Consider the following 576,716-nt stretch of genomic DNA (forward strand, 5'->3'; position numbering starts at 1 on the left):
CACAGAGAAACCCTGTCTTGAAGAAAAAAGAGAAAAGAAAAAAAAAGTCCAAAGTTTCTAAGATTCATGCAATTTCTTAACTGTAATTCCCTGTAAAATCAAAATAAGAGCAAAGATCACATACTTTCAATATATAATGGCACAGGCTATTCATTACCATTCCAAAATGTAGAGCAGAGAGCGTAGTGAGGAAATACTGGACCAAAGCAAGACCAAAAACCAGCTGGGCAAACTCCAAACTCTGCATCTCCAACGCTCTTTTGATCTCCAACACTGTTTAGCACTGTTGATTGCTACACACTTCTTTCTCTTGGGTTGTTTAAACTCCCTGTTAGCAGCTGTCCTTCACAGGTATCTCATGACTCTGGCGTCTCTAACATCTTGGGGTCTCCAAGGCAATCCAGGCTTCAACTTCACAGCGTCACCTAATGGCCTTTCTAGGCCTCCATTCAGGGACACCCTGACACTAGCCTGGCCTCTGCAGCTTTCGTTAGGCACAGAGGCAAATTCTATAACCCATTTCTTCTGTCCTTAACTCTAAAGCCAGTACCATGTGGCCGAAGCTGCCACACTCTGCTGTTTGCTAGAGCACATGGCCCCCATGTTCAATTACATCTTCGCCAGCTTTCTGGTTTTGATTGTTACTTTTACTGCCTAAGCTTGGCTGTCTTGAACTTGTTCTGTAGACCAGGCTAGCCTCAAACTCAGAGCTCTGTCAGCCTCTGCTTCCCTAGTGCTGGGATTAAATGTGTGCACACACCACCACACCCAGCTCTAAGGTTTCTTTAGTTCCTTTTCACAAACTAGAAACTTAGCTGGGTGAGATCTTGCCCTGAGGTCACCACTCCCGTTATTCCATTTCTGAATCCGTTTATCTTCTTGAACACAGGATTTAGTTCCATTCCACTGCCTGGTGCTCCTTTTTTTCTTAAATTTTATATTTTGTAATTTACTCTGCTTGGCTTGTTCCTTTTCATTATAAATCTTCATTAGAGTTACCGCTAATATCCACACAACAAAGTCTATTCTAGGCTGTTTTGAGATTTCCTCTACCAAGAGAATTAATTCAAAGTTCTTCACTTTAACTGCAGGCAAATTTTTTGGACAAAGGTAAAAAGCAGTCACTTTCTTTACCAAAATATCATAATAACAATCTCTAGGCAACTTCTCCTCTGTAACCTCTTGAGCCATCCCCCACAGTTCATTAAACCACATTTAACACCGCTGTCTTCCATGCTCCTACTGTTATGGCCCATTAAACAGCACTTAAAGCGTTCAACTACTTTTCTAATCCACAGTCCCAAGGTCCAGATTCCTTCAAACAAAAACATGGTCAGGCCCATCTCAGCAATATCCTAGTCCCTGGTATGAACTTCTGTCTTAGGTGTGCAGAGACACCATGACTGCAGCGACTCTTATAAAGGGAAACATTTAACTGGGGTGGCTCACTTATAGTTAAAGGTTCAGTCCAGTATCTTCATGGTAGACAGCATGGTGACACGCAAGCAGGCACGGTGCTAGGGAGGCAGCTGAGAGTCCTTCATCTTGCAGGCAGTAGGAGATGGTCTGAGTGTCACACTGGGGAAAGCTTGAGCAAGAAACCATAAAATCCACCCCTGCCCCCAGTGACACACTTCCTCTAACAGGACTACACCTATTTCAGCAAGGCCACAGCTCCCAATAGCACCATTCCCTATGAGCTTGTGGGGGCCAGCTACACTCCAAGTACCACAGATCCTATGATCAGAGAAAAGGGGGAGGGTCAGCCTACTAAGTACGGTGAGGGGAAAAACAGAAAATATGAGCTTTCAGGAAAGAAGGCATCTCAAGACCATTAATCCGTCCAGTCAGATCTTCTGAGCACCCATCGGTCCATCTATGAGCTTTTTTTCCTTTCTTTTCACTCTTGCTCTGTACAAGATACACATAAATGGATGGAGTTACAATTTAATAGTGAGTACACAACTTTATATTTGATTAGCACCATCAATATCTCTTTCTCCCTCTCTCCCTCCCCTCCCTTACACACACACACACACACACACACACACACACACACACGCACGCATAAATAAATTGGGGAAAATGGATCTAGTATCTAACCCCAAGGGATTTAGTGACTAAGGTGTTATTAATTAAATCTAAAGACCCCTGTCTTGACAACCCCCCTCATTTAGGACTTTAACATGTCCATCACTGTCCCCCCAGGGCTCACTTGGTATTTTTGTGCATGCACACAATCCACGAACAACCAAGTGCTAATGTCAGTTACTGCTATAAAAAGGTGGGCAGGGGGGAACATTTTCAACAGAGGTGGTCATCGAAGACTTCATGTAGGAGTTGAATTTAAACTGGGTCTTAAAATACAAGTGAATCCTAAGTTCAAAGTAAGGCCAAAAAGATTTCCAAAGGAGAAAGGCACTCCTAAGTGAGCACTCCTAAGTGAGTTGGATGTGCCGTCCTAATCGCTGTTCAGCGTGTGCACTGGCATGAACAAAAGGCCAAAGCGGGGCCTAGAGCGGGTCAGAATCTGGGGAAGACAGGAAAGGTTCATGATAGAGATGGCATCTGAACTTATTTTCGAAGAGAACAATACCATTTTGGTCCATCAGGAAAATGACATTCAAGGTCCTTAAAATCCAAGTAAGTGCAAACACTAGAACCAGAAAGCAAATCCAGAGCAATAATGTCTGTGTTGGGCCAATACTTCAATGACTTATTTCCTTTTGTCTACTCCCACCATCTTTTCAATAAAGGCGAGCCAGGAAGCCTGGAGTCGTAGTGAAGGCAATGGTGGATACTGGAGTCTGAATACAGCCACCACTCTACTGATCTCCAGAGTATGTCTTATTGTCTTCTCTGTGGATGTAATTGGTAGTAGTAGGAGAACCCAGGGCCTACGCTAATGCTCCGCCTCTGAGCCATTCTTCCCAATCCTGAAATGGCTATATAATATCTTTTGATTGACTGAACTTGCTCTTTGATAATTTCACATATGTATATAATGTACTGTTCTCATGCCCTACTCTCTCTTCTCTTTCCTACTCAGGTAGACCTCCTCCTCCCCATACGTCTCTTCTCCACACTCACATCTTTTTATGTACGACTCACTTATTTTAACCAGAATTATCTGTAAACAGTTTTGGAACCAGTCATTGAGACTACAGGGCTCCCTGTTGAGCATGCAGTGGAATATAATGACTGCCTCTTCTCTCCAGAGATAGTAGCCCATAGATATCAGGGAGGAGCCCAGCCCTATGAAGCCTGTTTCCAATCCATGCCTAGCAGTCAATAGGCCCAGGGCAGTGCAAGTCAAATGCTTGCACCAAGACACCATCTTCCCACTTACTTCATTTTCCTTTCTGTTCCCTTTCCGCATGTTCCGAGTCTTAGGGTGGTGTAAATGTTCTATTTAGGTCTAAACACCTTGAGCAGCAATGAATCTCTGCCCTCACTGCTTTTCTAGGCCTGGGCTGCCAATGTGTGCATCCAGTGTTCAAAGGTGAGTTTGCTGTTTAGAACTCTAAACTTTAACAGTTCCCTTCACACAGCAAGAACAACTTTGGAGGACTGAACATGAGCTGTATACTCTAAGTCTTAGATGGAAGATAGCTGGGTAAGATGTAGAGGCATCTGGTTGGAGAAAATAGGTTCACTTCCAGCCAGAGAAAAGGTCTCAGAAAGAGAGAGTAGGGTAAAATAAGACCACCATGGCCGTGTCCCTTCCCTCTTAGAGCCAAGCACCCAAGGGCAACTGTGGGAAATGAAGAAGTGACCACAGTCAAGATGGATGAGCCAAAATTAGATACGATTGGCTGAACAGCCTTGGTTGGGAACAGCAGAGAAGCAAATAGCAAAGTTTTTTTTTTTGTTGTTGTTGTTTGTTTTTTGATTTTTGAAGACAGGATTTCGCTGTAGCTTTGGAGCCTGCCCTGGACCTAGCTAGCTCTTGTAGACCAGGCTTGTCTCTGAGATTCACCTGCCTCTGCCTCCTGAGTGTTAGGATTAAAGGCTTGCGCCACCACCACCACTTCTTCTAAAGGAGTTACAAAGCCTGTGAACCATAGGAAATGAAGCTGAAAATAGTGAATGGAATTCTATAGATGCCTTGCTGAGCTAAGGGCTCAGAGCACAACTTAGCAAACACGAGACTTGACTTCTGCCTCCCTAAAGTGTCAAGAGAGGAACTTGAGGAGGGGTGTTTAGCCACAGTGGGGAGAGCAGGAGTCACCATTTGAGCTGTGAAGGTGCATCTCACCAACGGTCTCATGGGTCTAGAGATCAGTCAGTTTCCCTTGAGAATATTAGCACCCATTGAGGAAACAGGAAGGACAGTGAAAATGCTGACAGATTTCTTTTTTTTTTTTTTACACAGGGTTTCTCTGGGTAGCCCTGCCTGTCCTTGAACTTGCTCTATAGAGGCTGGCCTCAAACTCAGAGATCCACTTGCCTCTGCCTCTTGAGTGCTGGGATCATAGGCATGTGCCACCACAGCTAGGGACCTTTTTGGGGGGGGAGGGCAGAAAATCCAAACTCTACTTACTACTCAACAATTTGAGATGTTTTTATGTAATTAGCTTTTTTTAGGTTTTAGATTTTTATGTTTGCATGAATACACTGTGTCTTAGCTACTGTTCTCTTGCTGTGAAAAGACACCATGACCAAGACAACTCTTATAAAAGCATTTAACTTACAATTTTAGAGAGTTAGTACATGATCATCATGATGGGAAGCACAGACATGGTGTTGGTGCAGTAGCTGAGAGCTTTACACCCTGATTCACAGGCAGCAGGCAGACACATTGGGACTAGCGTGGGCTTATGAAAACTAAGTTTGAACCCAGTGAAATAGTTTTCTTCAAGGCCACATCCCCTAATCTCTTTCAAACAATTCCACTAACTGAGGAACCAAACATTCAAATATGAGTCTATGGGGACCATTATCATTCAAATCACCAGTCTGTGTATCACATGCATGCAGAGCCTATGGAGCCCTGAGACTGGAATTACAGATGGTTTTGAACTGTCATGTAGGTACTAGGAATTGAATCCAGGTTCCCTAAAGAGCAGCTGGTACTCTTAAGCACTGAGCCATCCTTTCAGACCCTAATTGTGCAGCTATAGAAAACACCCAAAAAAAATACCCTAAAAGTACTTTTAATTGCAAACATTTAAAACATATTCTGACCTAGCATCTGAACAACTTATCAAAACCTTAACAAGTGTTCACATCCTCATGCTATATTAAAATAGTTCAACTATATACATATCTGATGAACTGTTCAGTGTATCTGAATGCTGTTGCTAACTGAGCAAACTCTAGGTCATTGTACATTTTGATTTGCAATGGACAAAATGTTTTGCTCCAAACACACTTATAGAATAAATAAGGTATGTTTAAAGAAAAATCAAACACATGACACATTTTAGTTTTTATATTTAATCCCAAACACCAAATTTAAACAGAACAAAAGAGACCTTTTGCAGTCTAAGCTAAAAAGCTGTATTTTACCAATCTATTATGGTTTGATGTTTGGATTCCCACACTTTTTATCTTCTTGTGACTGGTAATTTCTCTGCTGAATGGCCTTTGGGGGAAGCACTATTTCCTGTTGTGCACACATATAACATTAACTAGAGAAATAAACACACCAAAAAATGGTTCTCTCTGGCTGTTGGACTTCAGGTGATTTTTATAAGGGGTGGTACTTTTGAATTATGATAGTTTGGGATCAGAGAAAGTTTAAAAAAATCTGACACTAGTTGCCAGTTAAAGACCACAAAATATTTTGATGTATTTACAGGAATATGATTGTCAAAAAAGTTTTGGGACTTGCAGGCAGAATGTGGGGCAGGGGAGCCCATTTAGATATATATCAAGCAATGCCCTCAGTCTTCGAAAGCCACGGTAGGTAATGCTGGGCACAATATAGGTGATCAACTTGGGAATTCTGACCTCGTTGACCAGAGAAGCTAGCTAGACTCTTGTAATATAGAACAGGTAGGCATGGGCAAGGGCATGGGTAACTGGCCTTAAAAAAAAACAAAAAAACCAAAAAGACAAAAAAGAAAACCAATACAGCACCATGGTGAAAGCACACCAGGTTTTTATATGTCACATCGCTGCTGAACCTGATCAATAATGTTTCCTTAAGCACTTGCAGCTTCTGCAAGTGGACAGCAGAAGTACAGCAGGCCACATCTTTGCATGAGGGAAATCCCATATAGGCTCTGAAAATGGCATCAGTGTTCGTTACGCAGAAGTTGTTTCTCTGGATCCTTCTGCCTCAGTTATAAGGCAGGAACTTTATTCTAAAGAGAACCAGAAGTTCTTCTAGTCACATTACAACAGCCAGGTACACTGGTAATTCTGAGACCAAATCTTTGGTTTTAACTCTTTGCAGAGTGTTATAAAGATGTGTATTGATTTTATGTTCCATAAGTTAAAATACTTTGAACCAAATGAACATTGTAAACTCTGAGGTATCTTCAGTCTCTCCATCTGCCTCTTGCCTGGCCACTATACAGCAACAAACCAAGGGCCTGGCAGAGGGATTTCCAAGGCCCCAACTCCCCACATTCCTTGCGATTTTCTCCACGCTTTGTTCAACTCAGAAATGAAGCCGTTTTCACTGTGTACCTGACCTCATGGCTTACTTTTGATCAATGCTAGTTAGCATGGATCGTGCAGACTCAATGGCCTTGTGGACTGGGCGTGGTCACTGCTGTCCAGCCTTCAAGAATGCTCAAGAGTGAGGACAAAGTACACAGGGGAAAATGCTACTACTGAGGGCACAATATGGCCAAGCAGGCAAGATTGTTCTAGACACCCAGGGAAAGCTGAATGCTGCTGCCACACAGCTGACACTTGCTGCTGAGGTTCTGTGGTTGTAATACTTCCCAAGTTTGACACTCTGTTACTATCTCCCCGCGTTTCAGACGGTGAAGTAACTAGTGCATTAGTACATAGACTCTGTGCTATGTTCAGAGCTCAAATGCTCACATTTCACCCCCTAACCATCTTCAGGACCAATACCCCACTATGAGAGAATTCAGGAAACAGGGAAATTTAAGACAATAATGAAATGATTTAATCACAGAAATAGGCACAATCAGACCTCTCTCTGATCCTCCACTACATGAGAAATGACAGCAAAGGCTTACAACTATTACAACATTCTGTTTAAATCTCTGAAGGCTGAAGGCCTTTGAGATTTGTCCCATCACTGAAGATAGTGATAATTATAGCACACTTTTCAAGCATTCCTTCCTGTGTTCTTAAACAGCCTTTAGATGTTGCTACTTCTTCTGTTGAGAAACACTCAGGACACTTTTAAATCATACAGATTCTCCCATAACCCAGAAACTTGAATCTCTATGATTATGTTGAGCACCCTTGGTGGCCATGCTGGTTGGAGTAAAGGCATACCTGCAGCTGTAATAGTCAGACATAAACTGGAAAAGTTCTGGATGAACGAAATACTCATTCACTTGTGATGGAAATCTAACTCTCCTGGCACTTCTGAGCTTAGCAAGTATCAACAATTATGTATTCTACGATAATGCATTTTTCTAAAGGTTTCTTTAATTATAGAGGGGGTAGGAACAGAATGTAAAAAAGTGAAAGCAGGACAGAGAAAGAAGTTGACATTCTGGCAAATAAAACTGTACCATGCTATATATAAATTGTTATAAAGGCTGAGCACCAAAACTTAGTCCTCCAAAGTTTAGTTTGATTTTATTCACCTGTATTTGGTTTTATTTAAACATTAAACTAATGGGGCACTTAAATAATAGGATAGGGGAAAGAATGCTTTTAAAAGTTAAAATTTTTTAACATTCTTATCAGTGATTCTCATTTTGGAAACAGTACTTTTCTGTGCCTCTTGCTTCCCTTAGCAGGTAGCCTGTAATAAAGTTCCTCCTCTAACAACTGCAGAGCACTGCAAGAAACCACAGTGCTTTACAGGCCACTAATTCTGCTACAGATGAAAGCATTCAATTATTTCTATAAAATTCAATTCTGTACAGAATGCGTTCAAGGTTGACCAAGAGTGTTCTAAAATGCCATACACCAGAGCTTGACTTCAAAGTTGAAATGAAGTAACTGTAGTTCTTAGGTAAAACTTTTAACAGAAAGGGGCAGCTAGACATTGCTACTAAAATACTTTATTCCAATGGAAAAAGGGCTCATTTCAATCTTCACTTTTCCACTGCAGCACATTTACGCATATAACCACTTAGGAATCATGTGTACAAATATGGCATTTACATAACACAGTGTGATTAAATAGTGCCAGTAACAAGTCAAAAGGGACAGGATCACTTGCGAAAATAACTTACAATTTAAAAGCAGAGGACACAAACCTGCAGCTGAAGTTCAACAAGCAAGGCTTCCATAGAAAATTGCTGTTGGGCAAGTGGCTAAAGACTGGCAATTTGCTACCATTAAACACACTCAAGACTCTCAGGGAATTCCCTAACAAATTTCAGTCATGTAAACAAACATAACATTTTCTGGTGCAACACAGCACATTGCACTCCAGAGCACCCCATCTTCAGCTGATGTCCCCCATGGCCATGTTCCTGACTGCGCAGAAGCAGAATCTCAGTGTGTAGACCTAAGCCACCAGTGGCATTGACCTCCAGACTGTTATCAGATGTGACCTTTATGGTAGCTTATGGTTGGCCATCTTCTGCTCCACACCTTCAATGGCTGCTTATTAAGCAATGTCTGGGGTTTCTTGCATAGTCATTCCTCCTGTAGGACAATGGTTTTACCTTGTAAAGATTTGTTTCTTGTACTTGTTTAATAAAATGCTGATTGGCCAGTAGCCAGGCAGGAAGTATGGGCGGGATGACCAGGCAGGAAGTAGAGGTGGGGCAAGGAGAACAGGAGAATTCTAGGAAGAGGAAAGAGTCAATCTACAGTTATCATCCAGACAGAGGAAGCAAGATGTGACTGCCTTGCCAAAAAAAGGTACCAAACCACATGGCTAACACAGACAAGAATAATGAGTGAAGATGTAGTCTGTAAGAATTAGTTAATAAGAAGCCTGAGCTACTAGGCCAACCAGTTTATAATTAATGTAGATCTCTGTGTATTTTTTGGGACTTATGACTGCGGGACGTTGTGGGACAGAAACCCGTCAACACATCCGCACAAGGTGCATTCCAAGACCTCATGCTAACCCACTCCAGATTACTCCCTAAATCAAATCCTTAATGCACTCACCATGTCCTCCCTGAACCATGTGTTCAGAAGCACCTTTTCTTTGCTCTGGGATCACATCTCTTCTAAATTTTAGAACTTTTATAGTAATGAACAGTACTATGAGACAGAAAAAGCCAAAACAAGAGCCAAAAAAAAAAAACCCTGACAAGTTACAATCACGAATCCTATTTACATTTTAACTATTACAGTAAACATTCTACTCTCAAGCTTCCTGGGAAAAATGCTTGGTCTATCACTCACTAGCTTAGCCCTGAACTTAACTTGAAGCCACACTCAATGACCTTGACTTTATTCATACAGCTCTTCACTGAAGAAGTTTGCTTTAGAGTCCTACCTATGACAATCTCAATTTTAGGACTTGATGTTTTGATGAAAACAATTCTGTCAAAAATGAAGGTGGAGCCTGTGAGATGATGGGAAGGAGCCCAGAGGAGTGGAAGGGAAGGAGGATGACCCAAGTGCTCTTAGGTTCTTATTCTATGTATGGTTTAAGTGTGGGCACACATGTGGAAATCAGAAGACCACTCTGTAGTACATCTTCTCTTCACCTTTCTATAAGTTTGGGGGATCAAGTTCAGGTTTAGGAGTTTGCATAGCAAGGGCCTTTATCCATTGAGTCCTCTTGCTAGCCCCTGAGTATATACCTGAATAACCAATGTAGTCTTCACCCTACTACCTCTTGGACATGTGTGGTACTGAACAATGGCTTCACCAGATGATATCAGCTGACTGATACCTATTTCCTGTACTGAAGGAATTCAATTTACACTGAGGAAAAGAGGGATGTGCAAGCAGTAAGAGCCCCAATACAAGGCTTAATGGTTCCCCATGTTCTTCTGGCACTTCATACAAACACGACCACGTGGTCTCCAATACAAAGAACCAGCAGGACAGCAAGCTGGTCAACAGCTGTCCTAAGGCAGGGATGGACACCTGTCATATTACCTCAAGAGATACCAGCAAGAATATTAGCAAGGGTCTTTTCCACTGTTCACAGTTAAATGCTACAGCAATTTTAAGAGTAAACCAGTTTAAGTTTTTCTCCCAATAAAAAGTATTAACTTAATGCTTGGTCTGTTCAATGTCAAATAGGATTGTGTACCTCAGCTTTTGAGGTTCTTTTTCTTAAATGTGAAGCTTGGTTACCACAAATGAGGAAAACAGATTCAGCTATAGGAAGCATGGCTCAACCAGGATGTTTCTCAATTACTTCATGATGATTATGATGTACCTGGAAGATTAGGTTCTCTGGTACTTTTCAAGGAGAGAGACGAGAGAGAAGAGAGGAGAGAGAGAGAGAGAGAGAGAGAGAGAGAGAGAGAGAGAGAGAGAGAGAGAGAGAGAGAAACTGCACGTGCGCACGTACACACATTTTCAGGGCAAATTTCAATTTCACCATTTTTTTTAAATGTAAATGTTATCTATTATCATTAATTTGCCACAGGCATACTGAAATCAAAACATGAAACTAGTACTATGCAGTGTGTTTTGGGTAAGCAGGGCCAACCTGAGAAAGGAACAAATCAAGTTTTTTTTGTGTGTGTATCACAATTTAAACACACTTTCTCATACCTGCACATGCAAAATTCATTTTCTTGCATTCACATAATATAGACTGTAGACACCAAAATGTAATCACCCCCCCAAAAAAGATCACCTTATACCAAAATCAAAACAAATCTGATCCCATAATGACATGGAAAATAACTCAAATATTTTTTAATGCTAGGAAAATCGACCACTTTCCAATGGCAACAGTACACAGTAGAGCAAAGGTAGAAAGAGAACACACAGAGATGCACAGAGATGCACACAGATCGGTATAAAAATTGACCAGAAATCACAGAACATTTAAGCAACATTTTCTTAAGCAGAACTATTTCTTTAATACATTAAATAGACTAAGTATTTGGTGTGGACGGGAAATAAGTATTTCACAATTTTTACTTGAAACCACCTATAATAAAGCCTCAGCTCACTGTTTAATTAAAAAAAAACCAAAAAACCAAAAGAACAACAACAATAATAAAAAAAACCCAAGTCATTGTCTTGACATTCGTGAAGAGTAGGTTCACAAATAACACACTTAACACCTCCATCATCACAGTGTGCAGAGTTCGGTCACTAAGGACTACCAGAGAACAGCAATAGGGTTCATGTCTGCCATACTACATTTCGGAATCCATGGCGTCTTAGAAACCCTGGGCTCCCACACTCAGTCTAGCTGGTAAGCACCTTGAGAGTAGGAGGACATAAGACTTGAGAGCAAACGGCTCCAACTCTATCAGGGCACTGATTCCTTCACCTGCTTTTGGCTGACACATTAAGTAATTTTAAGACAACATTCACCAAAAACACAGTATCACATTCTGGCTTCTTGAGCAGGACAGACTGGGAAATAAACCAAAGCATCGAAGACCATGTTTTCCCCTATGAAAAAGAAAATCTATCACCACATTGTTTCCATGTTACAAAACATTTAAACTTCACCTCGTAAGGACACAAAATGTACTCACACCTACACAGATCCATATCTATCTAGTTACTGCCTTCCAATTTCCTTTTTTCCACTTCTTTTTTTCCAATCAACTCTATTTGCTACTTTTGTTATTTATTGTAAATCTTAGGTTGCATTCACAGTAGTAAGCGATTAGAGGGGCACACAGGTCAATCCTGGAAACGCCGACAACCATGAGGCAACTCACTGCAGTATCAGTTATAACAACATTAATATGAGAATAAATCCTGAGGACACCTTAGGTGGACAATTCTTCCCAGGACCCCTGGGACTTACTTTGGTCTAGCACTGAGTGTTGCACACCTGGGACACTTGTCCCAGGCACAGCAGGGCTGGTCACCTTCCTTAACATGCCTAGAGAAAAGAATTTCTAAGTGCATTAGCAACATCAGGCTTTCAGTTGTCTTGCTAAAGTCTACTTCCTCCAAACTGGCTACACTGCTAGAAGCCCAGAAGCACTGAAAGGTTAGTTAAGGATTAGTGGTGGTGCACCAGACTTCACTCTTGAAACCCATTTGCAGACAAGACTTCCTAAGTGTCTCCTGCTCCGCCCAGTTACATGGTATCTTACCATATGTTGAGATTTTCTGAGCTAAAGGAATACTCCAGTTTCTTGTATCTTTTTTACATCCTTTTAAAATGTGAAAACCTTCAATGCCAGCTACTCCCACATTCTTGTTTCATGTATGAAGGCAGTCAGCTGAAGGTACTAGGAAAGATCTAGAGTCACACTGCTGTGTACTGTGCTCTCAGGAAGGTCGGCCTTGGGGGCAGGGAGTAACAGCACTTCTCCAAAGCTTTTTGATTTGGCTTCCTGCAATGTTGCAGTTCCAGTCCCTGTGGGTTCTCTTGGTTTAGCAGACTACAAAGTACGGAGTTTTACAGATCACTGCCATCGATTTAAAAAGCCAAATATTAATGCCTTAAAGCATTAAGGTCAAGAAAAGCTTAAGTGGAGTCTGAGGTAAAGCTGGTCAAACTTGTGCCCAATCTGAGCTTTGCATTCTGTCAAGAAAAAGGTTGGCTATGTATGTGTATACATGTGGGCAAATTGACAGGTTGAATCTGGTGTCTTCCAAAAATTGGTTACTTTTAAATTAAAATTCATGCATGTTACCTAAATGTTACATATAACTATTCTCCTGATTTAAACTAATCTCTGTAAACTTCCTCTATAAGCCAATATCCGCCTATACTCCTGAGGTGAGGTGAGGACAGATGTGCACCAACCAAGCACTGTCCCTTTGCAGCCAATTTCTATTGACCACAGCCAAGACAGTCAGGCCTGAAGCACCTTCATTGAGGTGAGCATTAGGTACAGGGAGCTTGACTTCGTGGTGGTACTGCCCAGTCTCTGAAGCAGCATCTCATGGGGGTGGAGAACAAATGAAGAATATAATCTGCCGTTCTATTCAAGTTACCCCTCAGCACTGGGTGGACAGGTTAAGGAAGAGGAATAGGAAAGCTTTACTGGGGGTAATGAATTTCCCATGATTTTTACCGCAGGGCCTAAACATCAGCATTCCAGCTGAACCATCAAATCAGGACTGTGGTAGACTTCATTTAAATATACTGATTGTGTCACATAGGATAAGGTCTACAAGCAAATGAGGACTGTTTTTACTGAGATCTGAGATTTAAACAACATAATCAGTCATCACTGTTAAGAGGACCCCACTGCTAGTTTTTCTGAGAGTGTATGTGTGTATACTTTCTAAATACAACTGAAATGTTGAGGCAGCTCTCATATACAAAAGCTGGCTGTACTGCCCAGGAAGTCACACAGACATGAAACCAGGTCTTATCACAAAAGCATTCATGAGATTAACTCAGTATTTTATGACTCCAAGTTTTGAAATACACAAATTACACCCCAAGAAATAATCTGTCCTCTATCTCCTTCAGATAAAAGGTAATCTGAACAAATCTAACAGTCAAGGAAACTTGAAAAGAGAAAAGGAACTAACAGCAGGTATCTGTCTCTCTGAAGACCACATACCATCACCTGATTGTACTAAAACTGACAATTCAGAATGCCCCCAAACAGGGATGAAGATGCTGTTACCATCTAAAATATATTAAATTCCAGAGCCACTTGTACAATTAAAACAGCAGCCCAAGGAATCCTAGCCTAACTGCAAAGAAGTACACAGTCCTAAGGGATAAACACTGATGAACACAGAAAACTACAGCTCACAGGAGGGCATGAAGCACGGAAGCCTTAGGGAGCAAAGTGTGACACACAAGCAAGGAGACTAATAAGGAGTGGGATGTATTAGGTCATCAAGGCCTTAAGCCACAGTAAGAAAAGGGTCCCTGGCTTATCCTATGAAGATACACTTGAGAAAGTTGCACAGAGGGAACAAACAGGGCAAACGGGAAGAGCCAGCTTAGATTGTCTCATGATACTTTATAACCCACTACCAGCCTAGCTACCCTATAGCAAAAAAGAACTCCTAACTGTTCCTAGTACTTAACAATCTTTGACAAAAAATGTTTCAGAGATACACTCGGGCAGCTCTTGGAAGAGGTAGAGAAACCAAAAGGGCATTTGCTTTCTTTGATTTCGACTGACAAAGCCTACTAACACAACTGCTTCCACCTGGAGTCTTGGTCTGGATAAACCAAGGCACAACCAATGTCAAGTTAAAGAAATGAAGGGGAAATCTGACAGCTTAAAAAACAAATGAACTATACTACTAACTAAATTACATATTGTTTAAGGTAAAAAAAAAAGTCCTAGATATTAAACAATCTGCAAATATAGAATTAAAGGATTTAATTCTTAAGAAAACACATGCCTCAAAAGCCACAGAGAAACCAAACCCTGTCTCAAAAAACCAAAAAAAAAAAAAAAAGAAAAGAAAAGAAAAGAAAAGAAAAGAAAAGAAAACACATGCAGATTCCTTTTGGCAAAGTGACAGGCCCTGAAAGCATCGGTAATTCCCACAGGACTAAGTCCAATTCAAGGGCCAGGACATTGTCACAGAATCACAGTGGCTGGGAAAACAACAGGCATCAGAAAACTATGCTGACTGACTAAATGTATATATACCACGATGCCGTCAGTGTTAACCAGTATGGCTCAGACTCTAGCAGGAAAGCGTCTTTAAATCAGAGCCCAATTCAGTGGTATTCCAAAGACTGGCTTAATCTAGTTGAATTTTCTAACCTGGTGAAAAAAGTTTTCAAATTACCATTGATCAGAGATGCTAAATAATGCAGATAACTTAAATCAGGACAAATCAGCCAAGAGGAGGCCCTGGGTATCACCTGGAACAAAAACCAGCCTTATCAGAGTAGGGGAAATCAACAAAAACTAGGCCATGTTAGACAAAGTGTAATGCAAGCCCACAGCATTTCACTGGAAAGCAAACATGACCACTGAATACTTCACACTGTGACAGCCCATGCTCCATGATACAGGTATGTCTCAAGGGAAAATCCCATCTCATACTGTATAGAAAACCTACACCTGAACCCAAACCATGGAGATGTGTCCCACTGCTAGCATTACTTTAGCCTGCCTGATAACCTTCTACCACTTCCAAAGTTGCCCGTGGCCCCGAACTGTCCCAACAGCACAAGCTTTTTCAATCTGTGAAAACTTCCAATGAGGGGCAGTTTACAACGATTTTCTCCAGCAGGCTCAGCAGCAATGATGCCCAGGCCATTTCCTCTCTCCCAAGATGGGCGGCAGAAGCAGTGATAAGTGTGCAGCAACAGGTCCAGAAGCAAACAGCAGCTCTCCATTCTGGTGAATCTTTACGTGAGAGACGGTTGTTAGGAACGAAGATCTGAGGAATGAACACAGTGAGATGACAAGCAGCCTATCACAAAGCAGTGCTACCTTCAACAAATTACAAACTGAAGAGCCACTCTCATTTTTACAGTTGGGTGTGTGCAGGTATGTATGTAATTATGAGCTGGGCCTTTGGGGCTGAAGCTGTGGCCGCAATGCTGATTTCCCTCAGCTCTTCACATGGCTCACCCCTTTTAGGTTAGGTGTTAGTTCAAGCATTGCTTTCCCAGATGTCTTCCTGTTGTCCTACCAGAAGCATGCTGTCTGTCATACTCTAAACAGTACCTTGTTTACCTCCTACAGACACTTGAGCATGGGTTAAGTCAACTGCTATCTCAGCAAAGGCAGGAACTAGAGCTATCTTGTTCACCTTCACCCAAAAGTTAAGAAAGTTCATGGCACATCAACAGGTGAACAATAAATATTTGAATAAAAAATTACTATACCAAATTTACACAAACACATACATACGCACACAAATATAAGAAAATGGGAAATATCAAATAGAAAACAACAAATGTTGAAAAGCATCGAAAATGATTATCTGTACATACATATGAGTATGGTTTCAAAGAGTAAGTACCAAAGGTATTTATCTGCAAAAATATGAAAATTTACAAAAAGGAGATCAGGAAGTATTCTCCATTTGTATGGAGCTGCAAACGAGACGAGAGTCAAGACTGAACATGACTGTTGTGTGCTGCAAAGCGGAGGACTACCAGAACAGCTGGAATCCCCTTACTGCAGAGCAGAAAGGTCCATGACCCACACACCCAGGATTAGTCAAGAACTCAGACTGCAGGTAAAACAGGCTAAAAATCTTGATAACGGCTTAGTTCCCAACCTTTAAAATTCTGAAGTTAGTTAATTTAACATCCCATTTATGAATCACGTATAGCGCACTTTGAAAGCAGACGGCCCCATCTACTGACCACACCTCAGTGTCATGCTTATGTATTTGCAGAAACAAGTACATTTGCCAAAGGTCCATTTTGTAATACAATCTGGTAGTTAAGCGAAATGAGGCAGAAGGTCAGCTGCCTTTACAGAAAGATCCTTTATTATTAGACTGGCTTTGGAAGAAGGAAACACATACTGAGATGATCCTAGAGTAGCCCTGAAAATAATTATACTGTGACCTGTGCATGTTCTGAGACAAAAGTTAATCAACAGACCAACAGGTTATACAAGTCCATTATCATCTGGGAGTCTGATTCTAAGACAAGAGGCTTACTCCCAACAAACCTTCACTGGACTCAGGATTAACTACCCCAGCAGCCATCAGTGCAACTATTTACCACAATGACATCATGCTGTACTGTTTTCTATTGGAAGAGAAATGGGATGAAGAGCCCGGAAGCTTCCAGTAAGGTTTCCTTCTAATGAAATTCAGCAGGAAGTAAATGCACACATAAAGAATGATTGCTAAGATCCATTGGACACATAAAGGTCAAGGATTTCCAAGCTAATCCACTTTTCTTCCCCCAAGTTTGTTTATTTTTGGTAAAAGGCAGAAAAATTAGTTTCTACAAGGAAAATCTGCTTCTAAACGATAATTTGAAAATCTTAATATATATATATATTATATATTAAAAAAGACACAAAAATAACGGAGAGTGGGAATAACAGATTAGGTACTGTAACTTTATAAAGGCTTGCCTAGACCAAGAAGCAGCACACACACCTCAGTTATGCAAACTAAAAATGTATACAAACAGCATAGTACTGCAATACTGGGTCTTGATACATTACCTGTACACATAACTACTACTGTTATTAATAACCTTTGGGACACTGTCTTACGCCCAACAAGACATCACTAAGTCTTTAAGTCTTTTTTTCCCCTTTTGGGGAGGGCATTTCTAGACACTAATTTTCCCATCTAATATTCAAATATAGGAAACAGATTCCACAAGGTGCTTTAACTGATGAGACCTCAAGTGCTGTTTTCACTCTGGAATTTTTGGATAGCAAACAGTCCACGGGATCATACACAAATACTATGACAGAGAGGTTGTTACAAGAAGTCTCTCGATGAACTCGACTGGTGATGGGTTTTATGACATGCTCGAGCATCGCACTGAAGGGGATCCCATCTGAGTTAATACTTTGTCCAACCACTGCAGAGGGCCATTCAGATGAAGTTCAATCCAGCAAGGAGTACTTGTTACTGTCTGCCTCCTGTTTGAAAGAACACAAAAAACAATTAGGAAATTAAAGGGTTGTATATAATAAAATCTACTTTTTAGAATAATTATCATTTGGTACATAGAATTATTAGTTTGAAAAATAATTTTACTACTAAAATGATCTAATGAGTTTTTTTTTCAAAACTTCTATCTATTTATGTGGGGTACATGTATGCATATGTGTGTGTACAAGTGAATGCAGAGGCCAGAGGAGCTGTATGGGGAAACAGTTTGGGTTGAGTGTCTTCCTCAATTATTCTTTACCTTGTTCCCTTCAGTCAGGGTCACCCACTGAACCTGAAGCTCCCTATACTGGCTAGAATGGCTGGCCAGCAAGTTCCTAGGATCTATCTGTCCCCAAGCCCCCAACACCATTTCGTGCTGAGGTTACACTTGCTATACAGGCATAAGAACTTGAGACATGTCTGGTTCTTATGAGTCTTAGAGATCAGTCTCAAGTTCTTATGCCTGTATAGCAAGCGCTTTTACCAACTGAGCTACCTCCCCAGAATTTCATCTTTTCAAAAGATTTACAAAAACATGCTTTTCTTCTCAAGTTAAATTAGTATAGTCACGGGATACCTATAAGAGAGAATTTAGGTACTACTATTAATGAGGAAGGAAGGAGAGACATAAACCAGGAAAGAATGCTCTAAGGAAATTGACAGATATGGTCACCCTACTTTTAAATGTATCAAATGAAGTTAAAGTCAAAAAAAATTCAAATTTAAAGCCTGCTAACACAAACTAAATCCTTGCTATACAATGTTAAGACTTGGAGCTGATTTTTCTTTAGAGACAAAATGAGCAACATTTTTGTCAGCAACATCCCTTGGGCTTCTCGTTTAAAAAGCAAAATTAAAATCTTCTGGTGCTTTAAACAAAGGGGCCATTGCCTATTCCCTGGATCACCGAACATCTTGTTACTATAGTCTTCAGCATTGGATTTAGCTCTAGTTTATTTGCTACAGTGTCAGTTTATACATTTACTTTGAGTTTTCAACATGACATCCTTTAAACATGATAAAAGACTCTTATCAGCTCTCCATCTGCAAACAATTCATGCCCAGTAGCATTTAGGACTGGAAAAATAGGGGGGCTAGAGATGGCTAGACAGTTAAAGAGTGTGTATTGCTCTTTCAGAGGATTGAACTGAGTTTGCAGCACCCACATCTGGCAACTCGAACACCTGTAACTCCCAGTTTACACCTGAACTTCACAGGTACCTACACTCACACAAGAACAGATCCATATATACACACAAGATACACACACATATATACATTATCTAAAATGCGTGCGTGGGGGGGGAACTAAACGTCCAATAATATATGTAGAGCTCTGCAGCACATGGAATCACTGCCCTGTTCATGGGTTTTCAGTATGCTCTAGCCAACTTCCAAGTATAGGCATTTGAATTTCCATGCCCAAGAATTTCTGCTGTGCTTGCATGTGCAGTAGGCTGGAGATACAGCACAATAACATCGGCTGACTGGGGTAATGCACTGTGAGACCACAAGTAAGGGAGGGGTTCACTTACTCTGCTGATCTCAACTCAACTGTCCAGCTCTACTTCTAATCACACTGCTACTCTGCTGTCGGAATTAGCTTCCCATACTGTCCTTTCCTATCTCTTGAAAGCCACATGCATCTTCTAGAACCTAGATCACATGACACTCCAATCAGAGAGCTTTCTTTGAGCATGAAGTAAAGACGCCTATGATTTTATAAAATGACCTAACCTTTCGAATACACCCTTTATGGTACTTAACATTCTACATTATGTTAAAATGCATGCTTACACACAATTTAGTCAAGTCTCCTATAATACAAATGCATAATTTTTCAGTTTCATATCTTCAGGCCTCCAACTTTCTTAACTAAAGATTTCATGTAACTTATCATGGCCTTGAACACGTCACAGCACCTGGTTTGTTTCTAAAGCTTGAATTCAGCACCTCATGCATGATATACAAGCATTCCACTAACTGAGCTATGTCCTTAACCCGCTTTCTTTTATTATTCTACATAAAGATCTGTACAAAACAGAGATAATAAGCTACAGAAGATGCAACCGGGACTACAAATAACCAGAGTGAAGACTAGAAACTGAGCATGGGATCCATTACCGGTACTCCGCTCCCCACCCCTTCACAAAACTCATTCTTATGGTGCACATTCGAGTTAGCTGATAAACGGCTTCAAAACCCTGATTGACGGACTGAGCCAGAAGAGCTGCAAATTCTTGGTTGTTGAAGATCTTGAGGTTACAGCCTAGAATTGAGAAATAATAAGATATAAAAACAGCATCATTATAGAAAACAGTTTTAAAGGGAATTTACGTTTCAGAAGGAGCATGCAAATTTAGTTCCTAATTCCTAAAATCATTAGCAATTAGAAAGTTAGTGAAACAAGCTGATATGACTTATGCTATTTTGACTGTTGATATGACAGTGTATTTACCTAGGTGCGTCCATACCTGGAGGAATTTTACACACTGTTGCAGGGTGCCAGCCGTATCTCTGGTTACAGTTGGGGCTCTGCACAAAGATTGCACTATCACTTAGGCACTCGGCAAAAACTTCCCCACCTATGTAATACAAGCGCACTCCCCTTCCTAAAACAAAATACACATGGTTAGTTTCAGAACACTTAACTCTCTTAGTGTTCCTGAGAGAAGCATCTAGAAGGAATTCTAAGGTATTTCCTTGACCTTTTCTCACAGCCATGCATTCATTCCTCCTGAGCTGTAATTCTGAAATATATCACAGCGTTTTCCCCAAGAACTTTTAACAATAATTTTGTTTTTTTTTTCAAAGTAACACTCATGAAAAACATTTTAATATAGAAAAAGTACATAACAGCGAGACAGTTTCATACAAAATAACTTGCTGGTTTAAAAATTAAGCTAATTTTGAAAACCTTAACTAACATCTGGGCAAATTTTCCTTAAAGACACCACTAGGTTAAGAAAAGACTCAAAACTATCTCTTCTACACTGCTGTGCAAATGTCTACTTTGTAATGCAATCACATACTAGGTTAAGAAATTCTTCAGACAAAACTGAAGAGCAGCAGATCAGCCTGGTATGCAGCAGTGGAACAACCAGCAAACCGTATGCAGAGGCTAAATGCAGTTGTTGCCCTCCTACTGCCTGAGGACTCTGGAACTGTGGAACACCAACCACGCATTTAGTTATCAGTGATAGATAGGGTTCAAGCGGGAGGATACACCCAGACAGTGTGCCTGTGTAGCACTAACATAATCCTTGATTAAACCCCCAACACAGGGGTGGGTGGGAAGAATAGCAAATAAGCACAAAAGTAGACTTTTCAGACTATCCCCTGATCACATGATAAACTAACAATCCAGAGTTTAAAAACCGTAAAAGATAATCTAAATCTATAGTGAACTAAAATTTTGCTGGGAGACACGAGCAAGGGCAGAGGAAACCACTAATTTTCTTTAAAATACAAAGGTCTAATAAAAAACACAGAAAATAAAAACAATGTAGATAAAGTCAGGAGAACTGTTCACAGCCTTTATCTGCAGTGGTATCTGGACACAAGATCACAATATGTCAACTTTTGGTAATCAACATCGTTTTTTGCAGGAGGAAATGGTTAATCCCAAACAGGCAGAGGCACGCTGAAGAAGGTAAAGAATTGACCAGACAATGCTCAGAATCTGCAGCTCTACACTTTTCCCCTCCAGTTAAAAACAAAACACTAAGGTTCCCAAAAAATCTGGGTATATGTGGGTTATAATCATGGAAACTTACCACATTAGACTGAAAACTGAGATAAAATGTGTTGGGGAGTATTAAGTTGTTTTACTTTGTTTATGCTGTGGAACATTTGTTTAACGATGTAAAGATGTGCTGCTACTGTTTATGCTGCATTGGTTTAACTCTGTGAAGTTGTGATTCCCTGCCTGTCTAAAACACCTGACAGTCCACTAAAGAGTTGAACGGCCAATGTTGAGGCAGGACTGGCAGGCAGAGAGAATAAATAGGAGAAATTTGAGAAAAGAAAGGAGCAAAAGAACAAGAAGAAGAAGACACCGGGGGCCAGCCATCCAGCCACCCAGTCAGTCACGGAGTATGAGTGAATATAAGATACACAGAAGTAAGAGAAATAAAAAGCCCAGAGGAAGAAAGCATAATTTAAGAAAAGCTGGCAAGAAGTAAGTCAAGCTAGGCTGGACATTCATAACTAAGAATAAGGCTCCGTGTGTGATTTATCTGGGAGCTGGGTGGTGGTCCCCTTGAAAAGACAAAAGACAAAACTGTGTTGATCTTTTAAAAACTTACAACAACAAATCTATTAACACAAACAAGATCTATGAGAAATAACCATTTTCAAACTTAAATTAGGAGCAAGTGGGAATATTTCAGTTTGACAAGTTTCTTTCCTGTCTGGATTCTCAGGTCTACACTTCATCTCGTCTCCAGAATGCCCCACTTTCTACTATGGAGAAGCAGGCAGCATCCCGCCCAGCATGACTGAGAAAGCAGTGCTGACCTCACACAGGCCAACGTGCTTCATGGGACTGTAAGAAATCCTCCACTCTATTCTGAAGCCCCAGACTGCATTCTGAATTAGATATAAAATCACTAAGAGGAGGGGAAAAATGAAAAAGATCAAGACTAAACATTGCCCTTTTTTGACTAAAAGAGACTGAGCAAGTTAATCACTTTTAATATATACTTATCAAAGGACTTCTCACTATCAAGAATGTCAAATACAAACAAACAAAAAAAGACAAAAGTTTGTAGATTAAGAATCAAGACCCTATTAAAGCAGTTCACAGATGGAGACAAAGTTGGGCTTTTTCATACAAACTTTTGACCTAATACCACATATTCTCTACACTATGAGTAAACTGAACTTTTTTTTCCACACAATGAAAATAAGACATACCTATATGCCTTCTTGTCATTTCTACAGTAGCATTTCGGTTAACGTTGGAGAGCAAACCCAAGCAGAACCTCTCCGAGTTCGATGGGTCTGTAAAGCCGTCCACAGTAAGCGAGGGCTGTGAGGCATGGAAGGTCTCTCCAACCCTCTGGTTCAGCTCATAATATGCTATCGAACACCAAAAGGCTGGCTCCGAGTAGGTAACAGGCTGCAAATCTGAAGGGAAAGAAATGCTGTATGAACAACTCAAAACGAAACAGAGTGAACACACTCCATGGCAACAGACAGGCTCAGGAAGTCACTGTGTGAGCATCAACACTGGTTTAAACAGATTAGACCAGATTTTCAGTATTTCATATAAAATTTACCCATAGATCACACCAGATACAATTTTTGAAAATTTCCCCATCTCATAAAGTTAATTTATGAGCTGGATTATTTATTAGTTTTCATCTAGTTCTTGTTGAAAACAAACAAAAAATAAAAACAAAACAAAAAAAAAAACAACAAAAACCAGACTATGGGTCAGTCTGCTGTGGTTGGGTGCATTCCTAAAACACATTGAGAAGGTAATTCCAGATAGGACAAAACATAAAGCCAAGTAAAGTCGAAGAAGAGATATTATGGTGGGAGAAACAAACACTCCTGACATTGTCCACCTTCCTACACATAAGAAGCACACTCCCTGAAACGGTCTACCTTCATACATGTAAGAAGCAGAGTCAAGGACAAGTGTGCAGGTTTTGGCACCAGTGGACAACTCACTAACAGAAAATGCGTATCACATGCAACTAGTCATTTTGACTGAGATGTATCATAAGGAAGATCACAAGAGGAAAAAAAAACAATTTGTAAGATACATCCAAAATAAACACCCATCAAAACCTATACAACTTCATAAAGAACATAGTTGCAATGATTGACTGTCTTATAAACTCCAGCAATAGAAAGCAGCACCAACACATTGTATCAATCCTTTCTAATGTCACCGATATAAACCATCTGAATAAGTTTTGTTACATACAAAAATAATTTCCAGAGAGGACTTTCTTTAATCCAGTGAAAACAGTAAGAAGTAACAGCAACTTACCCAAGCTGTGATTGACAGGAGAGAGAGTGGTAGGAGACAGCTCAGCTGGGGAGCCTACATCAGAGGAAGAAAAGGATATTGACATTTCTCCAGAACTTACAATCGAGTACCAATAAAATGGTTCTGACTTTTTCACCAATAATAAATATACAGATAACTACACCCCATATTTTAGTTTAATCCAGCCAGGGGGCTACAACATGAGATCCATATAAACTGACTGGTCTTCTCACCACCCGGAGAAGCCCACTACTGACAGCTCTTTGTGTATCTTTCCAGAAATAGTTTATGAAATGCATCAGCAACTATACTTCTTCTTTGTGTCCCCCCCTTCTCAAGACAAGCAGTAACAGTTCTAAACATGCTCATGAGTTGTTTCATTAGAAACCATTTGTGCTGGTGTTTCTGTATTGCTCTTCTAGCTCCCTGTATCGGCTGGCAGCCTAACTTAACTTACATCACGGGAACAGAGACGATTGCTGACTTTAGAAACCAAGACTGCAACTCATCTCACACCTTTGATTAGCCCAGTTTTTCTGAAAGGAACTCAAAAAGTGCCGGGTTAAAAGGTTGGTGCCTTTGCAATTTTCATAGATCCTGGCTAAATTATCATCCACAAAGGTTATACCAGCACACATTCCCATTAACACCACCAATGTATAACTGACAATAGACAAAAACATAGTCTACATAAGTGCAGTCTTAATCCGGGCTGGTGGTTCATGCCTATAATCCCACCTCCTACAAGGCAGAAGCAGAAGATCAGGAGTTTAAGGCCAACGTCAGCGACAGAGCCAGGTGGAAATAAGTACAGGTGGGCTACAAGAGACTCTGTCTTTTTATTTGATTGTATTTCAAGGCAGAGTCTCAATAATAAAGCTCTAGCTCTACTAGAACTCACACTGTAGACCAGGCTGGCTTTCAACTCAGAGAGATCCACCTGCTTCTGCCTCCTAAGTGCTGGATTCAAGACATGTGCCATCATGTCAGGCTAAGCGGCCCTGTCTTAAATGGACATTTTCATTTACATATCTCTTAGTTCATTTTTTAGTTCAGTTTTGTGACATCTGCTTTTGCTCACTCTCCTCTCGCACTGATCATTTACCAACCTATAGGAAGGTCGAAGTATCAATCAGGGTTGCAGAACATTTGGTCATTTGTTTGGTGACTTGATTCTAAGACTGAAGCATGTGTTGGGGATCATGTCACATTTTAATAAACAGCTTTGAGAATGGACACACTTGTCTGTATTGTGTCTAGGGTTTTCCTACTAAACAGGGCACTTGGCTTGGTTAGAGCTGAAACAATAAATCACTTATTCAGAACTTCTGCATCAGTCTCAAGTAAGATAATAAGAATTAGTTAACATATGAAGACAGCTAGAAGGTTCTGACCAGACTTGTGGCAATTTAGATTTATGTCATTTTCTATGTTCTGTAACAATTTCAGTTGTATTTTGACAGCACACTCTTTAAGAGTTCAGTAGATTCTGTAAAATTCAAGCTAACAAATCTAAGAGATTTCTCTATTATCTGAAGCTAACTTCTTTATTGAGATTGGCTGTACTGAACTCTATTTTCTTATAAAAATACTCAATTTTTTCAGTTTTATATAAATATTCTAAATCTAATCCAGAAAATACAAGGCACAAATACACAAATTGAGGGGGTAAGTCATAGAAGCAGAATTTAAACTACATTTGTTGCAAATATTAAATACTCTTACGACAATCACAAGCACCACCAATCCCACAAGCAGCACCCTCTACACGTTTAGGCAAAGTCTCAAAAAGATCATGAAAAAAACCATGCTCCACATGCTCCCAGTGCCACAGTACAGGAGACTGGGGGAGGGGGGGATAGCACTCTGCACCATTCACCCTACCAACAGTACATACGACAGCATGGGACACAGGTAAAGAAGCAGTCACCGCAGACACAGATCAGAGAGTGAGATCTAGCAAACACTAGTTTTTAGAAAACAATTATATTACATAACCATGTCTTTTTTTTTCATTTGGTAAAAAATGTTGACAAATCACAACAAGTACAAATGAGAAAGGTCAAAATATACTTAGAACAATGAACCAAAATCCACGTTATTTCCTGAAATAGATATAAACAACTGGAGACGGAAGAGCTGCCCAATCATTCCTATCTTCTAACATTTACATGTCTAACACACTCATCAGAATTAACGGAAGCTTGCTATTTGTTTTCAGGTGTGACAAAAGAAAGGCTCATTATAAATTTTAAAACTTAAATTAAGCAAACTCAACCTTTTTAGAAAGCATTCTTTTAAACAAGAGGTAATTGATCAATGAAACAAACACTCATATTGTAAATGCGCTCAGGAGTTTGGCTATGAGACAGGACTGCCTATCTACAGCTAAAATATCCCCCCAAAATTTGTGTGTATCTTTTGCTTACAAGTTCATGCATGTTTGTAGGATGAGTTCCTCACAAAGGGAGCACTGTGTGTTTTCTTAAGTATAAAGGTTCACTATCAAAATGTTTAGTCATACCAACTTATAAGTTGTATTTTTTTCACTATCACTGTGTGGTAATAGTTACCAAATTAACATTCTTAAAAGAATGGTTCTTTAATCTTTTTTTTATTTACAAGTATTTTCACCCACTTTTATTCCTATTAATTACTATCTTTTCTCCCTCTTTTGACATCTATGTTTTTAAATTAAAACAGTTCCTAGAAATCTCATGCATTTGTAAACACTTTCCCCAGTTCTGGGATCTACTTTAGAGTATCTTTAAAGGTGATATTTAAAACTTCATTACAAAACAAAACAAAATAAAAAACTCAATTTTTTTTAGAGCATTTCTAGGGTCATACAAAAATTGGGTATCAAGTGTAAAAAGTGTAAAAAGACTTATACCTGTCACTCTATCCATGCTCCCAGATCCCAATGGTAGATATGCTGTAACTGCTAAACATACTTGGATGTATTGTTATCAAAAGCCCACAATTTACAACAAGACCCACTCTTATATTTATTATCGGTAGGTTTTGACAAATATATAATACGCATCTCCATTTTTACTATCACAGATATCAGCCTAATTACCTTATGGCTTTACCTACTCAATTCTTCTTACTCTGGAACCTTAAGCTTTCTGTTAGAAAAAGGCCTGCCTTTTCAGGAAGTCTGGCAGCTGGGATTACACAGTATGTATGTGGCCTGTACAGATCACCATTTTTCATTTAGTACATATATTTAAAGTTTCACCATATGTTACCATTTCTTCCTCATGCTGAATGACCTGACACTGTACGGATGTATCACAATTTATCAACATCTTAGTTTTGTTCAAAATTTTTTAAATGGCCAAACTGCTATAAGCGCCCAAGGTCACATTTTTCTGTGGAGGATGTGTTTTCAATTCACTTGAGTAAGTACCAAAGAAACAGACCCAGTATTGCGTGTGGAGTATGGTGGTTGTACTACAGAGTCACAATTGTAAAAGGGCAAAATACACTGAATGAAGAAAGCAAATAGAGGACCCAGAACTAAACCCAGCTATCTTCAGCTATAGTGATCTACACACACACACACACACACACACACACACAAAACCACCCTGCTCACACTTAACACTATCATTAGAAAAATCACTTTGGAGACTTCATCTCACAGAATATAGGAATTGAACTGAGAGCACAAAGAGTGATAAGAGGCTTGCCTAGCATGCATGAGACCCTAGAGTTTTCTATCATCAATCAATAAACTAATGAATAGAACTTTTTCAATCAGATAAAGAACATGTATAAAATATCCAGCTAACAATCTTCCTTAATAGAGTATTATGCATGTCTTTATTCTGCAATCATAAATAATACAAAAATATTGTTATTTTCCTTCAATACACTACTGTGTGTGACATGTATGCCAAGGTGCATGTAGGGAGGTCAGAGGACAACTCTGTAGCTGATCATCTCCTTTACCTTCATGTGGGCTCCAGGTATAGAACTGGATAGTAAGAAAAAATTATAGGCTAGTTTCTAGTTACTTAAGTTTATCCTTTCATCTCAAAATTTTTTGTATGCTTAAAAAATACAACATGAGCCAAGTGGTGGTGTAAGTTTTTAATCCTAGTGCCCGGAAGGCAGAGGCAGGCAGATCTCTGTGAGTTCATGGTCAGCCTGGTCTACAAAATGAGTTCCAGGACAGATAGGGCTGTTACACAGAGAAACCCTGTCTTGAGAAACCAAGGGAAAAAAAAAATACAACATGGCCTAGTATGGTGGTACATGCCTGTAATCCCAGCAAGTAGGGGGCTGAGGCAGGATGGTGCCGCAAATCTAGAACTAGTCTAATTTGAAGTGTTTTAGGCCATCTTGTATAATCCTCAAAGCTTAAAACAAAAGAATTAAAAATAATATATTAAGTACCTACAAAGTTCACAAACTATTAAAGACAAGTTATCATTATTAGTAATACATTCTCAAAACCTTATTAGCTTTATATTAACCAACTTTAACTTATATAACAAAGTACCACAAATTGAATGGCTTAATATTACTCTCACAGAAGCCAGCAGGGCCATGCTCTCTCACAGGTTTCAGGTCATACTTCTACTGTAGGGACATACCTCATGTTGTTCACCCATTCAAAATGTGGTAGACATCTGGGTTGTTTCCATTTGTGAAATGAAATATATAATGTTTACAACACAAACAATCTTGCGAGTTTTACGTGGACCTGTTTAAATTCTCTTGGGTATAGATCTAGGAGTGAAATGATGGGACTACGTAGTAATCTTATATTTAATTTTTGAAGAAAAACCAACTTTCCTAAAACAGTTACAACAATTTACATTATCAGCAATATGTTAAGTGCTCCAGTTTTTCCACAACCTAAGAAACAATCATGTTCTTATTACGTATATATAGAAGTCTGAAATACTGATTCACTTGTGATGTATGATGTTCAGTCATATATGGTACCCACTTTCAATGCCATGGTAACAGCTACCTACCACAGTGCAAAGATAATGTCACCAAAGCATACTGAGCAAAGATACATATTTGAAAATCCAAGTATCATATACATTAACATATGCAAATTGCTATTTTCAATCATCATTAGATTATCATCTATCTTTTTATCTACCACTCTTATTGTCAGACATAAATACTGGCTACAACAGAGGCATCTTTCCTGGGCATCTAGCAGATGGAAAGAGTCAAACAACAAAATTGATAGAAAGCTCTCCCCTCCTCCAATATTAATAATCCATTTAAAGATAATTTAGATAGGCTAGAGAAGGTGGCTTATGCCTATAATTCAACCACTCAAAGGTTATAGCAAGTTGATCTGAGTTAGAGGGCAGCCTGGATCAGACAGTAAATTTCAGGCCAGTTTGGATTACTAACTGTGGTGGTTTGAGTAAGATTTGGTCCCCATTGGCTCAAATATTTGCCTCCTAGTCACCAGGGAGTGTCATTATTTAAAAGGATTAAAAGAATTAGGAGATGTGGCCTTGTTGGAGGAAATGTGTCACGGAACACTCTCCACCTATGGATCAGGATGTAGCTCTCAGCTACTGCTCCAGCACCTGCCTGTGTGCAGCCATGCTTCCTGCCATGATGCTTACAGACTAAACCTCTAAAATAGTTAAGGATGCCCTCAACTAAATGCTTTCTTTCCCAACTAAATGCTTTCTTTCCTAAGAGTTGCCTAAGAGTTGGTCAGAGTCTCTCCACAGCAACAGAACAGTGACTAAGACACAAACTAATCCTTAAAGTAAGACAGGTTGAATAATAAATCAATCTAGACAATAACATCAAAGCATTTTCAAGGGTACCCTACTTGGTTTCCCTGGGCTTTAGCGCTTATTACTTGACAAACACCTTTAAGTTTTGGAGTATGTAATATTCACTACTATATGCTAAAACTTCCCCAACACTGCACATAATAGTTAATTATCAGAAATTAATCAAATTTAGATCAGGAACAATGTACCTTATGTAAAAAGTTTACTATTAATTCAGAACTCGCTAGAAAATTACAGAAGCACAGAAAAGCTGGTCTCCCTCTTCTGTTCTCACATCGTTCTTAAAGGCAGGTGACTGGTCTATTATGAAAGATGTTTATTCACGGGTTTATTTAACTTTCAAAGTTAAAACTTTGAAAGCAGTGTAGAATACTTGGGGGAGGACACTGAGTACTTTGTCCGGTAAGAGAAACATCTACCAACTGTGGAGTGGTACAATTCATTTTTTTGACAACACTGAGTGCCCATTCGGCAGCTCAGATACTGTCAAGATAGGTGAGGTTCACTTTTCGAGTACATATTCCAACTTCTCTAAGTGTCAGCAAACATTGCTCCTGAACCAACAGTTTGCTTTCTCACACTGGGATGGGTAGCTACTGTGGGCAGGCATGCCCATGCTGTGCGTGTGGTGATCAAGAGACAACTACAGTAGTTGACTCTCTCCTCCTACTCTGTGGTTCTGAGAATCAAACCTGAGCAGTCATGACAGCAAACACCTTGAGCCACTCAGTCAACTTACTAGGCCCCAGAATCAAGTTTTATTTTCAAAAATTCTTGATTTGTGGTTAGCTGAATCTAGTGACATGCTCTGAGATCACAGAAAGTCAACTCAATGACCGATTACTGAAAAGCTCATATTTACCTGTGTCCATACTTTGGTTCAACTGTTGATCACTTGTTTCTCCATCTTCACTGATATATCCAGGTGGTGGCGTTTCTATAACAAATCAAATATAGTTGATTTGATTTCAGCTTTTTCTCCCAGTTACCATATGTAAGCAATGAGAAAACCAAAAAAAGGATGTATATATATATGTGTGTATCTGTACACACACATGAAACATCAAAAGCAAACTTAGATACTACTCTCTATGTGTATACATATACATCATTATAAACAGCAAAACTGGGTCCGCAACTGAGGGTCTAATCCGTATCTTGTAGATGAATCCCTAAAGCATACCTATAACAAAACCCAGTTTTTCTGCCATATTTTCTTATGTATTATTTAACATCTGGCTCATGTGTACGTACTCTGAAACAGTCAAGAGCTTAACTACAAAGATACCTCTCGGCAGGATTCAAAGACATTAGTAGTCTTGCTCTTTTTAACTAGTGGACACCATGTACAGGCACGGACAGTCACTTGGGAGAAGACTGATGTACACACAGCTGGGATTTCAAAATACACTAAACTATCCTGAGTAGGTGACTCAGGATTGACCTACCCTGAATCCACCACCCCTGCTTAGATTTCTAACTGCCTGACAGTTCTAAACGAAGCAGAAACTACATAAAGTACTTGCTGAAAATAGGACTCTAGCATCATTTCCAATACATTTTTGGAATAAAATGTTTACATTCAGGAGGCACCTATAAAACTTAGTAAATTTCAAAGATAATAAAAACATGCATACAATTTTATCATTTGTGATTTTAATGGTAAAAGTTCAAAAAATTTTCAACAGTGTATCATTTTCAATTTTTAACAGTAACTCAAAATAATGCAGACATACAACAGAAAAAAGATTCTGACATTATTCAAGGAGGCAAAGGAAGGAGGATCCCTTTAAGTTCGAGGCAAATCTGGTCTATACAGTAAGAGTCAACCTGTCTTTAAAACAAACTGCCTCCCCCATTCTCATTTAGAAGCCATTATGTCAAAATGTTTATACTAAAATTCTAAAAGCAAAGTATCTTCATAGATCCAAATAAAAAATGAAAATACACACTATTTTAAATATTAAATGTAAGAAAATTTAAAAAGCTGAGATCTGACAGTCTCAACATTGGTGTTCAAAGGTCTAAGATGCAAAAAACTCAACTTTAAGACACTTTATCTCATTCTATTACCATCCTCCATTATTATTTATTTATAAACTGATAAGCTATTAGCATTAAAATAATGATAAAAGTTCTTTTGAGGGACTGGAGCAATGGCTCAGAAGTTAAGAGCAGGTATTATTCTTGCAAAGAACCTGAACTCAGTTCCAGCACCAGGTCAGTTGACTCAACTCTAGGGAAGTCAACACCCCCTTCTGAATTCTGTGGGTATCTGCACTGACATGCAAATAGACATACATGTTACGTATAATTTAAATTAATAAAAATAAAATTGTATTTTATTTATACTTATTCAAATCTAATATTTGTTCAAATATTATATTGAAAATAAAAATTATGGGGGCTGGAGAGATGGCTCAGTGGTTAAGAGCATTGCCTGCTCTTCCAAAGGTCCTGAGTTCAATTCCCAGCAACCACATGGTGGCTCACAACCATCTGTAATGAGGTTTGGCGCCCTCTTCTGGCCTGCAGACATACACACAGACAGAATATTGTATACATAATAAATAAATATTTTAAAAAAAAAGAAAATAAAAATTATGAAAAGAAACAAAAGTAAATTCTTTGGTTTTGCTGTCAATGGGAGCTGGAAAGCCTGAGTGTCCAGAAAAACTGAGCATTTCCCTTCTAATTTGCTACTTTAAAAAACACTAACATCTAAATAGTTAAAACAATAAAGAAAAAAAAGTCTAAACCTCTTAATATTAAATGAAAACACATTCTGAATAATATTGCAAGTAATTCTCTGGTGTGTGTCTCAGAGACTGTGATACACACAAATTTTAATTTGTTTGCATTATGAAGTAACAACAGCTGCCACGCAAAAGACTTAAATGCTGCACTTCGGGTCACACACACATTCCCACTCCACTTCTAGCCAGTGATAAAAGATACTCAATTCTCCCAAAAAGGAAATGTTTCAGTTTACGATTCTCCTCCCTCACCTTACTCCTCTTCCTTACTAATGTCACAAAAAGTTTCTATATACTAGCACCTGAGGGCTAAAAGCAGGTTGGCATAGTATAGAGAAGCTCTTAAAATGTAGTCTTTTGAAATAAATCAATACTTAAATGAGCTACTAAAACCAATAAAACTCATTTTTCCCTAATAATTTAAAAATTATCTTCAATGGACAAATATCATTTTTTATAATGTAATATGCCAAATAAAATAAAAGTCTTTGATTCCCTGCATATTTCTATTGCATAAAATAAAAGCTGGAATGGGATTAAAAAATCAGAAAAAGATGAGGGAATGGAAGAGGCAGGCAGGCAGGTACTAAAAGACATTAAAATTTCAGAACACAAATAGTTCCTGATCAGTTTCTGCAAACAAAGAATAAGTATCTTTATTTTTTTCTAGGAAACAATAAAAACTATAGGAGTTGGTACTGAATTGTGAAATATTACTGGGTCACATAAAACAAGAGATAAGAGCAGAATCTGAGCTCAGCAGGTACAGTGACTGCCACACAGGCCTGGCAACCTGATCAATGCCCGGCATTCAAGCAAAGGTGGAAAGGGACAACTGAATCCACAGTTGTCCCCCTCCTTTCACCCCACAGACTCCACAGTTTACCAAAGAATTTGAGAACCACGCAGCTGTATTCACTCATTTTTTTTCTCAGCAGAATTGCCTAAGACCCAGGAGAAACATAATCAAGAGCTTTATTTTCCTCAATGCGTTGCTATCTATAAAACTAAAATATTGCACGTACTAAGTGTTTATTCGCCATAAGCACCAGCAAATTCCCCATGGGAAATGACTGCTTAGAGATGCATGGTTATGTCTGTTCCAGGACATAGTATGATCACGCTCTGGACTCCGCTCTACTTCAGCAGCTATGACAAACTTACTAGGATCTTTTTCCTACTTCTCAAGAGTATTTTGTTTAAAGTCACTGGAAAGAAAAGGAAATTAAAAGTAAACCTCTTATCAAGATAAACTGTTTAATGTGTTGGGAGCAGACCCTGCACAAAACCATCCCCACAAATCAGACTGCTCAATACAGAGCCAAGAACATTTTGAAAATTAAACCACATTACTAACACTTGGCATTTGTTACAAGATTGCTATTTACCTACGTTTTAAGAGATTTTCAAGGCAAAAATACCTGGGATGTAATTACTCTGTGGCTCAATTCCTGCTGGGAAATTAGTGTTTTCTGGAATGGAGTGGGTATAATCATCCAGAGGCGGCAGTTCTGTTAGGATCTCTGTGTGCCGAGGCACTAATACTGGAGGCAAAACTGCAGGAGTTAAAGAAATCAGAGTTAGTAGCAAGTGTGCGAAAGGAGAGGGGTCTTTCTTTACTCAAGGTTCTCACAAGACAGAAGGCAACAGCTTCATTTTTCAAAGTCTTGGTACACCTGTCTGGTATTATGACACTAAGAACCTGACAAATCTCATCATGGAGCTGACTTATGTAATTCACCATTTAAGTTCCCAAACTAAGGTTTATTTTTTACTTTAGGGAACAATCTGACCCTGTCAATACTATATTAACATAAGAACTTATAAAATTCCACTAGAAATGGTGAATGAAAAGTCATCACTAAAGTCAGATGTAAAAATTTTTCTAAGAATATAGGATTATTTTTAGCTCGCTAATCCAAAGTCCTACATAAACTTCATTCAATTACTTCTCTAAAAATGCTATCACTCTGAAAGCAGTCAGAGTGGAACGTTGAAGGTAGGTACCAGAGACACATGGACAACTTTTAGCAGACAGCAAGTCTGTGAAATTTCCTGGATACACACCTGCCTGTCCAACAGAGTACGTTCCCAGGAAGAGGACATGCCCCTTTCTCCATGAAGTTTAAAAAATAAGAAAGCATTTAAAACTTCCACCAAATAATATACTCAAGAGAATTTATTACAACTTTACATTAAAATTTCCCGGAGGCACAAGGAATATTAGCCTTCAGTCAGCCTTTTAATTTAAAGCCAGGAAAACAAAACCAAAAACCACCTAGTTTTCCTACCTGGTGTCTCAACTCTCTGGTAGTGGTAAGGATTTACGCACACTTCATCTTTTTTCAGATTAAAAGCATATTCGCAGTTTTCAATTGCCTTGAGCTCATGATGACTGTGAAGGTCCGGCCAGCGCCATAACCGGCAATATATAACATGTGGCAACCCTTTCCGATGCGAAACCTGAAGACGGCCATCAAGAGACCTATTCGGAAGCAAGGGGAAAGAGGAAGGCATTTTTAGAAGGAGAGACTAGATTCATCAAAGGGGATGAATTAATACACTAAGAGCACAATGAAGGAAACCACGACCATTGAGTTAGCTTTAGTGATATTCAGGAAGAACAGTGCACTCCGGCTTGGATCTGATCAAGCAAGCAGCGGCACTCGCACCTGTCTCCTATCAGTGTGCGTATAACAATTCACATGCCAACAGAAGGCTAGCCTCGTGGGCAGGTGGTCTACAAAATGTTATGTGGTTATACTTGAAAATTTCATGTCTATTTTTAATAAGCTAATTCCTCAAAGGCATTAATTCTGAAGCAACTGGTTGTCAAAAAAAGGAAGTAGTATGAAAATGGCAGTAAATACCAACAATGATGTGACAGTAACTTACTGGGACTAACGTTGTTATTCAAGTGTGACTTTTGATATCTGAGGCTTATTTATGAAGCTCACACAGAAATGCGGATGGTTATGAACGTGAGATGAAATGGACAAATACCAATGGGCTTACAAGAGAATGAAGTGATTAAAAAAAAGATGACAGAAAAACACGTTAGTCTACTGTTAATTGTGATGTAAGCGCTCATCAGATACTAGTATAACAATGAGACTAACAAGAAATTTAGAAAAAACTAGAATCTACTTAAAAATTAGGCCAATAACAAATCTGTGTAATCTTAGACTACAGTGAGTATAGAACTATAAAAAGGACTTATTTATGGGACACAATCATTTAAAGATTCAAAACTAAAATTGCATTGACCAAAACATCAGTTGAAACATTTAATATATTTTTAATACTGGCAAGCAGATAATTTACATGCTATGCCTTCTTCACAATAAGTTAACATCCTAGGCAAAAGTTACACTACGCAACCCCGTCGAGATCTTCCAAAGCACACCCTCCCACCAGGTCTCTAGGGTTCAGAGAGGGCAGAATATTCACCTGGTTTGTTCAGAGAAGCTGTAAAGGCCTGTTGTATCCCACTGATCTACCGTATTTGGTGTACTCAGTCCCCAAATTTCAGAGCAAGTGCTGTGCATAAATTGAAAAACAAAAAGTTGATGTGAACATGGAAGCATGGTTATTCAAAGTACCATGATGCAAAGCATGGAGAATGTACAGAACACTTCCTTCACCCAGAAGATATACATGGCTTCACCCACCATGGGTCACAGTTGGCCACTATATTTTCTATATGAAGGAAGCCAATAAATGGAACATGTGACTCCAGATAAGTTATGATTATGTTTTATATGAGAACACCAATGCTCACTAACCTAATGCAGTCATACCTATAACATCCTTTCCAACTTCCTCTACTTAAAGACTTCATTCTATGCCATCAACCCCACTAACAAGCCTTCAGTTCATTATTCAGTTTAAAAAAACAGCAACAACAACAAGCTCACTTCAATTAAAAATAGCTGTCAATTGGTGCTTTTAATATAGAAACAGTCCCACTGAAAATAAATACTTATCATTTGAGTGTGGTAGCACACACCTGCATTCCCAGCACTTGGAGGATAGAGGTAGGAGGAAGAGGAATTCAATGCTTGTCTAGGCTACCCAGGAAATTCAAGGCCAGCCTGGTCTATGAGATCCTGTCTCAAAAACAAATAAGTAAAATAAACCAACCAGACATACCCAGGATTAAAATGTCCCAGTTATCCATTTGTACTACTTAAAGGAGTTCAGCTTCACTGAAAGCTGCAATTGTTTCCTTGCCATCATCTATAAAGGGCACCGTAGATACACTGAAGTCAATACAACACATCTTAAAGTTCCTTTTTGTATCTTTCCAGAGTATAGGCAAGTCAGAGTCACTATTACTACTTCATCTCAGAGTAGCTACTGGCCTGTGGGCAAAGGGAAGAACTGAAATGGAACTTTCAGAATGGAGTTTTGGTGGCCTTATCTTTCAGCTATGAAGCTATACTCTTTAGTCAAATATATTTTTTTGCAATTCAATTCCACTTCACACATACTACCAAAATCAACAAAATTTGAGAAAGAGGGAACATTTCTAATAACCTTTAAGAATAAATGAGTGATTAAGCCTCACATTTTCTCACCATTAGTTAGACAACTGGATCAGCGAAGGGCAGTGGGAAAGCACAGGCTCTCCTGAGGCTAGGGACAATCTGAGGAGTGGGTCTCTACTTTCCTATGTTGCAACCCTTCAATACAGTTCCTCCTTGCAGTGACCTCCCCCAATCATAAAATTATTTTGTTGCTATATTGTAACTGGAATTTTGCTACTGTTATGAATCATAATGTAAATATCTGTGTTTTCTGATGGTCTGAGATCTTTTGACCCCCCCAAGGGGTCATGACCCACAGGTTGAGAACCATTAATCTAGACTGACCCAGGGCCCCTTAAAACAGCTATTTGGTTGCAGGACACCCCTGATTTAAAGTGCAAAGTAACTGGAATTGAATAGTTGCTGGGAAAGGGGAGAAAGAAAGGGACAGAGGGACAGAAAGGAAAGGGGGAAATACTTAGAAATTTTTCTGTATTGCCTTGATATGTTTTAGACAATCTCACTTTTTAACAGTACAAACATCACCATACTACGAATGAGGAAAAAAAAAGTCAAGAAATGAAAGAATAATATAGATCTTCCTCTTGTAATTTTGAACTGAAATGAATAGTATACAGCTGATTAAAGGAAAATAACGGCATAACTAGAGACTATTCTGTTATCGTATTAGAAGAACATTTCACTCAGGTTCCTCTGAGAACAACAGGACCACCATAATCTAGGCACAAAGCACTTAAACTGTGTTCTACTGGGCCTGAAATAAAGCAAATAAACAGCAACGGGTAAGAACATGAATGGACAGATGCAGACTGATGCAGACCTTGGCGTACCTCAGCCTGACCCGGGTCACGCCCCCATGGGGATCTCATCCCTCACCTGCTCCGTTCCCTCAAACTGAAAATCTTATTTAAAAACATCAATTCTGGCTAGCAAAATGCTTGCTTGTTTCTTTCATATGTAGTTCAAGCTGGCTTGAAACACACAAACCTGCTTCAGCCTCCCAAGGGCTGGGATTATGGTTGTACATCACCACACCCAGCCAAACACTCTAAAGCGTATCCACTGTGTAACGTACAAAGCAACTAGAGTATGTGTAGTTATTAAAGACACAACTTTAACATAACTAAACACAAAGGAACATAAAGAGAAATTCATAGGTTTTATGATCCAGACAAGATTCTCCAAGCATAACACAATAAGTAAGAGCCACTGGAAGGCTGAGGAGAGACTGATCCTACATCAGGTCAAAAGCACACAGACACAGCGTACTAGCGCAGAGCAGACTCCACTTCCAGCAAAGGTCAGGAGCTTCAATTAGGTAATTTTCCTCAAACCAGTTTTAACCAACCAAATATAAAAAGCATTTAAAAACAAAGTACAAAAACCAGAAGCATGCAAACTGAAACCCAAGTTGTTGTGGGTTAGGGATGCTGCATTAGATGAGAGCTGCATTCCCAAGACTTTGTACTTAAGGGCAAACCCCAGTCTCAGTAATTCAGGATAACTAGAACTCACACATAAAACTGCAGCTTAACACAAGGAAATAAAGGAGCCACTGGGGAGGAATCTTCAAACTGTGACCTGTGCACGAATGCTTGACTGACACACATGGACAAATCTACAGGGGTTGAGGAAACCGGTAATGGAAAAGCGCAAAGAACTGATAATGCAGCGGTTGCCAACAGTAGAAGAAAGTCTAGATTTTGAAGCTACTAAATACACGCTAAAACAAAACCCAGCTCTTCAGAGGGTAGGACAATGCTATTTCACAGAACTAGCACACAACTAACAGTCACACAAACAGAAACAGATCGATGTGAGCTTTAGAGTAATTACTACAAATATGTTCATGAAATTAATGAACAGATCGGGAAATATCAAAAAATGTAAACTACAGAAATGAATCAAACAAATGCTAAAACTGAAAATTACCAACTCTGAAATAAAGAACCCAGTGGTCAAAAAATAAATTAATGAAATGTATACATTACTACAAATTACCTAACCAAGAATAGTAAAATAAAAAACTCAAAAAAAGAAGTCTTAACAATGTGTACAAATACATTAACAAGAGTAGACACAAATTGAAATAAATTAAAGTCTAGAGGGAAAATGGTTGAAACATTTCCAAGTCTTAAAATATTTTCAACTTAAAAAACAAAACAAACAAACCACCTGAACTTAAAACACCCAAGAGGTCTAGTGAACACCAAGTAATTTAAACTAACTACCCAACAAGTTATGGCGGGCCACACTATCTTTTCTTAGAACCCTTCTGGTACAAATCCTTTTCAACTTTCTAAACTCCTCTCAAAGACCCTCAGGGTAGGAATTCCTCTGAGGGTTCAAACCCCTACTCCAGAAGAAGCCACCTGAGTAGGTGTCAAGTTAGCACTTAGAGGAATCTCTCACATCCAGTGGCCCTTCTACCCTCTCTATCCCCACATCTTTAGCTTTGCCTGCATCCTTGCTTTTTTCCTTTAATGCTCAGTCATCTCTATAGAAGTCAAACTGAAGTCACATCTTCCCTCCCTGTAGAAACTATAAAATAACACCCATTCTTGCTGTCTTTAAAATCTTGTCTATTCTGGCAGCAGCCAGAGTAGAACAATCCATTACAGAGGCAGAAAAGCAAAGTATGAAGAAACAATGAAAGTTGGGAGACAATGGAACATCTTTACAGAGCTGAGAAAAAAGAACTCCTAACCCATTAGTTCACAAACAAGCAAAGTGGCCTTTGCAAAAGAAATCAAGACACAAATATATACTGTGGAACAGAAACTTAATCAACTTGCTTCTAACAGTCTCTGCAGAAGATAAATACTAAAGAAAATTTCAGGATAAAGAAAAATTACAACAAAAGAAAACCTTAAATCACGAAAAAAATTAAAAGAGCTGAAAATGTTAATAGTTAAAGATAAAAGATGGTATTATTTTCTCACAATGTCTAAGGAATGGAGGGGATCAAGAGAACTTTGCAACTGAAAGAACACACAGATGTAAGTTTTAGACCAGAGTAAACAGTAGAGAAACAGAAAAGGAAAAAGCAACTGCATTACAAAGCTAAAGAAAGATGTTTATTATAGTCTATAAAGCAACCAGAATTAAGACAACTTATACCTAAAGGAATACAGAAAATTAAATGAAATAAGAAAAAATAACCCCAAAGAGGCCTGACAGAAGAAAACCCAAAGAGCCACAAATAGTAACAGAAAACAAAGCTCAAATGAGATTTAAATCTAGTCATAGCAACAGTAACTTAACATCAATACACCATCTCCAATGAAAGGTAGAGTTGTCCCATGAAAACAAAGCATCCACACAAAAATGACTTTAAATACTTTAAATAGAGAACAGTTACAATAAAAAGCCACCTACAGAGGCATAATGTTTAATAAAGGAGTGGTGGAGTAAAATCAGAAACAGTGCAGGCAGTTTAGGGGAAAGGACCCGATACCTGCCCTAAGTAGGGAAGCTGGAAATAACTTGTCCTGGCTTAAATTCAGAAACGCTCTATTTGGGGATCCTGGTCCCTGGTCTGGTTTCTAGTGATTTAGGGCCTCAACTCTTGAAGAGGAATGTTAATAAGGGTTAATGGCTTTGGGGATATTGAGGATGAGACATCCTCTTCCAACCGGCCATTTCCCTGTAACACTAAAAAGGCAAACATTGAAACTGCCTCTCCTTAACCTCCTGGACAAATCAAAAGAATACATGTAACCCTGGGCAGTACCATGTCATTCCGATCTACTTCAAATATTAGAACAGTAAATACTATTGCCTTTTCTCTTAAGAGTTAATCCAGTTAGGCATGTCAATCACCTGGCCAGAAGTCTGCTCGAAGAAAGCTGATTTATCTAAAGACATGATAAAGAGATGGGAGAAGGAGCTAGAGAGATAGTTCAATGGTTAAGAGCTTGACTTCAGTTTCTGGCGCACACATGGTGGCTTACAATCACTGCTAACTCAAGTTCCAGGGAATCAGACACCATCTTCTGAACTCTTTGGGCATATACACAATACACACACATACATGCAGGCAAAAGTCATACACATAAAATACAAATAAATAAATCTTTGGGGGATAGAATCATTCCTTTTTTGAAATAATATATTTGTCATCCCAAGAAACCCTCCATGCAGCCACTTGCAAAGCTCCCACCAAGTATTTCTGCCCAGGTACTTGCACTCTCTCCTAGGTTCCCCAGGAAAATGTGACTTCAGCTCTTTTCTTTCATATTCTGATCAAAGCCTGATCTTGTTTTCCTGTGATTCCTAGGGCTTTCACTTTCTCTGAGGCCCCTGCTTCTTCCACTTTCATGTGGTTGCTTTGCCAAAACCGATTGTTTTCTTTGGTTTTTAGGGAACAGCTTCTCTCTTCCTGACAATTGCCAGTTTTCCTGTCCTTCTCTGAAATTGTTACAAAATTGTCCTTGAGTTTCTTTCCAAGTATATCATCTTCCAGTCCTCTTACTGACAAGTCTTAGAATCCAGGAGGTAGCCCCAAATTCCCTAGTAACGATAAGATATAAAACTATTACCAAAGATAAAAACACAAAACACTAACGACCCTGAAAGTATCTAAAGTTGGTTTCAAGATAAATGTGGGTTGGGGATACAGATCAGAGACAGGGTGTTGGTCTAACCTGTGGGAGGCCACAGTTCTACTCCTAGTAGGTACCATAGGAAGAAAAGGGGGTAACAAAATAAAAGAAGCAAAACCCAACAAAATAAGAAACCAACACCAGAACAATCTCAGTAATTCTTTAAATAGATAGGACACAGAGACACAGATAGACAGACAAGACACACACCCCAACCATCTGTAAATCACAGAAGATCTGTACATCGTTAACAAATTCTCAGGTATACATAAAGTATTAAAAAAAAAAACACCATATGCTGGGGCCATAAAAAAATCAATAAATTTTAGAATAAACAATATGGGACTAAATAACCTCTAAGTGAAAGAAGAAATAACAAAATACACTTTACAATATTTTAAATGATAATGATGCCACAATATGAGAATGTTTGGGGTGGTGGGTGGACAGCTAAGAGAAGCTATAAAGACACATTTACATCGGAAAACACATTCAGATAAGCTATTTTGAATCGGAATTGGTGGTGCAGGCCTGTATAACACCAGTTACTTACGAGGCTGAGGCAGGAGGCTCCCAATTAAATGCCTGCCTTGGCAATTTTGTGAGAAGTAAAAGGCATCTAGGGACACAGATTAGTGGCAGAAGTGCTGGCCTTGAGGGAGGGAGGGAGGCTGGCCTAGGTTCAATCCAAAATATTAAAACAGGAAGGTCCTGGGTTCAATTTCTACTCATATTAAAAACAATCAAATTGCTGTTTAAAATTTTTATAGAAAATTATGTGTGACTAATCAGCATTGCACTGGAGGCTCTACTTAGCACAACAAAGAAAAATTAAAAATGAAAACTACAGAAAAAGGTAGAAATATTAACTGTTTTCTTGGGACTACTGCCTTAACTTTATATAGAAATCCTAGGATGACTCTGACGAACCTTTACAATACACTGGTGAACTGAGCAATGTTGTAAGATATACAAGCAAATGATAAAATCTACTGTATTCCCATTATTTCAGTAACAAATCTAAAATGTAAAATATTTAAAAAAAGATTCATCAAGATACAGAAAGCTTAAGTAACAACTAAAAGATATTGAGATATTTAAAACACCTGTAAATATACACTGTATTCATAGGTGGAATGATCCCATATTGAGATGTTTCATTCTTTTTAACATGGTCTGTATCTTTCTAATCTATTAGAGCCATTATTTTTGTACAATCTTTTGTGACACTGCAGTTAATGAAGCCAATTCAAAGTGTATGAAAATGCAAAGAACTCAAACGTGAGGTTTGTCTGCTATGCTATGTGTCTGTCTGTGTGTTTTTAGGGCCCCCACACGCTAAGATACTTGACTAGTGAACTAGGGAAGTACTCTATCACACAGCCATACCCCTCACCAGTGTAACGGATTCTAAATATACTGATGAATCTCAGAAATACTCTGCTGATGGAAAGAAGCTCAACATTTAAGGCTAGATACTGAATTGATTCCATTTACATGAATACACTGAACTGACAAAGTCAATTCAAACCAACATTGCTTAGCGACAGAACCATTGGGAAAGAACTGTCCAGGTAACTTAACAGGTCCTATATGACACACTGGTGCCTTCATTGATCAAACCTAATTTGTCTGAACATCCAATCAACAAATGCCTTCATATACAAAAATTTTATGAGGTTAACAAAGTTAAGAGTCAGAAATAGTAGCCCAAGCCTACAATTTCAGCATCTGAGAGACTGAGACAGGATCTAGATCCAGTTCAAGCCAGGCTCACATACCAAATCCTCCCTACACACAAATTTTTCTTCATCTAAAATAACAATAAGCTCACATTTGAAGCTCAATTTAAACTCTAACATATAATTTGTAAGTTGTATCCTAGATTAGTTATTTTATAAACTAACATTTTGTACTTCATTTCAAATACCCATGAACACGTTTGTGATAATATACTTTTTACATGAAATACATGTATATTTGTGCATATACATTCTATTGAACAATAAAAAGAAGCAGTAAGAACTCAGTTCAAGAAAGCACTCACTTGGTCCTGGGCCTCCAGTACAAATTTGCTTTACCAGCACAAAAATTGATTACAGGTTTCAGGCTACCGTGGATTACAATTACATTTGAGTTTGAGGCCTGCCTGGGCTACATAGCAAATTCAAAGAGAAAGCGAGCCTGAGTTACACAGGGAGGGCCTATAGCTCATATGTAACCAATACTACAGAAGGAAAGGAAAAGAAGCACCAACCATGAGTGCTTATCCCTTGTATCCAGCACTCGGGAAATAGAGGCAGGTGGATCTCTGAGTTCAAGGTTGAGGGGCACTTGGAAATTTGGAAATGGGGGGGGGAAGAAAAAGAAAAAAAAAAGCACTAACTTTGGGCAAAAAAAGACATACTCCCCAAACCCAACAAATCTTTAAACTAGATTTTCTATTCATACTATCTGTATGACTTACAACTATAACTAAACAATCACTGTTTGAGCAATTTGTTTTTTTACAACGTTCTTTGTCTAAAGAGAATGTCTCCTCTGCAAATCAAAGTGGGTAAGAATATAGGATACCCCATGAAAAAAAATGAAAGCAGGTTGAAAACTGAACAAAATAAATCGGTCAATAAATTAGAGAAGGGCCTCAACAAAACAAGCTTCCCTCGAGACTCTAGCTCTTGATGAGTAATATACTCAATATGGATTTGTAGGGAAGAAATCTGTAACTAAAAAGCCATAATTACTTTTGCTGATGACTAATTGGTTCTTTCATCTTTAAGTATTTCCAAGTTTGTATTTTAGATAAACTGAGGAGTCAACAATGATCATAATAACAAAGGGAACAAAGTAGAAACAACTGACTACTCTGCCACCACCCTACACAAATGGACAAGACATCTACCTCTAGAGAGTGCGTGTGCATGAAGACAGCCTTGGGAGCTGGGCTCCAGGAGCTACGCACCTGTATGAAACCTACTGATAACAAGGACACCCAGATGTCTGTCATCTCTACATGTTTTTTTTGTTTTGTTTTGTTTTGTTTGCAACAGGGCATCTCAGACACTACTTGATTTGGTCCAAGAACTTCTAGAAATTCTGCTCCTCCACCTCCCAACAGGGACACACTGGGACGGCACACTGCACTGCTGCTACACTGGTGTTTATGTGGGCTCTGGGATTTGAACTCAGGTTGTAAGGCTTGAGTAGCCAGGTGCTTTTACCCACTCGCCATCTCCCCAGGCACATCCACTGTATTTTTATGACAGTTTCTCGCTGGCCTGGAACTCACCTAGTTGGGTAGGCTGGTGATCAGTGAGTCTCTGTTCACCCCACTAGGTACTGGGATGGCACTCAAATCCTTGAGCTTGCCTGTGCCCTCTTCCCAGTCCTCTCCATGGGCTTTCCTTGTTCCTTCTATCATACCAAGAAAGGAGCTTTGGAACTCTTTAATATATTCGCAAAGGAGACAGGTGAACACAATGAGTGAGTTCTCACTGACGAAAAAGAAATATATTCCATTAAAATATAAAATTCTACTTTCTAACTCAAACTACAATATAGACCAGGCACAAGTTCTAGGAGCCAGGGCAGCCAGGGCTTGGCCCAGCACAGCACTGAGGGACTTTTAACTCTAAATTCTGAGATTTGGCTTTAAGGATTTCTAGGGGAGTGGAGGACATAGCTTAGCTGGTAGATCACCTGTCTACTATGTAAAAAGTCCTAGGTTCAATTCCCAGCACTGCAAAAACTGAGTGTGTGGTGGCACGTGTCTACAATTCCACACTTGGAAGGTGGAGAAGGAGGATCAGGAATTCAGAGTCCTATTCTCTCAACACGGTAAGTACAAGGCCACTTGCATCACAAAAAACCCTATTTCTTAAAAGGTCTCTTGAAATTCTTATAGCCTGTCCTCAATCTTGATTCTTCCTTCAATCTGTCAGGTGCAGATTATTTCCCTTTATAGCCTCGTGGGGCTCTCCTGTGTAGTTCATTCTTTACTGGGATTCTGGTCTCCATTTTCAGAGCTGTGTGTGTCCAGTGTACCTTGTGGTACTTTAGGTCAGACGTAGTGGGTTCTGCACGTTGTGTGAAAAAAAGCAGAATCTACCATATCATTCATTTTCTCTTCTTCTCACTGGCAAAGTGATCTAAAATTTGTTTCTTGTGTCTCTATCACCTTACGCTACTTCAGCTCATGCAGCTTGCCATGTGACACAGTGTCAGTCTAACAGGAAGACAGACCTGATCATGCTAGATAAAATCTGATTCTTCTTCCTTCCTTTCTTTGATTTCTCTTGGCAAAGCTTTGAAATGTCATGGAAAGATCGTAGGTCTTATATCCTTTAGGCAGACTGTATTCCTATGTATTTTAAGTATGGAGTCGTTTTCTTACTATCACACTTCCATTTATTTGAGATATTATTTGTGTAATATTACCGGCTTAGATAGACAATGCATTTGTGAAGGACAGCCTTGCCTTGCTGAATTTATTCATTTGCTTTTGTCTGCACAGAAAGAAAGGTGATCCACTCCTTTACCTTTGTTTTCTAGACTTTCCATTAACTCAATGAACTGATAGTTCCTCCACTGAAATAATGAACCAAACCACAGGAATAAATGCTTTTGTCTAGTTGTTGATCTTAAAGTCTTCTGTAATTAAATGTATGCCATCTCTTTTCTTAAATGTCCTTAATCAGGTAAGAAACTCCAATCTGCTGGGCATATAAATGGACTATGAGTTTTGCTAAGATGTGTTTGATCTTAACCTTCAGGTTTCTCTGCTGTTAACTCAGTGAATTACAATAATTAAATATTAGAAGTTACATACCTATATCACAGTTAGCATAATATACATTATACTCAATTATGAAGTAATTTCCTTTTATTGCACATCACTTGAGTACATGCCAACAATTTTTATCTATGTTTCTAATAAATACTAACCTCTTATCTTTTAGAGACATCCTTGTCAAGTCATGGTCAATGCCTGTGCCCTTCTTTGGTTTGGCACAGCCCTTCTTAGATACAGACAGACCCAAAGGGGAAACTTAGATACAGACGGACCCAAAGGGGAAATGCTCCCGATATCTTTTATGCCTACCTATAAGTGTTGTCATAATGCAACTTGAGATATTCCTACATGTTCCCTGTCTTGAAAATTACCACAGACATACAACATCCTTGGCCATTGAAACAACTTAGTATCAAGTCTAAAAATGGTTTGTGGGACTATCTCAAGTCACTTGAAAATTATGAACTTTTTACTTAAAAAATACAGCCAATGCTGAAAAGAGTACAGACTTTAATAATACAGCATATGGGTTTTCTAATTTTATTTTCACATATAATCTTTAACAATTCAAAAAATAGTACCGCAAATGGAGAAAAATCCTAATAAAAACACATCACTTTAGTCTTTCAAATTAGATGCAGAAAAACCTGGAATATACACCAGACGAAAGACAGGGATGACTAATAAAAAATGGAATCTTGTAAAAGTGAAGGCATAGATTTCTGCAATTCTTTAATTTGGTTGTAAAGAAATGCTTTTAAAGGGCCTAAAAGATGGATCAGTGGGTAAAGCAGCTTGCAGCCAACCCAGATGACCTGAGTTCAAACTCTGGGACCCACATACTTATATAAGTTGTTTTCTGACTTCTACATACCTACTCCTCTACAAATAAATGATTTTTTAAATGCCTTTATAATGTAACAACAAATATTCAAAATTTAGCATACCACCCAAATGGAAACCAACTCCCACTTATAAAGCAAGGGCTTTCACATGCCGAGATTAACTGTTCAGGGAATGTTGCAGACTGCCCTCTATCCCTAAGATGCACCTGTCGGAAGCCACCATACACAAACAACAGGGAAAATCTTTTCATTTATTTGTGACAATGTCTCACTATGTGGCTGGCCCAGACTCACTATCACTATGTAAACCAGGTTGGTTCCAATTCACAGAGATTCACCTGCCTCTGCCTCTGGAGTGCTGGGATTAAAGACATAAAGCATGCCTGGCATGCGAAAACTAAGTTACTTTTTCATTATAAACTTTTGCTTAGTAGCTATCTTCCTCTACCTAAACGAAAAAAGTTTTCCATTAACACCCCTCCCCATCCCCAACCACCCTAGCAAACTTCGGAGAAACTATATCCTCTGAAATACAGGCAAGAGCCTAAAGGGTAGTTTTAAAAGGAAAAGGTCAAGATGATTGATGTTAGTGTCTCCAAACATGCTTCAGGTCTCATTTCAACATCTACTGATCAGTTATCCAGGAGTTTCCCAAAGCGCATTTCCTATAACATATCCGGTAACAACCCCAAAGCAGTGTTCTTGAGAACAAAGCCTACACCAAAGCTGAAACGCAGCTCAGCTGGTGAAGTGCTTGCCATTCCAGCATGACAGACTTGAGTTTAGACACAGCGCCTGGGAACAAGTTAGGCACAGCAGTAGATGCCCAGAATCCCAGTGCTGGAAAGGCAGAGAGGTCATCCTGCTACTCAATGACTGGCCAAGTCTTCCTGAATCAGCGAGCTCTACAATTCTGTGAGCTCTACCTCAGTGACACAGGAAGACATACATCCACTGTCACTTCTGTCCTCCACATACCTGAAAACACAAGTGTACATATGTATATACACGTACACACACATACATACATACAATGGCAGAATGATGGTAATAAAAGGAAATCCCAATTAAAAATGGTTACAATAAAATATTTTCTGAAAATAAAGTGTTAAATGCTTGTAATGTCCCTCCAACCCCGTGTTTGTCTTCATCCACCAACATGGAACTCAGTTCCAAAGGAAGACACACAACACATGGAATAGGCTGGCCTTGGTGAAAGCCCACCTCCCATTGACCAGTGCTACCATGTTAAACTGTATTCCCTAAAGCTATCACAAGGTTTCCTGTCATGTGTAGGCACTTATACATGGCAAATACTTTCTGTGGGCCGGGCCAATGGCTCAGTGCACAAAAGCAACTTGTTGCAAGAACATGAAAGCCTGAGTTGAAATTCTCAGAACCCAAAATTCAGACACAGTATGAACACCTCTAATTCCAGAGCTCCTAAGGGCAGGTGGGAGGCAAAGACAGTTCCCTGAAAACTGTGACCCAGCTAGCCCGATACACACAACAGGAAAACACGAAAACCTCATCTCACATAAGGTGGACAGCAAGAATGCCACCTGATGCTGCTCTCTAGCAGCCACATGAATGCGCATGTGTCATGTGCGCATGTGTATATCCACATACATATACATACACACACATGCACGATTAAAAAAACTTTCATGACTGAATATATTAGATATACAAAAGGGCTTTGAATATGTTATAACAGGAGACCCCTTGAAAAAACCCTAAAAACCATAACGTAGGCATCTGAAAACCATTAAGAGTCTCATAAGTGCCTTTCAAAGCATTTTATAGGATCCTTAACCACGATCCAAGCACTTTCCCAATTTATAAACAGAGCACATAAAAACTGTAATTGCACGCTAAGGCTGATAAAAAGTATCATTACTTATAACCTCAAAGTTCTACTCTTGAATTTATAGTCACTGATCTCATTGGTTTTACAAATAAACTATATATTTGAATTAACTAAATTTTACATAATACAAATTTTGTCTTAAAACTTTTTCTATGCAGGATAGGTAATACAACTAAATGTCTACAATTAATACACATCCTTCTGAAAAACATAAACGGAAAGAGAAGACGTGGAGTATGTGTTTGTTTCAAATAGACTCTACTCATGGCCAATGCTTGTATCTTACAACTCTCTCTGAGCAGAAACAGGACTGTGAGCATATTCACACACCACCACCTTTCCCTCACAAGGAAGCAGTAAAGTCGAAGCCACACCCACTTTGTTAGGATCCAGTCTCAGTACTGGGTAAGCTAACTCAAAACCAGCAATCAAAGAGTTTCCCCATTAGTGCTCCACCCAGAACCACACTTAATCTGCACAATGCATAAATGTGAGGGAGAATTAGCCTCTTCTGAAGTAAACACCCATGTTTAGGAATAAAAGAATACTACAGTTTGGGTTTCAAATAACTTCCAAGTATCCTCATTTACCCAGACATGTAAAAGCATATGAATATGACACCAGAAAAGAAGTTGACAATCTGAACAAATTCTTTTGATTACTCTGATGTTTAAAAGTTTAGAAGATGCAAAAGAAAAACCAAGCATCAATGACCACACTAGAAACTTACTGTCCTGAAGGGACACCAGCCTAACAAGCAATATGACCTTTACTGGGAGGGTAACTGGGTGAAAGAGAAGACCTGTGATACTTTTTCCAACAGTATATTCTAGGCTGACTTTCAACCACATACACATACTGCTTCCATGTTTCTAAGTAAACAGTTCTGGAGGCAGGACGTGTGTGCTATGTGTAAAAGAATTCTAAAACAATAAACTTGTCTTTTTATTTTAAATTGGGTTTTGTTTTCTTTTTCTTGAGATAGGGTCTTGCTGTGTATGTAACCCAGACTTTGTGGAATTCACCATCTCATCCACCTCTAAGCACTGAGACTGCAGGCCACCAGGTCCAGTTCAAAACTGTCTTTTAAGAGAAAAATTGACTTCAAAGAATACTATACATGGTACTAACTTCAGCAGCACATAAACTAAAACTGGAACAATACAGAGAAAAATACAAACATGAACAAGAGGTAGATTAAGGAGACAAGAATTAAACTGTCCTAAATCCTATTTAAACATTTAACTGTATTAACTCTAAGGGTAAAGCACTTTTACATATAACATCAGGAAGAGATAATAGAGCACTTCTTTCTCTTGTCCACCCATAAGTAACTACCACTAAAAACCTGGTATACCTCCTTTTAAAAAGTTACATATTAAACCTAACATTTTTAATACATGCTTTATCAAACTATAAATATACTTAGTTGCAGTTTCTCAGTACAAACGGTGAATCTAACAGAAAATTTTCTTGGTTCATCAAGATGATGCCTCGAAGTGTGTGTAGTATTAGATTTCCTGTCATGGCAGCATCCTGTAGTGCGTGATAAACTTGACCTTGTTCTGCAATTATCACCTGGGTTTTATCAAATAAACCAAGGAACTGTAGTTAGTATCTGCAACTCTGCAGTTGTTTACTCTGAGACCAGTAGAGCTTTCTGTTTCACCACCCTTGTTCAACTGTGGCAGAAAACAAGCTGGGTAAGTTTTCTTTGTTATCAGAGTTAAAGAAACTAAGAGGATTTCAATAAATTCTTTTCCTCGGTGAAAATCATTGCCAAGAATATGAGGAATCTTTGACTGTTCCTTTAGCTGTTTCCTTAGGATGAAAGACTAAAAAAGTTATTACATGACCTCTGTATTCCCACACATGCATAATGGCTATGGCTACTATGAAATTGCTATTTTAGGTCCTATAATAACTTGTTTTTAATTTTATAACTCCATTCCCATCAGAGGTTTTGATTTTGCTTTATTTTATTATAGCTAAAAATACTAAACGGTTTTTAGTTTCTTCCCTGACTCAATTCCCATTATGATTTTATGACTGAGTTTTCTCCCTTTCCCTGCTCTTAAAAACACAGAGACAGGAAGATTTCCTGCAGCTGAGTTGGTTGGCCCAGGCTGGTCCAGCTCCACATCAATGGCTCTGCGCCATCTGTTCTACTGCACAGCACAGTAAGAAAGCTGACTAGTGCTGCTACCCTTCCAGCTTCTAACTCTCTGCGGCAGCTGGAGGTGGGGGAATAGAAGAACAGAAAGTCAGAGATGTTCTCGGCAATTTTAATCCCACTCTGCATTAGTGGGGCAAAGGGCACAAAGGGAAAACTGCTTCAAGTCAACAAAACAAGTATTTTAGCTGTAAACACATGCTATATTGTAAGCCAGTATGTTCTCCACCAAGTGACCTTGTAATTTTAGGCTTGTAAAGTCTTAAGGTATTTATTTTATTAACAGCTTAGTTGCATTTGAAAGTGAATGAGGCTAAATACATTTTATATCACGTTTGAGATAGCTGTCTGAACTGGCCTTAGATTACCCACAACACTCATGAACTCACGTAGCCTAAATTACCTTTCCCACGCTCACCTCCCATATTTTACACTACATAACGGAGGTGACTGAATTTCAATTAAAACTTACTGTTTAAGGATATTTAATAGTTAAGCAATGACTAATAAGCCGGGCGGTCGTGGGAGACAGAGAAAAGTAAGAGTGAGGGATGTAGTCAGTGGTAGAGTACCCTAACGTGTAGGCCCTCTATCTATCTATTCAATCCTTAGCACCACTAGAAAAACAAAACTGTAAAGATAACAAAATTAAGCTGCCTTCTGGGTCTTGAATTTAAGACTTCAACAATTCCATCCTTCCGAGTCACATTCAAGTGCAGTCTGAAGTCCCTGCACAGCATGTTGTGGATTCCTGCTACCTTCAGGATCGGCTCCACCATCACTAGCCCCTCAGTTTATACTCTGAGGATATCTTCTCACTGGGAATGAGCAATCCTTCACCAGTCACTTGTCCCCAACTTCTACCACCTCCATTCCAGTGCTACTCCTGTTGAAACCAGTTTCTGTACTAATCTCCACTCTCCATCACAGAGACTCCTGGGACAGAGCTTCCCAGGGCTTCCTCTGGATGGAGGTCCCTGGGCATGTTTCTTTCCTAGTAAGTACTATCCCTGAAGAATTATATAAGTTTACCTCCTTCACCAACAAGCAAGCAATTCAACAGCAAATCCAGCACATATGAGCCAAGCAGTGAACACTTAAATTATTTACAAACTAAATGCTACCAACCTCAGAATGAAACCTTAACAAGCAAAACTTGACTTAATCTTAGCCGATTTGCTGTGAGTTCTGTGACATCCACTTCAAACACAGGGAAGTGCAGTCATTCTGAGATCCAGCAGAGCCGTGTCCGTCTTTCTGTTCGTCCGGCACTAGACTGTCACACACTACAGCTCATCTTCACATCCTCACCCGCCCACGCACGCCCACCTGCACCCGCCCACAGCACCACCACCTCTTCTCCCCTCAGCACTTGTCTGTTGGCCAGGATAACTCTGTAAGAGTCCCTATTTGCTCCTTATGTTATTTGGTCAAACTTTCAAACTTCCCCAACTCCCTAAAATGCTGAGTGTTTTTTTTTCTTCCTTTCTGCCTTGGAATCTTTACACTGGCCCTTTCCCCTGGCTACAAGACTGTCTCCCTGGCGACCAGCTCAAATCTGACCTCTGCAGCCAAAACATCTGTGCAACCTCTGCCTCACATGCTCTACATCCCACCCCTGCACTTGTCTTCTGAGTTCATTACTTTCTCAAATTATGTTCACTTATTCAACAGGTAAACTGACTTAGGAACTTTCTACCTGCTCATCACTACGCCCCCATTTGTCTAAAAATAATGCACACACCAAGCACCTCATCAGCATTTGTAAAAACAAAAGAACAAACCAAGAAAGGTAACTTAAGATACACATAAAACAAAGGAAAAATGGCTGTCTACAAAACAAAGCAGAAACAATCTACTCCATCTGACAAGTAGGAAGTTTGGTGTTCCTGGTGTTCCATCACCTACATCACTGGAAACAAGCACAGGCAGCCCTGGCCCACAGCACTGCCATCACTCAGAACATCTGTCTTCTGGACACACACATGCAGCTGTAATGTACACACAAACCACTGGAACATGCTTTCAAATGATCTGCCACAACCCTCCTAACTGTGGTACTTAGCTATAAAATGATTAAAATTCTACTCAAAATTCCAACCTTGTGAGAAACAGGTCCTTCCAGTGCTTAAGTCCGGTCTCTGAGACGCGGCCTCACCTACAGTCCCTGCTGGAGCGTGCATCTCAACAGAAGACAGCAGCACTTTTAACTATTTACTGATTGACCAAGGAAGAAGGAAACTACTAGCCAGTACTTGTCCGCGATAGCTGTGGGCATCCGTTTAACCTTCCATTCAATGACTCTATTCAAATTTCAGTCATGAAGATGAGAACAGCAAACAACTTCAAGTAACAAAAATAAAGAAATCTCAATACTGCTCGACTAAACTTCACTACTCAAGAAACTAAACTGTAAAATAAACAGGATTTAAGAGAACAAAATAACTGTATTTTAACGACCACTATGTACAGACGCCCCCTCTCCAGGTGCCCTCCGCACACACGCACGGCCCCGCCTCACTTACCTGGGGATGGTGACACACTTGGTATTGCAGTTCTGAGTGGTGATGGCTTTCTCAAGCTCATCTAATCGTCCCGTTTTCTTTAGCTTCTTCACCAGACTTTTCACGGCTTTCTCACACCACTTTTCTTCCTGTCCGTTCTGTTCCCCGCCACCTGCTCCTCCAGACCCACTGGCTGATTTTTTCCATCCCAGAAGTCTTTTCACCACTGGCGGAGTGAATGGCAAGATGGACGACATTTTCTTACCAAAGGTTACAATCCACACTCAGAAACAGCCTGGTAAATATACCCTAGAAAAGACATTGGAACATTAATTTTAAAACTAAATTAGTGATTTCAACATGCTATCGAATGCAAACCATAGCAAACAAATTCAAATTTTTCAATCTGGAATTCTATATTCATTGAAATGCTGAATTGTAGCAACAAATCCTTCTAAAAATCAGGATGACTCAAATCTTAGGCAAATATAATTTTGCAAATAAAAATCTTTATAAATGCTCCAGACAATTTTACTAAAGCCATTTCTCTCCACTCTTAATTTTTTCAAATTAAAACTTGATAATAATAAAATTTTTTCACAAAGATAATTTTTTTTAACATTTTTAGAACCTCATTCTAGTCTCAAAAGATTTAGCAAAAATCAAGGCTTGGTGTATACATAGTTAAGTAGTGGACTACTTGTCTAACATGAACAGGCTCTGGGTTCAACCCTCCCAACAATGAGGGCAAGGGAGACCTAAAATATACACAAACAAACTGTTCACAGAGTTTTGGTTTTTAAAGACAGGGCTTCTCTATAGTTTTGGAACCTGTCTTGAAGCTCAGTTCGAGGCTGGCCTTAAACTCACAGAGATCCACCTGCCTCTGCCTCCCGAGTGCTGGGATTAAAGGTGTGCGCCGCCGCCACCACCACCTGGTTTTTAAATTTTAAATTTTCATTAAGAAAATCAAGCACACTTGTGGAGAAAGGCTCTATTCAACCTCATCAGCTTTAATTCTACCTATTCCTAACACCTGTTTTCACTGTTACCTAGATTTTTCTTTTTTATTATGCCTACACATGGCAGAAGAGGGCACCAGATCTCATTACAGATGGTTGCAAATCACCATGTGGTGGTGGCAATTGAACTCAGGACCTGGAAGAGTAGCCAGTGCTTAAGAGCCTCTGAGTCATCTCTCCAGCCCCTTTACTGTTATCTAGTAACATACACAACAAAATTAAGAACAATTTTGCTTCCTATATCAAAATGCCATTCTTTGGTATCTTTTATTTTATGTCAAAGAACAGGCTTGTAACAGTAACCCTTCAAGCATCAAGTGCAGGCATTAGCTACTGACAATGCTATGGACAATGTTGAGCTAATTCCTTTTCATCACCACTGACTTTTCCTTCCCCCTACTATGAAAACCACTTTGCAGCTGTAATAAATAATTATTTGTACATTATCTGATGAGACCAGAAGCTACTATGTAAGCATGTTTCTGTGTACCTTTTGGTACTCACCAGAATTAACTTGCTTTTTCACTTGTTTATTTTCTATGCACTTTACCACCAACACTACGCCAGTCCCTTGAATTAAATTTTCAATCATACAAATAAAAAAATTTCAATGGACTGTTTTCTTATTCTGTACACTCCCATCCAAGAGCACTGTATCGTTCCACTCTAACTGAACTAACAATACCCTGACCGGCAGCATCACTAGGAACTCCCTTCACCTCTGTGAGCTAAAGTGGTTATTTTCCATGTCTTTATCTTTCTTACCTACTGCATCTTTTGTTTCATGGGGTAGCTCAATTTTGACAGAGATACAGATGTCTATAAGACTCTGTTGGAACATATTTTTTACACAATATTATTTACTTTTAGAAATAGTAATACCCTTGTCCCACTTGTGGCAATGATTAAGATATGTATGGTACTACCTTAATTTTCCTTAAACAAAAACAAAGACCAAAAAAGAAAAAAAAAGCAAATATCTCCAGCCTGAGAGACGGCTCAGGGGGCAGAGCGCCCAACTGTTCCGCCTGAGGACCCGAGTTTGATTCCCAGCCTAGCACCGCACCGGCTGTCAGCCAACCCCCACCCCCAGAATGACCCACACACAATCTCCCACTGTCCACCGTAGATAGCATAGAGTAGTAGGCAAAAAAAAAAAAAAGCAAATCTCTGACAACTATTTCAACTCTGTAATTTAGTACCCATAAGAAGAGCAGATCCTTATCAAAGCCCGGAATCATCTATTATCCATCATCTGCCTGCCTGGTTCAAAGGAAAATTTCATCTTACGGTTGTTTTGAGTCCAGGTGCAAAACAGACAATGGAATTCATTTGGATAGTTTGCTTCCTGAGTCATTTTAAATCTATAACAGTCCCTACCCTCAACTTTTGTTTTTCTTCATAAAACTGATTCAGGAAGTACCATCTATGTGACTTTACATTCTCTAATTGTTTTCCTTGTGGGGTCAAAAATTTATTCTTCTATCCATACAACAGGAAGTTAGCTATACATATTTTAGATTATATTTCAACCTCCCAACAATAGACACTGTGTGGTTTGTATCACATTATTTATCTACAAGCCAACAATGTTCTACCTGCTGTACCAGTTTGCAGGCTAAGAACTTCTATCATCTTTCCATGCAATATGATTGATCACCCTTTAATGACCAGTGGCAAGATCTATTTATTAGGGTTACTTTCTCAGTCTATTCCATCCATTATTATCTATAATTCTTTAAAAGGAACTTTTTCTCATCAGTTAGGGTTGTGTGTTTAACCTAAAACACATTTACTTAAAGCTAAATCGGGTTAAATGCTTAAGTATTTCATTTTAATGTCTATTATTTCTATTAGTTTCCTGGGGCTGCTGTCATGCATTACCACAAACCTTTATAAGAGCACTGGGCTTGGGGGTCCATCAGGAAGACTCAGAACAACCTCATCTCAAGATCTGTAACTGTATCTGACAAAAGACCTTTTATCCAAATAAAATCACATCACAGGTCCTGGGCAGGTTGGGGGTGGGGGTGGGATCCATTCAGTGCACTGTAACTCTGGTTTATTCTCATGTCCCTTTCTTTAACACTGGTTTTGAATAGTCACTTTTATTATCTTACTATATATAGAAAAAAGTCTGACATAATACCAATGTAATTTCTAAAACTAAGATTATTATACAAAGTTTAAGATTCCTTTGCATCTCTATCTACTGAGGACACTCAGGAAACTCCCTTAGAAAGTCACCTAAAATAGTCACTTTCTCCAGCGGTGACAGCAATGTGAGATAGATCTATTTCCTTGTGCCTTCCACATAAGGACTATTCTTTTCCTTAAATTTTATACCCATCACGTAAATGTTTATACATTTCCAAAGTCACACTACATAGCAAGTGTCTGCCCATCCTATCAGTGTCTTGCTTTTTAATCTGTTGTTTTACAGCTATGAACACAAATATATCTCTCCACCCACTCTCACCATATTAGTCCTATTTATTACGCACGGTACTACTCTGTAAACTAGATTTTTGTACCAGCTTTATGTCCTGAAGCCATTCTTTATCAGTTCACGCAGTGAACTTGAAGACAGGCCAAATTAAAGTATCCAAAGTGAATCACAAAGGTGTGAACAGGGTGGGGATCCCAGAACAGAAATGTTAATTATACTTATTTAATGTCTAGTCTTCCCGACTTGAAATGTCTCAGCATGCTAAGCTCCAGCCAAGTGCAGTTCAGTGGCAGAGCACTTAGAGCAAGGGTGAAACTTTGGGTTCAATGACCTGCAGATCAAGGGGGAAAATACTAAAAATTCACATGGAAACAAAAGATAGTCAAACTCAATTTTGAGAATGAAAAAGGAAAGTAAGTGACCTACCTTCCCTTATTTCAAGACTTGAAAAGAACCAAAAACAAAAATTAAAAAGCCTAAACAGCCTTAGTAATTACAGAGTAGGTCCCCAGGGAAAGGCTACGATTCTAGTAGGCAAGGACGCTCAGAAGAGCCTACAGATTAACAGCCTACTTTCCACTAAGGCACCAAGTTAGTCTACTTTCCAACAATTTCCCAACATGTAGACGAAAAGCACCTACCACTTCCTCGCGCCATTTTTCATGGCTGGACAGAATCTTTATCTCTGGAGGAGAAAAGAGTATTTTTATGACCTTAAAAATTTTAAAAAGCACCAACCATAAATTCCTATAAAGTAAGTCATCCAAGTTAAAGAATAATTATATGAAAGTTCCACTGAAAGGTAAATAGACAAGTCACAGATTGGGAGAAGTTTTACAATATGTGTATCTGACAATGGACTATAATTTAGAATGTATAAAACTAATAAAGAAAATTTGTTAAATAAGAGTAACAAATTACAAATGTTTAATCAAAGAGAGTAAAAGATCATACTAGGGGATATTTAATACCACTACTGTCAGAAAAATGTAAATTAAAACCAAAATGAAATACTATTTCATCACTTACAATGGTTCTAAATTTTTCTGACAGTGCCAAGAGTTGGTAAAAACACAGACTACCTTAATGTCCTACTGGTGCTGTAACAAAGTCTCACACACTGACTGCCTAAAACAGCACAGACTAACTCAGGTGTCAGCAAGGCTGGCACTCCAAGCATATGTCCCCTGCTCCAAAACAAATAAATGTAAACAAATTCTTCAAAAAAATATGAAACTATGTTCATTTTTAAAAACTGACCTACAACCTGAGCTTGGTGATATATTCCTGTCATCTGAACCCTCGGGTGACTGAGGCAGAAGGATTACAAACTCAAAGCTAGCTTAACAAAATTCACTCATGGACAGAGATGGGGAGGAGGAGGAGAGCTGTGTTAAGAATGCACATAATAAGCCAGGCAGTGGTGGCGCACGCCTTTAATCCCAGCACTCAGGAGGCAGAGGCAGACAGATCTCTGTGAGTTCAAGGCCAGCCTGATCTACAAAGTAAGTTCCAGGACAACTAGGGATACACAGAGAAACCGTCTCGAAAAACAAAAACAAAAAAACAAAAGGATGCTTGTAGTAAGAGGCTAGAGTGATGGCTGAGCTGTTAACAGCATTTACTCCTCTCAGGACTCAGGTTCAGCTCCCAGCACCCAGATCAGGTAGCTCACAACCACCACTTCCAGTGGATGTGATGATGCCCTCTGACCTCCACTGGCACCAGCAAGCACATGGTGCACATAAACTCATACAGGCAAATATACATATATACAAATAAAAAGTAATGTTCACAACCATAATTTACTATAGCCCCAAACTGGAAACTATCAAAACTATTTCAACATTTTGAAATGTAGTATATTCAAACAAGATACTGCTCAGAAACAAACTCAGCCAACTACTTACACTACACAACATGGGTAAATCTCAAAAGCACCATATATACACAGTTTGATGATTTATGACTTCCCAAAACAGACAGAACTAATTTAGGGACAGAAGACAAACTGGCTGTCTCAAAGGCACGGAGGAACAGAATGGGATGCCTACCAAGGCACAAAGCAGCCTTTTGAGACAGCAACACTGTTTCTCCTCACTCACATGAGAGCACACAGCTATTCAAACCCAGAGAGCTGAAAACTTGGAACTGTGCACTTTCAGATGTATATTGTGAGTGAAAAGGAAATCAATTAACAATCAATTAAAAGGGCAACAGTATGTGAACAAATATACTAAGACACTGATAAACGAGTTAAATGTCTTCAAAACCTCAGAAGATTTACCACAGCAGTACACACTAAGACCCTAACACCAGAAGGGAAGAAACTACCTCTCCAAGAAATACAGCCTTGGGGTGTCTTCCCACAACCTGTTACAGGGTGTGCAAGACAGGGAGCACATATTTGCAAGATGCCTGGGGAAAATTTTTGTTTCTTGTTTTGAGGACAAAACTAAAAGCCCAAATAACAACCAAGACACATGTATTTAAGGTTATTGGCTATGACTGCCATAACAGAGCTACACTGTGGTAAAAACAAAAAAATTACAAAACATATCAAGCATCTTCTCAGAAGGACTTTCCACTTTTTAAAAGATCATTCTCAAAGCAGGGATTCAGTGAAGAACTAGGCTTCTTAGAAACAACTGTCATGATCAAACTAAAAGCCATACTCACTTCCCTCAGAAGAGAAAAGCAGCCAGTAGAGCCTCAAAGATTCATTCATGACATCCACTCAATTTAGCTCCAGGTCCCACTTACGGACATATTAAGTCTGTCCAACAAGACTGTATGACAGCACTGACAGCTTTCAAAGTTTATAGACACCAAAAAAATGCAAGCAGAGTTAATTGGATTCTAGAGCATTCCTTAGCAGTGGAGCAGACCCAGTGGGCAGGTAGAGTCTGCTCAGCTGGGGAGCTGTAAGGCAATAAAAGAGCAACAATCCGAACAAGAGCTGTTCAACTACCAACAGGAGCTGACGGATAAAACACAAGCAACAGCACGATACACCAAGCTTCAATCTGACAAAAAGGCAGACATATAAAACCCCATCAGATGCACAATAATCTCTGTAACACTAGCAGGAAGCAAAGAATATACTTATGGTCCTTTTGTATTCTTACTGTACCACAAAGTATGCTCTAGGGAAGCTAACTATATAACACCATGTGACACGGTCTTTTTCTAGTACAGAGAACATGATTAATTCAACCTTTGGACAGGAGAGGTACCGCAGAAGTCTCAGATAGCTCACAGGCTGAGTTCAGCATGTCTTCTGAAGTAAGGAAACAATTTAGGAGCTAATCACTAGAACGTGGGTTCTGGAAGCACTGTGACAGAACATGAGAGGGTTCAAGCCAGCACAATTTGTGCTCATCAAAACGACTAATTTCACATTAGCAATAGTCATATTTTCACCCCAACAAGCTGAAACTAGGTGTGGTTGGTCACCAAGCTCCAGGGAAGAATCAACGCTGTTACCCTTAAAAACGGTACAGAGCCATGAGGATGAGCAGAGGGGGTATTCCAATTAGGACACAGGCATCAATGCATGGGGCCTGCATGCTCATGACATTTTAAATCTTGCCATACTTCAATAATTCACTTTTTTACAGTATCTGTCGTCAGCTCTGAACTGCGACTTATAGGTGTCAAACTTGTGACCATACTAATAAAATCACTAAAAGGAAAAAAAAAAAAGACTGTAATTCTGGAGACAATTCACATGGACTAATTAATGACCAACTAGATGTGGGCATTTATGATTCAAAGGTATGTGGGGTTGTTTCCTGGTCTAGCAGGCAAGTATGCACTGGTGCATTCAACACCATGGGGAACACGGCGGGGGGGGGGGGGGGAACAACACAAATCTCAAGAGCAAGTTATCAGGATCAGTTTATACACACTGTTAAACAAGCAGATGTGCTATGCACACGGTTAGGGCCACATAAATACAGTAGAGCGGGAGAGACTAGACAGAGCACATGGCAGGTGGGCCAAGCTTAGCAGAACAACTGCAAACCAGCAGAACCCAAAGCTTGCTTCAAGGCCATTTAGCCTGCTGTGGCTACTGAGATCTTTTAGGATAAATCCTTTTCCTGGGTTAGTGGCTGATCCATGTGTCCTGTGAAAAACTGGCAGAAAAGGAAAAGTCTAAGACTTTATCTTGAAAGTTTCTATATTCAGTCGGGCACACCTTTAATCCCAGCACTCAAGAGGCAGAGACAGGTGGATCTCGGTGAGTTCGAGGCCAGCCTGGTTTACAGAGGGAGTTCCAGGACAGGCTTCAAAGCTACACAGAGAAAACCTGTCTCGAAGACCTAAAAAGTTTCTAGACTCTTGGCTCAATTATTCCAGTCACAAGAATTTAGGCTCAAAACAAATAACAACTAAACCTCCTGACCATCAGCAAGAACACAAATCCCGGACTTCTCTTCAGGAAGATCCCAGCAGCTTCCCCCGCTGCACTGTAGGTACAAGTGAAGATGTGACCTTGCATATCTCAATTTTTTCTATAAAATTGTTTTATGAAAATGAAAATACCTTAACTGTAAACCTATTCTGAGTTATCTGAATGACATGACCTGTGTTACCACATATGTGCCCCTTATCTTAAGGACCAATTATGACCAATCTGGAATCAAGCAAACACTTAGTTACCAACAATAACTTTCCCTATCATGGTAACCAGGCTGATTGCCATTTCTCTGGATGATTCTTACATTATGTCATAACATTTTCAGCAATACTTATTATGATACTGGGTGGCCATTTATCATACTTTAACAAGTATTAAGTCACTGCTTGAAATGTAAATGCATTGAAAATAAATTGACAAGACATGGCAATTTGTTCCAAGTTGAATACAAATGAAACAAAAAAATAAAACTTAAAATCCTACCACAAAAATGTGAATGAATCATTTATAGAATAGCATGGTTTTCTTCAACAGTGTGGCAGCAGTTCACTGGCATGAAGAATTTTGCTTTCTAGCATCTGCAAAAACTAAAAACTAAGTTCAGAGGGTACCTCTTTCTACTTCCAGCAAGAAGTGGTAGTTATATAATGAGGGTTTTGAAAGAACAGAAAGACAGTCTTTACTGCCAAAGACAGTTTACAAAATACCTTACTAAAACTGAGATCCCAAGATTACTCACTGGAAAGTTTCAATTAGGTAAGATCTGACTATCGAGTTTCTAACCAAGTCTTCTAATTATTGATAAATCTCTGAGTTCTACAAATAGCATTATCTACATATTTTATTGAACTATGACTCCTCTCCTATGAACTCTTCAACCGTTGTTTTTTTAACCACTTTTGATGCAAATGATACCAGAGAATATGCATTCTAAAAACAAACAAACAAAAAAAAAAAACCCTCCAAATGACTAGGATGGTTTTTCATCCTCTCATATTATCTTCTGGGATACAGAAGTTCCATACAACAGCCCTACAGAAATACAATAAATTTGTGAATATATCTGTATATGAAAATGTAGTATTTGTAATTTTAGACTCGATATCCATCAAAATGTCATCTAATTTTTTCCACAAAGGTCTCATACATTGAGCTAAATTTATTCATTCCTCCAAGTTATCTTTATTATTGAGATGGGATGTTAAAAACAGCAAGGTTCTAAGTATGGCTTACTCTGTCTGTGTAAGCAGCACTGCATATCATTTCCGGCACCAAGAACACACACCTCGTATTAAACATCCCTATCCTTTTGATCCACTGTGAAACGTTAGGACTGTGTAGTCATCAAATATAAAGCATGCAAATACAGTAAAAAAGTTCTACCCCTACCTTGCTACTTCCATTCCCTTCTAGGTGCTTCTCAGAAAGAACCATCCTATCTGCCACTGTTCACTTAAGGGTTTTGCCACACTGTATAATCTAAAATTTTGTACACTTTATAAATTTTGTACACTTATGTTGAACCCAACTCTGGTCAACTAACTTTCTTCACTCAATGCTGTAGCTACTTGTGCTGACCTATGCATATGAAAACCTGTATCCACCTAGCTCTCTCACTCTAGCTGAATACAACAAGGCTCATGGCCACTGGTGAGTGTCGTCTTGGCAGTTACCAGAGACCCTGTTTCCACTCTCAGGAGTACTCTATATATGCTCTAGTACACACACTTTCTACACCATGTCAATGCTGTCCTAGCGCAAGCACTTTCAAACTCTGTAACCGAGAGTCCCACAGCAAGCACACTTCATACTGCAACCTAATGAGCATTCATTCATGCATACACCCTTCAGAGACATCTCCCCACAGGCTGTACTCTATTTCTCTAATGAACCGTGACAGAGGAGGAGAACCAAGGTAGCATTGGTTTTAAAAATCAGAAGGAAAAAGGTAAGTAACAAGTTTTGATACTGTGTTTGTAACATCTTAAAAACATAATAAAGCCTTGAAACATACTATCAAGAAGGAGAAATGGTACAGAGGACTCACAAATGAAATACTTTATCAAGTACTACCAAAGTAGTTATACCAATTACTAATCCTCCAAAGAATTATGAGCCTATTCAATTATCACCTGACATTGTCTGAACCTTCTAAGTTTAGCTGTAGGATAGGTTTTATATACAGAGGTCATGATAAGGACTTTAGTGACATCTTCACCACTGCTGACTGTTTGGGGGTCTATTCCTAGCAACCCCTTGTTCATATTCACTATCTTTTCTTAGTCTACCACAATCACTTATAGATTCAATTACATAAGCTTTATACATCTTCAGACAGCAAGGGATTTTTGAAGGTCTTTTGTATATTTTAACATTTCACATTAGTGTGGTCATATGTATCAGCTATTTTAAATGTTATTTGGTGGTACACATTATTTCTATCATTAAGAAATGTGTGTTGCTGGGCAGTGGTGGCATACGCCTTTAATCCCAACAATCGGGAAACAGAGGCAGGTGAATCTGTGAGTTCGAGGCCAGAACTACAAGTCGACAAGAGCAAGTTCCAGGACAGGCTCCAAAGCTACAGGGAAACCCTGTCTCAAAAAAGTAAAATTAGGGGCTAGAGAGGTGGCTCAGAGGTTAAGAGCACTGACTGCTCTTCCAGAGGTCCTGAGTTCAATTCCCAGCAACCACATGGTGGCTGACAACAATCTGTAATGAGATCTGGTGCCCTCTACTGGCCTATAGGATATATGTAGGCAGAATACTGTATACATAATAAATAAATAAATTTTTTAAAAAGTAAAATTATAAAAAAGAAAGAATGAATGTGGTATTACTGTCTAAGAATCTAACACATTTAACATTTCACCTCTAATAGTCAATTTAGAATATATTTACAGATAAAGTATCCTCCCTCCTTGATACAGACCACAAAGTGCACCAGCACCACAACTTCCAAGTTTTCTCTGACAGTGTATGACACTATCTGTGTTTTTGGGCTCTTTGATTTTCTTCTGGTAGTCTACACCTGAGGCAGATACCACTGTGTATTAACCCCGAAGCTACATGCTGCTACACCCCGACCTGTGAATGAACTCCGTTCTCCCCTGCTGAGATGCTCTCTGGAATGAATTACTGGAGAAAACTAACAGCTTTACAATACTGCTTCTTCCTGTAAATGCAAGCATTTCTTTCCTGTAATTTGAACTGGGAGTTATATTTGCTCCTCGGTATTTTGTAGCTTGTGTTATTTTAAATGACATGCTTTTTAAATTTAAACTTCGCTACAATACAAACACATTGACTGTCATAGTTTTTAAAATTAATTTTATTGAGGCATAATTTGTATAGAAAATATGTTAAATATGTGGTTGGATGAATTGTTTCTATCGTAACTACTATCTCAGTCAAGAAAGCCTTTCACCCAAGTCTCTCACATCCTTCACTCTGCCTTTCCAATTCATGCAGCTGTTTATTGATGTGATCTGTACACCTACCAGTTATATAAAATATTTAATCTTGTCTTCCTAGTTTTCTAAATATTTTTGCTTTAAGTGCTGATTTTTACAATTTTCTCCTGTCCTCCATCATGAGCTTCCTACCGCATTCCCCTTTGCTGTGATAATTTTGTCAGTGCAATGAATTTCATTTACCAATTTGTTAATGTTCAATCATCCTTACATTTAAAGCTAGCTCCAATTAATTATGGTCTAAGCTTCTCAAAGAACTAACTAAACTGCTGACCACAGGACTTTTTTCCTGTTGCGCACAGTCCAAGCGTGCTAACTGAACTATACATTACTACCCCTTCCTCTGGTTAGGGAAACAGTATCCTCATCACTCTATTCTAAATATTTTCTAGTTTTCACTGAGGGTCCTCACACCACACACTCAGAAGTATGTATTTTATGGACAAGGTTCAGTGACTATAGGTGCTCTTGTCAAACAAGCCTGACAACCTCAGTACCATCTATAACACCCAGGTAGATGTGAAGAAACACAAACTACACAGGTATGCCGTGGCAGGCAGACCCCATCATTTTTTTAACTGTGTATTTTACTATCAACTATGGATTAGAGGACTCTTATGTTGTTGACTTAATTGCGCTGGAACCAAAGATTGTGATTTAAGCAAACAATTTCTGAACCCTTTCTTTGGAGTCTAACACATAATTTTTGTACAAGTCTATGACTACTTGAAAAGACCACATATCTGTCACTGTGGCGTACTAGCTAACTGTCCCACTCTAAACCCGGATACGTTTGCTTTTCTGACTTGTTTCTCAGTAATGAGGACTGAATCCAGCACCTTGATAACTTCTTAAAATCTATCTTTTCTTAAATAACTCAGAGGGGTGTTAAAATTCCTACTACAAAATGTTTATCCTTCTAATTCTGTCAATCTTACTTTATAGATTACTGGGAAAATCCTTTTCCATTCTTTTACTATTAAATTATGCAATCATACTTTCAGGAATCTCTCTCCAAATCAAAGCCCTAATTCAAAACATGAAACTTTTTAGTCCAACATGACACTATAAATGTAGAGTTCCACACCCACGACCTCACGTGTTTGGTTTCAGTCAAAGTATAAGCTCATTAAAAATACGGCACAAAATTAATATCATGCTATACATACAGGGTATATAGAACATAAATAAATTTCATACTCAGGCTTGTGCACCATCCCTAAGACATCTTTTAATGTATATGCACATATTCCAAGATAAAACAAAATCTCTACTCAGCCCAAGAATCTAAGACTTTCAATTTTTTCCTAATAAAGTATTTGGTTGGATTTTTTAAAGTCTATTTTTCTTTTATCTGTAAATTTAACCTAAAATTATCTATCTGGATATAGTGGTTTAAATGAAATGCCCCCCATAGCTTCAGGCATTTGAATACTTGATTCCCCTCCCCCTTGGTAGTGGCGTTTGGGTAGCACTAGGAAGCAAGGCTTTGCTAAGGAGTGGATCCCTGGGGCAGGCTTTGACATTTCAAAAGGCACAGGCCATTCCTAGTTTGCTCTCTGCTTTCTACTTGCCTCTCAAAATACTCTCAACTGCTCCACCCCTCCACTCCACATGCACGAGAGTGGCACACTCTTATCTTTCTGGAACCATAAACTCTTCTGCATTAGTCAGAAGTCCTTTCTTCTTTAAGCTGCACTGGTCATGGTGTTTTAACACAGCAGGAGGAAAGTAACTAACACAGGCTTATAAATATATTTAATTTCTACCATTTTGTTTTCTAATTTCTATATATTTATTCTTTTTCTCCATCACTCCCTTATGATCAATTTTTATTCATTTATATTTGCTCATCCTAACAGATTTATCAAACAGCCAGACTTCTACCTCATTGGTTCGATTCTTAATACTCTTCAATAGGTTATCAACCTCAGAGAAGACATACACACATTAACATTGAGAGCTTACAAACAGCTCACTCAGCTGTCTTCCATAAAACTTAAAGGAGACAAATATCCCCACATCTCCAGTTTCTCTACAGCTTTGCAGACCCCAACTTCTTGGTGAAGCATAAATACAATCATTGACTACCTGAAGAAAAATGGCAAAAACAAAAAAGAGGAGCTTCAAGAAAATTGATATTACATAGAGGAGAAAAACATTCAATCTCCAGACAGAGCAGTAAGACAGGGCAACACTGACGCAGAAGCAGCAAGCACTCCAAGGAAGCACAAAGGAGGAGAACTCTCAGTGTAGTGGCTGAGGAAGGCAGAACAATCACCCCCATCCACCCACACACACAGCAATAGAGTAAAAAAATACATGAAAACTCCCCAATGGTAGAAAACAAAAAGACCAGAAATGTGAGGAAAATAGGAGGAGCAATTCTGAGGTCCAAGGTCCAAACAGGAGTTCCAGAAAGACAACAGAGGTAACAGAGAGGAAGGTGCCAAAGAAACCAAGGAAAATCTCCAAACTAGAACAGGTGTTTCCACATGAAAGAGGCCATCACAACTGCAGTACAGCAAAGGGTCAAAGCCCACCTAAGCCATAGTTGGTGACAGGGAAACCTCACAATGTTTAGGACAAAGCTGGAAGTTGAGGGATGAAAACACAGGCCATACAGATCAAAGGATGAAAATGGCTCTGGTTTTCCCAACACAGCACTAAATTAACTGAACAATTACTCTCAATCTGAATTTCTATTCTCCCAGAAATGAGGTGACGCTCACTGTGTTCTGTGATCAGTGCTACTGAGTGTATTTTCAAATGCCTCTGTCCATCCACACATCTTCAGAGAAATGTCCATTTGAATCCTTTTACCCATTTTTTTTTTAGTTCTTTTGTTCTAGAACTCTTTAAATAAACACTCTGGACACTAAACCTTTATAAGATACACTATTTTCAAATATAATCTCTCATTTTGAGAATTATCTTCACATTTTATTTTCTTTAATGTACAAAAGTTCATAAAGTCCCAACTCACCTTTTCTGTTTGTGCATGTACCTTTGGTGAGTTCACAAAACCACGCCACATCTCATATCACTGAGCTCTAGCTTGTCACTCTTTTCCCTTCCATTACTTGTACTGTTGTAAGCATTTCTGTAATTACTGTTACAGAGTAGTAAAAACACTGAGACATCTATATTTTATGTTTTGCACTAAGTGTTAGAAATCTAACACTGTATATCCTATCCTTATAATCCATCACAATTCAGATGAACCATCTTAAGAGCTGCTGAGCCACACACAGTTAAAGGCCATCATGCCAGACAGAAGAGCTCCAAAATATGAAAGAAACTAGTAATAATAGGAACATTTCTGCAAAGCAAAACTACATGTAGGAGATGAGAAATTACTTTGCACTTCGATTTTCTATGTTGTTGCTTTTGATTTGTATACTATATGTATAACTATTACCTATGCAGAAATTATTAAATTACCCTTCCCTAAGACAGATATTCTTGGCCCACTACTCTAAATCTAAGAGACACAGCTGTACAGGCACTTAACGGAGGTAAGAATGTGCTGTCACACTGTTTCTAGTATCGTAAGACTAAAAATAAATGCCCAGCAAAAGAGTAAAGGTCCTTGCCACCTCTGGACAGTAGTGGCCCACATCTTAAATCCCAGCACTTGGAAGTCAGAGGCAGGCAGATCTCTGTGAGTTCGAGGCCAGCCTGATCTACAGAGTTAGTTTCAGGACAGCCAGGGCTGTTATACAAAGAAACCCTGTCTCGAAAAAAACAAAAACAAAACAAAAAGGGTCCTTGCCACCAAGCCTGATGACCTGAGATAATCCCCAAAATACTTATGTTGAAGAACCAATTTTTGTAAGCTGTCTTGTAACCTCCAAAATCACACCATGATATGTGCATGCACAAGTGTGAATGTGACTACAATACACACAACGTGTAAAATGTATAAAACCTTAATGCTAATATAACCAGAACAAAAGGCATTTATCATGTACTGACATAAAACAATCTATGAGATAAACTTCCAAGTATAATATTTGACCAATGTGCTAAAAGGCAGTGTTTGTCCAAGTGTGCCTGTAGGTGAACAAAAGCTTGGTAGTACTATTTGCCTTTGCAAAGGCAGGTGAATGGCGAAGACTTATGTATCCTCTGATTATCAAGATAGACCATAACACTCCCTATATGTACATCATGCCACATTTAACTGTGGCTGTAGTTTCTTTTACAATTACTCTGCTTCACCTTTCTGTGATATTAAAATCCAGCTGCAAACTAGTATTCCCTAGCTCCTCCCAGAAGCAGATGTTTCAATAACACCAGAAGCTTGACTTACTTTTCCTACAATCACCATCTCTCCCTTTCTCAACTAAACACATGAGAAACTATGTGGTCTGTGTTTATCTGACACTGCTGTGTGTTTAAAGTGGGAGAAATGGTCCTAGCCTGTGTGTGTGCTAGCATGTTTGCAAGTCACCACAGGAAACCAAGAGTAGGCATGATCACACATACCTTTGATCCCAGCACTAAAAGGCTGAGTCAGGAAGATCTCAAGTTCCTCTCCTGGGCTACACAAGGTGACCTTGTCTGGGAAAGTAAACAACCAAACAAATCAAACAGTATTTGGATAAAATAGTTCATTCCGGCAATTGGTGATGAAAGTAGCACAACCATTTGGGAAAAAGACTATGAAACTTGACATTTCATCTAGGAGAATAGGAGAAAATCTGGCAAGAAAAATCCTTGCCAAAAGCTCAAATGGAGAACAGAAGCAGGAGTCAAATACAGAAAGCAAATGCAGGGCTAGAAGAGGTAGCTCAGTGATAGAGCTCTTGTCTAGCATGTAAGAAACTCCAGGTACATACAGTCCCTGGTGAGAGAGAGAGAGAGAGAGCGAGCGTGCGAGAGCGCGCGCACGTACACAAGAGAGAGAACAAATATAAATTGCTCTTTTGGAAGGAAGAGAAATTTCAAATGGCCGAGAAATATAAAGTACTCCCTAACACATACTTGAATTTTTACTTCAACAGAAACCAGAACTGGGGAAGAGGCTCAGTGGGTAAAAGCACTTGCAGCACAAGCATGCGTACCTGAGTTTGCATCCCCAGCACCCACATAAAAAGGTAGGAGCGGAGCAGAGACAGGAGCATCACTGGAGCTTGCTGGCCACCAGCCTGAGTGTAAAACAGAAAGCTGCAGGTTCAACAGAGACACTATCTAGAGGGACTAAGACAGAGATGGGAGACACCTCATGTCCTTGAGGTTCTGGCCTGAGAGTGCACACACACACACCCCACATCCTACATATAAAAAATAAAAACTGAGGTGGGGGTCGTCACTCCAAGCTCAATTACCTTAATTCTTCCTACAGAACCTACAAAAGGTAGAGAGAGAACCAACTCCATAAAACTCTTCTCTGACCTCCACATGAGCACCTTGGCACCCACACCCACACCATACACAACAATAAATAACAGATGCTTAAGAGAAATTCAAAGTTAATTACGTTAACAAAACAATTGAAAAGAGAATGATGAATGCCTTATAGGATATCCAACGCTCCAAGGGAAATACTATAAGAATCACTAGTTTAGACTGTAGGCAATCTATATTCAAACACAGCACACTAAACAGAGAAAAACATCACCAAAGACCTGAAATTTCTTGTATTAATCTAAGAAATTACTAGTAAGAAGGCAATAATAAGGATTTTTAAAATTAAAACATAGAGTAGAGGCTATAGCTCAGGAGTAGTGTTTGCTTAGTAGGTTTAATCCTCACCACTACCCCCCTATTAAAATATATATTTTAAAAAATGAAAACCAGATTCTTCAATTCTCTTAGTAATAGGGTTCCTTCCAAAGTTTTAAACTAGTAAAGAAGAACCTAAATCAGCCTCACGGAGGATGGCAAGTAATGTGCCTTCTAAACAAGAAGAAAACATTCACATGTGCAATTTTAAGGACTGTTACAACCAAATATGTGTCTGGATCTAACCCCTGCAGCAGGCAGTTAGTTCAATGAATCCACCCCACATAAGGGGTGAGCTCTATGTAGACAAGCTATTTCATTTAGTTCAGTGAAGCTCTACCTGATACAGGGAGTGAGTCCTGGGAAGACTACCTGTTCCATGCTGGCCAAATTTACACCTTTAATAGGCTGTGTGGAAGCTGCTTCTCTATCTTCAGCTCGTAAGCATCCCAGATCATAAATGCACACCAGCACAAGACTGCACAGGCCCAAATGCAAGTCAGCAGAGTGCCATGTTTTCTTAACGGCCTTTCCTGTCCCCAGGTCTAACTCTTGAAGCATCACCTAGTAGTACCCACATCAATCATGTGGCAGTGATTGTAGGTTGCAAATTTCATTCAGCACATCTAGAGCAGCTGCTGCCAATACAACTTTCTACAATGGTAAAAGTGGTCTTTGCCTATGATGTCTAATACAGCAGTCAATACCTATAATATAGCCATCTGAAGTTAGATGAAAATTAACAAAACATCACAAAATCTAACTTCAGTTCCTCAGCCAAATCATCTGTAGTTCAAGTGCTGAACAGATACCACATCTGACTGCTACCTGACACATACACAGCCCAGGCTTCTCTAAAACTCCTGCTCCCCAAACAAGCTTCAAAGGCTTCTGCGAGCAAGAATGGAGGGGGGAGGGGGACAGGCAGGGCTTTGACCACTGCCCACTCCCCCCTTCCTATTATTACTACCAATTTAAAAAATTACTTTGGGTCTTTTCACAGAATATTCTTCCTTCTTGAATACACTAAACCTACAGGTACCCACCCAAAACAGAGAAAAAAGTGGGGCTTTGCAGACAACAAAGAAACACAGGCCTTCCTTCAGCTGCAACTGCATAAAAACTACTGACAGACTTTATAGACTTTTGGCCAACAAACTCCACATTTTCAAAGACTGTACATCTAAAAAAACAAAAAACAAAACAAAACAAAACAAAAAAAAACCTTAACAATTTCACATTAAGTTCCAAATGTTAACAACAAACTTAGAATTTGTTCAGGATTTCTCTGTGGGTACAGCTGTAAAGACACTGTCTGTAGAGGCCAAGGCTAGAAAGGAAATGGAAGGCGGAGAAATGAGGAGGTTGGGGAGAGGATTAACCAAACTAATGATGTATGAAAGAGTCATATGGAAACCTACTACTTTGTAAGACAATTTAAAAATAAAATAGAATTTTTGAAGGAAGGTATCTGCACAGGTGGATAATGCTGTTACTGAAAGTCATGCATTATTAAATTAAATAAATCCCAATGCCAGGCTAAAAGATACCTTTCTATGAGTTATTATGAGGGAGATTCCACCCTACCCCCTCCAACATGTGTGTGTGTGTGTGTTTGTGTGTTTGTGTACAATAAGCCATTGCCATATCTCTTGGTTGACCACCAGAACTAGATGATTACTCTACTACCAAAAATATCACACTTTGATTTCGGCACATAAAGAAATCACACTGTAACTGAGCTGGAAGATTCCCCCTGCCAGGTTTTATAGTACTGAAAGGGGAAAAAAAATCATGTTAGATCTAGCTGTAGTCTTTTGAGATTATCAACCTTCCAAGCAAGATGTGCCACAGGTACAATAATGGCATGACTGTTAGGAGAGACCAACTACTTTCTGACACTGTAAACCTGGCAAAAAGCTCTTGACTAGAGAGGTCCCAGGTGGTAAGGAAGAACCTATTACTGGTGGTTGCTAAATGGGCAAGGCATCCAACCACCTTCTACATAATTACAAACTAGCTTCTGCACTGAGTGGGTGATGGTTAGCATCATCAAAGTGCTCAGAATAAGAGATGTGATGAGTATTCAGCTCTACACAAGCTATCTCTATCACTCTCCTCCAAGGCTTAGGGAATACCAACGGTCGAGGAAGCAGAAGGAAAAAGGAAAAAAAAAAAAAGGAAAACCCAGAAGATGTGAAGGACAAGACGACTGCTGCAGTGATGAGCGCACGCTGCTGTGGTTACCTGCACGAGACTGGACCACCAAGAGTCCATTATGGACAGACAGAGGAGGGGCTCATAAGGTTCCATAGCGACAAGCAATCAATGGTGCTGGGAGGAAAGTCATATTCCTCAGAGGCACAGTCACTACTAAGTTATCCCTTTTCAAGTAAATAAACCAAAACACATGTGCATGCAAGCACCTATAATAAATAAAAGAGCATCAAAGTAGAAAGGTATCTTTGTAGGGAAGGGATTTTAGGGGAAAATGATAACAGCTAACAGGAGGGGAGGCGGGTCAAAGAATATTATGCTTGTGTAACTATGAAAGAATATTTTTAAAAACAAGCATAAAAAACACATCAAATCCTAAGATTAAGCAAAACTGACTGAGCTACAGACCACTTACACTGCAGGATGTGAGGAAGAGGGACAGATCACAAAATCACCCTAACACATCTAGCCACCTGGTCAAACTAGAGGCAATGCCTAAATCCACCTGGACTGACAAAATTTTATTTTCCTAATCAAATTACTGAAGTGGATTAAAAACCGTAGTTAAGGACATAAATCTAGAATTATAGCTAAAGGCATCACCGTTACATTACAAAAAAATAACCAAAACTGACCAGTGACAAGCAATCAGTCCCTGTGCATTTTTTAATGAAAATGATTAGTTTCTTTATTACAGCTAAGTCAGGCAAGGGTGCTTTATTAATATGTCACCAACAATTATTTGATAGAGATTTAGAAAATAACCCTGAGGTATGAAGTAGGACCCAAATAAATAACCAAAGTCGCCAGGCATATTGGTTTATACCTGTAATCTCAGCACCTGGTAGGTTGAGTCAGAAGGATTACTGAGTTCAAGGCCAGCATGATCTACACAGAAAGTCTGAGGCCAGTTTGAGAAAATCTGATCTACACAGTAAGATCCTATCTCAGGAAGTTTTTTTTTTTTTTTTTTGAAAATCAAAGCTAATAAAATGAAGAAACAAGAAACCCTGACCAGAGGTGGGTACATTGTTCACATTTGCTCTGTCCAGGAAATTTGTAGTATACTATTTCTCAAAGCCTGAGAGAAAACTCTCATCTAACACCAGCAGGCTAAAGAAAGGATGGACTTCTCTCCAGATCCGACACTGTATCCCTAAAGCCACCTTTCCTGAGCAAGAGCTCTTGTATACAAGGTACTATGGATCTTTCATGAAGTCCTTGGCTACAACACAATGCTCCTGCCCTGTCTATAAACCATCCTGAATAATCATCTAAGTATATCTATAAACCATCCTGAATAATCATCTAAGTATATTAGTAGATAACAGGGTCTTTAAAAGGGTTTTCCCCAAACCAAATTTAACTGATGAACATTTACTGCTAGACTTTCAGGTCTGGCCCTGTTCTGAATGGCCCGAGACATGCTAGTCAAGTTTGGGACACTCTTCTGTGTCTTGAAGATCCCTATTATCTCCTCCAGACTGTTACCTGTTTTCTCTTAACAAAGACAGTAAGCTAGAAGTCCCCTATCCTCCTATCTACTCCCCACCACACCCTGTTAAGCCTCCCACACTACCCATCATCTACTAGTTTCAATCTACTGTGGACTTAGATGCCAGATAACTTTGTCAAAAACATTTTAAATAAATACTAACAGGTTCTAACTAAGGACCTGAAAGGATTCCCCTATGATTTAAGATACAAACTTGTACAACTAGGCTGAAGGCCTCATTGCCCAATGTCTGTTTCTCATCCCAATTAATAGGAGGTCAGAGATAACAGTATTAGCAAATCATTTGCATTAAGAGCCCAGATAACTAACTAAAGAACAAGAATGTTGAGAGAATCCTGTCTCAAAGAATGGTCTCTCTCAATTCTCTAATTTTATAACAATCTTAAGAGGTAAAAGCTACTTCTTCCACTTTTGGTAAGAAAACCAAGACTTGGGAGTTTAATTTACCCAATACCACAACCGAGAAACCAAATACCAGTCTACTGCTTTTAGTCCAAGCTCCACCGCCATTTCACTACATGACAATGCTGCCCAATCCCGCATTCCTGGCTTAACTATTTGCATACAATATTCCTTTCATTGGAACCCAAATGACTCAAGTTCCTTTTCTTTCCTTAACCACTCTCTTTAACTAAGGGCAATAGTTAATCAAACTGAGACCAAAATAAGCTTAGCAACTGTATATCTGCTCAACAAGCATGTTTCTCAAAGATCAGCCTATCTTCTTCAAGAATTTGTTCTTTGAACAAATTGCAAAGTGGCAGACACTACCCCCCACTCCAACAAAGCGATTGTTCTTAGTAATATAGGAGCTAATACATCCCAGCTGCCCTAATGCCATCCTTTACACTGGATAGAAAGCAGTGCAAGCATACTTCAAGAACCTACTATGAATGGATTTATTGACTGCTCAGGCTCAACTTATAAACTCTAACATAATTTACTCTGGGGTCTTGGCCATGACAGGAGTTCTTTCTTTCCTAATTCTACTCAGGAACACTGGTGTGACTGGCCACAGAAAGTCTGTGTGAAAGTGGGCAAGTGTTACTTGTCCAATAAGAGTGATACCAAATTCTTTATATTAAGTTTCTGACACACCTTTGCAATACTTAGTGAAAAACATTTCGCACTTACAGAAACTAAGGGCCTAAAAATGTCTCTTCTGCTTCTACACAGACAAAGCATCCAAAAAGATATGCCTCTCTCCACCCCCTAAAAAGGATTCTTGTCCCAAGAATATGAATAAACCTCCATCTGCCAGACTGCACTATATACAGCTCCTGCATGCACTACAAAAGCACCTGTAGAAAAAGGCTGCTGCGAACACGGCTTCTGGAGTTCAGATCATTAAACCAACAGAATCAAAGCCCAGCAAGAAAGGAAACAGGCCCCAAAGTCAAATCTGATAGTTTTGACAGAATAAAAAAACTCAAAAGGTCCTTATCCGCTAGTGCATGCAGCTAGTTCATGTACAGCCTCCCTAAGGCAAAGTCCTGAGTTAAAGCTACTTTGTTACCTACAGTATCAAAATAAGAAGGGCACGGCTTGCTGTCCTCATCCAGTACCACCTCTGTTCACCTGAAGGAAAAGAAAGGCTGTGTCCAAAACAAGCCCCAATATTCTTACAGAGAGTTCAAACACATAGTCAAGCCTAACAGGCCACAAACAGGAAATTACTCTGCAGTTTTCCCCAAGACTATTACTTTGTAAATCATACAGATTGCATAGCTGTTTAGTGATGAGTACCTTAGAACCGTGAAAAACAAACTTTGCTGAACACCTACAACATGAAATCACTTGAGATGCAGCTACAATACAGGAAACGCCAATCTCAGTACAGTAGTTAGGCCCAGCCAGTGAGCGGCCTAAAACTCATTTAAGTCAATTGCATTTTAACATTAGGCATGTAAGCTGACACTCTAGAAAAGTCCAAAGATCAGAACAATTTTTCTTACCACCTCAGATAAGTTTATGAAAAACAAAGAAATTATAAAAATAACAAGAGTGTTACTTTATGAATTTAACATAAACATTTGCCAAATGATCTAATAGAAAAAAATTCCTTATGGAGTTGTTTCATAGTTAAATGAAAGGAAAGAAAAAAAAACCTTAAACTATAATACTTCTCCCATGTCTGGATTCCATCTGCTTCAATAACTCATGAGTTGAAACTATTCCAACTTCGTTTTAACTACTTAACACTTCTCTGTAAAGGAGAAAATTGCTTTTCACAGGGATCAGAGCAAACTAATAGGAAAGGTATTTCCAGTATGGCAGCAAATGTGTTCTTGTGTTAGGTTCAAAAGAAACATCCTCTCTATCAGTGTAAAGGGTCAACTGAAATCAGAAAAGCTAAAAGGGACTCTGGAAACTGACATATCAGGGTACCACTGTTAAAAAGATGATCTTCAGCTAAGTTTGCCTGATGGTTCATTTATTTACAATGTCGTTTTATTAGTTTAAAACACCACCATTTAGAATATTCCAACAAGGCCTAACAATAAGGCTACGCTGTTTCTGAATAATTTTCACCTGGTCATTTTTAATTTTTTTGTTAAATTGGTGGGACAACAAACAGGTAGTATTTGCCTTTAAGGGCGAAAGGAACGGATAACAAAATCAACCTCGATTTTTGTTTTCCTTTTGTTCAGGTTCACAAGGAAACCATAACACGCAAGGGTGAGAAGACAAAAGTACCTGGCCCAAGGACAGTCTCCCTAAAACAAAATAATCCAAGCACCGATTATGGAAACCAAGTCTGAAATATGTGCAATCAATTAGCATGCTTCCGAAAGGCGTGTGATTAGAAACTAATAGGCTGCACCCACAGAGCAACTTTCCCAAGTGCGTGGAGGATGAGCCCGGGAGTCTCAGCCACGAGCGTGTTTGTGAGTACACACTGCGATTTGGGACCCGCGACTGTTACGCTTAACAAAGACTACAGGAAAGAGGATTGAAAAGAAAAAAAGAAAGAAAAGAAAAAAGTGGAAGCGAAGCAAAGTATCACACGCCCCTAAGTCGGCTCCCGGGCCCTTCCGCAACGCAAACCGCGACTGCGGTCGCGCGCCAGGATTGAAGCGGGCCGCAGGCAGGCTGGGAGGGGCGGGGGCTCGCGGCCCTGCCCACGGCGCCGACCCCGGCCCGCGCGCCACGGCCCGCCACACCCCACACGGGCGGCCACGTGACCCGGCCCCGCACACCCCTGCCCGGGAGTCCGGGCGCCCCGGCTTTACCTGCACCCAGCACCAGGTCCCGCCCCGTCCGAGCCGAGCCTCGGACCTTTTGTTCCTTCCTCTTCCGACGGGCTCCGCGCCGCCGGAGGAGTGGGCGCGCGCAGGCGGAACTGCGCCGCGGGCCCCCGCCCCGCCCCCAGGCCCGCGCTCGCCGCGGCCAGCGGACGGGTGGGAAGGGAGGGAGGGTGCCGCCAGCTCCGCTCGGCGTGTCCCCGCGCCCCGGCCTTGCCCGCACCCCGCGCCGCCGCCCTCCGCCCCGGCCGCGGCCGCCGAGCACCTACCTTCGGGCGGCTCGCACAGCGCTCGCGAGCTGCAGGCTGGCGAGCTGCTCCTCCGCCGCCGCGCGCGGTAGCCCCGCCTCCCTCCCCGAGCCGCGGGCCCCGCCGATTCGCCGGCGCAGCCCCGGGCTGGCACCCTGCCGCCCGCTGATTGGCGCCCGCGGCCGCCCGTTAGGCGTGAGGCACGCCGGCCGAGCGGGACGCGCACGGAAGACGGAGGGAGCACGGCAGGGACGGAAGGAGGCCGGGCGCCGCGGGCAGGGCCGGGGGCCGAGCGGGGCGCGGGCAGGCGCGGGACGCCGCCTCCCGCCTCCGGCCCGACCGGCGGCACAAGCAGCCAATCAGCGAACGGGGAGCCCGGGGTGTGAGCAGCGTGTCGGGGGGCCTGGAATCGGAAGGGAGACGTCGCTCGCTGATTGGTCCCGCCTTCCCCGTCGAGCGTGAGGCGAGGCGCGGCCGGGTGGGGTGGGCCGCCCGCGGTGGCGCTGGAGTTCGTGTCCGGCGCGCTCCCACGGGGCTCGTGGAGAAGCGCGGAAGGCCGCGGAGCCTGCCACGCCCGCAGACCGCCGCCCCGGCGCCTCTGGGTGGAGCGCCGCGGCTAAGCCCTCGCCCACCTCCGTCGTGAGGCCCGAGTGGACACGTGCTCGGGCCCGGGCCCGCCCCCAGCCCGGTCTGAGCCGCTGGGCCCGCAGAGCTCGGCAGAAACCCGAGAGCTGGCCGCAGAGGGGCTCGCCCTATGCAAATGAGTGGGCGGGGCCTCGTGGAGCTGGGGGTCGGGGAGTTCTTGTCTGAGTGCTTGGGGTTAGCGCTGAGCAGCTGATAGGGGTTTTTCTACAACCCGGACCTTGGGTCCCCAATGCTCACTGTAAAGTGTGAGCCTCTGTAAGTGTACTCTTGGATTTGCTGCCCCTGGTTCATTTTACCTTCACTGTGCCCCTGTTGCTAGGCCCCCAACTTTTCACCTTTACCTATGGAAGAAGGAAGTCCCCAAACTTAAGACTGCCCACATCGCTGTAAACAGATTTATCAGTAATCTTGATTTTAACTCAACTCTGGCATCTGAACGATTGAGTCCCAGTGTTAAGTACCTGTGTTAGACAGGGAGCATAATAAACCCAAATTTGAAGTGCCTCTTTCTGGTTGCTAGTGGTAAAGAAAATGCCAGAAGACAGTTTCCTTGAGTGTTTGTCGTCCTACCTACCTCTTCATATGTTTCCTGGGAGATTCAAGTTAATCCAGTAAACCTCACTAGCAATACAGAGCAGTCCAGGAACTTGAAGCAGTTACGAGTGAGGGATGTCCTCATATGTGAGGGCATCCCAGAGGAGGGGCCTTCATTTGGACCTTGAGTTATTTGATCATTCCTCGATATTTACAAGTTTTTTTAATAGGCTTTCAAAATCGCTACCTCTGTTATCATGGGAGAGTTGTGAAGAGCATCCCAGCTGGTTTTGAATGCAGCGCTAATCCAAATTTAAGCTTTTGACAAAGTGTTGCTCACTTCCAATGATAACACCGACTTACTTAGTTATGTGCTGATGAAATCGTAAATGTAAACATGAAGAGAACAAGACCTGAAACTAAACGAAAATTAAGGATCATTAGCTTCCCTTTCTGGAAAAATATTTAGGCTAACATGAAATTCCCCTTCACAGAGGGTTTTGGGTGTTTCTTCTGTTAACAGTTTTAGAGGAAGGCCACATAACCCCCGTTTTAACAGTTTGTGGGCCAAGGATGTACTTAACTGGTAGAACACTTGTCTGACCCAGTTAGACCCTGGTTTTACCCCCCAGAACCACCAAAATAAAAGTTAAGTTTGAGAGGCACCACTTGAGATCTCTTGTCTCAACCTTCCGAAGCTACCTGGGGGTGTGGTTAAGGCAAATGATGCTCAAGTTGGAAGTAGAAAAACTGGTTCTGACTTGCAACCCTTCTTTATACTGATAGAAATCAACAACTTTAATACAGAATGGCCTCTTAAAAGTGGTCTTGAATCATAAAATATAATCGTGTGATTCATATGTGGATTTGGGTGTCACAAGAGTAGTTGTCAAGGGGAGGGGAATAGATTGTAGAAGAAAACACTTCTTGAATTGGAGTTAAACCATCTCTCCAAAATGTGGGACTTTGAGATCATAACTCCTCCATTTAGAAAGCCTTCCAAGATCTAGGGCAGTGGTTCTCAACAATATCATACCCTGCATATCATTACATTATGATTCATAATAGTAGTCAAAATTCAGTTGTGAAGGAGCAATGAAATAATTTTATATGGGAGGTCACCACAACATGAGGAACTCACTCTATTAAAGGTCACAGCAGTAGCAAGATTGAGAGCCCCTGCCCAAGGGGATCTAGAGGACTGAAGGAAGAAATAGGGGCAACCTGGCTGCTAATGCAGTCTCCAAAGGGATTGAAATGAGAGCATGCCTGCTGCCCCTCGGTTAGGAATGCATCTAAACCAAAGTGGGTCAAGAGAAGCTGAAGGCACATGGAGCAAGGATTACCATGGCAACAATCAGCTTAGAAATCCACTAGGGTACCTGAAGATCTATAAGTAGGTCCCTATTGTATAAGTGATATTGAATGAGTCTGGTTTTTTATATGAATGGACAGCAAGTTTAACCCTTCATTCCTCAAGCCAGCATAATTAAGCATAATCAATTAAGCCTTCCTCAAGCCAGCATAATTAAGCATAATCAGTTAAGCCTAAATCAACTCAAAGTGCATTTGAAAGACATAAGAAAAATTATAACTTTCTGGAAAAAAGCCTGAGAGGCATGAGTAAAAAATTTAAATTCCATTGTCAATTCTTTTATAGTTTGGTTTAAAAAAAATAATGTATGCATTAGTTTTTTCCAAAGATCCAACTCATGTTCATGTTTTATCTGTAAATCTCTAAATCCCTTCTGGTCTACTCAGACCAAAGTTATAGTACCTGTGTCCTTTTTTTGTTAATGTTGATTCACACACATACCGTGACTTTACCTGGATCAGTGTTTTGATCAATGATTTATTCATACAGTAATGGGAGTTTCTTAACTTCTCATATGTTCTTACTTTGTCTCCACATCTAAATTGTAAACTTCTGAATGTCAAAACAGCTGCCTCCCAGTTGCCTCCTCACACCCTTACCAACATGCTAATAAGCGAAAAGAGGTAAAATACAGTGTTTCTGTAGCCGGCAAGTAACGTGTATCACAGGTCTGAGCTGTGTTGTGGGTACCATCCTTATTTGTAGTTCTCTATGTAACTGTTGGGTCTCTTTTCAAGGTTAATGTTTGCTTGTTGTAGTGAGACTAAGTAGCAATGAATATTATCACATAAGAAAAGATACTGTTATTTGAAACTGAAACAATATTGACTGAATGAGATAACCTGAGCAAAAGTTATAAAGAACAACAATGTGGTTACTTTTTAAAAAAAAAATTATGAGGATATTCAATCTCAGTTAGATTTGTGTACCAGCACAATGAATCTTCATGCTTCAAATGAATCTGTACTGATGGTGTTTACACATACCTACACACACCCCAGAGAGAAGAGAGAGAATGCAGAAGTGCCTTATTTACATGCTAGGTTTTGCCAGAAAATATTTAATATCTAATGAGAAATGCCGGAGACAACCACAGGAATATAAATGGGAAATATTAAATTCAACAGGTATTCATCAGGCATTTGTTATGTACCTACCATAAAAGTATTGGCTGATCATGGAATATTCTCATTCTTTGGCCAAGTTCCCTCTTTAAAAGAGAGAGAGAGAGAGAGAGAGAGACATAAGAGGTAGTTTTTGAGAATTAGAGATTGTAACACAATAGACTTTTGTTGAAAGAGAAAACTGGTCCCTACCTAGAGCCTGACCAGTGCCCTTGCTGCTGGGAGGTCCTCTGCAGGCTTCCGAAGGAGACCTGTAAGCACCAACACAGCTCTAAATGCTTTGCTCTACAGTGGTTCCTGCCTGCAGGATATACTAGTGCAATGATGGCACAAATCGTGAGGGAGTCACCAACCAATCTCTGATTTGACTCAAGGCCCACTCCACAAAATGGAACCCATACCCAACACTACCTGGGTGACCAGAAATCTGGGACTAGAGAGCCCAGGGACCTGGAGACTAGCCAATACTACCATTTTCCTAGAGGAATACAGTGACAGAATGACTCCTAATGACATCTGCTATACTCATAGATCATTGCCTTGCTCAGCCTTCATCAGAGAAGCCTCCTCCTGAAGCAGATGGGAACAAACACAGAGACCCACAGCCAGGAAATATGCAGAGAATGAAAAGTCTTGGAACACTCAGCCTTGAACAGGATGTCTCCATCAAATCCCTCCCCTCAGGGTTTAAGAACCCCTGAGAAAGAGGAGGCAAAAAGAGAGTAAGAGCCAGAGGGGATGGAGGACACCAAGGAAACAGGCCTTCTAAGTGCAACAGGCTGACACACATCTAAACTCAGAGACTAGGATAGTGCACAGTGTACACAGGACCTGCATGGGTCTGCACCAGATAGGATCCCAGAGCTGAAAGGAGAAGTGGACACAGTTCCCTCATCCCTAGACCATAAGGAATCTCCAATTGATAGCCATTTGCAAATGAAAATTTAGTTTTCTCCAAGGAAGTCTCACTGGGAAAACAAACTACTCTTAAGAGCAGGCAGCATGCCCAGCCGGAGATGGTCAACACAGAAAGAACTCAGAGGCATCGCTGGAGGTTTACTTGTCTCCTGTCTATCATGCCAGGGTTTTTTTTTTTCTTTAATCTTTTAATTTTATTTCTGTCTCTCTCTTTTCTATCCTTCAGGTCCATATACTATGACTTCCAGCTTAGTGTTTTAGCAGGGTCCCAGAGTCTGTAAACATGTGGGTCTCTGTCTGCCTCTGATTCGTGTCTTCCGTTGGGCTGTTTTTCTTCCATTTGTTTCTTTTGTCCTATTCTGATTTGTTTGATTTTTGTCTTATTTTATTATTATCCCTTAAAAGCCTGTTTGTTTTCTAATGAGAGACAGAAAGGGAGTGGATTTAGATGAGGGGGGATGTTGGAAGTAGAAGTAGGGGAAACTATAATCAGGATATATTATGTGAAAGAGAAAAAAAAATCTAATTTCAATAAAAGGAAAAAAAGTGAGACTTAGAGATAGGGTTTTTACAAATTAAATATTATAAGGCAAATTTACTTTGATTGAAGATAGTATGACAAAATAAATTGTATTTCTCATTCTCTGATAATCTATTACATTATTCTCATTTACATATTTAAATCCACTAATGATTATTACATTAATTGGTCATTAGAGAATTCATAAATGGTTGTTGAAATGTTATTTGGAAAATCGCAGTACAGTTCCAGTACATTGAACATTCCTGCCAAGGCATCTGAACATTTTCAGAGATCTACATGTTTGGAAAAAGCTAAACAAAAGCCAATGTCTAAACCCTGTGAGAACAATATACAAATTGTTTAAAGCTCTTTGTGAAGGAGAATAATATGCTAGTCAGATGTCAACAATAGGGCCTTATGCCTTGATTATAATAGTCTGTGTGACCATATTGGCTGAGCCAGGCTGCTGTTAAGCAGGACAAGTGTATGAAGGTAGAATACTCTTGAGGAGTCAGTCATGTTAGTATAATTGCTCTCATGGAGAACTTACTTAACTTGGTTGATGTAATTAACAATAGATACATAATCAGTGTCCTGATGACTAAATTAATGAACTTCAGTTGTTTGTCCTTATTGTAAATAGTCAACTGTGACGAAGACATTTACTGGAGGATCTGGTGATTGTATTAGCTGATGAGGGGCCAAAATGTAATTAATGGTAGAAAAGAACCAATTATTGTTGTCCTGAAGCCTACAATGATAGGTTTCAGGCTACAAAGAGACTCCATGTCAGCGCTTCCTTGTCTCCATGTAACCATGGAGCCTGATTAAATGTTCTTACTCTGCCGGGAAGGAAACTGAGACTCAGGCTCCCCCAGAGTTCTATGAACACTCACACAGCATCTTCTTCTCTGGTTTTGTCCACCAACTCTGACTGTTTCCCACACCCGTGCTGCCAGACAACTGTTCTGAGTTTTCACCTCCTTTAGTCTTCCGATTCCCATACATTCTATGCATATGAGCTTATGTCTAATTCTCAGTGAAAGCAGAGGTCAATTTTCTACCCTCACCTAAACCTCTAAGGACAGACAATACGTTTGACTTCCATATGTACTCTAATACCTCTACAGAAGTCTTTCTTCTCCTTCTAGAGGCTCTCTTCTGTTTGCCCCCACTGTCTTTCACTACCCCGCCTATGTAAGAATACCTCCCCATCAACACACTCACATACACTAAAGTCACACTCCAATCATGGTCTTTTTGTTTTGTTTTTCTTTAAAATGGTTATCACTATCTGGAATCATCATGTCCATATAGGGACTGATCTATCTTTTGTCACCCTCCTGCTGATGTAAACTCCACATGACCAGGAGCCATGTCTCCTTCTGTCACCACAGTGTCCTTAAACATGTCTACCTGGCTCACTTGTAGCATCCTGAATTCCTGGATGCATAGTGACCCTCAAATATTTTTGAATGGATAGGTAATTTCACTCAGACTCAGTATACCAAAGCTAACTGGTTATTTTTTGTTGTTGTTTTCTCTAACTGTGTATCTTAGCTCAGTTCCCAAGAAAACAGCCTGAGACATGGTATAGGTCCTTTATTTAGGAGGTGTGAGTCCAGAACATCAGTAGGGAGATGAAAAGCCAAGAAAGACTGACGAACAATGCATTGTGATAATTTTGTATCAACCAACAATGATCCAGGACAAGCCTTGAAGAAATAACAGCCTTCTGCTCTACAAGTGCCACAACCCGTCCAAACAGGACATCTCCGAGTATCGTGATGGAATAGTCATTGTGCCTTGGGGTATCTGAAGTAGAAAGGGACATTATACCCAGTTGGCCAAAGTTCATCCCTAAGATTCCAGCTGTGTTTTCCATGTTTCTCCATAGCAACTCAGAAAGCCAGGTGCCATGCCCTAGAATCTAGATTAGCAGAAAGAAGCCAGATGCATAAAACTGGTTGGTCTCAGCAATTAAAGCATAAAGGACTTACTAAGTCTATTGGCAGTGGACTGGAGCAAAATAGCAGGTCTTAAAAGACCTGAGAATACATCAAACGGAGACTAATCATAGTCATGGGTATTGCAACAAAGGTAGGCCAGCTTTGCTTTATTCAGACATTACAGCCAGCCCCTATCACGGTACGCCCTGACTGTTAAATAGTGAATGCATGAGTGACATCACCACTTACTCTCTATACTTAGGTCCTAGAGTCATCCATGAGCTGCCTCCTTTCTTAGCTCCTTTGTGTCACAATGAAAGCAGAATTCCTGATGGCTCTACTCCCTTAGCATCTCCCAAATCTCTTCAGGCTCTCTGCTGTGGTTCCCACTGTCATCATGGAGTGGAATCGTTGCTGTAGCTCCTTAACTTCCTGACACATTCTCACCTAGGCTGCCAGCCTCTTTAAAATATTAGTATATTGTCTAAATGTAAAGCTGATGTTACTACCTTATTTTCCAGGATGAAACTACAACTCCTTAGCGTTGTCTGAAAGGTCTCTTATAATGTGTAAGCAGACCCGTTAGATTAGCCAACCATAGACTGTGATCGGTGCTGTTTCACAGGAAGAGTTGGAAAAGTAAGCAGCTGACACTTAGGGGCTTCTGTTTTGTCACTGGGAGCTGCTTCTCTCTTGCAGTCATTGTAAACTCTACAAATGAAATACAGCGAGGTGCTAGCGAGCATGCAAGTGAGGAATGCCTACTGTCTCGGATTTTCATCCTTGTAATGATGCCTCAGAAAGTCAACTAGGGGAGCAAGATTTATTTTGGTAAAAGATTTCAGAGGTTTTAGTCCATGTCGTGTGACCCCATTAGGAGTTTTGTGGTGAAGCAGAGTATCATAGTGGGAGCATTTGAAGCAAAGCTGTTCCCCTCATGGCAGCCAGAAAGCAAAGGAAAAGCGACCTGGATAGAAAAGGGGCAGGGACAAGATCTTACCTTCATGAGTACACCCTCAGGGACTTCCTTCTCCAACTCTCTCATCTCTGTGACCTCCTTCCTCCAGCTGGGCCCCACCTCCTTCTCTATCATCTCTGTGACCTCCTTCCTCCAGCTGGGCCCCACCTCCTTCTCTATCATCTCTGTGACCTCCTTCCTCCAGCTGGGCCCCACCTCCTTCTCTATCATCTCTGTGACCTCCTTCCTCCAGCTGGGCCCCACCTCCTAGTCTCCATCATCTCAGTGACCTCCTTCCTCCAGTGAGACTGTACATCCTGAAGTTCCATCATCTAAATAGTCCATAACTTATGACCACTTCATTCCATCAGTCCATCGAAGGGAGAAAAGCCATGTTTTATCACTGCCCTTCAGAAGCCCCACCTCCAAATATGACTGCACTTGCATTTGAGGTTTGCCGCCCCCACTTTGCACCTTGGCTCTCTGTATCCTGATCTGCTGAGATGTAAACAAGCCACACCGTGAGCTCCCACCACCGGATACACAACGCCAGCCATGCTGCTTTCTGGGCAACAGTGGACTGTGCCTCCCAAACTGTGAGCCAAAACTAGCAACCCCCCCCCCTTAAACCTTTCTGGGGTTCAGTCATCCTGAAGAAAAATAACCCAGTGGTTGTGACAGTGTCCTTGGTAAGTGCACTGGGGACTGTTGACTTAAACAGTGATGGAGTGGATGTGTGCAGACGCCAAAAGCTGACATGGAAGCCACAGTTCCAGGTTCCCTTCCCCCACCTTCCTTGTTCCTCCAGATGGGTGAGGGCCCGTCCTCCTTATCACAGAGTTCTCTTTAGCAGTGTTTCTTTTCCTCCCTCCTTCCTCTTTCCCTCAAGAGTGAGAGCTTTGAGGTTGAGTCTGAGTCTTGAAACTGCCTTCCCAGGCTTAGGTGCCGGGCCTGAGAAACAGTAGCTGGAATGTGGACAAAGAAGAGCAGAGAACTGGAGCCTCATCCTGAGCTCAGCCCAGCAGCTCAGCCTCTGCCCTCCACGTGCAGCTACGATGCTGAAGAGGAAGACTTCCTACTTGCAGCAGCTCGCCAGAGAGAAGTGGCTAAACAACCATGTTTCTGAATTGCGTTCTCCACATGTTTATGTTTTATACCGAGCTCTCGCTGTTTAACTGTCTTGTATCCATTGAACCCTCTTTCCACTCACCTCATGTGCAGCTTCCTCCTAAGTTCATCATGCGACATCCATTTTGCTGGCATCTTTAGCATCATCCTGGGGCTTTCTGTTCTGTATGCATAAGATTTCTAAGACCCGGGCTTTAGAGATGTAGTTTATCACCAAGAAGCACACATAAAAACCATTTAAAAGTATTTTCACACATACTCAGGTTTATTGCAACAAACATTCTCTACTCCTTTTGCTTTTCATGGAGAGCTGAGGAAGCCCTGAATGAAGGCCTGAGTAGGTGTGTATTGCTGACATGTGCACAACCATGCCTAGGACTCTATAACCTCAGCCCCATGGGAAAAGACAAAGCCCACCCCTGTCCCCCGCCCCAGTAAGGCTCAGAGGGATGGAAAAGCCTCCTCCCCCTCCCCCACCCCACACCTCTGAGTAAAGCTCAGAGGGTTGGCAAAGCCTCTCCCCCACCCCCAAGTAAGGCTCAGACAGATGGCAAAGCCTTCCCCTGACCTGGGTGCAGCTGTCAATAGTGTGCAGAAAATGGCCACCATAGCTGTCTCCTGCCAGATGTTCACAGCCTGGAAACCCCTACAGAGACCACTCTACTGAGAACAGCCCAACCTGCCTCCTTGAAGCCCTACCTTCTTATTTATCAGTACAATAAGCCTACCCTCTTGTTCAGCTGTGTGCAATAATCCGCCTCTGTTTAGCTGCATGTAATAAACACCTGGGCTTCCAGGTTACTGAGGTTTCTCCATCAGAGGGCTGAGCCTACCTGAGCCCAGTGCATGTGTCTGTGTGTCTGTCGTTTCCCCATTTCCTCTCCACCCCCAGTCGGGTTAATCCCTGGAGCCAGGCAAAGGACATGGCCACTTTGGTTTGGTTTGGTTTACTTTAGTTTAAGCAGGGTCTTGCAGAGTAACTCAGGCTAGCCTTGAATTTGGGGGCTTTCCTCCTGAGGCATCAGCCTGATGTTTGCTGGGATTACAAATGTACACCATGTGCCTAGCATCTATAACTTAAAACAAACAAATAAAAAAAGCTTTATTAGGATTTATTTCTCCTATTATGAAACTTGATCATTTAAAATGTTTAATTTTATGGCTTTTAGTATATCACAGAGCTAGCCCCACAATTTCATGTTTTCATCAAACCCATTCTGTAAACATTCAATCCTCAACCTTGGTCCACTATCTGTATTTTTGTTTGGTTTGGTTTGGTTTGGTTTCAAGAGGGGGTCGAGACAGAGTTTCTCTGTAGCTTTGGAGCCTGTCCTGAAACTAGCTCTTGTAGACAAGACTGGCCTCAAACTCACAGAGATGCGCCTGCCTCTGCCTCCTGAGTGCTGGAATTAAAGGCGTGCACCACCACTACCTGGCAACTATCTTTTTTTTTTAACTTTCATGAAGTTATCTATTCTGAATGATTGAAACAAGTGGGGTTATGGGGGTGGGGTGGGGCTGTGGCATCCTTCACTTGGTATAGTGTTTTCAAGGTTCATTCTTCTTATATTGTGTCCTTTTCATAACCAAATAATATTTGATTACACAGACACCAAATTTTATGGAATCATAATGACTTTCAGGGATTCTCCACTTTTTGTTTATTATGAAAAAGGCTGCTCTGAGAATTCCTATATGTTTCTCTACTTCTTTTTTTTTCCCCTCCATACTAGGGATCAAATTCAAAGTCTGTGTTAGACTTCAGAGCTATGTTCCCAGTCTTCTGTTTTTCATATAGTGGTTTGCTAGGAAATGCTCCTGCCCTTCTGATTCTCTATCTAAGTATGATGCCTAACTCTGCCAAATTTTATAAAAGACTAGGTATGGATATCACAGATCACTACTATGGTAGTGGCTTAGATATATATTATACACACATGTACACACACACACACACACACACACACACACACACACACGCCTGCACTGGCTCACCAAACTAATGAAACAATTGTCTGGCTAATGGCATTTTAATGACTTGGGCTAAAAGATGCCAGGGAGCCATATTGCCCTCCCCAGCTTCTTTAGCAAATGATTTTGAAAACCTGTTCTATGTCAGCTGTGTGCCCTCTATCAGCTGTGTGCTCTACGTCAGCTGTGTGCTCTATTGGGAAGTCAAAGAGCAGGACGGGCTGCCTGTCCTCAAAGATGTGTCTTTCTGTTACGAGAGACAGTTCACCTGGTCTTGGTGGTCAGGGCAGCCAACTGCAGCTCAGAGAATACTGAAGTTAGCCAGGCAAAGAGCCAGATAAACATACACAGAGGCCCAGACATGAGGTGCATGTCTGGTTAGGGGGAGAGGGTGTAGAGAGAAGCTGAACAAAGAGGGGCCCCACTGTTAAGGGTTTGACTGCCAAGGTAAGGAAAAGCTCCTCAGTTTAATGGAGAAAATGAAAGTTTGAGCAGAATTAAACATATACACTGAGTGTGTGAGCCTCAGAAACAAACACGGGGAAAGGAATTCATGGATTCATATGAGAATCAGTGTGTTTGTCTTTTAATCACAGCTTCCATTTGGTCCCAGCTTATTATGTTTTAATTTTGCTATCGAACAAATACATGAATGAGCATTCTCTGATCTCCGATGCTACAGAATGTTACCTAGTGCTCAGTTCTTCTCTTCCAAATATTAAATAGTAAAGCAGGTGAGATATGGACGAAGGGGGGGACAATAATATTTTAAATATGACAGTTTTAATGAATTGCTTTTTTCAAAGAACAAGGACCAAAAAACAACTTGAAGTCTCAGACCTACTATCATTAGCACATTACTCTATATATGATACATTATATATTCTGGGTCTGTGTTACACAGGGTGGATACTGTAGCACTATATACTTTTAAAGCTATACTGCTTTTATCACATAAATAATACAAATAATGTAATACTATCTAGCATCTCTGTGCTATGTATTTTTTTTATCATATATGTATTCTTTGTGTGGTGCTAGGGAGTCGAACCAAAGGCCTCTTGCCTGCCATAAGCACTTTACCACTAGCTAATGTCCAGCCCTTACCACTACGTTGCTTAAGAGTCCTAACCCAACTTCAACCGAGAAGGTCCTTAGCTTCTTTAGCTTTGGAAATCTTTCTATCTTCTCAATGAGATCAGGAAAGAACCATGAGAGTATAACAAGTAAGGCTCTATGGGACTAGGGAGAAGGCTCTGTAGGTAAGAGTATTTATGTGGAGGCTTGAGGACCTGAGTTCAAATCCCCAGCACTCAGATATAAAGCTGGCCATGGTCACATGTGCCTGAATCCCAATGTTAGGAGGCTGAAACAAGAACACCCCAGAAGCTTGCTGGTCAGTAGTTTAAACAAGGTTTTGGGTGAGAGATCCTGTTTCAAGGGAACTGAGTGAGGGCAGAGAGTGAGAGAGAGAAGATACCCTGTTCAAGCTCCGCCCCACCCCCCAGGTGTGTGTTAGTGTGTGTGTGTGTGTGTGTGTGTGTGTGTGTGTGTGTGTGTGTGTGTATGAGCGCACGCATGCATGTAGGCACACACATACTCCCTCCCATGGGTACATTCATCAATACGCACATACACAAAAGCATTCCACATGATAAGCAATGTGCCGTTCAGTGAGTAATAAAGAATACAGAGGAGAGTAAGGTACTGTGCCCCCATGTACCAGCTGGTAAAATAGGGCGTATTAGGGAGGAAGACTGGAAGAGGAAGATGGTCAGCATCTGTCACCTGCTACTAAGGTTTTAAGTTCATTCCTATATGTGTTTGTTTGCCAAATGTGCATTTCTTTTTATTGTTACATAGTATTATGTGAACATGTTTCGTTTTTATTAACCCATTGATCAATATTTAGATTGTTTCCATTTTTAAAAAATTCTTTCAAATAAAGCAGCTAGGAAGAATCACTAGGACAAAGGTGCCTCCTCAGAAGAGATCACACTAGCCGTCCATATCCCAGCCTGCCTTTATGTCTCCAATACCAATGCATTTAGTTTCTTGTGTCCACCTGCAGTTTTCAGTCTGAGAGTTTCTGTTGATCTGTAGTCATTGCACGGATATATGACACTTAAAGCTCCTTTGTCATGTTTAATTTGCTAATAATCCTTTAAAGAAGATATTTCTCTCCTGAGTCACAAAAATCCCCAGAAAGGACAAGCAATTTGCCCAAGATCAGCAACCATTTCTGATGAGAGTGAAGATGAGACCCCCCAAGTGCAGTCATGTGATCAGCCACCCAGCTCAGCCAAGCAGCAGTAGGCTGGCATCTCTAGCACCCGATTTTCATGTGTCTTTTCTACATATCCACCGTGGCTCTGCAAAAGCTGATGCAAAGCACTGCTGAGACCAAAGCTGTGTGGCTCGAGTCATCTGGTCACACCTGCATCATACATCAAACGGGTCATGACGTTGCTGATTGACTAGCAATCTGTACATAGTCTTCTGGTATTATTTTTGTAAAAGAGAATGGAAACACAGAAATGGGACAGTCAAGTGAAGGGAAATACTGGCATAAATAAGCTTATTCTGGGAGGGGGTTGGTTAGGTGTGTGTGCATGCACTCATTACAGGGTACAAGTAGAGTTCAGAGGACAATTTTCTGGACTTGGTTCTCTCCTTCCACTTTTAAGTGGGCTCCTCTAGCTGGTTTTCAAGGCAAGTTTCTTTACCCACTGGTCCATCTCACCTTCCTTTGGGGAGGTCTTTAATAATATGGAACAAGGAAGGTTTTTGTAGGTTGGAAGGTGTCATCTGGCAGGAAAGGAGAAGTGGTGGTGTAAGAGAATGGTCATGTAAGAGAAGGGTCATGTAAGAGAATAGGTACACCATGCTATGGTGCTTACCTGGAGTTAGGGAGTGGGAACCAGTGCTTTATGGTCTAAGAGCAGCGTTGGTGGTTCAGGGCTGTGTATGTTCTGAACGGGGGTTGAGAAAATAAGGGCTTCTCCCTCTTATGCACAGAGCTCATATACATGTGGTCTAGCAACAGACATACAGTGTATCCATGGCATTAAATTTTCACGGCAGAAAATCTAAAAACTGTAAAGGGCATTCCTGTCATCTGCAACAATGATAAAATGACTAATAAGGAAATCCACCTCTCGCCCCGTGGGCCAAGGACTCTAGTTCAAGGTTCAGACATGGAGCTCCTTCTGATGCCAAGGAGGATGAAGTTCTGAGAGCGTTCAAGAACATCTCAGGAAGATGGTTGCCTGAGTTTACCTGAACTCTGCCTACCCTTTGCCAGCTGATAAGAACTGTGCCTGGAGGCTTCCTCAGGACAACCTCTGAGGTCTCCTTGCTGGCTGATTTGCAGGCATCACCCATGAAAAAAAGGGGAGTGCTGACCTGCAGTGCCCTGAGAAGGGAGAGAGTTCACGAGACCTTAGCTGTTTAGATGCACTGGGGAAAATGTGAAAGCTCTCTTCTTTTTTGTGTTTTGTTTTTGTTTGTTTGCTTGTTTGTTTGAGATAAGTTTTAAGTTTTTTCCGGGTCGACAAACCTCTCCGCCGATGCAATAATCCAAATTAGACCAAATTAGAAAAAGCCCAGGTTTAATGGATATCAGCGTTCCCAGAAAAACATGGAGACGGGGAAAGGAGAACCAGAATGACCACCGGAGAAGTAAAAGGGGAGACTATGTGTTTGTTCTCTGGGGGGCAGTTTAAATAGCCTATGGGAAAGTCTTGACCCTCCCTGGGGAGGGGGTCACCATTTGGTGGGCTTTCTTGGAGGTGGAGTATGGACTGTGGCCACTCCCAGGGGAGTTTGGCTTAGACTCCCAGCCAAACAATAAGTCTTTTCTGTATATCCTTGGCTGTCCTGGAACTCACTCTGTAGACTAGGCTGGCCTCGAACTCATTGAGTTCCACCTGTCTCTGCCTCCTGAGTGCTGGGATTAAAGGTGTGCACCACTACAGCCTGGCAGGAAATCTCTTCTTGAAGCATTTTTTGACTCCTTGAAAGCAACAAAAAATACAAATATGAGAAGAAGGCTTGAAGGTTAACAAGAGATGAGGAAATATGAAATTGATTTAACTAAAAATATTAACTGAAGATTCAGTGGACAGTGGTAGACATCTTAACATGAAACTGGTCAGAAGGTCTGGGCTTCCCTCCAGCCACAGTCACTCAGCCTAGGCAGAGCATTATGTTCAACAGGACTGGGACTTTACTGGGACAAAGGTGACTCCACAAAAGTGATCCTGGGAGGGGCTTGGTCCTGCCTCAAGTTGGTATACCAGAACTTGCTGACTCCCCAAGGAAGGTCTTAGCCCCTCTGAGGAGTGGATGGGGGATGGGAAGTTGGGAGGTGGGGCTGGAAGAAAGGGAAGGTGGGAGAACCGGGGTTGGTATGTAAAATGAAAAATAAAGTTTTTTAGTAAAAATATGAAAAGAGAAAAAGTGATCACACCGGCCATCCACACCCCACTTGCCCTTTGTACTTCCAATACCAATGCATGTTAGTTTCCTGTGTCAGCCTGCAGTTTTCATCCCGAGTTTCCTGTTGATCTGCATTTCCGCAGGCTGGCAGCACTGGGAAGTGAATGCCCCTGAAAGCAACCTTCAGCAGGACAGGTGGAGCACTCCATGTTTTGTGTCCCTTCCTTCCCTGACTGACCTCACACCTAACCAATGTCTCCTGGGATCACCGCACACGCGAGCGATTACTCCCAAATCTTTGTCTCAGGGTCAGCTGTGAGGTAATCAACTAGGACAGTGATGGAGTACAGCTTCTAAAGGAGGCAGAGTCTATGGCTCGGAGGACACGGGAAAGCCCAAGAATGTGGAATTAGGGTGCTGGGAAGAGTGACTGGAGTGGGGTGCTTCACACTGGGACTGTGCTACTATCATTAAAGTACTGTGAGGTGACCATAGGTTTAGTAAAGCAGAGGGTAAGATCAATGTGAGTGATAATCAACGGACAGAAGCCAAGGCCAGGGGCAAACCCACCGTTAGAAGGGTTGTTATAACCTGATCCAGTGAAGAAGGATTCTTTTCTCTTTGGTTGCCGCTCATAGCCCTGTACAGCCATCTGCGCTGTCCCACAGAGAGAAAGCCAATAGGGAACACAACACAGCGTTCCAAGAGGAGATGGGAGAGGAGGAGGATCCTGGTGGTATGAGACTTCCTGCAGTCAGGGGTCTCCACAGCCAGATTTCCACTTCCTCCACAACTTTTCAGTTTGGTTCTTTTTAGCATCAATAACTTGCTAGCCCGCTGCACCCCACCCCCACACACATACTGGTTTGAATTGCATTCCTATCTTCCATCTGCAGCAACAATAAAATGACTAATAAGGAATTTCACCTCTCGCCCCGTGGTCCAAGTAATCTAATACAAGGTTCAGACATGGAGCTCCGTCAGATGCCAAGGAGGATGGAGTTCTGAGAGCACTAAAGAATATCCCATCAAGATGATTGCTTATGCTTACCTGAACTCTGCCCTTTTCCAGCTGATGGGCACTGTGCCTAGAGGCTTCCTCAGGAGGACCTCTGACTGTCCCCCTGTTCACAGAGCAAAGCAGCTGAGGGCATCATCTAAGTCTCCTCCTGGTGCCCCCTGCTGAGGACTTTCACTGTACTTTAGAGCTTCCTGCCAGAAAAACTAACTTCTTGGGGACAGAGAGAAGGCTTAGTGATTAAGCGCAGGTGCTGCTGCAGAAGATCTGAGTTTGATTCCTAACCCTCACATTGGCTAACTCTCAACAGCCCTGAAGTCCAGTTCCAGGGGATCCAACACCTTCTTCAGGCCTCCACTGGCACACATAGGTGCACATAATTCAAAGTATTTTGACAAAAAAAGTTTATTTCTCTTAAAGAAGTAGGAAGGATTTTCTTTGTCAGAATTGTTTAGTCCCTCTGGTTGCCTAGAAGCTCATTGGCAAACATCCAGGTCATATCCTGGTTAGTTTTTTTCCTTCACTTCACAAAACTTAGCACCTGGGAGAGGGAAACTTAAATTGAAGAACTGCTTCAGATTGGTCTGTGGCCATGTCTGTAGGGCAGTGGTTCTCAACCTGTGGGTGATGCCCCCCTTGGGGGTCGCATATCAGATATGTACATTACAATTCATGATAGTAGCAGAGTTACAGTTATGAAATAGCAACCAAAGACGTGTTTGTCCCGGGGTCACCACAACGCGAGGAACTGTATTAAAAGGCCGCAGCACTAGGAAGGTTGAGAACCAACGCGTAGGGCTTCATCTTGGTTGATGACTGAGGTAGGAAGGTCTGTCCACTTTGGGAGGTGGCATCCCTAGGCAGGTGGTTCAGGGATGGATAAGAAAGCAAGCTGAGCTTAAGGGAGGGAGCTTGTAAGCAGGAATTCTTCCATGGGTTCTGCTCCAGTTCCTGTCTCCAGGCTCCTGCTTGAGTTCCTGTTCTGTCTTTAATGTTGGTGTGTGACCTGAAAGTCAGAGCTGAAATTCAACAAGCCCTTTCCTCCCTGTGTTGCTTCTGCTCAGAGTTTATTGCAGCAACAGAAATGCACACTAGGACACCCCACCCTTGTACTCTACATACATGAATATGGAATTTTATGTTTCTTAGATTTTAATATTTATATTTTAACATTTAATGGCATTAAAATATAATATTTATATTTTACTGTTTTACTCTGTGTTTTATAATACATCTTCATTTATGGAATATAGCAAAGAATACATACTAATAGTCAATCTGAGGAATGTCTCCTCTCTGGGTGATCCTTTACTTTAAAAATATGGAATTAAAATTTTTGCTTTGCCTGTGGCTTAGTGAGACAGAAGGTAAGATCTGTGGAGGAGATGGATCAAGGAACTGAGAGGCCAAAGGTCAAGGGTAAACCCTCCACCAGAATAGTTTCCCAGGGGTTGTCATGACCTCACCATTAAGGATGCCTTTTTTCTTTGGTTGCAGCTATCAGCCCTTTGTAGCCATCTGTGTTGTCCCACAGAGAGAAGCCAGTCAGGGAACACAGAGTTGGGGGTGGAGAGGAGAAGGTAAGAGAATCCTGGTGGTGTGAAGCTTCTCCCAGGGGAGACAGTAAACCCTGAAGCACCCCCTTTATTCTCCAGCAGGCAGTTGTGGATGGCAACAAAGGAAACAAACCCAACTAACCCCAAAAGCAAAATCAAAAGGGCCATGGCCCAGAAACAAAACATGATAGTAAATAGGACACAAGCCGTGGCTGTCTGGGTTCCTGGACTCCAGGCAGTATCCAGCGTGAGGTCAGCTCCTGCAGAGTAACGGGGGCCAAATGGTCCCATGTTGGGTGGTGTGTAGAAGCTAAGAAAAGCACTTCAAAGGAAAACTGTTGCTGGTTTGATGAAAGCAAGAGGGAAACTGAGGAAGACGAGATAGATATTGGCAATGCTAACATAGTCAATACCCAAGAGCCACAAGTCCCCTGCTGGCCCTCCGCCTCCATCTGAAGCACCCAAAGCACACCGGCCACAACAGGAATGCTGATTCCTTATGAGCTGCTCAGTGCAGAAAGAGAGAAACACTCAAACCTACTGAGTAATGAATAGAGTCAAAACCAAAGCTAAATAAATAAACAAGCATCCCTCTCAAAATGAGCTCGCAGACTAATTATTGTAAGGCATTTGAAGAAAACAATGTTAACCCAAAAAAGCATGATCAAAATCCACATGGGATCTACAAATTTGCTCTCTTAGAAAATGAATTGCAGAGCTAGGCGGGAAAGACTGAAGGAAGTGTGTTAGAATGTGAAGATCCTTTCTGCGGGGCTAGATGAGCACACCATTCCACTGTCCACCTATAGGAGCACTCCACTCCACTCTCCATCTATAGGAGCACTCCACTCCACTCTCCACCTATAGGAGGAGAACCCCATTCCACTCTCTACCTATAGAAGAGCACTCTACTCCACTCTCCACCTATAGGAGCACTCCTTTCCACTCTCCAGTTATAGGAGCACTCCTTTCCACTCCCCAGCTATAGGAGCACTCCACTCCACCCTCCAGCTATAGGAGCACTCCACTCTCCACCTATAGGAGCACTCCACTCTCCAGCTATAGGAGCACTGTTGTAGGAGGTGCTTTATTAAACTAGAGTAATAATGATCCTTACCAAATGAGGTTGCTGAGAAGAGTTAAACACGGTGTGGCACACATGAGAATAGTCAAGAACTCGTGACAAACATTGCTTAGGATCCTGTAAATGCTAACCATAGCTATTAGTTACACGAAGAAAGATAAAATATTTCAAGCCAGGCATGGAAGCGCACACCTTTAATCCCAGCTCTCGGGAGGCAGAGACAAGCAGATCGCTATGATCAGTCGACAGTCTACACAGTGAGCTCCAGGCCAACCAAGACTTCATTGTGAGATCCTGTCTAAAATAAAATAAAAAATAGATAAGATTTTATTTCTGGCTTGATTAAAAATATTTTCCTGTGTGCCCAAGTCCACAATAACAGCAGGAATAAATATGCTTGGTTAGCAGAAAAGCATTAGTCTCCCATTAGGTCACATATTTAATGTAATAAGGGATTGCTTAATTCAGTAACTCCTGCTTTAATCCTCCCATAGCAATGGTCACACCACCATTCCAGTCTCTAACAAGAGACAGCTGATAGAAGCATAAAGTCTATAGCTGGGGGTCCTGTTCAGAGTTAGCAAACTGTAGGAAGTGCCCGTCCTTTTCTGATGGTGGAAGTCATATTATTGAGCAAAGTCTAAGGTTAGCCTTGGCTTTCTAATATAATTTGTCGTGCTTCCTACGCTAGAAACTCATCCATTCGTTTTCCTCTCTGGGTTTCACAATCCTTTGTAAGATGGATGTGCTGGATACTGCGATCAGTATGTTTCACTTTCTCAGGTTTCAGAAGAGTGGATGGAGATGTAGGGTTGAAGCATGTGCTCTAAGGTAGCAGTCTAATCAGTGGTGGAGTCAGGACTGACCTATCCAAGTCCACTAAACTAGGTCTCTTCATGTTGGAAATGGCACTGCTCAAAGCATCTTACAAGAAGGGTACAGATGTCAAGGAACACAGGCCAGTCAATCCCTCACTCAGGCTAACTACTTAATGAATGGGTGTAGCCTTGTAACCGTTTACTAAAAGTACAATGATGTTGGATTTTCCCCTGCTCTGAGAACATAGAGAACTGGAGTTGTTACCCTAGCAGAGTTCTAGTTTAGCAAGAAGATGAGCAAAAGCAAGAAATTCTTACAAAGTCAAAAGAAATGAACACCCAACATTAAGCAGAGAGCAGTCTCGGTTTGCTTGCTCAGCGCAGTTGGCTTGTTCCTTCTCTAGTCGTGGCCTCTTTTTAACCTGTAGGGATTCTGCAGAGGAGCTAATATTCTGAAACAACTTTCATTTATAGGTTTAGGGGCAGGTTCCTTGCCCAACCCGTGCAAATCTAAATGTCCCTGCCTAAGACCACTCAATGATACTTTTATGCAACTTAGAAAATGGGGCATTCCTCAAAACCCATTAAGACAATCCATGGGGGCGTTTGTTGACATCAGTATAGTTTATAGTGCCAGTGATGTCCTAGAGTTTGAGTGGTCACTCTAACAAAGGGGCTTTTAAATGCAAATTGGAACCAGTAGAGCAAGCACTCTTGAACTGAATACAATTCAACTTAGGTAGATACCCACTCTGACATGGAAAAGGCAGGTCTGAAGTGAGACAGCAGGAAGACAGTCTGTGGAAGTAAACTAAAGTGTGCAAAAGAGAATGATACTGTCATTTTTGGAACCAAAGCTCCAATCATTCTGAAGAACCAGTGGTATATCTGACTCTTACGTTATTGGGATGCCCAACTCTGGTTTTGCCTACAAGCTGAAATATCCCTGGTTTTTGCTTACACAAAATCACATAGCATGTTTTTGTTATTTGCAGCTAATGCAGCTGTGAATTTAATTTCGCTAATTTCTGCATCCCTCAATTTTAAAGGCAAACAGGGGAGGGCACACTCGCTTTAATCTCAAGTTGATCAAGTATGATTCTTTACACAAAGGGAAACAGTTCTGTTCCTCTCCGTTCCAACCCAGGAAGTCATTTCTTATTCTCTGTCCATGCCTAAAAGGAAAATTACATGTTGGCTGCCCACTTTAATTGTTTGTAATCACTGAAATTTGCAGTCCTATCCTGTGGTGTGTTCTGAGACCTCTCCCTATGGGGCACAATTTAGTGTGCGTTGTTGGCAGTAGCTGGAGCAATTAGAAAACTGGGAGATGTATAAAATCCAGGGGATATCCATGTTGTCATTTCTTTCCTTTAGTCGATGTTGTTAGAAATGTGTAGGGCTTTAGGAAAAAATCCAGCAGAACCATAGGCTCTGCTGATATCCAGAGTTCAGTATGTTTCAGGAACCACCCAGCAGCCTCAGTGGTGAATCCAATTCAGAGCACCAAGATTCGCTGCTCGCCTTCCTGGAGGCGGCAGGCCAGTGTCTTTCCAAGGCTATCTTCCTCCCAGAGGTATGTGACTCTTTCTTATGCTTCTCTTCACGGTTACAGTCATAATACAGAGCCAAAAAGTGGCACCTCCTTTGTGTGTGTGTGTGTATCCTGTTCCTGCCATCAAACATAACCATAAGAAGACTAACTTAAACAAACATATAGAACAGAGGTTCAACTTATTCCCCGTCTTCAGCATGCTTCCAAGCATATTTCCTCTTTGGAAACAGGAAGGAGCCATTTGAATCGCATTACCTGGGAAAAGGGGTATAATCAAGCCGCAGGATGTAATTTGGGGTCCGAGAAAGCGCTATTAACTTGAAAGACTGGTTTCCTATGTGGCTCAAAAGCTGCTTCCAAAAACAGTCTCCAAAGGAAATTAGCAAAGAACTTTCCAGCAACATAAGCATCCTTAGACTCATTGCCAGTCTTCTAAAGCCATTGCTCAGAAGGGAAACCATTCTTTAGACATAAGAGGCTAGTGTCCTTGCCTCCAGGAAAGGCCAAGGGACAAAAAGCACAAAGTAACCCAACTGCTCTGCTAACAGTGATGTATTAGTTCCTAGGAAGTCACCAAGGATTCTGGGAAAGTGGCAGTTTGGAACTGAGCAAGCTTGATTTTTACCATCCTTGATATTCTAAAATAAATCCCCAGTGTATGAAAGGGAAAAAACAAATTAAAAAGTTGTAGTGTTATCAAAATATGATCGAAAAGATAACCAACATATGTGAAATAGCCTTGGAGTTCATTTTCTAAGCATACAAGAAACAAAATTGCACAAATGGTCTATCTACCTAAAGCACACCCTAAAAATAAAAACATTTATAGGATAAAGGTATGCTGAATCTGGGTATGCTTAATCCCAGCACACAGGAGACAGAGGAAGGCAGATCTGTGAGTTCAAGGCCAGCCTGGTCTACAGAGCAAGTTCCAGAACAGCCAGGGTTACACAGAGAAACCCTGTCTCAAGAACAAACGACAAAAAAAATCAAGCCAAAAAAACAAACAAGCAAATAAACAAAAAACCTGACCGCCCCCCCCAAAAAGTATATTGAATGCAAAGAGTAAATATCCTTCCTACATAGAGAGCCATTACAAATCAGTAAGGAAATAGGATGTATAGACATGGGGCATGGTTCATAAACTGTTTATTCTTACTTATTGCTCCCACAAAATGATACAGAGAAAGTGCTATAGCTAAAGTAAAACTGAGTTTTTGTTCTGTGTTTCCACTTTGTCTTAGTCTGCCTATGAAATTAGAGAGAAATTGATGGCATGGGGGAGGGGGAGACAGAACAGATAAGATCTCTTTACTGTAACTAAAAGAAAGAGCCCATAATTTGCTTTTGATATCCACAATGGGGTTTTATAGCATGGGAAAAGGCCTGAGAGGCAGACTTAATCAGGAGAAGGAAGACAGATCAATTCCTGAAGCCCTGTGTCAGGGCTTGGCTCTGGATGACTCAGAACCTGCAGTCCCTCGCTCTGGGGAAGCATCTCTGCTGATGGTGCTGGAACTATTGAGATCTGACAACCTGAGAACAAGGGGGAGGTGGTGCAGCTGCAATGGAGGGCCCAAAGTAGACCTGACCATCTTGCTTCCATGGAACGAAGAAGAAAACAGCTGATTGGGTCAAGAAGATCAGGTGCCCGGACCATCCACCTTGTTTTTCCTCTTATCTTAGGCCAGGAAAGCATTTCAGCGGTCAGAGTTTAGGAACAGCCCAACACATGAATACACAATGATCACAGAGGAGACTGAGGCAGTTGGGCAGGAGCTGGGCAGATGCATGGGCTTCTTGTTCTCCATGTTCTCCCTGTACCTAGCAAAGGATCACTTGAAGCCCAATGTCCAGGAGAAAATAACTCTGTGCTGAGGTCAGGAGCCTAGTAGAAGCCAATGGGGCTAAACTGGTGAACACTCAGCAGTGAACGTCAACACAGCCAATCCCAAGAGGCCATGTGCCCTCCAAATGGACCAGGTTTAGATTGCGTTTCATGAAGTTGACACTGTGTGTGCGCGTGCATGTGGGAGGCGGAGGGGGTGGTGGTGCTGCTGGGAAGTAATTAGCACTTAAATCAAAGGAAGCAGGGGTACTGTCCCCTGGGAAGTACCAGGCTCTCCCCTGACCAGTCTGAAGGGGCTCCTGAGGGTCTGGTGATGGGCTGTCCATATTTAATCAGTTCAGTACTAAGCCTCAGCAAAACTACATTTTCTTACTCTAGCAAAGTGCAGCCTGAACAGTCTGCGACCTGACTGACAGCCTCCCCTCCTCCCTTTTTCCCTCTACCTTTCATTCTCCTGCCTCAGGGTCCCAGTGCTCAGACTAATCCAGCCTTTCTTTCCTTTTCTCTTTCTTCCAGAAGATTTTCTTTATCGTTGTTTGTTTATGTTTTGTTTTGTTTACTTTTTGTTTTCAAGACAGGCTCACCCTACGTAGCTTGCCTTCAAGCTTGTGATTCTCCTGTCTCAGCCTTCAAAGTGCTGGGGTTACAAGTGTGTACCACCACACCTAGTATTTCATGGATCTTACTTTTGCTTTTATATTGTTCTGTGTTTTTCATAAAAGGTATATAAAATTACCTGTGTATAAAAGCATGCATTACCTTTGCAATAAAAGACACAATAAATACTTTTATTAGATAAGATCAGAAGGGTAGCATCGTAGTTAAACTTACTTTCTGTAAAGTGAAGAGCACCATAAAAATTTCAGACTTGTCTATTTCATCATTTTTAAAGACAAAAATCCAGGCATCTCCTGCGCGGATGTCAATTATGTGTGCATGAAAGTCCAACACACCCTTGCCTAATGAAGCCTGTGGTGACGGGGATCAGCGCCGCTGAGATTTATGGCCCTGCGAGGCTCTCCCCAGTCCCTGGTGCCATCTGTGGTGCGGTGAATGGTTCTGGGAGGATCCTGTGAGTCACTGGAACCCAGAGAAGAGTCTGGCGAATCTCCCGCAACAAACAGGATATGGTAATTCTCGTGAGGCTTCGCCCACTTCTGCTGTGGTTCCCTTGACATACTAGCTGGTTCCCCAGCCAGCCTTCAGAGCATTCGTGGCTCTGTGGTTTGGTGCACGAACATCCAGGATCAGGCAAGAAGGGAAACTGAATGTGTAAGCTTGTTGCTTCTCTGGGAGGCCCCGGGGAATGGAGGTTCTTGCCCAAGCTCATAGCTAGAAAATAACACGATGAAGACAAAAACCAGCTACCAAACTGCTTACCTGCAGTTCTAGAACATTCGAGGAACGTACATCCCTAGATAATAGATCAGCGCTTGTTATTCATCAACAGTTATTATGACCCCTCTTTCATTATAATCCACTTGCTAATCTCATCTCCTGTGGGACTCAACACCAACAATTTCTAAACTGAGGCAGGGCTGAGTTGTGCTTAACTGCAGGTTTTCTCCTCTGGGAGATTCCCAGAGGCTGCTCTTTTTAGGACCTCCATGTACCTGCCCTTAACTGGGGCTTTCCAACAATGCGGGTAGCTTTATCATCCTTACCATCTTTACCATCTTGGAGCTAATGCAACTCATTACATGACAGTCGTGTGTGTGTGTGTGTGTGTGTGTGTGTGTGTGTGTGTGAACAATTAAAGAAAAAGAGGCCATGAATTTGAAAGAAAGCAAAGGAGGGGAAACCCCTACAAAACAACTAATTCTCACACACTCAACCACTCAGTTTCCATTCCCAGACAGAGCCGATTTTTTTTGATATCCTTCCAGCGTCATTTCATGAATATAAAATACATATGATTATATGAATATATGTCATTTTGAAAAAAATGGTTGGGTCATGCTGTTTATACTGCTGTCCCTGGCTTTGAATGCTTTCTTGACATCCGTTTGTATACACTGGGGATACAAAGGCGTAATTGTCTTAGTCCATTCTGTGCTGCTGTCACTAGATGACAGAGAAACTGATTAAGTGAGAGAAATGCATTTGGTTGTTGATTCTGGGAAGTCCAAGAGCACGGTACCAGCATTTGTTTGGCTCCTGGCAAGGGCCTTCTGGCTGCAGCAGAATATGGCACAAGGTTTCCCAAGGCTGAGAGAGACTGAAAGGTGGAATCTGGAGCCTCAAGCCTTGGAATGATGGCCTTAACCCGTTCAGAGGCCTCCACCCTCATGACCTAAACGCTTCCCATTCAGTCCCACCTCCCAGCACAGTTGTGTGATGGATGGTTTGCATGTAGCATATGCTTTAGTTCCGGGGAGACACATTCAAACCTTAGCAATAATATTCCACAGCAGAATTCAGTTACCTTCCACGGCATGGTCCCCTCCTTTGTCACAGCCTGGTCTTTTCCAGAACAGTTCTGTTGATGGGGTAGGGCCGAAATCTGTGGGTGAGATTACAGAGGACCAAAGAGTAATTGCAGATTGGCAGCTCAGAAGTAACAAAGATAATAGGGGGCTTTGGATGGCACCCTGGCCTGGCACATGACTGGAGCTGGTGGATCTTGCAATCTGTGGTTTAAGCAACAGCATTGTGCCGGTGCTAACTTTCTAGGTTGGACCATGTACTGTGGTTACGCAGAGGATCAAGAGAGGCTGGGAGAGAATAGGACAAACCACCTGTGCCCCTCATCACCCTACATGCTGCTGCTGTTTCTTTCAGTGGGGTTTGTTATCTGCACGGCAGCCAGCTCATCTGCTGCAGCGTGTACCGTTTGGGTCCTTCCCTGTTTCATGGTTTAGCATCTTTCTCTGTTGCATTTTAGATGCCCCCCCGAAGCCCCGTGTGAACTCACAGGACAAGCAATCTCCCCCTCTTTTTTCTGACCTCTCACTGCCTCACTAGGATGGGCAACGGCAGCCACACTCCGTCTTGTTTCTGGGACGAGACAAGCCTTTCTGCTTTAGCGCTTTTGCTTCTTTTGCTTTCTTCAAATAGACATTCTTCTCCTGCCTTTTCTTGTCTTTGAAGTCTTAATTTAAGCATTGCATCCTGAGGGAGACCTCTCCCAAAACTCTCTGAAATTATCTACGACCCCACCCACACTCTCCATTCTCTCCTCCTAAATCACCTTCATTGTGATGCCTTTGCCTCCACACAACTCACCGACCAAATTCAGTGGTGTCGAGTCTATCCACAGAGTCACCGTGATCCGGTTCAGAAATTTTTAATGAACTCCATTAGCATCAAACCCATCACGCCTACTTCAGCCTTTGAGCCTAGATAATTAACCACCAAGCTACAGTATATCTCTACATATTCGACCGTTTTTCTAGTTTTATAAATGGAATCACACAATATAGAATCTTTACTGGCACGCTTCTCTCACTTAGTGGACACTCAAGGTTTATCCATGTTGTAGCTTGCATCATTACATCCCTCCTTTTTATGGTTAAATAATATTCCACCATATGGATATACTCCATTTTATTTATTTATTCCTCAGTTAATGGAAATTGGGTTTTTGTACATCAGGATATATATATATATATATATATATATATATATATATATTACAATATATAATATACATCATATAAAAGTATCTGTAGAAGCACTATATATATGATTATTATAAATAGATATAACATTTTCATTTCTTTAGTGCCCTCCTTTAAGGATTAGCTAACCTTGACAGCACAGGGCAAGATGACAAATATTCTTTGGCTCTGTGGAACAGATAATTTGTAGAAATGACCAAATGTAGCACGAATAATAAAAACCCAGAGACAGATGTTGGGGTTCGACCTGAAGATCAGAAAAGCAAACTAGCCAGCCACTGGCTCTGACCTCTACCTCAGACTGAAAATGGGCGATCCTGTCTCCACAAATCCTCAGTTGAGAGCTGTCTCCTCCCATCTTATATTCCTCTCTAGTGCTGGGATTAAAAGTATGCACCACCACTGCCCGGCTCCTGTGGCTAACCAGTGTGACTGCTGAGATTAAAGCTGTGTGCTACCACTTCCTGACCTGTATGGCTGCTGTGCTCTGATCTTCAGGCAAGCTTTATTTATTAAAACACAAATAATCTACCACTCTAACCAAAAGCTACTATGAGAATGAGCATGGCGACTATGCCATGAGAAGCAGCCAGGTGAGCAGCAGTCAGTCAGCCTAGCTGCATGCCGATTAGATTTGATTTATGGACACTGAGATTTGAAATTTAACATGATTTGCACAGGCTGTGAAGTAAAATTCGCCTTTTTCTCCCAACAATTTAAAAGTATAAAAATCATCGTTGAGTTTCCAAGGCAAGCAAAAAGCAGAGGCAGGTCAGACTCACGCCCGGTCTACACACGTTTCACCAACCCTTGTTCTGAACGCGCCAGGGCCAGGTGTCCACTGAAGACCTCCTGCAGGTTCCCAGTGAGTTCCTGTGGGCCATGTGCGGAAGACTGCGCGCAGGTCCCTGGTGAGCTGCTGTCTCTCCATTTCCTCACAGGAAAACCCAAGCTTCATAGATGGCAGGCGATCCAGATTTGGTTGGATTAATGGACTTGGATCTGTTTCATCGATGCCTTATCGGTACTTTTTTTTCAGTTGTGTTCAATTTTGTGAAACTACAGCCAACGCTGCCAAGAAGGCTTCTGCCAGGGAGTGTAAATGTTTTTAAGTTTAACGGACCTGACAAGTCCTCTCTTTACGAAGTTATGCTGACAGCAGATGTGAACGTGTCCATTTCCCTTGCCCAGGGATGATCCTTGTCCAGCGGGAAAAGGAACAGATAGAAGTGAGGATTATCTATCTGGAATCTGAGGGGCTTGAAAAGAATTTTTGAGTTCATAGTTTATACAAAAATGGAAATTAATGCCTTATATTGTAACTGTGTTGTAAGAAAGATAATTTTGTAAATTAAACATTCTTAAAATTGGCTTACAAAATAGGAGGTTTCTTTATGGCATTTCCAAACATACTTGTTTTTGGTTGACCCTCGCTCGCCCACATCCTTGATTGGACCCTTGCATCTCCTGTCTCCGTCCTTCCACTTTCAAACCCTCCGCACCTCTTTCCCTTAAGGCTTCTTTTCTCCTCTCCTGAGTCTCTTTCTAGCTTCCTGGCCTCTATACACACTCATTCCCCATCAATACAAACACATAAAATTTGAGGTTAAGGTCCAGATACAAGCAAGGACACGCAAAGTTTATCTTTCTAAGCCAGGGTACCTCACTTGACATAGAATTTCCCAGTTCCATCCATTTCCCCACTGATTACATTATTTCATTTTTTCCTTATGGCTGAATAAAATTCCACTAGATATGGGCACCACATTTTTATTATCTGTTGATCAGTTGATTGACATCCAGGCTGATTTTGTTTCCTTACCATTACAATAGAACTGCAGCAAACAGGTATGAGCAAGTGTCTCTATAGCAGGGTGTGGAGTATTTAGGTATATGCCCAGGTAGTGTATCTGGGATATGGTAGTGCTGGGTTTAGCTTTCTGAGAAATTTCCACAGTGGCTGCACCAGTTTGCGCGTCCACCTTGAGCAAGAGCTTCTCCCTCCCCTCACCCTGGTCAGCATTTGGTGTCCTTTGCTTTCTTGATAAAAGCCCTCCTCACTGAGGTGAGAAGGCGGCTAAATGTAGTTTCAATTGGCATTTCCCTGATACCTACAGCTGTTTATTGGCCATGTGTATTTCTTCTTTTGAGAACTCTCTATTTAGTTCCTAGCGTCTGTTTAGCCCATTTTGTTAGACTGTTTGTTTTCTTGCTGAACTTACATTCTGAGTTCTTTGTGTATTCGGGTTAATCGCCCACGAGATACGCAGTTAGCTAAGTTTCTGCCGGTCCATAGGTTGTCTTTTCACTTGGCTAAAGGATTCCTTTGCTCCACAGGTCTTTAATTGTGTGAGATTTTGTTTGTTAGGAGATGGCATTATTTCCTGAGTGACTGGGTTCTTTTGTTTTGTTTTGTTTTGTGTTTTGTTGCTTTCTCATTTGTTTTGTTTTGATTTTTTGAGACAGGATTTCTCTGTATAGTCCTGGCTGTCCTGGAACTCACTCTGCAGACCAGGCTGGTCTTGAACTCACAAAGATCCACCTACCTCTGCCTCCTTAGTGCTGGGATAAAGCATGTGTACCACCACTGCCTAGCTAAATTTCTTTTAGATTATATATATATAATATATATATATAAATATATATATACATACATATATATATATATATATATATATATATATATATATATATATATATATATATTTGGTGTGTGAGCATTTGCCTAAACGTGTGTCTGTACCTTGTGTGCACTGCTTGCAGAGGCCAGAAGAAGGCGTCATCCCCTGGGACTGGAGTTGTTGGCCCTTGGAACCTGCCATGAGGGTGCTGGGAAGAAATTGAGTCCTAGTGCTCTGAAAAAATAGCTAATGCTCTCAATTCCTGAGCCATGTCTCTAGCTGCGAGTTACTGGAATCTTATTCAGAAACTCCTCACCTGTAACCTAGTCCGTAAGTGTTTCCTCTTTGCTCTCCCTAGGAATTTCACAGGTAGGGTCTTTGACCTAATTGAAGTTGGTGGTTTGTTTTTTTCACACAGTGAGAGATGAAGATTCAGTTTTTCAGTTTTATTCTTTTACACACAAATATCCAGTTTCTCCGGCACCATTTGCTAAAAAGGCTGTCTTTTCTTCAGTGAGTCTTTTGGCATCTGCACTGGTTACTTTTCTGTTTCTGAGATGAAATACCACACCCAAAAGTAACTCGGGGAAGAGAGGATTTATTTTAGTTTGCAGTTTCAGAGGGATAGAGCTCATCACAGTAGGGAAGGTGTGGCAACAGAGAAAGCCTAGGAGGAGAAGCCCGAAGCTGGTTGGTCACATTTCATCTGCATACAGGAAGCAGAGAGAGAGAGAGAGCAGGAGTGGGGCCACGTTATAAAACTTCAAAGTGATGGACTTCCTCCAGCATGGCATCACCTCCTAGCGCTTCTGTAACCTTCCCAAACAGTACCACCAGCTGGAGAGCAAGTGTCAAAGGTGCGAACCTGTAAGGGACATTTCTCACTCAAACCACCACAGCGTATGTATCTGTTAAAAAGCAAGTGGCTATAGCTGCATGGGTTTATATCCGGATTTGCTAGTCTGTCCCTTCAATCTACTTGTCTGTTTTGTGCCAGTGCCTGCTGTATTTATTATTCTGACTCTATAGATAACTTGAGACTGGTACAGAAGAGATGACTGGGCAGTTAAGTACACTTACTGCTCTTACAGGTCCCGGTACCCACATCTGTTGGCTCACAACCAAGAGTAACTCTAGTTCCAAGGGTTCTGATGCCCTCTTCTGGCCTCTATGGGCATTGCATGCACACAAACTGGCAAGGAGACACACACACACACACATAAATAAAAACAGGAAAAACATGTAACTTAAAAGCTAACACAGCAATATGTTTCGTCTTGCTCCTTTTGGGTCAGGGTTACTTTGATCTTCAACTTCTCCTTGGAGTATTTTAAAGTTTTTGTTATAGAGGCCCTTTACTTCCTTGGTTACAGTTACTCCAAGGGAGTTTAGGAAGAGTGAGGGGGTGGAGTGGACCCAGTTGTGAATGAGATTGGTTCCTTGATTTCCTCCTCGGAGTTTTTGTTATTGGTATACAGGAAAGAAAAGAAATTTTTGTGTGTTAGTTTTGTTTCCTGCCACTTGGCTGGAATGGTTTACTTACAAGTTCTAGAGTTTTCTGGTGGAACCCTTAGGGTCTTGTATATAGAGAATCATGACACCTGAAGTAAGGGTTCTTTGACTTCTTTCTTTCCTGTTTGCAACCTTTTAGCTTCCTTGTCTTATTGCTCTAAGTCTTCCCAGTTCTGTGGTGAACCAGAGTGGAGAAAGTGGCATTCTTGTCTTCTTCCCGATTCCAGGGAAAATTGCTTTGAGTTTACTGTAATGTTAGCTATAGGTTTGTTGTTTGTAGCCTCTATCATGTTCAGATACGATGCCCAGCTTCTTAGGACTTTTACAAAAGATTTATTTATTTTTATGTGCATTAGTGCCTTGCCTGCATACATGTCTGAGGGTTCCAGGTCCCTTAGAACTGGAGTTACAGACAGCTGTGAGCGGCCGCGGTTGCTAGGACTTGAACCCAGGTCCTCAGGAAGAGCTGCCAGTGCTCTTAACTCGTGACCGATCTCTCCAGCCCCATCTTAGGACTTTCATTGTGAAGGGACTTGGGCTTTATCAAGTTTGTTTTGCATCTATTAAAATGATCATGTGATTTTTATCTTTGCGTCCATTTATGTGAAAAATTAATCGATTTGTGTATGTTGAGCCACCCCTTCATCTCAAGAATGAAGCCAACTTGATTGTGATGGAGGATTTGTTGGTGTATTCTTGGATTCGGTTTGCAAGTATTTTGTTGAGAATTTTTGCATCTGTGTTCGTGGGGCAGTAATTTCCTCTTATAGCTGTGTTTTATCTGGTTTTGGTGTACTTTTTGCTAACACAGCTTGGAAGTGTCCATTTCTATCTAATGGAAGAAGCATCGCTGATGCTCTGGTGGAATTCACTAGAGTATCTGTTTGACTCTGGATTTGCTTTAGTCTGTACATTTTTAAAATTACTATTACTGCTTTAATCTTAGTGCTAATTGTAGGTCTTTAAGAATTATTTAAAACATTTTTCTCATTTTGGTTTAATTTGCCAGGTGATAAGCCTCTAGAAATGAATTTCTTTCTTATCAATTTTCTAATTTAGTGGAGCTAGGTTTTAAGGCCTGTCTCAATAAGTTTCTGAATTTCATCACTATGAATTTCCTTCTCCCTCTCCCATCTCTGATTTTACTAGTTTAGATTTTCTCTTTCTTTTAGCTAGTTCGGCTAAGTGTGTGTTGGTTTGCTTATGTTTTCTCTGAGGAATCGACTCTATTTTATTTATTTACTCTTTGTGCTGTATTTTGTTATTTCATTTTCATTCATTTCTGCGCTAGTCTTAATTATTTCGTTTTTGTCTACTGGTTTTAGGTTTGGCTTGCTCTTATTTTTCCAAGACCCCAAGGGAAATCATTTGCTACTCTCTGACTTGCTAATGGTGGCACTTAGAGATATAAAGTTTCGTCTTAGGATAAGGTCTTCATTTTCACTAACGTCTTGGCACTTTTCTCTATTTTCTTCTTGATTTCTTCAATGGTCCAGTCATCATCAACAGTACGTAGCTTCACCTTCAGAAGCTGAACTATAGATTCTACCCCACTGTCATCAGATAGACTATAAAGCATTGTTTCCATTTTTCTGTTTTATTAAGACTCACTTTGTGTCTCTATTTTAAAGAAAGTTTCATGGGCTGCTGAGAAAAATGTGTGTTGTGCCATGTTCGTACAGAATATTCGGTAGATGTTTGTTAGATCCCGTTGAGATAAAGTGCCGTTTGATCCGGGTATTTCTCCATTTATTTTTCCCCAGCTTGACCTGTCAATTAGTGAATGTAGGGTATTGATGCCACTGTTATTGTGCTGGTGCTAATTTGTGATTTTACATCGGCAATAAGTTTTATGAAATCAGGTGCATCCATGTCCAGCGCACATATATTTAGAATTGTAACATCCTTTGATGATTGTTCCCTTAATCATCACGAAGTGACCTTCTTTATCTCCCTGTCTAGTCCTGGTTTGAAGTCTATTTTGCTAGGTATGAGGACGGCGACACCTGCCTGTTTGCTAGCTCCATGAACTTGGAATACCTTTTACCATCTTTTAACCTTGGGTAGCATCTTTTTGCTATTATGTGAAGTATAGTTCTTTGAACCAACAAAAGGGATCCTGCCTTTTGATCCATTCTGCTGGTCTGGTTCTGTTTTGTTTAGAAAGTGTCTCACTATGTAACCCTGACTGGATTGGAACTTACTGTGTAGATCAGGCTTGTCTTGAACTCAGAGATTCACCCGCCTCTGCCTCCTGAGTGCCAGGATATTCTGGCTAATCTCTTTTCATTAGAGAATTAAGCCATCTGTGTTCAGAGTTATTATTGAAAGGTGTGTGATAATGCCCGCCATTCTGATGTTTTTGTTGTTTTCCTATCCTTCTCTTGCTTAGTTACAACTGAAGCCTGATACATTCTTTCCTGCAGCCCCACAGATAGATTTTTCTTTTTTCTTTTCTACATCCAAAAGTTTCTTCCAAGTATATTCTGAAGAAATGTTTCACTGGTCACAAATTCCTTCAGCCTGCTTTTAAAAAAAAAAGATTTACTTATTTATTATGTACACAGTGGTCTTCATTCATGTATGCCTGCAATGCAGGCCAGAAGAGGAAACACATTATAGATGGTTGTAATAGATGTGGTTGCTGAGAATTGAATTCATGGCCTCTAGAAGATCAGTCAGTGCTCTTAACATCTGAGCCTTCTTACAGCACCCCCCTTAGCCTGTTTTTATCATGGAAAATTTTTCTTTCTTCTTCAATTATGACAGGTATTCAGGGTTAGCAGCAGTGGTCTCTCAGAACTTGAAATACATTAATTCAAGCCCTCTTTGCTTTTAAAGTTTCTGTTGAAAAAACTGTTGTTATTATGATGGACTTGTCTTTATATGTGCCTTGGTGTTTCTCGCTTGCCACTTTCAATATACTTTCTCTCTTGGGCTCTGTGTGTGTGCATATGTGTGTCATATGCAGTTGAGTGTATCGGTATGTGTGTATGACATGTGCATGTGTGTATGTGTACATGTATGTGTGTACTGAGGTATTTGTGTATGTGTTGAGGTGTGTGTCTATGTATGTATGTATTGCGGTATTTGTTTGTGTTGAGGTGTGTGTTATATGCACTTGAATATGCAGGTACATGTGTGGTACACGTATGCATTGAGGTATTTGTGTATGTGTTGCAGTGTGTGGGGGGGACATACACGTGAGTGTACTGGTATATATGCACAGGTGGAAGGCAGAGCAGGACATGGAGTGTTGTCCTCTTTTGCTCTCTGCTTTATTGCCTTGAGACAGGATCTTTCATTGAACCAGAAGCTCACCATTTAGCTCCCAGGACCTGCCTATCTCTTCTCCTCAACACTGGTGTTACAGCCACATGGGACCTCGCCCAGATTTTATATGGGTGCTGGGGATTCAAACTCATGCAGATGAAGCATTGTTACCTGCTGCGCACCATGCCCCCCCCCCCCCCCCCAGTTTGCGAGCTTTGGGCAAGGGGCTGGAGGTTGAGGAAACACACACTCAGACAAACAGATACATAGACCTCCAATCACGGGTACAAAGCCCCTCTTTAATAGCGCCATGGAGGCTTAAATACCCAGCAGTCAATGGCCAACAGGTGAAAATCTTATCCTCTAGGCAAAGCACAGCTTTTAGTAACTTCAATTAGAAGGCTCTAGCAGGGAAGAGCAGCTGAAGGCCAGGACTCAATTGGTCCCTACAGTTACCCTCTGAGCTGGCTTTGCAGCCCCCCTATATTTTCATAACTCTGCATATTGAGTAGCTTAATTATAGCATGTCAAGAGGAACTTCTCTTCTGGTCTGAGCGTTTGGTGTCTTTAGAGCCGCCTGTACTCAGATTGGCCTCTTTCCCTAATTTTGGGAAACTTTTTCTTCAGTTTTGTTGAAAGCATTTTCTATGTTTTTAGAATGAAAGTCTAGTTCTTTAATGACTGTGGTTTTAAATTTTGATCTTATTAATATGTCTTTGTCTTGATAGGGTGGTCCAAGTTATTCATCTCGTCTTTAAGCTTAAATATTCCGTCCTCTTCTTGATCCATTCTATTGGTGAGACTTTCCATAGATCTTTTCTCTTTAGCCTATGATGGTTTTTATTTTTAGCATTTTGATTTGTTTATCTTCAATATTTCTATGTCTTTATTGAATCCCTCTTTTACGTCTTGTGTCAGATTACGTCATTCAGCTGTTTATCTGCGTTCTCCTGTGATTTGCTCAAGAGTTTATTGTCTTCTTTGGTTTCTTTGATCATATTTATGATGATCATCTTTTAAGTTCTTTCTCTGTGATTTCATTGAACTCACTCTCATTGGAGGTCATTATTGTGGAATTCTTCATTTATAGAAGATTTGTGCTGCCTTGACCTGGAGGTACGTTGGTGATTGACTGTATTAATTTGTCTGTTTTAAATTATCCTTATTCTTTCGAGGACAATGACAATACTGCTCCGGAGGGACTCTGCTGCATTAGCGTTTGTTTTTCCCCCAGTCAGACAGTTATCCGGGCACCAGGTGTAATGGTGTGTTGTTAGGATATTGTCTTGAAAGCCAAGCATTGTCAAAGGATAAGGCTACGATGGAATAACAGTACTAAAATAAAAATAAAATTAACCCCCCTTAAATGCCAACTCATTAGTAAGCAAAAGGTCGCTGATAATATGAAAACTAATGTATAAATTACTTTGAGTATGAGTGAAAAAGCAAAATAAGAAAAATATAAACAATACAAAGTAATACAAAACAAAGGCAAAAAACAGTAACCAGAAAGCTTCCTAGTAATGCTAGTGATTATTACGGGACCAGCACAGAGGCAGTGGAGGGAGAGCTGTATACATATGAAAAGCATGGGGGCAAAGGAGGAGGTGAGGCCGTCTGGACTGAAGCTTGGCTGAGAAGGGAGGGGTAAAGGAACCCGGTCAAATGATGTCTCTTGTGCCCTGCTCTTGGGAGGCAGAGATACACAGATCCTGATTACCCGGGCAGCCTAGGTTCTTTGTCCCTGACACAGACAAGCACACTCAGACATACATGCACACACCCAGACAACACACACACATACACTTACCACAAAGGTTGAAAAGCAAGAGGAGAGTTTGTTTTATCAAATGTTCCCTTTAGAAAATTCAAACTTTTAAAAAGCTCAAAAGTATCTTTAAAGCAAATAGAGCACACACCCTGGCCAGGGAACCAGCAGGTCAGAACATGTTGCAGTCGTGTGGTCACTAGTCACATGGTAGTCAGGTGGTGTGGACCACGGATTCATTTTTGGACTTGGCTCTCGGGTCTGTTTACGCCTATGTGCTCACCACTGATGACAATGGGGACTGTGGTCCCCAAGGGCCTTACCAGATGCCTTACCCAAAGTGAAAACATCCATCACAGATGTGATAGGTCTGGCAGGAAATGCCTTGACACATAAGCCATTTTCATTTTAGCCCAACACAAAGCATCCCTGGGCTGCTATGCAGAGGGGCACATGTGTGTCTGCCATACCTACCAACGCTTAGCATCACTATTGTGCTGGCTGTCTGGACAAGAGGCGAGCAGAAAGTGTTCCTTATTTTGTGATGCCCTGGAATATGTGACTCTTTTTCTAGAGAAAAAGAAAATCACCCCCCCCAAAAAAAACCTCTCCAGAGCTGGTGCTTTGGCAATTTTCTCTTTCAATTTATTGTGTTGCTTTTCTTCTTTCTGTGACTAATTTGACTAATTTGCTTCTTTGAAAATATAATTTTGAATAATTTATACTTTCTTAGAAAATTGATTTCTAATATTACTACTACTTAATGTAGTCAGTTCATCTACTTCCTATTCGTGCTTCAAATGGGGTCTCATATAGACCACGGTGGCTTTGACATGTCTATGTAGCCGAGCATGCCCTTAATTCCCAATCCTTCTGCCTCCACCTCCTAAGCACTGGGATTACAGGTGCATGCTGGGACTACAGATGCATGCTGGGATTACAAATGCATGGTGGAATTATAGGTAACATTTTGGGATTACAGGTGCATGCTGGGATTACAGGTGCATGCGGAGATTACAGGTGCATGTTGGGATTATAGGCACATGCTACCACACCTGGCCCTACTTCAGCTACCTCTTGCTGGAATTTATGTGGTTTTTTCTTATGATGGGCTTAGTGAGGACTCTCCATGTTTCAGCTGAGATACGTAGAAGTTAAGAAGTCATGAAGATAGAGTTGATGTTCAGATCTACTACTGACCATGAACTTAAGAAAAGTACTTTGTATATAACATAGAAATGATATTACGGGTTTCAAGTGGTTACTGCATACAAAACATTAAATTATGTCTGGTACATGGTTAATATTTGATAGATTCCATATTTTTATTATCATCCTATAGCTATTTCTTTTTGAGAGTGTTTTATACAATGCTACATGTCAACTTTACAGAATTTTTATCCAAATATATCTCTTACTTCTAAAGTCAAGTCTTTTAGGAATTGTTTTACCTGGCATATGCTCTCCAGTCCTTTTCTTGCTGTGATACCGATACCTAGGAAATCTTGGGCAGAGGGCAACAAGATGTTATTAGTTTTTGATGTTGCCTTCCATTCCAGCATATTATATGATCAAGAATGCTGTTTATGGGCTACCCTGAACTGTTTTCTCGTCTCTTCTCCCTTCTTTCTCTCTCTCTCTCTCTCTCTCTCTCTCTCTCTCTCTCTCTCTCCAAAGCTGTTTTAAATAAGTTCAAAGGTGAGTCACTAACATAGTGACATGTCCCTGGGGGACTCATGGACAGAGGCAGGACTAGGAAGCAGCCAGGACGTCTTCCTTTGCTTACCTCTCATCCTATGGAAGAGAAGCTCTCTTGGTTTGATGGTCCCCTGCCTTGAGAGCACCAGGGCATCCTCAGGGTTTATTTGAGTGAAGCAATCAGAGTGAGACAGAAAGAAGACACCTTTGGAGTCCTGCTCCAAGTCACTCTTTGTCATGAAAATGGAGCTCCAGCCCTAGTGGCATATCCTCTTCTCCCCCAGGGTCCCTGCCCATAATCTCTCCCTCTGTGTCTCTATGGAAAGGGTCCCCAAAGCACAAGGAAGGAACAGTCCACCATACAACACTACAGTCATAGGTTTGAGGGTTTCCAAGACAACCCTTAAGTTGGGTAGTTCGCTCAAGGCTATACCCACAGTTAGGAGTTACAGAAAGGACTCGGGTAAAAATTAACCAGGGAGCCGCATCTGAGGCCCTGGGTAGGAGAGTTCCCGGCACAGAGTTCTGCTTGTGTTTTCCCAAAGAGATTAGGGACAGTGCTGCTTCTCCCAGCAGCAATGCCTGATGCACACAGGGCTCTGGATAGCCAGAGCAGCTTGTCCCAGCCTCAGTGGACACCCTTCATTAGAGCCCTGACACTGAGCAGGCATGGCTGACTTCATGGCTGATCCCAGTTTCCATTTACATATGGTGCTGATACCACAGGACACAAATCCTTAGCTCTTACTATCTGGAGTGGCACAGGGCTCCTAGACAAACAAAAACATTCCTGTCAGGCCTGGCATTCCAGGAGCGTCAGCGCTTCCTTCCCGCGAGCAGACCAAAGACCAGCCCTTTCTTAGGCAGGGATAACTTTTTCACTACAGAGCCCCATGAACAGTAAGCCACATTTCTGACCCTCCTATCAACTAGAGGAAACGATATTGGATCACGGTGCTCTTCAGCTTTTCCTTTTAGCTCAGTTCTTTTTCCAGCCTACAGTGGAGCTCTGAGGATTCAGAATAGTGGCAGCGCATGTGTTGTGTGATGTACGCACACACTTGGGAATGAATAAGATTTTTGTTTTTAAACTATTTGGTGTAAGACAGTGGTCACTTTCTTATGATGTCATCGTTGACAACTGAGTTTGTCCTTGATGGGTTTCAGGGAGTAGAGATGCCATTTTGGCAGAGACAGCCCTCTTGGCTAACAGACAAAGAAGGCAACTCAGGAATACTGAGCCACCACCAGTCTACCTGGGATGGACAGATAGAAATGGCCTCAGAGAATATATGTTTCCCAACTGCTGAAACGTCTCTCAGCCACATGCCTTGGTTCTTTTTCCCTTGAAAAAATGACCAGCAAGTGGTGACGTCCTAACGACTCTGTACTACACGGTGAGTGTCCCTTATCAGGGACATGGTGCAGCCGCCTGCCTGTGGTGACATGGTAGGTCAGAAATCCATCGGCCTCAAAGACAGAATAGAGCAGAACGATGGGGAAAATGTGAGGATCAGCTGGAGTGGGTACCCCTGGAATACCCCCCAGATGACACCTCTGACACCACTCTTCTCTGACAGTGGAGGCTTATTACAGGCTTTGTGATTACAAATTATCACAAATTATCACATGAATTACAATTATCACATGTTGCCTTTGGAGCACAGACTGCCCAGCTGTTGTCTCCAGGGCCTTCTGAATCCTACAGCTTCTGAGGAAAGTTTCTGTTGAGGTGCATAGAGACTTAATACATATAAAGTATGTTGGTGCACACCATGATCTTGGAGGATTTTGCGTTGAAGGCCAGGCTGGGCTATGTAGTGATGTTCTGTCTGGAAATAAATAAATACACAGGACAGGTGTCATGTGAACTGATAACTAAGATGACAGAGATGACAGCAGCCGCCTACTCAGGGGTCCAGAAGGAACCGTTAACACAGCATGTCATAACGAGCTGCTCAGCAGAAGCTCTCGGGGCCTGAGCTCCCATTACATTTGTGAGTCAAGAGTGAGATTCACTCTTACTCAGCACTTGCTACACACTGGGTCACTTTCTAGGTGTGTGAAAGCCGGCAAAACATGAGTGTCCACTGTGCTTCATGAGGTACTATCGTTAACACGGGTAAGCTGGCACACAGAGAGCCTAGGTGACTTGTCTATGTTCGCACAGTTAGTTATTGGTCCTATGGTCCAAACACCAGTATCTTAGCCTGAGTCCATAAATACATTGACTTCTTCCTCCCTGCTACACCAGCTATGATTACAATACTTAAACTAAAATGGACTTTGAAGAGGAGTCATTTAGCTGTTTCTTTTTTGTGTGAGTGGGAAAGGTATGTTGATGCAGGATCTCATTTTGTAGCTCAGGCTATCCTAGAATTTACCGTGGAGCTCAAACTCTCAGCAGTTCTCCTGCGTCAGTCTCCCAAGTTCTGAGATTATAGATACACAGCACCATATCAGGGTTTTTTCCCCTTCTTTCCTTCTCTTTCCTCTTGTGTGCAAGATTTTTCTTCGGTAGAAACCGCCCATGTGTCTAACTCACCCCAAATAGGGAGCACAACAAACCAACATATGGATAATACCAAAGTCTGACTTAGCGGACCATTGTGTTCTATTGAGGTTACAGGAATATGGGTGAGGGGTTACATATAGGAGCAGAAATGGCTCAAAGACAGCTGTGTTACAAAAGCCCACTCCAGCATGGGTGACAGCTCACAAAGCTGGGAACCTGGAACATGCTGAACAGCCTGTAGGCAGTTCAACACATTGGAGCGTTTCCTTTCCAGGTGGCTCTGTAGGGCTGAGCCTCTTCCAGGCCACGTAACTGATCTTTGTTTCTTCTAGACAGTTTGACTGTTCTCTGCTTCTTCCAGGTTGCTTGCCTGGTCTCAGAATCCTCTTTGCAGCTTGGCTTTTCTGAAAACGGGTTGAGCAGCCTTAACAGTTTTCTCTTGGGGAGGGAGGAGTTAGTGAATCTTGTCAGTTTCAGGGACTTCCTGCAGCTACTTGGAATTGTTCAGTTTCTATCTGAAGTAGCTTCCTGGCTGTGTTTCATCTTCACTTAGAACGACCTGTTGTTTCACCTTCCTGAAAAATCCTGTCTTAAGAAGTTTCCCTCAAAAGGGGGGATTTTAATGGGGTGTGTGTGAATGACATCAGAACTAGAACAACAGTTACACAACCCTTCCTTCCTCTCCACCCCACCCTCTCACCTTCTCTCACTTTTTCATTTTTTTTATCATCTCTCCTCTTCTTCTTTCTTTCTTCTCTTTTCTGGTGATACTAGGGACAAAATCCAAGCCCTTGTGCATGCTAAATGCTGTATTTATTCTCTCTCTTTAGCAACAAATTAGCACAGTGCAGTGGCTTTGCGCGCGCGCACACACACACACACACACACACACACACACACATACACACATACACACATCAGTTATGAATGAGAGGGTGGGAGGGCTGGCTGTGCCAGAAGTCTATAGACTCAGTCTATAGTGTAGAGGGTTAGCTCCCTCCCCTCCAGGTATCACCAGGTGGAAACCACTCAGCTGGCCCAGTCTTCCATCTCATCCCAGGTTTCTTCTTAGCCATGGCTGTTGGGAGAATTAGTTCCTTGTTATAGATCTGAAAGCCAAGAAGTCCCAAGGGCAGCCCACTGTCCTCTGCCGTGTGGTCCTCTGATGGCAGCAGGCTCTCTCAGGACCCACAGTGGGTCATCTTGCTGAAAGGACTTTCACTGATGGCAAGGCTGTCAGAGTTTGCTTAGCATCCCAGAATATTTTCATCTCTGCCATGTAACTGAGCCACACACTTGCAGGGCACAGACATGGCAAGGATCTTGAGAGCCATCCTTGTGTGACGTTACCTTGGAATATGAAAATGGAGGGAGTTGGAGTCCTCATCCTCTTTCTCATTCAGCAGCTGGTAGAAGCTGCCCCCTCCTCACCCTACCACCAGGCATGCTGGATTGTCTTATTTTAGAAGCCCTTCACATCTCCCCAGCCCCTGGCCCAAGTCCTCAGGCTCTGACTTACCATGACTACATAGCAAGTCCTATGTCCTTCTAAGGCACCTAAAGATGGTGCCCAAGAGGCAGGAGTATCACTGAGAACTTCTTAAGGGTAGTAAGTGAGAAGACTGGTGGCCATTGTTAAGTATTTTTTGACTGACAAGCCTCTCCGCCGATACAATAATCCAGATTAAACCACACCAGATGGAATTAGAAAAAGCCCTGGTTTAATGGATGTCTGCACTCCTGGATGGCCCCTGGGAAAACATAGACGGGGGCGGGGGGGGGGGGGAAGAGAACCAGAATGACCATGTGTTTGTTCTCTGGGGGGCAGTTTAAATAGCCTGTGGGAGTGGTCTTGGCCCTCCCTGGGGAGGGGGTCACCCTTTGACAGGCTTTCTTGGAGGTGGAGTCTGGACTGTGACCACTCCTAGAGGAGGGGCTTTGACCCCTAGCCAAACATTCTAGACTCCTTGTATATTTGGACGCTAGGGGACTGGGTGAAGCTCCCAATCAAACATTTTAGAGTCTTTGGCTATATATGGACGCCAGGGTCTGGGGTGACGCTTCCAACCAAACAGCTATGTCAAGAGGAAGTGATCTGGTTTGTGTCACCTCTGCCCTCGCTGTCATTCTCTGTGTTTCTGGCAGCAATTGTAGCCCCCTCGGATGACTCCCCCCATGCTCAGATCCCTAGCCTCAGAATTCTGGGTCAAACTGCTTCTTTCATGCTGTCCCTTGACCATTGTCCCTACCTCTCCTGTCACATCACAGAACTGACTAGAGTCCCTGTGAATCTGGGAGCAGGTGAAAGTGGGCTATGCTGGAGCAGCAAGGCTTGTGCTAGGAAACAAAGCCACAGGCCAGTTCTCTCTGGGGGCAGGGTAATGGCTGTGTGTGTTTGCTTAAGAGATAAGGGTCCCTAGTGTTGTTTGATAAGACTCCCAGGGAGAAGAAAGGCAGAGAGCCTCAGGGTCCAGCCATCACAAGTGCTGGAAAATTCCCCACAGTGAAGCAGTAGGAGTGGGGCCTGGTAGAGTTGGCCAAAGATTAGGGTCAGGAATGCACCCATGACCTTTGGAGCCGTTCACGTGCTGCGATCTCTCAGCATCCAGCTTAACCCTGTGCCTCTGCAACTGGGCACACAGCTTCTCCCATACTCTAACACAAGAGAGTTTGACGTTTTCTCTAGGGGTGGAGGGGCACTTTTGAGTCCCTCTCGGTTCTTCGTTGTTTCACCCATCGAACCAATATTTAAAGCTGGAGAAAGAATTGCTTGTCTTGGGGACACTGACAAGATCAGAGTTTACACAGTTAATATAGTGGGTGAGACAGAAAGCAAACACGTAGGCAACTGCTCCCCATCACCAGATTTAGAGCTTAAATGGCGTGGAAGGGCTGGTACCCCTCAAAGTCCTTATACCTCTGCTGCACAGAGAGTAAAGAGAGCACAGCTGCTCTCACGTGCCAACCGATGCACTTTATTTTGTTTTTATGCCAAAGATAAAAAGCCAGGGCTTGTGCATGGAGACCAGCTCTTTAACCACGGAGACACACTGCCCCTCACCCCTAGCCTAAAGGATATTTTATAATCCACATGGTAAAAAAGAAAGAACTTCCAAATGGCCATTTCCAGGAGGCCTATAAAGAAAGACACCTGGCCACAGGCCTGTTCTAAAGGTCATTCAACCCATGGAGCGCAAGGATGGTGTGTCACTGTGGCCTCTGTAGCTAAATAGGACAATATTTCACGTTGTACCCAGGCTTTAACTCATGCCCTCTTTAGTTCAAAAGTTAACTCTCAGCTCTCCCTGAAAATTCAGTGGGGGCTAACCGCCAAGGAATAGATGCTGTTTTTAGTGTCATCTCAACAGCCAAGGCTTTGTTCAGCCCTCCCAGGTCAGAGACTCATGCCCCACACACTCCTGGCACGCGCATCCTGCAGCACATCCCTTCTGGACGGTCTGAAGTTGAGGGGTGGGCACTTTCCACTAAGCCGCATCCCGGCTCCTCCCCCTTTCCTTTACTGAAGGCCCTGTGTTCCAGGGGAATGCTGACTATGTATTTCTCTGCTTTCAGTTCTTCCTATGGGGATCTCTAGGTATAAGAATAAATAGATGGAAAGAGAACGGGAGAAGTTGAACAGCAGGGCAGTTTGTGTAAAGATGAAAACATTTGATTCCATTCCTTAACTGAAGCCCCATTTGAGTGCCAGTAAGGGATTCTTCAAGGCCCAAACCCACATCAGCAGGGAAAATTGGAGAGTAGAAAACAGCAGTAAAACTGGAAGCCCGCGATGCAGCTAGATAAGGGGTAATTTGCTTAGCAGACCCAGAAAATGGAGACAAAACTGAATCCTAAGCCAACAGTACAGAATGTGGGAAACCAACTCAATTTGTAAGCCAGAATCCCCAGAAGGCTCCAGAGTTGGCGGCACCAGGCACTTCAGAAGTGGAGGTGAGGGTGAGAAGAGGTAAAATTAAAAGGGCTGGCTGTGGGCCCATGTGTGAAGCAGTCCCCATACTCCTCCTGTGCACCTAAAACAGGGGGGCGGCCTCTCCCCTAACCCGGAAGAAGTTGACAGAGGGGCAACTCTGATGGGGGGTGGGGGTGCTGTGCTGAGGTCCCCACCCCTGGCAGTCCATTAGTCAGACTGTTACTCTTTAGGTAGGAACTTGGAATAGTCCCCTCTGATAATATGATGGCCTCCAAGGAAAGACTTAAAGACACCGATGTGGAGTTCCCCAAGGAAAAGGGCCAGACTCATTAAGCTGGGAAGTTCCCTGCAGCCCTGAGAGTGCAGTAAGTTTCTTTTTCTCCTGGACTTAAATAACATGTTTACACCTTCTTAAGGTGGGGCTGACACATTGCTGCTGCCAGTATTAGGTTAGGATTAAAAAACCACGTTTGTAAAGTAAATAACACTGTGGGCAGCAGTATTGCACACACGTTAGGGTAGATGTTTTTGTTTGTTTGCTTGCTTGCTATAGATAGATGAATAGGATTGGGGAGCTAGCTCAGTCAGTAAAATAATTTTGTCACAAGTGTGAGGACCCAAGTTCAATCCTCAGCACCCATGTGAAAATGTGCTGGGAAGGCAGAGGCAGGAGGATCCGTGGGGCTTACTGGCCAGACAGTGTAGCCTGATTGGTGAGAGAGATTGGGTCAGAGAAAGCTGACCACAATCCTAAGGAAGAGATCAGAAATTCTGGATTTCACACACGTGTGCCTGCACTCCCATTACGAGCACAAATGCACATGAGCACAAACATGCACATAAATGTTTCTAAGAGATACACACGACTCGTCAGAAGGAAATCTCCTCATATGAATGACAGAGCAAAGCAAGCAAAAGAATGGACTTTTCAAGGGATTTCGCAACTTAGAACAAGAAACACCGCCACACTAAGCCCACACAGTCTATGTTAGCTTGGCTATAGACATCTATCTTCATGGAAATACATAGTATCATATTAGAGATATGTTTATGTACATGTACATGTACATGCCTGCATAAAGAATTTTTGGCATTTAAAATTAAGAGAGTAAGGGCTGGAGAGATGGCTCACTGGTTAAGAGCATTGCCTGCTCTTCCAAAGGTCCAGAGTTCAATTCCCAGCAACCACATGGTGGCTCACAACCATCTGTAATGATGCCTGGTGCCCTCTTCTGGCCTGTAGGCATACAAGCAGACAGAATGCTGTATACATAATAAATAAATAAATATTTTAAAAAATTAAGAGAGTAAATCTGAAAACTTGGAAGTCAAAATTGAAAAACTCTCCCAGAAAACAAAGTAAAAAAAAGTGAAAATTTGAACAAAATAAAAATAAGTAGCCTAAGCCAGTCCAGGATTTCTGAGAACCAAGTATAGAAACTCCAGGAAGTAAGATAAAGGAGAACTTAAAGGAGGAGAACCAATTAAGTGACTCTGTCAAGGCTGGAGAGACAGCTCGGTGGTCAAGGGCACTTGTTTCTCTCTGGGGAGACCGAAGTCTGGTTTCCAGCCACCAATACTAGGTACTCACAAACCTCTAGATCCAGGGAATCCCAAGCCCTCTTCTGGCTTCTGAGATGACATCCACACACATGCACACAGATACTCACATAGACACATAAATAATAATAAAAAAATCCTTTTAAAAAACATTCTGTAAAATTCTCACACCCAACATCCTTTTTGTAATGGGAAGCCCTTGAGTATCCTAACAAACCCACATAGAGGCCAAAAACTAGAAATTTCAGAACACGAGATTCAAGCAGATCTTGCTGTCACCAGGAAGAAGACAAAACTCAGACTCTACGATCAAGAATGAGGAAGGCAGAAGACTACCTGACAACAGTACTAAAGGAAGAAGACAAGACATTCAGAATCCTAGAGAAAACAGATTCCAGACATTGCCCAGTTATGCGAGTAACCATGATGTCCTCTTGGAATCCAAGCCTGAGAATTTTCCTCCTGCACCATTTTCTGAAGGTCACTCAAGGACGTGCTTCACCAAAATGAGGGGGTAAATCCCAGAGAAGACAAACTGAGAATGCAGGAAACCAAACCACCCGCTGAAATGGTGTAGGGAGGACTGGGGGCCAGATAATATTGACTAGAGCAGCCTAGAGTGATAGTGGACCTGTGGCAGAAAGGAACCCTTTCGATCTGGGGCAGGTCAGGGGGTCTCTGGAGGGCCTGCTCACAAAGATTCAATTGCTAGAGAAACCTGTGCATATGATCTTCTTGGGAGAAGACAGACAACTACAGAGAAAACTGGGGGCTGAATCACTGAAACAGAGACAGTCATATAAAAAGAGAAAGAAATAGCGGTTCTAGCGGGAACAGAAAGTGGGGGGATACGAACGCAACCACAGCGTCGTCAGTGGACCAGCCACCGAGAAGGTTCACCTCACTGTAAGGCTGTGGAACTTCAGCAGGGATCTGCAGCAGTGGGAATGGGCTGGGGAAAAGGGACGGGGCCTCACAGAAGAGGGGGTGCTGAGGATCGTCCAATCATCAGTTACCTGTGAAGGGAAGTAGGGGATGTTTCCTACAGGCAAATATGTAAACACGGAAGTGTTCAGTAGCTAGAAGGGGCCGCTTCTGGAAAGAGAAATTTGAGTAGTGAACAACGGGCTTCTGGTAGCCAGACGGAAATTGGAAATAGGTTCTGCAAGAGAAAGTAAGTGTAATTCATCTTAATAATGTGACTGTGTATGTAAATTACATGTACGTGTATGACTTTAAATAAAAACAGAATATTTAAAGAATTTTGTCAACACGATTAGATAGTACACTGGTTAAACATGTCCTTAGGTGTGTCTGATGGGTTTCCAGACAGAAGCACCTGAAGTAGGGAGGCGTTTCCTAAATGTGGGCATTATCTTATGGACTGGGGAGCCAGGAAAAAGAAAGCGCAGAGGCTGCAGAGATGGTTCAGAGGTCAAATACTGTTCTTACAGAGGACCTAAGTCCTGCTCCCGGCACCAACTCTGGGAGGCTCACAACAGCTGTAACTCCAGCTCCAGGAGATGTGGCAGGCTCTTCTGCTCTCCATAGGCACGAGCCACATTCGTATGCCCCCCCACCCCATTAACAGAATAAAAATAAAAAATAATAATAATAAAAATAAACTCTAAAAAAGATTGGGGTGTGGCTCCGTGGGTAAAGGGCTTACTGCATAAAGACAAGGACCCTAGTTTAGATCCCAGCGTTCACATAGGGCCCAGGTGCAAGGGAGTTTTTCTGCAGTGCAAGTGCTGGGGACACAAGGATAGGTGGATCCCAGGGACTGGATGGCAAGTCAGGCTCAAAAACAGGAGCTCAAGGTTCAGCGGAAGAACTAAGGTGGAAAGTGATAGCGGTAGACCCTGCGCATTGACCTCTGACCTCCACATGTGCACGCATGGACAAGCACACCCAAACACATACGCATACATGCGTGTGTACACACACATACATACAGAGGGGAAAAGGAGAACCCAACTGAATGCCAATTTCCCCTTTCTCTGCTTTATGAGCCACCTAGATGTGAACGGTCTCCCTCTGCTACAGAAGGAAAGTCCTCCCATTGTGCCTTCCACACTGTGAGGGACCCTATCTCCTCAACTATGAGCCAAACTGAACACTTATGTCTCAGGCTGCTTTCTGCCAGGCATTTCACCACAGACACAGAGAAAAGTGACTAAGACAAGCATGAAACAGGCCCCTCTGCTTCCTCTTCTTTCTCGCCAGGCGAAAGGGAAGGCTCCGATCCGTCCCTTCAACTGGGCTGGCTCTATTTTTGCTGCCATTTATTTGTTTTATATGCAGGTGCTAAAGCCAACATTCTAAGTGTGACCTTTTAGACCCAACCATAAACAATAACCAAGATTTCCCCCATGCAAGCTTGGTGGGGGAAAGTTACCGCCACTACCCTGGATGCCACCTAGGACCTAGGTGTGACCTAGGGAAAGACATACGGTCGGGCACTCAATCCAAAGGTCAGAAGCCCCCAGACAGTGACTCTTCTGAGTGACCTCTTCTTTCCTGAGCCTTATCTTGTCCCTGCACAAAAGGGTGTACATCCTGTTCTCTCCTTTTGGGTCTTGGGCACCAGTACTTGCATCTGGAAACCAGGGGACTGAACTGAAGCTCACCCAAGGTCCCTGGATGCATCTTGAAAGCCACCAACAACACAGCTCCTCCCCTGAGCTCCTGGAACCCCTTCCACCACCATCCTCACCATTTTGCACATGTGCATGCTGTGCTCTCCCATTGCTTCTGTGTGAACCTGCGCTGTGATTCAGGCTTGTTGCCTTTGAGTCGATGGAAGGGCACCAAGAGCCTGGGCCCACCCTACCCCTCTGCCCCACAGCTCTTACTGCAGAACTGGATATGTGAGTTCGGATCAGTGACAACTCCATAAGAGGATCCCAAGATACTTTCTGAGGTAGAGAAACTTGCTCCTAACCTTGCTTTGCTTGTTTTCCCTTCCTGTATGTCACTAGCATCCAGGTCTGAGAATATATCCAACTGAGACAGATGCACAATCATTGCTACTGCAGCAAAGGTAGGCCAGCTTTGCTTCATTCTGGGCTTGTAGCCGGCCCCGATCACAATAAGCACTAATAAATTTGCTAATTCATTAATTGATGCATGAGTGACATCACCACTTATTCACTATACTTAGAATCCTTAAACCAATAGTTCTCAACCTGTGGGTTGCGATCCCTTTGGGGAGGAGAGACAATCTTTCCACAGGGGTCACCTATCAGATATCCTGCATATCAGATACTTACACTATGGTTCATAGCAGTGGAAGAATTACAGTTACGCAGTAGCAGCGAAGGTAATTTCATGGTTGGGGGTCACCACATCATGAGGCGTATTAAAGGTTGAGAACCACTGACCCAGATGGTCTGCTGAAGGGTAGATTCTCAATTTTTGTTGGATGAACGAATGCACTTAAAAAGAAAGGCTGGGGTGAGGTTTGATGACTAGAAACACTGACATATTTGAAAGCCTAAAGGAGAAACCATTGTTGCCTTCCATTCCCAGTGAGGGGTTGCCAAAGACCCCTCTTCATTCTGTTAGAGCTTCCCAGGGCCAGCGTAAACAGCCCAATGTCTCGGGATAGTGGCTCACCTAAATATCTAAAGCCTTATAAGTCTACACATACTCTCTGTCCTCAAGAGCCTTCTCCTAACATGCACAGCATGGAAGTCAGGCAATGACCGAGAACTTTACCGAACTCTTTTTGTCTCCCTGTGTAGCCCAGACTGACCCTGAGCTCATGATGCCCCTGCCCCTGCCTCCCAACTCCTGGGATACACACAGGGCCATCCACCATTGTAACAGGAAAGCTGGAAACAATCACCAGGGAAAGTGTGTTCAGCCAGGAAAAGGGTTTGTTCAGCGTTGCTTCATAAGGAAAGGAAGACAAAATCACTTGTTGTATGAGGCTAGTTCTATGCACCTGAATAGATTCACATGCACAAATGTGTGTAGCTCACACATAGGAAGATGCTGGGAATATGTATACAGAATGATAGTACGAAGAATTAGAAGTTTAGTGTTTTGGGTTGGATCACGGAAGTTAAGGGCCATACTGGTTAAAAACACTTGCTGCTAATGAAAAGGACCTGAGTTTGGTTCCCAGCCCTCACAACTGCCTGCACTGCAATTCCAGCTCTAGGGGATCCAACACTCTCTTTCAACCTCTGGCGGCACCTGCACACATAGACACACATGCGTACACATAATTAAAAATAGAAACAAATTCTTCAATTTTAAAAAAGCTACGTTTTCACTTTTCCCCATGTGCTTTTCCGCAGTTTTAATGCTTGAGTTGGCTTCGTGTTTAGAGGAAGATTTCTCTCATTCCTCCGAAGGGCATCATGACCATACCTGCCTACTCAAGTTATAGCAACAATGATGTTTGAAGAACATTAACACTCGGGACAGTGGGAGCTCACACTGGCCATGCTCCATCTTGAGGTAGGTGGAGATGTATTCTGGCTGTACTTAAAAGGCAAAGTGTGGTGCTGAACGAGACGCCAATTAACTTTGGTGTGTAACTTGTCCATGGGGGATATCAGTGTTAAGAGTGATGGGTGGAAAATCGAGTTAGAGTTTAGGAAAAGTGGTTGTTTTTAATGGTTGGGGGATGGGACCGTAGTTGTTGGGTGGGGGGCTGCGAGAAGAAGGAGCAAATTGAAGATCCAAGCCTTGTGGAGTCAGACATAGCATTAAACTTTTACCAAGGCCCACTCTGGAGCAGGTGCTCTGAAAGATATTAGAGACTCAAAAGACAATTTACAGTCTAATTGGAAAGGCTAGCCTAGCACTTACAAAGCCATTAAAGACAAGGGCCAGACTGGGTTGTTTATAATTAGCGCTAAAGAGTACGATTCAGATGAGTGCCAGGATAATAGCCTTGGATTTTAAATATTTTAAGATGCTCTCAAGGTAAATATTTGCATATCCATGTATATATTTATATAGGTATTTTTAAAAGCAAACTTTTAATAAGATTTTTTTAACAGGTTAAAAGTTAGCAAGGATTTGACATTGGTATAAGATGAGGAATTTTGGTGTCTATATGATTTTGTGATTGGCTCTCCATCGCCACAGGTTCTGAATCTACTGATCGACCAATCCTGGGTCAGAAATGTTGGGGGAAATGTGGCCGATAGAAAAGAACAATACAGCAATACAAACTAGTGCAAACAAAAACACAGTTCTTATTTATTTATATAGCATTGACACTGTGTTAGGCATTATCCCTAAATCTAAAAATGGATTAAAGTGTCTGGGATAATCTGCGCAGGTTACTAGTAAATAATCATAAAAAGAGATGTGACTATCCATGGACTTTGGTACATGTGAGGTCCCAGAACCCATCCCCCTCTATACTGAGGGCTGGACTGGATACATAATCTCTTAGTAAGAATGTTCCAGCATTCCCTGGCTGGGACAGGAGAGACGTGGGAGTGCTCAGCCTGAAAGATCAGCAGACAAAGGAGCTGAGGCCCCTTTTCTCCCAGGACAGGTCTGATGGACAGGCAAGATGTATAAGACCTGGGGCCTCAAGGTTCCAAGGCCGTTAATGGATTTACCCCGGAGGGAGGGAGGGACGGGTAGGGAGGAGGGAGGGAAGGAACCTGGAGCTTTACAGAGATTGGAGGTGACAGCAATTGATGCACAGTCTGAGGGCATGGACTGAGCTGCTGCAGCCTGGGGTTTTGGACCTGGGAATAGAGCTGCAGTGACTTTGTGCCATTCTCAGGTACCTCCCTGTCTCTAGACAAGCTGTGACCCCAACCTGACAGTAAAACCGCCGCTTACTCAGGAATTATTGCATGTGGATTAGGATTTTCCTCCATGATACCCAAACAATACTTGTTCGCGATACGGTAAACCCACAGACTGAGAAGGAAACAAAAACCACCCCCATGTTTCCGACAGCCAGGACTGACAAGATTTAACAAAGAAAACCAGAAGGCAACTCTAGGGGGTCCGTGGACTAAAGCGCATCTCTTGATTGTCTGCTGCTGGCTCCCAGGCAGATACTGTATCTTATCCAGCAGCCCTACCCTTCAAGGCAATCACTGTCGGCCTCTTCAGCACCGTCTAACAGGACTATGCTCTCCTTTTGTATTGGGTTCTGTGCCTCAAATCAAACACATCTGAACCCTAAAAAACTCTAGGCTTTTTGATACTATCTTTTTTTCCAGGTTCTTGGAGGGGGGAGGGGGAAGAGGTGGGGGACACATTGAAGCGTCTCCCACCTCCTTGAGGGGCAGGGTTTGGCCCAACACTTCCCTTGTTTAGACACCTGACAATGTGGATCCAGGGTGTTTGTGAGAGCCCCAGCAGGTCTCCACTTTCAGGCCCACTTGCTTCCTGATGCTATGTAGTTTCACTAAGCCAGAAGCAACCCTCTGAAGCCATGTCTGATCCAGTTCTCTCCTCCAATTCTGTGGCTGTCAGTCCGTCCAGTCCTCACACTACCCAAACCACGAGAATACACGGAGGAAGCAGGCAGAAGTTGCTTAGGCCCTGCGCACTGTGCCTCCCCAGCCCAGTTCCTCTGCTTCCATCCTTTTGGGTCACCCTCCTGGTCTCCCTCCAGTCTCCACAAACCTCCTTCATTCCAATTTCTGTACACCAGGATCCTCCATGGTACCTCTCAGCTGTGCACGGCCTCTGAGCTCTGTCTAAGAAAGGCGGGGTTAACGTCCCATTCCAGGGGGGAGGTGAATCTGGGAGTGGGAGACAAAAGTCGGGGAGACATCACCAGAGCTAGCGTCTCCTTTTCTTTCTTCCAAGGTGAGGCAAGCTCTATCTATTTCGCTTTTAACGAGCAGATTTGGGTCATTCTAAAGTGATTGCTGGCAGTTCTATATTCATACCACTGAAATGCGCAGATGTCGTAAGTAAACTAGAGCTGTCTGCCGCTGTATTACTTGGGAACTCACTCAAGTAATTACCCGATTTCATAGAAACATCCTATTAACTTCAATCCCTGTGTCAATTCTGGACATACTGGGCACCGGAGGACATATTCTCTAACATAATCAGTTAATCCTCCTTAATCTCCACCACCACCCCATTTGACAACCGAGATGGAAAAATCAATCGTTGCTGCTGCTCAGCTGTCAGTGGTAACCCAGAAGCACTCTGCCCCACCCCCAGGCCCAGAGCCCCCAGGAGACAGTGAACAGGGGCTCAGACCCCAGGAAGGACTTCATTCATCTCTTCCATTTAAAGTCCAACACTATCACACACAGAAATAAAATCAGAAAAAAAAGTTGACCCAAGTAATTGCCTTTTAGAAATTCTTTTAGTTTTTTTTCCTTATCATTTTAAAAATACTTAAATGACACTCTTCGTTTAAAACAACAAAACTTTCAATCATATAGGGATACAAAGAGAAAAAAAAACCCCAACATAGTCCTTCCATTGAAAATTGAAAGTAAAGGAACTACTTTTCTTAATGTACGGGTGTCTTAGTTAGGGTTTGTATTACTGTGAAGAGGCACCATGACCATGACAACTGTTCCAAAGGAAAACATCTAATTGGGGTGACTCATTCACAGTTCAGAGGTTCAGTTTGTTATCATCATGGTGGGACATGGAGGTGTGCAAACAGACATGGTGCTGGAGAAGGAGCTGAAAGTCCCATATCGTGCAGGCAACAGGAAGTGGTCTGTCTCACTCTGAGCAAAGCTTGAGCATATATGAGGTGGACCTCAAAGCCCACCTCCGCAGTGACACGCTTCCTCCAACAGAGTCCCACCTACTCCAACAAAGTCACTCCTCCCAATACTGCCGCTCCCAATGAGCTTATGGGAGCCAGTTACACTCAAACTATCACAGCTGGGGTCCTTAAACTCAAGGCTTTACAGCTGAAGGAGGCTGATACGCAGATGTCCAGACATAGCAACAAGAAGGCAGAGCTGGAGCTTGGAGGTTTCAAGAGGAAAGTTAGCCATGCCCTTGGCGTGTCTTTACTGGGTTGTCGTTTTCATGGAGAAGTTAGTATAATGGTGTTTAGAAACATCTGGAGGAGGCACACAGTGAGGAGAGCTGAAGCTGGCTCTCAAAGTCAAAGCAAAAATGTGCTGATGAACAGGAGACAGTTCACTTGAGCTACCCCCTCACTTTAGCTACCATGTCTACACAGCTGTGAGTGGAAGAGCTGGTTACCACATCTGCCTTGTCTCTCATCCTCTACCTCCGAGCTGAAGCCTCTGCAAAGATTGTTTAATTTGGGGGTGGGGGCAGGCCTCAGCTGCACGGTCTGACAAGTCCAGAAGTTAGATATGTTATAGTGCTGAAGGCAGGGGCTTATTGAATGCTTCATGCAGGGTGCCTAACATTATGGCAGTCCCTCTATCCTTCTACCAGCCCTGATGGGTCACCATTGAATACTTCTTAGAGTTTCTCTTGCAGGACCTGCCATGCTATCCCTCCATGTAGACATAGGGTTTCCCTTTGAATAGCAGCCAGTGTGACAGCGGGAGCCACACCAATCGGCATAGTTACAGGTTAGACTCTGGTGGGTGCTGCCTGGTCTAGGCAGGGCATGTGTTTTCAGTGACACGGGTAGAACTTTCTCTGTTATCTACCCAACCAAAGACCTGGCCATCCTCCCCCAATGCCAGATACATGGAAAAAGCTTGATTCTCATACCTGTTCAGCTGTCCCCAGGTTTCTCACCAGAGGCCTATCATCTTGTTTCAGAATCCAGAAGAGTAACGTTCCTGCTGGACAATGATGATGGTTGTCTGGACACCCTCAGACTGACTACCTGTTCTTCAGGCTTGTTCTTGATTCTCCTCCCCATGTTCCTTCTCTTTTTCCTCCCCTCTTCTCTCCTTCTTTTGGTCCTGGACCTGACACCATTTAATCCCCATATTTGCATTTCCTTCTGTAGCTGGGGTCAGGCTACCCCTCCCTTAAGTGTCTCCTCTCCATTCTGGCCTCCCACAATGGGAACTTAAGGCCTGTCATTTTGAGTCATCATAGGCCAACTGAAGAATCCTTGGAGTCTTGAAGCCTGGTTGCCGGTTTCATTTTTGGGGCTTGACAACATCCTGTAGTTGACCCAGGGAACAGTCAACTCCGTGAGGTCCCAGAAGGAAGGCTGAATGCCCAGGAGAGGTTCTCACACTTGAGTGAGCATCAGATCTGCTTAAAACAGATTACTGGGATTGGACAAATGGCTCAGTGGTTAAGAGCACTAAGTGGACCCAGGTTGGATACCTAGCTCCCACGTGGTAGCTCATGACTGCTGTAATTCCAGTCTTTGGACATCTGATGCCCTCTTCTGGCCTCCTGGGGTACCAGGCATGCACATGGTACACAGACATACATGGGAGCGAAACATTCTTATACATTAAACAAACAATACAGATGGCTGTGCCCATTGGGGAGCTAGAGCCTGTGGGTCCGCGGTGAGACCAAGCCTGGATTTCTTATTGTGTTCCAGGGAATATACTTTGAGAATCACACTCTCAACCTCAGGTTCCAAATAAACTTGAGGCTATTAGATGTCCCTACCAATCTTCTGGAGTTGAGAGCTTCTCTACAGGAAGATGGACTCCTTAGCTGCTGCTGGTGTCCCTAGGGGGAAGAACATTTTGCCCTCACGCCCCCATTCCCGTCTGATTTCTTCTCTCTTTTCTTCCCCTGCTTAATCCAGTTTTCTCCTCTCCCCTGCATGCTCATGCTTCCATGTCTGAGTCTTTGGGACTCCCCGACCACGAGCTGGCATTAGGTCTGTGGAGCATGCTCACAGCCATCTGGAGAAGTTGGGCCACCCTAACTGACATATGCTAAAATCCAGGCAGCAGAAAGAGTCTGGGCAGGGAAAGCAGTTTGTTAATTTAATTGAGTCACAAACAAGCAGCAAGCCAACAGAGTCTGGAGGGAGTCAATCAGGTGCTATTCAAAACAGGCTGGCTTGAGCAGAGGCCTTCTTTAGGGGGCTCTAGCAGGGGTAGGTATACAGCCACCAGGGCCTCCAGGCCCTGTGGGCTGCAACAAAGAGATGCTTCGCTGGCTTTTGCCTGTCCCGTGGATGATGCCCCTTGCCTTCCAAATTCCTTTTCTGGGCTGGTGTGTATTCACCTTCCCTAGAGTCCAGCCCTTGATGGACCAGCATCAACTGGCCTAGGCTCCTTCCTGTTAAGGGACAACTCAAAGACCTAATTTACTGTAATTGAAAGGCTGGATCCCCAATGATGCTTGTTCCACACTGAGGTGCCTCAGTTTCAAGGAAGGTGGTTGGTTGCCTTGCCACTCATGGTGACAAGAAGTTTGCAGTCTGAAGCTCCCCAAGGATCAAGCTGAGACTGCCCCTGGGCTAAGCCACAGAGCTCCTACCAAGGTTGCCCCGTACCTCCTGTTCCTGTGTGCACTCTCCCATCAATTAAGCATGCTGAATCCTTGCCTCATATTCTGCTTTTAGGCTCAGTCTAAGAACCCATTCCAATCCTATCTGCAAATGTGGGCAAGCAGGTGGGAAGGGAATTCTCTAGCACATCTAAAGATTCTGGAGCTAAAGACCATCCATGGCAGAGGGCTAGCAGCCAGCAGCCTAGGAACTTGTGGTTTCCAAGGGGCCCCTGAAGTTCACTGTGAGGTCCTTTCGCTCTAGCTAGTTGCCAATGGCTATTTGAACCTTTCTTGCACACAAAGTCTTGAAACTGACTGAGGTGGAAAAGATCTTGCTATTCTCTATTAAATGTTGAGTATGTACCATGCACTCCACTCGAAGCTGTCCTGAGCTCTGAGGGAAGAGAATGAGGTAGATACAGGCCCTGGCCTTCTATGTAGCTCTTCCGATAGACATTTCATACAAATCTTAAAAGTCCATCCGGGCATAATAAGTTCTAGAGTTTGTTGAGGTGGAGAGCCCAAGGATGGGCCTCCTAAATAGATTTCCCAGAGTGGGGTGGCCTATAGTGGAGCTGTGATGGACCCAGGGGTATGCAGAGTAAAAAGAAGATAGCTAGACAGTCAGGATGCTAGTTCAGGCAGAGAGGCTCATTGGTCTTACTAATCACATAGGGAAAGTGTCCTGGAGGGAATGCTTGCACCGGGAAGGGGAGAGTTCAGCCTGGGGACCTTGGCTCAGGGCTGGGATGTTGGTGTTTCATTCTGGGTACAGAAGGAGAGTAGCTTCCTGCAAATTGGTCCTTTGTGTTGACTTCACCTCTGAAGGCTGAAGCATCCCATCTCTCCTGGGGGCCACAGGCGAGGAGGCCGGGTCTGTCTCATGGAATGTGAGGCTTCATCTCTTCCAACCAGGCCCTTCTTCTTCTTCCTTGGCCATCACTATAGAAAAGATGGTGACAATGATGATTTCAAGATCCACAACCTTAGAGGGAGTGGGAGGAGCGGGAGGGTATTGGGAGGAGGGCAGGAAGTGGAAATTCTTTAAATCAATAAATAAGGAAAATAAAAATAAAAATAAAAAAGAATAGACATTCAGAAATCAGCATTTCCCTGCACATCTAAACCCTCTTCTGCATCTAGTGGCTCTCATCCTAGGAATTATTGGCAATATTTCTATCACTACTTGTGGACCTTCTCAAATATATTAGGGCTGCCATTTTTAAACAGAAGACTCAGAAATTAAGAGCAATGGCTACCTTTCCAAGGGATTCAGTTTCACTTATCAACTCTCACATGATGGTTCACAACCATTTATAACTCCAGTCTCAGGAAATAAGATGTCTTCTTCAGAACTCCTCAAGCACAAGGCTTGTCCTTGGTACACAGACATACATACAGATAAAATGTCTGTGCACATAAAATAAATATTTTTATAGTGGGCCTCCAAAACGTGTTATAATTTATGGCCAAACCTCACGAAATGCCATTTGTTTTTAATTTCTATTGCAAATTCTCTGGAAGACCTAGGGCATTCAGGATATTTTCAGGACTAGAACTGGAAAAATAATAAAATGTGTAGTGGATGTGGGGAGGGGGAGGTGGAAGGGAGGTGAGGAGGAGGGAGGAGGGCTGGGACAGAAGACTGTGGTTGAAATGTAAAATGAAATTAAATAAATGAATCAATAAATATTCTAAAAAAAAGATCCACAATCTTGTTAGATATTTGCTATGAAATAGATGTTGAATCAGAATCAATAGGGAGGGCATTTATAGACAGGGATGGATTTTGCAAGGAAGTGGCTCAGGTCATCATGGAGGTTGGCAAGCCCAAACTCAGTGGGAAGTTCACTGATACTTAACCAACTCTAGAATTAGGAAGAACTGATGTTACAGGTGACTTTCAAAAGCTGTTTGAGGGAGAGCCCTCTGTTGCTGGATTCTTTTGTTCTGTCCAGCTTTGACTGACCGGGTGAGGCCCACTTACATGAAGTAGGACAAAATGCTCTACTCAGACTGACCTGACTGAAATCCCAAAGCCTCTTCACAGAGGCACTCAATGTTTGACAAATACCTAGGCTCCATGGTCCAGCCAAACAGACATATGAAATTAATGATTTCACTGGCTACACCGATGTCGCGTGCTTCCTGGATTTACCTCACATGGATTCACGAGGGAATGTTCTCAACCCTCATTTTAGGCAAAGCTTTAGAGAGCCCTTGCCTAGGGTGCCACTGGTGGTCACCGGGAGAGGAGGCAAGAGCGAAACAAAGTCCATGGGGCCCCAGATACTAGTTAGCACACTTTTTTTTTTCTTTTTCTTTTTTGCATGAGAGCCCATTTCAGGATGATTAAAAATGATTCTGGGCTGCCAGTTTTCATCCCCAGTGAGAATGACTTGATTCAGTCTCATGGGGAAATGTGTTCTCAAATAGAAATCATTCAGCTCATTGATGGAAACAACTTCATCTTTTAGTCACAGAAATCAGCTTACTCGGGAGGAAATGGTTTGTATATTTTACCCTGTGAGAGAAAGGGAAGCAGGCTGTGTTTCATGGTCCCCCAACTGTGGCACTTCTCAGAAGGTGTCAGGTGACAAGACAGCTGACACCCCCTCCCCCCCCTGCAGAAGCTGCAACAGATGCTTATGATGCTAAAGGTAGCATTTGCACGACCCAAGGCCCCCATGCTGACAGCTCTGGCTCTTTATCCTAATTTATTTTCAAGACTCCACCTGTGTCTTTCCCTAGAGCAGGGGTTCTCAATCTTCCTAATGCTGAGACCCTTTACTACTAACACACAGTTCCTCATGTTGTGGTGACCCCTTCCCAGTGATAAACTTTTTTCACGGCTACTTCCTAACTATAATTTTGCTACTGTGATGAATCTAATATAAATATCTGATATTCAAGATTTCAGATATGTGACCTCAAGGGGTCGCGGCCCACAGGTTGAGAACGGATGCCCCAGAGGAAGTGCATAAGTGGCCCAGCACCTAGCTTATCAACCTAGACTTGACGCTGCAGGAGGCTTGGAACCCAGGAGACAAAGACAGTGAAAAGCAGGGAAGAAGAGGAGAGGAAGAGGCAGAGTGGTGGGGAAAGGAGCGAGAGGAGAGAGGACAAAGCATAAGAGATGCTTTCTGAAGAGGCAAGGGACAAGGGGTGGTTGAGGATGTGTGAAAATGGGCAGCCATAACAGGGCCACCCATGGTAAGCAAAAGGAGGAGGGAGGGCAGACTGAGGGAGGACTGTGAGGATGCTTGTGAGGTTGGAGACGTATGGTTGATGGAAGGGAGGATGGTCCTGCAGACGTTTCCAAGGCAACGGAGGACTATCCTGGTATTAATCTCTCTCTCTCTCTCTTGCAGGAGGCAAGAGCTCAGGTTTTTAGGCAGCATCCAAAAAAAATGAAATTCAATTAAAAATAATGATGTTACAGTGGCTCGTTGAGGCTTTTACTTTGTTTGGAGACAAGATATTGATGTGTAGCCCAGGTTGGCCTTAGACTTGAGACAAACCTCTTGCCCCAGTCTCCTGAGTGCTGGAATGGCAGGTATGCATCATCACACCCCTGTTTTGTGTTTCGAGATGTGTTCTATGTTGTCCAGGCTGCTCTTGAACTCCTTGTCTTGAACGAACACATTATCCTTGCAACTTCCTAAGTAGCTTAGAATACAGGTATGCCCCACTCCCAACTTTATAGCAATACCAGTGCCATTTGTGCGCATGCGCACACGTGTGTGTGTGTGTGTGTGTGTGTGTGTGTGTGTGTGTGATGTACATAATGATGTTCCAGTCAATGACAAACTGCATGCTCAGCAGTGGTCCTGTAAGAGTAGAAGGAAGGTTGGTGACATCGTCTCTACTGTGATATCACAGCACAAGGAATAGTGCTAACACAGTAATATTCATGCCAGCAGATGTACTGAATGGCCAGCCACAGAGAAGAGCACACACAATTGCATATATAGTATATATGATACTAGATAACGTGACCAGTAGCAGTGCTAGCAGGCTAATCCTTTACCACATTATACATGGATGCTTATTTCAGAGTGTTTCCTTCTCACAGAACAAAAACAAACAACCCTAAAACAACAAGAACAGTCCCAGGAAACAGCATGCCAAGGGGCACAGGCAGCATCCTCCTACATCTTCTGCTTGCTGTAGTTCGTGTTTGTGTCAAGAGGCCGTGAGGAGTGACTGGCAATTCACATCCAGAGGTGTCTAGGTTAGCCTTTTGATGCTGAATCAATGACCAAGGATGGGATAGCCTAACTCATTTCTAACAATCTATCACACCATGAAATGGCACATGGCTGTATTTATTTATGAGCTCTTTCATTGGGTGGTGTTGATAGAGAGAGATACTATTTATCATTTCTGACTAGATGTAATAGAAGGAAATGTGTTGATAAACGCGGGGTTCCAGACGCAGAGTTAGCTCTTTCCTTCAACTCATCCTGAGTGTAGCTTTGCCACTGTCCATGTTAGTCACTGTTTTACACTGTTATTTCCTCTCTCTGGTGAGACCAAAAACTTTAAAGGTAGGGACTAGGTCATTGGAGGAAGGGAGGGAGGAAGGGAGGGAGGGAGGGAGGGAGGGAGGGAGGGAGGGAGGGAGGGAGGAGAAAGAGAAGGTTCTAGGAGTTGGATTGTGGGTACAGCCCTGGCACCGCCATGACTGAGATCTCAGACAGATTATTTCTCTGATAGAGCTCAGCGTTTTTCTCACCTGTACAACGGAATTTTAACAGCTGCCATGTAGGGATGCTATGAGCAGAACGAAGAAGTGAGGCCCCACGTCTGTCTTCCATGTCTGTCTCCACAAACTCTAAACATATGGATGCCCACAGAGCATGCATCCCTGAGCCAGGCCTGACCTGAAAGAAATACTCAGTGTGTCTTCCTGGAGCTGAATTCCCTGAAGTCCAACCACAAACTGAGCAAGTTTTTCTCTGCCTAGCTATTGGCTGTTCAGCTCTTTATTAGACAAATTAGGTGCCTTAGGCAGGCAAGGTGAAACAGCAACACATCTTTTCATAATTAAACAAATACAGCATAAACAAATGTAACACACCTTTACACAGTTAAAATAATATTCACAGCATAAACAAATGTAATGCATCTTTGCCTAGTTAAAATATATTTCCACAACACTCTGTGGTTCCTGAGAGGGCTTCACCCCTGCAGAAGCAGGCATTGTCCAGGCCTTGGCTTCTTGCTCCATTTGCAAGGACAGATTTGGTTTCGTCTTCTCCTCCTTCTGTGACTTTGGAATGCTGAGATCTGGGGAAAGGTGAAACCCACTTGTCAGGTTCCCTGGGTCTGAGAGGAACTCAGCAGGCACCTGTCTTGTTAGTCCCTGATACCAACAGCTTCCCACTGCAGTCCTCTGTTCCTGCATAGAAACCACATGCTCCCTAGAGGTGGCCTGCTGGGATCAATCCACCTTTCAAGAAGAGAGGTCACAGGTCATACACACTTGGAGAGTTTCAGGTGGTCTTCTCCATCCTGCTTGGGTCCCCCCCCCCGTGTGTGTGTAGTGTGTGTGTGTGTGTGTGTGTGTGTGTGTGTGATCTAGGCCAGCTTTATTGTGTAGTCAGGACTCTCTTCTCCCCAGAGGCGTCTTGTGGGGGGAAACTCTTAGCTGTCTTCAACCTCACATCACCCAGGTCCTGCTCCTCCACCTACCCAGACCCTAACCCCAAGGCTCTGATTTGAGTATGGGCAAATCTTAGGCTGAACCAAGTGCTTTCTGTCCCTTAAAGGTGTGCAAATCTCCTCCTCCATGCAGCCATCCTGAACTCCAACTTTGGTTCACTAGAATCACTTCTGACCTCCAGTTGCCCTTGAAGGTGCCCTGGGCTGTGGTTGTATCTACTGTGCTGTTTGCTCGTCTTCTACATGAAGGGCTTTTATTTTGATGCTGAGAATCAAATCCAGGGCTTTACACCCTATCACTGAGACACATCTCTGGAACCTTATGAAGGGCTCTTGTCTCCTGATTTAGTGATTGACTCCATAGTTCTTTTCTTCCTTCTCATCTCTGTCTAACACGACCACTAGAATCATCCCAGCCATCTTTGGGACCCTAAGCCACTGTAAGAGCCTTTTAAGTGACTCTGTGTAGCCCTGCCTCACTTATTGGTTAGTTTTCATCACCATGACAATGCCTAACTGAAAAGATGTCAGGGAGGCAGGATTTATTTATTACCCATGGATTTCAGTGCATGGTCATTTGAACCCATTGCTTTTAGGTCTCATGGCAAGGCAGAGTTATCATGGTAGAAATACATGTCAGAGGAAATCTGTTCACCTCATGCTGGCCAGAAATAGGAATGAGACAGGAAAGAGCTATCATCCAAAGGCATACCTTCCAGGATATACCTCTAAAGATCTGCTTCCTCTAACCAGGCCCCACCTCTTTGTTTCTATCACCTCCCAACACTGCCATTGGATTGGGAACCTGTCAAGGGATCCATTGTGGAAGAAAGTGACCTCTCTGTTCAAACACCTCTCTGCGTCTAGCTCTGGATTCATCAGCTGAGGACTAAGCCTTCAGCCCATACATCTTTTGGGAAGCTTTCATATCCAGACCATGGCAGCTGGCACAGCTGTCCTCCCAGCCCAAGGGCTCCCCTTGAAACGCGAAACTATGGCACAGACAGGAAGGCTCGGAAGGTAAAGGTGCCGACTGTGCAATCCTGACAAACTGGATTGGAGCCTGAGGAGCCATGTAAAGGTGGAAGGAGAGAAGCAGCTCCTGAAAGTTGTTCTCGTGTCTCCTTGCAAATGCAATGGCACAAGTGCACACACACACACACACACACACACACACACTGTCTGCCTCTGCCTATCTCTGTCTTTCTGTCTGTCTCTGTCTCTCTCCCATACACTAATAAAGAAAAAGAAAGAGCAACGTTCTAATCTCAAGTCTCATCCCTGGTCCCCCGCAAAGCCTGCCATGGCTTTCCCTCGCCGTGAGTGCGGCTTACCAGCACACTATGATCTGGTAACCCAGCACACAGAACAGCAGCAATGTATGTGTGCCAGTCTTCCTAGCTGGAGTCAAAGTCCTCTGAGAGCAGGGAGTGTATCCGACTGGTTCCCAATGCATGCGTGGAGCCTAGCATGCTGCTTGAAAACTTGACCCATCTCTGAAAGACCGAATGAACAGGCACTCCTGGGCAGCCTTTAGGCTGCTGTTAGCGTGGTTTCATTTAGTCTCAGTCCTAGGTGGGTTTGTCTGATAGCGGATGACTGGCAGGAAGACTCATGTGCCCATAACTTATTAAGGAGGGGCCTCCAGGGGAACCAGTAAGTAAGTTGGCTTGGAATCAAAGATACATTTAATCTTTGCCCAGTTTCCTGGCACAGAGATTTCTAAAACTCTTGGAATTTCCTGAGTGATACAAGTATGCTTCGTTATTCATAGTGAGCCTCTTCCAACATTACCTGAATTTATGCTGATGAAGGGAACTCTTGGCAGAGCCTCTAGAGACTTTTAGGATAGGGCTGGTCATGGGGTGGGGAGGCATGATAGAGAAGTTGTGCTAAAAGTATGAAGATAATTTTCTTTTGTAGAATAACGTTTAGCAGCTTGTCACAAAATGACATCTCCCCTGCCCCATTGCTGCTTCTGTGCTGGTGTTCCTGTCTTCTTGAGCTGTGGAGAGAAGGATCAAGCCCTAGAATATGCCCATCTTGCCTCGGGGACCCCGGATGGAGGGGTGCTGTGACTGTGCTGGGCTGAACTCCCCTGTGGCCTGTGGTTTTTCCTCTGTGCTTGGCTAAGGGACAGCATGGAGCCTTTGAGAATCAGTCTGGGTGGGGCGATGGCTGTGCTGGCTAGTTTTACGTCAGTTTGACACAAGCTACAGTCATCAGAGAGGAGCAAACTGCAATTGAGAAAATGCCTCTATAAAACTGGGCTCCAGGCAAGCCTGTAGGGCCCTTTTTAAATTAATGATTGATGGGGGGAGTGCTCACATTGCGGGTGTCGCCATCTCTGGGCTGGTGGTCCTGGGTTCTGTAAGAAAGCAGGCTAGGCAAGCCAGTGAGCATCACCCCTCCATGGCCTCTGCATCAGCTCCTGCCTCCCGGTTCCTGCCCTGTGTGAGTTCCTGTCCTGACTTCCTTCAGTGATGAACAGTGCTGTGGAAGTGTAAGCCGAACAAATCCTTTCCTCCCCAAGCTGCTTTGGTCACAGTATTCTATCATAGAGATAACAGCCCTAAAATGCCCTGTCTGGGGTGAGAGGGTCGGATGGTTTTATGGGGAAGCTTCTAGGCTATCAATAGCTCCCAAGTCAGCCATTCATAGTCACAAGGCTCAGTTCCAGTTGCTGACTGCTCTCAGTTTTCTGCTGTGACATAGCATTGCAACCAGGCTCTGTCCCTACTCTCTGCCACCTCGTTTTAATATTAATTGCAGCCAAAGCAAATTAGAGGAACAAATCTGCCGCTTCTGGAACATGCCATGCATGGCAGAGCCAACTAGGGTTTTGATTTTTTACGCACGTTATTGATGTGATTGCTCTCTTCTGTCGGTGCTGAGGAGTAAAAGACAACTGCCTTTCAAATGGGAGGTGAGGGTCCCTCCCTAACAGCCAGGAGATAGCTGCTGGAAGAGGGCTGATCCCCCTATTGCAGCAGCATTTACGCCTCAGGGAAGGCTGAGGCAAGAAAGCCGGGCATACCTGGATGGATGAAGGGCTAGGCTTACTTTGAGGTCCTACTTTCTTTTTAACACTGGGAAAATGCGTGTTCCAAAGTCCCCTCTATTCTGTGGCATGTCACAGAATAACCAAGACTACAGTTGTCTACTGAATGGCTGCCCCAGGCGAGTGCCTGACATCAGAAGAGATCCTCTGTACCCACCCCCTTGGATTGAGCACAAAGAACGTGCCTGGGAACCTGAGCTGCCAAGATTTGCTTGGGCGGCCTTGAATGAAAAAGTGTGCCCTTGCTCGGGGCCAGGCTAGGCTAGACTGGTTATTCAATGGCAAAAGAGCATTAAGCAGGTTGATGCTTCCAGATCATTTAAATTATAGCAGATGTGCATGTAGAGTGGGTCTTTTGTGATAGAAGGCTTTAGTAGTTGTAGGCAAGTTGTAGGCATCTCTCTCACAGAAGGGTGGAGAAAAGATGGGAGAAAACATTAACGATTTGTGTGAGTCCCTTTTCGGTCTGGAAGGGAAGAGTGCGTCTTTTTTGTCCCCCTTAAACCAGGCCCTATCTAAAGAGAATAGTCGACATCCTGTGCGCTTATCTTCCAAGGGGCCAGAGATGTCTTTCGCTGTGCACACTTGAGAGAATGCCAGCATCTCCTGCAACATCCTTGCTGGATCCGAGGAGCTGAGCCCACGCAGAGTTCCCAGTGTTTCACATCTCTGCCGGTGCTGGCTATACTGGGACACAGGTAGAGGGACTGAAGGTCATTTCCAGAGGTGAGTGGAGTGTGCAGGCACTAGGCCTACAGCTGCTTGGAGGCTCCAAAGGTTACAAGGTGACAGGGAGCCGTGGAGTTGTCTAAGGCTCAAGCAACCATGACCTACTAAATGTCTAATCACTGGTTCTTGGGCAGGCAGAGTTGACTGAGGCTTGCCTTGTCCAATTTATTGTTTTTAGTGCATTATAAGCAGGTGTGTATGTATGTTCCTTTTTTTAAGATTTAAAAATATTTTAATTGTGTTTGCATGTGCATTTGAGTTTATGTGCACATGCGTGCACGTGAGCACTGTTTTGCTCAGAGGCTATAGGTGCCGGAGCCCCTGGAACTGAAGTTATAAGCTGCTCTTAGCCTCATTACAGCTCCTTGTTTTGTTGTTGTTGTTTTTGTAAACAGTGTCTCTCTGTGTAGCTCTGTCTAGCCTAGAACTCACTAGATAGACCAGGTTGGCCTCAGACTTATGGGTGCCTTCTGCCACTTCCCAATTGCTGGGATTGTAGGGATATGCCACCACATTGGTTTTACTGACATTTTAAATTGGTATTTATTCATTGCATGTGGCACTGGGCTTTGTAAGGACACCTCCATGCAAGTATAAACGTATAAAACCCGTCTTGCTCTTCCCTTGCCCATTCCCAGTGGTCTTCTCCTCTCCTTTCCAGCCACCGTACATACTTTCTGTGTCTATATAAAGTCGAAGATGCACAAGTGATAGAAAACATGCGATGTTTGTCTTTCTGAGATGAAATTTGCTTGCCGTGATTGTTTCCAGCTATAGTGGCTTTGCTTCAAATGTCCCAACTTTGTTCTTCCTTGTGGCTGAAAAACTTCATTGTGCACATGTACTATGTTTTTATTCATTCTTCTGTGATGGACACCTAAGTTAGTTATGGAACCCATAGCTCAGCCATAGTGGCGTGGCTGATATGCAGATATCCCCTTTATGTGTTGGCTCGGAGTCCTTTGGTCAAGGATCTGGGAGCATGCAGGAGGGTCATACGGCAGGCCTATCTTTAGTGGAGTGAGATGCCTCCATGCTGGTTTCCATAGTGACTGCACTAGTTTATATCCCTGCGAGCTATGGATCTTGGGGTTCCAGGTTGTCCACATCCTTATCAGTATTTGTTGTTTTCTTTTCTTTTAATTAAAAAAATTTAATTTTTTTAGATGCATTTATTTTGTATGTTTGAGTGTTTGCCTGTATTTCTATGCACTGTGTGCAAGCCTGGTACCCAAGTTCAGAAGTAGGAGTCAGGTCTCCTGGAACTCGAAGTACAGAAGGTTGTGTGCCACCATGTGGATGCTGGTTCAGAACCAGTTTTCTTAACCACCGAGCCATCTCTCCAGCCCTGGTTGCTAATTGTCTTAATCAATGCCGTCTGACTGGGGTGAGATAGTCTCTGCAAAGTTTTAATGTGTATTTCTCTAATGGCGAGTGATGTTGAACTCTAGCCCCTTGTAGTTGATCTTTTCAGAAGCCTCTGCTCATTTCATTCATCCATTCATTTATTTGAAATTCTTTTTAGCTCTTTGTATATTCTAGATAGCAACCCCCTGTCAGATGTGTAGTGAGCAAGGCTTTTCTCTCGGCCTGAGGACTGTCTCCCCACTCAGGTGCCGCACAGTGACAGGTTCCTGCGCGACAGCAGGTCAGTCGCTGGCACTACTTCATGAGTGTTTGGGGCCTGTTCAGAAGTCCTTACCTGTGCCTGTGTCTTGGAGAGTTCCCCTTACCTCGTCTGCTAATGGTTTCAGAGTGGTAGAGTTTGCTTTAACGTCTTCAATCCTTTTGGACTTGACTTTTGTACAGGGTGGGAGATAGGGATCTAGCTTTATCCTGCTACACATGGATTGTGGTGATATGCTTCACCCCCTAACATCTGACTCCGGGTTTTTATTATTAAGACCAATCAGAATTCGTGCTGCAGTGGATACTCAGCTTCCCCAGCACCATCTGTTAAAGAGGTGGTCTTCTCTCAAAGGCACAGTTGTTTTGTTTTTTGCTTCTCAACTTTGTCAAATATCAGATGCTATAGCTGTTCGTATCAGGGTCCTCTGTTTCGCTCCAGTGATCACGGGCCTGTTTCTGTGTCCGTCACATGCTGAGGCTTGGTAGGATAACTTGAAATCGGTATGATGATCCCTCTAGTACTGTTCTCTTTTTGCTCTGCTTTGGCTGTCTAGAGCTTCTGACAGTTTTTAGGGTATATATAAATGAACCACAGCCAGCTTCAAGTCACCAGAATGATGCCACTGAGTATACCTGAGAAAGACATGCAAACTTAGCTCTTTCATCAGGCCAGGGGCAGGACGATTTATTATATGTGCCTTGTTCTTTTTTCTTAAGTGCATATTTTATGTGTATTTTTCCCTTTGGTTAAGAAAGCTAAATTTTAATAGGTGCAAAAAAGAAAAGAAGCATATATTATCCCACCATGCAGAACTAAACACTGTTCATATTTTTGCTTTATATCCTAGGTTTTTTGAAAACATTAATAAGCCACACTCCAACATTTGTATAGGTTTCATGGTGTGGCCCACACAGAAATTCTGAAACCTAATTCTTGCAGATAATAGAGTATTGTGAGCCATCTCTCTTGCCATTAAAATTCATACCATAGATTTTAATGAGCATAGAGTATTCCTTTATTAAATTCAGCGTTTACCTATTGCGTCCCCTGTTCTTGGGCATCTGCTTTGTAGCCGATACTTTTCAATTTCAAAGACGGTCTTCTGAATTCATTTTAGCTTCGTGCTTCCGTCTGTGACTGTTTCTTCTCCATATTCAGTTTTCTAGCAAAAAAAAAAATCAAACAAGAAACAAAAACAAACAAACCAAAACCACAGGCTGCTTGTTTTGGAACTTTTTATTCATTTAGCTCACACTTCCAGGTAACCATACTGAGGGAAGTCAGGATCAGATCTTAAGCGGGAACTCCCAGCAGCCCCCATGGAGGAACGCTGCTTGCTGCCCTCTTCTCTGCCGTAGTCCTGGTTTTGAACTAATTCCGGTATCAAGTTGCTTTCTGAAGAGGCGAAGCTACTGGGCCTCTCACTGGCAGCGGTTCCCAGCTCCCACTTTAGCACTCCCCTGTCGTTACCCTCACCAAGGCCAACAAACCTTAAAAGCTTTGCACACATTAGTTATAGTTAGCTAATTTAATTTTTGTTTTTACGTTACAGTGAAAGTCAAGTAAGAAATGGGCTGGTGACAGTCTCGGGAATGGCAGCCTGTGACCTAAAACTTCCAAGTTCCACTCAGTACACCAATACCTGGCTTCAGAGGAGACAATAAAACTTGTATCCTGTCCACTCAATGATGCGTCCTAGAATGTACTTGTCTTGATTGAAGCAGCTTGTGGGTGGGAGATTCAGGTACCAGCCTGGCATGAGGAGGCCAGAGACCCAAGGGAGGCTGGGCCGAAGAGTGACATCTGGTGATCTTAATTCCCCGGAGGAACAAAGAGCGGACAGTAGTGGGAAGCGGGGAAGTGGAGCAGAAAGAGGAGAGGCTATTAACAATTGAGACCAGACGAGAGCTATGAATCAGAAATGACCCGATAACCAGCCCTGGATTAAGTGCATCTGGTCCTCCTGGGAATTTCATAGCTGCTTCCTTTACATCCCGAAGCTTCTCTGAGGGCTGCCCTTCGAGCTGTCTGGAAGGGCTGGCTAAATGGACGGCCCAGCCAGACCTCTGCTCTCTAATGTTTTATGTGTGGGTGCGTAGTTAGATTGCCATGCCTTATCGAGTCAGGACTTGAAGGGGCGGCCGCCTCCTAGACTTATAGATTCTTGAAGTCCAAAGGGAACTAGACTGCACTTTCACCACCCGTCCTTGTTCAGATATAGAAGCCGAGTCCCACAAAGATACCATGATCTCACCTAAATCTACACATTCTGCTGCTGGTCATGCTTGGACCAGAAACCAGGCCACCGGCCTTTAGCCCAGTACCATTCCTGATACTTGTTAAAGTTGATTGACTCCAGCAGCATCTTAGTCTGATTTCTATTGCTGTGAAGAACCACCATAACCAAGGCAACTCTTCGGAAAGCAAACATTTAATTGGAGGCTTGCCTGCGGTTTCAGAGGTTGAGTCCATTATCGTCATTGCGGAGAGCACGGCGTGCAGGCAGACATGGTGTTGACGAAGCTTAGAGTTCTGCATCCTGCAGGCAGCAGAAAAAAAAGACATTGGGCCTGGTGTGGGTTTTTGAAACTTCAAAGCCCATCCCTAGTGGCACACTTCCTCCAACAAGGCCATGTCTCTTAATCCTTCTAATCCTTCCACTCCCTGGTGACTACGTATTCAAGTGAGCCAATAGGGACCATTTTTATTTAATCACCACAACACCACAAGTGTTTTCTGAATTTCCCCAACAGAGTGACAGGAAGAATTAATATGGATAATACAGAGTGAAAAAGTAGGGCAAACAATGTCATTAGCTGTCATTCCTAGGCAGGGAGTCACATGGACAAGCACAAGTTACTCAGTGCGTGTAACCTGGATACATTGCCCTCTCTGAATCATGGGCTCATTATAGCCAGCTGGGTGGTGGTGGCACACGCCTTCATTGCCAGCACTTGGGAGTCAGAGGCTGGTGGAGTTCTGAGTTTGAGGCCAGCTTGGTCTACAGAGTGAGTTCCAGAATACAAACAGAAATTCTAAAATAAACACAAACAAACAAACAAAAATTATATAGTGCCCACCTCTCAGGTTGGAGTGGTCTCACAGGCAGTTTGATACTCAATAGGTATTAGTTTTTTATTCCTCCTTTCCCTTCCACTTTCTTTTCCTTCTTTTCCCCTTCAATCTCTTTCCTCTCCCTCCTCCTTTCTTTCTCCTCCCCTGCAGCCCCTTCCTGCTTCTCTCCCCTCTTCCTCCTTCTCCTTCATCTTCTCTCTCCTCTTCCCTCTCCCTCCCTGGTCTCCCTCCTCCTTTTCTTCCTCCTCTCCTCCCCTTTCTTCTAGAATGCAATTGCGTCTTGTTTTAAGTTGCGGTAGAGAGCTTGAGGGTGCTTTTCTTCCCTGCAAATATCTAAAGCAGTAGAGGGACCAGTCACTCTTGGAGGAAGCATGCAGCAAGGCAAGATGTTTTGAGGCTTGATTCTTGGGGCTAGGTGCTTGTTGGGGAGGATAAGGACAGTTTGTCTAGGCGGGAGGCAAAGTGTCCAAGCAGTAAGAAAGGAAACCTGTCCAAGGTCCTTCCATTATCAAGTGACTGGTGCACGGTTTAACATCAATGCTAGATAAATGTCCCCAGATACATATGCCATGTTTGTGCAGAGGGACACTGGCTGTGTGGGATAGGTATATGGGGGAGAGAGAGACTATGTCAGAGCTCCAGACTGAGGAAAGGTAATGGACACTGAGAAGTACTGATGGTGTCCCACGGGTGCCCACTTGGGAGGCCAGATACAGATCCCACTGACATGTACACATATAAGCCCAGCATCCTCTTGTAGTCTAGGCCCGAGCACTCTTGCTTCCCAGTTTTCAGTCTCTTAGATGACACCTCAGTTTATCATCTGACTTGTCCTCTGCATTCGGACCCCTCTTCTCCCTCTGGTCCCTGCTCTGTGACCTGGTCTGGGCCTAGCAGCCTGCGGTCTGGCCAAGAGCATGGGAATGGCAGTGGCATTCATTCCAGTGGGCATGAGATCACCATCCACTGCCCAAGAGGTCAGCCTGCATCATCTGATGGCCTTGTGGGCAGATCATAAAAGCTGGAAATGCCTGATGAGGTCATTGTGTCCAGGCCCTGGGGCTGGACCGTGCTGGCTCCCTGGGTAGCTGACACTCTGCTGCTTCTCCTAAGAGTAGCAGAACAAACAGGTCCAGGCAGAGGAGGCTGCTCCTGGTGCAGCTTTTTTCTGTCTTCCCCGTGGGCCCTAACTTGGCCCTGGGAGGAGATGACAGAGCCTCTGCCTTCTTGTTGGGAAGCCCCGGGTCTTGAGGCTCTGCCGATAACCCTGAACCTTTGCCCGGCTGGGGTTCTTCCAGAAGGGTCTAATCAGTTGTTCCATTGATACAGAGCATGTGGATGGGCAGGGAGGGGGAAAAGCAAATGAATAATTCTTACTGATGTGGGAAGCCTCCTGTCCTGGTTACTTGGGAAGGAAGATCCCTTCTCAGAATAGTGCTGATGGTCCAGCAACGTTAGCACTTCCTTCCGTGGCCTAATGTCTTCCTCTGTACAGTTTGTCCGTTCAGAACCGAGGGTCATAACTCACTAGGATTGGAGGACCCCGATGCAAAGGCAAAGGGCAAAGCTATGAGAACACCAGTTCCAGGGCAGCTGCCTGGCGCCTCCTCAGCCAGGTTGGCCGTTTGAAAGCCTGCCCCACCTAACAACCTCTGCTACTTGAAGATCACCGGGAACCGACACAGACGTGTTGGTGGAGTTGGTTCATTCATTTCCCGGCCGCCCAGACTCCTGAAATAACCACACAGAAATCTGTATTAATTGCAATACTGTTTGGCCAATAGCTTAAGCGTATTTCTGGCTAACTCTTATATCTTAAATTAACCCATTTCTATTAATTGGTGTATTGCCACGTGGCTGTGGCTTACCAGCAAGGTTCCAGTGCATCTGTCTCTTGCAGGAAGCTACATGACTTCTCTCTGGCTCTGCCTACTCTCTCTCTATATTTCTTTTAGCCTGGTTTTACTCCGTTAAGCCATTGGCTGAAAGCAGCTTCTTTATCAACCAATGGCAATAAAACATGTTCACAACATATATCACCTCCCCTTTCTGTCCAAATAAAAAGGAAAGTTTTAACCTTAACATAACAAGATTACATATAACAAAACAGGTATCAAGCAAGAATTACAGTTACAACATTTATATCTACTTTATTTTTTCTCATAACTAAGGAAAACTATAAATATAACTATCTATTCTTCAACTCCATCAAAGACCTCAGAAGGATATAATATTACCTAAGTTAACAAGAAGTACATTGTAAGCAACTTCCAAAACTCTAGAATTGACAGCGACATCTCGCTGCCTGGATAGCCACCCAAAGTTCTTCTGTAACACTGGGGCATCCATCTTCAGCCTATAGGCCCATAGTATCAAACAGACTTTTCCATGAAATAGGAAATCTGAAGATCTCTGTTCTGCCTTGTAATGGCAAAGTCTATCAGTTGTTTTCTTGTGTGTCCTGAAGAATGTCTGACAGACTCATGAAACACGAACCCTGAAGGACGGTCTCACCTTTAGGCAAGTTCAGCAGTCATTTTTTGTGGGTCCTATAAGTCCAGTAAAGCAGTTCAGGCAAGAGCAGTTTCTTGCCCAAATGGCTAACAAACTCCATGAAGAGCTTCTTCGATGTCCATCATCCTCTTGAAGTAATTGATGCTGCCAGGAGCAGATGTGTCTCACTGTCATGGAAAGTCCTAAGTTCTTAAAACATTTTAAATGCCATATTCTGAAGGTCTCTGAAAGATTTGAATATTATATAACTAACTGAAATATATCTCTATACATCTAGAAAACCTAATTAACATGACGACAAACTTGACTATTATAGATGACTATCTATTAACCTGTATTTCTTATTTATACATTACATTTTTAAATGAGCCGCACAAACATCAAAAGCAAAAATATACACATATAACAAAATTGACCTTAAATTTATATCACTAAACCAAGAGCCATACTAATGCAAAATATTTATCTCTATAGCATAGCCCCCTTTAAATGTAAACAAACATTTATAAACAGGGTTACCCAGCTATGAGACACAGGTCTGGCCTTAACATCTAGAACTTCTGAAGTCAGATTGAAGTTTTTACACCTACCTCATCCAGTCAATTGAGTCATGACGCCAAAGTACAAATTATAGGTCTAAGCCCAAGGTAATCAACAGAAAGCCGCCTTCAAATATGGCTGACTGCTCGCTTTTATAAATAAAGTTTTATTGGCATACATTTGTGCATTCACATATCCTCTGTGACAGTTTTCATTAAGGGGTGGAGCTAGTCTTGCAACACAGTCTGTGGCTTGCAGAGTCTAAAGTATTTCCTATCCTAGTATTGTTCTAGTCTAGAATATGTAGATGGACTTCCCTAAGAAAGCAGGTCACTAGGGAGTGATTTCCAAACCCTGATGTCTAAGTATGTACAGCAGTGTCACAAGTGACCACAAGCACCTGTATTTAATCAGCTGATAAAGACTCTTGCAGGTGGCTCATCCCATGCCTCTGAGCAGTGACAGCCTCCGCAGGTCCATACCCAACATGGCTGACAACTTTGAAAAGTAGTCACCAGAGGAAGAGGCTTTGTTTGAGGCTGGGAATTTGGAGTTGGAGTGGGCAAGGCTTGAGGGGACCGGCTGTGGGCTTACTATGAGCACAGAGACTCTTGGAAACACCTCCCAGCTGGATGGCAAGGTGTAAAATGCTCCCAGGGTCTTCCACTGTTAGCATCCTGGCTGAAAATGTTGGCCATGGCCGGTGGGGCAGGGCTGGTGAAAGGGAAATCTGTGACCGAGGACTAACAACTGAGTAGAAGGCATTTACACACATCCAAAAGGTGGCTAGCGCCTGACTGCACACTGTGTGTGTGTGTGTGTGTGTGTGTGTGTGTGTGTCTGGGACAGGCGTTGGTGTCTACAAGGTCACTCTTGAGTGTCTGTTTCTGAGGAAAAGGGAGCCTCCGAAGCAGTCCTTCCTGGAGTTCAACTTGGAGGGTGGAAGGGGGCTTGATTTGGACCTTAGGATAGAGATGAGATACAGCGGCGCGCTGGGAAAGGAGAGTCTAGGTTCAGAGGATCTGTTATCTGTTTCCTCCAGCATTCTCCGTCCCTGGCAGGGCCCTGATAGACTGTCCAGCTTGGTCTTAGCCAGGCCCAGGGTGCAGAAGAGAGATCCTGGGCCAGTTCTGGATCAGAACAAGGGACAGCAGTGGCAGCACCATAGCCTGTCCTTACCAGGGTTCCCTGTCCTTGCCAAGGTTGGAGGCTCTCGATTTATTTTATAGGCGTTGGTTGCATATTCTACTTTGGCCCTAGGGTGGTGCTGCCGAGCAAGGGCGGACTTTACCAGTGGAACTAGGAAACACAGAAGCACCAAACTTGGTGAGGCTGCTGGTAGTGGCCAGAGGCTCTGGACGGTAAAAAGGAAGCTCAGTGGCTGACTGTATGCAGCAGCTCCAGCCCCATGACAGTGGCCTTTGATCTCGCTCTCCTACTTGGCGCGAGTCGCATCTCCGCTGTTCAGCGCCGGGACTGGATGGTGCTCTGGCTGGTCGCCTTTCCCAAAGGATCGGGCTTCTCGCTGTACCTTCTCTTCTGCCACTCGCAGTGATCTCCAGCAGCGAGTCCACAGCTCAGCCCCTTTCTTTGCAGACGTGGGGCCTTTGAGGGTCCCGGTCCCGCCCCGCCGTGCCGACCGGCTTTGTTTCTTGAAGACGCAATGTGCAAGGCGACCACGCGGGGGCGCTGGGGCCCTGGGTGTCTGCCTCCCTACCTCCACCAGCTTATTTTCCTAGTTTCCCTAGAGCCCACACTGGAATTTCCCTGGAAGAACTGTCTTTGTTCTATAAGCAACACCTACTTTACTCTTATTGGCTATCTGGAAATGGATACATAGTAGGCACTCGAAGAATATCTTTTAAAGAGCTTACTAAGCACACATTATCTTACCTTTTAAAACTTTCTTTCCCCAGCTTTTTCAGGTTCACACAAGAAGGAGTGGAAAGCACTGAGTGACTGGAATCTCCCAATCCTCATGCACCAGTAACGAGGCAACCACAACATCCACACTGACGCATTGCCACCCGGTTCTTAAGGCTTACATGTGGGTGTTCTGGATTTCATGGAACTCGACAAACGTGTGGTGCCAGTATTAGCCTCTGCGGCATCACAGAGCATTTCTGCTGCCTCCCAAACATTCTCCTCTCACAGCCCTAACTCCTGGGACTTTCATGCCCTCTCTAGGTTTGCAGAATCACGCCTAATTTCCATTCTCAACAAGGTGGATGCTCTTCCTATTTTACATTAGAAGAAACTGAGATCCAGAAATAATTACCAAGACCCAGGCAGGGCCCTAATCGTGTGGCCACCCAGGCTCTCCTTGCACACCGGTCTGGGATACCTCCTGGGGAGCAAAGCCAGTGATGATTTGACAGTACAACAAGGATGGCTAGACTCCCCCAGCACCAAACTGTCCTGTCCAACAAACACGGAGACTTCCCAGAGAACTCCTCTGAGAGGTCCCACGGTCCCGCCTGGCAGCTTCTGCATCTGGGAGGTAGAGAAAGTATGGTAAGTGGTGTCACTGTGTGCCGCTGGCAGGGCTGCCCTGGCCCCCATTCTGTCCTTCTTCTCCCCACCACAGGGGCATCCTCACCCCGGGCTCCATTCCCACTTCAGTGCCCCTGCTGGAACCTGGCAACTACTCATAGAGAGGCCTTGCAAAGGCTTGGCAAGTGAGTTCCCACACTTCAGGCTGAGTCCCGGGTACCCAGTGCATGATATAAAAGGATGATCAGAGTTCCAGGTGGGCATGCCCATTGACTTGATCCAACCAGTTAAAACACAGGATGCTCAATTTTGAATTCTGATAAACATGAAAACGTCTAAGCCCAGTCATATGCCAAAAGCATCATAACCCCTTCCATTGATTTGTTTACCTGAAGTTCAGCTTTAACTGGGCATCCTATATGTTATCGGGCAACCCTGCCCAATAGTTTCTTGACCCATGAGGAGAGACATAGCAGGAAGAGAAGGTATATAACCCAGGATGGGGGCTTGGCCCCTGAGCTAAGGCATCCCCAGTGGCAGCTTCAATATTCTGAAGCTGCAGTAGGATTCTGAGTTCTAGGGCTGTTAGGGACAGGGTCCTGCTTCAGAGGGTGTCCAGTATAGCTTGACAGTGAACCCACTATCAAAGCCTCTGAAATGCTTTCGTGTTGGGTGTAGGGTGGGGAAGAAGTCGCCAGTGGGAGTGGGAGGGCAGACATGTGCACCTGCAGAAGTGCCCTTCCAAGAAAGCTGGAGAAGGCTACAGAGAAAGGAGATTCCAGAGTGAGAGAATGTGCTGGAACAAATGGAAGCAAGTGTTTGATCAGCCAGCTCTGATGTGGCAGGTGTGTGGTCGTGAGGCCTGCCTTTGTGGCTGAAATGTCCCTGTTAGCATCCTAAGTGAGATGGCAAAGGAGCCAGGCAGGCTTTGATAGTGTTAGTGATCAGGTATCTGTACTGGCCTGACCTCGGGGTTCACAGCCTCAGCTGTAGCCACTGAGAGCGCCACCTGGGTTCCATTTCCAAAGGGCCCTGCTCACCTCCCACCTGTCCCTCTTTCTGTCTCTGCCTGTCTCTCACTTCTCTCCTGCCACTGCTGTCCCCAGAGGCTGGTCCCCTTCCCCCGTCTTCCCAGTTACTTTCCTCCAATAAGAAACCCCTCCACCTGAGCTCTGTCTCATGGCATCTTTTTCTCATGTTCTGCATTTTTTTCAAATTACAACAGATAGGACCAGGGCAGGTGGCCCGAGCAACAGAAGGTGGTCTCCATGCCGGCTATCATGGCTTGAATTGTCCTGACTTTGGGTTCACACGGCTACATGGTTTCTCAGGGCAGCTGAGGAACTGTCACATGGTGGGGGGAGGTGTGTGGGAGGAGGAGCGCTGGCTTAGGGTAGAGACGCTGGATACCGTGGAGGGAACGAAGCGAATGTTGGAACATAGATTTGAATGCTCCTTGAGACACAGACTGACGTAAATGGCTACCCAAGAGGCAAGATGATCACAAGTTCAAAGCATGCCTGAGCTATACAGAGAGTAGAAGGCCATCTTGGGTGGCTTCCTAAGGCTGTCTCAAAGCACAAAGGGAAAGAGAATGGAGGTGCCATTCAGCAGTAAAGTATGTACACAAGAGGCCCCGGGTTCAGTCTCCAGTGTGGCAGAAACCAACCAGACAAACAAACAAACCAACAAGGAGGTACGCTCTACATCTGTCTCCCTTAGTGGCTTGGAAAGGGGCTGCGTGGAGGAGAGCGACCTCTGGTAGGGAGGGCAATGTCCTCAAGTGTGACCAGGTGGGAGTTCTCTTAACTTACTTCTCAATGGGGACGACCATGCCTCCCATTTCTCTAAGCCTTAGTTTCCCTCCCTGGTGAATGGGCTAACTGGCGCTTGTGAATGGGAATGCGTTTGTAAGAACAAGATGGCGTGGAGGGTTCATTCACGGTGCACCTGAGACCTGACATGGGGGCTCCCCTGCGTCTGCCCGAGAGACACTAGCATGATGCCCAAATGCCTTCTATATTTATCGCCATTTTTATTTATCTATTTATCTGTTTGGCCACTGGCTGTTTCCAGTTCGGGGCAGTTATGAGCAGTGCTGCTTATGAAAGTTTAACTGGTGAGCACAAAACCTCTTGGTACTTAATGCTTGGTACTTAATGCTTGGTACTTAATGCTAGGTACTTAATGCTTGGTACTTAATGCTTGGTACTTAATGCTTGGTACTTAATGCTTGGTACTTAATGCTTGGTACTTAATGCTAGGCCTTAATTATACACAGGTATTGATTTTTTTCTATAGATGACCTTATTTAACATAAAAGTTCTCCACTCATACTTTGTCTGTTGCTGTCTTTGGTTTAATTCGTGTGTGTGTGTGTGTGGTGTGTGTGCAGGTACATGTGCGTGTGTATTCATTCTGACTTCTCCACAACTCACTTTTGGGTTATGCATTACTTAAAGAAACCAAAAAACCTTTGGGAGGGGACTAGAGGGATGGCTCAGAGATTAAGAGCACTGGCTGCTCTTCTAGAAGTTCTGAGTTCCCAGCTCACAACCATCTATAATGAGATCTGCGGCCCTCTCCTGTCATGGGGGCATACATGCAGGTAGAACACGGTATATATAATACATCTTTCAAAAAACTCCACGTTGGTTTTCTTAGAGACAGACACATGTGTGCATGGTCAGTCTAACGGATGCCTTTAATATCCCCAGGCGATGCGCTGCTTGTATGATACCTTCATTTATTCCCCTCGGACTTGTTTCTCTATTGTTCTATATCATAATTCACATTTCAATCCCATTGACAATTCTTAGATGTGAATTTGCATTGACCTCCATGGACGACCTCGCTGTCTGTGATTTTCTTGTTGCTCCAGCCTTTCTTTCTCAGATCATTTTATTCTTGATGAATAATTCCCTGGTATCTGCTCAGCATACTCTAGGGATTACTTTTTTCTCTTTTGATGTCTGATATGAATCTACCTCAACCTCACTTGAGGAATATATTTTATTGGGAAGGTATTTGGGAAGATTAAATTCTAAGTGGGAGCAGGCAATGTGGACACGTGCCTGCCATTCCAGTACTAGGGAGGCTGAGGTAGGAGGATTGAAAATTCTAGGCCATTGTACTGCAAGTTTTATGTCAACTTGACACAAGCTAGAGAGTCATCAGATAGGAAGGAGCCCCAACTGGGAGCTCTGGGCAAGCCAATAGGGCATTTTCTCAATTAATGGTTGAGGAGGGAGGGCCCAGCCCATTGTGGATTCCATAGGAAGGCGGGCTGAGCAAGCCATGGGAAGTAAGTCAGTAAGCAGCTCCCCTCCATCCTCTGCATCAGCTCCTGCCTCCAGAATCCAGCCCTGTTTGAGTTCCTGTTCTGACTTCCTTTGGTGATGAATGGCAATATAGAAGTACAAGCAGAATAAACCTTTCCTTCCCAACTTACTTTTTGGTCATAGTGTTTCATTGCAGCAATAGAAACCCTAACTAAGACACCAGGTATCTAGTGAGATCCTTTCTTAAAAACAAAAACACAAACAAAAATATCCCCAAACCTGAGCTGGCTACTGGGTTTTACAGAGTTATGAAGGCATTAGTTTGTTGGTGGCTGGCTACTGAATTCTTGCTACCTAAAACTACTTAGTCCCTACTTGACACCAGAGTCTCTTGTCCGTATTACTGTTGTCTGGGTGTTTCAGAGACTTGCCCTGTGGTTGTCTGCAGCACATGTGCACCTAGTGATGGTTATGTGTTCTCATCGCTCCTGGGTTGCTGGACATTCTCACGTCCTTATCTAGTTCTGGGTGCCTCTCTCTGGTCATCACGTCTCACCTCTCTTTTCCTCCTCTTGTGTATGTACCTGCTAAATATTTTCAGCATATACTTTGAACATGATATATTTATCTGTTTAATTGTGTGTGTTTGCTTAAGTTTATATATACCACGTGCATGCAGGAGCCCTTGGAGGCCAGAAGAGGGCGCCCACAAAACTGACGTTTCAGGTAGTTGTGAGTTGCCATGTAGGTGCTAGAACCAGGCCTGGGTCCTCTGCCAGACTGCTGAGTACTCTTAACCTTTGAGCCCTCTCCCCAGTTCCTTAGGGCACACCTTTTGTCTCTTCTGATCTTGTGTATGTCTTCTGTTCCTCAGAATCTGCTTTTCAGCCACACATTTGTTTCTCTGTGTTTTCCTGTTCATTAATCTCCATTTAGTTGACTGTGACCTGCTGGTAAGCCCATTCACTGAAACCTTAATTGCTTATATTGTAGTTGCAGGTTGAATCTTTCTTTAATGCTTCCAAGTTTCTGCCCAAATTCTCTACCTCATTGAATTCTAAGAATATATTAATCATGATTTTCCTAAAGTCTGGTTTCTAGTCATTTACAAACTTGTATCCTGTGTGTTTCTTTTCTATTTTCCTTTTGATTATTTTAAAAACACATTTAATTGCACACATATAAGGTTTACAACATGAGCTAAATTAACTCTTCCTCTCCCACAGCTACTGATTTGACTTCTGCTGTCTAAAGTGTGCTTCCTGCTTCTGAGCTGGTGGGAGGTTCTGCGCCGTTTCCTAGTGTGTTCACAAACTGCTTATGGTTCTGTGCCTGCCTTAGTTGTGAATTATGCTCCACAAATTCTTTCTACTTCAATTGCTTCCTGATGGATTAAACAAATTTTAAAACATATTTTTTTCCTAGGTTTTCCAAGTCCTTTCGGTGGACATTTGGTTTAAGGTGCCTCAGCCAGTTAAGAGATATGAATGGGTCAGAAGCTGGGGACAGGCAGAGACAGATTCTCTGTGCTCGCTGAAGATTCCTAGGCAGCTCAGATACTAAAAAAAAAAAAATAAAAAAATAAAATAAAAATGGAGTCTTGCCTTTCCTGGGTGTTCCAGGTGCTTGGGAGACAGAAGTAAGAATGGCTTTCATTTCCTTCACTTTCCAAGTGACTGGATTCTCTCACTGTTCCTTACCTCTCATGCCTGCCACCTGGAACACACTTTCCACCTTCCCCGTTCCAGGCCCATTGCAAGGTGACCTGGTGTCTGGAGGACACAGGCTGCACCTGGACGTTCAGTATCCCCGCCTTTCAGGTGTCTGAGAGGTGGAGGCCCAAGGAGGCCAAAGGTCAGAGAGTTTGGGACTTGTTTTTAGTTCATTCAAGATTATTGCGTTTCTAAAGCAAAGAGAGGTCCCACCTGGTTGTAAATCAGAGTTCTGCTCTCTCAAGGCTACTGTAAACAGGTGTGGCTAGCTGCCAGCCCTCCTGCTGCTGAAATAGGGAAGTAGTTGGTTCCTACCTAAAACCAAAGTCTAAGGATCCAACTAAGTTCCAGTTTCCTTTATGGAGATAACTTGGGATTCCACCCAGGGAGTGGTTTGCCTACAGAGTGGGATGGGGCGTGAATCAACGGCTTGAGCAGTGACTGTACCCCACGACTTTCAACTTGCATGTTAACGCAGCCCTTGTGTCCTACTCCTACCTTCTGAAATCAGGGGGATATTAGGCTGTTGGAAACTAAAGACGGATGAATTTTCGGTACTCACTGAAATTCCCTCCTGATACTCTCCTATGTGTTTCTGAGTTTTATTACTTTTATATTCTTTACTATATTTCTAAATTCCCACACCTCCCCTCTGGAAGAAAGCCATTTTTGTCGAGGCTGGCCCCCAACACTGAGAGCGTCAGAGCCTCCTGACACTGGCCTGGGTTGACTTCAAAATACCTGTAATGGAGCCTCTTTGGTGTGACATGCTGAGGGTCTGCGTTTGGAGTAAGGTAGTATGTGTGGGGTGGGAATACCTTTGTGATGCTGTTGTTGCTAAGGATACTGCCTGTGGGACGCGGGAAAGCACAGTTGTGAAAGGGTGCACTGGGGTCACTGTCCAGGCTCACATATCCCAGTTCCCTGCTCCTCGGATTACCTTGTGCAGACTCCCAAAGCCTTGTCCTGGAACATCCGTAGGGCTGCCGGGAACTGCCAGGAAGCTGGCAGCACCTCACCTCATAAATCAAGGTGGCGACATTGGTACCATCCAAAAATATTTCAGAAAAACCTGCAACCAGGCATAGAATCTGCTGACTTCAAAGGTACTTTTCATCAAATCCCACTCCCGCTGCAGCTGCTCCTTTCCCACCCAGCTGCTCCTTTCCTGCCCAGCTGCTCCTTTCCCACTTGATTCCACAGAGGAGATTTGGGGGAAGAGCCTGCAACTTGCCACGCTACCCAAGGATGCGGAGCTGGACCTTGGACAGGTGATGAGGCTGGGCGTGTCTACAGATAGACCTGACATAGTGAATAGAGGGCAAGATGTGGACGGAAAGAAGGCCCGAGGACCAGCTCTGTGTCTGCAGTTAAAACATCACTTATGAGAAAGGAAGCCAGGTTACATCACAGGCAGCTGCATGAGGAGACCCAGGAGAAGGTGTGCACCGTTCTTGCACGGAGGAAAACTACAGTTGAAGCGATCTGTGCACTGCTTGGTGAAGCAGCACAGGTGTTTCCAGAAGGCAGTGTGAACATCCCAGTGTGAACTGGGATGGAGGCATTCTCAACAGAATTTACAACCTCCTGCCCCTTGGGTATCCTCTGTCTTGGAGCAAGAAAACAATGGTCTTAGGTTAGGAGATGGGACCTCTGTTATGTGCTGCTTGGAGCAGACACTCTTTAAATAAGTCCCCCTTTCTTAATATGAGAGTTGAAAGACATTTTGGGGTTCCTCCTATGAACCCCACCATTCTTCAGACGATACAGCACAGGTTCAGAGTAGAGGCAACTTTCTTAGGGTTGCCCAGAGAATTGGTGCAGAAAAAGTTTGGGAAACCAGCCACCTAATTTTGTGCCCCATCGGGCTATCTTTAGCAGTATTTTTTTAAGCATAGGGCATAGTAAATGACTGAGGAAACTCCCCAAAATCCCTGAATCACAAATAAAAGTCTGTGAAAAATAAAAGTCCACACCGAGGGTTAGACATTGTCACTGGCTTCCTATGCCACAATGGCGCCTTCCTGGTGACGATCACAGTAGAATGTGACTTTTTCCCGACACAGGATGCTGACTCTGGTCACCGTCTGTTCTCCTGTATGCAACACATCCCTGTGTGTGGAGACACCTGCAAATGTAACGCAGAACCTAAGAGGACCGGGAGCATGCACCCCAGCCCCGTGGCAGCTGCAGTTAGGACATCTGCAGGTGGCCTTGGCCCTGTGCGTGTGTTTCCAGGGAACTCTGGGGAGAGGGCGCTGCATGGATTAGACAGGAGCTATGCAGCGGATGAAGTGCTGCTGGCGGTGCCTGAGGCTGCTTCCTGCACACACAGGCCACGACCTGGGCCCAGGTAGCTGATGCACTATGGTGGTGGTCACCTGTTTGCTGAGCCCCGTGCACTCCTGCCATTCCACCCAGCTTCAGTGTTTTAAGTAAGCCCCCTGCCCCCTTTCAGTCAAGGGCTCAGGCTGGCCTGAAATTGGCCATTCTCCTGCCTCAGCTTCCTCGGTGTTTTACAGGTGTATGCCATGACAACCAAAATTATGTGCCGTTTCTTCTTTCAATTAGTCTGCTTGGCTTGTACCTAAGAGCCTTGGCTGATGGGGGCAGGGAGCTGGAGGGGAGACAGTGGCCCCACAGGTTCCCAGACCCAACATGGGGTCCTCTGTGGAATTCTTTGTTATATATGTCTTACTACAGAGACCAGCAATCTTTGACGTCCAAATAAAGAAAAATTGGAGGTTTTAATTACATGTCACCTAGGCCTTGCCCTAGGGAAAAGAATCTCTAATAAAGGTCAGAGTATCCTGATTTCCCAATTGGTCATCCGGTGGAACCTGCAGAAGCTGATCTATAGGGTCCTCTTCTGTCACCTGCTCCTTGCAAGGGATCAGCACTCATTCTGGTGAGGACTCCTCTGACCCCGTGGAAATCCTGCCAGAGATCTAATTTCCTCTAGCGGCTTTTATAGAAAGGAGGGTGTTTGACCAGGAATCTCAACTAACAGAGATGGAGATGCTGCTTCCTTCCTGCCTCAACACCAGGAACCAGACGACCATCCGAAGCGAGTCCACTGAGGCGCCCGGAATACCCGGACAGCCCTTTCATGCTGCACTTACTAATTTTTAGACAAACCTGGGTCCGACTCAATCTGCCTTCCTTCCTCATTCTAGAAACCCAGTGGCTTGCTCATGGCTAAAGACAGTAGCGACAAGGATGAAGTGTGTTAGGTACGGATATTCCAGCTGAGAATCCTGGGGGCAAATGGCTGTGCCCATTTCCTTCACACGCTTGTGCCCCCTATTGTTACAAGGAGGGATACCGTCAGCCTGGGCGTGGCTTTGGTGGGCTGGTGTTTTTTTTTTGTTTGTTTGTTTTTTTTTTTTTTTTATCAAACTGACATGATCCTAAACCTGTCTGGGAAGAGGGAATCTAAACAGAAAACGCCTGTTTTCTTGATTAATGATTGATGTGGGAGGGCCCAGCTCACCCAGGGCAGGTGGTCCTAGGTTGTGTAAAAAGCACGGTGAGCCAGGTCACAAGGAGCAAGCTGGTAAGCAGTGTCCCTCTGTGAGTCCGTGCCATGACTCCTCTCAGTGATGGGCTGTGACCTGAAAGCAGAAGGTGAAGTAAATCTTTTCCTCCCCAAGGTGGGCTTTTGGTTATGGTCTTTATCACAGCAATAGAAATCTAAGACATTTGGTGATCCAGTGTGTGTGTGTGTGTGTGTGTGTGTGTGTGTGTGTGTGTGAGAGAGAGAGAGAGAGAGAGAGAGAGAGAGAGAGAGAGAGAGAGAGAGAAAGAGAGAGAGAATGAACATGGGTGCTTGGGTTTGGTGCAGGACTGGCTGTTGTTAAAATGCTCAATTGTCAGGTTTTTGTTGTTGTTCATTTTTGATATTTTTGATGTTCTGTTTTGGTCAGACCGGTTTTGAGCCAGGTTTTTGGTTTAAGTCAGTGGGCACTCTGAATCCTCAAAGCCTCTGCCCCACGGTGTAGACAGGAGAAAAAGGAGCCCAGTTTCCCAGGGAATCGTTCCATTTTCGTATGGAAACTTGGTTGTTGGCTGGTCTTCAGTACCCCTGAACCCTAGAAGGACCAGAAGATACTCCCTTAGTTTTCTTGGCGTGTGGCAGGAGCAGTGCCGGCAATGGACGGCAGGGGGAGCTCGAGAGCCACGGCGGCGCCTCCTGCGTCCATCCTGAAATAAACTCCTTCGAGCTGCCATTGCCTATGAGTAGCCTCAGTTGCTCAGTCTTAGGGCCCTGGAATAAAGGGGAGGACAGCACGGGGGCTGAGAGTGGGGGTATTACTGATCACCAAACTTCACTGCAGAACCGTCCCAGGATATTCCTGATTCCACTGCTCAACGGGCAACCGCTGCAAACCCTCCCTAGAGTCCCAGCCAAGCTCCTGGCCAAGGGACATGCGGCAGAGCCAAGACCTCAGGCTCAGCTCCTGTGTTCTCCACAAGGTCCCAGCTCTCTACCTGATCCCCAGAGTAAATGTCATCCGAAGGCACTTGGTCCCTAGTGTGCCCCTCTCTGCTCTGCGGAAATCTGGGAGGGCCACCGCGAGGGAAGTGTTCAAAAGGGAAGGGAGAGGGTGGAGACAGTCCTGGGGACAGGTGACCAACCAAGGTGACAGCGTGGGGCCCAATCACCTTGTCACTCATGTTTCTCCAGCCCCAACTTGTAGGGTACCAGCAAAGTAGAGGGATGTCCCAGCAAACCTGGACCAAGGCAGGTTTCTTTTGCAGGGTACCACTCTCTGTGGTAGCTCTCCTTCTGGGTGCTACCATGCATGGTTCACAAACTAGATAGAAGGGGCCGAAGGGAAGCTGGAGCTTTCTCCTCCCCTGCTGATTCTCCACCTCAGCATCCCTATAAGGCACGGTGTCGGTTCAGAGCCCACTCCTCACAAGTAGCCTCATTCCTCTCGGGATAACTCCAGATTTAGGAAGCTAACTTCTGTTTGGACACCTAGTCTCTTTCTTATTGGTTCAGGCTGGCCAAGCTCTTGAGAAACCGTTCCTCCATCCAGTGCAGTCCCAGGGCCTGTTCTGGCACTTTCTCTACATTTTCTTCTCCAGCTGACGGTGCACGCTTCCTGGCTTGTCCTCAGAGGACTCACCCTCCTTCCTTCTGTCCCCAAAGACCCTTGGTGGCCAGCACACTACTCTCTTGGTGCTATCGGGCCTGAAGGGGCAGCTGAGCCTGGAGCGGATCTGTGGAATTCCCACATGGTCAGGCTAGAAGATTTTACTTCCAGGAGGAAGGAGTCCACTGGGCCTATTTTATCTCCATCGTGATTTACATCCCTTAGTAGACAGTGACTCCACAAAGAGGACAGAACAATCCCAGAATGCCCGAATCCCTGGGAACACAAAGTCTATGCTCTTGCCCTCATCTGTGAACTGACCTCCCAATGGTGCAGGGTAGTCAAGGACCCTTTGATGTCACTAGCTGATTCTGTGAAGTAAGCCATTTGCCTGGCAAATAGCTTGGACATTATTTGTGTGCTAAGATAAATGCCTACAGGTAACAGAGTGCAGAGGTGTAAATTGTGACCGCCAGGGAACTTCAGAAGCTCTCTACCCTTGCAGGAAGGACGGCAGGTTAGTTCTTTAGTTTCCCTTTAGTTTAGGGAAGGCTGGGCTGGGTCCTTGGCTGAACATTGTTTGGGTAGAGAACATGGGAACGTTCCTTTATTCCTAGGGTCCTGAAGGTGAGAACCAGAGTGGGGAAGTGATCAGTCTGGGACCACACAGCTCAGAGGAGAAGGGATTCAAACCCAGACCCGATCCTTCCCCTGTCCTGGGAACTGCCGCACAGAAAACGCCTACCCCATTCACAAAGGCCCCGGCAGGATCCAGAGTCTCTGCTTAGAAAAGGCTTGGGTGAAGGGAGACGAGAAGCCTGAATCCTCAGCAGGGAGAGGGAGGTCCAAGAGCAGCATGGCAAGGCTGGCTGGAGGCTACTGGGCCTGAAGCCAGAGAGCTGGTAGGACCAGATGCACGGCCACAGTCAGCATCCTCAGGATGGCCCCCCATCAGACACCACAGGCTCCGTCTGTACATGCTTGTGTGTACACATACACCTTGTGCTCAGACTCTGGTGCCTGGAGAACTGAGTCCTGGTCTTTCTCTCCACCCCCAACCCCTAGGATGAGGATGTCAACGGAAAGTCAGTCTGAACCATGGCATTAGACAAACCAAGCTCACTTTTCCTCTAAACACTGCAGGTATGAAGGCTGAGGCAAGAGGAAGGTCAGTGAGTTCAAGGCTAGTCTGGGATACGAAGTGAATGCCTTCCTCAAAAAACAAAACAAAACCTTCCGGTAGTCACATCTCACAGCAGTGTCACCCTCAATAGCATTCAGTCAAGATCAGTTAATATTATTTAATAAATAGGCCAGAAAGTTAGCTGAGCATTTCTGGGCAGGATGCGGCGTGCGACCAAAGTCATGGAAGATTGTCCCTTGAATCACTAAGGCAAACTGTTGTGTGTCGTTATACACAGAGGCATTACATAAAAAGAGTCATAAATAGAAAAAATTCCAAAGTTCTCCCACAGACAGACAGGGAAGTCAGAAACATAAAAATAAAAATAAAAAAAAATAAAAAACAGAACACAAACCGCCCCTCCCCCCAGCCCATTTGTTTCAAGTGCTTGATGATACAGTACTCCACATCTTTGGATATTTTACAATGTACAACTCCAAACTGCAGCCCAGAAGATAAACGGACAAACGACAAAAGGAACTGAAGCGGGCATCTGAAAAAGGGAATTTATAAGAAGTCGTTACCTTTACAAAATAAAACCCAGAGCCTGACACCACTGCCTTCCCCTGGGTTCCTCTTCTGCTTGAGTCTGGTTCAGCTGCTGTCCCTCGGCTGATGGGACTGAGAGTGCATATTGGCGGATGGGTCCAGAAACAAGTCTGAGCTGCGACAGGGATCTGAGAGGCAGCAGCCCCAGCAGGTGACCAACGAGGATGAGGTATCTGAGGAAAATCCACCCGATGGACTGTGGTCTGGTGACGCTGGCAGTCCACGGTCTCTCTTGGGAGCTTCCGGAGGGACAGAGTCTTCTGTCTTCTCTGGCCTTTTTGTTTGTGTTTGTACAGGATAAAGCCAAGGCGATCAATACAGGAAGAACTGAGTCTCATGTCCCCACAGTACAGGGCTCTGGAACTCCAGGCCTAAGCCTTCCAAGTAGGCGGATTCTCCTCTCTGGGATCTCAAGAAACCAATGCCAGCTCAAGAAGGTACGGGCCAGCAAAACTGTCTAGCTACGACCAACCCCAGAGTCAGGCGACTGTGACCTGCTACACAGAGGGCACCACAACCCAAAGGATTCCCTTTGGTCAAATATGAAAGGGGATCAGGGACTCAAGCACAGTAGAAGGGTATCACCAGCAAACCCCAGGCCTGAAGACATCCCCCCACCCCCTGCAATGAACCAGACAGATGAGCCCTAGGTGACTAGGTACTATGACACTTGCAGCGATGGCAGAGGCAGGTAGGTGAGGGCTGTTAGGAGCTGGCCCCATCCCTCGAGTGTTAACTCAAGGAGAATGAACTCCAGAGGGCTTGTGGGGGTGGGCAAATGCTCTGCCCAGGGGTATCCAGATATGACTGTGGCCTGTCAGTAAGTGGGGCAGAATTTGGGGTCCCTGGAGTTGACTCTGGGTATTGAGAGCCATGAACAACCTATCTCTCTGTGTCTTCCCTGTCTAGCTTTGCCACGTCTCACCTGAAATGCTGATTTCCACGTGGAGGCGATGGAACCAAGTCCTGTAAGATAGACTGTCTCCCGGTGACTCCCGGGGTGCTAAACGTCTACCTGTCTGGGGACATTGTGTCTAGGAACAGGTGTGAACACATATGGAGGAGAGGGGGGGATGTTACCACCCCATTTCACAGCAGGGTGACTCTGAGGCACAGAGGGTCAACCTGCCGACGGTCACAGGACAAGCCAATTTGAAATGGGCTTGCTCCACACCAGCTTCTAGCTGCAGGAGGCTTTTCTGCCCAGTGGGATGCTCTTTCCCCGTGGCTGGTAAGCATTGCTCAATTGGATCTGGGACCTCTAAGCTGAAACCTGACTGGGATGAAAGCAGGGGTGGGAGGGACTCCCCCATAGGGCAGTATGGCTCAACCAAGGTGCCTGGCCAGGATGTGGTCCTCATGCTGGCTCCCCCTGGCTTGCCTTCTGGCAGAGCGCTCCCTCCTCACAGCCCCATACCGCAGCACAGTGCTCCCGGCACCAGCGCGGAGACTTCTGAGACAAGACACCCTGTGTGTTTCTGAGAATCAGAGTCGGCCAGGGAGAGGCAGGGGCTCCCAACCCTTAGGAAAGAGATGTCCAGCTCCGACTCCAGCAAAGGGAGGTGCTGCTCTCAAAGAGCAGGCAAAGAGCTACGTAGCTAAAATGTATTTTCTTATCTTCCCTTTGTGTTTGCAAACTAGAAAGTTCAGATCCCTTGGGTGGGGCAAGGCGGGCCTTAGAGGAACTTGAGACAGGGTCTGGGACTGGGGTGGACCAGGACCAGCCTAGTTATTGGCTTCAGACATGGAGGCCACGTGGTTGAGACCGGTGAGCCCTGGCAGGCTGGCCAGGCCTGTGGCCCAGGGGTCGGGCAGTGGGAAGTAGGGCCGTGTGGCGGCTACGTTCTCGGCCAGTGCCAGGGCCAGGAGGCCACCTGCGTTCCTCTCGGCCTCGAGCTGCGCACGTCCGAACAGCTTCATCTGCGTCTCCTCGAACTGCCGCTCCAGCTCCTGCAGGCTCAGGGCGCCCTTGGGTGCCGCTAGGAAGTGCTTGGCAGGGCTGGGGCCTGGGAGGCACACCGCCGCACCACCCAGGTGGCCCCCCACGTCGCCCAGCGTGGGTGGCATCACGAAGGCGGCCTTGTCGGGTGTGGGACCACCTGGCCCGAAGAGCAGGCTGGCGGCCCTCCAGGCGGCGGGCTTACGACCGCGCCGGGGCCGTGCCATGCGGCAACTCTGTCGCTTGATGTGGCGGTGCAGGTGGTCGGAACGTGTGAAGCTCTTGTAGCAGAATTCGCACTGGTAGGGCCGCACGCCCGTGTGGATGCGCATATGATTCTTGAGGTCGTAATTGTGCACGAACTTGGCGTTGCAGTGAATGCACAGGTAGGGCCGTTCCCCAGTGTGTTTGCGCATGTGGATCTTCAGCTTGTCCTGCCTGCAACACAGAAGCCAGGATTTAGTCCATGAGTGGGATGCAGGTGCCCACTCTTCACGTTGTTTCCTACTTTGGAACTGGCTTCCTGTATCCATGCTGCCAATCCAGGAGCGGGGCTCGTCCTAAGATCGACCTCTAACTTCTGTCCGAGCATCTGCCTCACCTCTGGATTAAAGCAGGACAGAGTCGTCTCCTGAAAGACATCCCGCCACTCCCTTTACACAGATTCTAAGTGAGAATCTCCCATTGATTTTTGAGGGCCCACTTCACATCCTGGAAGACAGTCTTGCTGGAGAGATAGGTCAGCATTCTGATCTCAGTCCTTTCATGATGAAGGGCCTCCTGAAACAGGATGCCCTTGGACCTCTGCCTCTAGGCTCAACCTAAGCCCCCAGGTCCACACCAGCCCTTGTCCCCAGCAGTCTTCTGGAGACTCCAGAAGCCTAGCACACCTGGCTGAGAGCACCTTGGTGTGGTTTCTCACCTAAGCCCCAGGCTCTGCTCTTTGCAGAGGGTTCAGGGTTTCTCAAAGAACCAGGTGCGGTAACAATGTAGCCTGATCTGGGGTAGAGCTCTGGGGTTAGAGGCATTATTCAGAGGCAAGGCATGGGACAGGGTGGGGCTCCAGCTGCAGGCCATCCACTTGCTGGGTGACCTGAGGTGAGTTAGGTAAACTCCCTAGGCAAAGCTGAAGCTAGGGCCAGACTCAGGGTGTACTTGAGGGGAAGGGAGATCAAGGCCCTCCTGGGGGTCCTGAAATGAAAACTGAGCTTCCAGTTTTGTTGTCTAAGGTCTGAGCACCCAGGACACCTGTATAGGGAGCACTTTGGCCTGACTGGTGGGGGCACAGAGCTGGGGCGGGCTGTAGCATGTCCTCCCTGGATCACGCTCCAGTTCTCCCCAAGTGGCTAGAGGCCAGGAGCACTGTGCGCTGTTTCCACCACCTCTTGCAGGTGGGGCTGGGTGGTGCCTCTGCTCTAATTCCAGGTTGGGCTTTGAGGTCAGAGCAGATGTGGGAGTCCAAGGAACCCTCCCTAAAAATGTCCAGCTTTAACCCTCGATTGGCAGGGTTTCTTCTGGCCACTAGAGGTCGCATGGGATCGCATTTAGAAAGCAGTTTTCCTGGGTGGGTGCAAGAAGGAAAGAGATAGCTGCTGTGGGCGCTGTCGTGTGTGTGTGTGTGTGTGTGTGTGTGTGTGTGTGTGTGTACGCCACATGTACAGAGCCAGTCCTCTCTCTGTGCTCCCTGGGGCTGAGATCCTCAGGGGTGGGGAGTGGGACTAGCAGGGGAGGCAGAGAAGAAAGGGTGTGGTGCTCCAAGTGTCTTCACGCCAGACTTTCCTCCCTTCTACAACCTCCAACCACCCTGGCCTGCACAGTTACCTGCTGTGACTTCCCAGCCACCAGCAGCATATGCCCAGTGGTATCTGCCACCTAAGTGGCTGAGTGTTCAGTATGAAGGGGACCCAGGGAGCACTTGGCCAGTGGAACTCTCCTGAACAAGCATGAGAGTCATTACCAAGACCCGAGACACTTGTGAGCTGAATACTCCTTTTTAAGGCAGGTCCCCTGAGGGACAAAGAGGAAGTGACAACAGAAGGCAAGACCTCGTATGTTCAAGGTCCCGGGTTCAAATCTCAGCACCGGAGGAAAAAGGAACAAATCTAAACCCAAGTCCCAAACCAGACTAGAGTTAGCTGCTCTTCTGGCTGGTGGTCTCACACCTGGCTGCATGTCTCCCGCTGTGGGATATTGAGACTCACACCAGCATGTCTGTGGCCCTGCGAGGGCCTGCATTTGCTGGCAAGGGAGGACACCTGTTCAGGGGTGGCATGGATGTGCTGTTTCCCGTCGAGGGCCTCCCTCCATGTGTGCACACAGAAGTGTCTCCCAATGCTAGGAGCCATGGGACACAGGAGGGAGAAAACACATGTGCATGGACACACAAGTCCTGGTGTGTGTGGGAAGGGACACACAATAAGGGACAGCCTCCACGCCGATCATCAGCATGGCTGTGTGTCTGTCCCTCCTGGTCTCTAACCCATTAAAGACCAACCCTCGGGCTGGAGAGATGGCTCAGTGGTTAAGAGCACTGGCTGCTCTTCCAGAGGTCCTGAGTTCAATTCCCAGCAACCACATGGTGGCTCACAACCATCTGTTATGAGATCTGGCACCCTCTTCTGGTGTGTGGACATACATGGAGGCAGAATGTTGTATACATAATAAATAAATCCTAAAAAAAAAAAAGACCAACCCTCCAGGCAGCAATGGGCCCACAGCTCCCTTGCCTCTGCTATTTGAATAAAATCTGGGAACTGGAAGCAGCCTTAGGGAATACCTGCTTTATGACTTTGAGTGACACCTTGGGAAGCATGGCCTGGTGATGCCAGGAGATTGGGTAAAGGCACACAGCTGGGCAGAGACAGAAACTGGTCCAACCCTAGGCCTCCTGATGACCCTGATGACCACCCGAAGCTCTTTTCAAAAGTGCTATGACTTGCAAGCCAAGGAGCCTTTGTTGACTGACTAGTGACAAGAGCTCCTCAGTCTCTTGGAACACATTTTTTTCTAATATTGATTTTGTGTGTATGTGTGTGTGTACATGTCTGCGCATGAATGGGTACATGCCTAGACGATCATTCCTGTGCTACTGTGAGCATGTGGAGGCCAGAGGACACCTGTTTGGGAGCCAGTTTCTCTTCTTCTATCATGTGGATTCTGAGGAGCAAACTCAATTTCTCAGGCTTGGCTTTGGCGGCAAGTACCTTTACCTGCTGTGCCATTTTGCCACCAAGAGTTCCCTGTCTAACTCTGATAAGGGCAGCCCCGATAAGGGCAGTGCCTATCCCGCTCTGGGTCTCTGGGTCTCCTTTCCTTGACTGATATCTTGTTCCATTTCCTTGCATTGCAGACCCAGTCCAGAGCACCATCTCCTTCCAGCCCAGAAGGAGGCTCACAGTAAGAAAGAATGCTTGGTGCCCAATGAGCTTGTCCCAGTGAAAGGCAAGGTTGTGGTCAGGGCCTGGGCCGCAGCCTCTGGGAAGCTCCTAGTCCATCTGAAGTCTCTTGCCACCATCCACCCAGACTTCCCGTGGCTTGATAGTCTGATGTGACTCTTCCCATCATCGATACTGATGCCATTTTGTGAACTTACCAAGGTCCTCAGAGCTGTTGGGAGAGTTTCACTATAAAGAAAGGAGAGAAAGCCTGGGCCAGGCCTTGCTGATGTCTGAGAGGAGTGGATCAGCATTTGGCTGACCCTGCAGTTGTTCAAAGTTGGGACTATTGGTGAGGGAGTCTGCAGAAACTGGTGCTATTATAGTTCTTGGGGAGCCATTGCTGTCTAATTTTTGCCTAGATGGCTTGTCCCTTGTCCCTCCATGGGATCTGTCTCCATCTCTCGCTGGCTGCCGTGTTGAGGTATCTGAATGAGGAGCTGTGTGAGAGGAGCACAGGATAGCCCTGTTCTCTAGGAGTTCCAGGCCAAGGGCTGGGTGAGGCACAGGCAGGACCGTATGACCTGTGACCAAGTATGCAATGGGAAGGGAAAGGAGGGGACTTGAGGCCATCTTGAAGCCCAGGACCTGGTAGCAATGATTGCCATTGGGGAAACAAATTGCTCAGAGGTTAGCTGCAGGGTAAGGTCAGGTGACACCCACCTAGTCAGCAGACCTCTCCTTATCTTCCCTCTATGTCAGGGCTCATCTGAGGGGTCCCCTTTCCAGAGCTCTGAAGTTTTCCCTTTTGCCTCCAGACTCTGGCAACTAAGGGAGGGGCAATCAGTGGGACCAGCTAGGAGTGGGTACTCACAAGGAGGACTAGGTAATAGCAGGGCATGGGAAGTCCTTCCTCTTGGAGACCCATGGAATGAAGGCAGCAGATGGGACTTGGTGGGTGGCAAGGGTTTTGCTTGGAGAACTCCACCTTGGGCGATACTATAGGAATCAAAGGGAATGATGTTCCCATGGCGTGTGGGCGTTCTAGAAAGCGGCATCTAGACAACAGAGCCTAGTATCATGGAGAAGGGCCGGCCCTTCTTACGTTCATGGCAGGACTGAGGTAAGCCAGAAGGCCCAAGTTCTGTCAGGCACTGAGAAGAGAGACAAGGCCTTGTTGGCCCAGGAATATAGCTATGAGGAAGAAGGACTGAGCCCAGAGTTTCTCAGTACCAAGGGTGGCTTAGCTTGCAGGGAACTCTGGGAATTCCAGGCCTGGAGGCAGCCACCTTGCTGAAGAACCTCCGCATGGGGAGGAGGGGAAGGTGTAATGAATGGTGGCCAGGGACCTCAGCCCCGAAGCATAGCCTCACGGAAAGACTGTAAGGGAACTGGCTACAGAGAGGATCGTAGGAAAATCTCATCCTGACAGGACAAGGCCAGGGCTTTGGATGGATGGCTTTTGGCTGGGTAGGAAAGGATTCTTTCAGGGTAGCCCTGGGGAGGGCAGCAAGCAAAGGGCCAGTGGCTCTGAAGAATGTGACCTGGAGTCATCATGATGACAGTCTCAGTCCCTGTGAGAAAGTCCCCGATGGGAGTCTGGATTCCAGCAACCGCTCCTCTGCAGTTCCTGCCCCTGACCTTGGAGAGCAGCTCCCAAAGCCTGTCTGATCTTGTTCAGAAGGGTCAGGGGAGTGGGAACCAAGAGAGGGGAGGTGAGCTGGGGGCTGGAATGTAGTTGCTACAGACAGGCCTCCAGCCCAGATGGCTGTCATCTTGCACAGGAGGAGGAGTAACTCCGGGGCAGGCAGAGTTGGAGCCTGATAACCAGAAACTCTGGGGCTGAGCTGACCTGGAGGGATAGGAGGACTGAACACACAGAGGCCACACAAAGTGGCCTTCAGGAATTTCTTGGGAGGGAACATTCTGGAATTTCAGTCTTAAAAAAAAAAAAACCAGCATTGTTGCCTGAACCCAGGAATCTCCCCTGGAGATTGCTCTCGTATCTGGAGGACTGTAAGTCTGTTTGCAGGGACTGAACAAGGATAACTGGCCTGGGCCTGCACAGGCCCCTGAGAAGGCTGTCTTGTGAGAGATCAGAGGGAGAGGCAGCAAGGAAGGAAGAAGGGGACTTGGGATCCTAGTAGCTCAATGTGGGGATCCTGCGCTCCCCGAAGGGAGGGTTGTTGTTCCCTTGGACATTCTGCCCAGGAACAGGCACAGGAAGTTAGGGCGGAAGAACATAGTAGAACTGGGAACCAACAGCTCCCAGTCTTTGACATCTTCGCTTGGGGGCCGGACTCTCAGGCAGGAACAAAGACCCTGCTGAAGGTGGGTGAATCCCACTTGAGCTTAGCTTCATGTGAACTCTGGCTTATCTCTCTGTTGCTCCATGCTTTAGCTAAGCCTTACCCAGGTGTTAGGCCAGCTGGCCCTGTGGAGCCCAATGAATTCAGGGGAAGAGAGGAGTGGAGTTAGGGACAGTGTAACTCAACAGGATTTCAGTGTGCCGGGACATATCGGGGACAGCCAGGGGGAGTTGGATCTGGGAGTTTGGGTTCCAGCTGCCCAGGGAGATAATGTCCGGATCTCAGGGCTGCTGTGGCCATCGGCCAAGAGGAAGCACACACAACCAGGGGGAGACTGCCCCTCCAAACTCCCTGGAAGAATCCAGGAAAGATAGTGCTGTGGTTTCCTTCCCCGACGTAGCTTGGAAACCCTCAGTGTTGCCCCTCAATGCGGTCACCAGATTCCCTGCTGCACCATTTCAGCAAAGCCACGGTCACCTGAACACATTTCTCGAGCCTTTCCTCAGCTATTTCAAACAGTTCCCTGCCGCCCACGACAGCAGCCCCTGCCACTTTCTAGGGTTCGCCTTGTTTTCTCCTGAAAGAGGCACATTTAATAGGGTGACACGGTGCATGACTCAAAAGTTCACTCCATCTATGGAGGCCAAGGCTTTATGCTTCCTGGGAAAACCCAAAGGAATAGAATTCCAAGAAACACTGATAGAATAAACGGGTCTGTTAAGGCAAGTCCTTTGAAACCCACAGTGTCAGTGGGAAAGGACCTAGTGCGGTAAACCATGGCTGTATGACGGGCAGCAATAGGCTTTGTCACATCAGTCACACTGAGATGATGCGAAGGCCACTCCACTGTGGCACCTAGCTGAGAAGATCTGCCTTACACAGGGACACTGATAGTGACAACAGGCCATTAAAAAAGTAGCCTTTGAAACCTAGCCGGGCACAGTTGTGAATCCATATCCCCCCCTCCCCCCACCTATTGGTTTTGACCACAAAAGTCATGGCACAAAACAGTACATAGCACACATTTGCTGAATGGAATGATGTTCCTGAAAGACGACAGGATCATGATGTCATGGTTTCAGATCTCAAGCTATCCCCTGGCAATGTGGAGAAATAGGAAGGAACCTGATAGGAGGCCCATCATGTCAGGAGGACGGAAAGGGCCTATGCGGGCCTCTGCGGGCCTCTGCAGACTTCACTGTTGCAGAAGCCCTGGCGTTCCAGTCCCACCTCTGGGACTGTCCAGCTGCACCTAGGAGCAGCCAGCTAGCCATGGGTGGTGTCTGGGAAACACTGGCACCGAGCACACAGAAACTGCTTAAGTTCGGTTTGCTGCTGCTCCTATGGAGCACAGGGCCTACCTGTCATGGGTCCTGCCTAGCTCCTGGGTTCTTCTTCCCAGCATAGCCCTGCTCTGACCTATTATTATGTCTCGGGCTTTATCCTACCACTGTATTAAAAAAAACAAAAACAAAAACAAAAAACAGGTTAGTTCCTAAAGGGGGTTGAAATCATTGCACCAGGTAGTGCTTAGCATCATGCCAAACAATGAGCCCGGTGTGTGCTCTCTCTCCCTCCCTTGGCCTCTGCACTCTTCTCTACCCTTCCCCCACAGCCTCGGGGGGGGGGCACGCCCCCTGCTGCTCGCTGTCTCCTGCGGCTGGGGCTGCGCACCTGGTGAAGCGAACCTCGCAGATGCTGCACATGTACGGCTTCTCCCCGGTGTGGGTCCTCATGTGCCGGGGCAGCTTCCCGGCTCCCATGATGACCTTGTGGCAGATGGGGCACTGCTGAGAGGCCTTGGGCTTCAGCTTGCGCTCCTCCACCAGCGGCCAGGGTGGGAAGAGGCTCCCCAGGTGGGTGGCACTCAGGAAGTTGAGATAGGCACCGTAGTCATTCTCTGCCTTGATGGGGCCCAGGGGCCCACCGGGCAGGTCAGGAAACACGTCCTTGAAGAAGTCGCTAGGGAAGGGAGGGGGCGGGGGTGGGCCTAGCTCCTCCTTCTCCTCCTCCTTGATTTTGCGGTTCTTGATGACTAGATCCAGTGGCCCACTGTCCATGGGCTGCTCAGGCAGCTGAGCAAAGGCACCAAAGTCCCCTGGCCAAAGGTGTGGGAAGAATTCTGGGGCAAACGGAGATAAGGAGGGTCTTCTGTCAGGGATATTGGCTTTGGGGTACAAGTTCTCCCTCAGAAGAGATTCAATGGAGAAGTCCCGTATCACTCCCAGATGGCCAGGGCTGCCAGGCTGGAAGGAGTCGGGGAAGTCCCTGGGTGTGTCTGAATAGTCCTTCTCTGTGAGATGGTCCGCCTTGGAGGGGCTTTGGGGACAGTTGATGTCCTGGGGGTCAGGCAAGTTTTCCTGGTCAGCAAAATCCTCTGTGTCATCCTCCTCCTCCTCTTCCTCCTCCTCCTCCTCTTCATCCTCCTCATCATCCTCATCTTCGTCATCGTCCTCCTCCTCCTTGTCCTCCTCACCACCGTTGCCACCAGGCTCCATGATCTCCAGGCACACGTTCACGATGCACTGGATCTCCAGCATCCTGGCAGCGTTGAGGATGTGCTTGACATTGGAGGCGGTGATGGTGAGTGTGGAGGTGTAGGCGAATTCCAGGATGGCGGCCAGAGCCTCAGGCTGGACAAAGTCAATCTCATAGACATAGGGCTGGCTGGCCAGGCTACCGGCCGTGAAGAGCTTCTTGAAATACTTGCTGCATGCAGCCAACACCGAGCGGTGCGTTCGGTACTCCTGCTCCTGAACCACCAGCAGCACGTCGCACAGCAGCCCTGCATGCCGCTGCTCGTTGAGACTGCACAGCACCTCACTGCTGTGGTTGGGGAAAGGGATGCCAATAAGTTCATCAATATCATTGGCCATGTTCTCAGCCAGAGCCCTGCAGGGACACACAGAAGGGGAGATCGGTTAATAAGCGCAGCCAGTTGAGGACCCAAGTCCTGGACCAAGCCTTGCCTGTAAGTCACAACCCAGCTCAGGCTGGGGTTCCTGTACCTTAAGACTCTTGGAGTTAGCATCTTACCAGGCGGTGCACATCACCGGCTTCGGAAAAGCCGCCGAAACCTCTGTGGGCGTGATTCGCAGAATTCTGCTTTGTTAATACGGACTTGGAGAATGCCAGGATGATGGACATCAGGAACATAGGAGTGGAAACCTCTGCGTGGTGGCATTCTGCTCCCACATGGGGACTGCTTGGTGCTTCTGCTGAGGGATGCCCACAAGGCCCCAGGTGGTGAAGCATTCTGTATTTTACAGAAGCTACCAGAAGCCTCAACTCAACTTTGTGGCCCATTTTTGGTGAATGACAGGGGCACAGTAGCATATATGACTTGCCCCCTGAGCTTGCTGCTGGCTTTACTATGCCTAATGGAGTTTCTTTCATTTGCATTCGGCAGTTCTTTCCCTAGCTTCCCATATATGTATATGTGAGCTGCTTCTCTCATAAGCAGGTATTTAAGGTCAGTACAGATGCAAGCACTTTGTTGATTACTTTCTCGTGTCTGTCCGTTGACCTCACAGCCCTTTAAAGCCTGCAGGAGACAGTTGGCTGAGGCTTCTTGACAGTATGGATGGCCCCTGACTGATGACAATCGGATGTAGGACTTTTGATTTTGCTGTAATGCAAAGGGCACTCATACATTCTGTTTATCTCTTTCAGTGCAGCAAATTCAACAAGCTGTGAGATATTTGTTATTTTTTATTATAAACTTGGTTTGCATTCAGTGATTTGGCTTAGCATAGGCGAATGTAGGTGCTCTGAGAATGTCCCAGGCAGGCTTTGGCAGAAGGTCAAGCATATTAAATACACTTTAAATTTAACATTATGATTATTATTGTGTTTGTGTGCGTCGGTGTGCACGCCACGGAGTTTACGTGGAGGTCAGAGGACAATTATGTTGTCTCCCTTTCTAGTTTTATGTGATTCTAGGGATCAAACTCAAGTCTCCAGGCTAAAATGAAAAATAGCGACCACTGCAAAAGCAGATAAGGCTAGGGAGGAAATGGGTTCCTCACACACTGCTAGGGAAGGCAGAATGGTCCACCCCGTCTGCAAAGCACTGCGAGCGTTTTTTAAAGAGTTAGTTACCCAACGACCACTTGATCTGTCAGTGGCACATTTGCCCCAGAGTAAAACCAAGTGAAAACCGAGAGGGAGTCTGGTGATCGCCCTGAACCGGAACCCACACGGATACTCCTCATTAGGTGGGCGGCTGGGCATACTCAAGAGCATCAGATCCTCTGCGCCCCACTCGGCAATGAAACGGAGCTCTCTGATACTCGGCTACACTCGGCAGCTTGGATGCGTCTCCAGGGAGTCGTAAGGAGTGCACAGAGCCAATCCCCCAACACAGGCTTCCTGTACAGCACCCTTGAAGCCGCCACTTCACAGAAGCAGGGAATGGGTGAGGGGTGCCAGCAGCAAGTAGGGGGGGTACTGGTGGGAGGGGAGGGAGTTGGCTATAAAGGAACACTGGCAGGGTGGATCCTGTGTGCCGTATTTGTTCTGTGTTCATAGAGGTCAGTATATTGGATGCCTGAAAATGGTCTTGAAAGTGTACCAAGAAGGGAAGCCACGGAAAGGGTGCAGTGGAGTCCTTTATATCATCTCTTACAAGCATGTGTGAAACGATCCCAAAAGAAAAATTTAATTTAAAAAAGCAAGCGATAGGAAACCACCTAGGACCGTCTGTGTGGCTAAATAGCAGGTGTGTCTCTCAAGGCCACCCTGCTTTAGGAGGGTGGAATTGTGGGCAGTCTGGATGGCGTCTACAGGGCAGGTCTCTGAGACATGGGTTAGAATGGGGACAGCAAGGCTGTGCTGTATGTAAGTCTGACCACGTGGAGGTAGGTTCAGTGTGACCTTCTGTGCACGAGCAAGGGGAACTGAGGACACCTGTCCCAGAGCCCCAACTCCCTTCTTCAGATATTGGGGACCCCGAGAACATTGGAAGGACAAGAGAGGACCATCTGGCCCGAGTTTAACCACGGGTTTCTCGGATGAGGACTCAGGCCCCGCATCTTTCCTCAGGCCTTGGCTTCCTCTGAGTGTTATTGTCACTTCGGTGTCACCGATGAGGAGTACCGAGCATGCAAAGACAATCACACGGATGAGGGAGGTGCCAAGATCTGCACCGGCAGCTTGGCTTCCCCTGGTCTGTGTTAGCCACATGCGCCTGCCTCACGCAGCAAAGGTAACCACGCATGCGCAGGATCTCTTGCCGCCACATTCAGAGATCGCAGGGATATTTGAAATGGAGGGAAACCCCGGGGGTGGCAGGGGTGAGTGGTGCCGCCTTCTAGGGAGGCTGGGCAGGCTGGAACAGCTTCAGGAGCACGGGCCCCTTCAGAACCTTGGCCTTTCTCACAGTCTAGGGGAGGGGTTTCTCTATGATCCCTGGGAAGAAACCTACTAGCTCTCCGGACAGCCTCCCAGCTCTTTCCCGTGGTTCTTTGCAGGTAGTTTTGGCAAAGCTCTGCCAGGGAGAGGAAAAGAGATAGGAGGTGAGGCTTGAGGCTTCATAAGGCTTTCCGAGCCTTTTTTTTTTTTTTTTTTTTTTTTTTAATAGAGTCCTCTGTAACCCACACTGCTTTGACTTTGAATTCTCCAGCTTCCCCCTCTCAAGTACTGGGACCACAGGCATGTTCTGCTATGTCCAGTTTTACAGGGTGCGAGGGGTTGACTCCAGGGCTGCGTGCACGCTAAGCAAATGCTCTATAAATTGAACCACCATTGATTCACCTTTTGGACACAGCTGTTTGTAGTATTTCAAGAGGATTCGGGCAGGTGTGGCTGACATTTGACCTCTGAAGGAGGTCATGAAAGACACGGCTGTTTCAGCTTTGTTGTCTTGGGCCGCTCTAGGAAGGAGGCCGTGGTGGGAGGATGCTCAAACAGCACCACAAAGAGGGCCATGTGGCAAGGGACTGAGGCTTCCGGTAACTGCCAGTGCTACCTGACAGCCGCACAAGTGAGACAACTTGACAGCGGCCTTTCCAGTCCTCCATCAGACCTTCTACCATGGCAGCCCGGGTGACATTTTGACTGCACACAGCCTCACGGGAGATGGAACCAGAGCCACTCCTGAAGCCATGACCCACAGAAGATGAAAAACAGTAAACGTTCACACACCATAGCCTCTTCGTTTCAGAGTTGTTCGCTACATAGACAACTGATTGAGGAGCCCTATTTGCGTTACAGACGTTCTATGTCTGGGACTTTTATTCTGACGTTTTCTGGTAGAAGATGATTGTATGTGTCAGCGTCAAGAAGTCCGCAGGACAGTGAATTTACCGGGGAACTGATATCTTGCTCTAATTCCCATAAAGCCACCCTAGGAGTAATTGGGCCCTGAGACTCAGAAGGATGCACAGTGTTTCCTCTAAGTGAAAGCCAGGGTCAGTGGGATGCTGGAGAATGGGCAGTTAGAGAGAGTCACAGTTTCCTGTCTGCTAAAGACCAGAACTATTAAATTTAGTAATGCTTGGAAATGCTTCTCAGGTTCTTGGCCATTTCAGGACACAGCCAGTCTTGCAAATGTTTCATGCATACTTGAAAAATCTTATACTGTCTAGGTTTAGGCACTAATTCTTGTTCAATTTTTTTCACCTTTTTTGCTTTGTGGCTGTGTTAAGAACCGAACCAGGGCCTGGGACATGCTTGGGAAAGTGCTCTATCACTGAGTTACATTTCTGGCCCTACAAAATGTTCTGCATTCATATTAATATTGTATATAATAGGTAAATATGTGATAAAATGCATAGGAATATCCCTCACAATAATTGAAGATTTATCACTTTCTCATACAGTGTTATTAAATTCTGCCTTATCTATTCAAAGACTATTTTTTGGTCATATAAATTCATCAGTTCTCAGGGAGAATAACCTCCTCCGCCCTCTTAGAGGAGTCAGAGCCTGTGACCAGGTAATACTGCTGTGTCTCACAGTGTGGTTAGCTGGTCTAAGCCCCCAGCTGCGATAGGAAATGGTTCCCAGCCTGCCAAGTTTTCACATGATGCCTCCTTTGGGATCTGGAATCATGAAGAGGAAGCTATGGTTATGTGGCTATAGGAGGCCTCTCCACCTCTCCTTGTGTCATTGGATGACTGCGAAGAGATATGCTAACAGACATGACCCTGTAAATCTTGGAGGGGTCAACAGGCTGGTGACCTCGGCACTAAGGCTGCTGTTCCGTCAGCCCCTTCTTTCTGTGTTTTGGTTCCTGACCTCTGCTCCATTACAGGAAGGGATGGAATCGTGGGAGCTCAGGGATGTTAATCTAGACAGAAGACTAACCTCGGGGTGAGGACAGGGAGGGGAACACCATCTTCAGGAAGCAGATAGAGCCCCCTCTCCCCCATCTTATGTCTGTTCGCTGTCTCTTTGGGAAGAAGCATCTGGGAGTTTCACCTGGAGACCCTGAAATCCCCAGGCCTTGGGACAGCAGTGTCCCAGAGTGGATGCCCCTCCTTCCCCCTCTTTCCTGCCTTAGCTTTTGCATCCCTTCCCTCTATTACCTTGACCCGAGCCAGGGTGAAGACCAAAGCCAAGAATAACACGCAGGGAAAGCAAACACACGTGCATGCAAACTCCCAGCTGCAAGCAGAGGCTTGATAAGGACTGTAAGCTTCCAGTGGGAAGGAAATGGCAAAGACGATTAGGAATAAAGGCCACAGGGGAGAGTGGGAGGAGAGCTCGGGCATGGAGGAAAGAGGAAATCAGGTATGATCAACCATTCCAGAGAGCACCAGGCCTAATTTAGCAAGCCCCTGCTCTCTGCCCCAATGGAAGTTCCTGGAATCCAGGTGGGCCCGAATAACCGGTATTCAACTGCCAAGTGAATGCTGACTCTTTCAGAGGGAGAACCATGCTTCCTAGGCTCCTGTCCAAAAGGCCGAGGCATCCCTGGTAGCCAGCGCTGACCGTCACAGGCACCACTGTTACCATTTGTCCAGTGTCTGCCATATCTGAGTCATCGCACCTCTAGCCCTTCCTCAACTGCACAATGGCTACAGCTGTGTGCTCTTAGCATCGTTCACAGGTAAAGGAGCAGCTGCACAGAGGATGAGGGAGGAGCCCAAGGCCACACAGCGGCAGCATGATCTGAACCGGGTCATGTGGCAAGTGCATGCCTTTGTCCTTTGCCATGCTTCTGCCTACCACATCTAATCTGGAGACAGAGAAACCTGCACTCTTCTCTCTGAAGGGCGGCTGTCTCTTGCTCAACAGTTTGAGTGGAGGCAGACCTGAGGGATGTGCATTAGATGGCTGAGACCCACACTTGTAGGGAACTAACGGTGGTGGTAGGAGGCTCAGAGCCCTGTGAAAGCGAGAGGCATGGACAGAAAGGCATGGGGCCCTGTGGGTGAATGATCAGAAGTCTTTCCAGGATCCAGGCCTTATCTAAGCACTGGGGGATGGAGGGGATTTTAAGGGACCCCAAAATAACCTACTTCATCTGAATCTGGAAGGTTTTAGATTTCTAGAATTCCTTCCAAAAATGTGTTTAACCTCGATCCCGAGGTTCTTGGCCAGCTTGTGCTCAGAGGAGTCCGATACCAGGAGCTCACTGTGCCCTAAGTTGGCCTGGTCTAAGTTACATCAGGGCTCTATGGCAGACAAGTTCTAGAACCTCAACTCTCCTCCTGGAGTGGTTTCCTCCCACAATACAGGGGCTGTGTCTCATTCAGCACTGCTGTGAGGACCCCAAGGAGGCACAACGGCCTTCTGGAGCATTGCCAGTCTTCTGCCAGTGCCAGCAGAGTGGAATCCAGGAAGGACAAATGCCCCAAACAGGGGTCTTGGCCAGATGGAGCCAACATACCTGCATAGCTTTGTGGAGGCCCATTCCCTTAAGGCACCTCCTGACAAGACTGAGAACAGCCTCCAGGAGCGCCCACACCCTTCCCAGCATGCAGCAGGCCTCATAACCTATCTCTTGTTCCAGGGATTCCTAATCCAACAAGGCAGGTTTAGAGAAACATGTCCATTTTATAGACGATGAAAATAAGACACACATGGGAGCTTAGGCCAAGGCGCACACAGAAAATTTTAGATTCTGAGAGAACCAGAAGCGGGGTACTTTAATGAATAAGCATGTACGGCCCCCATGATAGCTAACAGAGGACCCTTGTTGGTATTCTGGGAAAGGTGCACTCTGCACCCATTGCTACACTTGGTTTGCTCATCTTGGAAATGGGGAAGTGTGTGTGTAGATCCCACGGCATGGTGTAAGCGAACAAGCTGGCCTAGGGCAGCAGCAACGCTGAGTTTAGAGACCCCAAGATGACTTGTAGGGCAGACTCTGTTGCTTCTATGTCTGAATCATTCTGAGGACATCACCAAGCCACGGCTGGGTAGACGCTGCATGAAGAAATCCGCTTAGCACTGTGGTGGCAGCGGCGGGGAGAGGCTCAAGAGCTCCCACCCCTAACTGAAGAACTTTGGCAGATGCTGGCTGTGGGAGGCAGATAGCTCTTCTTCAGGGTGCCACCCCTGGTAGGCAGACCATGCTCTAGTGGATAACCCCACATCTGTGTTTATGGGCAACACACATTGGACTTAGTGAATGATTTTTAAAAAGGGGGGAACATAAAGTTGGGAGGGAATGGGCTAGGCTCTAGAAAGAGAAGAGGAATGGAGGGAACATGATAAAAAAATGTATTATCACTCATGTATGACAGTCTCAAAGAATAAAACCACTATATTAAAGTTTAAAAATTGAAAGATTGACTCAGAGAAACAGAGGAGATAGTGAAGATGTTATTAATGGAGATGGGACAACCTCAGCATTCTGCCTTGAAACAAGTGGCACTTGAACACAGCCGTGACTGCCACTTACAAGATATCTTCTTTTTTTTATTGATTCTAGTCATATTTTCTATTGGTATTGTGATCCCCATTTGATGGGATTTGAGAGTCACTCGGCTAGAAATCAGAGAAGTACCACTGCTTTCTTGTCCTCTGTGGTTGCCTCCATGGTGCGACTTTGAGGACAATTCTGTTACTAGGATCTGCAAGGCAAGTGCTTCCCCCAAGGGCTGCTCAGCTCAGCAAATCCAGGGTGCAGGATCATGTTTCCCTCTGTCAAATCCCCTAGGCAGGTGGCCCAGCCAGCAGGTTTCCTTTAAACACACACACACACACACACACACACACACACACACACACACACACACACACCATCTCCAACCCCTAGCTCCTCCATGCCTGGAGCAAGGCAGCCACCTGGTGGGATTGGTGGCTGTAGTGGGGGGATGGGTGCCCTGGAGGCAGGTGGCATGCAGACTTCCTCTGTAGACCCAAGGATGACTTTGGACAGTGACAAATGTGTCCTTTGAGCAGGTCTTTACTCTCCACGGTCTTCAGAAACTTAAGTAGGTAACGGGCTAGGTGGGAAGGAGGATGGGGAATCCTGGCTCAAGCCATCTGTCCTGGGTATGCCTCGCCCTGTCTCTGGGAGATTCCCCAAGCAGGGTGGCTACACCCCTTAGCCCCAGGATGCCCCTGAGCCTCTGATGATCTAGAGGCTGGGGCCAGACATGTGGGTTGGGAGACTGGGCAGGGTTACTTCAACTTCTATTCTGTGCCCCACCTGTTGCAAGCACCCTGGGCAGAGTGCCCACACTGGGTGAAGCCAGCCACACCTGCTCTGCCACCTTGCCAGGACATGCCTAGAGTCAGCAGCCCCCAGCTCAGCTAGGCTTGTACATTCCCTTTGGGGTTCTCTGCAGTGGGCTCAGAGGTTTCTTCCACTGCAAAGACAAAGTCATGCACATTTCCTTACGAGCCTTCCAGTCGCTTATCACGTGCGCCTTTCCCCCTGCATGCCCACGGCTATAGTAGAGGCAAGCCCTGGGAATCAGGTGCTGCTGGGCTTCCATCCCAACCATAAGCAGATTTCATATGAAATCCTTGGGTTTACCTTCTGGGACAGGCACTCACACCTTGTTTCATGTTCCCTGTTAACCCCAAAGTTACAGATTGTTGAGATTCACACAAGAGAGCCTTAGCAGAGTCACATTTCTTATGGATTTTCCTGGGACCTCTTTGGATAGAGGATTATTTTCTGATAAGACATGTAAGTTCCTGTAATCCTTACACTTGGGAGGTGGAGGGGAGAAGATCTCAGGTTCCAGGCTGGTTTGCATCGTACTGGGCATTCAAGCCAGTGTGCAAATCCTGCCTCAAGAAGAGAAAAGGAGGTAGCGACGGAGACAGAGATGAGGGTGATTGAGGAGAAATACACGCATGTAAGGTCACAGAACTAACTGAATGCCAACAGAGATCACAGACCCCTGGGCTCTGTCTGCTGTGTCACGCTGTACCTCCCGTCAATCCATACCCCACTATTACCACCTCCTGCCCCGCCTCCCCATCTGCCTTGCCTTTGTGTATCAAGTGGTGCCCCTTCAAACTGAGTTATTGTTATTATTATTATTATTATTATTATTTATTCAGCCTTTACTGATTACAGGGTAGGGTAGAGGGGGGCACTTGTTTTCGTTTCTTTGAGAGAAAGTGCACGCTGATTTCCTTATGTCTGGAATAAAACTACTTGTTCTTATTACAGGTGACTTTCTGAGCTAGAAAATTCTTGGGGAGGCTTTTTAAGCCTTATTAAGTTACAGGAAATGCAGATAATGAAACAAATCACCCACATCTATGAATGCTCCCAGCTCATCCCGGTTGTGTGGCACTGACCCATCCCGGGATACTTTCCTGTCTGTTCCAGCAGGCTGTGCAGCTGTCCAGCTGGCTGAACCTAGGAGCACCACTCCCCTCTGCCATCTCCATCCTTGCATCCAGGCTCCCAGTGTGGAGGACAGGGGGCCTTCTACTGACCAGAAGAGAGAGCCGTGACAAGCAGATCACAGCCAGAGCAGAGGAAATGAGAGAGACTGAAGAGGCGGGGTTACAAGCCCAGCTGTGCACCTAGCAGAGAAGTGCCCACTCCCTTTTTGGGAAGGGACCATAGTTAATAATCTCAGATCAGCTCTGCAGTAGATTAATGCTGTGACTTTGGAGCACACGAGTCCCCCTTGGAGCTCCAGCTCCTTTGCTGATCTGGGAGGTTGTGAGGTGCAGGTTTCCCATTCACTCGGCAGCCCAGGGGCGTCCTCCAGATAACCCACCTTTTTGCTTACAAGATAGAGCCTTTCATTCCAAAGTCCGGAGCAGCTCAACTCTAGATGTGGGATCGATGGTGGCGATGGAGGGTTTCTGCACCTGAGTGTGGGTTTCCTGAGTGGCTTTACCCTTTCTCTCACCCTAGGACTTTTAGGAACGCAGGCAGGCCACACACAACTATAAGTGTGAACACACACGGGACATTCAGACCAGGACACCTGCACAGTCAAGGCGGGTATCATTAGACCACAGCACATCTGGGGCTCCAGGAGCGCTGTAAAGACTAGCTACATCCCTTCCTCTGCCTGGAGGAAGGGTGGTGAAGCACACTCTGGGTGTGTCTTCTCTTGTGGTAGCAAAGGGTGGCTGCAGAGCTGGGGAAGCTGCTTTCAATGGGCAAGCGTTTGGTGAGAACAAGTCCAACTGTGTGGGACAGGGGCCCAGATAGGGACAACATCCAGACCCCATGCTGACTGCAGGTCTGTATGGTAGGGGAAACAGGGTTTTACTCAGAGGCTCCTCCCACTTACATTGAATCTAACTGATGACTAGGATGTATCCTGTGCCTGCTTGGTGCTGGCCATATACTTGGGGTCTTGGCTCATCCTTATCAAAACCTCTTTAAGGTAATTACTGTCACCATGACCATCTTTGTTCAAGTGAGGCACTGCAGACAAGCTGGGACTTTAAGACAGGTGGCTCTGCATTTCCTATGCAGGTGGCCAGGCTGCCTCTCCATGCTGGGGTTTTAGGCAGAGGGTAGGGCTCTGCCAGGGAGCCACAACAGAGGCATGAAGCTCTCAGGTAGCCATGGCTTGGAACAGGGGAGTGGGACATTGTAGAAGGGGAGAAAACACAAGCGAGGCAGAGTAAGGACATGCAGACCGGAATAGCAGGCCCTCTGGAGAGTTCTGTGTGCAAAGCAGAAAGCGGGGAGCGCAGGAACACACAGGTCTAGGCAGAAGAATTTGGACAGCAATGGGCTACTACAGCAGGAGTCAGGGTAGGAAAGTGAAGGAGAGGGATAAGGGGATCCTCCAAACATCTGGACTCTGTTAAAGAGGCCACAGAAGGTTCTGGAGAGGAGGGATGTGGCTGGCACTGCACTGCTCTTGAGGAAGGGATGGGCGACAGGCAGGCCGGGGGAGGGAAGGGCAGCCAAATGCGGAGCAGGCTTCCCGCCCAGGCAGCTGCTCCCATTACTCACAGCCTAAGGAACCTGCCCTTCCCTTGCCCCGGACCTCGTGCAGGATCTGGTCAGGGAGTGCTCCTTCAGTGGCAACAGCTGTGGGAGGAAGAAGGGCAGAATCACGGCCCCAGCCTGCCGCAGGTGTGAGATGTCTTGGTCACTCCTCGTCTCTTGGAAAACACTCCTGCCCCCTGCTACTGTCATCTCAATTTGGAGACAAGACCCAAGTGAGAGGTGAACCCAGCCTGTGTTTTCCAAAGGAAGTGAAACCTCAGATTTGCCTCCAAACTTGGATTTTTCTTCTAAGTAAATGCCCTCTACCACGAGAACCGCCTAGTATTTGGCTGGGAAAGAACACACTGGAAGCTTGCAATTTCCAGGCTTAATTGCACAGTTATGTGTAATATTATTATATAGAACTTTTATTGCCCCAAGAAGTCCAAGTATTTCCGCTTCCTATTTATATTCAGACCCGGCCTCTCCTGGGCTGTAATTTTCACCCTAGCCCACTGAGGGTTATTTGGTGCTAGGAACCTTTCTAAAGAAAGGGCAATACGACTGTGAGTTGGACACTCGACTGTCTCGAGTGACTCCAGTCAATGGCCAATTTCATTATGTGAGATGCTCTACAAAACATCCAATGGCTGCTGCAGAGATAGCAGGGAAAGTTAACCCATAGCAACATATGACAGACCAGTAGGGGACAATAAGGAACCCAGGTAGGCAGGGTCTGCAATCAGGGATAAAAGAGCTGACTAGTCACATGTGGCTGTCTAGGCAGGTTCCCTTGGTCATGGTCTGGAGATGCACGACAGTATACAGCCAGGGTGGTACCCAGTTGAATGCCCGATGCCAGTCTTCTCTCTGACTGACATTCCAGCAACGGGGTCTGGAATCTAGAGAGCTGCATTCGTACAGAAGCCGCCCCCAGTGCCTACACTCACACCCACTCCCCACCACCGCCACCCTGTTTTCTCTGAGAATTGTGATCCTCAGACAGCCATAAATCATAGTGAAAATATTCTCCAGGCACGGAGCTTTCCCCAGCCCACCCTACCCGAAGGAACCTGGCCGATCCAATCCACCCGTGAGTTAGAATAGGCGCAGCGTTTCCTCTAACCTAGGGCAGCTGCTTCTCCGCAATGTTTCCAAATCAGAAATGTTGAAGAAGGAATGCAAGACGACGGAGTTAGAAACGAGCTGGCAAACCATTATTTGCAGATGTGACTGGGTTCTTCCCTACGCGAATAGCAGGTGGGCGCAAATGCACAGACAACTCCCTGACTCGGCACCTAAACCAGAAACAACACCCAGGAAAACGGTCAAAAGTAACGTGCAGGGCCCACAGCAAGCAAATTCCAAATGTGGCTGGAGCACTTCGAAAGGTTTAGTTAACAGAAAGATAGATCATGTTCTTGCATAGAAGTTGCCAGTTCACCCTAAATCATCCCTTAAGTGCAATGTGATCCTAATAAAGGCATTGCCCAGGATTTCTACTGAAATTAGCTAAGCCCTTTCTAAAGTTCATTAGAAAAATAAGCATTTAAGAGAAGCCAAGAAGATTTTGAAACAGAAGCTCAATAGGAGTAGGGATAGCAGGCTGTCCCAGAAAAGTTGACAGGTCAGACTACATAGGAATAGGAAGGAGGCGGTGGAACGTCATGAATCCACATGAATTCATATATGTAAACATCAAACATATTGTAAAGATAGAACTTCAAATTTGGCTTTAACGTGGATTTAACACAGAATCCTAGGTTAAGCAAACACAAACACTCTTCAAATGTGCGAGGGATGCTAGCATTACTCAGCATCAAAGAACAAAAAGTAAGTGTTCAGGGCTGTAGAGGAAGCTCGGTGGCTAAGAGCACATACTGTTCCTGCAGAGGACCCAGTGTTCTGTTCTCAACACTGTGTCTGGCTGTTCACAACTGCCTGGAAGCCCCGAGGATCTGATGTAGGGCCTGCACACATGTGGTACACACCTTGGCTTTTTCTCTAACTACAAAGCATGGTGCTCAGACCAGGGCTCATTTATACATTCAGCAAGAGAAAGATGCTCATATACAGGTACTGGCTTGTGAATGCATGGCTTCATTTGATTGTTAGTGGTGTTTAGGGGGGCTGAAGAGCTGCCAGTGAGGGGACAAAAGGCAAAACCATTGTTCTATATATGCTCTTTGGTAGTAATTGTATAAGGGCATTACAATTAAAATTTTTGAATCATTTAGATTCTCCTTTCACAAGCTGGTAAGTCATCTGTAGGGGTTCTGTTTCATTTATGCAGCATTTGATCATTGTTGGTTGGTTCTGTCTTGTATTTTCTGTTCATTAACTCCAGCAAATGACAGGATAACTTAGGTACCCCAGGAGATATCTGCGGTGAAACCAGGCTCTGGCCTTGAACACATCCTGTAGGATACAACCTAACAGGATATTCGGGTGGCCACGCTCTTCCCAGCACCTGTTCACTACCCAAGCAATGGTTTTGTGACTGGAGGACAGGTGGGGCATGCGGATCTGGCTGCCCCTTGCCCTGGCACAGGATTCCACATTTATTATAACTATACAGGGCACAGGTGGGAGAGGAGCCATCTGATGACGTCAAGGTCCCGCTGCAATGATGAAAGTCTCACTGCCTCCCAGTGACCCACCTGTGGGACATGACTGCTCATTGTCCGACCTTTGCAGATGGGGTTACTGAGCTCTATAAAGTTGAAGTGACCCTCCTGGATGCTGTCCCTTCTCTACTCTTTTCTGTGAGTCTCTTGAAAGGCATTCCATTATCTCAGCTGTTCCAAATCTAGTTTCAATGTTATGTCTGTCTTTCTTTAAAGTAGGTCTCTGAATTGCCCTCAAACATACTGTATCTATTTTGCTGTGGGTACCTGTTTCTTAGATTTAGTTACACCTTTCAGTTCCTCTTCTGTCTTAAAAAGCTTTCTTTTTAAAATGTGTACAAGTGTTTGCCTGCATATATGTATTGGCACCACCCGTGTGCAGTGCCCACAGAGGCCAGAAGAGGGCATCAGATCCCATGGAGCTAGAGTTAATGATGGTTGTGAGCTGCCATGAGGGTGCTAGGAACTGAATCTCTAAATTCTCTTGCAATAGCATCAAGTGTTCTTAACCACTGAGCATCTCCCCCCTCAGTTCTTCCATTCCTCTCAATTTCAGCAAGATTCAGGCTGAGTCAGCTTCTCTTTCCCTGACACTGTCCTTTCTAGTCCAGGTGACCCTATGTCAGGGCAGCCAGCCTCAGGGTGCCCATCGATTTTTTTTTTTTTTTTTTTACCTCCTGATGTTCCTGCCTAGTGTGGGTTCCTCCTATAGTATATCTGTAATGGGCTGTGTGCCCTTCGAGAAGTGATGGAAGGGAACTTCCATAGCCAGCTTACAAGAGAACTGCCACTTCTACTAAGCTTTGACTTAGAACTCTTTGCTGAGAACCCTGTTATCTGCCCAGTGGCCCTTAAGTAACACAATGGAGAAGAGCTGAGGTCTTCTGGAACTATCAATAGACACCAGCTGGCCAGCTATGAATAATGAATGACAATTAGTACTTCTGTCCCAACAGGGCCTGTAGACTCAGTATGACTGTAGCCCCAATCTCTCAATCTCTAGGAGAACTTTATATTTTTTTTCCCCCCCAAGACAGGGTTTTTCTGTAACTTTGGAGCCTGTCCTGGAACTAGCTCTAGTAGACCAGGCTGGCCTTGAAATCACAGAGGTCCACCTGTCTCTGCCTCCCCAGTGCTGGGATTAAAGGTGTGCACCACCACCACCCAGCCTGAACTCCTGACTATAAAAACTTCCTGTTGTTTTAGGCAGCTAAGGGTTAGGGGCCTTTTGTTATAGAGCAATAGGTGACAATACACATTAGTCAATTCAATTCCAGTAGGCAGGTTTTTTTGTTGCTGCTGTTTGGTTTTCTAACTTGCCCATCTACTCTCTTGTCTACATTTTTGCGTGTTCAATCTCTCCTCTCTGATAAGACAGTAAAGACAACTGTGCTTTGTGTGTATTCTACGTCCTGTCACACTGTGCGTGTAAAGAAGGCGAGTTCTAGAGAGACCCTGCACACGCAAACACACACGCTTGCTTGTCCAATGCTCTCTAGGCTTTGCTATGGTCTGCATGAGGCTGCTACATGTCCACATGTTGGGACTTTGCTCTCCAGTGTGGTGGAGTGGTGGGACCCGTGAGGTAGAGCCTAGAGTAGGCGATTCAGTGAGATCACCTGAGGTGCCGTTCTCTGAAGGAATTAACACAGCTCTTGGTTGACTCTAGCTCAGATCTACAAAAGTGGTTGTTCCAAAAAAAGAAAGGGAGCCTGTTCCCTAAGTCTCTCTGGCTCATCATGACTGTGCCCTGACTATGACGCCATATTGTGAGATAGTCAGAGGAACTGACTGGAGCTAACCAAATGCCAGGACTATGCTCTTGAGGCTCCAGACCTGAGAACTAAATAAACCTTTCTATAAAGCACCCTATAAAGTCTATAAAGACTCGGGTATTTGGTTACAGAAACAGTAAATGGACCAGGGCAGTATGTGAGCAGTGTGTTGTGTTTGTTTACACATCGGACACCTACAAGTTCACACCTAAGACATGAAACTCACTATCGCATTCATGCATGTCTGTGTGGGATGTTCCAAACATTCTCACATGTAGAACGGAAGGGAGAGGAGGCCTAGGGAGGGCTGCTATTATAGCCAGTGCTTTTCACGAGTTACTTATCCACCCCACACCCTTTCCAAAAATATTTCTCTTAAAACCAGAGTGACGAGCCCCCTTTCAGCTTTCCTGATGGTCAGTTCTAAATAGACAGTATGCTTAACCCCACACAACAATCTAGGAACCTAGGAATCAAGAAAAGTGCTGGGTGACGGGGGTGGTGGTGGGTGGGGTGCGGGTGGGGTGGCGCTGCTGCGGCTCCTGAAAGAGTCCTGGTCCAGGACCTCATGGGGTCACCTGCCCCATCCCTGGACACACCTCCCAGCCTAGGCCTTTTTCCTAAAGACAAAACGCAGGAGTATGTGACCCTTCCTGTTGGTTCTCTAGTTCGTTCATAAGCCAGTGAGAGATTATTTTCTAGACTGATGAACACAGGGGAAGCTGGGAGGAGGGCTGTGTTGTATGATGGCAGTTCAGGCTCAGCTCTGGCCGGGTGGGTGGAGGTGACCACAGATCCAATTAGTATGGAGCCCATCCTCTCCCACAAGACCGTTTTATCCCAGGGGAATAAAGCGCCAGCCCGTCCGCCCACTGATTTGGGTTGGATGAAATGAATTTTTAGCTTTTCTGGGGAGTCTTTGCCAGAGGGGAAAGCAGCGGGGAGGAGGAGGGGGTCAGGAATAAACAAACATACTCCAATTCTTCAAAGAAAGGGCGAAGGGAGTGGACTACACACAGGCATGACTGGGGACAGTCACCCTCACTTCCGTCAACCATGCTTTTGCTGCCCAATTAGCTGCCCTTTGCTGCCGGGTTGGGTCTCAAACATTACCTGTTCTTCTCTCCTTAGCTCCTGGCTCCCAGAATATCCCATGCTCCTCTTGCCGGTGTTTTCATGGATCACTAAGAGACCCAGTTTTTCCTACTTACTGCCCTGTCCGTCAAAAGGCAGTCCCATTCAACACCTATGCCTAACCCTGTTCTCTCCTCAACACTGCCCCATGTACCGCCTCCACCAGGAAGCCTGGTGGAACTAGTTGCCTATCCTTCAGCTTCCTGTCCTTCCCTCTGTCAAAAGCATGGGTTCACAGTGACTTCTCTCTGTCTGTCTCAAGATGGCACAGGCTGTTCCAGGCCAGGATCTGTGGCTCCTCCTTAGCTGGTACCAGTGTCTGGGAACTGAGTTGCTGAACACATTTGGCGGTTCTCCCTGAAGTCAGTCTCACCTCTGCTGGGAAGGATGGGTAATGAGGAAATAGGAAGTGCGGCCTAGGCTTTACCCTTCCAAGGAGGCTGAGCCCAACACACACCGTCCATCTGCTGACATCTGAAAAGAAAGGGCATGCTAAACCAGAGAATTTATGAAACATGAGCTAAATCTCTAAAAAATCAAAACAAAACAAAAAACCAAGAGTCTAATTCTCCCACTCAACACCTTGTAAATCAGTAGAGAAGGGATTTCTTCGGAAGCCTTTGGGGCCCAACAATGCTTCAATCCGGTGATAATTCCAAAGCAGTCGCTGTGGAACATTCCACCTTGTTCCTCAACACAGTATTCTCTTTATCCTGGGGGGTACAAGCCCAGACCTACCCAGGAAGTCAGGACCGTGGGAGGCGCACCCACACGCGGTTTCTCCTATATGCATGGGCCTGTATTAGAGTTCAGCTCTGAAGCTAGTCAAGCGAAGGATGAGCAATAAGAATACAAGAGAATAACTGTAACAATACGTCGTAATAAAAGTTACTGAAAATGTATGAATTATTCATTTTTGGATGTTTCTATTTAATATTTCAAGACAGTGGCTGACCCCGGGTAACTTATACTGCAGAAGGCGAAACCTCAGCACTATTGCATTTGGAATCTGAGGTATGAGGGGACACGGCGGAAGGGGCTTGACTCCCTGGGAGGGCACAGACCATAGTAACTTGTGCACCTACTATGTGCCAGGTAGTGATCTGGCTCTTTTATCTTTATTATCTCAGTCCTCGTATGGATACTATGGTCTTTATTTCCATTTCCCTACATCAAGCATGAAGCTGCAAGAATTAAGGTTGCTGCAGCAGGTCAAGGCCTGAGTCATCCCAGAAGCTCCACAGAGGAGAGCAGGGATTGCTGGGAGAACTGAGGGTGCTGGTTGCAAACATCAGGTGGCCTGGGGGTGTCAGGGTGGGGCGGAACCTTTCACAGTTGAAGATGTGGAGGTTCAGAGGAAGACAGGGCACATCTATCTGGTTAAAGCAGAGAGTATACCACGCTCTCCCCACGGTCCCCAGGATGCTTGTGCTGGCCCAGCACACCCCTTCCCCCTGGGGCCTTGCTGTCTGCCCTGCTCAGCTCTTTATTGAAAGAGTATGCCTAGCCACAAGAGGTGGGAGATATTAGGGTCTCTGTCTGCCAGTGCCCCAGAAAGGTCTCTAAAGACAGCACCCTCACCTTTACGCAACCTCTTCTCCTCTCTTGTTAAATACAGAGGTGAGATCAAGCTTCCATGTTTCCAGGACTCTCTTGGCTTGTACATCGAATGTCCCACACTCCATGAATCTCCTTCATCAGGACAAGCTATGATAGTTGATCACCCAAGACAGTTTCTACCTTCTCATCCATACCACCCACCTTCTTGGCTTGTAATGGTCACATGACTCTACTTCCACGAAACACAGTGGGCCTTTTGCATTCCTACCTGCCCCATCTGATGCCAAAGAACTTCTGCCACCTACATTGCTCAACTCTGGCACCTCTCCACCTTAGCTGTGAGGGGAGGGGGCAGTCCCCTGTCTGCCCCCAAGAGGACACAGAGGGGCAGAAGATGGGAAGATAGCATGTGATGGAGATGGGGGGAAGAGAGAGGAGGGAGGTGAATGAAGCTGAAATATGGAGAAGGGAGAGCGAATGAGGAGGGACCAGGGGAAAGAAAGGCAGGGGACAACGTGGCTAACACATGGATGGTGGAAGCTGGGACTGGATGGGGTCCACAGGTGTTCTCTGGGGCTGTAGGGTTACCAGATTCGGTATTATCCTTTAACCTTCTGGAGCTAATGCAGAGGAAGGTGAGGACCTTCGCAGCAGCAATCCTGAGGGATTCTGGTGTACCGATGAGAACTTTCCCAGTCCCTAGCATGTGACATGAGCATAAGTGTTCCTTAATAAGGATGGTGACAGTTGTGATATTGATCTCTGGCAATGCCGTCCTCTTAAGTAGGTCTTTCCGAGTCAATGTCAACACCAGGTTGGGTAATTATCTTGGAAATTTGAGCAACCTAGTCCAGAAGATGAGAAGGTGGCCCAATCCCTTGGGAAGGAGAAGCAGGGCTGGCTTCATCCAGATGTAGGTGGTGCTAGATGAGGTAACTGGAGGGCGCCTTTTTGAGCTCCACCCAACCCATCTCTAGCAGCATGACAAGGCTACCCAGTCTGCCTTCTGGCCATTGGGAATTCCCACCAGGAGAGATCTGAACAGGGCACTCTAGTTAGCCCAGGATTTCTGGGCTGATCTCAGAGTCAAACATGAGAATTCATCAGATCAATGGCTTGCCTCTGGAGAAGGTTACAGAAACATTTGGTCCTGGGCCCACTAGTCATATGTATCATTGGCCGCATATGAGGTCAGACAGAGGAGCTAGGTCAGAGTCATGGCAGGTCCCTCTGGGAGGGGAAGCAGAAGAAGACAGAGTGGACCCTGCAGTGACATCTAGTACTTCTGCTTTAAGTGACATTCTCCTCATACATTCTCCATACCTAAGTACTAGGCATGTCTTTCAGTTTGGAAGAGGCCTCACTGTGATTTCATGGAAGGAAGCAGTACTTGGCCTCCCACTGAGGGACAGGCTTCCCTCACTCTCACTCCTCACAGTGAGTTCACAAGCTCATCACAGGGCTGACCAGCTGTGCGCGGACGTCAGGGATATGAATCTGAAGCAACATCTGGCCGCCATATTATAATATTATAGCCTTCACCGGCTACTAAGAACAAAATGAACATCCAAATTTCAGATCCCTGTCTGAATTACATACCCTACCCCCAAGCGAGACTAAGTAAATCTGTTTAATTCTGAGTATTTTGGCCCCTGCTTTGCTTTTGTTGTTGCTCAGCTGGTTTGAGATTTTTGTTATTGTTTGTTATTTGCTTATTTGTTGTTGTTGTTGTTGTTGTTTTGAGACAAGGTCTCATGTAGTTCTCAGGCTATGCTTGAACTTGGAGTGGAGGCTAGCCTTGAACTCTTGTTCTACCTCTGCCCACAAAGTACTGAGATTCCCGACGAGCACTGTCAGTTCCCAGTGTGGACGTGGTGCTGTTCTCTGCTCACGCCTGCCATAGACGCGACTCACGCAACTGGAGAATATGGGCATGAAGCTGTGCCTTCCAAACTCTCAAGTCCTAAAACTCATAGGTAGTGATGTTTTTATGGCACATAGATGTCTGGGGGTTCTTAGGAGACACTGAAAAGTCAGCTGACAAGAATGCCAAGAGGATTAGTATCTGCCACTGCCTGGGAAGCTCAGAAATGGGCGGTCTGGGGGGCGGGCAGAAAACCTGGAAGCGCCTGGACTCATGTCCTGGTACGGTTTGATGCCTTCTAGGTCACAGAGGTATCCATGGGGGCCTGCGACCTCCTCTGCCACACAGTTTGGTGCTGCCCCCTGGCTCCTAAAGAAGTGATTCTACCTGACAGTGTGTTTGATATCAGGGCTGGTGAGAGAGTAGGACTGAACATCTCCCAACCCATTTCCTTCTCTGGGGTTATCTCAGGGTAAAGTCTGCTGTACTCTCTGTTCACAAGCCCACAGTCCCTTCCTGTGTGAGCAGGCCTGTTAAAGGACTCTTGTCTCCAACATGTAATATTGGTTCCCTCCTTCACCTGCTCGCTGGGGACCATCTTCTGGTACCCATGCCATACATCTCCAGGACACTTACAACTTCCACAGAACATCTCTGGAGCCTATGCCCCACCATCCCTGGTTTGCGGTCCTGCCTCTAAAGGCCAGCATCTTCCCATACCCGCCTCATCCTGTCTCTTTAGATCAATCTCTGGCCAATAGCACATGACATGCACATATCTACTGATGGGGTGCTGACAAGCTCTTGGGGAGTAGGGGTGATGTGCTACAAACAAAACTAAGAATCATAATTGGGTTTTGATTTAAAGAAAAATGACTTCACATGCCATATTTAATGCAGAGAAAGAGGTGAATGTATGGAGATCATAGCATTAAGTGTGGGAACCCAGGCGTAATTGAAGCAGCTACAAAATTATAGATGCTGGCAGAACCTGGGTATTAATTCAAGGAGTTGGCAACCATAGGGAAGCTCAAATTCTTCATTCTGCTCAGAGGCAGAGTCAGTGTAGAGCCTCCCTCCTGTTTCTAGGAGGACAAAGGGCGAGGATGCAGGTTGGTGTCTGCACAGGGTTACATGTTTGATGAAGAAGGGTCCGCCTCCTTCAGCCATGTGGGGGACAGGAAGAGCAACCACTGAAAGTCAGGGGTCAGGTTTAAAACCCAGCTCAGTTCTCTGCCAGCATGTGCGACTTGGAAAGAGTGGCCAGCTTCCTTGAGTACACGAAGGAGTTAGGTTCTACCTTGAATGTCCATTCTTGGTGTGGCTGAACTGACTAGGGGTCAACAGACGACCTGCTGGTCCTACTGCTATTTGTACATCAAGGGCTGTAGTGGTCAGTTTTCTGTATTAACTTAGCTTGGCACCCAGGTATGTGGTCCAATACAAACAGATGCAGCAGTAGAGTGTTTTGTTTTTATAAAGAGGAGATTAACATTTTAGATTGAGCGATGGAATAGAACTGAAGAGCAAGACATACCTCACACACCTATGGATACCCAATTTTCCACAAGTAAGCCAAAAGTACACACAGAAGCAAAGATCTTCAACAAATGGTGCTGGTCATACTAGGCCACAATGATAATAGAACCATACATATCACCCTGTACAAACTCAACTCCAAATGGATCAATGATCTTAAGACTAGATATCCTGAATCTTATAGAAGAGAAAGTAGGTAATAGGCTTGAACTTGTAGGTACAAGAAAGGACTTTCTGAACAAGACCCCAGTGGCACAGATACTAAGACCAAACTAAAAGAACCTCATAAAGCTAAATAACTTCGGACAAAGAATAGCCTACAGAATGGGGGAAACCTTCACTGACGATACTTCTGACAGAGTGTTAATATCTAGGATATACAAAGAACAATAAATAAATAAATAAATGAAAACCAGAACGTATAAAAAACACATAATCCAATTTTTAAGTGAGGTTTAGAAACAGAGTTCTCAAAAAGGTGAATCACAAATGACCAAGAAACACTTAATAAAGGGTTCGGCATCTTTAGCCGTTAAGGAAATTCAAATTAAAACTACTTTGAGATTTCAACTTACCCCAGTCAGAATAGCCAAGTTTAATAAAACAAATGATGGCAAACGCTGGCCAGGATGTGGGGGAAAGGGCAGGAAAGGGAATACTCCAGCCACTATGGCATCAGTGTGGAGGTTCCTCAAAAAGACGAGAATATATTTACCACCGAAGTCAGCTATACCACTCTTGGATACACCCAAAGGGCTCTACATTCTACCACAGAGAAACCTGCACATCCATGTTCATTGCTGTTCTAGTTATAACAGCCAGAAACTGGAAATAGTCTAGGTGTCCACTAACTTATGAGTTGAAAATGTGGTACATTTACAGATGTTATTAGGCTATGAAGTAAAATGAAATTATGAAATTTGGAGGTAAATGGAAGGAGGTGGAAAATATCATCATGAGTGAGGTATCCCAGACTCAGGAAGACAAACGTTGCCCGTTTCCTCTTATGTGTACATCTTAGCTCTTAAGCTTTGGATACGTGTACTTCATTTAGAATATCTGCAGAAGCTAGAGATAGGGCTCATGCGTTTCTGCTGCCTGATTAAATCCATGCCCACACTGTCCCATTGCCAGCAGGCCCTATCCAGGTGTCTCTGTGGGTGGCACTCCTCTGGCCTTGCCCAACTCTCCCCCGCCTCCATCAGAAAATGCCCTTCCCTTCCTTGTTGCCTCACCTCCTAGCCTTGTGCAGGGCCCGGGAGCTACCACTGCCTTTGGATCTGTTCTTTCCTCTACTGGCTCTCATCAGGACAACAGCAGGATGCCACCAGCTCAGGGGCACTCCCTACAGTGGTGCCCAAGACCTGTCACCTTGCTGCCCTGTCTTTTCCAGACTGAGAGCAGCCTAGCCATGGGAGGCACACAGCCAGAAGCTGTGAGGGTCCCCGTCTGTGGTCAGCGGAAGTACCAGGAAGCCAATCACTTCATTGAGTCCTGTGCTGTTGGGGACAAGGCTCTGTGCTCTGTGTACATCATCTTGAACTCTACTTTTACCAGAGTGCAGAGTGCAAGACGGTTAACACACTGAGAGTGGGGATCCCAAGGAAAACTCTCATCTGACCTTGACATTGGCAGGATGTAGGGCACCACTGTACCAAGGGCACGGGTCAGAAAGAGCATGATACACAGCATGACGGGAGTCAACAGTGTTATTCTGTGTACACCAGAATGACTCGAAGAGATGGTTTTCAGTGTCTCCCCATAAAAATGATAAACGTTGACTACGGACATTCTAAACATCTGATATGATCATCCCCCAGGGCATGTATGGGTTGAAGCATGACACCACAGCCCATAAATATGTGCAATCATATGTGGAAATAAAAAATGAAATAAAACTTCAAACGGGGGGAGACTCTGCCACCCGCCCTCCCAGCTACAAGTTCATCCCCGATTTGCAATGAGATTCTAAATTCAACCTTTTGTGAGAAATTATTTAAAGTCAATGAATGTTCCTGCTCTGATGTGACTTTATCACAGGCTTGCTAATATGCTTGAACAAATCCTTCTCTCTGAAACAACGACAAACAAGGCCTGTGTCTGAGAAGCTGGAATCGGGTACAGCATCTGCAACAGGAACAGAGGACAGAGATACCCCAGGCTCCCCCAGCCTCCTGTGTGCGGTCATCAGATGAAGCCTGGAGAGTCCTGGAATCGTGAGGCGATTACATGGGCAAGAAAACAGAGGCCTGCGGAGCCGAAGTAACTCACCCGGTGCATCAGGGCTCCTGTGTAGTAGAAAGGGGAGCCCGGTGACTTCAAGGGACATCAAAGTCACATCACAAAGGCAGAAAAGGGACACACCTTCCCAATCACTCAGCACATGCCCTGTGTGCCCGGCATTGCCAGGCTCACAGCAGTGAACAATCCAAGCCACAGTGAATATGCGGTGTAGCTGGGGGTGGGTGGAGTCAGCTTGCTGGTCCAGGATCAGAGGCAGCAGAGGGAAGAGGAGGAGGAAGGTTGGCCCATCCTGGTGGAGCTGAGCCAAGGGCACAGCTGGAAAGAGCTGGGCCCATCAGTGTGGGGGCCCGAGACAGGCAAACAAGACTGAAGAGAAGAAGAGAGAATTCATCCTCTGTGGGGACTGTGTGGTGGAAGTATTTTAGGATGGGCCGTTCTTCCCATGACCCTACCCCTCCTGTGAGGAAGAGAGGGGAGGGGGCACTGGATGATTTCGGGGGTCAGCTGGCACACTCTGCAGAGGAGGAAGTGGCTCTAGGCATTGCCCTTGGACTAGGGCCCTAGGTATCTGACCCAAGCCAGGCTCCTGCCAACCACTTCCGTTTTGGGACTGGAGCCTACTGCCACCCCCCTACCCTCTGCCACATCCCCACTCTCCCGTCAGGGTGACCTGAAAGGAAGGTTTATAAGAGGAAAAGGAATGAAAAGGATCCCATTTAACAGTACACACTGGGCGGAGGAACTTCCTGACAGGAACCCGTGTGGAAACCAGGCCCAGCCTGGCCAGGGAAAACTGGTTTGGCTCAAGACTGGCCAGAGTGGACGGGGACCTCGGGCAGCTGTACATCGCAATTAAACTGGCCTTGTCTAAGTTCACGTTCCTTCTCACACCCCCCAAAGCAGGCGGACACTATAATAATCTGTATACCACAGAGCGGGAGAAAGGTACCGTTTCTTTTTAATCCAGCGTGGGGGAATCACCCCCATTGAGGTCACAGAGACATGGACACCAAATCGAGAGCAGATGCGGGCAACTGAGCAGGCCAGAGAGCAGAGCGGCTGCCACCAGGCGCCCAGCCTGAGTCACTGGGTGGGGAGGGCAGGCAGGGTGGGCAGGGCTGGCTATCTTTATTCTCGAGCTTGGGTGTGGGGTGCAGGAAACAATGCAAACAGAAGAGTCCTCGGGGCTGGGACAGGCACAGGGCTGGGACTGGCACGGGGCTGGGCAGGTACCGACAGGATCTTGGCAGTCGGCTCTGAAGGCCCAAGAATTACGACAGGCCCCAAATCTGAATGGGAGAAGGTCTTTCCCTCCCCTGCCCTGCCTCCCTGCACCCACTCGGGTAGATGGTACCACTCTTTCTATCCAGGGCTGAGTCTGGCTGTAGCAGGCGGCTGCCCTGGTTTCCAGCCCTTCTCCCCGCCACAGCTCCCTAAAAGCTAGAGGTTGGCAGAATAAGTTTGGTGTGGGAGTTTCAGTCCCTGCCCAGCTCTGCCGGGCTTCCAGGCCACTTTGTGGTAATACTCTAACCCTGCTCCTCAGCTGTCTTTGACTCTGCTTTGTCTCCTGCAGTCTCCAACAGAAACATTGGCTCCTTAGGGCCAAGACTGTGCAGGCTGCCAGGCCCCGGCTGCAGGAAGTGCTGAGGCTCCATCCACCTCAGTCTTTTCTAAAACCATTCTCCACCTGTGGCAGCCCTCTGAGCGGCCGCCTCTTCATCTGTGTAACACTGTTCCACGGAAGACAGCTTTCCCGAGCGGGGTGGGGGGGTTGCCTCCATCTTAGCGGTTCTCCTGCCCTCCAGCAGAGGACTGGTAGTAGGAGGGGCTTAGAGGCTAGCAGATGTCTATCATATAACAGTGGAGAACCCCTGGGCATCGGGGGTGACTGTGCAGAGCACTGTGGGTTAGAGTACTCAAGGGCCACATCCCCAGTGCATTGGGGATGCCTCAGGGAATCCTTGGGTCAAGAGGAGGGCCATCTGAATGGTTTATGAGGACTGATCTTAAGCTTGTTCCCCCCCCCCCAGCACTTCCTAAACCTTCTAGAGGCGGAATGCTAGGAGAGCGATGGCAATTCACTTCCCCTATATGCTCCCATGGCAAACAGAGCTCGTCACCCTGAAAACAGAAGAGGGAGCAAGGACATTTGGACTCAGAAGACTGCAGGCTCTCTTGCTGTCACAGTCCTCCCTGTCCAGTGATACCTTTCCTATGGGTCACTATATATATATATATATATATATATATATATATATATATGAGATCCCCTTTTCATTATTCCCAAATTTCCCTTGACATTTTGACATTAATAACATATGAGTTATTAATTAAACTCATATCTTTGCCTGCATTCAAATATCCCTCCATTAAAGTGTTCAAAGAGGAAGGAGGCAGCATGGGTATGGGAAGAGGAGGGGGCGTGGCACCACCCCAGGCCTCTGCTGTCTACATCCTGACCCCTACAACTCTGCAGTGCTGTGGGCATGGTCAAGAAGAGGCACACGTGTACAGTGCACAGTCAGGCGTGTGAGCCGCCGCAGGCTGCAGGCTGGACAGTCTACTCAACAGACTTTGGCTCCTGCTCAACAGCTCTCCCTTCCAAGCTCCATCTTCTTCCCTGGGAGACAAAACACAAGCCCCAGAGAGGCTCCCAGCCACTTGCATATCTGTCCATGGAGACTAGCAATGGACCAAGGATTTCTCCTCAGGAACCCAATGTGAAGCAAGATGGAAGTGGCAGCAGCAAGTCTAAAAAGAAGGAACATTCTAGAACATCCTTCTCAAGATCTCCTGATGTGTGGGATTCCAGAGAACCCCAAACAGCCCCTCTTACCACCCAGGGCTTGACCAAGTCTGGGCTTAGAAGCTGTAGTTCTGAGTTGATTTTCCTGGCTGGCCTCTGCCCGTGCAGGGGGTCCGAGAACCCTCAGGTCCGCCTCAGGCGGCAGAGGGCCAGGTGGCTCCTCAATGCTTTCCCAAGCCTTGGTTTTGTCCTTTCTGCCATCTGGATGTCTGAACATGTGGGAACGGCAGAGCTAAGCAGAGGGCCTTCAGGGGTCCACCTGCCTGGTGGCTAATCCCTCAGCACCTGCAGAAGTCCTAAGTACAGCTGACGACGCCCATCCTCAAAGCCTGCGATTCTGGAGCCCTTGCTCTTCTAGAGTGAACACATGATCTATCCCCATGCCCTAAGAGGGACCTGGCATGCAGGCCCAGAAATACCTTCTCGCCCTTCCCCCCTCCTCGCACCTGCTGGACGGCTGGTGAAAGCGGAAGCCAGCAGCACCCAGAGGCTCACTGTTTCCAGCTCAGGTAAATCACGACTCAGTGTCCTTGTGAGGGTTCTGCAATGGCCAGAGCTTATTCAGCACCAAATATTTGTAGAGCGAATGAAAGGAAGCAAACATTCACACCCCGTTTTGCTCTGTATTATCTGTTCTGAAAAGGGAGGCGCCGGTTATTCCAGCTCAGGGGTTCAAAGCGCTGGCAGAGGGTAAGGATAAACAGGCTCAGAGGAAATCAGAGGACCTCAGGTCCAGTGGGACCTAGGTGCTTGCCGCTCTTCCCAACTGTCCCTTCCTGGCTACATTACCACTCTCCTCATCTAATCAGAGGGGGAAGGTTTCTTGACCCAGGAGAGGGCAGCCTGAATCATCCCAGGCCCATATGACAGCAAATATGTCTCACACCGGGAGGCATGGGCTCAAGTCCCCCTTGATGGGTCATCTGAATCACGGGACTCTCTTGCTGTCAGGTTGTCTACTTTCTGGGACACTATGGAAGGCCCTGGACCTCAAGCTTGTAGGTTCTAGGGGACAGAGAGGAAAGGTTATATACCCTCTTCAGAGGGGAGATTAGCTGCTACTACCTCACATACCTCCTTGTAATAGAACAGCAAGACAGCAGATGGTACAACTGTCCCACAGGCACAGGACAGAGATGCCGGCTTTTGTGTGTTTCCATATCTCTACAGCAGCTCCAATGGGTGGGCACAGGCCTTTGACAGACAAGTCCATCGAGGCTCAGGGATTGACGGACTTACATAGCTCCTAGAGCAGACAGCTTTGGTTGCCGAGCCACGTACCCACCCCACCCTATCCCATCCCCACTCTGAAAGGAGTCTAACGGCAAAGGCAGCTGGAGGAATGAGGTCTGGCCAAGAAACCCGGCCCTGGGCTTGCGTTTGAATCCCACAAGTTGGGTAACTTTGCCTCCCTGAGTCTCGGGGTTCCTAACATCAAAATGTAGGTGACTGTGGCAAGAGATTCCCAATGTTGGGCCAACCCAAACACGGCATATATTTTTCTTCCTAACTGGTAAACAAACCTCCATATCTGGAAAACTGAAAAAACTTTTTAAAATTCCTATTTACAGTTGTATACATGCTTGTGTGCATTCGTGCATGTGTGCATGTGTGTGTGTGCGCGTGTGCGCGCGTGCAAGTTCGTGTGATTGCATGTGTGTATGCTTATGTGTATGCGCATGTACATGTGCATGTGTGCATGGGAGGCAGAAGTCATGGCTGAGTGTGCTCCTCAGTTGTCAGTTTCCATCCGGCCTTTTGAGACGAAGCCTCTCACTGAGCCCAGAGCTTGCCGACAGCCCAGCCTGCCTGACTAGTGAGCTCAGGGATCTGCTTTCTGCTGCCCCAGGGCTGGAGTTCGACACATGCTGCCGCCGTGCATGGCTTTTAGGTAGGTGCTAGGATCCAAGCTCAGGTTCCTACGCTGGCATTTCACCAGCTGAGCCATTTCCCCAGCCAGTGAAAGGTGTTTTACGGACCAATTTCCACTCTGCCTGGGATGCACTTTCATGTTTTCCATTCTATTCTGCTTTTCTTCCTTTACTCTCTTTCTTTCTTTTTTTAAGTTGGAGGTTGTTGCCTGCTAGATCAATCAGACTGCCCATAACGCCTGTAGTCTGGAAACACACCTACACAACGGGTTTTGATCGGCTCTCCAGAGCTACCACAGGGGACTGGAATTCTGAAGTACCACAGCTTGCTCTGGTTTCCTGCCTACTCAGCATCCACTCATCCTCTCTTTAGCCCCTGTTCCTGAGCACCCCAACCCATATCGTTGCACACACTCCTCTCCATGGAAGGTCACACTGGAGCCAGAGATGGGAGGAGGAGCCACAGGGCAGAGCTTGCCTCCAACCCCTCTAACAGAGCCCCCCTCCATAGGCCAACTGCTGACAAGGGAATCTCTCCATTAGGACCGAACACTTCTCGGTAATAGAATTTGTCCTAACAGGGCTTTACTACCCAATCGAGTAGTGAAAACATTTCAGAGCCCTGGAAAAGATGAAATAAAAGAAGTTCCTCCGGCTGCAAATGTGCCTGCAGCAGGAAACCCTATCGTCCCTTTTGATGAAGAAGTTATAAAGAACCTTATTCTATCAACCCATTTTTGGTTCTTATTTTCTTGAACTCAGTTTCATATATTGTCCTGATGAAAGGATGCATTCTGAAGCTGAGGGTGGGAAACCCGGATGACACACACCACACTGTGAATGGTGTCCACTGAAGGTGACCTTGGGCAGAGGAAAGGGAGGTCAGACAGAAGGCGAGGTCAGAACCAGCCAGAGAGGAATGAGGTCACACCAGCAATGGGCCATCCTCTGCCAGTGTGTGAGTTCCTCGGTCTCTATTGGTTACCTGAGTGGACCAACAGCACCATGTATCCCTTAATCTCACATCTGTTAACACTGCTCCCTCCTCGGTGGAGGGTTACTCCTAAGAGTAATGGCAGGTGACTTTTGGTTTGGGCCAGCTTTTTCTTGTTGCCCTGGTGCCCTCCCAACCCTCAAGCTGGTTCCACTGGGCCCACCTGAGTGTCACTAGTGTATCCAGCACCTACATGGAGCCCAGGGTGCCCAGAGCCACGAGGCCTAACAGATATAAGCCCTCTCCTTTTCACGCCATGTCTCACAGCCAGCAGGGCTCCAGCATTCTTGTTCTCAGTCGGCCTCAGTCCTCACCATCACTGCTCAGGTCTGGGAGGCACGAGGACCCAAGCAGCATGCCTTGCAGGGCACAGGGGAGCTGGTGACCGCCTGTGTAGGGGCTAGTATCTGGTACCAGGGGGGCCTCAAGCACTCTAACCCAGTGGTTCTCAACCTTCCTAATACTGGGACCATTTAATACAGTTCTTCATGTAGTGGTGACCCCCAACCATAAAGTCATTTTCTTTGCTACTTCATAACTGTAACTTTGCTGTTATGAATCATAATGTAAATCTCTGAGGTGTAGTGTTTGGTTGAAAGTGTCACCTCAGCCCCTAATATTGGATATCTGATATGAGACCCCTGTAAAAGGGTTGTTCCACCCTCAAAGGGGTCGCATCCCACAGGCTAAGAACTACTGATCTTACCCTTTCTACTGATTCCCAAGTATCCCACCCGCAACTGGTTGAGGCCCACAATTCCACAGTTCAGCCTTCTTCCCTCTGGTGTAAGGAAAACTTGTAGTCTTAGTCCACATGAGAAGCCCAGCCTCTGGGAGTAGCATCCTGAGGCCTTATCAGTCAAGTACATCTGAACAGTAGGTTCATTCTTATCAATCCAGCTGAGCTCAAAAAGGACTTCCTTTTTGAAGCTACCTTCTGCTGGACCTTTTGGGGTGAAATGAAGAAGAGGCAAGCAGCTTTCCTCCCAAGAATCTGGGGTTTTCCCTCAAAATCAGGCTTTGGAGCTGGAAAGGGGGTAAAGAGCGAGAAGGGCGAGGGGAAGGAGAAAGTCCACCCCTACCCACGCATGCTTAGCCTCCTATGCACGCTCATTGGTGCATCATCTCTCCCTGCAGGATTTCCACCAAGGAAATCTATGACAGACAGGTCTGCACTGCCAGAGTGGCATGAACTGGCCAGGAATGAAGGGGGTGAAGGATAGTCCCAGACCACGGTGTCACCCTACTTTATTGCTAGCTGCATGGCTGAGCACAGGCCTTCAGTGGCCTCAGGCTTCTCCTCTGTTGATGGAGAAGAATGAAAGCAACCTCCCAGGCAGGGTTAACAGTGTGAGCACCAGAAGGCTGTAGCCTGTGGAGGGCTCCGAGGACACCAGCTGTTCCTGTTTCCTAGTGGCAAGGGAAACTGATCACACAGACAGCCTCACTCTTACATCCTTACTGAGGGACCGCCCAGGATCCTCAGTGTTCCCTCCGTGATGTCTCCACCTGCACATACGGTGACTCTGGCACTGAAGGGGGACAGGACTGTGGTCCAGACCATGTAGAGGCTGCCCCACACCCTCTCTGCTCTTCACAGTGTCAACTGACTCATTCCCCAAGCCAGTGATTCAGATGGCTTTGTTTTTGCTCAGTCACTCTCAGACGATTCCATCATGGCATGAAGAAAAATGCCTTAGCCTCTCCATTCATCTGTCATTGCTCTTTCTTGCTGGCTTTGTTTTGTGGCATACAGCTGCTCAGTACATGGGAGTCACAGTGAGCAAGTTTGTGTTGAGCTATTAGTGTCCAGTCCTGTCCCAAAGGTGCTTTCTCACTTAGCCCTCACAGTAATGTCACAAAGCATACACCTTGAGACACAACTTGATGACGAGATAGACTAAGAGGGGCTGGAGAGACGGCTCAGCGATTAAGAGGCCTTTCAACTCTTATAGAAACTCACCTGGGTTGCTAACAACTTTTTGCAAGGCCAGTTCCAGAGGACCCAAACCTTCTTCTGGCCTTTGTGAGCCATGCATGCACTTGGTGCATAGACATACATGCAGGCAAAACACCCACACACATAAAATAATAAAAAAAAAAAAGAAAAAGTGGGGAGGGACTCAAGACCACACAGTAGAGTGGAGCTGGGACTGACTCCCAGCAGCCAAGGCTCCACAGCCTGTCTTCTTTCTCCTCCCCTAAGCCTCTACGACGCTGGGCTAACGTGACAGGCTTTAAGCTTTGCAAACACTCATTTCCCAGCTGTGTTATCCTCATATTTTCAAATATAATAATGATGATGATGATGATAATAATAATAATCTCTATTTGTTAAGTGCCAACTCCACATGAGGCACAGCATGACAGTGTTAGCGTGCTTTCTAAAGAGCTCCACCTAACTACTCTGAGAAAAAAGAAAACCCAAAACTTATCCACATTTTTTAGAGAAGAATATGGAGAGTCAGAAATATTAAGAGATCCATCCAGGATTATTAAACAACTAGTGGTAGATCTTGGGGCCAACCTGAGGCCTCCTAGTGCTGGCCCCTCAGTCTGGACTTTGTTGTGAGGGGTCCACTCTGCTTCCAGGTCTGGAGCCCAAAGGCAAAGAGGAAACTTTAGTTCTAGATCAAAAGCAAGAAGGCTTAGAGTGCTCCAGTGTGTTCAGGGGACCAGGTAGACACTGGTTTTTCTATGTGAAGTTGACTCGGAGGAGTGGATATCATGACCCCTTAGACCACACTTCCTGCTGCCCCTGAGGTGGAGGCTGCACACCCTTACACCCACAAGGGACTATGTTTTATTCCCATCACTCTGCCTCTTCTTGAGTTTGACTCAAAGCAGCTTGAGCTGTGACACTCCCTGGTGCCTGCTGACATGGGACTCCGGTTCAGCGACCGGATGTCCCAGAGGGTGTGCTTTCCCGGAAACAGCTTTAACTTTCCCCTATTTCACTTTATTCTCTCCCTGCTGTGTTTGAAGAGACCCAAACTGGGTTACTGGTCTGTGGGATGGACGCCATCCCCATCCTCATCAAGGCTTTACCCTGAAATCCACCTTCCGTCAGACACTGATAAAAAGCGACCTGAGCAGAGGCTTCAGGGCTAAATGCTGGGAAGCATGGTGGCTTGAACAAGAATGGTCCCAAGAGGCTCACAGATTTGAAGGCTTAGTCACCAGGGAGTGGAACTGTTTGAAAGGATTAGAAGGATTAGGAGGTGTGGCCTTGTTGGAGGAAGTGTGTCACTGGGGTTGGGCTTGGAGGTTTCAAAAGCCAATACTAAGCCCAGTCTCTCTCTCTCTCTCTCTCTCTCTTTCTCTCTCTCTCTCTTTCTCTCTCTCTCTCTCTGCCTCTGGCTTTCTCTCTGTCTCTGCCTCTGTCTCTCTCTGTCTACCTGCCTGCCTGCCTGCAGATCAGGATATAAAAGCTCTCAGCTCCAGGGCCATGTCCGTCTGCATGCTGATATGCTCCCTGCTATGACATGTACTAAACTCTGAAATGGTAGGTAAACCCCCGTTTAGATGCTTTCTCTTATAAGAGGTTCTGTGATCACGTGTGTCTCTTCACAGCAATGGAACCCTGCCTAAGATAAAAAGCTAGAAGTGATGACAGGGAAGACATAAGGCTGCGATCTGTGCTTCTTATGGTCTCACGCTCTAACAGAGCTCAAAGAATCCATGCTCAGGAAAAGAGACCAGGTTCCAGTTTATGTTTCCATCTACTACCCTATAGGGTGATTGACAGAACTCATTCCCACCTAGTGAATGATGCAATCCTAAATTGGTCCTTCATGAGCCTGAAGTAGGGACACATTGTAGGTTTCCAGAAAAAAAGTGCCCTTGAGAGTCAACACTTAGGGACAGAAAAACTTTCAGGCAGATGAAGCTGGATAGCTAGATGTATTGACTCATGTCCTTAATCCTAGCGTTTGGACAGCTGAGGCAGGAGGACTGCTATGAGTTCCAGGCTAGCCTAGGCAACATAGTGAGTTACAGAGCCACAGAATGTGACCTGTCTTAAAAAAGAAAATGGAGGAAGAGGAGGAAGAAGAAGATTAGAAGGAAGAAGATGAGGAGGAGGAAGAGGAGGGGGAAGAGGAGGAGGGAGAGAAAAAGGAGGAAAAGGAGGAAGAAGAGGAGGAAGGGAAGAGGAGGGGAAGATGAGGAGGAAAAGGAGGAGGAAGAGGGGGAGGAAGAAAAGGAGGAGGAGGAGAAAGAGGAAGAAGAGGAGGAAAAAGAAGAAGAGGATGAGGAGAAAGGAGGAAGAGGAGGAGGGGAAGAAGAGGAGGAGGGAGAGGAGGAGGGGAAAGAGGAGGAAGGGTAGAAGATGATGATGATGCAGCTGCTTTAATGCCAGGCCAAGGGATGCGACTTGACTTTGTCAGGCAACAGTAGCCTCAGCAGAAAGTGTTTGGATGCCAGAAGAGATTGAAGACAGCCCACCTGGTAGTGTACACATTCTCCACAGAGAAAAAAGTGCCTTAAACTCATTATACCAACTCATCAGCATCATCTGGATGCTTTATCTAGCGAGGATCCCTTCCCCTGCCCAGACTCAAGAGCCAGGTTCAGAGATGAGGGCTCAGAATTCTAGACGACCCCTGCTCCCCAGATGACTGACTCGTGCCACGGAGACTGTGCACATTAATCCCCGGACCTCACTACTTGCACGCTGACTGGGTAATGGGTGGGGCTTCATGTTTCTATCAGCTCCCTGATCAGGCAGGTGCGGTCCCTTCAAGAGCTACACTTGGAGTAGAAAAGAGATAATGATAAAAAAATTTTTCCTAACTGCTCGTTCTTCACTACAGGAAAGTAAAGGCAAGCAAATAAAAAAAGCCCCAAATTAAAACTCGACTATTTCCACCCACCTAATAAATCAGACTCTCTGGAGGTGAGGTTTCAAGGCTGGGGCATGGTTTAAACAAGATTTCCCAGGCAAGACTGTTCCACTTGGACTGAGCGTCAGAATCCTGGATCTCTGCAATGTAGGTGTGTCTCTCTTCACAAGACTGTTAGGAATGGTCCCATGATTCAGCACTGAGCCCCAGTGTGGGTGGAGCCAGCAAATTGAGAGGCGAGGTGGGCATCCCTATGCCTGGGGAGGGCTGTACAGGTCTAAGGAGAGAATTAAATAATGGTTGGAGGCTGACAGTCTCAAAGTCTTACAGCAGGACACCGTGTGGTCATTCATGCAGTAAAGGAACCAAATCGCCCTGGGACCAACAGGGCCATCTCGACCACTGTCCCTTGCTTCATTGCAATGGCATCTCGACGTCATTAGCTTTGTCAGATTGCCTGCTGCCATCACAAATCTGGTGCCACATCACGTCCCAAAGCCCTATATAAGGACAGAAAAGGGGTGTAAATGCTCCCAGGAAAATCTTGATTCATTCTCGGAATTCCCCTCATTTTCCGTGCTTCGATTCATGAGTAATGCTCCCCTCTGCTCAAGTTGCCCATAAAACGAATTCTCCAGAATCCCAGTGACACCCTCACTCTGGAGACCCACACTCAACTCTTGAGTGCATAGTTGTGTGTTGAAATACATTTCTAATTCCTTACTTATCTCATTCTGTGGCAGTAACGGAAACCCGGAGATCTTCCCAGGCCTTACCGCTATAACCCTTGACCAACAGCTGGAGCCCAGAAATATTCCCACCGCACGAGACCAGAGAGTGCTGGGAACAGCACCCAGCTCTGCACCCCTCCTCCTACGCCTCCCAGAGGAAGCATGAGAGGAAGGATGTGTCTCTGGGTTTTGTCAGGGCAGAAAAGCCAAAGGTCAGATGGCCGCATGCACTAGCCAGCCCTGCGTATGAAGGGTGAATGCAGAGACGGGAGAAATAGCACTGAGAAATGACACAGGAGAAGTGGCGATCCACGGCAGCTTTGGTTTTGATGACTGGTTATGGGGGCGGGGACGGATCTCAACTGAATCAAAGAAAAATCTTTGTCCTACAAGGTCCCAAGTGCAAGTCTGAACTTTCCAGAATGGTCGCAGTCCTCACATGAGCCATGCTGAACCAGCCTCATAAGTAAGCTGGGAAGGATGAGAGGACCAAGTCTCCTTGGCCTATGTCCCCTAAGTCCCAAGTTGGTTCTCTACGCCCGAAGCTCCTCGATGGGCTGAACATGCTGTGAGGAGCCTCCAGGTGGGAGTTAGAATGCAGAAGCTGAACAGTGGAATCGGGAGAGTGGAGAGGGTTGGGATGGTGAATGCTCTACCAGACATAGACCCAGATTCCTGGCCTTGGATCTCCACGGTCCCTTCCAAGCCTTCATTTCCAAAAAGGCTGATCCACCAGACCATTGGCTGTGGGTGGATGTTTCCTACCCAGACCTTTCCCAAGCCAGAGGGACAGCCTTCTCTCTATGATCAGAATTAGATTCACCCACCTTCTTTCTAGTATTGCTTCTCCACCCTGTGGGGCAGATCTGTGACATCATTAGCCCTAGATAGTTGGCTAGATTTCTAGTAGTAGGCTGACTGTTGTCTTGTCGAGCAGGTATTAAGTTCAATAATAGAGCTGTTGGTTACTAGAAAGGTATTTGTGCTGTTACGGCACACTTGGGAATGTCAAGCCAAGAGGGTCATTGTAGTTAATAGGAATCAGCATAGCTTGCATGGTGCCTTCAGGTATCACGAAGCCTAGGCCTCAGGGAGGAGGCATTTAGGTCAGTTCCAGCACAGGGTCTGGCTGGCCATAGGCCTAACCTTCCATGCAAGAGTCTGCTGATATTTCCCTGTAGTGTTCTGATTTGGTCTCTGCAGACAGACTCTTATCACAACCACTGATGTCCTTCAGGAAACCCAAGGATACCTTCAGAAAAAAACTTGGAGATCTCCACTTGTCCCTCTTGGTATATATAGTCCAGAACTCAAATGTTCTCATTATACCAGTGCCTTGGCCTCCAAGTCCTCTCGGCCTGGGTGGTTAGTTGTAGCTACAGGAAGAAGGAGCCTTAGCAAAGCAGCCTGTGTGGCTGTCAGTCATACGGTAGCAGGTGGAGTCATTGTGGGACCACTCACATATTGATCTGTAGTCATGAGATAGCCACGCATCCAAACAGCTCCATGCTCACCTCCCTACAGTGGACTCAAGTCACAGGAGAGTCACCTGTACTGCTGGACTAGTGGCACTGGCCGCTCCGCCCAGCCCTGGGAAAAGCTACTAAACACAGTCTAGGTACCAGCTGCTGCTGGGCTTGCTTAGGCACCTGGACCCAGCAGTTGAGCTACGTGCTTAGGAAGGAGCAAAGCGGCACTGGACCTGTTCATATTTGCCATTCCTGCTACTGGTGCAATTTCACAATGTAAACGGAAGCACTCACAGAGAGGGCCTGATGTTTTCATGAAAATTAAGTAGACCGATTCAAAACCGAGTCGCCAGAAAACACTGTTGAATAGGGAGCGAATGAGATAATAAAATACTGGGAAGCAAACCAGAAATCTGAACGGATTTTTTCACTCAAAAATGCTTTGCATATGCCTTTAAATTCTTACAGCAGTTCAAAAAAATCCATTCTAGAAACCAACAGAAGATTCTTTATACGGAGGTTCATGCATAACCGGTTCATATACGGAGGTTCATAGGAGTGGGGTACCCCAACCACTGGATCTGTATACAAACAGGAGGTCTTGAGTCACCCCAAAAGACTGACAGCAACATCTGTGCTTACCAGTTCTATGCCAAATAACCTCTGTACAGTGTTGCGTTACCTTGATTTCTGCTTTTGTATTTTGATATATGGTCTAATTATATAGCCCAAATGGGTTTCAAATGCAGGATTTTTCTGCTTTTGCTTCATTACAGGCACGTCCCACCAGGCAGCTCTGATTTCTTTTGTTTGTTTTGTTTTGCTTTTGAGACAACTATGTAGGTCTCACTATGTAATCCTGTCTGTCCTGGAACTCACTGTGTAGACCAAGCTTGCCTTGAACTCATAGAGATCCACCTGCTTCTGTCTTCCAAGGACTGGGATTAAAGGCTTGCAACCCTGTACCTGGCTAGCTTTGGTTTCTGACCCTTGCTCTAGGTGACACTTGGGGAGGGGCCGCTGTAGATGCTGATCAGGTAAAGGCTGACTTGTCAGATGTTTGCAGGGTTAAGGAAAAGCCTGTGGTACACAGCCGGTCTCCACTGAACACAGATCGGATGTGCAATGGCACCTCAGTTGCTAGGCAGGTTGCTACCCAATTGCCTTTATCTCGTCCTCGTATTGGGCAGACTGAGCTAGAAGCCCACTGGCAAGGGTTGTACAGCTGGCAGGGAAGGCCCCAGGCTACAGAGTAGGGGAAAATGTGAGGGCATCCGGGGGCAACAGGCACAGGCCTGTCCCAGATCTCCCGAAATCCAAAACGTCCAAAGTGACTCAGAGTGGAATTTAAGACACTCAGCAAGGGAAAGTGAATATTTGAGGCCAGAGCAGGGAGAGGGTTGTGTTCTTGGAGTCCCAGGACTGTGACGTGAATGGCTGCTGGGCTAAGGCTGGCCTGGAGGATGGCACAAAAGGGAAAATGGGCTAGAGGAGACTTGTGGGAGAGTACAGGAGCTCAGGAAGGCAGAGGTGGCAAACGGCCTCCGGGAAGGTCTCACTGGGAGGGGCTCCTAGGCGACGGTGTCTCAATTTTTATAAGAAAAATTTAAGACCAACTGGGTGCTTGTTTATGATAACCCAAGTTCAAAGAGTGCCTACCTGGCCCACTTAGTTTAGTTTTTGATTTTTGAGACCCAGTCTCACTATGTATATCAGGCTGGCTTTGAACTCACACTTCAGTTCAGCCTTCAGTGCTAGGGTTGTCAGCATACATTGCCATGGTGGGCGAATGTGGCTAATATAGATTTATTTATTTTATGTGTGTAAGCCTGCATATATATTTGTGCACCGTGTGTGTCTGTTGCCTGTGGAGGTCAGAAGACGGGGGTGGCTACTCTGGAAGTGGAGTTACAGACAGTTGTGAGCTGCTGTGTGGGTGCTACTATTGTTGCACTAACAATTATGCAGGCAAAACACTTGGTGTGGGATTTCCCCTCTGCATGCTGTGAATACCATAGGTTAATAAAGAAACTGTCTTGGGCCTGTGCAGGGAATAGAGGGAGGCGGGGAAAACTAAACTGAAGGCTGGGATAAGGAAGAAGGAGTTAGAGAGAAGCCATGTAGCCCTGCCGGAGACAGACACCGAAACTTTACCCGGTAAGCCACGACCTGGTGGTGACGCACAGATTAATGGAGATGGGTTAAATTAAGATGTAAGAGTTAGCCAACAAGAAGCTAGAGCTAATGGGCCAAGCAGTGTTTTAAATAACATAGTTTCTGTGTGATTATTTCGGGGCTGAGCAGCCAGGAGCCAACAAGTAGCCTCCCATCACAACAAACACTCTCACACATAAAATAAAGAAAATCTGCATCAGCTGTGCACACCAGTCCCGGTCACTCACGCCAGTAGTCCCAGCATTTACTGTACCGCTCTCCCAAAATGAGGCCCCCTGGACTGGGAGTGCCTGCGTACAACAGCAGCCGCGTTGGACTAGCGTCCTCGGGCTCCCCAGCCTGCAGCCACGGCTGTGTCTCTGAGCAACTGTCTGCACCTCTTGGGGTCTCAGGGAGGAAACTGAACTGACACCGTGTACCAAGCTGTCCCTCTTCATCCCTCACGCTGTCAAGTGGAGAGGAAGAGGGAGGGGGGGGGGCAGAAAAGACGATAGGTTCCAGGCACACTCAGAAGACAAGCTGGGCCTGGTGGCACAGGGCCTGAGATCTAAGCTACCTTGGGAAGCTGAGACAGGAGGGTGGCAAGTTCAAAACCTGAGCTACAAAACAAGTTCAAGGCCAGCCTGGACAACTTAATGAAACCCTGTCCTCAAATCTAAAAAATTCTTTTCATACCGGCAACATCAAGTTTATTTATTTTTCATTTCTTTCTCCTTATATCTAAACGCCAAGCTTCTCTCACTCTGTGGAGCGCCTAAACCAAGTCTGCTTTCTAGGGAGCACACATATTCAGTTCTGAGGAGATTGGGCTGTCAACGGGGCTGGGGTCTACTTGTAGCTGATGGCACCCAGGTTTCTTGCCTCAGACAAAGGCCCAGAAAAGGTGTCGGGCATTGAGAATGCCCTGGTCTCTGGCTCCAGCTGCTGCTGCAGAGCCACACCCTGCTGTCTGAGCTACCAACCACCCGATGCTCATTTTTCTCTTCTCTGCTCCTCCTGGCCTACTATAAACTGAAAGTTGCAGTGGGCAAGCTGGCCCTGGACAGACTAGAGTTAGCATCCGTACTGCTGCTGAGTCTTGCCACCTGTAGGCTCTATTGCACCTGCCTTACAGAGTCCTTTTTCCTCTGTGACCAGGGATGCCCATGATCTGGAACGGAAAGGGCCAAAGTTGGGAGTAAGTATATATTTCAGAGGGGCCGGATAGAGCTCAGTTGTAGAGCACTTGCCCAGGGTGTGAGGTCCTAGGTTAAGGGTTTCACAGTACTGGGGTTTCCCACTTCTGAAAATAAACTCTTGGGAGAAGATACACCTTCCCTTGTCATTCATATAGTTTCCCTACTAAAAGAAGAATTCTAAAAACTAAATCACACGCAATCTGGTGACTTGGGGGGAGGCTTAATCAAGGCTTTCCCGCATTGCCAGTTAGGTGAGTTATGCAGGGGTTTGCATATGCAGTTACTTAAGTGACTTCTGCTCCCCGACCTCATATGTGTTTCATTAAAATTGAACACCCTGAAATGAAGGCAGGAGCATGGTGCAGAATGCCTCCACCTGGCTACCGCTCTAGGGGAACGGCAGTCAGGGTGATTAAAGGCAAAACCCAGGAGTGTCAGCTGCCCTGCTTGGGAGGCAGTAAGCATATTTCACCCAGATTTCACAGCTCTTCCAGCCTGCGAGGCATTTCTGGATGATCTCCCTTCCTCTGGGGCAGGTGAGTTTGGTGTAAAAATCCCACCCCACCCCCAGTTCCCTCTTGGTAGTGACTGCATTTAAACTTTAGCTGGCTAAGTAATGTAAGAGCTGTCCCCAGTGCTCCCAAGATGCTGGGCATCGGGTCTCAGGTATATGCTGAGGTCTGGAAGAAAACAGCGGTGCTTGAATGATCACGGTTACTTAGAGGCACTTCTCCAGCAAGCACCACATGGCCATTGTTATTGAGAAGTAAGCAAAGGTCTGAGGATATAAAGCCATGTGTAGTCCTGCATCTATATCCTCCCTGAGCTCTGTTGGTGGAAGCTAAAGGAGGTAGGATGCAATGACTCACCTGGCAGGGCAGCCCTGGTACAGGGATGGTAAGAATTATCTGGTGAAGGAAGGATGGATGACTGCACTTCACCAAGACATCCTGAGCCTCAGCTGCAGAGCAGGTGGTTGACTCCTGCCCTTGCTTTTTGTTGAGAAGACAGGGGAATCCCACGGTTTCTAGCTGGTAAACAGCTGTGGAAGCCCTTTCCCCAGGCCGATTGTGTGGTACTAAGGTAGCTCCAGCAAGTACCCACCTCCCTTCAAGAATAGAAACGTCAGTCACTGTCTGTCTAGCACTGGGAGCTCTTCCTTTAACAGGGTTTGTGTTCCTGGTCCCACGAATGCCCTCCTACAGATGCTTGCTTTAGTTTGAGAAGGTGTGTACATATGGCCGCCTTCTTTGGTCAGGAAAATAAAAAAAGAGGAAAGGGCCAATTGTAAACTGCTGTGGGAAAACTTGGAAAGCCAGAGTGGACAGGCATTTTAGCTTCTTAAGAGCAAGTGAGGGAGGAAGGAGGGAGGAAGGGAAGGAAGGAAGAAAGAAAGGAGGGAGGGAGGGAAGGAAGGAAGGAGGGAAGGAAGGAGGGGGAGTGATAAAGGGAAACGAATTTCATCTTGAACGAGGGAGGATGAATTGAGGTGAGTTTTTGTTGTTGTTGTTGTTTGGTTGTTTGTTTCTGAGGCAGGGTCTACCTAAGGAGCCAAGGCTAGTACCAGACTCTAGATCTCCCTGACTCAGGCTTCCCAGTGCTGGGATTACAGATGTCTGCCACTGCCCTTGGCTCTGGGTTTTGTTTTGTTTTGTTTTGTTGCCAGTGTATGAGTGTGTGTATGCTTGTTTCAAGTGTGTCAGTATATATGAGTGCAAGTGTGCATGCATATGTGTGTAAGCCTGAGGTTGATTTTGAGTGCCTTCTTTCTTGGTCTCTCTCTAAAGCTGAAGCTCTCCAGTTCCAGGTAGTCAGCTTGCCCCGGCATCTGCTGTCCTCCTCAGTGTGGGATTGCAGGCAGCTCCCATAATTGCTCAGCTTTAACTTGGGTTTTGGGATCAGGCCTCTCTGGTTCTCAAGTCACAACAGCAAGTGAGCCAGCTCTCTCTCTCTCTCTCTCTCTCTCTCTCTCTCTCTCTCCACACACACACACACACACACACACACACACACACACACACACACCAAGTAACTTTAAATGAATTGCTCAGGGCACAATTGCTTATGGTACAAGTCACAAACAGCGAAGATGCTCCCTAGGCAGGACACTTAGGAAACGGGGCTCCTGTGGGCACGAGTGGCCACCGGCCACTTTCTGTGCTCTTGCACAATGTCATGCTTCTTTTCAAATACTGATCAGGAGGTGAGAGTGTTAGGCAGAAGACGGCAGGGTGAGCTGGGACTCGCTGGTCTCACTGAGGTGCCACACTCCACACTGCTGTGTGTGTCACAGACAACACTGCTGCACCGGTTGCAGAAGAGCGGGAAGTAACAGGTGACATCACACTTGCACCGACGGTCAACAGTCGGAGTTCCAACAAGGCTGTGAAGCCAATGAGCAAATGTTGCCTAATCCTGTGCAGGGTTGGAGAGGAATGGGTGGGGAGAGGGCAAGGGCAATGCCTAGGTCAACTCAATGGGGATACCAGCTCCAGCAATCTCTTACCAGTTATCAAACTGCAAGGTTGGGTATGGGTCACTGGCTTCTACTGGACAACAAGTCCCTCAAAGCACCTGAGTTGCTCTTGTTTCTCTATGTTGCTCCTGCTACCGTCATCACCATCATTGCTACTAGCCTGTCCGCCATGGCTACGACCAAGGAATGACCAGCAAATATCCAGAACACACACAAAGGAGTCTCCCATTGGAACATTCACTCCGGATGACTCTTGGAGCTTGAATGAGAAATGTCCCCCATGGGCTCATGGAACTGAACACCTAGTCCCCAGTGTGTTGGTGGTGGTGTTTGGAAAGATTATAAAACTTTAGGTGGTACAGCCTTGCAGGAGGAAGTACATCACTGGGGGCGGGGGAGGGGCAAGGTCTGAGAATTTATAGTCTTGCTCACTTCCTGCTCTCACTCTCTGCTTCCTGTGCACAAGTGAGATGTGATCTCTCAGCTTCCTGTCCCTGCTGCCCACATCTATACGTGCCAGGCCATTATGGACTTTCCCTCGGGAACCATAGCCCAAAATAAGCTTCCCCTTCTGTAAGTTGCTTTTGGGGTGGCATTAATCGTATCAACAGAAAAGTAACTAACAGCCCTCTTTTACAGCTCCCTCTCTCCCCATGAGGGTTCCTCTCCTCGTTAATTAACGCTACTGGCTACCCCAGGTTAATTGGCTCAGAGGTGGATAACTGACTTAAGCAAAGGCCAGCTGAGACTTTCTCTCCAATGCTTGACCTGGTGGCTCTGTGAACACGGGTCCTGAATACCCTGTACATTCTCTCGTGTACAAGGAAAACCAAGAAAGCATTGGCTATAGAAAGGAATGGGCAAAGCTAGGAGCATATGGCCCTTGAGCATATTGAGGAAATAATTGGTCACCAGGCTTTCCTGGCTCCAGTCTCTTGAGAGGCCCCTGCTTCAGCAAATTTCCTGTTTTTAAGACCCATAACAAACCTCTGTGTTCGTACAATAAATGGCATTTTCAGCTTAAGCTGGTTTGAGTCCGGCCACTCTATACTTACAGGGAAAAGCTTCTTAAGGAATACAATACATGTGTCATCACCCTGGCTCTCAGCAGGCATCACTAATCAATCACAGCAGCAGCCATGCTAAGCCTCAGAATCCTTCATCTGGCAGCCACTACCAATTGAGTTAAGTTAGCAGGCAAGCTAAAAAACCTACTTGCAAAAACCAAATAAAAACCTCCATAAACTACTGACTAGCCCAGAGAATACAGAAGAGTACAAGAGAAGCAGATGGGAGGGAGGGACTCGGTCTGATGGGCCTTTCTAAGTACAGACTTCAGTGCTGGTCAGGGTGAACATCAGCCAAGGGAGACACCAGCAGCTGGTATGGCTCACTGCACTGTTTGGGAATGTGCCCAGAATTCACCCCAACATCTCTTAACCACATTTCTTTCACCAACCTGACTCCAAATCTTGGGACGTTTTCTTCCTGTTGTTTAGGATCTAGATTCTAGAAGGAGCCCCTTAAAAAAGGGATACTAAGCAAATGGATGAGCCGGCTTGGCTGGAGATTCACTGTTGCTTCTCTCTCTCTGCTTCCCAGTTTCTGTGGGGCTTGGGGAAGAGCCAAACCATTCCTGCCGTCTTGGGTTTCCATGCTCGGCTCCCTCTCTAGTGGAGGCTGTATTTTGACTACCCAGAATGCACTCCACCTTTCTATCCTCAGCTCCTGATGATGTCTTCTAAAACTATGGTGTGGGAAGTGTTTCGGTAGACGCCCTACCGCCGTCCAAAGAGACACAAAATGTTGGAATGTTGAGGATCTCCAGCTAGGGACCCTGTTCCACACTCTGATCTCACTCCTCCCATTCCAAAACCCACCCCTGAGAATGCCCACCAAAGATCAGCCCCCCCTTGGGGCTGCTCAAGACCGCACCTACAGACTATTTAAGGCCTGGTAGCCTCATTTACTGTGTGATTTCTCCCTTGCTTTCTCAAGGGTCACCCAGGAGTTGCTTTGCTTAGATTAAACCTGGATTTACTAATTTGGCCTGATCTGATTTATTACATCAGCAGCAGCATTACTACCGGGGGTTTTAAACTTTGCAGAAAGGACTCCATACCTGGTTCTAGGGTAAAGCATGTGACTGGGTAAAAGCAATGAGTTCCATTCTCTTGCTACAGTTGCTTCAGAGGCAGACATGTGACCTAAAATAGCCAATCAGGATCAACCATAGCTAACCTCCCCTCCCCCCCACCAAGGTTTGGTTTTAAACAATCAGCAAGTAGTGTACTTTTCCCCACTTCTCCCTCCAGGACTCCAATGGGAGAGGCTGGGAGGTTGTCTCTGACGCTGTTATATTTACCACCTCTGTAGAGCACAGAGTGAGACCCAACCATCCATCCACGTGCAAAGCAGAGCTGGGAGGCAGCCCAGAAAGCTAAACCTGCGGCCCTGGTAGCTGAGTGTGGCCTTGATGGATAGGATCATTGCATTGCATAGCCGGTATCATTTTGTTTTGCCCAGGCTCCTTTGATGAGGTCTATTTTCCCTAGCATCCAAAAACAGCCTGTTGCACTCTGCCTTGGTTATCTCACAGTAAAATGGTGCTTGTAACAATTTCCTTTGCAGGGAGCTTTTGCCAGGAATAACAGAGTGCCTACAGTTGCAGTCCAGTAAATGGTTTTAGGAAGAGGGGGTCTGTGTTCTCCAAAGAAAAGTGAATTTGAGGTTTGTTTCCTCGTCGCTCACACAATTTATTCTAGCCTAGTGCCTGACACATAAGGAGGTGCTTAATAAAGAAATAATACAGCTGCAATCAGAGGTACTGAACACACACACCTCCACAGGTACCTTCACTGGTCCACATTACCTTTTCCTGTAGGCTCTTCCTAGCAACCCACATCTAGAGTCAGCCAGAAGGAGCCCAGCTTGTACATTGCATTGAAATGGGCTTCCTTTCTGACCTTAAATCTGGCCACCTACCAGGATCACATCCCTCCATACCTTTAAGAACCCCCATGCCTGCCTGCCTGTCCCCCTCTGCCCTACCAGGAACTCAGGAAAGGTTGCAGAGCAACAGATTCAGCTGAGAGACTGGGTGTGGCCACTTTATTGTGATTCCTAACATTAAAATCAAAGAGCATACCCATCTAACTGCTTCTGCAGGCTACGTAGGGTAGGGAGAGAGGTCAGGTATTCCTGGCAGGCTCCTCTGAATTGACTGCTTGGATAAAGAGGCTGTTTGTCACCCCCATTCGTCCATATGCATCCATCACATTCACCACCCCATAACCAGGACAGGTACCAAGGCTCCATTACCCCAGTGGCATGGGAAACACAATAAAAAGCTAACAGTGCTCCCCAAAAGCTATTTCTGGGCATGTTTCACCTAAAGTTATCCCTGGATCCTTTAACCTGCTATTTGTGGCCTTGACAAGTGTCTTTCCAAAAGGCCGAGCCCAGCACCACCCCAGGAGAAGTACTGAGTGTGAGCAGGCACACACACACACACACACACACACACACACACACACACACACACACACCCCTCCCCTGTGCCTTCCCTCACTCCTTTCCATCAGCGCACCCCCCCCACAAGGGTTTGGGGGAGTTGGATGCCAGCGCACTCCCCCTGGGACAAGGGTTTGGGGGAGTTGGATGCTGTCTCCCAGGTTTTTCTCTTCAGGCTCTCCCTTGCTCTGTTCTGCGAGCGTCAGCAGATTAGTGCTGGAAAATCATTTACGTGGAAGAAGGTGATTCTACAGTTCAGCCCGCATGCTTGACAATTAGCTAAATAAACTGCTCGGGGTCACTTGGAGTAACAATTCACAGACTTTCCTGCAGCCGGTGAAAGTGAAGCCCCCTCGGTGAGCGGGACCTCCCCTTGGCTTGAGGAGGAGGCTGGTTCCGCCGGAGGAAAATTTTAGGCAGTCTTATTATTCACTTGCTCCCTTCCAGTTCTGACCTTAAGAGTACTCTTAACCTTCCTCCTCCAGCTTGCTAATGGGGAAATAAATCTTGGGAGAGTATCTTAAATTCTTCTTTATCACAGACTGTATCGCCGAGATAATAAGACCAGCCTTCAGAGTAACCATTAAGCCACAAAAGGTGTGGTCATCATTTATGATTTTTTTAGCCTTAATTGCTAGACAGACACTTTAAGTGGGAAGTCTATCTAATGAGCCCAGTCATTAAAACATCAAAAACTGTTATCTGGGGTTTCTATTTTAGTTAGACATTACATTATTTTAATAAGGGGCCCGCATTTCTTGTCACAGGCTTTGGTAATGGAGGTGGAAGCAACCCCGTGGGGAATGGGGGAGGGGAGTCAGGCTTGCCTTTGGAAAACAAGGTCGCAAATCAAGCTGGAGCCCTAGGAGGAGGAGGTGGCAGAGGGAGAAGGGCCCTGCCTAGAGGGATGGAGGGCTGGAACCATCCCAGTCCCCGCTGGTGACTAGGGAAGGCCAGGGGTACTGGGAGTTCTGGCTTTCTGTCTGTCCATCACTGCAGAGTGTTCTGATCTGTCCCCGAATCTTCGTGTACAGTTTCCTGATCCCTCATCGGCTCCTCTTTGTTGCCTTGAATAGATCCAGTCAGCAGATGCCTCCTAGGCCCTGGTCTTTCTTTCTGAGTCCCTCCCTCCCCTGTGCCCCCCCCCCCCCCCCCCCCCGCACCATCCCTTCTACTCTGCAGCGCAGCCCTTCCTCAGACTTCAGCCCACCCACTCAGCTCCAGATTTTGGTAATCTTTGCTCTTCTTTTTTGATCCGGATCAGTATTGTCCACAAGAGAGAGGATGTGAACCCAAATATGCAAGTAGCCACATTAAAGAAGGATGAATACACAAGAAAATTTACATAAAGCAATATATCCAAAATCTCCTTATAATATGTAATCAATAGTTTAAATTGGTTTATAAGCTAGTTTACTTTCTTCTCCTTTCACCCTAAGTCTTATGCCTTTTCTCATTTTGGAAAGGACACATCCTCGGATCTCACCTGTGCTTTGATTTTCCACATCCATAATCATCAATAAACATTTATGTCATGCCAGGCTCTGGTCATCACACAGTTTACGTGTGCTAACTCTAACACTCACAGTGATCTCACCACTGAGCTACTACTGCCCCGTTCACAGATGAGGAAACTGAGGCACAGGGAGGTTAAGCCATAGGTGCTCCCAGACCGAAAAGGACACACTGTAGATATGGACTCAGGAAATAACTCAAGTCTAGCTGTGGGCTTATCACTAAACCTAGCCGAGCTCCGAGTGACAACTAGCAAGTCTCCCACCAAACCAGAGCAGCTGCTTCTCTCCCTCTGTGTGACATCCTTGCATACTCAGTCCCAAGGAGCCCACCTTCCTGTGGAGGTGAGCCCTGGAGTCCCAGGAGGCTGGGCATGGGCCCACTGTTTCAGGATGGCTGAGCCTGGTCGGCTGAGCACACTCTCCTTGCTCTTCTCACCCTGGAATGCCTCCCACAGCATTGCTGCCCCAGCGCTAAGCTCTGCAGGAGTCTTCCTCAGAGATGGCATGCCTCAGTCCTTTTTTTCTGTCCTCTCAAAAGGCGGCCCCTCTTTTTTGGGCCCGGTTATGCTGCCGAGGAACATATATCAGTTACTTTTCCCATTGCTGTGACAGAATAAGTATCAAAAGCAAGTTAAGGAAGGACTTGTTTCTGCTTGGAGTTTGAAGGCAGAGAGAGCCGCTCATCTGGGGCAGGAGTGTTATGCAGCTGGGCACAGCTAGGAAGCGGGTGGCGGGGGAGGGAGGTCGGGGATACTGTTGCTTACCTAGCTTATCTCACTCTCCCCTTTTTATTCAGACTGGGGGTTCCACTACCACACCCCCACACTTACACACTGCCCACCTTCAGTGTGGGTCCTCCTTCCTCAGCTAAACCTCTCTGCAAACACCCTCACCACCACGCTCCAAGTGTGTCTCCTATATAATTCCAAACAAAGTCAGGACAGACGCCACCAGTGTAAGGAAAGAGCAGGGAATGGCATTCAGGCTGAGGGTGATCCTGGTTCCGGAGGCCCCCACAGACAGACCATCAAAAAGCAAAGCCAGGCAGAGCCACATAGCATACATCTTTGTCATGGCCATACAGGGCCTAATACACTCGGCATTGATTCAGATCTCTGCCCTTCATTTCCAAAGTTAGAAGCTTGCCTAAGACTCTCCATGATACCCATACAAGCACTGCTCCATTGGCGGTGTTACCATTTGGGGGCATGTGATGGACCATGGTAAAAACATTTACCACCCATGGGCCTTACCCACTTAACACCAGCAGTGCCCCCCCCCCCCACTGGTGAGACTACTGCAAAAACTCCACTCCCACTTTCCAGGTAGGGCGGGGACGGCTCCAGGGAGAGGCCAGTGTAGAAGTGTACCCCTGACCATCCCAGAGGCTTTTGAGTGCTGATTCTGGTGGGCTAGTGAAAGTTAAATGACTAGAATAAAAGGTGGGGAAGGTCCAGGGGTCCTGCCCCTGGGATACACGCTCCTGGCTCAGCTCTTTTGTAAGCATGACTGTTGGGAACAACTGGTTCACAGCATTGCAGTAACTGGCTGAGCTGAAGAGCTGCTGCAGGCCGGCTACTGCCCAGCACGCCATTCCTACCTTACCAGGCTAAGCACTAATTTAAAAGGCAGGCTGATTGAAGAAATCCTTTGGAGCAATCTTTTTTTTTTTTTTTGTGGTTTCATGTTTCAGAACCAAATACTACTGTGACTAAAAGTCCTGGTGACCCATCCTGGGACTGGGCCAGGCTCTGGTCACATGAGAAAGGTTCTAGCAACTGGCAAGGCTGTCAGTGTCAGGCAGATAAGGGGCAGGGACTCAGTCCCCAAGGAGCTTCCTGCTTTCTCCAGTCCACACTGGAGACGGGCCTTGGTGGCTACTGGGACACTCTGGGAGGGGCTGAAGAAGCAGGCTCAGCACCCCACCCCCGCCCCCACCCAGTGGTTCATTGCCTTGGCATGGAGCCAGTAGATTGGGCGGGAATCCTCCGTGCCTTTGGGCCTCTAGCTTTCCGAAAGGTCTCAAAGCTGCCTTATCCCTGGGGGATGCAGACTGTCCACCTCCTCAAAGGGAGCTTGAATTTTCGTAAGTGGCAAAGGAGGTGAGGGAGGAGGGTGATGGCCCAGAGAGTCTTTGCAGATGCCAGTTTGGCAAGCAGCCACGTAAAGCTGGTCCCTCTGAGAGAGGGCCAACTGTCTTAGAAACAGGAGGCCAGAAGCCTGCTATGAGAAGAGAGGATTAGAAAGGGTAGGTTGTGTAGGTAAGAAAGTGAGAACTCCAAAACAGAAGATTTGAAACCACTGCCCAGGCAGGGGAGCCAGGTGGGGAGGACAGGTAGGGAGGGAGTGAGGGTGTGGAGGGAGGGAAGAGGCAGGCAGGCAGGCAGGCAGGCAGAGAACTTTGTTGGCTGTGCTCACCAGCTGATGGTAGCAATGGTTTCCAAGGAGTCTGCGTGAGCCAGAACCTATCAAACTACACTTGAAATGCAAGGGTTTATTGTACATCAATTACACCTATAAAACTGCTTCAAACTGTAGAGATGGGCGGCCACCGGCTTGGAACAAAGCCATTCTGGCCTTGGGGAGGGACAGGGAAGGGGTTTTTGGAGCAGTGGGGGATGGGATCTCCTTGGAATCCCACCTCTATACTCCAGGGGCTGGGAGCTGGGAAGGGGAAGACCAGGAACCAGTTACATAATGCAGCTCCTGCAGAAACCAGCAAACCCCAGCAAGTGTCAGACTGCTCGGAACTATCCGGAACTATCGATTGGGTGAAGGTGATTTAATTGACATCAGAGCTCCAGCTGAACCAGGAAAGGAGGGGGAATCTAAATAGCAGGATATGGCAGTTCACCTAAGGGGTAGAGCCAGGCAGGGGAGGGGGAGGATGTAGGGAGGAACCTTGCACAGAAGAAGGGTGGAGGCCAGGGCAGAAAAGGGAGGAGGCTGCGAAGATGGGTTAGGCAAGGAGGAGGGGGAGGGCAGAAACAGCTAGAAGGAATGGAGAAAGGAGCAGTGGACGAAAGGTGGAAAAGACAGAGGGGGAGAGGCGGGAGCGCTGACTCAGGGGGTCCAGGAGGCTGCCCCTGGATTCCCAGGGAGAACTCCTATAGGCGACTGACATCCTCCACATGGCAGAGACAAGGGGAAGCTCGGAGGAGGTCTTTCCTAGAGATGGATGGAGATGAATAAGGCTGGCAGGAATCACTCAGGCGAGCCACCATCCTACTTGTGTGGGAACCCCCTGGCCGGTCCTCTCGTCACACAGGGGAAGTATACAAGAACAGTTTGGGGTCATAAGTTTGGTCCAGGTGCCAGACAAAGTCTAGCCCAGGACCACAGGTACCCAGTCGAGTCAAGGGCTAACCTGGACCCTCATCATCCTGGGAGGGTGAGAGCAGAACTTATAGCCTGCTTTCTTGTTAGTGGACCCAAATAAATGTAACTTACAAAAAGGGGGAAAAGGACTGCACTTTTTCAAAAGAAGATATTCCTAGAGCAGCTGAACCAGCAGCAGCCCTGGGCTCATAATCCCTTCTCTACCTCTCCCCGCGCCAACCTGGGGAGCCTGGAATCTTCCGCTAGCAGGGACAGTTCTCAGAAACTTGTGTTACTAAAGGTGCTCGGCCGGGAAGGAACTGTGAATTGGAGAAGGACCCATTCAAAAAACAAGGCAGTTGAGGGACGGTGAGGTGAAGGAACCTGACAGATATAGTCTCAGAAACCAGCCCTTCCATGTCAGCTTGTCATTCTTTCTGCTCTACATAATGGCTGTGGTCTGGAACTGTCCCCAGAGGCCTCAGTATTGGAGGCTTGGTTCCCCAGACATGTGCTAATATCAGTGTCATCGTCGACCCAGGGCCGAGGGGTGCTCACCGCACACCTGCGCTTTACACACTGGTGCAGACTGATCGGAGGGTGGCACAATCTCACTACGGACGTCCAGAGACTCCTCCATCATGGCGGAATCTGTCGTCCACATTCCAGCCTTACTCGGTCCCTCAGCTGCTCCGAGAACAATGCTGGAAAGGTGCTTGGTGCTCAGTCTTCACTCCTAAGTGATCTTCAGGGAGTTAATTACCTAATTAGTACATTTAGAGAAAAGCTTAAGTCATAGGCAGCGAGACCATGAAACAATTGCTCCTGACGGCTCCTTGCTGTCAAGCCTCTTGTCGGTATCGAATTATTAATTACGATCCTTAATCACTCCGTTCCAATCAGAATCCCCGAGAGTTAATTTGCTTCATCATGTGGCTTTCCTGGAGCTCACACTTCTCTCCAGGGCAACAAGGAGAGCTGCTGCAGGTAGCCAAGCCACCATTCTTCCTGCCCAGATTCAGCTGAGGCCTGGGAGTCCCTGTGCCAGCTGGCTCTGTGCTGGGAAAAGGGAGGCCCAAGGAGGAGGTTTCAGAATAGGAGGAACCAAACCACAGTCTAGGGGCCAGTGTGGTGGGTCCTTGGGAGAGGGGAATGGCATAGTCGGCGATCCCAGGAAACTGAACCGAGGCTCTCTTCCTTTGCTCAGGTGCACAGATGACAGCCCAGTGTAGGCTGTGTGGAAGGCTTTGCATGATAACCTTCTACCAATTCCTGCCATGTCCAGGACCATCTGAACTGTCAGGAGGACAAGCTGGCCTCCAGCTGCAGACTCCCAGCTTTAGTCTGCTCCCCCTCACTTCCATCAACTTAGAGGCTGTTTCATTCCTCCTGCTTGTGACCTCAGCACCTTCCACAGCCCCCAGAACACACAGTGTTTGTGAACTTGGGTCAGAATAAAAGCAAACTCAAATTCAAGAGATCACTATCCCACGTGCATAGAAAATGATCATGGTCCTACATCCAGAGAAAATGACCATGGTCCCACATGCTTAGAAAATGACCATGGTCCCACATGCTTAGAAAATGGCCATGGTCCCACATGCTTAGAAAATGACCATGGTCCCACATGCTTAGAAAATGGCCATGGTCCCACATGCTTAGAAAATGACCATGGTCCCACATGCTTAGAAAATGACCATGGTCCCACATGCTTAGAAAATGACCATGGTCCCACATGCTTAGAAAATGACCATGGTCCCACATGCTTAGAAAATGACCATGGTCCCACATGCTTAGAAAATGACCATGGTCCCACATGCTTAGAAAATGACCATGGTCCCACATGCTTAGAAAATGACCATGGTCCCACATGCTTAGAAAATGACCATGGTCCCACATGCTTAGAAAATGACCATGGTCCCACATGCTTAGAAAATGACCATGGTCCCACATGCTTAGAAAATGACCATGGTCCCACATGCTTAGAAAATGACCATGGTCCCACTCACACGCAAAGAAGAACATTTGCACTGGGTTCAGTATCAGAGGACATAATGAGTTCCTCATTATGCTTTAGTTTTCTTCCTTTCTTCCTTCCTTCCTTCCTTCCTCCCTCCCTCCCTCCCTCCCTCCTTCCTTCCTTCCTTCCTTAAGATAGGGTTTCTCTCTAGCTCTGGAGCCTTTCCTGGAACCAGCTCTTGTAGACTAGGCCAGTCTCAAACTCACAGAGATCCGGCTGCCTTTGCGCCCCAAGCGCTGGGATTAAAGGCGTGCGCCACCACTGCCCAGCCATCATTTATGCTTTAGTTATTTTTTTTTTCCCTAAGGAGTGGAAAGAACTCATGATGAATTTGTGAAAAAAATGATTAGTTCCAAATTTTAAAAGTCAACGAAGATAAGTTTAAGATTCTTTAGATTTCCCCCCTCATGTCTAAACGCTTGGTGTACCACAGTGAACAGCAACCTAGGACCGTCCTAAGGCTGTTTTCTAGACGAGGGAGGCTGAGGGGAGAAATCAGCATGGAGAAACCAGGAGCGGGCAACAACGGGCCATGGGAGGCAGTCTCTGTTTCTCTTCTTTCTGCTGAGTATGAGATTACCCCAGAGGCAGTTCAGCACAACAGGGGCCCAAGGCTGACCCCCCCCCCCCCAGCAGAAACTCAGACATGGCCAGCTTAGGGAGCAGGAGGATCCAGGAAGAGAGGGGCAAAAACATAAACACAACATTTTTTCTTTCTTTCTTTCTTTCTCTCTTTCTCTCTCTCTCTCTCTCTCTCTCTCTCTCTCTCTCTCTCTCTCTTTCTTCTTTTCTTTTCTCTTTTTTTCTTTTCTCTTTTTTTGGCTAGGCAATTAAGTAGCTGAAGACCTCAAAACACTAGCTACATTTTCTTAGTGCAAACAATTCCACATTTGTTTATCCAAACAGTTAACTGTATGCAATGTTTTGTTACATAATGTTAACCTCAGGGTTGCTATGTTGTGGAAAAAACTTAAATGTTTAACAAAAACGCACATTAGTTAAATAGAAAGTGTGGGGCTGTACATTTATACAGTGAAATGACTTGTGGCCATTAAAATAACATAGTTCAGTGTCTTATTGACATAGCAATATGCTGGGTTAGGTTGTGACATGTATAAACAGAATGTGTATAAAATACTGTCAATTTGTCTTTTAAAAAGAGACACTGTGTGTGGGGGACACTACAAGGGTGAAGGGCAGATATGGAGGGACTGGAGCATGAGTGGGATTGGGGTGCATGATGTGAAATTCCCAAAGAACCAATAAAAAAAATAGTGTTTAAAAACAAGATGTAATGTTTGGATGTTTGTGAGTGCGTGCGTGCATGTGCGTGCATGTGTGTGTGTGTGTGCGCGTGTGTATAAAACATTCAAAAGAACTATAAGATTATAAGTTCAGTTTTCATTCTTGTTTATCCCTCTATCTTTCCTCCTTCGTTTTCTTCTTTCCTCATTTTTACAATGGACAATGTGCCACTTTTCTAACTTAAAACCATTTAAAATTATGCCCAGGTTTTTGTGGAGAAAGTTCACTATAAATGGTTGAGAGAGAAAAAAAAAAGTTTGGGAAGTATCCATGTAGTAAATACCACATTTGTTATAAACACAGAGGGAAAAATAGAGAACACACAAGGGCTAACTAATAGGGGTATGTTTCTATGTTATGGAATTAGTTCCCCCTCTTCTTTTGTTTAACATTTTTATTTATAAGATGTGCACTTCAGTGACCAGGAATTTGAACTTCATAACTGTGTGGGACCAAGTGCTGGGTGACTGTAGAAGACACAGAGCGTCTGAGGGAGTAATCCAGGGCTGTCAATCCAGCGCAGAAAAATCTACCTGCAGGACTGTCAATCCAGCGCAGAAAAATCTGCCTGCAGCGCCCAGAGCTGGCAGGTCCTGACGCTTCAGACTCCTCGGGTCCCTGTCTTCTGGACAGACATTTTGCTGTAGGATGGGATGTGATAAGAGGATCTAGTCTTGGGGCCTGCTGTCCAGTAGACTCATTTGTGAGACCCTCTAGTGACAGGACCCCTTCCCCACAAAACGGCTAGCTATTCCGTCTGTTAAACAGAGATGGTGGCTTCCCTTTTCAGAGCTGTGGTTGCACCTGAGAAAGCGAAACTCCACCAGATTCCAGCCCTGGTGCTCGGGTACCGGGAAACCCAAGAAGAGGTGAGACTGGAGAGAAATTGGTTTCTGGCCAGTTTGGAACTTACTCTATTCAGCAGTAGTTAGAGGCAAGGGACCAGCCAGAAGGTGTCCCAGCTGGCCTAGGTCACTTGGCCTCATCAGAGATACTGGGGTGTGGCCATTTCATTTCGCTCTAAGTCAAGGGGAATGCCGAGGAAATCCCCAAGTCTAGCATTTCCATGCGCAAACAATGAACTCATTCCAGACCCAGCCATGGACAAAGATTCATCTCAAGGGGTTTTCTGGCTCCCAGAAGTGTGAACTCAGCCATAGCCTGGTGGTACCAATAGCTTTACTTGCTACCTGAAGTGAGGCTTTGCCCTCCATCAACAGAAAGCCTCCCAAGAAGCAGGCTGCTCACTAGCGCACTGGGTTGCTGGTGGAACACCCTGACCAGGTCTGCTTTCCCTCTGGGTTTCTGTTTCTTTGTCTATAAAGCAAGGGCTGTGTTGTTCCACAAAGGTCTTGATTGTCGTTGAGATCTGGGGTCCCTTGGCTGGGAGGAAGAGGTTCTATGCTTGACAGTGGCCACCACAACAATGGGTATGTTGCAGACTCAAGGAGGGCAGACCTGGGGCTCAAGAAATAAGGACATAGGGTAACCCAGACCTCACGCACAGCTAGCTGGGAGATGACAATGGTACCGTCTGTGGAAAACAACCTGGAATTGTGTTATGAAGCTGATCATATGCACAGCTTCTTACCCAGCAGCCCAACTCCTGATGCAGAACAGAAAAACTCCTAGGCATGTGTTCTGAGAGAACAGAAAGCCACGCTTCCAGAAGAGCAAAAGCCCTGGAAACATCTCCATTGTCACTCATTTAAAGAACAAAGGATGAGTGGGCTGTGGTTTAGTTCACATGGTGAGCTGCCCGACGCCTTACACAGATGCATTGCAGAAGTGACACTCAGCGAGAAAAGCTGGTTGCAAAAGAAAGCAGTTTGGCTTGACTTGTGCCCAGTCCAAAACTGGGAAATAAATAACATACATGTAACATAAAATTTGCTATTTTAGTCACTTTTAAAGTTATTAATTTTAACTTTAAAATTTAAATAAACACACACACACACAATTACTTCTACTTATTTCTAGCCTTTTACCACCCCAAACAGAGACCTGGTATTGCTTAAGCACTAACTATCCATTCTTCTTCATTTATGTCCTGGTGACCTTTGTATGTATATATGTATTTATGCATGCATACACACACATACAGAGAGTGCCATAATTTCTGTATGGACCTGGAGAGCAGGGCCTCAAAGGGGTATGCTATAAAAATGGAGAAGTCAACATAATAGACAAATCTTTATCCAAACTAACCAAAAGGCAGAGAGAGAATATCCAAATTAACAAAATATGAAATGAAAAGGGGTACATAACAACATATTTCAAAAACCTGTACTCCAAAAAATTGGAAAACTTAAAGGAAACGGACAATTTTCTGGATAAATATATAAATTTAATACCAAAATTAAATCAAGACCAGATAAGCAAATTAAACAGACCTATAACTGCTGCAGAAAGAAATCAGAGACACATCACCCTTCACAACAGCCACAAATAACATAAAACATCTTGGAGTAACTCTAACCAAACAAGTGGAAGACCTGTATGACAAGAGCTTTAAATTTTTGAAGAAAGAAATGGAAGAAGACACCAGAAAGTGGAAAGATCTCCCATGCTCTTGGGTAAGTAGAATTAACATAGCAAAAATGGCAATCTTACCAAAAGCAATCTACAAATTCAATGCAATGCCCATCAAAATCCCAGCAAAATTCTTCACAGACCTCAAAAGAACAATACTCAACTTCTTATGGAAAAACAAAAAACCCAGGTTAGCCAAAACAATCCTGCACAATAAAGGAACTTCTGGAGGCATCACAATCCCCGACTTCAAACTCTACTACAGAGCTACAGTACTGAAAACAGCCTGGTATTGGCATAAAACAGACAGGAGGACGAACAGAACCAAAACAAAGACCTGAATATCAATCCACACAGCTTCAAACATCTGATTTTTGACAAAGAAGCAAAAAATATAAAATGGAAAAAAGAAAGCATATTCAACAAATGGTGCTGGCATAATTAGATATCAACATGTAGAAGAATGAAAATTGGTCCATATTTATCACCATGCACAAAACTCAAGTCCAAATGGATCAAAGACCTCAATATAAAACCAATCACACTGAACCTTATAGAAGAGAAAGTGGGAAGTACACTTGAACACATTGGCATAGGAGACCACTACCTAAATATAACCCACTAGCACAGACACAAGGACACATGCTTGATTATGTTCATAGCAGCTTTGTTTGCCATAGCCAGAACCTGGAAACAACCTAAATGCCCCTCGACTGAAGAATGGGTAAGGAAAATGTGGCACATTTACACAATGGAGTACTACATAATGGAAAAAAATGACACCTTGAAATTCGTGGGCAAATGGATAGATCTAGAAAATATCATACTGAGTGAGGTAACCCAGACCCAGAAAGACAAATATCCTATGTAGTTGCTCATAAGTGGCTTTTAGAAATAAAGCAAAGAAAAACCAGCTTACAATTCCCAACCCCAGAGAACCTAGACAACAAAGAGGACCGTAAGAGAGACATACATGAATCTAATCTACATGGGAAGTAGAAAAAGAAAAGATCTCCTGAGCAAATTGGGAGCATGGGGACCTTGGGAGAGGGTAGAAAGGGAGGGTAGAGAAAGGGAGGGTAGTGGAGAAAAATGTATAGCTCAATAAAAACAATTTTAAAAAAGAAATCAAAAGACAAAAAAAAATGGGGGAGTCCTGGAGTTTGGGTTGTACCCTTTACTCACATGCCAATAGGTTATTTACATACTTTCATTGCTGTCCACATCTGCATAGTTTAGAACCATTTGTTGCTACATATATATAAAATTCTTTTACATGTATCTTTTTATTTATTTACAATGCTGGTTTTTTTTAAATCTAGAAAAATAAATTTGTCCTATATTCTCTCTCCACAGGACAGCAGTTCAGATGTTCTTCCCTGGTGCCACTGGGTGCAAGAAGGGGACTGCCACTCTGTTGAGTACTACAGTTCATAGCATGCCCTAGTCAACAGCTTCGTGTTGCCCTCTCTGCTCTGCACCCTCCTGGAGGGCAGGAATAGACCCTGGTTGCCTTAGGTCTTGCCTGGAATACAGTACTTGCTGTGCACACACTGGGTGGATAAATGATTGAATGCATCCATGTCTTTTTACAGGATCAGCCTGCTGTGACGCTCCACAATTCACACCACCATGCCACACACAATGTGATCTCAGGGCATGTTCAAAGGCAGCTACTGACCTGTAACTTTCTGTTGTCATTATCTCTGAGCAACTTGTGCTGGGACAAGCTATCTACTGGCTGCCTGTAGGTGGTTGGACCATTCCCTTCATGCCCATAACTGTCTTGTACACCTGTCATTGACCAGGACCTCTGGTGCCCCTTTTGGACCTCTCCCTTCTATCAGTTGTCCTAGCTGCTGGCAGTCTTAAACAAGGCCCTCTGTGTGTTCTGCTTTTGTGCTTTACCCATGCTTAGACTTGGGGCACGCCCCTTTGTGTGCTAGATGGGGATAGACATCAGAAGGGACCATGGAGCCTATGACATGGTTGGTGAGTAAGGCGCTAAGTGCTAGGAGCCCGTGTGTCAGGAGGAGACGGAGAAATAAGCTTCTATCCTTACCTCCCCTGCTGCTGGCAACATGGAACAGGGCACCATCTACCTGTCATGTGGAACTACTCTTTCTAATACAACCAAATTGCCCTGGACCCAGTAGTCTGCATTCTCAGCCCTTTCTGCTCTCTCTGGGCTCCTTCCTTTTTGTACATCCTTCCCAGGGCAGGTTCCTAGGGCCCAGCTCTCAGAGGAATCCTATAGAGCTGGTCCAGTATCACTCAGATGCCAGGTCAGCACCTAATGCCTGCTATAAAGTGTCGTCCATCAAACTCTCTTATTCCTGTATTGTTCTGGACATCAGGGCTTCAAAAGGGTGTGTTATAAAAGGGGGGAATCCTGCGAGGTGCTGGTGACATGCACACCTTTAATCCCAACACTTGGGAGGCAGAGGCAGGATCTCTGTGAGTTCAAGGCCAGCCTGGTTTACAAAGCGAGTTCCAGGAGATCCAGAGCTGTTACATAGAAAAACCCTGTCTCAGAGAAAAAAACAGTGTGTGTGTGTGGGGGGGGGAATTCTGCAGTTTGGACTATACCCTTTACTCATATACAAACTGGTCATTTGATGTATTTACATTGTTCATTTCTGCATAACTGACAGTCATTTGCTGCCTTTGGAAACCATCACTTCCTTTTTGTCCCCAGAAATACCAGGCTTTACTCCAATCTTCTAAAAGTTCTTTTTATGTGGAAACTTTTTTGTATATGCTGTAAATGCATATGCTTTTTTTCCTTAATGGTAAAATGTTTCTAAAGAAACCTAGAAAATTGGTCTTTGACTTGTCCTTGTCTAATACAATAATCCGTGTATGGGCCAGAATAGAGTACTTATTCTCATGCCATTTATACTGTAGAAGAATTAGGAAATGATCTAAATATATAGCTATTATGTTTTACAAGCAAAAGGTATGTAGCCAGTAGCCATCAAAGTGATTTCCTGGAAATTGCTAGCTCAAAGATAAAGTGCTAGGACAAAAGTAGCTTAGGGGTCAAGGTAATTCCAATTTTTTAAAAGGTAAATCATATATATATATGATTTCTAAAAGTTTGCTAGAAGGCACACCAAAGTATTACTAGTATAGTATGAATGAGAGTTATTTCTAGTGTGAAAGGTACTGATGCTTGCATTATCTCTTACTTTCTGATTTTCTTAATTTTCTATAAACAAATTGTCTGTGGGAAAGAGATGTGCATTCCTTGATCAGATCCACCAGCCACGCGGCAGCAAAAACCAGGACATGAGCAGCTCTCAGCCACGGTGTGCTTGTATCTTCTCAGGTCACCACTGCCCTTCCTCTGTCATCAGAATCAGGGGCAGGAGGCTTTTCTGGCTGCTTTTGCTCTATAGCTTGAGTCCTCTACTATTTTCTGCCACTTTCAAGTTGCTCTTACATTCTCCTTTGAAAGTTAAAAGGTAATTTATAACCTCATCACTTCGGGGGCAGAGGCAAGAGGATCAAGGGCGTAAGACCAACTTAGGCTACATACCAAGAACCACCTGTCTCCACAAACAAAAGTGATCACCAGCGGAAACTAAAAGGTCGTTTAAAAGATGTCCGCACCGGAATCCTCCACTCTAACACCACTAGGACAGAAGACGGGGTGAGGCATTAAAGCTGGAGCTGGCCGGTACTTGGGGCCTTTGAGAAACGTCTGTCCCCGAGGACTTGGAGCATAGCTGAAGGCTTTCCAGGTTGTGCTAGGCCCCCTGGAGCTGGGCAAGCTGAGCTGAAACCACCCTAAGCTATCTCTCAATGCTGCTGTGAGTAAGCTTCTTCAGGAGACCTTGGAAATCAAGCCCACCAGGAGCAGCATGCCAGTGTGGGCACAGCCATGGAGGCTGTACCGTTCCCAGCCTGTCTCTTCTGCAAACGGCCACCTCATGATGTGCACTGGCTGTTCATTTGTAAAGTTCCGGTGTGTTGAGACATGGGCTTACTGTGCAACCCATGTTGCTCTGAAACTCATGCTATAGTCCAGACTGGCCGCAAACTTTCAGATACTCCCACCTCAACCTCTCAAGTTTGGGGATGGCAGCATGTTTCACCACACCCACCCTGTCTGACCCTTTCAATGGTGTCTCACCATGAACTGACTGTACAGGAACAACTGATGTCACTGCTCTCGTTTCTGGATACACATATTGATTGCAAATGACTCTTTTTCTCATTTGCTATAAAAATGAAACGGTAGCTTGATTTTTATTTTATGGGCAGAGAGTTTGCCTGAGCTAGGCATGTAGGAAGTCGGGGCTGGGGGCAAGGACTTCAGTCCTGCCTCTATAAGTTCCTAGTGTTGGAGGCCTGGCAGCCAGCGGTACCACTGAAACCCCAGTGCCACGGTGACAGCAGACTCTACTGAGTAGACCCGGAGGAGCTGGGACTATTGGGATTAGAGCGACGGAATATGCTTCAGCAGCTCCATAAAATACCTGAAATGGGCCTCAAAGGGCACAGGGGGTGGAGCTGGGGCAGGGGGAGGGGAGGGAATCTCAAGTGAGAGGAGCTGTGGGAACTAAAGGCCAGGCAGAAGGATCCCATGCTCTCTGGGCTGGCAAGTGGGTGGCGGTCCAGGATTCCAGGCAAGCTGTGTGCAGTCCTCATGTGGTCTGCAGCTTTGCCCCAGCATCACTGAGGGTGCTTGGGAGTTAGGGGAACAAACAAATGAATGGAAATGGCTTTTGTATCCCCCACACCCTCTAACCCTGGCCACAAGGACAACCAGTATTCCTACCAGGGTCCTGGTTCCCTCACAGGAAGGATATGAACCCAGAGTTCTGGGGAGCCTATCCCTGGGGGCTCTGTCTGGACAAGGCTGATACCTGAACTTCTCACTCCTGGCAGTTGTGGGTGCCTATGCCATCTGTCCCCAGGCTTAGAGAACCAGAAGCCTGAAACCCATGCTATGCCTTGACCTGGATCACTGGCAAATTTTGTGGTTGCCTTCCAAGTTCTCAGCTGCAGGCTGGAAACCAAAGGGGGAACAGAGGGAGAAAGTATAGGATATTTCCTGCCTACAAAGAGTTAAGAAACTTTTGAGAAAGAGGCAGATGGACTGCAGGGGTCCACAGAAAGGGGGTACCCAGGCATGACTGCAGCTGCTAGGAGTAAAGTCGGTGGTCAGGAGAGTCCCAAAGCAGAATGCCATCTGGCCCAAAGTGACTCCCTTCCATGAACTGATCACATTCCACAACTGCATTGTGACCGAAACTGGGACAAACTCGAGGGGCCATACCTGTTCCAGGGGTCCCCACAGGGTTAGGTGAGTTGGTGAGTACCCCTGCAGCTTCTCCTTGGCCTCGCATTCTTGTGCCCACTGCTCTGTGTTTGACTTAATCCCTCAAACACCCCATAGATTTAACTGTTTCCTGGCCTGTTGCCAGAGGCTTCCAACCTTTGGGAAAGAGGAAACACAACATTGGAAATCAATCCACACAGTGGCACCTGGAGGTTCCTGTCTTAGTCAGTGATCCATCGCTGGGAAGAGACACTAGGGCCAAGGCAACAATTATAAAAGAAAGCATTTAATTGGGGGCCGGTTTACAGTTTCAGACTGTAATCCATTAAAGTTAATCCATTGTCATCAAGGTGGGTGCATGGTGGCCCTCATAGCAATGGAGCAGTAGCTGAGAGCTGATCAGTAGGCAGAGAGATTCTTGGCCTGGTGTGAGCTTTTGAAAGCTCAAAGCCCACCTCCAGTGAAACACTTCCTCCAGTAAGGCCACACCTCCTAATCCTTCTCAAATAGTGCCACTGCCTGATGGCTAAGCATTCAAACATATGAGCCAGTGGGGGCCATTCTCATTCAACGCATCACAGTTTCTGTGGTTCCAAATCTAAGCTCTGTAAGAATGTCAAGCATAGAAACCAAGGCTTCAAGATACATCCTTAAAATACAGCTTGCTCTTGGGATGTTAACGTATGTTTTTTTCTTAATGAATCTGTAAGAAAAACACGTGTCCATTACAGCCTCGTTCATTAATAGGAAGAGTTGTTCCTTTGCTTTTCATGTGTGTGACTTAACGTTGGTATCGCTGATGGGCAGGAAGTGATGTAGCCAGGGGACAGTGTGATGGTTTCTTCCCTGCAGAGCTCAGTGAGCCAGGAAAACCACCACTCTAGGCAAACCTGTCTACAAGGAACCAACTCAGTTGTCAGATTAGCCCTACAGCCTGGGGATCACAGGCTGAGTGCCATCCCCCAATCTCTCTGGGCAGACTGGCCCCTTTAATTGCCATCACTTACTTGGGGGCAAGGTGATCTCTACCTGGAATTGTCACATTCTCTGGATTGATGAGAGAGCCCAAGAAAAGCCTCCTGCAGTCTCTACTCCTGACTGTGACCCATCAGGCTGGGATGAGAGGGATGAACAAAGGTGTTGAAATGGGAATGGGTGTCCCACGGGAGATTACCTGATCTACCGTGGCCACCAAATCAATTGACTGTAGCATGTCCCTCGCCACCATTGCCACCATGATAGCACACACCATCAATCATTTCCTGACCTTAGATTATTTCCTAGTAGTTCCCATAGTGACCACTGCTGCTCACAGAGAGATTGGGAGAGGGGGGTGGCAACTTCAGTCCTCCTAGCTAGTTCTTAAAATCCTCCAGTCTGTGTCCCCAAGAGGTGCCTTTGTTGTCCTAGTTTCTTATTCTTTCCTGGGCTGGCTCAGCTTCTAGGAGACACAGTGTGCACACACCCTCACTGAAGTCAGTAGCACAGCCTGGAATAGAGTCTGGCACCATGGTCTGGAGAGTAACTAAGCACAGCCAACTTTTGAGACTTACAATATGTTGTTAATTACCCTTTTGGATACTTTGACTACTGAATTCTTTTCTATCTTGTTTACTATGGAGAAGCCAGCAGGAGGTGGGTGTGAACCTGGCTGTCCTGGGTCTTCTGACACAGTGATGCAGAGGGCTTACAAATGACCCCGGGTCTCAGGATTAAGGGTGGGCACTCACTTTCTAAGGCAATCTTGGTGTGTTAAGGGCTGAGCCAGCCCAGGGAAGAGTAAGAAACTAGGGCAACAAAGACACCTCTTGGGGACACAGGAGAATTATAAGCACTAGTTGGAAGAAGGACCTTAGTTGCCACCCCCTCTCCCAACCTCTAGCAGCAGTGGCCACTATGGGAATCACTAGGAAATACTCTAAGCCCCCCCGCCACACACAATGATTGATGACTCATGCTATCAAGGTGGCAATGGTGGCAAGAAAAATGCTACAGTCACTTCATTTGGTGGCCCTGGTAGATCAGGTGACTCAGGGCAGTAGCCATGCCAAAGGAGAGGTGCTGTCCAGCAGAAGGTCCCCTGGCATGGGGTGGCAGCCAGACAGGAGCAGGCTGCGCATTCTAAGAATGTGGGATATCCTGTATGACCCCTTTCCTGGCACTGCCAGAAGCAGAGGAAAGGCATGGTAGCTGCAGCGCACTGTACGAACTTATGAGCACCTGCAATCGGGCCGTGCAACACATTTGGACAGATTAGTCTTTGGCGATGTGCTATTTTTATAACATGTGATCTTATCAAAGGATATCATTTCAAAAGTTTACATTCGGGTGCTAATGTTTCCCATTTCCTTTATTGGCTCTCACACTGATTCCTCCCCCCACCCACCACAGTATTATCTTTTGTGATTTAGTCCCTGGCAATAATTACTTTGAGAAGCTCATTATTAGGTAATTCCTCATGACCGTTTTGAAAGTCTAAGTGCTGATCCAGGTATGTTAGATCTAGGGAGTTTCTGATCACACAGATAGACCAACTCCACCTTTTCAAACACTACCCTGGACAACGTGAGATTTGAATGCAACTGAGTATTGTCCATCACATTAGAGATGGGTTCTGAGCCTAGCCCTGGCTAGTGTGACTCCCCCAACCCCTCCCGAATTCAATTATCCAGAACTGACTCTGAGCTCAAGCCACCTTGTGTCCCGAAACAAGCTTATTTCCAAAATTCCAGACAGTTTGGAGCCCCGGGTGGGGGGGATCCTGTCCAAGTGAGAGCCCTCACTGACTTCATGGTCCTGGGAACACCTGGTTGAGTGGTCCCTGGTGACCACTCTTGCTTTCTTAGGAGAATTCGGTGGGGTGATTCCATACCTCTGGGTTCTGTAAGACACTCTGAGGGGCCTGTGGCTGGAGACAGAGCTTCACACTGAGTCTTTGGAACTGTGCAGCCAGACGCAGCACCCTTGGGAGTTGCTCCTGAGGTGAACACTTGTGAGAAGAATCTGAACATCCCAGTCCTAGGACACAGAGGAGGGGATACTTGTCCTTCTGTCTGGCCACAGGTTAGAGCAGCCACCTCAGACAAAGAGAAAGTAATGGGACAGGCTGGCGGGAAGGGAGAGGGGCAGGGAAAGATGGGAAGCATCAAGGGAGAATACTGGGAAGGGCGCACTCAGCTCAGCTAGGTCCTTCCAAACCATGCAGAGAACAAGCTTCACAGGCCAAGGCGGTGAGAGGCCTTCCCAAGCTCCCCAAGAGGCTTCAGTCTCATTGCAAATAGGGAAACCTCAGCCTACACAGCTCAAATAACTAGGTCAAGGTCACAGAGCCTCTTAATGACCGAGCAGAGACTGGAATCAGGCCCTGTCCGGAGTCTATGGGCTAAGCGCCCATGTCATTTGGCCTTGATCAACACCACCATTCCAGCTCAGAGCACCTCCTTGAGCCCTCAGCCCAGCACACTCTCTGATTGGTCAGCACTCCTTCCTGGACCAGTCAGCTGAAGAAGCGCTATGTAGATTCATGCTTCCTTTTCAAGTTCAATCATACCTGTCTAGACAGATGGTAACCACTGAGAAGACAGGGCAGAGCCCTGCATCTGGGGTCTGCTAGGCCATTAGGGGCCTGGACAATAGTGGGTGCTGATCTGTCTCCAGAGACCAGGTCCCTCCTGTGCTGGCTCTGTTAGCTGTGGGAAGGACTGAAAGCTTGCACTTCTCCTTCTAGGACACGCTTTGTCCTCTCCTCAGAACCCTTCAAGGCAGGGCCACTGAGCCTCTCCTCCCAGCCAGGGCTCAGGCTGGCCAGTGCTCAGCCCCCTCCTCTGTCTGTGTTTGTGGAGCTCCGCCACATTCTTGTTATTGGACGAGCTTCCACGAGCTAGAGGCCAGGTTCACTCAGAGGCTACACCATGGGAGTGGAAAAGGAGGGGCAGGGAGCATGGTGGGAAGCTGCCTCTCAGCATGGAGCACGGGCTGCAGAGAAGGGAGTGGAAAAGAGGCAGCAGGCTAAAACATCCCACTCACCACAGCCAAGAGCCCGCTGAGACCTCCCTTCCCAAGGCCCCAGACATCTGGAATGAGAGCAGCTGCTGGGCTCTATTGGACCCCTACCTGTCTGAGGCCACACCCGGTATACCTGGAAGAAGCCCACCTCATAGAAGAGGACGTCATTGCTCTATAGTACAGTTTGTCCTCACAGCGACTGCTGGTCTTCCTGGCCCACAACGGCTGTCCTCTCCCTGTGCTCGCAGGAGGGTCCACCCATCCTCTTTCCAACTCAGCCTCTTGCATCTGAGCCTGAGCACGGGCTTCCTAAGCAGTTCCCACATCCTGTGACTCACGTGGCTCCCGGGCTCCCTCCTCACAGGCGTAGCTGGTCCCTTACTGTCCAAAGCAACTGCTTTTGTTCTCCATATTGGAGAACAGAAGAGGGTGGACCAGCCCGGTCTACTATCTCAACACCACGCCATCTCAACAGGGATGTTGTATCCTGTGGCCAAGGGTGCAAAGCTGGGTTTTCCTAGAACCAAGTGGGTTTGTCAGAGCCAGGGGATAAGGAGTTTGTTCAGCTTGCAGGGAGCAGCTATGGGATATGGAATAATGCCTGTGTGGGCAGGTGCCTGTGGGCGGAGGGCAGTGGAGCAGTGGAGGAAAAGCTGGATAAAAAGCTTGCATTGATGCCTGCTTCCCTGTCCCCAGGAAGATGCTCAGGGGAGAGAAAAATCAAACAAAACCAAGGGCCAGGGGCTGCAAAGATGGTTTAGCAGTTAAGGGCACTTGCTGTCTTTGCAAAGAACCAGAATTTGGCTCTTAGCATCCATATGAAGTGGTTCACAACTACTAACTCCAGTTTTAGGGGATCCAATGCCCTCTTTGATCCCCATGGGTACCCATACACATGTTCACATATACACGTGAACACACACATAGATACATAAATAAAATAAGACAAAAAATACCCAAAACCAATCAAACAGACAGACAAAATCAAGGGCCAAGAGGTGGGCATAGAGGCGCGAACACCTGGGCGGGGGAAGCAGGAAGACCAGCTTGGGCTGTAGAGTGCAACCCTGTGTTGATAAACAACATCAAACCAGGGCCAAGGACACTCTGGGTGGTCTCATAACTTTCCAGTGGTTCCTTTATCTTGCTACCTTTAGATTAGCCAGTTACCTAAAGTTCAGGCATTCAGCGAGGGGACACATACATATGCACACACACAAGCACACGCACACGCATGCACGCACACAGTCTAAAGGGTAACAGCCATGCCCTGGTAACTACCCCAAACATGTTCCCTTCAAAGCTGCCAAGCGTGAGGCCTCCTCATCAGCTGGAAGCGGACCAAGCCCATTTCCTTTTATTGCAACTTCTATCCTTCTAGAATTTCTCCTTCTCGGCAGGTCTAGGCCATAGGGATATTAATCCCTATTCAAATGAACCTTCAAGGCTCTCCCTTCATTAAAAAGAGAAAAATGTCTCCCACCTCCCAAAACTGCAGTCCCATGTGCATTCCCAGGAAGGGAGGGGGAGGAGGGCTCAGCTCCCACATAGAAGCTGCCTCAGGTTTCCTCACCTGGCTCTCCCTTGTTGCAAAGTAGAAATGCGACCCTTCTTTACCTCCTCCCTGAGGCCCCCCTTCAAGAGCTTTAATAAATACTGATTATTTCAGTCCTCGGAGCACAGCTGTCCTGTGAATTGTCCAGTCAGGGTTATAGAGTGAGAGCCAAGACTGAAGCACAGAGCCCAGATCTGCGGAATAGAGCTGCTGCCTCCTCTCCCCTCGCTTGCCCAGCAGGGGAGCAGAGAGTTGGTGGCTGAGGTCGGAATGGCAGAAGTACTCTTTAAAAACTAGTTTCGGGGCTGGAGAGATGGCTCAGCAGTTAAGAGCACTGGCTGCTCTTCCAGAGGACCTGGGTTCAAGTCCCAGCACCCACGTGGCAGCTCACAACTGTCTGTAACTCCAGTTCCAGGGGATTGAACCCCCTTTACACAGACATACATGCAGGCAAAACACCAATGTACATAAAATAAAAATAAATATTTAAAAAAAAAACTAGTTTCATGCACAAGCTGTTCTTACTGGTCCTCTCCTCCTACGCCCTCACCCTGTTTCCATCCCTCTGCCTCTGCTTCCACATCACAGGCATTCTTTAGCCTCCTCCCCTAAGCGCTCTTCTTCTTCCCCTCTTCTGGGCCACTTTCTAGTTTCATAACCTCCATTCTCATATATGCATATGAAAATATAAAATTTAAAATCTGCGATCCACATATGAAAGAAAACGTGTGATATTTGTCTTTCTGGGTCTGGCTTACTTCATTTAACGTAATAATTTCCAGTTCCACTCACTTTCCTGCAAATGTCATCATTTTTCCTACGGCTGAATAAAATTCCATTGTGTACAGGTGCCCCATTCTCATTATCCATTTATCTGTGGATAGACACAAGAAAGCATTAAGAAGATCATCCATCATGACCAACTTGGCTTCACCCCAGGGATGCAAGGGTGGTTCAACATACACAAAATCCGCATGGAAACACGTATGTGTGATACAGCAAGGAAGTAGACTTAAAGACAGAACTCACAACCATCTCAATTGGCACAGAGAAGGCATTTGACAAAGCTCAATATCCCTTCAGGATAAAAATCCCTGAAGAAATTAGAAATAGAAGGGACATATTTCAACGTAATAAAGGCTACATAAGACAAACGTATAGCCAACACTATACCAAACGGGAGGAAGCTGAACAATTTCCTCTAAAACATGGACCATGACAGAAGTACCCACTTTCTCTGCTCTTGTTCAAGGTAGTAGTTTTCTCTGTAGCAATGAAAAGAGGCTACAGACAGGAGGCAGGGAGCCAAATGTCCCAACTGGGGCTGACATGGTCCTGTGCTTAAAGGACTTGAAAGATTCGACCAGAAAATGCTTAGCTATGATAAATATTTGCAAAACAGTCAAATAAAAAACCGCACAAAAGTCAGTAATGTTTCTACACAACAATAAGGAACATGCTGAGAAATTCAGAAAGAAGGTCTCATTCACAACAGTCTCGAAAAATCAAACCAAATGTCTAGAACTAAAACCCAAGGAGATTAAACTAAAACCCTTTACGATTAAAACTGAAAGATAACAAGGGAAAAAGTGGAATAAGACACTGTTCCATGACAGAATTAATGTGGTAAAAAAAAAGACTATAATATCAAACATACAGACTCAAGGCAATATCCATAAAAACTCCATAACATTCTTCATAGAACTAGGGGAAAATGCTAAAATATCTATAAAAGTGCAAAACACCCTAACTAGCAATAGCAATCCTAAACAGAAGAAACCATGTTGGAAGTATCAGAATGTCTGATTTCAATATATACCACAGAGTCATAGGGACAAAGATAGCATGATTCGGACACAAAAATAGATACACAGCCAACTGATGAGAATCGAGGAATAAACACAGCTACAACCACCAAAGTTTTGATAAACGCATCCCAGATATACATTAGATAAAAAGTCCCTTCAGCAAACAGCGCTGGGAAAACCGACATTCACAAGCCAAAGAGCAGAATTAGATCTAAATCTCTCACCCTACACAAAAAAATCAACCCAAAATTAATCAGTGTCCTAACATAAGGACAGAAATGTGGGCACTGCTAGAAGGAAACACAGACAGGTGCAGACAGAGAAGAAACAGAGGAAGCAACTCCAAGAACTGCTGGCGGGGGTGCGGGGGTCGGCATGGAGTTAAAAAGTTCCTAGATGGCAAATGACGTAACACTCAAGTGAAGAGACAGCTGGCAAAATGGGAGAAAAGTCTTTGCCAAATAAACTTCAGACAAACATTTAATATATAGAATACATGAAGAACTGGAAAAAGACCGACTACAACCAAATCTTCCAATCACCAAATGGGCTGATATTGAACAGACAGTTCTCAAAAGAAGACATCAATGGAGGATGGCAAGAGGGCTCAGTGGGAAAAGGTGCTTGGTGCCAAGTCTGATGACCTGAGCTCAATCCCTGGGATCCACATGGTGGAAGGAGGTAACTTACTCTTACAAATTGTCCTTTGACCCCCACACATGATCTATACAGGACACACACAATCCTCTCAGAAATGTAGTAAGTGAAGGCTTCGGAAAGTTAGTGGGAAATATATATATATATATATATATATATATATATATATATATATATGCATATATGTTTTGTTTGTTTCTTTGTTTGCTTTTTTGAGACAGGGTTTCTCTGTGTAACAGCTCGGGCTGTACTGGAACTTGCCTTGTAGATCAGCAGGCTGGCCTTGAACACACAGAGATCCACCTGCCTCTGCCTCCTGAGTGCTGGGGTTAAAGGTGTGCACCACCATCGCTAGGCTGGGAATTAAATTTTAAAAAGCATAAAAGACCAATACAAATTTTAAAAAGTGTTCAAAAGGTCAAGGAAACCAATAACAGCAAATGATGCCTCGGCACTGGTGGTGGGATCTCCACTATGGAGATCAGTATAGAGGGTTCCTGAACAGCTAAACATAGGGCAACAGACAACCCAGCTGCACTGCCCCAGGTTTGTACCAGGGTAACTTAGCATAGAGATGCTTGGACATCGGGCTTTACTGCATAATTACACAGACAGACTAACAAATTGCAACAGGCAGAAGCACTTTTTGAGCAACCTGCCGAGGGCCAAGCTACAGTGAGGAAGGTGGAAAGCAGGGCGTGAAGGCAAGTTTACAGGCAGAGCTGCCTTCGGTCCGCCAGGAGTTCAGTTCCCCCCCGACTCTCCGGCATCTGAGTCAGGGATGTCTAAAATCGCACCTGTGGGAACTAGTCTCAGGATGGCTCTCTGCTTAAAATGTGCGGGTACATTATTTGAGGGCAGGCACTGAGCTTTGGTTGATCTGCTATTCATGGAACACGGTTGGGAAACGTTGGTTGAGGAAAGAATGCATGGCGCTCTAGGCCGCTACTAGATTTATTAGTCAAATAAGGCAGGGAAGGTGCTAAAGCTTTCCACGGAAGTGGGTAGGTTATCACGGGGAGGGGACAGAGAAGAAAGCGGCACCAAGTCTAAATTCTGTCACATCACAGCTGTTGACACCCCCAGACCAGCCTGAGCAACTACAGTAGATCATCTGGTCATCTGGTCCCTGTCCTCAGAGAGCGTGACCCCGAGCACTTAAATGCCATTTCGTAACTCCTGCTCCAAGAAGTTGGAACAATGGTTCTCTGGAATGTGACACCCTGAATGGTCAAAGCTAAACTCCAGGGGCTTCTTTCTATTCAAGGGCTCTGGGCTGCTCAAAGTGGCAGGAAACTCCTTTCACAAAATAGACGTACCGTGCCAGGCTTGCCCTGCACTGCTCTGCTTCAGACAGCTGTGCCAATCCCTCTGGAGATAGAGCCTAAGCTACTGCCATCTAAGAGGGAACCAAGGTGCAGAGGATCCTGCGGGTTCTTAAATCTCATCACCATTACCTGCAGCCTGGCTGCCCCCGACGCTCCTTCTGCCCTCTCTCTCAGGTGAGACCAGCACCTACCAGCTTTTAAAGGCTTCTGAGAGCGACACGTGGTCAAGTCTAGGGGCCGGGGAACTAAGCAATGGTTTGAAGGGACAAAGCCTGCTCCAGCTTGTTCTTGGACCACACCAGCCAAGTTCTAACACAGTGACTCCTGCAAGGAGCTCCTGGAATCCCCTTCTAGTGCTGAGGTTTGGCTCACAAAGCCACAGCATGTCTAACAGGCTGCACTCAGTATGCTCAGATGAAAGGCATGTTTTTACAATCTTTGGTAGTATTCAAATAAAGTGATTCCCTATACCCTAGGTCTTCTGTTGCAAGAGAGTCAGCCCTTCCATCATCCCAGCAATTGCAAAAATGATTTCATTGCAGACCTTAGATGCCACTGAAAACAGAGTACCCAGCCACACAAAAATCACAGAATTGTTAGGTCGAAACTTAGAGGGGACACTTGGCATGAGTTCGGAGGATACACTGATAAAAAGGACATCCCAGAGGGCAAATGGTTCTCAGGATAAATAAGTATGGCAAACGTGGCCGAGTTTACTCCAGACTTAAGGACGTTGCTTCCTTGCACAAATAAACCCTTAGTAAATAGGATGGCCTCCAGGAATGGAGGGAGGCACACATCTGTAATCCTAAGACAGGAGGTTGAGGAAAGAGGCCAAGGTTACATAGGCTACATAGCACCGCTCTCCCCCTCTCAGAAAACAAAACAAGATAAAACAGAGAAAACAGGAAGACTGCAATTGAACGATATTATCCAGCAGTATTGATGAGGTCGTGGAGAAACAGAAGTGTGCTCTCTTACATTGCAGATGGCAATGTGCTATAGGGCTACCGTGAAAAACAGCCCGGCACTTTTCCAATGTGACCAGAAAATTCCACTTCTAGGAATACACCCGTGAGCATGAAATACACCCAGGGCCACTCGAAAGCTTATACACAGATGACCTTTATAAGAATGTGAAAACAACCCAAATATCCTTCAGTTGGAGAGAAGCTAAACCAAATGTGGCAGCTCTGGGGCAGGAATACTATTTGGCGATGAAAAAGCAATCAAGTGTTGATGGATGCTTAAGTAGATGCCTCTGGAGAACATTGCATGAGATAAAAAAAAATCACAAAAGTTCACATATGCTATCATTCCATCTATAATAATGTTCAGAACAAATAAATCTAGAGAGACAGAAAGACTGCTCATGTGAAGGGGGCAGTGACTGCTAATGGGTACAGCACTTCTTTCTGGTATGATAAAAAGACTCTAAAATGGGTTATAGTAATAGCTGCAAGACCTTATATATAAACTAAAAGACCAGTGAACTGCACACCTTAAGCGAATAAAGTATATGGATGTGAACTATAATTTAGTGGAATCGCTATTCAAAAGCAAAAGCACACCTATAATCCTAGTGTTTCAAAGCTGAGGCAGGAGAATCGGGAGCTGAAGGACATCCTCAGCTACATAGAGAAGTTGAGACAAGCATGGGCTACACGAATCTCTGTCTCAGAACCAAAGGCAAACAGTCTGAAAGGTGGCTCAGCAGTTAAGAGAACTTGTTGCCCTGCAGAGGACTCGGGTTTGGTTCATAAGCATCCATAACTCCAGTTCTAGAAGATGCCCTCTTCTGTGTGTCTGCAGGTCCCAGACCACATGCAGTATACATGTAGGCAAAACACTCATACACATAAGAATAAAGTAGATGAATCTTTAAAATCCAGACCAATCCATCCACATCACCACCTCCAAATCTAAAAACAATCCTTTAAAAAATTCCTATTTCTAACCCGGGCAGTGGCGGTGCAGGCCTTTGATCCCAGCACTCAGGAGGCAGAGGCAGGCGGATGTTTGTGAGTTCAAGGCCAGCCTGATCTACGAGAGCTAGTTCCAGGACAGGCTCCAGAGCTACAGAGTAACTCTGTCTCGAAAAACCAAAACAAAACAAAACAAAATTCCTATTTCCGTTCTGCCTTCTGGAGGTGGCCTCTGCTACACTTCTCTCATGTGAAACCAAGTGTCAACAGGAGCTGGACCCACTGTCTCTTCTACAGTGGCCTATACTAGTAGCTTCACAAAGATCACAGGGGTAATTGGTTATCTCTGGATAATCGAGTAGAAATAGCTGTCAGAAACCCAACATGATGGTTCATCAGGAAAAAGTGTTTCCCAACACCCTGATGGCCTGAGTTTGATCCCAGAAATCTGCATGAAAGGAGAGAATTAGCTCCCCAAATTGTCATTTTACCACACATAAGCTCTATGGCATATTTATGCCCTCCCCCACATGTATGTATGCGCGTGCACACACAAACACACACATAAATAAATATAATAAAAATTTTTAAAGGAATGGAGAGAATCCATGAACAAAAACCCGTGGGAGTCATATATGTAAATTCCCACATATATGTAGGCAATGCAGACATTGCCAAAGGTGAAGGCAAGTCACATGATATCACTGGGAGGGTCACGTGTTTGACTGCCTTTAGTTTGTATGTAACTTGGAAAAGCCCACAGAGATTGCACACCTTCTTAGGCTACTTTTCAAGTTTGGAATTAGAGTTCTTCTACTCTGCTTGTTCTGTAGACGGATTGCTTATTGACCAGTGGATTACTGTCTGCCCCCAGATTCCTGTTCTAGGACCAGCAGGCGATGGCTGGGCAAGCTTCCTTGTTCCTGGCTCCCTGAGTATCCTGTCATGTCTTGGGTGGAAGGGAGAGACACCACGGTGAGGGTAGGATAGAAAAGTGAACCTAGATGGATCCACACCAGGCCCTGATGGGGGGACCCTCCAAATGGAGTGGAAAGCAAAGGCCGCCAGAATCTCTCCTTATCTAAGGCCAGGATCAAGCCCCACAGAGGGAAATCATGCTTCAGTCCCAAAATGGCATCCACAAAGATCAATTCTCTCTCCAAAGGAATTACTCCTTACACTCCATCACAGTACATTGGGGTTGATCAGTATTAAGTCATGCCATGCAGGATGTATGTTATCGAAGGCTGGTTTCATCACGCCACCCTCCAAGCTGTTTTCTTTCTCTTTCCTTCTGTTTTCTTTTTTGCTTAGTCATGAAAAGTCTAGCAAGTTAGAAATCAAAACAAAAGCTAATACACACACACACACACACACACACACACACACATACGAGAGAGAGAGAGAGAGAGAGAGAGAGAGAGAGAGAGAGAGAGAGAGAGCCCTTCGTGGAAGTTGCTATGTGGTGGCTTCAGAAAGGAAAACACATCTCTGACTAATATGAGGGAGACTCCAAATTGCTCTTGGCAACAATCTCTCAACTCAATTCCCCTCCCTCTATTCATCTCCTCAGTTCCCAGCCAAAGGAAAACAAACTGAACAGCCCTCTCCCTGGCCCAACCTGTGGGGCTGCACGGCTGAGCAGGGTTGAGCCAACAAACATCCCCATGCAATTATACACCTGTGTAATTGCTGTAAACACAGGACAGCCAGCCGGGTGCAAGCCGCGCTCACCGGGCCAACCATCTCGGTATTAGAAAGAAAATGCCTATATTCTGACAGTGGGCTATCAAAACAGAATGAAATCTGATCCAGTAGCCTCAAGCTCATATTTTTTTCCCCTTTAGGAAAAAGAAAAAGGAAGAAAAAGCAACTATCATCCTGGCCAGAGAGCTGCAAATTCCACTGAGGCACGATCCCAGAGCATGGCCCAGACAGGCAGGAGCTATGTTATCTATCAGCTGTGGTCCTCCAGAAGTGACAGTTAATGTTAGAGGTGCTTATCATGACATTTGAGACGGAAGGAGAGTCAGCAAACCAGGTCCTGAAACACGTATGGCTGCTGTGTCTTCCATCAGACATCATTCTATTAGGACAGATCTGTCCAATCAGCTAACAAAGAGGGCAGAGCATCAAGAATATAGTTGATATAGAATCTTTACAGCTGAGTCCATAAACGTACATGGTAGGCTAGTATAAGCTACTCCGAGACAGGGACTGGTTTTACTACCAAGTCCTGTGACGGTGGGCAAGCCTGTGTCCGATGGTAAAGGTCAAGGGCTTAAAACAGCTTGAGAGCCCCGAGAGTGTGGGATATACCATCCTGGCTACTAAAGGACATGACTGGTATCTCAGGAGTGTTCTTAGCCAGCCTGGCACTGCTCCAGAGAGAGGCCAGCCCTCTCAGAAGTTGCACGGGGCTGCGTCTTCATCTGTCCTTGTCATGTCTCAAAACGATAGGCTCATGTCAGAACCCACAACCGTAGCCTGAAACCAGCTGAACAGCAGGGGCTCCGTTCTCTTCCTGGACCTTCAGGTCAGGGATTGATCATGCTGCGTGCACTCTTTGGGCCAGAGACAAGTACTTGTGACTACGGCGTGGGGACAGTTGTTCGTCCAGCTCCTGTTACCACCGTCCTCCCTGCCTTCTCCCAGCCCTCCTCTTCACCCAGGCCTTCTATGACATCTTCCCACCCACGACCTTCCTTAGTCAACCAATTCCCAGTGAGAGCCGGGCATTCCTGGTACTACTCCCACTGGCAGAGGTCAGGGCCTGGCTGATTTCATTTACTGAGGGATGCTCAGAATTTATCGTAGTGCTCAGAACCGCCCGGCACACAGTACAACAGCTATTGAATTGGTCTGACTGGAAGAGAATCTAGTTTTTCAAAGATAATTAATCCTATCTGTAGCATTTACATACTATTTTATATTATACTGTAGCTGAAACAATCACCTCAATTAGAGCATAAGATTCTAAAACACAGAGGAGATGATGGGTAGCTCTGAATTCAGGCTCACAGACGGCTTACTTATCCCTTGTGAGCCTTGGTTTGCTTACCTACAAAGTGGGACTAATGATTCCAACCCAACAGGGCTGGCTGAGTCCAAGAGAAGATGTGGACGAGTGTTCTCTGGCACAACTGAGTCTCTCTGAGCCCCACCTCTTCCTTTGGCCTCCAATCTCCACTTTATCTGCAATGCTGAACCTGACCCAGCAGGTCAAGGCTCCTTCTATGCAGGCCTTTGCTCTCTAGGTCTCCTTACATAAAGTCCCTCCCCTGTGCCCTCTGCTTTTTGAAGTCTTTTCTGAATTCCTCCACAGTCAGCAAAGAGCCTTCACATCTCTGGGTTTCATTTAGAGCTACGCAAGGAACGGCTACCGTCTCATCCTAGGCTCCGGAGGGGAGGATGGGGGAACCCAATTCTAGACTCAGCAGGTCTCCAAGAACTTTTGTGTGCTCCGAGTCTACCACTTATAACAAGTGTGCCACCTCCATGCGGGGAGGGTGGGGTCTACAGGACCAGGTCGGTACAGATGCCCACTATTCCGAGTAAGGGACCTTGGGCTCCTCTGCTGTCTCCAGTGTGATTCTGGAGGGGGTTTCTCACCTGTAAAGTGGAATGGATGGGGCTGGGGGTGGCTTGGGGGCGCTTAGGGAACAGCACCATAGGGCTGCCACACCTGACCAGAGAGAGCTTTCTGGAAGAGTAGCTTTCTTCTTCTCAGTTCGCAGTGGGCTTTAAGGGGTCATGGAGCCAGTACCCAGGCTGCTTTTCATTCCAGGAACTCCACCCAGAGGGGGTTCCTGAGAATCTCATCAGTGAAAACAGGGGCGGGGTGGAGCTAAAACTTGAACCTTTGCAAGTTCTCCCCTATCCCGCAAGCATCTCCGCCACCACATCCACTCCCATCCTCGAGCCCCTTCCAAAAAAATCCTTCTGATCTGGAGAAAACTGCCGAATGACTGATCACTTCCTTCCCATGTTAAAATTCCGCAGTTGAAGACATTGGAAGTGGCATCGCCCCAGCCAGCAGAGGAACTACACAGAGCCAGGACCAGCTGCTACACCAAGAGGGCAGCGGCCCCTTGCCTGTCGGTCCTCCAGGCAGACACAGGCCAGGCAGCAGAAGCCAAGATAGGAGTCTGGAGCCTAGGGAATCCTCTCTATGAGGCATGAAGATTATGGGACCCAGCACTGAGACCCTCCAAGCAGGGCACTGGGCTGGGTGGTAGGCCGCTCTTTCTTGCATTCTGCCTAAGCCAAGCCCCCAGGACTCAGGTATTGCAAGGGCAGGCAACAGAGGCCAGGAAAGGTGAGGGGCGGGATGAGGGGGAAGCCGGGGACGACAAAGACGGGCGACTTATGAGAAGGTGTCCCTGTACTCCCCGCAACTGGTTGCCACAAGGTGCTGCAAGACCCCGTCTTGACTCAGACCAGAAAGTTTTCAACCATCTGCCCGCTTAGGATGGAGGGCTGGGACGTTCTTACACTTCTTCAGCTCCAGATTCGAGCTCCAGGTCCCTGGTAGTACTCCCTCCAGTATGCTTAAGGACGTCTGTGGATCCCCCTTTATTTCTCTGCTCACGTCCGGGGATCAAGAGTTCTGCCAAACTGCCATGGTTTTGTTCCTTAAGTTTTGCATCTGATAGTCGGACAGACCAACTTGATTTGTTTTTTTAAACCCGGGACGCGGGGTGTGCAGCTTAAACTGGTCGTATTTGTCCCCAACCGCCTTTAGCGGTCTCAAAGGAAGCTGCCAGGAAGGGAGGCCACGGGTGTTGCCGCAGAGTTCTCCAGGTTCTGTCCCAGGTTGGGCCCCCACACCTTCGCACTCTCATCCAGCAAGGCTAGGGTGAGAAACGACCCAGCCGCGGTGCCTGCTAGCCCCAGCGGGAGCGCCTCCGTGCCCGGAGGCGCCATCCGGGCCACCGGATCCCCACCGAGCCAGGCGCCTGCCTTGCTCCCCCGGGCACTCAGCCGGCCTCAGCCGCACCTCCTCCCCACGGACCCTGAGTCCCGGAACCCTGATCACATCCCCGTCCCCGCCGACCAAGGCCTCCGCAGACCCACCTGGCCGCCCCGGGGACGTCGCGCTTGTGCCCGGGCCGTGTCCTCAGCTCCACCAGGGTCCGAGGTTGGGAGTCCACGCGGCAGCGCTGCTCCGGGAGCCTGCCGCTGCCTGGGAGAGGTTGTCATTGATTTGCGCTGGGCGAGTTAAGCCATTCCAGGAGTGGTTTGGAGCGAGCACTCCCACCCCTCCCTTCAACCAGAAGTATTTGGCAGCCAGCCCCTTTGGTCCACCTGTACTGTTAAACGCGGGACAAGGACCAATTGCTCTAGTGGCTTTTTCTACATTTCTTTAGAGTATGTAAATCAACCCTTTGGGGAAGGCAATACAGAAATGAAAGCAAAGGCGGTAGAGTTTTTCTTTCCTCCTCTCTTCACCCGGGTCTCTCTTCCCCACCACCCCGCCCTTTCTCTAATATTTCACAAAAAGCTTTACCACTTATCTCCAGGCAAGGGAGGCATTTTATTATTATTGTTTTATTCAATCCTCTGTGTCTGTGTTTTATTTTTAGAGGCAATTTTGTTTCCATTTGCTTGAAACCTGAGCCCAATAAAATTACTAGAATTATATGTTTTCTCCTTAAAGGGTCGTGATTGTAACTTAACCAAATCAAACACTGTATGGCAATCACTCAAACCACAAAAAAGTGGAGGGGGAGTGCCAGTGGTAAGCATGGAGCTGCAGATCCTGGGGGTCGTTGGGCCTGGCCTGGGTGGGGTCATGAGGCCTAAAGGGGCACCCACTACCCACCCTTGCCATCAGCCAACATTCACTTCACAGTCTGACTCAATGCCATCCCACTTGGGGTGGGCTGGCCACCATCACAGAGGTGTGGCCGGGCACCCTCTCCTCAGTCCGCCACACCACACCCTTTTTGTAAACTGCCATCTGGGAGGGAGTCTCTGGCTGGCTGACTCCTCAGGGCTCCTTCCTCTGGAGCTGTCTGGTCACCTGGGGGAAATGGCTATTAACTCTTGAACAGCTGGCTGTTCTCAGGAATGGAGGAGGAGCCAAGGAGAGAGTCCTTGTTGACCATACCAGATGTCCCATGTGTCACAAACCACAGGAGACCCTGGGATGCCTGGCCTTCTACATCACTCTTCCAATGGCAGGCCAGAAACCCTGGCATATCCTGCAGCTAAGCCACAGGAACCCACAAAGAATTAGCACTGGGGCCGTGAGTTGCAGAACCCCCCAGAAGATGCTCCCACTAAAATATGTCTGTCATCAGGTCACTCCTGCCTGAAATCCATATTAAATTCATGTCTTCTTGGAGTGTGTCCTGTGTAGAACCCATCCAGGCAGGCATATAGAAAGGGTCTCTCTGGCATTCTGGCAAAAGCCAGAGTGCTTGGGACACAAGTTCCCATATAGCCTGGAATGAACTTGTCAGCTTCTCCAAGCATTAGCTGAAGAGCCCAGGAGGTGGTATGAGGGGTTGAGTGATGAGGGGAGGGAGGGGATGCATCATCAGAGCAGGTAACTAGTCTCCGAGATCAAGTGAGTCTATCATTATCAAAATGGCATACTTCTGAGAGAAAACCAAAGCATGAAAAGTTTGCTCACAAAGTCACTGGTTATGCGAATATATAACCAGGGAAATTGTGCTTCACTCCCAGACCTGGGCAGGTAAATGGGCCAAAACAAGACTCCAATGGAGTTGGTATCCATCCAGAAATGCTCCTTGTGTATGTACCCCAGGTTTGCCTCCGCAGCTGTGGGCAGGAGAGTACCATGGGGGCCACTCATGGGGCAGCACGGGGTGGAGGATGGGAGAATGGGAGAGTGTGGGGCAAAGGGCATAAGGCATCGACTCCTAAAGAGCAGGGTGTGACTTCTACAGAGTGCCAAGGGACCATGGCGGGTAGAAGCCAGGCTTATGTGCACAGGCAGGCCAGAAGTTTATGCAGCTGTGGGAAGGCGGGCATGTGGGAGGAGAGCTGGGGAGTGAAGACCGGGAGGTGGAGTCCCGGGCAAGTAGACAGCTGGCCTGGCTCTGAGGGTCCTCTTAATGGGTCAAATAGTAGGTGGGGGGTCTACGGGGTAAAGCCAGTTCACAGACACAGTTTCGGGGCAGGGTAGGGCCTGCCTTTTGGAGGAGAGACACAGGGAGCCTTGGAGCTTTTTTTTAAAAAAACCGGCTGAAGCAGGGCTAGGCGAAGAGTGTGGGCAAAAGGCTGCAGGAGGGCTGCTGTGGGAGGGAGTGGGAGAGGGGAGGTGGTTGCTTATCCCAAGCAGCCCTTCCTCACAGGACTCCAGCCAGCTCTGAAAGGAGTGTCTGGGAAGGCCAGAGGGTGGTGCCAGGGCCACTGAATTTACAGCCAAGAGCCAGGAGGAGAGCTGGCTAGTGTCCAGTCTACCCGCTGGGTCCTGTAGTGGACAGTCGGTGTCATGCCTCCCTCCCTCTTAATCACTGTGTGTGCCCTGCTGGGACACTCCCTTTGAAATAGCTTTGGGGAAAAAAAAATGGGGCGTACCACCCCTTTAGCCTTACTCTGTGCCAGCTGCCTCCTGGGAACAGGAACATAAATAAAAAGGCAAGTCAGAGAGGGTTGGTAGGCAGAGGGGCAGAGGGAGGCTCCCAAACTACCCGCGGAAGGGGCTCTGGGCAGGGCAGACTCTAGACCTGTGATTGCCCATTTCCTTGTAGGCTGGTTCCTTCCTCCTTCCTGCTCTCCGCGGCCCCTCCCTCTTACTCACACAGATCTTTTCTTCTCTCCCTCCTGCCCTCCATCAGCTGGTCCCCCCACCCCTGACTCCTGCCATGTCCTCCCATGTCACGTCAGCCATAGCGCTGGCAAGCAGGCTGGATGCACAGGCACGTTGACTCTTGCTGGCCCTCAAGTTCTCCTAACAACCTAGTGACGCAAGGGCTCCTACCTCAAACACAGGCACGGGTCAGGATATGTCGAAGCTTCACAATCAAATGACCTACTGTCCTTACAGGAAACCCAGGCAGGGCCTGCTTGTCACTGTGATATGGCGACATAGACAGCTTCTATATATGGGCCACACGGGAGCACAGTGTCCATACACGCGGACATAAGGAACAAGACACATACCCAAGCTATGCCCAGGGAGAAGCGACAGAACATTTGTCAAGGGCCTACTCCCCCACTCAGACCTCACACAATGTCACGAGGCAGTTCCTATTGCCTCGCTGTCATATCCATGGGGAAACTGGGGCTCCAAGAGGTCTTAGAGCTTGCTCAAGGTCACAGCATGATACATAATAAAACTGGTGGCCACACCTTGGTCTTCACAGCTCTGGTGCCCAAGGGCTGCCCTGGATGGAGTTCAAGCCCTAGGTCTTTGTCTAGGCATACTGTTTATTCTCTATAGAGTTGAGCTTGGCTCATGTGTGCCTCAGTTTCTCCACCTGATGAACATGAGGGCAATGTCTCTTACTGACCCAGAAGGTATTATTACACAGCAGGTTGGACTTGGCTGTAGCCCTGGAGAATGCCCTTGTCACAGGGGACTAGTGTCACTCAAGCTGGGGATGAGTCAACTTTCCTGTCTCCATCTCCTTCTCAGCCCCTCTTTGCCCATAACCAATCAGTCACGAGCTAGTCTATTTCCACAACAGACTACAAATCTCTTCCAGCTACCCCTTTGGATCCCCAATGTTCCCTCCCCGTGAAACCCTCACAATCACTCTGTAGAGACTTATTATTATTATTATTATTATTATTATTATTATTATTATTATTATTATTTTAAACAAGGTTTCTCTGTAGCTTTGGTGCTTTGGAGACTGTCCTGGAACTAGCTCTTGTAGACTAGGTTGGCCTCGAACTCATAGAGATCCACCTGGCTCTGCATCCCGAGTGCTGGGATTAAAGGTGTGCACCATCACAGCCCGGCTCTGTAGAGACATTTTAACCTATCTCTCTGACCCATCCCTACCTGGTTCCTTAGCCCTATGTCATGTGACTGCCTACAGAATTTGATCAAAACGTGAATCTGGTCCTGGTGTATCAATAGTAGAATGTTTGCCCCACACACCTGAGGTTCCAGGTACAATCACCAGCACAATAAAAGAAATCAGACCCTGTACAGGACACCTGTATTGCTCCCTGGACTGTGAATCAAGGCCACAGACACTTTGAAACCCCAGCTGCTCTCCCCAAATAGCCTCCCTCCTGCCCCATACTCTTGTCATAGGCAGGCAGGTCACATTCCCCTTCCTTGGCTTTCATTCCCTGACCAGAAATGCTTTCTTCCACCTCAGGTCTCCCAGAAATGTCACCCGCACAAACAGGGCTTTCCAGACCTCACAGATAAACCAGGAGCTCCCCTTCCTGTCCAAGGTCTTTGGTCAAAGCACTATGTCGCCGATAGACTTTATTTTACGGGATGTGTCATCTGTTGATTGCATTCTTTCACTGTGCCTCCTTTAGAACGGAGGTTCCCCGAGGGCCGGGACCTGGCGTGTGGCAGGCACCGGACTGCTGTGTGTGATGGCTGCCGTCAGACAGAACTGACGGTTTGGAAAGTACCGCACTGGATCTGGTCGGGGCTTTGCCATGGGTAAGCTGTGCACCCCTGGGGATGTTCTGTGCCCTTGGTGATGGCATGTGCCTCTCCAGAGCCTTTGTAAATGAGGGGCATGGATGTGATGCCGAGGCTGAGACTCGGAGCACGGATGCTCCACATCCAGACCTATTGATCCTGAGAGAACCAGCGGAAGGGGATGACATCAGGGAGTCTTCTGGCTATGGCGCTCTGGGTCTGGCTGTGGCAGGGCCTGACTTCTCTTTGTTGAGATCTTAGACTTTTGGTCCAAGATATTTTGAGACGACTGGAGGACTGAAAACATCATATCTCTGATAGAAGACTTGGTGATAGTCTGCAATGCTATACTGCCCCATTGCCAGCAAGCCAGTCATGCTTGGAAACTGAGCTCTTCTGGAGAGAGACTCAGCATGACAATTGCCTTCCCCATAGCCATTTGCTCTCAGTATACTGACTCCGAGGGTCCAGACTTCTAGTGGTGACAACTGGTATACACACGGCAGAAAGTGTTCACTTCAATTTCCCGGGGGTGTTCTAAACCCGCTATCTTTATTGTTGTTATTATTGTTACTATTACAATTGGCAGTGCTAGAGATCAAACCTAGGGCTCTCTGCGCTTTAGACAACTGCTCTACCACTGAGTCCCATCCTCGGTCCTAAGCGTGGTGTCTTACTTGGGCCTTTACAATAGTCTTTGAGAATAGCCCTAAAAGGACCTGGGTCCCTTTGCAGATGAGGAAAGCCAGGCCCAGATTAAAAAGTGAATGGCAGAAAAAGGAGCCCTTTGACACCAATAAGGAACACTCCTAGTGAGATTCAGAATCTACCAAAAATTTACCTGACGTTTTTCCATGTTAGAGAAAACTTATGAAACCAGGGAGGACACCCAAAGTGAGACAGGTGGATATCTGTGGTCCTCCACTCTTCCTCTCTGAAGGGCCCCACACTGCATTTCAGTCTTCATTGACGACAGCCCACCTTGAACTTGTTAGGTGAAGAACAAACATTTAACCAAAGTTTGACGAAGACAGAAGCCCCAGGAATGGGAACAGTAGGACGATTATGACTCTTCCCACAAAGATTCACCCACCTGTCTCAGTAGCTTCTCCAGGCTCTACTCTAACAAGACAAGACCTCGACTCTGAAGCTCTGGTGGTCTCTGCCATCATCCTGCGCTCTCCCTCTGAGCCACAACTTACGCTCACTCAAGTGTATTAAAGGTCAACTTGAAATAAGAAGCCGTCACTGTTTAGCATCAAGAACAGAGAGAGAGAGAGTCATTGCCAGTCTCGGCTCCACCTCAGCAACCCTGCGTGTGGTCGCCCACTTTATCCGAATCTGCCAGCTGCCCCTGTGTTTTCGCAGCAGACCCAGTCATTGCCAGCCTCCCCAAACTCCTGCATTTCTCCAAGTACCCAGCAATCATCCAGAGAAGTAGACCGCTGGGGCTGCCTAGCCATTAGCTGCCCTGTCCTGTGGGAGTTGGAGGATGAGGGTGAGGGACCGTGGCCCCAAGGGGAAGGAACGAATGTCTTTGGAGACTGCCTCTCACGTCTTGTTCCTGGGCCAGCTGGTGCTTGTCTGGGGCCAGGGAGCCTCAGAGGGGCGGTGCTGATTAAGCATAGATGCTGGAGTGTTTGCCCTTGGGGAAGTGAGGAAAAGAACTCTGTTGAGTTGGGACTTAGCTGCGGGGACAAGGAGAGGCTCTGAGCCTGGCTGGCTATGTGGGTAGTGGGGCGGGGCGCGCGGGGGTGGGGGAAGCAATGTCCTAGCCCTCTGCCCAAGGTCTGACTTCCTTTGGCACTCGGGGCAGGAGGTGGAAAGGGTGCCAGCCAGGAGCTTGAGCTAAGCCTGGCCGGGGTGGGGCTGGGCCTGTCACCACCGGAGCAGGCTGGTAGCAGAGGGCGGGAGGAGGCTAGGTCAGACCTTGGCAAAGGTGGGGCCATAGCAGAAAGAGGGGGGCGTCAGCTGGGGGGTGGGTGGGCTCCCCTTCTTTCCCCACCTCGCTCTCCTCCTACTCCCTCATTCCCCCTCTTCCCCTTGCTTTTTCACAGGTATGCACTACCCTGCTCCCTCTCCTCATTCCCACTAGGATCTAGGCTTTGGTTGTAAAGTGACAAAGCTCTATGCTGCCTCCCAGAGCTGAGCTTCCAGCAGAGGGACAATAGACTTGTGGGTATCTACTAAGTCCTCAGGAGACCATTCAGCTCCCTGTCCCTTCCACAGCACAAAACTTCTCACCCCGGCTGATCCTCGACCTGGGACACTAGCAGAGCAGGAATTATAACGCCCTTATACAGTGAGGAAATGGGCTGGAGGGTGGGAAGGTGACTTACTCAAGGTCACCCTGGGAGGAGGCCTGACTCCCTGCCCAGGGTTCCTGCTATCCACCCTCTTCCCCAGCAGACAAGGCTTAACTCTGTTTCTTACAGACAATATCTCTTTCAAAGGAAAATTTGTACTTAGAAAATAAAATAAAAGAACAAAGAACTTCAACCTAGATAAGCTGTGAATTTGCTTAACATTAAATGAATATTTGCTGTGTAAGACAGGCTCCCTAGAGGTCCAGCTGCTGCTCTCTGGCCTTGACCCACACTCCTTTGGGTAGACATGGTGAAATCTGACCTGTCCTCTCTGGGTCCTTTGTATCTGTGAATTCCCATTGTCCAGTTAGGTTACTAGGACCCTGCAGACATAAGAAATATTCCCTGGGTGTGAAGAGTCTATCCTTAGTCAAGTTTTAGGCATGGTCCTCTAAGCCTTCTTTACTAGGCCATGTCTTTAATCTCAGTCTTGGGTCTACCTAAACCAATTTCAACAAAAACCTGCTAAGTCTGGGAAGAATGTTATCTACCCCATTCCTGATATCAACTCACCCTGCCTGCCTTCTGGGAGAATCCTAAGCTTGCTGAGCAAGAATTTGAAGCTTTCTCTTATTATTTTCTACCCACAGCCACCCCACCCCCACCCCCACTCCATTCGTGGCTCACCATTCAGAACTGAGCCCAGTCTCTCTCCTCTGTTGCAGTCAGGACTTAACTACAACCAAAGCCAGAAGGAAAAAACTACCCTATTGCAATAGCCCCCAATAAGGGCTTTCTTGGCCATTATAGCAACTGTATGAATAACTCTTCTTTTTAAGAAGACTCAGACTCACATTCAGTTCTGACCTCCAGATTCGCATCCAGCACCCCAAGTTCTCCTTTAATGGAGTGACCAGAGTGCCTGATCCAATACAGAGTTCCAGATGACTGCCCTCGGAGACACATTCAGGGTAAATTTTTGTATTTTTATCCTTAAGTTTCTGAGCATACTCCCCAAGGCTAGGTTAGAGTTCCAAAGTTCTTTGGCCAAAAGGTTCTTGTTTGAAACAAACCTTCTTAGATGGAAATATCATAGATCTTCCCTGGCGATTTATTCCCTGTCTCCAGAACAGGAGCTTCTGACTCTTTCGTGAGGCACTGAGTCCAGAGCTGTGTCAGAGTCAGAGGCAAACCGCAGACCCACTAGAGTGAGAAGCTCAAAGGCAGAAGGTGAGGAAGAGCCCAGGCTTCTTCGTTTGGGAGGTATCAGTAGTTGAGCTTCTGAGTTGACCCCACCTCAGCCCTGCCGACCTTATGCTCCAGCTTCAAGCAAGACTACAGCACTAGCTCCGCCTTCTTTTCTTTTATTGGCATGGTTAATTAGATAAGGCAACTTTTGAATTTTAATGGCTTCTCTTGGAGGTCTCTTTCCTCCTGTTACCCCTTTCAGCCTCCGCTTGACTCCCCCAGTCTGGCCATACGCTCCCCTGTCAGCCCCTCTCTCCTCGCCTCAGCTTTATCCCCCCACTTCAGTCTCCCAACTTCTCAGACACTTGAACTTTAGTCTCTGGACTCTCTTGAGGGAACCACAAGCAACTGTATATCAGGGTAAAAGACAATCTTGAAAGGTTCCTCCATAAATATTGGTAGCAAGCTCTGGTCTTCCTATTGAGTGCTAAACATACACCCTTAGCTCATTCCATCTGTCAGAAACCAGCTCTGAAGAACAGGAAATGAAGCCAAGTCGAGGGTCAGTTATAGTGCACAAACCAAGGCATTTACATCGCTACGTTTGTACAACTTATGGTTGAGACTTAAGAAGCAAAACTATAGTGTCAGTTTGTGTCTGTTTACGTACTTATGTATGCACGTCATATATGTGTGGTACCCTTCTATGCAGCACTATCAAATGTACTTATAAAACTCCATAAGACAGCTGTATTCAAGATGGTTTAGAGAAAGTATACTTGTCTCTTTTTGTCTGCCAGCTCACTTTCTACAATTTTAACTACTGACAGTCAACTAGAATCCAAAAATATCAATATCTGGAGATTTCCAGAAAGAAACAGTTCATCGAATTTTAAATATATTTTTTGGGGGGGGGTTACTTGAGTGTAAATATTGTGAAACAGTAACAGTTGGTTTGTTAAATGAGAAGGCCACTGGGAAGTGGTGGGTGGGTGGCATACACATACGGGATACACCGGATGAAGGGAGGACTCACATCCTAGGCATGACAAACGAATGGCATGAGATTTCATCAGGCCATACAGAATGACAACCTGGGGATCAGTGGAGGTAAGCAGTGGCCTCACATTACAATGAACAATCTGCGCTGTGCACCTCTGTGCACCTCAGATCAACCCATCAGGTAGGTGTTGGGTTTTTGTCTCCCATCTTCACCTCAGGACACAATATGGTATGTTGAGAGTGGAGACTGCATTTACCTGCATTTTATTTAGGACCGTTCTGTTTTATATTATTAGTTATTGTTGTTAAGTAAGAACTGTCACTAATTTCCAAGTTAAACTTTATATAAGCATGCAAAGATAGCAAAAATGGCATATTGTTTTAGGAGTTCAATGCGGGGGGGTCTTAGAACATACTATTACAATTGCTTATATTGATTAAATACTCCTAAAACTCTCAGATATACACGTTTATTCAAATGTTTTTCAAGTTCATGTAACTTAGGCAAACTTTTTATAAATAAAACAATTTTAATATTGCTGGTTTCATAAAACTAGCCATGAATCATTAAGCATAACACAAGCATATATTTTGTATTTAATGCTCTTTATCATATATCTCTATATATCTATATCTATATATATCCTAACATGTATGTGTTCTTAAAAAAAGCTAGCAGGTAAACAACCTAAATTAATGGATATTTCTGTTTAATATCTTATACAGTTTTTTTGAACAATCAAAGTATAACCACTATAAACATGTATACCAACTGTAAGTGGGAGAAACATTTTATGAATAGACTTTCCAATAATAATTATGCTGTGGGTTGGATAAAATAGTTTTCAAATCTCCTTAGTAACTTTCTACCTTAGATCTGTGCTAAATTAAACCAAGAAACAGATCTTCATTAAGGGGCTAGGTCACGTCTAAGACGAGCTACTGAGGTATAGGAGTCACCAAGTTCAAGTTTACAGTTATATGCCCCGGGGTCCTTATTTTTATATTTTTATGTACTGTGAAATAGCATATCCCATAAAATGGGAGATAAAGTACTTATAAATTTTCTGGTTTGCTACAAAATCCTGGTATGTGATAGGTGACTAGCTATTTCAAATCCTGAATCAAATGCTGACATTGAATTGATTTCAAAGGATATTTTCTCTCACCTTGTAAAAAAAAGCATGTTAAAAGACAACATGAGTCAGGCTTGGTGGTTCATGCCTATAATCCCAGCACTTGAGAGGCTGAGGCAGGGGGATGGCCATCAGCTTGGGGCTAGCCTGGATTATACAGAGAGTTTTAGGTTAGTCTGAGCTACACTGCCAGAGCCTGTCTCCAAACAGCACGACAATGGTTTATCTGATGAGCTAACTTGCAGGAAAAGTATTATCAAATGCAAGAAGATACTTCATTCTTCTTGTGTGGCATGTGTGGGGGTAAACGGTATTAGTGGAAACATTTTGGAAGCTGCATGAAGGTCTTCAGATGTGTGGCTACCGTTGCTGTTCGTGACGTGCCTGATATAATGTCACGACCCATAACTGTTTTCAAATACCATGCCACTGGAGTATCCAGGCTTCCTAGCAAATGAATTCTGATCAGATCTTTGACCATACCCTCTTAACTGTCCCATGTGGAAAATGTCTGCCTTACTGAGTCTTCTCTGAAAGAGGCAACCACCAACCACCTCCAGAGCTCTCTGTCTTCAGCAGAAAAGGAATTTCTCAGAACCCCATGGTAGGTTCTCTAGGGTCCAGGCTTCTGGTGGTTTTCCTTTAGTGACAGTGAGCCCTGGCACTAGAGCAAAGCAGGACTTGCTGACTTCCAGACGGGAGCTACTATATCCACGATCTCACTAACGCCAGGGGAAGCAAACCCAGGAGGGATGAAAGCTGCTGCTGCTGCTGCTTTGGGGGGACTCCAGCTCTCCAGACCCTACAGCCATTTAGTTGAAAGGTGAAACATCCACCTTTTCCTTGTGGCTGATCTGTCAGATTCAGAATGTTTTCAGTTGGAGGAAGATTAGCTATAGGTACACATTCAGTGCGAATTAGCTCTCTCTGTAACAGGACATGATTAGAAATACTGGCTGTATGTATATAAGACTGACCAGACAGTCAGACTTTAGGATGTGGCGTGAGACATGATCAGGTGTTCCAAGGAGCTAAGGGCAACGTCATAGAGTCTGTAAGGGTGCTTACGGAGCCCTCTTGGGAAAATCAGCCTAGAGACTGGCTTGTATATGTGTAACAAAGATCACTTCTGGATAGCCCAGAAATTTCGTATATTTGGGTATTTATGGATGTGTGTGTGTGTGTGTGTGTGTGAGAGAGAGAGAGAGAGAGAGAGTGAGAGAGAGAGAGAGTTGAGATATGTCACACACACACACACACACACACACACACACACACACACACACACACACCTCTCCCAGAGGTACATGGGTAGAAGTAAGTTCCTGACTTTCTTTCCAGCTATGAGAACCTTGTCAGGGTGCAGCCTCAGAGTCCATAGGTTAACTTCCCACCTAGCAAATTAAAAAATAAAATCCCAAGTTATCAGTTACCATTCTTGGTGCATTCATGCTCACAATCTGACCGAATTGAATGAGACCAGACTTATCCTATAAATGAAGATAATCTTACATTGATGGTCTCTGTTAAAAAGCGCAGAGCGACTATAGAAGGTAATCCTGTAATCCAACAGAAAACGCTAGTACACCCTTAAAGGCTAGCAGCATCTGAACTCTTCCTTAGCTGTGGGGTTATGAAGGAGGGTGTGCATGTGTGCGTGTGTGTGCGTGCGCGCACTGATGGGCGCAGGTGCAGGTGGTGAATCTAGGTGAGGAGGCATGGTGAATAGAAGGACCGGTTGGGTGGCTGATTGCTGGACGGGACAAGAACCATCTCTTTCTCTGTGGCATCCATACCACATGGAGCACGTGTTCTACCTCCCAGGTACTCAGGCAGAGACTGGACTCACTTCACTATGCTGTAATCAGCTGGTCAGTGATGGATACCATGTGCGGCTTAGCTGTCCACAGCCCCTCCGCAAGGCCAGACAAATGGGAGGGTATAGTGGCTCTGCTCAGTGACCCTGGTCTTACTGCAAGGCCACTGGGATTGGGGTCTCTGAAATGCAGCTAGACATTTTCTACAATCTCAGGTTAGACTTCTAGAATAGATAGGAGGACAGAGCAAACTAAGTAGCCACTACAGGATCAAAACAACGTACTTTGCTTCCTGAAAAAAAAATCACATCAAAGAAAAGACTCATTGTTCATCCCCAGAGACAAAAAAATAATCATGGCAGCTGTGTAACTATGCTTAGAGTTTTGCACAAGTTATTTTTTATATATATCCAACAACAACCCCATAAAGTCAGTATATTATTTTCTTTTTTTACAGAAGGACAACTTTGAGCCAGGATCTGAACTCAGCTCACATTTACCAACTCCGAACTCAGCCTCAATCATGGGCAACTGGTTATTTGGGGCTCTTAATGCAATAGGAGAAATCAGAGCAAGGTGTAAGGCAGGCTGTGCTAATCACAGCAAAAGGGAAACATGAGCCAAGGCCCCCACTTGAGGCTGTGGATGCAGTTTGGGGGCATCCGATCACAGAGAAGCAAGAGCTTTCTGAACAGCAGGTTTACAGAGACACACATTACAAGCCTGAGGTAACTGTAAAGTCCTTGACAGGCCGAGTCTCACTGAGGAGAGAACCCTGCAGTAAGCAACAGAGGGACCAGCTTCTCTTGGAGCCACTGCCAATTCTCCTGGACACATGGGTGTCCAGGATATAGATTCCTGGGATTCACATGGGCCCACAGAATTGAAATTTGAACCCCAAATCTGCATTCTCATAGGTTTACCACGGGGTGTGGATGAAGCAGTGTTGGTGGGTAATTGGGTTTGGCTGAACTTCCATACCTAGGCAATGCCACGGTTGGGATGGTACTGTGGGCCAGGGGGTTTGTCAGTTCTAGTTCTCCAACCTCCCACCAGGCTAGAGGAAGGTTTATCAAGGCTGACAACCAGTCTGGGTCCTAGTCATTTTTTTGGTTCCTACTTTTGACACACTGTCCTGTGTTGGCAGCATACCGCTCCGTGTCCCTCCTGGCATTTCTGTTTTGAGGGCTGGGCCTCTGTGCTCTGCCTGTCCTTCATGCTCCTTCCTCTGGTCAGGCAGGGGGAGGTTATGCATATCTGCACTGTGAATTGGACACAGATAATGGCTGTGGGTAGTGTTACTGAGAGTGGAGAAGCAGTGTGACCAAGATGAGGTGACAGCCAAGAGGGACAAAGGTCACCCAGCCAACCAGCCTGATCAGACCATTGGTGCATGTGAAGGACAATGTAAGAGAAGATGGTTGGGGCTAGGTGACTGAGGCTAAGGATGCCAGACTGTGGACTCTAAATACTGGGGAAGGGTAAAGACAAAGATACACCTAAACAACCATTATTGAGACATGGCTGCTTATGATGGGCCTTGACTCTGGTTTTTCAGGTTCTTTATCAGTGTGACACGGCAGGCTTCAATGAGCGGAAGTGAGTAAGGAGCCTGTTTCTTTCTCTTGAGATTAAAGCTTATGCCATACATTAGATTTTAAGTTTTTCAACTCCAGAAAGGTCAAGAAAGAATATTCTGGTGAAAGAACGGAAGTCGGTTAGAAATATTGCACGAGTTATATACATATTACCCATGGCAGAAAGAGAAGCAATCGCTACAAGGGGTCTTCCTCAGACAGAGAGACAAGAGGCCAGATGGATGGAAAGGCTTAGATGAGAGCATGGCGCAGAGACGGTTGTCAAATTAATAGGACAAACAGACAAACCTACTCATGAGGGGCAGCAAGGGGTCACCCCGGTGCCAACCACGTGCTCTACTTTTCCACGGCATGAGTAGGGGACATTGAAGCTGGGAAGAGTCAGGCCCCTGTTGCGGAGGTGTCCAGAGCCATTGCCCTCCAAGGACGATGGGAGGTAAAGATAAAGCCTGCTTGTAGCAATGAAGTCACTTTGTGGGAAAATGGGATTTGGTTTCTCAACTTTTCCAGAACAATCTCTTGCGTAAGATGGGACACATTTGACAAGAATCCCACGGAGCCCTTATTGAGTGAGCACTTGGGCACTGCGCGAACCGCCTGACAAGTATCATCTTGTTCACTTCTTACAGGAGTCCTGGCGGTGTGGGCAGCACTCGAGCTTCTGTTTTACAGGGGAGGAAATGGAGACCCGGAGGTGTTGAGTCATTTGCCCCAGAGCAAACAGCTGTAAGTGCAACAGTTGTACTGGGAGCTTTGTTGGATCGGCCCACAGCACGGCTAGTACTTGGATGCCCTATGGTAGAGGAGATATCCTGTGGTCTAAATCAGCTCCATCTCCGTCTTCCATAACAGGACTGGACCCTGGATGTTTTAGGCCTACAGTTCCATTTGCCTTTACAGAGGCAGTGCTGTGCAGTCCTTAAAATTCTCTGTCTGGTAGTTCACACGGGGGAGCATGTCAACGCTTCCCATTTGTTGGCCATCTAAATGAGTCATTTTCCTAATGCCATCCATTTAGCAAGCTTCTGAGGTATCACCTCACTGATGGGGTAGAGAGGTAAAAGAAGACCAAGGGAACATACCTGTAGTCAGCTAGAAAAGTGGGGGGAGGGGCTTGACTGTACCCACCTTCTTTCTGTTTTTCAACCCCTTAACAAAGAAGAACTTAGAGATGCAAGGGTTAGCTTCCTTGCTGGATTTGCTTCTGATGATTGGGCATGGAAAATCTCCATGCCATGCCAAAAGGAAAGGAAGGAAAGAGAGGGAAGGAAGGAAGTCGGGAAGGAGACAGAGGAGGGAAGGGAAACTTGGGTAGATATAGGATATGCTTCAGGAGTCATTAAAATATCGAGGAACGGCCTAGATACATAGCTGCAGTTCCCAAACCTCTCATAAGTGGCACTGGCCACAGAGTTGGGCCTCAGTGTTCCCTGAGCCACTCACTGCAGAACATACGCAGCCATGAACCATATTTTCTGGACTATGGTTAGAGGTCAGGACCTCCTGCTTCGTTACATTCTCCTGTGAAGTCAAGTGTGATCCTCTGGATAAAACCAACGGCCCTTTAAGCTTCTTTCTTTTCTCAGAGTTTGACCTTGACTTCTGAAGCCCTAGAAAGTGTGACGGGTGGCAGGCAATAGCAACAGCACCCAGAGAACAGGTTAGCAGCCTGGACAGGTCTTGCCAAGTCTAGAAGTCAAGAGGCACCCAGAATCTGTGCAGTCCTTGGTGCCAGAGCAGGCAGCCCGCACTCCAAGAAATCAGGCAGGGGTCAGATATGGCACGATTCCAGGGGTGTGACCTGGGTCCCTGAGTAGGTACAGTGAAGCAGTTTGGGGGTGGATCTAGGTTCCAGTGGGATAAGAGTAGCCTCTTCCAAATGACACAGTGACCTTTGGGGACCTGGGTAAGGAAGGTAGTCCATGGGTAGAGGCACTGAGCTATGGAGCGATGCTTAGGAGGCAGGGTGGGGTTGGGGTGTGGCCTGGAAGAGTAGTTATGATCCTGACTGTGACCCAGAAGTCAAGCTGACCCCATGCCAGCCTTTCTGCCATAAGAATCTCCTCGTTGGTTCTTGGAGGCTCGCTCCATAGTCCTCTCATGGCTGAAATTTCCTCTTACGTTTGAAACGAAAACTGTTTCTTAATCTTGAAGCCTTGTATGTTTCTTGTTTCGTTTTTTTTTTCACTTAGTATTCTATGGTGGCCATTTTCCCATGATGCACTTTCCCTCATCCTCTATCCCTCTTTTCTCACCACCATCTTACCTGCAGGTGCCTCGGGCTGCCATCCTCTGATTAAACCAGTGGTCCTCTGAGCTATCCTGCTAAACATTCAAATCCTGCTCTCTTCAGGGGAAATGTTTAAAAGATTTGAAGAAGTTTGCATAATAGGAAACCCTGCACCCTCACAGGGCCTTGAATTGTTGATCCTCTTGTCCCTGCCTCTAGAGTGCTGGGGTTAGAGGTGTGTGTGACCATGCCCTGCAAAACCAGAGTTTTAGATCATTCTTTTCCATCCAGCTGTGTGAACCTAGCAAGGCGGGGGATAATAGCACGCTCAGGCTGTCACAGCCACTGGGCTCCTGGGAGACCCTGTGTACCCTCACGTTACTCCGGAGGAAGTGGGGTGCACCCAAGGCTACAAAAGGCACCTGTGTTTAATTAGTCTCCTCTGTGGAGATCTATGAAAGGATCTCCAGCAGCCTGGGAGGAATGTGTGCACTTACGCCACACCTGCATCCGAAAGTGATCAGGAGCAGCACCCACATATGACTGCAGTTTAAGGGAGACAGAAGAACCCAGGAAGCAAACGAGGGAAGGAAGAGTGGACCAGATGGAGCTAGGCTTGAGGTGAGCATGAAGGAAAATGCCCACAAAGTCCTCGATGTCTACAAACCGAGTCCTGAGGAGGAGGCCATGTTAGCCTGGGCAGCTCTGCTTCCTTAGTCTCTAGAATCTGCCACTCACTCACCGTGTGCCAGCTGATCAACTGGGCAAATCTCTGTGCAGGTCAAGTTACGACAAAAAGTAAAGTCGGAAGTGTATAGAAGGGTTGCTTATCTTTTCACTTTCTTGTCTCCTACACGGCTCAGGTCCACGGGATGCTATGACCGGAGCTGCCATTATTGGTCAGTAATTCTGAATGGACACCCAAAGACATCAAACAATTATGGGGACCATATCCAAAGCATGCATGACTTTTCTGAGCTCAAATTATACCCTTTTATCTTATCTGTGTGATGAGGGTGGGCATCGGCCATGGTCCTGTGTGCCCCTCTCCTAGCTTCAACCCGGAGACATTAAGGCACCTAGAAAGGAGCAAGATGGAACATCACATTATAGGATAAAGTCTAGGTCTCCTTTAAGACTCTGTCATCTGTGGCAGGAGTGATTCGGGACAACAAGCAGAAAGAGCACTGGGGAAGAAAACCTCACATCTTTAGGGACCTCTCCTGTTGCAAGATGGCAGGCAAAGGCCCTGTCACCCAAGAGACTTGTTGTGATGAGACAATTCACTTTCAGAATAGAGATCAAGATTTGAGCTGAAAGTAGCTGGCGATCCAGGACAGTCAACGTATAATAGCAAATGGTGTTGAGTGGGGCCAAGAACTGTGGGCGGGCAAAGTATGGAGGGTTTAATCTGGTTTTCCCAGTGTGGTCTGTGCCGGTAAGCCGAGGGTGCTAACAGAGGGGAGTTTTTTAAATAAGCATAAGTATTCATTAGTAACAAAATGTTTCATATAAATATCATATCAATACACACCTACAATACCTTTGGTTTGGGTTTGTCCATGGGAAAAAGGGGTTCTCTCCTGACTCCATAGAGATGAGCTAATATTGGGGTGAATCTATCCAAGCCAGGAGCTTAGTAAGACAAGCCCAGGTCCTCCTGTCTGAAGCCTTCTGTGTTTCTCAGAGTGACTGTCTGGGGGTTGATGGACAGTGACTTCCCATCCTGGTTTTACAGAGGTGGGGACTGAACCTGGGATGGGTGAACTGAGCTATCAAGAGGCAAGAGTCTGGCTGTTCCCCAAAGAGTGGGACTCTGCCTAGATCTGCCACCTCTCACTATGTGGCCCATGGCAAGTTCCTTAGCTCCTCTCTACCTCTTTTCCTCATTGATAGCAGCTGCTGGCTAAATCACACAAGTCAGTGTGTGGGACGGATCATGAAAAGGCTTTTGCGTGTACACAGTGCTACATCAGTGTGCCAAATGCAGACGCTCCCAGCCCCCACACCAAAGGGAGCCAATGGCAAGCTCCCACAGATGTACCCTATGCTGCAGGAGAATCCCACTCAATACTAGTCAAGGCGGTCAGTGCAGGGCGGAGAGGGGCTAGAGCCCAAGGGACATAGGGAGGCAGGAATCTGGAAATTTTCCCTAGCGTTCTGGAACAGTCTCTGTTTCCTCTCTCAGAACTTTGCCAAGGAGGAACACACAGGCTGGCTAGGCCCGTGCCAAACAAGAACAAAAAGGGATCTGGGCCGGACAAGCTGACAAATTAAATATGCCCAGGTTAACATGGGCAAATGCTGGCTCCAGCAGTGTCCGTCTCTTCCTCCTACTCCTTCTCATCGCTACCAAGAGGTAGATTTGTTTTAGTTCCTGCCAAGAGCCGCATCAGAAATGACCGCTGGTTTGCCTTTGGGGAGAGCTGCAAAGAAACTGGCTAGCTTTCTCATTGCTTTGGTTATAACAGACCACTGCATGACCCTAGGACTTCAGTGGCTTCCGAAGTCCTGGACCTAAAACCTTAGGATCAGGGTATCAATTGTGGAGCAAAGACCTATTCCTAGCCCTGGCCTTGCTTCTATGAGTGCACGAGACTGGGAAAGAACTTTCTTCTGGTTCTCCCTATCTCCTGGGTCTGGAGGGCTGAGACAGGCAGACGGATTTGAATTTTTTGACTCTTTCATCTGTTAGTTTGGTGAAAGTCCTCAGAGGTTCAGTAGCAAGACAGGAGCACTCTCTATGGCTGTGGACATGGACTAGACAAACGCTGTCCCACACATGGCTGGACCTACACTTTCTCTGAATCTGTAACTCCTTGGTTGAGATTGCCACCACGCACACATTAAGCTCAAATAATCCGAATCTTTAGCTGGATCACACGCCTCATCAGTCAAGTCTAGGCTGTTCATTTCTGGGCAGAGTTATTCGTTATCGCCGTTGAGCCTGACTTCTCCTGGCCCTTGGCTTCTCTTTTGCAAGGCTTTCTCAATTTTTATTACTGACTTGGCAGGACACTGGGATGTTCATTCATTCAACAAACGAGTAGAGTGTCTTGGTGTCTCTGGCTGTGCCTCAGTGGGCTTAGAGGGGAGGAGGCTGCAAAGAAGGAAGATGATAAGGAGAATACCGTGCATGGTCTTCTCCGTGTTACTGCCCTGTCCGTTCATCTGAGGCTTCTGAAGGCACCGATGTTAATGATGGTTTGGGGCAGACATGGAGCTTCGGGGAAGCAGGCAGACTAGGGTTTAGTGGGAAGCTAGGAGAGAGTTCACAAGGCGTCCCCTACAGGGAGCTCTTCGGGGTTGGAGATATGAAGACCAAGAGGGATGAAGACTCAGTTAAAATCTCTTTTCCCTTCTTTCTCAGCCCCACATCTACTTCCAATCAGGCAATTAGAAAGATGCATGGGTTTTTAGATCAGAAACCTTTCTCCCTGGCATAAGCCTCTTCCCCTCTCATATACTGCATCCTCATGCTACAGTCCCCACCCCTTTCTCTCTCTGCCAGGGTCTCCTGTGTCTCCAGCTGGCCATGAAGTTGCTATATAGCTGAGGATGATCTTGATTTTCTTATCTCTTTGCCCCCATCTTCTATCTGCTGGGTGTGCATCAGCATGCCAGGTTTATGTGGTGCTGGAGATCAAACTCGGGGCTTCATCCATGCTAGGAAGGCGCTCTACCACCCGAACAACACCCCTAGCCTCTTTCCAAAGTTCTATTGATTGCTTCATTTCTATTAGGCACAGTCATCATGGTGGGCAGCGGATAACAGGGACCTAACCCTGTTCTCAACAGTACAGCTGACTGGTTCAGTTAGTGACTGTTTACTAAATGCCAGGCCCCGCATCTCTCTCCCAAACTGATCTGAAAATTCTGGAGGGGGCAGTCATAATTTATTATTTTACCCATTGTTTTCCCTAAACATAAAATATATGCACATGCCAGACAGTGATAGCACACACTTTTAATCCCAGCCCTTGGGAGGCAGAGACAGGCAGATCTCTGTGAGTTCGAGGAGAGCCTGGTCTACAAATCAGATGCCAGGACAGCCAGGGCTGTTACACAAAGAAACCCCATCTCATAAAAAACCACTGCACATATGGTAGAGTCAGACTTCCCTGATATAAAACCTAGTGGCCTTCCAAATACCGGCCTCAGTTTCTTTGACCATAAAATGCTACCTCATAGATTCTTATGAAGTGTGGATAAAGTAACCATCAGAGGTCATGCAGCCCAGGGCTGGGCAGACACAAGATGTCTGGTGAATGTTTGAAAACAAAAGGTTTATGAATCTGAATAGAGACAAATTACTTCTGATCAAAATTTCCCTTCATAAGCAAGCTAAATATGTGCCTTCCTCCTGCTCCAAATCACAAGAGCACTTGTAATTTATTCACCTGAACTCTATGGTCAAGGACAATACAAAGACAAGTCACAGGCTTAGTGACTTTGGTGTCCACATGACTGGTGTCTGAGTCCATGACCTCCCGTCACTGGAAGAATTATATTCATTCACTTCAGCCCCGTTCCTCTCTAAATCCTTGATTAAAATTCACAATGGTGGCCTGGATGATTGGCAGTTCTCCTGGTGTACTCTTCCCCAACGCTGCCCCTCCCATGTGTGTACAGTAGAGTCCACTAACAGCTGTAGGAGAACCCATGGGCATGAGGGACAGCTGGTTTCCAGAACAGTCCAGAGATGTCAGCCAGGGCCTCTAGTCCCCAAAAGCTCAGTTCTCTGGAGACATGGTCCCCTAGCACAATGCCTGGCAGGCCTGCGGGATGACAAGCGCCCCTACAGGAGCAGACATGCCCCAGTCTTGTGCAACCTGTTTAGATATTGGTTGAGCATAATGAATGGAAAAGAGTCGCCACGTTAATCTCTCTAATCTGAAGTTGCCAATTTGGCTCATACCTATACTCCCCTTCCATCTACATTGTCCTCAGCACAATGACTGGATTTGAAGTGAGGGAAGGTTGATGCCAGGCTCTGGTAACAGTCACCACTGGCTGGTTGCCCCGGCAAAACATTTTGTTGCCACTGTGGATGAGAAGGAGCTAGAATTCCAAGTGCCTTTGGGCAGCCCAGGGTCTTCCCATTTCTCCCCCAAAGCAGTGTTAAACCAATCATCTTGTTGAGGGCAAGCATGGTCAGCTCATCGGTAACCCCTGAGCACATGTTTTGCCTTGCCATACCCCTAACACGGAGATGCCCTAAATGTAAAGCAAGGGTACAGTAAAAGGCACAGTAGGGCAGCAGTTGGAAGCTGGATAGAGTTCCAACTCTGTCACTAGCAAATGGCGTGACCACTTCCCTCTGAGATTCCAGGGCTCCACCTACAAAAGTCACGGGCTTGCCTGCTGATACCTGTGGTCCAGCTCTGTGAAAGATCCTGTTTATTTCATCTGTTGGATAGCATCTGATGTGTTAGAGGTGGAGATAGTGACCATCTTGCTCAAGAAACTCCAGGCATGCAAAAAGCGAGTGCTGCACCAATCTCCCCAAGGTCCCAGGGACGCTTGCTATCTGAAATTGCAGCTTTGGGATGAATGAGAAGTTGAGCTAGCCATACAGAGAGACGTGGGGATAGCAGGGAGTTTATAGGGCATACGGTGGTATTTTCGTGTGACAGAAAGCATCCATGAAGGGTTTTTCCTTGCCTCGAATAACTGCTCCCCACTCCCCAATCTAGGTTCCTCCTCTGAGATTCCACCATTTAAGAGAGATAACGTAGCGGCTCAATTATTTCTGATTTGAAGGCTCAGAATGACTAAGGTGGACAGCCGGAGAAGGTCCCACAAGGCTCAGATAGGAATCCTCTGTGCCTGCCAGGCAGAGCCGAAGAGTCAGAGGCTGGAAGAGAGGTAGTAGGCTGTAAGAAAGGAGGGCCTCTCAGGATGAATTCAAGTTATAAAACCTTGAGTCATGTTCCAAAGGACCCTGAGAGCCGGGCAGGGAAAGAAAATCAAGGGGTGTGCCCAGATTTGAATTTCCCAGGAGAGGGCAAACTGGGAGTGGAGGGCACAGTGTTTGCCTTTGGTTAACTGAACCCATCCGGAAGAGGATGTAACCCCGCGAGGAAAGGAAGGGAGGGAGGCTCAGGAGACAGGGTGGGACCAGCAAGGGGAAAACTGTACAACCAACTGGGCGGACTCGGGAAAGATTCTTCAGGCCGGAAGAGTAGAGTGCGGGGCAGCACACCTCCCACGCCCCTTCAGCTACCCTGCCTGTCCAGACCAGCCCGCCGCCCTCTTCCAGCCAGGCCCATTGGCCGAAACCTTGAGAAAGCAGAAGGAGGAACACGATTTTAAGACAGTTGGTAGGCTCTGCCACCAACCCTGGAACTGAGCACGATTCTCGCGCCCTTCCCCAGATACACCTCCTCTGGCCCTGCCCCTTACCCCACCCTCAGTCCTGACCTCGCCTCCTCTCCGCCAAGCCACGCCCCCACCCAGTTCTAACCGCCCTTCCTTCTCCTGGACCCGCCCACCTCCCCATGCCACACCTCCTCTGACCTGCCCCACCCCCTGACCGGCGCTAGCTTCTCCCCGGTGCCCAGTTTCCGGGCCCTCCCGGCGCTCCCCGACGCCCAGACCCTCCCGCCGATCCCTCCGGTCTCTGGCCTCTCCTCCGCAGTCCTACCACGCCCTCAACCTCTCATCCGCCACCTCCCTGGGGGCTAGGGGCTCGGCGCCTCTCCTGCCTGCGGTCTGGGCTGGAGAGGCCAGCGCCGCCCCGGAATACGGGACCTGCGTTGACCCGGGAGAGCTGAGGACGTGGGGGCTCGAGCTGTCCAGTCCGGGCCAGGCTCCTGTACGCAGGCAGCCAGCCAGGCTGCCGCTATCATTGGGTGACCCCGAGGCCCAGATGTCGCCTGGCAGCACCTCTAGCTAAAGCACCGAGCGCTGTGACTACAGAGAGTCTGGCGAAGCTAAAGCCCAGCTAAGTTATTTTCGGAGTGGCTCGGACTCGTTGTTGCTTCTCTCATCCTAGGCTGCTGCATATGTGAAGTGGAGATAATCGAGCCTCCAGGGGTGTTGTGAGTTCACTAGTAATTGTCATCGTGATCTCGTTCCTGCCTTTGCACTTGGTCAGACGGGTTAGAAGATGCTGAATTGTGAGGCCCTGGCTGGCTTTGCATAGGAGGCCCCTTGGGGTGCTGTAAATCTTGCAGTTAGGTGTGGGATGAAATCCCTAGTGCAACCTTAGAAGTGTATTTCTCCTCCCTGCATTTACCGCACAGTAATGAAAATCATGCAGAGCCAATGCTTGGGTTAAATCAGATAGTGTGGGGATGGTCCAGGGAAGCATTCAGCACACAGCACGTATCTTTCAGAAAGTCTTTCAGAAAGGGTTGGAAAGGAGGTAGAGGTGGGAAGGAGTAGTTCCCTGGCTGTTTCATTAGAACCGGAAGGAGGCCTGGTTCTGTGGTGTGGATCAGGTGTTTAGGGTCAATGGGAAGTCTGAAGGCAGATCTCAGATATCCTTGGGGGATGACGAGATGAACCCTTCAACCGTTTCCCGCCAAAACTAGGTGGTAGCAGGCACTGGGCTCAGTCAGTGACTGACAGGCTGTTACCAGCTTCGGCTTTATTGCCCTGGCCCTGGACACTTTGTCAGCTCTTATCCCGGCAAAGGAATGAAAGGAGAGTTGGAACAACAGGCCTGTGTGGACTCTCTGCCGTCTATGAACATGGTGGAACCTGTTCACAGCCCTGGGTGGTGGCAACTTTCTGGGGGGAGCTTGAAAGACCCTGTATTTGAGATGTAGGCAGGGTTGCTGAGCCACAGCCCTCTTTACTTCCTGAAGGCGAGGAGGCCTGAAGAATGTAGCGGAGAAGGCACTCCTTAGGGTGCACTCATTCCACTGCCGGAAAGTGCTTCAGAGAGTGAGAAAGGCACCCTGAGCAGCCTGCAACCCCGTCCTCCCAAAGACAGTCATCGTGGACAGTGGATAAGCAGCCCTTGCCAGTTCAGGGGAATCTGCCTTTGTGATCATTGCTGCAGGCTCTCCGAAGAGAGTCCAAGGGCACGGGACTCTGAGCACTAATATGCATTTTTATTCTGCAATAATTTTCATACTGAGTTCAAGAGGTACCAGCTCCAAGTACATAAAACCAAATCAAATTAAATTAATTGATTTTATTGAAACCTGCGGCAGTTGTATTCAAGCCCACAGCTAGGGGCATGACCCTCATGAAATACCAAAGGGGCTTTTGAAATAATTAAATTAATCACACCCTGGGTTTTATGCACAAGGCCTTGCTTCTGTACTCAAAGGCAGGCGTGTTCCAGTCACAGCCACAGGCAAAGGGGCAGGTGGCTACCACACAACCAGAAACGTGGTGCTGCTGGTGGCAAGGAGCCCAAGACCAAGAGCTCTCTCTCATTCAGAGCCCAGCCTTGATCACACTCTTTCAGCATGCACGCACAGAGAACCACACCAGCACCCACATTGCATTCAAACACTCACATGAACTTGTACGCACGCCCACCAGCTAGAACTCCCCTGTCTCACAGTTTGCCTATCTTGGCGCAGGCCAAGTGCTTTCTGCCTGCCTCAGCCCCACCCACTTCCAGGCAGGACTCTCATAACTACACTCTTTAATTCCTTCAGTCCTCACATAGCCCCTGTTCCTCTTTCTCCAGTTGGAATCACTGACCTTTTATTTGGGGACTAGGTGTCTGCATGCAGCTCTGGCTGACCTCCTGCTTCCATCTCTGGAGGCCGGGTTTACAGCATGTGTCGCCATGCCCAGCTTGTCTTTATTTTAAAGAGGAGGGTACTGAGACACAGAAAGAGGGACTAACTTGCCTAGGCGATCCACGTGGTAAAGGACCCAGGACTGCTTCCTGCTACTTCCCATGTGAGAGTTCCACAGACTGCCATGCCGGTTCACGGTGGTGTCGTTACCTCTTGTGAAAGCATCTCCTACCTGCTAGGGACTCCACGCTGGGTGGAAGGGTCACTGGCCAGCTCTTCACTGTACAGAGGAGGGCATTTGTAAACCAGCAAGAGAAGGTTCTTGTCCCTTGTCACAAAGCAATTTAAACAGAGTAGGTTGCCCCCTGCTGGTGCCCATCTCTAGCTTCTGGGAAGACTGTCACAGGCTCCAGTCACTCCTGTGCTTGGGGCTAAGTTAACCTTTAGAGACAGGGTATGGGGAGTCACCCTGTGGAGTGGCCCACAACAGTGTGGCCTACACAGCACTTGCTCTACCTTGCCTTAACCTGCCTGGCCACCGAGGAGGCAAGGCCCATGTTCCATCCTTGTATGGTGACCTTCCAGAGTCCACTACTATTCCTTACCAAATCTCACCACCAAGGCTCTGGCCTCAAAACAGAGCTCTGGATGCTGGCCAGCACACATCTCCTCCCTAAGTCTGTAAACTTGAACATTTAGCATCAATGAGTGGCAGAGTCATCAAAACCATGACAGCTACTCTTCTTCGAGGCCTTTGGGCACTGCAATGAAACGGAGAGAGGGAGATGGGTGGCTGACCCAGGACCCACAGCTAGTGTTGGGTGGGGCCTGGACTCAAACACAGGTGTCTGTTCCTTTCAAAAATCACCGAGGAAATGATCTCTCCAGTGCACTTGCATCTATCTCCCGCTGTGCTGGCTCGCTCGGTGTCAACCTGACATAAGCTACAGTCATTTTGGAAGAAGAACGTTAATTGAGAAAATGCCCCCACCAGATTGGTCTGTAGTTCATTTTCTTGTTTGGTGATGGATGTGGGAGGACCCAACTTACCATGGGCAGTGCCGCGCCCCGACTGGGGTTCCTGGCTGCTTTAAGAAGGCAGGTTGAACTAGACATGGGGAGTAAACCAGTAAGAAGTGTCCCTCTGTGGTCTCTGCTTCAGTTCCTGCCTTAACGTCCCTATGAGCCCACTATCCTAGATGGTCCATGTAAGCAGATGCACACAGCATTGGTGATAGCCTCCATCCCTATGAGTCCACTATCCTAGATGGTCCATGTGAGTGGATGCACACAGCATTGGTGACAGCCTCCATCCTCATGAGCCCAGTGTCCGAGATGGTCCATGTAAGCAGACACACATAGCAACAGTGATTTGTTCAGTTGACTAGGTTCTGTTAGAACAGGAGTCCCTAGTGTCTCACCTGCCACATAGACCCAGGAACCAAAGCAATCCTCCCCACCAGGGATGCTGTGGGGATGCTAGCTTGAGGAACACCATTCTGAGCAGGCCAACGGTGGGATCTAGAAGTCCATGGTTCCTCAAAGACAAGAAGTGGCTCCATCCAGAGTCATAGCAACAGGAATGAAGGCGAAACAGCAAATGAAGGAAAGGAACTCTCCAGCAGGAAGACGCAGCACTCCCAGGGCACGGGCACCAAGCTGACACAGAGGCCAGGGACAGCCTGGTACTGACTGTGCTGCCTGCAGCACTGAGTGATGGCTTTGCTTAAGTGGGCCTGAGAGCTGCAGCGGAACAAGCCCTGTGGGACTCAGGGAAGCCAGTTATACTTACTGAGAGCCTCCAGTGTACTGAGCAAGAAGGTGGCTGGGTTGTATTGTCCTTACTGGACCCATTACATATAAATAGCTCTTGATGCTGTTTCCTGCTCCCAGCCCCCAACCCCCAGCCCAGGCAGAGGTTCCTTTCTCTTTCATCAGGAACCATGCCTCCCCCCCCCCCCACACACACACTTCAAAGCCCAGGCTGACCTGGTCCAAATTCCTGCCCAGTCTACAGATCTCTAACTCACTAACTTTCAGCAGCACGGCCTGTGCCAGGATCTGCAACTGACCCTTTGGAGGTGGCATTGTGACCCAGCCTCCTTTGGCCAGAGGAAACACCTAGAACTTCCTTCTACCCTCACAAGCCTCACACCTGAACTTCAACTCACTTAGCACACTCTCATGAACCTATGAGCTGCTGCAGGCCATAGCCACAAACCCATCCTCCTGCTTTCCCTCCCAGGGGGCTTGGCCTACTCATTTCCTCTGCCCTTTTCAGCCCTTGGCGCCAGGGGCTGGCTATTCTGAGCCTTTGGCTCAGCGCCTTCCTCCATCCAGCTGCTCCTTGAGGAGGACTCCATTGAAGTTAACTGTTAACCTAGGCCTGGTGCGCGCGCGTGCGCGCGCGCGCGCGCGCACACGCACACACACACACACACACACACACACACACACACACACACATCCTGAGAGCATGTGGCACTAATATCAAAGAGCACCCAAGGCTGTGATTCAGCACAGATCCAATGCCAGAGTTACCTGCTTGAAAATGTTACATAGGAGCCACTAGATTGAGCTGGAGGGAGGGAAGGAGAGGGGAAGAGGAGGGGGTGATAACAGAGTCTAGATCTGTGAGTCTAAGAAGCTTTTTGAAGTGGTCCTTCCCACCTTAGCAGAAATAAGGAATGAGGAGCCCCAAGAGGATGGAGAGTCCTTTTCTGGTCACCCACGCATCTCTCATCCTTTGGAACACAGCAGTAGCCGGTGGTTCAAGGTTCCTTTGAGTAGACGCGAGGGCAATTACTGCAGAGCTCATAAAGTCACCCTGGATGGTATGTTTGAAAAGATAATTTTCTGTGTTCAGCTCGGAGTGGGGGAAGTTTCTCACAGAAACAGTCACAGGCAGATGAAGGTGCCGCCCACATCATAGGGTTTCAAAAGGGAGGGAAAAAAAGAGGACCATTCAAAAGAAAACCAGGTCTGCCTGTGATCTGGGCTTGGTGACTAGGAAAACATACCAGGAAACTGTCTTGGTCAGTATTCGCTTCACTGAGCATATCATTAAGGCCAGACCCTGGGGAAGCCAGGGCAGAGCCTAGCACAAAGCATGCATAGGGGTGAGGGTCCAGGGTGAGGGTCACTCTGATAAGATGTGCAGACAGCCAGTGTGAAGGCTGCTGCAGAACAGCCCTGGGGAGGGGTGTGCTTGCTGCAGAATGGCCCTGGGGAGGGGTGTGCTTGCTGCAGGATGGCCCTGGGGAGGGGTGTGCTTTCTGCAGGACGGCCCTGGGGAGGGGTCTGCTTGCTGCAGGACAGCCTCCTGGTGCTTCTGTCCTGAAGTTTACAGATCTGCGATGGTAAATGTATAGGTCACAGGGGAAAACTGTATCGTGACAAATGCGGGCACACCCAGGCTCCAAACAATTAAATGTAACAGACAATAAATAAGAAACTCTTAGAAACCAAAGAGGAAACAAATACAAATGCCCACTGAGTCTTAAACCAGAAGCTGGGTGTGTAGCTCAGTGGGAGAGTGTTCACGGCATGTTTGAGGTTCTGGGTTCCATCTGTAGCATTACAACTATTTAACTGCCTATTTTTAATATTTTCAAATATGAAAACAACTGTTAAGTTGTTTATGAAAAACGGGGGAATGGGGACAGGTGACTGTTTTGGATCGAATCACCTGGCCTGTGAGACCTCAGGCAGATCATCTTCCCTGTGTGGAACAGCTTCCTCTTATTGAGGAACATTCACTTCCATTAATATTTTAATGGGAATCAAATCAAGAATGGTATGGGTCTTGTGACCTGTGCACCAAAAGTGAAAGTGGTTTCTGGCCACCCCTTCCCAACCTTCCTCAGAGGACCTAGTACCCTTCCTCTGTGCTGGGCATCTCCTCTGCTGTGGATCTGAGAGCCTAGGAGGGAAAGGGCAGGGTAGTCCCCGAGCAGCCATGGTGAGGGTTGCCACTGGCTCAGGGTTCTGAACCTGCCACTTTGGGATCTACCTGAACCCCAGGATCTACTGTCTAGGTGACTGCCTGAGGACTGAGGAGCAGGCAAAGGGTAAATAATACAAAGGAGAGGAAAACGGGAGAGGACCTTCCTGGCAGGCAGCTTGGTGTGAATCTCTGCTTTCCCAACTTCTAGCAGCACACTGCTATGCCTGTCAGTCTGCTCTGCCATAAGATGGAATATTCCGTGTACCTGGGAGAATATGTCCTGACCAAACCATTGGGCACACTTCAGACAGAGCCAGGCCCTGCTCTTACACAACTGCTTGCTTCTTCCTCCTGTCCCCTCCCCTCAAAAAAAAATCCAAACAACAAAAAACCTGCTACCTACATGCACTGAGCTGGAGTGTCACTAAAGGGACAGGGGACCCAGGCTGACAGTGGTGGACCAAGGTTATAGTCTCATCTGTAGACTTGAAGTATTTGGTAAATTGTCTTCCACACAGGAGTCACCAAACAGTATCTATACAGTAAGTGGATGAGATGTAGGAATGAGGATGACAAGGGTCAGGGAGGTGAGGGACTGGGGCTCTAATAGGACCCTAGTGACCCGGAGAGGCTGAGAAGCCAATCTTTGCCATGGGTATAATGCCAAGATAAGATAGCCAAACACAATGGCTCACAGAGTCTCCTGTTTGCCAGGAGACGGCTCTGCATCTGCTTTTCCTTATAATGACACTTCTATTCTCAAAGTGTTCCTCTGGGGACAGTAAACTAACTGTCTGTCCTCCCTGTTGTGAGGAAGAGTGGAGGAAGAGACTCCGTTTCCTGACTCTATCTCTTTTCTCACACGACACCTGTCTTAACCTTTGCCAGAACACGACTAAGGGGTCATTTCATCACACAGTCATTAAAAGTCCCATGTGAGCATTGCTCACTCAAAGACCCCCCGTTTCCCCAGCAAAACCGACAAAGATACCGGCCAGCCATCATGGGTGCCTACATGATGGTACATTCGGGTGTTCTGCTGCTTCACTGTGCCTAGTAGTCAGCAGATACGGGCTCTGCTGTGACATCCTTGATGAACTGGATTACTGTGAGCATCCTTTGCCAGGCCTGGCTCACACAGCATCTAGCCTTTCAATTTGGGGGCTGTCTTGGTCCATCAGGGGTGAACAGGGACTTTTCATCACAGTTCCCAGGGTGGGGGAGGCAACATTTCTAGAGTTCAGGCTTGCGGAGATGAAAGCAGGTGAGGTGAGAGCAGGGGCTGCTGAGCCCCATCCTCACAGAGAAGGGTTGGGTCGAGAGCAGCAGAGAGACACACGAGTGCAGAGAGACATTCTACCTGGGGCACTCGCCAAGCCGGGTCAGACACAGTGATGAGCCTTCTAGACCTGCTCTCTTGCATCTTAGCTGATGGGTTGGGAGGCCAGGTGTGCTCGCTTGCTTAGAGGGAGCCAGTTAACACCTTAGCATGGCACGCGGGCAGTCCCCATGTATCTGCGCACAGCTCAAAGCCTCCATAGGTATCTTCCAGGGTTATCTGCTCCAGCTCACCTCCTATCCCACCCCATGGCCATTTTCGCTACTAACAGATGACTGAAGACAGAAGATCTGGCATGGCTCTGGGGGCTTTCTTTTGCTGCTTCCCAGGCATGCCGCAGCAGTGTGGTGCTTTCCTCGGCCCCACTACTGTACTCCGAGGGCTGCCTGACTCGGCGCGGCCTGCTCTCGACCTGCGCCTGACTCGGCGCGGCCTGCTCTCGATGCCCGGCTGGGAATGGAGCATAAGAAGATGGGATGTGTGTTCGTGTGTGTGTGTGTGTTCGTGTGTGTGTGTTGGGGGGGGGGAATTCCATTCTTTTAGGCCCAAATCCCCATGGCAATAGGTCTCCCTGGCACTTTTTCTGTCCCTGCCTGAGTCCATGGAGTTTCAGGGTCCAAGGCTCCCAGGCTCGGCCACAAGCTAAACAAGGGAAGAGAGCTACCTCTGGATACAGCCACTATGCGGAAGGAGGAACCAGGCCAATCTATCTTGATCTGCAGTGGGGATCTTGAGGTCTTAAGAATATGGCAACGAGACCCTCTAGATTCCCTCTCCCACAATGCCCCATGCCCCCTACTTATAAGAGCCCTGCCTCCATGTGAACAATATCTCTGAAAATGTCCTTCAACAAGGTCCGGGTACCAATCCTAACTGTAAGGACCTGGACAAGCCACTCTCCTTGTGACAGGGGAGATGGTTAAGTGTGATGATAGAGACACTGTACTCGTTACTCTAGACTGGCTTGTCCACAGTAGGGCTGGATAGCTCTTATAGACACCTGAAAGTGGCCCTCAAGTGTCAGCTTATCCCCCTGGCCTGCGCTAGAGCACAGGTGCACAGCCTGCCTCTGGGAGTGGATGAAGATGCTGTGCCTGAGCGAGGCAGCATGCTGCTGCTCCGGCAAGCTTACTGTTTTGTCTGGTGCAGCCTCCTCTCCCCACAAGGCAGATGCCAGTAGACCCCTATAGTGAATGAGGAAATAGAGGCTCAGGCAGGACACATGGGTTCCCTGAGGTCAATCAGCAAGAGCCAGGTCAGAGTTCAAGGTCATTCCTTCCTGTCCAGAAACTCTGTAATCTCTTCTGAATCTGGGGGTTCAAAGGTCAGTAAGAGCTGTCCTACTTCACAGCTACCTTTGACACAAAACAAGACAAGGCAAGGCATACTACAAAACTGGGACACAGACATGCAGGTGGCCTACGGAGAGAGCTGATTGGTCTCCTCTGGACCAGGCTGCAGAGCCATGCCTAAGATAGGGTGTGGGTCGGGAAGCTGGCAAGTGAGTCTGAAGCGGCGCCCTAGTGAAGAGCCCCTGGTGGGATGAGCCTTCCCAGCACCCATGAAATACATCAGCATAGCCAGTTCCCCAGCTTGTGGCCCTGCTGGCTGCAATGTCGGATGGGGGGACTGGGAGTAGGGTGTGAGAAATCTGTCAGGATGTTTAATTCTCATCAGGAGCTGCAGAATTGAAGGGGCAGAGGGGTGAGAGTACAGTCCTCATCTGCCCTTCTCCCCCTCCACTAAGCTTCTGGAAGATTCTGCAACCTCTTGGCCTTCATCAGCAGGAGCCAGGGGAGCAGATAAGCCAGCTCGAAAGGACACAGTGGCCACATTGCTGGAGACTTATTATTTTTCTCACACACATGATTGACATGACCCATGGGGTCACAGAGAAAGGCCTTCGTGGGGCTGTTTGCTAGGTCCCTCACTGGAGGTGGGGAGAGAAGCAATGAATCCCTGGGGTCCTGGGTAACCCCTCCCGCCAAGAGACAGCCTTGGGAACAGAAAGCACCGGAATCTACTGCCTCCCTGACTCCCCTGCCAGCTCCTAACTCTCCCCTTGGCTCCTCTGTTGTGGATATGGGTCAGCCCTGTACAAGGAGAAGCTCCTGCACACAAGGCTGCGGAGCAAGGCTTCCAACAGAGACAGAGAATCCAGAGGCCAGAGGAAAGAACAGAGTGTGTGCACAAAGCCACTGACTTTCTCAGAGAGTCCCTATGTTTAGTCCCTAACTCCTGCCACTGCAAAATGTGTTTGAGACTCCTCCTTCTAACTCCAACCTTCTCTAGTCCTTGACTGAAGCCCCTTCTCCCAGGGTGTTTCTAGACCTGAGCTGATCACAAGCTTGCTTAGAGTCCTGTGAATGCCAGGCAAGAGCTCTACCACTGGTTCCTCTGCCTTCACTTGAGCCCTGTCTTAGTTTTCTTGTCCAGCCTTATGATTTGAATAGGCGATCATCATGGGCACTGGACTTGAAATCAGTAGGTCCCTCAAAACACAAGGAATGATTGCTGAAGTGCTCTAAGCAGGTCTAATGGCAACTGAAATGCTTTCAACTTATTGTTTAATTTTGACATCAGCTTTGAGACGAGGCTACTTTCATTCTCATCTCTCCCCTTGGGGCCTCCTTTCTTCAGTGTGTGGTAATTTCCAACCACCTTTGGGGTAAAGTTCAGGTACCTCCCATCTCCTGTTTCAACACCACACACTCCCTCACTCCTGACTTGGCCAATACCTGATAACCTGGCTGCTCACTCTGCAATCTCATTGGTATCCCCACCACTCATGTGACTCCGCAGCAGGTAGAAGACTCACCTGCAGGTAGCTGCCCCACCCCTGCACCCGCAGGTAGCTGCCCCACCCCTGCACCCGCAGGTAGCTGCCCCACCCCTGCACCCACAGGTAGCTGCCCCACCCCTGCACCCACAGGTAGCTGCCCCATCCCTGCACCCGCAGGTAGCTGCCCCACCCCTGCACCCGCAGGTAGTGGCCCCACCCCTGCACCTGAAGGTAGCTGCCCCACCCCTGCACCCACAGATAGCTGTCCCACCCCTGCACCTGAAGGTAGCTGCCCTGCCCCTGCATGGCCTTCAGAAGGAATACTTCCTTAACTATTGCCTTATCCTTGACCTGATCTTTTGTTTCTCATCAGTCCAAAGGACTTCTCCCTCCTCCAAACACCCCTGCCACTGGGTGGCAACAGGGGTTATGTTTACCCCAGGTAGCTTGACTCCTTGTGCCAAGTACTCATGGCTGCAGAACAGGTACCACACTTTTTTGTTTTTGTCCTTTTCCTAAAACCAAACATGTTTGGGCTTCAATGTCTGCACACTGCATTTTCTCATTCTCTGCCCTTTACCCATCATCTTGAGAACACAAATCCATCTTTTAGAATTCATCTTAAAATTACGGTTTATCATCTTTTCAATAAAACATGTTAACAACTGTGTTTGTACATAGATAAGTTCTATGGCTCGGATACATGATGAGGTTTCCCCATTGTAACTACAAATGGGGTAAGACAAGCTTGAATAATTGTCTACACACACACACACACACACACACACACACACACACACACGGGGGCGGGGGGATGGCACATACATGCACACCACGCACCATGGAAAGTAAAACTAAAGGAAAATGATAAACCAAGAGAAAACCTCTGACACATACATCACAGACAAAGGTTTAACACTAAGAAGTATAAAAAGTTTCTGAGCGGGTTGTATTTATATATTTAGGTTAAGTAGGGGTGTGTGTGGGTGGGGACAGAGAGAAACAAAGAAAATGAGACAAATTATTTCAGGAGGGGGGTGCTACATGAGAGAGGTATGGGAGGGGAATGGGAAGGGAGAGAATAATATCAGTATATTTTAATTTTTAAAAAGTGAAGCATTTTAATTAGAAACCCAAGGGACGGAGAACTGAAAGCCCAGGGGAAAGTGGGTAAGAGCAGTCTTGGAGAGGCAAAGTGGCACGCTTTTCTTATGTTTACAGGAATGTAACTAGGGGTTTGTGACAGTGGGCACAGACTGCAAAACTAGACAGGGATCCTGAGAGTGGATCAGGAGGTGTTGAGAAAGGCTGGGGAAGGCCAAAGGTCACATGTCTTGAAAATGGCTGGGTAGGGGGATACAAGAGGAAGGGAGGGGGAGGGAAAGAGGAGGGGGAAAGAAACAACAAAACCAGATTTTGTTTGAAAAAAAACTGTGATAATGAAATCTAACTTATTGTAATCTAATAAAAAGTGGCATTCGACATAGGCAAGCAAAGAGAAAGAAAACGGGTGGAAGATAGAAACAGAAAATTTACACAAAGAAAGATGTTAACGTTGTTCTTAAACATATGAAAATACGTTCAACTTCCATTCATATGAAAAATGAAAGTCAAAATTACATGAGTCCACGAGATTTTGGCCAAAGTTCCTCCTAAAAAGAATTGAGGGGTACGATCTCCCCAAAACAAGCTTGCTTGCCCTCCTATCTCTCCCTATGCTCTCTCTCCCTACACTCTCTCTTCGGGGGGCCTGGAATTCTCCTGGAGGCCTTTACATTGGTCATCAGGTCAGGCTTGCCCTGATAAGGCCTCTTGGAATAGTTTCGTCCTGGCCCATAATTTAGGGGCAAGCATGCTGGGCTGTATTTTGTTTGTCCTTCCATCCTGCTTGTCACCCTCCTCCAGGAGATACTTTGTACCAAAAGGCAGGCCACAACCGGGCTTCCTGCTGATTCAGCAATTAGGAAGGAAGGCGTGGAGATCAGAGGGAGGGTAGAATGTTTAATGCCTTGTCTCCCTTTCTTCAGGCTGGCTATGTCAGACACCACAGTCCAGGAAAAGAGGCCCCTCCTCATACCCTTTCTGACCCTCCTCTTCCGTCCCAGGAAAGACCACACCCCATTTTAACAGTCCCGGTGGCTGCACTGGGTCTCATGAACCCCTCCACATCTTTTTCTGGCCTCTCACTCCAACTCCCTTCCTAGGGTTCACTCTGAGCATGCCACTGGGTTCCTGATGTCCTGCACAGACACCTGCAGAGGTGCAGTCCCTCCCTGAGGAATGTGTGGGTATCTGTGCAGCAGCCTAGGTGAGGGGATCCACCTGGAAGACAGTGTGTGCTACCCGACAAAATGCCAGGGCTGCCTGTCCAGGCCTCCCTCTGAGGACTGCTGCTTTCCAACTTCAGTTCTTCTTCTCACGGCTCACTGTTCACCAAGAAGCAACACGAGGAAGGAATTAAAAGAGAGCCAAGTTGCTAGAGGAATACCTTTCTTCTGGGCTAAACCCTTTGTCGGGAGTGCTTTAGGGGTCAGATTCAACAAGGAGGTGGGCAAGTGGCTGAGTGTGTTCTTCAAAATTGATTCTGAGAGACACTTGGGGCTTCTTATTATTCATCTATTAAAATCAAGATATTAGCTAATGCCTGCCGTGTCCTCAGAGCAGGCCTGGCAACTCCTCTGATGCATTAGCTGTTTGAAAGTGGAGAAAGCCTTTGATGTGATGCATGTGTCAAGTCCATTCTGTCTCCAGCCCTGTGGCAGAGAAGCTGTCAGCTCCAGGACAAAGCAGGGGAGCTAACAGTATGCCCCACTGTGCCAGGACTCACAAGTGAGGTGGCCTCGAGCTTGCTCTGCACCGGAGCCCCTTAAGGTAACAATGGAGCAGCCAGGATAGTCCTTCTGATCCCAGGAGGGTGGACTCCCATATCCAGGGCCAGCAGTTTTGTGGAAATAAGTAGAGACCACCGACCTTGCTCATCAGAACTACTGGGCAGTGTTCTGGCTGTCCTTTGTAGCCCATCTCTGGAAGGAACGGCATAATGCAGATGGATTCCAGTCCAGCGCAAAGAATCAGCTTTTGGTGTGCAGAGTCCAGGCCTCACCAGGTCACAGGATGATTGTGACCTTGGCCAGTGAAGCGCTTGGCTGGTCCTGTGGAGCGACTAGCTCAGGAGGGCTCCCCAAGAGAAGATGGCTGAGCGGGACTTGTGCCAGGTGGCCTGGGTCACAGACTAGATCCACTCATGTCAGGGGATTTTTCAGTGAGATGAGGAGCAAGAGTTCGCACGGGGCTGCAGGAAGCTGGTAGAGGCAAGATTCCCAGGGTCAGGCTGGTGGGCCCAGGACTGCTTCTCAGGGGAGGTGGGATGGACAGGTGGCCAAGCACGGTGAGGGTAGCGAAGACAGAAAAGCTTGAAGAAGAATGGAAAGGCTCAGAGATCAAGGGTCAGGGGAAGGTCAGAGGTCAGAGGTCAGGCTGAAAGGCTATTGACTACAAGCCGCATATGTCTGTCTCTCTTCCCTTTGCTTCCCGGAGCAACCCTAAGTTTGCTATTAATCTCCCTAGACTGGCCTTGTTGATCCATGTTGATTTCCCCTGCACACCTGTTCCTGTTTCAGATGAAAATGTATTATGGAATCATTTCATCCTGCCGGTGATTACCATGGCAATCAGGCAAGCTCGCTGACAGGCCAGTGCTCCTCCTGAAGACACGATTCTGCTGATAGGCACTTTCATGTCACTTATACCTGGCTGGGGAGGGTGGGGCATGAGGGGACATCGGGTGAGGTTGGAGGATGGTGTCCCTTCCCAGGAGGCCCAGGCAGCTAGGTAGCGCAGCCCCAAAGGCTTTGGGGAGGTGGCATCTGCAGGAAGGTGGGGGTTGGGTCAGAGGACGGGCAGGCCAGTGGTTGGCAAACCACATGATACATGCTGAGAACAGCTTCGGAAGGCACAATCTGAAGGCTGTGTCTCGGCTACCCACACCCATGGGTATCGACTGTCATTCAATCTCCCGCCGGGGACAGAATCTACCTGTGTGGCCTCCTGGAGCATCACAAACACATAACTGCTATTATTGCTCTTCTCAGCGATAGGATTCGGGTGTAGGGTCTGAGGAACTGTTTTGTCCTCACAGTTTAAATTTGAAAAGGCTTCAGGCAGACTACTAGGCTTCATTCAGAGTCTAGTTCTACCACTTAGTGACTCCTGGGAGAAGTGACTTAGCCTTTCTGCGTCTCCGCCATTAAAGGCAGCTACTAAACCCTTCTGAAGCACACAGTGGCACGGGTCAAGTGTGTAAACCCATTAGAACAGCACTGGCACATTGAAAGCCCTCAGTCAGATACTGGCGTCTTTTAGTCACTTCTACATTGTCATAGGGAGGGCAGTGAAGCCAGGCCATGGGGCCAACTGGACTAGAAAAGTCTGGCCCTGATGCTAGGAAAACTTTTCTTCCCCTCTTTTTCTTTCTTTCTTTTGTTTTGCTTTTGTTTTTCAAGACAGGGTTTCTCCGTGTAACCTTGGCTATCCTGGAACTTGCTTTGTAGACCAGGTTGGCCTCGAACCCACAGAGATCCACCTGCCTCTGCCTCCTGAGTGCTGGGATTAAAGGTGTGCACCACCACTGTTCGGCTGGAAACTTTCTTTAGATGCAAGAGTGCATCATGCTAAGCAGTGTGAGAAAAGCATCCTTTCCTGCATCCACATTTTGACATCTGCAGGACTAACCCTGGGATTGGAAGAGCTGCTTCAGCTAGTGGAGCAGGAAGGGCAGAGGGGACCAGCCAGGAGCATGGACTAAACATAAACATGACCTTGCCTCTTTCTCCTGATTCCCTCCTTGGTGCCACCCTCCTCCGAACCAAGAGAAGCCTGAAGCCCAAGAGACCAGAGCTGACCTGTAACAACGGTGGATGCGACACCAGCCTATCTTTCGCTCTCTCCCCAGGATTTCTGTCAGTGTCCTGTCTACAGCCGATTCATTTACCAGCCTAAGCAAGATCTACTCCACCTTCTCCAGCTGCCACCCTTTACTCCAGACTGCAGCACTTGAAGCTTAGCCTAGGACTTCGGCACACTTAAGCTCTGAAAGAATAGGAATGTCTGCCTTATTTGCTGGCTCCCCCAGTTACCCATACACGAGTGCTGTCCGAGGGGAACCTGCCGTTGCTCATGCTGTTCTGGGCCCCACACTACTTCTCTTTCTCATACGATGACACTTGTCATTAACAGCATTGTCTTACATCGCCACGGATACCGAGTCATGCAGAGCAGGTCAGGAGCCACCATGGGCTCTGTATTACAGAATCCACCAGCCAGAGGCACTGACAGGCCATTATTCCATGTCCTGCAAACTACAGTGATAAGGAAACTCCACCAATTTGATCCTTTATCTTGTTGCAGGTTGAGGAAAGATATTATTTCAATCTAGATAATGATTCAATTTCTTGGACGGAAATGAGATTTTTTTTCAGGTCTTCAAGGGGGTGCCACCAAAATCCCTCTTGGGGCTAGAACAGGCCATGCTCAAGTTAGAGGATTTCTTGTAATTTAGAGACTATACTGGGGGCGGAGGAGTGAACCGAGAGCAGGGAGTTTGACTGCAAGGGAGAAACATACAGGCTGGGTTAATAAGAATACAAAGTAACTGCTATTTCGATATTCATAAGCATTAGCCCAAAGCCATAGACCTAATTCAAAAGACAGACATGCAGGTGAGCAAGGCCTGGGATCCGGCGATGTGCAGAATAAGGAAACAGAAACTAGCCCAGCTGTGACAGGGCTGTGCAGCTCTTCCATATCGGCCTGCCACACAAGGAAGGTCTGGGCCACTTTGCTGACAGATGACGTCAATGCTAGAGCTTTCTACCACAGGGAAGTAAAGGAGCCTACTCCATCCCTGACCAACTGTGTCCGCCAAACTAAACTCAAATCACTGCATCCAAGGAAGTCACAAGGTGCTGACAATGCAGTTCATCCCTGTGCACTCTGGGGACCCCAGGAAGTCATTAAACAGGATGCTAATGACATCAGATAACACGTGCAGCGATACCTCAGTTATTTGCACTAAATAATGAGTTTGGAGAAATAATACATTGCTTTAAAGGCTTGGGAATTCCAAGAGCTTTAGCGCAGAGTTCTCAAACTGTGTGATTTGCTTTAAACCATCATTGCAATTAGAGAGTGACTGTCATATCACATATCACTTGTCATATCACATATCACAGCAGAAATTCTAGGAGGTTTGGAACATCTACAAAGCATGTATGCATGTGAGCCATCCCCCAGAGAGCAGTTTGCTCTCCAAAGAAAAAGCTCGGTTCTGGTCAGCCCCCTATGAATAGCTCCAGCTGCTGAGTCCAGGCCACAGGAAGGTGGTGTCTCTCAGTATGGCGCTATAGTAACCAGACTTGAGCATCTAAATCATGCTGTTGTCAATGTGAAAAGCAACACACAACCGGAGTAACACTGGGTGTCTCTAGGAGAATAGAAACTTGGGGCTGGGGACTGGGAAGGGACTGTTTACTGGGGACCTTCTGGTTAAGAATCACAAGACTATCACCAATCCAGAATTTAGACTTCAGTTAATAAAAGCACACATTTTCAGTACAGTACAGATACATGTCACTATTAGAGACCTTCTGTATCACTATTTGATCCTTGTACTATCCCCAGCATGCTTCTAGAACATAAAGGTAGTTGCGATCAAGGTACCTGCCAGGTCACGTAACTGTAACATGTGGCTATGTTTACAACAGAGAAGCTAATTAGGCATAGGAATAAATGCCATGGGTGCCAGGCCCGGGTCCTCTTCACCTACCAGCACATTCCTATCTTGCTACTGAGTGTACAGCATGTGACTTTTGCCTGGGACAGTCTCCGGACTCCTGGCTCTTTGGCTCTTTACTCAGGTGATGTCACGGAAGTGGTAACACCCTGTGAGTGGTCGAGGAGTAACGGGGCATCCTTGTCTCCAACTCACGTATCACCACAGCGCTGTATGGAGCTGAGGAGACCCACCCTAGCATATATCCCCGCTCCTTGCTGGGAGCCTGGACCCCACACTTGCTGCCCTGTCTCCCCAACAAGTGCTCTCTATGCATATGTCACATGCACCTTGTACCATCTCAGGATCCACTCTCAGGAGACTCCAACAGATTGTCCACTGATAGTTGCATCCAGAGCTCTCATGTTGATGGAGTAGCCCCTAGCGTTATAAGTGCACATGGCCTTCTGCTTTGGGGACAGCAGAATAGTCATGATCCTTCCTGTTAGAGACCACTGGGCTGATGTATTGCCTATGAAAGCCAGACACACATTACACTGGCCTTAGAATGAAGAGAATCCAGCCACGAGGGCTGGGGGACCATGTGACCATCATTACTTTGTTTCCCCAATGCAGGTGTGGGCAGCCCCAGCAGGACCTGCCTCTTAATGAGAGCGACCCAATGTCCTGAAGCAGAATGTTGGAGTGAACGTTTTCCAAGCTCCACATAACAGCTCAGTGAACCTGATCAAGTATTTAGCCAGTCTAAGTCTCAGTTTCTCTAGTTTCACAACAGGAATACCTGGATCCTCTGTGAAGCTCTCAAGAGCCAAGACTGCCAAATGCGTATACACAGCTAACGCTATGGAAATACTACTCTTATTGGTATTTTGAAATAGCCAGCCCTTCCTGCTAGCTTGCATTTGTTAAATACATATATTTCAGTTGTCTCTCAGCCTGGGCACCAGTGGCTGTCCAGGAGAGCAAGCACGATCTTGGTGACAGTGTGTCCCCAGTGCTGGTGGCTTCATGGGTGAGAGTGGCCCTTAGTTGCTGCTGTCTACAGAAGGCTCTGTGCATGTTTGAGGGACAGGTTCTGAGGCCTAGGGAAGATCTCCAACATGGGTTTCCCTTATTTACCCAGTGTGAATATGTGCCCATCTCAAGGTCAGTCTCAAGTTTGGTGGAAAAAAAAATCCACACAGTCGTCTGCACACGATGGGACAGCAGACAACCTGGGTGACATTTGCTTTTATTTACACAGATGAGGAATACTTCACTGCGTGCTGGATCTTCGCATCTAGACCCGTCATGGAGCTGTTCTGGGCCCACAGCACCTTGCCCAGCCTCACCAACCTCCCCTTCGCCCATCAGACCCATGCCTGTGTGGCCCTTCACAAAGACCTCAGTGTCTTCCCCAGCGAGGCCTCTGCTCTGCTCCCCGTCCCTGCCCTGTGGCCCAGATCAAGCCTGTCCTTCCCCTGAATGTTCTCCCTGCCCATCAGTGGTACCCCTTTCTGTGCCATGGAAGCCAGAGTAGGTCCATGTGCCCTTCTAGGAGGTTCTTTGTCCCATGCATCTCTTCCACACCGATGACAGGATTAGGCTGACTCATGGCTCTGGGTTGAGCACACTGTTCTGTGGTGTGTGAGAGAATTGTTCCGACAGGGACAACCCAAGAGCAAACCTAGAACAGGGCAGACACAAGGCTCTTGGGATGGCAGGGCAGTCTCGTACTGCCCACTCACAGATCCACAGACAAGGAGTTCTGTCTGAGAAACCCCAGGGGTGTTCTCTACTTATAGGGCAGAGCAGGGGTCAGGGCATCCTCCTTCAACTTGATGCCTTGTGTGCTTGGGACCTTCCAGAAGAACCCAAAGCCAATTCCACCCAGGTCACACAGTTCCTGCCCTTAGCAGGGAAACTGCCCAGTTCCAAGAAACATTGCTATAACCACAGAACTCAACAAGCAAAATTCATACTCACAAGTACCGACTCCTTAGGCTTCAATTTCAGGCCACCAGTTTTTCTGCAAACCTGCTCATTTCCTGCAAAGAGAGGGACAGGCAGGGAGAAGCGCATTAGCATCTGCTCTGGGTATCCTTCAAGCTTTTCTGGCTGGCCTCAGGCTCCACACCTTCTCTACACAGACATTCCTTCCTGCAGCACTCCCCTCCCCTCCCTAGGAACACCATGTTCTGTTAGGTGGGCGCCCCCACCCCTGCAGGCCTGTAGGCTCTGCCCACGCCGCCGCCGCCTCCTCCCGCTCCCGGCGCCCTGCCAGTCTCCGATTGACCACTGCCTCCAATTCCCTGAAGGCACTGGGCTTCTTCCCACTCCGGAGCCAGCGAGGCCTCCACTTCTGTAGCATGGGGTTGCTTAGCAACGGTGCGCACGGGCTCAGAAGGCCCTCCTAAATTGGACCTCACAGCACAGGGCATCTCCTTGTACAGCTGCCTGCATCTTAACAATCTGCCTCTGAATAATAACACAATGGTAATTGCATTCATGGACCCCAAACTACATTTAAATAATGTTCAAGAGCTGACACAAACCAACAAAGGCCAGAAAATGCATAGGGGAGGTTGACTGCGAGGCCACACAGGGACGCTCCGCTGTGGGAGGGAGTTGACACCGAAGACTTGAGTTAATGACAACGCGAACCTGAACTGTGAATTCTCCTGCTTTCTGCCTGCACATGTCACTGCTGTAATGCCTTGTAATGTAAGTTTGGGCAATTAATGCGAGGAGGTAGGGATGCCTCAAGACAGGGTGCCCTCTGGTTCCACTGACTTGTTCTTCAGTTTTGGGGGGGGGGAACAGGGAAGGAAAGATTTCAAATGGAAAAGAAGCTGGGAAGTGAATTTTCTGGACCTTGCAAACATGGCTAAATATCTTCTCTCTCTCTCTCCCCTCCCCCCTCCAGAGTCTCACTCTGTAGCCCTGGTTAGCCTGGATCTCACCATGCGGACTCATGGGTGCCCCCTGGTCCCCACCTCTGAGGTGTTGAGACTATATACCATGTCATGAGGAAATACATTTTAGAAGGTAAAGGAAGGACTTGGGAAAGCAGAGAAAGAGACAAATGCCACACAACGGAGAAATTTCAGGATGAGAAGCAAAGGCCCTGGGGAGTCACTGCAGCAGCTCGGGTTGACCCCCAAATGCCTGGAGTGACAAGGCCTCATATTTGTGCGGCCGTGTTCATCACAGACTCATTCCCCATAGCCAAAGACAGAGGCAACCCAAGTCTCTAACGCAGTCACTGAGTGAAGAATGAAATACGGTAGGTACAGTCCCCTGAGGGACTATCACTCACCCCACAGAGAGAAATAAATTCTGATACACCCATACTGTGGAAGAACCTCAAGGCCAGTCACAGGAAGACCATTTCTGCATAATTCCCTTTGCTCGACAGGTCCAGAGTAGGTAAATTTCTAGAGACAGAAAGTATGGGGAGGTTGGCAGAGTGGCCAAGCAGCGGAGGGGGCGTCTTATGAGCACAGAGTTCCAGGTGGGGAAGGTAATGCCATTAACTGCACACTAAAAAGTATCAAAAATAGTAAACATTATGTGTGTGTGTGTGTGTATTTCTGTTTCAATTTTGAGAAATTCATTTGTAATATTTGGTGCAAGGCTCATGAGGTTCCTCAAGGAAGTCGATCTTCATCTTGGAAGTCAGAGTGGCCCATGTTACTCTCAAGCTTGAACAGGGTAGTTGTCACCAGGATTAACAGGGCATCTGACAAGCATGGGCCTATGCCCTGAGGCTGCACAGAGCCTGCATGCTGAGAGGCAGGGTTCTTTACTTCTGCAAACAGCGTCTGCTGGCCTCTGGGGCAGTGGTTCTCAACCTGGGGTTCGCGACCCTATGGGAGTCCACCGACTCTTTCAACGGGGTCACCTAAGACCATTGGAAAACACAGCTGTTTACATTATGATTTATAACAGTCGCAAAATTACAGTTATGAAATAGTAACGAAAATAATTCTATGGTTGGGGGTCACCACAGCATGAGAAACTGTACTGAAGGGCCGCAGCACCAGGAAGGCTGAGGACCACTGCACCTGCTCCTCCAGTCACATGACTCCAGGGCATCTCCCTTTTTGCCCATGCTCTGTGCCTCAGCCCGCTCTTCTGGGCTCTGATCGAATCCCACATCCCTCAGGAGTCTTCCAGATTCCAGACCCCTCCAGTGTTTGCAATCGCACACTGTATCCTGCACTGACGGATTCCTCTTGCTTTGCATGCCCTCGTCTGAGTGGTGCCCCTCCCAGCGAAGTCCTGGACAAAGGACAGGGACCCGTGCCTGCCTCAGGACCACACCGCACATTCCAAGAGCTAATGGGCTCCTCCTCTGCCTCCTTCTCAGGGAACGCCGGGCATGAAGCAGGTCTGCAGACTGTGTTGCGGAGCCCTGGAACTCAGGACTTCAGGTAGAACTCACTAGCAACTACCGTCAGCTGCTGGGAGGTGCCTCTCCACGGGCAGCCCGCAGCTGAGTATTTACAGGTCTGATTCATTTGGAAGGGTCATTACAGCTAATGGCTTCTCGGAGCCAGAATGAATAAACAGCATAGGTAATTTTTTTCCCCCAGTGTCCTAGATTTTTTTCTTGGAATGTGCTTTCAGTGTTAAAACAGAGTGTTACAAGAAAAAAGAAGAAGGGATAAGAAGGAGAAGATTCCAAGGACAGATGGGAGGAGGCCCACCACCGCTCTGGACAAGCTTCCTCTGTCTCCCTGTCGATACATGGGGCATGATCTGGAAGGTACTTCCAACTCAAACAGATAATAAAATTATGGCTGGAGATGAGAAGGAGGAAAGCGGCTAATAACCTTCCAAGGTAACACACTCCACCCCACCATTACCCTAGTGCTAGACACCACTCTCTAGGGACTAAGTGCCAGCCATGTCCCCTTTTGGCCAAGACAAGGTTTGCAGTAATTTCACTGTCTTCCCAGACATTGACCCTGTTGCTTTCAAACTTATAACCTAGCTTTTCCTGGCTCTCATTTGATCATTAAAGTCCTCCAGACTAATGACTTGTTTTCCTGAATCTCCAGGAATGGCTGGAAACAGGCCAAAGGGCATCGTCTAGGCTCCATCTCTCCAGCCCTTGGCTCTGTGACCAGTGGCCCTGTCTGTCAAGCTGGCTACTGCAGGACTGATGCTCCGTGCTCTCCCAGATGGGCCAGATTAAATGGAAGTGCTCTTCACAGAACAGAGAGCTCTGGCTCCGGTCTGACATCCCAGGGAGAGACAGATGGGGCCTATGACTGTGGTTTTCTCTCCTGACTCTGTTTCCTGGTCAGTGTATCGCTTCCCTCTGCCTTGGCGAGGAACAGACAAGGGAAGGCGGGAAGCCTGTGTCTGTGACAAACACTCAGGTTCCTACTTCTGGAACACTCGTGGCTTTCAGTGGCAGTGAGATGAATTGTAAATTAAAACTAGATGAATAGCGACATTAACACTGTTGCTGACAATTCCCCTTAGCTAACATTTGGACGATGCTTTGTGGTTTAGTCTGGTCCCATGCACCTGCCAGGCAGGTGGAATAGCTTCAGCCCGTCCATTGAGTGCAAGGTCTGCTTCCTGCCAGGGAGGCAGCCATAAGAAGGCAGGTTTTAGCCACACTCCTCTAGGGAGGCTTCCAGACAGAGAGGGAGCTAAGTTCGAAGCCTTGGTCAAGACCTTCCAGATATTTAGTGCTGGCACAGCTTTGTACCTCACCCTCTGTCTCATTGGCCCTTTCCAAATAAAACAAGATGTGCCTGTCCAGGGCTGGGCATGGTGTAGAGCCCGCTGCAGTCACAGTCTGAGTCCCCACTCTTTAGCTTGTCCTGAAGTCCCCTGTCCTGGGAAGACTGTGTGGAGGCTGGGGCGGGGGAGGGGGCAGGAGGAAGGAGAAGGAGAATAAACCAGTACAAATTTGACATGTGTCCTTAAGGAAATCTCTTAACACGAACAATCAGCATGCGACACAAAACTGGTATTGTTTTTGGAGTTGCTGTTGGATATTTTTTTAAGAGGTGAGAAATCCGTGCTCAGAGGGAAAGGGGCCTGCAAGTCCTCCACTTGGCTCCTGAAAGGCCCTCAGCTTTGTACCTCACCCTCTGCCTCACAGAGATGACAAATCTCCAAGCTACACTGAAGACCAGACCAGAGCTCTGTTCGCAAGCTCACAGCCATAGACTTGGGTGCTGAATTCAAATTCAAGCCATGTTCTGCTGATGAGCATCAGCAGCCGGGCAGCAGGGACAAGCGCGCCTTGATGTGGGAAGGTGCACAACACAGGTGCATACTGTTTAGGAATAAGTGTGGAGTGGCAGAGGCTGTCTGGGTGGCAGGTTCTGCAGCTCCAGACGCTGTGAAGTTTTGTGGTTTAGACTGGACAGCTACCACTGGCCACCTGTATGATCTAGACTTTCGTTAGCCACGCCCCCTAGTTCCTGCAAAGGTGAGATCAGCAGTCACATTCTCAGGCGCCCGCACACTACGCACGTGAGAAGGAAATGGGTGCCCCGCATGAAGACCTGCATGCTTACTCTGAAGACGCCAGCACTGTCCTTCGGTAAGCAAATGGATAGACAGACGCGCAGTCAGTCCAGACAGCAGACTCTCAGTTGCTGATGAGAAGAGGAGGCAGCTGAGATGCATACAGGAGCTAACCTAACAAGAAGGCATTCTGCACTGCATTCTGAGAAAGGTCCATGGTTGCTAGGGACTGGGTGAGGGAGGAGCACATGGGGTACAGAGAGTTTCGGGAACAGGAAGACCTTTTCTGTAAGTTCATATTTGTCAAAACCCACAAGACATAACGCACCAAGAGGGACTCTCCTAGGAGCTCGTGAGCACAGAGGATGGCGGATGGAAAGCACTGGCGTCTGTTCACCCATCTTAACAGATCAGTATAAGGTGTTGATACTCTGGGAAGTTGGGGGAGAATCGAGGAGAAAGAGACCCATAGGTACCCTCTGGGCTTCACCTCAAATTTTCTGTAAATGGTGCCTTGGAGAAGCCCAGCAAGTGGCTGCAGAGGGACAGCCTGGACCTAAACCATCCCTCGGAGTCCATCTGCACGAGGCTAGTTAGGCTCCTTCTGAATCAATGAGGGAGGTATGTGGTGGGGAGGGGCGAGCATGGCACTTTCAGGCAACAGTATCCTCCTGTCCTTGCTTAGGGTGATGGTGGCTCCTTAGAAGTCTGAGTCTTAATGACCTTGACCTAGAATCGTAAAATGGCCCTAGAAAGGAACAGTTAAGCCCAGAGCTAGATCAACAGTGGAGCTTGGGTGTGGGAGTGGAGGCAAGGGGTGGGCAGCCTGTCGGAGGACAAAGATGTAATAATCTACAATCCCTGGTCAGAGTGCCCCACCCTGGTTTTTGCTCAGTCAAGCACGCACATAGCATTTTTTTTTTTCTGGCCTCAGAGAGATGTGTTCCTGGACGGGGTAAATCTAAGTCCCGGCAGATATGACCTGGGGATGTGGAGAGAAGGGGAAAGGCCATTTAGACCCTCCCATACTCCATAACATCCCCTCCAGCAAGCAAGGGAGAGTCGGTGTTATCACACTAAATGGCAGTTTAAGTTTGGAAAAGGAGAAGTGCTTTTCTTTGGATACAAAGAAGCCAAGTGCAGAACGTCTTATGTCTCCTAGGCTAGGGCATCTCCGCATCTCCCCTGTGGGGTGAGGTGTGGGGAGCATTGATGACTCAAGCAGCACAGCAGGCTCTCTGTGCCTAAGTCCAGTCCTCCCGAGTCTGTTTATGACCATGACTGTGGGGTCCCCTGGTGGTGGCCCTTAGCCCTGCCAGGTTCTGTGGCCTGTGGGACTCCTGAGGCAAGTGTCAGGCTGGGGTGGGGGCTGTTCTGAGCTCAGACAGAACAAGATGTAGATCCAACACTTCTCTGGCTTTGGTGAGCTCTCTGCCCTTTTTATCTTTGTCTTATTTCCCAGGGTCTGAGTCCTGTTATTCATTCCTTCATATCAACTTTCCAGAAAGTTCTATCTCCACTTGGGTGTCCAGTGTGACAGTCAATTGTTCTTTTTCTAGGAGTAAAAGCATCCTTTCAGGCGGAAGGGAAGTCGTGTTCCCTGAATCTGCCCTTTGGGATTCATAGTGAAGACTCGCCTAGGGCACCGGCAGGTGTGGAGAGGGTGGGGCTCCTCCTGCTGAGGTGCTGAGGTGTTGCTGGGAGATGGCTGCTTTGAAGTGCCCACTTCACCTGTCTCCTAGAACTGGATCCTACCCAACATGCAACAGTTGGGGATCACATGTGCACACAGCAGGTCACTTCTCAGAGTGCAAGGGGACATAGTTTGAAGGTCATATAGGGTAGCAGGTAAAAGGTGACTTAGCTATGCCAAATGTGCACGAAGCTCCCCTCCAGTACCACCCATTTCTGGGGGATAGGAAAGCTCTCAGGGCTCTTCCTGGATCAGCCATTCTGTCCTCGGCATAGGAGACGATGAGTCAGTGGAAACTATCGTGAGGAGGTCACCAGTGCTGTCACAGGCCCAGAAGAAACACTGCCTGCCTCGGCACACCCCAAAGGCTCTCCCTAATGCTACCCGCTGCAGGATAGCGTTTCTAGAATATTCCATGAGCATTCTGTCTCATGAGCATGGGTTTCTGCACACGTGTGGCCATCTCTACTGCAGACCAAGAGAAAAGGGACTGCCATTTGTCACTGGCCTCCAGAATGCTTCCTGACCCTGAGTTCCTGAGGTGCAGCTGGACTGCAGAGTGTGGGAGGATGGGGAGGACCCGAAGTGTGAGTGTAAGGAGAGCTGCTGAGCAGAGCCGCAGAGGCAGAAAGAGCCACCTTAAGACCACAGGTCACCAGGTCTCAGAGGAGCAGAGGGCACAAATGCGCAGCAGAAACATGGGCTTCAGCTCTAAGCAGAGAGAGCTGGGCATCTATGGAGTCTCCACTCCACCACTGCTACAGTCTGGGGAAGGATGCTGTGGGGCTGGCTTCTGGACCCAGAGAAACCTCTAGGAGAGTAACTGGGACAGGCTGAAGCCCTCTTCTGCTTCCTGCTTCCTCGTGTCTACTTCCAATTCAGCCAGGACTAAGGAACCCAGTCAGCTCAGCACACATGGCCCAGAGGAGGTTTATTCATCCCAGGTTGAACCCAATAGGTAAAGATGACTTCCCAGAGCCAAAGCCAGTGGCTGACTGGGGTAGCTGGCCAGTCACCTGAAGCCTCTGAACATCTAGGCCAACAAGAACACTACATAGCCAATATCGGAGCTCTCCAGGTTGTTGAAGCCTCTTATTAACTTCGTGCCTCCCAGACCACATCATAACTGTCATCTTTTGTATGTAAGCGATACGTGAATAATAGTGCCTACAGTTTCTGATCTCAGTCTTCTGTTTCCTGGTGAAATGAAGAATCAGGTATTCTTACAAAGTAACCTGGAAGAATGCTGAAGTGAAGCTCATTCGGTAGAGTACTTGCCTAGCAACGCACAGGGCTGAGGCTCAAGTCTTAGCATCCAGTAAATTAGCATGGGAACTCATATCTGTAATCCCAGCACTCGGGAGACACAATGAAGATCAGAAGTTCAAAGCCACCCTCAGCTACATAGAAAGTTTGGACGACAGAGAACCAGTCACATGAAAACCAGAAACTGAACCAAAATATGTGGATATAAAGTCTCCTGAGACTGTTTTGTAACGTTTCCCCAAGCTTTCATTATTTTACCTCTGTCTAACTCAACTATATATATGTATATATATACACTTACCATTTTTTATTCTCTTCAAAGCTTCAATTCAGTTTTCACAGAAGCAACTTTTCTTTTGCAGCAGTATTTAAGTGATTTGTATACTATTTAATTAAATTGCATAATTACAATAGCAAGTTTCACTGGCATAAACAGGTTTGGGCACTAAGCCAGATGTTGCAGGGAGGCACTGGGCTCAGCTGCTGGGAGCAGACATGGGGAAGTTTTTGGATAACTGCCTGCCTGATCTGAACGCTCCTCCAACTGGAGGTATCAGTCACAGGGAGTGGGGGATGTTGGGAGATCTGGCAAGGTGGTCATTGCAGCCAAGATGAAGATTACTTCTCCAGGGCCTCCTTGTACCTGGGGAATCCTCCTCCCAGTTCCTCCTTTGCTTGCTGAGACAACACCCACTCTATGTGCACTCTGCCCAGCCCTGCCTGCTATACTGAAGACCCGCTCCCAGAGAATGGTCTGCAAGGGTCTTTCCAATGAGCTCCACAACTTCAATGACAAATGACAGCTCACTGCAGCTGTCTCTCAATCCAGTGGGTATCTCTCCTGAGGACCCCCACTCATATCACTTCAGGTATACGTAGTAAGGAGTTGGGGAATGGGGTCAGTGAGCCATCTACAAGCCCATCAGTTTTATCATCTAGATGTCCAGGTTATGCCCAGCACACACACTTCTAAAACGCTGCTGTGGCCTCACCTGGGTTTTTAATTCCTCAAATTCCTAAATCCCTTTTACTGTGGGATACCATGCCTCCTCACCCCCTATCAGAGCCATTTTCTTCATATGAGTAGCCTTCCTTACCTCATGGGCTACACAGCTAGCCCAACTGCCATCTAGGCAGCCAATCAACCGGCCAGTGTCATCAGGCGCTCATGGCTCTCAGGAGAGGAAATGCTTGCCAGGACAGGTCCACAGTAGACGTGCTATTTTAGGGTGCCTACCACGCCCCCTCCTTTCCTCTCGGTAAGATAATCGAAATTTCCTTTTTGGTGACTTTGCTACATGCCTTTAAAGTCAGTGTGCTTCAGGGGTAGGCCGTGGTTAAATTAAACAAATCAGTTCATCTCAGTTTTATCATGCGATTCAAAGACATATTTTCTGGGGGCTTCTGGAGAAGAAGCCATCACTAATAATGCGGAAGGGGCCTACAAGGCCCGGAGCTGTGACAGCCTTTTTGTTATCGGAAGGAACCCAGAGGACGCCACTGGAAAGGTCACAGAAGAAAGGAATTGAAGACTTCATTACTCTGTCTTTGCATTTCTCACCGGAGTCAATGAAATGCCTTCTCCACCCCCTGTTTTTAAGAACTTTAGAATGTTCTGAAAAATAAAAAAGCCACAAATGATTGAGAAAATATGTAGCCTTATTCTAGTTCTCCCCACCCTAAACCCCGGTTCCTGAAGGTGACCTCTCTCAACTGTTTTAGCTAATTCTTGTGCTCTTGGCTGGAGGATTTCACACAACACAGTGGACCAGTCAGTTAGGGGTGCTGTAACGGAGCACCACAGACCATAGCTTGGACAACAAAAATTAGCCATTGCAGGGGTGTAAACCACAGCGGGGACATGGTACAGATCACAACATGGTAGGGTCATTTCCAGGATGTCTCCTCTTAGACATTACCCTCAGTGTCCCACAGTGGAAGAGAGCCTTCTCTCCATTTCACTCCTATCCTTCCTCCTTTAGATAGTCCTGGCCTCTGTATTGTCCCATGTTTGTCATGAAATCAGTCACCAATGTTCACAGCAGGCACACACGCTGGTACTGCTGGTGAGGGAGTCACATAAAAATGTCCCTTTCCTTGTGAACCTTTTTCATTTTCTCTAGCATTAGAAATGGTTCCATAAACACCCATGTTGACAGAAGCTGCCCCGAGGGCTGTAAAATCCCTCTGGAATCAGTCAGCTCCCTTGGGGTTTTCTGGAGCTGTCCACTCTAGAGTTCTCATCCTTCACTTAATCCTGACTCGGTGCTGCATTGCCTCAGGCACCTTCACCAGGGAGTTCTCCAGCAGGCCTCTGAACACTGTTGGCTGTTCCCCCAAGCACTGCAAAGAAAGTGGCTATCGGAGCCACACCTGCCATGGTATGGACTCCCTGCAGCTCTCTCCATCCCCCTTTGTCATGAAGGCCCAAGTGGCTACCCTATTGCCCATCTCTTCCTGGGCCCTCTCGCCATCTAGGGCTACTGGTTTGCACTCCGTGTGCAACTGGAAGGCCCTTTTGCTATGAAACCTGCCACCTCCACGGGCTCTGGGTTGAGGAGGGGAGCATGTTTCATTACCACACCCCCCACTCTTGTTCATTTCCAGGTTCTCATCTTCCTGGTGTAGCAGTAGCAAGGGCTGCTGGGGACACCACATTGGAGACCACTCTTTCTGCAATGGTCTGCTTCTCCTGCTCCCTGCCTGGTCCATTTCTTTGGAAGTGAACAGTAAGGACAGGGCAGACCCGACAGGTTGAAGGCACTGCCCTCAGGTCTTCTAGATGCTTGCATGGTGTTTGTCCTCGCAGTCTGGAAGTCAGTCCAGGGGTTTCTTCTATTCTATTCTATCTCTGGTATTTTCTGTGTGTATTTTCCTTCTTCTGGGTGGGGTCCTCCAGCTGGCCATACCACCCTGACAGTTACTCAGTCCTTCCCTTCCTGCCTCCACCTTGGTGTCGTCACGTTCTGACAGAGCCCTTCAGTTCTAACGCGCAAGCCTTCCACTGGTCCTTCGATGCCTGCCATTCTGTGTGCCTGTCCCTACCATCCATCCACGGGCTTTTAATAACCTCTTTATGACCTCTGGTCTCATTACATGGCAACCTCATCTTCTGTCATCTCTGGGGAGACCCGAGTTACAGTTTGGACATTTTCCTTTTCCTCCAGCCCCGAATGGTGGCGCCATTCCTTCCCAATCCTTGTGCTTTTGCTTTTGCTTCCCCTCTCTGACTCCCTCCTTTTCTTGTTTCTGTAACTATCAGGTGGTCCTTGACCATCAAACAAGTTTAAGATGAGACACAGCCAGGCATAGTAACAAGCAAGTAACAGGCAAGAGGATCTCAAATTCAAAGGCTAGACTATATTTTGGAAAACCTTGTCAAAAAAAAAAAAAAAAGGCTAGACTATATTTTGGAAAACCTTGTCAAAAAAAAAAAAAAAGTCAAAGGCCAGAGCCTATAGCCACTCCCTACAATAAAGCTAACGTTTTCCATGAGCCTTTGGGTAGCTCATGCCATGTTGCCCATTTCTGACTGGCCATCCAGTTCTTGGTATACGTCCTATTTGCAGGTCACAGACTTCTTTCCCAGGTTTCACACCACTTTCTATGAGGCAGGATCTTCTAGTACACACCCTTGGCATCACCAGCCCACAGCCACACTTCCACCTGACATGTTTTCCCATGTATCCTAACCAAGTACTCGCATCAGGGACTCATCCACAGCAAAGAGGACCACCCTGAACCTGCAGTGTCTCCAAAGAAACCCTCGGAGTGAGCAGGTCGGCAGCAGCAAGCAAGAAGCTCTTGGGAAGATGCTCAGGTGGGTCATACCCCTTCCGTGGCCACTTTCATGCTCTCATGTCAAAAGCTCCGTAAGCAGCCATGGAGAAAGACATGTGTAACTGTTACGCGTGCAACCATACTCAAGCAAGACGGAGAAGGCAAACCTAACCAACACTGGCCCATGTGCCTCCCCAAAAAACATAGATGGGACATCTGACCCCATACACCTGGGTGTGCCATCCAGTCCTCAAGGCTGGCTGATCCCTGGCCTGCTACTACCATTTCTTCATGTGAAAATGAGACCTCATCTAGCCCTGATGTGATAGCATCTGCCTGGTCTTACAGTAGCATAGTATGCCATGTTTGGTTGGGAGGCCTGCTTTTTTCTGAGGGGAGACAGGGGCAGAGGGAGGCAGGATCTGGAAGAGAGGGGATGTGGGGGAAGACTGGGGGAAAGAGAAGGGAGGGAAATTGCAGTCTGGATGTAATATATGAGAGAAGAATTTAAAAAAAAGAAAGAAAGAAAATGAGACCCGATGAATCCTCCAGCAGAAGGGTATCCTTTAGCAGGAAATGAATTATTGTATGCAAAACCACCTCAGATAAGCATTAGACATGCCATGCCCTGCAGAGGCATGATCCAAAGTCACCCATTATCTAGTCTCAACTGGGCTCAAATTCTACACAGGAACATGAAAGTGGGGACATAAGTCAGGTTCAGTGATATGTGCCCATGGTTACAGTTATCTGGTAGGTGGTGGGGTGGTGCAACAGGTGGATTCTGAGCACCCTGGAGAACAGTGCAAAATTCTTTCATAGGAACTGGGTGGGACCTCCATGGGAAAGTCCCCTCCCATTGTCCGCAAAGGCAGCCGATATGGTGCCAGATGCTGGAGAGAAGTATCAGTGTGTGGCTCTACAGTGGTAACAGACAGAGCACAGCAGAACATATCAGGGTGCATCTCTGCAAGCCCAGAGCAGATCAGGGCACAGCAGTGTAGGGTTTTGCACCGGGGCAGGTGCAGGCTCCTTCCCATGCCAGGTTGGAGACAGGCATCCAAACGCCCCAAGACTCGCTTGAGTCAAGGGAAGCCTTGCTATTCTAGTAGGTCAATTCAAGTGAACACTTCCCCGTAAGTATCCTCTGTTCTCAATGGCACAGACAAGGCAACCACCCTCCAGAAGCCGGACTCTGAGCACTTGAGGGTCTTCTATGTCTGAGTTAGACTTTAAACGTGAGAACAACAATCCTCATAAAGGGAATTCCCACCTTCCCCTGGAAAATCTGAAGTACCTAGAAACAAAGCCTTAGCTGAGGACTGAAATTCAGGGACTGCCAAGCCACATAGGAGGGGATTCTCTTGCAGCCCTGTAAAGCTAGTAACAGTTTTTCTGTTGCCCATGCTATGATGGCACCCTGGCTCTGTCCTGCCCTGACCATGCTCCAGCAAGTCCCTGGAGACCCAGGAACTCAGGATTCAGATTTGCACACATCCTTCCATCTCTTTGCTAGAATCCTGTCCTTCTTTTACATACCCCCCAGGCGGTCTGCCTTTTTTCAGGCTTCTCCCCCTTCCCCATCATAGGCGGCCCTAAGCCCCTCTTCCTTTAAAAACGGGTTGTTATGAAATATGCTAGACACACAAAAAGGCAACTAATGTGATATGACACCTGCAGGCACACCACCACAACCTAAAGGAAAAGCGATTCTCTAACACCAGGCCCCGCCCCTTCTGTAACCACACATTAGCACCCTCTCCCATTCTTCCCAGAAGTCCTTCACAGAGGTGCACACACAACAGGTCAGAGGAGATCCTAGAGCTGAACTAGGCACTTCCCTACCTCAGCAGGGCTCTGGATACCCCTAAAAGTGCCAGGAATGGGGGGACACTTTGCCCTCCACTTAGACCCAAGTAGGCAGCCCTGGAGTCTAGGGGACCCGCCTATGCAGTGGTGTGGACTGCTGAGACCCAGAAGGCTGAGCAGTGTTTACAGAGGCAGAGAGACCAGTCAAGACATTCCAGGTGAGAGAGGTAAAACAGGAGATGCTGCCTGGCTTGGGCAGCGAAGGGAGTCAGCGAGACAGACTCGCTATCAGGCCCTAAGCAGTGAAGGGGTGACGGGTGTGTCCTTTCAGGAGCCCTTGATGACTGGCTGCTTCCATCCCTCCCTGTTCCTGGAAGTGGATAGAGGGCAGGGCTGTTGACAATGGCAGTGCCTGAGCAGTGTGGAAAATGGCTTGCTGGCTACTCTATGGTGGCAGCAGAATAGAGAAGAGAGGCTGAATCACCAAGATGAACAGGCGGCAGAAGCCAGCTGGCAGAGTAGGACTGGAGCGCCTCCTCACCTGGGCTGTATGTAATGAACGGAGCAGGCGCCAGGGAAGTCCAGGCTGCTCAAACTTGGGAGGGGCCTTGGGAGTTGTAAATGGCGTCTACAACTAAGAAATCGTGTTCCTCATGTCACAGGGCTTTCCTCTCATCTCAGTAGCCCACTTCCCCCTTGGGAGTACCTCACCTTCCATTTCTTAATAAGTTACTTCTATTTCTATTTCTAAGTGCATGTCTCTGTTTTGGATACGGACCTAACGCCTAACCAGGCTTTCTCTGTTTTTCTGACTTCCAGTTCTTCTTCTGACCCATTCCAGCTGCCATGCCTTCCTCACTATCATGGGCTATTGAGCCATGACATCCTCTTCCTTGAGGATGCTGAAATTTACAGCCTACCTGCCCTGTTGCTTTTTTCACAAACTCTAACAAAACTGTTCTCAAGCTTCCCTTGGTGCCTGTTTCTAATTTCTCCTATCAACAAGACTAAGAATCCAAAACAGAACCTGGGTCCTCCGGTAGTGCTCTCACGTAACTGTAGCCGCTGCCCCAGAAGATCAAGGGTCTGGCACCTACATCTCAAGACAGAGGAGGAAGTTCAAGGATAGGATAACCCCTGCCTTCCATCCAAAGGGGCCTGCAGACTGTCCCTAAGCCTGACAAAGCCTATGCCCACTTGGCATTTTACGTTGTCAGGCCCCACCCTTATGCCTGTCTATGATCCTTCATCAGACCATGGAGGACTGTCAGGACCTCTGAGAGCAAGATTTAGCAAGACCAGACACATGGCTGGCATCTTTGACTACGCCCAGGGCACCTTTTCCCCATTCCTGCCCACATCCCCCAGGCTCATGAGTTTGAACACTTGGTCCTCCATTGATACCATTCTTTGGGAAACTTGTGAGTGGGAACTTCAGAACATGGAGCCTAGCTGATAGAGGCTTCCAAGTGCAACCTTGAAGGATAGCTCACCTCTGACTTCAGATGAGCTCTCTGCTTCTTGACTGATGTCACATGACAAGCTGCCACTATAAGTTCTGATCACCATGTGCTGACCCATTCCAGCTGCCACGCTTTTCCCGCTATGGCGGGCCGTGATGCCATGGCAGTCAACCAAAATAAATTTCTCTTTCCTTACATGGCTTTGGTCAAGGATTTTGTCATGGCAACCAGGACAATAACCAGTAGTGACAAACATGTGGATGATAAAACCGGAAAAAAAAATGCTACTTTTTATCACATTCCCTTAGTAAACACCCAAGGAGTAAATCCACTGAAATATTGGCACACCTTCCACTGAGAAACACAAAACAACACTGTGGTAAATCAAAGACTTAAATAAATAAAGGGATTATGACTCCACAGACCGAAAGCAGTGATAATAAGTCTATTTCCTCCAGTTTGACCTGTAGGTTCAGTGCAATGCTTACTGAAATCCCAGATTTACGCCCGGGTGCACGTGCACGTGTGTGTTCACGTGTGTGCGCAAGTGTAGAGAGTCTGACAAGTGATTCTAAAATGACGTGAAAATTTGAAGGTGGTGACAAAGAACAAAGCTGACATGACCAGATGACAATACTTCTGCCATAAAGCTACAGAATGGGCAGAGTGATGTGGGTTCAGGGATAGACAAGGGGTCTATGGAAGAGGACACAGAAATAGACAATTTCTTACGGTGACTTAGACTGAAGGCTCCACTCCGCTCCAGTGGGCAAGGATGTGTTTGCAGTGAACAGTGCTGAGCCAGTGGGATATCTACATTAAAAATAAACATTGAGCTCTACTTTATGCTAAAGAAAAATTAATTTGAGAGGGAATGTAAGCCTAAACAAGATAATAACGCTGTAAGAGAAACCTTGGAGAATACATCTAAGACCTTGAATAGGAGAAAAAGTCCCTTAGCAGCACAGAAAAAGCATTAGTGATCAGTGAAAAGACTGACAAATTGGGCTTCATTTAAATTAAGAATGTCTGTTCATTAAAAGGCAACATTAAAAAAAAATAAAAGAAGGTCACGAAGTGAGAAAAGGTTGACAGCAAAGAACTCATCCATGTATACCAAGAAAGATGACAAAGTCGTTGGTTTTTAAAACAGAGAATATTTAAATAGGCTTTCCACAAAAGAGGATAGAAGAGTGTCTCATAAACACACAACTGTGTGGATGAAAAGCATCAGGGCCACAGTGACATGTCACACTCTGGCCAGAAAAGCAAAGTATCAAGGCTGTTGAGGACGGACAGCACCTGGGACTCTCTAAATCCTGGGAAGAGTATCAGTCAACACAGATTACTTGGCAGCGCTTACAGAAGCTATAGAGACTTGTACCACATACAATCCAGCAAATCCATATTGGAGTATGAAACAATCAGAAAGACATTTATGTACACACACAAGAAAATCATCAGTAAATGTCTTCACGAAATCTTTTATCAAAATGGCCTCAAATGAGATGTGATCCAAATGTCCATCGATAATGGAACTGGCCATACACCATTGGATACTACGGTTATGAGAGTGAGTCCTGGCATTGTCTACAGTGTGGCTAGGTCGCAGAAGTGTGTTGTCAGGGAAATAGAAAACAGACAAACATAATGGGACTCCTCTTAGGCCTTGTTCCAAACAGCAGCCGTTGTCATGGAATGGAGTCAGGATAGCCACTGTGGAGAGGGGACTGACTTGTAAGAAAAGGCGAGAGGGAGCTGTCTGGAATGGCAAAGCCAATTTAGAACATGGTTATGGTTTGATTCTGAGAATGTTTTTCTATGTACAAAGTCAGCATGCTAAACATGTAAGATCTGGACACTTTTATCAAAAAGGTGTGTTTGTTGGAGGGTATCATGAGGAGAGACGGGTCACCATTAGGGGCAGGATGGACAAAGTCCACACAAGACAGCTGGCCTCCATGGCCTGTTTTGTGTTCAGAAGTCTCGGGGGAAACAGAGCAGACTTCTAATCATAAGGTTAACGCCCAGGGGGCAGCTCCCCAAATACTATGGCAACCTCACCAGTATCTACTCCACTTTGAAGAGATGAAGAAGTGGGAGTGGCTACCCTGGGCTGTGATGCTAAGCTGCCTCCACAGGGACCTGACCACAGACAGACACAGGGTCGGTCCCTGCTTTGCATCAAGTCTGGACCACTGCAGAAGAAACCAGTGAAGTGAATTTTCTTTTCTTCCTTTTAAAAAACTGAGATGTACAAACCCGTTACCTCAACTTTTTATTCCCTGAGAGATAGGGGCAGAGAAATATCTCTGCTGACCCCTGGCCTGGGTGAGGCCTTACTGAGTAAGAGAGTTGTGGCTTTATAGTTCATTTGTCTTGCAAGCTCCTCAACACCTCCGCCGGCCACAGGTGGAACCTGTCAGCTGTCCCAGCAGGGCTTGGCCAGTGCTTCTCATAGGCCACATCCTGGCTCCTTGGCTTGCTCTGGAAACCCTGTCAACCTTAGCTCACCCACCTCATTCTAAGACTTGAAGTCGCAAAAGGATCACTTCCTGTGCCATTTCCTTGCTTGTTCTTCCTTCCCCCATTTAATTTGTGATTTGCTGATATGTGTTTGTCTTTAGCAGCCTGGCGGCCTGGCGGCCTGGCTCTCCCCTCCACCCCTGTATCTTCCATGTGCCTCTGTCGTCTGTTTGGCTCTGTTTTCCATCTGTCCTGCAAGCAGTGTGGCGGTGCTCCACACTCTATGGTTTAAAAATAAAGTTGGTAAAGTAACAATCAAATAGACGACAGCCTGCAAAAACAGCAGCTGTCGCCCCTAAGGGAAAATTTAAAGCATCCCCTGGATGCATTTCTAAGGAGACGGATATTATGGCGAGAGAAGGAAGAGGCCCAGCCAATGGAAATCGTTCAGGGCTCTCTGCTGGAGAGGTGGTAGTGGATGCTCCGCTCCAGGCACCTGTTGCTCAGCCCTCTGACTGGAAACGAGAGCAAGCAAGTGCATCCAGTCTCTGGAGTCTCTGAGTTTTACAACTTGACCAGAGAGCAAGTCATCTGCAAATCAAGCCACCAGGTCAATGTCGGAAAGGACAGAAGTTGCACATGGATTCTGCCAGTTGACCTGCTTAACGAAGCAGAACTAACAAAATACAACATCTCATGTGTCACCAGGAGTATAGTGAACCTCTCCAAACTTTAAAGTATTTGTTTCAATGGGTACCATCAAGAAGGTGAGAGGCAGTCAGCCTGGCAGCTTCTACGGATAAGCCTTAAACTTGGGAGGCAGAGGTAGAAGTTTAGGCCAGTCTGAACTACATAAGAAAGAAAGGAAGATGACTGGAGAGATGGCCCAGTGTGTAGAGCACTTGCTCTGTAAGCATGAGGACCTGTGCTTAAGTCTAGTACCTGTGTAAAAAGCCAGGCACAGGAGTGTAAGACTTATAACCTTGGCTCAGTGGGGAAAGCAAAGGCAGGAGAATTGCAAGGGCTTGCTGGCTACCAGTATGGCCAAAAGTCCAAATGACAAGTTTCAGATTCATTGAAAGATCCCGTCTCCAGGGAATTAGGTGTGGAGGATACAAGTTCTACTCTGGCTTCCATATCTGCATAGACAACACATGCATGCACACATACACAAGCACACTGAAGAAATAGGTATTTTTTTTAAAAGGAAAGAAAGGAGGCAGGGAAGGAAACAGCCTACAGGACAGATGATCATAAAAACAAACTTTTCAACTTGGTAAAGAATTTGAATAGACATTTCTTTTTTTAAAAAAAAAAGCCAGTAGATACATGTGAAGATGCTTAGCGTCATTTGGCACCAAGAAAATGGAAACTAAAGCCACAGTGAGCTTCCCCATGCACCCATTAAGATATCTACAATCTACAAGTCAGCAAATAGCAAAAGTACAAAGTAGAGAAACTGGAGCCCTTATACACTGTTGATGGGACTGTAAGACGGTGTGGTCACTGTCAAAGATAGTCTGATGGTTACGCAGTAGTACCATACTACACCTAGCATGCATAAAGCCCTGGGTTAAATACATTTAAACTGGTATATACTTATAGCGACAATACTAAAAATAGCCAAAAGTGATAAATAAAATTTAAAAATATTCATACAGTGGCAATTGAGGATGGTCAAGATGGAGGAAGGGCAGAGAAGGAGAGCAAGGAAAGAGATATCTTGACTGAGGGAGCTACTATGGGGCTAGCAAGGTTTGTCACTAGAATTCCCAAGAATCCACAAGGATGACCCCAACTAAGACCCTAAACAATTGTGGAGAGGGTACCTGAACTGGCCTTACCCTGTAGTCAGTTTGATGACTATATTAAATGTCATCATAGAAACTTCATCCAGTAACTGATAGAAGCAGATACAGAGATCCACAGCAAAACACTGGGCTGAGTTTTCAATGTCCAGTGGAAGAGTGGGAGGAGTGAGAATATGAGCAAAGGAGTCAAGGCCATGATGGGGATACTCATTGAAATAGCTTACCTGAGCTAAGGTGAGTTCACTGATTCTGGCCTGACAACGGGGGAACCAGCATAGTACCAAACTAGGCCCTCTGAACATGGGTGACAGATATGACTGGGGCAGACTGTGGGGCCACTGGTAGTGGTACCAGGATTTATCCCTACTGATTGTACTGTTTTTTTTTTTGAACCCATTCTCTTTGGAGGAATACCTTGCTCGGTCTAGATATAGTAGGGAGGGCCTTGGTCCTGCCTGAAAGCAATGCACTAGACTTTGTTGACTTCTCGTGGAAAGCCTTATCCTCCCGCAAGGAGTGGGTGAAGGGTGGGGGAGGAAGGTGGAGGGAATGGGAGGAGTAGAGTGAGTGGAAACTGAAATTGGCATGTAAAATGAGAAAAAGATAGCTTTTTAAAATTAATTAATTAATTAATTAAAAAAAGAAAGTTATTTGTCATGGTCAGGGAAGAAACTAAGTAAAGGAAGTTATATTATGGGATCTCTTTCTAAAAGGGGGTAAATACAGGAATGATAAGACTAAAGAGTAGATTATTAAATCTTTTAAACTAAAAAAAGCAACTACTAGTCTTAAATATTTTACACTGGTATGACTTTTTATATATTGATATAAACTTAAGGCTTTATTTTAACATTATATATATCATTTTACATATATATATATATATATATATAACATATATGTTTCTATTCTTGTTTGAGGTATTGTACCTTTGCAGGTCATTTAAAAATATAATGTAAAGTTCTGGTCCTTAAAGGCTGTTATTGCAAACTGTTTAGAATAATTTAAAATATAAGTTAGTAGCTAGTCATCTATAATAATCAAACTTGTAGTCATGTAGGTATATTTTCAAGGTCAAACAGAGATATATTTTAAATAGATAGATGGTCTTTAAACACTTCAGAGACCTAAAGAACATGTCACTTAAAGATGTTTTAATAACATAAGGCTTTTTACAACAGTGAGATGCATCTGCTCTTAGCAACACCAATCTACTTTAAAAAAAAGGATGATGGCATCAAAAAACCTTCATATGGAATTTGCTCTCATTTGTGATAAAGTCAGACACTGAGCAAAGAAATAGCCTTTTCCTTGTCTGCTGTCAGTATTCTGTCCAGATTGGACAAATAGAAGACAAAAAAAAGGTGACTGCTGAACTTTGCCAAAACAAGGTAGGACAGACCTTCAAAATTCCTGCCTCACAGAAAAGTCTATCAGATATTCTAGGCCTGTAGGCCAAAGATATATGCCCTAATGCTGAGAAATCTTGGGTGACTGTCCAGGAAGCCATCTTTGTCATTTCTATAGCGTTGGAAGTTGTTTTCTCTGCACTTCCTGTTTACTCAGGTAACATTTTATCCTTCTTGGGTCTCTGATGGGGTTGAAGACTAGATAGTTATACTGTTTTCCTTGTTACCAAATTAAAAATAAAACTTACAAGAAAGATGTAAAGTTTATAAAGTTTGAGAGACATAAGAGCTTAAGTTGTTTTTCTAAGAAAATGTTTTAAGGTCTAAAAGATAGTTTTAGGTTGATAATATAAATTATGGTAGAAAGCAGTTTAGGTGTAAAACTTTGGATTCATCAAAATAGGATAGATAATAGAGTACTTTCTCTGAATACACCAAATACAAATTGACTGGACATTGTGAATGCAATTCCTACCTGACAATTGTTTTTAATGCATGTAGTTTTACTGTGTTACTGTTAAAACCTTTCCTCTTTGTTTACACAAAAGGGGGAAATGTTGAGGAATATTTGCTTACACTGTAAAGATGTGCCTCTGCCTAAGGCACCTTCTCATTGGTTTCATAAAGAACTAAATGTCCAATAGCTGGGCATGAAAGAATAGGTAGAACGTCTAGGGAAAGAGCAGAACTCAGGGAGATGAATCTAGGCACATGGAGATGCCAGAAGACACTGAAGAAGTGTACATATGGTACAGAGGAGAGGTAACCAAGCCACATGGCAGGATGTTGTTGTGGAATATTATTTTAACTAGGCAAAGCTGTGCTACATTTGTTTCTGTTGCAAAATGTTATTTTAATTGTGTAAAGGTGTGTTACACTTGTTTCTGCTGTCTTTGTTAGTGATGTAAAGATGTGTTACATTCATTTGTGCTGCATTTGCTTAATTATGTAGAGATGTGTTCTATTTGTTTCACCTTGCCTGCCTAAGGCACCTGATTGATCTAATAAAAAGTTGAAAGGTCAGTAGGTAGGTAGGAGAAGGATAGGCAGGGCTGGCAAGCAGAGATACAAGTAGGAGGAGAAATCTAGGCTCAAGAGAGAAGAAGGAGTAGAGAACAAGGGAGAAAGAGAAGAACAAGCCTGGCCAGAAGCCAGGCAGCCTCCAGCCAGCCAGACACAATAAGCAGGAAAGCAAGATATACAGCAAGCAAGCAAGATATACAGCAAGCAAGCAAGAAAGCAAGCAAGCAAGAAAGATTTAAAAGCCCTGAGGTAAAAACATAGATGAAGAGAAACAGGTTAAGTTATAAGAGCTAGCAAGAAATGAGCCTAACCTAAGGTCGAGCATTCATAACTAATAATAAGTCTCCATATCATGATTTGGGAGCTAGTTGGTGGCTCAAAAGAAAGGCTGCTACAGAACGTAGATTAATAAAGACAGGTTAATTAAGTTCTAAGAGCTAGTTAGGAAAAAGCCCAAGCTAAGGCCAAGAATTCATAATTAATAATAACTCTATGTGTTGTTATTTGCAGTATGGCAATCCCCATGAGAAAGTACTACTACAGCAAACCGTATCTTAAGGAAAAAAACTTGTAGAAGATTAGATCCCAGTGATAGAGGCTTTCTAATATTCATGAAGCTCTGGGTTAGCATAGAAAATTAAGTATTTAATTTGTGTAAATTAAGTATAAAATTTGATGAGTATGGTGGATCAAACCTATAGTCCCAACACCAGGAGACTGAAGCAAGAGAATTACTGTGAGTTTGGGGCCAGTCTGGGCTACAGACTGAGACCATCTCTCAACTCCCTTTCACGGAAATAAATATGTCTATAAAGTTCACACAGAGAGATCCAAAATAATCAACTCAGCATTGAAGAAAATAAAGTTATTGGAGGACTGAAACTACCCAACTTTAAGACTTGCTATAAAGTTAGTGTGATATCGATGAAGTTAAGACAGCATGGTATCGATGAGACCATTCACAAACATGCCAGAGAAACAGAACAGAGAGCTTAGAAACAGTTCACCTAAATGAACTGTTTTGACAAAAGAGCCAAGGCAATACAATGGATAAACAGAGACTGTTAACCAGTGACGCTGGAACAACAACTGGACACCCACAGATGATGACTCTAGATGTGGAGCTGACAATCTTCACAAAAACTAAAACAGACCCTAGGCATGAAATCAAAATGTAAGATCCCGAAAATGCACAAGGTAGCAGGAGAGACCGTGATGAACTTGGGTATGGCCGTGAGGGCTCCTTACAGGATGGAAGATTCAACACATGAAAGAAATGACCGAGAAGCTTAAGCTCGGATGAAAACTTCTGCTCTCCGAACACCATAGCCAAAAGACCGAGAAGACAAGCTACAGACGGGAAGGGAGTACCGTGATGACATTTTGATAGTGATGGTCATCCAACATACACCAAGAATTCTTAAAAATCCACCATGAGAAGTGAAAAACAAAAATGGGCAAAACGCACGAAGAGACACCTCACCACGGAAGACGTGCAGATGGCAAGCGTGTTAGCCAGCTTCTCCTTACTGTGACAAGCCACAAGAGAAGAAGTGTAAAAGGGAAGAATTTTGTTTTGACTTGTGTGTTTAGTCCATGGTCACGTGACTTCATTGCCTCTGGGACTGTGGTGAGCAGGAGGTAGGGCAAAGCAGCTCACCTCACAACAGTCTGGCAGGGTGGGGATGGCGAAGGAGCGCACCTGCGAGAGTATGCACATGTGCTGGGCATGCCCCTAGTGACCTATTTCCTCCAATTCCTACAGTTTCTGTCACCCAGTAGGGGCCCACTCAGCTATGAGTCTATCAATAGATAAACCCAAAGATAAGGTTAGATAGAGTCTCCATGATCCAGTGACCCTACCTTTGAACATTACTGCATTGGGGAACAAACCCTCAACATATGAGTTTCAATGGAAGATTCCAAATCCAAATTATAACTCAAGAAAGCATATGAGAAAGATGGACAACACCATATGTCACTAGGGAATTACAAATCAAAACAAAGAGGAAATGTAGCATAGACACACAGAAATGGCTCAAATCAAAATAATCACAATGTGGAATCATGGTGAAGCTGTGGAACAATACAAACTATCATCTGCTGCTGACAAGATTGCAAAATGGAGGCCTGGGGAGAGTCAGGCAGTACGGATCCTGCCACACAAGCATGAGGATCACACTTTGGAATCCCAGGATCCACATAAAAGGCCAGGTGTAGTTGTCTGTGTCTATAACCCCATTGCTAGCAGGGCAGAGAGAGATGGATCCCTGGATATCACTGGGCTGTCTAGCTAAACCAGTGTGATCCAGGTTCAACGTGACTCCCTGTCTCAAAGAATACAGTGGAGAATGATCAAGAAAGACATCAACCTCTGTCCTTTATACCCATATGAATGTCCATCTGTATGCACAGTACACATATATATATGAACACGTACATATAACACACACACAACTGTAAAATGACAAAGTCACTTTGAAAGATAGTTTGGCACTTCCTTATTAAACCAAACACACTTTTACTATATGAGTCAGTCCATTTATGCACATAACCAAAAGCTTACGCACACACACACAAATCTGCACATGAACATTTTAGCAACTTTTTTAAAATTTCCATTCTTGGAAGTAATCAAGATGTCTTCTGGTAGATGAAGAGGATGTATACTATAAAACATGTAGAATAGTGGAATATTATTGAGTGCTGAAGAGAAGTGATCTATGAGGCCATGAACAACATGCAGGAAGCTCCAAGGGTATTGCTAAGTGAAAGAAGCCAGTCTGAAAAGTCAACACACCATCTGAGCCCAACTAAATGGCACTATGGGAAATGGAAAACGAAGGAGACAGTAAAATGTTTGCAGTTGCCAGGGGTTAGGAAAGGACAACCAGGTGACAGCATTACGTTTTATGATACTATAACAATACCACGATAGCACATGTGTCTCGGCTTTTATTTTACTGTGATAAAACACCATGACCAAAAGCATCTTGGAAAGGAAGGAGTTTATTTCATTTTGTTGCTTGTAGTCCATCATTCAGGGAAGTCTGAGGGAGGAGCCCAAGGCAAGAACTTTGAGGAAAGAATTAATAAAGAAATCATGATGGAGTGTCACTGGCTTGCTCCCCATGGTTTGCTCACCCTGCTTTTTTATACCATCCCAGAAGGGGCACCGCCCACAATAAGCTGTCCCCCAACACTAATCATCAATCAAGAAAATGCTCTATAGACTTCCCAACAGGCCAATCATAAGGAGATACTTTCTCAATTAAGATCTCTTCTTTCCAGATAACCCTAGCTCGCTTCAATACACTGTTTAAACTCATAGAACATTCAACACACAGAATGAGCTCTAATGTAGCCCATGACTTTCAAGCAATGATGAAGTAGTAATGTAGTCTCATTGATCAAAACAAAGGCACTACTTGAATGGGGAGTGATAGCAGGGGGAGTGATGGTAGGGTTGGGGAGGGTGTGAAGGCAGGAGGTCTATGGAAAAACTTCCGTATCTTCTGCTCAATTTTCCTATAAACATAAAAAGTACACTCAAAAGATAATGTAAATTAATTTTAAAAAATCCAAGCCAAGAGACAAAATGGCCCCGGTAGGTTAATAATTCATGGCTGAGGGGCTGGTGCGAAGGACAGACAGGCGGGCAGAGCAGAGTGTCCCTGTAGACAAGGGGATCCTGCTGGGTTCTGATGGGCTGAGTTCGGAAACAGGAGCTGATGCCAGAGTGAGACAAAGGATCACAGGCCAAGCTCAAGGAATGTACCAACCTTCCGTGCCGTGCCTCTAGGCTAGACCACAAGCAAGTGTGAGAAGGTTCCAAGGACTCATTTAAGACCTGGCTCAGACTATGGGGGATGTCTTTCCTCTCAAAAAGCTGAAGGTGCTTCTTTGTTCTGCAACCCCCATGGCCTGCATACTCTCCTTGCTCACTGTTCTCAGAGGGGTCAGTACCCCATTACCTAGAGAACATATTCCCTTCCCAGTGACAGGAGTCAGAAGGACTAGGCTTGCCAGGCCCAGTGGGGTGTTAGGGGGGACATCAGTAAAAGCATCCAGGATAAGGCAGTGTGCTGCACAGAACATAGCAGAAGAGTGGGTAAGCCAATGGCAGCCACGCTTCCTTCACATTCATAGGAGAGGTTGGTGGCATTCAGACAGAGGCCTGGTCCTTTCTCAGTAGGAGGAGACAACTCAAAAGCCTTTGGAAAGAAATAAGGTTGATGTGTTAGAAGAACAGAACACAGGTCGGGGCACTGTACAGCCTGGATGTGATTCCAAATGCCATTGTCCTTAGCCTTGTGGGCTATCATCATCATCACCATCATTGCCATCATCATCATCATCACCATCATCATCATCGCCATCATCACCATCATCATCATCACCATCATCACCATCATCATCATCACCATCATCACCATCACCATCGCCATCATCACCATCATCATCATCACCATCATCGCCATCATCATCATCATCACCATCATTACCATCATCATCATCGCCATCATCACCATCATCATCATCGCCATCATCACCATCATCACCATCATCATCATCGCCACCATCACCACCATCACCAACACCACCATCATCATTAACATCACCACCATCAGCGTAGATTTATTTTGTGTGTTTGAGTGTTTTGCCTACATGTATGTCTGCTGGGTGCCCATGGAGGTCAGAGGAGGCTATCAAACCTCCTGGAAGTGGAGTTACAGATGGTTGTGAGAAATGAACCTGAGTCCTCTGCAAGAACAACAAGTACTCTTACCCACTCAGCAATCTCTCCAGTCCCCTAGGGGTTTTTATTCCTGGCTATACAGCTGACTCTCTTCCTCATCCCCAAGACCCTCAAAGCCAAGAAACCAACCAGACCAGAACAGTTCACTGCAGGGAATCCCAACGGGATCCTAATCACTCCTGAGAAAAAAAAATGCCCCCGAGGCAGCACTGAGGGGCCCACTCCCTGTTTTCCCCAGTGCTATACCATTCTTTTAAACTTTATTTTCTAGGGGCTGGAAAGACAGCCCAGCAGTTAAAAACACTATTGCAGAGGGTCATTCTTAGCACTCACCTCAAACTCACAACTACGTGTAAGTCCAGAGTCAGAAGACCTGACACCCTCAGGCCTCCACAGGCACAAAGCACACACAGTGCAAATAAACCCAGCCCTTCTCCTCTCTAGACTCATTCTTTCTCCTCCACACGTGTATCTAATTCTCTCTCTTGTCCTCCCTTCCTCTACCCCTGCCCCCTCCTGTGGTGGAGGGGATCCACTCTTGCCTCCCCTGGATGGCTTCTCCCACATGCGTAGGGAGAGCGAGCGGCTGCTATTGTATTTTCTCAATAACACCTCCATGTTTCTAGAACACCCTGCACTCATTAGCATGTCATTACTCTTAACAGGAATGAAGCAAACACTTTAACTTATGCCAAATCCCAAAAGAAAGCAGCATATTTTCATCAACAGTAAAGAGACAGGGTGCAAAACCATGTGCTTTAGCTGAATTTATATGCTTATTTTCATTATGAAGTATACATAGCATGAAATTTTGATCATTTTAACCATTCTAAAGTTCACTCTAAATTCTGTAGCATTAAATGCATATAGATTGCTATATAACCATCTCCTCTGCCTATCTCTGCAACCTTTTACATCTTCCCAAACATACACCCCACACCTTTAAAACTCAGAATGTCTCATATATAGATACATATGTGTATATAATATCAATATAAAATGACAAGTTAATTTACCCTAAGATCTGTGCTAAGACTAATCTCAGTTCCTCACAGTCATCGCTTAATCTTTTTTCTTTAAATGGATTTATTAACATTGTGTGTGTGTGTATATATGTGTGTGTGTGACGTGTGAGTGTATGTGTATGTGTGTGTGATGTGTGTGTGTTTGTGTGGTGTATGTGAATGTGTGTATGTGTATGTGTGTGTGTAAGTGAGTGTGGGGGCGGCTAGAAGAGGACATAGGTGTCTCCCTCCAGCACCTTCTGCTGACTCCTTTAGACCTTTCCCTGACTCTGGGGCTCCTGCCTTCTTGGCTAGACTGGAAACCACCACGTCCCTCCTGTCTCCACACCCTTGGAATGTAAGGGTTAATAAGAAGCCTGAGCTAAGAGGCCAACCAGTTTATAATTAATATAGACCTCTGTGTGTTTCTTTGGGACTAAATGGCTGGGGACTAGGCAGGCCAGAGACCTCCACCAACAGCTCTAATGTGTCCAACTTGGCAGACTGTGGTGGCAGGGGGTGGGAGGAAGACAGTCTTCTACTTGAGGCCCCCGAAGCCAGGTATAGTTCACCCTCCTTGCCATTAGCCTCAAGAATAGCTGTCTGAAGATGAAGAAAGTTACAAAATAATTCCACACTAGCTTAGAATTGAGTATAATAAAAAGATATTTATTTAGGGGTAGACTCACAGATTACAGTCCTCTGCATGAACAGGGGACAGGAACCAAATTCAACAGTCAGAAGAGAGAGAGAGAGCTTTTGTTTTACATCAGCATTTATCATATAAGAGGCCACACCCAAGAGGGCAGGTATCTTAAAGTCTACTGGCTAAAGGAGTTTGCACAGCACCTCCCTCTTTTGCTTAAATAAGAGAGTTCTAAGCCTAATACAAAATTATATACAATAAGAACAAATATCAAGTATAAATATTAGAATTATAACCAGCATAAACAATATTAAGCAAGGAACATATGCTAAATGTTTCAATAATCATTCTTTCCTAAGGAGTCTAACTAAGTCTTGTATTAGAAAGGACTTGGCTAAATCATAAGAGGAAAGTAACTACAACTATCTAATCTTCAACACCATCAAAGGCCTGAGAAGTAAAATAATATTACTTGAGTAGACAGGAAGTGCAATCAAGCAGCATCCAAAATGTGCAGTAGATGACAGAGACAGCTGGTTAGCTGGGCAATCACCCAAAGTCTCATTTGCAGTGTTGGAGCAACCAACTTTGGCTAAGGCCTAGAGTAACTGACAGATCATTTTCAGAGCCAGGAACTTTTTTTCAAAACTGTCTTACCCTGTCTTGGCAAGGTTTGGCAGTCTTTTTTCTTGTATGCTGCTTGTCCAGTCCAGACAACATGTATTTTTCAGTGGTCAAAGCATGGGCATTTCTTTTCCCAAAGGCCAGTTATGCCAAAAAGAAAACAAGCTCCAAGTGGAGTGTCTTCAGTGTTCAGCATTCTCTTGGGAATAGATTGGTGCTGCCAGGAGCAATTAATTGTGTCTCACATCAACAGAACCCTAAGTTATTTAAATGCCATGTTCTACAGTTCTTTGAAGTGGTTGAAGGTTACTTATCTATGCAGAATACATATGTATCTATGTATCTAAAGAACCTGATTAGTCTAAATATAAGTATGACAAACATGAATTACTATTGACCAATAATACTTAATACCTTAAAGACTAAGTCTTTATATTAGAATATTAAACAATTTTTAAACCAGCAGCAATTGAGGACAATGACATTAAAATATAAACAATGTATAAGTATCTTGATCAGAGGTAGAAATGTATAACGGAATATGATAAATATATCCTAAAATTGTATATAAAAAATGTCTTAAACAGAGGTAGAAACATGTGTGCAAATAACTTTGCATAGATATACAAATATTGTAAACAGTATAGGAGAATACTCAATATAACAAATATAATTTGAACTTGTATCAATATATAAGAATCTATACCAACATAAATTGTTCAAAAATAATAGCTCATAAGCACTCACTCTATTACTTACTATTATTATTATTAGTGTGAGTAAGCTCACACTAATCTACCTATTATCCCATTCAATTTCCCTTTTTTTTTTCTAAGAGATCTTGGAGCCTACATAATTTCCACCCCAACCCCCAATCCTATACCAGTAATTAAACAACCTCTAAATGATGCCCCTAATCCTGAGGACAAATTTTGTTGGGAGAGGGGTTGTTGTCTTCTAGAATTACCTCCAGCTGTCATGGGGATGATGTTCTATGGGATCCTGTAAAAGTAAAATGATAGTTAAGTTTTAAGATTACTGTCTGGTATAATTGCAAATAGTATCTGAATAGTCTATAGGGTTTTTCCGAGGTTCCTCAGAACAATGGTCTTGTACTCTGTAAAGATTTGTCACTTGTACTGGTTTAATAAAATGCTGATTGGCCAGTAGCTAGGGAGGAACTAAAGGAAGGGTGACCAGAACAGAAGAATTCTGGGAAGAGGAAAGGCTCAGTCTGCAGTCATCACCTAGATGCAGAGGAAGCAAGATGACAATGCCTCATTGATAAAATGTACCAAGACACATGGCTAACACAGACAAAAATTATGGGTTAATGTAAGAGTTTATTAATAAGAAAGCCTGAGCTAATAGGCCAACTGGTTTATAATTAATATAGGCCTCTGTGTGTTTCTTTGGGACTGAACAACTGCAGGACCAGGCAGGACAGAAACCTCTGTCAACAGCCATCATCAGAAATGGCTGAGAAACTCTCTGGACCGCCACGAGTATCTTGGAACTGACAGGTACCCTGCTTACCATCAGAGAAGAGAGATGCCAGTGTGCTTGCCAGGAATGCCTGTCGGACATCTTCTATTTCTGGACCCTGACGAGCACCTTCGCCTACCTTCTCCCAGTAATCCTTGCAGGCAGATGTGCCTGAGGGTAGCAGGGAATAAGCAGATAGACTTTTCTTTTCTCTTCTCTAGCTCCAGAGGAGGACATGCACGCCTGTCTCCCCTGAAGTGGCCTCTACAGACAACTAGGTTATATTACTTGAATTTCTTCTATTTCTTTGCTTCTAGTTTCTCCTTTGCCACAGGAAATCCAAAGGGTCCTGAAAGCCTTGGTGTTTTCCTGTATATCAGTTGGCTATTGCTGTCACTACCATTATTAGAAAGGACCAAAAGTGAAAAAAGGAGACAAACTGACAGCTTTTTAAAGTTTGATTGATTCTCTCAGATGCTAGTGAAGCGCAAATCCCATTTAACTATGTCCTGCTTCCCATGAGGATTTGCAGCAGGAATCCTTGCGCTAGTCTTTGCCCTGGGGACAAAAGGAGATTTGGGACATGAGGGAAAGAAAAGGTATAAGCAACCTAGGAAGTATGAGATTGTGACCTCACTATTCAGCAATGTGACATTAAAATGCAACATTATGATGACAAAATGGAGCACTATGATGTCACAGTGCACCAATGTGATGGCATGATGGATCATCTGGTGGCCCAACGAAAGCCGTATGCCACAATCCAGCATTGTGATGTCATGATTGAGAACTGTGATATCACTTTGTGATGTCACTATTCAGCACTGTGACATCAAAATAGAGCAATATAGTGGAACAAAGGACACTGTGATGTCACTATTCAGCATTATGACATCAAAATAGAGCATTATAGAGGCACAAATGACATAATATAACTATTCAACTCTGTGACATCAAAATAGAGCATTGTAGAGACACAAAGGACATTAGGATAGCACTATTCAGCACTGTGGGATCAAAATGGAGCATTAAAATGTCACGATTATGCACCGAGACCTTAATGGCACTATGATGATGATATCCCAATTCAGCATTGTGATGTCACAATGGAGCCCTATAATGACACAATTTAGCATTGCTGTAGATAAAAGGAGTCTTTTTCTCTCTCCTCTTCCCTCCCTTCTGAGTAGAGGGCAGGAGTCTCAGGCAAACATCCTAAAGAGGGGGTCAGAAAAGGCATCTGCTTCTTCTGGAATGAAAAATCCACCATGATGGTTCTCTAATGAAGCCATGGTTGGGAGGAAATGAGTACCAAGTAGAGAGGGCAGTGGAGAAGCCGAAGAGAGCTGCATCTGAACCCTGAACAAGAAAATGATCTCGGGTCATACTGAATGCTGTCAGGACGTCAGCTCCCAGGGAGGGAAGGGGGACCACGAGGGCCACTCTCACTCTGGCAATGCAGAGCAGCCATGGCCACGATAACGACCGGAGTACTCAACTCCTTGCCTCCATTGGCCTCCCTCTCCCCGCCTGTACCACAGGAGGCACGGGCTCCAACAGTTCCAACACTAGCGGCTAGATCTGCCAACAGATGATTTGTAAAAAGTCGCTCTGAGAGTGACCGCTTTTCTCAACCGACTCCCACAGAACTGCGGGGACTGTGTGTGATCCTTGCCTGGGAGAAGGCTGTGGGTCCGAGCCTTAATGCTCATGGGAGGAGAAAATCCTCTGAGCCCTCTCCTTGCCCTCACTTCTGCCTCCTTCTCCCCAGCGGGACTCCTTCTCACTGACCCACCCCACCCACTGGCCAGAGAGCAGCTGCCAAAGGCAGAGACTGTGGCAGAAAAAGGAGCGCCCCACCCTGGACGTTGTGATGGCCACCCCATCCCCCATACATCTGCCCACAGCCCTTCTTGGACGGCAACAGGAAGGAGGCTCTGTGAAGTCGCGCCCGGATGTCTTTCAGCTCAGAATTTATTTCCCTGTTTCTCACACACACCTGTACGCTCGAGCTCACCCCACGCGCACCCACTCACATTTTCTCTCACACGCTAGATTTTAGCACAAGGATATTTTCTCGTCCTCGTTTGTCCCCTGACCCTCATGGAAGGAATCCATCTGGCCCTCGGGTAGCAACCACAAAGCTTCAAACTGGAAGCTTTTCCATCTGGAAAGCCAAGCGGAAGACAAGCAGAGGAACCGCTGCCAGACTGAGGTGCAGGCAGCTGGGGTCAGGAGAAGGGAGGGGAAAACCGTGGTGGCTGCCAGATTCCGGGGAAACCAACAGGCTCCTCCCACAAACCCAACCTCCCAAGTGCTCCCAGGCCCTACAAGTCTAAGGGACAGCTCTCCACAAACTCCTGGCCTGCCTGAGCCTTGTCGGACTCCACCAGTATCCACTTGGGTGACTTCAAACACCACCACACAAAGTCTAATTTTAGCGCTCATCTTCCCTGGCCACGGCTGTGTGGTTTCTAATTATTTTATTCCCAAGATTTGCCTTGATGGATAGTTATACATTTTCCAATTTACTGTACAATCTCTTATAAAGTGCCCTTTAGAAAAAAAAAAAACCTGTGTGGATTATTCCACATTGTTAATTTCCCCAGCTCTAAGGAGAAATCTGTGGATAATCATCGTCCCTGGAAGCCCCAATTCAATCCCTATTTCCTTTAATACTAATAAAATGGACGGTTCATTTATAAGAAGTTCCCTAAAAGAGGGTATTGAAAAACATTATATTTCTTTTTAAGTTGTTAAAGGCCATAAATCCATTACTCAGATAGAGATCGCTTAATAACGTAATGTCTTCAGCTTGGCATTGTTCCCGGAATATTTTCTCTTTATCTGTCTTTATTTTCAGGTTAGAACAAATGAGGGGATAATCAGCTTGGTTGGCGGGAACTACTTTAGAGTCGACAGGCAGGAGCTGGGATAACTTGGGGGATCCAGATCCAACAGTGAGAGGGAACTCCTGTTCCCTCACTGACCTTTCATAGGAAGTAGACCTTCTTGTGGAGGGAGCAGCAGGGCGTGGTGGAAGCAGGAAGCAGCCCCGACATTGGCCGCTGCCACCTCCTAGCCCTGGGTGAACCGGAAAGCCGGTGGGAGGACTCTGAGAAAGAACCGTTCTGCAAGGCGGATTAGTTTGCACTTTCTAAATAAAATCATTTACATGATGCATTAACCCAACCCCGCAATTAAAATCATTAACATTTCTTTGTGCAGATTTGCAATAAAGGGAACATAAGTGCGGAATCAACATTCCCTCTCACAGACTTTATCACGCACTGACCTGAGAGGGCTTAGAAACACACACCGGGATCCCAGCTGACTAGTCCCAGCTAGATTTCCAGAACAGCTACCTCCGTGAAGCAGCCACCCACCTGAAGCTGCTTGAGAGCAAGGATCTGGAGTCTACCAGGGTTGAACAGAAGGGTACGTGCGTTTCCTCTGCCTCTCTGACTGGATCCCTATGTGGTCCTATCCTCTGCTCCTCTGTGTTCCCTGCAGTTATCTAAGGGACTAGAATGCTGAGTACAAGGGCTCTCTAGTTCCCTCACCGCGTAACCTGGAGGGACCTAAATTTACCAGACCAGAGAGGGATGGCGTGAGGGAGCAGGTCACCCCCAACGCAGTGAGAAAAGCTGTTGAAGAGGAGCCATGAGCGGTTACCGGGCTCCCAGAGTAGGAGGCAGTATGGGAGCTAAGAGCTCCCATAGTAGGGGCGTGGCTGCCTCTTTGGGCCCCATCTAAGCAGGAGGACCACTCCAAGGAGGCTTATGAATCAGATCCACCTTATCCACCACGAACAGCAGCCATAGCTGGGGATGCCAACAACAACACCAGTAAGCACATTTCAGAAACCCCCAACTGTTGGTGGTTTTTCTCTGAGAAGAGCTGGATCGCTGCTTCCACATCAGGCATCATGGTCACGATATTGGTTATTGTTGTTAAGACAAAATGCCCAACAGAAGCATTATAAGGGAAGGGTTGTTGGTTTTGTTTCCTATGGTTTCAGTCCATCATGGCAAAGTTCCTGGCATGGGAGAGAGCTCTTTAGCTCCTTACATTTTGGTGGGTCAGGAGGCATAATCCTGCCAGTGGACTAAGGCTTGGCTATACCCTCAAAGACCCCTGTCTAGTGATCCACCTCTGTCCTCAAAGGACCTCTAGCCTTCCACGATAGTGCCACTAGCTGGGTGCAAAGCACCCAAGCACGTGAGTTTTGGGAGACATTTCTGACTCTAACACTATTCTCCTCCTCTCTCAAGTAAACTTTGCCTCTGCGAGTCCTTCTCTGTGATCCATCTCCAGGGCCGTTGATGACAGTCAATTCCTAAGTTGAGTTGCTCCAGGGGAGGGGGCAGGGGGTGTACTTTTTTTCTTGTTTAATTTTCTAAGTAGGTTTTCATAGAACCCACGTTGCTCTCAAACTCACTGTATACTTGACGATGACCTTGAACTTTGATCCTTCCGCCTCCACCTCCCAAGTGTTGAAATTACAGGCCTGTGCCACCAGAGTTCAGTATTATGTGGCGTTAGGATCAAACTCATGGATTCTTCAATACCAACGAAGCCAGATACCAACTCCTGAAGGTTCAGTTACCGAGAACGTCTTCTTCCCACTAAGCCTCAATCCTGCCTGAACCTCACAAGCCTGCCAAAATCTATTCTTCCTGAACTCTTCTGTAGCTAAGCACACACCGATTCTCTCTGGGCTTACAGTGGCCCACTGTGTGGACACTGACATCAGTAACATGTTGTTTTGTTATATATCTATTGTTTAATGACTCTTTTTACAGATGCCCATTTTTGTAATTCATCCTTTTAATAAAACTAAGGTGTGCTGATGGAAAAACTTAAGAACACATATAGACTTTTGTCCAACCTAAGTCCTAATCCTCTGCTTTGGAAGCTGTTGTCAGTTTGTAGTCAGGTCCTCTGAGCGTAAACACAAGGTGACAACTGGGGTGCCTGTGCCTACCTTCTACATACAAATGGCGGCACACCATGCCTTCATAACCTGTTAAGCTTTGCTCTATGACCTGACATAAGGCTGGCCTCAGGAACTGCTCATGTGCAGTTGATAAGGACATATATTCTCCCACGGTGGAGATGTGGCCACTACATTAAGTATCATGGTTGATTTTCACGTGTTCAACTTACTTAATGCTTTGGTGAGTCCCATCTGTCAAGGGAGGGCTCATTCATGCTTCCTTGTTTTAATGCTTGGACCCAGAATTTCTCTCTGTCTCTTTATTACTCTCTGTTTAGTAGCTCTCTCTCTCCATCATTAATCATTAATATCAACACTTTTTGTAAATATTGTTTATTAGATTATTAAACTTATTAAGCTGTGGGTCACAACTCCATAGGTTCTTCCTTTATGTAAGAGGCCGAGAAAACAACCGATAGCAGCTAAACGGATTCTGAATGTAAAATAAGCAAAAATAATAGCAAAATCGCATGCAGAGCGAATCTGAGCTGTGTCAGGCACTGCTTGCCCACACTATGTCCCGTGGTTTTACCGCAGCCTTGGTTTGGGCCCATGCATGTGAACTCTGAACTGTGCGTGCTGACACATCACACTATACCACTGAAGGCCGCCTGAAGTACCTCAGCTCAGATTCTAGGCCTGTCTGTTATGAACTGCTATATGTTCAAGTTTTTGCTCTTTTAAAAACATAATGGTTTAATTACAGAAAACAGACTTTCAATCCTTTCCTACAGTCCTTCCTCATCTAGTAAGCATCAAATTAGTGCAAAGCTAGGTTGTATTGTACTAAATGTTTGATTTTAAAAAAATGAAATAATATATGTAACAAGTAACATTACATGGACTGAGCAGCTGCATTTATATATTTACAAATATGTAGATACATACATGAGAGCAATTAAAGAAAAGGAGGCCCTGAATTGGAGAGAATGTGGGTACATGGGGGTTGGAGAGAGAACAGGGAAGGGGGTAAATGATGTAATTATATTTTAATTTCAAAAACAGTTTTTAAATGCTATTTAATTTGCTGGCTTGAGTTTCACACACACCCAAAAATCATTAAGTAAATTTCAAATTAGGACAGAATTTCCAACAATTTCTGAAATGACTATAAACACACTTCTGTCATTTTGTATTACGTAATTATGTATGACATGCATTCTGAGAATTGGCAATGGTAAATCAAAATTTTAGTTAACTCTGAAAAACACTGAAGAAATGAACTCCCGAAGTAGCAAATACTCAGCTAAGATTTCACTCTTTACATAAAAGCAAACAACTATATCCATGTCATTAGTATACAAATTTGCTTTTGTCTGTAACAAATGGCAAAATTATATGACTAACAAAAAATTATAAGTTTCCTTGTCATTTATTATTAGTATACCTACCTTCTAGTCTTATGTATCTGGGGCAACATAACGTTTGCTTGTGCAATAAGGGTTACAGTCAAAGGACATTTAGGAATCCTTGGCTGTATCACTAACACTTGCTCCCCAAGGTCTCTGCCCGTCGTTCCTCGCTGTCCTTTGTGCTCCCCCATACAATGAGTCTCCTGCCTGAAGCGCAGATCTTAGGGGTCCTTTGGTGGCTGTCTTCTAATATGAACTCTCTGAAATTCTGTTGGCTCAAGTACATATTTCTACATTATTCATATTTGTATAAAATTCCAAAATGAGATCCCATCAACATTTTGAAGCTGTCTCCTGGCTGCCACAGTTTCCGTGAAGAAGCCAGCTCTGTCCATTTTATTTTTCTTACTGTCTTTTACTCCCTTGGCTGCTTTAAAAGCTTTCTATCACTAAATATTATTAAGTGTTATAAAGTCCACTTTCAAGGTCTTTTATTTTTCTTTTGCTTGTTTGGTTTTGGTAAGGAACAAGACTTTATCCTGTCAGCTTCTCTAATATGTTTGTTTCTGAGCTTAGGGAAATTCACCAATTTAATAATGTTTGACTTTCAAGTTTTACAATTTATCTTCTTGGCATTCACGTCAGTTCTCCAATCTGGGGACACAGACTTTTCCTGAGTTGTGGGAGATCTGAAGCCGCTCTGTCCTGAAGCTCTCCCTTCCGCTCCAGTGTTCTCTTCCCGACGCAGCCGTTGCTACCTGCTGGATTTTTACAATTTTTCTTCCTCGGAGGTACATTCAGAATGACTTCTTCATGTCTGCATCCATGCCTATGTCTTCCCATCTTTCCCATCCAATCTCCATTTCTGTGGTCAAGTGTATCAGGAGTCTAGTGGAAAATCGTTCTGGTTAAGCTAATCCACACTTTGCTGTAAGGCCAATGTCAACCACTCCGTGGCACTTAAACTCACAAATGCTTGCTTACTGCCACAAATCTGAAACAGACCTTGGCCTGTGAGAGAGGCTTCATAAATCTTTGTTCTGCAGGTGTAGGGACCTCAGGGAGACAAAGTTATAACTCCAGAAGCCAGCAAAGGGCCATCTAAAACTCTTTCTAGCCTCAGGAGCACAGCTTCAGGATTTTGTTTGACTTGAAGGAAGACTTAAAGAAATCAAGGCTAGGTTGAGCCTTGGAACATGAAAAGAGCATTACCGGGGAGTGGGTATCACCTGGCTGGCTTAACCTGGAGCAAGAGACCAGCTGAATAAGAGCAGCAGGTGGGGTACATGAAGAGCGAGGGCCAACTGCAAACTTAAGGTCGAATCAGATTATGAAAATTCAATAGGAGGGCCTCACGCTATCCTATTAGCAGTGATTTGCTGGCAATGCTTTGACTGCTAAGTTTGGCCAGGAGAGTCTGTTCCAGTTAGGGGCCAGGCAGAGACACAAAGCCAGGGTAAGATAGCTTCTGAGAGGGAATTCGGTACAGGCATCAGCTGTGAGGACACTAGAACTGAAAAACCAAGCGGCAATTGCTGAGCCTGTGGGGAGTGGTGACACAGGAAGGGACCCAACCCAAGGGATGCAGGAGAGCAGGTTAAGGGGATGCCATTGGGGGTTTAGGGACTAGAACGGTTGTTTCAGTTAGAACTGCCAGTTTGGAAAAGCCACAGCCACAGCAGGAAATGATACTCAAAGAAAAGAGAGAAATATTGTGATTTCCCCCATCTCAAGTTCCCTCTAATCTGTTAGTGTCTTCCATCGGCCAAATTTAGGCAAAATTCGGTTGATCAAGAAAACTGAGCAACGGAATCTGAAGGGGTCCTCTGTCTGCCACCCAGCACAGACCAGAAGGCAAAGGACACGTGGGCCCCACCCAAGATGACTGGTGGATCCACAGAACACTTCAGAGATGGAGAACTGAGACTTCAAGCCAGAATGGCCAGGAAAAGCTGGGAGGCCAGCTCATATTCAAACCAACAGATGTGAGAAAAGATATGTCGTCTCAACATCCAGGAAACGAAAGCTGAAAGTAGGCCGAACATATAACGACAGCAAACAGAGAAGGCCCTGGCGATGCCAGTGCTGACAAGAAGGGAGAACAGCACAGATACTTTGGATAATTTGGATACTTGTCTCCCTGCTTCTGGGAGTGACATTTGATAAAACCACTTCGGCTAAAAAGCAGTTCAAGGTTGTCTAGCGAAAAGTCGGACATATTTTGTGGTTTGGACATGGAATAGTCTCAAATGCTCATGTGCTAAAGGTTTGGCTCCTAGCTGGACGAGGGACTGAGAAGTCAAAGGTGACATCAACCACATAATGAACTGATGGATCACAGCCTATCAGGCTAGAATAGAAAGTGGTGTACGGTTGGAGAGAGCAGGTTGCGGCTACAGCTTCTCTGTCTTGTACTTCCTGGCCACCAAGAAGCGGGATACTGTGATCCACTGTACTCTCCATTACAAAGTTTACTTTGTCTCAGTCCAAACTAGTCAAGGTACCATGGTGAAGCCTCTGAAACCATGAGGGAATAAAAAGAAAACAACCAAACAGAACTCCCCCTTCCCTTTAAGAGTCTCGGGAATTCTACCAGCGTGACAGCAGTTGCCTGGCATGGTGCATGAGAGGGGGGCACATGCACATGGAGGCAGGAAACATGCTCGGGTTTATAACAGCTTGTTTGATGTGCCCCAGTCTGGAAAGAACTGGCCAAGAGTAGAGATTTTTATTTAGTTAGTGTGTATTCCCAAAGAGTCACACCACAAAATAAGCAATAAAAATGAACCGCAAGAACATACAACCACATGGGTGATTCTCACAGACACAAGAGCTAAAGGAATACATATAAAATATAGTAATTCTATTTTAATAGGTTCAAAACAAGACAAATGTATGTAATAAAGATGAAAACACAGTCAGTTAAAATAAAGTGAGAAAATTGTTACCATAAAAATAAGGTTGATGGTTGTTACATTGGAGGGGGAGGGTTCTGGAGGTCCTAATAACATTCATTTTATTGACAGTTACTTGAGAATTTATATTAAACTGGGTGTATTATTGTGTTTCGCTTAATTTCTCTTTTTATTATTTTTTAAGTCAGCACACAAAATAATGTTTACATTAAGCCATTTTATACATATATGCTGTTATACCTATTATTCAGTCCCCCCATGTACTTTTCTATGTGATATGTACTTAAGAGTAAAAAATAGTTAAAATAAACAAAATAATGAAGGGAAAGAGAAGGTATCACATGGATGGTTACTCACGGGACTACAGGAGGATGTATTCCATCAGAACAAGAGAACAAGCTAAGAAAGGAACGCGTGAAAGCCGGGAAACGGGAGATGTGAGTGGGAAAGGAGATACTTGGATGGTGGCAAAAGACGACCCCTGGCTGACGGCTGTGAGCCCCAACCATCAGACCAGAATGGGATAAGGAAGGAACGTCTAGGGAAATGTCAAAAGCAGCTGAGATTGTCATATTACCCGGTATGTTTGAAAGGACTAGAAAGGTATGGCTCTAATTCAAGGAATGCTATGCCTGAATTAATGATAAATACACAGGGAAAAGTCCATAGAAATCAAAGCAAAACAAACAAAAACACCTAGAAACAAAAAGCGTGACAATTATTAACTTTAGAAACAAAAACTTATACGTGAAAGGAGTCAAGTAGCACTCTGCCGGGTAAGGGATGAGGGAGGCTTAGTGATGCAAACCCTCACCACCCGGCCTGGATGGGGATGCAAGGATGGGATGTGGGGTGGGTGTGCTTCTCGTGGTGCTGGAAAGACAGCAGCGTTAAACTATCATCTTCCACAAGAGAAGGTCAATACACAGCCATGGTTGCAGTAGAAAAATGAAAACAAAGCCGAGTTCTCAGAGATAGGAAAACTGAGTCTAAAACAGGGACAGAGGTGGGGAAAACTGTTATTTTTTCATAGTAAGTTTTACTAAGCTACGTGATCCCTTGAACTATGGAGACAGGCACCTTTAAGAAACAAAAGCTAGAGCTGGGGGTGTAACTTGGTGGTTCAGTACCCGTTTTAAAGGTGAAAGTACGCTGTTTGAGCCCCAGCACCATAAAAATAAATAAGCAATTACATTTGTCAAACTTTAAAGAAAAACAAAACAATCAGAACAGCAAGGGAGGGGCTAGGCTGGGCTGATGCTGAGCACAAATTATAAGAGAAGACACTGTGGGCTTGTGAGCTGGTTAGTGGGTACAGGCATTTGCCCCCAAGCCCAATGACATTTGATACCTGGGGCCCCCATAGTTGAAGGAGAGAACCAAATTCTGCCTCCACATGGGTGCTGTGGCATACCTCATCCCCTCTGAATTACAAAAGAAAAGAATAAAGGATAAATTGAAATCATACTGGGACAAAATAGCATTACCCTGGGGTTATCAGCAAGGATAGGAATTTCTGCCATTATAATATGCCATACCACATTCAAACGCTAAACAGTAAGAGCATCTTAGAGTTTTACTGCACACTTAAAAGGTATTTTATAGACTTCAACTATCATTACCTATAAAACTTTAAGAAGTAGAATTAAAGAAACTTTCATTAATATCATAAAGCATCTGACTTTAAATTAGCAATAATTGCTCTATATTCAGAACACATAAAGATGCCTACTATTATCACTGTTATTGAAATTATTAATAAAGGTGTAATTATTTTACACTTTCTTGGATGCTCTTGTCAAAACATTAAAGACAGTAGAGGGGAAATAAATATTGAAAAAGAAGAGGTGAAATAATCTCTTGCGTAAGACATGGTTATATTCCTAGAAAATGATTCAAATATGAAACTCAGTGATCTAGTTAGATCGTGAAGCAGAGCAAGTCTCCCCCACGTCCTGCCAGCCTCCTCAGGTGTCCTGTGTCCCTGGCCTCCCGCCACCTGGTGACTGACCCTCTGACTCAGGTGTCAGTCCAGCCACCGGACGGTCCTTGCTTCGCACAGGCCACACATGTCTGCATCTCAGTCCCACGTTCCTCCGTCACCTCCTTCAGAGCCGCGATCCTGGGATCCCTTGTGGGAGAGGCTCTCCCTGTCTTTCCTCACAAATGCCACTTTGTGAGTAGCCCCACCTGAAGACTAAATCGTTCCGCTGACATTCCCTAACCTCTGCCCCTGCTTCCTTTTTCTCTATAAGATTTCTTGGTGACATCCTAGCTATGTTTTTGTTTATTGCTTGTTTTCTCATGAGCATATAATCTCAAGAAGAGCCTGTCTTTGGGGTCTGGAAGGGCACCTGCTCACAAAAGGCAGTGTATTTGGCGAAGGACTAAATGATAAGCATTATATAGACTTATATATACTCCAAAGATCTGAAGAGAACCGTTTTCTCTTCTTTTCAAAAGACATGTTTTAGTATTCAAGGCTTAAGAGACAAAGGACCTCACACGTGGCACAATAAAGCCTCTCCACAGGGAAAGTGAAGACCCAAGGATGAACGACAAACTAAACATCTGGACTAACGGGACAAAAATGATTAATATTTATGACCTACAAAGAGTCTATTTACAGTTCTAAGGAAAAAGCATCGGTACATTAGATAAACAGATAACGCATAGAGAACTCTATGTAACATAAGCAAACACACGGTGAAGCAGCAGTTTGTACGAGCAAACAAAGGACTGCAGGTGACAGCAAATTCAACACCACTTCCTTAGATCAGGAGGAAACATTCTTGCTCACTGCTGCCGACGTTGAAATGAAACCAGCGGATTCATTCCAGAGTGATGACACTGTATTAAACAATATTTTCGGAAAGCGATTTGGCAATACAGAAAGGAGCCGTATACATGTCTGTATCCTAGCATTTCCTCTATTAAGAATTATTCCTGTGGAAATTCAACAGCAGCCAGACACTATTTACAGGAAGAGGCTCACTGCAGTGTTATCTATAAAAGGCCCAAACTGAAAACATATAAATGGCCAACATTAAGGGGAATGGCTTAATAAATTATACTACCTCTGCACAATGGAATATTATGTGGTCATTAAAATGATAATTATGCAGAAACATGAAAAATGTTTATGATCCACTGGTCATTGAAAACAAGCAAATGCAAGATAGCGGATTTGTGCCTTGGACAGAATTCCTAGCCTGTGTAGAAGTGCAGAGAGATAATACATAAAAATCATGTCACCAACAAAATCACTCTACCCTTAGTCCAATTGGTGACGTATTTTTAAATGTTTTCTTTAAGTCTTCACCCAGAAGCTTGTGCGGCTCCTAGCAGGGTTGGTTTTTAGGGCTCTTCAGGGGTGGAACTTACTGTACAATTCCCTTTTGCTCAATCTGGTAAAACCCACGTTATCCATGTTCTTATTTGCACTGGAATGTAGGACTCCCTTGTCTTAACCACTACTTAACCAATTCCTCCTCTGCCGAGCGAGGTGCTTAGTGCAAAGACGCAGAGATGTTCAACAGAGCAAGACAGTCAGGCTGGAGCCAGCCCGCCTCCTGCCCCTGCCCTCTGAGCTCATGTCTGCGCTTGCCTTCCATCTCCAGAGCTCCAGGGAGAGTGGGCACCCTTGGCCCAGAGCAGAACGTGGTCTGGAAACCTGTCTGGAATGCAAAAGAGGTGCCTCTAGAGCCAAAGTCACAGCCCTAGTGGATTTTCTGGGAATCCCAAAACCCAGAGCTCAGAGATTCTAATTGCACAAGCGTTTTCCTCTCTGTGTTCTACCTAGGACAGACCTTGGACCTGTCCTATGACACCCTGGGGACCTTTCTGAGGTTAACCAGATCTAAGTTCTTGCAAAGGACCCCAAGAGACCAAACTAAAAACCAGCATGGAGTCCCCTATGCTTCAGTTCAATGTAAACAAACTCTAGTCTGACCTGCCCAGAAAGCAGAAGTCAAGCTGTGCCTCTGACATGCCAATGATGCACCCTCTACCTCCATCCCAGCACAAAGGGAGCTCACTCTAACCCATGGGTTATTTTCTTACTGTCTCCCTGTCCCTATCTTAGAAGGCAAGAAGCTTTAAGACACCTGATCTGCTTGTCATTTTGTGACACTCTCATCTTTAATCATTTTCGTTTATAAAATCAGCTTGACTTGGCTCACTGGAACAATTAGTCTATGCTAAGGAATGAAGCGATGTCATAGTCTAGAATGGAAAGTAAGGCCCACGGAGAACTTTAAACTAAGCTGCTGTAATCCATTCCATTTGACGTGGCTACATCCTAGCTCTAAGGTCTTGACCAACGCCATACTTAGCTTTAACTGTCAACTTGACACAGCCTAGAGTCAAAGGACAAGGGAGTCTCAAATGAAGGAGTGCCTAGATCAGGTGTACCTGTGGGAATGTCTGGGAGAGGTTGTCTTGATTGCTTTAATTAATGTAGCGGTCTATCATGGGCAGCATGATTCCTTAGGCAGGTGGTCCTCAGCAGTCTACAGAATCCAGCTCAGTGAGCCAGCCAGCTAGAAAGCAGCATCTGTTACAACTCCTACTGCAAACTTCTTGGTTGTGATGTGAGTTCCTTGATAACGCTGCGTGGGATAACAAGTAGGCCTGCCTTGAGTTCCAGCATTGACCTCCTTCAGCATTGACTGTGTCCTGGAAGTGTAATCCCAGTAAGGTCCTCCCTCCCTTAAGTTGTATTTTGGTCTTGGTGTTCATCACAGCAACAGAATGGAAGCCATTTTTCTGTAAATGGGGCTAGAGAAATCTCTGTCTCCTAGAATCCTGTGTGAGAACAAAGGGAGTAACAGATACACTGAGTTAGTTACAATGTTGCTGCCACCTCTGTTCCGTCCCTCTCTTTCTTGAACACATGGCTGATAAGGCAATGGTCCCAAACCTGGGGGACACTGCCTCTCCACATGATGTAATTCCCAACTTCCTTCTGGGAAGAAATTAGTGTTGATAAATGCGTAAGCAATTTTCTGATAAACTTTAATAAGATTAAGACCTCTTCTGGGAAGCCAGCTACCCACCCACCCAGCTGACTGTCAGCAAGGAGGAGCTAATGATTCTGAAACAATCCTGGTTTTGCAGGCAGGGAAACAGTGATTATCTAATCAGACTGTTTCTCTGCGCAGTTTTTCTGTGGAGACAACCTCTGAATTGGCCGCTTAAGCCTCTTTTCCTGTGACCTGCTTGAATTAAAACTGCAGTGCAGGCTTAAGAGCAAAGTATCTGAAAATATCCACAACCTACTATAGTGCATGGAAGAATTCATAGTCTTTTCTAATTTTCATGTTAGGGAGGGATTTGGGATCTGGAGGGAGAGCTGTGGGTGTTTTATTCACATTTCAATTCAGAGCTTAACACTGCTACTGATACATACAATGTTTATTAAGTGAAAAATTTAAGAGGAAAAAAAGTAAAATTTTAAAACCTGAGGGACTAGGAAGATGGCTCCGTGGGCTAGTGGGCTGCTTAGTTTATTGTCAACTCCATACTCTTCATCTGAGAAGAAGGAACCTCAACTGAGAAAATGCCTCCGTCAGATTAGCTGGTAGGCAAGTCTGCTGGCCATTTTCTTAATAAATGATTGACATGCCCTCTCTCTAGGCCTTGGTTTCCTCTTCCAATAAGTTGGAGGGTTTTCTTGTTTTGTTTTGCTTTGTTTTGAATTGTCTAATATCCTATATGCTTTGGTCATGGGACAAAATCAAGTTGGGACTGACCAGAAATCTCACTCCACCCCATGGCTAGCTTCCAAAAAATGCTACTAGGTTGTCGGGGAAGGAAAGTCATCAATAGTCCTTCCCAGTAGGAACCCTATGATACTGGAACATATCCTGTCCTGCGAAAATATTCACCTTGGTACTATAGTTGCACAAACATTACAGGTGTACCACCTGCTTTCTTATTGGGTCTGAGGCATGCGCTGCAGGAGGAAACTCATGACTGGCACTGCAAATCTGGCCACAACCCATGGCTAGGGAGCCCACAGGCCATGGGATGAACCTATACTATCAACTTGCTAAATGGACACTGTGTCAAGCTGCCCTCGTAACTCTATCTATACTCCTAGATTGATGCATCATCAGATATCATTAGAGAAATTTCTTTGTGCGGTAGACAGTGATTAACGCAGAAACTCAACACTGACCAAAGTACAGAGATTGAGTACTGCTCATCCATATGGAGATCTATGTCATGTTCTCCACCACCCCATCCCCACCCCACACTCCTCAAGGATCAGGGAACATCTTGGAAGAGAGGGAGAAAAAAATGACAGGAGCCAGAGATCAGAGAGGACCAGATCTCTTGGGCAGTGCCTCTGCCCAAGACAGGACCTCTAATCTCACAAAGTCACAATAGTTATGGCTGCCTGTACAAGGCCTGCACAAGATCAAGCCAGTCAGCAATCTAGTATGGAGAGGGGAGGGGCTCATTAGCCCCACCTCCCAGCTGAGGAGTATAGACAGTTGATAGCTGCTGGGAGAGGGAAGTCAACTTTCTTTAAGGGGTAGCCCTTGGTAGGTCAGTCTCTAGTGGATAGCCCCACCCACTAGTATACAGGCAGCATGAATTGGACTCACTAGGATATTAAAAAAAAAAAAGAAGAAGGGGTGGTGGTGGCACATGTCTTTAAACCCAGGACTTGGGAGGCAGATGCAGGTGGATCTTTGTGAGCAAGGCCAGCCTGGTCTGCAAGAGCTAGTTCCAGGATAGGCACCAAAAGTACAGAGAAATCCTGTCTCGAAAAACAAAACAAAACAACAACAACAACAACAAAAGAATGTATAAAGTTGGGAGGAGGTGAGGATGGATCTGGGAAGAGTCAGGAGAACTACAGTATCAAAATGAGAAAATACCTTTAAAATGCTTTTTAAAACACAATAAGAATCAGAGTACATTTTGCTTCCAGATAAGATGAAAAAATAAGGACTGAATTTACTCTCCTGCCTGGAGCAATGAAAATACTGGTCAATTACATGAAGCGACAATTGTCAAGATGCTTGACGTGAGGGCCCCAAAAGCTGATATTTGAGAATAAGGACAAACAAGGTAAGCCACACAGTTGCTCCAGTGAGAGGAACTGAGCTGACCCTGCCATTCCTCCTAAGTTGAAGAAACAGATCTGAGTCCATAGGCATTTAAGCTTCACAGGACAGAGCACCAGGAGAAGACCCGCACCGGGGAAGACCTGCCCAGAAAGGATGAAAGCAAATAGTGCCATTCACAGGTGACAGGGGCAGAGTTGTCCCACCTACCGACTGGAGCAGCTCATATTTCAGGACATTGGTTAGCACTCAGAAAGGTCTTAATACTGTAGTGGGCAATAATTAGGCCCAAATTGTTCCCTGGGCAACAGAGGAGAGGGTGCCTGAACTGGCCTTGTCCCACAGCCATACTGATGAACATTTTGCATATCAGCATAGAACCTTCATCTGGCGATGGATGGAGATGGAGATGGAGACAGAGACCCACATTGGAGCAGTAGACTTAGCTCCCTAGGTCCAAATGAGGAGTGGAAGGAGGGAGAGCGTGAGCGGGGAGGTCGGGATCATGAGGGGTGCGTTCACCCACTGAGACGGTGGGACTGATCTAATGGGAGCTCACCAAGGCCAGCTGGACTGGGAGTGATGGAGCACGTGATCAAAATGGGCACTCTGAACGTGGCTGGCAATGAAGGCTGACTGAGAAGCCAAAGACAATGGCACTGGGATTTTATTCTACTGCATGAACTGACTTTGTGGGAGCCTGGTTTGTTTGGATGCTCACATTTATAGACCTGTATGGAGGGGGGAGGACCTTGGACTTCCCATGGAGCAGGGAACCCTGACTGCTCTTAAGACTAGAGAGAGAGAGGGGGAGGTGGGGAGGGGGAGGGAAAAGGGAGGCGGGGAAGAGGTGAAAATTTTTAATAAATAAATAAATTAAAAAAATAATTGGGCCTAGAATACATATATATCTTGACATGCCTAGCAGATATTAAAGGCAAAATGAAATAGGACCAAAGTGTTTCCAATAATTTATCTGAGTCTTAGAACAAGTTCAAGAACATTCAGGAAAATACAAAAATGTCCACCACACATGATAAAACCCACAATGCCTGGCAGCCAATCAAAGATTATCAGATACACAATGAAGTCGGGTAATGTGGCATAAAATGAGGAGATGAAGTCTAAACTGACTGGGAACTAATACAGATGTTAGAATCACCAGGGTAGCGCATATTAAAGTTATAGTTGCAGGTTCAAAGAGTTAAGGTATAGAATGTAAGATGTAAAAGAAGAAAGTTAAACTTCTGGAGATGAAACGCCCCATGTTTAAAACGAAAAACACACTGGGCAAAATCCAGTTAACTTTTGACTAGATCTCTTCTCTTTTTAAAAATTAAGGAATTTAAATACAAAGTACACATAATCATAGGAGTTTTCTAGAAATTATTACACAGAAAAGAAAAAATAATGGAAAAAAAGTACAAAGTAGCAGTTACTGAGGAATAACTACCGGCTCTGTGTGTGTGCGCGCGTGTGTGTATGTATGTGTGTGCGTGTGTGTGTATGTATGTGTGTGCGTGTGTGTGCATGTGTGCGTGTGTGTGCATGTGTGCGTGTGTGTGCATGTGTGTGTGTATGTATGTGTGTGCGTGTGTGTGTATGTGTATGTATGTGTGTGCATGTGTGTGTATGTGCATGTGTCTCTGTGTGTGCGTGTGTGTGTGTGTATGTATGTGTGTGCGTGTGTGTGTATGTGTGCGTGTGTGGGCATGTGTGTGTATGTGCATGTGTCTCTGTGTGTGCGTGTGTGTGTGTGTGTGTGTGTGTATGTATGTGTGTGCGTGTGTGTGTGTCCAGAGGAAGAGTGGTAGAATATAGGAAAAAGTACGTGAAAATATAATATCCAGAAAATAACTACCCTTGATTTAGAAAATCCTTAAATCTATACATTCACAAGTCCATGAAGTTCAACAATCCTGAAATACAAGAGCTAAAAGTATATCGAGACACAATAATTTAGTTGTTTAAAATCAATAAAAACAAAAGTCTTAAGAGAGGACAAAGGAAAAAAAGATACATTCAGAACAACAAACATAAGTGTTATAACAAATTTTTCATAAAAATAATGTGGACAAAAGATAGGCAAAATCTCTAATAAAAATGGTCAACCTAAAATTACCTACATAGCAAAATGTTTTCCAAAAGCAAAGATGAAATAGTGACTATTTCAGTCTTATAAAAGTCGGGAAAGAACCGAAGAGATAGCTCGGTCAGTAAAGGGCTCCCCAGATAGGTATGAGGATCTGGGTTTGGATCCTTAGTACCCAAGTTAAAAAAAAAGTGCTAGGACATCTACATGCACCTGTATTCCCAGCGCTGGGAAATCAGACAGGATTCTGGGCTTGCCTGACAGCCAAAATCTCCAGGCTTGGGGAGAGACCTTGTCTCAAAAGACACGGCGGAGAGCAATAGACACCCGGCATTAACCTCTGGCTTCCACCCACAAACTCACAGGCACAAACATTTGCACAGACATATACATATACATGTGCACATGCCTGAACACATAAACACATATGTAACACACATAAAACGGAGAACAGACTCATACTATAAGAAATATCATAGTAGGTACTTAAAGCAGTGAAAACGATGCCAGGTAGAAACACAGCCTTAACCAAAAGCATTTGTAGATGGGTTACAAAGTAAGTGTATACCTTCATTTAACCTGTTCATTTCATTTATTTATTTATTTGTGTGAGTGCCACAGTGCTTGTGTGGAGGGCACAATGGACAACTGTCACTTCTGTCTTTCCACCACGTGGATAACAGATACAAACTCAGGTCACCAGGCTTGGCAGCAGGTTCCTCTACCTACTGAGCCATCTCGCCAGCTCAATATATCTATATTTTAAAACAAAATTGAGTGTGTATATAAAAACAATGACAACATAAGATGAGATCTACTTCCTAAAATGTATAACTACATTAACACAAAGGTCATGAAGAGAGAAATGGAAATGTACTGTTAGAAAGTTTCTATACTACACACCAAGTAATATGCTTTTATTTGAAAGTACACTATAATTTTTAAAGATTTATGCTATAAAACTGAAAGCAACTATTACAAGGCAAAGAGTTATAGTTATAAATGAAGAAGTAGATAAAAGCGAATCATAAAAAATAATGTGAGGGAGGCAGGACTAGAGGGAAAAAGAAACAGAAAAGCAAGGGGATTACCACACAACAACAATGGACGACGGGTTTGCATGGAAAAATCAATAATCACATTAAGTATAAATGTTCCAAACACTGCATCTCAAACATACTGGTTGTTAGATTGAATAAAAAGACTCAGTTACTTTTTCATTTCTGCTTACATAAGCCCACTTTTAACTAAAGAAGTAAACAGGTGATCAAAAATGTATACCATGCTACAACCAACCAAACGACAAGATAACTCCCTTCATTTTAGATGAGGTGGAGTTTCAGAATGGAAATACTGCGAGAACAAAGGTCGTTTCACAGTGATAGAAGAAGCGGCTCATCAGCAGATATAACAAACCTCTAAAACCATTAGATGCCTGGTAACAGAGCTTTGAAACCTTGGAGAAAAACTAAATGATAATTTTAATAGTCATATATCTATTATGGCAATTAAATCTGTATTTGGAACCAGTCCCATTAAAAAGTCTAGGCCCAGATGGCTTCACTGGTAAATTCTATCATTTAAAAAAATGAAATCAAAACAATTTTTTTTATTCTTCCAGAGTGCAGAAGAGAATTCTTTCTAGCACATTCTATGAGGTGGATTATCCTAATACCAGACAAGGACATTAAAAGAAAACTACAGAAAAATATCCTCCAGAAATAAGGTTTGGAAACCGTCAATAAAACTGGAAGAGATTGAATTCAACAATATTAACAAGGGTAAAACACCCTGGCCAAGTGTTACTTACTTCGGGAGGGCAAGGTGGTTTTAGCATTAGAAATCAGAGTGCCAACATATTAACAGCTTGTCTTAATCAGCTTTCCATCACGGTAACAAATACGGGAGTTCTCAGCTCGGAAAGTAAGGCTCTTTTGGATCGCAGTTGTGGAGACTTGGGTTTATGATTGATGGCTCCAGTCTTGGGCAGGCGGCCTGGCAGCATATCCTAAGATAAGCCTGTGGCAGGCCAAAGCCACTCATTCCACGCTCAGAGCAAAGAAGAGCCTGGAGTTCTGTAACTCCCATCAAGGGGACAATCCACTGACGGGTCTTCCACTAGACCCCATCTCCTAGAAGCTCCACTTCCTCCCTGGAGACCAAACCTTTACACATGGGCCTTTGGGGGCATTTAATACCCAAACTTCGGGACAATAGCTTACAATCATGAGAGTAGATGCAAAAAAATGCACTTGACAAAAAAATTCCTTCCTTCCTGACAAAAAAATTCCTTCCTTCCTGATAAAGGAGAAACAACTATGCCGGACTGGCGAGACGCTAAACAGGTAAACCACTTGCTATACAAGCTTGCCAGCCTGAGTTCAATTCCCAGACCCCAAGAGGGGAAGAACTAGATTCCAAAATTGTCCTCTGGCTTCCACGCTCATGCCGTGGCATGCATGGACCCTGTCACACACACAAACGATAAAAAAAAATAAAATAAAATGTAAAGTTACAGAAAGGAAAACTCTATCAATAAACTGAGACTAGAACAGAGCTTCCGTGACCGACTCCGGGGCGCCTACAAACAAACACACCTGTACTCACTGGCTAATACACCTCTGCCTTCTGACCTGGCACACTTAATAGTAAACAACTAAATACTTTTCTTACAGGTCACGATCAACACTTTCATTCAATGTTGTCTGGGCCATTTCAGGAAGTATAATATGAAAAATAATAAAACATCGCCCAGATTGCTATGAGGAAGGTACAGCTGGCTTGCTTCACAGCTAACATCACTGTCTATTTAGAAAACATAATTGAATCCATAAAGAAGCTACTAGACTGAATGAGAGAAATATGACAGTTTCACAAGATGCGATCAATATACAAACTTCAACTGTAATTTAGGTCCAGGCAACAAGCTACTGGGGTGGAAATTTAAAAAAATAATACTGTCTTTTAGGACAGCATCAAAGCATGAACGGCTTAGTACTAAATGTGGCACACTGTGCAAAGCCTGTTTTGAGAAATATGAAATGATCCTTATAGAAATGAACAGTCTAATCAGACAGAGACACACTGTGTTCATGGGATAGAAGATGACTATCAATTCTCACCAAATGGATCTACAAACTCAGTGAAATCCCAACCAAAATCCCCAGAGGGCAATGACAGCTTCTTTTTCATCTTCTTTTGGTAAACCTAAGATTTAGAAGGTAAAAAAAAAAAAGAGAACAACCCAAACCAGAACTTGTGCTGTCTGATTTCAAGGTGTGCATAACTATGGCATTCAACTCAGGTCAATAACGTACAAAGTCAGTCACAATTACAGCCACAATGTAGGTCAGTAACAGCACAAAGACAGTCACGGCTACAGCCCACAGTGCCGGTTAGTAAGGACACAAAGATAGACAGTCAACGCAACAGGATAGAGGGTCTACAAATAAAACCAGATGTGACTCAACAAACCATGTTTTTAAAACTGTAAGGACAACTCAGGGGGAAGGTGGGCAGTCTTCCTAATAAATTGTGCTGGGAGAGTTTACTCATACACACACAAAATGCACTTCGGTGCATGCTCATCTTGTATTCTAAAAGCCTCAAAATGAAGCACTACTCTAAATCTAAAATCCAAGACGATATGGTATCTAGTTCAAAATGTACAAAAAATATTTGCCTCCTGGAGTTAGGGAAAGATTCTTAAAAATGACCTCAACAGTGTTATGAATAAAATAAAACACTGGACTTTTCCCGAGTTTAGAGAAGACCGAGCATGCTCGGGATAGTATAGTCATAGACAGGACTTTACCAAAATGCAGAAGTGTGGTCCCTAGAAGGCATTATGAACAGACCGGAAAGAAACCACAGAACTGGGAAATATTTGTAGCTCCTATCCGATCCAGAACTTGTGGGTGGATAGCTCCCATTACTGGATACCAAGAAATCAAATCCCTTCCCCAAATAGGCAGGGATTAGAGGGGTACTTTGCAAAAATAAAAAGATACAAACAATATCAACGTCCTTAGCAGAGAAAAGACAGCTGCAAATAAAGCCATAATGACAGCACTCAGGAGGCTGAGGCAGGAGGGTCATCGATTCAGAGGAAGCCTGGGCTCTGCAGAGACAATGCAGCACCAGCCAAAAGAACTCATTACAGAGCAGTTAGAGCATCTAAAATGAAGAAAGCGAGAAGAGCACGTGCTGAGGAGGGCGGGGAACGACTAGAACCCTCATCCGCTGTTGGTGGGTGATCATGACATAATGGTCTGGGAACACACAGACTGCATGGCCCAGCCCTCCCATTCCTAGGTCGATAGCCAAAAAAAATTAAAGGATATATCCACACTGAGACTCAAGCATGGATGCTCACAGAAATTTTCTTTGAAATTGCCAACAATGGGAACCAATTTTAATGTCCATCAACAGGCCAGAGATAAGCAGGTACATAGGCCCATGCCCGAGAACAACGTCTCAGCACCAAGAACGGGTGAGATATTGGCACTGTGAATGAATTTCACAATACTTAAGTTGAGGGAGAAAAATCACATAAAGGGATATATACAGTGTAATTCTATTTGCATAAAATTTAGAAGATAAAAATAATGTGTAGTGGCAAAAAAGTCATAGAACATCCCCTGCCCCACTGGGAATGGGTGGGAAGTGGGAAGCTAAGATTACAAGGGGGCACAAGGAAATCAGGTTGAAGGTCGTGTTCATTATTATGGCGATGGTGAGGACACCACAGTGTATATGTTTGTCAAGCTTACCAAATCGTCTGTTTTAACCACAGGCAATGTGTTGGGCTCCACACCCAATAAAGATGTTTAAAGCAATGTGTTCCACACTGGGGAGAGACAGCTGTTCTTCACTACCCTGAGATGTCTTGAAAATGAAAGGTCAAAGCGGAGCTCAATTGTCCCTGTGCTGGAGCCAGGCTGGGCATCCAGGCTAGGTAGATGCTCTGTGCATCCCACCTGTGTACCTGTGCCTCATGACTGAGCAGGACACTTGTAGTGAAATTTGCAAGTTAGTCAAACACAGTATGACTGCCAAAGAATGCCACCTGGGCTGTAGGACCTAGTCTGAAGGAAGGCACTGTGGCTCATCCCTTCAAGGCTGTGCACTTCCTAACAGAAAGCAGATGCCAGGCCTGATTCAGCCTGGGGGACTGACTTCAGCCCACACTGAGAATCCTGCATCATTCTCCAGAAAAAAAACAACAAAACAACAACAAAAACAAAAATCCCAAACCGTGCTAGAAGGCAGCAGCATGGCCCCACACAGGGCTCTAATGGGCAGATTTGTACGAGCAAGGGCAACGTGAAGGACAGTGAGTAAAACACTGAATTAAAAGCCACTTAAATTAAGAATTCAATAGCATCCACTTAACTAATAAATAGTATTCCTCTTTGCCATTGATCGACTCGGGACCGTAATGAAGAGTTCCAGGGGCAATGGCAGAATCTCTTAATTCATGGCATAAACGTCACCAGCCCTTGGGTTCCTAAGATTGAATGTGTTGGGGAAGAGGGGAATGAAGAGCCCACAGGAATTAATTCTTGGAACATCCCTGCGGGGTCAGCATTATTATACCCTGCTTCTAGGTAGATTTAATATCACAAGTGCTGGGCAGGGCACTGTGTGCCCAGGGAGGCTCCATAATCGTTATTAAGTGATGATGGGGTAGATAGGCCAGAGCTGGCACTCGCTCCAGATCGGCTGTCTTCTTTATGCTCAAGTTAAGAGACTGAACAAATGTCGTATTGTGATTATCGCAGTGATTTTTCTTGCCACGGGGCATAAAAATGGCCCAGCACTGCCAGAACTACAGGACGAACCACTGCAAAGAAAGCTTTTTTTCTCGTAGGACAACACGCTGTAAAATTAGAGGCCGACTGCAGGGGTCCTCCAGACTCACTGAGACCTGCTTCCATCCAACCGGTGTGCTGGAATCCTCCCTTCGAGCCAATCCTGTGTCACAGAGGGTCTTTACACTATGAATGACTGGCTTACAATATGCCCTGACATAGACTCAGCGGTTCAAAGCCTCTGGTGAGCCCTGATGGCTCCTCCTTAAGAGCTACCCACCTTGTATCCACAGATATCAGCTCCCATCTCAGGAAAGCCACTCGTGACTAACCTTCATTTGTTATAGCTTCCTCCCTAGCCTGGCTCCAGCTCCAATGAGAACCCGGTGCTGATTCGACATCGTACCACCATGCTGGAGGATGCTTCCGCACCTAGCAGGTACCTCTAGATTCTCCATCTGACTTGAGCTTGCCCATTCTTTGGTCTCTCCGTGTTCTCAACTTCCATGAATCTCCTCCTCTCTGGGCCTCAATATCAGAACACCTTTCTTCTGACAACTACCACAGGCAAACCCGCGTCATCAGTCAGATATCCGCTCCACGTGCCTCTCCCCGTGACAGCAGCAGCCTACGAGTAGCTCCACCCCAAGGTCATCGCTGTCTTCTTCCCCCCCCCCCCCCCCAGAGATGAGGACTTGGGAAATGATACAAACTCAGGGGCAGGCTGCTGAAAGAGCGGAAGGTCTTTAAAAACGGACTGAGCGAACACATGATGTTGAGTTCTCTGGCATCCTCAGAATGACCTCTCTATCCCTGGTCCAGATTCTGCTTTCTGCAGCAGAGTCCTGACGGGTGAGCAGTGTGCCCACGCGGATGAACCACCTGTGCTGTGAGCACCGGGAGAGAGCTGATTCATGGTCGTGTTTCTCCTTAATGACAATAAAGATGATTAATAAAAGTCAGCGAGAGAAGCCAAGTACACAAATAGGCAAATTATATAGAACAGATTTGTAATCAAAGATATGCAAAGTAAATGACTCAAGCCCCCCAGATGCAAACTACAGCAATAATACAGCATTTATACTTATAAATTAGCACCAGAATGAAATTCATAACTCAAATGCTAATGGGATTATGAAGAAATCGGAACATTCATAAATGGTGAATGACATTAAAATCTAGTAAAATATATGGAGGAAATATTTAACAAACACTTCAAGACCCATATAGGTATTTGTGTACTATAACCTAGTAATCCCACTGCTGAAATTTCACCCCAAAGGAACAAACAGAACCGTGAGGCTCTGCCTTGCTGAGTCAGCACTATTAAGGCTGATGATTGCTAATACCTTCGTGCGTAGATGACATCTCTACAGTCAATTAATGAGCCAATCTTCATAAGATATAGCATTAGCCAGCCCGGTCAGCATCAGTCCTGGTCGGAACTGAGCTGTAATCATGGGGTGAAGCATGCCGAGTCGCTTTTTAAAATGGCCAGAATCAAATCACCTTCATGAGCAAAGCTAGGATAAATCAAGGAAACAAAGAAAAGGAACACCCACTGCTTGCCCCTTCACACAGCTAGATCTGTGTCACAGCGCATCTTTACAGACCCTGCCAGACTCAACCCTCTCCAGCTACATGAAGCCAGAGCCTTTCTGGGGTCTCCCGTGCAGCTGGGGTCCATCTGTCACACACAATCCTGGGGTCACAGAGGTGAATATAGCCTGTCCCTGTGCTGGAAAGCAGGGCTTCAAAAGGCTGGCTGCAGAGGTTGAGATTAGGAAAACTAGGAGGGCTACCACCGTGTCACTATGGCAACAACCTCTCCGGCATCACTGTCCCCCCAACCCATCCAGCCCCCACCAACTGGTGTGCACACACAGGGCCTATGACTAACTGCCTCTTCGTGTGGCTGACACTCCTCCACAGTCTGTGTATGTGAGGGCCCCAGAAGGGCAGCCAGCAATCTTTAAGAAGCTCTCTGCAATTTATTATCTCCCTGCCACCAGCAGGAGTGTAGGGACAGGGGCTGCAGAAGAGAAATAGGCACATGTGGAGTTTAGCCCCTTGGGGAGCTCACAGAAGAGTGAGACCCTTCTCTAGCAAACAGCGGGAGAAGATCAGGAGAGGGTGCTCCTGTGGGGTGTGTTTGGGTTTCTTCTTCTGTGCAACCTGGACATCACACTAACCCTTTCTGGACAACAGAAGAACAGGACGAACCAGAGTCAGAACTCTTGTTCTTCTGGGGTAAAAAACGAAAAAGGCATTAGGTCACCAGGTTTTCCAAGTGACGTTAAAAACTACTGCTTATTGTCACTGTGACCACCACATGTAGAATCAGGATGGGTCTCCCAAAGAGGACATTTGAGCTATCTGGGAGTAGGAAAGACAGAACCACAACTTAAAGTGTGATTTTTTTCAAATGAATATAGTTAGTTTAATAAAACCACACCCTTTCCTTCCTTCCTCCCGGCCTGGGGAAAAGCCTCAGCCACAACTCGCAGGCATCAGGGACCAGGGCTGTGAGAGCAGCCCCTGATGTCATAGTCCAGGGTCACAGGGTAGCTTTTTTCAAATACTTCTTTCCAAAGTTAGGGTAGCTGTCCCTTTAATAGCCGGAGGTTTCACAGCCTCGGTCTCCCCTGTCATTGTCCCAGCTTCCCTTCTCTACAGGAGCATTCCCTCGGCAGGGTTCTACATGGTTCTGGGCTGAAGCACAAGTGCTTACGGGCTTGCAGGAAGGTGCAAGTGGTGACTCGGATGAGCTCCTGTGAGTGTGAGCGGAGGAACTGTCTCTGGACTCCTGCTCTCTGGAATCCGCAGATCAAATGAGTTACCAACAGCCCATCACAGAATATCTGCCTGGGGGGAAACGTAGGGGACCGTGCAATTCGTACTTGGGCCAAGCTCTGGGTGTCGCTGCAGGTCTGCGAAGGTGCAGAGCAGCTGGCGGGGGAAGGAAGAAGTCTGTATTTCCCACCCTCACCCCTAAGCCAGGCCTGAGGAGCATCGTGTCAGCTCACCCAGACTCAAGGCATCCTTCTTGGCAGTGCATCAGCCTGTGGTAGGGAATCCAGAGGTGGCTCAGTAGACTTAGAAGTGAAGATGGGGTCAATGCAAATGTCTACATCTGGGGCATATCTGGCAGTCCCAGAGGCTCCAGCCTCTCTCTCTACGGGGTGTCTGTAGTTCATATTCAGGCTCAGAAGGTCTAATTTACAGCTGCTCCTAAATTCTGAGCTCCTGAACAGCATCCTGGGGTGAGTCTCCCATCCACCACTTGTTTGACTAGTTTAAGTTCTAAGGCCTCATAGCAGGAGAGTAGGTTACATTATCTCCTCCCCTCAGTGCTTCTGCCCACCCACAACCCTGCAGGCCATAGCATGAGGGCTATTGACAATAAGAGTCACTGGACATCAGGAATATAGGTTATGAAACACTGATTCAACAGGAGGCTTGCTGAAATTGGGCTCTTGGAGGTCATCTTCAAGGACAGCTAGGCCTGGCTGGACTCACAGAAGCCACACTGAAGTTCATGTTCTTGTTCATTCTTCAGGCCAGGAGGGCTCTGGAGCCCACATTTTCATTCACGTCTCTTGGTGATCTGACTCACTGACCTCAGTACCTGAGTCCTGCCTGGATAAAACTGCCTGGCCTCTTCACCCCCAGTTTTATTGCCAAGTCCACTTCACCTACAGCCTCTGCACTAGGGGAAGCAAAGAGATTTTGGTCAGGTCACAGCCCTGTCATCGGTATAGCTGACGTCCTGGTCATACCTCTCAATCACTGGGCTTCAGAGTTTCTACCTTTCAAAGGGGCATATTGATCACCGTCAAACTTGAGGAGCAGGTATGGACACTCTGTGTGTGTGTGTGTGTGTGTGTGTTGAAAATGTAACTATACAACACAGAGAGAGCCTTCAGTGTGACAGTGAGGAAGGATGCTTTGACCAAACTGCTCTGAGCTGTCTTCTCCACCAGGTTACTATAGTGCCCATCATTGTTACAACAGAATATCTCAGTTTCAACAAGAATGCCATTACCCTTGATCTCTGAGCACCCCAGTCTGCATCCTGCAAGAATCTTGTTAAGTTGGTTTAGCCAGAACCACGCCCCATACTTTGAGGTCTCTCTTTAGTCACGTTTTACCCTCCTGCCCAATCACAACCCTGCTTTTGGGCTGTAAATCTGACTGTCTTTGTACTTGAGGTTCAGCTGAGTTCTATCTTGAACCCTCTTCTTCTTCTATTGCAATTACTTCTAATTAAAGGCTTTGCCTCTTCCCTCTGACAATAGTCAATCTATGCCAGGCACCTACTGCCTGAATTCAAGTCTCATGTCTACCCCTGATTGTTACTGAAGTTGCCTCTAAGTCACTGAACCTCTCTGAGTCTTCTCCGTAACTTCTCCGTAAGTCCATCAACCTGTGGGTGATGGAAACCCACAGGAGAGAGAAATAAGAACATCCAGGCAGAACACCAAACCACACAGTCCAGAGCTGAACTGGGTGAGGTGCAGCGAGCACAATGGGGTACAATCGGCAGTTTCTTTATGTTTAAAATACATCAGGCAGTGGAAGGATCCGCATCCTGTCTGCGGTTGACCTATTAAAGGGCATCTCCTCTCATGACAGCATCAGATGCATTCTCAACCAGGGACACTTATAATATAATGGGCCTGTTATCACTGAAGGCGTCCCAGTCACGGAAATCAGAGAAAGACAGAGAAGGCTCAGACTTCAGAGGACCAAAGATGCAACAAACCCATGCATGTCATTCTTAATTGGGTCCTTTGATGTTTAGGACATTAGTGAGACGTTTGGCAAAGATTCTGGGACAGGAACATGACCACGTAAGACACTAGGTTCTGTAGGAGACTCCTGTGTCTACAGTAAGTATATGCCTAAATACCGTGGGACGGTGGCAACCGCATCTCAAATGGCTTAGCGGTGGAAGAAAATTTGCTGGACTGTATTTTATCTATTTGTACTGTTTCTACAAGACAGGGATAACTCAAAATAAATATTCAATGATAAATGCTGAAACAGGCTGATGCTCTGAGAGGTTTAAGTGGTCTGGCCAAATGAGGTCTCATCATCCAGGCCTTGGGTACCAGGACCAGCATCCTCCATGCCCACCTTGGCAGATGGAAAGATCCAGGAGGCAATTAATAAGAGCCACTCATATGTCCTCTGAGTCTTGTCCTCATTCTGCCTTCGACCATAGAAGCCCTTTCCTCTCTCTGCACAGTAATCTTCCATCTCTCACTGGCACAGGAAGCAGGGGCCTGAGAGTCTTAACGAGACCACCATAGATGCCTGTGAATGCCAGTATTCAATGTACTGCAGCACACCCTGGTCCCACACAGCTGAGACTATCCTTGCATGCAGCACTTAGAGATATTGCCCACTGTTTTGTTCATAAATTTAGCGGGAATTATACACAATGCCAAAAGAACTGTGACCACAATGTTGCTGTCAGTAGCCAAGCTGTTCATACAACCTCAGCATCAGTACTAAGTGGATGGTTCTATATTAGGTGCAAACTCTTGCCCACTCTGTGTCTCTGGCATAGCCTTCCCTAAGTACTGACAGAATGAGATACATATGATTTTGTTGCAAGCATCCTTTTAAATTTCCTCTTCTGTATACAGAACGCTATGATGGATGGGATAACTTTTAATAAATTGTGTGTAGGTAGATTTATATGTATTTGTGAGTTTTATTTAAGGTTAGTAAAGTACCATAAATTCTCTGTGATAAAAGGGGTCATTGACTCTGCAGTTGGGACCTTCCATTCTGTCTAATGCTCTCCACTTCACTCTTTAAGTAGTTATATAGTATTCCACAGCCTAATTGCTCATCTCCTGATGAAGACTCGGATGATTTAAGCTATTTTCCATTTTTCAAAGCTGCAAAGAAGGCTGTAGTGAACAACCCAGCTCTTTGGCTCCTGGCAGTTTCTACCGTGGGTCAGAATACTTCAGTGCACAGGTCTTCTCTTTCCAGCCCAGGTCCTTTATTGTGGGTCACTCCCTAAGCAGTGTGGGTACTGTATGGCACTAAGAAATTTTCCTTTCTCACCATCAGCAACAGAGTGACCCCTGGCAGCAGCTGCTCTCCTGTCCAATAAAGCAAGTGCTTATCACTTGCCCACAGACCCCTCAACCACTCTATTTGACAGGAGTGAGGCGGAGCCCAGCACAGCACCTTCATCTAGGGTGTGCACAAACAGGAACGCAACTGACTCTAACAGCAAAGTGTTTTTGCAAGAGGGTCTTCATTTTCATTGCTACGGCAGCCAACCCTAGAGGAATGGAGTGAAACCAGATTCTCTTCCATTCTCAACACCCATTCTGACTTCTTTCCCTCGCCATCTCTGAGTACGTCATTCTGCAGTTTTCAGGTTTATAGGACTCAAAGATGAAGGTATCCTTCCCACTTTTCAAGCTGAAGGTTTCCTCCTCATTTTTTCTTCTGTTGAAATCATAACAATCAAGATGATAGTGTTAGCAGGTGATGGTGTTGGTTGGGTGTAGTCATTTGGGAGGTGATGAGGGTGGAGCAAAGCAGATTTTATTCAAGTTAATGCAATGGGCAAAGAGACCTCTGCATAGATCTGAGTTGAATTCTAAATGCGATAAAAAAAAAACAGCTGGAAACTTATAGTCAAGGAGAAGCAGGAGGGACTTCTCTGGGTAGAAATATCTAAGAACTCAATTAGGTATCCAGGGTGGGAGTTTTGCTAACCCAGTGCAACAGGATTCTTGGTTAGAGGTAGCCCTCGGTTTAGACATTTGGGTGGGGGTGATAAGGTGGTTGAGCAAGATTCTCTGCTAAAGCTGAACTCAGCAGGCCAAGTTCAAAGTCAGCCTAGAAGAGGTCTCAAAGGGGGCTGCTTATGACTCGGTCATAGCAGGAGATGTCTTTCTGATGAAGAGAGACAGATGTAAATAACACAGTCATAGACATTACCCATGCAAAACCACACCCCCAACCTCAGAGGGAATAATTTATTCTGGAGCCAAATCTGAGTGACCATGGCCTGAGGACACAGGTTCAGACCATTCCAATGCCACGTTCCAATATAGTAGGTTTCGTGAAGTTAGTTACAAAGTCAGAAGCCAGGGTATTTTTTAAAGACATTTGTGGGGACACGGGGTAAGTGGGTGACAATGAAGTGGGGAATTGGGGAACCTCTGCTGAGGATTCAGGTGCCACCACTCTTAGTTTGGGGCTTGCTGGAAGCTAATGATCTGTTTATACATGCTAACAGGTAACATGTCACAGGATGTTACACCATACCCAGAGACAGGCAGTGACTGACAGATGAAGATAGCCCAAGACAGCTCGGCTCCAGGTCTGTAACATACAACCATCTATAGCCACAGAAATCCCAATCAGTCTGGTAGATCTTTACCACCCATATGGGCTTTTTGCTTGTTTTTCTGAGAGCTTCAGTTTACAACATTAATATCTACATAAATATCTCTATATTATCTATCTACATGTGCATGTATATTGTCCTAATCTGTTGGAATGTCTTAATAAGACACCTTAAAAACAACAAACGTACTGCTTCTGGCTCTGGAGGCTGGGGAGTTCAAGAGCAACATGCAGCAGAGCCACAGTTTGGGGAAGATCTATTCTCTGACTGAGAGGTGGTACAGAAGAAACGGGCTCCCTCGGGTCTGTTTTACAAGGAAGGCACTAACTTCACCCATGAGGGCTCCATCCTCATGACTTAATCATCTCCATAAGGTCACAGGTCTTTAAATTTTTTCAAAATGTATTATCTCTCTCTGTACATGTACGTGTGATAGGGGGGTCACAAATGGAGGTCAAAAGACAACGTCGAGGAGTCAATTTCTTCCTCCATCTTTCCATGGGTCCTAAGGATTGATGTCAAGTTGCCAGATGTGCAAGCAAGTGTCTTCCTAGTGAGCCACCTCATCAATCCAGCTCCTACCTCATGTCCTATCATCACCTTAGGGACTGGATAAGAGATAAGGTTTGGAAGGGATATAGACATTCAGACCCGTTGTATACAGTCCGCGCCTTGCTGGAAGGGGAGTCCAGCATCAGGAACTTTGCCAAACTGGGCACTAAGCATCTTGGGCATACTCAAAGGAGGTCACTTGTAGGTCAGTCTGTGGGGGCATTTTCTAGGCTAGCAGTTGATGTAGGAAGGGCCAGCTCACTCTTGGCACTACCTGGGTGACAGCAGAAAGCAGGATGAACAACCCATAGGGAGGAAGCCCCTAAGCAATGTTCCTCCATGGTCTCCATTTCAGTTCCTGCATCTCGGTCCTTGCTCTGCCTGAGGTCCTGCCTTGGTTTCCCTCAATGATGGGGTGTGATTAAAAGTTATAATATAAAATTAACTTTTTCTTCCCCTAAGTTGCTATTGGTCAATGTTTTTCATAGCCACAGAGAACCCTAACTAAGACAGGCAGGTTTCACGATATCTTTACAGCGTGGCTAATCTCTATCCCAAGCAAGTGTGTGAACATGCGTGTGTGTGTGTGTGTGTGTGTGTGTGTGTGTGTCTGTCTGTCTGTCTGTCTGTCTGCCTGCCTTCCCTGTATGTTCCTGTGTGTATCCTATTCTGCTTTTTCTGGAGACTTTTGGCTAATACACACTTAAACATAATCATAAGGAGGAGGGAGGAGAGGAGAAGTAAAGGAGAAGAGGAGAAGAGGAAAAGGAAGAAGGAGAAAGAGGAAGAGAAGAAGGAGGAAAAGAAGGAGAAGAAGAAAAGATTCAGTATCATAATCAGAATGGCCATAAGAAAACTGGACCAAATGGAAAACTACACTGATACATTCCAGGCTTTCAGACTCAATACTAAGGTTCTAATCTCCACAGACCAGTTTAGAAGCCAATGAGATTAGACAGAAATGCTATGAAAGTTACCACCTCACATCTACTAGAATATAGAATATAAAATGGCATGGCCCCTTTGGGAAACAGTTGGACAGTTTTAGGATCTCCAAAGAAGTCAGGAATTTCCCTGCTCTGAATATACCTAACACTTATCAAAAACATGTCCACATAAAATCTTGTACATCAGTGTTCACAGTAGCATGATTCATAATAACTGCCAAGTGGAAAAAACCCCACTGTTCACTAACTGTTGTGTGGGCAAGCAAAATATGTCATCTCCCCACAATGGAGAATTATCCAGCCATAAAAATGAAGCAAAGTATTGATTCATGATCCAATATGGATGAGTCTTGGAAACTTCAGGCTAGGTGAAAGAATCTAAACATAAAAATCTTATGTTTTGTCAAATACTTATGTGTGTAATTCCATTTTAAAAAGGTGTAGAGAATAGACAAGTCTAGCAAAACAAAAGATGAGGGAATTCCCCACACCCTTTGGCAGGGAGAGAGGAGGGATTCGGAAGGACTGCTGAAGGGTGTGGGTCTTTTTCTGGGGGGTGAAGAAAATGTTCTGGAATTTGTAATGGTGGTTGCAGAATGTTGCGAATTATTGAAGTCACTGGATTGTACATTGAAGAATGAAATCTATGCTATGTAAATTACATCTCAGCTTGAAGAAATTTTTAATGGAAACTTTTTGTGGTATGCATCATTGATCACAAAACTCAAGAAACCAAGAACTGTTATGACAATTTTGAAAAGTACAAAACCAATTCCACTCATTCTATATCAGGGCTTATTAACAAACTTCATAATCAAACATGTGGTCAGCACAGAGGTAAGCATTTAAGCCAAGAAGAAACAGCCATCTCAGAAAAATCCCATGGACAAATGTAACGTTGGCCAGTGAGGATCAGCAGAGGGTGCGCTATTTAATAACTTTACCGCAGAATGGAGCTTTTCACCCCGATGAAGGCATCGAGAAAATAGCATGTTACATGAGATTTATAAAACTACACAGTAGGTATTATATTTTAAGAGTAAGGGAGAGATTGAAAGGGAAGGACATGGATGGAAGGAAACCAAATTAACAGCTATCATACTTCATTTCTCATTAGGGAAGGGACCCCAGCTGGAATGCTGCCAAAATGTTAAGACAGATTTCTTACAGCTCATAGCTTGCGGACTGAATCCACACTAATACGTTCCTGCAGGAAATACACCAAAATAAGAATAATTTTCTCAGAGTAGTGAAACATGTGTGTGAATCCCCCCTTATTTCCATTTTTCCATATTTTCCCTTTTAATTACAAGCAAGTAATATTACACTGAGGGAGAATATTAAAACTATTCAGGAAAAGGAACAACCCACTTCTTACTGTTACCATGCTAAGCACACACATTATGGTGAGCCCAAAATGGCAATTTCTGTAAACTTTGTGGCATGTTCTAGCTTTACAATGTACCCACCCATCTGTGTCATAATGTGTCATAGTACATGCATGAAGTAGGCAGGCCAGGAATCATGGAACCAACAGCTTATATTAGCTCCTGCGGGTAGAGATGGTGCTGACTCAGCAGTTATTCCTTAGGCCCCCACACCCAGTCTGCTTTTTTCCTGCTCCAGATTAGCTCTTAGCTCTTTGAACTCCAGTGTTCATGGTCTTGACATGGGTGGCTGCTCCCCAGCTGCCAAACAGTGAGAGTAGCTGCGAAACCTGGTATATGAACTGAATCCTGCTCTCAAGCAGGGGCATCATTTAACATTAGAAGGCTCTTGCTTCACAAAAGCTGTCGTCTCTTTTTTGACCTCTGGTGAGAGTGGCTTCTCTCCAAGACAGTGCTCGAGAAAATGGATCCTGCCAACAAACACGTTCCATTTCAGTCTTCTCGGTGCCATGGGACCCACACAGGAGTCTGTCCAGGAGCATCCCTGGCATCCCTCTTCCTCCCCAGTTCCACTCATCCCATTATAGTTAATATCCAACTCCTCACCGGGCACAGAGACTTCCTCTAAGATGTACCTTGGTGACATCCGTTTGTCTCCTCTCCTTTGTCCTGTCACTGCTGCGATCCAGGCCACCATCCTTTCTCTGAAATTCAGCTACAATCAAGATGTTCACGACTGTTGGTCACGAATTTCATTCCACTCTGGAGGCCTTATTGTCTCCAACTTGTACCCAAAGTTTTTGTCCTGGTTCTACAAAGCACTTGTCACTGGCTAAGCCACATGTACATGGGTTGGGGAATACTCAGACCACAGAGAGCATTCATAACAGCTCCTCATGGGCAAGATAAAGCCCAGCTCAACGTCTGGACAGGACATCTTTCACAATACCTAACCCAGAGTTTGACGACATGGACTGAGTTCAAATCCTCAAGTTAAAGATGCAAAATTCAAAGCCCAAGAAGTCTGGAAATTTGCCCGGGATCCCAGGGTCTCCTCCGACAGATCCAGGATTATTGCACTGTGGTCTCTCACCCCATCTACACCTCTTTGTCTACTCAAGCAACACAAAGCAGAACAAATACACTCTCCCTGCTGTTCTTGCTGCGTTTTCCTGCACTAAGTGACTAAGAATTGCTCGGCACATCTTCCCAGGAACAGGCAAAAGCACAGAGCGGTTCGGAGCCTCAAGCCTCACCTTTCTTCCTTTAGCACTGAATGATGTGGTATCAATGAACTCCAAAACCCCTGTCACTCCAGCTGTGGAGGAATGTGATGGCACCAGCCAAAGAGCACAGCCCAACCACCAATACACCTGTTTCCACCCACTAAATGAAAATTTGGTTTCAGAGACTTGATTTGGGGTACCTTTAGGTACAGGATCCTAAGAAGTAGATTCGTGATAGGGAAGAAGCTGGGGAGAAGGATATGGGTGGGGGATTTGAGGTGCTGGAGGAGGTCTGGCAGGAGGTCAGAAACAGCAATAAGTATCACGACACAGGTCCCTAAGACAGTCTTGGATTTTAAAACTTGAACTGGTGGGCTGCACAGATGGCTAGGTGGTTAAGGGCACTGGCTGCTCTTACAAAGGACCCTGGTTCAATTCCCAGCACACACATGGAGGTTCATCAGCATCTGTAAGACCAGTTCCAGGGAGCCCTACACCCTCTCTGGCCTCCACAGACCCCTGGAATGCTTGTGGTGCATACACGTATGTGCGGACAAAACACCCATATAAACAACAAACCAAACCAAACCTCGGAGAATTCTCCTGCTGGTAAATCCCCTCTGTGCCTGTGAGAGGCAGCTTAGTTCTTCCTGTCTCCCTCTCAGTTTCTTGTTGTCTGGTGGCCAACAAGGGGGCAAGGGTGTTCTTAAGTTTACAAGATCTTTTGGCCCCAAAGGCAAAGAGCCATTTACCTTATATCTTGATAACTTAAATTTTATACCGCTAATCTAAGAAAGGTTAGAATCATGAATGGCCATTTAAAAAATGCAAGTGTGTGAGTTTTCTGTGTGTGTAATTGAGGACAATCCTGGCTGCTGAGCCACCCTGCAAGAGGGAGAGGGACCTTGATGGGGCTTACTTCACAGTGACTCCAGAAGTGTCCTTACGGAAGGATGAAGGATGCCTTACAGAAGGCGCCTCTTCAGGGTCACATTTAGAGCCACTCGTTTTAGGTATATAATGAACAAGAAAGTTCTAGAATTCATAATTTTTAACCATGAAAAGGGCATGCATGATTTTAAAAAGGATCCAACCCCTTTCTGCTGGAATCAGTGAGCTCTTTGAGGATAAGGGGGTGGGTTTGGCACACTGGAGTGAGTGGCCCAAGGGGAAAGGCTGTCTCCATAGCCTCATGCCCAAATTCCTGGTGCACTCAATAGTAAATGGTTGCTTTAAGTAGGATACCAGGAGAAACTTCACACATAGCACTGAACACCTGAACCAGCCGATCTGCTCTCTGCCGCTGCCCTCCTCACAGGCAGCTCCCCTTATACATGGCAGGGAGTTTGGGTTTTGATTTTACTTCTGGGTTGTTTCTATGTTGTGTTGTTTTAAATTTGTCAGTTGGAGAATGATGTGGGAGAATTGTCTGTATTCTGTCAATCACATTTTAATAAAACGCTGATTGGCCAGGCAGACGGTATAGGCGGGAAAGCAGACAGGAAGTAGAGGTGGAGCAAAGAGACTGGGGGTATTCTGGGAAGAAGGAAGCTCCCTCCGCCATTCCTGCCCAGACCACCAAAGAGGCAACATGTGAGCTGACAGCTGAAAAAGGTACCAAGCCATATGGCTAACATAGATCAGAATAATGGGTTAAGATAAGTCATAAGAACTAATAAGTAGCCTGACCTAATGGGCCAATCAGCTTTATAACTTATAGAGATCTCTGTGTGATTGATTTTCTCTTGGACTTGTGGTTGTGGGGTACCGAGAGGGAACAGCTACCCCAACAAGCCGGCCATCATGTTACAGGAGAATCTTGCTTGGAACGAGTCAGAGGATGAAGAGCCCTTAAACATCCCAGGCAGGGGAGCAGGGATCTGGGCAGACTGTCACGAATGTCACACATGGAGAGAAGAAAGACCTCTCCAACATCAAGCTACCCAAGATCAGACAGCAGCACCGGACTCCTCTCCTCAGGACACAGACGGGAACTGTTCTGAGCAAACTGCCTCCAGAGGAATGCCCTGGAAGGAAAGCCTGTAGAGCCAGAACCCATGGGCCCCAGTGGATCCCTCTCCAGTCTGAAGTGACAGGCTGGCTGATCTCCCGGCTGGGATGCTCCAAGTCCCTCAACCCTGCTCCACTCATATCATGTCAGCGTGACTGGAAAGGAGAAAGAACACAGGGTCACATTTATCCCACACAAAGTTTCTGTTGGGTATGGAATGGGGATGAAGGAAGCCAAATGGCTGAGGAGCGAGGGGATGGGAGTTGTTCAAAGGGTTTGGCAGAGGAGAAGCTGGCACGATGCATGAAGACATTGCCTGGTCTACAGTGTTGTTACCAGGTGATGTTCTAATGCTAGGACAAGTTGATAAACAGGACCCACCCAGTTCTTGCCCCCAAAGAGCTCACCCCCACTTAGAAGACTGTGTGCCAAGTGCTGTAATGTAGGAGCACAGCTGGGAAACACTTTTCAAGAGATGACAGGGTGGGTAGATGTAGTGATATTCCATTTGTATTTTAATAAATAAAGCTTGCCTTGAGGCCAGAGAGTAAAACAGCCGCACTGATCAGTCTTACAGACCAGGAAGTGGTGACACACACCTTTAATCCCAGTTGCCACACTAGTCAGCCATAGACGCCAGGCAGTAGGGGTGCACGTCTTTAATCCCAGCACTAGAGAGGAATATAAAATGGAGGAGACAGTTCTCAGCTGAGTCTTATTCTGAGGAATCGTGGAGGCAGGATCTCCATTTCGGACTGAGGTAGAGGTAAGAACCAGTGACTGGCTGCTTTGCTTTTCTGATCTTCAGGTTAAACCCCAATATCTGTCTCTGGGTTTTTATAATTCCTGCTACAGGCAACAGCAGCAGGGAGGCAGGCAGGAGAGGCATGTGCAGAACAGAGAAGCGGAGGCACCCTATAGGGTGGCCCAACAAGTACAAAGGATCCTGGGGCCTGCCTGTCATTGAGGGTACACAACTCCCCTCCGTGGGCTCCCATTCCTAGCCGATGCCTTTCTGCATTCCCTGACTCCTGTGTGTCTAAGGTGCTCCTCCATGAAGGTGTACACTTACTCAGAAGCCCTCGATGCCAACTTGTCACCTATATAATACTTCAGTGTTCACTCTGGCTGCTCACAACCGTCAAGGCCCACAGAAATTCACTTGGAACAAAGTGCCCACAAAGGACACAATGCCATGCCTATTTACTGTTACCTGAGCAACCATGTGTCAGCCCATCTCCAATTATTACTGACTACATGCGTATATGATTGTGAAAATTCCCATTTCTATATTCAAAACTAAACACAAGGGTTTTTATATTATGTGGTTATATTGATGGGGTCTAAGAGTCTCCCACACGACATGTAAAATCTAAGGAACAGCCCCAAGGCCATCTAACTACACCAAGACGTTCTCAACCTTCCTAATGCTATGACCCTAATTCAGTTCCTCATGTTGTGGTGACCCTCAACCATAAAATTATTTCATTGCTACTTCATCACTGTAATTTTTCTATTGTTATAAATCATAATGTAAATAGGTGATATGCAGGGTATCTCATATGTGACTCCTGTAAAAAGGTCATCCGAACCCAAAGAGGTCTCAACCCCACAGGTTGAGAACCGCTGAACTAGACAGACTGCAACTCTGTCAGCCCTTGTTCTTTAACGTGAGCATCAGTTTTCTGAGGTAGCAATTTGGTTAATAGCTCCATGTTATGACTCAGCAGTTTCTGCTCCCAGCACATAATGAAATGCTCATGACCACTCGCTCACTACAAAACATCTGCAAGAACATTCACGGCACGGCCAGTTGTTGTGTGCACAACCCAGAAAGGACCCAAGTGCCACCTACAGTGTGTGGACTAAATGACAGTAAAGCAAAACAAAACACAGGGGCAAGAACACAAATCACACACACACACAATGATATCAGTGAATGCCCAGATATAGTGTTAAGTAAAATAAGTAAGACAGACACCACAGACCCATGCTACATGTTTTTACAAAGCCTGTATGAAGTTCAAATACAGGCAAGGCTGAGCTGGAACCTGAGCCGGGGTAGTGACTACCATGGATAATGTGACAACCACCAGTGGGTCACGGGGTAGGTTCTTGTTGCTGAAACTCTGCTCTGTAGGATTCAGAAGCTGGGTTCATGGCTTTCCCCATGTAAATTTTCAGAACCATTCACCTATGATAGGTTTACTTTACTGTGTATATCATACCTCAATAAAGTCGACCAAAAAGGGGGAAAAGGGAAAGAGCATTATTAATGAGGGTCTACAGAAATTAATGCTCTTTTGCATGGGGAATGCAAATTAGTAAAACTTTATGGGAAGAAAGCCAGAAATATTTATCAAAACCTTTAAAAAATCATGGCCTTTGACCTAGTAATTCCAGCTCTAAGAATTTGTCTTCAAGAAATAATGAGGCTACCGTGGCACTTGTAGCAGAATTATTTATTGTAGGGACAATTTGGAAGTAGGCTAAATACTGAGCACAGGTATTCTTACTGTGCACGCACTAAAATACATTTTAATAACGCATTTAATGAGAATATTATGGGAGATTTTAATTTCATCTTTCTACTTTCTCCCCTCCCCCAACTCCCTACAGCTAATGTGCATCACTTTTGCCATGAGAAAAGTTACTTAGAAATAGATGTAAACACCCATTTGGAAATGAATCAATCAATCCAGCGCTCACCCACGTACACGCTGGAATCTTCCATTGCTAGGCACGAAGGTGGCAAAGAGCATGGCTGAGACCTGTTCTCAGGATCTGATTCTAGTCATAGAGGATGAATGGTTCACAGTTAACACAACGAAAAAAGCAACTGATAACGAAATACACAAATTTGAATCGGCTCTTACTATTGGCTTAAAGAAAAAAGGTGCGCGCCTCTCATCAGCTGCTACACCTGCAGGAGTGTACAAGTTCTCCAGGAGGCCACGCCTGGACATGCTCAGTCACAGAGGAGACTCCCATGAACACGCTCTGTGGCGGCGTCAGGATCGTGTTTTCATTTGTGCTGGAAACAGAGGGGGGCCAGACGTGTTCTCCAGCTCTGCGGACACATGCCTGAGAAGCAGGTGCAGTTTCCGCTGCAAGGTGCAAGGTCCCATAGGGATCTGTTCAGGCGTGTGTGTGGCTCGTCATGTGTGTGGCTTGTCTTCTCCAGGCTTTCTCAGCCCTGCCAGTTTGTATTTCCTGATGTATTTCCAGTAGGTGTGTTTTCAGATCTCCTGAAGTAACTGTGGATTTGTCTTTTCCTCACCCAACTCTTTCTGTTTCTTCTCCCTTATTCAGAGACTGTTGCTGTTAAAAGTAAACTATGACCCTGATTGTAGGTGTCCCAGCTGGCTCTCCTTTTTGTTTTGTTTTGTTTTGTTTTGTTTTGTTTTGTTTTGTTTTGTGACAGGGTTTCTCTGTAGCTTTGGAACCTGTCCTAGAACGAGCTCTGTAGACCAGGCTGGCCTCGAACTCACAGAGATCTGCCTGCCTCTGCCTCCTGAGTGCTGGGATTAAAGGCGTGCGCCACCACCACCCAGCCCTGGCTCTCCTTTTTATCCTTTCAACGTTCTCTTGTGATCTGCAATACCAGTAACACGCGACAACAGCTCTGTTTTCATGTCTGCACTCTAAGCTTCCTGATTTTGTGGCATTAAATTCTACGAGTGTCTCTTACCAATAACACATAGTGATTTTTTCCTCAAATTAGGACATGTGGCCTTATTGAAGTAGGTGTGCCCTTGTTAGAGGAAGTATGTCACTGGGGATGGGTTTTAGGGGTTTCAAATGCCCATGCCAGGACCATAGCTCTCTCTCTCTTCCTGCTGTCTGCAGATTGTGATGCAGAACACTCAGCTTCTGCTCCAGCACCATGTCTGCATGATGCCATGCTTCTCACCGTGAATGGTAATGGACTGAACCTCTGAAACATAAGCCAGTCCCAGTTAAATGCTTTCCTGTATAAGAGTTGTGGTCATAGTGTCTCTTCACAGCAATATAGACCCTAACTAGGTCAAAGGGTAGTAGGGTGGACAGTCACACAGGACAGCACCACCCATTGGTTCAAGCACATGGAGTTGATGGAGAGATGGCAACATGGATGAGGATGGCAGCAGGACAAGCCTTGGTCACCTGTGCTTGCTGAAGGTCAGTTCAATTGCTGGTTAAAATGGTTATGGCATTGAGGCAACCGCCTTTCTTATACGGTGGTTACATGTCTTCAGAGGACCACTCACTTGGGAATCCCACCATTCAGGAGACTGAGATAGGAAGACTGTGAGTTCAAGGCCAGTCTGGTTACATAGGAAGACCTACTAACAAAAAAGAAGTGTGTGTGTCTGTGTGTGTGTGTGTGATTTATATCGTTATTAACCCACAGTACATGCTCAATGAGTAATAGCTAGAGACTAAAGGGGTAGAGAGGAGACCTAAGCCAGGACCACGGATGACACCATCTTACCAGCCCCCACACCTGCCATGCTGTAGATTTGGCAGGAAGGTGACTGGCCCTGTGGTCCTGTGGTAACTGGGCCTCAGGAAATCAGTTCCATCTTGCCTTCTGTAAAGCTCCACACCATGACAGAGTCTCTGTCTGGGGCCACCCAAGTTTGAGAGGTGTGATAGGCTCCTGTTGGGGGTGGTAAGCAATGGTGGTTTGCAGAAGGAGAGTCATGTTGCATTCAGAGGCCCTTGCTGACGATCTAACCTGGTGATTTCTGGAGATGAGTCCATGCTCTTTGAATAGGAATTTAAGGCTTCATCTCAGGGGGTGGGACTTCTGACCAGATTCTCCTCCCACGTATTCCACATGACCACAGACAGGACAACCTGGGCAAAACCAGGGCATCCCATCTCTCTTAGATACTATGGAAGCAAAAGCTGGAGGCCAGACTTCCCTTCCAAGTCACTTTATCAACGGCGTATCCCCTCCCAGAATTTGTAGAGCGAGCAGTCTCCAGACTATCTCAGGAGAGGCATCTCAAATCATGCTCGCAGCTTGGAAGTCAAGAGAGATAGGTGTCTAGTGGTGTCTGGGCCCACATTGGCTCTGTCACCACAGAATTTCTCCTTGGCTGAAAGTACAGCTGTCTCTAGTGAAAACGTGCTTCCATTGAGAGCAGGCTATGGCTCTACTTGTGGAGTTTGTCTGAGAAGAACTCGCTTACAAGCTGGCCTCAGCAGCCTTGGATCTGGACCATGCATGCCGCAAACTTCAACATCATAGAGCCGTTCCTCTACTCTAATAGTCCCGGATCCTCTCACCTTGACAGTGAGGCATCCCATAGCCTGAGGAAGGGCAGAGTGGCTCCTGAGGAAAGGCATTATGCCTCTGGGGAGGAAAAATTAGGAGTTGTGGAGTTGTGTTAATTCTCTGCACAGCTGGCCTGGACTCATGCACTTAGGAAATCCACAAAAAAAAAAAAAGCTTTTTCCTCTGGTAGGTTCAAGCCCACGTGGGCTCAGAGGTGGCGAGGTGGCCCAGCACAGTAAGGCCCAAAGGAAACCACTTCACAGAACTCAGGTTCGTGTCCCAAGGCCTCCTCATCCCCTGAGCAGGCAGCATCTGGCCCACTGTGTAACCACACTAATGCTTCTATGGCAGTGCAGATCTAAAAAGTGCTTTGAAGTAATTTATATTCACAGACCTATAAGTGATCAAAATATGAAACAATTATGTAACCACAACCATTATAATCACCAGTCTTCCTCCAGTGCCCTTGACTGAGGATGGTGGTGTGGGGGATGGGGGAGGGGCAGAGATAAGATGGCGGTTAGCAGTTAGGGGAAATCTATTAAAGCTTCCAGAACCGGGAGGCAGTGCTAACTCGTCCACATAGGGTGCAGACCTCTGTTACCAAAAACGCTAATGGAGAAAGCAGCCTGTCAAAATTATTGCCATCTGGGCCAGCAAGTCATCTTAGTGAATAAGAGCACAGGCCATACAAGCCTGATGACCCGAGTTCGAGCCCCAGGACCTACAAAGGAAGGAGAGAACTGACTCCCAGAAGTCGTCCTCTGACCTCCAAATGTACACCTGTACACACTCACGCACACACACACAAGTAATAAATAAAGTTAAAAACTAGAGGGCTTGAAGAGATGGCTTAGTTGCTAAGAGGTTTACTGTTCTTCCAGAAGATTTGGATTTAGTTCCCAGCAACCACATGAGGCTCACAACTGCCTGTAACCCCAGCTCCAGGGAATCTGATAACTCTGACCTCTGTGGGTACCCAATGCATATTCGCACGCACGCACACACACACACACACACACACACACACACACACACACAGATGAGAGGGAGAGAGAGAGACAGAGAGAAACAGAGACAGAAACAGAAATTAAAAACTGAACAACTATTTAAACAAATTAAAAAATAAATATGCTGAACCAGAGATTGGCTGAGTAGACAAAGGTGCTTGCTGCTGAGTCTGACAAGCTGGTTCCACCCTTGGAAGCCACGTGGTAGAAAGAGAGAACCAATTGTCCTAAATTGTCCTCTGACCTATTTAACACACACATACACACACACACACACACACACACACACACACACACACACACGATCAATAGATAGGTAGACAGACAAGCTAGAAAGACAGATCTTTTAAAAGAAAACCTCTTAAAAACTTGCTACCATCTGTAAGCACTTATAAACCTTGGTCACTGCAAATACATCATTGCAAACAGGGAGATGGTACAACTTACTGTCCCATTTTGTAGTGGGAAAAACTGAGACCCAAGAGGTTAAGCCACTTGCCCAATCACACTACTAATAAGGACAGAGACAGGTTTGAGACTGGCCCTGCCTTGCCTCCAAGTCTTTCTGCCATGGCCTGCAGCCTTTGTGACCTCAAGGCACCAGCCCTTAAAGGGACCTGGGAGACAAAGAGCCTGAATTTAGGTGCCTGCCTCCCAGATGGTGCCAGAAAGCACCAGAACTGGCCAGGGGTCAGTGGTCACATGTGAGAGAAAACTTACCTCACCCAAGCAGCTGGGCCTCTGGAAGAAAACCCTCAAGCCTCAGCTCCTATGAGCACCTGTGATTCCCTGATTGGCGGGCCCTGTGCTGCCTCAGCCCTGAGCCAGGAGACATCACCTGTTTCTACAACTAGCTCCTGGCGGGTAGGACCTCCATCCTGCTCAGTCCTGCACAGTTCCTGCTACTGCAATGGTGCCCAGATCTCTGGAGCCCCACACTGATCACACGGATGTTCAAATGCTTGTCTCCATTCAAGATGCCATCCATGGGGTAGCTTAAATGGGGATTTCTTCCTTGGTTCTAAAATCGGGAAGTCAAGGTCAAAATCGCTCCCCTTCAGCTACTAGTTACGTCCTCACAAGGTGGTGGGGTCTGTACCCAGAGATGTGTGCGTCATTCCTCTTTTCCTGAAGACACTGATCCCAACTGGAGCCCCACTTCCAATTACCCTGGCATTGGGGTTCCCGCTTCAGCACATGAATTTGGGTGAACCCAAATATGCAGTCACTCTAAACTACCACTTGGTGTTTCCTACTTGTTCATCTCTCATGCAGCCTACTTCTTTTTGACCCTGTTTCAACTGAAGGAGATCCTAACACGCTTTAGGATGGTCTGGAAATAGGGGACAGTAACAGTAGAAAAAGGCAAAATTGGTCTGAAGTTTGAAAAAGCCAAGTGTGAATGCTGAAGGCCAGAATGCAGCCTTGACCACAAGGGATGGCAGAGAAGCCGCTCTTCCATCTCTCCCTCTAAGCCACACCAGTACCAGTCGCTGCGGACCAGAGCACAGTAGTGCTTTCAACCCGTCTTTAAGACCTCTCTGAGAACAACGGAAGGAAGGTAGCTCGGAATCCGGGCCTACAGGGACCGTGATTCCTCGGTGAGGTGCCAGGCCCAGCAGTGGGTGTGCTGTGCCATGGCAGGAGTCCTTAGGCAGCTGTAGCGTTTATCTCTCTGGAGAAGGCAGCAGCCATTTCTGCTCCCGAGTGCGCTGCCCCAGGAGACCAGGGAGGGAACAATAGCCCAGGCTGCAGAGGGGCCCAGGCAGTCTGCAGGTGTGTGTGCACAGGTCAGCCTGGAGTAGGAGGAATTAATCACCTGCAGAAGCGGGCAGACTGGAGGGAGTTGCAGGGACCGAGCGAAACTAGCAGCCAAAGCAACCGCTATATTTAGCCTGGTCCCCAAAGCAGGACTTAATTAAATTAATTCTGTGTCCACCCCCACTCCAAAGCCCATTCCCAGGTGGCTTTCTCTTGGATCACATTACAACATGGGCCTCCACAGAGATCCCTTGACAGATGCCCCAGGCCTGCTCCTCTGGTGTGGGTGCTGAGAACGAACACAATTCCCAGCTGTCTATGGAGATCCTGCAGCGCTGGGTACAGCGAGAAGGGCCTTGGAAGGGGACCTGCATCCGCTGAGAGGGACCAGCTTCAACTGCCCACCACCTCCAGGTAAAAGCAGAAACCACACACACGCCTGCACACACACACACACACACACATGCACGGACGTACATGCGCACGAACACACACCCCAGGTCACACGCTTGCTGATTGTCTCACATCCGGCTTTCACATAGCCAAGGCTGGTCTCCGCAGGTCCCTGTCTGTCCATGAGTTAAGCATTTCACCACCTCCAGCTCCGAAACACATTGTTCAAGCTGTCTCCTAACATAGGGAAGGGCTGAGCAAGCCATCCTAGCTCCATGCCAGCTGAGCTATCAGCTGCCAAGATTTCAGCCGAGGTCTCTTCACAGGGGTCTGGGGCTTCTGCACCCCTGCTATTTCCTCTCCCCCTCCTCGCTTTATACAGCTGCAGCCGCTTAGTGAGAACCCGGCACCCCAGATGTGGGCTCCTCCATGGCCAGCTTACTGAAGGAGGAGCAGAAGGCATGCCTGCCCTGGGCATCCTTCTCCCTGTTGTTGCCTAGAGAAGCACTGGCCATAGGTGTTCCTCGATGAAGGAACCTCAAAGCATCTGTCCAATGTCACTGTCAAGTACCCAAGACTGAGTTTTTACACTCAGAAACCTCTCCCCCGCCTGCTTCTCACTGACTCCTAAGGTCTCTGTTTTTTTTCTCTCCTTTGCTCTACACATTGGAAGACACTGGTGTTATTTTTAAAAGCCTTGGTAGAATATAGGCAAACCAGAAGAGGACAAAGAATGACAGGCGTAGCTTGTCTCTGCTCTCCACATGGGGCCTTCTGGGGATACGGCGCTATCTGTCCACATGCTGAATGCCCAGTTATATACATGTCTCCATACCTTGTTTATTTCTCTCACATTTTCGCTTAACTCTAAAATATTCCAACTGTGTTGACAAATCGTGAGCCAGAGAAACAGCAGCAGCAGCCCTGCCCAGCATCACCCTGGTGGAACGGGTGGAACCAACTCTTCCGTTGGCTTGTTTTAGAAATACAATGTTACTGGTCTGGTTGGGGACCCAGAATCCCGTTCCTCCTGCCCAGAGCTCTATCTGCTGCTTATTGTCTCTCCTTGTCCCTTCCTCTTTCCATGTCCCTGACCCCCAAGGAAATCATTCTGGACTGGGAAGAGCTGCCATTATTGTCACCTAATGACAGGGTGCCTCAGAGCATGGCTTGGCATTGTCACCCCACTGGGCAGTCACTGGATACTCCAAACCTCCCAGGTTCCAAGCAGTATTGTCTCTTCCCATCAGAAGTCATTGCAAACGGCATACATCATGGCGAAAAAAATCAATGCTGCTAATGTCCTGCAGGAAAACAGAAACCTGGACTTCATGAATTCCTCTTCTGTTTACAAGCTCACTAATAGGATGAAATGTCACTGGGTTGGGTCAGTCTCTGCTGCCTGGGACCGGGATGCGGTCCTGTAAAAAGCGCATGCCTTCACTGGTTCAACATCCAGGAAACACAAACTCCCCCTTGCCTTTATGGGCCGCCAAATGTCCTAGTATGGAGGTAGTGTTGGTTGATGCCTAAAACTGGAGCTGGGGACAGAGCTGGCCATGGTTCTTCCATTCAGGACACCAATCTTTCCTGGTGGGTGGAGATGCCAGTGGGTATCAGTGTGGTGGCCAGGGGTCCCTGGAGTGGTCCCAGGCTATTTCCATGCAAGCTCATTCATCTTGACCTTCACCACCACCCTGAGACTCCAGCTCACAGAGATACATGAGCCACACTCTGTGCATGGTACTTTGCCCAGATTTCTGTCATTGAAGTGCTCCCACCCGTGGATGACCCAGACCAGTGCCATACCACACCACTCAGCTGACGATGTGTTGGCGGTAACTTCAGTGAACATTGTCAAATGAGGCAGCTGAGACCCAAAGCCATGGTATCCAGGAGGCTGATCTCTTGCTTCCCTGAGAGTGGCAGCAGCCTTCAGCAGAGGCAGCCTTCATAGGTGGGGAGGAGTGTTTCTTCTCCATGGCTGCTGTCTTTGCCCTGACCTCATTCCCAGCAGCACTAGAGTTCCTGGATCCCTTGGCAATGCAGACTCACTCTTGGGCTCTTAGGTTCTTTTCAGAAGCAAAAAGCAGTCAAAGTGTGGTGTGGTGTGTGTGTGTGTGTGTGTGTGTGTGTGTGTGTGTTGCTACTGTGACATCTGTCTTTCTCCTGTGTCCAGAGAATTTGAAATTAGGCGGAGGTGTCTGAGGGAGAGGGAGGCCTTCTCCCCATACCACTCAGTGAGCAGGGCAACTGAGCAGAAACTGAGGTCCATGGCAGCCTGCGGAGGAGCAGAATATTAGAGATAGAAAGCCATTGCTTGGCACTGGGATGAAGGAGCAAGGGGAGGGCAGAGGAAACAGGAGGTTCTCCTGGGTCGAGGGATTGCCATCCTTCCCAGACACTTTGGGGAAGGGGCATGCATCCACAGGAAAAGACTACGGGATCGCTCCATCCTTACAGCCATCAGATTCCGGGGTCCCCTTTCCTGCCCGAGCTCTAGGAAGAAAACTAACGATGGATGTGTGCTGACCACTCCCTCTTTAAGAAGCAGTCATCCCTTCATACGATCCCCACAATCTTCATTGAGGAAGACATGGAGAGAAAATTATTCTGGGCCTCTTCTTGCATGAAACAAGGAAAATTAGGGGCAGGAACGAGTGGAACCAGAAGACTATGTTTTCAAAACAGATTTAGTTCTCTGCCATCCCACTCTGGTTAAGACACCAGAGCTGTGGGAGAGAAGAGTGGGTGGCAGGGGATGTGGACGGGGCCGAAACAGTCTGGGCAGCTGGGGAAATGGAAATCGGGAGAAGGGGTGGTGCAAGGCTACAGGGAGGTGCAAGGCTACAGGGAGGATGCAGGACGCCAGGCAGCGGCAGTACAAGCAAAGGCCCTGTGAGCAGAGCTTGGCAGTTTGGGGGAAGCAAAGATAAAATGTAGCTGCTAGATCTATGCCCATACACATTAGAACTATCTGAAATCGGAGACCTTTAGTTTGTTTGTTTGTTTGTTTGTATCTTCTGTCTGCCTCCCAAATGGATTTGCTGACCACACATGGGAAACAGACATCGGCTGAGGGAAGCCTCAAAGACCAGGTGCAAGGGCTGAAAATGACTCATCTAAAAAGTTAAATGTTGTAGGGTACCCAGGAAACCTGCTATGTACTTTCTGCCTATGCGCGTTGACAGTAAAGTTTTGCATCTGACCCTGCAATGTCCCTCCTGGCGGGCTGCTGTTGCTTTAGTGAGACTCACACTGCAAGCAGCGAAGCTGGGGACAAAGGCATTTCTGAAAGGTGCCACGTTTGAAACACATTAGGGTCTCCTGGACAACTTTGAAAACAATGATACTGGAGCCCCACTCCAGTCTAACTACACCAGACAATCAACCAGGCAGTCCGGGAGGAGCCAGGGAGGGCAAACGAAAGCCCAGTGCTTCTCACGTGATCTGAAAGTGAAGCCAGAGTTGGGGGCTAGTAGCTTAGCCTTTCCACGAGTTTCAGTGCACATCAGTCATGTCTGCCTGGTAGTCTCGCTGCGGAATGGAACTGGACCAGCAGGGAGCACACAGGCACCAGAAAGGGAAAATAGACTTTTCTGCCTGAAGTAGGAAGCATAGGCAGTCAGAGCAGGATCTCTGAAGACACTGGGGTTGAGTCTACACAGTTGTTAAGTGGCACAGCCAGGACCAGACCCGTGGCCTCGACTGGAAATTTAACACTCTTTCCACGTCTCAGACAGGCACGAGGTCCCTGAAAGACAGAGTTAGGTGGGGTGGTTCCAGGAGGGACTTCACATTATGGAAGACATCACTATGGATTGGAGGTGGCCCCTGAAGCCTCATGTGTTGCAAATCAAATCCTCTAGTCCATATGTATTAATGGTGTTCAGAGGGAAGCCTTTGGGGACTAATTGGATGAGGTCACGGAGGTGGGAATGTCCTTCCAGAGTGAGTGGTGTTAGAAGAGAAACAGAGACCTGAGCTGCTCTGCTCTGTGATGTCCTCCATCCTGTTGCTCCGCAGCAAGGAGGCCCTCACCAGAACTGCTGCCATGCGCTTGGATTCCCCAGCCTCCAGAATCATAATCTACAAAACCTCCTGTTCTGTATGAATCACCCAGGCTGTGGTGTTTGGTTATAAGAGATATATATCAAGAAAGGGAATGAGTTAAGAAAAATGTTGGGAAGGGAGGTAGAGGAGGCCACCCTGAGTTTCTTTCCATCGTGGCTGCTCTGACCACGTAACAAACAAACCTGGATGCTTTGGATGACACACAGGCAGAGCTGACTGGGAGTCCACAGAGCCACTGCCAGGGCAGAGTGGGCCAGAAGCTCACCAGTCAGCTTGCTCCAGTGCAAAGGCTTTCTTGGGCTGATACCATACCTTTGAGAGGATGTGGACGGTCACAGCCTCAGCCTGGCTTTTACCAAGTCCGCAGCAAACAAAAAGATTGTATCCTTGACGATCAAATTCAAATGACCTCTAATGACCCCCAAGTGCTATTTTCTTGTCTGCGTGGACTGTCGTTCTAGGTCTGTTGGTTGGGCAGCCATGTTAGATGGTGAAGGGGGAAGACACAGGAGATGTTCAGAATGAGCCTAAAGGACAGGCAGGTGACCACAGACACCACTAGGAGGGCTGCTCACTGTACAGAAAGTGGGGTGGGGGCAGCATAGGTGCAGAATGCAGCTCAGTCACACACACTAAGAGCATGCCAGCAACCCAGCTCCCTGAGAGTGGAATGTCTGCCTCCAGCACGGGGAACCTCTGGTGGAATGCCGGAGTGGAGGCGGCCCTTCCAGCCGTCACGGAAACTATGAAACTGGCTGAGCAGAAGAAGGTAGGAGAAGCATTGTTGGGTGGTTTCTACCAGCTTTGAGACTTCGTAGCCTACTGGGGTGCGGTGCTACCCTGGATTGCTCTCCCCTGTTCAGATGTGAAAGGACAGCAAAGAGAGATGCTCACAGGTGCTCCTCAGGACCACAGCATCCAGCACAGAGGCCAGCCAGCATCTGGGTCAGCCAGTGAGAGAGAGAGTGTCCAGCCGCTGAATGCTGGAGACAAAGCAGCAAAGAGTGCTGCTCAGGACCACAGCATCCAGCACAGAGGCCAGCCAGCATCTGGGTCAGCCAGTGAGAAAGAAAGTGGGTGCCCAGCCGCTGAATGCCACCTAAAGAATTCTTTTGACCACTCTCACCCCACCCACAGAAGATGAACTCCAACTCCAACTCCAATATGTGGCCTGTAGGGAAACCAACACCCAGTTCTAAGATGCCCGAGCATTCCCCCTGATAGGCTCTACCTGTCTCAAGTCTCCCAAGGAATCCCCTTCCTTCCTTCAGAACTGAGGCTGCTCCCTCAGTTCGGCCCTTATCCAGCCCTTTCTCTCAGCTGCTCCCTGCCCCAGCACAAATCAGGCACAGCTGAATGTGTAGCCAATACAGTGGAGGGGAGGGCCAAGCTAGGAGAAGGGAGAGCCCTGGGGACTTTCAATCTACAGAACAGACAGTTCTCACGACCTGCCATCCTGGTGACCATTGCCTGGAACTCCAAGCAGGATCTGTGCCCTGCCTTCTGTCCACTGCCGTCCCTGTTGATCTAGACAGAAATCTCCCCCTTTCCGTGTGTATTCCCTCTCCCTACACCCATGCCCCTAGGTCTCGCCTCTTACCCAGATGACCCATCGAGGTGTTCTCAAGTGAAGGCAGTTCCTTCCCGCCAGTTGGCAAAATTAATCATTTTTCACCCTCTGCAGAACGTTCGATAACAGAGCACAGCAGATCGATACTCCCCACCCCACCCCCACCCCTCAGTCAGCCCACAGGGATCGGCAGGATGCGGATGTGTCGATCTGAACTTAAACATCTCAAGTGGGTTCTTAACCCATCCTTCCACAAAGGTCTCTCTCCAAAAGCCAAGCTCCACTGTGGATTTCCCGTGCTGTGGAGGCTGAGCAAGACCCAATAAAACTCAACCCAGCAGGCGTCGATAAGCCATTATTCCGTTTTGTTCTCTGGGTTGGTCTGCTGTTGTGTTCTGTGGTGGGGACTTGTTGGGAGGAAGCCATTCTTTGCAAAACCAGAGCCTGGGGTCCACATTGAGCCCCCAGTTTTGAAAGGTTTTTAGGCCCGGTAATGGTAGGGATGAAGGGGCCTGAAGGCTGGTGGGGCTGGCAGTTTCGCAGAGTGGAGGTGAGGCTGCCAGGGCTCCTGCCTCTTCCTCACCTCCTCTGTCACTGAGCGGTAACACTTACGAGTGTAACCAAACTGATTTGTACCCATGAGGGGAGCAGCGGTCTCGCCTCTTGATGGCATTGTCTCATTGGCATTCTCTCATGGGGAGACGGGCAATGTGGACTAACATGTCTAAAGTTTCTAAAGACAAGGCAAAGAGCTAGAGCAGCATCAGGATTCCTCAATCTCCCTGCCCTCCTGTAACCAGGTCTCAGGGCTCCATGGGTCTCCGGGATATACAGGGAAGGGATAGTGAGGAGTAGAGAGCTCGTGGGCAAAATCTCCCACGTGCTATGACAACAAACCTCAGAACTGCCCCACCTCTCCACACCTCTGCACCTAGGGAGCAAGTTCTTGGCACCACAGACTAACTCCTGGAGTAGGAGGGGTTGGTTGTGTCAAAATACAAGCTACCCTACGGGAGTTATGTGTTGACTCAACCCTGGCCTTAAGAATGGAGGAGAGGGTGGGGGAGCATGAAGTTAGGCTTGCAAGAAGTTTGGAGGTCAGAGCCCATGAACCTGGGAGGAGGGGAGCCACAGACTCAAGGCCAAATTGACAAGAACAAGCACGCGGTACTTGGTCCCAATTTCAGGTGTTAAGACTGTGGCTCCAGATGACTCCATTTCCACTCCGCTCTGTGAGACTGGGTTAGCTCATTCCAGGTGACACCAAATTAAACTTAATCTCATTTCTCGCAAAATCAAAGATCTCTTTGCCGTCCCCTTGTTAGATAAATGGTTTGTGATCAAAGAAGCCAGGTTTCAGCCTAGGCAGGGACTGTCCTAAGTGGTCACCATGTGTTAACTCATGACATCGGAACAGAGACCAGCCCTGTGGCACAGACCGAAGGATCTCACCTAAGGCTGATCCCAGCAAAGGTCCAAAGCCAACATTTCATCGTTTGCATTCTGTGTACAGGGATGGACAAGCACAGAATGTGAGCTGGACTATCTGAATCAAACATTGCAGTCTGGTTCACTGGCGGCATGGTGTGCCTGATAAGCCCCTAGTCACATACAAAAGTAGTCCCACATCTGTTTTTCAAATGTCCCTTGTCCACTGAGGCCAGAATAACTCCTAAATCCACTCTGTGCTCCATAGAAAGGAAGCCCCACCCTCTAACAAGAGGACCTTAATAGATTCAGTGTTGGATACCCAGGTTGTATCTGACGTCTGTGTGAGACACCAGTTCCTACCAGTGCTGTGCAGGCTGGATACTGTGGTGATGGCCGAGTCTTCCAGAGCCTTAGTTACCTTTAATGAGGTGTGCTCAAATTGATAGATAGATTGATTTTTTTTTCTCTCCTGAGCTGCAGAGGGGACAGCCCCCTGCTCTCCAGGTGCCCAGGGCCTGCCACTGGAATTATAACAAGTGCTAAGCAGACCCAGCACGTCACACCAGGCCTGCAAGGCTGCCACCAGCTCCTTGTCAACCCTCAAATTGATTCTGAAATTGCTTTGAGGACATAAAGTGGTGAACAATTTGAAGTCCATGTAATTATCTGAGCAGCCGTTGCTGGGTGCCGCATCAGGACCTGAGACCATGTGAAGAGGCCAGAGCTATGGTTCCCAAATGAAAAGGTTAAATAGATGTTGGATACCTCACACAGGACAGACTGTCTGTCCCTCTAGAACTGTCCCCAGCTCAGAGACTTCAGCAGGGATGTTCTAGGTCACTGAGCGGTCTGTCCGTGGGAATTCCACCCAGATTCTGGCTTTGCCAACAAACTCTTCAGAGTCTACTGAATCTCGCTGAGCACTTACTAGAGGCGGGTGCTGGAAGACACACGATGGACATACAGAGGGGTGATAGCTCTCAGGAGCTACACAATCTGTGCAGATAGAATATCAACATAGAGACATTCGAATAACAGCATATGACTGCTTCCAAGGCAGGAGGTGCTGAAGCCCACACGAGAGGGACACCCAGAGCTGCCAGTCACGAATGCTGGCATCTGTAAGCCCATGGTGAAGTGTCCTCCACCACGCCATCTCCTGTCACTTACCAGGCTTCTCCCGCTGCCCCCTGGGGTGGTACAGGGATTAACAGCTAATATAGAGGGCATATCAAAAGTCAAGGTCTCGCTCACTAAAGACTTGAAAGCGAATGGCCAAGAAGTACATTCTACAAAGAAAAGAACTAGAGCCCAAACTCGTGATGTAATAGGGATTCAACCTATGCATTTCTGTGAATAAAATAATCCCAGGCAGATCCAAATGAGGTCAGTCCCAATGCTGGCCATGCCGACAGTCACATTTTAGCAAGAAATACATCTGAGGGCAATCTCACCCCAGGGGTGCACAAACGCTGACTTTAAGGAACACAGGGGTAGGCGGCTCCTCCTGAACCTGTCCCTCAACCTGCCCCATGACCATTTTCTGAGGTCTCTAACATTTCTTAAGACCCCCCCCCATGTGTCAGCAGCCCCCACATTCCAGCCGCCTGTGAGCAGATGAGAAGCTTTCAGAACACTTCCAGGAAGGGGCTCTTACTCTGTTTTGTTGCTTTATTTTCTTTTTGAAACAGGATCTTGATACGTAGACTGCCCTCCAACTTGTACACCTGTACTGAGCTCATAGCTCATAGGCATGCAGACTACACATGGCCCTGCCTTTTAAAAAAAAAACATGATAAATATATAATGTATAAGATATAGTTTCTGTCATTTCAGAAATATTTCTTTTTATTTTTGTGTATATATATGTGAGTATATGCCACATGTGTGGGGTAGGGGGGGAATGACCTGTGGTGGCCAGGAGAAGGCATCAGATACCCTGGAATTAAAATCACAGACTGTTTTGTGCTGCCCGATGTGGGCCCTGAGAACCTAACTCTGGTCCTCTGGAAGAGCAGCACACGTTCTAAAGTGCATCACTCTCCAGTCCCCTTCCCCTACCCCAATGTGTCTGAGTGTGTGTCTGCATATATTTATACATATCCTGTGCCTGCCGGGCACACGTGCCAGGGAAGGCCTGAAGCAGTTATCCAGCCCCCTGGGACTGGAGTTACTGACAGTCATGAACCACCGTGTGGGTGCTGGGAACTGAACCTGGGTCCTCTGCAAGGGCAGCAAGTTCTTTGACTCACTGAGTCATCTCTCCAGCCTTGTTTCTGCCATTCCTGGGCATCCAGTTTGGAGACACTTTGTACACTCACACGGGTGTGCAACTACCGCCTCTTCCTGTCTCTAGAACTTTCTCCCCACTTAGCACAGGAAAGACTTGTTGATTTGAACGGTTGATACCCGGGTGCCTAGCAGCCCCTTGGCTCTGACACAGATCTCCATGTAGCTTTAAGACTGGATGTGCTGACCCCCGGGACTGAGCGTTCAGCAGCAGTTTAGCAGCTGCCGCTAGGCACAGGAAAGAGCGGAGAACCTTTTCTGCAGTGCTGACTGTGAAGCCCAGCAGAAGAGTGGGCTCTCCAGAACTGCTCTAAAGGCCGACGCTGGGGCACCCTGCCAGCAAGGGGAGGTACCAGGAGCAGAGAGGATCTCACAACAGAATCCTCCAGAAACCAGGTTCCAGTGAGCAGGCCCCACAGCGAGATTTGCCAACTATCTGTCACCTCCTTCCCACCTCCCTTTGCTCTCCCACTCCACCCTCCTCAGGAATCCCAGGCCTGGCATGAGAAACAAATGAGGGGCTTTACTCCCTGTAATTGCTCCAAATCCCACTAATTACACGGTACACGTCCAACAATAGGCCCGGCTGCCCGCCTTAACCGACCTGGGGATAGATCTGGGCCTGTAGGGTCTCAGTTTCCTCCTCTCTAAAATAAGGGGTTTTTAAACCGCTAACCCCCTTCTAAGTGCTCCTTCTAAGTGTGACCCAAAATTTGAAGAACCAGTGTCTCCCTCTTATGCCTGAAGGCACAGGTCAACTAATTACTTCTCAAGATGTCACCACAAGATGTCAAAACAGTGCCTGCAAAGGTGGCTGGTGAGGATTTCAGAACTAACTTTTTTATTTGAAAAGGGCTGGGGGGGGGGGCGTGCAGGTAAGGGCCTTTGCAAAAATGAACTGCTGGGTTGCAGGCTAGGAGGCCTGAGCCTTCCCACCCATCCACTGACTGTGGTTTTTATCACTGCCAGAGGCTTCTAAGCCATTTGATATGTAGGCTGGCCCCAGCCTTCAGATTCTGCAACTTTCCTAAGCAAACAAGTGTATCTATCCTAGATTACAAAAACAGCTGTCTTGAAAAGTCACACATACACTGGGCTTTGTTGTTGTTGTTTCCTTCGAGACAAGGTCTCAGTGTGTAGCCCAGACTGACCCCAAACTCAAGCTCCTCCTGCCTCAAGTGCCGGGATGATAGGCTTGAGCCACCGGGCTCAGCTAGACTACACTGTAGCTATATTTTTTATATAATAAGGACTCTTATTATGGATCTGTTCTAAAAGGAATTATCTCAGTGATTTCCAATATGTTCAATTTCTTTGGAACTTTTGTATACTGGTTTGCATAAAGTGCTTGTAAGATACCCAAGGAGCCAGCTCACCTACAAAAGCCATACAGATAGTCAGACAGACAGACAGACACAGACACGCACACCTATAATTGTACAAGAAAGGACACTCCAATTGAGCCATTTGATCAGAGCCTCCATGTCCTGCCCAGCTATCACCTATGGGAAGACTGGGGTTCTGTAGTGCAGCCAGACTCTTAGCGCTGTTCTGACCTCTCAGGTGCTCACTGTTCTTCAAGAGGGCTCCACTAGCTTTCATCAGGGTAACTATGGCCAGCACTCAGCTGGTGCAGGAGAATTGTCTGTATTCTGTCAATCATGTTTTAAATAAACGCTGATTGGCCAGGTAGGAAGTATAGGTGGGTCAACCAGACAGGAAATAGAGGCGGGACGATGAGAACAGGAGTATTCTGGGAAGCAGGAAGCTCCCTCCGCATTCCTGCCCAGACCAATCAGCATTTATTTAAAACATGATTGACAGAATACAGACAATTCTTCCGCACCACTCAGCCATTGGTTTAGTTAGGTTCTTGGGGGGGGGGTAGCTTTAAATTACTCTGAGAACCAGTGCTTGGTCCTGAAGGCCCAAGAGTAGCCCCCGAATTGCTGTCTCTCACTTGGGGGTGGTGGTGACAGTCTGTTACTTAGTCTACAAGGTGAGGTGCCTCAGTAGCCCCAATCTGGCACCGGAAGTTCATGACGAAGCTTGGAAACATTGACTCTGCTCTCAGTGAAAGCAGCAGCAGCAGCAACTAGGCCAACCAACTCTGAGCCAGCAAAAGGCAAGATGCTCTTCCTTCACGCCCTATCTTTCTGGCCCACTACCTGAAGGTGCTGCTCCCAGTCAGGGTGGCCTTCTCACATCAGTCACGGTGGTCAGGACAATTCCTCAGCTGAGACTCCCAACTCGGGTGATTCTAATTTGTGACGACTTTCCATTAAAATCAACCGTAAGGGCCCTTAAATGCCACTTTTCTCCTCTAGTCTTTGTGACCAGCGGCACCTTGTGTCTCCCCGTGTTTCTAAGCAGGGTCTGGGGCAGAGCCCCCATGCTTGGTTTCTCGGTGGGCACCGTGACTCTCCTGCCAACCTGAGGCTGCCCTGACCACAGCCATTGGTCAGTTCCTATCTGCAGCAAGACAAAACGCTGCGTTTTCAGTAAGCACAAGTTTGGGCGCTGGGGCAAGTCCAGACTTCAGCTGAGGTTCCCAGCTGTTCACTCGCCATTTGGTGCTTGTGTCCAGACGGGTGGCAGGCAGTACTGGTGGGTCACAGTTAGAGTGGCCTGTTTGCTCTGGACCACTGGCTCTCAGCTCCCAGTCTGCAGGCCAGCAGCCGGATCAGTGGGCAACTTGATGGAAATTCAGATTTCTCAGTGCCATGCAGACCTAAGTCCGTCCTTCTGGGGTGGACCGGCTGTCTGTCCTCCCCATTCCACATGATTCTGATGGTCTAAAGTTGGAAAAAACAGTGCTTGACATAGTCTCTGCCCTCAACGTGAGTCTGGACTGGCAGCCCCATGGGAAAACTCTACATGAAGACTCCAGAACCTTCTAGGTGAGGTCTCCTTCCATGTTCCCTCTCCTCCCTAACAGGTATTAGAAGGCCCACCTCAGGCTTGGTCATAGCACTGTGCAGATGAAGGAGGGGGGAAGAGGGTATAAAACTAAGGATTTCTTCTGGGAAAACATTCTTTAATTAGGTCCAGACTCCTAGAGATCACCCAGGGAGGCTGGTTGGAGACCACTAGTCTCCATTAGCATTTTCCCAAGGGCTATATCCAGGTTATAAAATAGGAGGGCAGGGTGATTTGCACGTAATTTGCATATGCCACTGGACTGCACAATCATCTCCAGCAATTTTCATCAGAATTACAATCTTTTCTTTAAAAACCACTGCTGCCCTGAGGGCTGCCTCTCATCATTTTTTTTCCTGCTCTCTCCTCACTCTTCCTCTCTGACGAATCCACAGTCTTACTCATAAAATATAAGAAGGCCAGAAAGACACAGACATGGAGGAAGGGGCTGTGTCTTCAAGAGCAGGGGCAGGGGCTGTTCTCCCCAGGTGTGACTCGCAGAGCCATGAGTGAGGGAATTACTAGACTTAGGACGCACTTAGGACTCTCACAGGGCCATGGCGTCCATCCTTTGACAGGAGCAGGGTACTAGATTTCCGTGTGGCTCTCTTCCACCTCTATAGTTATCATAAAAGATAACGTATGGTGTTGGGGAAATGTGAGTCTCAAGAAAGGACAGCTGTATAAAAAAACCTGCTGCATTAGGCTTATTGTCCTCGTTTCTCCTCAGACCCACAGCCTACATCTTGGCCCCAATGGAAGGTAATACTGGGCAATGCCAAGCTTCACCTGGGTCATGGGACAGATGCATTCACCAGGATGGGTGAGGGTCGGAAAGGTTGCCTGCCTGGTGCCCAGGGAGTGCCCGCTACTGTTTTGACGATCATTGTTTCTAGCTCTGTTGTTGTGATTATTAGCAGTTCAGAAGCTTGCACTTCCGGTCACTCTTGAGCAAGTGAAAGAAATGCCTCGTGCTTCTGTAGACCACTCACACAGAGCGGGATTTCAGAATCAGAAATGGTAGGGAAGAGATCCAAACTGAAAGAAGAGCAGAGTCCAAGGTGTGGGAGGAACCACTGCGGCTGGGGCAGGGAAGACTTTCTCCAAAGAATAGTGTGTAATCTTAATTCAGAAGGCCCAGAAAGGCATGGCCACCCCAGCCCTCCTTTGGAGCAGGGAAACTCTTTCCTGGACTTCCCTTTAAGACATTTTAACTCTAAGCAGTTCTTAGATCTTCTTTTCTCTGTCCCAGGTTCTGGGCAACACAGGCTGTAGTGACAGCTTCTGCCATGTGAAGTCACCCAGCAATCTTGTTCTTGACTCTTTAGGCTTCCAGGGGACACATCAGGAGACCCCCCACAATACCAATTTCAACACAGAGCAACTGGCCCTCTGTGGAACAAACACTTGCACACTTCAGCCAGCTGTGGCAGTAAATTGTGTCATGTGCAGATCCTCTCACGATCCCCACGGTCACCCATCAGTAACAATAATTAGAGGTTCTGGAAACCATAGGCCAGTACCCTGAAAGCTGTGCCCAACCCCCATGCCTCTTGCCCTGCAGAGGATGTGATGGGCATGAACAACAAATTCCCAGGGCACACTCTGCATCCCCATGGTACATTCCCAAAGAGAGAAGGCTGTTCACTCTCTTGCCTCCTCGCCCCTCTTTCCCTGTGTGGGGAATGCTGGGAGCAGGTAACTCCCTTGCTGACCCCAGAACTCCCGGTACCTGTCTACTATACCTTGCCTTTATACCTAGATCTAAATAGTGAATGAATAAATGAGAATATGAATGAATGAAATGTAACGTTTTCTGCCTCGTAGGAAGCCAGAGTTTATCAGAACAGCTCTCGGTTGGCTGATCTGCCTCGGATAGGTCATTGGGACGTGTCTGGAAACATTTTGGGTTGTGCCCAACTCAGGAGGCAGGGCTGTTGCTGGCACATACCAGACAGAAGTTGGGCATGCTGTCACCATCCTGCAAAGTTCCAGAGAGTCTCCAACACTGAGTGAGTTTCCACGAGATAGAACAGCTTCAGGAAATTCAGCCCTCCGTCCCATCCCAGTGAGTGAGGGCAATGTCTGCCCCTGAATGTGGCCTCTTTGGGGACCCTTTCTTAGAGTTACATTTTGTGTGTGTGTAATGTAGTGTGTAGTGTGTATGTAGTGTGTGTAGTGTGTACATATGTAGTGTGTGGTATATGTGTATGTACTATGGTATGTGTGTGTGTGTGTGTGTGTGTGTGTGTATAGTATGGTATATGAGGGGAACCCATGTGGAAGTCAGAGGATAACTTGAAAGAGTCAGTTCTTTCCTTCCTCAGAAATCGAGCTCAGGTCATCAGATTTGGCAGCAGATGCCTTTAGCTGCTGAGCCACCTCACTGGCTCAACAGTGGGAGGAGGGTAGGAGAGAGAATCTTAAAGGCAAGCACAGCTGATGGTAATAATCTTAGGGGTGTAGTGGCGTTTCATTTGTATTTTAATAAATAAAGCCTGTCTGAAGATCAGAGAGTAAAATAGCCACACTGGTCAGCCTTACAGACCAGGCAGTGGTAACACACACCTTTAATCCCAATAACCACACTAGTTGCCACAGAAACCGGGCGGTGCATGCCTTTAACCCAGTGGTGCGCACCTTTAATCCCAGCCCTAGAGAGGATAATAAAACGGGAGGAGACAGCTCTCAGTCACAGGCTCTGGATTCCTGGAGGCAGGATGGCCATTTTCAGACTGAGGCCAAGGTAAGAGCCAGTGGCTGACTGTTTTTCTTTTCTAACCTTCAGGTTGAACCCCAATATCTAACTCTGGTTTTTTAATAATCGCGTTTCATAGGGGTCTGTTCTCATTTTATTCCTGTTGCGGAGATAAAACACCCTGACCTATCCCCTAAAGAAGAAAGAAATTTATCTTATACTTCCAGGTATATCAAACCAGGAAGCCAAACTGGGACTCAGGAAGCTTCTCCCGTCACATCCACAGTCGAGGACAGAGAAACATGGATGTGGCCAGGCTGCCTGCTTGCTTGTTCACTTCCCTTGCTCTTACACAGTTCAGGGCCCGGCTATCAAACGGGGTCACCCACGATGGGCTGTGTTTTCCTACATCAACTGACAACCAAGAGAGCCAGCCCCCCACAGACTAGCGCATGATGAAGACAATTATTGGATGGAAACTCAACCCTCTCCCCAGGTGATTCTAAGTGGCGACACTTAAAACTAGCCTTCGCGGTGCCCCATCACAAATCTGTACCCGCTCAGGTTCTCCTTTATTAACTTAATAAAGACAAATAGGGAAAGCTGCACCTTGGCCCAAGTATTTCTTTACAGTGAGCCACCTGCCATTGCCAAGGTGCCTATTAGGTTGGCTTTCATCTGAAACCCAGAAGCTCAACTTTCAGGAGTGTCCCTCCTCCTTTGGCATCCCCAACCTGTTGCCATTCTGTCCATCTCCCAAGGACAGTGTGCGCATGTCCTCTGCGAAGCCAGGGAGGCGTTCCCTTACCCTTACTAACACACATGCAGTGCAGCCTCTCTTGCTCAAGCAGAAAGAGCGCTCCGCTTATGCCCCTGGCACCCCAGCCTAGGAGTTGCTCAGGCTGTCAGCCACTTGCCTATGTGTCCCCACCACCTTCCCAGCACTGGCCTCACCCCTGGAGGTTTATCTCACCTCCACCACTGCCACCTCACCGCTGCAAGTCTAGTTCACTCCTCCAGACTGTAGATAAGTGACAGCCCTTCTATACCGTGACATGGGACTCAGGCGGCTCTTTCTATTAAGAAAGCATGGGGCAACGCTAGCAACATAGTTTCCGGAGACAGATCACCTAGCTCCCAGCCCTGACTTGGCTGCTTCCTGGCAAGTGACTTCAGTTCTCCGCACTCAGGTGAAAACCAAGTGATGATGGGCCATCAGAGGTGGCAGAGGGCCTGGGGCACAGCAAATGCACCACCAGAGTTGGTACTTTCCACGTTCCACTCCCCTAGGATACACCCAGCCACCTCTAGCTCCTAGGATGGTCTCAGTCACATTGGAGCAGTAGTGTTGTGAGCATCTCCCACATATTGGGAAGAATGCTGGTGTTGGGTTAGGTCTTAGGGTTTTAAGAAAAAGACAGGTTCTTCTATGTTGTCAGGGGCACGTGTTAGCCCATTCTGTCTGAGTCTTTACCACAGATGCTGTTACCTGGGCTTTCCTCATTGTCCTCATCTGACACTTCCAGGGCTCTTCACAGACCCCAAACTCATCTTTCCTCCTTTTGTTACAGCCATCATTCCCCTATCCCCTTCTAAGAATGAACCTGAGGACCAGTGTCCATAAGTGATTTATTCAGAATCACATGGTACCAAAGCATGAACTCAAAAGGAAGCTACCCGAGTCCCAGATCCATCCCAGGAGGCAGCATTCACATGCTCACCACACCATGGAGTTAGAGAGGGGATCGGCCCTGTTCCTAGCAAAACCCAGGGGCTTCAGACCAGTAAGAGCAGTAGAGTTGCAAGGGAAGAGACCACGCCCATAATTCTTGGGCCTGTGGGGAATTAATTTGAGCACCTAAAACAAATTAATCCAATGGAAGTGAGGCAGAGACCACAAGGCAGGGCTTTTAACCTGCTCCGCATTAGCTGCGATTCTGACGTCAATTGTCCTGTGTACTTGATCCAGCAGCACTGACGGTTGTGCCTGTTAGAAGGGCCCTGCCGGTACTCACCTCCTGCATCAGAACCTGCATTCAGAATGTTCCTAAGGACAGTCCCCAGGACATCATCAAACAGAGCTGGCCTTGAAGGGCCTAGGAGCCATGGAACACAGCTATCACCTCTCTGGGGCTCAACTCTGTCACAGAGAGATGCCTCTGTGAATTAGGCTGAGAGGTTTCATGGACAAAGACATAAGACATCCAGTTTCATTTGACTTTCAGCTAAAAGACAAACCGATTCTTCGTATACATCTGTCCTGTGTGGTAAGCATGCTATGACCACACTAACTCTTCCCTGTGGCTCACCTGGCATTCAAGTGTAACTGGAGATCCTGTTGCATCTGGGGCTCTGCCTGTGAGCACCAGCGGAGGAACAAAGTCACAGGGAGCCCCAGGGAGACAAGAAGGTGTGGTGGCTGCAAATCACAGCCAGGTGTACCAACAGCTGCTGGGCCAGGGCAGGAAATCAGGCGGCAGCTGGTGCAGGAGCAGCCGGTTTTCCATTAGGTCTGAGTCCCAGCCCTTTCTGGAAGGCATCCCCAGCTGAGCTTCATTGAAAATGAGAGACGGGGAGCCCACAGGTGCTGCCCACCAGGCTGGCCCACCTCCCAGAGACAGGCGGCTAGGAGCAGGGTGCATGCAGCAGGCCACCTGAGGTGCCTGCCCTGACCTTGGCTTTCACTCTTAATGAGCCATTTTCCAAGGACTTCACAGGAAGGCAGCAGGCATTGTGTGGGGCCAGCAGGGGACAGCTGAATTGTTGTTAATGGGCAGGGGTCCCTTTGGCTCTCCCTTCTCACCAGTCCACATAGCCCCTTGGGATGAAAGGAGTCCTCAACGGAGGGTATGGTGATCCGGGCATAGTAATGCTCTCCTGTGCTCTTCTTGTCTATCAAAGTCTGCCTGGATCTGCCTGGGGAAATGCCTTCAAGACTGCCAATTAAAGTAGGGCATGATGTGTGTGATTTCAGAGACCACTTGAGTGGGGACACCTCAGACCAGAGCACATGATAGCTGCTTACTTGGAGGGAGCCCCACTTGCTGGCAACATTTAGAACCTTGCCTGGGCAGATTGGTGTGGGATTCTCAATTAGACTCGCAGGATTTAGAGGCTTCTGAAAATTCAAAATCCCAACAGGACACAGGAAAGTGACCAAAGTCCTCTGTGACCCCAGAGGAGTAAAAAACATAGGGATCATGGGTCGTACTTCTCAGTGACCATCCCATAGGAGTGTGTGACCCCCAAGGTCATCTTACTTTCTTCTCCCCTCCACCAACCCTGTTCAAATGTGAAGTTCATTAATCTGGTGCTCGCTCCACGCAGGAGTTAACAGTTTACCACCTACTAGCCTGGGGTCTTCCTATCTAGGGCCTCAGTTTCCTCATTTGGGGGCAGAGTGAAAAGTAAGGGGGTTGGCGCCCAAGCCCATCCCCAGCAGGACAGTTAGCTCCTATGGTCACTCCAGGGTGGAAGGACTACAGGGATTGACCCTGTCCTACCAGCTGTGCGGTCTGCTGACCAGATGACCTTCAGGGTCTGACCTAGCTTCATGTCCTGGCCCACAGTGGGCCTCAAAATGGAAAGAGCTGTACTGACCTAGAAGCAGCCTTACATATGAAGAGTAGACTTTGAGGTCCACTTACGCACTGGAGGACAGCCCCCACCCTCATTCCCACACCCCTGAACTTCTTCATCTAATGCAAGAGAGGCGGCCAGATCAGTCAGATTCATCCTGGCCAAGGCTCTGTATTCTCCCACCCAGGCAACTCCCTTCCCGGAACACACTCTGCCTGCTGGGCCTCTGCAGAACACTCCCCCACTCCTCCTTTCCCCTTCTTGCAGATGGTGTAGAAGAAGTATTTTCCAAACAATGTTACTAAAAATCTTCCCAAAGAAAACAAACAGGGAGGCGAAGAGGGAAAGCAGAACGGGCGAGGGATGGAGCTGCGTTGGTAGAAAGTTTGCATAGCATGATCAGAGCTCTGGCCCGCCTCCAGAACTGTGTAAACTGGAAACAGTGGCACACACCTTTAATACCAGCAATGGGGACACAGGTGGAGATGGAGGGATGGGTAGAGGCGGGAGGATCAGAAATTCCAATTCAAGGTCCTCATCAGCTACATAGCATATCAAGACCAGCCTAGGATATATGAGACCTTGTTTTAAAAGGGAAAAGGACAGTTGGAGAGAAAGCGCTGTGGCTAAAAGTGTGTATATCCACACTTTCACACATTAACCCACACACAGAGACGAGAGAGAGAGAGAGAGAGAGAGAGAGAGAGAGAGAGAGAGATTTTGAATAAAATGTCCCTTCCCTTCAAGTGGGGCCTTAGGAAAAGGGACCCCAGACCCCTTCTTCAGAAGACAGCAGGGTATGAAGGGTTTTAAAATATCAATAGATTGGGCCCCACTGTGTGACCTTAAGTAGATGGCAGACATCCCTGGGCCCTGGCCTCTCCATCCATAAAAACCTGGGTAAGTCTACCTATTACGCCTGGATGCTGTGAGATTTGGGTGAAATAAATGTGGACATGTTTGGTCCACAGGAGACATTCTAGGCATGTAGCCTTTCTAGCGAGTTTGGCTAAAGCCCTTGTCACCAGCCAGATAACACAGTGAGACCACAGTCTTGAGTGAAGAAGGCTGTCAGCTTATACTCAGTTCATTCCAGACCTCAATCTGGTACAGGATAGTGCCTAGTATTTGACACAGGACCCTTGGCCATCCTGACACAGATCTAATTCTAGAAAAGAGAGATCTCCTTAAATGTTCTATGTGTCTCCTGCCATCAGACTCTGCTGTCCTGCCTGGAAGATGCCAGGTGCTGAACTTGCCAGCAAGCACAGGGACACATGATGTCCCACGCACATACTTCAGAGAATCCTGTGGCATCACAGTGTTACCATGAGCGACAACATCACCAATTTACAGGTGACACCAGCCAGTGGTCCAGTTCTGGCAGCCACTGAGGTGAAAGTTGATAGCTATCAGTATGTTGGTGGTTCCCAATCCAGGGATGCTGAAACATCCAACTTCCTGAGTCATTCCCTAGTCTTTCGGATCACACTGACCCAGGTGGGCTGGGGCCTAAGAATTATAAAGGTCACCAAAGCAGACAGGTCATCTGTCTGGCCTCTGTCGAGTGACAAAGCGACAAGCCACTGGACATTCTCACAGGCACAGCTGGTTACTGCCCTGGGGAAGGAAAGCTGGAGCCCAGGCAGAGATGCCAGCCTAGGGACTGAAATAATCCAGGTGAAAGGTGACAGTTGGGGAGGGGAACTGCTTGATCCTGGATGTCACTGCAATGCACTGCCTGTCTCCAGCATCTTCAGTAAAGGCCCCTCCCAAAAATAAAGCCCATTCAAATCACTACAGAATGAAACCTACCAACTTAGCATTAGACATCTCCACCAGGTATCTCCTCCATCCTTCCCTGTCCCATGCCACCCTTAAGGGCCCTCTGCCAAGTGTAGGAAGCATGCTGGCAGCTAGCACTGTACCCCAGACCCAAATTTCAGTGTCCCCCACCTTTGAGTAGTGCTATATCCAGTATGTACTTATAGCTAGTCTGACCAGAGATGTTGGCTCTCTGTGAAGCCAGAGGGGCTGACAGTCCTTTCCTGCCCAGGTCTGTCAACCCCCGGATTTCTTCCCCAAGCTCCAACTGTTCCCTGAGGCCCTCATTACAGTCAACCACAGGTCCATATCTCTCATTGACAGCCCCAGAAGAAAAGAAGAGACCACTGTGGCCAGAGTTCCACCCCCAGGAACTTCTGGAATGGGTCTGCGGACGAAGCTGCCATTGGAGTTTGTTTAAAGACCCCAGTTCTAATTCTAATGTGTGGGTAGTCTTGAGGACCACAGCTCACACGCCTTCTCTAGCGCCCTGTCTCTTCCAGTTGTGATCCACAGGCTCCAAGCCTCTCTCTAGCCACTCACTCTGCCAAGCAAAGCGCTGAGTGCAGCCTGTCTGTAGGATCTATTAGCAGGAGCTGAGCTAACTGCACTTGTGCAGGTAGGCTGTGCCTGGCAGGGTGTTTGTCACCTATCCTGCACCATAGCTTAGGACCCAGAGACTTTCTGCAGGGCCATCCTACGGGCTTAGAGACAGGTTTAGACACCTAGTAACCATTGCTTCCGGAGGACCCGGGAGCTTCTTCCGAGGCAGCCTGAAAAGCCCTGAGGCTCAGCTTCACTTAATCAGGGCTACACTGGACTGGCTCCCAGCCCCAGCTCCTCCCCACTCTTGCTCCTTTAGGACTAGGACTTGGAATGCATTTTTATTAGACTTTTTCTAGGTGAAAATGGTGCTGGGCTGGGGGTGGAGAAGCTGGATGGAGTGTGAATTACACCTACCCAGCGTCCTCACACCTCCCAAGGGCAGCTGTAGTAGTCGGATTCTCTCTGGAAGAGCCGCTGCAGCGGGGCTGCTCATGCACACAGAATAGCACCTCTGCTTCTGCGGCCCCGCCTCCATCTTTAAAGGCCCCCTGGATCAGGAGTGGGTGGGGCATACCAGAGTCAAAGATGCCACTCAAAGGAAGGTTTCTTGTTGCCCAGGACACTGTCTTATGCTCAGACTGCCCCCATTGGATGGGCTCCTTGCTCACAACAGCTACCTTTACACCCTCACTTTTCCGCACCTCCATCTCTGAGCTGTAAACAGGAGAGACCATTTTCTCCTCTGTGGGCTCTCTTGGACCCTCCAGCCCACCACTGGGTTAGTTTCCAGTGTACTTCATTCACCTGAAGGCCCTCTCTAAGCCCTCAGCAAGGCTGCTCAACTTTAGCCCCATTGGCAGTTTGGGTGTCATTGCGAGGGAGGGGGTACCTCATGCATGTGAGAATGCTCAGTAGCACCCCTACTCCTTGCCATATCATCCCCTCCCTGGGTCCCTGACACTCGGAAAATGTCTGCAGTCACCGAATGTTCCCTGGAGCAGGTTGGGCACTTGGCCTTGGCTGAGCAAGGCTGTGCTGTAGCCACGTGACTGGAGATGGCTGGAGGGCAAGGGCTGTGTCCCTGCCTAGAGCTCAATGGGTAGCAAGGATGGAAGACCAAGATCTATGTGACTATGTCAGGAAGTCACCCTCTCAGGACCCAGTGTCATCCTTCAGCCATCGCTGGCTCTCGGAGCTAGCATGATGCTAAGTACTTTGCCTGGATTTACGTCCTCCATCCTCAGTGTTCCTCTAGGAAAGGGAGAAACTGGTCCTGCTTCACAGATGAAGAAGCAGGCTTGAAGATAGGCAGATCCTTCAGGATCACTTAGCAGAAAGAGGCAAGCTGGCTCCAGAGCCCATGGACCAATCTACCATGTCTGTTCTCCCACCCTAAAAGTCAGGAACCGCCTCTTAGTTCCCCTGCAGCCCCCCTCCCATTTGCCATTCTTTTTACATTGCTGCTGTGAGGGGCTCCTCACTGGGGGTGCTGTAATTCTCACTGCTCAGGACACAGCTTGCCCATACTTGCTTCATTCAGAGAGTTTGCTCCTGCGACATTCAGGCTCTCTACTGGGAATCTGGGGTTCAGCTGTCAAAGGGACATGGTGTTTGCACTCTAGTAAGGGGGAGACAGTAAACAGGCTTTGAGATATTTATTAAAAGGAAGGATGCTATGGTCTGTATGTCTGTATCACCTCAAAATTCTTAAATTGAAATCCTAATCCCTACATAATGGTATTAGGAGCTGGCAGGGAGGCACTGCTGTTCTAGAAGCCAAAAAGAAGAGGGTTAGGAGGGAGGCTGACAGATGAGCAAGGCTGGTGAGCCCTGGTGACTTCTCCACCTCCACCTAAAGGCAGCAGGGGCCCTAGCGTTTCTGCTGGGAAAGCACACTGAGCATGGACTGTGGGATGAAAGTGTGATGAGGAAGCCTGCTGGGTGACAGGGAAAGGTGGTGACTGTCTGGATGTCATGGAGACACCAGGACTGAAAAGCAGTGTAAGGTCCCAGAAGCACTTACTGAGTAGAGGGTGTATGGGATGGGGTGGGCTGAAGCTGTCATGGCCTCGCTGTTTGCTGCAGTGTGTGCACACCAAAGTGTGACCACACAGAGTTCCCAACAAGAACACAGAGTTTGCAGGAAGCTATGTTTTCGGCACGGGTCCTGCAGGACCGATTGCTCTCCTGGCTGATGACCTACTAACGGACCAAGATGAAGTTCTCTTTAAAGGTTCCTGAAAGACTCAGACACTCCCTGAACACCAGCAAGCCCACAGTGACAAAAACACAGGCCCACAGTCCTGGGAAGAGCCCACATGAGAAAAACATAAGTGGTTATTACAATTACCACATGGCATCTGACAAGGTCACAGTCAAAGGTGGGGCTGTGGGTGCCTGCAATCCACTCTCAATGGGCTCTGGGGGCAGCTGGCTGTTGCATTGATTCTTCTCCACACGGAAGCTAAATCACGGTGCTAATGTGGAGCGCGTGTGAAATATTCCTTTTTCACGCACTGGTGAGGAAAGGACTTCACAGCCTGCAGCCAAATGGGTGTGATCGCATGTGAAGGCGTGTGCACACAGAATCAAGGTTTGAGCAGAAAGCATTCCACCACCCAGGTGCCAGGACACACAGGCAAGGCCCAGGTGGAGACAGGGACATCATACTCTTCATTGATAATTATGATGGCAATTATGACTAAATAATTAACTTGTTCATAGATAATGTATCCTCGACCTGCTTCTAGCAAGGACTTAGGCCGTTTTGTAATTAAATGTACACAAACAAAATAGTTCAGATGGCTATCAAATCAAACAAATATCAGTTTTTCATAGCAAAAAGAAAACTGGACATGACCAACAAATACGGGGCAAGCATACTGTGGTGGATTACTACACAGAGGCTCTAAACAAGTGCTTTGTGTATGATCATGGAGCAATTACCAGGACACATAGTTAAGGAAATAAAAATCAAGGTACTCTATGGGGTTTTCAGTAGGCTCTGTTCTCTACGGGAAAAATGAACACTAAGACTAGGCACTCAGATTTCTGCATCCTCCTAGCACTAGAGGGGTAAACCACCATGCAGCAGCTACAGGGACAGGGATGAGAGCAAATGATGAGAGGTAAGAAAATATATACCTTTGGGCAGCACAGCAGTTCTGATGTGTGGTTGCTTTGTAAAACACAGTCTTACAAGGTGACCCAGCCTGGCCTAGAACTCACCACCTTCCAGCTTCTACCTTCCCAGGGCTGGGATCACACATGGTACTGCCATGCCTGGCCCAGCATTTTGATTTGGAGTTATAACTCTAATTCAATTACACATGAGGAGATGGAAAATTACTGCAGGAGGGAAAGCCATGACTTTTCCCCTTCTGCTATCTTGGGAGAATGGGTGTTAACAGTGTCCTGCCAGGAAACTCGCCCTCATGTTGAGGTTAGTGATCACAGGGAGCTGGGGGTGCTGCCATGTGCTCAGCTTAGCCATGGTGACCTTGTCTCCCTGCCCCCACTATGGAAAGACCAGAAAGGCTCACTGGTCTGGAGCCCACACAGCTTCAGGCCTGTAGTTCCCTACAGGGCTGTGCCTACATCTGCTCATGACTACATCTGGCTTGCCCAGCTCCTGGCACTGGCTCTAGGAGCACCCCAAATACACTAGGCATGTGTTTACATTCTCAAAGCACCCCTGTCTACTACATTCTACCCACCGCTTCTTCCCTGCCCAGGGCTTCCTTACTGTATTCCCAGGCTCCATCTGCCTTTGATGTAGCACCAAACGCTTACACGCTCAGCACTGTGTTTGCCCAAGAAGGATCTGGAGAGGTGAAAGGGTGGAGGCTTCTCCTAGAGATGGAGGTGTCTCCCACCCTCAGTCAGGGTAGGAGGAGAGTCAAACAGTGAATCTTAGAACCCAATGCATCACTCAGATGTCCAAGAAGCTAAATTAATTCTACCCTATTAATAAATTATATTCACATCATAGAAAGCCTGTTATAAAGAATAGAGTACGGTGTGTAAATAGTTTTAAAAAATAAGTTTTAAGCAAAAGTACAAGCTATGAAATGTAGTATATAGCTAGATCTCATATTTGCATAATATGGAGTTATTTTCTAGACCTGTGATACAAACAGATGCTGAAACAGATTTATATGGATATAAACCAAATAGTGACCCCCAAATCACCTTTGGTGATTGTGGAGGGATCCAAGTTCCTTCACTCAGTTGAATATTATTATGTGGTTTTAATTTCTTCTGTGTTTGCAAGCCACTTTTGTAACCAGAGCTAAGATCTTCCTGACTGATGGCAAGCTTTCTGCACTCTGTTGGCTGACCTTCAGTCAAAGGCTCATGGGAAACTCCTCTTCCAACCCATCTTAGAGTACCAGAAGCCCAGCGGGAACCTGCGACTGTCTTCCTTAGCACCCTACAGTGAGTGAGGCTAAGAACTTTCTCCAGACTCAAACCCCTGTGCTTGTACCCTCACTTTCTGTGACCTTCAACTAGGATCATAATGATGGTTTCTTTTTTAAGTCAATAAAAGGAGAAATAGAATGGTGGGGAGAGAGTTGGTGAGTGTGGCAGTTTGAGTGTGAATTCTTTTCCTGTGAAACCTCTTGAGTCTGACCCCAACAGCTCAGATAGCTCAGGACCTCTGTCTTCCATGTTCCTCCAGGTGTGCCCGTTAAGCGGTGTTTAAACTGCTTTCCTAACCCAAACTACCAAAGTCCAAACTCCTCCAAGCAAAAAGATGGTTAGGCCTATCATAGCAATACCCTAGTCCCTGATACCAACTGCTGTCTCAGTTAAGGTTTCTGTTGCTGTGAAGAGACACCATGACCATGGCAACTCTTATAAAGGAAAACATTTAATTGGGATAACTTGCTTACAGCTCAGAGGTTCGGTCCATTATCATCATGGTGGGACATGGCAGTATGTAGGCAGACACGGTGCTGGAGAAGTAGCTTAAGGTCTTACATCTTGCAGGCAATAGGAAATGGTCTGAGAGCCACACTGAGCACAGCTTGAGCAAAAGAAACCTCAAAGCCTGTCTTCACAGTGACGTCCTCCAGCAAGGCTATGCCTCCTAACAGTGCCACGCCCTATGAGCTTGGGGGGGGCATACATTCAAATTACCACCATAAGGGAACAAAGCAGGGAGGGTCTTTGTTAGGGTTTCTATTGCTGTGATAAAAACCAAAAGCAACTTGGGGTAGGGGGAAGGGTTTATTTCGGCTTAGAGTTGTAGTCTAGCATGGAGGGAAGTCAAGGCAGCAACCTGGAGGCAGAAACTGAAGCAGACTCCGTGGAAAAACGCTGCTTATTGGCTTGCTCACAGACCAGTATGGTAGAGGCATTTTCTCAACTGCAGTTACCTCTTAAATGACTCTAGCTTGTGTCCAGGAGGAAGGGAGGGAGAGAGGGGAAGAAAGATCGACAGAGAAAAGGAAAAGAAAAGGCAAGCAGGTAGATTTGGTGCTGCAGAACTCATTCACAACTGCCAAGTCAATACCACCACTTCCTTCCTAAATGTCAGCTGCTGATGGATGGAAGATTCCAGGAAAGTGTCCACTTAAAGATGAACCATTAACTGCACATTGCAGCCCGGAGTGAGTGCTGAATCTCAGATCTCAGTGCAGTGAGTGGGTCAGTCAGTGCATGGCTCGGGTCGGCCCCAGAAGCCATCTGACATCATCCAAAGGATAGGGAGACCACTAACTCCAAAGGTAGCAGGGCGCCAGGGAGGCTTCCTCCAGGGGTGTCTCTCTAACAGGATAATCACCCTGTCTCCCAGTCAGCCAGAAAGGCAGGCTGCACATGAATCAATGAACAAATATTGCTAACTTGCCAATCATTTTTAAGTTGGTTATGCAGCTCGCTCAGTGGGAAAAGCAGAGCAAGACTCCAACTCTTCTATGCCATACTGGGACGGGGTAGGGCTGCTAGGCCAGGAATCTAGTTGTTAACGTCTCTCCCACCTGCCCACAATGTAGGCTGACACATCTTTTGCTACTCTGAGCTTTGTCCTTTAGACACAGTTTCTGGGGTGTGGGGGGTGAGAGACAGTTCTCTTTGATCTGCTGGTTTTCCCATTCTAGAATTTTGCTCTGGAAAAACCTTCGGCGCAGAACTGACCCTTTTTTAATGATTTCATGGATACCTTCCTCTCCCATCCAGCTCCACAGTTCTACCAGCCCACCTCTCGACCCTAACCTGTCTCTTGACCACCAGACAAATGGGAGACCTTGTGCTCCCAGCAGGCTAGGCCCTCCCAAGGAGGCCGTGGAGTAATCCCAAGCTGAAGCCCCTGGGATCTTCTTCCCACTTTGAGAAGATAAGTCAGAATCTCAAGGAGAACAACACAGGGTTGAATATGATAAATATGCATCCCCAAAATTTTAAAAACCAAATCGCACAAATCAAGCTCATTCTGAGAGGCTCATATCGCGGGGGTCTGTAGTGCGCCAATCAGCATAATTAAATAGGAAGATCTCTCTGGAATTGATTGTGCATTGCATGTTTTTTTCCTCATCTGAGGGCCATTTCAGCAAGATGATTTTAAGCTAATAAGAACCCCCAAATTAGAAACTAATTAAGGAGATGGGAAATACAAATGTTTTTGTTTTTAGTTGGGCACTATTTTTATCAGAAGAATCATGAAAAATTAAAATTGGTAAGTACATGTATGAAGGTTGTCAGTCAAGGGCAATGTGGCTTTCTGCCTCTCTATTTGGTAAAATCTGAGGCAACACATGGGTAGCTGCTCCCTCTGGGCCTTCAGGAAGCACCACAGACTGATTCTGCAGAGAGCTGTGCACCGGAGACCCAGCATGGAAAGGGAGTGACCACAGTTTTCACCAGTCTCGGGCCATGAGACCCACCAATGAACTCTTCTTTCAAGACACAGGTGCACCTGGACACAGGGTGAAGTCACGGCCCCATAGTTCTGCTATGGGACAATAGACTGGGTGGGACAAAAACTACTGCCAACAAATGGCACCAACGTGGACAACAGTATCCACATAAAACCTGAGAGAGGTTGGGAAGTAACTCTAGACACAAAAGAACAGAGTTAAGCACAGCTTCTTGGTAGCCGCACTTTCTCATGTGGGCTCTCTTTGCTAGAGGCAAGTGTGTCTTTATTTAAGGGAGGCTTCCTGACTCAGTTTTAGCTGTAAAAACCTTGCAGCCCTTTTAAGAGAATCTGCCACAAAACACTTAAATGGTGTTTATGACTAGCCGATAACATGCTTCTTGGTGGTGGCAGGGACCCTGAAACTCCATAGAGTTGTGACAATAAACATGGCTCTGGCCAGTACCCTGTCACTTGTATTGTTTTAATAAAATGCTGGTTGGCCAGTAGCCAGGCAGGAAGAATAGGTGGGGCAACAAGAACAGAAGAACTTTGGGAAGAGGAAAGGGTCAGTCTGCAGTCATCACCCAGACGCAGAGGAAGCAAGATGAGAATGCCTTGCTGATAAAAGGTACCAAGCCACATGGCTGACACAGACAAGAATTATGGGTTAATGTAGGATGTAAGAGTTAATAAGAAGCCTGAGCTAATAGGCCTACCAGTTTAAAATTAATGTAGGCCTCTGTGTGTTTCTTTGGAACTGAACAGCTGCGGGACCAGGCAGGACAGAAACCTCTGTCAATGCTTCCTCACATCCGTTTAGTGCTAAGGGACATTAAACCACAGAAGTTCAGAGATCTACACAGGGCCACACTGTAACCTAAGAAGAGTCAGACTAGCTCTCTTGTCTACATGTGCTGGATTTCATGACACCCTCCCTCACACACTGCCACCCAAGTGTGCCAGATCACCGTCTAAAGCAGACAGCCAGCTACAGGTTTTAGAAGATTCTTTTCAGATTCACAACAATTCAAAAGCTTAGGACTAGGCAAACACAGTAGGAGGCAGACATTTACTGGGATGCAGTAGAGGACCTCTATTCTAAAATAACACAAATTCCACCACCGTGAACATCAGAGGTCCCTCGCTCCACTACACATGGTCCAGAGGACTCGACCTGGAGGGCGCAGTTTAGAGCCAGAGGCCTAGCAAGTGTCCATTTGTTTTAGGTTTCACCCTCACGACCTGTGTCCAGCTCCTTTACACTGTACCTACCTACGTCTCCTGACCCCATTCTCTCCACACCAGGCAGGACACCCATCTGCCCACACTACAGAGGCAGGAAGACCTGCAGGGCTCCCCCAGATTCCCAGCCTTGCTCTGTACAGAAGGGCAGACTGTGAACGACCATAACGATCTGAGTGAATTCACACCCATCAGGACTGGCTAGCGCACCCACCTAGCAGGGTGAGAAAATAAAGATGTCAGTCACTACTAACACAGGACACAGAGGAGCATGAAGGGAGGAGTTCCTTGAGTGGATCTCAGCCTGGAGGTGGAGCACCAGGTAGGAACACTCTATGGAGAGGACAGTGCCTAGAGCATAACCTGGTAACGCAGGGGGAGAGAAGAGACACCTTCTAAATCATGGACATGGAATGAAGGCAGACATTTCATATCAGCTCTCAGGCCAGTCAACCTTTGGAGGAACCCAGGGTCTCATAAACACTTGCTATTTCTACAAAAGCCTTCCTCACCCAGGAGCTCATGTGAGTCTCAGGGGAAAAAAAAAACCAGAAGGCAAAATGTATTTAATGCATTCTTTAGATGGAGCCTGTGCATAGGGGAACTTGACCTTGTGGAGTTCCAGCGACACATGTAGGACACTGTGTTTATAAAAACACAGCAATTACTGCCTTCTGCTATTGCTAGGTGCCAGGGGCAACTGCAGATGATAGCCACAGAATAATAAGTGTCCCTTGTCCCCCATTCCCAGAGAGAGTGGCCATATTTTTTGACAGTGAAATATGAGCTTCCTTATCCTGAGGAGCTGCATCTTTATGACTGTGGAGGGAGGGGCTGAGTCCTTGATTCAAAGGCTGAGATCGGAAGAGCAAGGACTGAAGGAAAACTCTTGCTGATGGGTGACTGCATGGGACCCCAAGATAGTAGGATGACGTGGACCCCACACTGCCTGACAGCCTTCGCTTTACTGGGTGCACTTTGGCGATGGTGATACCCTAGAAAGGATGGACACAGGCTATTCCAGATAGCTGGGGGCTGAAACTTCCCCAAGGTCTGAGTTGCAAAGCCCCAAGGTTCTCATGAACTAAAAGGACAGAGACAGAACTGCAGAAACGCCTGCTAGGAATTCTGCCAACTTCAACCCATAAAGGAACTCACATTTGTTTTCATTTGATTTACAAAAATAAAAAGAATTATTTCTTGACACCACGTGTCACACAGCAATTATTCGCCATTTTATTTAATCCACATGGTTACCTGACATGATAGAGGTGCCACTCTTGGAGAAGCGCTGACTGCTTTGGGGAGCAGTTTAGAAACTGACTGAAGTCAGTCTCGAACTCACAAGTGGCAGAGACTTGAGTCAACAATCTGGAGACCTGGGAGCCAAGCTGGTTCCAGAGAACACAGTCACCATTGTTAGCAAGAGGCAAGAGACATCTCTTGTCAGCAAGGCATGGTGGCTCATACCTGGAATCTTAGAACTTGGGAGGTGGAGGCAGGAGGATTAGGAATTTAAGGCATAATGAGACCAAACAGGGCAACATAAGACCCAGTCTAAAAAAAAAAAGTCATCTTTTCTCTCTTCGGCAAATCCGCAAATCTCTCTAGAGACACACTATAGATGTTCTGTAAGAAGGCTGCCCAACGTAAATTCTGTTATTGTTTGGCTCTGGACCTACCTAGCCTTTAGTTGCTCCTTGGAAAGAGATTCTAGATTCTACAACTGTCTTGGGCAATCCAGTAGCCACCAGACACCTACGGCCATCGAGTTCTTGAAATGCGGCCAGTCCTAACTGAGATGGGCCATTAAGTATAAAACACATCTAGTATGTCAGAGCCTCTGTAGGAACAAGAATAACACATCTCCTTTGTAATTGTGTATTGATTACATGTTGAAGTTACAGTGGTTTAGACATACTGAGTTAAATGAAACACATTGTTAAAATCAATTACACTAGTTAATTTCTCTGTTTTCCAATATGGCTACTAACAAATTTAAAGAGTCTATTGTGGCTTATACCCATGGCTGGTCCCAATCTCCAGACCAATCTCGGCTTCTACCAACCCCCTTCCCCCAGTACTGAGAAGCTACCTGGAATGAAGGGAGGCAAACGCTACAAGAATTCTGAGCGTGTTCTCTCTGCTCAGCATCTCTCCAAATTCCTGGCTGCCTCTCCTGACTCGTGCCTTCCTCTGAGCCCAGCTTCTGTCCCAGCACTCAACGCGTGCTTAGCAGGTCTGAGTGCTAGGCTCTACCGTGAGCCCCATTCCTGCGGCAGGAGCACCTCTGATCGCCAGGTTTGTAAATCTGTTCTCTTCCAGAAGTCCCAGGTAGAGTGAGCTTCTCCAAGCCCCACTCCGACCCCATGAGAGCCCAATAATAAAATCATTTCAATGTGTTTTACATACCCTCTACTTGTTTCACTCTCCTGAGTCATCAGAACAAGACCAACTTTCCCTCATTTGAATTTAGTGTCTGGAGACGCTTGAGGCCTGGACCTGCTTCTGTGCTATCCCCTCTACCCCACGCAAGGCCATGACACCAATCTGACACAAGCTAGAGTCATTCGGGAAGAGGGGACTGTTACGGATTAATTAAAATGCTGCAGGATCCCTGGATCCCCAGCAGCTGCGGCGGCAGAAATGCTGCAGGTCCCTGAGCGATGGCAGTCAGCAAACAGCGGGTCCAGAGAGCAGCCAGTTCCAGGCAGGGATGGTGCAATTCCCCCCTCCCCCGTCCCAGTGGCTGCAGCAAGCCACGGAAGAGACAGATGGATAGGCACGCTACAAGACCACGCCACAGGTCTCCAAAGGTGGCTGGTTCCAGGCAGTGAGCCATGCGGCAGGCGAGAGACAGGTGGATAGGCATGCCATGCAAAGTGAGGTTGGATATTTATTTAGTGGGTTATGGAGGGGGGAGGGAGAAAGGGAGAAAAGCAGGGAGAGAGAGAGAGAGAAAGAGAGAGAGAGAGAGAGAGAGAGAAAGGGGAGAAGGGGGAGAAGGGGGAGACAGAAGCTGCCTGTCCAAGAGGGAGACAGAAAAGGAAGAGACTCAGGCTGCAAGCAGGAAGATCAGCCTGCCTCAGCAGATGGGGGGAGGGGTGTGAGGCGTGGCTTGTCTCTTAAAGAGACAGGACAGACTATTACAGGGACCTCAAATGAGAAAATGCTCCCAGCACATTAGCATGTAAACAAGCCTGTCAGGGGTACTTTCTTAATTAATTAGTAATTGACACGGGTAATGCCACCCCTGGGTTTGTGATCCTGGAGGATATAAAAAAAAAAAAACCACCAGGCTGAGCAAGCCATAAGGAGCAAACCAGTAAGCAGCATCCCTCCAAGGCCTCTGCATCAGTTCCTGCCTCCAGGTTTCTGCCTTGACTTCCTGGCCTGACTTCCCTGGATGATGGACCATAAGCTATAGGATGGGACAAGCCCTTTCTTCCCCAAGTTGCTTTTGGCCATGGTGTTTTGTCGGAAAAGTGGGAACCCAAACTAATCTTGCCCTCTGAAGCTCTGGCTTCGGAGCCTGTAACTTGCATGTTAAATGTTGAATGTTCAATGACCTCCAAAGGCTCAAGCATTTAAAGACTCAGTCCCCAGCTGCAATGTTGTTTTGTGAGGCTATAGAACCTTTGAGATAGGAGGCCAGCTGATATAGGGCCACAGTGGTATGGTTTGGGGTTTATACCCCAGCTCTGGTTCCAGTCCAAGCTCTGAGCTTCCTTGTTCACGCTTCCTCACTCACACAGATAATAAGCAGACGCCACAATCCTATCCCTCTGTGATAAACTATATCCCCTCAAGCCATGAGCCAAAATAAATCCTCCCTATCTCAGGCTGTTTCTGTCAGTTACTTCGACTCTGTGACTGAAAAGTAACTAATAAGGTAAGGGCTTGGTAAAACGTTGCTTAATCAGTTTGACGCAGCTGGGATCCCTGGAAACACGCACTAAGAGAACCCTAGCCCATCCCTGCAGGGCAGGACCTTTGTTGCCTCCACTCAGCCCCCACTTTTCTCCCGCGAAACACCCTTCTCAGGGTCAGCCCTCCCCAGTCCCCAGCCCAGTCTGAAATGTGTAGAACAGCTGCTCCACCAAGAACAGGAACACCGACGGTGACGCTTGGGGTTAACCCAGAAACAGAGAGCTGCCACCCCCCACTACTCCAAGTACTCAAGTTCCTTCTCTTTTTGTTCCCCTCAGTAGGTGGGAGTCCAGGGGCACCCCCACCTGCGGCACCCCCACCCATGGCCTGTAACCTGTCCATTTCCTAGAGAGGGGCTTAGCTTGCTAAATTCCTTCAGTGTATTCTTTGATTTGAAGCAAGGCCACCCAGGAGTCCTAATGTTCTGCCCCTCCCCAGCCCTTGGCTCTGACTGAGCCCTCAACCCCTGTCTGAACTAGATGGAATTTGCCACACCCTCTCGGGCCTCCTGTTGTTAGCCACTGGCCTTTCTCCCATTGCCCCAGGTCATTTCCCAAGACTTCAAGCTATTTTTACTTCTGTCTCGGCCATCTTTGTTCCCCATGGGGGAGGCTGCCAGAGCAACACCCTCATGGTCCATATGGTACAGACCAAACAACCAGTCGTAACAGTTCTGTCGTGGCATTTCCAGCCCTGTTGGCCACTTGTCCTTCTAAGTTTCAAGAGGTTGAGCCTTCTAGGTCCTAGAGATCTTTCTGATGTTTCCTACCTTGGCTAAATCCTGGGATTAACTGCTAGACCCAAAGAATCTGCTAGACCCTGCATGTCCCCTCTACATCCCTACACCTGACCCCCAACCCCAGGCACTTTCAGTCCTCCCCCCCTCCCCCGCTTGCTTAGGCACCCTTGAAGGGATTCTATTTTTCACGAGCAACACCAAAACTCTAGGTGTCTGAACCAAGGTGGTCCCAAGGTGCAGAGCCCCAAATCTACCCCCTCACGGATACGTAAGAGCTCCTTTGCCCTGTTACCTCAATTTCCTCGCTGACATAACCTCCCTGTTTCTTGCAGGAGCTCGTGACAATAGTGACTTCTTGATTTGTACTCTGAATCCCTCCAATAAGATATGCTATATGCATAACCATGGTGCTAGGCCTTCCTTCCCACATAGGAACTGAACTCTGCGGATGCTAAATCTTCTGGTACCTGGCTTCAACAAGCACATGGGTGAAAACAAATAACTCTAAGGTGTCCATCTATCATCTTATCAGGCTTCATGGGCTTTGTTGGCACAGTTATCTTCTCGAGGCTGACATTGTATGCCGAATACAAGCTGATATATTTCCCTACCTGCCATATCACTGATAACGGATAGCCCAACTTCAGGTTCATTACCTGTCATTACAGCACGTACATGTCGCTGGGGGCCAGAGCATCAATTCCTCTTGAGTCACTCCAGCGGTACAGCCTCCCAGTCGGAGCTCCAGGTCCCAGGAGCTGTGGCTCACTGCTCAGCCCTGGGTAAGCCCCACGCCATTCTCTCTTCCGCTTCCGGCTGGCCTAATCCTTGGGGATGGTGTGACTCGAGCTCCCAGCTGCTTCAGAGCAGATCTGCAAAGAGAACAGAGGTCTCCATCACAACCAGACCCAGACACACAAGTCCAGATGTGAACTGTTCTGGAGTCTTCTACCCAGCCTCTTGTTGGTCTTTATTATTCAATCACACAATGCCTGGTGGCTATGACATGTAGGGTTCCCACTGAGCGTGCTCTGACCACAGGTTCAACACATGATGTACACACACACACACACACACACACACACACAAGCATATACACATCCATTATTCCTGACTTCTTACCTCTGCATACTTAATTCTATTTACTTGAAAGACTCCCTTTTCAACCAGGTGTCCACCTGTTAGCAGTCACACAGGCTTCAATTTAGACCCAACCGGAGCCCTGAGCTGTCCCAGTGTTCTGGGAGAGGAAGGAAATAGGTGCTCTCACCCCGCCAATGAGAAGAGCAAAGAACAGGACATTCCTTTACTCACCAAAGCCTGGGGCAAGGCTTTGAGGCTCTGGAGACTGGGAGCTCCAGGAAGACCACCCATGGCCCCTGTTGAATGTCTTTCCAGTCCTTTATCTCAAAGGAGGAGACAGGAAAAGAGATATAGCTCCCTCACTCTCCAGCATAAGGGACAAAGACACTGACACTGGTCCCTCTGAATCCTGGCATTCCAGGGCCAAGACTATGGGACATATTCTGCAGGGAAGAGTCATGAGGCCTCCGCGGCAACTGCACCGCCTGCTCTAAACACTAGGACCACAGTGACAGCAGCCCTGGCCCTCTCAACAAGTCTGGACTCCAGCTGCTCACATGGCTGAGACCCATTCAGGGTCCTCTCAGTCTCAGTGGACCAGCTGCTGAGAAGGTGCTATGGATGGAGAATGAAAGCCCAGGTGACCAACACTTCAGAAAGAGCACCATGCCCTGGGTGCAGGCAGCAAAGGAACCAGAGCACACACGTTCTTCCCTCTGGCCTGTAAGGACTATTGAAGTAAGATGATGACAATGACTTACATACCACATATATAACGATTGCACTCTAGAAATTGCCTTTGCACCCTGTTTTGTAGCAGGTCCACGAAGCGTTATTTCAAGGATGAAAAAAATAGAAGCACAGAGAGGTCGAGATAACTGTTTAGCATCACAGAGTAAGTTGGAGAAAGTCAAGGCTGGTATTTCCAACTTTTATTTACCATGTTTTCCCAGGAAGTATTCCTGTGCTAGGCTAATTTCATCTAAATGTCAAGTCATTCCCAGAGGATGAGGGCTGAGCGAGAACGGAGCAAGAGGCCACTCGTCTTGTTAGGAAGCAGGTAAGAAAGCCATGCCTTTGGTCTCTCCTCCAAAGGGAAGTCTAAGGAGAGCAAGAAGAGACAAGGGAGAGGGTGAGAAGCGTGAAAATGGGCTGGAGAGATGGTGCGGCTGCCCAAGGAGAACTGGCCGCGATCAAGTGCTACATAACCACCGGCCTCCCAGCTACCTCCCCACAGTTCTGCACCTGAGGGCCTTCTGTAAGAGGCGGCAAGCAGCATGGTGGATATATTGTCATTCTGGAAGGCAGGATGGATACTATTCTTCCCTTTGAAGGGCATGTCTATGTTCCACATGCTCTTCTGCATATGTGATCTATTCCTAAGAACTGAAAAGGAGAAGGATAATCAATCCCATAGGATTCTGCCCATGTGAAGAAAGGGCCCCCACTCTGGACAACGGCTTCTCGGCTTGATTCTGAAGCAGCTCTGCCACTGGCACACAGGGCTTTTTCATCTAGGTCATCCTTCCCTGACCACGGCAGCCAGAGCTAGCCTGACTCTGGAGCAAGCATCAAAGATGTGAGGTTAGCCAGCCAGGGCAGGTAGTAGAGGCTGGTTGAGACAGGAAGATGACCCCAAATAACAATGGCTCCAAGTAGCTTGTATAGCCCCTCATGCTTACCTGCAGTCAGCAGAGGTCCAGGCACAACACATTAGACCATGGGGAGGAACAAAAACCAGCACCTAGTACTAGCAGTACTTTCTGAGTGTGCACTGAGTGTACAGGTGCAGTGGGGGAAGGGAAGGAGCTGCCCTCAGAAAGCAGGTCACTATCCTGGCCCACTGATGACACCGTCACCTGGATCATCTGGTGCTGGACTGACAGCAAACGGTGGAACAGCCACATTTTTGCTGGTGTGTGTGTATGTGTGTGTGTGTGTGTGCGCGCGCACACACACACACAGAAACAGCACGTCCTAGCCCTCCTGTGGGGTGGGGCTGAAACATATTCACAGCAGATGGTGCTGTCACCCTCTCTCCAGGATTCTCATTCCTAATTATCTGTGCTGTCAGCCAAACAATTAACCCTCAAAGAAAAATTGCAGTGTCCACCCCCAACCATATGAAAAGGCAATTTTCCCAAGGGCGAGCGATACCTAGGGCAGCCTTGTGCTGGGCTCCAGATCTCCCCATCCTCTGGCCTTGGAGGCCTAATGCTGGCTTTGAGGACATCTCCCCACTTCCTCTGACCCTGAGATGGTTCCAGTAAAAGGAGGAGCTGATCCCAATCGCCACTACCCACCCCCCACCACACACACACACACACACACACACACACACACACACACAGAGCTACCAGCCTACATTTTCCTTCATCTGAATTTGGGGTTTGCTTGGAACAGAGGCTGGGCTCCCTTTGCGCTCCACGTCATTTAATCAGTTGTGGGACATTTTCCACATCTCCTCAGTCACCCTGACCCTTTTCGGAGCTCTTGCCTGGGATGAGAGGGGAGGGGCAGAAGGAGGCACTAGGCAGAAATCTCCTTGATACATTTAGATTCTCTCAGAAAACGGGGCTATAGGAAAGCAGCCTCTTCTCCCACAAGAATTTGAAGAGCAAGACGCAATGGCCCCAGGGCAGAGCTGCAGAGGGGGCGGGGTGCTGTGATATAATATATCTCCAGTGAAGAAAGCCCCTTCCCACTGCTGTACCTCTCAGGTCTCATGGCCACCACCAGGCAGGGGCAGAGCCTGTCCCTGTAGGTGCATCGGGATGCCTTCTCCCAGAGGAACGGTCTGAAAAGAGAGTGTTCACAGGACTGAGACACAGTGTAGTGCTCATAGGACAGAGACACGGTGTCCGTCAGCTGAGAGGGCTACTGGGGCAAGTCTGATCTTCGAGTAGACATCATCCATCACCACGCTCTGACGTGAAAAGCAGAAGGTTCTTCAGGAAGACTTTTCAGGAAGCACGGGATGTGCTTTGGGGATGACAGCTCTTCTGGCTGCTTTTCACCCATGCCATGGGAGAGACTGAGGGCCCAGCCCTTCAGAGAGGGAAGGAGCAGGCCTGGCGCATGTAGCCTCAGTCTTATCCCACAGATTAGGGCAGTCGGAGCAAAAAGGATTGGCAAGACAAGGACACAGTCCGGCCCACTGAAAGTCAGAAAACCCCTTCTGAGATAGGGGGATGCCCTGGGTACCCAGGGAAGGGGTGCAGAAGGTGGGTAGATGGTGGACCAGGAGCTGGAACTCCTTTTTCACCGTCATTTGCCCAGCCAAAGCCCTGTGACAGCTTTTCCTCCTGTTCCCTGTGGGTCACTGTCTACCTGCACACAGCCCTCTGTGCCCAAGGGGCACAGGTTCCCACAGCCCACAGGGGCCGTGTTTATAGTCACAGAGGGAATTGTCCACTTAGAATGTGTTTGTAGACAGCACATATGAATATACCCCCTGCCCAGGGCCCATGTGGGACAGACGCCAAAGTCTGGCTGGAGACATTTCTAAATATGAGTTTGGCACCAAGAGTCAGGTTCCCAGACCTCCTTGGCCCAGGAGACCCTGCCAGGATTCTCCAGACGGTTTGAGAGAAAGCTGGGTCAGTGGGATCAGGAGACAACCAGGCAGTGGGAAGCATGGCCCCAGCCTCTGGAAGCCCCGCAGTCTTGTTAAAAGGAAGAAAAAGGATTACCCAGTGCTCAACGCCTGATCAATTGCCCACAATCCTTGCAGCGGGGATGAGAACACCACTGCCTTCTCAAATGTGCATGAATTAAAAATACACAAATGGAATCTTTTTTTCTACCCCTCTCCTCAACCCCCCAAAGCCTGGGATGCTTGTTAAAAATAGCGTTGCTGTGGCAGGGATCCTGCACAGCCCAATGGCTGGCAGGAAAGAGAAGGCGCCATTGGAGAGAACTCTGTTAAGTGGCTGCCCTTGCAAAGCAGAGTAGGGAAAGTCCCAGAGGAAGGCTGCCTGTCTCAGGAGTCTCAGGACACGCTTCTGCATGGCTCGGACCTTTACCAGCAAGCAGACACTTCCATTCTATGCCCGGGTGTGAGCCACATCTTCCCGCCGAAGCTTTAGGCAGAACTGATACTAATTTAGCAAGCCAGCATCACGGTGCAGGCTGACCAGGTAACTCAGGCCACCAAAGACAAAGAAGCCATTAACATCCAGGGAGCAGTGAATCCGGGGCCTGACCTCAGCAGGGACCTGAGTTCTCTAGGCCTGGTTGCTTGCTGTAAAAGGGGGCAGTTGGATTTGTGCCAAGCTTTTGCTTTATCACTTCCTGGTGTGTAAAACAGCTATCTGCCTCTTGTATCTTCCCACCATGAAAGACAAAAGAAATGGGGGGGTGTCTTTTTTTTGACTGCATGGGGCCAGGCTGGGGGGGTGGGGTGGGACTCAGGGGTCAGTGCAGGAGGAGAGGTTGCTCTGAGAGCACAGACCAAGGAGAAAAGACTATCAGTTTGGTACCTAAAGGCATTCTGAGTTTGAATCCTGACTTGGGCTATCAGTAACTAAAACACTCAAGTGACTTGCTTTAGCATTGGTGCAAACTGGCCTTCTCATTCTGCTGTTCAGCTGGAGCTCTGGGCCATATTTCAGGCTGGTTAAAAGTACAGACTCTGGAGCTGGGTTTGCATCCCAGCCCTACCAGCAATGAGCTGTGTGACCCCGAGGAAGCGCGGTGACCTCTCTGCACTTTAGCTTCATCTGTAAGTTGGAAGAGAAAGCAAGGGGTTGCGGTGTTTCTCAAGCCCACACTCCTGCCCTGAGCAGCCATCTTGGCTCCTGGTTGTCAATCCTGCATATTCTATGAATCTGAGTTATAGAATGTCCTTATACTCCCACGCTAGTAGGCCATCCCACTGACCTGACCCCTTTCCTCTTCCCTCCCTCTGCCTGCTCTGACGTTTGCACACCCGGTCTGTGCCTCCCACCCTGGAACTTGACCGGATGTAGATCAACACTCTTTAGACTTGAAGCCCTACTACAAATACAAGAGGCTGATCTGTAGATCCCAGGTGAGGTGGGAGAGCCATGGGACAGCCACACCACTCCACTGCTCAGAGACCATTCTTTAGTTAACAAGGATCGTGTTTGTGTGCGGGAGGAAACGGGGGTGCTGGCGGGGAATCGGACCAAGCGGGCCAGTCACCTACATCAGAGGAGCAGCAAATTAGCGGTGGTTCAGCGGTGACCACGGGGCTTCAAGAGAGGCTGGGGAGGAAAACGAGAAGGGCACTGTGTAGTCATGTGACATTACCTGATCTATACACACAACTCTACAGGGTGGAACCCCACCCAGAACACATTTCCAACGTGCTAGCTGACAGAGCTGTGCTGGGCTCCGTGGCTCCAGCACCGGCCTGTGAATGAAAACCGACGGTGGGGCTATCGGTGGGAGGGCCGTGGATGCTGTGTTGGCAAGATCTGTTTTCATGCATTTGTCATTTTCTGTATTTTCCTGAAGTTTTATCGTCCTCATAATTTAAATTTTATTTTCTATACATTCTCAGATGCCCACTCCCCAGAACTGCCTGTTACTCTTTGTTATTGAGGTTTTATGTATTATTTTTTTAAAGCACAAACTGCCATTGTTGCAAAGGCTGGAAAACGGAGCATTAAATCTTCTCAGTCAAACCCCCAAAATACAGCAACTCAGATTGTGTTTTCCCTTAGAGCCAAGAGTCCAGCGCTTTGGAAGGCTGGCACCGTCACCTCTCACTATAGCAACAGGGAGACCTTGGTAACCCCGAGCGCGGTTATTAAGAGTAAAAATAGGAAGTGTGGGGAGAGACACTGGGTGAGAAGCTGTGGCAGACCTGCCGGGCAAGCTGGATTTGCAACCCTTTCTTGCAAGAAGCAGAAAGCAAAACCCAGAGTCTGGGAGCGGGCTCCACTGAGAGTCCTGGAGCACCCGTCGTTTTCCTCTTTGTCCTCTGCTCTGGAGCTACCTGCTGCCTTTCAGAGTAGCTCCAGGCAAGCCTGAAGGTGGGCTCCTCTAGAACAGCAATCACAGAACATTCTGGAGTGGGGTGTTCTTGTCTCTGTTACATGTTGGGCTGTTAGCACTACTCTCAACCCCCTGCCCCTGGTGGCTCCTGGGTAGCTTCCCTGGCTCCCCAGAAGCACTCAGCCCTGACGGTAACCTCACGGGTGCACACAGTCTCCTCAACCTGTCGCTGGACAGATGTTTCCAGCTTCCCAGGGTCCCATCTAGGTCTTGGTGTTGCCCTGGCAGGACTGCAGAGGGTCCCAGCCCTGGTCTGACTGGTTCTGCTACAAAGCACAATTGCTTGACGTCAGGCTGCTATCATCCCCAAACCCGTTTTCCACTACAGCGAGCCAAGCTCAGGACCCTGGCTCTGCATCCACCTAGCTGTGGAACTTGGGACAAGTCACCTCCTCTCTCTGCTGCAGGGCAACACCAGCTGCACAGCTGGCAATGAGCTGCATGATCTCTCTCAGCTCTTGCTGCTTCTCCCTCTGATGCTGGAGGGACAGACAGAAAAGGGATTTTTCTTTTATGAGACAACTAAACATCATTCCCTCGAGTAAGAAAGTGTGCTTTATTTTAGCCTCACTGCGTGAAGCAGGTTTTTAAACACTTACAGGCTTCTCTTCCTTTTGCAGGGAAGGATGTGTGATGTGAAATTCCTCCTGGGACAACCTTCCAGATCCTGTTCTACAAAGCTCTAGGAGAACTAAAGACCCTCGGCATCTTCCAGTCTCATCTCGCTATGTCAGGCACTGTCTCCAAGACTGGCTGTCCTTCCCCTCTTTCCTGTCTTATGAAGTCAGGGTCCCAGCCATCAGGTCACCTGCCGGGCATGACTGCCTAAAGCAGCTGCCCACCTCGTTCTTGATATACAACTCCAGGCTGGACAGCCAGGTTTTGAGCAGCGGTGGGGAGGGTGTGTGTGGGAGCGAGGGCAGGGCAGCTGTTTACAGTGGTGGAGAGCCTCCCCTGCTTTGACCCTTGTGGCTGTCTATGTGCTTGCATGAGAGCCCTTGCCAGCGCTCTGCTCCAGGTGAGCGAGGTGCCTCTTTCTTGACCCTCTATCTGAACAGGCACATCCTTAGTATTGCCAGCTGGTTTTCCCAGAACACATTTACAGACCACCAGAGGGGCTGACATCACTGAGGGGCCAGACAAGACGGTGAAGCCATAGACTTTCACCCCAACTCTTGCGAACCAACTCCCACCTTCACTCTACCCTTGCCTATGACTTCCCACAGGAGAGAGAAGCCTTGTTTGTTATGGGGACTTCTCATTCCTGTATCCCCAAGAATTCTTGAGAGGCCCCAAGACAGAGACAGCATCTATCTAGACCCAGGACCACTAAGTGGAGTAGGGCTTGGACATGCACCCTCCTCTCCCTGCAGGTGCCGAAGCAGTCATCCCTCTGTCTCTACTCCTTCCATTCAGAGACAAGCCATCTTCCACTAATGTGACTTTGCATACCACATAACCAGTGGCCTCTTCTGCTTCTCTTCCCAGCCAACCATTGTGACCCAACAACCCTCATCCCACCCCTAGATACCCAAACTTCCTGCCCAGGGATACAGCCAGCAAGGAGGTTGAGGGATGGAGCAGGCAAGAGAATTCCGGTTAGCCTGTGTGAAGGCTGCTTTCGGTGATGCTAGCGGCGTCTGTGACAAGGCCAGGCACCCCTACTAGATAAAAGGAAGGTTCTGGAGACAAGGCAGAGAAATCACTTTGAGACTGAGAAGAGGAGGTCAACATCAAGAAGGCAAAGAGCAGGACAGAGGATGGGAAGTGAGAAATCATAGGGACAGAGAGGAATAGGAAGCCTAGAAAGGCCTAGCCCTGCTGGATCAAGCCTCCACCCACCAAGAGGGCTGGCATGAGGGTTGGCAGCCTCTGCCAGCCCACAGCCCTGCCTTCCTGGCCTGGGAGTAGCACAGTAGCACCAAAGCGAGCCAGGACTATAAAAGCGTACAAACTTTGCCAGAGACTAATACCAGGAGCCAGGAGTCTCGGGGGATAAGTTCAAGCAGTCATCAAAACAGCCCTGCCACCGAACTGTACCTAGCTCTGCTTCACTGCCTGTCTTCCCACGGGAGGAGAGGAATATTTAGTCCATGGCTGATCTCATCACAGGGGACAGACTGGAAGGCAGGCCCAGATTATAATTCAGTCCCAGACACACCCATCCCTGGGTCACCAATGGTCCTGGTCCAGATCCTATTTTTACAGATGCTCCAAAGAAAAATCAACCAAAGGTCACATCATCTGTCAATGGGAAGTGTGGATGGGAACCATCTGCTCATTCCAAAGTCTGTGCTTTTGGTTGCTACTCTTCCTGAAGAGAACAGTTTCCCAGCAGGCACAGACATGGCTGCCTGGCTGCTTTGCTCCCAAGAATGCTGACCCTCTGAATGAAACCACCGCATGCCACCTTGAGATGGTGTTGGCAGGATCAGCCCCCTCAGGTATGTCCTTCTAGGAATCACAACATAGACGTGTCACCTGGCTATGCCCACTGCAGCCTCTACTCCAACGCACAGAGGAAGAAGCCGTGAGGGTGGGACAGGGGTACAGGTACAGAGGTGCTCCCTGAGTGAGAGATGACAAGGGCACAGGCCAGCATAGAGAACTGAGGAGTTTCTGAGTACAGCCCTTGAGTGGCATTGGAAACAGGTGGCAGGCAGGCTTGAGAAGAGTCTATGGGTGACTTAGTGGCACAGCTCTGCTGTGCAAACCCGGTGAGGGAGGACTCAAGAAGAAAATAATCACACACACCCCTTTCCATTTCCCAGCCTACGATGGGCACTGACAAGGGACGTGGTGGAAAACAATGAATTCTCTTGACAGCTAGAGGACAACGCTCAGGGCTCCATCTTCCTTGATGGCTTCATCTCTTCCACGCCTCCCCACCCCTGTCCAGCATCAGCGACACAAACACTAGTGGCCATGTTTGCTCATTAGTGGCACCAGTGAGACCTGGCTGAGAAGACAGACAGGTGACAGACAAGCAAAGCAAACTTCTACCTGCAGTCATGGTGCTCTCACGAGAGGAGGTAGGTCACCCAGGTCCCAGATCAGAAACTCTAAGACAGCTTAGTGACGATGCCCAGGCCAAGGGCAGGATAAGGAAAGCAAAGCAGAGTTAAGTTTCTCCACGGGAAAGATCTGCAGCCCAGGGGGCTTTTCAGCTGGGGACTGAGGTCCGGTACATAGAGTTCGAGACGACAAAGCCTCTCAAAGTGTCAGGCTATGGTGAGAAGGCACAGTCCTGGCACTCCGGAGTCACTAAAGAGAAGAGATTGAAAAGACTGACACAGAGCCACCAGGGCTCTTCCGTTGTGTTGGTCCCCAACAAGCACCAGGAACAGTGGGTTCTCACACTGGTCTAATGCTATGATCTGCAGCACTCACACCTGCACTGTACGGCTATGTTGAAAACCAGGAGTCTCTTAGGTCCTTGTGTGACAACATTACCCTGAATAGACTGTTTTCTTCACTGCTTTGAGTAGGATATCAGCTGGGCTGGGGTGGCAGGTGGTTTGTGGAGTTTTTGTTGGTATTTGTTTGGGGGTGGCTTGGAGCACTATTCTTGGAACAAATTTCCAAAAACGGAGTGACTTAAACGACAGGGATTCATCTCTCAGCTGTGAGGGTCAGCAGCTGGAAAGTGTCTCCCTGGGCCCAAAGCAAGGTGTCAACGGCTGTTGTTGTGGCAACTTTTCTTTTTTTCAGAGGGACACAGCATACATATCTATTCATCCGAGACAGGAAAACCACAACAGACAAACGTACAAACACTACTGCAGTCCAGTTTGGTGATCCAAAGAGCTTTATTGGGGTTGCTTACAAGAACATGGGTGAGGAGTCACATTACAGCAGAAAAGATTCTAAGACAATCGCATCACCAGAACCCAAGCGTGTATGCAGGTCTCAAAGCTGGTAACCTAGAGCACACTGTACAGCCCACAGGGAGCTCAACAGGCTGAAGAGTGTCCTTTCCAGGTGCCTCAGTTGGTCTAAACACCCTGCTGGTCTCTGCTTCTGCCAGGCAGCTGGTCTGGTCGGAAACTTTTCTAGGAGCTCAGCTTCCTTTCCTCTGAGAGACACTCTTAGCTTTTATTGTCTACTCTGGCAAGGAGGGGCCTCGTGGATCTGGTCAGTTTCAGGAACTTCCTGAAGCTTTTTTGAGTTATTTTCCTGCATAAGGAGCTTCCATAAGATGAAATGTTTCCATCTGAGAGAAGGCTTTTATACACAGCTGAACAGCATTTCCTCCTCTATTTCTGCCGGAGGCTTCAGAGGAGGAGGGAGCCTTGACAGGAGGCACCTGCGTCTGCTGGCTTCCGGGCTTCTCTCCACCTTCAAAGTGGAGAGGTCTCCACCACAGACCTCTCCAAGAGTGCTGATCTGATCCCAGCTGGGAAACTCATTCTACAAAAGCACTGTCTGGGATGGACTAGGAGTATAGCTGTGTCATTTCTACCTTTCCCATGAAGACAACAGGTGATTCAAGATAGCATTCCGATCTCTTAAACAGAAGTGATGAACTTGTTCTTCAGAGTTCCCTGCTGGAAGCGACCTGTGCATTATTTCTCAACATGGTTCTCACACACATGCCCCTCAAACCCTATCACAGCTATGTGAAAACTTGTGATTTGAGTCACTATTCTATTGCCAATGTAACTCTTTTTTTTACTTCTGTCAATAGATTCTTTATTGCTTATATTCCAAAAATGTGTATTTACACTAATGTGATATCATTATATACATTGTTATATTATCTACATAATTATATGCTGTGTCCAGGCATTAAAATGTGATCTAGTTAGTTTATTGGAATATTTCCCTTCATATAAAATATTTATCAACATTAATGTTATACAATAATTCAAAAACCATCAGATGGCAGCTTATAATATTGGTTAGACATTAAAATAATAGAAACGAGGGACTGGGGTGTAGCCCAGTAGTAGACTGGATGCCCAGTATACATAAGGCTCCAGGTTGGATCACCTGCACTGAAAAAAAAAGGTGCAAATTGTGTGCATGCAGACACATACAGAAATATTATGCTAGTATCCAAGCATAAAATTTTTGGCAACTTCTGAAAATATTCTAAATATCAGAGCATAACTGCCTTTACTTGAATAACATCTGTTTGCTAATAGACTTATATGTGTGAATTCATGTTTATTCAACAAGTTTTTAAAATTTTTAGGAACCAGATTCTAGTACAAGAAAGCTTTTCAATGTAGTTAAAGATATGCATAATTTTAATCTTAGAATATTAGGGTCATTAATAAAAAGGTTATCAGTATCCAGATAAATGTATAACAGTACAAAATTAATCAGATAAAACATTCTATTTAATCATCAAGAATTATGCTTTTAGTAGAGGCAGATGAGTTTGAAGCCAGGCCAGTCCACATAGCAAGTTCCAGGATACCCAGGCCTACATAGACAGACTCTGTCTCAAAAGAAAAAGTAAAAGGAAGAAGAAAAGAAGAAGAAGAAGAAGAAGAAGAAGAAGAAGAAGAAGAAGAAGAAGAAGAAGAAGAAGAAGAAGAAGAAGAAGAAGAAAGAAAGAGAGAGAGATACAGAGAAGGAGGGGGAGAAAAGAGAAGGGGAGGGGAAAAGAAGAAAAAAGAAGAGAAGAGTAGAGAAGAGAAGAGAAGAGAAGAGAAGAGAAGAGAAGAGAAGAGAAGAGAAGAGAAGAGAAATGCTTTTACTAAATTCCTTCATGAGGCAAGAACAAGGTACATACACATTCCACAACAAACACTTTGTTTCTGACTGTTCTGACTGCTCCAGACACAGGTAATGTTTGCAGTTCTCTGGACTGGTGGTTGTTTAATAAACTTTGCTTGGACTGTCTTCTTATGCTGTTTGCTTTGCTTGGACAGCTCTTTCCTTTCCCCTGTTGCCCTCATCTTCTGAAGCTTTGTTTCAAGGGCACTCTTACCTTAGAAATGATTCCAGAAAAGAAAGAAAATCCAAATAGGGAAACCACTCTTCTGAAAAGAAACTGAAAGGAGTTGGAGGCCCACTGTGGGGAGCATGGCCAGTTTCAAAGTGGGGAACTGGTCTATTGACAAAGCCAATGCAACTCTTACAAAAGAAAACATTTAACTGGGGGCTCACTCACAGTTTTAGAGGATTAGTCAATGATCATGTCAGGAAGCCAGCAGGCACGGCATTGGAGCAGTAGCCGAGAACTTTACATCCTGATCTACAGGCAGCAAGCAGAGAGAGTGTGAGTGAGCCTAGTGTGGGCTTTGAAAACCTTAAAGTTTCCACCCCCAGTGACACACTTCCACCAACAAGGCCACCCTTACTCCAACAACACCATGCCTCCCAATCCTTCTCAAACAGTTTCACTAACTCGGAACCAATCATTCAGTCATATGAGTGAACCCTTCTCATTCAATCCGCTATAAGGAGATAACATCACATTTGATTCATCATGCCAAATGACCAGCCTGACATTCTTTTCAGACCCTTAACCCCAAATGCAAGTAGAATTGAGTTTTTCTTCCCTCATGGTTTCGGGTCTAATGGACATAAAACCAGATCTGAATGATGTGTAATTTCCTGTTCTTTCTGGCAAGTCTAGTAGCAATTCCACAAACACCCCACCTCCAGTTAGGAGGAGGAGCAGTGTGCCTCTCAAGGTCTGTATAAAGAGGAGCCAACTACACTGGCTGTGCTGTCGTGAGCCTTCCAGTCTTCCCGATGCTCCCCTGCAGCCCTAAGCATCCAGGCCCCATGCCTGGTGATGTCTTTCAGTGCCTCTAAGCATGTGGGCCCCGGGGCTTCACCACCACAACATTGAAGCCTCAGAGAAGGTTTCTCCCTATAAAAACCAGCTCTGCCTTCCCTATGTCTCTCTGGCCCCAAGTGTGCTGTCTATCACTGCTGCACCGAGCTTTCCCCACTTTGGCTCCAAGTCCGTTAACGTTTGCCTATCTCCTGCCCACGTCCATTAGCCTCTAGAGATTACCACGGAAATCCCCTCCAAGGTGACACAGGATGGTGCAGTCAAGCTGTTATTTTCCTTCCTGGGCATCTCTAATTTATAAAATAAACCTCTCAGAGCTCTGGGGTTACAAGGACAGAGTCTGGGAGGAAGGCTAGAGTGAGTGAGGTAGGAAATCTCTTCTTACATACAGCCTTGAACCCACACCACACAGATCAGTTATGAACTACCAGGGGAAATCTGCTTCTCAAAATGTAAGGCCTGCTCTGCTCTGGGTTTACAAACCTGGGTTCCTATCCTGGCCCAGGTATGGGAGCCCCTCCCCCACTTCACCAGCAGCTTCTCTATACTGCACAGAGGGCTATGCAGCGCTGGCCTGTGTGCATTGCACAGCCTCGCATGTTCATACGTTGCGCCCTTTCCAAAGCCTGCCTGCTTCTAGAAACCTCCCACATCACACACTCACTCCTTATGCCTGACTTTCATGCTGTTTAACCTCCCTCTGCCGCACCCCAGACATCTGAACTGTATGTTCTCTTAATTGGGGTTGACTGGAATAGGTAGGGATATGTCTTTCATCAGACTGTATGTGCCCTGGCAGTGGTGACCAAGTACTGAGTCCAGAGGGCTGAGAAGGTAGTAAGGACCTTTAAGGGGACCAGCAACAGCAAGCAGCCCTTGGGAACCTATCGGATGTCTTCTTTCTGTGCCCTATCTCCTCCCCCTTGAATGAGACACCAGGGTGGTGGGGTCCGGCACCTGTGTTAGCAGGACACCAGGCAACTTAGATACCCGTGATGTTTAAAAACTCTCCCATGACAGGAGCCTGAGGGCGACCTTGGTAGCACTGCTGAAGGGCCAAACAGTTTTCCAACTGGGAAAAGGGCTGACACAATTGGCACATTCATCTGGGGCACCACACCCCCCCCTCCCTCCTTGGTTTTAGGAGTCTCCAAGAGAAGCACACAGAAGGTGCCAGGGCTGCAGGCAAATGGCGTAGGTCAAGCGACCTTAGCCAGCTCCAAGAGCCTTCCTACTTCACAGCCTCTCCCTGGTCCTGCTAACTGGGTGGTTAAATTATTCAGCAACCAATTAGAGCTTAACAATGTCCCTGTCTCCCAGCCCAGTGATTCTCCTGGCTGCCGCCAGCCATGGCAAATGCTTTTCCAACACCAAACAGAGAATGTTCAGGAATTTAGCACCAGGAAGGACCTCCTCTTTGCATACGTATGCTTGATCACAGCCTGCCCACACAAACTCCTGGAACAGATCTGGGAGGCTGGTCAGGAACAAATTGGGAATCCAAACACTGAACCTGTCCCCGTGGCCATTCCCATCACTGAGCGATCTGAGAAAGAGCCGATGGCCCTCCCATCTCATCCCACAGATGGGGAAACAGGCTAATGGGTGACAGGCATTTTCTCTGCTCTATTGACTCCCATCACACAGCCTAGGTCTTACGGCAGCTCTTAGCTCACACGACCTACCAGAGACATCTATACACACAGTCAGCCCTGGAAGAGCTGAAAGACGGGGTCAGGCCTTGATCCAGAGTCTCACACCCCCTCTTCATGCTCCATGCTGGACAGAGGAGAGCATTCAGAAGGGTGGGATGAGCAAACACCCCAGGCAGGCTTACCCTCTTCAGCATATGGGAAATCTATCGGATAACCTAACCATCACCCTGAAACCAGCTGTCAGGTGGTCCCAGAGGGCAGGGGGAACACAGTCTGTTGAAAGCAGATAGTTCCCAGGAAGGAAGGCCACCCACACCCTGGGAGAGGAAAGTTATGAGGCAGAAGGTGTCATAAAAACAAGATTCACCTTCCTATTGGTTTTGCTCAGAGCCCCCTGGGAGAAAGGGGTCTGGAATGGAATACACGCTCTCACTTCTCCCTGTCTCTCAAAAGCCTTTACACAGACACCGAGGAGGTGACAGTGACCCAAGACCTAGCAGAGCACCAAGGAGAAACCGTTCTGTCACCCAGGGGGCTCTCACCAAGTACTCAGGTAGTGTAGGAACAGGTGACCTTCCCCGGGGCACAGATGAACCTCACAGGTGGTGGACTTGGCCTTCTCCACCCTGACGAGCCCTTCCCAACTTCCCAGGACCAGTCAGATGGGTCAGTGCAGAAAGAACTCCTGAGTATCTCAGGCCGGAGGCAATGCAAGTTCATTTCAGGTCACCATATGTGTCTGCGCATGTAGAGAAAATATCTAGTCACCATGCATATCTCCTCCTCACACCAATTTTACCCTGGTTTGCCTAAGCTAAGGTCTCTGGATAAAAGTTTGGGATGGAGCGTGTGTCCCCCGCCCCACCTCCGTGTAGAGCCAGTGTCCATGCCAATCAGGGCAGACTGGATTGTGCTGCAGTCAAACATGCCCAGAAGCTCAAGGGCTCTGAATGGCGTATTCTGTGGTACTAGACGTGGGGCTTGTTTCTGAAGTCACGAAAACACTGGAAATTAAACATTGGTGACAGTGGTACAACCACAAGAATACCCCAAGTCCTTGAAACGCTTGGACTTCATCTCAGCCAGCCTATTCAGAACGAGCGGCAGACCTTCAGATGTGTGGCTCGTGGCGGTCATTTAAAAACGCCAACCTGGTGCAGTTGACTGTCCTGTGAGCCCAGGAAGAGAAACGTTCCTTTCCAGAAGTGAAACTCACATTCAGAGCTCATTGGGCAGAACTAGCCTCATGCCCCACCACCCAATAACAGGAGAGGTGTGGAGGTCCTGCCAAGTCTCAAAGACACCCAGCCTCGAGCATTCACACCCAGTCACCCCGAAGTGGTATCTGGGGGCTCTCCTCTGTTTGTCCCTTTCCCTCCCCATGACAAGCCTTACTTCCTCTCTTCATTTGCCATTTCTACCTCACGATGAAGAACTTCCCAGGGAGGACTTAGAACCAAAACACTACAAGGACTAAGAAATCAAAATGTGACTTACAAAGAAAACAACAGAGGTCATCATGACAATAAACGAGATTGCAATCCTATGATATATAACCACATGGGACATGATACAGTTTAACAGGAAGTTAAAAGTAGTTACATTATTACACATGGCAGGAAGCAGGTACAACTGGGGAGACTAGCCATTCCCATCACTGAATAATCTGAGAAACAATGAATAAGCCACCCGCCTCATCCCACGGATGGGAGACTAAGGTTGTCAGGGTGAGTTAGTATTCTCTCTAGTAGTCTCTCCATCCTCTTGGCCCCACCACATTCAGGGCCTGACCTGGGTCCTACGGCAGTTCTTTTTTTTTTTAATTACTATTCTTTTTTGAGGATTTCATACATGAATACTATAGTCACATCATTTCACTCTCCTTCCCCTCCAACCCCCTCCCCGTATCAGTCTCATGCCCTCTCAAATTTTTTAATATTATTATATAAATATAAACATATCTGAATCCATTTAGTGTTGTTCATGTGTACATGTATTTAGGGTTGGCCACTTGGTAGTCTATCGGGGGCTCAATCCCAGAGAAGACTTCATCTATGGGGTGGGGTCATTGAGATTTCCCAAATTCACGTTGGCATCTCAACTGGTGCTACCATTATCCAGGTCTTGTTTATGTTCTCATATCATTGAGAATTGGTGCATGCAGCTTCCCTGTCATATGTAGGCAATACTAACTGGCAGCAGATAGCCTGAACTCTGCTATTACAATCTTCCTGCCCTGTCCTCCATAAGAGCACCTGAGTGCAAGAGTTGTATTGTAGATGCATCAATTCAGGTTAGGCACCCCATAGTCTACTTTTCTCTGCATTTTGAACAGTGGGATTTCTTCAATAGTCTCTATCTGTTGTTGTTGTTGTTTTTTTTCTAAAAAAAAAAAAGCTTCTTTGAGGGATGAGAGCTACTCTTATCTCTGGGTATAAAGATAAGTATTTAGATTGCAGTTCAGAATTATATCAGTTAGGAAAGTGGCAGTAGTAGGCTCTCTTCCGGGGTCTATAACTGCATCAGCCACAGTAGTTGGCTGTATTTATAGTACCAGGCACTAAATTTCCTCCTATTTAGGAAGCCATAAGTCCAATTAAAGAGCTGTTGGTTACACCCAAAATACATGTGCTATTGTACCACTGAGGCTACCTTGGCAGGTAGGTCGCTGTTGCAGTTTATAGACTTTGCAGCTGAGTAGGACAATTGGTTTCCAGGGAGTTTGGGGGTCGGACTTGACCCAGAAGATAGAGAGACCCAGAGGAGGCCGGGACCCTATAAGAGACTAGATCTACAATCTATATGAGAGATGAGAGCCTGAACCGAGATAGGGACATGGAGAACTAAGGAAAGTCCATAGGAACACAGAATCACTAACAACTGAGAATTATTCAAATGTGTTAGAGGACTGAAGGGATGTGGAGGATCTGCGGAGCATCAACCAGGCCACACAGAGTAGAGATTCGGGTAGATAAGATGGACCGTCTGATGGTTGACAGAGAGTAAGAATAGAGTGATGTGGGAGTCCCCTCTGTATGCTGTGAATATGTTTTATTACCATTGGTTAATAAAGAAGCTGTTTGGGCCAATGACTTAGCAGAATATAACCAGGCTGGAAGCGATATGTAGACAGAGTAGTCAGAGTCAACGAGACACCATGTAGCTGCCAAAGGAGAAGAACATGCTGGAACCTTAAGAACCTTACTGGTAAGCCACAACCTCCTGGCGATACACAGACTGATAGAAATGGATTAACTTAATTTAATGGGTAAGAGCTAGCTAGGAATATGCTAGAGTCATTGGCCAAACAATGTTGTAATTAATATAGTTTCTGTGTGATTGTTTGGGTCTGAGCAGTCAGAAAACTAACAAGCAATCTCACCTACAATGGAGGGATTGGGGAAACAAGGAGGACTCCACTGGGGTATATGTCCCTAAACCCGTCACCAGGAACTAGCAGGTGGTGGGAACTGGAGGGCCCGAGAGGCACAGAACATGCTTCTTCCAGAGTGAAACACACATAGTTTTGTTCTAAGGAATAGATCCAGGATTTTGTCAGGGGGTGGGGACTTTGAAGATGGAGGTGTTAAGAAGAGGGCTGGCTAGTACTACTGTGGATGAAGTCTAGTACACACAATGGGAAACGCCTAGGAGGGAGATGGAGACTTGAGGGCATTTGGTCCCTCCTGCGAAACCCATGAGACATGGTGTTTATTGTCCTAGCTGATGGTACAGAATTTTTCCTTCAATTTTTTTCATTGGAATGGAAGTCTTAGTTTTACAAAATGTCTTCTTGCCTGCTCTCACTTGTTTCTCATGGAGATCCTGCTCTCATACGGGATCTATAGATACAAATAGTCTATTTGACATGTGGAGAAGCTGGGGACACAGGTAGCCTCCTCCAGTCCTAGGGTGAGAGGTGGTGTCGCCAGTTGTCATAGCCCATCGTCCACTGCCCTGCCCTCCATTTCCCCACACTCTCACTTCTTAGAGCCCACGGGACACTGTGTAAGTCACCTTCACAGCCTACTACTAAGCTCAAAACTCAAGCGCTGCCCTTTAATCAGATTTGACATTCCGGACTCCCAGTATCCAGCTGAAACACACCAGTGCATTGCCAAGCAACCATGTTCCTTCTATGCCTTGTGGGCAGATAGGCTGCTTTGGGAATGCTTGTGGCCTGCTCTCCTTGCTCTTCTCTCCTCGAATGCCCTGTGCAGTGGAGCGGGAGTTCAACCCCAGCACAGGGTACCTTTTGGAATCCTGCAAGGAAACCCTAAGACCATCCTGTCTGAGAGATCAGAAAGCAGGGAACATGGAGGAGTTTGGGCTTCCCAGAGAGGGTGCAGCAGCTCCGTGTGGAAGAGGAGAGTCCTGGAAGAGCTCCTACTATAAGCCAGAGGAGGGAGAAGGTTTTATATAACCTTTGCATAGTTTTACAGAGTCTGGACCAAGGCACAGGCCCATCAGTCAGTGCAGCAGAAGGAGGAAGCAATAAGCAAGTTGCCCGCTCTCCCACAGGTGCAGTTTGACCTGCCCTAGGGTGGTGACTCCTGCTGGGTGCACTTCTACCTCCCGGCAAGGCTGCCCTGGAAGATGGCTCTCAGGCCTTTCTCCTCCCTTAGCCAGATGAGCTAACAGGGACTGGAAGATGCAAAACACCTACTCCAAAGTCAGTCATCCTGATGGAACTAGGGCACCAGACCTTGTAGCCCGAGGAACATGTGGGGCAGGAGTGTCTGGTCCCGCTGTCCAAGGCTTTTGCACATCTGAGTACCTTCCATTTTCTTTAGGTCATCCTTTCTGAGGAAATTCCCCCACCCCAGCCACTGCTTGCTCTTCCTAGGTTTATCTGCCCACTTCTCCCCAGAAATCTCACAACAAACGTGATTTCAAGCCTGCTGTGGTCTGAGTACTTGTAACCCCAGCTTCATATGCTGAAATCCTAACCCCCAGGGTAAGCGCAGTAGGGGGCAGGGCCTTTGGAGACAATTAAACCTCCAGAGTGGAGCTCTCAGGAATGGGATCCACGCCCTTGGGAGGGCTGAAGAGACCTGAGTCCTCTCTTCCACCATCTGAGGACACATTCCAAAGGAATTATCTGTGAACCAAAAGCAGACCTTGACTAGTCTGCCTTGACCTTCGACCTCCGGCTTCCAGAACTGTGATGAGAACACTGGCATTCCCCACAAGCCACCCAATCTGTGGTACTTTGGTACGGCCTCTCTAACTGACCGCGTCAGAGACCAGCGGTGAGGTTCTGCTGCCTGCGACACCAAGTTCTCCCATCGCTCTCCGGAAACACAGGCCACAAAACCAAAGCTCTGACCAGCCTTTGGTTCCAAGACAGGCCCACAGCTATTCACAATGGCATGCCATTGTGGCAGGGCAGCAGGAGTGGCTTGTACCCTTAGGGCCATTCTCTTGTTTTTGCAGTAGGTTTGGTTGACACAAGGTCTTACCATGTAACTCTGGCTGGCTGGGAACTCTTGAACTTAGAGATCTGCCTGCCTCTGTTACTAGAGAGCTGGGATTAAAGGTGCACACTACCATTCCCAGATCCACTGTCCGCACAGAAACTCTGGCCTAAACACACAGAAAGGAAAATCAAGAATTAAACTAAAACATCCAATGAAATGTTTGCACAGAGTTCACCTGGATGAAAGGGTGACATTAGCCAAATGTGTCCTTCTGTTCTGAGGCAGACTGCTTGGTTTCTTACCCAAGTAACAGGAAAACTGGCATTGATGCTGCATGGGAGCTAGCGGATCACCTGTGAGACGCTCTGAGCGGGTGCCTTGCAGGAGAGTGGGGTGCGGTGGTGCCACTGGCACTGTCATTGTAACCAAGCTTCAGGGCAGGAGGATGCTTTGCAGAGCAGCTGGAGCATGCTTCTGGAGAAAGGTGGTCTTTTAAGAATTAATACAACGGAGAGGGAGGGTACCGCACATTGGAGGGCAGAAGATGAGAATCCCCAGAGTTGGAATTTGGACATTAATTCACTATCAGGAAGCCACAGAGCACAGGCTGAGCCCTGACTCCAACCCCCTCCACGCCTGCTGCTGCTGTAAGATGGACCGCGTTATTAAAGAAAATACCCCACAGGAGCCTAAACCAAACAACTGCAGGCAACACAAGTTCAGCGAACCTTTGGCTCTCTCTCCAAGGCAATTGAAAAGAGCTCAAAACAGATTAAAATATGAGATGAATTCTGAAGCCTGGGAATGAGATAAAATGAATCCTGTGACTGAGGAGCCAATATGATTATTTCATTATTTGGCTAGAAAGTTAAAATGTGCAGGAAATGTCAGCTGCTTTCCTGGGGTGGAGGGAGGTGAGGGACATGTGGCCATTGGGGCATATTCTTTTAATATTAAAAACTGCCTTCACCCCTGACTTGGTTTTAATAAGAAAACCTCATTGGTAGGGCGACCTGCCCTCCTGCCAGCCCAGATGAGACCTTTCTATGTCACACGCTCACATCCCATCATATCCGCACAGAGCACAGCAGTCTTTGGAAAAGCACGCCTTCACAATGAAATGAAATTTCGCGACCCTCAGCTGCGAGTGCCCCTCTCCGAGACCCTCAGAGTGCTGAGGATGACACAGCCACTGCCAGTTCCTCCGGCACCCCTGCAACGCTCCCCTTTTTGGCCCCACTATTCTTCTCTTCTTGGGGCAATTCTGATGCTCAACCTGCTCGCTGACCATGCCCTCCAGTCCGTGCCCCTATCCCTATGTCCGCCCTGCATTTATTTGCTCAGGTTCTCAGGTACCGATCTGCAGGGTGGAGTAAGTGGTAGAGACCCCAAAACTGCTAGGGAACGTCTGCGTCCACAAAGAAAGAGAGGGGTGCCACCCTGGACACTGAGGAGCAGACAAAGCTAAGATGGGTGAGGGGGCAAGTCTTCCCCCAAAGAGGCAGCAAGAGACCAGACCTTAAAGGGTGGAGAGACTTCAGTCAGTCGGAAAAGTGTATGGGGAAGGTTAGATTGAAGCACAGAAGCAAGCAAATGCCCACGCCAGGAAGCGCCACCTACTCCCAGGGGACACTGAAGAGACACATTGACTGACTTAAAGAGGCCACTTGGGAGGAAAGCAGGAAAGCTAATGAGAAAGGAGGAGACCCGGTGGTGTGAAGGTTAATCTGTTAACTTAACTGGATTCAGAGCTACCCAGGGGAGTGTCTGTGGGACATTTCCAGAGGTAATTTAATCATAGGGGCTCTGACATAGTCAAAAGATTAACTTCTTAATGGGTTCATATATGATGGAACTATTGGGGAGTGGAAAATGTAGGGGCTGAGGTCGGTGGAGGAAGTATGTCACTGAGGGGTACACTTGGGGCTGTGTATTCCCAGACCCCTTGCTCTAGCTGCCTTTCTCAGCTTCCTGTCCCCCCATGACATCCTGCCCAGCCACATCTCTCCTAGCTCCTGTGGACTGAACTCTCTGAGACAGAGAGTCAAAATAAATACTTCTGCCTTTAGGATGTTTCTATCAGATACTATGTCACAGTCAGGAGAAAATGACAAATTCAGCTATACAAGGACCTCTGTATTTTTATTTTCCAAGTCCAAACTCAAAAGACAAAAACGGATGTATAACAGAAACCAGGGCTGGGAGTGTAGGTCCATGGAAGGATCTTTTACCTAACACGCTCAGGATCTGAGGTTCAGTCCTCAGCACCATACACACAAAACAAACAAAGCACCTCTTTCCAAATCCCATCCCCTAGCCTCGTCTCCAACTCAGAGATAACCAAGGCCATCTGTGTTTCCTGGATCTTTTCAGAGAGATTTTACACATGTACAAGTGAATAGATGAAAATTGATGAAGTACACTCGTCTGCCATCCCCATTCACTTAACAGTTCTATAACCTAGTCCTTCTCTAAGTGGCACATGCCCGAAGAGCTATCAAGTCAGCCTGCTAAACCATATATGGCGAGGACCTAACCCACAGTCTGAGTCAGAAGGTCTGGGGTCAGCCTTGAGAATGTGCATTCCCAAAAAGTTCCCATGACTTCTGGGTCAGGGACCATACTGTGATAACCACTGGTATCAATGATGTTTCACGGATCTATAAAATGTCACATTTATCCACCCTCGTGGTCGGGTAGCTCTCTGCTCTGCTGCCAGCCCTCCATTTCAGGAGTTCCCAGTGTTTCGCTATTCCAATCTCATCAATATGGCTGCTTACACAAGATCTGAACAGGGGCAGCATAAATAGACACACTAACATGGAAGGGGGACATCTCATGACGCTGCACCCCTAGGCAAAAAATAAATAAATAAAACCCACAGGCAACTATGAAATGCTGAGTGGCAGAAACAGCCTTCCCCAGGGAAAAGTACAATTGGTTATTCAATACCAAGTGGCCATCCCTGAAACCATATACATACAAGTAACACCATACAGACTTGGCAGGCTAAATATATAAAAATATTTATGTTTAGGATATGTAATCATATATATTCTATTATAATTATAATGACTAAAGAAATAGAGGCCTTGACTTTGAAAGACAGCAAGGAGGGATACATGGGAAGGAAAGGAAAGGGAAAATATTGCAATTATATTTTAATTTTGAAAAAAATAGAAAATTTTAAGGCCACAATAATGAAAACTGGATGTGAGTACTGTTAGGGTCCAGAAGGGACTAGGATAGGAGAAAGATGGTGGAAATATTTCAGAAGAAGGCTGGACTGGAGAGCTCATGAAGGGGACAGACACAAAGCAGCTACCATCACGGGGAAAGACGGCTGGACAGGGTCCCTGAAAAAGGCTCAGTGCCTCTTGATGACACCAGATCACAGCGCAGCTGGAGGTGGGGAGAGAGAACACCCTTTGTGTTGGTTACTTTTCTCATTGCTGAGATGAAATATTTGAGAAAAGCAACTTACAGAGTTTGTTTTTGTTCACAGCTTGGAGGGATTGTTCCACATGGCAAGGGAGGCACAGTGGCAGAATGTCAGATGGTTGGTCATATTGTGTGCCCAGGGAGGGAGCAGAAGAGGTTATTGCTGATACGCCATTCACGTTTTCCTTTTATGACATCAAGGACCCACCCATGGAATGGGGCTGTCTGCATTCAGGGCAGGCCTTCCCTGCTCACCTAAGCCCTTCTTAAAACACCCTCGTAGAGCGAGTCAGGATGTATTTCCACGGTGACTCTAAATCCGGTTGAGTTGACAATTAAGATTAGCCACCATATGCTTGCTCCTTATGCCTCCTTGCTAAAAGCATTCCTCCCTCTGTTGATACTTTCTCAATCCAGCCTCCCCAGGTCACCAGCTGCCTTCTGCAACTTTCAGAAAGGCAAATATCACCTACATGGAAAAGGCGCACTACAAATCAAGGTGCCATTGTAAACCTACAGGGGAAAGATGGACTCTTCACTTAAAGTGTTCAGGCAACTCAGGAATCATCCAAAACAGAAACACCCCATTGTATATATTGTATCAAATACCAAAGCAAATAATAAAACCATTACACGAGAAGAGGTAGAAGAAAAATATGAGATATCATTTGTAATAATCTTGCAGTGAGAAAAACCACTAAAGCATGGCCCAAACCTAAATGCCATTTTAAAGAAAAGACTATATCTGAGTTAATATTATAAAATATTCAACACTGGGAAGTAAAATAAACTGAAATAATAAATGATAAAATAGGAAAAGTGTTTTGCTACGTAATGTGGTAGGCATAGGGCTAATTCTCTGATGGCATAAATAATACACATGTGTAATCAAGTCCATAAAATGTGCCATCAAGCTAACAGAGAGACATAAAATAAAGGTGAAACAGTCAGTCCCCAAACAGGAAATGCATACACATTTTCAACACTTGAAATGAAGCCCACACTCACACAGTACAAGAAATGCCAATTAAGATTACAGCAGGGGTGGAGACAGATGTAGCCCTGCTTGGCCAGCATTCCTGAGACCTGTGGTTCCATTCCTAGATCTCAACAAAATCAAAAAAATAAATAAATAAATTCTGAGATGTAGCTTTTCATATATCAGACAGACAACTGTCAGTAAGTTTTAAATCTGGTATCGGTCCCAGAGATGGATTATGATAGAAGATCCACATGACCTCTAACCATGCACAGAAGGGAAGGGACACTTTGGAGCTCCCCTTGTGTGCATTGTAAAATGTTCCCAAATATGCATATGGCATTTTCAACGGCTGCTTAATGTAATATAGAGAAGGAATAGACACTTCCCAGAAAGATGGGCCTCTCTAAGCACAGCCAAACACCATGTACAACACAAGGAGGACTCTCAAACTAAGGCAGTGGGGACAACCAGCAAGGAGTGCTGAGAACTGGGAAGTGATGAGATGGGACTCTGAATTGCCTGGATCTTCCTTCAGTCTTTTATACACCTCAGATCTAGAGCTGAAGAGGAAACAGCAATGGCCACAGACAAGACAAACTTCAGCTGTTCCTAACCAGAGTACTAGGAAAGAAAGAACCAAAGGGAAAGACGTAAGATCTAGCACACCAAGATGTGCAAGTGTCAATTAAAAATCATTTATCATGTCATGAAACAGGAGTTCTCAAACTGAACGAGAAAGGCAATCAATAGGCCCAACTCCAAGATGACTATGATGTTATAATTACCCAACAAAGATATCAAAAAGCTATCAAAGCAGCATAGAATGCTTAAATAACCAATTATAAACATATTTGAAGTGAAAAAAGCAGAAAGTATAGCCTATAGGCCAGTGCTTCTCAACCTTCCTAACACTGCAACCCTTTAATACAGCTTCTCATGTTGTGGTGACTCCAAACATATGATTATTTTTGTTGCTATTTCATAACTGTAATTTTGCTACTGTTATAAATTGAAATAAAAATATCTGCATTTTCTAATGGTCTTAGGATTGTGTGACCCTCAAAGGAGTCATGACCCACAGGTTGAGAACTGCTGCTATGGGTGCTATATATTTGTTTGTGTACATATGGATATATATGTGTGTGTGCACGTATATGTGCTTTGTGCCTGTGTCTAAAACTTTTGACTGCACTTAGGAAAGTCCTATCCTTCTGGGAAGCACTTTATTCCTTCTCTACAGTATGCTAAATATATATAAAGATATATCTCCAAATGGAAACTTGAGGACAAAATAATAAAGTTCAGAGAAAAAACTCAACAGCAGATCAATGGCAGGACAAAAGGGAGCCATGAGATAAACAAGTAGAATGAACAATAGAAACTGTTTATCTAGGAAATAGGGATAGACTAGGGCTGGGGGGCTCACAGCAAAGGCTCTAAAATTCTCATCACTAGAGTTTCAGGAGAGAAGAAAGAGGAAGGAGCTGAAAAGTGTTCAGTGAAAACCATCCTGAGAAAAAATTCACAGATTCAAGTAGCTGAATGAACTTCAAATAAAACAAACCCAAAGGAGCCCTATGCCAAGACAAATCCCAGTTACATCCTAAAACTAAGGACAAAGAAGTGACACTTACCTCACTAAAGCAGGAAGTCCATTAGTGCTGTGGGATAATGCTTTTGTATACTGTAAAGATTTGTCACTCACGTTGGTTTAATAAAACACTGATTGACCAGTAGGTATGAAGGAAGTATATGCAGGGCAACCAGACTAGGAGAATTCTGGGAAGAGGAAAGGAGCGGAGATGCAGTCATAAGTCAGGTGCAAAAGAAGCAAGATGAGAATGCCTCACTGATAAAAGGTATCAAGCCACGTGGCTAAACATAGACAAGAATTATGGGTTAATTTAAGTTGTAAGAGCTATTTGATAATAAGTCTGAGCTAATAGGCCAAACAGCTTATATTTAATATAAGCCTCTGTGTGTTTCTTTGTGATTGAATGGCTGCAGGGCTGGGCAGGACAGAATCTTCCATCTAGACATTAGACTAACAGCATATTTCTCATCAGAAACCACACAGTAGCATGGCACTTTCCAGTGTACAAAGAAATATTAACCCAGAACCACATATCTAAGGATGACACCTTCTAGGAATACAGAAACCAAGACATTCTGAGAAGATGAAAATACGAACAAATTTGTCAACAATAGAGCTACTGAAAAGAAGTTCTTTAAACCAAAAGGAAATGATAAAGGAAGAAACTGGGTGGGGGAAACAAGGAACTGGGGGAGCTAAATGTATGAAACCTGGTGTCCTTGCTTGCTTGCTTTTATGTCACTGATAAACACCCTGACCAAGGCAACTTGAAAAGTTAAGGGTTTATCTGGCTTACACTTCCAGGTGACAATACTTCATCACAGAAGTAAGTCAGGTCATAAATGTGGACTTAGGAGCCATGGGGCGGATGCTATTTTCCTTGTCTGTCTGTCTGTCTGTTTGTCTGTCTGTCTGTCTGTCTGTGTGTGTGTTCTTATCTTCTTGTCTCTCACAGAATAACTCATTAAGCTACAAATACTTAATGGCTCTTCCCAGATCAGAGTTCCAAACACTTTTACAATCCCCCTTCCTACAAAAAAAAAAAAAAATGTCAAGCCCATTATAGCAGTGCCTCACTTTTGGTACCAATTTCTGTCATAGTTTTTTTTTCTATTACTATAATAAACACAGTGACCAAAAGCAACTCGGGGAGGGGTGTATTTCATGTTACAGGTTTCAGTCAACCATCAATGGATGCCAAGGTAAGATCTTGAAACAGAAATCATAGAGGAATGCTACTTACTAGCTTGCTCCCAGGCTTGTGTTCAGCTTCCTTTCTTAGATAGCCCAGGACCACCTGCCTAAGGATGCTACTGCCACAGCAGGCCGGGGCTCATTCATCAATTAGCAATCAAGAAAACATCCCACAGAAATGCCCACATAGATGGAGGCAGTTCCTCAACTGGGGCTCCCACTTCCTGGGATGTCAAATTGATAACCAAGATCAGTCATCACACATGATAAGCAAATGTATGGGGGGCACCAGCAACATCATTTTGCCTCTTGAGTTTCTAAGTCATATTCAACAGCTGAAGCAAACGTTTAATACTATCTGATTTGATACCACATGCTTACTGAACAAGGCAGTCATGGTGGAACATGCCTTCGGTCTCAGCATTAGGGAGGCTGACTCTATGTGTCTCCCAGGGAGCTCCAGGCTAGCAGAACTACATAAAGAAACCCTGTCTCAAAACAAAAACAAAAACAAAAGTGTAGTGAAAAAAAATATTTAAGAGAGTTGCATCACAAATAGAAAAAGGGTAAAAAGGTTTTAATATTTCACTCAGATTGGTCAAATGATAACATCAGTAAACTACAAAAAGCTAAATATACATAATGTGGTAAATAGAGGAACCCCTAAAAAAAGATACAAAAATTAAACAGAAACAAACAAACGACTGCAGGACCTGAAAAATGGATCAGTGGAAAAGGCGCCTGCTGTTAAGTCTGATGACTGAGTTACAACCTTGGGCTCCACACGGAAATAACTGACCCCTGAAGGTCATCCTCTGACAGCAAGCATGATGAGTCTCCCAAATAAATAATTAAACGTAACAAGGTCTTTTAAATAAAAAACACTGTAGTCCAAGTGTAACTTTTAAAAATGTTTAGATGGTCTACAAAAAGAAGGGAAAATATTTAAAAAAAAAACACGGAAATCAAAACAAAAATGAATTGTACCCATACATGAGCCCTAACATATCAATGATTACATTGGATGAAAATAATAGAAAGCTAACTTTAAAAACTCACTTAAATATGACTGGAAATAAGAAAATGAAAAAAATCCAAACAAATGCTAGAGTAATTAAACCAGTATGAGATAAAGTAGGTTTTAGAACAAAGAAAATTGCCAGAGATACTATATAATAATAAAAAGGCCAACCCACAGGAAGACAGAGCAATCTTAAACTTGTGTGCACCAAAAGACAGAGCTGCAAACTATGTGAAGCAAAGCTGACAGACAGAAGAAGAAATAGGCAAACCCACAGTTCCATTTGTAGACAACAACACTCTTCTCTCAACAATTAATCACACAACTCTACAACCAGCAAAGATACAAAATAACTCAGCAGCACACCCATCAATACAATCAAATTGACACTTACTGAATGCCTGACCCAACAATAGCAGAGGACCCATTATTCTCCAGGACCCAAAGGACATGTACCAAGGCCGTATTCTAGCCATAAAACCAACCTTAATATATTGAGAAGACCAGAAATCATACAGAGTATGTTTTTCCAGCCTTCATAGAATGGAACCAACCCAGAATAAGTAACATCAAGATAATAGGAAAATCTTCAGGTACTTACAAACGTCTAAATAGTCCCTGGGGATCAAGTTGGGATCTGATGCCCTTCAACAGCTGAATGATTAAACAATCTGAAACATTGCACACCGATACTACTACTGCATGCTTCAGCCTGGGTGAACCTTCAGGAAGTCTGCTGAGTGAAAACTGTCCCTTCTCTATAATATACATTAACATGCCATACATGGTTTTGTTTATTTAACACACTTGAAATGGCAATGTCTCAAAGTCACAGACATAAAACATGGAGAAGTGGTAAGCAAGAGTGTGACTTCAAAGCATGACAGGAAAGAGATAGCAACGCTGAAATACATCAGTATTCCCGGTGGTGGTGGTGGTGGTGGTGGTGGTGCATGCAGGAGGCAGAGGCAGGTGGTTCTCTGTGAGTTCAAGCCCAGCCTGATCTACAAAGTGAGTTCCAGGACAGCCAGAGCTGTTACACAGAGAAACCTCTTCTCACGGAGAAAAAAAATACTTCTGTGTTAATATGACAGCCCCTGACTTAGAATTTACACATTAAGTAGAAACCAACTTCAGATTTGTAATCTTAATCTTTTCTACCTGAGTCTCTGCTATATGAATTTTGAGGTACTGGGCAGTGCAACTGAGAGTAACAGGAACAGCAAGGAAACTGACCCCATGACGAGGATTGTGCTGCCAAGCTGGGATGATCCATAGGTCAGGTGTACCAAATGCACTGTCAACCACAGTATCATCAACTTACAGGGGGCTTAAACAAATATAACTCCAGCATCCATTTCTGTCCTGACGGTGGTATAGTACTAGAGTTTTACAAGATCTTGGTGTCTTGTTAAGCACACTCAGGATCCCTCTATTATTTTCCACAACTACAGACACACACACACACACACACACACACACACGATTGCATCAAAATAAGATGCTTACCTTTAAAAAGTACAGAATCCCTCTGAAAATGTTGATCAAGGAAACAGTGCACAAGCACATATGTGTGTATGTGTGTGTGCATGCACACACATGCATTATTTCCTTGATCACGTGCATGAGCCACACACACATACACACACGCATGCACTTTGACATCTCCTGGCAAGTGACTCCAATAATTACCAGGAGGTTCGTGCTGATTTTTCTCAGAAGAGGTTCATTCAGTCCTGTGAGACCAGAGTAAACACATTTGGGTCTTTTTCTTCTGCCTGAGGAACTCCCATGAATGCTGAACTTGTGGTAGAAATCCAACCCACCAAGAAGAGAAAAGCTGGCGTGTAGCAGGAAGTGATCCGTGCTGTATTTGGGGAGGCCCAGAAGGACCTGCTATTAAACATAGAAGGGGTAAATGTAGGGTGTAGTCTGAGCATGCTTTTCTCACCAGGTGGTCTAAGGCTCTCTCCTGAGCCTCCTTGTGTTTGATGGCCTCGTCTAAAACCTCATTTATCAACGCCTCATTTACAGAAAGGGAAACTGAGGACCAGGGTGACTGCCCGTATTATCTATTTAGTACCAAAGCTTAAACCAGATCTCAAGTGCGCTTTCTTCTACCAGCCCTGTGACATTCTTCCCTTAGCTTAGCTTAAGAATCTGGTGCTGTGTGGGGCAAGCAGGATGGCAAAGTTGGGTGTGAGGACCTCTACCTGCATGGTGTTCCCAATGAAGGTCCTAGTAGAACACAGCCGGGACCCAAATTAACAGAGCACAGACTCACATAAGTTATTAAGGAAAAGCCTCCCCCTCAATGGAAGAATGGATAAAGAAAGTGTGGAATATATACACATTAGAGTACTACTCAGTGGTAAAAAATAATGACATTTTTGAATTTTGCATGCAAACGGATGGAAATAGAAAACACTATCCTGAGTGAGATAACCCAGACCCAAAAAGATGAATATGGCATGTACTCACTCATTAGTGGACTCTAGCCATAAACCAAGGACATTAAGCCTATAGTTTGCAAGCCTCGATAAGATAAATAACAAGGTGAACCCCCCCCCCAAAAAAAAACCATATATAGATCCTCCTGAAAATTGGAAGCAAACAAGATTGCTGGGCAAAAGTTGGGAGCATGGGGGTGGGGGGTAGCAGTGGGGTTGAGGTTGGGGGAAGGAGAGAGGAGGAGAGAGAAGGGAGAAAGGAAAGACTGGAAAGAGCTTGGGAGAGTGGGAGGGTGGAGATGGAAGAAAGGTGGATATAGGAGCAGGGAAGAAGATATCTACATTAAGGGAGCCATTTTAGGGTTGGCAAGAGACTTGGCTCTAGAGGGGATCCCAGGTGTTCACGGGGATGTCCCCAGCTAGGTCCTTGGGCAGCAGATCAGAGGGTGCCTGAACTGTCCTTGCCCCACTATCACACTGATGATTATCTCAAATATCACCATAGAATCTTTGTTCGGCTACAGATGGAGATAGAGACAGAGACCCTCATCTGAGCAACGGACTGAGCTCCCAAGGTCCAGTTGAAGAGCAGAAGGAGGGAGAAGATGAGCAAGGAAGTCTGGAACGCGAGGGATTGGTCCACCCACTGAGACAGTGCGCCTGCTCTAATGGGAGTTCACCAAAGCCAGCTGGACTGGGTCTGAACGAGCATGTGATCAAACCGAACTCTCTGAATGTGGCTGACAATGGGGGCTGACTGAGAAGTCATTGATAAAGGCACTGGAACTTGTTTCTACTGCATGTTCTGGCTTTTTGGGGACCCTAGTCTATTTGGATGCAAAGCTTCCTGAGCCTGGATGTAGCGGGGAGGGCCTTGGGCTTTCCACAGGGCTGGATTCCCTGCCCTCTCTTAAGAAGGGAGAGGGGAGGAGGAGGGTAAGTGGGGGAGCAGGAGGGGAGTTGGAGGAGGGGAGGAAGTGTAAGTTTTTGAATGGAAAAAAATTAAACTTTATTATTATATATCAAAAAAAGAAAAAGAAAAAGTCTCATTTGGAGATGCTGAAGTGCCTCTAACGTGACAGCTGCCATCATTCTTCAGACATACAGTGGCAGAACACAAGAGAGTATCTTACCTTGGAAAACAGGTACTGAGTGTCACTGTTTCCCAGGGATGTTTCCATGCTCAGACTCAACACTTCATCTACCAAGTGCTTACTCCCCTGAGTGCCAGCTGAGGCCCTCCTAGCAGAGGGGTACAGACACACACACACACCCTGCCTTCTCAGCGGGTGAACTCCAAGATGTTGTAACGCTTTCATCTTAAGGCCACCTATGGCCTGAATCCAACTGTCCTGTCCCCCTCCCATCTTCCTCAGAACCGCTGTCCCCAACACTGCTACCACCACACACCTCACCCCCAACACTCACAGGCTCATCTGCCTGCAGGCTGAAGATGGTAACCACTGGGTAGTGGGTCAGGACTCTACCCAGCTTCCCTGCCTTGAAGCCCTTCGGTTCATACATCACGCACTGCCTGAGTACCCTGGTTTGAATATGCAATGTTCCCCATGGGCACGTCTGTTTAGACACAGTCTATAGCTAGTTTAGATACAGTCCATAGCTAAAGGCGGGGTTTGGGGTTGTGGAACCTTTTGGATGTGGCCTTTGCTGGTGACAGACACTGTAGGGCTGAAGGGACAGGGCTTGTAGGAACAGCCTTCTTGGTTCCCGAATCCATCTTCCCCCTCTCCAAGCCCCTTTCCTCATTGCAGACATGACATGACTTTGATATTGAAAAAAAATATTAGGATCAAAACAGCAAGGTCCAGGGCAGGACTAGTGGGTATAAGACAACAAAGCTCACCTCAGCAGGCTCCACAGTGCTGCTCCCCAGAAGCCCCCATAAGGAGGACATGCAAGTCACCTTTGCCTTTTCCCATAGCATACTTCTCAACTCTATAGGCAGGAATACCTATAGGCGCATTCTTGCATCTGATTGCAACAGACTGAACTGTGAGTAAGAATCCCTTCTAAGAAAGCCTCGGTGCATTGTAGGAAGGAGATCACCCCAAAGCACTCTAGGGATCTGCAAGAGGAGGAGAAATGGTCCAGACACTAACAGCAGCCCTTGGCCATTTTCCCCTGACTTGGCATGCCCTCCATCCTGGAGGGTATACTTAACCTTTTGATTTTGCTTTCTCACCAGCTAAAAGTCTTTTTGCTTGCTAAAATAAACCTTGATTACTTGCTCACTTTACTTGATTCTAACATGATTTCTTCTCCCTTGGGATCACAAGAGCCAAGACTACTGTCTGAAGGAATATCAGAGGAGACATCTCTCCTCATCTCTCCATCTCTAATGATAAGAAGCCGCTTCAAATCCCCATACCTTGCCCTTGAACTTGGAGACAGGATAGGTCGTTCCTCCCATTGCTTTTGCCAGAGCAGTGAGGAAACTAACCAACACCCAGAAAGAAGCTCCATGCCAGACTGCATCACCTTCCCAGTGAGCATCTCTCCTGGCAGCAACAGTCAGTATGCTCTAAAAACAAGAAAAACACAGATGCCTCCCTGCATTTCCCAGCCCCCTTTAAACCTAGACTGGGGCTACATGACTGGTTCTGACCAGTAAACGAGAATGGAACTGTTTCACTTCTAGACTGAAGGACTAAACAGTCGATGCCTCATCTCCACCTTTATCTTCCTGCCACTATGATATTAATCTAGAGGTCTCACTAGACTTCATTTTAGCAGAAAATTAAACCTTCTTTGGATCTAGGTCATGAGGATGTTAGGAATTGAGGGAATGTGGGAAGAGGCATCTATTAGATTTTACTGATTGACCAGTAAAACTGTCCTCAGTTTACAACAAACTTCAAAATATTTCTCAATATAGCCAAGTATGAGGCTTTGTGGTCTGCTAAGTCTGTCTCTTGACCCATCCCAAAGCATACCATCAATGACCACAATTCACCCACATCTTGGAAGAGCTATAACCTCTCCTACCTGAGAGATCATCTGCTGTGGAATAATTGTTCTGTAAATTGTGAAGATGTGTTGCTCTCATTAGTTTAATAAAGAGCTAAATGACCAATAGCTAGACAGAAAGAGGTTAGGCGGAACTTGCACAGAGGAGAGTTCTCTGGGATGAAGGAGGGTGGAGTCATGGGGAGATGTGGAGAGAAGCAAGATGAACTTGCCATGCTGAAAAAAGATACCAAGCCAGGTGGTAGAACATGGATAAAATAATATGGGTTAATTTAATTTGTAAGAGCTAGTTAGTAACAACCTATGCTATTGGCAGAGCATTTTTAATTAATAATAAGTCTCTGTGTGGTTATTTGGGAGCTAACTAGTGGAACGGAAAATTCTACCTACAAACGGTGCCCAATGTTTGGGCATATATAGCCAATTAAGACCTAAAAAGGCTTTAAAAAAAGAAGTTTAGAACATGGAACCAAACACAGCTCCCTGGTGACTGTGCTCTCTCAGGTAGGCTTGATGCTAGAGGCTCTTTTAGGAGGCCCTGCTACAGTGCCTCAGTAGGGTTTATGAGCAGCAGGTGGTGTGCTACTCAGTGGCATGAGACTAGGTAGAAAAGCCTCCAGCAGCATGGACCCAGAAACTTCCCAGAGCTGGGGCAATAAATGTGGCTCCTGCTAGTATCTCTGCCATGAGGCTAGGCTCTCAGGAAACAGAGCGGGGTAGAGCCAGCCGCCAGCACAATACACTAAGTCGAGCCACATGGGTGGCTGATGTAACAGTTTAAGATTCATCTCATGTGATCAGAAAATATTACAGATGCCCAGTAAAGACAGATCCAGAGGGGGAAACTTCTAAACAGGTTACAGTGTGTTTAAAACCATACATAGGCTTAAGAATGAAAAGAGAAAAAATAGTTTATAAATAATAAAGTCTGTATAGAGAGAAGTAAAAACAAAAATAAGCCATATAGAGATGGAAAATACCCAGGGAGTCTGGATCCTGTTTGGTGCTGTATTGACTTTAAACCTAAAAATAAATTAATTAATTAATTAATTAATTAAAATAAAATAAAAAAACCTACAGGAAAGATGACTTATATTTTACCTGCTCAAACTTAAATCACTAGTGGCTGACTTGTGCTCAATGTGCAGTCTATACTTGTATTAATACAGATCAGATATGTATGTTACCTTTGAAAGTTTATGTGTTTTCAGAGCAAGGAGACCATACACCAACGAAAACGAATGGCCCAGGTGCTCCAGCATCTCAGAGACCTTTGTTGCAGCCTTCTCAGAGATCTATATCTGAAACAGCTTCAAGGCTGCTGGCTAAAATGGTCCAGCCTCACAGACTACTCCATCCAGGACTTGACCATTATCCTGATTTTCTCAGGGTCCCCCAATGATGCCAGTTCCCCAAGACAATAGGAAGCCATCTAGAGAAAACAATATCCACATTCCCAAGAGATGGATAACAGATGTTTATCATTGTTTATGTGAGTTGGTTACAAATTGTTATTGGTCATGGTCAGGAAAAAAGCTAAACAAAGAATTTATATTCAAAGATCTCTTTCCAAAGGAGAAAAGGGGGATATAATATAGAAATCATAAGGGTAGATTATTGAATTTATATTTCAAAAGAAATTATTAATCTCAAAATATTTTACATTGGTATGGATTTTGATTTATTGACGCAAATTAAAAGTTATTTTATTATTCTGTATATATGTTTCTACTCTTGTTTGGGGTATTGTGCTTATGCAATTCATTAAAAATGTAATGTATAATTAAGATATATAGTCTAATAGTCATCTTTAATAATCAAACTTGTAGTCATATTAGGTATGTTTTCAAGGTTAAACAAATATATTTAGATAGATGATCTTCAAACACTTCAAATACTTACAGAATATGGCATTTAAAATGTTTAATTACCTGAGGGTTTTCAAGACAGTGAGACACATCTGCTTCTGACAGCAACAATCTATTTCAGAGAAGATGATGGGCATCAAAGAACCTCCATGTAGAGTTTACTTTCTTTGTGGCAAAAGCTAATCATTTTGGCAAAAAAAAAATGCCCTTGCCTCAATTGTTAACAGTGTACTGTACAAATTGGACAAACAGAACACAAAAAAGCAACTGACAAACTTTGCCAAGACAAGTTAGAACAGTCCTTTGAGATTCCTTACTTCTCAGAAATGTCTATCAGATATTCTAGGCCTGTAGGCCAAAGATAAATTCCCCAATGTTACAGAGGAATTTTGGGTGAATGTCCAGGCAGCTAAATGTCCCTGTTATTAGATGATATTACATCCCTCTGTGGTCTTTGATGGAGTTAAAGACTAAATAGTTAAACTTATAGCTTTTCTTAGTTATGATAAAAGGTAAATTAAGGATAAAACTTTAGACTCACTAAGATAAGATAGATAATAAAGTATTTTCTCTAAATTTGCCAAATACAAATTAACTGGATATTATAATTGTAATTCTTCCTTGATAACTGCCTTGTATATAGTTTTACTATGTTAAATTTAAAGCCTTCCTTTTTAATTAGACAAAAAGTGGAAAATATTGTGGAATAATAGCTTTGTATACTGTGAAGATGCATTGCTTTCATTGGTTTAAAAGAGAGCTAAATGGCCAATAGCCAGGCAGAAAGAGGTTAGGCAGGACTTGCAGGCAGGGAGAGAGCCCTCTGGGATGAAGGAGGGTAGATCATGAAGAGCTGTGGAGAGAAGCAAGATGAACTTGCCATGCTGGAAAAAGGCACCAAGCCATGTGGCAGAACATAGGTTTTAAAATGTGGGTTAATTTAAGTTGTAAGAGCTAGTTAATAACAAACCTAAGCTATTGCTGAATTAATAATAAATCTCTGTGTGGTTATTGGGGAGCTGGCTGATGCAACAAGAAAATCTGCCTATAATCATCCCCATCTGAGAAGCCCTTGTCTCCCTGCCTCTTCTACCTACTTAGTAAACTCCTGTCCACTATTTAATACCTAGCTCAAGTGCTTCTGACCTGACCTTCCCTGCTCTAGCTAGGTCCTTTCTGCTGACCATGGAACACCATCTACAGCTTTGGGGGGCCCTTGTTAACACTGTTGCTTAGCTTCACATTTCTTTGTCACCCACTGGACTGGGAACTCCACATGAGCAAGGATGATGCTTCCCTCTGTCTCCCCAGAGCCTACCTCCCCATCTAGGACACTGTCAGGGATGTTTAACGACCGCTCAAATAGATCACACTCTAAAATCTGGCTCAAATAAACCACACTATAAAATATTTCTTGGGAAGGCCAGCTCTCCTTGAAGAGGTGTGATCAACTCCCAAGGAACCTTTAGAAAAGAGGAGGATTGAGGTGAGAAAGGAGGCACCCAGAGCAACCCTGGGAGCCCACAAGCCATGTCTGGCCTCTCTGTCAGTTGTACGTTCCTCAACAAGGCAGTCCAGTCCCTTCTTCACCATCTTTAGGGCTCCTTCCAGCACCCAATAACATCATTATGAGCATTGGCAAGGCCCTCTGCCATCCAACTTGCTCTGTGAGGGTTCCAGAAGACCCCTGATTCCTTGGCTCCTTTCTAAGAAGCCTCTATTTAACCGAAATCCAGATGGGGTATTTCCTAATTAAGAACTGGTCTCCCTGGGCATTGTACTTTAACACGAGATCCTGGACCATCTCATGGAAGGGTGCTGTTGGGTGTACTTCAGGCATATAACAAGCAGCAAATGGGCATCTATCTGGTTAGTGGCATGGGGCTCTTGGGAAATATACCTTTCTTGACCTCTCCCACCATACAGTAGAACAGCTGGACCCCGACAGACAGCAGGGAGACTGTCTGCTGGGGAAGAGAGTTAATACTAGTGGAATATCCTGAGGCCAGGACCCAAGCCCCCAGGTCTTCATTCTCCATTCCTCTGGTATTTCTGGGCCGACAATGTGCAGCCTGACTGGAATGTTACCGGCCAGCTTTGCCAACCCCTGCCAAACATGCAGCAAAGCAGGCTGGAAGGAAGCTGGAGGGACACGGGAGCCTCTTTAATTTCCTCCTCTTTATATTCGGTCAGCTTGCCCCAGCCTGCTTTTTTGTCTTTTGCCCTCAGGCTCTAATGTTAAGGCTGCCCCCTTCTCCTTCCCTCTCTATCCTGGCATGCAGCTACATCTGGTAAGCTCCAGCCCTGCCTTGAACACCAAAGATTCCTGGAAACTCAGTTCCCAGGTCAAGTTGGAAATGCAGGGAGGAAAGGGAAGGTGGGTTTCTCCATCTCCCCCTTGCTCCCTTTAAACTGGAGTTGGATCCAAAATGAAACAAAAGTGGGAGGGGTGGGAGGTGAGACATGGGAGAGAACCGCTCAGTTCCCTGCTTCCCCAGGAGAAGGCTATCCTTAGCTTGTTCCATGACCACACAGGCACCCCACCCTCACCTGGCAGCCTCTGGGCATCAAGCGTGCATGCGTGGTTGGTGGTGCCATATAAACAAATGCACGCAAGGGTTGAGAAGAGGAATGAAATCAGAATTGAAATCCAGGCTCCAGCTGGGTGTGGTGACTCCAGTGTGGAATCTGAGCACTCTGAAGCTGAGGCAGGGTGCCACCGATTTAGGACATTCTAGATTACAATGTGAGTTCCAGGCCAGCCTGGGCAACAGTCTGAGACTCTGTCTCAAAGGAAGATAGGAAGGAAGGGAGCAAAGGAGGGAGGGAGGAGGGGGAGAGGGAGGGAGGGAGGAAGAAGGGAAAGAAGGAAAAAGGGAGAAAGGCAGGAAGAAGTGAGGGAGGGAAGGAGGGAGAGAGGGAGGGAGGGGAGAAAGGAGAGAGGGAGAGAGAGGGGGAGGGAAGAAGGAAGGAAGGGAAGAAAGAAAGAAAGAAAGAAAGAAAGAAAGAAAGAAAGAAAGAAAGAAAGAAAGAAAGGGGGAAAAGGAAAAAAGGAAGGAAGAGGGCGAGAGACGTCCTTCCTCTAGCCAGGTAAGTTGTTCAACCACATGGAACCTCAATTCCTCCCTTGCAAAGGGGACCTGCGCAGGACTGTGTAAAAACTGAGCAAAGCAGTGTTCCTGCTCCAGGCTTTGTGTGGGAGCCGGGTTCTCCTTAAACGCGATGTCCTCCTGATCCTAACAACCAGGTGTCATTTGAGATTAACAGGCCAGGAAGCAGAAGACTAGGACCCAGGTCTATGACCTCAGGAATGTTCTGGGTCTTCCACATGTTTGTGTTTTCTTCTCCCCCCCCCTCCCCGTTTCCTAGACTTTACGAGCAGTGCTCCTCAAACTGCAGAGAGTGGCAGGCAGGGTCACCCTGACTGCTTATGGCTATGTGGCTAGGGACAGGGTGTCCTCCAGAGCCTGGGCATCAGTAGGACTGAGGGCATCCGATCCTGCTGAATTCTAGGTGATGCTGCCACTGGCTCCAGGAGCTCTGAGAAGGTGGGGGGCAGCCTTGGCTTCATGGCTGTTTTAATGCAACCAGGTGTGCTAGTGACTGACATTTGTTTAATCTGTCCTCATGGTGTTTCCTGTCCTAAGTATAATAATGTCTTAACCCAAGGAGATCATCTGCTTCGAAGTCAGATACAGAAGAGTCTACAGCAGAGAAAACAATCTAAGGGAGGGGGCTTTCCAGGATTTTCTGACCACTCAGCTCCAGCAGGGCTTACCTAAAAGGCAGTCCTTCAGGAAGCTCCTTCCCCCATGACTCAGAAATGCTTGGCTAATTATCGTTCGGGGGTATGATGTCTGAGGAGGAGAGGCCCCTGGCTGCCTGAAATCTGCCCAAGGCCAGGCCCCATTGCTGGAAGCGGGCCTGTCAGTCAGCTGAGGACTTTCTGAGTTCCACCAACAGTGTCAGGGCTCTGGAGAGAAGCCCCCTGCTGAGAGTGGGCAGCAGGGCCCAAAGCCTGCACCCTGGAGGCTGTCACTCCGCAGCTGGGATGCACACATAGCCCCTCTTCCCTTCTCTTCCTGCTTCTGTGTCATCATAAGACCTGTCCAGCCAGGTGACCAGCCTCTGGAAAGGCTGCTGTCATTCTGCTAACGCTCTGGGCTTTGCCTCAGGGAAGAGAGCCGGCCTGCTCATCAATTACAGAATAATGACACCCGTCTCCACCTCCACGGTTTCCCACCATTCCCCCACCAAACAGGGCCTCCTCCCTTGGTGCACAGAAGAGGGTGGGTTTTATCAGGTACCATCCTTTTTACGCCCACAACGGTCTACATATTCCTGATGGACACCTTGGAATCTTTAGGGAGAAGGTCCAGGCAGAATCTAGTGGCTGACAAAGGCCTGAGACCAAGAGCTCAGAGAGCCCTGCTGGATCCCCATCTGCCTCTGCCTGTAGATTATAGGGGAGTAGCTGCTTTGGGCAAGCTCAGGCCACCAGAGTTTACCATAAAGCCCTGATTTTGTCTTTTGTTCACAACACACCCATTGATTAAGAGTTTTTTCTTGGGGGAGGGGGACTGAAGAGAAGGCCCCACAGTTAAGAATGTGTATACTGCTCTTCCAGAGGACCCAAGTTCTGTCTTCAGGCAGCTCCCAACCACCTGCAGCTCCAGTTCCAGGAGGACCCAGGACCTCCGGTCTCTGAGGGCAGCTTAACTCACATACACATACACATACCATTACACAGATACACACATATATACATAATTCAAAATAAAATATTTAAAAAAACCAATCTATTCAAGTCTGGGCATTATGTCATGTGCTGGAGATCTGAACATAAATATGATGTGGCCCCCAAAGTTCTGGTCTAAGAAGAAGAAACAACCACAATGTTTTCGGAATACAATGTGGGAGTTCAGTATGAAATGCCAGAAGCAAGCAGTTTAACTCTGCTGGACTGGGATAAGGAGGCACAAGAAAGCATCAAGAGGAAGCAATATTTGAACTGGTCCTAAAAGACAAATAGAGAAATCATGTCGAGGCAGGAGCACCATTCAAGATCTTTAACGCATGCTAAGAGCCACGTCCAGCCCAGTCAGAGCAGATACTGGTTAAATACAACTTAAGCAGATACATATTCTTTGGCCTCCTCCCCAAACCCTACAAGAATAGTGAAAGACCCGGATAAATCCAGACCCCTATAGCAGAAAGAATAGAGCCAAAATCTATCAGGAAAAATAGAGCCAAAAATCTAGCAGAGAGAGAAGAACCAAAAATCTAGGTTAGCTGGTTCAGTGACTCTGTTCCAGGAACTAGTTAACCATAAAGTTAGATTATAATCTTGATAATAATCTTGAGAAATGGGGAGTTACCCCTTTGTGATTATCACTGGTATTTTTGGAATTTTCCAATAATCACTGGTATTTTAGGAATTTTCCAATGACGCCCTCCCTACCCCCTTTGGGTTGTGATTTCTTCCCCTAAATACCCCCTCTCCCAGCTACTCAGGGTCAAACTCCTCTACCCCTGTGTGGAAAATGAGTTTCGGCCCCAGCGTGCTGGTTCCTGTCAATAAACCTTGTGTGATTGCAGCAAGGACGGTCTCTTGTGAGTTTCTGGGAGGTCATATTATCCCGAGACTTGAGTGAGAGTCTCCCCACTCTGGGGGGCTTTCAATAGCAACTTTTAAGAATTTAGCATAAATGCTCATGAATGAAAGAGCTGGAGATGGTGGCAATTTAATTGTAAGAGTTGGAAATCAGATAAACAAGTGATGAATGGCTCAGGAATCCCAAAAACCCGAATTCCTTGCCAGCAGGGAGAGAAGCTAAGATGCGACCAAGTTCCATGGCAAACCCTCCTTCACTGCTCACATGTTGGCAATACTAACTCCTCACGCATGCAGACATGGAAAGGGGAGAGATCAGACAGGGAGAGTTGGCTGCTAGTCTGTTTGGGAAGCAATTTGGAGCTCCACATTCTCTCTCTGATTAGACTGGTCCCTTGCCCCACTCAGCAGATGATAGAAGTTTATTCTTTGAAAGAGATAAACAAATGCCTCCAGGAGTAAGACACAGGCAGAAGTGAGGATGTACTCACAAAGCCAAAAGACAGGAAGATTACAGAACTTGCATTTGCATTGTGCTTCAGAGGCCCCACCCTAACCTGCAGGCCTTTTGGAGCACCTGAATTCAGTACCTTACCATCCAGGGAGGAGATGGATGCCCTTCCTCTGAGTCCCCACCCAAGGAGACGTACTTCACGACACTAACAATGAAGATGCCTCAAGGTAAAAGATCAAGAGGTCATCCTTACATCATATACAACATAAATACAAATGTATTTTCAACACACATGTCTGAGGAAGGACCTGCATTCAAAATGCACAAATAGCTCTTAAAATTCAGAGATAAGACAGGCTCGGCTGTTAAGGGCTAGGCTCACAAACAGAAGAAGGTGAAAGAAAAGACAAACAGACAGACAGACAAACGAGAAAAGGAAGCCATCAAAAGTCAGGGACATGTCCCAGAACTGAAGGATTGGGGTTTATAGAATGGAAATACATGCCCAATGGGCCCTAAAGATAGATAGATAGATAGATAGATAGATAGATAGATAGATAGATAGATAGATAGATAGATAGGCAGATAGATAAGCAAGCACAACTGACTTAACAGAAAGATTCACTGCAAGGCAAGCATATCACCACGGCATTTCACAGCACCAGGGTTAAAAATAAAAACACACTGAGTCAGTGGACTGGATGACTTGCTATTGAGATGTCAGCTCTTTCTTACTTTATAGATCCAAAGCAACCCCAATCGAAATCCCAGAAGTAAATGTGATAGCTGTTGACAATCTAACTCTAAAGTTTATATGGAACAGTAGATCCAACGGAACAAGAGCCAATGCAGTCCTAAAGAAGACTCAAGTTGAAGGACCCACACCATCTAATTCCCAGACTTTCTATGAGGCTATAGCAATCAATAAGAATATTATCAAAAGAATAGCCACACATGTCAATAGAATAGAATAGAGATCCCAGAGACAGGAAACAGACCCATGGATCTTTGTAAAGGCGTACAGAGTTTAATGAAAGCAGGAAGGTAGTCCTGTCAACAAATAATGGTAGAACCACTAAGTGCTATATACTTAAACACAAATGTAGCCAGGCAGAGACTTTAAACAAAATTAAGATAAACAGATCTTAAAATTTGAAAATTATAAAACATCTTAATGAAAATAATATAAGATTAGTGATGGATTTTTAAGTAACAACACCAATCTCACAGGGGTGAGAAAAGCACAAGTGTTTAAGAGAAGAAGTAAGTTGAGTTTTATTAAAATTAAAACCTTTGATCCATGAATGATTCTCATTTTAAATTTTTCATTAATTATTACTGTGGGAGAGTGTATGTGTATATGACATGTATGTGTGTATGTGTGTAAGAGAGAGAGAAAAATAGAGTGTGTGTGTGTGTGTGTGTGTGTGTGTGTGTGTGTGTGTGAAAGAGAGAAAGAGAGAGAGAGAGAGAGAGAGAGTTTCCTTCATTCCACCTCTATATGGGTTCTGGGAATCAATACATTTGCAATATACTTTTTCCCGCTGACCCATCTCTCTGACCTGCATGACACCCTTCAAAGATGTAAAGAAATACCTCTTAGAACTCAGTGACAAGATGGGCTAGAGAGATCACTCCGCTGCTAAGGGTTGGACTCACAATCAGAAAGGCAAAAGTCAGTGATAAGAAAACAATGAAATGAGAAATGACCAAAATAGATGAACAGGCATCTGCCCTCCTCCCTGCCAAAAAAAAAAAAAAAAAAAAAAAAAAAAAAAAAAAGATAAACAGGCAGCAAAATCTGTATGTAATGCTGCTCAGCATGACTTGTCACCAGGAAACTGATTTTAAACAAAAGTATGGCAATACTTGTTTGACTAATTCACCCTCCCAAACTGACAATAGCACCTCTGTCAAGGACATAGAGCAAAAAGAACTCTTACTCACTGATGGTAAGACTTCCAAGAAGCACAGTCACTTTAGAAGAAAATTTGGCAAATTTTTTTAAAACAAACTAAATTGTTTTCTCAAATGCTCAGTCATGCTCCTGTAACCATTGTCAGTCAAGTGACATGAAAATTTACACTCACATAAACTTCCATATGTGAATTTTATAGTGGACTTAATCATAAATTTTCTAAAAATTAGAGACAACCAAGAAATCCATCAATGAATAAATGAATAAGAAAACTTCAGTACATCCATATAATGAAATAAATTTTGTAACCAGAAATGACCTATTAAGCCTCAAGAAAATATGGACAAATCATAAATGTGTATTGAGAAATACAAGAAACTAATTTGAAGGGCTATGTACTGAATGGTTCTGTACACAGTCTAGGAAATACAAAGCCATAGTGCCTATAATCCAGTGGTTTCAGGAGTTCGGGAGATGGGAGGAGGAAGAATTGGTAGATCCAGGGGATATTAGGGTGGATGATGAAACTATTCTATATGTAATTGCAATGGTGAATGTAAGACCTTGGTGTATGACAAAACATACAGAGCTTCTTGCGCATTGGGCAAAGGCCTATTTAAGAAAAATAAATAAATCATCTTGGAGATGGAGTTATCCTGATATAGAATGCAGAATAATGTTTTAAAAAACAACATTGTCTTAATTAGGGTTTCTGTTGATGTGAAGAGACACCGTGACCACAGCAACTCTTATAAAGAAAAAAATATTTAATTGGGGTGACTTATGTTTTCAGAGGTTTGGTTTATTATCATCATGGTAGGACATGGTGGCGTGCGGGTTGTCGTAGGACTGGAGAAGAAGCTGAGAGTTTTACATCTTCATAGGCAGGCAACAGGAAGTGAACTGAGATACTAAATAGTATTTTGAGCATAGGAGACTCAAAGTCCACACCCACAGTGATACACTTCCTCCAACAAGGTCATGCCTACTCCAAAAAAGCGACACCTCCCAATAGTGCCACTCCCTTTGGGGGCCATTTTCTTTTAAACCACTACAGACATCTAATTGCATTTAAAATATATGAAACAAGCTCACCGAAAATGCTGAGCTATGGTACTAACCTAAGGAGAGGAGATATTCAAGTAAGATGGAAGACTTGAAGCTGCCAGTATGTGAGTCAGTGAGGAAAAAAGAATTACTGCAAAGAGAGAAAGGGAAAGGGCTTCAGAAAAGTAATAATAGGAAAACAGAGTCCAATGTAGAGAAACAGAAGGAAGGTACACCAAAAAGAACCCAAGCCAAATTCAACTCCAGCCTTGCCATCACAGCAGGTGAGAGAAAGCAATGACTTCATCCAAAAGTGGTCCTGGGAATGAATCCTCAGTAGCAGGCTGTTCTTAAGAAGATTCTCAAATAGAACTGGAAGAGATATCCAGACCAATAGGTACACAAACCCCAATGTAGTAACACGAGAAAGCATGGTGACCCGGCTCCACCAAAAGATCTCAGCTCCTCCACTACTAAATTCAAAGATCCTGAAGTGGGTGAAGTGCCAGGTGGAGACATGAACATCTACCTCCTGAAAACAAGCAGTGAACACAAAGAAGATAGGAACTTATGCGGATGAATGAAAGAGAAAAAGCCGGGACCTACAGAGGCAACCCAGCAACATGGAAGAGAAAGTCAGAAAGATGGGTTAGAAAATCGACAACACGGAAGAAAAACTCAGGAAAGAAGCTGCAATTTGGGGGAAAAAATGGAAATGTTATAAATGAAAACCTTGGTGAATTAGATGAAATATACAGTGGAAAGCATCACCAACTGACTCAAGCAGGTAGCAGAATGACTATCAGGAATGAAGCACATAGTTAAGGAAATGCAGTGTTTTAGCACTGGAAAAAAGATGAATGAGCACAACCAAAGCATCCAAGAATGATGAGACATAGAAAGAGGCCAAACCTAAGCATCCATGGAACAGAAGTGGCTGAATAAAAACTTAAAAAAGAAAACATGGAGAATCTGTTCAGTGAAATTACAGAAAAAAATCCAACACTGAAAAAAGAAGTAGACATCAAAACACAAGAGACACTTAGAACCCCTAAACAGCCATCACCAGACAAGGACCTCTCCATAGATTCTAGTCCAGATATCAAAAATATAAACCAAAAAATTTTAAAAACTATACAACAAAATGTCAACTCTCTTACAAAGCCAAGCATATTAGAATAACATCAATCCCTTACCAACAGCTATAAATCCAGGAAATCACAGAATAATATGTTTCAGGCTCCAACAAATATTACTATATCCAGGAAAGCTATATTTTTAAATTCATGGAGAAATAAGAACATTTCAATGCAAGCACAAACTGAGGCATCTCATGACCACAAAGTCAGCTCCACAGAAAACACTTAAAGGAACAGCATATAAAGAGGAAGAAGAAATTCTCAATCATGAGAACAAAGGACAAGCAAATTTCATGATAAAGAATAGATGGAGAAAGAAGAGCTAAAAAGGAATCTATCACGGTCAATACAGGAAAACAGAAAACCCAGCACTAATAAGGGTGCAGGGAAATAAAAACAATAATCCAAGAAAACCAGAAAACCCAACAATGTGATAGGAATTAACCAACCTCTATATAATAACCTTAAATATAAATGGCCCCAACTCACCAAGAAAAAGGCACAGACTACCTAACAGAATGAATAAACAAGGTTCAACTGTTTGTTGTCTCCAAAGGTTCAACTGTTTGTTGTCTCCAAAGGATGCACCTTTGGCAAAACCACTCACAGACTGAGAGTCAGGGGATAAAAATCAATTTATCAAGTAAAGCTGGCAGAACTACCAAAACTAGTCAGAAGGGATAAAGAAGGCCACTGCATAATAATAAAGGTACAATTCACCAGGAAGATGTGACAATTAAGTGTATATTCACTGAATAACAATGCTTATAATGGTAGTAAATAAACATCAGTGGATAGAAAATGTCATTGGATCCTTAACACAACAGAGAGTGACTTCAACGCCTCACTCTCAAATTTATCTGGGTCATCCAAACTAAAAATCAATAAACTACACATAAATAAAAAAGACCACAACAGTTTCTGTATCTTGTCAGGTCATATGAGAATTATTTATTTGTTTATTTATTTATGTGTAGGCACAATCCAGTGGTTCAACACTAGATGCCTGTCTCTGCTGCTCTCCACCTCAGTTTTAGAATCAGAGTCATTCACTGAACCTGGAACTCACTATTTGGCTATGCTGGCTGTCCAAGGAGCCCCTAAGGTCTGCCTGTCCCTGCCAGGGCTGCTGTGTGGATGTAGGCTGCTTCATTTGGTTTTTAAGTGGGATCTGGAGATCTGAACGCAGGTCCTTGTGCTTGCACCATGACTGCACCATCCCCATCTCCCCAGCCCTACCACAACTTAAAGAAAATATTGGCACCAATGTTCCTCAAACTGTTCTGTAAAATTGAAAGGAAAAAAACACCACTAAACTCAGTGTATGAAGCAGCATTATCCTGATATTAAAAGTGGGTAAAGGTACACATTCAACAAGAAAATTATAAGCCAATTTTCAAGGTAAAAATTCTCAATAAAATTTTTGCAAATCAAATTCAAAACTACATTCAGAAACTCATACAACACAATCATGTTTAGTCCATTCCAGGAATGCAACCTACACAAATCAATACATGTAATACAGTACAAAAGCAGACATAGGGCAAAAAACACATGATCATGCCAATGCGTGTAGAAAAGACCTTTGACAAAGTTCATCTCTTTATAACAAAAGCCCTGAAGAAACCAGGAATATAAGGAACATAGTGTAGCATGACAAAGGGAATATGTAAGAATATAGAGAGAGACAGCATTAAATCAAATGGTTAAGAACTGAGAACTTTTCCTCTAGAATCTGGAATGAGACAATGACACCGACCCTCTACAGTCATCTTCATTACAGAGCTTGAAGTTTCAGGTAGAGGAATAAGACAGGAGAAAGAAAGAAGAGTAGAGATGAGAAAGAAGAACCTAAATGATCCCTATTTTTAGGTGACATGTCATTTACTTAAAACAGTCTGTACAGGCTACTTTTATGTCAACTTGACACAAGTTAGAGTCATCAGAGGAAAAAGCCTCAATTGAGAAAATATCTCCATCAGATTTGGCAATAGGTAAACCTAAAAGTGTAGTGATATTATGTTTGTAATTTAATAAGGCTTGCCTGAAGATCAGAGTGCAGAGCTAAGCCACTAGTTAATCATAGAGGCCAAGCAGTGGTGGCACACACCTTTAATCTCAGCACTCAGGAGACAGAGGCAGAGGGATCTCTATTAGTTCAAGGTCACCCTGGGCTACACAAAACTGATCCAGTCTCAAAGAGAAACAGAGTCAGGCGGTGGTGGCTCACACCTTTAATCCCAGTACCTGAGAGCCACATGCCTTTAATCCTAGCACTAAGGAGGTGGAGATGGGACTGATATGGCTGGGAGGAGAGAGGAATATAAGATGGGAGGAGACAGAAGCTCAGATGCAGCCTGAGGTTTCATTCAGATAGCATGCAGTCTGAGGATTCATAGAGACAAGATCGCGCTTTTTGATCTGAGCATTCAAAGAGGTAAGAGCTCTCTAGGGGTTGGCTGTTCTGCTCCTCTGAGCCTTCAGTTTTTGCCCCTGATTGTAAGGAGTCGTCCGATTATCGCCATTACAAGATGGCGCTGGCATTCCTGCAGCTTGGAGGTAATCAAGTCCTTATTTGGCATTGCCGCGTGGGGCTGAGCGCCCTTTGCCTGTACATGCGCAATTGAGCCTTGTCCCTGGCCAATCCCGAGGCTTCGGGCATCAGCAGACTGGTATTCACCAATCAAGGCAGTACCCAAGTCCCTTCAACCTATATAAGCAGATGCTGCTTGGCCTTCGCTCTCTCTCTCTCGCCTTTTCTCTCTCTTCCTGTTCTCTTTCGTTTCTCTCTCTCTCTCTCTCTCTCTCTCTCTCTCTCTCTCTCTCTTTCTCTCTCTCTCTTCTTGTTCTCCTTCATTTCTTACTCTCTCTCGCTTCCCGCTCTCCCTTCAACCAAGAGGCTCCAATAAAGTGTGATTTGAGAAGAATCCTCAACTTCGTGGTTGTTCTTCCTTGCTGGTCAAGGGGCGCGCCACACCTGATAATTGACTCCAGGTTATTATTATTAAGAATAGTTAAAATGCATGCTATATATAAGGCATTTTCTTAACTCATGATTGGTGTGGGATGGTCCAGCCCACTATAGTTAACATCCCTGGGCTGGTGGCCCTGAGTGCTATAAGAACGTAGGCTGAGAGAGCCACGAGGAGCAAGCCGGTAAGCAGCCCCCCTCCATGACCTCTGCATCAGCTCCTGCCTCCAGGTTCCTGTCCTGCTTGAGTTCCTGTTCTGACTTCCTTCAATAATGGGCCACAATGTGGAAGTATAAGCTGAACAAACCCTTTCCTCCCCAACTTACTTTTTGGTCATGTGTTTCATCACAGCAATAGAAACCTTAACTAAGACACAGCCCAAAGACTCCACCAGAAAACTCTCAGACCTAATAATTTTATCAACAGTAGGACACAAAATCAAAACACAAAACCAGTAGCTTTTTTATACACCAATAACAAACTTTCCAAGAAAAAAATTGGAGGGCTGGGAGAATCTCATTCACAGTTGGTTCAAAAATTGAAAAGAAAAAAATCAAAACACTACAATACCTAGGAATAAACCTAAAGAAGAAGATAAAGAGGAGGAAGAGGAAGAGCTTTGGCAAAAATGATGCTGAAAAGCTCCTAGATTACTGGCTGTGATCTATATAAATTCAAGTCAATGGTCATCAAAATGTCAATGACTTTTCTTACAGAACTTGAAAAAAAACACCTAAAAATCATATGAAAACGCAAAAGATCCAGAGTAGCCAAAGAAATCCTAAACAAAAGAAGTAGGTTGGAGACATTTCAATACTTGATCTCAAACTACATTTCAGAGTCATATGAATAAAATAGCATGGGACAGAATAGAAGCAGGCACGGAAACCAATGGAAGAGAACGGGCACCTAAAAAGGAGCCCACACAGCTACAGCTCCAGTTACATCCTCTTTAACAGAGGTGTCAAAAACACACACGGGGAAAGAGCTTCGCCAACAAATGCTGTCAGAGAAACTGGATACCCATATGTCAAAGAATGCTACTAGATCGCTCTCTCCCTCTATACAAAACCAATTCAAACGGATCCAAAACTCGAAGGTCGCTAGAGGAAAACAGGAAGCATGTATCAAAATGGCTTCCTGAAAAGAACTCCAGTGGTGGTGATGGGGAGACCCCAGAACTGTGAAAAGGACTGCAGTGGTGGGGGGACCCCAGAACTGTGAGAAGGACCCCAGTAGTGCTGGGAAAACCCTAGAACTGACAGAGAGAACTGATGCACTTGAAAAGCGCCTGCACGGCAGGGTGACCATCAAATGAAGAGGCGGCCTACAGAATGGGAGCATCCTTGCTAACTGGTTATCTGACAGGGGATTAATATCTATAAACAAGCTCTAAATTTAAATACCCAAATCATCCAATGAACAAATAGGCCAATAAATTGAAGAGACGATTTTCTTTTTGTAATTTTTAAAATTAAATTATAATTACGTTTTCCTCTCACCCCCTTCCATTTTCTCCCTCCAGCCTCTCCTATGTAACCCCCACTTGCTCCCTCTTGAATGCACACACACACACACACATGTACTAGCATGCCTGCACAGTCCATATGTTATTTATATGTATATGATTTTAGGGTTGACCAATTGGTATTGAACAATCAATTGAGTTCATCCCTGAGAAAGATTAATTCTCCCTTTCTCAGAGGTCATTTGTTGGCCAGAGTTTGTTATCTATGGGTGGGTCCCTGTGAACATGTCAATTGGTGGTATACTCCAGGTCTTGTTTAGGCAGCCATATTGTTGCAGCATCCTGGGTAAAGTGTCTCTGTCATTTCCACGAGACATAATGGACTTCCTATTCTTCTGGATCTTACACTCTTTCCGCCCCCACTTCCATGATGCCCTCTGAGCCACAGGTGGAGTTGTTCTGAGATGTATCAAATGGGGCTGGGCACCCACCCCTATTATTGGCTGTTCTCTGCATTTTTAGCGCTCTCTCTCTCTCTCTCTCTCTCTCTCTCTCTCTCTCTCTCTCTCTCTCTCTGTGTGTGTGTGTGTGTGTGTGTGTGTGTGTGTGTGTCCTAGAAAAACACAGAGGGGAGGAAGAGGTCTAGAGATAGGGGGCAGGTAGGAGAGGATAGTAAAGTATACATATGACGAAAACACAAAGAGCTACTTTTTGGTGTGAGGAAGGGGGCCACCAGCAAAAGAAGAGAAGAAATGGGGATGGGGAAGTGGAGGGTGATTAGTTAAAGTATGATGATACATATGTATGAAAATGTAAGTCAAAGTAAAACTTACCTCTTTTATGTTGATCAAAGAGTTTTGAAAAAAAGAAGAGAGAAGAAAGGAAGGAGAAATGGAAGGAAGGGTGTGAAACTAAAGGCAAGGGGGAAGTACCCATGGCACTGACTCTGGCTGATAAAGGTTCCCCCACGAAGATACAGGCTAATAATGATCTTCACAGAATGGCATCTTTATACTGGAGATAACTATCAACTAAACGGCTGACAAGCGATGGGAGTTAAGTTTCTTACTGCTGGAGTAGGCAGTTATACAGATGAGCAAGGTGTTGTGATAATAGGTTAGAGGCAGAGGAACTCCATCAGCAGGAACTGGACACAGAAGTACTCACAGATAGAGTGTACAGGAGGGTCAGTGCGCACACACGTATCCTTGTCTCTGCAATCTGAAAGTCTAGAAGCACCCCAGAGACAACTAACACAGGTTGTGTCTTTGTTTCTAACACAAATTTCTTAGAGAAGTGGCTGGTTCCAGGACAAGAACAGAAAGTATATGAGATGAGCCTGGACACTTGTGGTACCAGACAATGAAAAGCCCAGACATGCAAGACGGGAGTCAATAGACAGAGCTACCAGTGGCCAACACAGAACAAGCAAAGTTTCAAGACAGTATATTTTTATAACCTGAAACAAAAATGAGTATTCATGAGCACATAGTAATATAAATAACTAAATGAATAAAACAAAGAAAGAATTGAAAAATGAGGATGACTAGAAAAATGTCCCATGCAGAAGAAGGGCAAACATTTTGTGCAGAGGGTACCTCCTTAAAATAACAAAGTCCAACTCCAACTACTTAAGTGTGGGTCATGCAAAGTGTCCTTTCTAAGACAAAATTAATAAAAGGGAGAAAAATAGGAATAACTTTATTTATATAGGCAGAACCTGGCGGGTGACCAAGGTGAAGGGTATACCTGGCGAATTTTACCTTGCTGTGGAATGACGAAATGTCACTATGATCCTATGATCACCATCCCTAACACATATCACTCCTGTCTAGTCATGAAAACACATCAGATAGGTTCCAAAATCGTTGCAATCTTTAAAATAAGGAAAAGCAGTAACTGTCACAAACCAAGAAAGATTTGAGGAGATGGTATGATTAACTATAATATGGCACCCTGCATGAACCCTGAACTTGGGAAGAACACTAAAGAAAACCAATAAATTCTGAGTTTCTGAGAAAAAATTCTAAATTCTGAGAAAAAAAATGTAGTTAGCAATAATGTCCACATTGATGAATTTACTGTGAAGATTAATGTAAAATGCCAACAGGACTACTGTGTAGGAAGCATTGGAGAACTATAGAAAATCATCAGGATTCTATCACATGATCTAAAGTCAACTATTTCTATGGGCTGGAGAGACAGCTGAGAGGTTGAGAGATCCTGAAAAGGAATCGGATTCAGTTCCCAACACCCACATAGGGCGACTCACAACCATCTATAACTCCAGTTCCATGGGGATTCAACATCCTCTTCTGGTCTCCACAGATAGACATATACATACTCAGGCACAACACATACATAGAAAATAAGTGGTAAATTAACGTTTAAAATAAATTATTTTTTAAAAGCCCTACAACCTTACAAAGAGGGAAAATAGGCTATGTACAAAAAATCAAATACAAGAACAGTTTCAAACTCACCAATGATCCCTAGCAAGATCTAAAAGACGACAAAATGCCTTGAAGACTAAAGGAAAAGCAGGCACAGTGATGCGTGCCTTTCTACACCCCAGCACTTGGGAGGCAACGGCAAATGAACCTCTGGTTTGAGATCAGCCGATCTCTAGAGCTCTAGGTCAGCTAAAGCTGCATAGTAACACTTTGTCATAGTGAGTAGAGAGGTAGAGAAGATCGGCGAGGATGGGGGGAAAGGAAGAAGATGATCAAAATATATTGTATAAAAAGATTAAATAAAATAATCAAAACAAAACTAAAAAAAATATATCTCCAAAGTAGAACTCTATGTCCAGTTAAACTTTCAAACATGATGATAGAGTAAAGAAACTTACAGACATCCAAAGTTTCAAATAACCTGTCTCATATGCTCTGTCTTAGACTAAGAATCATCCAACCTTTTGATATCATGATATGACATTATGCAGTTCATGAATGAACCACAGATTGGACATGTCTGCCAGATATCTGGGGAAGGCTGAAAGAAAAGGAGCCGTGGGGTGTAAGAAACAGAAGATCCAGCACAGGAGAGATTCAGATAACCCTCTGTATGGTGATGGTGGCATCATCGAGATACAAGCTATAATCAACTCTAGAGAAAACAATGGCTCCCCCAACGCAATACCAGCCTTGGGGAGACATTAGGTTAACTCTCTTGAGAACATGTCCACAATCACAAGTAAGCACTGGATATCTACAGCATAAATATTTTGGGAGATGAGAGGGGCAGTAATATGTCAGTTTTTGCTAGGGTACAGCGCAGTAACAAAACAATCTCAACAGATTACAATCTGTTGAAAAAGAAAAAGATGTTCTTTCTTGTTCGTGTTAGCCCAGCTCATAGCTCCACACCAGCTGCGGCCATCCTGCAGGACTTACTCATTGTAAGACATAGGCAGAAGGTTCAGTCGCTGTGTTGGAACATTTGCATTTTTATGTTTTGGCTGAAGGAAAGAGTTAACTAAACCTACTGCCTCCTAAGTCTCTGCACGGAAGTATCAGCATCGCTTCCCCTGCCACTGGTCATGCTGATCACACAGCAATGCATCCTGTCTGTTTGCTGCTCTCCCCATAGGAATGCAAGTCACATAACAATTTAAACAAATGCATTATGCATTCACAGGGGAGCACGAAGTCTAAGGGAACAGAAATGTGTCTGATAAATGTACATCTGTATTACAGTGTGTGAGGGAGGGTAGCAGCAAAGACTGAATTGGATTTTCACCTTTCCACTAGTGGGAAAACCACAGGACAGGGTCTAAAACAGAAAAAAAAAAAATCAAGAATTTTAAAAAGAGATGTGAGCATAAAAATTCAGGAGCAAGAGTCTTTTAATAATATTTGTATTTATTCTTTGAAAGTGTCACACATGTATCCAATGTATTTTTTGTTTGTTTGTCTGCTCCATTTTGAGACAGGGTCTCACTATGCAGCCCTGGCTGGCCTAGAACTCACTATATAGACCAGACTGGCCTCCAACTTAGCGATCTGACTGTCTCTGCCTCTTAGGTGCTAGGATCAAAGGGTGCACTATACTCATCCACACAACATATTTTGAGTATGTTGAGCATATTCATCCACCCCTACCCTTCTCCAACTCCCCCTGGGGTTCCACCCCTTCTCCCTCCCAACTTCATGTCCTTTTTAAACTGTTATTAATAGCGCCTGAGTCCAATTAGTGCTGGCCATATGAGCAAGAATTTTTTTAAATAGTTACTTCCTAAGAGGCAAATGGGAAGAAAAGCAAAGTATATTTTTTATAAGTTTGTAAAACCATTAGCTAAAAATTATTAAAAGGTGAAAGATTACAGCAAGGAAGCCAAGCTATTCTCGTTGTCTAACTTTCCTGAGCTATAGCTCTTTTCCCTTTGTTTTTCATAGTAAGAGAGTCTATAAATCTCTTAAAACAATGGAAGGGAAGACATTGACAGCTACTATTAGAACACCCCTTCAGAATCCACCACCTAGTGTCACACATCCTTGGTAAGGACACTTGTTCCTACATAAGAGGAGCCTAAAGATTCTTCACTTAAAAAAAAAAAAGTCTACTTATTATAATCCAAACCACAAAAAGAGTAAGAATAAATAATGCCGAAAGTGCAACAAAATAATTCAAAAGTTCCACCATCCGCCTCAGAGCGTCCCTGTCAGTATTGTACAGGTGCCCAGCTACAAAGAATGCATAGATCTAGCCGTGTGCACAGCTGGTTAAGACCCTCTACACCAGGAACCCCTGGAATGGCAAGGTTTAGAAACTTAGAAATTATCCAAACAATAAAACAGGTGCAACAGACCAAAAGTGAACCTTTGTTTCCCCTAAATTCTCAAGGCGTGTCTTGCACCTGGTGGAGGCAATGAGGAGGAGCAGGCACACACTGTGGTCTGCCTAACAGGAGCTGCTGCTCAGCCCACTGTTTCCTTCTTGCCTTAGCCAGGCCACGTGGGAACTGGTTTCCAGAAACTGGAATCTAAAGATAACATCATCTTAGTTTCCAAAGACCAGCCCATTCCCAATCCCTCCAAACAAAAACTTCGGTAGAAAATTAAGTTGTGATCTTTTTTAAACCAATGGGACTTAAGGTTAGCAGAATACTTTGTACGTCCTTTCTTTTCATACCTTCAGATGTTTGGGTTGTCTATAATTAGGTGCACATTTAACTAAGCATTTAAGTATTTCCATTACACATATTTAATTGTACCCTAAAAAGGACTCATGGTTGTGATAGAGTCTGGACCTTGAGCATCCATATATGAAAGATACCCTGAGGAGTGAGCAATGTTAGCGGTCATGGCTAGGAGGGGTTCTGTGCATGGTTCTTTCCACACGGACACATTTTACACTACAGAGACCTAAATCAGAGCAGCAGAAATGGAGCTGGAGCAGTAGAATGAAGCTGGACGTCGTGACGGGTAGAAAGAAGCAGGTATTATTTCACTGAGCCGTGGTACGAGGGACAGCCTCGCCTCACAGCTGAGGTGCCCAAAGGCATCCATATCCTTGGCTGAATGAGTCTATAATAACAAAGTTGGAGCACTGGGAGCTGGTAGTCTATTTAGTAGCTACTTCATTCTGCCTTTGCTCCTTTCTGGGTGACAGATCTCTTTCACCTTGGAGTCCATATTTTCTGTTTGGAAAGGCAGAGAAGGCCTAGCCTATCAGCAGAGTCCTGTGCCATGTGACAATGATGTGTCAGTGACTTCTGCAGAGGCTTGTTGGGATCGCTGGATTAGAACTCTTGAGCTACCATCCTGGCCTGCTGGCTTTGAAACCCAGCAACTACAGATCCTGTCATAGGGTGTGACCAGAGATGGGACATGGCACCATGAAGAGTCACCCCAGTAATGTAAGTCTACATGTATGTGCTAGTAAAGTGGGTATAACCCAGCCTGCCAAGGGGCAGATCTGACAGAAATGCACAGACCAAGGAGGGAAAGCAATAGGGCCAGTTGGTTATGCCCAGGGAAGTGAAGTACACGGGAGGCTCCTTAGCCTCTTCCAATGAGCAGTTCGGAAACTCACAGGAAACTCTGGATATTTGCAGAATTGTGATTGTGGTTTTCCAGTATGCATGTGGTTTCCAGCACACACAGTGTGGCTGGCTTCTTGCTTCTTGCCAGGTCACTAGTTAGCTACGGACAGCCAATAGGATAGACACATGGCTCACATATCTCAACAAAGCTCCCTTAGAGTCCTCTTCTCGGTTGCCCTGATTCCTGCAGGAGACATTCTCCCTCCAGCCTCTCTGATCCAGTCTTTTTAATCCCTTGTGGGTTAGTCATAGAAAACCAGATGCTAGGAGCAGTGGTGGACATGTAAGAGGCCAGACCCCCGCCCATCTGTCATTCCTCTACCACCCTCTCACCCACCAAGGCTGCAATCAGGAAGAGATGTTCACCCATAACAGGCTCCTCTCTCTTTTGAACATGATGCAGATCCAATCTGATTAGGGGCCTTCCCCATCCCCTCAGGGACCACCAGTGCTACTGTTGAGAAAAACCTGCCCTCCCCACCAACAAGAAAGCTTCTGCACACAGATGGAGGGTGGGGCAGAGTTAAATGCTGAGTCCCCAGGAGAAGCAATGTTCTAGCTCAAAACCCAAGGGGACTTGGGACTGGAAGCCTGCTCCTTCCGTCCATTTGAGAAACCCTCACCCACCCTGGCATGACAGATGCAAAGAAGTCTAATACCTGTGTGGTGTGGAAACAAACTAAGCCGCAGAGCCCATGTTCACCCATGTGAACCATGTTTTCAAGCCATAAATCAGAGATGTTCTGGAAAATTCCAGTCATAGAATAGAAGGAAATATATACAAACAACCTTATAAACAAGATGATGGAAGACTGGCCTGGGCACCGATGTGCTGGTGGGGGGGAGTAATTGGCAACCTCAATAAATTCAGGGGCTCCATATCACCCAGTCTCTGTAAAAAAAGCAAGGCCAACAACCAGAAATAATTGAGAGGAAATTCCAGGCTTCTTTGCTTTGATTCTGTGAATGTTATTCTCTTGCCAGCCAACAAAGCCTCTGTTGCCCTTCCCCGCCTCAGTCTCCATAATTCCTGGTGGCCCCGAATCTCTGCCAGGTCTTCCCAACATTCCCCAGGGCAGAACATGGAGATGCTCTGTGTTCCCGCCCCTCTCGGCCCACACTGATGCTGGAGTACTCCGTCCCAGAGGTGCAATCCAGGAAGACGTCTCAGAGTAGGCAGCAGCCACCACACTGATTTCTAAAGAACGGATCGGATTTTTGCAGAAGTGAAATAAAACAGAAAATCAAAGGACTGTCTTGAACAGCACTCGACAGGAACATGAAATATCATGGTATGTTCCAGAACAGCTAACTTGCTGAGGTCAGGTGTAAAGGTCAGAGACAATGGGACCAAATGGCAATCAATGGCAGTCAAAGCCTAGTCAAGGATGGATGGAGTGGATGTGGAGGCCAGAAGTCTAGAGCAATGGTTCTCAACCTTCCTAATGCTGCAAGCCTTTAGTTCAGTTCCTCATTGTGGTGACCCCAGCCATAAAAGAATTTTTTGTTACTACTTTACGACTGTGATTCTGCTACTGTTATGAGTAATAATGCAAATATCTGACATGAAATCCCAAGGGGGCTGAGACCCACAGGTTGAGAACTGCTGCACTATAGGTTATTTTTTTCCCCACAATGCACCAAACAGCATTCCATTCCCCATTCCTCCTGGGGGCCCCGGGGTTGGAGAGGTCAGGGGGAAATGTCCTTCATTCGCCTAGCAAGCCAGTCTCCATCTTAACAGATGTTCACAGTAAATGAGGCTTTATTGCTAGCTAGAGGTTGAAGTTGAGAACACTAGAAAACAGTGTCCCCTGAAAGTCACAGCTTATTGCCCCGCTCACTTCTGACCCGGACAGCCAGTTGCCCTCTCTGGGGACTCTCTTCCTGAACTTCAGAGAGTACAAAACGTTTGCCCTCCTTACATCTTTGCCTCTATCTCTCCTCAAGTCAGAGAAACTACAAAGGTGGGCCAGAGGGAGACCAGTGAGAAGAGAGAACAGGTGTGAGGCCCCTGTCACCTGAAGTGTCCCCAGCTGAATGTAGCAGATAGTGCCATCTGACCAAAAGCTTGGTGTCCCCCTTGCACGGTGGTCTGACTGGCTGTGCTAGCTTATTTTATCAGCCTGCTTCCCTCCCTGCAGTTGAAATCCCAGCCACCCTTTAAAATACCTCAGCTGCAAAGCCAGCGGAGCTCCCCCCCTCACCCCCATGGCCACCCCCTGCTGTCCTCGTCCAGACATCTTCAGTAGGGGACAGCTGCCACCTAATCCCAGTGCCACTTTGCACTCCTCATGTTTCAATGGATATTCATGTCCTCTCCTGGTGAGGGGCCAGCCCTAAGACTGGAACTGTATTCAGCATTTTCACATGGGCTTTCCCGGAACACCTCACAGCGTGCAGGGCCTACAAAAGGGACAGAATGAGCTGCTGCCCAGCGACGGGTTGTTTAAACTGGTTCTTGTTTGTTTATCTGTTTGTTTTAAAGAAGGCGAGGTATATATACATTTGCTTTTGATACTGGGAAATCCATGAGAGAGACTGTCTTATTAAACGGATTTTAAAAGACCTGATTTCATATAAGCTGGCAACTAATAGTATCATAGAAATAGGACCCGGAAGAGGTTCCCGGTGTGTAATTGATTTGGAACAAGTGGCAACAATGAAGGGACTTTTTCTTAGACATGCATGGAGAATGTACAAACTGTTTTCTTAAAGAGTTCAAATTGTGTGTTCTCTCATCTTTTTATAGGATTAACTGCACACACATACACATGCATGTACATGTGCACAGTACACTCTCGTGCACACACACACACGCGCACACACAAGTCTTTATTTTGGACTTAGTTCTTCAGCCCAACCCCGAGTCATCGCACTTTCTAAACAATTGCCCTGAGGTCTAACTAACGTGAAGGCTTCATCTGGGAATGGCAAGCTAGCTGGGCTGCTTTTGTTATTGATTCATAATGATGTTCAAAGCCTTGAACTCTTCATGTGTCTATGTTTCAGTGTGTGTCTGTGTCTTTGTGTACATGTGCACATACTCTGCGTGTGAGTGTCTGCCCATGTGTGGTTCTTGGAAACCCTCCAGGAGTCTGCAGCACCTATTACAAGAGAACAGGTAGACACAGTGGGCCTCATCGATAGAAAGACAAGGGTCTGGTTGTGGATCCGACTCCTATCTGATATGTGACCCAAAGCCAAGCCCTCGGACTCCATGACTCTTTGTTTTCTAGCCTTTGAAGAGTGGATGTACGCAGCCCAACACCTAGTGCAGGAAAACATCAGTTAACAGTCACGACGGGCAGGGCTTCCTGTGGGGGTTTCCAAGGATGGACTCTGCCTCGACCTCCATCCAGGTCTTTCTCAGGCCTAAACTCAACCTGTCTGTTACTGTAGAAGCCCACTGCTGTTCTCATCTCTTTCAGTAAGGCCTTTCCTTAAGAAAAATAAAGAATTTAACCAATCCTGAATAGGAAACAGCTTAGATGAAAATCACTCGGCCAACTCCATAAAACTCCCGGGCATTTGCACAGGCCAGCAGAGGGTCTGGAACCATGGGGTACTTGATACATAATTTTGAAATAAATTAATAAATCAGCTATCTCTAGAATTCCTTCTCCACATTGAGAGGTACCTTACAGTCATTGAGATGGACTGAAGGTTTCCCATGAGAAACACATATGCTGTATTTAAGATGTCATCAGTGGCATTAGAACTACTGCAACCATCCATATGCGAGGCAGCAATGGTCCAAGTGCCCTTAATGAGGAAGTATCCTGGAGTGTCTATAGAAGCCTGTGCTTCTTCTGTGTTTTAATTAAAAACAGTAGCTGGTGCTAGGGAGAGCACTTCATCCCTAAAGTGTCCATTGTGCGAGAAGGAGGAGTGAGGACTGGAGACAGGGCTCAGTGGTTAAAAGCACTTGTTGCTCTGTAGAGGGCCTGGGTTCTGCATCCAGCACCCATAACTATCTGTAACTCCAGTTCCAGGGGCTCTGGTCTCCTCTCCTAGCCTTCATAGGCACCAGGAATCATGAGTATCTCATACATACATGCAGGCAAACATCCAAACACATGAAATAAGAATAAATGAATATTTAAAAGAAGAAGAATGAGGAGTTCAGATCTCACACTCATGTAGAAAGTTCAGGCATGGTCTTACACATCTGTAACCCTAATGCAAAGGGTGCAGAGACGAGCAGAACCCCCAGAATGCACAGACCAGCCAGTCCACTCAGTCAGTGAGGGCTAGGTTTCATGAGAAGTTCTGTCTCATCATATAAAGTGAAGGAAAGGGAGAGATAGCTCTGTAGTTAAGAGCACTTACTGACTTCCTGTTCTGGCAGGGGACCCTGGTTTGATTCCCAGCACCCACATAAGGATGTTGGCAGAAGTTTCTGTCCTGCCCAGTCCTGCAGTCTTTCAGTCCCAAAGAAACACACAGAGGTCTACATTAATTAGAAACTGGTTGGCCTAGTAGCTCAGGCTTCTTATCAACTCTTATAACTTACATTAACCTGTAAGTCTTGTCTGTGTTAGCCACATGACTTGGTGCATTCTCATCTTCCTTCCTCCATGTCTGGGTAATGACTGCAGACTGACTCTTTCCTCTTCCCAGAATTCTCCTGTTCTCATCTCCCCACCTTTACTTCCTGTCTGGTCACCCCGCCTATACTTCCTGCCTGACTACTGGCCAATCAGCATTTTATTAAAGTAATACAACTGATAAATCTTTACAGGGTACAAGATCATTGTCCCATACCATAAGGAGGCTCACAACTACCTGGAACTCCAGTTCCGGACCATCTGACACTCTTTTCTGACATATGTGGGTATCTGTAGGCACACACGTGCACAGATAAATAAAAAATAAATAATTTAGGTGTAAAGCAATAGCAAAAGATACTTGGCATTGATCTCTAGCCTCCATGTACCTGCATACACACAGACACTAAAGGGAATACACTAAAGACACACGTAATTAGTAATTATTGCTGTCTAACTAGAAAAGTGATGTTTACACTAGAAAAAAGAAAATCCATAGAGATAAGCTAAGACAAGGAAATTTTAATTTCAATATTTTCATATTCATTATACTTTTGCACATAGACATGTTGTTATAAAAATAGAACCATATCATTGTTTTCTCAATAAATGATTTTGGCCATCTTTTTGAAAAGCTCTGTACATCTCCACAGAATTTATTTCCTTGGTGTCATAGTCAGGGTTATTATTGCTGTGCTGAAACGCCATGATCAAAGCAATTTAGGGATGGCAGGGTTTATTTGGCCTATACTTCCACACATTAGTTCATAATCAAAGGTAATCAGGACAGGAACCTAGAGACAGGAGCTGATGTAGAGGCCATGGAGGGTGCTGCTTACTGGCTTGCTCCTCAGGGCTTGCTCAACCTATTTTCTAATAGAACTCAGGACCACCAGTGATGGGGAATCTCAGCCAATCACATTCTGCTTAAGATATGCCCCCCCCCTGGGCCACACAAAACAAATAAAAGATAAAAGTGCCTTGCCACTTCCTTTTTTTGGTTCCCTGTTCACCTGGTGTTTGTGGGATCTCTAGTTGTGTAAATTTTTCCCCTTTTATTAAAAGCTAAATCTTTTTGTATTGAGTTAGCCTGGTTAATTATCGATCAACCACGCCCCTTCACTTTGGCGCCCAATGTGGGGCTTTTTCCTCCACCTTGCCTCTGCGCAGCTTCTGCTCCGGCTGCCTGCAACAGAAGTAGCAGTGTGGACCGAGCACAGTCCTAGGGTCACTAGGCGCTCTCAGCAACTGCACCGCCCCAGAGCTGCCCTTCTCTGCATCCTGCATGCTCCTCTCCCTGGCGCACTCTCACACGCCACGCCGTATCCCACCTGAGCCTCACTCGCCCGCTCACACCAGCCCAGGAATGGCACCACCCCCCTGGTGGGGCCCTCTCACATCAATCACTAATTAAAAAAAAGTTCTACAGCCAGATCTTATGGAGGCATTTTCTCAATTGGGGTTCCATCCTCTCAGATGACTTTAGCTTGTGTCAAGTTGACCTGAAACTAGCCATCACACTTAGTCCAAGAAAAGTAAAAAGACCATTTCTTTCAGGAGTGCTAAGAATTGAACCTGGGCCTCGTGCATGCTAGGCGAAAGCTACTCACTGAACTACATCCTCAGCTCAAGAGCTTCATGTTTTTAAATCACTCTCTTTTTTTCTTGAGACAGGGTCTCACTATGTAGGGCCAGGCTCACAGAGAGGTCCCTGCCTCTGCCACCCAAGGATTTGGATTAAAAGTATGTGCTGCCATGCCTGGCCCTTAAATAAATCTTATAATATAATATAATATAATATAATATAATATAATATAATATAATATAATATTTCACCACAATCAGAGTGGAAATGAAGTCGGAAGGGAATCCACCTCTCTCATAGCCAGCTGGTTCTGAGAGCTATTTCTTAGGCCAGTCTTAGCAACTGGTTGGCTTGTGAAGAACTGGAATCACACACATGACTCTCCTTAACTTTCTGATGTCTTCAGGAGCCAGCAAACCTCAGCTCCACCCAGGACAGTTTCCCCTACCTTCCTTGTTCTGGCAGAGTAAGATGCTGCCCTTCCACCATTCCCAGTATCTGATTCCAGCCCCAACCAGTTCCGTCTCTGTCCTGTTGTCCATGTGCCTGGTTCCAAAAGATATCTTCTTCTCTCCAGCCACTGAGGGAAACCAAGGCACAAAGAGGCAAATGAGAGTGACAACCCAGTGAGAACTGGGAGTCCCTCAGCCACCCTGCCCTGCCCTGCCCTGCACTTGACAAAAAACTTTCTTCTGGCTCTTGCTACTGTTAAGAGCTTTCATGTTCACCTTCCTGTGCTGTGTGTTCAGGACATGTGAAGAAGAACAAACGCCGGCCTGCATAAGAAAGCCCTGGGGCCCCACAAACCCCACTGCTTCCCTGCTTCTGCTAATAAGCAGCTGTATGGCTCAAACCTCCAAATTTTCCATTTCCTCATCTTAAAATATAGGTGGGAACACTGGAGCCTCAACCCTTCCCTCTAAGGGGGTTAGTTCCAGAGAAACAAAACCACAGCATCTGGGTGACTGCCATAGTGTGATTGGCAGGGCCCTCAGGATGGACTCAGGCAACAGAGTAGACAAGCTCTAAGTACAAACCTGCTGGGCTGGGGCCCTGAGTGACCATGGCACAGCGGGATGGCCCCAAGAACACTACCGTGGGCAATCGCGACCCTGCTTTGCTCAGCAAAGGAAACGAGGACCAGGCATCTGGAGGGACCTGCTCTGCCTCCCGCTCTGGACAGGACCTGGGCCAGGGTACACACCCATTCACTTCGCTCTCAGAACCCCCTTCTGGTTTTCCAACTGCAATTCCTCGCAAATGCGAAAGACAGATCAGTCAACTCTACTTTCTACAGAATAATAAAACTCCACTAAATTAACCAGATCTGGCTTAACAGATCCCCATGTTGGCAAATCCAGTGCAGGAGCAGTGCTCTTCCCTAAGCACACGCCGGATTTCCACGGTTAGGCTTCCCCCACCTGCCTCCATCTCACACCTACCTCTCCCTGAAGGCTTGCAAAGCAACAGCCGAGCCCAACCCAGGGGTTCTGACTCAGATGATCCGGGTGCTCTGAGCTCTTATGCATCCCTCACAAGTTCCCAGAGGATCCTGACCCTGCTGATCTAGAGTGAGCCCTGCTTAGAAACCATTCCTGTAGAAGACCTGTCGGCACAGCTCCCCAGCCGGTAGAGCCGTGGTTCTCAGTCTTCCTAACGCTGGGACCCTTTAACACAGTTCCTCATACTGTGGTGACCCCCAACCACAAAGCTATTTCATTGCTACTTCACAACTGTAATTTTGCTACTGATATGAATTGTGATGTAAATATCTGATATGCAACCCCTGTGAAAGGGTCATTCGACCCCAAGGGGGTCGCAACCCACAGGTTGAGAATGACTACTGCAGAGGATCAGCAAGACTCCGGGATTGACTGACAGCCCGACAGGTGTTAAGCCCTCACATCTGGGCAGTGGCACAGCTCTAACTGCCCGGGTGCTCTTCACCTGTGTCTGCCACTCGCCTCCCCCCCCCACCCCCCACCGCAGCTCTCAGCTCTCACGATAGATAACTTGGCTTTCTACTCCACAGCAGCTGGCAAAGACTGAAAGGAATAGCCTTGTAAGCCAGCACCCCAGCAAGATGAATTCTCTACCATACCACAGTCCCAGGAATCAGAGGGACGACTGTCCCCCTCAACGCGTGAGAGCTTCCCTTCCCACAACACATGGTTTGTATAATAAGTACTTGTAGCTACAAGCAATCTGGGTCTTCACTGTTTTTTTTTAAAGCTTTGAATGCTTAAAAATGAAACGCCCTTTTAAAAAAAATCAATCTCCAAATATAGTTGTTTTATTGTTATTTTCAGAACTTACAAACCAACACACAATGCACACCCCAATAGAATACAAGCAGGATTTTAAATAGTGGTTTTCAAACAGAAGACCAGTTGCAGTGGGGGTTGTTTTTCTCTAGTGGCTTGATTTCTTAGAGTTATGGGAGTGGGATAAAGGGCTTCTTTTGGAACAAAGGCCAGTGTTCTGAGGGCTTCCCTGGAGCTCCACTCTGCTCTAGCACTGTCTTCACCAAGAACACTTGCAGCATAGAAAGACAGTTCTGGAGCTAGGCCAGGCACTCCGCCTATCGTCCACCCACAAAGGGGGCAAGATAGCCTTTAGTGACTACTACACTGTCCACTTCCTCTTGTCCTCACATCAGGTCATTCCAGAGACACACAGTCAGGAGACCTGGATCCCCTGCTGGGGTGAATGTTCCTGGTCTGCTCTAGGGACATAGCTGCTATGCTGATGATGGAGAGTTGGCTGTGAAGAGCCCAGCAACGGCTTCTACGGACTGATAGTGAAAACAAGAAAAGATTTGGACCAAATGTGCTCATGAATGTACCTTTGATGTGACACTCTCTTGGCACCTGTGAACTAATAATGACCCAAGGAAGACCTATATGCTGTCCAAGCACAGAAGAGCTCCACCAGTTAGGTGGGACCAAAGGGCACACTCTGCAAGTCCCTTGACACACATCCTGATGGTGTGGCTCCCCCTGCAGGCAAGAGAAAGAGGAAGCACCCCGCCATGGGCTGGAAATAACAGGGATCCTTTCCATTTTCCCTTTCTACAGCCTTAGGTTTACACCCTGTGCTCCTCGCTATTCATTAATTCAACTCCTATTAAATGCAAAGTTAGCCAGTGGATTGCAACCCTAAAACACAATGAATCCTATCTCAGGAGAATTATACAGCAATAAAACTTCCCCAAATGCTCAAGTTTGCTAGGTGTAAGTGTGCATGTCTAAAATCCCAGCCTTGGGAATCTGAGGCAGGAGGATTGGGAATTCAAGAGAGACCAGGCTACATAGTAAAACCTAGCCTCAAAATACATGAAGGGAAGAAAAGCAAGGGAAGGGGAGAGGAGGGTGAGGGGAAAAAGGAAGGGGGGGCTAAGGAGATGGTTCAGTGGTTAAGACTTCATGCAGAGGACCCAGGTTCAATTCCTGGCACCGACATAGTGGCTCACAGTCACCTGTAACTCAAGTACCAGGGATCAGTTTTTGTGGCCTCCCTGGGCACCAGGCACACATGTAACACACAGATACACAGGCAGACAACATAACCATACATATAAAATGAATAAATATTTTTCAAGGAAAGGAAGAAGGGGAGAGAGGGGGGAAGGAAAGAGAAAAAAGGGGGGTGAAGCAATTTGTGAACCTGAGGATTTGCCGAATTAGCACAGATCATGCATTCAAACCCCAGCATTACAGAGCTGAATTTTTTTTGACAAAAAACAAGTGCATTTATCTTTAATGTACATATTTCATTTGATTCTTTTCTCACTAAGCTTCCATTCAAAACTACCTACAAAAAGATCACACAGCCATGTGCATGCACACACACCTGAACACGCATCCCTAAAGCAAATACCCCCTGAATGAAGTAAACCACAGAGGGCAGAACCCAAAAGGTATGGGTTCAGCAACCTCAGGCTCCTGAATCAAGACTGACTGGGCCTTCATCCACTGCCATGAGCATCCCTCACCCTTGGGTAGCCCAGAGAGCCTCTTGGATGCCTGCAAGGATGGTTACTGGCCTCCAGAGAGCTCCTTGCAGTACGTACTTTAAAATTCAGCATCCCAAGGTTGGGCAAAGCTAGCCACACAATGAAGCCACTGGTGCATGCTCCCCCGCCCTGGCCAGCTCCAGCCCAGCAGCCTCCAGACTAGCAACTCCATGGTGGTTTTGGCAGTATTTCCATCAAGATCACCGCACTGGAAAACTTCCATGGCTTCCTATCCAGTCCTCACTAACCCCAGATTGGGTGGAGCGGTCTTACAGCTGCAAATCTTTCCCCTCTGAATCTCAAAAAGAAAACCCCTCTACCTGATTGTTTTCTAAATCCAGGGACCTTGAACCTGTGGAGGGGGGAGAAAAGTTCCTGAAGTTTCTTTTCTTCCTGTTTATGTGGTTTGGTCAAATCAAACACTGCTAATAGAAGATGATCCAGCAATTGATTAGGGGGTGGGGGTGGGTGGCTGAATTTTCTGGGGATACCAGCTTGCAAGAGCAATTGCTGAACCACTGTCTGTGGCATCAGAGCTGAGCTGGGCCAAACACTGGGACCATGACTCAAGGTGGAGGTGGGGGCGGGGGAGCCAGGGATCCCATCAGGGGGAAGATCAGATCAGTTGGTTCATTTATTTTGACAAATCTTTTCTTTTTAATCATCTATAATGAGGCTATAGTACATTGTGCCGTGTGTATGATATATTTTGGAAAGGTAATGAAGTCTGGGGAATAGGCAGCATAACTCAGCTCCCAGCTATTAAATCTCTGCTTAGAAGTAGGATAAAGTCAGAGATGTGTGTGTGTGTGTGCAGGAGTGAGAAAATTATAAGGTTGGCACATTAGCAAGGGGCAAAAATTAGCCAGGTTCTACTACTCTATTGAGATTTAGAGCATCGGAGTACAGTGACTACATTTTCCTTAGAGATCTTTACAGCTATTTGGAATTATGAACCCATAATATGCAAATGCACGGGGCTAAGAAATACGCATTCTTGGCAGAGACTGAAGATGTTATAATGTGTGCTGTAAACGGCCCCGCGTATGTGTATAAAATCAGCACGCACATACTAACTGGTCGATTATCCCCTCTAAAACCGCACATAAATTCTCCTGACAGAAATTGGAATTTTGCACACATCCCAAGAATGAACAGACTCTCAATGTGCTGTGTGTGTGAAGGACGGAGCATGGGAACCAGCAGAAAGGGTCACTACGCCAAGTAAGAGACCTTTCTCGTCCTGGAGCATGACAACGAGGTTCAGGGCTACGTTTTCCTTCTGAGCACGATAATTATAACATTAGTCATAGTCAATAATATTTTTTTGAGTTTTGGGCTTCAAGACAGACACTGGGCTGGGAGCTTTCTACTTACAATCCCAAGAAGAGGGAGAAGGAGGAAGGGAGAGAGAATATGAACATATGTATATGTGTAAATATGTGTACATGCAAGAGAGGATATGAATATGCATGTGTAAATATGTTTACATGTGAGAAAGAAAGAGAGAGAATGAGAATGTGTATGTTCTATTCAAATGTTTTATCACCCTGGCAAATGGCTATTTCCCAAAGGAATACAACAATTTTTTTATGGTGAAATGTTAATTTATTCACCAGGCAAAAAGGAGAACTCAGTTCATAGGTTACCAACAACGGGGCAGAGGCCTCCTAGAAAGTCCTGTCCTTTTGTGGAGTGAGCCCTTCAGCTCTGGAGCCAAAGTCTAGGTCCTTGCCATTTGTGAGAGAAGAGTAGGGAATAAGGAACTGCAGCCCAGAATCTGAGAAGAGGTAACAAATGCCCAAAATAGAAAGTTGCTGAGTCAGGTCTTCACAAATGCAGGGCTGGAAAATTGTAAAGAAGGAGAAGAAAAGCCTTTAGTTAAACAATGGCTTTTAATGACTTCTGCAAATAGGTGGCTCTCTGCAAGGTGGCTGAATCTGGTGCATCGGAACCTAAAGGAACGTGGAGCTGCCGGCAAAGCTAAGGAAGGAGAGCACAGCATAATTAGGTTTCCACACTGTAAAGACAGATAGATAGATAGATAGATAGATAGATAGATAGATAGATAGATAGATGTTAGAAATCATCAAAAATAGCAGATAAACATGTTTTCTTAAGTGGTTTATTTTATTACATATTATATATAATGTCTATTACAGTTATATATGTATATTCATATGTGTATTATATTACATACATTACATATATAATATATATTGTATGTGTTTATATCTAAGGACCCTGGTACACAAAAGCAAGCACACACTTTTCCCCAGTAGCTGGCAAGGGAAGGACCAAAGACTGCCCCTTCAGCATCTAGAATGTGAGCAAGATTTCTGAGTGCTTGACACTAGCTGAAATTAGAATTGGGACACACTTTGCAAAAGCATGCCCACATCACAGCTAGATCCCAAATATGAAGCATTAACCTTATCCTCTATGGATATCCTGCAAAACTCAAGGCAAGAAGACTGAGGTGGGAGAGGGGGTATGGTTCCATCATAAAGTGAAGGCTATATAAGCATGAAAATTAATTTGAACCTCACCTCCAGCACCCATATAAAAGCCAAGGGCAGCACCACACAGCTGTAAGCTCTGGGCTAGCTGGGAGGAGACAGCCATCACCAGGGTTCGGTGACCAGCTAGCCAGTTTTGCCCAGTTGGTAAGCCTTGGGTTTCTGGAGAGACCCTGTTTCAAAAAAGTAAGAAGGAGAAAGAGTGATAGAGAAAGGCACATAACAGCATGCATGTATGCATGTCCGCACACATACAGCCTGAGCTGTAGATGCCAACAGCACACATACACACAGCCTGAGATGAAGGCATCCAACAGCACACGCACGCATGTATGCACACACACACACACACACACACACACAGAGCCTAACATGAGCATGACCTCATTAGATGAGATGCAGCTATTCTACCTACTAATCTTTCACTGAGATGGATTAACAAAGGTTAGAGACCATCAGAAAAATAGCAGACCAGCATGTTTTCTTAAGTGGTTTGTTTTATTTGCAACAGTTCTAGGTCAGAGAAACCTTGAGATTACAAAGACAGACATAAATCTAGCGGAGGGAGCGTATGCAAACTGGGACCTTGGGATGGGGTCCTTGAATCTGTATGCCACATTTAAATCCTGATCACTATGTGCAAGATTTACTATCCCTCAGATCGACTCCTTTGCTCCTGTCAACTCTCTACCCCAACAGTACACACTGCTGTGTCCACACCACCCAGCCCGGCTCCAGTGAGAAAGCGATGCTTGCCCTCTGCCATGGGCTCTGGCAGTGATAGTAAGTGATGTGATTTCACAGAGCGGAAACAGGATTTTCCCTCTGCAAAATCATAAAACACACACAAACTTCTGTGGTGTCTTAACTCCTGAATTTAGTAGCCTGATTTTCTTTGTGTTGGTAGTTCTATCTTTACTGCAGGGCTTGATGTGATTCCAAAATTAATTTCCCAAAATACTATATGAAAGAGATATTGGCTAATGACCAAAATCATTCCAGGGCTAACAAGACGGCTCAGTGAGTAAAAGCGCTTACCACGCAATCTTGATGCCTGGGTTTGATCTCTGGAGCCATGGGTGGAAGGAGAGAACTGACTCCTGAAAGCTGTCCCCTGGAGTTTACATATAAACCAGTGATGATGAGGAGGAGGAGGAGGATGAGGATGGTGATGATGATGATGGTGATGATGGTGATGATGATGATGGTGGTGATGATGATAATGGTGGTGATGATGATGATGGTGATGATGGTGATGATGATGGTGGTGATGATGGTGGTGATGATGGTGATGATGGTGATGATGATGATGGTGGTGATGATGATGATGGTGGTGATGATGGTGGTGGTGGTGATTTTCAAAAATCATTCAGTGTGGTGCTGGACTGAAATGTTTAGTTTGACTTCTTGATATCTAGTGTTTTATTTCTTCCTAAGTTCCTTTAAGGTTCAAGTTCAAACCATGACACCCCTTCAAACACAACAGCATTCAACGATCCAGACAGGGGGTCCAACCAGGCAATAACTGAGTGTTGCAATGACTTCCACAGACTTGATTCCCTAACTAGACGTATTTCCTCTTGCTTCCACACATGCTTCTGTGGAGGGATGCATCATCACTGAGCCTGGCCCACGGCATATTGGTCCCACTACTACTCCCTTGCCCAGGTTGTCTTCCAACCCTGAACACTCAATTTTCAGCGTAATAGATAAAACACGGGCTGTGGAATTAGCTCTGTCACTCCCCTAATTGCTTCCTGCCAGGTACACCACCTTGAGCAAGCTAACCTAAACATCCCAAGTCTTAATTCTTCATTTGCTAAACGGGAATGATAATGCTGACCTGAAAGCCTTTGTGAGAATTAATGGGCATGTCACAACTAGGAAGAACTTACAATGCAGCAGTTTCTCCATAATGTCATTTCTGTTCCTCCTCCAAGCTCCCTGCCAGGGGTCGAGACTGCCCTGTCTTCAAACCGGTATAGCCTTTGCAAGCTGCACTGTATCATGCAATGACCCGCATAAGCATTGAGTAGGTCCTGTATGCATCATCATCTTCCAAAGACATCTTTGGATCCTTGAACACAAAACAGTGTCTTGTATTTCCCCTGTGCCCTGAAGAACTAAGCCCAAGACTACAGACACCACAGGAGCCCAAATAAACCCGGGTCCCACAGTGTCACAGCTTCCTTCTCTCAATACACAAAAACCTGTGAAGATGATTCAAGAGCAGGAACTCTCTCAGGACTGATCTGTAACTGTTTGGCAACTTCAGCTCACCCGATCAGAGTCTGTGCTCACAGCCTGGGGCTGTTTCGCAGATTAGGCTGTCCAGATTTCATGCCAGCGCTAATGTAAAGCAACAGCAAGTCGCTGACACACAGAGGTGAGCCCCAGACTCCAGGTCAGACAGGAAAGTGTGCTTCCTGCCTTAAAGCAAGGTCAGTCCCTCACTAAAGGTCACACAGGCCACCTGGGTCTACCATTACTGCCCACTCTACGTGAAGGGATTGGCCAGAGTAACACTCTTGCTCTAGACTCTAAAACCAGTCCTGATTGCTTTAGATACAGAAAGGTTCCAAAGGCTCTCAAGGCAAAAAGGAAACAGAGACCAAGACACTGCCCTCTGGAGGACTGTGAGAGGCAGCTGAGGGGGACCTAGGGCAGATAGCAGGTGTGGTGTTTTTTGAGAGCACTGGTGCTCACCAACACCCAGTTGCTCTGGATACCTTCCTAATACCATACACCCACCTCTCATCCATGGGACTAGAACACACCATGGGGCTTCGATTTTCCTTCACCGGGGCTGTAGTCAATGACATATTAAACAACTTTTCCCCAGCCTGCAGGCAGAATGCTCCAGTCTGTCACCACATAACATCAGAGTGTGAGTGCTGTCTTGAAGCCCTTTCCTCTCATGTACCCCGCCTTTACCTCTCCTGCAGGGCCTCAAGAAGCATCAACTTACTAAGTCACGTCTGACTACATCTGTTTTCTGGGAAGTCCAACCCAAGTTCATTCATATTCTCTGTCTCTGTCTCTGTCTCTCTCTCTGTCTCTCTCTCTGTCTCTCTCTCTCTCTCTCTCTCTCTCCCCTCCCTCTCTTTCTTAGCTTGAGAGAGAATTCAAAGCCACCCTGGTCTATATAGTGAGTTCTAGACCAGACAAGCTAAAGATTGAAAAAGCAAAAAATCTTAAAATGTAATTTTAAAAGGTATCTTGAAGACATATTGAATGGAAAGTAGAAAATGAATACAATGGTCTGATCTGTTGGTTATTGGTTAAAAATATTAAAAGCATGCATTCGTGTGTGCCCCTCCACATCTATGTTTTCTTGTGTATGCTAGTTGTCTTTAAACTGAAGAAAACATGACTAGCCGCTGCCCTGGGTGAGGAGACTCACAGCAGTGAGAGAAAGACATTTCACTTCAAATACCCTTTTGTACTTTTTGAATTTTAAACCATGTAAGTGTTGACCTATTCAGAAAAAAAATAAATTAAAAATTCAAAGCAAACAATGTGGGAAAGTAATAAAAATGTAGTTTATGAAAACAGAAGAGAAACCCTTATTTTACAAAGGTTCAAAGAAGCCTAAGGAATTGCCTGTGAACCATGGAAGGGACAGGTAGGTCCTACAGGCCCAGGCTTTGGGGGAGGCAGAAGGCTCCAGTTCTGGCATCCAGTCCTCTGCTGCCTGGGATGGATTCCAGGAGTAATACAGCCCCTTGGGCCTCAGTTTCCTCATTTGCTCCAGTTTGCTTGGGCCTCTTTTCTGTATGGAAGATGGGGTTTCCTCAGAGAATCAAAAGTTAGATAGATGATGATAACATGTCTAAAAAGATGGCAGAGCTCTTTGGGGGGGGGGGAGAGAGAGAGAGAGAGAGAGATCCCTCCTCCTTCTAGAAGGACATGGTGAGGAGATAAAAACCCTGTGCTCCTCCCCAGAGCACAGGAAAAGCAGTGGCTCTGACTTCAGAAGCCAAAAATACACAGGTCGCACCCTTCCCTCCAAGCTGCCTGCCCCATCCCTCCCTCTTCCACATCCTCTCTGGACAGGCCGGGTGCCCATTAATGACAGAGCTGAAAAAGTTCCCTTTTCTTATGTGCTCATATTTCCTGCCAGGCCCCTCCCATCTTGCAATAGTCGCTGTTCACAGCCCTCTGGGATAGCCAGGGACAGAAGGAAGCTTCAGGATTGTAGCACAAAGAAAATGTCACTGTTTTAATGTGGCAACACCCTTATCCATCCCCAAAGCACATTCAGTGACAGCTTCCCTCGGCGACTGCACAGTCCATTCTTAGAGAGCTTACTGTACAGGCCTTTGAGCCATGGGCCCCCAAAGTCACCTCTGCTACCAACTTGCTCTCACATCCCCCCTGCACCCTCTTCATACTCTACTGGCTTTCCACGTCTTTCTCTCAGAAGCTAGAGGATATTACAGCAGGAACCGCTCTTGGAAATGATCTGACTTCACAGACAGATGGAGAAACTGAGGCCTGTGAGAGTGGGGCACCCACCTCAGGCACACAGCACACACCCTCCACTGAGGCAGGATAAAAGGCAATTTCCTGTCCTTCGTCTCCCTTGTCCTCTGCTTGCCGGGGACATCTTCCCTCCACCCCAGAGCTAGACGACTTTTCCTCACAGCACAGACCCCAAAGAGCCCTGCCTCCCCAGGACTACCCCTCCTAACCTGTGTCCCAGGCTTTCTTTGCTGTCCAGAAACTACTGCGCACTTAAGATAGATCTAGTGACCCATGTTCCAATGATATTATTTGGGCTGTGATGAGCTAAATAAAATACATTACTAAAATTTATCTTACCCATTTTTTTTACTTTAAAAAATGTAGCTATCAGAAAATTTTAATGTATGTAGATGGTAAATCATAAATTCCTATTAGTCTTTGCTGCTTTCTGACTTGACCGAAGGTCAACAAAACTGACCTGTTCCTGCCTGCAATTAAAGCCAAAAGCCTACACTGTGAAGATCAGTGGGTGCCCATGCTCACGAGGAAGCAGTGTGCCCCCAGCAGTGCTGAGGAGATTAAGCTCCTTGCTGGAATGAGTGTGTTTTTTCTCCACTCGAGGCAGAAAAGCAGACAGGAGCAGTGGTACCATGTGAGTGATGCTAACTCTGCCCATGTGTAGAGCCGGTGCCCCCAACATCCTCATTCTGAAACAGGTGACAGGAGCAGAAGACAACAAAGTAAGAGATGTCTCATCTTCCCCCTCCTGCCTCAGGCTAGAAACAAATTTACAAAATGACTGAGGGGTGGTGGCTTCCTGCATTGGTCCTTGGTTCTTTGTTAGGTTATTCTAAACTCTCTCTCTCTCTCTCTCTCTCTCTCTCTCTCTCTCTCCCCTTCTCACCCTCTCTCCTTCACCTTCCATTCCCCCTTCTGTGCATGCTCAAGAGTGTGTGTGTGTGTGTGTGTGTGTGTGTGCACATGTGTGCTCGCGCACTCACATGTACATGTTAAACATCACTGTCAAGTTAGCACTGCCAAGATACAGTGGTAAGGTTAAATAACATAGCATGCAATCACGACTCAGGAAAGCAACAGAGTCACAGATGTGCTGGTCAGCTCCTAATGCTCTGCTCCTTCCATCCCCTAGCTTCTCAGCCTCCGTCTCCTTTTCTGTCAAACTAGAGGAGAGAAAGGGCCTCACCATCCCAAGGACTCCTTTTCTGCTGGGACTGGGTGCTGGGCCCTGGCAAGCACCAAGCTGAAGAGTTGTTTGCTGCCCTAAAGCTCCACTCTGCACCCTTCTATGCCTCACGCCTGGATCTCTCTGTTTATGGTCTCCAAAGAGTTGAGTCTTCTATGCTTTTACACAGATTCACTAAAACCTCTCTGACACCCACTGCAGTGTGCATCCGGTTACTGTCTCAGAAGTCGGTCTCCCTGCATGGCTACTCTCTGCTCTTCCCCCAGCCTCCCTGCCAAGCACACTCTGAAGAGACCTTGGCTTCCATGGATCTCATCAGGAACTCCAATCCCACAATAAGGATTTTTTTGTTTTGGGTTTTTGTTTGTTTGTTTGTTTGTTTGTTTGTTTGTTCAAGACAGGATTTCTCTGTGTTACAGTCCTAACTGTCCTGGAACTCACTCTTGTAGACCAGGCTAGCCTCAAACTCACAGACATCCGCCTGCCTCTACGTCCCACACGCTGGGATTAAAGGTGTAAACTACCACCACCGGGCTTTTGTATTTTATTCATGCCAGCCATGTTTCCAAGCCATGAACACACCAGTGAGGAAGAGAGTAGCCACCAGCCCCTGAAGGACCAGCGGACATCCCCAGGGAAGCCTTCAGACACTAAGGGAACAACACAGGTTTCTATTTCTTAAATTCTTCCTGCCTCTCTTAGCTTTTGGTCATAGGTCATGGGCACTTAAAAATCTCTTCGAGAGCAGACAGATAAGGTATGGTATGGTCCTGGAAAGGAAGCTACACATCCATGTTGAATATGTTTCCAAACATTCTGAAGTGTGTGTGCAATACCACAGACTCCTTGTCCTTAGCATGATAGTACAGAGGGGAACATGAGAGCCTCCCCAGTGTGCTGGGATGCTGAAAAATATAGCAGTTTTCTGTATACAGAAGCTAAAACCACCCAAGGTCTTTTTAGAGTGTGTGGGGCCTCCTTCTCCTCCAGGGTCAGTGATTGACAGTGGGAATGTGAGTGTTAGGTTCCCAGGGGGAAAGTAACCTTTCTGGTTAGCAGGAGATGGAGTGGATTTTTTAAGTTTGGGGAAGCCATGCATATGCGCATTTTATGCGTGCACTTCTGTTTCTATACGCCTATTTGTGGACATAGGAAAAGACGGTAGTGAAATGCAAAGAATTTAGGGTGTTGCAGCAGCTTTGTTTTAATTTTTGCACTGTTCCACACTTTCCAGACTTTCTGTAGTGATGACTAGTGCTTTGATGATCAGAAAATCAGTAGCAGTGAATGAAACGCTAACCATTTCCTTCCGCTGCTGTCTTTATAGGCACTGTGTCAGCAGGGTTTGGAAGTCAGTGGGCTGTGAAACACTAACGAAATCCCCTGCTCCCGCGGGGCTAAGTGTACCCCTTGGCCCTGGAGAGGAACCCTTCTTGTGTCCATGCTGGCAGACAGCTGTCCACGACTGTTCTGAAGAGGCTGCCAGCGAAGAGAGCTGGTGGAAAAACACAACTCCTCATTCTCCAAGGGTAGCATTATGCTCGGCCTCTTATTCACCAGAGTGTGTGTGTGAGTGTGTGTGTTGTGTGTGTGTGGGGGGGGGTGAGTTAGCTCAACCCTGCCACCAATAGAGGCTCCTCTACCCAAGTCAGCCTTGACAATGGCCCATGCTCCTTGAATTCCCACATCCCCTTCTTGCCATACATCAGAACACCTCTAACAAGCTTTATTTCTCTCTCTGGGCTGAAAGGACCCTGGCCACCTCCTCTGTACACATCCCAACAGCTCTAACAGGCGCATTCAATCAACTGCTTACTTCAGCCTGCCAGCACAGCTCTGAAGCAGAGGAAACAATGACAGACATTTAAGCAGAGTCCCTGGCCCCCTGGCACTAACACTCTGGTGGGGAAGTTAAGCAGCAAAGGACCAAAGTCCCACCCCAGTAGCACCAGGTACAGTAAAGAGTGCACTGACACCACCTTTCAACTGTGACCCAAGTGACAACGCAAAGCCAGCTGGAAGATGCACAGGGAAGACTAGCAAACCAGGATGGGGAGCTCCTTCGGGAAACAAGGAGTGGGCTTCTGAAGTGCAGGGAGTTGGGGAGGTCTAGAGACCTAGCTCCTGGTGACCACGGATTATACAGAGGCCCAGCTTGCCTTCCTGCAGAGCCTAAGGGCATGCCTCCTGGGTAAGGCTGGCTGGGCCACAGAAAAGGACTTCAGCCCCAGCTACTGATCAATGAAGGCTGCTTCTAGCATGCCTGGTAGTAGTGAGTGGTCAGTTACCTTGGGCTCAAGGCCCCCAAAATGCTGGCCGGACAACCCGCCCCTCTTCTCGCCCACAGTCTGCTGCTACATCCTTGCCCTCCCAAAGTGCCCTTCTCCGTGCCGCACTGTCTGTAAAGAAGACAATCTGATTCCTGTACACCCATGCTCAGCCCATGGTATTGGTTCAGCAAACCGTTGCGGCAGCTAACCTTGAACATATAGAGAAGAGTGAACCAAAAGCCCTGCCCTGGAAAACAGCAGTTCATGTGCCTGCCCCTGCGGCCCTATGCCACCAGCTCTCCTTTCTCTCCAGGGATTCTCCTGAGTCTTCCCACCTAAGTAAAGCCTGCTGTGAGCCCCTGACATGGCTCTTCCAGGGAGGTGCATTCAGACACAACAGCGGTTCTCCCACCTATCTTCCTGCCGCTGCCACCAGCCTGGGCAGAGAGTCTGGAGCCTCCGGAATAGAGATGTAAGCAGCATCATGGCAGGTGCTATTGATCAAGGACAAAAGAGGATTTGAGATGCTGTGGAGAATGAGTGGGAGGGAGGGACCATTAGGATGGGGGTGGGAGCAAGCAGAGGAGAGCAAGCCTCGGACCTCCTCCAGCACCACACTGAAAGGCCTCTGGAGCCAGAGAGGGCCCTGTCTAATCTGCCAGTTTCTAATGTCCTGCAGAAAAAATAGTTACTACCATTATTTTTAAAGGCCAGCTGCGCTCTCTTCAGCAGCTCGGCCCTGGGAGGGTTCTGAGGTAGCCTCCTATACAGCGTTGGGGACAGCACCTAAGTTGTACATATTAACTCTAGGGAATCTTTGGAACTTAAATCCCCAAAGGCAGTAAGACTCCTAGAAGCCCTGAGGGATCTTTTTCCCAGATCAGGGTCAATCTGACATGGTTGGGTGGCAAGCTTTTTTTTTCCCCCAGTGGGGCACAGTCACCCTGGAAAGAAGTCAGTATTGCAGATGGTTCCAGACCCTTGAGTCTCTTCTTCCAGGAGCGGAAGGGCGTTTATAAATAGACCAACTCCTTCAGCCCTGCTCAGACAGAGATCCCACACCCCTGCCCCAGACTTAGCCAGCTGGCTCTTCAGTTCCCGAGTTCCCATAGCCCTCTACAGGAGGGAGGACAATAAACGAACTTCAGAGGGGGTAGAGAAAGTGTCCTGGTCTCCAGTCAACTGTAACTGTGGCATTCCCCTGTAACTTCAGTGCTGGGAAGGACAATTGTCCAGAAGCCTTGTTGGAGAGCCCCTTGCAGGTGATCTCCTGGAAGCCCAAGCTGAACAGCAGGCTGACACACTAGAAACCACTTCTGCTCACTCTGTCTCAGTTTCTCCATGGGATTCTGATGGGATTAGCATGCAATAGGAGTGAAAGACTTAATATTCCAGATCTTGGGTTTTGTTTTTTGGGGGGTCTGTTTTTATTTTTTTCTACAGTGTCCCAAACATGGGGATGGGGACTTTGATCCTTGTCTGTGAGAGACCTGAGAAATTACATACTCCAGCCCTGTTAGCCTGGAGTTCTTCATACTTCATGTCCTTGAGGGCAATAAAACTTGGAGAATGTTCCCCCTTTTAGTAATTTCTGACTAATACAGATTGACACAGACCACACCCAGTCTTATTTTGACTTAATAAGGCTCTGCCTGACCATAGACAACATTACAGACTGAAGGCTATCTCTCGCCCTAGAATTCTATCTTGGTTTAAAGAAGAAAAAGTTCTCTTGAACATTGTCACTCCCCACCCCACCCCACACACACCACATCCACTGGGAAGGGAAAAGGGGCTACAATGTAAGTGGCCAACTCGAATCTCTTTTTAATTAAGACACTTGTTTACTCAATAAAATACAGAGTAAAAAAACATTTACTGAGAACCCATTCATTGATGTTTAATAGCTATGTCAAATACTCATAACAACATTCATTCCAACACCCCCAGATAATTGCTCATCTCTCTCATTTGGTATCCACAACAGCACTGAATTTGTGCCCAAGTGTAATTGATCCAAAATTGGGCTCCTTTTCAAAAATATCTGTAAAACCTAATTACCAGGAAAACAGTTCTGGCATCCTACAGAAAGTGGGTGCTTTAGCATGACAAGCTGTACACTCATCTTGGCTAATCAAGACACATTATGTTGCCCAAGGAATCTAGGAGATTGGGGGCAATGAGGGTGCAGGAAAAGTTGGGACTATGTCACACTGGACTTTGCAGTGACAGTCCTGATTTTGTTAGGTCAAGGCTGGGGGTGGGGGCAGGAAACCGAGTATCTTTACTGGAAAACATGAATTTAGAAAGTACCAGATAATAAGGCCATAATAGGCTCAGGGTCTAGGGGTGGCATTTCTGTCGACAAGTCCACAAGACCTTGCCCCTGCCCCAGGGCATTCTGTCCGAGCTGGCCTGGGCTGCTGCTGTCATTACTGGTTTCCTTGCTCCTTTATCACTATGGTAAGTTACTCCTTTCCTCGGCCTTGCGATTGTTCATTATAGAGTGAGTTCTCTTGATGCCTAGAGTCTGTTTCCTCAAATCTTGTGGCCTCCTTTAAATCAAAGCACCCCTTCCGTGCTCGTGTGCTTCATGGGTGTAGCAGGAAAACAGCGACTGTGAACAGGACCAAGGAGAATGAAGAGCTGAGTGTTTCCAACTCTCAGCGGGTTTGTACCTTCTTGCAACACTCAAGCATCAGACCCTCTCTGGGAATAACGATTTCTTTCAGCCTAAGCCTGACCTACCCTGGTGGTTCTACCTGGCTGCCCTGGATAGCCAACCTGGCCAATAAGGAACTGAGCCAAGCCACACAAGCTCAGACTTTTTTTTTCAACGTTGGACACAGCACATCCTCTTTTAAGGGTTTTTCTCAACCTGGTCCCATTCCCCTGCCTCACCCCCCCCCCCCCGCGCGCGCAACCCCCCTCGTATCAGAAGCCCCAGAAACCCCAGCCCTAGCTTGGCAGCACGGACCTCAGCTGCTTCTGCCCAGAATCGTGGGCTCAGGCTTGATTGAATGCTTGTCTCTACAGTTATGCAGATTTAAAAGGTAAGGGGACCTGCTTCTTCGGGGCTGCCCCTGGCCTTCCTCCTGGTGAAACCAGACCAACAGCGCGAACAACAAAGCCTCACAGCGGACGGAGACAATTCGCTGCCAACCCAGCAAGAGACGCGCACACCCTGAGCACAGACGCGCACGAGGTTTCAGCGTTTGTCGCTAAGAAGAGATCTCCACCGCGTGTGTCGCTAGGAAGAGATCTCCAGACGCCCAGAGAGGGTGACAGGTTCCCGGACAGAATATGTTTCGCTTTATCGAGATCTAGAGGAATGATGAGCCTGTGTTCATTTACCTCAACTTCCTCCGTGTGCCCACAGCTGAGATGCTCATCTGAGCGGCATCTGGATCCCAGCAGCCAAGCAACCCTTGGGCCTCATTGAGAAGTACGGGATCCCCTCCACTTTTGACAACCCTTTTCTAATATTTAAAAAAGACGGTGCGAGGTGCGGGTGCCCAAGTACCAGAAAACTGTCACTGCCCAAAATGTTCTCCAGCCTTCCCGGCAGAAGTACAGCAAAACTTTTGGCAGGAACCACCTGTGGCTGTCGAGAGGCCCGCCCCGCCCCTCCCGGGCCCGGAGGCGCCGCGGAGCCCGGGACCGCACACGCCGGCAGAAGTTCCCTCAGAGCCCCGCGCGCCACTTCGCTCCAGGCCGCGGTGCCAGCCAGGAGGCGCGGCGCCCGCTCGCTGGCTCACTCTCCGCTGGCTCTCCCCTCCCTCCTCCTCTCCCTCTTTGCCTCCGCCCGCCTCCTTCGGTTGCATGGCTGCCGCACGCACCGAGCCCCTGAATAGCCACCGCAGCCCCCCGCCTCCTGCCCAGCGATGGAGCGCGCCCCTACCCCCGCCGGCGCCCCGGGACGCGCGGACCTCCTGCCTCCTAGCAACGGCCCCACCATTGCTTTGGGGTCGCCGGGGATGCACAGCCACCCTGTCGGAGCCCCGCGACCTCCCGACCCGCCTAGGCAGCCGAGGTGCAGAAGCAGACCCCTGACAGCCCGCGCGCTGAGCAGCTCACCTCTGCGCGCCGCCGACCCCGCGCGCCTCCCGCACTTGGCTCCCGGCCCCAGCGCTCGCGTCCTTCTTCGCCACCGTTGTCCGTCCGTCCCTGCGCTCCCGAGCCGCGCGGGCCGCGCCGCTGTCAGAGTCTCGTGGCGGGGCTGCTCCAGCGGGTGTGCAGCCGAGCAGCGGGCGCGCGAGCAGCTCCTCCCTCCCGGGGCCGCGCCTCCGCCCTCCACACGCCCCGCCTCCCGCACCGCGGCTGGCAGCCCCGCGCCCCGAGCCCAGCGCCCGCGCCCACGGCTCGGGGGGCCGCACGGGGCTAAAGGGCCCGGATGTGTGCGGTCGCCTCTCTCTGGCTCGCTCACGCCCGCCCCCTCCCCGCCCTGCCACACATGCACTTGCTGCGGCCGGGCCTCCTCCGGGCTTCGCTAATTTCTATTTTGACAGTCACTGACGAGTGGGTGGCGCTGCCGAGGACGCCCAGGACCCGCGCTGGCAGCGAGCGGGAGTCAGGTTCCTGCGCAGGGGCGGCACGGGGGACCCGACAGAGCCACCCAGTGCTGGGGGCTCCGCGTCTTTATTCTTTCTTTTCTTTTTTCTCTTTACCTCCTCCAGGATTTAAAGGGACAGCCCCGGCCGAGGCGACGGGCCAGGCGGCCGCGGTTTCTCCGGTCTCCAGACGCCCTCTGTGGCCCGGCTGGACCCGCTCACACCGGAGCGCTAGCTCAGAACTGCAGGGAGTTTTTAGGCGCACACCAGACTCGGGGCAGCTGGACTGCAGAGCTTGGCTCATATTTTCGGTGCACAATTTTTGCCGAGTCCGGTTAGGGTGGGAAATTAAATTACTCGACTGCTGCTTTCCTGCCCGAAAGCAGGAAACAAAAAGGGGTGAGAAGTTTCTCTATTACTCCCGAAATTTCAACGAGCGCCCCAAGATGCCTCGCAGATATCAGCGAATGTAGGCTTGAAGCACTCTAGACCGCCCAGATCCCTGGGAGCAAGCCCACCTTGCAGGATGCTCGGGTGCGTGTCCCCCAAACCTGCTGGGGTGATGCATACCAGTAACTCCCCAGAACTGGAGGGGGCTTTCAACCAAGGGGAGGGTCCAGAGAGTACTTGGCTCCTCCCCTTCTGCTATGTTCCAAAGTGGTGATGGGCATTTCTAAACGCAGAAGGGGAAAGACTCAGGAGGTACCGCTCTCTCAGTCTAAGGCTAGGTGACGCTGGGGCAGAGGTTCTCGACCCCAGCCGACTGAAACACTAGGATCAGTTTTGCTCCCTAACTTTGTGCAACCCAGATACGATCCCTTGCCCCCCCCATCTGACGCATATTGCCTAGTCATCAGCTGGTCATTTCTGGGGGGCTCTTTCCTCAGGCTCAAGAAAATTTACTTGCCTCAAAGTCCTGAGCTGCGAGGGACGCCCAACAGTGGCTCAAGGAAGAATCGCCACTACCTTGCCTCAAATCTGGCTACCCATCAAGAGAAGACAGTAGCGCTGGGACTCTGTCATGGTCTGCTAGTGCTGCAAATCCTCGGTAATACCCTTTAGAGATTTCTTATAGTTTTGCTTGCTCGTTCTTCTTAGCCACTGAGGTGTTCTTATTCATTTCATTAATTCACATACTAAACATATATTGTAAGACATTATATTTGAGAGTATGTATGTATATATACACATATGTATACACACACACACATATATATATATATATGTATGTATGTATGTATATGTATATGGCAAGGGAAAGCACACCTGAAATAGGATGTGACTGGGGAAAGCCAAGAACGAATGATGAGAAGGGGGCATCTAGAACTCTTTGGGTACAGTAGTCACATGACACGAATGAATCAATGAGACCTGGCTCCTCCTTCTCAGGAAGTTGTCCAACTCAAGTTCAGACAGCCATATCCAAATCCACCAAAGACCCAAGGAAGTCTAGAGAAATCCACTGGAGAAATGAAGAAATTGTTAGACTTGGGAGGTCGGTTTCCAAGTTAATGCATCTTCCAGTGTGGCAAAAATAATTTAACCCTTGCTTTAAGTAACCCTGGGAACCACTGTCCTCCCGACCTAAGTTCTGTGTTGCCTTGCTAAACTAGGCTGTCTGTTTGGCTTACTTTCATTTAAAGGGTCTTCAGCACTGTGAAATATTGCTGAGCCAGCTAGATGCTTTCTTCTGAGCCGTAAATCTGACCGTACCCCTGCCAAGTGTGGGGATGCCTTCAGGAACTACCTGGAAGATCAGACCCAAAATGGCACGAATGTTGTTCTGGGAAATAGGGTGGCTGCAACCAGGGAAAAGGTGTCCATCCTATGTAGAAAAAGTAAATGGTTCTGAATTGCAAAGTCTCTCCTCCCTTCTGTGGTGCTGAGGAGATGACTCACAACTAAACAGCTCCACAGACCAGGACTAGGCATCCTCACACTCTCCGAAGTAAGCCTCAGTGCGACTGGACCTAAGCACTGAAGGGAAAACCTCCCTAACTGCACACAAAGAAGATGGTAATGGCTTGCAACATGGGGTGTGCACAGTATTCCTCAAGGAAGCAGCTACCCAGCACATCTGTGGTTTTTGCTTAGGTGTCTCTTTAAGGCATTCAGCTCCAGAGTGTCCAGCTCATGCTCACACCTGATCAGTCCTCATAAAAAGAGAAACTGAATAAGCAAGGTTATTTGGTTTGGAGGGGGGATTTTTGTTGTTGTTTTGATTTTTGGTACTGGAGGTTGAACCTAGGGCCTTTACCGCCAAGTGACCTATGTCCCCAGACCTTCCTTCATTTTTTTTTTTATTTTGAGTGACTTACTAAGTTACTGAAGTTGGTCCTTAAGCTGGCCTGGAACTTACCATCCTCCTTCCTTGGCTTCCAAAGTAGCCAGAACTACAGCCTTGCACCACCAGGCCTAGCTCACTTTTATTTTGTTTACTGACTGTATTTACATCGCTGCAGATGGAATCCAGGGCCTTGCACATGGCTAAGCAAGAACTCAGAATCCCATTGTAAAACCCTGGAGTGAGTGTGGTCACATAATGGCGGTGAATTCTGCAAAACTTTGCATTTGCTTGTACATAAGTGCAACAGTAACTTCACTTTGCCACAATTAATAAGATTTACCATTGGATTCTACCATTTTGTTGTTTATTTGTTTGTTTTTCAAGACAGGGTTTCTCTGTGAACTCACAGAGATCTGCCTGCCTCTGCCTTTCAAGTACTGGGATTAAAGGTATGTGCCACCAGCGCCCAACTCAGATTCTGCCATTGATCAGCTAACCTAGGAGAACTCATCATTCAACTTCTTGGGGCTTCCATTAGCAAATCTATAAAGGAGGAATCATAATGGGACCTTCTCTACTCCATAGGGATGTTGGGATGACCAGATGAAACAAGATGTGGGCAAGAGTTGCCCCATGGATAACATACCCAAAGAGGGTGAGTGTGTATCATGGGTGTGGAGTTCTGTGCGAACAGTTAGTGTGAATAAATTGTAAAGTGTAATAAGCTGCAAGGACATATCTAAGAACTGGATTTAAGATTTAGCTATTTCTCAAAGATATTAAGAGGCATTCTTGGAAAGGGAGAGAACTGACATTTGCAGAAATTCTAGAATTAGATCTCATAAATGTATTTCTATTATGTGTCCCTCGTGACAACTGTATATCACACTTTTTGTTGTGACCATTGTATATATGGAATTTATGATATTAACAACATCTGGGGAATAACAGAAAAAGCACTTGGGCCTAGGTTTGTGATGGCAGTTCAGTTACCCCTAAGGTGAGAAAGGAAGAGAGAAGGAGGGAGGGAAGGAGGGAAGGAGAGAGGATCCCAGGAAACCAGGATCCAGGTTCTCTCCTCCCCTGCCCCATTGTTTCATTAATTTTCAGCAAAGTTGAAAAAAAAAACCACAATTGCTGGAGCAATTGTAAAAAGAACAAGAGGCTCCCTCGGGCTGGCTAGGAGCCCCAGCCTAATTGGTGAACTCCTGGCCAATGAACAATGATGTCTCAAAGAAGGAGGATGCCATTCCTAAGGATGAAACCTGAGATTGTGCTCTGCCCTCCACTTGCAACCACAATCACAAACTTTCTCTCTCTCTCTCTCTCTTTCTCTTCTCTCTTTCTTTCCCCTCCCCACTTCTGACACATACACACACACACACACACACACACACACACACACACACACACACACCTATACCAGGCCCCAAATGCTAACATTTGCCAAGTGTGCTTTACCCTGATGGCCCCTGTATGTACATATTACGACTTTCAAAAATCATTTGAGAGTAAGACATGATATTCCATTATTGAAAATTCTTCAGTGAGTGTTTTCTAAGAGAAAAGACATTCTCGATCAAAACAATCAAGCTTAGAGCAGAGCCATCAATTACAATACTATTATCTAATCTAAACATTTCATCAACTCTCATTGACGGGAAAAATGAAAAAGAAATAAATTCTGGTTCAGAGCTCATCCAGAATTCCATGTTACATTCCTTTGTCATACCCCACAAGAGGATATTTCCTATTAGTAAAGATAAATGTTATAAATTTTTGGGTCTTTTATTGCTAATCACACATGCATAGCCTGTATATGTCCTTTCTAATTGAGCATTAACAAAGATTCTTCTAGCCAAACTGTAAACAGGCTTCCTTGAGGCAGACCTGCCCCTCATCCTTGGGTCCCCACTTCATCCTGCCCAATGCAGATTGCAAGAATCTTACTAGGTCAGTTTAGTGACAGCCCCACCCCCCACCCTCCACATTTGAGCATCTCAGAATCTGCTCACATTCTTCCTCTACTTTGGTATCTGATTGCTCTTCTGCCTTTAACCAAAATCCTGCCAAGTCAGTTTAGCAAGAAGCTGCCTACCCTGACCTTGCCTCTTAGTGGTTTTCCATCTGCTCACTACCTAACCCCCTCCATACTTCACCTCGTGGCTGTAACTCCCCAATTCTTTTTGTCCCATATCTCCCCTGATTGCAATACTCCCCACTACAACAATCTTGAAAAATCCTCTTTACCGTTTTAATAAATATCAAAACAAGTTTCTCTTTCTCAGAGCTAGAGAGGAAGGTAGAGACAAAAGGGTACCGTGGCTTCAAGGCAACCTAGCCTAGGTAGAAAGTTCCAGGCAATCAGGACAAAACAGGCAAACTCAGTCTCAACCTCTTCCCACAAAACAGAGCCAAATACAAATACAGAAAATGTTGAAATTCTCGCATATACCAGTGTTAATTATTGATTTGTTTAACAGACATGTATAATGTCCCTCAGGGGCCAGCTTCCTCTACAGAATAGTATGGGTTTAGAAGTTCTATTTCTAGGTCGTTCCAATTCTTCCACAGTGTCCTGCATTGCTCTTATTACTCCACCCCAGTTTGGCTGAAATACAACTCATGGTTTGTCACTAGCCCTGTTCCAGTTACCATCTCCCTAGAGAAGGAGCTGCGTCTCCTATAGAGAAGCTGGTATAGGTGGGCTGTGCTGCTCTACCAACCTGTTCCTCTGTTTGCCGCCAGACCCAACAGAGGCTGTGGGTAACAGCTTTAATAAAGGGCAGGAATAGCTCAAGAGAATCTGAATGGAAGCCTAGACAACCTGAAGCTGTCCATGAGATATGACTGGCCAGGGACTCAGCCTGTCCCAGTGGGACGTGTCTGTGTCTAACCCCGTTCCTCAGCTCTTAGGATTTCTTCCCGTTTCACGTGTGATTTGTTAGCCTTTTACTATGACTCTCCACCGAAGAGCCACCCCCTAACTCCAGGGAAGTTCTTTCTCATAACCCCCCTTCCCTCCTTTCCCCAAGGTTCAGCCAGTCACACCACTTACAGTAACATCCTAAGATGAGTTGGGCAGTGACTGCTTGACTTAGTCACTGTTCTGTTGTGAATGATGCTGTGACCAAGGAAATTCTTATTTTTTAATTGGAGGCTCGTTTTCAGTTTCAGAGGGCTAATCCATTATCATCATGGTGGGGAGCATCATGGTGGCAGCTCCCATGGTACTGGAACAGTAGCTGAGAGCTACGTCCTGATACACAGGCGGGGGTGGGGGGAGAGAGAGAGAGAGAGAGAGAGAGAGAGAGAGAGAGAGAGAGAGAGAGAAGAGGAGAGCAGAGGAGAGGAGAGGAGAGGAGAGGAGAGGAGAGGAGAGGAGAGGAGAGGAGAGGAGAGAAGAGAAGAGAAGAGAAGAGAAGAGAAGAGAAGAGAAGAGAAGAGAAGAGGAGAGAGAAAGTAGGCCAGAGGTAGGCTTTTGAACATCTCAAAGCCACCCCAGTGACACACTTCCTCCAAGAAGGCCACACCTCCTAATCCTTCTAATCCTATCAAAGAGCTCCACTCCCTGGTGACTAAGCCTTCAAAGACGAGTGTATGGAGGCCACTTTCATTCAAACCACCACACCACTGATATTCCAAGTATGGGAGAAGCAGATGGGGTCTCAGCGCAGCACAGCAGCAGACGTCTCCCCCTGAAGTCAGAGGTGCAGGTGTTTCTCCGTGTCTTTGTAGATTTGCAGTAACTAAGGAGTAACCATTGACACACGTGTGTAGTTGCTTGTGCTTCACCACACACGTCCCAAGACCTCTCGTCTGAGAAAATCCGTCTAAACCTATGTGGTTGTCAGCTCTACTACACCTGGAATGAACTAAACCCAAGCAGCTGGGCACACCTGGGAGGACTTTTTCCTGAGTGGATCCTTTGAAACAGAAAGACCCACTCTAAACCAAGTCTTTTGAAGAGGGAAGATCTACGTTAAATCTGGCTGCACCTTCTGGTGACAACCTGTATAGAAGACATGGAAGAAGGACGTTCTTGTTTCTTGGCTAGCAAGCTCATTCTGTAGCGGTATTAGAGGCTACTTCCTCAGAATTCCATCATACACTGAAGACTGGCTGAGACGCCCAGCCTCATGGACTGAACAACTTTTGGATTCTGGAACCTTCCATCAAAAGATAGCCATTGTTAGAACAGTTGACTATAACCTGTAAGCCACTCTAATGAATCACATTTATATAGTGAGAGGCATTCTATCATTTCTGCTAGCAGTCAAACTTAACAACCGAAATTTAGTCCCCAGAAATCACACAGTAGAAGGACAGAACCAGTTCCTCCAAGTTGTCCTCTGGTCTTCACACATGTGCCATGGCATATGCATTCTCTCTCTCTCTCTCTCTCTCTTTCTTCCTCTCTCTCTCTCTCTTTCTTTCTCTCTCTCTCTCTCTCTCTCTCTCTCTCTCTCTCTCACACACACACACACACATACACACTCACACATACACACACACTCTCTCTCACACATACACATACACTCTCTCTCTCACACACACACACATGCGCGCACACACAAATAAGAATTTAAAGTATTTTATAAGATTGATTTTAAAAATATGTTTAAACGAGAGGCTGTAAGCAGAGTTTAATGGCTGATTCTGATGGGAGCGCAGAGGTCCAGAATGCTAAGCGACACATGGACAGTAAATGCTGTGATCAGAAGGTCTCATGTGGAAATGAAGACTTTGTTGGAAGTGGGAGTAAAGGTCACTTGTGTTAAATCCTGTAAAAAAAAAAATCTATATTTTTACATATCCTTAGACTTTGAGTGCAAGTAGGTTTTAAAATAATGGACTAATTTATTTGGTAGCAACAATTTCAAGAAAGTAATACATTCAGGCTCTGCCAGGGTTATCAATGGCTAAGAATTAAGACTGCCCATGCTCTTGGGAGCTCCCATCATGCCTCATGCCGCAGATGTCAGAGAGGGGGCTATACGACTTAGTTTTCACCCTTCTAGGCTTTGGTCTTGCTTTGGTCTAATTGTTTCTTGCTGTTCTCCCGTTATTCCATTTTTTTAAATGGGAATTTTAGCTCTGTACCATTATATCACAGCAGAACTCACAGCCCAGAGTTGCCCTGACTCTCAGGAGAGACTTTGTATGTCGGCTTTTAAACAATGTTGACTCAAGAACAATAGAGTCGTGAAGATGCACTCTGCGTTCTGCATGATGAGATGGACACAAGCTGGTGGGCCAGGGACAGAATGGCATGGTCTGAATATGAACTATCCCCTATAAGATCATACGTTAAACGTTTCTCTCCTAGCTGGTAGGTGGTAGAAACTGGGAGATGGGGCCTTCTTTTTTTTTTCAAATTTACATATTATTTTCTTTTTTTTCAAAGTTTCTTAAATTATAAAAGTTTCCATTTCTGCCCCTCCTCCCAACACCCTCCCACTCCCCCCACTCCCCCTCCTCCTCACTCTCCATCCCTAAGAGCAGTCAGGGCTTCCTGCCCTGTGGGAAGTTCAAGTTCCTCCCCCCTCCCTCCAGGTCCAGGAAGGTGAGTATCCAAACAGACTGAATCCCAAAAATCCAGTATATGCAGAGGAAACAAGTCCCAGTGTCATTGTCAATGGCTTTTCAGAAAGACTCCAGGCTAGCCACATTCAGAGAATCCAGCTACATTCAGAGAATCTGGTTGGATCACGTGCCCGTTCAGTCCCAGTCCAACTGGCCTTGGTGAACTCTCATTAGATCAGTCCCCTTGTATCAGTGGGTGATCGCACCCCTCGTGGTCCTGATTTCCTTTTTCATGTTCTTCCTCCTTCTGCTCCTCATTGGACCATGGGGGGCTCAGTTCGGTGCTCCAATGGGGTCTCCGGCTGTATCGCCATCCATCGTCGGATGAAGGTTCCCTCTGGTCTTGCCTTCTTTGCTCACGTTCTCTTTCCTCCTGCTTCTCGTTTGGACCTAGGGAGTTAAGTCCAGTGTTCCAATGTGAGTCTCTGTCTCAATCTCCATCCATCGCCAGATGAAGGTTCTATGGTGATAAGCAAAATATTCATCAGTATGGTTATGGGCCAAGGCCGGTTCAGGCACCCTCTCCTCTGTCCAGAGAACAATCTGGGGATATCTCCTTGGACTTGGAATCCCATTGATATGGGGCCTTCTTGAAGACGATAGGTGACTGGAGGTGTTTGAATGTTGACCTGGTATTCAATCCCGTCTTTGCACTGTTTCCGGGTTACCCTGAGGTGTTCCGCGTGGTCTCATCACCTTGATGTTCTGACTCATGTCAGGTCTAGGACTGTGGCCTGAAATCTTTGAAACTGAGAAAAAGAAAACTCCCCCCTCTTTGTGTTGTTTCTGTTAGGTGTTTTTCACAGCCAGGAGAAAAGTAACCAAAGTGTCCTTATGTATCAGTTACTTCTTAGTGTGATGAATACCCAACAAGAGGCAAGTTAAAGAGAAAGGGCTAATTTGGCTCACAGTTTGAGGAGATACAGTACTCAGGGAAGTCATTGCAGGAGGAATTGAGGCTGTTGCTTACACTGCCCACAGTCACAGTCAGAGAGTAGAGAGCAGGCAGGAAGTAGGGTTGGGCTATCGAACCTCAAGGCCATCCCTCAGAGACTCCACAACCTTCCAAAATAGAGCCGCCAGCAGGAGACCGGGCACTCAGGCACATATGGGGGAGGGCGCACTTCACATTCAAGTTACACTTTGTAAGAAAAAGGACAATTAGGGACTCCACAGAGGTACACAGAGGAGAAGTCTCTGTGGAGATGGAGGTAGAGATCCAGGTGACACGGTTACAGATTAAGGAGTACAAAGGACTGCCATCAAAGAACCATTCTTCCTCAGCTCCACCAGAAGGAACCAACATTACTGACTTGGAGTTTATAGTCTCAAAAACTGTAAGACAATAAATCAATGAGATGGCACCAAGTTTGGGACATGGTAACCCAAGAAAGCCAAAGTACTTTCTAGAAAGCACTACAAAGATCCCAGTCCAGGGAGAAAGTGAGGAATAATGTCTTTTTTTTTTCCTTTAAATCTAGTTCAGGAGATACCAAATATGGAAGTCATGACATCAGTACATTGATGAGAGACGGACAATACTAGTGAGAAAGATATGTAGGCATTACTGAGTCACTGCCACCTCCACAAGGCTGTCGTCCCATGACATAGAGTAACTGAGGGCATGCTGTGGCAGTCAAACCTTGGCACACATCATGGCCAAACTTCCTGTTTTGCTTTGGTCTAACTAGACAGCCCTGGCTAGCCTGGAACTCTCTGTGTAGATCAGTTTGCCCTCAAATTTATAGTGATCCTCTTCCCCCAGCTTCCCAGGCTCTGGGAATACAGGTGCACACCACACACTGACTCCGTAGCTTCTTGTAAACAAGAGCTCACAGATCCTCAGAACAAGTGTGTGGTTCAGGCCTCATTGTCTCAGCATCGTATGAACGGGAAACTGGGACTTGCCTGACATCACTGATAGCAGGGGACAGAAGAGTCCACAGCCTGGTAGGACCTGCGCTGTCCTAGGGCTGCACTTTGAGAAACTCTCTCTAAGCTTGTTTTAATTTACATTTTAAGAGAATCGATGTGGCTGACATTTTTTTTTCATACTCTCTCTAGCCATTTCATTTTTTGTAATTGCATGTGCCCTTTGCCCAATCTCAAATTAGCTGTTCACTTTGTTTCCTGTGTCTAAGATCCTGTCACGCTGTGAAGGTATTAACCCCTTGTCACACACATCGCAAATATTCTTTTAAGCATTAACTTTAAATCGTGGTTTTGGAATGTTGATGCTTTAAATATTCCAAATTATACAAACAACATTCTAAGTTTTTGGACTTCTAATACATAGTATATTAGACATTTTAAAACCCAAGTCCAGGGTCAGAGAAATGGCCCAGTGGTTAAGGGCACATGCTGCCTTCACAAAGACCCAGGTTCTGCTCCCAGCACCCATTCGGGCTTCCGGCCTCTTCTGGTACCTGCCTTCATGTTTACAGACACATGCTCAAAAATAAAAATAAATCTTAAAAAAACTAAATTCCCATTCACACCCATAAAACACAAGAATTTTCCTTTATTTCCCCACAGTTACAACTTTTAACCACTTGTTTGTCAGTCTCCGAAGCCCTTTCTTAGGTGTCTCCACTAAGGTCCCTAGGTATGCACACCACTTCAGTCTTTATTTGCCTCTTGATGCTTGATTGAGATGTCATCCATTCTATGACTGATGTCCTATCAGAAACACCCTCCTGGCTCTGGGAGCTATAAATACCCATATTTTCCTACCAATGTCTTTCTTGTTTCAATTGTTTTTCTACACTTAATCCAAAATTTATGTGGAGTGTGGCTTAAGGTCAGGAAACTTATGTTTTGTTTTTCCAAGTAGGTAGAGTTGGTGAGTGTTGGAAGGAAACACACCTCAGAAGAAAGCAAGTGATGAGATGTGAGTGTGCACAGAGGTAGGGTATATGAATGTGCGCAGAGGCAGCGCATGGGAGTGTGGACAAAGGAAGGGCATGTGAGTGTGCACAGAGGCAGCGCATGGGAGTGTGGACAAAGGAAGGGCATGTGAGTGTGCACAAAGGCAAGGCATGTGAGTGTACACAGAGGCAGGGCTTGTGAGTGTGCGCAGAGGCAGGGGGTGTGTGTGTGCACACAGGCAGGGCAAGGACCTGGAATGTAGGAGTCCACACTCCACAGTGTAGGAGACCAATGCAGGACATCAACAGGTCACACTGGGAAGCACTGAACTCAAGTAGGGAGAGGGTTTGTGCACAGCAGTTCCCACCTGCTGGCAGGGGATGGATGCAGGAGTGGGTGGAGGAGAAGATTCTCAGCCAAAGGCATCCCTTAGCCCAGCAGTGGAGTATGGAGGAGGAGGACAGGATCTACTATGACTATAGAACTCTCCAGCGTGGGCCGTTGAACCCACACATCTGGACGCAGCTGCTCTGGAATGTTTTCCACAGCGCTCCATCCGTTTGCACAGATGGGGGATTTTCTTCTGTTACAGGTGGATCACAGATTCTGTGGGTCAATGACTTGCCCAAGTGCAGCAGGAAGCTGGCTCCCTTCCTGTGGCGTTGACGGACTGATGGAACAGCATGGGCTCTGGACATGGTGAGCTCATTGCTCCCGTGTGTCCTAGGTGGTGGTAATGAAATGAGCACCCACTGGGTTGTCTTCAGAGTGTGGGTACCAGGCCTCCTTAGGTGGTCTTCTCCTCCCAAATAAACAACGATATGACAAAATGTCTGAAAGCCCTGAATGTTTCCTGTCTCTGTTGGCCTGCTGCCACCCCACCCCCACTCCAGTCTCCAGTGCTGGGACCCATGGAGCACTGTGAGATCACTACCCCTGCCCTGCTTGGCAACAGCTGCATCGAGAGCTGGACTTTCTTCTGCCAAAGAAAACCCAGCAGCTGGGCCCACACCCTGGACTCCTTCCAACAGACTGGTCCAGCAGCATCCCCACCTGGTGGCTTGGTCCTACTCCAGGGTCTCTTATTCCTGTTGGTGCCTCTACTTGAGGGGTTCTGGATAGGAGGGTCTGCTGCCACTAAAAAGGAAATCATAACCTTCCCAAGTTGCTGATAGACCAGAGACAATACAAGTCATGAAGGGGGACTTGGAAGCTCCTAACCTACAAAAATGAACTCATCCTTGAGGATACAGGTCACAGGCCATCTGCTGGACACTCACTACGCCACGTGCTATGCTGTGATAAACATTATAGCCCCTGTTGTTTGGGTACACGTGTTCTGAGCCAGGCCTGACTGATGGGTAGCTAATGCCTGGTAGTTGTATCAAGAAGGAGGCAGAGGCCACAGTGAGTAGAGCAGGCGCCTTCACCAGTAAGGAAGGATTCATGGAGTGGGGTCACACCAGCATCGTGCATCTGAATCTACCAACCCAGACTCCTGATAGCACTGCCTTCCTGCCACCATCTGAGAAGCCTGGGGAAGGCCATTGGCTTATCTTTGTGTTCCTAGGACCCTGCAATAGAACTTAACAGGTACCTAAAATGTCCTGCTGCATATATGTCTAAAGTCTTCATAATCTTTCCCACTACACAAGAAGCAGACGTGCTTGCTCTGGCATAGTTTCCCTTAGCTTTTCACAGAGAGACCACAGTACATTTCTCTGTCACTCATGACTCCCCCACCACCACCACCCCGTTATCTTATTCCTGGCAACTTCTTCTTTGAAAATGCATTTTTTTAAAGATGGCTTTTTACTATGGAGCCTGGCTGATTTTGAACTCAACACTCTCCCAAACTTGGGTTGGGACTGTAGGCATGTGTCTCCCAACGTGGATGACAACACCTTTGCTTCTCCAAATTAATGCCTTAAGATTAGGTCTGGTGTCCTCTACTTTAACTGGCACTACCCCTAGCCTATAGGCACCCGCTGGCACCCTAGGAACCCATGTGTCATCTTCTGATTCTCCAGTTGCCATTTATGCTTCTGTTGTTTAAACACAGTGTGCTGGGATTTATTACTTTATAGCAAGTGGTTCACCATATCTCAATTAGGGTTTCTCGTGCTGAGATGAAGCACCATGACCAAAGCAACCTGAGCAGGAAAGAGTTTATCCGGCTTAGGAACTTCTCTGCTCATCATTGAAGGAAGTCAGGACAGGAGCTCAAACAGGGCAGGGAACCCGAGGCAAGAGCTGATGCAGAGGCCATAGAAGGGTGCCGCTTCCTGGCTTGCTCAGTCTGCTTTCTTATAGAACCCAAGGCCACTATCCCAGAGATGGCACCACCGACAAGGATCTGGTTCCTGCCCCATCAATCACAAATTAAGAAAGTGCCATACAGGCTTGCCCACAACCTGATCTTATGGAGGCATTTTCTCAATAGAGGTTCCCTCCTTTCAGATTGCATTGAGTTGACGTAAAACTAGCCTGGACTCCATACTACATAACTATGTCTGATTTCCTCTTACCAACCTGTGAGCATTTTAATTTAATTTCTGAACATTTAAAAGGCTTCTTAGTTGGATTGTGTGGCACCATCTAAAACCCCACAAGGGTGGAAGGCCATGGCTAGAGATCAAGGCTGCGTCATGGACAGCAGTGCTGTCCTCTTGCTCCACCAACATACAGCTGTCATTCACTCAGCGACAATGCGTACAGGGAAATACTAATGATAATGATATTCCTGCCACCATGATGTCCTGTCTTACCAAGGGGCAGGAACCAATGGAGCTGAGGACTATGGGCGGTGGGCTAGGATGAATCGCCTCTGTGTGCTGTTTATCTCAGACATTGCCATGTGATGAGGGAACGTCCTTACACAGCAGTCCCCTGACTTTGTATCTCGTCTCAGGAATGAGTTGCCATCAACACACATCAAGTGTGTCTCACTCCTTTTGTCTGGAGGGAAGCAGGGGTCCCTCCATGAAATGGCCTCGTTGTGTCTGATTGGCCTGATGTTCCACAATCATGTGATTCTCATCTTCCTGTAGGCTTCCTCTGCTTCTCCTCTCCAGCTTTTAAATAGAAATAACTAATTCAAGATAGTGAGAAGTTTGGGGGATTTTTTTTAACTTATTTATTATTATGCATACAATGTATTGCTGCTGGCATGGATGCCAACATGCCAGAAGAGGGCACTAGATCTTACTACAGATGGCTGTGAGCCACCATGCGGTTGCTGGGAATTGAACCCAGGTCCTCTGAAAGAGGAGTCAGGGCTCTTAACTTCTGAGCCATCTCTCCAGCCCCCAGTTTGGGGGATTTTTATTTTTATTTTATTTTTTAAAATATTACTCATATTACTCATTGTGTTATATGTGTGTATATATGGATATATATATATATATATATATATATATATATATATATATATATATATACATTTCAGATACTGAAACTTCAGCTGACTAGCTGTGATTGTGGTCTTGGACCAGTAGCTCAACTTCTCTGTCCCCTTACCTATAAAGCAGGAATAACAAAAGAACTGTTCCAAACAAATCAATATTGGAGAAGCAGGCAGAGCAGGACATGCACCGCATAGGAGCTCACTAAGTATTTGCCACAATCTCACAGGTCGTAGGACTGCGAAATGCCAGCATGAGAGACTGAGAGATTCAAAGATGAAAGGGCGGTATGTGGCTAGTGACCTAGTACCCACATCCCCTATTTATATCTTTCACTTACTGGTCCTTTACATTGTTTTTTCTCAGAAATACCCAAAGTCGTGCATGAAATGACAGAAGACCAGTGTTTCATGAGGTTGGCGTTGGGGTTGGCGCTGAAGGCCTCGCCTTCCTGGGACATTGTGACATTCCACATTGAACTAGAAGAGCTAGGTTTCTTCTCTGAGCCTCCTGCTCACTGCATGCATGGCCATAAGGAGACCGCTTGCTTTTCTTGCCTACGAAAGGAACCAACGGAAGCTTCTATCTCCCCCAGAGAGCTGTTGTGAAGCAGGTAGGAAAATGGTTTCTCTGCTGGCCTCACTCCTCTTCATTACCCTCTCTGCCCCTCATATTCCCATCTCCCCATGACACTCTGTCCCCTCACACGTCCACTCTTTCCCCTGGAAGCCCACCTGCATGCTCCTGATAGACACAGCTGGATCATTCCCCAGGCTCCATTCCATCCCCCACCCGCATCCTGATCTGGGTCCCAGATGTCAGACATCAGACCCTACTGATCTTCCTATCATCCCTTGCCACATTAGCACTGACCACTTTACAGTGATGGAGTTTGGACTTCACATTGTGTTACCCTTTCTGAGCCCAGATTTGCCTTCCAAGGTGGAGGCAGGAGGACCAGAAGTTCAAGCTCATTCATGGCTGCAAAAGGAGTTTGAGGTGACCCAAGATTATCTAAGATCCCATCTCTAAAGAGAGGAGAGAGAGAGAGAGAGAGAGAGAGAGAGAGAGAGAGAGAGAGAGAGTCCTGAAAAACAGGGACCTGTAGATAAGTTTTTAAAAGGATACTAGAATCCATCAGGTTATGAGGATAGGAAATTGTGGGGAAATGGCTGCATATAATGATAACATATAAAGAACTAATGCACTTCTATAACTCATTAACAGATAATTATGACATGTAATGGAGAAAAATATGGTTAATTTTGGTATGTGATGTTCTTACTTACTTGCAAGTTTTTTATAATAAAGCTTATAAAATTTTTTTAAAAAGGAAGAATAAAAACCTATTTGCTGGAGAAATAAGATTTAGGAGGAAACACAGGGCTCCATTTACCGAAAGAGATGTATCCAAGACTCTCGTGAAAAAAATCGCAAACCTCAGCAGTGCTCCACAACTGCGGAGCAAACCGAACACTTAGCGGCCAGCAACCACAGCCACTTATCTGCCATGTCCCCGCCCTACGCTTGCTGAGCGGTTTCCCTGCTGGTTCCACCTGGTTTCACTCATGAAGCTGCAGCCATTGGTTGCCTCGATGGGCTGCAAGACCTAATGTGCCTGCACTCAAGTGTGTGGTAGTTGGTACTGCTCACTAGGTTTGCGTTCCACAGGCATGTAGTCACAGAAGAGCTCCCCAAAGCAAAAGCCAAAGCCACAGGCAGCCTGAGGGACAGACTCCAAAGACATTGCAATGGTTTGAATGTTTGTATTGCTCAGAATTTCATGTTGAAACTTAAGCCTCAATGTCATGGGTTCAAGACCCACTGATACCTTCGGGTGGTTATTTGCCCATGATCCACAGGGGTTTTGTTTTGTTTCATTTTTCCCTGAGACAGGGTCTCACTAGGTAGCTTTGACTGGCCTGGAACTTGGTAAGTAGATCAGGTGGCCTGGAACTCCCCTGTGCTAGGTCTGAAGATGTGCCACCAGGCCTGGCTTGATTAGTGGGCTTTGTATTTGGGATTGTTGTTTTTTGTTGTAGTTTTGGTTTTGGTTTTAGCTTTTGAGACAGGGTTTCTCTAGGTAGCTCTGGCTGACTTAGAACTCACTCTGTAGACCAGGTTGTCCCCAAACTCAGAGGTCTACCTGCCTCTGCTTCTGAGTGCTGGGATTAAAGGCATGCACCATCATGCCTGACTTAAGGAGTGGCTTTTAAAAGCAATCGGGGGTAATGTGACCCTCTGTTTCTCCCACACAAAGAACAGTGTTGGGTCACTCTAGAAGATGTAACCACAAAGCACAGAGAGGTTCTCACCAGGAAGCCAGCCTGCCACCACCCTGATCTTGAATTTCCCAGCCTTAAAAACTCTGAGAAATGTATTTTGTACCCAGTCTCAGGCAACTTTGTTATAGTACCAGATATACAATTGCATGGCCATTGTAGTCTCCTAATCAAAACAAGTTGTGATGTCAGTCCAGACTCAAAGGAAGAGTTAGGAGCAGGTTGACAAACTCACAGTGTGAAGGGTTGTGCACTCAGGATTGGAATAGATACTGTGGCTACCCTTTGTGAACAATCTCCCACATAAATTCCTGTTTGCCATAAGCAATGAATTAAATAAATAGACAGATAGATAGATGCCTCCATTTGTAAGAATCCATAGGTGTGAATAAAAATTCATTTATGTTGGGCAGTGGTGGTACACATCTTTAATCCCAGCACTCCAGAGGCAGAGGGAGGTAGATCTCCATGAGTTTGAGGTCTGCCTGGTCTACAAAGTTATTTCCAGGACAACCAGGGCTCCACAGAGAAACCCTGCCTAGGAAACTAAATAAACAAACAAAAAACAAAACAAAACAAACAAAAGAGGATTCATCGATGCAAAAACTTAAAATTATGGGGGAAAAAAAGCCTTTTCTTCCCCAAAATTTAACATTTAAATTTTAAAAATGTAATAAAAAATTCCAATGTGTGTGTTTTGGTGTTGTTTTGAAAATACCGCATGTGTGGAATGAGGTTACCCCAGCCCCAAAAGTCTGGGGGGAGCAGAGACACAGAGGGCAGGTTAAAGGTGAAGGGAGTGGGTGGTACAGTGCTTCTGGTTTCCCTTCATCTCTCAATCCCACTGCATCTCAAAGGACAGGAAAGCAGTTTAAACTCTGCAAACATGAACTGGGAGAACAGGACTGAATTTTAGCAGGAAAAATTGGAAGCTAAATATTGGATGAGAGAGTGATAACATTATCCACTCAGAAGGTCAAGAAAACTGAGTTCTAGGCCAGCAACAGAGGAAACAGAGAAACAATGGCATTAAACTGCAGAAGTCCCGAAAGGCTCAGGAACCAGCCCACTCTGGAAGTAAAGGCGAGATGGTAATGAGAAAAGTATTGAGTAAAAGTTCATCTAAAATAGTTCCCCAACCCCCTCAAGACTCACACACTTAGAGGACTGGACCGTGTGGAAGAAGACTGTAATGCTGGTAGATGCCATCCACGGGGGCTGTCAGGTCAAGAACAGACACTGAAAGCCAAGTGTGTTGGACGGACACTAACACACACAACTCTCTCTGTGGCTCTGAGGCCAGGCAAGAAATAATTTGGTCTGTTCAAGAAGAGACACCTAAACTATTGAAAGTCTCCAAGACAAGATCTTGCCAGCTCAGCAGTCATCTTCATGAGCCCCTTAAAGGCACAGACATCTCCAGACATATGAGGAGAGCCAAGTATGATAAAGAGAAGCCCAAGTGATGTAGGGGAAACAAAGTTGACCAGGCAGGGAAAACTTCTAAAATACTACAATTAAAATAGATACTCCACAGGAGCCAGTCCTCAGAAATACAAGAAAAGAAATGGCCACCGCAGAGATTGGAGAGACTTCCAGGGAAAGAAGCCTCCAGGAAACAAAGCATCTCAGTTAAGAACTAAAAACAGCAAAAGTGAAACAGTCAGCAGAAGCCTCGGAGTCTAAATTGAGGAGAGAAAGCAAAGAAAGAGGTGAAAGATAGAAGAGATTAGGGGAACACTCATCCATTGTTGGTGGGAATGCAAACTTGTGCAGCCACTGTGGAAAACAGTGTGGCGGTTTCTCAGGAAACTGGGAGTCAACCTCCCTCAGGACCCAGCAATTCCACTCTTGGGAATATACCCTAGAGATTCCCTAACATACTACAAAAGCATTTGTTCAACTATGTTCATAGCAGCACTATTTATAATAGCCAGAACCTGGAAACAGCCTAGGTGCCCCTCAATAGAAGAATGGTTAAAAAAGGTGTGGAACATATACACATTAGAGTTTTACTCAGCGGTAAAAAACAATGACATCTTGAATTTTGCATGCAAATGGATGGAAATAGAAAACGCTTTACTGAGTGAGGTAAGCCAGACCCAAAAAGAGGAACACGGTATGTATTCACTCATAAGTGGATTCTAACCATAATTAAAGGTCTTTGAGCCTATTATTCGTGATCCTAGAGAAGCTAAATAAGAAGATGAACCTGATGAAGATTATTTAGCTATCCGCCAGGAGGTAGGAAATAGACAAGAGTCCCAGGTAACCTCGGGTGCATGGGGGGGTGGGAGGGTTGTCGGAAAGGGAGAGGGTTAGAGAGAAGGGAGTAGGGGAGGATTGGGGAAAGATCGGGGGACTGGGATGGGGGGGGAGGGAGGAAGGATGGATATGGGATCAGGCAAGTATATACCTCAACTAAGGGAATCATTTTAGGGTTTACAAGAGACTTGATTATAAACGGGATCCCCGGTCCAAGGAGAGATCCCCAGATGGTTCTCTGGACAGAGGAGAGGGTGCCTGAACCGGCCTTGGCCCACAACCATACTGATGAATATTTTGCATGTCACCATAGAGCCCTCATCTGGCGATGGATGGAGATGGAGGCGGAGAACCACGTTGGAACACTGGACCTAGCTCCCTAGGTCCAAATGAGAGGCAGAAGGAAAGAGAACGTGAGCAAAGAAGGCAAGGGCACAGGAAACCTTCATCCGACGTTGGATGGCGATACAGATGGAGACCCATATTGGAACACCGAACTGAGCACTCCACAGTCCAAATGAGGAACAGAAGGATGAAGAAAATAAAAAAAGTAATCAGGACTGCGAGGGATGCGAGCACCCACTGATACAAGGGGACTGATATAATGAGAGTTCATCAAGGCCTGTTGGACTGGGACTGAACGAGAACGTGATCCAACCAGATTCTCTGAATGTGGCTGGCCCGGAGCCTTTTTGAAAAGCCATTGACAATGACACTGGGACTTGCTTCCTCTGCATATACTGGATTTTGGCGCTCCAGTCTGTTTGGACTCTCACCTTCCCTGGACCTGGAGGGAGTGGGGAGGAACTTGAACTTCCCACAGGGCAGGAAACTCTGACTGCTCTAGGGGATGGGGAGGGAGGAGGAGAGGGAGTGGGGGGAGTGGGAGGGTGTTGGGAGGAGGGGCTGAAATGGAAACTTTTATAATTTAATAATAAAAAGATAATTTGAAGGGCAAAAAAAAGATAGAAGAGATAAGAAAAGTGGGGGCGAGAGCTATGGGGGTAATATATACGCAATAGGAACTCCAGTGAATACGGTAATAAGGAAGAGATGGAGTGTGTGTGTGTGTGTGTGAGAGAGAGAGAGAGAGAGAGAGAGAGAGTCTCACAGAAATGATGGACTTCAGTTTACCAACTTAGAGGAGCCAGTATAGATGTTATCAATATAATGGATGAAATAACATTATAACTTTAAAAGCCCAGAAAGGTCAGAAAAGCTTCGTGTGATTTGGTAACTCTGCTGAAAGCCTGAAGACAGCAATGAATGCCTTCAAAACTCTAAGACCGTTTCCCATCTAGAACTCTGTAACCATCCCGGCCATCAGTCAGTTGGTTAAGAGTACAAGAAGGTGTTTGCAAACATGGAGAACCTCAAAACACTTACCTCTCTGTTCCCTTCCCTGGGGTATTCTGGAGAACCGTGGTGTCCTAGGACCAAGAGGTATACCACCCAGGAACCTGGGAGAGCCCACTCAGGTTTTGGGAAGGGGAGAAACAGGCAGCTGCTGAAGCCTTGGGGTTGAATGAGATCTGTATAAAAAGAGAAACTAAGCAAACAAAGAAAGGTTATTGTTATCTTCAGGAGGAACAAAGAGTGGTATGCAGAGAAATCATTGTGACTATGTAACTCTAAGCAGGGCTTTGAAAGATATTTTATTTACTTTTGTTTATGTTTATGACTTTGCAGCATGCATGTGTATCATGTGCATGCAGTGCCTGGAGAGGCCAGAAGAGGGCATCACAACCCCCTGGAACTGGCGTTACAGACAACTGTGACTTGTCCTCTAACAGAGCAGTAGGTGTTCTTACCTGAGCTCTCTCTTCAGTCCTGCACAGGGCTTCCAAGCAGTCCTAATAATCGTGTGAACCCGAAAATAATTTTTTTTAATTATGATGCAACCAGATTTGGAGGAAGAGGGAAGTGCAGGGCTCACATGGGTGGAGGGGACAGAAAAACTCAGGAGAACAAGGTTTCAATATTAATGACGAATTGAAAAACTAATCAGTGACAAGGGAAACTTACAAACATTACTCGGAGACGAGAAGTAAGCTTCAAAATAATCCGAGTTGAAAATGGCTGTGCAGGGGGGAGAGGTGCAGAGGAAGACAAGAGGCTGCGAAGTCAAGTCAAAATGCAGAAGGTGCAGAGGTGGCTTAAATCTCCAGGCTCTGCCTGTGTGTAACCTTCATTAAAACGAACTTACAACATAAAATGTAAAAATAATTAAATGATAGCAATCATATGGTTTCTTATTACTCCACTGGGTTTGAAAAATTGCCAGTTTCTTCTACATACGTAAAAGGCTTTTGGTGGTTAATGAGGCACGAGAGCAATTGCGCAGGTCAGTATTGATAACCTGCTTGGTATTTTGAAATGTCACACTTCTGTCACGTATGCTCAATCTCCTCCAAATTGTTTGTGCTTATTTAGCTTCGAAATAGAGACAACTGCCATGCTGCACACTCACATACAACGACATATACATATATATTCACATACTTACACACACATAGTCACACACACGCACCTATACACACTTACACATTAACACACACATTCACATACAGATATACACACTCACATGTACTCATTCACATACACACACTCACTCACATACATACAGGTTAACACACATACATACCTTCAGATACACACACACACACACACACACACACACGCACACAGTGCCAACGATAGCCAGGGCAATTGTAAACAAAAAAATCAGAGGCTTGTTCCATCAGAGAGCCAGGCTTTTTAGAAAACCATAACAATTAAGCACAGACGAGAGAGGCGCACCAGTGTTACTGGTTTTACAGACACCCTGACGTAAATGGTCTCTCAAGCAAAAACACGCATGCTAAGGAAACGGGGTTGGAACGACCACTTTTCCACACGGAAACATTAATACTGATTATAGCATTTTAATTTCCCTTTTTTTTAAAAAAAGAAGAAATGTAAAATGTAGAACAAAGCGCCAAGGTTTAAGATCTTGGCCATCAAGGCCAGTGAGATGCATTGGCGGCTACAGGGACTGCCAGCCTGACAACCCGAGTTAGAGCCCTGTGGCCCGCATGGTGGAAGGAGAGAACTGGCAAGATGTCCTCTGACCTCCTCACTCATACTAGGCATGAGTGCACCTACAGGTTAGAGAGGGGTGTCAGGGGAGGGGAGGAGATGGGATAAGCAGCATACACACATGCACACACACATGTACACACACACACGTACACACACATACGTGCACACACACACACACACACACACTAAGTAAATAAATAAGTAAATGCCAGCCCTTCCTTGGCTCTAACCACAGGAGGGATGCTCCAAACCCTTCCCTGGTCTCTCTGTAGTGAGAGCCGCCCGTCAGGAAGTACTTCAGATGAACTAAAACCTGCCCTGCTGGCCTGTGGTGATAGCTCCCTGGGAGCCTAGACCACGTGGAATCCCATCCAGGGAAAGACACTTCTTTGGTGAGTTTTAAAAACATCTGGTGTTGAGCTGAGTGCCAACACTTTTGTATCAAAGAAAAGTGTGTGGCTGTCTGAGCAGGAGGCTGGGACTTCTCTGAAGGACATGCTCAGCCCTCCCAAACTGGCACAAGATGTTCAGCCTAGGCAGCCTCTTCCACCACAGCGGAGAACGCCAGTAGAAACATGGCCTCTTGCCAAGGCTCCTGGGCTGCGCTCAGATCCAGGCCCAGGGAGCAAATGGCGGGGCCGTGCCAGGTTCTCCAGATCCAGCTCCTCTGGGCTCTTGTCCTGCGAGGTTTCTGGCCTCCTCTCTGGAAAGAGAGCATCAATCTTTGAGGGGTCCCTCATAGCAACAGAGCCCTGGAAGCTGAACCAGAATTGACTGATTTGACTGTGGACCGCGGACCGCCTTTACAGCTGAGCAGGCTCCAAGGGCCGCATTTCTGAGTGGCAAGCCCGCCACCAGCTGTTGCAAACGGACCCTCTCCGGAAAGGTGATTAGCACACTGGACTCCTGGTGCTGCCCCCTCTCCTTTTCTTAGGACTCAAAAAATACCTGTTTTTGTGGAATAAAAAAAAGAAAAAGCCTGCCCTAGGGTCTGAAGTTCTTCCTCCCGTAATCCCGAGGGCCTGGTTTGATGAGCTGAAGAAAAACACTGAAGCAGGAAGGAAATTGCTCTGTGACTACTTTGCTAGCCGTGTGCCCAGCGGTCTGTCTTCAGATGCCATTTGTTCTGCTGGAAGCTTCACCCCAGCCCCTGGCATCCATATACCCAAAGAGTCTGAAATGTTCTGGTGGAAGTTCCACCCCAAGCCCCCTCCTTCACCTCTCTTCAAACCCTGCCACATCTCAGAAAGCCCAACAAATGATGACCCCTTTTCCAGAGATGCTCAAGACCACTCCCCCAGGGTATTCAAACTGCCCCCCCCCCCAGAAAACAGACATGTGGTTTTCCGGTCTTCCTTTCCCATCTCCTGGGGCAGGGGCTGGAAAAATCCTTAAACCTGGACTTTTCTAATTCGGTTTGATTTGGTTGATTTGGATCACTGCGTTGGCAGAGAGGCTTATCATGGGTGTAGAAACTTCCCATCACGTGCCACCATGGCCTTCTAGGAAAGAACAAGGGATCTGGTCTCCTTTCTAACACGCACGTGGGGAAACTGAGGCTAACGGAAATCTCAAAGATCGCTATAGGAAGACAGGAAAGCAGGGCCATGTGAGAAAGGCAAGGTTACCAGGCAGTCCTTCTGATCCTGGGGATTTAGTCCTGGGTTGCTGAGACCTTCAAGGATGGAGGGGGAGAAAGATGGGGTATTTGAGGTTAAGTCTCTTTGCAGCCCCAGCCTCCGTGGCTGGCAGAGTGGCCAAGGTGCTCTTACGCCCTGCACAAGAGACCCTGGCTCTGGGAAAGCTTTCCTAGACAAGCCTTCTAAGATGGTCTCTCCAGGTCCCATCCAAACCACTTTCCTTCCCCCAGATTCCCCTTAAGTCTCCTCTCCCTCAGCTAGATTTTTATCCCCAGCTTCTCAGGGGCCCTGGCTTTGGAAACCTCCAACCCTGTTGGGTTTTCTCATTGTCTGCCAAATGATGGCGTCACAAAGAGCCCCAGGGTAGGATCAAAGAAGGCATCTTTCAAGGCTTAGAGGAAGTGGTCTTGTTTTCCATAGGAACAAATTTTCCCCACCCCCGCCCTCGCAGGGGAAAACCAAACGTGTCTGAGACGAATCTTGGCAAAGCAGCCTGTCTTTCTCTTCTTACCATGCCCTGCAGAGTGAATCCAGGGTCATTCTAGGCACAAGCATGGGGATTTCCTAGCCGCTCCCCACCTGGAAGCTTCCATCTGTATCCAGACCCACTGTACCACCTTCTGCAGAACAGCACAGAAGCCCCTCCCAAACTCAATGTTCCAGCCCCCATTCTGAGGGGTCAATTGCCTGGTGTGACTCATAGGACTGAGACCACCAACCTGCTCCGTCTGTAACCTTGAGCAGGTGTCCCCTGCTGTGTGTCTTAAGTGTTTTTGTCCTTGTTAAAAACAAGGGAATTAGACCAGTCAACCCATGAGGGTCCCTGCAGTGTGATCTAAGTGGCAGATAGGATGTGTGTGTGCTTCTCATGTGGTTAATGCTCTTGCTTGAATGTCTTGACCCGTGCGTGGCCATTTTTACCTGGAGCAGACAGCATAATTCTCTATAGCCGTCCTCCCAAATGGAGAGTGACTATGCCCTTTCTCCCAGAGGTAGCTTGAATGAGTCTAGGTTTCCCAAAGGACAAGAAAAGTGTCTTTGAGCACTGAGAATTTCTCTTAGAAATTCACATAAAATGTGTACTTTTTTTCTGTGTTATCCCTGAGTTGTTTGAAATAGAAATTTTAGATCAAAATGACCCTGGGGAGTGTGTTCCCCGCTCACATAGCCTGATTCCCCACCACTGCCCCCATGATGACCTGCTGCCCATGCTGGGAGCTGGTTTCAGAAGTAGCAATCTGTCTCAACCGAAAATTCATCTTCCCATCTCTAGAGGTTTGAAAGAAAATGGACCCCAAATGGGGCAGCACTGTTAGGAGGTGTGGCCTTGTTGGGGGAAATGTGTCACTGTGGGGGTGGCCTTGTTAGGGGAAGTGTGTCACTGTGGAGGTGTGGCCTTGTTAGGGGAAGTGTGTCACTGTGGAGGTGTGGCCTTGTTGGGGGAAGTGTGTCACTGTGGGGGTGGCCTTGTTAGGGGAAGTGTGTCACTGTGGAGGTGTGGCCTTGTTCGGGGAAGTGTGTCACTGTGGGGGTGGCCTTGTTAGGGGAAGTGTGCCACTGTGGAGGTGTGGCCTTGTTAGGGGAAGTGTGTCACTGTGGAGGTGTGGCCTTGTTGGGGGAAGAGTGTCACTGTGGGGGTGGCCTTGAGGTCTCCTCTGCTCAAGCTTTGCCCACAGTGACAGTCTACTTCTGTTGCCTGAATATCAACATGTACAGCCATGATGATAATGGATTGAACCCCTGAAACTGTAATCCACCACCTCAATTAAATGTTTTTCTTTATAAGACTTGCTGTGGTTGCTGGGCGGTGGCAGAACATGCCTTTAATCCCAGCACTCAGGAAGCAGAAGCAGGCAGATCTCTATGAGTTTGAGGCCAGCCTGGTCTACAGAGCTAGGGCTATTGCACAGAGAAACCCTGTCTTGGATTTAAAAAAAGAGTTGCTGTGGTCATGGTCATGGTGTCTCTTCACAGCAATAGAAACCCAACTAAAACACCATCCACTCAGACACTCCTCATCAGTTACTCTCTTCTTCTGGTAAAATTCAGGTTTCCAGCAGGCAGTGGTGGTGCATGCCTTTAATCCCAGCACTCAGGAGGCAAAGGCAGACAAATCTCTGAGATTGAGATTAGCCTGTTCTACAGAGTGAGTTCCAGGATAGCCAGGGCTACATAGAGAAACCCTGTCTCAAATAAACAAACGAATGAATGAATGAATGAACAAACATACATACACATACATACATACATACATACATACACACACACACACACACACACACACATATACATTCATACATAATTTGGGTTCCTTTGAGAAGGGGCTAAACATTTGACAAACCAAAGGTGAACTAGATTCTCTGGGAAACCAATTGCAGTAGACCAGTCAAAGACTGTTTGGGTTAGCTGGAGGTGGTAGTTTGCAAGAATAGCCAAGGATCTTGTGAGCCTCAATAGAGTCAGCAGTGATGGACAGTACCCTCAGGCCAAGAAGGACTTAGTCACAGTTGTGAGTATGTTCCCTAAGAGTGGCACACACAGCTAGGAGCACCTCAGTAGCACTTGGGCTAACTCACTGCATGAACAGAGGCCATGCATGATCCAGCCACAGAGGATGAATGAAGCATCTGGACGGCCTCCGAACAGGCTCTCTCTTGACAGTTTTGAAGGTGGGTTTGGGATTTGTGTCACTCCAGGAGACAGAATCAGGCTAGTCCTCTGTGTTCCGAAGTATGACACATGACTCAGCAAAAGTAAGTCTCAGACAAAGTGAGCATCTTGGTCCGGGGACAGTCAGGTAGGAGGTAGGGGTAGGGGTAGGAACCGAATGGTGGGATTGTACAAAAGGCTGAACGTGGAGATGTGGCTAGAGGGCCCTTTCCAGGACAGAGTGCTCTGCTGCCCAGAGTGTGGTCAGTAGGCAGCCATTCTGTGCAGGTCTGTCTCCTCTGCAGGGAGCCTCCTCCGGGTGCTCGCGCCTAGTGTGGCTCAAGAAGCCTGGGCATCTGGGCCTGCTACTCACTTCTGAGCCAGATCACCAAGGTGTTTGTTGGGTCTGTATCATTGTCTCACATCTTCTTTTGTAGAAGGAATGGCAGGCCGCTTCCCACTGCCCGCCTGGCTAGTTTTACCCAAAATAATTACACAGAAACTGTATTCATTTAAACACTGCCTGGCCCATTATCTGTAGCCTCTTATTGGCTAATTCTTACATATTGATCTAACCCATTCCTAATAATCTGTGTAGCACCACAAGGTGGTGGCTTACTGGGAAAGGTTCTAACCTGCATCTGTCTCAGAGAGGAGAATCATGGCGTCTGCCTCACTGCCTTCTTCCTCCCAGCATTCTATTCTGTCTACTCCACCTACCTATGTTCTGACCTATCAGACCAGGCAGTTTTCTTTATTAATTAACCAATGAAAGCAACAGATAGATAGAAGACTCTCCTACATCATTCTACACCTCAAACTCCATCCCGGGGTCTGCTTCTGAGAACCCCTGCTGGAGACTCACAGATACTACTTGGGATGAAGGGTTCAGAGACCCTGTGTGAGGCAGCTGATTTTATCGTCTCTCTTACCTTACATCTTAGTGTGGATAACTTTCCTGAAATCCGTACAGAGAAGAAGTTGATTCACACGTAGTTGGAGAACTGGAGAGAGAAAACTCACGAGACTGAGGAAGTTAAGAGACAATGCAGTGATGTGCACACTGGGGTGAACTATGAGATATATGGATGATAGCTCAACAAGACTGCAGAAAATGCGGAGATAGAATGGTGATCTGCAGAAGTTCTAACGAGTTCCAGAAAACTCTCAGTGTAGCACAATAGCCAGGCCTGAAGAGACGGGTGGGAGATCCTTGGCTCCCCTGTGAGGATGTGGATCCCTATGGAGGGGATGGTTAAGCAGCCCTGGGAGGAGATGTTCTGTGGACCCCGCCTTCATGTTGGAGTCAAAGGGCAGCAGACGAGTCGGGAGCTATTTACCCCTTCAGAACTCAACAGAGACAACATGTGTATGAGCAGGCATGGCTGTGCTTTGGTAGAGCTTTGCTGTCTAGAAGTAGGCATTAGGCCAGATGTGGCCACATCCTCCATGTAGCTTGTTGACAGCAGTCTCAGAATAGAAAACCAACTCTTTGCAAGTTTTCCACCATGTGAGACACTTCCAGGCATCGTGTTTCTTCTCTTCCAGGTCTGATTGGAAGTGGGCCCAGTTGGTCTCCATATGCTTTACGTATATTTTATATTTTTTATTTCAACTAGGAGCAGAGATCTGTAGAACATGACCCCTGGCTCTGGAGTCATGAAAAGAATTCTCATTCAGTGTGAGATGGGCATGTGAGGGGCATGGACCATGTATGAATGAAATGCATCTCTAACCAGTGCCAGCAGGATTCAGATCAAAGGCCCTCGTGGTGGATAAGGAAGTGGGGTCTGTGATCCCTCTCCGACGTGGTTTTTGTGCACCTACAGAGGACTTGAGTTTTTTTTAATTAATCTTGAAAACAAAGACAAACATAACCCAGCCTGTCTGAGTTGGATATGAGTGCATGAGCCACAGGAGTGTCTACAGTAAGGGAGGGCAGTCACAGCCATTGTAAGGAAAAGGTTATGGGCGTGGTGTGGCTTTAGATGTCACACTCTTGTTCTGGACCTGCTCTGTGTATTTCAACTTCTACTTGCACTGCACAACCATATCCAGCCAGGCTTTCTCAGCTAGTGGCACGCCAGGTTCGATGACTTTCAGGGTTCTGTCTTTGGGCGCCATCTGGTGGCTTATTAGCTAGAAGGCCTTGTTACCTGGGGAATCAAGAGGAATCTGAGACAGCTGTAGACACAAACTCAAATCCAGCCCAGAGACTTGGGAACACACGAGAACTTAGAGAAGGAGCCTCATCGTTGATAATCTGATACCCTATGTCCTTTCAGACGGGGTGGTTCATACGCTCACACTGCACAAGGAGTCCAGTACCCTGGACTCTCTGGTGTCTGGAGGTACAGTGGGTTGAGACACTTAAGATCTACAGGCAGCTGTGGCATTTCCTTCTGGAGAGTCATTCTGCATGGCTTCCCATTCTCCCATCTGTGCTCACTTAGTGTCTCTCAGAGCTGGGGTCTTCAGAAAAAATCTGACAACTTCCCTGAAGGCCTTGGGACATCTGTGTCTTTACGCGATATTGTTGATGCCTGAGACACTAATCGTGTCCATCTTTGGTCAAGCTGCACTTCTAGGACCCTTGCTTTGCTCCATGTCTGGTGTTTTGTTTTGGTTTTGGTTTTGGTTTTTTTTTACCTTGTACCCCATTGCTCCACACCTCCACCCTCTCCTTTCCCTGTCCACTCTCAAAAAATGTGGCCTCTGCTCCCTGAAACTTAAAGGACCCCTTCTCCAGGAAACCTTGGCTTTTCCAACCCACTTCATTTGCAAAAACAAAACGCTGATCTTAGATGCAAAATGATCTGCATTTTTATTCTTGTCCTGGCCCTGGAGACCATGTGACATTGGATAAGCCTTTTTCAGTCTAGGTGGCAATGATGTTGATTGTAACTGACTCCTCTCAACTTGCCCACAAAATAGAATCACCAAGGAAACTTTGTAAGTACCTGTTGTTGCCTGGCGCTCATCAAGAGTGCACCAGACCATATGGTGTGGTGGTGGGACCCGGTCACAAAGATTAGTTATAAGTTCTGGATTGTTCTTATGTATAGTCATATCAAATCCTCATTCTGGGCATGATTGTCACACAGAACAGAGAATCTGCATGAGTGGGGAAGGGAAATTGGAGCCCCTGGCACTATCTACTAGTATTTGTCTATACACATAGTCAGCTGGAAATACTTGTGGAAGGGAAGCATGGCAGCAAAGAGAGGAGGAATTCAGAGAACAGCTTTGTCTCCAAAATGGCTGTGTGTCCTTCATCAGATCTGGAATGGTTACCAAGGTCAAACTCAGCATTAGGTCCACCCTGAAACCATTGGCAATTGCAGGAAAGTATATGTGCCAGGTTCAGACTAGCTCAGCCCTAGCTTGCTTCTGGAAACACCACACACGCTGTTTCTGTGCCCTGCTCTTCTGTGTCCAGAGACTTGGCAAGGCTCGGGGCTCAGTAGTTAACTGCCCATAGCAGAGACCCAGGGTCTGCCATTCATTAGCCACGAAACCTCTAACAAGTATTGACTCTTGCCCATTTCCTTGTTTGTAAGATGGTTGTTTGGAAAATTAAAGCATTTGATATGGCAAAAAAAAAATGTCCAGTAAATGTTTCCTGCTCTTCGAGAGAAAGTTCACATTGTACTAAAATGAGTCCTGGCTTTGCTTTAGTGTCTAATTTATTCAGGTCTGAGACAGGTGACTTTACTCACTGCTTAACACCCTCTGATGGTAAGACTCGCCCTTGATCTAAACTCCTCCATAGCTTCCTGGACCTCACGTGGCCTCTAACATCCTTCATGCCCTTGGCTCCTGTCTTTATCATCTCTTCTCAAGTAAAGCCCAAGATGCTCACAGCTGGTGAGGGAGCTTAGGAAACATCAATCAGATGTAGTGCCTGCACACCAGGATGGTTCACGAGTAGGGCAAGGGGCTAGAGATTGAAAAACACAGGGCCATGTGTCACTCTTGAAACAAGAATGCCCATTTTATTGTGTTCCAGGGCAGCTTATATAGGGCTCTCCTTGACTAATGACCACGCCCTAGCTCTTGGAATTTTTCAGCTGCAAGCCCACAAGAAACCACTCCCCTGCCGTCAGGCACTCATGAGGGTCTCGTGCTCAGAGCAGCTGCAAGTACAGGAAAACAAGCTGTTTACTCCGGCAGGCAAAGAAAATTCAGGGTCTGAGAGTCTGCAGTTCCCAACAGTCAGACCCTGCCCCTCCTCTTCCAAGAGCCAGTCCATGCCTTTCCACATCATTGTAGAAACCCAAAGTCATTTACACAACCTGGAGTGCCCTATAAGCTGACCTCAACAGCCACGGTTCCTTTGTTCACCGCTGCTGCCGTACCCCTGCCTCAGGATGCTGCACTGGTCCTCTGTGCTTGCTGTGCTTCTGCCTGGGATACCTGGCTACTGCTTGGCTCACTCTCACCATCTTCCGGGCTCTATGCCCAAGTGCCTCTCCTTCAACCCCATAGACCTAAAGCTGTCACTCCTTTATCCTACATTTCTGAATGGTTCTTCCATGATCAGTTGTTTGCTGTCTCCCATCCATGGTGTAACTCCAGGGATTGTGGGCTTAAACTGTTCTGGAAGCCTACAGACCAACTCAAAGGCCACTTCTACCAGGAACCCCTCCCTGATTGCCAGTTGGAGCATCTATGACTGTGTACTTAAGCATAGTGCGGTAGCTCCTTTGGGACACCTGCTGAGGTGGTAGACATCAGCTATGACTTCATCTTTCCCTGAATGTCCCTCCACGGTGCTGCAGTGGTCACAGTAAGGGGGGGGGGGTATTTGGGTCTCTCATAGGGCCTCGGTCTAGGAGTAACCATATTGATCTGGGATGTTGGTAGGTACCACATGCCCAATGCCCAGAGTGGAGCTATATGGGCTTTCAGTCCTGAATTGAACTCTCTCTGTTGGAATATAACAGCCTAGATGTGCAGGGCCACCTTTGTCCCCATAAGGCACCCATCACAGAGTCGACATCCTCTCTCTATTTGCTGTCTGGATGAATGAATCCAAGAAAATAAGGTGCACAGCCTGCTTTTCAATGGGATTTGAATTGAGCCTACAAGGATGAGCAATCCCAGGAGAAGTCGTGCTGGTTAAGATCCCATGGGAACACACGATTCACTGCCCTGGTGGTCTAGCATGTAAGACCTGCACCAATTCAGAAGGCCACCACAGGCATGACCTGGGTCTGCCCCAGCTATGTGCACACCCTAGGCATTCCTTAGATCCCCAGAGCCTGGCACAGGGCCTGGCATATGGCACTCTCCTGGTAAGTATACATTGGATTATCTCAAACCTGTTATTATTACCCAACCACAAGACAGGGACATCCAAGACATTAGGCTTTGGGGAACCATCCATAAAGTCAGGGCTCCTTGCCAAAATACCCCCATCTGCAGGACTCAGTCCAAGAAGTAAACAGATAAAATTCTTTCAGTTCACTGAGTGGTATAGGTGCTGCTGGCAGAGACCCTTTCTTCTGGACCGTCTGCCAAAGTTCATCAAGCCTGGAGAGCTAGCCACAAACTAGACTGAAGCAGAACCATGAGCCGCTTCCTGCTGGCACTTTATCAGGAATGTAAATGCAGACTGTGGGGTAAGCCTGGTAGAACCACCTTGATGGCAGGACTGTGTCTGTGTCCCCGTGCTCCTGCCTCTTCCAGGACTGACTTGGTGGCCAGGATTTGTGTCGAGTTCCACATGATCACCTCAGGGACTAGACACTCCCAAATCCCAGCCCAGGCTGGCCCCAGTCCCTGCAGAACCTCTCTGGTGCGTGCACCTCAGTTCCCTGAGGATACAACAAGAACTCTAATAATGGCCTCCTCTCACCGCTTAGGGACAGCTAGCATAGTGTAAGGAGACATTGGTCTGGAGAGCTAAGGACCACCACAGGCTCTAGGGACTCTCAAGAGAAGGAGATGACAGGATGCCACATGGTCAGACAGGCCTGTGGCATCTAGGGTAAGGCCGGCTGGAATCTATCCTTCTTCCAAAGACCTGTAACAGGCAACAGAAGGGAAGGTCGAGTGTAAGCCAATATTCAAGGGCAGGTAAGACAGGCTAAGGAAGAACAGGCTGCCGATAATAATAATAATAATAATAATAATAATAATAATAATAATAATAATAATAAATGCAGGGTTGGCATTTATTGGTCTGGGAGGCTGGGAGAAACAGGAGACTATGGAAAACCATTGTTTTCAGATCTCCTGGTGGCAGGATAGCCTTGGAGAAGGCACTTCTCAGTGTCTCAGGCTAGATCAGAGCAGTATGTGTTCCCAGAGACTTCTCTGCTCCTTTGAGGCCTGTACACATTCCCTTTTGGAGAGTGGACAGGAAGTCAGTGTGTGTGTGTGTGTGTGTGTGTGTGTGTGTGTGTGTGTGTGTACAAGGGTGTATCAGAGTCTGACACAAGGTGCTTTCCTTCCTGCTCTTATTTTTTGAGACAGTGTCTCTCACTGAATCTTAGCTTGTCTGTTCAGCAAGGCTGTCTGGACAACAATCTCTAGGGATCTACCTCTGGCCACCTCCCCAAGGATTGAATGACAGACATGAGACTGTCTGAGATACCAACCTGTCAGTCCTTGGGGACAGGAAGTATGTCCAATGAACTGAGAGGCTTCGTGAGGCCTGTTAGGTGCTGGCGTGTGAGGGAGCTGGACACTTCTCCTGCCCTAGACACTTCCTGTCCTGTGTGGACAATGGGGAAGGAAGTGAGACCATATGGGAAACAATGCATATGTCTGTGACTGTCATTCAGGGTAGATCAGAAAGGTTAAGGACAGCGGAGTTCCAGGAACCAGAGAAACAGGGCATGCGCACCATCTGTTCCAAGTTGGTGGGTCAGAAAGACCTAGGTAAAGGTATGACCGCTTCATTTGAGTGAGTCGGCTCTGAGCAATGTCCATCCTTGGCAGCGTTTTCATTCTTGATTCTGTCACTCTCACAAGCAAGTCATATGGAAGACGTCAAGCCTGTAAAACAGGAAAAGAAAACATGGGGACACTCTTCCACGCACAACACATCCATGGGGTCGGCTGAATGACATCACCTGCACAGCACTGTGCAGGATGTCTCCCAAAGAACAAGTTGTAACGGCATGCACTGTGATTAGGGGTGGACTGGTTTCATGTCAGAGACAGAGGGATGGAGGAAGACCAGGAGTGGTGGCCAGCAGCGGAAGACCAAAGGTGCCCCTCAGTTTCAGCTTAAACTATTTAAAGAGCAGTAATGGAAAAATATTTTGCAAAATGAACATTTCTTTAAAAAGTGAAGAATCAGGCTGGAGATGACTCAGAGGTTAAGAGCACAGGCTGCTCTTCCAGAGGTCCTGAGTTCACTTCCCAGCAACCACACAGTGGCTCACAACCATCTGTAGTGGAATCCAATGCCCTCTCTGGAATAAAGGAGTACATGCATATGGAGAGTTCACATAGATAAAATAAATAACAAGTGAAGACTCTGGCCCCGCCTTCCCGCCTTTAAGCTGGGGCTGCACTCGATGTCTTAATTCCTTTTCTATTGCTGTGACAAAACACCATGACCAAGGCAGCTTATAAAAGAAAACATTTAACTTGGGGCTCACCGTCCAGAGGGTTGGAATCCATGACCATCGTGGGAGGGAGCATGGCAGCAGGCAGGCAGGCATGGTGCTGGTGCCGTAGCAGAAAGCTTACATCTGACCAACAAGCATGAGGCAAGGGCAAGGGGAGCTCATTGAAAATGGCCCAGTCTTTTCAACCCTCCAAGTCCATCCCCAGTAGCATGCCTGCTCCAACAAGGACACACCTCCTAATCCTTCTCAAAGAGTTCCACTAACTTTGGACCAAGTATCAGAATATATGGCCTATGAGAGCCATTCTCACTCAAACCACCACACTTATTTATTTCAGAATTCCTTATGGGGTGCACTGATAATGGTCATGGCAATCCAGCGTCACCAGGCAATCCCTAGCCTCAACAAGTTAGCTAGTGACAAGAGCAACTGTATGAATCCTGGAAGGGGAACAACCCACTTCTCAGACACCCCAGTGCTGGGCGGCCCTCGTACTTCTGCTAAGATCAAGAACAAAGGAGCCACCACTTGCTGAGGTAAGCAAGTTGCAGTTGCTAAGGGTAAGCAGTACAGGTCTAGAGAGAAATCCCAGCACCTACCAGCCTGCTTCCACTGCATCGGAAATAAACCACCCAGCAGCACGCAGAGCATTTGTTCCATATTCAAAGGGAAATAGCCTGGGAGACTCTGACCTTGGCTCTGATCCTTCTCCCTTTGCTGCAGACCAGAGCCACAGATGCATTAACCTTCAATCCGAAGAAACACTGCTGTTTATGGAAAAGCTTCCAGCCCATCGTGGGATTAGCAAAAGCGTGCAGTGTGTCATAATAAGCATGGACTGCGTTACACCCATGATGTGTGGTGGCTTAGATGCATCATGAGCTGGAAGCTTGGGACCTGTAAGTGCAGGCTTGATCTTAGAGCACTTGCTGAGCTTGTGTGAGGCCCTGGCCCCCATTTCCCCCAACTAACACTCATACCTCTAAAGTGACATGAGTGGGAAATGCCCATAACCCAGGTCCTGTGCAAGAAAGCAAACAGGCCCTGCACCGCTAAGCTGTGGCCACAGCCCCTCAATGGCTGTTGCTAAGCCATGATTTGTTAACTGGTGCCTCGTTCTGTGCTGTGTGCTTAGAATCCTTACAGGACTCTGATGCTTTTCTTTAGGATCTGCTGTCTCAGCATAGCACAACTGTAGCTTTCTGAAAGGGGCTAGGAACTCAGTGGAGGATATATCTCCTTCGAAGTATGCTTTATTTGCAGAAAGGATCGTTTAAAACTAAGCTTTTGAAAATGTAAATGTTCTTAATATTTAAAACCTTTGAAGGATATATCTCCTTGGAAGTATGTTTTATTTGCTGAAAGAATCATTTAAAAACTAAGTTTTTAAAATGCAAACATTCTTAATATTTAAAACTTTTGCCCAACTTATATGCTACATCTGCTCCTTCTCCCATTTAAATAACTGCCTGGACACAGGGAGAATTTGAACCCGTGAGACTGGCATTATTCAGCCTCACCCTAACCTCTTGCCCCTGTGACTTCAAGACTGGTACTCTGGGCCACAATTTTAAAGGTATCCTGTATTCAGTCCTTCTTCGAACTTTGAGCATCCCACCTGCACGGAGAATCCAGACCCAGTACACAACAAAACCAATCTACCTCATAGCCTTCCCTTATGCTACTGACTTTGCCTCCACCGACCATCCTGAAGAGGACTCTACAACCCCAGACAAAGGAGTCTATGTTCCTGAAACCAGAAAACTACTGAGTGTGGGCAGCTCAAAGGGAAGCCAGGCAGCCCGCATGAACCCACAGGCTTTGCCAGACCTAGTACTCTACAAAGCCTGGCATTGACTCCGACCTCTGAGCTCAAGGCTGGGTCACTACCACCAAGCCCACAGAGCCAACAAACCCCAGGCAGCCCTAGCCTTAGCTCTTCCAGGCTTTGAGACCGTGCCCTCAGCAGGGCCTCAGATCTAAGAGAATGAAGTTGGCTGGCCCCAAGTGCCCTAGGGGCTGTGGGCACCCTTTGTTTATAGATTCCTAAACGAAATCTTGGGCAGTCTTGTTGCAGGAAACCAAGGGACAGCTTCCTGATGGGAACACACACACACACACACACACACACACACACGCACACACAGAGTGGGGGAGGAAGGAGAGAGACAGAGACATGGACAGAGAGAGAGACAGAGAGACAGAAAGACAGAGAATTATGTTGGACTGAGGAGCAAGACAGGAGAAAGAATAAGAGAGGAAACCAAAGACAAAACAAACCAGTTCAAAAGATGTGGTTTTCTTCTTGTGGTTACATGCAAGAGCTTGGTGGTTTCAGTAAAGCTCTGAGCCCAGATTGTGGGATAGTTAAAGACTAGGTGTGTCTGGGAGAGTCTGAGAACACAGAGCCCATGGAGGGCGCACTGCCTTTAGGAGAGGCAGCCTCTCCATTCACCTCAACCCAGGTTCAGCCTTGTAGCATGCCTACCCCTTAGCCTGGCCTTCTGGTCTACCTGAAAAGCCTTCGTCAGCATGACTCACCAGGAAGTTTGTCTCTTAAGACAGCAGCTGTCAAAACCAATGTTCTTTAAGAGACAGTTCTGAGACATTGTGAGGACATGGGAGAGCCAGACCTGAGGATTAGAAAGGTTGGCCCTGGAGGAAAAACCCTAAAATGAGGATTCAACCTGGGATCTTAATCCTGGAGCCGTCTGCACACCTCTACTGGCCTCAGCTTGCTATGTAGTTGAAGCTTCCTGGGATCCTAGACCCTTTCTATGGGTGTGACCTTCCTTCCTCCCTTTTGAACTCAGCAGCAGCTAGGGCCTAATGTAGGGCATAATAATAACCAAAAGCACAGGCCACTTATTACTTGCCAGCCACTGCCTTAAATGCTTGCTAGTAACCATTTAACCCTTGCATGTCTACATAGGAGCTCCTAGCAGTACGACTTTGGGAGAGAGAGAAACAGAGACAAAGAGAACTTAAGGGACTTACTGAGCTGGGAAGCCAGGCAATGAGCTCAGTGTGTGTGTGTGTGTGTGTGTGTGTGTGTGTGTGTGTGTGTGTGTGTAATCCAGAGCCAGAGGACAATCCCGGGTGTTGTCCCTCAGGGGATGTCTACCTTGTTTTCTTTTAGAGACCTTGAGCATGTCAGGGAGCCCCAGGGATCCTCTTATTTCCACCTCCCTAGCACTGGGACTACAAGCCAGCACCACCAACCTGGATTTCTAGCTAGCGTTTCTTCTAGGGATTGAACTCAGAGCTTCAGGTTTTCAAGGCCATCTTCCTGGGTCCAAGTTCAGCATCTTTATCATTAACAAGGCGCTAGCTCAGCACAGGAGGATGAGAATACTTAGATAAAGGCCCGTGTGAGGTTGCCAGTGTGAGGTTGCCAAAGCACCTGGCCGCTCCCTTCAGGCCCCAGCACACACACAGAAAGGCAGAAGATGATGTTCATTCCCAATAAAGGCCAGTGTCCTAGCTTCCCGAGCCTGAGGAGGATGGGGAGGGTGGGCCACCTGGCTCCTCTGATCTCTGAGAGATAAGGACTAGCACAACAGAGAGAAAGTCTTGACAAGTGAGAAGTCTCATGCTGTGGAAAAGCTTTAGAGTAGAATCCCCACAGTTATTACACTGTCCAGGATTGGAATTTTCTGGTAAGCTGCAATTTCTGGATATCACAAACTCTTCTGATGTCCACCGTCATATATAGAAACCCCTAAAAATGGCTGCGTGTGAATCATTGCGGAGGGCCAGATAGATGGTGTGGTTGTTTGAATGAGCATGGCCTACATAGGCGTGTATGCTTGAGTGTTTGGTCACAAGCTGACAAAACTGTCTGGGAAGATTCAGGAAGTGTGGACTTGTTGGAGGAAATATTTCACTGGGTGCAGGTTTTAAGGTTTCAAGATTCATGGTATTCCCAGTGTGCTCTCTCTGTTCCTACGTTTGGGTCAAGGTGTGAGCTCTCAGCTTGTCCTGTTGTCAACCCTTTGACATTGCTCTGTCATTATGGACTGTAACCCTCTTAAACTGTAAGCCACCATTAAATGCTTTATTTTATAAATTACCTTGGTTGTGGTGTGTTCTACTCATAGCAGCAGAAAAGTAACTAAGACACACCTCCTCCAATAAGGCCATACCTCCTAATTCTTCCCAATCAGTTACACAAAGTGGGGACCAAGTTCAGCCCACAGGACCCACATAGCAGAGGGAGAGAAACAACTGGAGGTTTTCCTCTGCATGCACACTGTGGCATACAAATACACAAATAAATAAATAGAATGGAATCAAGAGAGAAAGAGAATCCTGGGGCTTCCATTAACCCATCCAAAGCAGCTCCCCTCAGGTCCAGGAAGAGGCTGAAACCAAACATAACACATGTTTATTGGCTTTCCTTTTGGATGAACCAGATGTTGTGGAAACTAATCTGCCTTCTCCTCATCCGGCACCTCACCTCTGCCTCCACGTTATGAGCTTGATGCTTTCTCTCAGATCACAAGGCCTGTTGGAACCCCCAGGACTTGGAGACCACATAGGATGTTGAAAGTAGCTCCATCGGTGGAAAGAGAACTTAGGGGTCCCAAAGGCCAATGACTTGGAGACCTTCATTAAGCTCTCTGAAATTGCAATAAAAAATACCCTCCTAAGAGGCTACTGTGAAGACTGAAATGGAGCCCTGCTCACATGGGACGGAGCCCCGAGTTTATCCCAGAGGTCTCTGCAGGTGCCAACTATCTACCGGACCAGCATTTCAGTTTACTGCTGGAGAAACTTAGGCTAGAAGTGCCGCACTGAGTAGTGAGGAGCTAGTGCTTCCAGTGAGCACCGTGCATGTGCTTCTCTATTTATCCTGTGAAATCAGCTGAGGAATTGGTTTCAGAGCCACGGAAACTATCCAAGCTAGTAAGTGACCAAGATCAGATGGCTGGAAAACAGTCTGGAGGGGGCATCTCTGAGGGATCTCTGCCTGTGTGACACCCAATAGACCAGAATGTAACAGATGTGTGAAAGAAGGAATTGAATAGGTGAACATGGCAGGCCTGAGTTCAGACAGACAGTTAATACCTTGAAATAGTCTGCTGCCATAGTCACCGCTGCCAAGGAAACTCAGAGTAGTGGCCACTGAAGAAAGCTCTTTCAGCGGGGGATGGGAGTATCTGGGTTAACCACCCATTATCTGCATAGTCAGACATTAAGCATCTTCCAGCATTCTGGATGCACCAGGGACACAAGAAAAGACCACCCAGCCCTGGGAGAGAAAGGAGATAGAACAAGGCTGAGTTCTGGGTGTGGAGGAGAAGGCTGTGCCTGGCACACGCCTACAAGTGTCTGTGTTGAGCAAGTGTGCAAGATAGTGAACTTGGCAGGGTGAGATTTTAGTGAGGTGGGCGGTGGACCTCACAGCTTCCTTCTTACCCTCCTACCTACACCATCTTGGCTCAGAGCCCAGGCCACAGGACATTGCCCATAGAGTTCCTGGCTTGTCTCAAACCTGGACTTCCAGGAAGGAGATAGTTTAGACTTTTAGGCACTAGGCATTCCTGAAACTGAAGTTCCTCTATCAGATAACACAGATAACATAGGAAGTAAAGCAAACAGGGATTGCAATGTTCAAGGCTGAAAGAAAAAAATGCAGATATTAAAGCAAGGATCCTAGATTACAAATTATATTGATAACAATAATACAAATAGGCAGGGAAGACTCCAAAGGCCACTTAAAAATTAACTATTTGACAAAATTCACTAGTGAACTACATGGGCATTTTGCTTTCTCGTGCAGTCTTACTTACTGGTTCCATGTCTTTAATACATTTTTGCCTATTCAAATTATTGAGTCCTTGTATGTGTTGGTAGAGTTTATTTTTCGAAAAAATTGTTCTGTTTCAATTAGATTATAAGCTTGGGGAGCAGAGAATTTTTAATACTTTTAATATACTTTTAACATCCTCAGGGTCTGTAATCATGTCCCAAGTTGCATGTCTTATATTAGTAATTGTTCCATTGGAACTTTCAGCCCCTGCACAATCCAGAGAGTCCCGTTCCTGGATCTCCAAACCCTGCCCACTCCAAGAATCTCCAAACAAAGGGAAGATACCAAAGAGTCCAGCTTTACATTCTTGGCAGCTGTGACAGCTTCCTCCCCTGGAGTTGCCAGTCACCCAAGTCCCCACCTAAAGCGGTCAGCTTTCAACCATACTTGGAACAAACCCAGCTTGTGGCAGACGCGTCATCACCCCTAGCCTACAATCTATAAAGTCTCCCTGCTTTAGTTCAGGCATGCAGCCTCTCCAGCCTCGACCTCTGGGACTGGAAAGCCCTCCCAGGAGTTGCTTTGCCCAAATAAACCTGTTGTTATACCTTTTCAATTCGGCTTTATCCGGCTTACTGCGTAGGCGGAGAAACCTATTTGTGGGGGTGGGGAGAGGCAGAAAGCCTATTAGTAATGTGTTTAGTCTCTCCCTTCTCTCATCCTAGGCAATGGCTTAACAACTTTTGAGCCAGTGTATGAATTTGTCAATGTTTTCTGTTGATTTCTAGTTTTCAAATTTCTCGATTTCTGTTCTAATTCGTAATTAATTGTTTCCTTCTGCTAATTTTAGGTTACATTCTCTTTTCCTGATTTCCTAGGGTGCATGCTTCACTTACTGCTGTTAGTCTCTTATAACAGAAGAACTGAGTACTGTAAATCTCTTTCTAAATGCAGCTTCCACTATGCCCCACAGACACTGGTAAGCCGAGGTGTTCCAAAAGCCTTCAGCTCAAAATGACAAAACCCTGGAAGAGATGGACAGTCACACTTCAAAACATAAGAATGCAGCAAGCCATGATTCCGTCTAGACTCTGTAAGGCCTCACCATCTGACAAAGATCAAACTGTGATGTGCTGGCTGGTCTTACGTCAACTTAACACACGAGAGTTATCTGAAAGGAGGAAGCCTCGTCTGAGAAGGTAAGATCCAGCTGTAAGGCATTCTCTAAATTTGTGTCTTCGTTAAGGTTTCTATCACTGTGAAGAGACTCCATGACCATGGCAACTCTTATAAAGAAAAACATTTAATAGGGTGGCTTACAGTTCAGAGGTTCAGTCCATTAACATCATGGTGGGACATGGCAGCACACAAGCAGACACGGAGCTGGAGAGGTAGCAGAGAGTCCTACATTGCGCAGGCAACAGGAAGTGGTCTGAGATACTGGGCATGGCTTGAGCATATATGAGACCTCAAAACCCACATCCACCGTGACACACTTCCTCCCAGAAAGCCACACCTATTCCAGCAAGGCCATACCTCCTCATAGTGTCACTCCCTTTGGGGGTTATCAAAATTAAAGATGATTTTCATTCCTACAGACTCTGATTCAGGGAGGGGAGCATAAGACTTAGGAGCCTGTATTCTTCGAAGCTCCCAGGCTTATTCTAATGCATCAATGAGTTTGAGAGGAACCAAATCAATTGTAATATGGAACATATGTGTACAAACTTACTCATTGGCTTGCATGACTCTCTGCTAGTCTCTGCAAGTCTGAATGCTTGTGTGCTGGAGAGCAGGAGAAACCAGGAGCTGCTTGGTTCAATAATTTGGATGCCTTGGAACAAGAGAGACCAATAGTGTGGTCTGAGACTTGGAAACCCCTTGCAGAGTTACTACTGTTGTGGGTCCACATTAAAAGCTGAAGACCCTGGAGCCTGGCGTCCACCAGTGATGGCAGCAACAGACACGCTCAGTAAGGAAGAATTCCACTGTGCACCTGGTAGGCTCCCTTCCATTTTTGTCCCATCAGGCCTTTCATCTATTGGATTTACATTGAAGGGCCGTCTTCTTCATTTTGCTGACTCACATGCATTAGACCCTGAAACATCTTCACAGACAGCAACTGAATGTTTGACCAACTTCCTAGCTATCTCTCAATCCAATAAAGTTGACAATTGAGATTTAACCACAACAAAAGCCTTTGAAACAGAGGCTCTGATGCCAGGGTCATTCCGGCAAGTGAGAGGCAGAGGGACACGGGACTAGGGAAAGGAGAAGTTTGAGGAAGATTGCAAACTCACCCACCAGCTTGTCCAAGGCAGAAAGTAGGGCTTTTTGCCACAGGGTCTCTGCTTTCCTTCACTGATAACTGACACTTTCCAGGCCTGAAGAGTTCCGCAAAGCCCAGCCCAGAACGGCAAGCTAGGAGCCATCTCATGAGACAAATGCTCGCCCCCAATGGCGTGAGAAGCTCGAGTAGATCTGGAAGTCTTTGGCTTTATTCCTAGTCAGTAGAAATTCCATCTGGCCTGGGCAAATGATGAATTCGATTTTTGAGATCGGGCTGCAACACTGGGCAGCAAGGACCTTTAAGAAAGTCTATTATGTTGAAATTAAATTCTTGTTAGCTGAGTGTTATTGATCACAGGAACCCACACTTTGTGGAAGGCCCCTCAGGATGCACAAGCTCTATGTTTTTAGCACCGGACACTGTGTGAAATTAGGCACATCTGGTTGTTTCCATGGACAATCCATTCTGTACAATACATTATATTATTGTAATATATAACATGTAGATCCCTTATGGAACAAAATTGCATTCAATTAAATTATCTCAAAGGTAACGCTTATTGAGTAACATGACCTTAATTGGTTCTTATTATCATTAATCATAACTATCAGACACAGATGCACCTCCTTCGATTACAGTAGGCAGAGACCGCGCATTCATTTCCCAGCCATTTAGACCCGAATAATCACACAGAAACTATATGAATTCCAACACTGCGTGGCCAATGGTTCATGCATATTTCTAGATAGTTTTTATATCTTAAATTAACCCATTTCTATGCATCTGTGTATCACCACAAGGCTGTGGTCTACTGGTAAGGTTCCAATCGGCATGTCCTCCTTTGGCAGCTACATGGTTTCTCTGTGACTCCGCCTACTCTCTCTATCTCTGTTTTGATTTCCTGCCTAGCTTTGCTCTGCCAAGCCATTGGCCAAAGTAACTTCTTTATTAGCCAATGGTAATAAAGCATATTCACAGCACACAAAAGGGAATTCAACATCAGATTACCACCCCTGGTTTCCTGAGTTCCTGTTTATCTTATAAGAACTGCTGCCATTCATGGTAATAGACTCCCCAAGATGGCAAGACTCCAGGACAAACCCAGACCCACATGGCAAATATGCCCTGTATACCACGCTGAAACATTCTCCACTTCCAGGCTCAGCTAGACCATTCCACTCAATTCTTGTGGTATGTGACTTCCTGAGCAGTGACCATGGAGCCAGCTAAGGTAGCATAAGGGTGTCACATTCCACTTCTAAGATGAGGGCTGTGTGATAAAAGGCTCAATTTCTGTACCATGAACAACTCACAAAACTGAAAATATGGTGTGCAGCCAGAGCATGTACCAACTGATGCATATGCCTCTTCTGGACTCCTTGTGGAGGAATGGACAGCTAGCAGCACATTTCATTGTCTAAATATTCCTTTGTCTCACTTTCCATTTTTCTTGACCATCATATGCTTGTCCTTACACCTTGAAAATGTAAAATCAACACATTAATCTAAACAATTGTCCTAGAATTAAAAAAAAACAGATAGCACTAAGCAGCTAAACATCCTCCTTTTCTTAGTGTTTTAAGTACTTCAGCCAGGTGTGGTGGTAACACACCTTTCCTACCTTTACCCAGGAGGAAGATCTCTATGAGTGCAAGGCCAGCCTGGTCTACAGAGTGAGCTCTATGCCAGTAGGGCTATGCAGTGTGTGGTGGTTTGAATAAGAATGGTCCCCATATTTGAATTATTAGGAGGTGTGGCCTTGTTGGAGGAAGTGGGTCACTGGAGGTGGGTTTTGAGGTTTTAAAAGTCTATTCCAAGACCAAAGTCAGTCTCTCTCTCTCTCTCTCTCTCTCTCTCTCTCTCTCTCTCTCTCTCTCTCTCTCCCCACCAATGAATCAGGATGTAGCTCTCAGCTACTGCTCCAGCACCTGCCTGCATGCAGCCATGTCGTGATGTTAATGAACTAAAACTGTAGTTTTAGTTCTGAAATTGTAGGCAAGCCCAAATTAAATGCTTTCTTTTATAAGAGTTGCCTTGGTCATGTTGCAACGTCCAGATCATGGGGTCCCCCCAAACCACCACAGAGTCTGCATTCATATGTAAATCAAAGAGCCCTTATTCAAGCTTAGGCTTGTACTCTCCATCTGTCTGATGCAGCGGTTGAGAGCAGAGAGTGCCCAGCCCAGTTGGGATGAGTTTTTGTTTTGTTTTGTTTTTTGTTGTTGTTGGTTTTTTGGTTTTTTTTTTTTAAATCATAGTAGAGGTTGAGGTGAGAAGATTTTCAGGGTTTTGGATTGACTGACATTTGTCTAGTGGTCTTGACTAAAGGAGTATAGGTAAGTCCTGGGCTCAGGGACATCTGATGATCTTATCTAATCTTATCTAATGGTTGGAGACCACCTCCCTGGTGGTGTCAGCTTCTGGCTTTTCCTGGAACCCAGTGCTGCCTGCCATGGCAGCTGTGCAGCCTGGACCCCATGTTGGCAGCTGCCCTGGGTCCCACATGGCCTGGGCCCTACAATGAAGTCTCTTTATAGCAGCAGAAAAGCTATCGGTGCACACTTGGTCCAAGGCAATCTAATCTCTAGGATCATTTAGTAATTTGACATTTAAGGCTCTGATTCCTTCTCTCAACAGAGGAAGAAGGGTGCCAAGGAGTACGACAGTCCCTCTTCAGTATTTAAACTCTCTGTAATTCCCCACAATGGCTACGGCTGTGTGGGTCTAGATTTGTTTTTAATGACGTCCAATTATGACACAACTCATTCTAAGATACCCTAGTCACCCTTTCAGTAAGCAGCACTGACGGGGGACGGTCTCTGCCCTCAGACGGCTGGTCCTCTACAGCCAGTTCATTTTCAGCTTCTTCACCTTAGGTGTTCTGTGACGTCCACCTGGACGCTTTGAAAAGGTCTCATCCCTGAAGACCTCCCATCCAGGCTTTTTCTTCTCATCTTTTTGTTTATTACCTTTCAGCGGTAAACACATTTCCCAGGCACCTGCTTAGCAATAGTGTCGACCCCCATGCAATGATTACTTTTAAATATGTCATCAAATGTCCCCTGTGACATCCCTTCTTGCAGGATTAGAAGCCAATCTCTGGAGACTCCGCAGCCTCTCAGATCAAGAGGTCAAGTGACTAATCAGGACTCCTGTTGTCCTGGAGAGCTGTCCTCCAACCCCCTCTTACCCCATTGGCTAGGCTCCCACAATTTGTTCGTTCAGCACCAGAAGGATAACTCTTCCTGCTTTGTCATCCTGACTTCTGTGCAACATTTACACAAAGCATAAACAAAACAACCAAAACATTTTAATAAATAAAGTAAATTTTAAAAATAGTCATTTTTGTTATGACTCAGTTTCCCCAAGAGATTAAAAATTAGCAAGAACCTGAGTAATTATCTTGGTTAGACATACACTCCTGACCTCTGAAGACAGCTAAAGGTTGCAGGGAGTAGATCAACACAACCTTGGGAAATTTCAAGATCTTTCCACCATCACAAAGCTTTATCCTTAAGTTCCATCCTCTGAAAACCTCCACGACCTACACAGATCTTCTGTCACTTGGCTTTAAGGTGTCATGGCTTTGTCCTTGTCTTTGCTTTTCATTCTTAGGACAAAATCTTATTTTATCATCCAGAATCCATCCTTATCCAAAATATCCCTTTGTTTTTAATCTTTTTCACCAAAAACTGTAATCTCATTTCACCAAAACTGTAAACGTACATCCCTCTCGACAATTCCTTCTGTAACTTCCTGTTTCTTTCTTATTTCTGCAAATGGCAGTACTTTTACCTCTTTTTTCCTATTTGCATCCCTCTAATTTCTTTCTCTTGCTCATCTATCTGGTGCTTCAAGCATCATGTTGAAAAGGAGGGCAACCTTATCTCAATCTTGATTTTCGTGGGATTGCTTCATGACTTTCTCCATATAGCACGATGCATTTGCCATTTGCCTTTGGTCTGGGGAGGAACGCTCCCTCCTGTCCCCAGGACTTTGGTCAGGAATGCACATTGGATTTTGTCAAAGGCCCTTTCCGCATCTATTGAGATGACTTTTCACCTTCCTAAACAAGAGGTGAATCCCAGTCACACACAAGACCCACTCAGGAAGTCAGGATTGCCTGTACGTTAACTGTGAAGATTTTCTTCCTGTTGAAACTTCAAGCCTCTTCTCTGCTTGGACTTTCACACCTTTTCCCCCTTTCCTGTGGTCTCATGGAGCCTGAGAGTTAAAAGAAGTTTACATTTTAGGAAGACTCTTGGAGCATTGTCAACGACCTTGAGTGGAGGAATGTTTTCTGTAAACAAGAAATGGGAAAGAGTACACAGGGAACCCCAGATCTCTCCTCATTGGCCCTGTAATTGTGGTTTTAGATGACAAAAAAAAAACCCACTCCCTTAATCTAACTGGGATGGAGTGGAGCATGCAGCCCCACCCAGAATTGGCCAGAAAAGTAATTTCTTTTCCCACCAGATCTACTCTCAATCTTTTGTGACTTTCTCACTCTGTCTGGCCATCTGTCAATTACAAAGTGCAGTTTTAGCCTCTCTTGTCCCAAAGGCCCTTCAGTGTATAATCCCAAGCTCATTCTCATCAAGTCCTTCAGCCTTTCTGGGGACTTACAGGTTCTGCTTCTTGGCCCTGTTGGGTGTTAAAAGTTTTATTTGCGCTCTCAGGCCAATGCACTGATTCCCTTGGGCTTGCTTGTGGTCAAGTTCAGAAGACCCTCCACACAGTTTTGATGAACCCCACTGTTCCTCTCCTATACATGTTGCTGACGAGAGGACTATTGGGGGACCCTCTTCACTGGTCCCAGATCTATTATCCTTCCCCTCACATCAGAAGTTCTTCACAGAACCTCAAAATTCACCCTGATGGATTCTCAGGGAGTGACAGAGGAACACTGTCATTTCTCTGTCTGCCCTGAGGTTACACACACACACACACACACACACACACACACACACACACCAACACACATTCACATACACCAAGACACACATACTCACACACACACACGCACTCACTCTCACCAACATACACTCACACACACACACTTACACTGTAGGTTTCTTACACTCCCCCTAGACTTTTTGTTTCCTGTTTTCAGTATAATCTTGTAGCTGACATCTCTGTCATATTCTCATCCTTCAGAAACCTCCACCCACCATGGCACTGCTGCATAGTCCAGTTTTCTCAGCTTGGTTCCTGCATGGGGCTTGCGTTGGGCTTTTATCTCCATGTTGCCAATTTACCTTTGATTTTAAGTTTCCAGTATTTCTGGAGGCAGGGCCACCACCACAAGGCAACACGGTGCACCTCCCAGGATGGGAATCTGTAAGACCCTCAGATATGGAGAGAGAGCCCTACATTAGGCGGCAAGCTATTGGAAATGGAGCTGGGGTCTCAAGAAATCCAGAACATTTTGACAAAACACAGAACTTTACTTCTGCTGAAGACCCAGCCAGAAGGGACTGCACTGGCAGACCCCTAATACATAGGAGCCCTGCAACCACTCAAGGGGTCAGGGCTCAGTCTCACGTTTTTATTCCATGGCTAGTATAAAGCATGACATTTGATCATCAGAAATGCAGCCCCAAGCACATATTTCAATCTTAGGACACATTGACTCAGGAGAGACTTGCCAAATGGCATTTTTATAATTTTTTGAAATGAAACTTTCTTGGTCTTATTTAAACCTTTGGTTGAAAAAACAGTAGATTTCTTTTACATTCCTCACAATTACTCTCATAGAGCAGCCAGGCACTGGTTAGGCACTAGTCAGGCACACCTGAGACACTTTCGCTTCCGAGAGTGTAGCAATTCACCCTTCCCAGAACTAACACCAGCTCCAGAAGAGAGCCTTCTCCAATGGTGGGCATTACAGACAGACAGACAGACACACACACACACAAATATACACACATATATACAAACATGCATACACATATACAAACACATAAACAAATACACAAACACACATACAAGCACAAATATATACACATATACACAAACACATACACACATCTATACAAACACACATACACACAAATACACACACATGCACATAAACACACACATACACACCTGCTGTGGAAGGATGCCTGGGGCATTATAACAATGTGTTGACAGATGAGTGGAGAAGTCAGTAAACACTAGAATGAGTGTGTGCAGCTCAGGAACTTCCTTAAGTCTCGCCAGTCTTCCTCAAGCCACACTGGAGGGCAATCCTCCTGCACCACCGTAGCTCTCTGATTTCAGACACACCCACATCCACATGCTCTGATAGCCATCTCCTTCCGTGTTTCCCTCCATTCAGACACCCACATCCACATGCTCTGATAGCCATCTCCTTCCATGTTTCCCTCCATTCAGACACCCACATCCACATACTCTGATACCCACTTCCTTCCGTGTGGCCCTCCATTCAGACACACAGATCCACACACTCTCTGATACCCACCTCCTTCCATGTTTCCCTCTATTCAGACATACCCATATCCACATGCTCTAATACCCACCTCCTTCCATGTTTCCCTCCATTTAGACACCCACATCTACGCACTCAAATACCCACTTCCTTCCGGGTTTCTCCCAGGTTCTCTGCTGGAAAAGCAGAACCATAGCATCGTACCCCCCATCATCCCTCATGATAGGGGTGCGGAGAGATGCTGTTATTTAAGTCCATTTCTCAGCTAACCTAACCTTGTAGCATGAGGGCCAGCTTGTTGGGGTTTCTGTTCCCGACCGGTACCCCACAGCCGGCAAGTCCCAAAGAAAATAACACAGAGTCTACATTAGATTATAAACTGATTGGCCCATTAGGTCAGGCTACTTATTAGCTCGTATGACTTATCTTAACCCATTATTCTGATCTATGTTAGCCACATGGCTCACCTTTTCCAGCGGGGCAGCTTCCATCTTTCCTCTCCGGTGGTCTGGGCAGAACTGGAGGGAGCTTCCTGTTTTCCCAGAATACTCCCAGTCTCTTTGCTCCACCCCTACTTCCTGTCTGGCTTTCCCGCCTATACTTCCTGTCTGGCCAATCAGCATTTTATTAAAATACATGATTGACAGAATACAGATAATTCTCCCGCACCATAACCTAGCACAGACGGACGGAAAACAGCGTCTGCCACGTCCCTCCTGGTGTGTAAGAAACTCTTATGTATCTCTCCTTCTTGACTCAGGGAGTCCTTGTGGTCACACAATGCCCAGGGCAGCACCATAAGGAGGAAGAGAGAGAGAATCTTTACAGCTCTTCGTGCTTCAAGGAGCAGGGGCTCCTGCCTGGCTTGCGTCAGACTTGTACATAAACAGGAAAGGTTTCCATCTTATTAAAAACCATTGAGGGTTTGGGATTATTTCTAAAACAGGTGACTTAGCCTGAACACACAAGAAGACAGGTATGCACTTTATTAATTTTTAAATTTTCTTATTATTTATTTTATGTGTATAAGTATTTTGCCTGTATGTATTTCTGTATATCACTTGCCTTTCTGGTTCCTGAGGTGACCAGAAGAGGGTTTGGGATCCTCTGGAACTGGAGTTATGAATGACTGTGAGTCACCATGTGTACTGGGAAGAGAACCTGTGTCCTCTGGAAGAGTAGCCAGTGCTCTTAACCACTGAGTAAAGTCTCCAGCTCAGGTGTATATTTATTATGAAGAAATTGTAAAACCCAAGAATCGAAAGATATATACATGCATACACACATACATACATACATACGTGTGTGTGATGGGGCTAAAGTAATGGCTTGGTCACTAAGGGCATACGTTACTCTTTCAAAAGACCTAGGTGTGGTTCCTAATACCTACATCCATTACCTCCAGTTCCAAGGAATTCAACAGTGTCTTCTGGTCTCTGAGAGCACCAAGCACGCCTGTGCACACATACAAGCAAACCACTCATACACCGAAAAATTAAAATAAATACATCTAAATGGTTTTTGTTTTATTTATTTGTTTGTTTGTTTGTTTTTACTGTATAGGTAATGAAAAATCACTTGGTTTGTGGGCAAATTCATCTAGAGATTGTTCCATGCCTCAGTCATCGCTGTCCTTGGTCCTCTATGCCCGTCACTAAACATCTCTGAGCATCTGGTTTCCTATCTGTTAAAATGAGGATGGAAATAACCATTGCAAGCTGGTGACGAGGACAAGAGAATGCTTACAGCGATCCGGTGCACGGGCTGGCAGGCAGCGGTGCTCAGGGAGCAAGCACCAAGTCTCAATAGTTCACAGATTCGCACGATGAGTAACATCAGAGCCCGGGTCAGAGCCCGGTTTTCCAAAGGTGAGCCCAAAGTGGCCCCTACGGTGCCCTTTGTTTCCCCGGTACTGCTTTGTGCTGCTGCCAAACAACCACCTGTTCATCATAAAGGAGCCCTTGTTAGATTCCCGAGACCAGGCCTCAAACCTCTTGTGAGCGCTCTGCCAGCTCATTCTATAAAGGCTGGGATTAAATCTTGGGCACAGCTAAAATGATATGGAACAAATTCTGTTGTCACAAAATTCTGCTGCACTTGGAATAAAGGTGACGAAGAGGTCACAGACAGAAAAAAAAAAAGAAAAGAAAAGAAAAGGCATTTCAGAAATTAGGTTTTTTTTGGAGGGCTCCATAATTGACTTTAAACCTTGCCTGGGTCTCACTGCGCCCTCTGGTGACCGCGAGTTGAATTGGGTTTGTTTGTTCCTAGACCCTAGGAGGGATGAGAATTCTCATGCAGGATGGAGATGGAGCGTGGGAACCTTTCCTGGTGAAAGATGCCAGGAAACAACTTTCCATCCACCGGTTCCATAAGGAGGATCAGGGCGGAGCCTGCACAGTGCAATGGCAAAGGCTAACCCCAGCGTGCTCTGCCTGGAGGCTCAGGGTGATAAGGGTCTCCCGGAAAAGGTATGCAGGTATAGAAAAGAGGGCCCTAGGCAGGCAGAGATATAGAAATGAATACAAACGAGAGGAAATGGAGGCAGAGGAAAGATAAGACATCTTTCCTGACTGCAGAACCCTGGTTACATTAAGACCCCTGTAGGCCACTCATCTTCAGAAGATACTGAGGACCAACCTTCACCAGGCCTGCTATAGACAGTACCACCCACTACTGCCAGGCAGCTGAGGCACACTTTCATCTTCATCCAGTTCTGTCAAAGAGGTGAGCAGACTGGTCCGCAGGGCAAAGGACATGGTACAGGTGAGGGCAGCCTAAAACCCTGTAGCCACTGCCCTGATGTGTGAGCCCCCTGCAGACGCTCACTCATGAAAGGAAACTGTGCTGGGTCCCAAAGGAAGTACAAGTAGTCCAGAGATAAGGTATCTGTGGAGAGTCCTATATAAGCTGTCCTGGAACATAATAAAATGGGCATTCTTGCTTCAAGAGTGCCCCACATCTCTGTGTGTTTATTACCCCCCAGACCCTTGCCTGACTGTGGTTCCACAACTGGCTGACTAACTGGCTCTTCTTCTCTCCTCTTCTCTCCTCTCTTCTCCTCTCCCCTCCTCTCCCCCTCCCTCCCTCCTTCTACCCCGATCCCCACCTCATCCCTACAGATCAATGTGTAAGCTCTCAGGTACTGCTCCAGTGCCATGTCTGCCTGCCTCTTGCTATGCTTCCCTTTCATTCTCTGAAGCTGTGTAAGCAAGCCCCACCACCATTCAATAAAAAAAAAAAAAAAAAAAAAAAAAAAAACAAGTTGCCTTGGTCTTGGTGTCTCTTCAAAAAAAAAAAAAAAAGTAGGAAAGTATTTAAGACAAAGATCTTTATGTGTCCAAATCTGGGGGTTCGTCCAACCAGAGTTTAGAGTGGAAAATGTAACTTTAAAAATACTGGAGAATTAGAAAAAAAATTCAGCTAAGGAGACAACTTGAGAGTGGGTGGTATGTGCCTGCAAACAGCACCCCAGGAGACTGTGGCAGGAGAACCAAGAGTTCAGCCTGGATTACCGAAAGTCTTTCTAGAAGAGTGGATGAAAATGGGAGGGAGAGGAGAGAAGGAGGGATGAAAGGGAGAAGAGGGTGAGGAAAAGGGAAGGGAAGCAGGAGCTGAGGAGCCAGCAGAGGAAGGAGAAGGAAGCCTCAAGGGCAAAGTGACCTTACCTCATGGTTAGCTTTTCAATCTCCCTATTAGCTCTCATAAACACCAAGTAGACCAGCTGTAATGTCACACAGGCGCACACGCACGTGTGCACACACACACACGTTCATGCACTCACACACACATGCACCAACACACACACATGCACCAACACACACACACATATACACACACAAACTTAAAACAAATAGAACCTTGCAGACAACTTCTAACCTCTTCGTTAAATTAGGTAACAGGAATCTGCCAAATGAACGTCCTAAGCAGCAGCTGTAGCAGCAGAACCTGGCACACAAATCAAAGCATCCCTGCAAATTCCCAATACCTCTCCCCAAAGGAGAAGACAATTCCTAAGAAGAACAAGGAGAAACCTTGTCAACAGATCCAAGAGTGTAGAAGAAAGTCCCTTGGGCTCAAAGGTGGGGGAGGCTGCAAAAGGAACTCTGCAAGGATGTGGGCAGAGCTCAGAAATAAGTTCTGAGCTAGTCATGCTTGAAGGAAAGAGCCTCCTGAAGAAAAATCACCAGGTCCGGAAACCACGCCTAGCAGGACAGGGAAGTCCTGACTGAATGTTGGTATTGGGGGTAGGGTGGGGGAGCTGGAAAAACACTATCCAATCACCACGTGAAACAGTATCGCCTGATGAGGGCCCTAGGAACTCAGTGGGATCTCCCTGAGCTGCACTACGTGGCTACAAGGACAAGCTGGGAATTAAGGGAGGCAGCAACCTTGAGTCTTAAAGCTTGGACTCTCCCAAGTCCTCCCAACCTTCGTTTCCCCGTGCCTGTCTAAAGGAAGCTTCACTAAGCCTGGAAAATGCACCGACTTCCAGAATGAGAAAGAAGAGGTGCAATGCTTCCCAGTAGATGCACTCAGATTAAAACCAACCAAACGGCATCGGAGAGAGAAGCTACCCACCACATTGTTCATGGTGCCCCTTTGGCCATCTACCCCGAGCTCAACCCCCGCCTATCTAGCAGTGGTCCAGCCTCCACTGTCTCCCAGCACCTGAGCAGTTCAGGGCTGCAAGAACACTAGTGATCCTGTGGCAATCCACCGCCAAAGAAGATGCCAGCTTCCGGGCCCTTATCTTTGTTTCCAGAGATCTGAGTGAAATCAAGGGCTATTGCTCACCCTGACGTTACGTCTTCCTTTGGTCTGCTTTCCTCCCAACACCCTTCCTCTTGCTTCCTGAGGTCAGCATCTGTAAGCAGTCTCAGAAGTCTAGCTCCAGGCAATGTCTGTCACAGTGGCCCTGGGAAAAAGAAGCTCAGAGCTGAGTGTAGAGTCACTTACCTGTGATCCCAGCACTTGGTAGAGACAGGAGGATCACCCTTAGCTTCATAATGAGTCCAAGACTGGCTTGGCCTATATTAGGCCCTGAATCAAAAAAAAAAAAAAAATGAGGGGAGTTGGGGACTGGATGCTGGAACTAGGACTCTGGTGTCAGCACAGTGTGCTAAGTACCGGTGAGGTAGAATGGTACAGAGGTCATGACCCTTCACATGTTCAGTAGCCACAGCACTAGCTGGACAGCATCGATGCGGTGGGTCCAGAACGTGCAGGGCAGGGAATGTGGGATTCTGAAAGCAGCTTGCTTATGTTGACAGCTTGAAGAAATAGGATGGCACGTTTAGGCTGGCCTTGTTTCAGCTCAGAGAATACTGTGAACAGAAGCCCCGCGGCAGTGTTTAGAGAGACCCTTAGACCCTGCCTCTAGAGAGAGGGCTCCTCATAGGCCCCAGGGTTACTGGTAAGCATGACAGAGCTGTGAAGGGGCTTTCTTTCCTGACAACTTGGCTCTAATGGGAAAGGAGTAAGGTGCAGGGCCTGGGATGATGACGTTGGAAAGATGCTCTTGAGAACCCAGACCTTCTGAGCTGCCGTAGTACCGCTCCCTTTGTGGAGCACAGCCCCTTTCTCTTGTTCCGGCACTGTTCGTCTGTGTAGCCTGAGATGGGCTGTTCACAAAGTGAAGATTGTCTAGCCCAAAGTCTTTCCCTCTCCTCATGTTAGCTCAAGAATGAGAACGAGTCAGGTGGCACGCCTGTAATTCCAGAGCTTGGGAACAGAGGCAGACGCAGCCTGGTCTGCATGGTGAGTCCCAGGAGAGCCAGGGCTACGTAGAGAGACCCTGTTAAAGGAGAAAAAAAGAAGAGAATGCAGTGGTACCACATCCTAGCTGGAGCGAGGATCCAGATGTTTCGTGGAAACATTTTGCCGTCTGTGAGGCATTTCTGAAGGATAGGAACTGTGGACCGTGAAGATGGCGTTCAACAGATGGCCCCTCCTCACGTGGGCAGGCCTCACACAACCCACTGAAGATCTGGTAGAACAAAAAGGCTGAGTGGGAGACACCTCTGCCTGGCTGGCTCTGTGAACTGATACATCAGTGTTTCCCTGGGTCTCAAAACCTCTATGTAGACAAAAATTACATGTTGACTGTCCCAGGCTTTCAGCTTGCTGACCACGGGTCTTAGAACCTCTCAATGCCCATAACTCTGTGAGCCATTCCTTAGAGTAAAATCTTTCTCTTTACATACACATCCTCCCCACTGGCTCTAGTTCTCCGTGCAGCCTTGGCTGAGTACATGAAATAAATGAAGTAAATATTCTCTTGCAGCTTAGGACTTAATAGCCCGATGAGGACTTGGAATCAGCTCTAATGTGTGACTGTGAAGCCTCCTTGGTGTTCAGGCTTGATGCTGGCAAATGGGATGAACACACTGGAGCCCATTTGTCAGCCTGGAATGTAGAGTGGGTTTATTATGTGAGGCTGGAGACAGACGGTGAGGTGGGCAGATGTACCGCAGTCAGGGCAAGCACGCCTGCACTCTGAATAGACATCTCTGCATTGGGAAGTTTCTTGGGGGTGTGGACGGTACCATGCTCAGGATGGGCATATTGCCTCTGCTGTTGGCATATTCAGTTGTAGCCATAAACAGCCTTCCTTAGCAAAGGGAACCTTGGGCCCAGGCGTAGCTCTTTGCACACCATGATGCCCACTGTATTCCTGGATCCGCCGAGAAGCATGTGAGGCTGGGAAAGGTGGTGACATCATTTGGTCCACCTGATTGTTAAGCCTCTGCTGCAAAGGAGGTGTTGATGGGAAATCACTTAAGATACAAACATTGTCTATGGCCGTGCTGGGACCATTTGTTACCAGTGACCGGGATCTGGACCAGTGACCGGGATCTGGACCAGATGTTTCAGGTTCTTGGCCTCTTATTCGAGGAATTGAAACAAAGGTTCACACAGATTTACAAAGGAGCAAGATAACTTTATTCAAAAGTAAAGCAACAGCACAGACTGACATTGGACCACACGAGTGAAGGTACTCAAGGGTCCCCATAGCTGTTTGGGGCTTCCTTTTATGGAGTTCAAGAGATGTTTGGTTGCTAAGGAACATAATATGCATGATTTTCTGTTTTGATTTAGTCTTATAAGTCATATCTATTCTCTACTGTGCATGTCCCTTTCTATAGTGTGTACCTGATTTTAACCATATACGTAAGACAGCAAACAGGAGACTCCCCTTAAAATTTCACTGACAGAGCACTGTTTGCCTTACTGTTCTTGCACTCCAAAGTAGTTAGGACCCAATCAGTCCTTCTGCTCTCTCACCAGAAGGATTGGTGATGCATTTGAATAGGAATTGTTCAAGTCTGATGATCATTAAAGGGAGGAATAGCTTATTGCATGGTTCAGAGAAGGATGTGCAAGTTACTTCCTGTAAGGGTAGGTCTTAGGATGCTGACAGGTTGCTAAGTGCATCCTTCAGAGAGGAATATGTGTTCAGTACGTACAGGTAAGAGTGTCAGACTGTCTCCTGGCTCACTATGAGAAGAGGCATGTGTGCATAACCAAAACCAAGTAGAGTCCCAATTTACTAAGTTACTCCCTGTGCTTGGTCGGCCTCACAGCCGCATTACATTCCCAGACTACCTTGTCACCGATTCTCAAATCTCTGTTCTTTCCAAGTTCTTGGCATGTTACCAAACCATTTCCAAATACAAATCAGTGTAGACCCATGTTATGAACCATGTGTCTTTGTCTCTCTAACTCTAACATGTTGCAAACCTGATTTCCTGTGTTGGGTTATATTGAGAGGTGGGACACCTAAGGAAGTAATCAGGGTTAAACGACATCCCAGTGCTGGCCTCTGGGGTGGTAGGATGACTAGAGACATTGGGAAGCCTGAGCCTCTCTCCCTCCCTCTCTCCTCCCCTCCCCATTCGAGGACATACACCGAGGAAGGTCCACATGAGGGCACAGTGAGAAGGAAGCCATATGCAAAGAAGACAGAGAGTCCTCAACAAACCCTGAATCAACTGGAACTTTGGCCTTTGGAATCCAAGCCTCCAGAACGGTGAGAAAATCTTTCAGTCGTTTTAGTCACCCAACGTGTGCTATTCTGTTCAGGCAGACAAATGCAGATACATACTCCATGGTGTATTTATATAAAGGTCTAAAACATGCAATGCTGCCATATGTTGTTTGGAATGAACACATATGTAGTAATAATATAAATGTATGCTGGGATGGATCAATGCCATGTGTAGGAGCGTGGTTCCCTTTGCAGGGGAGAGTATGGAGGGAATTGTGCTTGGGAAAGAGCCAGGAATCATCAACTGTGATTGTTATTTCCTAGACCGAATGCTATTTTGCTTTTAAAAGAGTGTATATTTGGGGGTGGGCTATGAGACCTCACTTGCCAACAATTCCAAAAGAGGTGATTCATTCCTTCACCTTTTTATTTGTTAACCTCTGGTGTCGAATAGGGGTGTTGCTACCTCATTATAGGATAAGTTCGTTTTAACTCTTTTTATTACATGCATATTGTGCTGGATAACTTCTTGTCAACTTGACATAAGCTAAAGCCGTCTGCGAGGAGGGAATCTCAATTAAATGCCTCCATAAGGTCAAGCTGTAGGCAATGATGTAAGGACTTTTCTTAATTCGTGATTGATGGGGAAGGCCTGAATCATTGTGAGTGGTGCCATCCCTGGGCTGGTGGTTCTGGGTTCTGTAAGAAAGCAGGCTAAGCAAGCCATGGGGAACAAACCAGTAAGCAGCACCCCTCCATGGCCTCTGCATCAGCTCCTGCCTCCAAGTTCCTACTCTGTTTGAGTTCCTGTCCTGACTTCCTTCAGTGACGAGCGGTACTACAGAAGTGTAGGCGAAATAAACCCTTTCCTCCCCAAGTTACTTAGGTCACAGTGTTTTGTCGCAGCAGTAGTAACGCTAACTGAGACAGTATGTTTCAGGAAGCTTGTACAGCAATAAGTTTCTATATGACTTTTGTTATGATTTTTAGAGACAGAGTTTCTGTGGGTAACAGTCCTGGAACTCACTTTGTAGACCAGACTGGCCTCAAACTCACATACATCTGCCATCCCTGAGAGATTAAAGGCGTGCACCACCACCACCTGGCTTATGGGACTTTTTAAAGGGTCTTTAGAGTTATTTATTCCTCTCCTAATTCCCTCCTCCATACCCTGCCTCCCTTCACTCATTTCGATTTAACCCCACCCCCAGTGACATATTTGCTCCAGCAAGGCCATATCCCTAAGGCTTCCCAAAGACATTACCAACTGGGGACTAAGTGTTCAAACGCCTGAGCCTATGGGGACATTATCACTCAAACCATTACAAATGCTTTCTGTCACTGTGTGCTTTCTCCCCACCAAGAAAGCTGTCCTCAAGGCCCCTCATGTCTGTAGGTATTCTAAATGAAACACATATCTGAAGATTCAAAGTTAGCATTCACAAATGAGAGAAGACATACAATCTTTGTCCTTTTGGGTGTTCTGGGTTACCTCACAGAGAACAGTTGTTTCTAGATCCATTGGTTTAGCTGTGAGTTTCAGAATTTCATTTTTCTTAACCGCTGAATAACGTGTCATCGTGTAAATTACCACATTTTTATTACCCCTTCTTTAGCTGATGAACATCTAGGCGACTGTGAATAGAGCAGCAGTGAACATGGATGAGCAAGCACCTCCGCAGTAGAATATAGGATCCTTTGGGAATGTGGCCAAGGGAAATGTCTGGATTGTGTGATAGATCTGTCTCCAGCTTTTTAAGGAGCCGCCACACTGGTTTCCATAGTGACTCTATCAGCTTCATCCCCACCGTCAGTGAAAAACTGTCCCCTCCACAATGACTCTATCAACTTCACCCCCACCATCAGTGAACAACTGTCCCCTTCTCAATGACTCTATCAACTTCACCCCCACCATCACTGAACAAATGTCCCCTCCCCCATCCACACCAGCATTTGTCATTATTTTAAAAAAATCTCAAAGTAGTTTTAATTTGCATTTCCATGATGACTACGGATGTTGAACATATCTTTTTGTTTTAATTTTTCATTCATACTTTATCTTTTGAGAACTTTCTGTGTTTTTCTACAGCCCGTTTTTAAATTGGATTTTCTCTTGATGTTTGTTTTTTATTTATTTAATTCTTTACATATCTTAGATATATTAACATTCTCTCAGATATATAGCTGGGAAGGTTTTGGTTTTTTTTTTTCCATCTGTAGGCTGCTTTATCCTTTGCTGGGCAGAAGCTTTTTAGTTCTGTGCTATTTATCAACAGTTGGTCTTAATGTCTGTCCCACAAACCTCCAAACACAGCAGGCCATGGTCAATGCCCTTGGTCTCCAATGCCCTCCAGAAGTTGACAGTCCAACCCTATTGCCGGAGACACCACGTTCTTGCACCACAGAACACAGAGAAATCAAGCTGCTGCTCACCTGGAACTCATCCCTAGAGCTTTCACCGTGCAGTGCATCCGACCTGAAGAGAAAAGTGATCAAAAACCTTACCCAGTTGTAGACCCTGAGAGCTACATTAACAACTGCCCAGTGCAGCAGCGGCCTGGACACTATGGGAGTAATGAACCATTTTCTGATTGGACTTAAGTCCCACTGCACAAGATAAGCCCATACCTGGCACTATTATTGAACCCCAAACTTATGGATAGATGGGTCCTAGGTCCTAGGAAAGAACCTATAACTATTATTCTGCTAAACACAGTATTAAACCAGTTGCTGATGACTTATTGCTATACCCCTGGATTAGTATGTCTCTCAACACTCATTGCAGAAGGTTTGATTTGCAATCGATGGTGATTAAAACACAGATCTACAAGTAGTCAAAGGGCAAAGGCTAAGAGACGACGGAACGCCCAGACTTGGATGGGACATCTATATCACACTCTATCATCCAGAGGCTCAGGGATCACTGTGGACAATCAAGGAGCAGGAAGGGTGTCAGAGCCCGTGGCTGTGAATGACTACAGGGAAACTGTCTTCCGGATACGGCAGGGGAGTTGAGCACATGTGCTCAAGCAGTTGAGACAGCATGGACAGTGCACAGTGCTTGTGCGACTCACGCTGGAGAGAATCTCAGCGTCGAGAGGGGAAGAGGGCATGAAGTTCCACACCTAGGTGAGGAGCTATTGGTAACCGATAGCTGCTGGGAGGAGAGTCGGTTTTCTTAAAGACGGTAGCCACTGGAAGACTGACCTTGCTTCCGTGGATGGCCACCCATCTGTGAGTACAAGGACAGCACAGCTTCTGTCTTCTTGATAGTGCAGAGAAGGAGGAGGTAGAGGAGGAGGGTAAAACAAACTTGGGTGGAAGGGGAGGAGTTGGGAGTGGGTGAATATGACCCAAACCCAGTGTAGGGCATTCTCAAAGAACTATTTAAAAACGAGAAAATGTGTATGCTTTACATATCACAATGTTTTAAACAAGCAGGGTTCTGGATTAAGTCTTACCAAGTTAGATAAGCCAACACACCCCCAGAGAACCTTTAGCCTTTGGAGTTTGGTTGTTTTGTGGCTGCAGTCAGAGGTTCGTCAGGGTTTCGGTTTCCTCGGCAAATCCTGGCCTAGCCCAGGCACTCTGGAAGAACCCGTTTCTTGGCTCCTAGCCCCTGTGGTGAGTCAGTCAGTCCCCAGTTATTTCACGTGCACTTGCCACCTCTCGAGTGCTTTCCTGAGCCCGCACGGAGCTTCACTGTCTAGAGTCCTCAGCTCCATCCTCACTGTTGCTGACTCCATTTTGCAAACCAGGAAACTGGGGCTCAGGGTTTCATTTTACTCTTTCAGGATTGCACAGCAAAATAAGTGTGTTAAGTTCATCCATATGCTGTCATTTCTGCAAAGGCTGGGCCCTGGCTGTCTTCTGTATCCTCCACTATCACCCAAGACAGCCCAGCAGTGAGCTGAGGCCATACGGATGCTCTGTCCTGAGCACTATAGAACAGGGCTTTTTGTGGAAATACCGGGACACAGGACGAGTGGCCAAGATCATACTGGTGAAGGAAGGACACACTGGCTGGCTCTGCAGAGGTCACCACAGCAACCCCACGCCCCTGGTTTCCCCAACCCATTCTTTGCCTCTGCTACTGACTTCCTCAACACTTGCTACAAGGCGCCACTGGGAGTCGCTGTTACTTTATTTTTCAGGGACCCAAAGGCCTTCCAAAGCCACTTAAAGCTGTGTTAAGCAGGACTCAGGCTGCCTAGAATCCTATGATAGCTTCAGAGAAACCAGACTCCCACTGCCAGCACCAGTGGGCCTGATGGGGAGGAGGGACGAGAACACACGTCTAGTGAGGCTTCTGTGTGCCATCTAGCTTGTATGTTTAGATATTAATTATAGCCAATAGTAGCACAGAGCATGCATAAGGCAGTAATATGTGTAATTTACAAATCGAAACTCGTATTTGAGATACGTGCAGAAGCACAGAGAAGTTGAATAACATGCCCAAGGTCACACAGTTAACTTTTTCTGGGATTGCTTCAAAAAAGGGAGGAACAGTCTGTCACTCTTGCGTGCAACAACCCCTAAGTAGCATCGTGGGTCATATTCGGCCAGAAACATTGAAGGAGACCCCCACAGAGCGGGGGCTCCCTTTTGGATTCCAGATTGGACATAAACTACACAAAAACATTTTAACAGAGACGTCCTTTATCGAGCAGAGAAGAAAAGTGGCTGCTTTCTGACTCAGGCAGACAAACAGCAGCCGATGACCTTGCAGGTGTCATTTTTGAAGAGGAGAAAAAGGGCAGGACTGTGTTAGAATGGGCTAGGATGCCATGGGACGTTTTGATTGGGCATGTTAATTAGGTGAATCAAAGGTGGCTTTTGGTGGCTGGACATTGGTACTCATCCTCAGGAATGAGTCTGGCATAAGACAGTGTCCAAATAAGAAGTCATCGATGGCTGGTTTTAGGGCTGTGATTTAACAGTTTTTAGCAAGGCATAGGGAACTGGGGAGAAGAGCAAGGCCTGTCAGAGCCACATGCTCGAGTAGATGAGTATCCCTACAAGCATGAAGAGCCAGCAGGTAATTCTTCGCCTTCTTCTCCAAGGACCTGCAATACTCTAGATCCCATCAGCTTTACCTGCTATACCTGGGTCCCTGTCACAGCTCCTTAGCCATGACGTGTCAGTGGGAAACAAGCATGTGATGTGCAGCTCTCGAGACTGCAGTGCCGTTTGTAATGATGATAATGATGAGGACAACATTAAGAGACATTCATCTAGAAGTTAGTCGTTAATGTGGATTTCTACAAAGACAAGACTTTCGAGGCTCTGGAGTTGACTAAGGGGGGAAAATGAAAGAATGGAAGGAAGGAAAGAAGGAAGGAAGGAAGGAAAAAAGAAAGAAAGAAAGAAAGAAATGGAGAAGGAAGGAAAAAAGGAGAAAGAAAAGGAAAGGAAAGGAAAGAAAAAAGAAAAGAAAATTCTGGAAAAGTTGACCTCTAAAGAGGGTCCTACATCATCTCCCTGACCCCTCGTTATGTACACAGTGCTTTTTACTTCAAAAGGTGGAGTCTAATTTTTTTACTTTGTGCTGATTTTAGTCACTAGAGTGAAATGACCTTCATGACTAGGTCTTCAGATGCTGTGGTCGTTCAGGACAACCAACACTTGCCTAACTTTTCCTCTGAGACTGAATCAGTCCATCATGCAGGAAGCTCCTTAAGCTGAAAGGACTCAAATGAGCTTCAGGAAGTCCCTGAAACTGACCAGATTCACTAGGTTCCTCCCTGCAGAGTAAACAATAAAATCTGAGAGTCCCTCTCAGAGGAAAGGAAGCTGAGCTACAAAGCAGACTGGGACCAGACCAGCTGCCCAGAAGAAGCAGAACCCATCTAAGCTGCCTGGAAGAAGTGTACACCAACTTAACTACCTGGAAAGGACACTTTCCAACCTGTCAAGCTGCCCGCAGGCCGTGCGGTGTGCATCAGACCCCCAGCTTTTGTGAGCTGTCACCCAGACTGGGGTGGGTTTCAGTGATGCGGCTGTCTTTGTGTCATTTCAGCTCCTGTAAATAACCCCCTCACCCAAATTCCTGTCAGTAACTGCAATAAAACTCATTGGACTTCGCCGTTATCTGTATTTTGGTCTGTCACGGGATCCCTCTCTGGAGTGCGTGTGCCCCCAGGAAGAGTTTTTGTCACACAATAATACCCCATATCAGAAATCTGTGGTCATGGATAAGAGGACCAAGCCACTCCACTCTGGAAACCATTGCTATAGATTACAGGTCTTACTGTGAGGGAAGTGGGTAGATACAGGGTCTGTGAGAATTTAATAATTATGCACATTCTTCCAATTAAAATCAGAAGAAATTAAATACGTGGAGGTATTTTAGGAGTCTTCCTTGTCATTATTGTTATTGTTTTTTTTTTTTCGAGACAGAGTTTCTCTGTTGTTTTTGGTGCCTGTCCTGGAACTAGCTCTTGTAGACCAGGCTGGCCTCGAACTCACAAAGATTCGCCTGCCTCTGCCTCCCGAGTGCTGGGATTAAAGGCGTGCACCACCACCGCCCGGCTGTTATTGTTTTGTTTTGAGGTGAATCTTACAATATAGTCCCAGCTGGCCTCTAACTTTCTGTTAGAAACTCCTACAACCCCCAGAATTTCTGCTAGGCTCGGAGCTGGTCTTAAACCCAGGAGACCAGTTCAATGAATATCGATTTGGCATGGTAAACTTTATCTTCAGGGCACTGGAGTCATGGAGGGATAGTAAGGTATTCTGGACTTGAGCATGGCTGTGATGCCAATCTTTATTGTCAACTTGACTACGTCTGGAATTAACCAAGTGTCTGGTTATACCTGTATGGGATCTTTCTTGATTAAATCATTTAAGGTGGGAAAATACACCTTAAAATCTGGGTCACGCCTTCTGCTGACACCCTATACGGAAGAAAAAAAGTGTTTGCTCTTTTCCTGTTTGCCCTCTATCTTGACTTACTGGCTTTAGAGACTGGTTCTTCGGGATGCTGACACATACTGAAGACCAGCTGAGACTTCCAGCATCGTGGACTGAACATCTACTGGATTCTTGACAGATTTTCAGTTTATAAAGATTATTGTTTCTGTGAAGCAGAAAATAGATGAGCATGCCTGGAGGTAGAGAGGCCTTTGGGGAACTGTTATAGTCCAGGGAGTGTAGTTGTATAGTAAGTTGTTATAGTAAGACAAATAGAATTTAGTATATGTATTCACTCAGTAAGTGTTGATCAAGTCCAAATATGGCCCAGGTAATTCTTCAAACTATGGAAATTATTACTGACAACATTAAGGGTATAAATCCTATTATGAGGTTTTTAAGATTTTTTTTAATTTATATGTATGCCATGTGTGTGCTATGTGTGTGGTGAGGGGAGGGAGCCATCTGGACGTCAGAAGAGATTGTCAGATTCCCCAGGAACTAGAGTTACAGGTGGATGTGAGCTGCCTGGTGTGGATGCTAAGATCCAAACCAGATCTTCTAGGACAGTATCAAGTGCCTTTGCCTGCTGAGCCCTCTCTCTGGCCCTGTGTTACTTTCTTCTGAAACTGTTGCAATTATTTTACACCTTGGTGCAGCTAGAGTTTTCCTTTCCCTTTTTCCGTAAAAAGGAGTTGGGCTGAATCAAAACAATACAAGAGCTTGACTCCTGCTGCTCTTCTGTGGGTGGCTAAGCCTGGGACAGAAGAGTTCTAACAGATGTCACTGAGAGCGACAGGAAAAGCTCCCATGTCCTGGATCCAAAAATACCCACCCAGGACCAGCACAGTGTCGGCCACAAGAATCACTGGAGCATCTGTATGCTCTTTTTAAGCGTTCTCAGGCAGGCTGGGAGGACGATTTAGCTGGTCAAATGTTTGCCATGCGGACTGAGCTGAACCCCAGAACCAATTAGTGCAAAAAACTGGGCATGATGACAACTTCTTCATAACTCCAGTACTCGAGACATGGTGTAGGCAAGGTGGGCTGGGTAACCAGCAGGGCGTGTCTAGAAAATTCCAGGTCAGTAAAAGACTCTGTCTTCAGAAAAAGTGAGTAGAACCTGAGGGAGGTTGGTCCAAGTCTTCTAGTGCACACGTGCACACATATACACACACACACACATACACAAAGAAAGAGACAAAGAGAGAGACCCACATACATGTGTACCTGAACATACATAAACAGATACACACACCAGAAAGAGAAAGAGACAGAGAGAAAGAAAGAAGAAAAGGAAGGAAGGAAGGAAAAAAGAAAGAGAGAAAGAAAGAAAGAAAGAAAGAAAGAAAGAAAGAAAGGAAGGAAGGAAGGAAGGAAGGAAGGAAGGAAGGAAGGAAGAAAGAAAGAAAGAAAGAAAGAAAGAAAGAAAGAAAGAAAGAAAGAAAGAAACTAACTTAGTTTTCAGGCTCATAGCTAGCCTTGCTGAAGCCTAAGGCAGTGGGATTTTCTGGTGCCCCTCATTTTCAGACCACCTACTACACTTCTTGATGAAGCCCCCAGAAGCTTTTTAGGTTTTTGAAAAGCAATACTTTCCAAAGAAGGTGAAGGCAGGAAGAAGGCTGGCTTAACAACAGAGATGGGAAAAGAGGGAAACACATTGTTCTTAATGTTCCCAAAAACAGCTCATTTGAGACAGCTCGTTCACAGTTATTCAAATGCACAAAAGCAATCCAAAGCTGATACATCTTCATTCCCAGAGCTTGCAGGCAGATGGACCGCATCGCCTTGGTTTGCATAATAGTGCAGACAGCAGGTGACCCTCTTCCTCGGCAAAATAGGCTTTGCAGGGTGACAGGCGTGTTTTGACATGGAACAACTTAGACTGGGATTGGTGTTTGCCTGTGAGTGGGGAGGAAAATGAGCCACAGAATCGAAATGGGGGCATCAGCCGGTTGTTTGTGTGTCTGCGTTTCACTTGTTAGCTGCTTACTCATCTCCACTTCCAGAGAGTGAGGGAACTGGCCTCTGCTGTCCGCTGATGCTCAACCTGCCAGGGTCTCTATGTCTTTATCTGCCAAACGGGAGTAGCATCTTAGCCCGTTGTGCTATGAGCATTCTTGACAATACGGTTGTTAGTGTAGTTCAAAAGTTTTAAGTAACTTTTAAAACCCATAATTTCTGATGTTCAATTTATCATCTATTCCTCCCCAATCTGTGAATCCACTGACCACCTCCTCCCTCCCTCAAACACAAATAATTCATTTATCTGTTTGTTCAGTCAACAAACATTTTAGAGTCATGTGTGCAAGGAACTCTAAGCATTGGGACTACGTCATAAACAAAATGTCCCTTTGGAGCTTAATATTTTGGGGGAGGAAGGAAAATAAATAAATGTATTAGGTAGTCAGTAATATACAGAAAATATTCGCTAAAACCCTTGAGTCCAAATGCTATACTAGTATAGATGGTGTGTGTGTGTGTGTGTGTGTGTGTGTGTGTGTGTGTTTATGGGTGTGTTTGCTTGTACAGATAAAGTATAAAGAAGAAAAGAAAGAAAGGGAGAGAGCGATCTGGGGATCGAAGCTGAGTGTCCTACATATTTGTGCATGTGTATAATTTGGGAGGTAAGAATTGGAATGGAATTGTTTTGACTTTCTGAGGAACATGGCGACCCAGGCCTATTTATCCTATGATTCATTGTTCTGGCTTTGCCTGCACTAGGTCGGAGAGAAATGTCTAAACAAAGTGTCCTGTGGAGCTGGCAAAGATGACCCAGTTGTGGGAGGCTGAACAGGACTGAGCCTGGGGACTGCACCTGTCCTTGCGAGGTGAGAGGCTTGACCTCATCCCCCCCCCCCACCGCAACCCTGACCTTAGCTAGAGCTCAGTGCACCTGGGCTGCACCCACAGATCCTAGGACACTGATCCTCAAAAATGCAGCTTGCAAACACTTCAGCAGATGGTAGCCTACTGTGTAACAACTAGCACTAACAAAAGCTGTCTGAGTTTCTGTCTTCATACCTATAAAATGGGCATAATGGTGACAACTTTGAAGATCATGAGTATTGTTCATGCTCACACATCACACACAAAACGTAACTGTGTGTCAGGCATAATATTAATGACTTCACATTTGTGATTTCATCTATCTTAACGCAATTCCATAAATACTATTTTCATGCCCATTCATCTGAGTCCTTTTTTGTTGTTATAATAGATATTAGAGGTGGGTAATTTATCAAGAAATGAAGTAATTTAGTTCACGGTCTTCAGAGGCAGGGAGTCCAAAAATAGGTTGCATCCAGTAGGATATGCACTGTGAAGATGGTGTCATTGTGATTGGTTTAAGAAAAATCTGAATGGCCAATAGCTAGGCAGGAGAGAGTAGGCAGGACTTCCGGGCAGAGAGAGGAAGGAACTCAGAGGGATGGACAGTACGGAGATGAGGTAATGAACCACATGACAGAATGTAGATTTAAAAAAAAATAAGTTAATTAAAGTTATAAGAGCTAGTTGGAAACATGCCTAAGCTAAAGGCCAAGATTTCATAATTGAATAAGTCACTGTATCATTATTACAGGCTGGTGGTCCTGATGAGAAAGTAAAACTACATGCATTTGGCAAGAGACTCATGTTACATGGCAGCATGGTAGAAAAGTAGATGGGAAGCAAGCATTGCAGAAAATGGAAAACACGGGGGGCAGACTTGCTTAAAAGCAGCCCTTCTTGCGAGAAATAATTCAGCTCTGGAAGAAAAGCACTGAGCTCTCTAGAGAGCCCGGTGACTGCCTCTATTAGCAATCAGCTTTCAACAGGAATTTCAGAGGGACACACCATAATTAAACCATAACACCAGTCGAGATGGGAAATCGTGAATGATAGTTAAAAAATATTGTCCAGGGTCTGGAGAGATTGCTTAGTGGTTAAGAATACTGGTTGCTCATCCTGAGGACCTGAATTTGATTCCCAGCCCCCGCATGGAAACTCACAACCATCTCTAACTCCAGTTTCAGGAAATCCAAAGTCCTTTGCTGGACTCTGTGGGTACCACGCACACACAGTACATAGACATACATGTAGGCAAAATACTCTTACATATAAAATAAAGATCAAATAAGGGCTGAAGAGATGGCTCGACAGGTAGGGGCACTTGTTGGTCTTGCAGAGGACCCAGGTTTGGTTCTCAGCACCCACATAGTGGCTTACAACCATCCAAACTATAGTCTCAAGGGACACAACACCCTCTTCTGACCTCTGAAGACACCAGGTATTCACATGATATACTTATATTTATGCAGGCAAGACACATACACTTAAGAGTTGCCCTAATATATAGTCCAAAGTCACAGGACTCAAAATCAGCTGCCTTCAAAACTAGAGTGCTTAGTTAGTTTATAAAGTATATCAGCTGTGAAGGGAAGACTATTTAGTGACCGATGGAAAGTAGATCATCTTAAAGTTCTTTCAGACAATTAATGGTTTTTATCCCAGAGTTCCATAGGCCAATGCCAAAGACTATGCTCAGTCTTTCCGGATTCTCTCATGTTTCTGTCATTGGTGAAGGGAGGCTGTGGGGCTTTGATGAGCTGTGGGCTAGTTTCAGCTGCCTGTTGCCTGGCATCTCATCCTCCCAAAGGCCTCCTTAGGCTTTCTCTCTTGGTGGTGACCTTGACTTAGGACTTGTACACCGTCACTTCTGCTGCATCCTCCTGTCCAAGGTAAGTCATCAGCCATTCCAGAGTCCAATGGGGCGTGGACCCCATTTCTTGTTAGGAGATGCTGCATGAGACCCAGAGGACAAAGCGGGAGGTTACTGATGGAACCTGCACTGTGCGCAGCCCACAAGAGCAGGCATTCAGGGAGTAGCAGCCAGTGTTGCCACAAGTGACTTGGGTACATTTTTCCATCGGACAATGCCAGCGAAATCGGGACTCTGGGCAACAGTTAGTGGAATTACAATCACCAGGAATAGGAATCCACCTTTACCATCCTTTGCTCAAGTCACCAAGAGATGACCGAAGTGACCAGGAGCAGCCCCAGGCTTTCCCTCTTAGTTCTTTTTTGGTTGAAAGAAATTATCTTGACCCCACGCCTCAGGGAAAGTCCTAGAACTCTCACAGGACATTTGTCAGGTGAGCGTGTCCTGGGATCATCATGATCTTCCGTTTACAAGCTGACTCGATGGTACCCAAGCCCCATCCCACAGATGCTCTCGGCCACCAACTGGCCAGTTCTGTAAAGGAAATGTTTTCCCCATGAACTCACGGGTACTGTCACCAAGAGGAGGAGAGGGTGCTAGTAAACTACTCAGTGAATGTGAACTGCCGGCACCTCCACTCTCAGAGGATCCCCTCCTAGCCTCCCTGGAGCCCTTGCATTGATCTGAAGTTTCAGGCCCAAATGTACTTACGGAATCATAAGTAATTTTTTGCGTGTTTAGGGGTCTAAGATTACTTATTTGAACCTAAGCAATGTTGCCTTTAGATGCTAACTGTGAAATCGGAAATGAGGATGTAGTGCAAGATTCAAAATGAGAACGAGCCAGATTACAAGGAATGAAAAACAAAAGACACAAATCAGGACAGACAGAAAGGCCATCTGGAAAGAGAGAGGCCTTCGGCATGCAGAATATACTGGACGCTTTATTCCCGGTTTGGGGCATGTCAGCGGGTGAAGTCTGTGCAGAGGGACAATGAGAAAGAGAATCCCTGGCTCCTTCCCTGGAGGCTACTCTTACTTTTAACCTTACGATTCCTACAGTTCTAACTCCAATCCTGTTCCCATAGTGACTGACTATGTGATCTGGGCAGGGTGGCACAGTCTGCTCACATACCAGGATCTCTCTGAAAGTTAAAGGAGACGCAAACAACTGTTTCCCCTGGAGAACATGAATCTCTCACTGCATGGTCAGTCTTTTCTATAACTTTAATAGGTCTATAACTTTAATAGGTAGAAAACACAGGAAAAATTGTCACAAATGAAGATTTCTGAAATATGGCATCTAAAATGATTCCTAATAAAATGTGGTAAAAGAAAATGTTTAATTAGCTTACAGTTTCAGAGGGCTGGAGCCCATGAGGATGGAGTAAAAGCACAGCAGCAGGCTCAGCTGAGAGCTCGCATCTCAAGCTTCAAGTGAGACAGACAAAGAGCACTGGGAATGCAGGAGTCTTTAGAACCCTCAAAGTCTGGCTGCCTTGCTACATCTCCTCCAACCAAGTCGCACCTCCCAACCCTTCCCAAATGGGGACCAAAGTTTCAAATATATGAGCCAATGAGGGGGAGGGATTCTCATTCACCACGATCCTGAGGCCCACCCACACTGCCAAGGTAATCTTTCTCCATGTTGGTCTGTCCTAGAAGCACTCATACAAGACATTCCTCAAAATTGTACCTTCTAGCCCAGTAAGTCTGACCCCTAAAATGCACCGTAATGGGCAGGTGTATGTGTGACATCAGAAACTGCCAAGCTTCTGAAAAGAGCTGAATCAAACGACCCTTCTCTAGCAATGTGTATGAGTCCCAGCTTCTCCACATCGTCTCAGGACTCCAGGCTGATCAACTTTTAGCCATTCTAGGGGACAAGTACGTCATGGTGTTCTTCTGTCTCGCATTTTTTGTGATCAACTTTTCTTTCCATACTGCAGTACTAGGGATTGAGCACAGGGCCTTGTGCACACTAGGCAAACACTGTCACACTAAGTTCAGTCCCAAGAAATCCCAAGTCTCCTTTCTATATCTTTGTGTGTGTGTGTGTGTGTGTGTGTGTGTGTGTGTGTGTGTGTGTGGTGTGTGTGTGTGTGTGTGGTGTGTATGTGCAGGTGCACATGTGTGTGAGGCCCGAGGACAACCTCAGGTGTTTTTCTTCAGACACAGTCTACCCTGGTTTTGAGACAGAGCCTCTCGCTGGCCCGGAGCTCACCAAGCTAGACTGTCTGGTCAGTGAGCCCAAGGACCCTCTTGTCTCTGGATTCTCAATCTTCAGTTGCAAAGCTAACAACCACGCCCAGCCATTGTTTCTGGGGACCAAACAGAGGTCCTCATGCTTACATGGCAAGCACATTACTAATTAAGCTCTCTGCTGGCCCCTTTTTTGGTTTTGAGTTTATTTTTCAGAGACAGAGTCTTGTGTAAGCCAGGCTGGTCTCAAACTCACTATGTAGTAGAGGCTGGCCTTGAACTCCTGATCCTCCTGCCTCCACCTCCTGAGTGCTAGAATAACAGGCGTATGCAACCATGCCCAGCATTGAACATGTTTTCATGTGTTTCTTTGCCATGCATGTGTATATTTGCATATAATGCTATTCATATATTGTATTTTCTTGAAGGCTTTGTGTCATTATCATTGGATTGCCTCTTTTATTGTGTTATTCTTTATACATTGTACATACAAATTCTTTGTTGTTTATTATAGGAATATTTTCCCTGGGTTTTGCTTAGCTATTAGTTCCCTTAATAGGGTCCTTTTCTTTTGATGAATACAGATTTTTGTCTTTGACAAAGTCTAATTTATCTATTTTCCCTTTTATTATTATTATTTTCTGTATCTTACTCAAGAAATCTTAGTTTATCCAAAAATAATGAAAATATTCTCCTGTGTTTTCTAATAGAAGCTTGTGGTTTCAGCTATTCTCTTTCTTTTCTTTCCAATGATATAAAGACTGGGGCTCAGTTTCTTTCGCACATTAATGTGGTGCTCCAATGACCTAGTACAGTGCCTGGCACATACAAGGACTCCAAAAAGGCCATCATTTGTAATGGCATTTTTCACACATACATAAACGCTCTGTTCTTCAGAGTATATTCTGAGAGACCCTCACTGCTGTGTCAGCTCCATTTCTTGAGATGATTTTCTTCCCCCTCATTGAACTTGCTCTTCCGGGTGATTTAGGCTACTCTAGGCTAATTGTGGGTTCTAGTTTTCTTTCTGTTGCTGTGGTAAGCATCATGACCAAAGCAGCCTGTAGAAGTATGGGTTACTATCAGCTTGCAGGTCAGAGTCTGCCATCAAGGGGAAGTCAAGGCAGGACCTCAAGACAGCAGCATGAAACGGGGACCACAGAGGAGAAATGCTGCTTTCTGGCTTGTTCGTCTTGCTTTCTTGTAAAGCCCAGGGTCCAGTTATCTAGGAAGGGCGTGGTCCACTGTGGGCCAGGCCCTCCTTCATTAATTAGCAATTAGGAAAATGCAAATGTGGCCACAAATCAATCTGATGAAGGCAATTCTTCATCTGAGATCCCTTCTCCCCAGGTTTGTGTCAAACTGACAGCTGAAGCTAATGATGACATTTGCTTCCGTATAATTTTAGAATAAACATGTCCATTTCTACTAAACACCCTGTTAGTATTTTGATAGTGATATTGTTTAATCCGTTGATCAGTTTGGGAGGAATGTTTATCTTAGTGCTATTCAGCACCCAATGTATTTATTTAGACAAGTCTCTGCAACATCTCATCAATATTTTATAATAGAGATCTTCTGTGTTGAAAAAAAATTCCCAGAGCTGGAAAGGTGACAGCTCAGTCACTAAGAATAGTTGCTGCTCTTGCAGAAGACTGGAGCTTGGTCCCCAGTACCCACATCGGTGGGAGATGTGAGCTACCTGAAAGCCTGGCTCCTGGATCTAGCTCTTCTGGCCTTTAATGGCACCCAGACTCTTGCACACATTCCCACACCTAGGTATATGCTCATAAACACATACTTCTAAACAAAAATAAATCTTTCTTTTAGGAAAACTCATAAAATATGGGTTTTATTAAATCAAATAAAGAACTAAAACATCACCCACTCACTTTATCAACAAATGATCAAATAACCAGTAGAAATAAAGGAATGTAACTGATACTTATCCAATAGATGGGATTATTTGCTCCATAAGGATAAAAGAGAGTTTCTTTGGCAGGGTTTAGACAATCTGATTACATTTTTCATACCAAGTAGAACTCTCATAACATTTTAAAAGACTCTCTATATCCTCAGCCAAGCATTATTTATTCTCTAAGCTTCGACTTAAGTGGCACCTTGCCTAAGCAATGCCCTCTGATGACTGCCTGCTGCCCAGGATGAGCCAGTACCTTCTAGGTCTCTGGCGGAACCCTGTCCTTATCTCTGCCTTAACGTGTGATTAGTTGGATTGTGAGTGGTTGGGCACTAAGTAAAACAGTGATTTCAATGCACGCATCGACTCACTTCTGCTAACAACTGTCTGGACGGGCAGCCTGGGGCTGGGAAGCTGTCACCCAGGTCATCGTGAGCCATTCTCTTTCTCCTGCAGCATCCGCACCGGAGGGTTCTCAGACGCAAGGTCACCTCAGGATGCAAAATGGCAGCTGGAGATTCAGCTTCCTGGTCCAACAGTGGAGAAAAGAGGAGGGCACAAGGGAAAGGATCCCTTCCAGTCATCTTTCCAGATGCTGTTAACAGCATCTCCCCCCCATAGCTGACTGAGACCACAACCAAGAAAAAAAGCCTTGGCACTGTTACCTTGATCCGGGACAGCAATGCTGTAGCTAAAGATGGAATGGATCAGGCAGGGAAGCTTCCTACTGACATTATTGTGATCACCTGCCTGGCTGCCTGTGCACTCTGAGACCCCCCAATTGGGTTGAGATTCCCCCCAATTTTTCATTTGTATTGAAGCTTATCATATATATGGATACACTCACTGTTCTGAGAAGTTCCACACACAAATACATTGAGGGATATCAAGATGGGATCTCTTTCTGAAGGTTTCTTCTTCTTATTTATTTATTTATTTATTTATTTAGTGTGCATTGGTGTTTTTGCCTCCATGTATGTCTGTCTGTGTGAGGGTGTCGTATTCAGGGAATCGAACCTGGGTCCACTGGAAGAGCAGTCAGTGCTCTCAACCACTGAGCCATCTCTCCAGCCCTGTTCCTGAAGGTTTTTTACTGCCTTTTCCTGGTCATTTCTTCGTGGCACCTTCCATGGGTGGGTGGGTGGGTGGGAGGTGTATGCCTGGTAACTGTGGAGACCAGAAAAGAGTGTCCGATCCCTTGGAACAGGAGTTGTAGGTGATTGTGAGTCACCATGTGGTTGATGGGAATCAAATCAGCCTCCCCTGGAAGAGCAGCCAGTGATCCTTACCACTGAGCCTTCTCTTCGGTCCCTATTTGAACTTGTCTTTTGTAAGAGGTCTTATTATGTAGCGTAGGTTAGCTCCACATTGCCACCCTCCTGCCACTCTCCCAAGGGCTAGGGTCACAAGTGTGTACCCGAACTCCTGCCACAATTTACTTTAAAAGGGCATCAAGAACAATATGAGGATTTTCATCACGGAGACCACATATATAGCGGTGGACTTGAAAGGTGACATCACTGCACCTTTGATTTGCGCACACTGCATGAGGCCACACTCCAAGGACAACACCTAATGGTGAATTTCTCAGAACATATCTCGTGGCTAAGAAATGCATGAACGTCATTGCTCCCTGACTGATGATCCAGAAGCTGACCGTTCACAGAGGCTATTGTGTTCATCTGAAGAACTTTCTGGGGGAAAAAAAATAAGTCCTCTTTTCTGTCTTCTTCTCCTCTGTCTTCTTTTAAAAAGAGAAAAGCCTTAACCAGTGCCCCCATCCATCCTGCTGTGCAGGCTTGGGGGTGCCAGGGCACTGAAGTGGGTTTAGTGAGGGTAGTGAACAGCATGGTATAAACAAAAGCCAGCACTGGAGATGAGGAGACTCCAGGTTGCCATCTGGAACACCTGCAGCCAGCTCAGTATGATGCTGCATGCCAGTCCAAACTGCCCAGCTGGAGGGTGTCTGCCTCTGCCACCCCCTCGAGGAAACACCACCCTCCTTGCAACACTCCGCTCTTTCCTGGTTGGCCCAAACCAGAACATGGGCTCTGGCTTTGTTAATTAGGCCCAGCATGATGTGGCGAAAACTTGGCAGAAGTGTGAGCCCCAGACAAAAGGCGGGCAGAGCTCGATCTGATGGAAGACCGGGAGTCTTTTGTAGCCTAGGCAGAGCATCTCCCTGCAGTGTGACTATGACCCGATGACCCGACTCTTCCTGGAAGCCACCCCAGAAAGTTTGTTCTGCCACGAGTCAGCACTACAGTGAGGATGCATTCCCAGGAAAATGCAGCTGTGAGAAGGGGGGTGTGAACCAGCAGCTTCTCTCCCTCCCCCTTTTGGTTATTAGCTTCATCCTGTTGGGGTGGGGGACAGAGCTCAAGCCCACTGCCTGAGTTACAGGGTGGCTGTTGGGAGGCAGGGTAACTAGGTAGGTGGCAATGTGAGGCTAGAACTCCCAGTGTAGGAGATCTCCCTTCCCTTAGTCCTTCCCCTTCATACACTCCTGCTCCTGGACCTCCCAGGTCAGTCTTAGAGAATTTTATTAGTTAGCTTTGCTTTACTGTGACAAGATGTCTGACAGAAAAAAAAAAAGAGGGTAGAAGGGTTTATTTGGTTTGGGAGATGTGGCAGCTTGAACATAACTGGCCCTTGTAAGGGTGTGGCACTACTGGGAGGTGTGACCTTGTTGAAGTAGGTGTGGCCGTATTGGAGGAAGTGTGTCACTGTGGGGCGGCCTTTTGCTGAAGTTGCTCTCAGAGTCACAGTCCACTTCCTGTTGCTTTCTGTTCTGATCAAGATGTAGCCAACACCATGTATGCCGCCATGCTCCCGGCCATGATAATGGACTAAACCTTGGGAACTGTAAGCGAGCCTCCCTCCCCAATGAAATATTTTCCTATAAGAGTTGCCGTGGTCATGGCATCTCTTCACAACAATAGAACCCCTCAGACAGGAGGATTCAGTCCATTGTGTCGGGGAAGGTGGCAACGCAAAGTCAGCCATGTCATGGTCATCTGGGAGGCAGGAGAAGGGGAGGCCAGCCCTCTGCTACCTTTCTCCTTTCCTCTTTTCAGCCCATCAGTTGGTGCTCTCTGCATTCTGTTGTTTCCCCCGCCCCTGTTGGCCAGTCTTCTCTGTAAATATTCTCATTGATTCATCCAGAAGCATACTTCACTGTCTTCTAGGTGATTCAGAACCCAGTCACACTGACGGCGGAGTTTAATCACCACAGATGTTAACATGAGCACTTTCCCTGGACCATGGTCTGCCACCTCTCCCTGGAGTCGTGGTCCTCCACCTTTCCCTGGAGCCGTGGTCCGCCACCTCTCCCTGGAGCCGTGGTCCACCACCTCTCCCTGGAGCATGGTCCGCCACCTCTCCCTGGAGCCGTGGTCCTCCACCTCTCCCTGGAGTGTGGTCCGCGACCTCTCCCCTGCTGGGTTATGACCTTGTCTTCAGCAGGCAGCAAAACTCAGTCTCAGCTTCTCCTTTGGATTCTTAAGCAGAAAAGCTTGGCTAATCCTTGAAATAATATAAGAACTCTCCAAAGAAATCTAGAAGTTAACAAGAAAGGTCTAGCTAGGGGTCTAATTAAAGTATCTCTCCTGTCTCAGAGGCAATTCTTATTCCCAAGGCTAAGCAGGAATTCTCTGCATTTCCCACCAAGAGAAACAAGGCAACTTACTCGCCCCATGATGGCCTCTGAGAACACCTCAGTGTGGACACTGGAGGTGGGGGATTTCATCCTAGGCCCTACTCAGTTACCTCACTTTTCTTCCTCCAGGTGAAGTGTGTCATCCCGACATTCAAGTGTAACCCAAAGCACCTCAGACTATTTACTATGTTTGGAGATTGCACATTTCAAGAGAAAATTAAAGCACAATGAGGATCCACCCACCTGTAGGTGGCCCCAATCCAAGAATTAGCATCCTTACTAGAAAATGAAGAGGCACCAGGAACTCTCAGAGAGAAAAAGGCTGTGTGGAGACACCGTGAGAAGACTGAAAGCCAAGGAGAGAGAAGAAACCGATCCTGCTGACATCTTCGTCTTGGACGCTGAGAAATGAATGCCTATTGTTTAAGTCACTCAGTTCGTGGTGTTTCCTTATGGTGGCCCCTGCTAACTGATCCTAGCTCCTTAATTAAAACTTTAATTTCCCAGTGAGTTTGGCTACCATTCTGACAGTTCTTTGTTTTCTTTAAAAGCTTGTAGTAAGCTGGATATGATGGTGATGCCTATGGTACTAGCACTGAGAAACTGAGACAGGAAGAGGAGAAGTTTCAGAGCAGCCTGAACGTGGTAAGACTGTGTCTCAAGTAAATAAATAAATAAACCTACAACAGTGTGGCGGTTTGAATAAGAATGGTCCCCATAGACACATATATTTGAATGCTTAGTCATCAGGGAGTGGAAATCTTTGAGAAGAATTAGAACAATTAGGAGGTGTGGACTTGTTGAAGTGGGTGTGGTCTTGTTGAAGTGGGTGTGGTCTTGTCAAAGTGTGTGTGGTCTTGTCGAAGTGGGTGTGGTCTTGTTGGAAGAAGTATGTCAGTGAGGGTAGGTTTTGAGATTTCAAAAACCCAGGCCAGGCCTAATGGCTCTCTTTCCCTGCTGCCTGAATATCCTAGATGTAGAATTCTTAGCGACTTCTACAGCACCGTGTCTGCCTGAATGCCACCATGCTCCCCGCCATGATGAAAATGGACTAGATTTCTGGAACTGTAAGCCAGCCTCAATTAAATGATTTATTTTATAAGCGTCATCATGGTCATGGTATTTCTTCACAGCAATAGAACAGTGACTAAGACAAGCAGTAATAAATCAGCTTCTTTCTGCTACATACCCATATAAACATTTCCTCCCCCACAAACTCCAGAAAGGTCCTTATTTTTCCAAGAATCTCACCAGAAAGTTTGTCTTGCACGCCGCCATAGCAACAGAGGCTGCAGTAAGAAGTGACTCCTCACTATGAGGGCTCTGTCAGGTGTGTGAGGGTGTTGGGCGCGCTTTGACAACCAGCCCCCAGGAACTAGACAGTACCTGTAACTGAAAATCACTGTCTGGCCCAGTGAGGTAGCTCAGCAGGTGAAGGCACTTCCCTCAGGCTTGACGACCTGAATTGAATTCTTAGGTCCCCCGTGGTGGAAGAAGAAAACCAACTCTGGAAACTGGTCTCCTGACCTCCACATGTTACATGCTCACTCACGCATACACACTCCCGTACACACACAATACATGCAATTTTAGAAAGAAAAGCATCCAGTTTAAAAGCAATAGTCAAGCACTTGGTATTGTTTTGTGATCCGTCGTCTTGGGTTAGGTACCTGTGTTCTGTCTTCCTGACACAGACCAGATTCCCAGAGAGCAGAGCCTGCGGCACAAGGCTTGTGTGCAAGTGTCCTATTGGAAAATATGACTTTAGGGACAAGAAAGAGGGTCAATGGCACGGGGGCCCGCTATGCACTGGGTCTCTTCAAGTCCTAGAAAACACACTCAGGCTCACTCCTCTTACAGGCGGTAAAGGGGTGCTTCTCAGCCCCCCCCCACTGGGAAATACACTGATCCACTTTGCCACCCTGTGTGTGCTTCCCAACTACCTGTGCAGTGACACTAAGTGTATTCCCATGTGGCAACACAGAGGCAATCTCAGGATGCCAAGTGGAAGGTACAGACAGGACTGCCCTTATATAGCTCTATGATAACGTCACTTAAAAGTATATTCCAGAACCAGGTACAATGAATGGCCTACACCTGTCATCCCAGTGCTTGGGAGGTAGAGTCAGGAAGATCGAGAGTGTGAAGCCAGTCTGGATTATGTAGCAAGCCTTTGTCTCAAAAGAATAGCTTATTTTATACATTTTATACAGCTATACAATGTGTATGCACTGTACACATTACAGATTTTGTAGGCCTACATGAGACACTGTTAATGACGTGTAAGAATAGACAACAGGCACTTTGGGTTTTGTGTGTTTACTGTTCTGAGAGCCTGGAAGCTACTGCTGTGTTCATTCCTGTCAACCCATTCCTGTCAAGCAAAAGTCAGTTTGCTTCCTCCACTACCCTGTCAAGAGCAGCCTGAGGGGCAACAGTTGGTTGTCATGGTAATTCTACCTTGTCAGGTTTTCTGGATTTGGGCTGACCTAGTAAACAGGGCTCTGAACACAACCATGAAGGTGTTTGCAAAGATGTTTAATGGAGGAAGCCGGACCCTGGTTGTGGACAACACCCTTCCGGGGTGGATCCCAGATCTGAGCAAAAAACGAGAAAGTGAATGGAGCACCAGCGTTCATCTCCCTCTGCTTCCTGATGGTAGATGCAATGTGACCCACGCCTGTGCACACTGCCACGACTTCTTGCCATGGTGAACTGAATACCTCGGCCCGTGAGCTTGACGGACTGAATCCCTCAGAGTGTAAGCCCGATAGACAGAGCCCTTCCTCTTGTGAGTTGCTTCTTGTGTGGTACTTAGTAAAGAAAAAAAGAAAAGCAAGTGATACCCAGTTTCAGAGGACACAGTCCATGGTGGTAGGAGCTTGAGTATGGCTGTTCCACACCTCAGCAAACATACCACAGAGAGTGCTCAGGTCAGAGCAAGGCCCAAGGAGACTGGCCCTCAGCAACCCGTTTTCTCCATCTAGGCCACGCTTCTTAAAAGCTCCACAGCCTCCTGAGACACCACCGACTGGGAACCAGTGTGAAAATGCCCGAGTGGGGGACAGGAGACATGCAAACTGCAACACCACCATGCGTACCTGACCCTATCCCTCACTGAGAAAGAAGCAGAAGTCTTGCTAGCCCAGTGCTGTGGATCCTCCGAGGCTGTATGTATAGCTCTGCTTGCCTCTGCAATTCTGTAAGACCTATACTTAAGGCTGGTTTTGCCATTACCTGGAACGCTGCCTTGTATTTCCAGTCAGTAGGGCCTTAACCGCCTCTCTGAGGTTGGTTATTAATGAGCTTCGCTGTTGCCGATCACAAAATACAGGTATCGGCTGTGTGAGAGATGCCATGAAGCCTAAGTCACTTCTGAACTTTATGATGTGAACCCAAAGAGCAAGGCTTTCCACCATGCTTTTTCCTTAGTCTTCCTCCCTCATCGCTGTACCCCAGGATCTGATTGCTCTAAATGTTGACGTCACCCCTTCCTGTCACAGTGCCAGCAGAAGGGTAGGAATAGACAAGAGGCTGAAGGCGAGCTAGAAAATAGACAGTTTCCACAGAAATCTCCATCACGCCTTTAGTTAAGTCTTCATCAAACTGGGAGCGCATGGTGTCTCCTCCTTCATCAGGACCATTGTTGATAGGCGTGGAGTCACACTCCCGTAATTTCAGCCTTCGGAGGCTGAGACAGGAGGATTGGGAGTTTGAGACCAGTCTGGACTATATAAAACATTCAAGGCCAGTGTGTGTTATTGTGAGGTCTTGTCTAAAAAAATGAAACAAGCATAAAACTCACACCAAACAAAAGGTAAAATAACAAATACAGGCCTGAGGCTAGGGGTTCCACAGCTCAGTGGCAGAGAGCTTGCCTAGCATACACAAGGCCCGACTTTTGAATCTCAACACCAGACACACAAACAAAACAAAAATAGATACATTAATAATTATTATAGTTATCTGTTTACCCATCTATTTTTGCAGAAGTCAGAGGACAAATTCTGAGGACAAATTGGTCCTCCTTCCACTGTGTGCGTCTTGGGAATTAAACCCAGGTTGTCAGTTGGTGGGCACCGTTACCCACCGAACCATCTCACTGACCTGAGAAGAGCTTCACTGAGGTCTGCCACTCACATGCAAAGAAATGTCCTGCTGTGTGGAGAATGCTTGGAGCCAGACAATATGGTCTCTGTCTAGCACACTGGGTGAGTTGACCACTCATGGGGATAAGAGGGAGGTGAAACCCAACTGACAACCGGAGTCCATGTCTCTCTCCTTCCCCAGGTCACACAGAGGCCGGAATGAATACCGAGAAGCTTTTGTTGTTGCGTGGATGAAGGTTTGTATTTAGGGTTTCAGCCTATCCTTTCAGAATCTGGAGTCTCACTTGGAAGCCGCAGCAAAGTCACAACAGGAGCGAGTCTCAAACGTCACTGTGTTTCCAGGCCTGGGCTTGGGACTGGCCAGTGCGTGAAAAGCAAAGGTAAGAAGACTTCACAGAGCTGAGCCCACAACCTAACAGTCAGCTATACCATGGGTCTGAGAACCAAACGATGTGACCCAGATTTGGGGATGCATGCCTGTGATCCCCCATATCTCTCACAGAGGCTAAGATATGGACTTTCTAAATGTTTATTTAATAAGAAACAAAGATAACCCTGATTTGTCTTAGAGTACCCCAGACTCAAAGACAACCAGCCCTCAGGGAATAAAATATCCCGGGGCCAGTCCAACAGCCCCTAAGACTTTGCTGTCCAAGGGAGTTGGATACACTGTCTGCACACTCAGAATGGCTCATGCCAGGGAACAAATCATACTCTAAGCCTGCTTCGGCTCTCCCTGTATTCACCATGCAAGCCACTTGCTTCTGTCCTGTCTCATCAAATGGTGTGAGGAAGGGTTCACCAATTCACACTGAGTGATGCTCCTAAGCTTAAGGCCTCCTCTCTCCATCCTCGAGGACTCAGGGTGGAAGTCACTGGTCACCAGCTAATCCCCACTGGCAACTGGGAACTTTACATTAGACATGACTGATAGTTGTCAGGGCCACTTCCCAAGGACCTCTTGTAATGCCACACTGCGTTGATGTCTCCACAGTGCTTTCACAAAGGTGAGATTGTCTTTTTTTCACCCTTACAAAAGAAATCAGCTTCAGTCCTTTACAAATAATAATTAAGGGCTAGCAAGACAGCCCAGCAGGCAAACACACTTGCCACCAAGTCCCATGACTTGAGTTCCATTCACGGTGACCTGCATGGTAGGAGAGAAGCGACTCCCACAAGCTGTCCCCTGATCATCATATGCCTTTCATAATGTGTGTGTGCATGTCTCTCTCTCTCTCTCCTCTCTCTCTCTCTCTCTGTGCGTTCCATGACATGCATACGCACACACTCAAAAACATAAAATTTTTAGAATAGAAATAAGATGGGGCTGGAGAGATGGTTCAGTTGTTGAGAGGACTGGCTGCTTTTCCAGAGGACCCAGGTTCGATTCCCAGGACTTACATGGCAACTCACCATCATCCCTACCTAACTCCAGTCCCAGGGGATCCAATGCCTTCTTCTGACCTCCATAAGCACCAGGCGTAGGCATACTACACATACATACATGCAGGCAAAACACTTATAAAAATCAATAAATATTAAAAAAAAATAGGAATGAGGTGTAAAATGTCGGCATTACTGGTGAAGCTATCCGAAAGACCTATAATCTCATACTCACCTATAATCAGAATCCCACAAATCACTAGCTGGTGAACCCTTGAAACCTTTAAAATACATGGCTGTCATGACTTTGCCCACAAACATTCTGGCTTAAGTGAGCTTGTTGTACCTGGGCATCCTTAGTTTTAAAGTCTCCCACTGGTTTTAGTGCACAGCGGGGGGCGGGGGGCTGCATTCCACTCCACCCCTTCCCTACTGCAGACTTTATTCATGAGGCCAGGACAAGACTTGCCCAGGGTCACAAAGCCAAGCAATGGCTAAGCCAGTGTTAGAAACTCAACCACTTGATTCTTACTCAGACACATTTCTGGGAGGGGAGGGCAGGCTCTTCCTGAGTGTGGCCTCTACTAGAGGAGAACTGGGGACAGATGAAGAGGGCCACATTCGTTGGGGGAGGAGAGTAGGAAGCACATAGCTGGACACAGAGTCCATGGTCAAGTTTGCTCCGTTCTACACTGGTAGGGTGTAAACGTGGGCTGGCATGTTTCAAGGCCTCCACCAGAGAGAATGCAGCTCACCCTAAAATCACACTGGGGTCCTCCAGCTGTGCATGACCGTGAAGGTTACCACAGTCTCCAAACTCGGGTACGAGTCCCAGTTCTGAAAAGGCCACTCTGGGCTGATCCTACCTAGGGAAAATTGCATTCGACATAAAAAAATGGGCACTCCCTGGGGACAGTTGTGCTGAAAGGGCCCTGTGTCTTAGAGGCTGCACATAATACCCAGTTATCCCCTGGCTCCCCTGGGGAGAGAATGGAGAGGTGAGGGCTTTTCAAAAGCCAGGCTCCATTATGGGCAGCTCTGACACAGGCTCCTTTCTCCACCCAGCCGGAAGGTCCCTGGGACACAGGTTCCAGAGACAGCTCTGTGAATCTGGGTGAATGACACCCTGCCGCCAACCCAGCCTGAGCAGGAAACCCCGTTTTCATTCTTTGCTACAGAATGAGATGGAGGACGCAGCTGTGGAAAAAGGACTACACAGAGGTGTCCTGTGGCTTCCTTCTCCGGCTGGGGACAAAGCCGCAGAGAAGTCGGGCGGTGCCATGGTCCTCCGGAGAACTCTGCGAGTCCCTTCCAACTGGCCCTGCCCTGCCCATAGCACCACTTAGCTTGTCCCTGAGCATCCCTCGCAATGCTCCCCACCTGTCAGACTCTATCGGGAGCTTCTATCTCTGCTGTGTTACTGTATCCCAGACACATTAGCAAGTCCTAGAGGGTGGGAAACATCGTCCCTGTGGCTAAAGATACCAGGTGATAAGATATGTTCATGTCTCTGTCTCTGAATGCCTGGGCTTTATAGTATTCCTTTTTTTTTTTTTTTGCCCCTAGAAACATTTAAGTCTCAATGCATACATGGCTCATGAAAATCACCCATTTATAAATTCCATACCTATTTGCAGGAAGAGACAACTTGAGGTATTTAAGGGGGTGAAATCTTAATGTCTGCCGGCTCATTTTCTTCTTTTCATGTGTCTCTGTGCTTGGTGTATGCATGTCTATGTGAGCATATGCCTGCTCACATGTGTAAGTGTGTAAAGTGCATACAGAAGCTTGAGGCTGACCTTGGAACCCTCTTCAGTCTTCTGTCTTATTCTTTTGTGGCAGGGTCTTTCTACCAGCCACAGAGCTTGCTGATACAGCAACTCTTGCTAGTGCCTTGCCCCAGGGATCCCTCTCTTGGCCTTCTCAGGGTGGGCTTACAGGTGGGTCACCATTCACCTGAGCCCTGAGATTCTGCACTCCAGTCTCTTGCTTGTACAATTATCACATTAACCTCTGTGCTGTCCCCATACCCTAATGCCTGTGTTTCGACTTCCAGTTCGTGCACTCTCTACTAGGCTACATTGGGCGAGTAGTTAGTCTTTCCAAGCCTCTCCAACTTCCATGTGTAAAATGCGGACAAGATTAGTGCCTTTGATTTGTCATAACAGCTAAACAGCATCCTGACTGGTTTGTCCTAATAGTTAACATCAGGCAGCTAAGGTTTTTAGTGTGCTGCCTGGCTCACAGCCAGAGATGATAAGAGTAAGGCCTCATCATTTACTGAGACGCTATGTCTTTTGGCCAGCTCAATTCGTAGCTGTAGACATTTGAAGAATAAAGTGTACGGTCTTTAGACTTGTAATACAGGGGAAAGCAGATCATTAAGAACTTTTTTGTTTGTTTGTTTTTTGTTTTTGAAGACAGGGTTTCTCTGTAGTTTTGAAGCCTGTCCTAGAACTTGCTCTGTAGACCAGGCTGGCCTTGAACTCACAGAGATCCACCTGCCTCTGTCTCCTGAGTGCTGGGATTAAAGGCATATGCCGCCACCACCTAGCTTCATTAAGTACTTCTAAACAATAGTGTTCTAATAGCAAACTGGAACTATGACTGCATATTTTAGGAAGTCCAGAGAAAGAACACTAATTAGATTTCTTGGAGGAAGTGAAAATTGAGTGTGACGTGCATTAAAGGCTAGGGGCGGGATGGGCTTGGCCATCTAAATGGACTGACCTAGGGTACAAGATCCAGGGGTGAGAGCCAGCCTGTTAGGTGTGCACGCGGGGAAAGGGAGCCTGGTGGCTCGTCTCCACTGGGACAGTAAACAGGAGGCAGGAAGCAGCATGATCCTATGTGATTCTCTCTCTACCTCAGCTGTCCCACACCGCTGCTGTTGGTCAACCGAGGTACCCCAGAGTGAGAGATGCAGGGGCAGAACATCTTGACATCTGGTTATGTCAGCTCACAGAGCTCCTAGCTTAGGACCACCTACCCCTGACCAGGAAACAAGTTGGTTAATGGTCTGATAGGAGATCCATCCCTCAGTTGAACCTCCAGCTTCCCTGTCTGCTAAAAGGCCCTGTATGGAATTCAGTAGTCAAACATCCTGGTCACTGTAGACCCCTCCAAACACATGCTGATGGAGGAATTCACAAAGTTGAAAGACCACTTGGTTTGGGGGTGCCTTTTTATACATTTGTGCAAGGGGCAAAAACATACTAGAGTCTACCACCAATACCATATACGGATATTCACCAGCAGCTAGTCCGTGTATTCTGGCTCTCTTACATATCTCATCAGGGGCCCTGCCACTCCCATTGGGAGTGATGTATTTGTGGATGTAGGGAAATAAGAATGCTGGAGCTTACCCTCAGGTACTGAACAGTCCTGAGTTGGAAGCCAGACTCAACCTCTAATATGCCCACAAGTTAATAATCTCCTCATCCTTAATTTCCTTTTTTATAAAATGGAAATTATACGAATTAGCAACCACAAGGGTCCTGTGAGGATTTAATTAAATAAGACATTTAAAAAGTTTGGATAAATACTAAATACTCAAGAAAGGCTAACTGTTATCATTGCTAATGTTACTGCAATGATAAAGGTTATCACTAAAATCTAATTCATGAGTTTCTCCTTTGACGGGTATTGAAGGGACTAAGGAAAATAAAGACACAGCATTTATTCTCTGGAATTTATACTTTAGTGGTGAAAGGAGATATATAAAAAAGATGTCACAAATCAATCAGGACAGATGAGGAAACACAAGAGGGAATTCAATGTGGGGCTAGAGAAGACACAGGCCATGGCTTCTTGAGGGTGCAACCTGTGAGTGAGTCCTAAAGATGGGATTACAAATCCAGGGCAAAGCTATGGAAAATGAACGGTGGCTCAGGGCAGTGTTCTAGGAGGTGAGAATGCACTGCTGAGTGGACTAACCTACAGACCATCTGACTCTAAGAAATGTGGCTTGGTGACCAAAGTACCACTACGACAGGGTAGTAATTGTCAGTGGCTTGCTATACTGAGGGTGGCAGAGCTTGTCAGTCACCTACCATGCTCCCCTTCTTCCCCATCAACAGGACTCCCCACAATTGAATGTGACCAATGCCCAGAGAAAAATCTACCTCTGAACCTCTCTTGTATATGGAAATTTATTTTTATATTTTCTAATAAATGATCCAGCTATATGCAACAATGCAGAAAACAGTGTGAGAATCTGCGTGTACCCTTTGCATGTTGTATAGATAGCCTTCAACACTTCCCTATCATCCGTATATGATGTGTGTTCCTTACATGTGTGTGTAGAGGCCTGAGGTGATGGTGGATGTCTTCCTCCATTGAATCCTATTTTATGTAACAAGGCAGGGGCTCTCACTAAACCAGGGGCTCATTGTTTCAGCTGTCTGGCGAGCCAGCTTGTTCCAAGGAGAGGGAGAGGTGTCCGTCTCCATTTCCAGTGCCCTGGGATTACAGGCAAGTCACCATGTCCAGGCAGCTTTTCACTTAGGTTCTAGGGATCTGACCTCTGGTCCTCACCCTTGGGGAGAGCAAGCCCTTCACCCATTGAGCCATTCATCTCCTGCGGCTCTATCGTACCTTCTACCTGCCTTTCCCCCCTCTACATTCTTTTAAAACAAGGGCAAAGTGTTAACATTCTTTTCATTCATAAGTAATTCACTATGTATCCCTAAGAGATAAACACTTAATTTTTAACATAACTGCCATACCAGCATTACACCCAACTACACTAACAATGATTGCTTAGTATTCTCTAATACACAGACTATGCTCAGTTGGGGAAAGTTATAGGTTGACTCTGGGATGTCCCCCCAAATCTTTATTCTGTTAATGGATTCATACCAAATGGGTTATGGGAAGGTAGGCTTGGTTGAAGGAGGTGGATCACTGGGGACATTTGAAGGGTATATTTTGTCCCCAAACCCCACACACCCACTTTCTGGCTATGAGGAAGTGAACAACTTTCCTTAGTTATTTTTTTTTTGTTTTTGTGTCATGGTGTTTCTGGCCTGTTACAGACCCGGCCGCAGTACAGCCAGCCAAATGAGCTTTTGTTTCTGATTCCTTCAAGTATTTTGTCATAGCAATACATACGTGACAAGACACAGCGGCCCCTCTGTACAAACAGGTGTCCCTTGGCCCTTCTCCTGATCCCTCTGTTGTTACGTGATGGATGTTCAGCTGACCAGTTTTAGGTCACTTGGGAATGGTATCCGGCATGGGGGATGGTAAAACAGAAATCTGGCTGGATCCCTGAAACTCAGGCACCATCATCCCACAGGAGACTGCCTAACTAGGGAATTTATCAGTGCTCGATCTTGATTTTTCTTACAAAAATGTTTTAGATCTTAATTTTTGAGTATTTTTAAATTTCTAAAATATTGAGCAGAAAATACAGGGATTTCCCCAAATTCTCCCTCATTGAACTTCACTGTTCTGCCTAGTATAAGCACTGTGTACTTATATATTGAAATTGATGAGTCAAGATTAATATGTAATTAACTAGCATCTCTAGTTTTCATTAAGTTTCACTTCTGATGTCATATATTCCATGGTTTTTAACAAATGTATAATGATATCATTCATCATTATATAATATAGAACAGTTTCACTGTCTTACAATAAATAATTGTGTATCATAAATAAATATTCATATTTTTGTGATACTTGGGATCTAAACTGACCATAGATAATTTTACTGGTTCACAGTTTTGTCTTTTCTAGAAAGTTCTATGATCAGACTTCTATAGCCTGGAACTTTTTCAGCTTGGCTTTTTTCACTTATCAATATATATTTTTAGATTCCTCTGTGTCCTTTTGTGGCCTGACAACCCACTTCTTCTCAGATTAATGCTTCATTGCCTGGCTGTACTACAGCTTATTTACCCATTCATCTGCTGAGAGACATCTTGGTTGCTTTCAACTTTGGGCACTTAAATATAAAGGTGCTACAAACATCTGTGTGTAGGTTTTTGTTTGGATGTAAGTTTTCAGCTCATTTACATAAATACCAAGGAACATGGTTAGTGGGTTTTAAGGTATGTTTCATTCAGTAAGAATCTGCCAGCTCTGATGAGATGTCTCAGTGGGTAAAGATGCTTGCCAGCAAGCCTAGAGATCTGGACTTGATCCTTCGGATTTACATGGTGGAAGGCAAGAACTCACTGGCCCAAGTTGTACTCTGACTTCCACGTGTATTCTGTGCATGCCCTCATGCACATGTAAAAACAAACCTCGCCCCCCCCCACACCACTATGTTAAAAATTAAATTATTTTTTGGAGATTTTAAAAAGAAGCAGCTAAACCGTCTTCCAAAATGGTGGCATCAATTATTTTAGTCACATCTTTATTTCAAAGTCACTATAACTTGGGTCTATACTATTAGCAGCGAAATGTACTTCTTAACCAAAAGAGTCAGAAGAACCTGTCCCTCTGATCATACGGCATCTGTGGCTCTTGGGAGATGTCAAATGCCCCGTGTCAATCCCTGTTTCTCTCCTAGCCCAGCTCTCAACATTTACAAGATCAGAAAAGTTGGGCTTGGCTTGTAATGACCTTGTTAAGGAGTCTTCTGTGCTTGCTCCTCCCTAACTGCGGAGAAGCCCCTGTTTAATCATCGTTTCCACCTGTCTTCGGCATGGCCCCACCCTTTATGAGTTCATCAGGATGAAGGGTGTTGGTTTGACAGCAGAGTCTGTAAATCCTTTCCTAGCTGGAACCCTCAAATGCTGAAGTGAGCAAATATTCCACACTGTCATTAGCCTGCAATCAAAAGCATTTTAGCAACTTGATTTGGCTTCATGCTGAGCAATAGATGTGTTCTGGGGGAGCTATCTATATATACATCATATTGTTATAGATTAATTCATACTTCAAGTGATTGGAGAAAGCTCATTGCAGAAGAGGATAATTCAGTGAATCCTTCCATAAAGCAAATAATTCCATTATGGGAATAATCACCCTCTAATTTAGTTCCCTGTGAATATGAAACGTTCAAATATTGAAGGTTTTAATTTTTCTAACGTATGGAGATTATAACTAGATGCTTGGTTATATTCCGTTCCTTTTTGCTGCTTTAACATTACAATCACCGTGCTCATTGTTTGTTGTTGGTAGAAGGAAAGCACAAAAAATTGTAAAAGATAGAACTGCGCTATTGGAGGTCCTCTAGTCCACTGGGGAAAGCTTTCCTTTAAACTGAAGAATTATGGCTCCCTCTGAGGCTAGCTTCAGGGGAGCACGGTGATTATTTGGCCGGGTGATCTTGTATTGACATTGATTATATCAATCAGTTTACACATCTGTAATGGAAATGGTGGGGCTGGAGAGACAGCTCAGAGGCTAAGAGCCCATAATTAACTGCTCTTCTTGAGGACCCAAGTTCAGTTCTCAGCATCCATGTTGGACAACTCACAACCACCTTCAACCCCAGCTGTACGAGATAAAGTTCCACTTCTAGCCTCTGTAGTCATTTGGAGTCACACACAAAACTCCACATAGACACATACATGCACATAATTAAAATTTTTAAAAAATCTTTAAAAAGTAAAAATGGTGACCTCGAGAGGTTACCTCAGTGGTTAAGAGCATTTGGCTACTCCTTCTGAGGAGCCAGGTTCAATTCTCAGAAACTCACGATCAGCTGTAACTCAAGTCCCAGAGGACCCGAAGCCCTCTTCTGTGGCTTCCATGGTGCACATGTGTACATGCAGGAAAAACACCAATACACATAGAATAAAATATAATAATGAATTAAAGTTTTAAATGGAAATGATTATCAGACATTTTCTTCAGGTTGATTTAGTGATCAATATGATAGCAGTGCCTACCACATATCAATACTCAATTCACAAGAGCTTTTATAGATATTGGTAATGATGTTATCAACAGATGGTGTTAGCCAAGCCCTTCCCTTTAAAAATGACTGCATCTTACACACCAGGCTGTCTACTAGTAAAGAAAAGTGAACGAATGTAAGTGTGGATAAGAATGCGGAGAAACTGGAACACTTTTGCACTATTGTGGAAGTGTGAAATGGTGGAAAAGAGAATGTGGGAGTTTGAATGTAATCGGCCCCATGGTCTCATAGGGAGAGGCACTATTAGGAGGTGTGGCCTTGTTGGAGTGGGTATGGCGTTGCTGGAGTTAGTGTGTCACTGTGGGGGCTGGCTTTGAGATTTCCTATGCTCAGGATACCGCCCAGTGTGTCAGCCAATTGACTTCCTGTTGCCAGCACGATGTAGGACTCTCGACTCTTCCTCCAGCCCCACATCTGCCTGCACAACAGCATGCTCCCTGTCATGATGGTAATGGACTGAAATTCTGAAACTGTTAGCGAGCCACCCCAATTAAGTGTTTTCTTTATACGAGTTGCCATGGTCATGGTGTCTCTGCACAGCAATAAAAACCTGAAGACACAGAAAGACACTTCCTTGGAAACTGAAAATTACCATATTACCCACAATTCCACTTCTGAGTAGACACCCTAGACACCCTAAAAGAACTGAAAGAGGTATTTGTGTACCCGTGTTCACAGCAGCC

At 45.9% G+C, this 576,716-nt stretch overlaps 2 protein-coding genes and 2 long non-coding RNA genes across 11 annotated transcripts; 1 reads left to right on the forward strand and 3 right to left on the reverse strand.

The window, feature by feature from the left end:
- Positions 1–10,926: 10,926 nt before the first annotated feature.
- Positions 10,927–78,121, reverse strand: Smad2 (SMAD family member 2). 3 transcript variants are annotated; one of them, XM_085676409.2, is made up of 11 exons: positions 77,983–78,121; positions 53,660–53,947; positions 35,751–35,840; positions 34,592–34,785; positions 33,722–33,856; positions 30,407–30,481; positions 23,753–23,806; positions 22,666–22,878; positions 20,223–20,360; positions 19,873–20,017; positions 10,927–17,735 (listed from the first exon to the last, which is right to left on the reverse strand). In XM_085676409.2, exons 2-11 carry the CDS (start codon positions 53,893–53,895, stop codon positions 17,612–17,614), a joined length of 1,404 nt encoding a protein of 467 aa, XP_085532535.1. In that variant the 5' UTR covers positions 53,896–53,947; positions 77,983–78,121; the 3' UTR covers positions 10,927–17,611. The 3 variants fall into 3 exon arrangements, with proteins under 3 accessions (XP_085532535.1, XP_085532537.1, XP_085532538.1); XM_085676411.2 differs by lacking the exon at positions 77,983–78,121 and adding an exon at positions 77,702–77,840; XM_085676412.2 differs by lacking the exon at positions 35,751–35,840.
- A 68,468-nt stretch (positions 78,122–146,589) lies between these two features.
- On the reverse strand, positions 146,590–150,170 carry LOC148119951 (uncharacterized). Its single transcript, XR_015734759.1, has 2 exons — positions 149,821–150,170; positions 146,590–147,907 (listed from the first exon to the last, which is right to left on the reverse strand). It is a non-coding gene; the product is annotated as an uncharacterized LOC148119951 (long non-coding RNA).
- A 15,202-nt stretch (positions 150,171–165,372) lies between these two features.
- Positions 165,373–486,752, reverse strand: Zbtb7c (zinc finger and BTB domain containing 7C). Of its 4 annotated transcripts, XM_085676413.2 has the most exons (5): positions 486,686–486,752; positions 405,520–405,735; positions 295,220–295,281; positions 175,114–176,331; positions 165,373–168,194 (listed from the first exon to the last, which is right to left on the reverse strand). In XM_085676413.2, exons 4-5 carry the CDS (start codon positions 176,313–176,315, stop codon positions 167,543–167,545), a joined length of 1,854 nt encoding a protein of 617 aa, XP_085532539.2. In that variant the 5' UTR covers positions 176,316–176,331; positions 295,220–295,281; positions 405,520–405,735; positions 486,686–486,752; the 3' UTR covers positions 165,373–167,542. The 4 variants fall into 4 exon arrangements, with proteins under 4 accessions (XP_085532539.2, XP_085532540.2, XP_048275441.3 ...); XM_085676414.2 differs by lacking the exons at positions 295,220–295,281; positions 405,520–405,735; positions 486,686–486,752 and adding exons at positions 240,418–240,563; positions 253,900–254,240; XM_048419484.3 differs by lacking the exons at positions 295,220–295,281; positions 405,520–405,735; positions 486,686–486,752 and adding exons at positions 240,418–240,563; positions 241,699–241,805.
- On the forward strand, positions 258,293–274,262 carry LOC146891870 (uncharacterized). Of its 3 annotated transcripts, none has more exons than XR_014996901.2 (4): positions 258,293–259,910; positions 261,592–261,689; positions 268,089–268,185; positions 269,732–274,262. It is a non-coding gene; the product is annotated as an uncharacterized LOC146891870 (long non-coding RNA). The 3 variants fall into 3 exon arrangements; XR_014996900.2 differs by having other exon boundaries at positions 270,553–274,262; XR_015734675.1 differs by having other exon boundaries at positions 258,293–258,430; positions 270,553–274,262.
- Positions 486,753–576,716: the final 89,964 nt, after the last annotated feature.

This window comes from Myodes glareolus, chromosome 13 (assembly GCF_982192425.1).
Source record: "Myodes glareolus chromosome 13, mMyoGla1.1, whole genome shotgun sequence".
Classification (NCBI taxonomy): Eukaryota; Metazoa; Chordata; class Mammalia; order Rodentia; family Cricetidae; genus Myodes; species Myodes glareolus.

Coding starts and splice junctions, on each gene's coding strand:
- Smad2 (XM_085676409.2), bottom strand. CDS start 53,895: ATGTCGTCCATCTTGCCATTCACTCCGCCAGTGGTGAAAAGACTTCTG. Junction 22,879..23,752: donor TCCTGTCAATCACAGCTTGG/GTAAGTTGCTGT, acceptor CTTTCCCTTCAG/ATTTGCAGCCTGTTACCTAC. Junction 20,018..20,222: donor AGTGTGTAAAATTCCTCCAG/GTATGGACGCAC, acceptor TCTCAATTCTAG/GCTGTAACCTCAAGATCTTC.
- Zbtb7c (XM_085676413.2), bottom strand. CDS start 176,315: ATGGCCAATGATATTGATGAACTTATTGGCATCCCTTTCCCCAACCAC. Junction 168,195..175,113: donor TGCGAGGTTCGCTTCACCAG/GTGCGCAGCCCC, acceptor TCTGTGTTGCAG/GCAGGACAAGCTGAAGATCC.